The sequence below is a fragment of the Rhinolophus ferrumequinum genome, chromosome 9 (genome assembly GCF_004115265.2).
Source record: "Rhinolophus ferrumequinum isolate MPI-CBG mRhiFer1 chromosome 9, mRhiFer1_v1.p, whole genome shotgun sequence".
Taxonomy (NCBI): Eukaryota; Metazoa; Chordata; class Mammalia; order Chiroptera; family Rhinolophidae; genus Rhinolophus; species Rhinolophus ferrumequinum.
Window position 1 is genome coordinate 13,854,919 of NC_046292.1, and position 550,082 is coordinate 14,405,000.

Here is a 550,082-nt window from a genome sequence, read left to right on the forward strand (position 1 = left end):
AACTTTTTATTTATTTTAAGTGTGTTTTTCCAGGACCCATCAGCTCCAAGTCAAGTAGTTGTTTCAATCTAGTTGTGGAGGGCGCAGCTCACAGTGGCCCCTGTGGGGATCGAACCAGCAACCTTGTTGTTAAGAGCACCGCGCTCTAACCAACTGAGCTAACCAGCCGCCCCCAGATTTTTCTTATAAAAAAAAAAAGTGCACACAAATGTATCCCAATCTAGTACCAAAAGGCAGGCAGGCAGACACACACACACACACACACACACACACACACACACACACACACGCGTGCGCACCTTCTAGCAACCAGCCTGGTGTGAGAGCAGGTAGAGGGTAGGCCAACCACTCCTCGGTATGGGGATCAGTCTCTCCCCAGTCTCCACTCCTGCTTCTGTAACCCCCACTGGGAACCTTTCCCACTTACAGCGCCAACTGACTCAAAGGTTGTTTCCACCTGTGGGCTCAGCATTTGAGAGACACTGCGACTTGCACAGCAAGCGTGGGGGTTTATGATGTGCTATTTTTCAAACTTATTGGACTAGATGCTCCCAGTTCTACCTCTCCCTGTTTTCATGTTACACACACGCACACACACACCTATAACTGAGACACACATCCACATGGTAAGACATAGCTCATTTCTAGTCATCACTTATGTAATCATTTACAACCACCTGGATATTAAGAAAATCATGCTTTAAGAGCATTGAAAACCTTGCCAAAATCTCTCTAAATGAAACAGTTCCCAGCCTTCAAAAGAAGCATTGTACCAATTGCTATCTACATTTTTCAGAGAGGAAAGGCAGGCAGCCCAAGGTCACAAAATGAGTCACTGTCGGAAGTGAGAATTAAAAAAAAAAATAAAAGTGTATGTTCTGTCCTTTAAGAATAATATAGTGACCTGCCATCAATTAGGGATTTGCTCTAAGCTGTTTTTCCTGTAATGGAAAGGATGAAAAACAGAGTCAGATGGTGGGAGCACATCTCACTCAGCTACTCAGCAAATCTCTTTTGAGCACCTACTAAGTTCCAGATGCTGTCCAGGGCACATGGAGTCAACAGTGTAAAAGATGGATGCATCCCCTGCCCTCAGAGTACTCAGGAATAGAGAAGACAAGCATTAAATAAATGATTACGCAAATAATGAATTGATTACAATTCTGATAAATGCTTTGAAGGGCAGAACCTAGGGAAGTCAGGAGAGATCGGCAAACTATTTCTCTAGAGCAGAGACATTTAAGCAGTAGCTTGAAAGATGGACAGGTGAGAAGAGGAAGGGTGGGGTCAGGAGGGAACAGCATGTGGAAGGGACCTGAGGCAGGAAGGTGCTCAGTAGTTAGAGGGACCGGAAGGAGGCTAGCACAGGGTGCGATCATACAGAGATCTGGGGGCCAGTGTGACAGCGTATGGATTGAATTAGTTATTTAATACAAATTCTCCTAAAGTTTTGTGACTGAAGACATAAACAATAAACATTTATTATCTCACAGTTTCTGTAAGTCAGGAATTTGGGAGCAGCTTATGTGCATGGTTCTAGTTCAGGGTCTCTCACGAGATTGCAGTCGAGGTATAAGCTGAGGTTGTGGTCATCTGAAGTCTTGACTAGATGGAAGCTGGGGCTGGAGGGTCCACTTTCAAGATGGCTCCCTCACGTGGATGGTGACTTGGTTCTGACCGTTCCCTGCCACGTGGTTCTCCATAGGGCTGCTTGAGGCTCCTCATGACATGGTAGCTGGTTTCCACCATAGTGAGTGATCAAAGAGAGAACAAACAGCAGCCACAATGTCCTTCATGTCCTTGCCTCTGAAATCACACCATGTCATTTCCTCAATATCTCATTCATTACTTAAGTCAGCCCTCTTCACTGAGGGAGGGAACTACACACAGGTATGAACACCAGGAGGTGAGGATCACGGGATGCCATCTTGGAGGCTGGCTACAACAGGAAGGCCTTACGTATCTCTTCCTGTCCCCACAGAGTCTAGTTTTGAACTCAGCATCCACTTAATAAAATGATTCCTAAGATGGCAGAATGTCCATACCAGAAGGAACTAGGGCAAATTAGTCCAACTTCCTCACTTGACAGAAAAAGGGTACTGAATGAATGCATAAATAAATATGGATTAATCAATCAATTGATATGCATTGAGGTACTTGTACATTCCCAGGGACAAATGATAGTGAGACCATGTGAATATGATAGATGAAGCTGCAGCAGTTATCAACCATCAGGAAACCACCGAGGAGAGACTTCCGTTAGACATGGGAAAATTGAGATTAAACTCCCCCTGCCTCACTAAAATGACAATAAAGGAATAAAAGTGGCATGAACTGATGGGGGGAAGAGGCGATGACAGCAGCCGAGAGGTGTTAACAATATTTTTTGGGGAAAAAAGAACATTTTGGAGGATGGAAGGCACATGGACAAGGGGCAACAAGCTCAGCAGAATGAAAAAGATGGAAACCCAACAAGAATCAAACCAGAGCATGCTGGAGAGCCCTGGGTACCCAGGAATTCCAAGCACCAGACATCTCTGGAGATAGGATGCAGGTGGTACACAAAAACCAAAGATGGGGAGGAAGCCTGCAGTGAGACCCCCAGGACCCTCCCCTCTCCTGAGCAGCATGGAGAGTCCCACCCCACCCCTGCACCAGAAGCCTGGAGGTTTGCCCTCTGGGGAAACTGACCCTAAGCACCTCTGGACTGAGGACCCCAGGCCCAGCCGAGGATGAGGAGGCACCATGCTGAACACAGATTGACTGGCAGCCTGTATACTGAGACAGGAGGCAAGACCCTCATGTCCCTCCACCCCCTGAAGGCTGGCAGCCAGATTTGTACAGCCCTGTTCCCCAGGGGCAGAAGACTCTAGCAGTTCTCTCTGGAGACACTGGCCAGTCCCCCAAAAAAGACCTACAGACATTTGCAGATTATTAAAGAAAAAACAGAGCTGGACAGTAGGTAACGTGATCAAAACAGATTTTAGCCAGGAACAATTGCAATAGAGGAAAAAAGACCTCATATAGAACAGGGCTCTCAATTCCTAATATAACAGGGACAAGTGGGGATTTACAGCCAAGGAGCAGGCTGGGGGATCAGTGGATGGAAAATTACTGAGGGGTACGAGGGGATCCTGGCTACACCAACTCAACAGGATTCCTGCTGAAGACAGGCCAGGGTGACGAGACACCACCTGGAGGATTGAGGGGGGTGAGGAATTTAATCAGATATCAAGGGTTGGGGTTCCGTCTAAACTGACTTCACAAGATTCTTGCTGAAACTGGGAAATGCAGGACTGGCTAGGATGAGGATTGTTGAGAAAAGGGTTCAGAGGAGCTTGGCTAAAGTTTGATCAAGGAGAGAGTCTTTGTCAGGATTTCCTTACATGAAATAATGAGGCCCATACATAAGTCCTGTTCATCCCCTTCCAACAGCTTAAAAAAGTTTTCAATTAGCTTTTGTGCCTCTCAGACACAATGATTACCAGATGTCAGAGGAAAGCTGTAAACAGGAAAGTCAAAGATTTACATTTTTTTTAATTAATTATAAAAAAAATTCAAAACAGGAAAAAGAAACTCAGGGAGCACAGCAATGCAAGAAACTGAAGAAAGCTTCTCAAAACAACTATAACTAGAAACCTCTAAAGATCACACACACACACACACACACACACACACAACTTTTAGAATAAACAAATTCAGCAATGTTACATAATACAAAAGCAATGCACAAAAATCAATTGCATTTCTATACACTAACAATGAACAATCTGAAAAGGAAATTAAGAAAACAATTCCATTTACAATAGCATCAAAAGAGTAAAATACTTAGGAATGAACTTCACCAAGAAGGCAAAAGACTTGTACACTGAAAACTACAAAATGTTGCTGAAAGAAATTAAAGAAAACACAAATAAATGGACAGATATCTGTGTTCATGGATTGAAAGACTTCATATTGTTAACATGTCAATATTACCTGAAGTAATCTACAGATTTAATGCAATCCCTATCAAAATTCCAATGGCATTGTTTGCAGAAATAGAAAAATCCATCCTAAAATTCATGAAATCTCAAGGGACCCCAAATAGTCAAAACAATCTCAAAAAAGAACAAAGTTGGAGGTCTCACACTTCCTGATTTCAAAACTTACTACAAAGCTACAATAATCAAAACAATATAGTACTGGCATAAAGATAGACATACAAACCAATAGAATAGAAAAGAGACAGAAACAAATGCTTGCATATATGGTCAAATGATTTTTGATCAGGTGCCAAAACCACCCACTGGGGAAGAGACAGTCTTTTTAATAAAGGGAACTGGGAAAACTAGATATCCACATGCAAAAGAATTATGGTAGACCCATACCTTACACCATATCCAAAAATTAACTCAAAATGGATCAAAGACCTAAAACTATAAACTCAGAAGAAAATATAAGACAAAAGCTTCATGACATTGGATTTGGCAATGATTTCTTGGATATGACACCAAAGCACAGTCAACAAAAGTAATTGCTTGCATATATGGTCAACACATATGCATCAAAATTTAAAACCAAAAGGTGGAAGCAACCCAATTGTCCATCACTGGATGACTGGATAAACAAAATGTGGTATGTCCATATAACAAAATATTATTCAGCTTTAAAAAGGAAGGAAATTCTGACCCATGATACAACATGGAGGAACGCTGAGGACATTACGCTAAATGTAATAAGCCAATTGCAAAAAGACAAATACTATATAATTCCATTTACATGAAGTATCTAGAGTAGTCAAATTCACAGAGACAGAATGGTGATTGCCAAGGGCTAGGGAGAGGGAGAAATGGAGAATTGTTGTCTGACAAATACATAGTTTTGATTTTGCAAGATGAGAGTGTTCTGGAGATTCAATGCACAACAACGTGAATATACATAACAACCCTGAATTATATATACTTAACAATGGTTAAGATGGTAAATTTTTATGTGTTTTTTACCACAATTAAATTTTTTTTAAAGTAGCTATAATTGACATTCTTAGAGACAACAAGAATAGGAAAAAACAACAAGAAATTGCTCTTAGAAGTGAAAAATTTTGAGAAGAGACATAAAAATAATCTAATAGAAAAGTTGGAAGATCAAGTTGAGGTAATGTCCCAGAAAACAGAACAAACCGTTTTTTAAAAATGGAAAATTGAAAAGAATGTTTTAAAAAATTAGAGGATCAATCCAAGAGGTCCAACATCCAATTAAAATAGAAAAAACAAAACCAGAAAACAGAATGGAGGAAATTATCACCAAGAAATTTCCCCAAAATTGATTTCCAGGTTAAAAGGCCCACCGAGTGCCCAGAGTAAATGCACATCATTATGAAACTTTAGACCTCTGGAAGATTCTAGAAACTGCCAGAGAAAAATTGGGTCACACATACGAGATTAGGAATCAGAATGCCATTTGACTTTTCAACAGCAACAGTGGGTCGTGTCCTCAAAATCCTGAGGGAAATTTATTTCCAATCTAGAATTCTACACCCAGCAGAACTATCAATCAAAGCTACTGGAGTATATGCTCTGCCAAAACAAATAAATAAAGCAAGGAGTGGGGAGAGGGGAAGGCAAGGGATCCAGAAAACAGGATCCAACCCAGGAAAGAGGCAAAGGAAATTCCCAGGACAGCAGAAGAGCAAAGTCCCAGGACAATAGCTACGCAGGTCTGTAGTAGGGTAAGCGGTCCGGATTGGAGCCCAGGGAGGAGACTTCCAGGAGCAGTGTCTCTAAGAAACATGTGGACCTGAAAGATCACCTGGTGTGTTCAACCAGGTTGGACAGTGGGGGATGAATTAGTAATAGGTACATAAGGAAGTTGTTGTTTTGTTTTGTTTGTTTTAAGGAGGTGATTACATACTCCTGGAAAAGCAAAAAAAAGTTGTCCAATAAGGGAAATGGAATCATAGCACACTTCCAGGCCCAGCTTTGAATAATATTTGCATAGACATAATAATTAAACACTGAATACTAATGCAACAACAGCAAAATGTCCTATGTAAGCTGGACAGAAGGAAGGAAGAAAAATGTTTGTGACAGGGGTAGATAAAAGGGCATTAAATCTTCATCTTCCATAGCAGGGAGGCAATACACAATGTCTTAAAAGGTGGAAAATCTGAATTAGAAATGTTACTTAAAAATAAAAAGGCATAGGACAGATGTGCCATCTCAAATGTGTAAAAGAGTGGTTGTCTTTGGAAGTGAGAATTGACCTTGGGGAAGGGTACGGCAGCAATCGACTTATTTTAAATTATGTCTACTATAAGCCAGCTATTTGACTTTTTGAACTAATACAAGTATGATAGAAATAAAAACTACATTGAAAAAAGAAAAACAAACGCCAACTGCATGCCAGTCTATGAAGTAGTGATGACTGACTGATGCAAAGTTGGGAGCTTTTTCCATGCTCTGGAAGGGAGGCTTAATGGAGAAGACAGCTTTGAATTCTGCCTGGATGAGTGGGATGAGACTGGCTTTTCTGGTCATCTGAATAGAAAGGACGGTGGAAGCTCTGAGGGCAGCTGAGGCCTCTAAAGGAACAAGTTTGGAGGAAGAAGAGCAGAAGGCCACGGCTGGGGGTGTATAAGGAACCTGTGAAGTGAGGAGTGGTCCTGGAGATGGTAGGAGGGGATGGAAATGCCTGCCAAGGAGGCCCAGGTGAGTGGTTGACAAGGTAACAACCATGTCAGATGCTGCTTTGAGGTCCAGGGACTTAACATAAAAACAGACTATTGCACACTGTGATCTCGCACAGTCCTGGTGACCCCCCCCACCCCAGAGGATGTTCCAAAAGCAGTGGGAACAACAGAACCAAGACTAAGTGAGCAAGCCTAGGGAGGCTCGCAAGGGCAGCACACACCTGCCTGCGGCTTCTTGGTCTTGCTCGTTCTCCGGCAGGCAGGGGGCTTAGTTGCCAGATGAAATGCATGCAATATTTATACTTAAAATTGTTGTTTATCTAAAACTCAAATTTAACTCGGTGTCCTGTGTCTTTATATGTTAACGCTAGCAACCTCAAGAAGCAACCTTGGACAAAAGCTTGGAGGTATCTCAGTCTTGCAAAATGAGACTTTGCTGCTGGCCACTCCCACCAGCCCCCTGCCATGTTGGGGGAGGGGAACCCCCAAGATAAGGTCCAGAAGGTGGACCTAGGTGACCTAAGGCAAGAGACAGAAGGATTCTTCATTGAGCTGTCCTTCAGGTCCAACCACCCGAAGTTCTTCCTGTAGGGAGCTAGTTGAGTTAATGTCTCTACGGGCCCCCAGAGGCAAATCTGGAGCCATGAAAAGCACTCAAATGATCATTGTGCTTCTCAGAGCTTGTTCTCTTGTGGGCAAATGAGGCCACATCTATATCTCCAGGGTGGGAACACCGGGAAACGTTCATGTCCTTCTTGGGTGATGTGTCCCACAAGCACATATTCCTTTTATAATCAGCAAAAGGTAACAAAGACATTTCCATGTTGAAAATAAAATAAAATGAGGCTGCAGTGGGCCAGATAATCTGTGAAGCCCATCCAAAGGTCAGATTCTATAATTCTAAGTTATTTCCTGTTCTTTATTCGCATGTCATTTTAGGAGCATTCAGTGATGGAGGCTTGTGCGTTTCTGTTTGTTTGTTTGTTTGTTTGTTTGCTTTTATTCCCACAAGGATTCTGAACCTAGCCCTTCACTACTCATGCCCTCTGTCCCTGAGTGTTGCCCCTGCTATGAAGCACACCATCTTCCCACTGCCCCCACTTTTGGAGGTCACTTGCTTTGATCTGGCCGGTCCCAAGACTCTAGTCTCATTCCTGACCTGGAGGATGGCCTGTTGCCCAGATGACCTGTTCTGAAGCCAAGGAAAGGGCTGAGGTGAGAGTCCACTGCAGTGACTTCTGGGCCCCCATCAGAGCAGACCCGGAATTCTAGGGAGCTTGTGCCTTAACAATCCTAAAAGGGGGAGGTGTGTCCCCACACCCAGGGACAACTGTCTCTTTCCTAGCACACTAGAACGCCTCCCTAGTAAGAGCCCCCATTGGAGGGTCCCAGGGGAGGATGGAAAATGCCCCATCCATATACAGCATCCAGTGGACTCAAAAGAGTGAGGGCCCACTCATGGGTCACCTAAGCCTGAGTGGAGCCCTAGTTCTATCTCCTACCAGCCTTGTGACCTTGGGCAAGTCGCTAGACTGAGCCTGGGCTGCCCTGAGTTTTAAATGAGATAATGAATGCAAAACACCAGAGGTGTTGGGGAATACTGGAGGAATTCACAAACAGGAGTTTTATCTTTTGAATTCTCAGAGAATCCAGAGGCTGTCTGTACTTTGACCAGAAAGAAGGAGCTTTTCATCTGCAATGCCCACAGACCCAGAACTGCTCTGGAAGCTTCCCGCACCCTCAAAAGCTACCCTCCTTGCTTCGTGCCAGGCGAGGGGCACTACCAGACACTGGAGCAGTGACTTGGCCTCCCAGCTCAGGCGCAGCGGCCTGGCCCACGACCTTGGAAGAACCTGGGAGAAAGCTTCACCAGGCGACAGTACTTTTCCACTGCACTGCTCAGGCCACCTCAGCTGGCTTTCTGCTGTGCAGACAGGACGCAAAGTGCGCCAGGCCGGCCTCATCAGGAACCCACCCAAAACCACTCTCAGAAATGGGGGTAGGGACATGCTGTGCTGAGTGGCAGGGGGAATCCTAGAAAGAGAGGAGGGGGATCCCGAATGCGCCAGGGGGAGCTTGGAGACCAGCAGAGAGGCCAGAGAAATTTGCATCAGCAAAGCCCTCCAGTACATTTTAGAAGATTCCTACTCTTTAACCGCCCCTTCCACCTCCACCCCTCCGATAATAATGATTAAACCCGTGCTACCGCGCTTGTGCTGGGTCTGGGGCCAGGAGCAGCGCTAGCCTGCGCGGGGGAGGAGAGAGAGGAGGGAGAGGGGAGGGGACAAGAGAGCTAGCGGTCCCGCCCGGTGATGCAGGCAGCCCTGGGAGGTGGAGCCGCGACGCCTGAAGGAGTCCCCACCGCAGTCGCGCTCTCGTTCTACCCCCACGGAGCTGCTAGCCACCAGCCCCGTCTCCGGCGACCTCCCTGCCGCCTCAATTTGGGCGGCGGGGACCGCAGGATCCCCCCTGTTGGGGCCTGGGGGCGCCTCCACCACGCCCAGCCCTTGCCCCTCCTTGCTACCCGGACTGCTGGAGCGACTCCCGGGGGAAGCTCTTCCCGGACGCTCGGCCACCGCCCGGGGCATCTCGGCTGCCAGCCCGGCTGGGCACCGGGCATCTGCGAAGCTAGCCCTGCCCGGCCCTGGGCATCTCCCTGCACCGACTGTCTCCGGCGCCGCCCAGCTTCCCGCGACTCCGGGGCCTGGGACTTCTGTGCGCCCTCCCCTCCCCCAGCCGCTGGGTAGGAGGCCGGTGAGTTCCCGACGCCCCCAGCCCCTTTGGCCGCCGCCACGATGCTGCCCTGGAGACGTAATAAATTCGTGCTGGTAGAGGACGAGGCCAAGTGCAAGGCTAAGAGCCTGAGTCCGGGGCTCGCCTACACGTCGCTGCTCTCCAGCTTCCTGCGGTCCTGCCCGGACCTGCTGCCGGACTGGCCGCTGGAGCGTCTGGGCCGAGTGTTTCGCAGCCGACGCCAAAAAGTGGAGCTCAACAAGGAGGACCCAACCTACACGGTGTGGTACCTGGGCAACGCCGTCACCCTTCACGCCAAGGGCGACGGCTGCACCGACGACGCCGTGGGCAAGATCTGGGCGCGCTGCGGGCCGGGCGGAGGCACCAAGATGAAGCTGACGCTGGGACCGCACGGCATCCGCATGCAGCCGTGCGAGCGCGGCGCAGCCGGGGGGTCCGGGGGCCGCCGGCCGGCGCACGCCTACCTGCTGCCGCGCATCACCTACTGCACGGCGGACGGGCGCCACCCGCGCGTCTTCGCCTGGGTCTACCGCCACCAGGCGCGCCACAAGGCCGTGGTGTTGCGCTGCCACGCCGTGCTGCTGGCGCGGGCGCACAAGGCGCGCTCCCTGGCCCGCCTGCTCCGCCAGACCGCGCTGGCGGCCTTCAGCGACTTCAAGCGCCTGCAGCGCCAGAGCGACGCGCGCCACGTGCGCCAGCAGCACCTCCGCGCCGGGGGCGCCGCGGCCTCGGTGCCCCGCGCTCCGCTGCGCCGGCTACTCAACGCCAAGTGCGCCTACCGGCCGCCGCCTGCCGAGCGCGGCCGTGGGGCACCGCGCCTCAGCAGCATCCAGGAGGAGGACGAGGAGGAGGATCAGGACACCGAGGAGCGCCAGGAAGGAGCCCCCCAGAGCGAGCGGCCTGAGGTGCTCAGCCTGACCCGGGAGCTGAGGACGTGCAGCCTGCGGGGCGCCCCGGCGCCTCCGCCGCCCGTGCAGCCCCGCCGCTGGAAGGCCGGCCCGAGGGAGCGCGCGGGCCAGGCGCGCTGAGGGCGGAGCGGCCGAGGCTCGCGGCCCCAGACCCGGCCGGCCTGACTTACAGCCTCCAACCCTGGCCCTGCCCGCTTGGCTCCCCTCCCCCCACCCCCATCCTCCGGCCCTGGCCTCCCTCGTGGTCTCCGTTGTTGTCCGCTCTGCGCCTCATTCTGGCTCAGGGTGACGCCTCATATGCCCTTAATTATTGGGGGACACGATGGGCGAGCAGTATTCAGTGTTCACCTCTACCCCCATCCGGAGTTTCTGGGCACCCTCTATTGTGGAATTGCCCCGTATGCTTTACACCAAGTCTCTTTGATAGACCACTTCCTCCCTCCCAAGCCATCTTCTCAAGAGGAGGAGGGAGAAGTTTCCAGAAATCCAGGAGGGTGGCAGGTGGAGGCAGCGGCCCTGCCCTTGGCCAGTCTAGCCTTCCTCCCTGGGATGAGACCAGCCCTGAGGAGGCATTCTTGTAGGGGAAGAATAGTGGCCCTGGAGAACTGGGCCAGGCCCGAGGTGGGAACTGAGTGGGCTGCCATACACAGAAGGAAGAGTTCTCAGGCTCTGTGCCGGCCTCTCTAGCCCTTGGAGAACTTCTGGGACTTCACTGCTCTCCCTCTAAGAAGACTGGGGTGGTCCTACCAACCCAGACAACAGATTAGGCCAGGTAACAGCTCTTTGCACCAGGCAGCTCCCCAGACCTGTGCCCTGGCACCTGGCACCCCCACAGGACTCCTCACCCACCCCATTTCTCTGCAGACAGATGTGTGTGGTTCCCCACTAGGTGCGCCACAACCAGGACGGACACAAGACCTCCAGGGGAGGTAAGGAGAACCTTTGCAGGTGCTTGGAGACACCACCTACCCAGAAAGTGGACATAGGAGGGATGGCCCCATGTCGAAAAGTGTGTCAGAGCAGGAGGGTCCTGATAGCAGCTGGATTCTCAAAGCAGGATGAGGAAGGAGGGTACGTTACCCCAACAGAGGGAGTGGGCCCCTGCCCAAGTGTCTCTCAACAAGGCCACAAAAAGCCCAAAGATCTATGTGTCACCAACTGATCGTTGTAAATAAAGTGGACCTGCTTTTTGAGCCTTGCCATCATTCCTGTGTTGTGTTTGATGCCAGGCCTACTGGGAGTGAAAAGATTATGGTCAGAAGCCTAAAGGAAAGGAGAAGACCCCAGAAAGTGGCTTCTTTAGCAGCTGGAGCCAACCCTCAGGATTGTGGACAGAGAGGGTTGCTGCCAGAAAGCTGTTCCCTTAATGTCAGGGAAGGAGACAGTAGCAGGTGCCTTATCTGCAAATCATGTGTCAAGCCCGGGAGGAGGGCTGGCTGTCTGATTTGGCCTCCCAGAATATCTCTCCTCCTGGGCACTCAGATGCAAGCGTCCCTAGGACATTTGGCAGGAAGGGGGCACTGGGTTGGGGGCTTCTGACCAGCCATGTATCTTTGAGAGGACTCCTGTGTATGTCAAAGCATGTGCTATATGTTGTGTCTCCTTGGGGCTGAGAAAGAAGGCAAGGCTTTACTGTAATGGCGAGAGATGACAACCCAATTGTGTTTCAGAGGAGCTGGAGAAATCTGTCCAGACCTTTGTGACAGTGTGAGTCTTGAGCTTGGAGATCTTTATTCCTGTGCTGAGCTGGGCACTGATCCCAGAGCTATCCAGAGCCCAGACGAATGGTCTCTGCAATCAGCAGGGATCAGGATTGTTTCCTGGAGCTGCTGCCACTTCACCCTGGTGGAATCCAGACAGGGTCAGGGGACTTCGAAGTGGAAAGCCGGGGTTGGCACCACATGTTTGACGTGGGGAGAGGTGACAAGGAAACCCCAGGCAAGGATGCCCTGCGTGTCCATTGCTTGCCTCTTATGTATTGACAGGGCTTTTGTTGTTGTTTCTCCCCATTTGCAGGAGAGGAAGTGGGAAGATGTCAGACTTGGGAGAGGCTGTGGGCAAGGACAGCCTCTGGTGTTTGAGACGACCTCACCCAGAAGCAAGGTCACAAGCACGCCCTCTTTAATCAGGTTTATGCTGCAGATATTTCCTAGGCACCTGCCTTGGGACAGGAGACACTGGGGTCCAGGAGTCCCTCACTTGTGGCCCCCACAGTCTCGAGTGAGATGCATATGGTTACAGGAGCAGTTGCTCTATAATAATTCGCAGGCGTGCTTCCAGGCTCAGGGCCTGCTCTCCACTCTTCTCTGGCGGCCTCGTAGACACACACACACACACACACACACACACACACACACAGAGCCACGTCCTTCCCTCTCTCACCTGCCCTGTGCTCTGTTGACCCATTATTAGAAGGCCCAGGTGAGAATTGTCTCTGCCTCCTTACCACCTGTGTGACGTTGAGCAACTCAGTCTCTGAGCCTCCCCTTTACCGATGGTAAAATGGGGAGAATATCTACCTCTGAGGCTGCTTGTAAGAATTAAATCGAATCATGTCTGTGAAAATGCTTTGGTAGGGGTGGCTGGTGAGTTCAGTTGGTTAGAGCATGGTGCTAATAGCACCAAGGTTGCCGGTTCAATCCCTGCATGGGCCACTGTGAGCTGCGCCGTCCTTTAAAAAAAAAAAATGTTTTGGTAAATAATAAAACACCCAGCACCGGGGGAAAACAACCATCTTACCCAGAGGACCCATCCCTCTAGATTAGGAGTCTAGTGTGCCTGCCCCACACTCCACTTTTCCTGGTAGCATGGACCCGGTCCAACTTCCCTCCTCCAGTAGGTTGAGGATGAGAAAAGCCATGGGTGAGCCAACACAGTGCCAACTGCCACCAGGCCAGAGAGTGGGGGTGTTTGGGGCTGTAAAGCCACCAGGCCCCAGACATCATTGCTACCAAGGGAGGGAGATGCACCCTGGGAATCCATGCCCATCTCCATCCCTGCACTTAGTCTGACGTTCTCCCCTGACCTTAGACACAGGATCACGATGAGCCCTGAACCATTGGCAAGTTGTCTGGTGCCTCTGTATCTCTTCTCCAGGCTTCAGATTCCACACCTGTAACGTGAAAGGGGTGGGGGCAGTTCTCTGAGTCCTACATTCCCCTGGAGCTGCTGTGGGGGATGGTGGGAGGTGGAATGGGCGGGGCCCCAACCTACTTTAACTGGAGTCACTCGTCTGTTTTCTCTCTGGCGTTCCTGTGAGAGTCTCTTTGAATAATGGGATGCCACAGATTTTTCTGTTTAGACATTGAGTGACTTGCTCTCTAAACTTCCCTTCCAGCCCTGATACCATATGTATCTAAGGTTCGTTGGGCTGACGAGGCCTGAGAAGTAATGTTGGAGGGTGTCCGTGTGGCAATGGAGGGCTTTCTAAGAACAACAGGCAGCCCAGGACAACGTGGGAAGTATGTCAGCCACTCAGGGGACAGCCACTCAGGGGACAGGACTCTCCCCAGGACCTCTGGGGCCTTATTTCCAGCTCTCTTGATCCCACTGCAAAAGGGCTAGGCTGTGACTGATGTGGCTTGCGCCACAGCACATAGCTCACCCACCAGTGCCCCCTGACTCCCACTGCTTCTCTTCCACTCATGGACCTCCTAAGCTTGGGCCCATGCTGTTCTCATGACCCAGAATATCCTTTCCCTTGGCAACACATTTTTAAATCCTGCCTCTCTTCAAGGGCCAGCTTAAATTCTACCTCCTCAAAACTTTCCTTAATGCATAGCCCTCCTCCACTCCCACCAAATCTGGGGGTGGTCCCTCCTCCCAAACTCTCACAGGATGTACCGTACTTCCCTTGTGGTCCTCATCATGTTACACCTGGGAAGACTCAATGTCAATGTCGTGTCGTTCATACTGATCCATCTTCACTTCCCCGCCCCCTTCAGCACCTTGACCACAGCGGCACAGAACCTCGGTGCTCAGTAATAATCTGATGAATGGATAGATGAATGAGTGAGTCAGATGGAAGGTCCATCGTGGGACAGGAAAGCAAGTGGGTGGAGATCGTTCCATCTGTCAAGCTTCTGCCTGGAAATGCTGAAGGAGAACTATGCTCAGACGCTCTGTTCAGACGGACGGCTATTCTGCACGGCTGGGCAGCAGGAGGACCCTCCAGACAGCTGCAGTCTCTAATTCAACACACAGGCAGTTGAACCCAGGCTTGGGTCTCAGCCACACCTGAGTGTCAGGCACTGCCACTTGATGGCTGTACCACTTTGGGCAGGTCTCCGAAGGCTTTTGGAGCACTGATTTTCCATCTGTAAAAAGAGGGATAGGTGAGTCTAGACTTTCTACAGTTGTTGGGAGAATGAAGTAAGGCAATGCGTCAGCACAGTGCCTGACGCATCCAATAAGTGGTAGCTGCGGCCATTATATTTATTATCGTCTTACCTGGCGTTCTCCTAACCTGACAGCTCTGGGCTGAGGGGATCAGGTGCCTGGTCTCTGAGACACTAAACATGTTGCTTGTTTATGCACTGGGGTGGCTACCTGCCTGAGGTCCCATTCATTTCTAAATCATGGGAACAGATTCAACTACAGCTTGTCTTATTTTTGTCTTTAGCTGTTCAACTAACATATGAGTAAGCCTGATCCCCTTAACACTAGATTAGATCCAATATCATGCTTTTTGTGTGTCTTTTTCACCTTAGCTCCCAGCACAGTGCCAGGCACACAGTTAAGCACACAGAGGTGAATGGATGGATGAATGAATGAATGAATGAATGAATGATTAGCTGCCGCCAGCAGCAATGTTGGCACATAGCCTTCCCAGTCAAGGTCTCCGGAAAGCTGGGATGTCATTCCTTTGTGAGTGATGGCTCAGCTTACCCCAGTCCCTGTTTGTCCTTAGCTATAGGCTACGGAGAAGAGGAAGCTGCTGCTGGTTTAGGGACCAGCTTGTCCCCAGTAAAGGACAGCTGAAAAGGATTGAGGGGGTTGACATGCAGCTCTGGCGACTCTCTGAGCCACAACCGTACTCTCTCCCCTTTTGCTCCACTGCCTGCCAGTCTATAGAGCGTATATGGGTTTGTTGACTGACCCGGAATAATTGAGTCTCATCCCCACTCCACCTAAGAGTGGGAAGGAGGTTGGGCAGGCAAGGGATTCAAGGGGGAGCTGGTATTCTCCCTTGCTGCCCCTTGCTGGAGCAAGCCCTCGTAGGGGAGCCCTCAGCTGAGAAGACTGGGCCGGTGCTGTTGCATGCTGGCACCCTTGACAAGAAAGCTAAAGGAGCGGGGCTCTGCTGGAAAGCCCAGGGAGACCAAGTGTTTGCCTGGCCAGCATTCATCCAGCCCCCTTTCGTGGTGGAGGCTGCTTCCTCTTCTTCCTGGGCCCACAACTAAACTCTCTCGTTGCCCCCTGCACTGAGATGTGGTCCTGTGACTGTCACTCCCCAGGCCTGGACTCTACAAAGCAGAACCTTTGCTTTGTTCTCCGGCCTGCCTGCCGGCCTGCCAGATGTCGTCACCCGAGGTGTCCTTGGAAGTTTCGTGTTGAAGATGACAGTGCCTTAGCAGAGCCCCTCCCCTGCCACCAACGGAAGCAGGAAGCAAAAGTGTACTGTGTTACCGCAGCCATGGAAGGGTTGTTTGTGGCAGCACATAGCTTGCCTTGACCAACACACCTTTCCGGTGACCCGCAGCCCTGATGCTCCTGGTGAAACCACAGTTCCCCACGCTCAGCTCCTGGGGTTCCAGCAGAGCTGACTTCACACAACTGGACTCCAGGGCAGGATCTGTGAACCTGACCAATCAGAATATCCCAAATCCTCAGCCCCAGAGATTGGTTCCGGGATAAACAGGTGCCATGATCAGAGCCAGTGGAACTTAGTTCTGGGACTTTTGCTGAAACTCCTGGGAAGAAAGACGCTCACTTTCTGCTAGGGTTGCTGAGAGGGGGATGTATGTCTGGCGTTCCTGGCAGCCATCTTGCTACTATGGGGAAGGGGAGACTGAGGCACCAGCACAGTGAAAAGCGGAGCTGAGCACAAAGAGAGCAAGACCAAATCCCATAACAGTGCCTAAGCCCCTGGATCCCGTCAGGCCTGTCCAGATCTGCCCCTGGAGTTTTCAGTTCCTGGAGCTAATATGTTCGACTTTTTGCTGAAACCAGTATGAGTTGGGCTTTCCATGCATTGAATCGGAGAGATTCCTGGCCCTGCTATTACTGTTCTCATCAGGTCCCTGGCTCTGGTAAAGTGGGGGTCATTGAAAAGCTTCAGGGTCTGTCACAGGGCCCGACTGGGGGACATCCAGCCAGTTCATGAGATCCAAAAGCCCCCCGGCCCTTTCCTCTCTGGGACCACCTGGTCTTCCATCCTGGCTGTCCACACACACCTTCCCAGTCTCCTCTGCGTGGAGTGGCTTCCTTCCCTGTTCACAGCACCTGTCCCTCGGTGCCTCCGATCTGCACGTGGCTCTGAGCCCCACTCCACACGCCTCTTCAGTCTAACCAAAGCCTCTGGTCTTGGTTAAAGTGCTAGAGCCTGAGGTTGATCTGTGTGGCCCAGCCTTTGGGTGATCACCCCAGATCATCAGTCCACCCTGGTCACTCAGCTGTGTTTGGGGAGTGGGCTCACTAGGTGAAAGTTTGGCTATTTCTTGGGGACCTTCCGTGGGGAAGGGACACTTCAGACAACGGAGCACGGGCTGAGTGGGCTGATCTCGGATGCAAAGGCCTGGAACTGCCTTTTCTTCATTCTGGGACGTGGGCAAGTCACTTAACTGACATGGAGATGATACTCCCAGGATTCCTGCTTTGGAGGGTTATTCTGAGGGACCATTCAAAGCAACAGAATTCGAGAGGGCTTTGAAAAGCATCAAGGACCACAGAAGAGCCAGAGGCAGGGTGCTCCCTCATTGGTGCTGAGACAAGAAAGCTGGAGGGAGGCAACTCAATAGCATCTAGGCTGAAGGCTCCTATTTGGAGACAGGGGCCTCCTGCCCAGGAAATGAGCACAGACAGCAGCAAGGGAGGCTTTAAATAGATATCTGCAGGGATTTCCTGGAGGGAAGGATAACATGACCAGGAAACAGCTTATGGAGCTCAAACAATACGCCCCCTCCCCCCACATACACACACACCCCACCCCCACGGCGGACCTGAGGCCTGGGTGGTGCGTCCCTGTCTGCAGGGATGGCCTGGGAGGTCCCGGAAGACCCTTGCAGCCTGTGCTGCCTTTGAAGCTCTAAGCAAAACCGGGGAATAGCAGGCTGGAGCATCTGCTCCTCGTGGGGGAATCATGCCTGTGATCTCATATGCCACAGGCCCTGGGCAGCTCCAGTGCGACTCCTGCCACCGAAGCTGACCTCAGATGTGATCCTTCGGCAGCCTTTGAAATACGGGCTCCGATGCCGGGAGGACATTTGAATCAGATCAAAATAGACACTGCCGACTCACTCAGTCTCCAAAAGGCAGAAGACTCAGGGACTTGCATCACATCAGCCCCTCTGCGAAAGTCCACGGATATACAGGCCCAGAGGGCAGGGTGGGCCCCGGGAAGTCTCCTGTTGTCCTTAGGGGCAGCTCACGCAGGTGTGACTTCCCGTGGGTCTGAGCGTTGCCCAGGGAGCAGTGCCCGTCGTCGGTGTCAGTCGATGTCTGCAATCTCCCGAGCAGTTTGACTCCTTAGAGAGGTATTAAATTCTCCTTCCAAGATGATAAAAGCAACACATTTTTATTGGAAACCAGTGAAACAACAAAGATATAAGAACAAAATGAATACCTTTCCCCCAGCCCTATGTCCTCCCTCCGCCCCCTGCACCCCAAACCATCAGCATACATATACTCCTAGGTAACTAATGGTACAGACTGGGATGTATGCTCTCCCTCCTGTCTCCTTACTTGTGAACATAAACGAACCCACATGCACACACACAGAGATTTTGTCGTTCGGTTTTACAAAAATGGAGTCATTCTCAAACACGTCCTGTAACTAGCTTTCTTCTCACTTACATCATGCGCTTCCCTCCAGCCCAGTGGATTAACTCATTCTTCTTTCAATAGCTGCACAATGTGTTCGACCATCCATTAATGTATGTTCAGGCTGTCCTGCATTTTTAAATGCATCTAATAAAGGTCTGCTGTGTGCAGATCTCCAGACCACACCGCCAGGAAGAAGGAGCAGCCGTATGCAGGGCATATTCACATGTGGGCTGAACATTAATAGGATCGAGAAGAGTTTACGTGAATTCCTGGTGCTGGGATGTCTCAACCAGAAGGGTCCTCAGCCAGCGTAGTCCGAGCTCCTGGGTTACAGATGAGAAAGGGGGTTTGTCGCAGGTCACACAGCTTGCTACTGAAAAATCTGGGGCCATAATTTAGGTCCTCTGACTCCCACACCAATGTCCTGTCCTCTGAACACAAGCTGTTGAAATAAAAATAGAAGTAAGACCAAGAAAGGCTTATGTAAACTCACAGATGCCCAACGTGAGGCGTGAAATGAGGAGATAAGAGACACTCAAATCCCACAGAGAATTAATGGCAAAGGGAAGGGGCCTCTTTTTATACTCTTCCTCCTGCCCCTCTCACCAGTCAGGTTTCCCCAAACACTCCAAGCTCATTTCTGCCTCAGGGCCTTTGCACTTCCATTTCCTATGCAGGGACCACACTTCCATCCGATTTTGCAGGGCTGCCTCCTTCTCACACACACACATCTTAGCTCAAATGTCACCTCTTCAGAGAGGCCCTCCTTGTTTCCACCCCCCGACACACACCTCAAACTAATATCGACCCATTCATCCACCATCTAGCCCGTTACCCTGTTTGTTGTCTTCACAGCGCTTGTCATTCTCTGAAGTGATCTTGACCTTGGTCTGCTATTTGTTTACGTGTTTGTTAGCAGTCTCCCCCAGACACGGGATGCTGCCAGGGACAGTGCCTGGCACACAGCAGGTGCTTAGTAAATATTTAAATTGATAGAACCCAAGTCTCCTGACTGCTAGTCCAGTGATGCAACCTCCACACGAAGGGGTGTCTTTGCTACATCAGGGCTGCTGAGGCTGGTGCCCTTGACTCCTGAAGGGCCTGTTGGCAGCCAACTTCCATAAAGGTTGGGGAGAGGGTAGGGCTCCCACATGGATTAAAAGGTGACAAATCAGGATGATGTTCTTTCTTCACCCTCAAAGCCAGGACCTGAGCCCCTCTCTGAATCGTCTTCCAGACCCCTCAGGCCACCACGTCTCTGCTACCTCCACCTTCCTCTCCACTTGACCCCCATTCTGTGCTTCCAGCTGGTGACTCTAGTTAATAAAACTGTATTGCATATTTGAAAGTTGCAAAGAGAATAGATCTTAAAAGTTCTCATCACAAGAAAAAAAAATTGCAACTATGTATGGTAACAGATGTTAACTAGACTTATTGTGGTGATCATTTTGCAATACATACAAAATCAAATCACTATGTCGTACACCTGAAACTAGTCTCACATGTCAAGTATGTCTATTTTTAAAAGGGACGGGGAGAAACTGAAATAAAGTACAATGAACTAGTCAGGGTTCCACTGCAAAATAAGCCACTCGGCAGGTTTAAAGGGTGATGAGGGAAGGTTCAGGCTCCCTCCAAGGGTGAGGAGCAGACTCTATTCCAGGCATAACCCCTGAATCTCATTGCAAAACTAGCCTGACGGGAACTTCTGCCACCACGGCCACTATTGCTGACTCAGGAAACTCGCGCCCAAGTTGCAGTCAGGAAAGCTGCCAAAGAAGGAAGTGGCTGACACCCCTGCTCAGCACCAACAAGCCAGGAATCCATCTGGCACTAAGGCTTCCACCACAGCTGCTTCGAGAAAACAGCTCGAAGGAGCCACGTGGCCGCCTCCTCCCAGCGCTCAGCTCTACCTGCCACTTCTGGTTCATTTGCATCTTCCTGGCAGAAGCTAGGTGACACAGAAATCCTAGTGGTAAGAGAGTCTGGACACGTCCTTTCCTGCCTTCCAGCCTCTATACGAGGTGTGAACAAACGATACGGTGAATGTTTAAATTTAAAACAATTATTACAGTAAAAGACACATTGCCATTAATCCCCCTCAAAATAGTCCTCCTCACTTCAAACACACCTATCCCATCGTTCTTGGCACTTTCTGAGGCAGTTCTGGAAGTCCTCTTTCATGAGTGTCTTTAGCTGTGCTGTTGCGGCTGCCTCGATGTCCTGAATCATTTTGACTTTGGAGAAGAGTCAGAAGTCGCACGGTGCCAGATCCAGTGAATAAGGTGGATGAGGACACAGCGTAATGTTTTTATTTGACAGAAATTGCCATATACCAGAAGCAACATGTGACACAGAGCATTGTTGTGATAGAGGATGATTGATGGCACACTTTAAAACACACCTTCTCTCAACCATAGCTCACACCTGACTGCACCGAACAAGTTGAAACTTGTCACACACACTGTTACTAAGCTTCGACGTGACACCCTGTTACTAAGATTCGATGTGCTGCTTCCTGTATTGAAGATCCCTGCCTTTCCGTTGGATGGCACTCGGCAGCAGCATTCACTGTAGTTTTTGATCACAACAGAAAGGCTCCGTGTCACACATCGCTTCTGGTATGGCAATTATTGTCAAATAACAACATTATAATGTGTCCTCATCCATCTTATTCACCAGATCTGGCACCGTGCGACTTCTGGCTCTTCCCCAAAGTCAAAATGACCATGTAAAGGTAAACGTTTTGAATCTATTCAGGCCATCGAGGCAGCCACAACAGCACAACTAAAGACACTCACGAAAGAGGACTTCCAGAACTGCTGCAGAAAGTGGCAAGTACGATGGGATAAGTGTGTTCGAAGTAAGGGGGAGTATTTTGAGGGAGATTAATGGCAATGTGTCTTTTACTGTAATAATCTTTTTAATTTAAACATTCACCGTATTTTTTTATCACACCTCGTAGTAGAAGTTATGATGGAAGGAGTTTGGAGGGGTGCTGAGCAGGCTCGGTCATCAGTATTTGTCACGCTCTTTAGTGCCTCAATTATCCGTCTCCATCCTACTTGCCATTCTTAAAGTTCCATAAAGCAACCACATGTTACTGTCCAACCTAAGACAAATGTGTCTCAATCAAACAAGAACATTTGTATCCGTTTCTCAAAAAAATAAGTAAATACAGCAGCAGGATGTCTCAGTTGGTTTGAGCCTCCAGCTCTCAACAACAAGGTTGCCGGTTCAATTCCTGCATGGGATAGTGGGCTGCACCCCCTGCAACTAAGATTGAAAATGGTGACTGGACTTGGAGCTAAGCTGAGCCCTCCACAACTACATAGATTGAAGGACAACTACCGTGTTTCCCCAAAAATAAGACCTAGCTGGACAATCAGCTCTAATGCATCTTTTGGAGCAAAAATTAATATAAGACCCTGTCTTCCTTTAAGACCGGGTCTTTATCATATAATATAAAATAAAATAAAATAAAATAAAATAAAATAAAATAAAATAAAATAAAATAATATAATATAATATAATATAATATAATATAATATAATACCAGGTTTTACATTAAAAATTTTTGCTCCAAAAGATGCGTTAGAGCTAACTGTCCGGCTAGGTCTTATTTTGGGGGAAACATGGTACTTGGAGCTGATGGGTCCTGGAGAAACACACTGTTCCCCAATATTCCCCAATAAAATTTATAAAAAGTAAAATAAAATAAATTTAAATTTTTTTAAATAAATCCAAAGCCCCAGTAGTTATTGCATCCAGTTCCTACCCCCAGGAGTCTGAGTGATGTCACTTCTACCCTAGTCATAATCTCATCCTGATATTCTGTAATCTACGCACTAAATTATACAGTTTACCACCAACCAACCACCCTGGTAGAGGAAGAATTACCACCATCAATAAATGTATGCATGACATAGCAAGATAAGGGCTAGAGTTCTCATTTCTGCCACAGGAGGTCATGAGGCATTTATAAGATCTTTACTAGCCATTCCATTTCCCCTTTGCCTTCAGCAACAACGTCATGTGGGCAGAAGTTTAACCTAATGCGATCACCTGAGCTACATTCAGGAGGAAACTGAGCCCGTGGTTGTCCTGCTCATACCGGGTGGCTGTCATCTTCCGTTAACTTTTACCACCGGCTATGAAATTAGAAGGTAACCCAGAGGATTTCATGGAATCCAGAGACATACTTCTCCCCATTCCCATTGTACAAGTGTATTTCCACCCCCACCCCCACCCCCATCACCAGAATCAATCATTCCAGCCAACACAAAACCACTCCCCCACACACATACCTTTTTCTCCTGTTCATCCAGGGCATAAGGAGTCTGAAATGGCCAGATGTCGGTCTCAATTTCTGTATCAGTGGTACCTCTGTGGTGTGCCCTGGTTGAAACAATTCTTCTTTTACACACTAAGACCTCTAAATTAGCAGAACCCAAGTTGTTGGGGAAGGGGAGCAAAAATTTTATGTTATCCAGCCCAAGATTCCCTGATTCTAAAAGAAAGGATTCTAAAAGAAAGAAGCATCAGCTTGCATTGGTTGCTGATTCAGAGCATATGCTAACTTCAGGCCAGCACGTCAGAGGTTGCTTCTAGCTGATACTAACGAAGCATTGTGGGCCATGTCACGAACCCATGAAGACAGATGATTCTGGCAATAAGAGTATGTCACAAGACCAATAAATCTCATGCTCACCTGCCAATTTTTTTACTTCTTTGGCTGAAAAATGAAGTCTCTGGTCAAAAGCAATGGTATTTGGATTACCATGATTGTAAATAAGACACTCAGTAAATTCACTAATGATGTGACTGGCAGAAACATGGCAGGCAGAGAATGCAAACCCATAGATTAGCCCTTACTGGAACTCACATTTGTGCTAGCTCACATTTGTGCTAGCACAAATGTGAGTTCCAGTAAGGGCTAATCTATGCTGCCTCCATAACGAAAGGAATCCATTGTAACCAATCTGCCACCAGATGGCAGGCTGGTCCATTCCGAGTCAGGTATCATATCCAAGGCTCAGAGTCACCGCTCTTGACAGCTGGTCACTCAGCTGTGGAGGGGAGACTAACGCAGAAACTGCTAATAGTCACTCAATATTCACTGTCCTCTTCTTCCTTAAAATAACCTGGACTTCATTCAAGTCATTGATGTACCCAGCCAAAGAAAACATTTCCCAGCTTCTTTTGCTACTAGGTGAGGCCACGTAACAAAATTCTGGCTAATGAAATGTAAGTTGGAGGTGCACCCTTTTTATTCTTCCATCATTCTTGCTTCTTGCTGCTTGAAATGAGTGTGTGAAGGCTAAAACTCCAGTAGTCATCTTGGATCATGAGATAAGTTTGAAGATGGAAGTTATAAGCGAAGAAGGTAGAAACTGGGCCCCTAAAGACTGTGGAGTTCTAGACTAAAAGAGGTAAAATTATATTTTATTTAAACCACTATTATTTGGAGCTTTCTATAATGTAAATCAAACCTAATTCTAGCTGATATATTGGTAAATAGGTTGGCAGGGAAAATCTAAAATATAGCAAAAATTACAATCAGTGTAAATGGGACACTTTTACAGAAAATGTAAAAGACAGAGACTCTCAGAAAAGATTTTTTAAGGCCAATAACATGTCATTTATAGCAGCCTTTTTTACAACAAAGGACCAAAAGATTAAAAATAAGGCAAGGGTTCATATTTTAGGAACTATGGACCCCCAATGAGTCATTAGATAGAATTCAGGGTGTCTGTGAGCTAGGAAGCAAAAAGTCTTTATTTTCACTAAACTATAACTAAAATTTAGTATTCCTGTCATTTACAAATGTTGACGACAAATCATAGAAATATTAGCAGTACCTGTGACTTTGTCACAAATAAAAATTATAAATATTTTCATATCACTTTATTTCATTATCCAAAAATATCTTTTATTCCTATCACTATTTCAAAACCACATTAGTTATTAAGTCTACTATTAGATCTTGCTATTTAATACATTACTAAAAGAAGTACATATAATATCACAAATATTTTAACTCTTTTGGTAACTATGTCAATACAATCGGTTTGCTTTATAATTCTATGCATTTGAAAACATTATTTTGAAAAGGGAGTTCATAGGCCTCACCAGGCTGCCAAGGGGTCTGTGACACAATAAAGGCTAAGAACTCCTAAAACAAAGTGATTCATGGGCTATTAACGTTAATATCAAAAAAAAAGGATATAAGGGGTTTTTTCAATTATGAGAAACAAAAATATATTAATAAAATTTTCAATTGAGAAATAAAAATATATTAATAAAATAAACAATAAATCAAAAGTGTATAACAATCGCAAACATATGCATCTAACAATATAGCTTCAAAAAATAAAGCAACAACTGATAGGAATACACAAAAATATATACATATATATGTATATAGAGAGAATATATATATATATATATATATATATAATATGTACATTCAATAGTTGTAGTTACAGAGACTAACAAACCTCTCCCAGAAACTAATAAATACATTAAACACAAGTAAGAAAGGTAATTTTTTTTTGAAGAGCATGGTTAATAAGTTCCAAATATCACATAGAACTTTACGCCCAACAAACCTAAAATACACAAATTTTTCTGTACCTATGGAACGTACACAAAGATCAACTAAGTCACAAAGACTGATCTATCAGAAATTTCAAAGATAATGATAGAATACCACACACGTTTATAACTTCATGCTGACAATTTTGAAAATTTAGATGAAATTGACAAATTCTTAAACACACACACATATACAACTGGTTTACTAAAACTGACTCAAGAAGCAATAGAAACCCTGAGTAGCTCTACAATATTTTAAAAAATCAAATTAATAGTTTAATTTTTTTCTTAAAAGAAAATACGAGGCTTGGACTTATTTTACAGGAAAATTCTTCCAAAACATCAAGGAATAGATTATTCCAACCTTACGTGAATTTCTACAGAAGCTAAATAAGAGAGTTCTCAGAGGATATTGAAAAACCAATTCTAAAATGTGTATAGAAGAGCAAAGGCCCAACGGTGGCAGGGGAAAGTGATAGTATTTGGCCTCCAGAAATCAATACTTACTATGAAGTTATAGTAACAAAGACGGGTGTAGTATGGGTGTAGAAATAAAAAAATCACCCACAATAGAGAATCCAAACCCATTCCCACGCATATATAAATTTGAAATTTGACACAGTTGTCATTGTGGGTCTCTGGGGAAAGAAGGGATATTTGATTAGTCGTACTGGAATCATTGGACACCCATATGGATACCTACCTCACACAAGAATTTAATAACAATTCCAGATGAATTAAAGATTTTAAAGTGAAAACAAAACTTTTCAGAAAACATTCTCAGATGAATTCTCTAATGGATACATGTGAGAGTTTCTCTGTTTGCCTAGGACTGGGATCCCTGGATCTCAAAATACAGGCACCTCTAATTTCACCAAGTCCTACTACATTGCTCTCCAGAAGGCTGTACTAGTTTGACATCCCATCAGCAGTACATGAAGTTTCCAATCTCTCCTCATCTTTACCAACACCTATCGTCATTCTACTTTTTTCTTTTTGCCATTCTGATGGGTATAAAATGACATCTTGTCTTTTTTTCTTTTGAAAAGATTATTAAAGCATAGCTAACATATATTATATTAGTTTAGGGTGTACACCATAGTTATTCAACATTTACATACCTAAAGAAGTGATCCCTGGGGCAGCCAGTGACTCAGCTGGTTAGAATGTGAGCTCTGAACAACAGGGTTGCGGGTTCGATTACCACATGGACCAGTGAGCTGTGCCCTCCACAACTAGATTGAAGACACTAGATTGAAGAAAACGAGCTGCCACTGAACTGCCAGAGGGGTGGTCAAATGGCTTAGTTGGTTAGAGCATGAGCTCTCAACAACAAGGTTGCCAGTTCAATTCCCGCATGGGATGGTGGACTACGCCCCCGGCAACTAATATTGAAAACGGCGACTGGACTTGGAGCTGAGCTGTGCCCTCCACAACTACGTAGATTGAAAGACAAATACTACTTGGAATTGATAGGCCCTGAAGAAACACAATATTCCCCAGTAAAAAATTTTTTTAAACAAACTTAAAAAAAAAAAGTGATCACCATGGTAAGTCTAGTAAACCATCTGACACAGTACAACGTTATAACAACATTATTTATTGATTTATTTATTTTTAAAGATCTTATTCGGGAAAGGGAACAGGACTTTATTGGGGAACAGTGTGTGCTTCCAGGACTTTTTTCCATGTCAAGTTGTTGACCTTTCAGTCTTAGTTGTGGAGGGCGCAGTTCAACTCCAGATCCAGTTGCCGTTGTTAGTTGCAGGGGGCGCAGCCCACCATCCCTTGTGGGAGTTGTGGGACTTGAGGAATCGAACCAGCAACCTTGTGGTTGAGAGCCCACTGGCCCATGTGGGAATCGAACCGGCAGCCTTTGGCATTAGGAGCACGGAGCCCCAACTGCCTGAGCCACCGGGCCAGCCCACATAACAACATTATTGACTATATTCCCTTTGCTGTACATTACATCCCCATGACTTGTTTATCTTATAACTGGAACTTTAAAACTCTTATTCCCCTTCACCTTTTTTCCCCCCTTTTTAAAAGTTTTTCAATTACAGTTGACATTCAATATTATTTTATATTAGTTTCAGGTGTACAGCCGTGGTTAGACATTTATATAATTTATATAAAGAGATCCCCCTGAGTAGGATCCGACGGGCACTATACATAATTACAACATTGTTGACTATATGCCGTATGCTGTACTTTACATCTCTGTGACTATTTCATAACGACTAATCTGTACTTAATCCTTTCACCTTTTTCACCCAGCACCCAACCCTCCTCCTAACTGGAAGTGACATCTTGTCTTAATTTTACTTCTGTGACTGTAAGGAGGTGAGCAAATATTTCCTGGCCACTTGTGTTTCCCCTTCTGTAAATTGTCTATTCATACCCTCTGTCTATTTTGCAATAGAATTTACTGCATTTTCCTTGTTGATATGTCATTATGTCATGAGTTCTCTACATAGTCACTACACTATTCATTTGCTATTTTTCCAGTCATTGAAAAGATTTTTTTTAATTTTTTTTTTTTAGTTTCGACTTTTTGCTAGTTTTGTCTATGATGTTCTTAATTGAACAAAACTCCTTTATTTTTATGTGGCCAAGTTGGAAGACTTGAAAATTTATATAGAAATTCTTTCACCCCCATTTCTTCTGTAAAATATCTGTTCTAGTCTTTTGCCTTCTATCCTATTAAGATGCTTGCCTTTTTCTTACTGATTTTAAAAATTCTTACTATATTACAGCTCTTAATTCTTCTAGGGGGTATTAACTCCCCGATATTTCTGGCCTACCCTATGTATGGGCTGAGCACACTCCTTTGCCCAGTGTAGGAAGCCATGGGTGTCCAGGGCATATCCACTAAAGTTGGAGGTGACCTCTGGGTGCCTCAAGGTGTAGGAGAGGCACTGACAGTATTTGCTGTATCCACTGTATTCATTTCCTATGGCTGCCATAACAAACTGGGTGGCTTAAAAGAACAGAAATGTATTCCCTCACAGAGACAGAGGCTGAAAGTCCAAAGTCAAGGTGTCAGCGGGGTTGGTTCCTTTTGCAGGTTATGAGAGAGAGTAGGTTCCATGCCTGTCTCCTAGCTTCTGGTGATGGCCCGTAATCCTTGGCATTCTTTGGCTTGTAGATGCATTACTCCAATTTCTGCCTCCATCTTCGCACGCTATTCTCCCTGTGTCTCTGTGCCTTCTCATGACCATCTACTTCTATGGACACCAGTCATATTGGGTTAGGAGCCCATCCTACTCCATCTGGCCTCATCTTAACTAATTACATTGGCAATGACCCTATTTCCAAATAAGGTCACACTCTGAAGTACTGGAGGGTAAGACTTCAACACTTCTTTTTTTTTGGGGGGGACACAATTCAATCCATAACACCCACCTTATCCACTATGAACATCTCCCCATCATTTAAGATCTGTAGGAGAGGAGGTGACGTCATAGGAATGGCGGCAGTGATGTGGTCTTCTTGAGTTCTTTTCTGGAACTTACCACAAATTGAACATCTATAACCCATCAAAGGACTCTCTGCTCATCACACAGAACAGCTAAGAGACTCGCACGAGGATTACTTGAAGGTGGGCAAACTGGGTGAGCAGGGAAGAGGGAGAGAGCGGAGTAGAGACACAGCTGCATCCCTGGCTGCAGAGACGCAGGGGGTCCCAGGACAGAACAGAAACCACAACAGCCAGGAGGTGGGCTCTTTCCCTGCATCCCACAGTTGATCTCTCCTACTGAGAGAGCAGTGTATCCAGCATTTGAGGCAGCAACCTCAGCTGAGACCTCCAGTTGGGCCCTAGGTCGGACAAAGGACACAAACTCCATACCTGGGATCCTCCTCCCCCCCTCCAATTCTACCCCCGCCCTTCCAGAGACTTAAACTGGCCCCTGAACTGAGGAGGAGTGTCAGATTACAGAGGAGCCCTAGTGCTCAGAATCTGGGAAGACCAGGCTTGCAGCTCTGACCCAGAGAAGAGGCTGGGAAGAGTGTGACACAGCTGGGCTGGGACAGAGAAGACCCCTCCATCCCCAGCACCCCCCTTTCTGGTCTGCCTAGGGCAGGGCAATTACAACTGCGGAGACACACCCAAGGGTCAGCAGCAGGCGGCAGTCGCAGCTCTGGGCTTTCAGCAGCTCAGAAATCTCCCGCCCTACACACACACACACACACACACACACACACACACACACACATGGAAGAAGTGCCCTAAGACTCAGGAGATCTGGGCACAGGGCTGGTGGTGCTACTCTCAGTGAGCATATGTGCAGGCAAGGGCAGAAACTGCACTGACTTTGTACAAACTACCATCCAGACCCCACAGCCCCACTCATCTAGAACTGCAGTCCCAGGGTCACGCTGAGCACAAGGTGTCCAGCTCTGCCTGCACAAGACGCAGAGGACTCTTTGGTACAGCAGAGGACAACCTGGAGATTACTTGGTGGGCTTAAACCAAGACTGGCGCTGCTTTTTTAGCTTTGTTTTGTTTTTGTATTTTTGATATCTTTGCCTGTGTTGAGTGTGGATTATCGGTTGTTTTTACATGTGAGTATATTTGGTTTTTTCTTTGTTGTTGTTGTTGTGCTTGGTGATTTGCTTTGTTCTGAAATTGCCCTACACCAGGGCCCAGACCAAGAGGCACAAGATTCAACACACCCAGAGGCCAACTCCAGAGTATTACCGGGTTTGACCTACAAGTGACACACCCAGAGGAATTCTCTACAGGCACAAGAGCCCATAGGGGCCAAGCCTCATTTGAGCACCACGCAGCAGAACATCCACTGTGGGCAGAGCCAGGTCTCACAACTAGTCAGCGAGGAGTCAATCGCACCTACCGACAAGCCAAAAGCAATTAAAGATCAACTTTAACAGGACAACATACACAACACATGAGTCACCTTTGGAGCACACGCAGAGGAGAAGAAGAAAGTGGTGCAAGTCAAATATGAAGGACACATACTACATAAGATAACCCAGCAAAAACAAACAACCCTCGGGGATCTACCTAATACATCAAAGCAAACACACTGAGTCAGCCAGAATGGGGAAACAAAGAAACATGTCCCAAACAAAAGAACAGAAGAAACCTACAGAATTGGAACCAAACGAAATAGAGGTAACCAACGTACCAGAGACAGAGTTCAGAACACTGATGATAAGAATGTTTAAGGAGCTTAGAGATGCTCCTTAAAGAAAGATAGAGAAATCACAATGAACAACCAGTTAGAACTAAAGAATACAATAGCTGAAATAAAGAACACACTTGAAGGAATTACCAGCAGGCTAGATGAAGCAGAGGATCAAATCAGCGACTTAGAAGACAAGTTAGCAGAGATCACCCAAACGGAACAACAGAAAGAAAAAAGAATAGAAAACAATGAAGATGGTTTAAGAGACCTCTGGGATAACATCAAGCACAACAATATGCGCATTATAGGAATACCAGAAGGTGAAGAGAGTAAGCAAGGGATCGAGAACACATTTGAAGTAATAATGTCCAAAAACTTCCCTAACCTGGTGAAGGAAACCAACATACAAGCCCAGGAAGTACAGAGAGTTCCAACCAGGATAAACCCAAACAGGTCCACACCAAGATGCATTATAGTTAAAATGGCAAACGTTAAAGACAAAGAGAGAATCCTAAAAGCAGCAAGAGAAAGACAGCGGGTTACATACCCGGAAACTCCTATAAGACTGTCAAATGACTTTTCTACAGAAACATTGCAGGCCAGGAGGGAGTGGCAGGAGGTACTCAAAGTGATGGAAAACAAAGATTTGTAGGGGAGGAAGAAATGTGCCTCTGCCTTTCTAGGTCCTTCCAGCTAGTCTAATAGTTAAATCTACACAAGACAGATTAACAAAAGAAAATAACAAAACTTAACTACATATGTACGAATGGAAACCCTACATACATGAGAGAGTCAGAGGCCCCACATACATGTGGGTTCAGAGACAGACAGGAAAAATGGGGTATATATGAAATCCTGAGCTACGGAATGAAGTTAGGCACCTGAAGCTTCAGAAGGGAGGTCGGTCAGTCGTTAACCGATCAATGAGAAGGTCAGATTTTCAGTGATTAGATGTTTGCCCTGCCCTAGAGGTAGGTCATAAAAAGTCATTGCTGGTGATAACTTTCATTATTTACAGTTTTATTTAAATTTATGTAAATTTAAACTCTTTAAGGAAGAGGTCCAAGTTTCTCTTGAGCCTGCAGGGTCTCAATTGCCTTCCGCTGAAAATAATCCACATGCCAAAGTAGCACATCTTGGGGAGGCTTTTTCTGAACCCCTTCAGACTCCTCTTAGCCTCCTATCATCTGGGAAGCTTTCTCCAACACACACAATCCATCACTCCCTCCACATAATTAGTTTTCAGTATTGCCACAGGACCCAGTACCTAATCATGTGTTCTGGTATTTTCTACCTGTCTGTTAACTTGTCTGTCCCCTTCACTAAAGTCTGAGATCTGCAAAGGCAGGGACCAAGTCTCAGTGACCTCTGTGCCGGACCTGGCAAACAGTATTCATTATAATCCGAGCTAACACTTCTTGAGAGCTTACCACGTGCCGGTCACTGTGCTAAGAGCTTTACACATATTATCTCACTTGAGTTTGACAACAATCCTAGGAAGTGATATTCCAGTCTAGATGCCACAGTGTCGACAGAAACAAAACTCAAGCAAGTTTAAGCAAGAAGTGAATTTATTGGTTCAATTAGAGAAAAATCTAGAAGTGTGCCTTCAGGAATGGCTGGATCCAGATGCTCAGAGAGAAATCAGGGTTCTTTTCCTCTATCTCGGCTTCTTGCGACCCGGCTTTACTTGGCAAGCGGGTTCTCGCTACCCAGAGGGCAAGTTAGCAATAGTCACATCCTCTTAGCTCAGTAACCACAGAGAACCAACATTCTCACTAACTCAGCATGAGGTCTCTGACTGGCCATCTTGTGTCAGCTTCCTGTAATACTACCACGGAGTGAAAGCACAGTATTGGCAGCCCCCCAGGAGGTCTCCCCTAAAGGAGTCAAAAGAAAAGAAATGGGAAACCTTCCTGAGCAGAATAAGACTCTGGTTACCACGAGCCACCTTAGGTGGGTACTCATGCTCTCGCTTTGTATAAATGAGGAAAGAGGAGCACAGTGTGATGAGCCAACTTGCCTAGGTACCCAGCTGGTAATAAGAGGATTTAAACTGATGGGTCTGATGTCAAGGCCTGCGCCCCTTGCATGTCCATTATACCAGCTCCCCATGAGTTCTCGGATGAGAGAGAGACCACGAGTCCGGTGGAGACAAACAAACTTGGGTTTGAGATCCACTTCTGATTTCCTTGAGCTCAAATGTCCTCACCAGTAAAATAGGGGTAGTAATACTGCCAGTGTCTACCTTGTGGTGAGGATTACATGAAATAATTCAAATCATGCATGTAGCAAAGACCCTGGCACATGGAAAGAGCCGGTAAGAGTGAGCTGTTACTATGAGTAACCGTTCATTGAATGAATAAGTGAGTGAGTGGTATCTGAGCTTTAACCTGGGGACTCTGGGTGTTTCTCCTCACAGAGGAAAGGACTGGGAATGGGGATGGGGAGGAGGGCTTTGGACCCTTGACAATCACCACCACTAAAACACCTTCCTCGGTTAGTCCTATTCTTTGAGTTGGGCAATGCTCTTTCCTTAATTTTATGTAGAGTGGACATTAAAGCATGTTCAGAAAATGCTGTCAGTATTAGTGATCTATAACTTAGCTGTCAGCAAGTTTCCAGGCCCACTCGCCCCTTCCATCCAGACGGCCTCAAGCCCCTTCTATAAGGAATTCTAGAACTACTGCTGGCTCCCAAGCTCCATACAGCTGGGTTTGCAATGGGAGCTGTCCCCATTTATGACCACGTGCAGATAAAGAGTTCTGAAGGTGCCAAGGGCCATAATTGGCCTGGAAGTGATTCAGGTTTCCTGGCACTGGAGCCAAGGAGTCCAGCTCTGGGCCTGGGCAGGGTCAAGACAGGGCAGGTAACAGCAACAGGACGGCTTATTGAGATCTCTGACAGCCTTGGCTGGTCAGCAGAGCATCAAATCCCTCTTCCCAGTTGTAATTATACTTGCCACCCCACCCCCCAAAGCTTTAGAATTATTCCCATGTTGAGCAGGCACGTATGTTCCTAGGACATCCTTCGCCTTGGGGGAGGGGCCTTTGGAGTTCCCCGGGGAGCACAGAGATAGAGGAGGCAGGGGAGCTTCCAGCTGGTTTCTCTGACAGCTCTGCCTCAGATCCAAGAAACTGCTGTAGATACCAAAGTACAGACCCAGCAGGTGGGAGGAAACCGCTGCTTCTCTCAGGGCTGGATGTGTGTAAAGAAGGTGGGGAAACCTGAAGGGGAGAAAGGTAAGGGAGGAGAGGAGGAAATGAGGCGTACTTGGCCCAACTCTGCAGAGGCCCATCCGGATCTCTACGTGGCTGAGAGCTCCAGGCCCAGGACACAGGGGCAGGCTGCAGACACAGAGACGCTGGGCTGCAAAGCCCAGAGATGTCACCAGGCGGGACCTGGAGAAGCTGCCTCGTTTTACCCCCACCCCCTTCCCCACCGTCACTCAATCCCTCAGAGAAGCCGCTGATTCACTTCTGCTTGCCACGGCTTTGGGGAACTTTGGGTGCTCTGACACCCCAACTGGTGTTCTTCCCTTCCTATGTGACGCTGGCCAAGTCACGTCATGACAATAATCCAGTTTGCATGGAGTCACAAAGGGTGCTCATGGTGTGACATCCCAGGATCCTCCAACCACATTCACTGTACACACATTATCTCAGCAGATCCTAACGACAATTCTGCGAGATACGGTTAGTGCATCTGAAACCGGAGGCCAAACGAGTCCGGGGTTCGCGCTGCCTGCACTGCTCAGCCAATAGACCGACATAGGAGTTGGGTCACAGAATAAGCATTTATTATCAGAGCACCGGTGGTCTGAGAAGGTAGAGGGTCAACGCCTCCAAAAACTGCCTTAACATTCTCAGACTAGCCTGGGATATTTAAGGGAAAATCCGGGCATTCCTCCAGAGACTACGTGATGGTCTGCATGGAGCCTCCCACCCTCTGGCGGTGTGGCTCTCCAATGTGGTCATCAACCCAGGAGCAGTGATGACAGTAACTGGAAAGAATGCTAGGCCATGAAGATTGTAATCGTCAAGCATGGGGGGCATTGTGACTAGTAAGCAAGTCTAAGTTTCAGGGTATTATCTAAAGCAGGGAATTGGAACAGGGGCACCGAGCCCAGGAACAGGGACGGGGACATTCCAAGCTCAAATCGCAGGGAGGGGGTTGACCAATTGTTAAGCTCTAGGGCAGGGCTCTCCTGGGCAAGGTCTCTTTTGTGGGGGTCCCAACCACGCCCTGTTTCACACCCATTTTACTTTTACAGATGAGGAAATTGAGGATTCGAGAGGTGGTATTAACTTCCCAAGGTCATATGGTTAATTCATGGCACATCTGGAACTCAAACAAGGGTCTGCTAAATGCCAAAACTTGAACTCTTCCGTGATCCCAGGATGTAGAACAGAGATTACCACTATCCCCACCACAGAGATGAGGAAATTGGCTCAGAGAGGTAAAGTAGCCTCCCCACAGTTATACATGCGGAACATGGTAGAATCAGGATGCAAACCTATTTCTTTTATCACCAACCCAGTGTCTACCTTGCCTGAGTAAAGGATCTCAGCAATTCCTTCCAGCGAGATGCTTTTTAATTCCGGGTTGAGACAGGGAACAGTTGGAAGGAGAACGGGTGAAAATAAAGAAGAGACTTGGTCTTGTTGCTGTACTTCACACTCCATGACTCAGAAAGCCAGTGTGGTTGGCCCAGATCCTGCCCTGTCAGCCTCATCCCTTCCCTCAGTGAAGATTAAAAAGTCATTCAGCCAACAGGGTTTGCAACCCTTGAAGCTTGGACTTCCTAGACCTCACGCTGACCCACCCAGCAGCTTTTTCCCTGAGGAGTGTGTGTCCACAGTCCCCATCTATCCAGGGACACTTGTTCCCTGATCCACTCACCTATCAGTGTGTAAGCAGTGAGAGTGGTTCCCAAAAGAGAGTGTGAAACACACATGGGCACAGTCATGTCCTTCCACCCTGGGACACACACCACACCCTCTGACCCCAAACCAGGGGGAACTCCTTTTCCCATTTGGCCCAGCCCAGCATCCCTCCAGGCTGGCAACTGGAAGCCTCCCCACAGGGACACACCCTGGGGGAGGAGCTGCTGTCCTGGCGTGTCCCAGCCCAGCCTAGCAGCGAGTTCCTTTACTGCTACTCTACCAGGTCCCAGCCCAGCCTGGCAGGGAGCTCCCGTTTCTGCTCCTCCACTGGCCCTGTGGGATTGACATGGCCCAGGAGCGTTCTGCCTGCACCCTGGACCTCAAGCACATCCAGCAGCTGGTGCTATCCTCCCAGGAGGCCAAGAAGGCTGCTTACTGCCCCTACAGCCACTTCCCCGTGGGGGCTGCCCTCCTCACCAGGTCCGGGAGGATCTTCTCAGGTAAGGCTGAGGGCTGAGCCCCTCTGACAGCCTGATAGGGGGAGGTCAGAAGAGGATAAGCAGGAAAGGCGGGAGGCTCAGGCAGGGCAGATGGCAGCTCTGTCCCCTCTTGGCTGCCCCCCACCCCAGTATAACCATTGGCCCCTGCTGCCCTGCCTAGTGTCCCAGACGGTAGGGATGAAGGTGCTGCTGAAATCTAGGTGGTTTCAGTCCTTGGAGGATTGGGAAGCCGTGGTGGGTTAAGGGAGGAGGTTGGAAGGAGAAGCCATAAATCAAAAGCATCAGCAGTCCTCTGTGCTGGGAGGGAGCGGGGCTAGTCCTTCCTGAGTCTTCCTCTGCGTGCCACAAGTTACATCAGCAAGTCCTCACCTCCAACCCACTGACCTAGGTGTCATGCCGTTTCTCAATGAAGAAACTGAGGCCCAGAGAGGTAACATGACTTGCTCAAGGTCACATAGGGCACTGGAAGTGGCACCCAGGGCTGTGGTCTCCAAAACGCTGCTTTCTTCCTGTCATCTACCATGGTGGCAAATGCCTGGAGGAGATAGGGAGGAATCCAGGTGGGGTGACTTGTTAATGGGGTACAGAAGGTCTTGGAGGAAAGAAGCCAGGTGGGGTTTGAGAGACCAGCAACAAATGCCAGCCTGGGAGGAGCAGACAGGAATCTGAGTTGGCACTAATCTGTCCTTAAGCTCTTTTTCTTTGGTTTGTTGGTTTTATAGAAAAGCTCACTTGAACAAAAATTCAAACTTGTCTTGGTTAAGCTAAGGGGCATTCTCTTTTAGGATAGTGGGAAAGGTGGTGTGGAGATGGCAGGGAGGTCATGGCCTCCCCACTGCTCCGATTTCCACAGAGGGAGAGAGGGACATGCCCAGAATGCCCTGCTGCCTGGAATCCCCCTTCCGCTTGGCAGCAGCTATTGAAAGGACCAGAGGCCCACATGTATACATCTAGTTGGTAACCCCCAGCAGGCCTGGGCCAAGTGGGAGCCACTCGCCTCCTCCACTGCTCAGGAGGGGCCCACACCTCCTCTTCTGTAGCGGCCCTTCTGGGGTCTCCTTGATATTCATGTTATTTCTTGTCTTTTGAGGTTCCGCATGGGTTTCAGGAGTCACCACCTGGGTCTTAAACATCTTTGAGCAGGAGAAGTAACCTTGACTGGGTGCTAGTATGTGAAAGGACCATCTCACCCTTACAACCCCGCAAGGCAGTTATTAGAGCGCCACTTTGCAGAGAAGGAAACAGAAGCTCAGAGAGGTTAAACGCCCAAGACCATGGATCTGGGATTCGAATCCAGAGTTCCCTTGTCTCCCAAGTTTGCTGGGGGGAATTCGGTGGGGAATAAAGAATCTGAGTGTCCTGTGGAAATTCAGGCTGGCCTGGTGGCTCAGATGAGTATTAAACATTAACCACCACCGCAAACAACGCTGCCACCCGCACTGGCCCATGGCACCAGAGCCTCGAACGTGGAATCAACCATTGATTCTTTCCAGTGCCTCCAACATGCTCTCTTCACCCTTGCATTGATCCATTTATTCAACAAATATTTGCCAAGCACCAATTATGTGCTAGGTAACGTATCAGGTGCTGGGGATACTGCAGCGAGCGGAAATGGCATATCCCCTGCCCACGTGGAGGTCCTCTCCTCTTGCACAGGCCATGGCTCAAAGTGGGAGCCTTGCCAGGGCTTGTAGGAGTGAATGAATGAGGGCAGCAGAAGCATAGCCTATTCAAATTGCAGGGGAGGACCTGGCGTCACCAAAGAAAGGGTTGTTGCCATGGGGATTTCGGGAGGCCCTCGCGGATGACCTGAAGACTCTGGGGTTAGAGGCTCCTCATTTTGAATCCTGGTGCTGCTGTTTATCAGCTGTGCGTTCCTGGGCAAGACGCTTGACCCTTCTGAGTCTCAGCTTACATTTGTAAATGGGGGATCATAATGTTCGCCTTTCAGGATGGCTGTGAACAGAGCTGGTTGGCCTGGCCCGGCGTGGCAGCCAAGGTCACCCCTGATTGTCGGTGCCCATGCCGCATCAGTCACTGAGTGTGTTGAATCTCACCCTGGTTGTGAGGCTTTAAATGAGCTAATGCCTCTAAAATGATTGGCACCGTTTCTGGCCCACAATAAGGGTGTCACAAATGGTGGCTGCTTTTACTTCTACTATTAATGGTCTGAGGCTAATGATATGATGATTTGGAGACAGATGGTGGAGGATTTTGGAAGGCCAAGCAGAGACATTACGATTTGATGAAGTAGGACGGAGGGAGTCAATGAATGTTATTAAGGAGAAGAATAACATGAAACTGGTGTTTGAGGGCAATTAGTCTGACAGGTACTCAAGAAGGGCTGGGGCAGAGGAAAGAGTATCAGGGGCCCGTGTCTACCCTGTTCGCTGACTTGACCACAGTGCCAGCACATTGCCTGGCCTAGAAAGGTCCTCAGTTAAGGTTCGGTGAACTCAGAAATGAATGGCTCAGACTAGAAAAGTACCAGTGGAATGAAGAGGAAGGGAAGATGATCTGTGAGCTATCGTATGGAACAGACGGACTGGGGTCTGGGAGGCCAGTATTAGAAATAAAGGAAAGGAATATGGTTCTAGGATTTCCAGCCAGGTGAGCCAAGGGAAAGATGAGGCACTGACTGAGGGAGGAGGCTTAAGGCAGAGCTGGGTGGTGCCGGGGGCGTGGTGGGCAAGACCACCAGCAATGCCAACAGACACAATGGATTGAGCATTCACTAAGGTGTGGTATGAAAGATTTCTTATAATCTCAGAGCCACCACGGAAACAATGAGTGTCACATGCATTAGTCAGAACACTTTCCAGATCCCTAACTGGCAGTGGTACCTTATCTCAGGGACAGCTGGACCAAGAATTCAAATGTCACCAGGCTCTTCTTTATCCTTCTGGACGCTGGTTTCTTCCTCTAATCCCCTGTAGGCGAGCTTCCTTCAGGCACCAAGGAACATGAATGCAGGAAGCCCCTGGTTTACATTCTTATGGTGTCAAAAGCAGAGAGGAAAGAACTACCCCACCAGCTTGAGATGGAACTATTCCAGGGAAACGCTGTGGATTGGTCCATTCCTATTCACGTGCACATCCCTGGACCAATCACTGTTGTCGTGATGTGGTCGTGTGATTGGGCCAGCTGATTCACATATTCCCCCTCCATGGGGAAGGGGGTCTGTTACCACAAGAAGGAGTGTGGAGATGCCAAGCAGAGCAAACCAGTAGCCAAACATATCACATTTTACAAACGAGATAACTGAGGCTAAGTTTCATCTAATTCCAAATGCCATGCTCCTTCGGCTGTCCCTAGCCGCGGGATGGAGACACAGAAGAGACGCAGAGAGTTGTGCTGAAGAGAGGGGGCCAAACGGAGGGCATTTCCCAGAATCCCTGAATCTCCTTATTGAGACAGAAAGGGAAGGTAGATGTCAGTAAGGCAGGGCTTGGAAAGGAAGGGACCGTGAGCAACCGGAGGAAACCTGATAGGGCACCATGGGGCGAGTGAGAGAGGATTAGGAGACAGAGAGGGCACAGTTGAATTTAGACATTGTGATTTATAACAGAGTGGGACAGGTCTGCCCAGTTCTGTGACTTCCTCCAGTTGCACAAAAGAGACCAGCCTGAGGAGTTCCCACCCTCAGAAGCAGCTGGTGTCCCATCCAATTCAAAAGCAAGTCTGGCTATAAAGACAGCCTTGCTGTCGTGGTCTTGTGATAATGATTATATTCTCCCTATTATCACCAGTCCTGGCCAGGGCTTCATGCCACCAGGATGGTAATTATTTACTACAACAATTTCCTTCTGTGATTGCTGTGAGAAGAGCTGCGGAGAGAGAAGGAGGCTAACGGGAAAGAAAAGCCGCTCAGGGAAAGGAAGGTGAGGACACAAAGAGAGGTGTTAAAATGGGACAGAAGGGGCTTTGGGCAGGGCAAATGGAGTCGGCCCTGGGCCGCCACGTGGCAGCGCTCGGCCATTGTTTGTGGGACGCCAGGTGGGAGATGAGCAGAGGAGAATCCTGGAGGGCTACTCTTTGCTGGCACCACCCAAGGGTTTCTCTTCTTCAGCTCATGCCCTTGGGACAGTGGTCCATCTCTCCCTTTCATCCTCTCTCTGGAGGGTCTTGAGCACTCCACATGTGTCCTGGCCATTTATGGAAAAAGCCACTGCCCTGGATCAGGTATAATGAATTCTGGGAGGAGCAACCACATTAAAAGAGACACTTAAGGATGTCCCGGTTCGTCGCTGAATCCAGCTTGCCTTGGCTCACCCCTTAAATCTGACCCTTTGTTCGTCTTCTCCCAGGTCAGTCCTCCTGATTTCCTCCTTAGGCTCCCTTTCTGCCCTACAACCACTCTTTGGTGTTTTACATTGAACCCTCTCTACGGCAGTTGATCTACTGCAGGTTCCTTCCCCACCCACAGCATTCAGATGAGTCAAAGCAGACTTCCCTGACCAGCTTCTTCTCCTTACAGACCTGCCCACCCACCACCACCACCGGCTTCCCACTGTCTCTACCCCCCACCCAGGCTCAGCCATTGGTCCTCTCCACTGTCACTCAAAAGTAGCTCATTACAAGGCTGGGCTTCACTAAAACCCCTTGACTCTATAGTTGTGAAGTTCAAAGACAATCCCTACATGAAACTGTGTGTGGCACTTGCGGTACGCAGGGAGGCAGGAACAGGGAGAGACTAGTATGTCTTCAAGCACATGGATATGACATTTCACTAATCCAGGGATTCTCAAACGGGGTCCCAGATCCCCAGCCTCAGCACCTCTTGGGAACTTGTTAGAAATTCCAATTCTTGTGCTTCAACCCAGACCTACTGAAGCAGGAAGTCCAGGCATGGGACTAAGACATCTGTTTTAAGAAGTCCTCCCGAAGATGCTGATGTCCAGTTGCTTGAGTGTGAGAACCCAGCCCTCATCTTAATCACCCTTCAGAAGAGGGAGTAGGTACCATACTCCCCAGCACTGCTCTCTTCTCTGGGTGCCTGGGTCCGAATCACCCCTTTGTTGGTGAACTTTTTTCCTTGCTGATTGATGTCTTGATGATATCCAACCCCAGCTCTACCTTAAGCACCAAACCACCTCAAAACGTGGCCTCACGGAAATGCCACAGAGGAAAAAGATCAGTCCTTTGTAACTGACAGGCCAGGACGTGAGTCCTGGCTCCCTGCCACCCGCCTCAGCCTCAGGCTTTACCTTCTGTAAAATGGAATTATAATCGTATCTCCCTTACAGAGTTGTTAAAAGGACGAATAACATAATACAGATAAAATGTTCCAGGGAATGCCTGGTAGATGCAGCGAGGTCAAAGGCCAGCAAAAGTGGGAGGGGCAGGTGTGGATGGGCCAGCGAGGGCATGTTTAAAGATAGTCATCTCAGGTGGGCACCAGGTGGGGAGCAAGCGAGAGGTATTCATTGCATTTCAAAACAAAAGCAACAAAAGAATAAAGGAAATCAATTAGTAACAGCACTATTATCATGGTATTATTTGGTCCAATCTTATAATTATAGATTTCTGACTTGGCACCATCCCAGCCTCTCATGACTGATAAGGAGCTTGTTTGCCTGGACAGGCGATGGCCTGTTTTCTGGGCTTAGGGAAGGAAAACACAATTGTCTTTTCAGGATTATAGTACATGACCAAAGGCTTTCTTCTCCTTCTCCTTTTCCTTCTCCTTCTCCTTCTCCTTCTCCTTCTCCTTCTCCTTCTCCTTCTCCTTCTCCTTCTGCTTCTGCTTCTGCTTCTCCTTTTTAAAGCAAGACTGGAAATTATACTTAACTTGCGAGAGGCCCCAAATACAGTTATTTCTTTGTACTTCGGAGATCTGGTACTGAAGTGGGAAATTCCACTCCTTGGATAAGTAACCAAGAGCCCCACGGGCCTCACTGTTCCAGGCCCCGGGCATACTGCAATGCACAACATAGACCAAGTTCCTGAGCCCAGAAAGTTTACAATATAATGAGGGAATTAGATCATAAAGACATTTATTTCAGGAAAGTGTTAAGTGCTATGAAGATAATCAAAGCAGGATAAATGGGTTGAGAGTGTTGAAGACAGTGGGGAGAGGAAGCGATTTTAGATCGGCTAATCACGGAAGGCTTCTCTGAGGAGGTGACATTTGAGCAGAGGCCAGAGTAGGGAGAGCCATGTGCATAGAGTTCCAGGCAGTGGAAACAGCCAGTACAAAGGCCCTGTGGCAGGACAGTACTTAACATCTTTGGGGAACACCTGGAAAGTCAACTGGACCTGGAGAGCAAAAGGAAATGAGGTCCGAGAGGTAGAAAGGTTGGCAGCAGATTACATAGGGCCTTGTAATCATGGAAAGGATTTCAAAGTGCCTGAAGGACAGTAACAGGGTCACTGCCACACCTTGTCCAGAAGGAGCAAAGCTCAGTCACACAGTCCTACCACCACTAATGCCTTGACTTTCATGAAGTTAATAATAGCAGCTGCTGACCAGTTATTCTGTGCCAAGCTTTATGCTAATTGCTTTACATGCATGATCTCAACTCATTCTCACTAGAGGCCTATGAGGAAGACACTGTCGTTATCATTTTATAAACGAGGACCCTGAGGCTCAGGGAAGTTCAGTCCCTTTCCCACATTCTCAGAGCCAGTAGGGCACAGGGTCCCAGGGCAGAATGGAACCTAGGTTTTCCGTTTAAGCAGCGAGGTATGTGAGTGCGCTCCCTTCTAAAACAATTTCTCTCTCTCTCTTTCTCACTGGCCTATTGACATGTTTACACAGTAAAGGAAGATTTCTCTATATGAGGCCATTCCGAGCATCAAACACAGACACAAGCAATCGTCCTGAGAGACTGGGCCTTCTGCAATCTGGCCATTTGCTTTCACAGCGCATCTGTGAAACCCAAGATTTATGGGAATCACGTTTAATAAGGAAAGTATCCCTGAGTCAGAGACAAGGCAGGGTTGGGAGGGCTGCTAGATGGGATGTAGGAAGCAACGCTGGCAGGGATCTTAATTTGGGGGAGGCAGAAGTCAAATCATCGAGGTCAAAGGTCAGCAAAGGTGGGCAGGGCAGGCATGGATGGGCAGGCAAGGGTGTGCTTAAAGGAAGTCATTTCAGGTGGGCATCTGGAACCAGGCTGAGGAGACTAGGTGAGCAGCAAGAGAAACATAGTCACTTATTCATTTAACTTTCATTGAGCTAGCTGAGAGACTGAATAATACGGGGCCAGTTATCCCGGCTACAGTAATTCACATGTGAATATGAACAAATGCTTGGCCAGAGTAGGCGTTCAGTAAATGTTAACCACAATTTTCAGGGTTGCAACTCCCTGATTACTGTCTGTCCCGTATCCTAACTGTATTAACTGATTTGTATACAGTTGCAAACAGAAATACATGTCAACTACCATGTTTCCCGGAAAATAAGACCCAGCCGGACAATCAGTTCTAAGGCATCTTTTGGAGCAAAAATTAATATAAGGTCCAGTCTTATTTTACTGTAATATAAGAACAGGTCTTATATAATATAATATAATACCAGGTCTTATATTAATTTTTGCTCCAAAAGACGCATTAGAGCTGATTGTCCGGCGAGGTCTTATTTTTGGGGAAACAGGGTAGTTTAGACAAAAGGAGGGTGCATTGGTCCCTTTAAACTGTGGGAAGAGTTGGAGTGTAGCTGGGCTTCAGGGGCAACCTTGACGATTCAGATTCTTTTATCTCATCTCTCAACCATTCTTCTGAATGTCCATTTCATTGTCCTTAGTGGTCTCCTCCATAATGAATGGAAACCAGGACATCAGCAGGGCCTGACCCACACTCCTCGTCTCAGAGGGGAACTGAGTTCCTGCACAGAGAAGAACTCTGATTGGCCCAATGTGGGTCAGGTGCTCATCCCTAGACCAATAAAAAGGTCAAGGTCATGTGAGAAAAGACGGCAGCTCCCATTTGAACTACATGCTAAGGAATGAGGTGAAGCTCATTCCTCAGGGAGGTAAAAAAAGGAGGAAGAGGTGCTAAATTGTCAAAATAGTAGATACTCACTATAGTCTACCCTTTGGTGCCCTTCTTCCCGAAAGTAGAATCCCAAACCTGTCCCCATCAACCACAGAGCCATTCTATACACACTCACCCTCACCCTTGCAGTCAAGGTACCCAGCCTGGGGGTCAGGATGTCTAGTGACATCCATTCCTCTCCGTCAGTTGGACATGTATGCCTGTGATCTGGAGAATCATCATAATGGTTTAATGTGTTAAATGATTAATTTAACCCCTCCAAACTTGTCAATATAAATAACGAAGGGACAGAAAATTACATGAGGAAACCATATGAGGAGATATTGACCAAACAATTTGCAAATTTGATGAATACAGGAGGAACAAAATTCTGCATGACGACAATGATGATTCAGACTTAGAAAGAGGGAGTGTAGTAGATAAGGAACAGACTAAGTCGAGGAGTCAAATACAACTGCGGTGACTAGAACGAGATGGCTGCTTCTTTCTTTCTTTCTCATCTAACAGACCAGAGGTGGCCTGGAATTCCCAGGCATAGGGATTGTTCCGCTCTGCTCTGCTTAGCAAGGTAGTTCAGGTGAGATTCTTTCTGTCCTGATGCCCCGCCATCCCTAGAGGGGTGTCCTAATCCAAATGTTCAAAACTGACCAACATCATCATATTTATGTTCCAACCCTCGGGCAAGGGAAAGATAAAGGCCGGAGGTGGGGGCAAGCAATGTTCCCAGAAAAATGTCATCTAGAAGTACCCATCACTTGTGCTCACACCCCATTGGCTTAAACTACAGAACTACATGAAGCTTCCAGGGAGGCTGGAAAATGTAGTCTCCCTCTGGGTAGCCATGTGCCCAGCTAAACTCTAGTGGATTCTATCGGGAGAGTGAACACTGGGAGCAGTCTTTGCCACAGGACCCCCTGTGGCCCTCTGGGAGCTTCTTCTTTGACCGTTATTCTTGGCCACACATCTGTAGTGGGTGTTGGAGAGAATGCCCTCCTTGTGTGTCACGTCCAGCGCAACATGGGCAGTGAGGGAATGAGAAGGGGCGGCTTTGGGTTAAGTTTTAAGAAAGAAAGAAGCAGAGACTCGATGCAGTTAAATCCCAGAAGGCCAGGGGGTCTCGCAGCCTGACCAAAGACTGGAGCCTCTAATCGGGCCAACTGGTGGCTTTTATTGACATTCACATAAGGAATTAGCATTATCTATTCCACGGTCTGTGAATCTCATACATTATTTTACAAAAGTGAATCAAACCAATTATCTTTGTCCCCAAGCAGGGGGAGCAGAAAGTCTTGTGATGACTTAGGTGAGATATTCACCTCTCTGGGGGGCAAGTCTCTCACCTTGTAACAGTTCTCTTGAGATAAGTGGAGAGAGCTGATCTTTATTGCCCTCATGACTTCTCTCACAATCAGGTGAGAGAGGAAAGCCAGAGTCAGCAATGGCTTTTTCCAGGCAGGGGGGAAGGGGCAGCTCATTGGGGGTCCCCACTCGTTCTGCCTGGCTTGAGTTGTTCCCCCTCCCCCCGTGGGGAATCTTACTCGTCATTGGCTGCAAACCATCTTTTGGGGAACAGAGAGACATGAGGTGTAAAACATTGAGATAAGTAACGTCCCAAAAAGGCACAGTCTCAAAGAATTTTCTTTCCACAAGGAAAGACATGGGGGGACAGTCTGCTAGGTGGGGGACAGTCTGCTAGGCTGCTGTGTGACAACACTTGGGGGCACACAGCTCTTAGATCACATCTGACGGTAGAGTTTTAGGGGTCCAGCGGTGCCTTTAGGGATTGATCACAGGCTTTTGGAGACCAAACTTTTGGCTTCATTGGCTATCCAAGTCTATCAAAAACTTAGAAACCCTCTGGTCTGTTTGCTTCCAATCATTTTCATACAGGAATACCACACCCAGTGATCCTTTCTGGGCATAGTTCTTAATCCAGCCAACGCTTCTTCTTCTTCTTTTTTTTTTTTAATTAAAGTTTATTGGGGTGACAATTATTAGTAAAGTTACATAGGTTTCAAGTGTACAATTCTGTAATACGTCATCTATATATCATGTTGTGTCATTTTTACTAACTGGCTTCCCTGCCTGGCCTATCCCTGCTGCCTCATGTCAATGGTGGCTACCTTAAGGCACCATAAACAATAGGCCTGGTGAGAAGATGACATTCTTAATCAGATCTTTGCCACAGGGCTGATTCCCCGTTGTCAAGTGGAGAAATCCCAGTGATAGATCTCATGGTCTGCCTTCCAGGTTTTTGCAGGATGGGGCTTGACAAATCTGCCCAGAGTGGCAAGAGCACCAGTTTTCTGCTTTGCTGTTCTGTAGTTTTTTCACATTGCCCAACTGCTAAGTTGTTAAAGCTGTCTCTCACTTTCCACATAAATTTCTTTGTTAATTGGGTATGGGTTAAGCTGCCGAAACAAAAATCCCAAAATACAATGACTCAAACATGACGGAAATCTCTTTTTCTCTCACATAATAATTCAGAGTAGGCAGTTAGTCCAGGACAAATAGGCAACTCAACTCTGCTCCAAATTCCTTCTGTCTTGGTGCTTCTCCATCCCTACGACAGTAAACTACATGGTCAAACGTATCCCACCCATCCCAGCCTGTGGAGGGGAAAAGAAAGGAAGTAAAGGACAAGGAATCTCCTTACAAAAAATCTGATCCAGAAGTTTCCCACCTCTCTTTGGGGCACATCCCGTTGGCCAAAACTTAGTCACATGGCAATGCTGTGCTACAAAGGAGTCTGAAAAATATAGTCTCTAGCTGACTGGCCATGAGATCCACCATATTGGAATGAGGGTCATTTGTATTGATTAAAGAAAGAAGGACAAAATTAATGGTTAATATCTCTGATTCAAGGAGAAAGGCAAGCTCCAAAGAATGCCACATCCTGAGGAGCAGGGGAAAGCCAGACCCCATGCCATTTGTTCATGGTCTCACCTCCTTGAAAATGAGGAATTTCTTAGTCAACCAACCTGACTTTGTCTCCTGGGAGCAGACCTTGCCCATTATCCCCCAGGAGCAGCCCTGAGAGGGACTCCCTTACTGCAGGCTGTGCCACCTTAGCAGCCCACATCCCATTGGAGGACTGGGGGTTTAAGGCTTGTGCAATCACAGACACCTGTTGCAAAACTTGCAAGTATTTTGTTTGTTAATTTGTTGATTTTGACACTTTGTTTTGCAACACAACTCACAGAGAACATTGGTTGAACTCTAATAGCTGGTAACCAGCACCAAAAAGTTTGCACAGGCCCAAACTTTGAATCAGGACCTGCCACACCCCCCAACCCAGCCCCATGGCTTCTGTCTCTTAGACCAGGGCTGGATGGAGGCTGTGCTCACCTTTTTAAGCCTTGGCATCCCCCTTGATCTTGACCGCTGCTGGGGAGATAAGGCTGGGTTAATCTGCCCTGTTGTCCTACTCCTCTTCCTAGGCTGTGCTTCAATATAGAGGCATTGGGTAGGAAGTTGTTGGGAAGAGCCACTGTACCAGTGGGTCGTAGTCTCCCAATAGTTTGGGTCAAATTGCCCTCTCCTTCTCCCCACCTTGTTTGGCGTGATTGGTGCCTTTTTGCAGTAGAATGGGGCAAGCCTCTTACTCAACACAGGCAATGGGAAGCGATTCTGCTGGAAATACCACTGGGCTTTCCTCTCTTCTCAGGGTGCAACGTAGAGAACGCCTGCTACCCCCTGGGCATCTGTGCTGAACGGACTGCTATCCAGAAGGCCGTCTCAGAAGGGGAGAAAGATTTCAGGGCCATTGCTATTGCCAGGTGAGTGGGAAAGCCAGATCCCAGCAATATTTATTCATTTATGCAGCCAGCATCAACCGCACACCTGGTATTTATCCATTCATTCATCTGACATATGTTTATTCTGTACTTCCTGTGTGCCAGGCCGTGGACAGGACTCTAGGCTGAGTGCTGAGGATGAGGAGAGAAATAAAGGGACTCTGCCCTTGGTGAGCCTACAGAGCAGGTACACAACCAAGACAACGCTAAGACAAGGGCAAGTGTGTTCTTCTAATAACAGCACAACGGAAATCCCTCCAAATACAACAGAATCCCTCCAAGATGCAATAAAAAAGCAGCGTAGATACCTAAAGCTGGAGGGACCTCAAAATTACCTGGCTACCTAGACGCCCTGGTCTCTACCCCCATTTTATAGCTGAAGATACTGAAGCCCAGAGAAGTTGAGCAACTTTCCTGGGAGTTAGTGGCAGAGCTGGGACAAAAACCAGATCTCTAGAGTCTCCTTCCCAGGGCTCCTTCCACTTCGCCATGCTATGCCAGGAGTTCACACACTCTTCCCTGTTCTCCTTGAGCCGATGCCAGGATCCATCCCAGTGCCAGCTGACGCCTGTAGTTGGGGACACTCACCTCCAGGTGCCAAGAACCAGAATGCAAAGATAGGCTAGTGGGGTGACAGCCAGGTAAACCTGGGCGATGGTTCCAATTAATCCGATTCCAGCCCAGGTTCTGGCTGAACAAGAACACTAACCAACACCACCTGCGTGCCCTAAACATACATTTCTAAGTTCCCACATGTGTGTCCTCACAGGGAGCTCGTTGAGTTCTTGCTGGTCCTGGACCCAGACTCAGTGGCTCTGGGGATTGTGCCTGTGAATGGGCTCTTTTACTAATTTGGACCCCATTACGCTTCTGATTTAATGGTGAATTGCTCTTGTCTGTACCTGTGCATTATCTGTCCATGAGAGAGAGTTTTCTTAGCAAATTAATGGTGCAGGGGAAATGACATAGGAAATGTTTAATCCACCCAGAAAGAGACTGCAATCTCTTTTTGCAGTCTTTTTTGGCTGACCAAATGTGGGTCTTTCGGGGCATCTGGCTGAATGGGTCATGTACGAGGAGCGAATTATGTCTTCATGGGATGAAGCTCTAGCACCTTCCTGGCAGAAATGTAAGGACCTAGAGCAAGGCTGATGGGGGCGGGGGGGTGACAGAAATAAGCCTCCATTTCTTTTATAAGATACTAAACTTGGCCTCGGTCTGGCCCCAAGGTGGAGCAGGTTATGGAAGTTTGTTTTCCTGAGTAACTGGAGCCCAGGGTGCACTTATGGAGAAAAGGCCCAGCTTCCCAGGGCCCTTTTTGTGACGGAGGCTCTGGGAGAAATAAATGAGGCTGTGCTGGGAACATTTTGTGCGGATGAGCAGAGATCAAGATGTGAATTACACTTTATTAAAAAAATGTATGTGGGAGGGAATAACTCAATTTGAAAGCTGATCCAAGAAAATAATGATATTCTGGGGGAAAAGAGGCCAAAGTCAACAAAAGGATAATGGCGCAGTAGCCTTGCTCCATTTAAAACGTTCCCAGTGAAAGGCTTTTTCTCTTGGTCATTATCTACTTTTAAATATGACTGGGTATTGCTAGCAATGATTAGCAAACATCTTTATTTACGCAAAACCTGCATATTTTTCCAGCACCCAACTGCTCTGCTCCAGGTATTCAGCCTCACTGGCATCCCCGAGCCAGATATACAGTCATTATTGCATTAATGACTTGTTCAATTGAGAGCATGGATTTAGAGACTGAACGGAAAATGCCAGCTCCCTTGTTAACATTGATAAGTGTGAACAGTCTAAGACAGCTCCTTCGAGATCTGTAAGATAGAGCGGGCAGAGCCCAGAATGGGATTTTGCTAATGGGGAAATAAGCCTGTCCCACTGGGGTCCCAGCTGTAGTCATCAAAGTCGATAGGTTTCCAGCCTGTCAAGTCTAATAAGCACGGCCTCCGTGCGTGACCAAGGTCAGCACAAACCGCAGGAAACCGTGGCTACCCAGCACAAGCAAGAGAGAAGAAAGCATGGAGGGAATGTCCCGAGGTACCCAGAGTGTTCTAGGATGCATCTTCTTCCAAGCTTTTAATTCTTACTCTTGGCAAGAATGTTGAGTAATGGTTCTCAACGTTATTGAGACCTGGTCTCAAATCCTGCTCCACTATCGACCTCAGGCACGTTGCTTCAACAATTTGAGCCTGGCTTTTCATCTGTAAAGGGCAAGAGAGTAACACCTACCCACTGGGCTCTTGTGAGAACTCAGGAAATGACTTCTATAAAGTTCCTGGCACAGAGTCTGCAATAAATTAAAACTATTGTTTTAATGTTATCGTTATTATACCTGCAAGCTGCAAAACTACCAAAGGCGGAGTCCACAGATCCTGGGTTCAAATCCTGGTTCTGCCACTAACAAGCTCTGTGACCGTAGGCAGGTCATGTCACATTTCATAATCTGTAACGTGAGACTAATAAGAGTGTCTATATAGCCCCTACCTTACAAGGTTGTCAGGGTAGTAAATGAGTTAATGCACATAAGGTGCTTAGCTTAGTGCCTGGCACAGAGTAGGGCAACATAAGTGTAAGCCATTCTTATTATCAGGCCATCTGCCAGTTCTCAGCGCTACGCTGCCTGGATGCACCATCTTGTGACTTTGGGACCTTAGGCCAAAGCCATCTTCCAGTGGCATTCATGTTTACCCCGCCACCTTGAAAATCCTGATGCAGGTCACCTTGCCCAACGAGCTGTCCATTGGGTGTCAAGTTTGCGAAAGGAAATGGTGAGCTTGGCAGGGGCCTTACAGGCCCTGGAAGGGAGGCTGGATTTCACTCAGAGCCCCTGTCCCCGTGGCCCTCACCGCAGTCTGCCCTTGTTACGGCATTTACGTGCAGAAGTGCAGATTTTATCTCCCTTTCCAGACTAAGGTCCCTGAAGGCAGGGATTCTCTGATTGGTCTTTGTTGTTCGTTCCCCATGCCTGCCTAGCGAAGAGCAGGTCAACATGTGTGGAATGAGGAAAAAAATAACAGAGTCCAGAGGCGGCCAGTTAGCTCAGTTGGTTAGAGCGCGGTGCTCTCAACAACGGGGTTGCTGGTTCGATCCCTACAGGGGTCACTGTGAGCTGCGCCCCCCACAACTAGATTGAAACAATTACTTGACTTGGAGCTGATGGGTGCTGGAAAAACACACTTAAATAAATAAAAAATTTTTTAAGTTAAAAATAAATAAATAACCGAGTCCAACCTCCAAGAGCTTATGAGAGGCTCAGTCTGCGACACCTGTCACCTGATAAACACAAGGCTGAATGCGGCTCAGTGTGCGTCCTGGGCAGGGGTCCCCACCCTCTCAGGTTCCCATGGGCTTTTGTTCTGAAGCTGGGAGTGTGCTCAGAGAGGACCCACATTTCCATGGAACAGAACCTTTCTTTGACTGGACCTTCACATATAAAAGGGAGTTATCAGGAGGATTAAATAAAATAGCAACCCCACCACTCTCTCCCCTCAGCTGCTTTATTCACTTCATAGCGTCTATATCCATCTCCACTTGATACCTGGTTGGCTGCTTGCTTGGTTGGTTGTCTGGCTCTCCTCACTAGTCGAAAACTCCTAAGTGCAATGAGTTTTGCCTGTTTTGTTCACTGCTGTATCCCCAGCACCAATAGTCCTGGCCTTTTATAGGTATTCAATAAATATGGTAGTTAAAATGAAATAATGCATATAGAGTGCTTTTCAGGATGCCTGGCACATATTAAACAATATGGTAATTATTGTTAATATATAATAACATAAATTAATTATAAAATAGTACATAGAGCACATAGTTATATAACAACACTATATATGATAAGGAACTAAAATTCACAGGACTTAAATATGTAAAGGAATATCTGCCCAGTAATTAATATAGGCAATGACAATATGTGTATAGCATTCTAAAGTGTACAAAGTCCTTCACACACCTTATCTCATTTTATCTTCTAACATTCCTACAAAGTGGATGACATTAATCCCCCAATTTTACAGGCAAAGCAAATGAGCCTTGCATGGGTTAAAATGACCTAGTCAAAGTCACACGTAGTTAGCAAAAGGAGGAGCTGACCAAGAACCAAATTTAGAATCCTGTACTCTTCCAGAGACATCACAGAGCTATGGGTTTAGAAGAGCAAGGATGACAGTTGTAGCTACTGGCTTAACCTCTGGGACTGGAGCAGGCTTGGAAGTTCCTATAGTTAAATCCACTTTCTTTAAGCACCGTCCTTTGTCCTGTTCAGAGCTGGAGGATTGCCTGTAGGTGCCTTAATTCTCAGAGACAACCCCCCAACTTTAAGCTTTTCTTCTCTACAATGTCTCAGATTTTAGGAGCTTAGTTTTCTCTTTAACTCACATGCATATTATTCTTTCATGCCTCAGAGCCTTTGCACATGCTATTTCCTTTGCCTGAAACACAGAAAAACCTGGGGCTTCAGAATCGCACTCCTGTTACTTTAGCTCACCGAACCTGTTTCCTTGCAGGAAAATGGTCATTCTGACACTCAGGTTGTACTGAGAATTACGTGAAATGATGTATGTTGAGTGCCTGGTACAGAGCATAGTAGGTGCTCACTAATGGTGACTAATGAACTCTCTGCATGTCCTCCAAGAAACGGACCAAAAATAAAGAACCAGACCTCCATAAAATATTCTCTTTCACTCCGTAGGCAGGGATTATCTCCCTCTTACCATGCATTCTCACTCCATTTTGTTTAAAATGACAAGTTTCCTATGTCACCCACTGGGCTGAGCAATCTCTCAAGAACCAGAGACAAATTCTCCTTAACTTTGTGTTCCTAAATGTTTATTGAATACACTAACGAAAATAATGGTGCTGCCTCTGGAAAGCCGTCATGTGCTGCTTCTCAGCCTCTAGGACGCAGCTTATCTATGAATCAGGAGCTGCCTAGCAGGGTGTGACTTCATCTGGAGGGAGGAAGACTCGGGGGCCTGATTCTTAGCAATTCTCCTCATGCTTCGGGGAAAAACTGATCCATGTTTGATTCTCTACTTCCCCAGTGACGTGAAAGATGATTTTATCTCGCCATGCGGGGCTTGCAGGCAAGTCATGAGAGAGGTAAGCAGCTTCTCTTTCTTTCTGGAATATAAATCGAATGCCTTGCTGCTTTTTCCAGGCTGTGGGAACAAAGCCAAGCTTCCAACCAGAAGACACAGCTACTGTCCTGTTCGCTCAGTTGGCTGACTTCAAAGGCCTTCCCAAGCTTGCATGAATCACTGGAAATTATCCCTTCATTCCACAATTATTAACTGAGTGAGGGTCTATTCGCTCAGTGGCTACTATTCGCCAGGCACTGCCCGAGCTCTCGGGAGACGGCCCTGCCCTCACAGAGTTTATAGTCTAGTGCAGGAGACAGATAATAAACAAGAAGCACAATAAATAAACAGTAGAGTTTCTGAGAGTGAGAAGGACTATGGAGAAAAGAATGCAGAAAAAGAGTCAAGGGTGACAGAAGGGGCAGCAGGTAATACTCTAGATCAGGTGAGAGGTTGGCAAACAATAGCCTATGGGCAAATCCGCCATGCTGCCATTTATTCTCAATAAAGTTTTATTGGCACACAGCCATGCCCATTCATTCACGTATTGTCTATGGCGGCTTTGGCCCTACCTACAACAGAGGTGAGCAATTAATTACCACATAACCCTTATAACCCGCTAGTCCTCAAATATTTACTATCTGGTCATTTATGGAAAAAAGTTTGCCAATTCCTACTTCAGATGGACAGGAAGGGCCTCTCTTTGAAGATGACATTGGAACAGAGATACAAATAATGAGAAAAGATGAGGCCGACAGGTCTAAGAGAAGGAGATTTCCAGGCGGAGGAAGCAGAAAGTTTCATGCCCATGTACTTGGTGAGTTTGATAAGTCACAAGAAGTTCAAAGAGGCTAGAACACAATGAGTGGGGTGGGAAAAGTGACAGGTTGTGAAGTCAGAGGGGTGGGCAGGGCCAGATCACACAAGGCTTTGTAGGCCATGGGATGGAGGGTATATTTTATTCCAAGAATAAAGGGAATTGAATTGTACACTTAAAAATGATTAAAGTGGTAAATCTTATGTATATTTAATGACATTAAAACAAAAGTGGAGGGGAAAAAGAATAAGGGGAGGTATTGGGTGTTTTTAAGGAGGGACTTGAGGTATCTGGTGTACCTTTGACCAAGATCATCTTTGAGAGCAGGCCTGAATCTCTTCAACTCTGAAATCAAAGGGGTGGATTCCATCCTGGATTCTTAATCTGGGCTCAGTGGAAGTTTCTGATGTGTATGTGTACATTCGGGGGTGGGAGGGGCTGTCAGTAGCTTTCATGGACTCTCAAAGAAGCCTGTGTTCTCCAGAGCCCCAAAAGTTTAAAGCCACCGGCTTAAAGGATCCCACAAGCTCTTAAGCACTGGTGTGACATCATCAGCCCCTCTAAACACAGCATCTCATTTAATCCCCACTCCCAGCCTATGAGGGGCGTATGGGTCATCGTCCCCAGTTCTCAGAGAAGTGAAATGACGTTCTGAAGGCCAGCAGCCAGTCGGTGAGGAGCTGGCATTCACGGCCAGTTCAGGCCGACTACAAAACCGTGCTCCTCAGGGCTGCCTCCTGGTCTTTATGGTTCTATAAATGAGACAGATTCTTTTCAGCCACGGAGGAACCATAACGGAGCTTTGCAAAACAGGAGCTGCTTGTCCATGGGAGCTTCTGCTATGGGGTTGTTTCAATTTAGGGGGAGAAGAGGTCATTTCAGTTTTGCTTTTGTGCCTTGGGATTTCAAAGCATCTGTCGAACATGCAAGCGCCTCCATCTTTTTGCCAGGATGTTAGCAGAACTCATTTCCCAAATCCAGATGAAAAATGCCACCGTGAAGGCACTGAATTCACGATATGGACTTCATCGCACTTTGAAGAGCTGCCCAGCTCCACGGCATGTCCCAGGCCACACAAGGAAGCCACATCATGGCCAGCTCCCTGGCTCCCAGCAGCCTGACTTGATCCAATTGCTCATCACTGTTTTCTCCCAACAGATTAGATGTTGGCCAAAAGAAGGCAAATGAGGAAGGGGAGGCAAAACTGAAAGCTCAATGCTAATAATAAGAGTGCCCTACACAACTAGACTGAGAAATAACGGCTTGAACTGGAGTGGGTGTGGGAGGCGGAAGAAAGGGGGGGAAAAAAGAGATGAAGCTTGAGGGGACAGGGACCTGGCACTTAACCTCGCCTCCATTCAACTTTCCTCTGTACCCTCAGGCAGAGTCTGCCGAGCAGAAAAGTTTCCTTCCTTAAAACATTAATTGAAAAAAGCCAGAAGACTGATTGTGCCTGGTGATAAATAACTTGGTGATGCAGACCACAGCGCGGCAGGACAGCAGGCAACAAACTTGAGCGTTCATGAACAACAGCTCTCAGTCGATAGAAACAGCTTCCATTAACTGAGTATTTACTATGTGCCAGGCACTGGGTATAAGTGCTTCACACCCATCGGTTCTAATTCTCACCGCACCTGGCCAGGTAGAGCCTCGGCCTGTGGACTCCAACTTCAGGGCTCTTTCCATGATGCCACAGCCGATTTAACTCTCCATCTATCTTCCTGTCTAGTATATTCTGTCTCTGGAGCCATTTCACAGGTCAAGACACTGAGACCCAAAGAGGTTAGTCATTTGCCCAAGGTCACACAGCAAGCAAGTGGTAGCTCCTGATAGTGTGAGAAAAAGATGGAGGGTCAGATGTGGGCTAAAATTCTGCTTTGCTGACATTACCCTGATAAGCCTCAGTTTCCTCATCAGTAAAATGGGGATTATAATAGCATCTACCTCAAAAGGTAGACAATGAAATCATGTGTGTGCAATATCTGGTGTGTAGGGAGGCAGGCATGCACCCTCTCCTGGTCATGAGGAGTAAACAAGATGCTCTAAAGCAGGGGTGTCCAAACTTTTTTTGTTTTTCATCAAGGGCCATATGCGATAAAATACACACACAGCCGGGCCACTAACTCGAGGTGAAGTACGTATTGCCTCACCTGGTTTATTTAAGTAAACTAAATATATTTTTGGAATTTGCTGCGGGCCAATTAACAATGGATCTCGGGCCACAGTTGGCCCACGGGCCGCAGTTTGGACACCCCTGCTCTAAGGGAACAAGGTACTAGTTGTTCTTTGTTATCGTAAAAGGAGGCTGCCCCAGGGGTTAGATGTTGTTCTTATAAAGCCCTGGGTGAGACCTTAATCACAGAAGGGAGCATTTAGTGCCCATTAACAATGTGCCAAGCACTGTGCAAACTGCTTAATACACTACCTTTCATTGGCTCCTCCCTCAAGCTCTAAGAGTCAGATACCATCGTCATTCCCATTTACAGATGTGAAAACTGAGGCACAAAGAGGACAGGAAGAGGTAGAGCCAGACTCAAATCCAGGTCAGTCCTAACCCCTCAGCCACACTGCCTCCCTCACGCTAGCTTTGCCTCTTTTCCAGTTTGGCACCAACTGGGCCGTGTACATGACCAAGCCGGATGGTACCTATGTCGTCAGGACAGTCCAGGAGCTGCTGCCTGCCTCCTTCGGGCCCGAAGACCTCCAGAAGACCCAGTGAAGGATGGAGCACGCCCACCACCTGGGAGAGCCTGGGTTCATTCGCGCATGTGCTTAAGGGAACAGCTGCCCAGAGGACATCATGATCACGGTCTCACAGACCTGGGGACAAATGCCAAATGGTCCCCAACCCTACAGGGGCTTCCTTGCAACTTCCTTGCAACCCACCTTGTCCTTCCTCTCCTTCCTGTGGGTCCTCTTTAAAACTCCAGCCAAGTCTGAACTGTTTCCCCATTAGCCTTCCTGAGTGTCTATCCTGCTCTGAGCGACTTTTCTAATTATAAACATGCCAGAACATCCTGACTCGGGAGAGTGTGTTTTGCTCTGTATCTATCATTGCTCGCAACTCCTAGGAAGGACAGGGTGATTTGTCTTTCTAGAAAGACCTGAATGCTTTCTGCTGGGGGAGGAAATGGGCATCTTGGCACTATGTACCCTTCAGTGTGGAGAGATGAAGTTTTAAGCCTCTTGCCCCTGTATTTTCCAGATGGGAGGCCCCCGGGCTGGGCGTAACAGCCAGTGGCCATTTCTAGTATCTGTTTTGGGCTCCCCCTTCTTACACAGGAGGATGCTGGGCTTCAGAGACGTCAAGTAACTTGCTCCAGAACTATGGCAAAACTCAGACCAGAATCCAGGTCCTGTCACCCTCAACACAGGAGGTTGGGGAAAGGAAAACAGAAAAGAGAGAATGCTGGAATTAAATAGGCCAAGATGTTAACATCAGTTAACACTCTGCTTGACGGGAATGTAGATTAGTGCCTGTGTTTTCCTTTGTACATATCTGTATTGTTTTTATTTTCAAAACTTTTTTTTTAACAAGAAAAAAATGGCATCGCATAATGGTTAAACATTTGAACTTTGGAGTTGGACAGCCTCCAAACTGTGTGGTTTTGGGCAAGCTACTTCATTACTTTGAGACCTAGTGTCCTCGTCTGTAAAGTGGGGCTGTTGGTATCCACCCCACAGAACTGCTGTACAAATTGAATGAAATAATTGAATGAAACTAAGAAGAGCCCAGGGTTGGATCCTCAGTAAGCTCTTGATACATGTCAGCTGTTACTTTTATTAAGGGTGACAAATTTTGGTCCTTTGAGGGTGGATTTGAATTTTGCAAATAGGCAGCAGTCTTTTACAGCCAATCCATTCATTCATTCAACAACTATTTATTGAGTACCTACTGTGTTCTAGGGCTGGATCCAAACCCTGGGGATGCAGCAGTGAATAAGATAAATATAATCCCTGCCCTCGCAGGGCTCTCGGTCTACCTGCAGGAAATGAGATCTAAATGATACTAGTACTTCATGACGAGTGTCACCCAAGGGGAAGAAAGTACTCTGGGAGCAAGCAGCATAAGGAGAGGAGCTTGGCTAAGAATGTGCAAGGCTACCCTGAGGAGGGGATGGTCCAGCCAGGGCATAAGAAGGGTCGTCCATTAGGGAATGGGGCTGGGGGAGGGGCAAAGAATGAGGACGGCCTAAAGGACGAAACTCAGTGTTCTTATACTTCGTGGAAACAGACTGGAGAAGGCAATTCACAAAAAAGGATTCCAGAAATTATTTGAATAATGTCTGCTTGGAAAAACAACACTCATTTGGCTGCAGAGAGCCTGAGATGTTTGTTTAAAATAAAAGCACTTTCATTTTGCAGTCCCACTCTTCTGAGGACTCGCGATTTCAGAGTAGTGCCTGCTTTATTGTTCAGAGCTGTTGTGTTTTATAGGATCCTAAAGCTGAGTCCCAGATTCCCGTGGCAATAAATAGAAGCATGTATATATATTACTGCTGCTATTGCCAGCTGCTGCTAATTGCTTATGTAAACTACAAGATTCTTTAGGATTTTCTTTTGGCAGAGAGGAGGGCACAACTATAATTGACATATACTAGGGATACTTTGGGTGTCAGAAATGAAGCCAGAAAATGCTGTTCAAGAATAAGTAATGGAATGGCCTAATAAGTCTCACACACACATAATATTTTGCATATAATTACATTAGCACAGAAATAAGCGTGGAAGGAACATCCAGTAAGTTAGTTTTTGAGGGGTATGGGAAGGAGAAGTTAAGGTGGAGGAGGGGATTAAAAACCCTATGACTGGGGGTGGCCAGTTAGCTCAGTTGGTTAAAGCATGGTGCTGGTAGCCCCAGGTTTGCCGGTTTGATCCCCACATGGGCTACTGTGAGCTGTGCCCTCCTTAAAAAAACAAAAACAATGGGAAAAAAAAACAACTCTATGACTGAACAGAAAAAAAAATTGGCACAATGATTGCATTAGTTATCTATTGCTGTATAACAAATTATGCCAAAATTTAGCAGCTGGGGGCAACAAAAATTTATTATCTCACAATTTCTGCAGGTCAGGATCTAGGCTGAGTCATCTGGCTCAAGGTCTCACACAAGGCTTCAGGTAAGCTGTCAGCTGGTGCTGCTGTCTTATCTGAAGGCTCAACTGGGGAAGGCTCGATCCTCTTCAAAGCTCACTCATGTGGTTGTTGGCAGGATTCAGTCTCGTGGGTTGCTGTTTTTACTGTTCAGTTCCTTGCTACACGGGCCTCTCCATAGTGCAGTTTACAACGCAGCAGCTGGCTTCCAACTCCGAAGAAACAAGCAAGAGAGCAAGAGAGAGTGAGCAAGACAGAAGTCAGAGTCTTTTTTAACCTAACCACAAAGGTGACATCTCATCACTGTGGCCAAATTCTATCCCTTAGGAACAAGTCACTAAGGTCCAGCCAACAGTCAAGGGGTGGGGATTACACAAAGGTATGAATACCAGGTGGTAGGCACTCTAAAGATGTGAAAATTGGAAGTGCACATGGACAAAGAAAAGTAAAGAAAATAGAAAAGTAGGCAAGGGTGGCAGGAGGGTCAGATGAAGTAGGCCTGATAAGCCCTGTTAAGGAGTTGACCTTATTTCAAAGCGCAGCCATCAGTTTCAAGGCAGCAGGAGGATGTGGTCAGTTTTGTGCCTTAAATAGCTCAGTCTGCCAAATCAAGAGATATTAGAGAGCTGAGGGAAACCACAGAAGAAATAGCTAAAAGAGTAAAATATTGTTACCTCTGGGCTTAGAAGGAGTCAGAAGAGGAGATTGTTGCTTTTCATGATTGAGCCTATCTATATATATTGTGAGTGTTTTTTAAACCACATATACATAATGCTTTTATTTAAAGGATTTTCTAATTTAAAAAAATGGAAAGGGAATAAAAAGAAAGAAGCTATAGAAAGGAAATTATTTTACCAATAATGTAGTGTAAATTCAAGAGCACAAATGCAGTAGGTGATTCTGTTTGGGGGGTGGGTGGGGGGTGTGAACTATTTGACATTCCTATGGCTTCCCTCTGTCTCAATGCTGGGAAGAAGGAGTGAGTCATGTGATTGGGAGTTTGTGTTCCCAGAAGGCTGTCAAAGAAGCACTGGAGATCCAGAAGGCCCTCTGCTGAGAGCTGGGAGGGTCGGGGGTGGGGCCTAAGCTTTAAAAATGACAATTTCTGTTCTTACAGATCTCACAGTTTAGAGGGGGCATCTAGCCCAGTCTAGGAAAGGTCAAGGAAGGCTTCCTGGAGGAGGTGGCCTCAAATGTGACCGGGGATTCTTTTAAGAGGCAAATCAAGACGGGATCAGCATGATGCTTGGGACAATGGCAAGTAATTCATGAAGGTAGGGAAAGGGCACAGCAAGAAAGATGCTAGGGCCAAATAGTGAAGGGCCTTCTGTGCCAAACTAAGGAGCTTAGATTTTATCCTTAGGGCAAAGGGCAGAGGCCAAGAGCCTGTGAAGGACTTTGTACAGTAGGTGACATAGTCATATTTTTACTTTGAATAATCACTGCAGGGCAGCAAATTTATTGGACTGCATGAACCACAGATTGTCTGAATTTCTTAGCTACACATCTCCGTAATCCACCAGCATCACATTTTGTCCAGGCAAAACAGAGATGCTTCTTCCCAGGGAAATCTCACTCTCTGCCCACTGTTGTCTGATTTTAACCTCCAAAAACTATAGCTCAGGAGTTTCAAGTAGCTGGATTTTGATCTGGCAGAAAGCAGGGTTTGCTCTGTCAACAGTTTCAGCAGAAACTCCTTCCACTTGTGTGGGCAATTTAGAGATAGCATTTCTGAAAAGGGCTGTGGATAAAGGACGTTGCTGCTCTGGGAAAAGATGTCTGTCTCCTGCCAGGAGGAGATGAAGGACACCGTTCAAAGAGGAAGGTCAAATTGCCCTCAACAGTTCTTTTTTTGTTTGTTTCTTTTTTAAGTCTTGTCTTTTTCCATTTTTATATTAGCATCAGCTTTTTATCCCACCGTGTCCTTTGGGGGAAGGTTAAACGATGCGTCTTAGGAATATTATGTACTTCACCAAACTACATGGTCCTGATGCCTAGAGGAAAAAGGGTACAATGATAACAGAGCAGGGTGTACAGCAGAGAAGAACAGCTCCCCTACCACTCCGTTCTCTAGTCCTTGTGACGGAGCTTATCAAAGCCTGTCTGGCACCTAGTGATATTTAATAATCTTCTAAGAACGGGAGGCTCTTCTGTAGAATAGTAAATCTGCAGTAGAAACAGATATCTCGTCAGAAAACCACATACCATATCCCCAACTTCCCCTTTTAGGGATACCTCTAAAGAGGTGGAAGATGCTATGCGAGAATCTCAGGACCATCCCCTGAGACCTGCCACCATGGAAAGACTTTTCCTTCTCTGAGAACAGAGGGGGACAAAAGGAATCAGGGTCGTGGTCCCAAAGAAAGGTAGCCTGGTGCCTCTCCATGATAAGGTTATATTATTGCCCTGAGAAAGAGGAACACAGAATCCCTGCAATTCTTACTGGAAGACTCTGTGTAGAAGACTCTTTGCTTCCAGCCAGATGGCTGCTGAAGAATCCAGCTTCATGCTGTGCTTGGTTCAGATCTGTCCAAACAACTTAGAGTTTTCTACAGAAGAAGTGAACCAGTCTAGTGCCATCTTGACCAAAGTCCAGCATTCTCTGTTGAACAAGAAACTACACAGCCTACAATGGTCTGGAGATTTGATTTCCACAGGTGGGTGGGTTAAGCATCACAGGTCTGGCAAGTGTATTTGCAGCTTAGAGGACTAAATCCAAAGGTTGATAACCAATGCACTCTTGAACTTAAAACAACTAATACAATGTCCCTTTAGGTAATATGTCTTACTATTACCAGACTCAGGCCCGGCACTGCTTGTCAACACCAAGAACCTGAATGACAACGGTTGATGAGAAGAAAAGCGTACTTTATTCTAGATGCCGGCAGCTAGCGAAGAAGGCAGACAAACGTCCAGAAAAAAAAACACCTTTTCGGAACTGAGAATAATCAAGAGGTTTTATAATCAAGCAGGCGGGTGGGGGAAAGAACAAAGAAAAGTGGGAGTTGGTCATGTAAATGTTTCAGGGCTGACAGTTGAGAAATTGCCTCCCAGGGCCTGGTCTGAGAAATCGCCTCCCATGGACTGGTCTGCTTCATAATATTATCTCGAAATCAGTAGCCGGGGCTGGAGTGTTTCGTGCATCATCAGCAAAAATTGCAAGGGAGTTGCAACCATGGATCCCGGTGTCCAGGCGGCAGAAAATTGAGAAATTGTTCTTTCCAGGTTAATGTTCTGCTGATTAATTAGATCAACAAGGTATGTATAGTCTTCAGAAAGGGAACAGAGCAGAGTTATTAAATCAGGCAGTGAGGGCAAAAACCAAAGAGAAAACAGCTGAATATCAGGAGGCTAAATAGCGAACTATGAGGAGATCCAAACTGCAAACTAGATAAATCTGTGTTATTGATTCCCAAGTTTCACCCTTACAGTACCAGCTATGTAGTTATCTCTAGCCTCATGGCAAAATGTTACATTCCTAGGAAAGAAAATTCTCGTAGTTAAAACTAAAGGTCTTAGAAGATCTCTTGTTCCCTCTCAGTAAACACTAAAGTGCTGTACTGATAATGACACATAGCAGATGAATAGACTTAAACTTTAAACGAGTCCTTTGCCCCAACTGAATTTCTTTCTAGACAGTGAAGTTTCTCTGATCCTCTCTTTCATATCTTTCTCTAAAGGACAATTTCAACAGAGCATTTTAAACTGTAATTTAAAATTCCCTGAGATCAACCAAAAAAAAATTAAAGACAATATCTGATTTCCACGTGCCTCTGTGTCAACATATGAAACGTCCAAATCTGTAGAGAATTTTTATGAGTTTATTTGGGCCAAACTGACAACAATTGCCAGGAAGCAAAATCTCAACGGATTGAGAAAATGCTCTGGAGAATGGCAGTTTTGCAGCTTTATTTTATACATTAGAATCAAAGGAGGAGACGTAAAGAGGGTTACATGAAATCCATTGGTGGTAGATTAAGGGGGCGGGAGAAAGCAAAGCAGGGAAGTCTCTGGGATTGGATAAAAAGTAAAACAGAGAGACATACTTCTTTTACATTGGTGGGTACAGGATAGTTCATAATGAACAGTTATAGCACATAGAGATGGTATTCGGGGAACAAGATAACAGTGAGGTGTTCTGTGGGTCTCTTGCTCTGGTCTGAGGGGTCTGGAAAAGGAGAGTACACTGACATTCCAAGGGCTCGTTATCTTAGGTGCAAAAAGACAATAGACAGGCTCACTTAAGGTAAAGATTGACCTTTTTGTCAAGGAAACTACAGGCATAGGACATGACTACCCATCATGCCTAGCTTTTATTAGGAATTTTTATATTCAGCCCATCCTGTGTAGTTACTTTCAGTCTTTGAGTTTGTAAGGCCTGCCATGCTGGCCTCCCCTGAGCTCGTCAGGTTTAGTGTGTGCCCTCTTTTTTGTCCATATCTGTAAATAAATTGGAAAGAAATTGATTTATTTATCTATTTATGTCTCTCCCAAATAAATGTCATTGGATATCACAAGGGCCCTGCAATTTCTCCCCATGAGAGCAATCAGAACACATACACATACACTGTTGAATCAGTTGTCCACCTGTCCCTAGCCAGGGATCCACCATATGACCAAGCAAGCCTGGGGGGCCAGAACTCTTCAGATGATCGAAGACTTCCTCCAGCAACAGCTACCATCTACATGTACTTCGATTTAGTATTTAAAGAGGAAGCAAGAGATGTGAAACTGAATATCAACAGGATAGTAACTAATATTATGGAATTAATGTTAATCTTTTAGAGGTGACACTGTTTATGATTTTTAAAAATAGTTCTTATCTTTTAGGTGCTCGTAGATACCGAAATGTTTATAAATGAAATAATACATCTGGGATTTGCTTTAAAGTAAGGGGGGGTAGTAGAAAGGTATTGTTAAAAAACAAAATTCAACCAAGTAAATCTGAAGATCTAATTGACTTTATTAAGTGATTCATGAATCAGGCAACATCCCCTCCAGTAACTAGAAGAGAGTGCTCCCAAGAGTTGTATAAAATGGAAAATTTTTACAGGAAGCGGAGTGGGGCAAGGAAGCTAATAATGGAAGAAAAGGATTATTTTGTGACAGGGACATCTTTTCTGTGGGAAAGTGAAGGGTTTTATTATGTAGATTGTCCCAATGGAGAGGGCTTACAAGTATGTTACCTTATTGGGGCTTGACCAGAAAATTCCATATTGGTTGATTATGTTTCTGGGAGAAGTCGAAACTGCAATTAGATCTGGTATTAAATATGGGTTTGGTATCATGGGCTTTTAGCATCAGTGATACCATGTGGGACCTGTTTTTTCTTTTCTTTAACAGTATAGATAAATAAACTAATGACCGTTTGTTGATAATTTGTTGAAGCAGGTGAATGTGTACATAGGGTTCACTATACTATTTTTGTGTTTGAAATTTTCCGTTTTTAAAAAAAGGCAAGAAACGGGCGGCTGGATGGCTCAGTTGGTTAGAGCGTGAGCTCTTAACAACAAGGTTGCCAGTTCAATTCCCGCATGGGATGGTGGGCTGCGCCCCCTGCAACTAAGATTAAAAACCGCGACTGGACTTGGAGCTGGGCTGTGTCCTCCACAACTAGATTAAAGGACAACTATTTGAAGCTGATGGGCCCTGGAGAAACACACTGTTCCCCAATATTCCCCAATAAAAATTTTTTTTAAAAAGGCAAGAAAAAAAGAAATCACTCATTATAAATCCTTTCATCAGCATTTCTAACAGTGGGTTTGGGTAACAGGGCTCTGCCACCAACAAGCTGTGACTGGGCAAATCCTTCCATGTCTCCGGAATTCAGCTCACTCATCTGAAAAATGTCGTTCATCTGAAAAATGTCGCCTTTGGGTGGGATTTCTCTTGGAGTACTAAGAAGTGAGCAGGGGCTGTGCGTTTGTAGAGAGGAGCTTAAAGGCATTGGGGAGAGTAAGGACTCAATAGTTATGGCAAATGAACTTGAATGTCACCTGATTGTCACTGCCCTTTCTATGAGTCAGTTTCCTTACCTATAAAAATGATATTCCTATCTTCTTGGTGGGAATATTAAATAAATTAACAGTTGTAAAGACTCTGGCACCACGGGTGATACTCAATAAACATTAGTTTTCCTTCTCAACTTCTCGACTGTTCACAATCTGGACCTGCCTGACACGCAACCCCTCCACCCTGGGTCCAAAGTGCAAAAGGGCAAGCAACTACCCGCAGCCAGGTGCGCGCACAGCGCCCCCGCGCGCCCAGCCAGGGAACCGCCAGATCGGCGACCCCGCCCATCGGCCTCCGCGCCTGCGCAGAGGCACCGCCCCAAAGTTTCTTGTTGTGACCGGCGTCCCCGACGCCTGCGGCTGCTGGTGCACTTGGTCGCGGCGCTACTATGGCGGTGCGACAGGCGCTGGGTCGGGGCCTGCAGCTGGGTCGGGCGCTGCTGCTGCGTTTCACGGCCAAGCCTGGCCCGGTCTACGGCTGGGGGCGGCCAGAGCGGCCGGGCCCCGCGGCGGCCTGGGGCCGCGGAGAGCGCCCGGGCCAGGCCGCGGGACCCGGCGCGGAGCCGCACAGGCTCGGGCTCGGGCTCCCCGACCGCTACCGCTTCTTCCGCCAGTCGGTGGCCGGGCTGGCGGCGCGGCTCCAGCGGCAGTTCGTGGTGCGGGCCCGGGGCGGCGCGGGCCCTTGCGGCCGGGCCGTCTTTCTGGCCTTCGGGCTGGGGCTGGGCCTCGTCGAGGAGAAGCAGGCGGAGGGCCGGCGGGCGGCCTCGGCCTGTCAGGAGATCCAGGTGAGCACTGGCCGCGGACAGCGAGGATGGAGCCCAGTGTCACGCTAGGAGCGGGACTTTAAGTCGATGGGGGACGGGGCTGGGGATGTGAGCCGGGGCTTGAGCGTTGTGAGGGGCGGTGCTAGGGTGTGGGCGTGGCGAGGGGCGGGGCTGGGGGCATTGACTGACGGGGGCCCTGGATCAATATTTATCCTTGTCAGACCCGGAAATTCCTTGCAAATCACCGATTAAGGCTCATTTTCGGTGTTAACTGATCTCCTGGTATGGGGCCAGCACCTCCCATTTGTTTTACTGTCTTCCCTTCCTCAAACAGCACGTTTTGGAAGATAATGCTGCTAATTACAGCTCCTGTTGCACCATTGCTAATGACTCTGCGTAAATTTTGTAAAATTTAATGACAAGTCACAACGCTTCTATCCCTGAGGTAGTGGTCATCCCCAATTTATGGATGAGGAAACGTACTCAGAGAGGTGAAGTAACTTGCCCGAAGTCACACAGCTAATAAAGAGCAGTGCCCAAAGTCTGACTCTCCAAGGCCTGTACCCTTAACCACTGAGCCAGTCTGCCTCCACAGTTTAGCCAAACAATTAGTGACACAGCTGAAATCAAAGTAAAACCATGAACAGCAGGAGAAAATAGCACACCTAACAGTTTTTAGTCAACCTGTGAGCGTTATTAGGAGAGAGTGAATATGTTATTAGGCTCTTTTAAATGCTTAAAATAGCCCAGAGACCTCTCTCTGTTTCTCCTCTACCAAAATCTGTATTAGTCAGCGTTCTCTAGAGATACAGAACCAATAGGATGTGTTTATAGAAAAAGAGGTTTATTTTAAGGAGTTGGCTCTGCAATTCTGGAGGCTGGCAAGTCTCCCAAAAATCGTTTGGGTAGGTAGGCAGGATGGAGACCCAGGGAAGAGCCATTGTTGTAGTTCAAGTGTGAAAGCCACATGCTGGCAGAATTCTCTCCTCTTTTTGGGAGTTCAGCCTTCTTCCTGGGGTTTGGAGCCACTGTTAGTACAACCCCTACAATTGACAATTTAGGGCTGAGGTGGTGGAAGATGGAGTCACTTGCCCAAGGACACCTCTGGTTAAGGACCAAGCATGTTTCCTGGTTTCCAGCCCAGTTCTTGTTACTCAGCCAGAATGTCTCATGTTTGAGCTCAGGCTAGTTTGGGACGACAGGTGACATCTGACCTAGTCCCCAGCCACTGTCCTTGTCTTTTGCTACAGCTTAACTGGCAGAAGCCAAAGGTGGGAAATTTGATAATCCTGCTTAGAATTATGGAGGCTTTTTTTTTTTTTTAACTGAGGAGCTTGGTCCTTCTGAGCTTATTATCTGTACATCCTTTTCTTACATTTTACCCTACTGTGTCTTAAAATGTTTAATTAGTTGATGATTAATATTAAAAATTCAGGTGTTCCACTTTTGAAAATAATCACCAGCGCTGGCAACTCTAATGCTAAAATTCCATATGGTGTCAGACCAGACAAAGTAAAAGAAAGGCTACTCCTTTTAGATGGAGGCATGTGGGGAAAAAAAAAACAACAATCCAGTTATAAAATAGGCAAAAGACATGAGTGTGTATTTCACCAAGAGGAGATACAGATGCCAAATAAGTATATGAAAAGATATTCAGCATCAGGGAATGCCATTAGGGAAATGCAGATTGAAAACACAATGTGATATCACTGCATACTTATTAGGACAGCTAAAATTTAAAAAAAAAAATAGTGATAATACCAAATGCTGGTGAAGATGCAGAGAAACTGGACTGCTGGTGAGAATATAAAATGGTACAACAACTCTGGAAAATAATGAGCAGATTTTTACAAAATTAAACATGCAGTACCATATGACCCAGCCATTGCAGTCTTGGGCGTTTACCCAGAGAAATAAAAACTTGTATTCACACAAAAACCTGTACACAACTTGCTGCTATCTAAAACAGTGTGGTAGTTCCCCCAGAAATTAAAAATGAAATTATCATATGATCCAGCAATTTCACTTCTGGGCGTACACCCCAAAGAATTGAGAGCAGGGATTTGAACAGGTATTTGTACACCTGTGTTCATAGCAGCATTATTCAGAATAGTCAGAAGGTGGAAGCAACCCACGTGTGCATCAATGGATGGATAAATAAGCAAATGTGGAATATACATACAATGTAATATTCACCTTAAAAAGGAAGGAAATTCCGACATATGCTACAACATGGATGAACCTTGGGGACAATATGCTAAGTGAAATAAGCCAGACACAAAAAGACACAGTCTCAGGCTTCCGCTCATCTGCGGTACTTAGAGTTGTCAAATGCATAGAGACATAAAGTAAAATGGGGGCCGCCAGGAGCTGGAAGGAGAAGGGCTGGGGAGTTACGGGTTAATGGGTATTGAATTTGAGATTTGCAAGATGAAAAATGTTCTGGAGCTGGATGGTGGTGATGGTTGTACAACAATGTGAATGTACTTAATGCCACTGAACTGTGCACTTAAAAATGGTTTTAATGGTCAGTTTTATGTTATGTATATTTTACCACAGTTCTTAAAAAATGGTTTAAAACCCTGTACAGAAATCATAGCATCATTCATAACAGCAAAATAGTATACACAACTGAACCGTCCTTCTGCAGGTGGATTGTTAAACTCTCGTATCCATACAGTGGGATACCAAGCGATAATAAGGAATTAACTGCTGATGGTGGTAACCAGCTACGCGAACCTCAAGGGCATTGTGCTGAGTGAAAAAAGTCCGTCCCGGAAGGTTATACTGGGTGATTCCATTTATATAACTTTCTTTAAATGACAAAACTATCGATATGGAAAACAGATCAGTGAATGACAGGGGGTAGGGCCGGGGTAGGGGGTGGCACAAATACAAAGAGGTAACACAAAGGAGTTTTTTGAGCCTATGCATGGGATAAAATTGCATAGAGCTACACACATGCGCACACACACACACACAAATGAATGTGGGTTAAAAAAGATGGTGAAAACTGAGTAAGGTCTGTAGTGAACAGTGGTATACCAGTTGCTTTCCTGATTTTGACACTGTACTGATGCTTTATAAAATGTCACCATTGGGGGAAACTGGGTGAAGGGTACACAGGGCACTCTGTACTATCTTTTTGCAACTTCCGTGAGTCTAAATTATTTCAAAATAAAAAGTTAAAAAGCTATATCACATTCTCAAAACCATGGTTGATAAAGGATTACTCTACAAAATGCTGCTTCTGCTCTGTGGAGTTTAGAGACTAGTAGACAACACAAGGTAGACTTCCATTTTTCTAAGAAGTAAAAGTTACCGTGCAAGGTGTATTAGCTTATAGATAGTGCTTTAGGACTCCTCCAGAAGGAAAGGTGGCTGTGGGCTGGGTTGTCAGAGCTGGTTATACAGGAAGGAGGAGCTTGAGTTGGGACTCCATGGGTGATGGGGCATGAGCCAGGCAGAGCAAAACAATAGAAATAGGGGCTGAGGGGAATAGTATGAGCTAAGAGGCAGAGAGGCATATGAAAGGTAAGTAGGGGCGGTGCACAGGCCAGCCTGGCAAAACAGTTTTCACGTACAGGAAGTACCAGGACAAGGCACCGAATAACCTATTGGTTAGGTTTCTGAACAGAAGGGTGACTCGTGAAAGCAGTGTAGTTTGATCTGGCTCAGAAACAGGTGAGGGGATGACGCAAGAATGGGAAAGTCTAGAGATGAGTAAACATGGAAAGGAAGGGATCAGCAGATCAGACAGGATTTGAGGCAGAGCCTGCGCGACTAGACAAATGATGTCAGCTGCCTGAAGTCGGGAAGGATTTGATTTTGGGGAAATGGGCTCTTTCCAGTGCATCCCAGCAGTACCTGCATTTCCACCTACTGACATCAGAATTCTTATACTCTTGTTTCCTTTCTGAAAATAGAGTGGACTCACCAGATTCCTAAGAGGTAGAGACAGGAAGACAGGATTTAGTGACTCAGCTCCAGGGGTCCTCCTGATTTTGCTCCCTTGTCTACAAAAGCAACCTGAGGTCATTCACAAGTGGAGGAGTGGCTGTTAACCACCTCGTACTCCTGCCCACCCACAGCTCCTGGTCACCATCCGGTAGCTTCCTGCTAAGATCTTTGCAGAGAGAGCTGTCTCCATAATCAGAAACCTCCAACCTGGTGCTGGGGGCTTGACGGGCAGCAAAGGAATGGTGTGCCAGCTGCAGAATTTGGAAGTTCTGACCACTTCACTAACAGTGTTGTGTTGGGCTGTCTCTGATTGCAATGAAGCTGCAGAGTTGGAGACAAATTATTCTGTATAGCGAGAAAGGCACAATGGTCTGAGCCCGGGCTGAAAGTAAAACCTAACTTGGTTGTGTTTCTAACAGCTCTTGATCTTGTTGGTGAAGACCTTGCCCGCTATTCCTCCCTCCCCTGTTTCCCTTTAACTTGATCCTTACTAGTCTCCCTGGCTCACAGTGCATGCTTTTCTCCTCAGGCAATTTTCACACAGAAAAACAAGCTGCCTTCTGACCCGCTGGACACTAGACGCTGGCAGGGCTTCCAGCTGGAGGAGTATCTGATCGGCCAATCCATTGGCAAGGGCTGCAGTGCTGCTGTGTATGAAGCCACTGTGCCGGTGTTGCCCCAGAACCTGGAGGTGGCAAAGAACATTGGGCTTCTTCCAGGGAGAGGCCCAGATACCATCCCACGAGGAGAAGAGGCGACGCGAGCTCCACGGGCCCTTGCCTTTCCCTTGGCCATCAAGATGATGTGGAACATCTCGGTAAGCACAGGCCTTTCATCTTTAGACGTTTCTAAGTGTCAATCTCGGGGGACCTGATGGCACTTTTTCCCAGGAAGTAGGTAGAAAAAGAAAGATTCTCCACAGTCCAGGTGCCTGTATAGCTAGGCTTCCTCACCCGCTTCCATGGGAGTGTGAAGCAGCGTGTCTCAAAATGTAATGTGTCCACACGTCAGCTGGGGATCAGGTTAAAAGGCAGATTCTGACGAGCAGGTCTGAGGTGGGGCCTGAGATTCTGCCTTCCTACGAGCTCCCAGGCATGCCTGTGCCGCTGGTCTGTGAGCCGTACTCTGAGGAGCACGTGCCCAAACCACTGGTTTCTCAGCTGTCAGTCTGCCTGATCAGTTAGTTAATTTCGGGACTGCGATGACCACCATCTTCTCTCCTTCCCCTGACCTGTCTCACTGGAGAGGAGGAGCCATACTCCTTTCCTCCAAACCCACCCTCCGCTCACGGCCAGATCAGAGGCTTGCCTTTCACCTCCCTGCTCGAGGCTTTAGGAAATTAAGTATTTTCCCCACAAAAACAAAGATTTCTGTCTATTGAGAGTAATTTCTTCACCTTGCCATTACTTGGGTGGGTTCAGAAAATCCATCAAGACCTGGTGTTCTCTCTCCTGCTGAGGGCGTCTGTTCAGGGCGAAGGGAGCAAACGGCCACGCAGCTCCCGCTGGACACTGAAGAATGCAGTTTCTTGTTTTGTGGAAGGTTATCAGACTTGCGCTTCCAAACTGGGTTGACAGCTAACAAGTAGTCAAACCCTTTGCCTGTGAAACAGCCAGTCTTAGCATCAAAACTTCCATTGGTTGAGGCATAACACCTTCAGCATTCACAAAAGCTAAAGGACTTAATTCTTATAGGATCTTCTCAATACCTAACCAGTTGCACAGGTCCTGAGAGGCATTCATAATGAAATGAGGCAAGTGAGGTGCTTTTCCTCCACTTTGGTTTTATTGTTTCTCACTGGGGGATAAGAAGGCTGTCCTGTGAGTCAGCACAACCGTACCCAGGGGGGGCCTGTCCGCCTCTGGCCTGTCTGCTAAAGGGAGCCTGCAAGGATGAGCCTGCGTGTGACCGGAGGCATCTTTGGCAAGAAGATTGGTCCCATGCTTGACATCTCTTCCTGCCCTGGCACCTGAGCTGCCAGAAGTTTGAGGTGTGGGGAGCATCCTCTCTTAGTTGGCATGGACGACACCTCTGCCCTCTCTCCCAGGAGAAACTAACCTTGGTTTGCCACTTCAGAGAGGTTATCTTGAAGGTCAAAGCCAATCCTAGGCAGTAGCTCTCCTGGTCCGGGTTACAAGGAGGGCTTAGACTTGCTATTCCGCTCGGGTCTGGATAACTCTGGTTCATTATGGATGTGTTTCAGGCGGGCTCCTCCAGCGAAGCCATCTTGAACAAAATGAGCCAGGAGCTAGTCCCAGCTAGTCGAACGGCCTTGTCCGGGGAGTATGGAGCAGTCACTTACAGGTAAGCGCCCGTCTGCCCACCAGACTGGCTGTGAGTTCTCTGAGGGCAAAACCGTCATCTGTGTCCTCAGCACTCGGCACAGAGCCTGACCCGATGCACGGTCCATAGTAAATGCTTACGGAGTGATGTGGGTAATGGGTTTTCCGTTGGCGGGGAATTCACTTGGGAAAGACTGCAGATCCTCCGACTCCAGCTAGAGACGCACATGGCTCATTCACACGAGAGCAGGGAGAGAGGGCCCTCCGAAAATGGCCACTCACAAAGTGGAGAACTGATCTGCTTTCTGATTCTTCCTCCGTAATGCCCAGGTGGAACCCACCTGCCCATACACACTGAACTCTCTGTCCCCAGCAGAGGTAGCATTCATTCCACTAACAGCTGCAGTGCCCCTGATGGTGCCCAGAGATTTAAGGACCAAAAAAAGGGGCCTGTTCCCCAAGAGTTCTGCATGAGGCCCCGGAGCCGGACACTTTGGGAGCAGAGTCCAGTGTGGCAAGTTCTAGAGTGGCGTATTCTTGGGTGCTGAGGGAGCCCAGAAGTGGTGTGTGCACAGCAGGGGTGGGGGCCGTGCAGAAAGGCCTGTTGGAGGGACCCTTTGTGCTGCCTTTTGAAGGATAAGCCTGAGCTCAGGGAAGCAGGAGAAGCGACGCTGTCTGCAGAGCAGATGGCAGCAGCTCACGTTGACAGCGGCTTTGTGAATCTCCTGTCTGCAGGGGGTGGGTTCGCCTTACGACACAGGCGGCCCTGTGCTCACTGGTGTGTGTGGGCTGCCAGGAAGAGGTGGCTGCGGCGTTTCTGGTGATTTGTTCGAGGGTCCATTCGTAGGTCTAGTGTCCAGGGCAGGAAGGTAGAAATAGGGACTTCGGGAAATACACGGAAAACCTCTTCGTGGCTTGGTAAGGCTCCGGTATGACTGATGGTCGGTGCAGGCCCAGGAAGCAGCTGCTTGTGGGCTCAGCACTGTCACCCTCTTCTCCTGATGCCTTGGTGGGGGGAGGGGGACATCTGAATGTCAGCGGATTTGGGGCAGCTCAGATTACCCTCAGGTGGCTCCGTTGTAGTGTTCGCTTCAGCCTGCTGACAGGTGCTGTCAGGTAGCTGTGAGCTCAGTGATGTCTCCACCGAGAGGCCCGCCCAGGCTTCTGGTCGGAAGTAGTTCCCGCCTCTCCAGTCCTTTACCCAGCCGTAGTGGGTTTTTTCCCCACAGCATTTGTCACCATCTGACCATAAATCATAGATGTCTTTGTCTGTTGTCCACTGTCTCCCCAGCTGTACTCTCCACTCGTGGAGCACAGGACACACGATCCGAAACACGGTAGTTTACTGCCTCCCCCCACGGCTCAGTGCGTGTCTGTTGAAGGATTAGGTGAAGGTGGCAGAAGGTCTATTACCTAAAGTACTGGTGACATTTAGCACTGTCTCAGGAGAAACACTATTCTCTGAGAGCACAAGTGGAGGATCTGGGTGTATTTCTGCTGAGCCTTTGCTCATCTAGGGACCTCAGACTTGGCCCTCCGTGTCTGCTTCTCTCACTTCTGCTGCCTGATTTCTGATCTTGTCCCATTTACGTACGCTGCTCCACCATAGTGAATTCATACTGCCCCCCCCGACGCACCAGGCTCCTCCCTGACTGTCTTCTGTGCATGAAGTTAGCTATACTGGGCTGCCCTCCCCACAGCCTGTCCTGTTCCAGGTCTCAGTTCCGACACACACACACACACACACACACACACACACACACACACCACCCCCCACCCCCCCCCAGCATAGCCACACCGTTCCTCTGTGTTCCCGTGACAACTGAGCAGAACCTTGAGCTGTGATCCTGATTCTCCCCCTCGCCCCAAGGGCACAGTGCTATACTGCTTTGACTGCATAGAACGGACCCACTCAGGTGGACTCGAGAAAGAGCAGACGGCCACACGTGGACTGGCTCTAGAGCTTGGGCACTGAGCCAGTTCTGAGGACAGGGCAGGCAGCGCGCTCCCTCAGTGTTGCGTTGATGTGTCTGGGCTTCTGCTCCATTCTCATCTCTGCACCCGGTGTCCTTATCCTTACCCCCTAGCTCTTCTGTTCGTGCATACACCTTTGGCTTGCTCGCCTCTTTGGCTTCCCATGGCCACAAAGCTCATGGCATCCATTGCTGACTGCCAGCTGACGGCCGTATTTCCTCAGAGAGAATCTGTCTGGCCCCCCTTCCCTTTTGCCACCAACCATTTGGATCTCAGATGTGACTGCAGGCTCAGTGCCCTGGGGTCAGGTCCCATCCTTAGTTGAGGGGCGAGGCCAGTACACAGCAGGCAGTGTCGCAATCCAAAACATGGCCACCTTGCCTCATCTCAGTAGGGCTGTAGGTGTGGGGCTCCTGGAGGAGGAAGGGTGAGGAAGGCAGGCAGGTGACATATCTATTGTGAACTGGGTCTGTATCCATTCATTCAGCAATGTTTCTTGAGCTCAGAGTCCACACCATGTGTTATGCTAGAACTCGGACTCATGGGAATTCTGGGTCCTTGACAAGTACTAACAACCTATGAGGTAGGTTACTACCTTATTCCCCTTTTGCATTTGAGACTGAGCCCCAAGGAGTTAAGAAACTTGCCCAAGAATGTACAGTGGCAGACCTAGAGGCAAAACCAGGCAGGCTGGTTCCAGGGACTCTTAATCACTGTGTCTGGGACATCGGACGGACGGATGGATGGGCTGGTGAAATCACTGAACGTGGTGGTTTATGGGCTTTTTCCCCGCCAGGCTCTGCATTGGCGCAGAGCAGATCTACAGTAAATATTTGATAAATGGGTGAATAATTGCATGTCACTGTGGCCTTAGATTATTGTCTTTCCAACTGTTGTACCTGACACTGGCCTCAGACGTTTGTCCCTTGTGGCTAAAACAGAAAATCCCAGGGAGGGCCCAAGCAGCTGGCCCCTCACCCCAACATCATTCGGGTCTTCCGTGCCTTCACCTCGTCTGTCCCGCTGCTGCCAGGGGCCCTGGTCGACTACCCTGATGTGCTGCCCCCACGACTTCACCCCGAAGGCCTGGGCCACGCGCGGACGCTATTCCTCGTGATGAAGAAGTAAGTGGCGGGCCTATGGCAGGACCTGGCCCCTGCTTCTGTGCACTGGGGCACCGTCTCCCTGTGGGAGATGAGGCCATGCCGAGTGCAGTTTCCCTTTAGAACAGTTTTCCACGGGAACAGGATCTTATCTTCATTCAAAACAGACTTGACCTAGTGCTTTTAGTGCATTTGACTGGGGCCCTTCTCAGGGGCTGCCTTACCTGTTTGGGGGTTTGTTTTTTTTAACATAAACAGTTCTCCTTCCTCCCCCTGTGCCCCTTAGTAATGCCATGATGGGTGTTTTAAGGAAACGAGCATCTCTGATGTCACTTTGAACATACGAGGCCCCAGCTCCTACTTTCTAATTTCGCGATAGTGGGTGGGAACAGAAAGGACACTTGGGGAAAAGAAAGGAAAAAGGCTCCCAGAGGAAAGGCCGTCATCCGAGTAGTAAACGAGATGCTAGGGGTAGTGGATGCGCGGTAGCCAGAGGCCCTGTCGCCCTCTCCACCAGCTACCCCTGTACCCTGCGCCAGTACCTTGGTGAGAACAGGCCAAGCCCCCGCCTCGCCGCCGTGATGACCTTGCAGCTCCTGGAAGGGGTGGACCATTTGGTTCAGCAGGGTGTCGCTCACAGGGACTTAAAATCCGACAACATCCTCGTGGAGCTGGATGCAGGTAGGTGCCCAGCTGCACCTCAGCGCTCAGGGGGAAGATCGGGACCCTTGGGGCCGGTTTAGTTTTCACGCCTGTTATAAGTGGTTTTGTCTAAATTTAGCTCTGTGCTCAAGACATGAGCAATCACTCCTTCAAAACGGACGCTTTCGTTCTGTGGGATTTATGGAGTCATAGTTAATATTCCCAAGTTCCTTTCTATTGCCCACTTTCAGGAAAACTTCTGTGGTGGAGGTTTTCTTAAATAAAGTAAAAGAGAGGTAGACTTTAGCTCAATGTAAGAATTTTCAAACCGTGAAAGCTGTCCAAATGTAATGCTTCTGGAAATAATGAGTTTTCCATCACTGGAAGCATTCAAGTAGAAGCTGGATGGCCACTTGCCTGATAAATTTTGAACTAGAAGATTTAAAATAATTAAATGTGCAATTAAATTACTAGAGGAACTGGCTTTTTCTGTGTGGATCCTTTTATAACTGATTCCTAATGCACCTGTTTTTTAGGTTTGGATTTGGGGTTTCAAGTTCAGATCAAAGATTCTTGGGGTGTAAGGGTCCTTAGAGGTCACCTAAGCTAAGCCCCATCTGTTGAGTAAATCATGAGCAGCTCCTTCAGTCTTGGGATAGCTCCAATTATTAGATTATTTAGATTGAGTCAAACTTTTATCCAGTTCTTTTGCTTGGGGGCTTTGTGTGGGAGCGTTTATTTTCTAGAGGCGTTTCCATATTGGTAGCTCGCCCTCCCGTTCTGGGGAATGGGCTCCCATCCAGGCCTACAGGCCTCCGTTCCTGGGCCAACACTGGGTCCCTGTTAGCCCCTCGCACCCGTATCCTGATGGCTTTAATAGGGACATAGGAGGGCCTCTCAGAGGAAAGAGGGAGAATCAGTTGCTTACCTCTCTGGTCCATTCCCCAGACGGCTGCCCCTGGTTGGTGATCACGGATTTTGGTTGCTGCCTGGCTGACAAGCGCGTCGGCCTGCAGTTGCCTTTCACCAGCTGGTATGTGGATCGAGGCGGAAACGGCTGCCTGATGGCTCCTGAGGTGAGTCCCATGGAGCGTGTCATGTGCCATCAGCAGACTCTTCTGTGTTTCCACTGATAGAACAAGACTTGATACCTCATGATTTTCTCAACACTTCTGTCTTTTATGACCCATAATTTGGCACAAGTCCATTCCCAGATGCTTTTTAAATCTGGATCTCCCTAATGTTCCCGGGAGATGCAAGTTTTGCACAAAGCCGGCAGCCTAAGCAGATTCTTCTGGGTCTGAGCTACAACTCACTGAAACTCGGAGTTCCTTGGGACAAAGTTCAGATTAGCCCACGAATCAGGTGCGGTGCAGGAATATAAATAGGTTAGTAATGCCCCAGCCTGACTGCTTGCTTTGCTTTCCGAGCAGGTGTCCACAGCCTGCCCCGGCCCCAGGGCGGTGATTGACTACAGCAAGGCTGATGCCTGGGCCGTGGGAGCGCTGGCCTATGAAATCTTCGGGCTCCCCAATCCCTTTTACGGCCAGGGCGGGGCCCACCTTGAAAGCCGCAGTTACCAAGAGGCTCAGCTGCCTGCGCTGCCTGAGTTGGTGCCTCTGGACGTAAGGCAGCTGGTGAAGTCACTGCTCCAGCGAGAGGCCAGCAAGGTGAGGCTGTCCCCAGGTTTTAAGGGGTTGTGTGGATGGAAATCTCAGTTCATGTTCCAGAGTAAGACCAGGTGTGGGCAAGCACTAGACAGATAGTTCCTCTGTCTTACAGAGGTAAAGGCCAAGCATGGGAGAACAAAATAGAGTTAGTGTAAATAGGAGTAGAGGAGCTAGCCTCCAAATTAGTCAGAATTCCAACAATTCAACACTTCTTGGCTTTAGTTGCCTCAGTTATTCAGAGGGGAAAAGGTGCATTTTTAAGAAACGTCTAATGGAGATGTACTTTATGGAAACGGCTGAGATCTAATGAGATACACAGGCGTGAAGACGTCTGAGAGCAGACCTGGACATTTTGAGATTATTATACAGGGATCTAAAGGCTGACACATGGGAAGCCAGTGGCAAGTCCAGCTCAGGCGGCATGCTTAGTGGAGAGAGCACAGACCAGGATTCAAATTCTCGTTCTTCCACTTACCTCTCACCGTGCAGCGTGCTGTCGCTGTCACAGTAACGCTCGCTGCTACCAGGTACCATGAGCTACGACTCCTCCCTGCAGACAGTACTTATATACCGGAGGCGGTTCGTGGGCCTTCCGGGATGGGGACGCTATTCCAACTGGGGGCACAGTGCCCAGTGGAAAAGCCTGGAGTCTGGCCATGAACAGCCAGTGTGTGTGAACGGTGTCGGAGCAGAGAGAAGGATAGAGAAGAACTGGGTTGGGACCAGAGAGGGCAGACCAAGTGAGGATTCATTAACAAAGGATTGTGGGCCGAACACTCACAGTTCCCTTTCTGTTGCAGAGACCATCTGCCCGAGTAGCTGCTAATGTGCTTCATTTAAGCCTCTGGGGTGAACACACTCTAGCCCTGAAGAATCTGAAACTAGACAAGATGATTGGCTGGCTCCTCCAACAATCAGCGGCCACTTTGTTGGCCGACAGGCTTACAGAGAAGAGCTGCGTGGAAACAAAAATGAAGATGTTATTTCTGGCCAACCTGGAGTATGAGGCACTGTGCCAGGCAGCCCTTCTCCTCTACTCCTGGAGGGCAGCCCCATGATGGCGCTGATGTAGCTGGTGAATTACTAAAAGAACTTGGCAGCATCTATGTCGTGATGGTCTGTGAATGCTGAAGGAGGGAGCTCTGAGGTGTGAGGGTGGGAGTCGAGAAAAGGTAGAGTAGAGAGGGGTGGTCGACAGAAGAGAAGGCCTCTGGTTTGGCAAATGGGAGGAACAAGTTGAGTGAAGTTCATGGTCTGTAGTTACTATCTCTAGCTGTGTGATTTTGGATGTGTCATATAACCGGTGTGGTCTCAAGTTCTCTTACCTATAGAATGAAGAGACTGGTCTAGATAGGGGTCGACAAACCTTTTCTATAGAGGGCCCGAGTAAAGACCTGGCTGTCGCAGCTACTCAACTCTTGGCATCGTAGTCTTAAATATGTAAACGAACAAGCATGGCTGTGTGCCACTGAAATGTGAATTTCATGTGTCACTAAATACTCTTTTAATTTTTTTAAACCATTTAAAAATGCAAAGACCATTTTTTGCTTAAAGGCCATACAAAAACAAGGCAGCAGGCTGGCTCTACAGGCCATACATACTTGGCCCGCCCCTGGTCTAGATGAATTCAAAGGGCCCAACCTACAGAAAGTGCTAATCACTGGGCCCCTATGTAGCTGTGCTACAATTAATGTGGTAAGAGCTCTGCACCAGGTGAGAAGATCCCTCAGGGGTTAAGTGCTGACCGGAAAGCCCTACCTTACGCTCATGTCCTGTCTTCACAGACCTCGAAGTTACTGGCCGAGCTGATCTGTTAGACGAGGCTGGTCTGAGGAGGGGTGGGCCTGCGCCCCGCTTTATAGGGAGGAGCCAGGCCCGGCGGTGGCTGGTGGTGGCATGTCACCTGAGCTAAGGCAAACATTTGCACAGGTCAGTACATTCAGGTATCAGAATGAAAAGACATGTGGGCCTGAGAAGTAGGGAGCCTCTGCACGTCACCTGTGCATTCTGGGACAGCTCCAGGGCGGTTCTGAGAAAGCATTTCCACGGAGCTCCTCCAGCTCCTGAATCGAGTCTGGCAGAGCTAAAATCATGGGTGAAATAGAAATTAACAGCGTAGGGTTTTTAACTTGCTGATTTCCTTCTGTCTAGCATTTCTTATAGGAATTATGAAGCATTAAATGCACATTTACAACTGCAGAATATGTATGTGCGTTGAACTATTTGGCGTTAATTCTTATACCAGAAAGAAAATCCTGTGGGCAGAGACCGATAATAGGGAAGGGATTTCACACAGAGCTCTGCACATGTTCTAGGAACACAGCCATTGCCTAAAGCAAGTGAACATATATTTAAGGTTCTTTTCAAGCAGGCAATTCCTTAATTCTACAGGCAAGCGCTGTTACCCTACATTTCCCATTTTGGTGATGCCCCACCAGCCTCAGTGTGTTAATAACCTTATTTGATCCCTTGAGAAGTTTGGAAGTGCTGTCATTTCATAGTTAAAATACAGTCCAGTCTTCGGCCAAATTAAAAGAGGCCACTTACTATTCTATATCCAGTCATTACCGAACAATATCCCCTCCATTAGCAAAGCACAGCAGGGGCCAGATGAAGTTTGAGGGCAACGTTTCTCTTTATTTTAGAAATGACTGTGACAGCACACATGGAAACCACCACTTAGCATTAGGTGGAAACACAACGTAAGAGTCGTCCCCTAACCCCCACCCCTTGGTACTCAATGCTGCATCTCCCACTGAGGTAAGGCTGTGCCATTGTCCCGTGGCTTTAAAAAAAAACACACACAAAAACCCACCATAAAGGGGAAAACACCCAGTCCTATGAAAGGCCGTGCACTCCGTGTTGTGAGGAGTCCCCGGGCTCTGGCCCTCAGTCGGACTTCTCCTTCTCCTTCATGTGTAAGAAGACGATGCTGAAGAGGAAGAGTCCGGCCATCATGGAGAAGGCACTGGCGTAGTAGGGGTAGGCTGAGGGGATGAAGCGCTCGTACTGCGTGTGCTGGAGTGGCCTCACTGACACCTGCAACAGGACAGAGGTGACAGGCCCAGGTACACACGCTGATTGAAAACGGGGACTGCAACCTGTGCTTACCTGAGTGGATGAGTATAGGTGAGTGTAGCCTAGGCGGTTGTAATCCACTTTAAACTGGAACACACCGTACACGTCAGGCAACTTGAACTGGACGCTGTACTTGCCACCTGGGGACAAGCGACACAAGTAACCAGGAGGGGTTTCCAGCCACGTTCCTGTCAGCTGCGCGAGAACAAGCCAGAGGCGATGACTCTCTCCCCGCAGCTTCTTGTGCAAGAATTACACTTACCTTTCTTCTTCAAGAAGGTCCTAACAAAAGGATCGATGCGGACAAACTCCAGCTGAATGTCATCCCCATCAAAGGGGATCCATCTGCCATTTGAGAGCTGTTCAATCACAATGCTGTACTCCTGAGGGAAAAGGCCAGTTAGCCAGGGAGGCCAGTGACAGGAGGGAGGTCGCCGTCCTCAGAGCTGCACTGATTCCCCACTCATGAATCTGGCAGGAACTCCCAAGAGTCGTGACAAAGTGGGCAAGCCCCCCACCCACCCCGGACAGTGATTGAGGTGCCACCCAGTAGGCCAACCCCTCTGACTCGCATCTGACCCCTGCAGGCCCAGGGAAGTCTGCACCCAAACCACGCTCTACACCCCTCGACTGCCCAGCACTCTGCATCCCTGCTGCCCTATTTGCTGCTCTCCTGCCTGACAGATTCATCCTCAAGACCCAACTCAGTGCCATTTCTCTTGTGATCCCCACTCGGAGCAGAGTGAGGTGGAGAAGCCCCTCCTGCCTCTGCACTCCCACAGCAAAACCACACCTCTCCACAAGGTCTCCATTAGGGTCTCAGTTTCCCTGCACTAAATGACTTTCTTCAGGGTAAAGGTTAATTCATTCATCCTTATTTAGGCCCCTCAGGCACAGAAGTTTTCCATAAATGCTGTCGAGCTGAGTCAACTTGGCCAAACCCTTGGGCCCTCCCACTCCAAGCAGCTCTTACCACCAGGTCAGTGACCGTGTAGGCATTGGGTGGGGCTGTCTCGCCCACCCGATGGTGGGACACAGGCCCCACACGGAGTACACCCTCCTCCTTGAACACCCAGCGGGAGAGGGCCACAGCCAGCTCGTAGTTGCCTGTCTGGGGATACCTGCAGAGGGGGAAACAGAAGAGGCTGGGGCACCAGAACCAACTTCTTCCCAGTGGTCCTGGTAAGCAAGACTGCCCACCATCCACCAGGACGGAGTGCACTGAGCTAATTTCCACCTGTAGGCCATACATACCGAAGTATCCTGGTTTAAGGGAACAGAAAAAATGACAAGATATGAGGTGGGGTTGCTTTGGGTGTCACCTGCTCAGTAAATACACTTTCAAAACCTCTAGAGAAGCCATTACTAGAAAAGTCTGGATCGCCAACACCAGCAACCGAGCGACAAAGTCAAGTCTTCAAGAAATTTGAAAGCACCTACAGATACTTAGCCTCTGACACTCACAGCTGAAAGGCTCATCCCCCCTCATCCGCACAGACCCAGCATCCAGACCACACATGCCCCCGAGCCCCCGGGCACCTACCTCTGGGAGCCGGGCGTGGCCTTCTGCACGGCTGAGTTGAAGAAGGCATCACTGAAGAAGTCAAGGGAGCCGCTGAAGATGACCCGGGCGTTGTTCCTGGCCTGCAGCCCGGCGATCAGGAGGGTGTTCTTCCCCACTGCATGGGGATACTGGGAACAAACGGGGTGTCACCCGGGAGAGCCAGGGCAAGAGACAAGCCACTAGGGCAAGGGGCCAGGACGCCAGACCTGAACAACCGGGCCCTCCCTGAGGGCGGAACCTGAGACCCTGCTGCTTCTGCTCACTTCCCCGCTCCCACCAACTGCTCATTTCATTCATCAGCCTCAACAAGCATGCTTTTCTGCTTAGTTCTCATCCTCAAATAAAAAAGGGCTTTGCTGCCAGCCCAGGAGCTGGAGCCTCAAGGCTACAAAGGCCCTTTACCTGGGTGATCGGTTTATCCGGGAAGAAAGAGTAAGAAGTGGAAGAGCCTGTCAGGACGTCCAATACCAAAGGGTTGTCAGGGTCAGCCACCATCCTGCAGAAGGAAGAGCGAGCCATCGAACTCCGACCCCAAGCGCTGAGCCCACAGGATCCGGGGCCCCTAAGGGCCACTTCTTTGCAGGAATGACTCCTACTTGCTTGATGGCCAAACACTTAGCTCTCCTCTTGCTGTAACTATGAAGTTTAACTCAATGTCATAAATTAATCTCATCCACACCCTCTGGAGGAGGGAATACCCCCAAATAATCACAGGTTCGCTGGCTTCCTGACAAAATAGAGGGACCCCTCTTCCCCCAGGTTTCTGTAGGCTGTACCCTGCTCACTCACCCAACACCTCGAAAGAGAATGGGGTTCAGAGATGATTTCCCAACGATGGTCGGGGCCTTCAGCAGATTCTCCGTGTCAGCCACGATGAGCGTATGCTGCAAGGGCAGAGGGTAGGACGGTGGTCAGGGAAAGGTGCCTCCCGGCCAGGGGCCCCTCCCACTTCCTTGCAGTTTCCAGGCTGAGAGCTCTGCTATAAGGGCCTGAAACCTGGAAGGTGACAGGCCTGATTACCTGGCCAAGGTCTGAGACGTCATAGTTGTGATGGTCAATGACAGCAGTCTTCTCTTCATCAAACTCGATCCCACACTCACTGCCCAGCTCTCGAAGTGGGTCACCTGCATGGACCCGAGATGCGTTTGGCTGAGTCCTTACAGCTGGGCCCTGGGCCAAGCTATGTCACTTGTCCTGGCATCGCCATGATTCACTCTCCCAGTCATCCCCGGGGCCCTGCAGCTTCACCAGGCCAGCCTCAGCCCGAGCTGGACCCCTGGACAGCAGCATGGCATTCAGCCCCAGCGTGGACCCCTGGACCTGAATTGGTAAAACAAAAAGCCGCCTGGCCTGCTCCCTCCACAAATACACAGTGACCTGGGTTTTGCCGAAAAGCCCCTTTGAAGCAGAGTAATACCTTGGGCAAACTTGACCTGGCTGAGCCTTGGCTTACAAGGTTTCTCTTTTCCTCCTCATCACCTTACTGAGAACCCCGCCCAATATGGTTTTAAAAATCTCTCAGTACTGAAAAAATGAAGCAAGACTGGCCAGGTGTTCATGGTTGAAGCTGGGTGATAAGTACACGGGGTTCAGGCTACTACTCTCCCCATACTTCTAAGTATCTTTGTAATTTTCCAAAACAGGAAACAAAACAAAAATCTGTCCAGTGCTTTGGGCTCCACCCAATTAGTCTCCCCCTACTTGTCTTCTCTTTTTAGGGAAAAAGTCACCAAAACAAAACAAAAAAAAACCAAAAGAAACAGGATTCCCAGCCTTAAAAAACCCACATCTCATTGGCTCTCGTCACAGAAAAGGAGGGACTGAATGGCCCTGCCGATCCCTCACTCACTCCCTGGCCAAGGACCACTCAGTGAATGCCAATTTGGCAGCTTCCATTTGTAAAATCCTCCGAGCTTCCTGGAGAGCTGGTGGAAGCACAGGGCTTCCGAGGTGAGACTTACCAATGTCTGAGCTGGCAGCTACCAGGACGCTGCCTCCACCATCAATAAAGGTACTGATGGTCTCCACATTGATGTTGCCCCCAAAATCTGAAAGAAGCACCAGACTCAGTGATCCAGAAACCCAGAAAGTTCCTCTCTCAGCAACTCCGACATTTGGGCGGATGGGGGATGCCACTGACCAGCCACAATCACAGAATAGCGCCCTCTGGAGGCTCCAAACGACGGGGACGTTTACCATATAAGCCCTTACACTGGGCAATTCTCCCCTTTTCCCAATGTGATGATCCAAAAATAATGGCTCCAATTCATAAACTTTTAAAAGTATAAATGAAATAGTCAAACAGCTACCAGTTATAGTCAAGTTACTTATACACACTTCAAATCACATATAAAACATTTGTTTAGAAATGTTGCATTTTTCCACTCACATTTCATGAAACACCTTCATTGAAACTCATCATCCGCACTTTTCACATCACTATCTTTGTCATCACGGAGCCACTTTCGGGGTCACCTAACACAGTTTCCCAGAGCCCGTCGACTTCACTTCCGTCTAAGTTCTCTGAGAGAGAGCACTTTGGGGTCTGAGGAGGACGCTGTCCCTGGAGAGCAGGGTCTTTTTCCTAGGACCCCCCCAGATGTATATCCATGCGAGCCATGGCAGAACCTGCACACACTGTTCTTTAAAGTGACCACTGTAAAGACTCATTCATTGCCAGCACCGGTAATTGGGAGCTCATACCCTTTTCTGGACAGTCAGGTCAGGTGACTGCCAGAAGCATCCAAAACCAGGCTGCCCTGAGCTCGGGAGCCTTCCCCAAAGTGCACCCTGATGTTCAACGGAGTCACGGGGGAGTGCCCAGTAATCCACTTATTCATTAAACGAAAAGAACTTCTGTGCTGGAAGGAAAGGAAGGGGACACAGAGGGAGGGAAGCACGTATAGAAAGGTTGGTCAGGGAGCCCTGGACAAATGGCATTTGAGAAGGTGGGAGAGTGAGCCAGGCAGCACGAGGCGGCAGGGCGGGCATTCCGGGCACTAAGAACGACAGATGCAAGGTCCCAGGGGCGGGTGAGCCTATCAGCAGCCAGGAGCCCAGTGTGGCTCAGCTGGAGAGAGTGAAGGGCAGCGAGAAGCAGCAGAGGACACTGCGGTGATGTGAGGGAGGGCAGTTCATGTAGGGATTTGTGGGCCCCGTGAAGATGTTGGCTGTGGGGCAGAGCAAGAGACCAACATGATCTGACTTCTGTTTTGAAAGGATGATTCTGGCGGCTAGGTGGACCACCAGGTACAGGGGGAGTAAGGATGGAAGCAGTGATGGGTCAGAAGGTCCAAGCAGTGCAGACTGGTGACTGGGCCATGGCAGCAGAAGGGGAGAGGGTGGAGGGGCTGCAGAGGGCCGTGGGGAGGGGTAATGGGCCTACGCTCACATCCGAAGGTAAAGCCGGCAGCAGAATCCGCCGAGGGATCGGATATGGGGTGTGAGAGAGACACTCAGGACGGCCCCAAGCCTTGGCCCCAGCAACTGGAAAGACGGAAGTGCCGTTTACTGAGCCTGGGCCCCAAAGTCTGTCCGTTAGACACCCATGAGGCAGTTGGAAACGAGTCCAGAATATGAGTTTGCAAAGATCTAAACGTGAGAATGGCCCTCTTTTCTGAAAACCATCAGGAAGAATAAAGCATCTTACCTTTCCTTCTGGCACAGACAGAACATCTTATATGTGGGGACACAACCTCATACTACATTTAGAAAGCCACCTACCCACTCTCCTTCAGAGGCCAGGCAGAGTCTTCAACAATTCAAAAACACTTCTTGGTATAGTGCAGTGGTTCCCAATCAGGGGTGATTTCGCCCCTCGGGGCAATGTCTGAAGACATTGCTTATTGTCATGGGGGGAGCTACTGCCATCTAGTGGGTGGAGGTCCCGGCTGCTGCTAAACATCCTACACTGCACAGGACAGCCCCCACAAATTATCCAGTCCAAAACGGCAAGAGTGCAGCTTCTGAAACTCTTCTGTAGTGAAAAGATCACAGGCTTTGAAATGGAGACACCCGGGCTTAAACCTAGGCAATCCCTTCACCTTTCTGAGCCCATTTCCCTATCTATAAAAAGGGGGTCCCGATTTTTCTGGGTACAGTGGATGTGCTATGGATCTTTCTTCTGTAGCCAGTACTGCATGTGACTTGGGAGCTTCCTGAGCCCAGAGGGGGCAAGGATCCCACTGATACCCGGAGAAGGAAGCCAGGCCAGTGTTCCCACATCTGAGAGGGCTAATGGTGGTCCCAGTACCACGGAAGGGCCCTGGGAGCAGGGGCCAAAACCTTACCCGCCCCCCGTAGGTACAAGCCTTCCCCCCAGGAGTGCCCAACAGGATCTCCTGCAGCAGCACCACAACAGTGATGGGGGCAGGGTTTAAAATAACGTTGAATCTCAGTTATATTCTCTTCCCAATTACTTCGCAAGCTTTCTCCAGCAAAGAGAATGTCTTGGTTTGATATGGCCTTTAACACTTCCCTCACACTTGCTAATCTCTTTTAAGAGGAAGCCCGGGCTCGAAGTCTTCAGCAGGCAACAGAATCTGGCTAGAACTTAACAGCACTGTATTTATTCTATTTATAGTTACCTTCTACTCAAAGCAAGGGATGATAATGGATTTCCATTTTTCGCAATGATACTGGGTTCATTCCTGGTTTCCTTTTTTTTTTTAGGTGGGCACAGCTCATAATGCCCCATGTGGGGATCGAACCGGTAACCTTGGTTTTGTTAGCACCAGGCTCTAACCAACTGAGCTAACTGGCCACCCCTGGTTTCCTTTTAAAATGTTATTTTAGTTTTTAAAAGGGAGTCAATTTGAAGAAAAATACTAAGTAATTATTAGCACAGGCGCTATGGAATCTAGTAAGTCATGAAGGAGGTACAGGAATAGTTAAGTAACGTTTGTGAAACACTGACTTAGGCTGACATTTCTCCCACCTGTTTTTTCCATCTTCTCCCTATCCACCCTTTCTTCTCAATGTCGCTCCCAATCCCCCTCCTGAGCACACCTCGGACAGTCCCTCCACGCCATCATGTACATCCCCACACGGGATTTGGCAATCACTTCAAGCCCTTATTCTTGTGTCCTCAAAGATAGACTGAAAGAATCCCTTGTGGGCAGGCTCTTTGTCACTGTTCAGAATCCATTTCAGAGCCCCAAACACAGCAGAAACTTGGCAAACACCAATGAACCTGCTCAAGGCTCCATCCACCTGCCCAGGAACTTGAAGGTTTTAACTTGTACAATCTGGGTCACTTCCACCCAGCTACACTGCCTTCAAGAAGCCAATTGCAAAGGCACACGCTGCAGGAGAGTTGGGAGTAACACGATTAAGTGACGGGAGCCTAGAGAAAAATCCTTCGGGGATTTGGCGGAACCCAACTCCACATGAACTACACAGAACAAAATATTATAGCTGCCAACGAAATGAAAGACTTCCTAAGCTCCATCAACTGAAGGAAGAGATGGCAGGCCTGTCTTACCCCAGACAGAGACAACCTGAGTCCTCTGAGAAAAAGATAAACTGAAGCCACTAAAGAAGAGAATGACTCGATGGTCAACACAAGAGCGTGGCAAAAGAGAACTAGCCAAAGGAACTAGGGATGTGTAGTCTGGAGAAGAAACAGCTGAATCGGCTATGATTATGTGAAGGCTATGCCTCTAAGCAAAATAAGCATCAGACTTATTTCCTAAGGCCCCTTCCTCCTCTCCCCCATGCCAAATAAACAAAGTAGGAAATATAGGAGATAAATTTCAGTTTAATATAAGAACTTCTTAACAGAGTTATCTAATGGCGGCGCGGATTGCCTCTGAAGATAATAAGCTCCTTTTTCACAGGAATACTGAAGCATCCATCAACTGGATAATCTAGTAAAGGTAGTCATTCTGTTCAACAACTAGCCAGCCCTCTGGTACGCCCTGGACATATCCTTCCAGCCTCAACTAAGGGACGGGGCTAGGTAATCGCCAAGGTTCTTTTTCAGCCTCAGAACTATGAATGAATCCATCCGAAAAGATCAACTACCACTCCTCTTTACAGCAAACCATATTAAGAGCATGCCATTTCCTCTTTTCACACAGACAATCCCAACCAGGGGGCTCTCTCCATCTTTCCTATCAGGCCCTTTACAGAGAAAATTCACTTTTCTAAGTAGCAGGGCCCCGGGCTCCATGGTCTGTGGCAACATTTGACCCCACTATCCTCAGCTGTGTTTTTCAGAAAGAAAATACGTTCTACTGGGCCTAGATTAGAAGTTATTGATCCTCAGGCAGCAGCAGCGCCCAGGGCTGGTGACCCACCCTGTGACCCAGAACATGCTCGAGATCCAGAAGCAAGCAATGGATTCCTAGTTCCGGGGGCGACGCACAGCACTCACCTTCTACCGAGGGAGAGAAGATGATGAGATTGTCATAAAGGAACTCCCCGTACTTAATAAGCGACAGGCTGGGATCATCTGCGGTCTTGAATGTGAGTTCAAAGCCCCGATCTGGACAAGAAAACAGGGAGCTGAGGCAGACGGGACGCAAAGGAAAATCACGACCGCCCTCCCCAAGCGGCAGGGCAGACCTGGGCGGTCCGCTAGCGAAAAACGAGTGCGAGGGAGCGAGAGTGGCCGATGACCTCGGGCTCGGGGACCTTTCCAACCCCAGATTCTCTCACCCGCCTCCCCCTCGGACCCCGGTCTCACCCTTCAGGCTCCGGAAGAAAAGCGAATGCGTCTCCCGCAGGTTGAGGTTGTCCAGCAGCACTAAAGTGCGGGGACCGCTGGCACCGACCAAGCCAAGCAAGGGCAGCTGCAGCAGCCACAAGAGGGACCAAGCATGGGACGCAGCGCGGAGCTCCATCTTTCTCCTCCTGCCAAAGAACCCAAGCACCTGGACACCGGAAGTGCCGTCTAAAAATCGCCCAATCGCGGCTCGTGGTCGTGGAGTCCCACCCGGAAGTGATCTGCGAACGCCGGGGTCCGGCGCCGGGAGCCGCCGCTGGTAGGGCAGGAATCAGGAGCATCACCGGAAGTGCTCGGGTTGTAGTCGGAGCCTCTGAACCCTATTGGCGGAAGGGGAGCACAGCTCCGCCTCCCCAAAGGTAAAGGCTCAATGCTAGAGAGACAGCTCTGCAGCCGCAGCCAATCAACAAGGCCAGGCTCCCGCCCGAGCCCCCAGCCCGCCTTTTCATTAGACTGGTCTCCGCCTGCTTGGTCTTGACAGTCGCGTCCCGGACGGCGGGATCTGTGGCGGTGTGGCTCTCTCTGGTCCTGGACAGACTCGGGACTAGGAACGGGACCCTCACCTCCACCATCTCCGGAGAGGAAGGAATTGCAAATATAAGATAACGGACAGGGGCACTTTAGTTTCCTGCCGCTGACGGACCAGGGACCTTGGCACGGGCCTGTCCTCTGCCCTTCCCAGCTCGGTGGCCTACGCTGGAGGCAGCGTGAATAGGCGGTGGACTAGACTATTTAAAAGCTCTAGTTGGGTTCATTTCCAAGCTTCGTCTCCCACTGGCCCTTTTACTTAGGGATTTCACTTCTCTGCAGGTTACTGGCCTAGGCTGGAAATAAAAATAGCTGGAAGCAGCCCTCCTCATCTGTGTGCCTTTCAAAAGGCCTGAGCTCTTGGGAGGACTAGAGCAGGTTTTAAAGCGCTTAGTGCAGGGCCAGGCTGAGCAATCGCTCAGTAAGGCTGCCTCCCACCCCTAAAGTGATGCGGGGTCCAGGCTCAGCTCTGGCCTGCCTCAGTCCCACCACAGGCCTAAGCTAAAGCTACCACAGTCAGCTCCACGACGTCAATCCACCTCTGACTCAGACGTGATGTGCTAACCTGTTACTCAGGAGTCAGCCACAGCGCAGGGCCGAGGCTCTTCATTCTCAGGTCTCCACTTCAACTCATTCCAGCAGCTTGCTCCTCCTCAGCCCCCGGCTTACCCGGAACACGAGTCTCACCTTTGACCTACCCTCAGCTTACCCCTCTCCCCCGCCCCCAGCCCTTTGCTCATGCAGTTCCCTCTCTCCTGCACCTCCTCCCCACCTGCCCATCTTACGCCTCCTGGATCTTCTCTGTTCTTTATGGGAGCCCCACCTGATGCTGCTCCCCTCACAAGGGTAATTTGTTCCCCATAAAAACCTGATCTCGCTTCCTCTTCCAGGACCTACTGCAGCCTGCCTCCGGTTAGACTCATCTCCGTAGTTACCTAAGCACCTTCCGCCCCACCCCAGCTTCTCCAGAGCGAGAGCTCCTTGGCCCAGGCATGTGCTTGTGGCACGTGCCCCAGTAATTAACATAAAATAGGAGGAGGAGGAATGGGGCGGGAGTGAACCTGCTATGCCCCAGAACCTTAGATGCCATCTCATTTCCCCTTCACAGTGACCCTGTGAGGTGGGTCTTAGCCCCAGTTCACACCTGAGGCTACCGGTGAAATCCGGCTCAGGACAGCACCAAACGTCCAACCTTTCCCCTCAGATTGCGAGCCCCTCCCCCAGGGCAGGCCTGGGCTACCACGGACAGGCAGGCAAGGGAAGAGGTGTGCCCTAGGTTGCTGGGGTGGGCTGGATTGTTCCCTGTCGGAGCCCCTGAGGACTGATAAAACCTGGGCCTCAACAAGACATGGCCTCTACTTCGCAAAACAAGGGCTCTGCTTTCCTGGGTCACAGATCCTTTGAGAATCGGATGCCAGTTCAGATGCTCTCCCCAGAGGAAAACAAACAGCACTTGTACTCACCATTGCAGGGAGTTGCAGAAACTTTGGAGCCTGTTTGTTCTAAAGGCCTCAGATAGTTAAGAAGCCCTCCTCCACAAAGAGCGTCCCCACGTCCCCACGAAGGCCAGGCAGCAGTGGCAGGGAGGGGCCCCAGTGGCAGTATCAGAGGATCAGGGAAGGGGAGCTTGTAGGTAAACGGCAGTTTATTGGGGCAGCTTACTATGGAGTGGCCTCCTCTGGGCCACAGTCCAGCGGGCGTGGGCAGCAGGGGGAACGGCTGCTCCAGGACGCATGTACCCATCCCACAGAGGCACAATTTTCAATCATCAAGATGTTGAGCTTGAGCCGCGTGGAAGTTGCTGCCCACTCCGCCGGGGCCGCTGGTGAAGGCCTCGAGGCAGAGCTGAGGCTCCCAAGCCCATCGAGGCACAGAACAACACTGGTGGGGACAGATGGCAGGATCTGTGGCAGGTGAGCAGGTGGAAACACTGAAGTAGCGTGGAGAGCCAGAGTGGACTTCTCCAAGGATGGTCCAGCCTCCACGGGGCACCCACTCAGGCAGAAGTGGGCTGTCTGGGGAACAGGCAAGGGAATGTGTCTTCCTAGGCTAAAGACCTCCTCGGGGGGGCCCCCCCAGGCTCACTCTGGGGTCAGGTGGGAGGAGTCCTGGCTGGGGCTGCCCTGGGAGGGCCTGGCAGTCTCACGGAAGCCCAGAGGCAGGGCAGCAGGCAGCTGTGTTCACAGAGGCTCACTGCCAAAGCTGCTTTTGCTTTTCTTACGCCTGGCCTTGGTGAAGGAGATGTCGAGGGACTCGAGGCGGAAGGGCCGGGGTTGGGGCATTTCAGGGGCCTGGGTGGGTGGGATGGCAGAGTTGTTGCTGAGGGGGGAGCTGAGGCCTGGCGGCGAGTTGTGATGTGCTGTGGAGAAGAAGCACAGAGGGTGCTGGTGAAGCCAGGAGTACAGGGGATGGAGACAATCACGGTGTGTGGTGGAGCGTCTGGCCCACCTCCCACCCAGCCAGAGGTCCTGAGGCCTCAGATGGGGTCCCAAGCACTAAGCTGCTGCTCTGGCTGAGGTCTCAGGCCCAGCACCACGTGTGCATCCAAAGGGTCTGGGCCGGGAGTGTGGAGTTTTAATGTCTCAGACTGAGGCAGACTGGGATCTCGAGCCAGACAACCCTGGGTTCAAAGCCCAGCTCCTCCTCTTCAGGGAACCCCTTCCCTCTGAGCCTCAGTTTCCTCATCTGCAACATGAGCACAATGCCGGTACTCAGCTGCTGTTAGTTTTTCCTGTCCAATTTTTTCCTCCTTATTGCTCAACTCCACCCACTCTGACTCTTAACTCTCACTGAGTTAATTGATTTCAAGGTTTTTTTCAAAATGTGTCAAAAATCCACAAAAAATAAAAAGTTGATATTTTGACTATTTTATGCATTTAATAACATCTTGAGCTGCTTTGTACATAAATGACATTTTTATTTTAAACCTTTGTTAATTTACCATTATATTTTATATAATTTACCATTATATTGAATTTTAGCAAAAAATACTCAAAACATACTAAGTGGCATCAATAACATATAAGTATAAATAAATTAGAATTTAATGGCATTGATGACATAAAAAATTTGTTACAAAATATTATACAATAAGGCACACAAGACATCTTTGTTGTTGATAGTGCAAGCCACAGGAAAACGTATCCAAACATCGCAGCAAGAGTTTAAATAACCTCAGTGTAGAACTGAGATGTGCTTTTCATTATTTTATTGGAAGCTCTGTGGTCTTTTAGTTTTAGAAAGAAGAATGAAGGGATTTTTGATGCTTGCTTTTGAAAGTGTTTTGCTTTTGGGGCCCTGTTGGCCCCCCTTGGCTCAGTAGGAGAAAGCCACGGTATTGGCATCTGAGGAAGCTGGTAGTAACTGACGCAGAGCTGTGCAACCCCACACCAGGGCCCTGAACAGTGTGTCGGAAGCCTACTACACGTCAGGGGAGACAGATGAATCAAACAGCGCACCTCTCCCCCAGGAGACGAAGAGGTAGAGGAAAGGGAAGACTGTGTATTGAGCACCTACTATGTGCCAGGCTCTGAGTCATTTCCCCACCTCATCTCCCCTACTCCTAAGAAGTAGAAGTATCCCCCTCCTTTAATAGCTGAGGAAACTGAGGCTCAGAGAGGGAAAGAGGTTTCCAACCCAGGTCTGTCTGACTCCACCCCGTCATGCCCCTCCCAGTGGGCAGAGGGCCCAGACAGCTCTCAGGGAAGGGAAGGGGGACAAGAGATGGGCAGGGTACTCACTGAGGCTCCTCATGGGATCCGTGCTGAGGATCTGGCTGGCCCGCTTCGGCCGGAAGTAGTTACTGGCAATGTTTTCACTGTCACTCCGACTAAGCATCAGCTTGTAGCGGTCTTCTGCCTGCTGAGATGACAAATCCTCATGGGGCAAGACCTCTTGTTTGTGCACTTCTTACCTGGGGCCTCTGCAAGCCTGGTGTGGTGGGGCTGCCGTGAGCCTCACTGCCCACTCTGGTGTACCCTGGACAGACCCTGACTCCTGGGGTGGGGTCCAGGCAGCTCAGAGCAGGGGAGTCCCAGTCTCCAGCCCAGCCTACACACCCCCAACCCCCCGTCCTTGGGATAGGAAGTGCCTTGTTCCCTCCTGCAAAACTCAAAGCAGGGTATCCTGACAGCTCCATCAGGGCAAGGACAAGACGACACACCTGAACCCATCGTGACATATTCGTAGAATAGGTAACACAGCACATACTCAGCTCATGGGCACATTTATGCTTTTTAGAGCTGGGCTCCTAACCTTTTTATCACCAAGAACTATTGTTTTTCACGACTATTGTGGATTTTTCTTCAACCTGAATCTCCTCCTTCAGGGAACTACCTTCTCCCACTTGACATCGTCCTGCTGGGGTGATCATTCATGGTGCCCTAAGACCACCCCTCCCGCCCGCCCATCCCCTTGCTACACAGCTGGACATGTGACCCAAACTGGACCAATCACAGAACTACATCTAGACATGCGAGTAGTCATTGGTCCAAAAGTAGGCCCATGACACAGGCAGAGCTGATCAGAATCTTTCCACAAGCGTTGGTTTAAGGGTGCTCTAAGAGACCAGCTCTCTCTTCCTGTCAGATCACTAATTGCCTGCTCTTTGAGGCAATCTTTCCTGCCACATGGAGAAAGCCTGCCTGAGTGCGAAGCCAGCATACCAAGGGAAGCAGAACCAAGAGGTGAAAACACACACAGAACTCTGACTGACTGAGCCCCTAGATCCAGCCATGCCTAAAATCGGTACATTTAACATGAACCAATAAATTCCCTATTTTGCTTGATTGTTTGTTTTGGGTATCTATCACTTGGAACTAAAAGCATTCTAATACAAGCCCCTTGTGGTCCCAAGAATGTTTTTTTTTTTCAGGAACAACTTTCCCTTTTTTACAAAGTTAAGCTGTCAAAAGTAGCCAGTCAAAGCTTTAGACCAGCTTGAGACATTCCTTGCAGCCACCCTGAGTTGTTCAGCCAGAGATGCTTGGCTAGAATTCATTAACCTGTGAGTGGCCTTAGCATGACTACAAAAGCATGCATGGTCTGTGTGGGTTTTCTGAAATATCTGTAATGGTTTAAGGCAGGGATCCCCAAATTACAGCTTATGGGCCAAATCTGACCCACAGATTGTTTTTGTAAAGTTTTATTGGAATGGAGCCGTGCTCATTCGTTTGCATGTTCTGTGCTACAATGGCAGAGCTGAGTAATTGTGACAGAGACCACATGGCCCACGAGGCCTACAATATTAACTGTCTGGTTCTTTACAGAAAAGATTGCTGACCTCTGTGTTAAGGATATATATTCCTATTGCAATACAAAATATGGCAGATATGAAAATAAAGGGACTTTAGAATCCCAAGTGCTGTTTGTAGAAGCTTTAAGGACCTTTTTGGTCCATGGATACCAGCAGGGGCCCAGGGAACCAGCATGTAACGCTTGGCCTCTGGGATTGAAGCTGAAGCTTCTGTCCCTCACCAATGGGACTGTCCATCTGGTTTTATGGCCGCAAGTGGCTTTGAATGAGGTCCAGAAGACCCTTTGAATGAGGGTCTAGGTGCCAATAGAGTTACATGGAAAGGATCCAGGCTCAGCCCTCTGCTTCAATCTTTTGGGCAGGGAAAGCAGGAGTCCGGTTCCCTCAGGTAATGCTGACCCACTGCACCTGGGCAGCCAAGTCCCACCAGCCCCCCACTCGTCCCTCACACTTGTGGGGGCCTTACCATGCCTAGTTCGCTGTTGTCTGCTGCAGAGGTTTTCCGGACTGGTTTGTTCTGTGACCCTGTTAAAACTGCTACGAGAAAACAAAAGCTGAAGTCACTGGTATGAGGGCAGAGGGACAGGGCGGGCTGCAGCACTCTCCCCGGGGGGGTGGGGGATCAGGCCTGGCTCAGGCTTGGAGGGGTGATATTTTCCAGCCCAAGCAAAGGACTGGCTTTGGGAAACCAACAACAGGAGGGCTCAGATGCCAAAGAAGCCATTCCCCGGCTTCCAGGCCAGACAGAAGGTTGGTGGGGACCGGGAGGAAGACGAGGGCTGCCTGCGATTCATGGGAAATGGAGCTGGCGGGAGCTTCAGCAGGATGGTGTCAGCGGCCATCCACAAACATCAGAGACGTAGGACCTGGACAAACACTCTGCCCAGGGGGAGGACAGAGGGGGGACTTGTGGGATGTAAGAGTCTACTGCTTCCTGAATGGGCAGAGCCCGCTAAGTGGCCGCAGAAAGAGCCACCTTACTCTGAGACTCGTTGGAGGTGGAGGGGCCTTCAAGATAATCTTATCCAAACTCTTCTTTGTGAAGATCAGGGGACCAAAGCCCAGAAAGGGACAGTGACCGTCATAGGTCACACAGGAGGTCAGTGACAAAAGCAGAAGTGGAACCAGGCCTGAAACTGAACAGCTTGTTTCTATCCCTGGTCCTCCTTCTCACGGCCATGACTGTGACTGTGGAGAAGTCACTGAGATTCGCTGAGATTCCATTTCCTCATATGCAAAATAGGTGTAACAATTCTTATCCTTCACAGGGTGGTTGTAGGAAGAAATGATAAAAATGATGATCATGATAGTGATATAACAAAAAAAAATGTACCACCCACTTCAGATGTGCCAGGCATGGCTCTCAGGGTTTTACGTATATTAACACATTTCAAGCCACCCAACAATCTTTAAGGAAGGTCCTGTTATTAATTCCCATTTCACAGATGAGGACACTGGGTCCCAAGAGGTCACATAAGGAGTGGTGGAGCCAGAATTCCAACCCACATCTATCTGACCCCAGAACACACCCTTCTCTCAGATCCCCAATGTTTTGGAATCTCGGGGTCACAGGTCTGCTGCACCCACAGCCAGCAGGGAGAGGGCCATGGCTCCCTGTCAATCTGCAGGATGGCAAACTGTGGAGGAAGGCAGGGAGGGCAGAGGGGACAGCCAGGCTCCTGACCTACTGGGAGGCTGGTTTTGATAACGACAGGCTCCGGGATCTTCCAGAAGCCATTGTCCTCATCCCAGCAGCACTCGCGCTTGATCTTCTCCAAGTTGCTGTAGTTACAGTCCCGGCGAACCAGGGGCTGCACCTGCTCCAGGAGCTGCTGGAAGAGCATAAAATCACGTTCCTGCCGACGGATGGTGGCCAAGTAATCGATCTTCTCTAGCTCAAACTCCGACTGCAGGTCTTTGATCTCCACCTCTGCTGCCCGAAGCTGAAAAAGCATAACGAGCAGTGAGCAGGAAAGACACCAAGACATTTCACCATCCCTCTGACCTCCCCATCCACTAATTGCCCATCCAGCCGGCCACTCCCATCGGTGTGTTGATCCAGCATCCATTCATCCTTCATTCCACCATCCTTCCATGTGCATTCATTCATCTTCCCTGGCACTGTCCAACCCCCCATCCATCCATCCATCCACAACCTCCCACCTCTCCACCCAGCATTCAAATGAGCACCTGCTGTGTCCACAGCCCTGCAGAGAGCAGGAAAAGTTCCTCGTCCCCCCCACAGCCTGTCACTATCCCACACTCATACATTTTATTCAGGAGCTTATGAACAGGCTCCACACCCTGCGCTTACAGTCTCTACGGTCCTCAAAGATCTCAGAGAATCGCACAAATTCTTTTTCTAAGGGGAGCAGCAGGCATACCTTCTCAGACTCAGCAGTGCCTGCTTTCCTACTGCCACAATCCTATTACAATGTGACAGACACTGGACTTAAGAGTCAGACCCACCTTGACTTGACCAAGGAGCCCAGAGTTTTGGGATCTCCTGCCCAGGCCTGCCAGACCGGCCCTTCATTCTCTGCTGAGAACAGGCGACTCCCAACACCAACCGTAACCATTCTCTCCATGAGCCCTAAGGCTCCTTGACACACAGTCTATTTCCTTAAAGAGCAGGTACAGTTTGATCAGTAAAGAAAGATGTTTTAATCCATGGGAATGAAAATCACATGTAACCAACTGAGAACAGAGGGTACCTGGTAGGACCCAGGTGGGCAGGGAGCTATCGGGGAGGGCCAGGTCACAGGGGCTTCGACTAAATGAGTAATGCTCCATTTCTCAAGCTGGGTATTAGATACATGGTGTTCATGGTAATAATCTATATATTTTGGTACATCTGGAATCATTTGCAAGGATTTTTACAATAGCTTTATCAATAGGTAATTGACATGTCACACATTCACCCATCTAAAGTGTACAACAATTCAGTGGTTTTTAGTATATTCAGAGTTGTGCAACTCATTAGCACAATTTTAGAACATTTCATCAACCAAAAAGAAATCCCACACTCACTTAGTCATTCCCCATTTCTCCCCAACTGCCAGCCCTAAGCAACCACCAATCTACTTTCTTTCTCTATAGATTGGCTTATTCTGGATGCTTCGTATAAATGGAATCATACATGTGGTCTTTGGTGTCTAGCTTCTTTCACTTAACACACAGTGTTTTCAAGTTCATCCGTGTTTTATCATGTATCAGTACTTCATTCCTTTTTACTGCCAAATAATATCCCATTGTGTGGCTATGCCACATTTTTCCATTCATGACTGTTTTCACTTTGGGCTACAATGAATAACGTTGCTATGAACATTAGTGAACAAGTTTTCTGTGGACATATTTTCATTTCTCTTAAGTGTAACTGCTGGGTCATAAAGTAATGCTATGTACCAATTAAGGAACTGCCAGACTGTTTTCCAAGGCAACTGCATCATTTTACATCCCCTCCAGCAGCGTGCGAGGCCTCCAATTTCTCCACATCCTCACCAACATTTATTATTATCTGTCTTTTTTTATTAAAGCCATCCCAGTGAGTGTGTGATGGTATCTCACTGTGTTTTTTATTTGCATTTTCCTGATGGCCAATGTTGTTGAGCATCGTTTCATGTGCTTACTGGCCACTTGTGTACCTTTTTTGGAGAAATGTCTGCTCAGATACTTAACATCTTTTTAAATTGAATTATTTATCTTTTTATTCTTGAGTTGTAAGGGTTCCTTATGTAGTCTAAATACAAACACCTTATCATGACATATGATTCTCATCCTGTGGGCTGTTGACCTCTTTCTTGACAGTATCCTTTGAAGCACAAAAATATTAATTTTGATTAAGTGCAATTTATTTATTCTTCCCTTTGTTTCGTGTAATACCTAAAATGAAGCCCAAAAGTATTCATTTTGATTAAGTGCAATTTATTTATTCTTCTCTTTGTTTGGTGTCATACCTAAAACATGTTTGTTTTCTTCTAAGAGTTTCAAAGATTTAGCTCTTACATTTAGGTTTTTGATCCATTTTGAGTTAATTTTTGTGAAGTTGGGGGTCCAGCATCATTCTTTGGCATTTGGGCATCTAGTTGCCCCAGCACCATGTGTTGAAAAGACTGTCCTATCTCCATTGAATCATCTTGGCACCCTATTTGAAAATCAACTGTCAATGTGAGGGTTTATATCTAGACTCTCAATTCCATTCCATTTGTCTATATGTCTGTCTGTACACTAGTACCACACAGTCTTGATTACTATAACTTTGTAGTTAGTTTTGAAAATGGGAAGGGTGAGTCCTCCAACTTTGTTTTCGGCTATTCTGAGTCCCTTGAATTTTCATATGAACTTTAGGGTCAGCTTATCAGTTTCTGCAGAGCCAGCTGGGACTTTGATCGTGATTCCTTTGAATCTGTAGAGGAATTTGAAGAGCACTACCGTCTTATTATTGTTAAGTCTTCCAAATCCATGAACATGGGATGTATTTCCACTTATTTAGGTATTCTTAATTTATTTCAACAGTGTTTTCTAGTTTTGTACTTCTTTTGTTTTGTTTTTTTGATGTATTGTTTAATTCTTTTTGATGTATTATAAATGGAGTTGTTTTCTTAATTTTATCTGCAGATTGTTCATTTCAAGTGTGTAAAAATATAATTCCTTTTTGCTTATTGATCTTGTACCCTGCAACCTTGCTGAAATTGTTCATTGATTCCAGTAGCTTTTTTAGTACATTCCTTAGGAATTTCTCTATATAAAGATCATGTCACGCCTGTGTGCAATGTCAGAAGGGTAGTAGATTGGGGGAGTGGGGTTATCACTTTGTGAGGGGTATAAATGTCTAACTATTACATTGTTTTGTACACCTGAAACTAATAATTTTTTTAAAAGTAGATTTTAGTATACAAAATGACTGAATGAACTAAAATACAAAAAAAAAAAAATCATGTCACCTGCAGCTAGAGATAGTTTTACCTACTCCTTTAAATCCAGATGCCTATTATTTTAGTTTCCTGCCTAATTGCTCTGGCTAGAACCTCCAGCCCAATGCTGAATAGAAGTGGTAAGAGCTGACATCCTTTTCTTGTTTCTGATCTTAGGGGGAAAGCCTGAGTCTTTCACCATTGAGTATGTTAGCTGTGAGTTTTTCAGAGATGCCCTTTATCAGTTTGAAGAAGTTCCCTTCCATTCCTAGTCTGTTGAGTATTTTTATCACGACAGGTTTTTGTCCAATGCTTTATCTGCATCTATTAAGATGATCAAATGGTTTTTGTCCTTTATTCTATTGACATTATGTATTACATTAATTGACTTTTGGATGCTAAACCAACTTTGCATTCCTGGGATAAATCCTACTTCATGGTTTATACTCCTTTTTTATATTTTGTTAGATTTGGTTTGCTAGTATGTTGTAGAGCATTTTGTATCTATGTTCACAAGAAATATTAGTCTGTAGTTTTACTGTTATGTCTTTGTCTGGTTTGGGTATCAGGTTATATTGGCCCCATAGAATGAGTTAAAAAGTGTTCTCTTCTATTTCACAATGATTTTTTAAAATACTTTTTAAAACCAATAGCCTTCATTTTACAAATGAAATCCAGTTAGAAGATATAATGGAAGAGGATACCCCACAGAGGAAAGCAGTAAAACAAAACACCTAGATGTAAAACTAATCAGATATGTCAAAACTCACATGAGGAAATTTATAAAACACTCCTGAGTGACACGAAAATTGATTTGAACAAATAGAAAAATATACCATATATGTTCCTGGACAGGAAAATCCAACCTCATAAAGGTATCAGTACTCCAAGCTAATTTATAAATATAATGATTCCCCCAAAATTCCATCACTTTTTTCTCTGTAGCTAGGCCAATTGTTTATTAAGTTTATTTGAAAAGAAAAAGAATATCCAGGAAAAACCCGGAGAAGAAAATCATTGAGAGAGGATTAGGCCTATGAGATTGTAAAACATATTATAAAGCCTCTGAATTTTAAACAAAGTGGCTGGCACTGGTACATGAATAGACAGAGCAAGAAAAATGAATGGAAAAATCCAGAAATAAATCTAAATGTTTATAGAAATTTAGCATACAATAAAAGCAGCATGTGAAGTCAGTGGAGAAGAATGGACTGTATGAAAAATGGTGTCGGGAAACGTGTGCAAAAGATAACACTGACTCAGCTCCTCACACATACATGAGGCTAAATTCCAAGTGAATCAAAGACTTAAATTTAAAAAAAAGAAAAAAAAGAAAAACACCATACAAGTTCTGGGAGAAAACGACTGAACTTTCCCAACTGAACTTTGCATATGACTCAAAATCTATATGCAATAATAAAAACGTCGATCAATTTGACAAAATAAAGTTAAAAAATTTTTTCATATGGCAACAATACCATTAAGCATAGTAAAAATGACAAACTGGAAAAAAATATTTTCGACATATCACAGACCAAGAGTTAATATTCCTAATATGAATCATAATATTCCTGATATAAAGAGCTCCTCCAAGTAGAGAAGAAAGAGAACCACAACCTTAACAGAAAAATGAGCAAAAGATGTGAACACAGTTCAGAAAGAAAAACCCGCAAATGTCCCCAAAAAATGACAAAAATGTTCAATCTTGCTCACAGTAAGAAAAACGCAAATTAAAGCTGCACTGAGTTATAAAATAAATAAGTCCTGGAAATGGACAGTATGGTGACTATAGTTAATAAAGCTCATTGTACATTTGAAAGTTGCTAAGAGAGTAGATCTTGGATGTTCTTATCACAAGAAAAATATTATAACGATGTGTGTTGATGGATGTTAACTAGACTTATTGTGGTGATCATTTCACAATATATACAAATATCGAATCATTATGTTGTATACCTGACACAATATTATATGTCAATAAAAATGTTTTTTTTTAAAAAAAAAGCTACACTGAGATACTATTTCTCACCTATCAGAATGCCAAATACCCAAAATTCTTTTCAATATACTCTGTTGGTAAGGCTGAGAAAACACACATATGTATGCTAGTAGAAATGCAAACGGATACAACCCATGGAGGGAAAGTTGGCAATATCCAGCACAGTCACATATATATTTATTCTTTGTCTCAGCAATCCCAGTTGGAGGAATTAACACCAAAGAAACCCACCAAAAGTACAAAAGTAGTATGCACAAGCTATTCACTACAGTGCTCCTGACGGTAGCAAAAGATTGGAAACCACCCAAATGTCCACCAAGAGGGGACTTCGTGTGAATGAACAATAATACGGCCTCACAGTGCAGCATTAGGCAGCTTTCAAAAGGAATGAAGAACACCTCTGGATACTGCTTCAGGATATAGCATTATATGAAAAAAAGCTAGGTGGAGGAAAGTGTGTATTGTAGTTACTTTTATCCAAGAAGGGGGAGGATGTGTGTGTGTGTGGGCGGGGGGAATGTGTAGACACACACCACATATTTCCTTATATTTAAAAAAAAATACACTGAGTTCTGGGTACCTGAAGATAATGACAGCCACCTAAATCTGAATCTCTCTAGAAAAATCCTCCAAAACAAAACACACAACAACAAGGAGAAAAAAAAATAAAATCGTCCTCAGCGCAGCCTACTGACAGGGAGACAGAGAAGACGAGAAGTTTCGAATTCCGTGTAAATCCAACACACAGCTCCCGCGCCCACCTCACAGGAGAGATGAGCCACAAAGCATAGAAGAGGGAGGGCAAGGTGATGGACAGAAGGCAGACAAAATCACTCCCCCAAAAAGAAAGCCCCACTCTGAGTGGGAAAATACTAAAAACAGATCAGATACTGGGAAACTGATGGAATAGACTGGAATGTGAGCAGGACCTAAGGGATTCATCTCTGTGAGGCATTGCTTCTGGAGGACATTTGGAGAGCATTTAGAAGTGGGAGGAGCCCTTGAAGTGGAAAAGTCCTTCAGAAACGAGAAAATAGCAAAAGACACACTGACCTCCTCCCACCAAAAAAGAAGAAGAAGAAGGAGATGGAGAAAAACTTTTGGGAAGCTAGATTGTTGCCCCCCTGATTCTCACGACCTGGCATTATGCCCATGAATAAATTATCTTACATGGCAAGAAGGACTTTGCAAATGGAATTAAGGTTGTTAAGCAACAGACTTTAAAACAGAAGTGCAGGCTGCGTCCAGAAACTGAGAAAGACCGTGATCAACAGCCAGCGAGGAGACGGGAACCTCAGCCCTGTAACCACATGGGACAACATTCTGCCAAGAACCTAGAAACGGATTCTCCCCTGGAATTTCCAGAAAGAAGTGCAGCCCTGCCAGCACCTTGATTTCAGCCTTGCAGAATTCTACGCAGAGGAAGCAGCCACGCTGTACCTAGACTTTGACCTACAGAACTGTAAAATAATAAATCTGTGTTGTTTTAGGCAGCAACAGGGAATGAATAAAGAACTCTATTTAAGACGTACCTCGCGGTATGAACAGAAGTGCGTGCTCTTGACTGGAGAAACCCAGCAAGCGCCCCCCCCCCAAACCTTCACCTCTGCATTCAGTTGTTACTGGAAGTGCAGAAAGCCACGACATTACAAAACAAACAGAAGAGAGCAGATGTATCTAATCAAAGCTACTACGAGAAACAGCACATGAAAATCAATACATTTCAGCAGAAGAAAATTCCCCCCAAAGCACAGGTTCACAGAACCAAACAGATTTAAGATCATAACCCGACAGCCCACCGTGAATAAAATTCCCTTCAACAATTAGTCACAGACATGGAAAACTTCAAGTCAGAAACCCAAACACTTGAAACGGAAGTGGACCCACATGAAGGTGATGCGACATAGAACAAGAACTGAACTCAGGAAAGAATCACTTTAAAACGTAGACATGGAGACTGAATGACAAGATATCCAAGGAAGAACGAATTCTACTGAAAACATAACATGGGGTATTAAGAAAAGGCATGAAAACAGCCAAGAAAAGATAAAACTAAAGAGGCTTAAGGAGGAAAAAAGTATCAGCGTTATGGTTTGGCAAGATCCTTTGGTTGCCAGTGTTGGGGAGGGACCCGGGGGACATGATGGGGCACAGAGCACTCGACGGTGCTCCAAAGGAAGCATCAGTGATCGTCACAGACACGGTCTCTTTCTCTGTGCTGTTGCTTCACTCCGGATGCTCAGCCCGGGTGCCGCCCTTCTGTTCCCAGAACCACTGACCTCCTTCTTGGCACTGGCCCTTCGCAGCCCCGAAAGCTCTTCCTTCAGGTCCCCACAGGGCCCGTTCTTTCTGAACTTTCAGGTCCCACCTTAGAAGCCACCACCTCCATGAGAACGCCCTGTCCCCCCACCTAAGGTGGCCCAAGGAGCTCCTGGGCTTCTGTTAACACTCAGTGCCTCCATGTAGGTGCCAGTTTCATGGTGCCTTTACTTTGTGGGAAATGATTAAGTGGTGCATTTGTGATTCTGGCATTTGTACTTCAATAAAAGTGAAAAAATAAAGCCACCTCCCCTTGCTAATATCTCTTCGTAGTGCTATCACTCCCTGATATTCTCTTGCTTGTTTTTGTGATTACACACACACACACACACACACACACACACACACACACACACTCCCACTAGAAAGTAAGCTCCAAGGCAGCAGAGACACATGTCAGTGTGACTGCTTCCACAACAGGGCGTGGCACACAGTAGGCGCTTGTAGGTGTGGGGGCGGGGCGAGTGGGGGCGGGCTGCTAAACCCAGGGCTTCACCTTCTGCTGCGTCTTCTCCAGCAGCTTGCTCTTGGCCCTCACTTCCTCCTGGATGGAGTCGTAGACGGTGAGCAGCACCCATTCCCCGCTGTCCTCGTCTGAGTTCTGCAGGGCCGTCACCAGCTGCTTCCTGCGCTCGTCGGCATAGCGCTTCCGCCGCCTGTGCTTCTCCTTCAGGTCCTTGTTCTTGGCCTGCTCCCCACCAACCACCTGCTGCTCCAACAGCTGCAAACTGCCAGCATGGACGAGAAGGCAAACGTGACAGTACCTGTCCATCACCGGGCGCTGGCTGCCCAGCAAAACCCCACAGAATCCTTCCCACAGGCCCACTTCACAGAGATGTAAACTGGGGCTCAGAGAGGTGATGCCACGGGCTCAGGGTCACAACCAGGGTTCCTACCAGATCTACCTAACTCCAAGCCCGTGCCCTCAACCGCAGCGGTGGCTCTGCCCAACAGGAAGGGTGACAATGTCCCTGTGGACCCAGAGTTAACCCACCCGCTACCCTCCTTCCAGTGCTGACGGTGGCCAGCAGGGCAGGCTGCACCCCCAGGCAACCTGCATGACTGGACTAGCCCTGGGCTGTGAAAACGGTCCATACACTCAGTGCACTTGTGGGCATTACGCTAAATGAAAGAAGTCAGACAGAGAAAGACAGGTACTATCTGCCCTCACTCATATGTGGAATCTGAAAGGTAAAACAAAGAGAACACATTGGTGGTTGCCAGACCTGGGGGGGGGGGCAGGGGCGTTGGTGAAATGGGTGAAGGGGGCAAAAGGTACAAACTTCCAGTTATAAAATAAATAAGTCCTGGGGATGTGATGTACTGTATGTTGACTATAGTTAATACTGTATTGCATACTTGAAAGTTTCTAAGCAAATAGATCTTAAAAGATCTCATCACAAGACAAAAAAAGCTTTTGTAACTATGTATGGCAACAGATGGTAACAAGTTTATTGCGGTGATACATTTCTCAATGTATACAAATATCAAATCATTATATTGTACACCTGAAGCTAATAAAGTTATATGTCCATTATACCTCAATTTAAAAAATACATTCAGTGCACGATGTTTAATCAGGCAGGGACATGTACAGTATATTTTTTAAAATATTTATATCCAACATGCTCAAAAATGCTTAGAGTTTTGACCTTTCAAGGTGCAAGTATTAAATAACCACAAAGAAAGGCTTGTGTGGAACTCCTCACTTTCTAATAAAGCATTTGAGATGCTGCTTCATCCCAAAAGGATATAAAGGGCTTATAACTGAAGGCAAGACGAGGTTCAGAACGGGCTCAAGGAAAGGATGGCACTGTGGTAACCGAGCTGCTGGGCACTAGGCTGGATGGCGGCCAGGGCAGAGGGGAGACCTGTCCAAGTCACTGCTCTGCTTAAAATCCTATCAGGAGGAAGCCCAAGCCCCCCGGGGGGCACACAAGGCCTCTCTATCTCACCTCCCTCTGCACCCCCCTACCCCGCCCTCACTCTGGCTTTAACTCACTGCTTGTACTTCTCCAAACACCCAGGCTGCTTCCTCCCTCTGCGCCTTTGTCCCACCTTGGCTCTGCCCTGTATCTCAAACGCCACGCCTGGGGCATCTGTCGTGCAAACCGTATTCAGGAGTCCCATGTTCTGTGAAGCCTTCCCTGACCACAGTCCAGACCTCATCATGACAGCTGCCACAACATGTGCCGAGCATTTCTGTGTGCCCCACGCTGGGCTGCCACCTCTGCAGGCACTGTCTCATTTAACCCTCACGACAAGTGTCTGAAGCTGGAACTCCAACTATACCCAACTTTGTAGACGAGCAGCTAAGGCTGAGAGGTTTAACATCAGCCCCAGGCGGCAGAGCTAGGTCGTGGAGGCAGCCGGGAACCAGGCAGCCGACCGCACAGCCACTCACTGCAGGTACACTGGCTCCCCCGGACCTTGTGTACCTGCCTCCCTCCTGGACCACGAGGCCCCTTGAAGGACAAGGCGGCATCTCATTCATCCTTGTGTCCTGGGGCCCAGCGCACAGTAGTTGCTCAGTTAGTTTGACCTGTGGCCTGGGAGACTGGGAGGAGGCTGGAGCCCTGGCCATGGGGCTGACTTCCTCATGGGGGTGGACCTGACATTATTCTCATTCACAGAAGTGAGATCCAAGTGTCAGAAATGTTAAGTGACCTGCACAAAGCTGCACAGCTAGCAAGGAAAGCCCAGCTCCCCAGGTGGCCCCAGCGTGTGGGGGGAGGGGTGGGGGGGGGAGGGCGGTGGCTTCTCCTAGGCGGAGCAAGTCTTCCATCAGGGAGGACACTGGAGACTGGGCCGGGACCTGAGGAAAGCCTGTGTCGCCCTGCCCTGGGATTCCCAAAACCTAAAACCTAAACTGTAAGTCCTCCAAAAGCCAGGTGGCAACAGTCCTTCACTCTGTCCCAGAGCAGGCACCTGCTGGGATCTGGTGGCACCTGTGCAGCTCCCAAAGCAGAGCCCCGCCTGTCTGGCTGAGTCTAGCACCTTCTCTGCCCCACTGCTCCTGGGGAGGGGATCAGGGCTCCCTCAGTCCCGTCAGGAGGAAGAGCTAGGGGAGGCCTCAGTGAGGGGTCTGCAAAAATCTATGGGCACCTCTACCTTTGCAGCCAGGGCACAGCTCCCTCCTGCCCCGAGCTGCGGTACTTACCGGGCGAGGACCTGCTGCTGGTCCACGACGGGCATTAGGTCATCAGTCAGCACTACCGCCTCCACACCCACACTGTCCCTTCTGGAACTTGTCATGGCAGGCAGGGGCTGGGCCTCAGCCTCGGTCTTCATGCCAGGCTCTGCTGTCATCACCACCTCTTTGGCCGCTCCTGGGCCCAGGTCAACCTCCTGAGCGCAAACAGAAACCAAGGCTGAGGCGGAGCGGCCAGCCCTGGACACGAGCTCACAGCGGCCTCCATCCTACACGGGGCATTACAGCCCTTGCATCCAGGATCACCTCTGTCTCAGTGACACCCAGTTATACAAACATGCACCCAACAAGTTCCTACTGCCACCATTTCCACCTGCAGCGGTCTCCCAGCTCCCTCTCCCACCCCTTCCAGGCTTCACGGGGGGTGGGGGGGGCTAGGGCAATTTTCTTTAAATATAAATTGATGACAGTCCTTCACAGATTCCCACTGCAGTCGCAGTAAAATCCAGTTTCCCCCGTGCCCTGCTATGCCCTCCGTTCCTGCTCCCTGCCTCCCCTTCCCCCCCACCCTCCCCCCCACACACACACACATCCACCCTGCTGTTTCTCTGGCCTTGGTTTCTGTTGCTGAGAAAGTCAAGACCTTTCCAGTGACAGGACTTTGGCACTTGCTCTCCCCGGCCTCCTCTTCTTGCATGGGCCCGATCCCAATGTCACCTTATAGCCACGGCTCCCTGGCCAACCCACCTGCCATCTACTAAGAACTTGCAGTGTGCCAAGTCCTACCCAGTGATCAGGTCCAGAGGCTGGAGGATAGTTTTCATTTTTCAAATATGTGAGTAGATTTAAAGCCTTCCTATCAATCCCTGTGGCCTCTTGTGCTTTCTTAAGCAGAACAGAAAAGGGTGGAGGTCTGAGAGCAGCAGTGTTCAAAATGTACCCCCCTTGCTCTTGGGGGATTCCCTGATAGTGCCCCCAGGGACCCTAGCTGCTCCCTGCAGCCCTCACCCACGGCACACACGGGGCCTCCAGGCTTTAGACAAAGGTTCCAAGGCTGAGGAAAGTTGGAAAATCACCGGAGAACAGTGGCCTCTTATTTATCAACAATAAGAGGCATGAAAGTTTCTCTACTTTGTCTACTGTCTTGCAATGGGCTCTCTCTGATAAGCTGGGGGAGGGCTGGGGTTGTTGCCCCCACTTTATGGAGAGGAAACTGAGGCCCAGCGATGGAGGAGACAAGTGGAGTGTCACAGGAAGACCCAGGTGCCTGGGAGTCATTCCACCACACAGAGGGCCAGCGCAGGGGAACTCACAGGCTCAGGAGAGAGGTCGCCGTCCACCTCAGCATCAGACCTGAAGTCACTGGGCTCCAGGACAGCTGTCAGGGAGGGCTGCTTGCAGGAGAATGGGTGGGGAGAAGAAGAGGGATGGTTGGGTCAAAATCAGCCTCTGCTGCCCCGCCCCTAACCTCCCCTTCCACTCCCCAACCCTACCACCTCCTCCTTTCACTGTGGACAGAAGGGGCGGCGAGGAGGGGTGATGAGACGAGGAGAGAGAACAGGGAAAAGAGGAAACAGGAGAGAGAGGAACACAGGGCGCGTTCTGAGCACCTGCTATGTTCCAGGAGCGTTACCTGCATTGCCCCATGTGAGGCATGCATCGGCCCCATTTTAGATGAGGAAACTGAGGCCCAGAAAGGTGACTGCCCAAGGTCACACAACTGAGTGGTACAGCTGGGACCTGGACCCAGTCTGTCTGATTCAAAGGCCTGTGCTCTTTACATACAAACACACAGGCAAGGCAAGAGGAGAGAAGGGGTGGGGAAAAGGAAGAAAGGGGAGGGGAGGGGAAGAGAGGGGAGGGGAGGGGAGGGGAGGGGAGGGGAGAGGAGAGGAGGGGAGAGGGGAGGGGAGGGGAGGGGAGAGGGGAGGGAAGAAATGAGGAAAAGACATTTAAACATTAAAAAAACAGAGTTGAAAAGGGAGAAGACTGACAAAGGAGCAGACGGAGGCAGAACAGAATGGCAGGATCCCTGGGTGGTTCCATAGCTGGATTCCTGTAGCTCCCAGCCCAGCTCCCTGCTCTGAGACTGCGAGAGCATGAGGGTTGACCAAAGCCTCCTCCAGCTCTCTCAGGCCTGGAAACTCAGTGTTACCATGGCAACTCAGTAAACTCCCGTGAGGTGTCCTTCTGCCAGCAGAACAGGTGCCCACCTGGCATAGCCTTGTATCTCCAGGCCAACTTTCCTATTGATTTACAGAGCATCCAACAGAGCTGCTTTTTCCCAGACCCCTGAATACTAGTACCCTAAGCCGCCACCAAGCCAGAGCCACCGTGGAGGTGGTGTTGGAGCCACACAGGTTAGACCTCTGGGAACGCCCAATGACCTCCATGACCCCAGCCGAGCTCTACCCACTGAATTTCTGCATGCCATATGCATGACGTCAGCTACCTGTGTGGGGACCTTGGGTACGTCTGCTTGGGGTATGTCTGCCCCAGCCACGGTGGAGGAGAGCCTGGCCAGCTTGGCTTCCACCTCGGCAAATGGGTCGTGCAGACCTGGTAACAGCTCCAGGGGCATCACCTGGGGCTCCTCCTCCAGGAAGGATTCCTGGCTGAAATCGCCATCCAGGAAGTATTTGCTCTTGGCTTCCACCTCGGGCACAGAAGAGAGCTCCAGGTTGGAGGGCTCCGCGAGCCCAGTGAAGGCCTCGGACATGGAGGTTTCTTCGAGTGTGGATGACTCATCAGACCCAAAAGAAATCTCAGACTTGGAGGTCTCCACCTTGGGCAGGTCCTCAAACTGGGAAGGAACGTCAGTCTTGGAGATGTCCTCACTGAGTGGAGGGCCGATTATGCGGTAGACCTCAGGTTTCTTGTACTGGAAAGTAGATGAATACTCAGACCTGTTGGCAAACTTGGCTCTGAACATGACGTTGTCATTGGAGAAGACTTCTGCCTTCATGACAGCCTCTGCAAATGGTTTTTTAAAGGTTAGAACAAGGGAACCCTTTCCTGGAAGTTGACCCCAAGCCCACTGTGCCCAAGAGATCAGCTGAAAAGTCAAGCCTCCCAGACTCCCAAGATACTGGCTTCCCATCTCTGCCCTACTGCCCTCTCTCCATCAGAACTCAAATCCTGTCTCCTACCACCTCTTCCAGGAAGCCTTCCCTGACCACCATAATGATCTTACTATTCTCTGACCTCCTTAGCTGTTAGGTGTTAGGCTCTTAGCACCCTGTCTTGGAACTGCTCTTAACAAGCAAGCAAGCTGCCTGCAGGTCTTACTGCCTCCAAGGCTGAGAGCTCCTGAGCAGATTTCACCCCCAAGGCCCCAAGGGGCCCATACTGGAGTGCCCAGCTCAGGGCTGTTGTCCATGGGATATGCTAGACACATGGGAGCTCAATGAAGTTTACGGATAAATGTTAGAGACATCAAATAAAATCACTCAGAGAACTAACATGCAAACTGGACTGGAAGGAACACTGAAGAAAATGCTAGGACCTGCTCCTCCCTCTTTGCCTGGGTCTATACCAAGAGTGGCCCCTTCCTGCCAGCCTGGATGGGGCTACGATCCCACAGGCCTCCTTAGTGCTCCCAGCTCATGGGCATTAGGCCACCTCCTTTACATCCCATCCTCTTCTTTGCTGCTTGTGTCCTGGGCGCCCCTGAGACAAGACCAGATGTTCCCTTTGTTGCAAGAGGACATCCACTCCCTAGGTCAGTGGCCTGAACCTCTCCAATCCTTGGTTTGCACACTTGCAACATGAGGATTCAGTGAGTCCTGCCTCTCTGAGGGAGTTCAGGGAAGCACCTACCCGGTACCTGGCACACAGCAATGCCCAATAAATAGTACCGATAACATGAGCAATACCGTCATCATAACAAGATGGATTTTACCATGTTTGGGTGAGTACTGGGTTTGGCAGCACAGGTGTCTGAATGATAGCGGTGGGATGGAACATTCTAGAATGTCAAAAAGAAGACAAAAACTTCTAGGAAGTTTAAAGTTCTCGCTAATGATTGAATGCTTATTATGGGATGTGGTTGCTTTGGTAACAAGTGGACTCAAAAGTGAGAGGGGACTGTAGAAAATGCAGAAACTTGGGGAAGAGACTTACCCATGAAACGTGGGGATACGTCACAACCCTAAGCTGGCCTTGGGCTGGGGCCCAGCCTGTGACCAAGGCATCATGATGCAGTGCTGTGGGTAAGAACACTGGCTCTGGGTTCAAATCCTGGCTCCACTTTGCCAGCTGTGTGACCAGGGGTGAATTACTTACCCTCTCTGTGACTCAATTTTTTATAAAATGAGAGTAATTGTGGTACCTATGTCTCTGGGCTGCAGTCAGAAGTAAATAGAACTGCTCCTGGTACATAGAAAGTGGTCTATACATGTCAGTGAGTAAAATGAGGAAGAAAGCAGGCTGGCCTGCGTCCTGACAGCGGGGCAGGCGCCCACCTGTCTCCTTGCGCAGGTTCTCCTCCAGCGTGGACAGCTTCATATCGTACGAGTTGCGCATGGCAGTGATGTCCTCCTCCAGCCGGGCCCTGGACTCCTGCTCTGCCTCATAGTCTGCCCTCAGCTGGGCCAGGCGCTCCTCATACTCCTGCGGAGGGGGAAGCGGGGGGGGCCGGGGGGTTAGCACACTGTGGGACAGTATTTTACCACCATTTCAAAACACAGCTCTTTCAGTATTCCTTTCTTGTCATTCAAGGCAGAAAATACAAATAAGCCAAAAGAACAGAATTAAAATTACCTACATGACGCTGGGATAATTAATGGCTGGCGAAGACCCTTCTGAACTTTTCTCTATGCATTTTTAACAGGTTAGTAATATATGTATTTGTTTGTAGTTTATTTTTTCCACACAGCAATCCATCATGGACACCTTTCTGCATCAACAAATATGTTTTAACCCAACGGTCCTCAGCCCGATCCTTCCATTCTCGCTCTACAACCCTCCACTCCCCACATTTCTGTCTGGTACCTCACAGAGAACATGGACACCGCCAGACGTGCACTTCCTGGCCTTCCTACCCCCACATCTTCCCGTCCACCTGCAGGCCTGCCCGAAAGCTCTGCGTCCTCTTGTGACAGTGGACGAACCATCTGAAGCTGAGCCATCCCCCTCGATGACTTTGCTCTTTCAATCCCCGTCTTCCTCCTCCACCACAGACTTTTCCCGCAGTTCTAGACCGTTCCCAGCCGTCTACGAAACATGCTCTATTACTTCCAATATTAAAAGCAATAAAACTTCGTTGGCCCCACGTGCACCTCGAGCTACAATGCCCAGTTCCTCGCAAGTGCTCATAAAAATGCTTGCTGATGATTGAATGGGGGGCTGAAGGGCAAACACAGACCCCTGAGTCCTGCTCGGTACTTGTTACACAACCCAACGATGAGACCCCTTCATGTTCCCCTTCACCACAGCAAGAAAGGGGCGTTTCGACTCAGGCTCAGAGAGCTAAGACAACCTGCACAAGGTCACAGAGCCCACAAGAACTGGACTTTCAGAATGTATAAGCTGGATGGACCCTAGGAATCTTCTAGTCCAAATCCCACCCATACGGCTGGGAGACTGAAGCCCAGAGCCACGCCTACAGCCCACGGCTGAGCTGACTCCTGTCCCGGCAGCCTCTCCACTACACATGGGGACCACCTCCTTTCTCCTCAGCATCCTGACTGGTTCTGGAATGGAAAGGAAAGCACAGTTCCAGGCACACAGTAGGTGATCAATAAATGTGAGTCGAGTCGTTAAGTGAAAACAAATGGGAGGGAGCGAGGGAGGACAGACACTCTCAACTCTTCCTCCAAGTGTGGCTCAGAGAAGAAACCCCCGGGTCAGAAAACAAACCTCAGGCTGCAGTGCTCCGATGCAGTGTCCACTGGGTTGCCCCATGAGGAGGAGGCAGGCGACCCCCCGACCCCAGGGCAGAAGGACCCACCAGACTGAAAAGCGTCTCTTCTCCCTGGTGACCTCTAGGGGGCGGGAGCGCCCTGCTTATCCAACAGCCAAGGTACCTGCCCACCCAACCAGTCTTCTCTGGGGGAGGAAGCTTTCATCCCAGTCCCTGGCCAGCCCTTTCCGTCCAGTACCATTTTGTGACCGATGTCCACCTGTTGCTAGATGATTCCAAAACCCCCGCTGAACCCCCAAAGTGTGACTTCTCTCATTCTGTGGGCTTGGGGTCGGCCATCACCAAAGTCCCCTCCTCCTAACACTTCCCCGGGAGTTAGACCCAGGGTTCCAGAGATGGACCTGATACCCAACCCTGCCCCGGGAGCTCCCAGACCGCAGAGGAAAAGACAGAGTGAGCAGCTGAGCTCCCAGGACCTTCACAGGAGCCAGGACAGGTCCACCCGGGGCTACAGCTGAGCCTCTCTGAGCAGTTAACAGCCTCTGCCTGTCATGAGCAGACTCTTAGGTCAATCCCTTCCAGCCCTCTAGCCCACAGAACTAAGACCCCCCTGCCCCCAGGCCTTAACGGGTCTACGCCCCCAGAGGCTGGGCCCCAGGCTCCCACAGCCTGACTCAGACCTCTGGGGACCTCTAGGGACCTCAGAGTTGATTCCACCTGAGGTCATAGTTGAGTGGCAAAGGCCCAGCAGCAGACAGTCCCTGTAGAGCTGTCCTTGCTGCCATTTGGCTCTCCACCAGGAAAATGCCAGGGCCCGAAAGGCCAAACGTCAAATCTCCCACATACTTGGGTCTCAGAATGTGGCCCTTAAAAGACAGGAACCTCTGGAAACCAACAGAGCCTGGAGTTGGGGACAGAGCCGAAGCCGGGAGTTAGGAGGCTATGCTGTGTCTGGCTGTACAAGTGCCCTCTGGGGATCAGCTCTGCATCTGTCAATCAGGGTGTGACCTGTCCTGCTGGTTGCCAGGGATGCTGGGGGCCCACATGTGGGAGGAGGACCCAGGTGTGGGGACAGAGCCCCAGAGAGCAGTGTCCAGGCTCTCGGCCTCAGGTGGAAAGGTGCTGGCTCAGGTAGTAAATGGCCATCGACTGTGATGGCTAGTTGGCCATCAGCTGTAACCAGTGAGCCATTGGCCACTAATATAACTGCTGTGGCTACACTAGTAGCAAATGGGGGCTAGCAAGCAGATGGTGGCTGGCAAGGGCGGAGTGTGGATCGTGGATCGTGTGGCTCCTGCTTCCGGTGTCTCCAACTGAACCGCCAGCGAGACTATAGTGACTCCCCTATCTATGGCTCCATGGGTGTTCCTTTTTGACCTCACCATGTCCTGCGTTCTTATGTGGGGAGCGGCAGCTGAGACCCCGCATGACACCCCGCGTGACACCACGGGACAGCTTTTTCTGGCAGGCCAACATTCCACTTATCCACTGGTCAAATGAGCACCGGGGTGTTCCACTGCCAACCCTGGCTACCCTGCTCTCAGCCCAGCCTTGTTGGCACCCGCTGAAGGGACCAACTCCTCCTACTCTAACCTCCTTGCCTTGGCACAAGCCATTCCCACTACCAGGACTGCCTTCTCCGCCTCCATCAATCCACAGCCACCCCTTCCTACAATGCTGAGGAGACAGCGCTCCTGCAGATGCCCCCATACCCCTTTTTGTTCTCCCACTAACATGAAATGAACTAGCCTCTGGAGTTTCCTAAGTCCCAGCTCTGACTCTCCCTAGCTATGTGACTTTGGGCAAGTCATGGCACCTCTCTGAGTCTTTCTAAGTTGCAAAAGAGACACTGTAGTACCACCCCCAGTGTGATGGTGGGATTGACACGACATCCTTCTGGAGATGCTCTCCTGACAGGCCCCCCCGGCCCGCCGTTCTCCCACCTGCTCCCACTCTCACCTCCCGGATCAGCTGCTTCTCAGCCTCCGTGTCATGCTGATTCTCAGGTGGGGGCAACGGCTTCCCCTCCATTTGCACAGGGTTTAGGGGCACCTGACTGGACAGCAGGGCTGAGAGGAAAACAGGAATGAGACGCAGTGAGCGAGGTGCACACGGTTTGCAGGAACTGAGCCTGAATTTGTAAAGACAACCGCGTGCTCATTCAGAAAGACTTCCAAGTATTGAACTCATTTGAAGCACGTCGCTATGTAAATGCTCATCTATTCAGTCACTCAGGAAATATTTCTTGAGCACGACATGTTCTCGGCACTGGGGATGTGGCGTTGAACAAAAGAGACACCCACCCACAAGTTATGTTTTCAAGGGGAAGGAGGGCAAACAAAACAAATAAGCAAAAGACATGACATGTTAGGGGTGATACCTTCTAAGGAGAGAAAGAAAGCAGGGAGGGTGCTCAGGAGTGAGAAGGGGGGAGAGGTATGATTTAAATAGTGTGGTCAGGGAGGAACTCTTAGACAAGAGGAAAGCAGTGATCTGAAGGAAGTGGGGGACACACACAGGCCAGCAGAGATCCTGGGGACACACAGGAGGGAGCCATGAGTACGGAGGGGAGCGGTCAGCAGGATCCAGACTGTCCCAGGAACAGCCAGGAGGCCAGCATGGCTGGAACGGAGTGAGGGAGGGAGGAACAGTGTGTGAGAAGAGGAGGTGGGAGGGGGAACGGGGCCAGGTGCTGGGGACGTTGCAGGCCAGGGTGGGGGCCTGAGCTTTGACTCTGTTACACTGGCCACTGCAGGGTTTGTGCAGGGCAGTGAAAAGACTTGTATTTGAACAGGATTTCCCTGGCTGCTGTGTAGAAAAAATACTGAGGGGTCCAGGGCTGACACCGGGAGACCGCTGGGGCCTCTGGAGTAATTCAGATGAGAGATAACAGTGGCTCAGGCCAAGCGGACGGCAGTGGGAGGATCCGGGACATGTTTTAAAGAGACAGCAGGCTCTACGACTGGCCTAGACACGGGTTTGAGCTTTCGAGAAGCCAAGGATGACCCCAGGGCTTCTGGCTTGACCACCTGGAAGGAGAGAGGTGCCATCAGTCGGGTGGGGACAGCTGCAGGACAAGCAGGTGTGGGGAAGATCATGAACTCCGGGTCAGACAGGTTAAGCTTACAGACAGCTGGATATTCAGTCTGGAATTCGGAGGACATTCTGCATCAATCATTTTTATATATTTCCTACATTATATATGGTCCTTTTATGATGCTTTGACATCGTGGGAGACTGGCTGGCCAGAGAGAGACCATCCGTCCCAGGGCCAGCTAATTCCTAGAGAGAGTAAACAACTTGTCGGTGAGCCCAGCTTCATATACAAACCTACCAACCTCGAGTCCATACCTGCAACCCCTTCTCTATCTAACCACACACCAAGCCATTATTTCCTCTGCCCAAAACCACCTCAGGGTCAGCACTGGACAAGTAGGAGCAGCCGCTATGCCCCAAGCTCGCCGGAATTATTCACATGAGCCAGTGCTCAACTTCCTCCTGCCCTGCCAAGCCTTTCCCACAGAAACCCCAAAAAGGCTCTGGCTCAGGTGTCCCCTCACCCCTCTCTGCCCCCCTGGCCGACACTGCTTTCCCCTATGGTCCTTAATGGCATGTGCGCCTCTCGTGTCTAGGACAACTGTGAGGAATGTGAGACTCTTCTTTGAACGGCACTGACCCCGCTGTGCCACCATTCAGTCGTCTTTATAAATGAAGACCTGGACACAGATGACACGGCCAGGCTGGCGGCCCAGAGGTGAGAGCCATGAGCATAGAGATGGTGTTTAAAGCCATGAGACCAGATGAATCCGCCTTAGGAGTGAATAGAGAGAGAGGAGAGGAGACAGGACCCCCCTGGGACAGCAGGTGAGGGAGAGGGGAGGACTCATGTGAGGGGAGGGGCGGAGAATCAGGGCAGAGCCTGTGCAGGAAGCAAGGCTCTCAAGGTGAAGGAAGGGATCAGCGGAGTGGATTGATGGTAGGAGGGCAGGGTGAGGTCTGCCACAGGAGGTCATCCACGACAAGGGTGGACTCGGGGGCCTGGGGGCACGGGCGTGCCTGGACTAGGGGCCAGAGAGTGGGAGGAGAGAAACTGGGGCCAGTGAAAACACACAAATGTTTCAAGTTTTGCCGTAAGGGGAAGAGGGAAATATGCCAGCAACCAGAGAACTGGGGCTGAGAGGGCTATGGCTGATGGTAGGTGTCATGGGGTGGGGACGCATGGAGCTTTGAGTCAGACACACCTGGTTTAAGGCCCAACTATAAAGCATCATGTGCTGTCTAATGAGCCTTAGCAACCATAGCAAGGCAGGTGTGCCTCCATTTTACAGATGAGGAAACTGAGGCCAGAGGGGCCAAGTCGCTTGACCATGGATCCAGGGGGTGGACTGGCTATTCCTGCTCAGCCCTGCCCTACCCTGCACTAGTCATTCCAGCTTGCTGAGCTGTCCGTTCCTAACCCAGGAGGAGGGGACACTAACAGCCCCTGCCCCATAGGCTGCCGTGATAACCACTGGAAGCCTGCACGGATGTTAGCTGCTAGGTCTAGGGGCCACGGGCAGAGCCTCCCCCACTTCCTCCTGGTACCTCCTGCCATTCCTCCATTTGGCTTTCCAAACTTGGGGGTGATAGGGTCAGGGGTGGGGCAGTAGGGAAAGGGGAACAAGGCATTGCCCAAATGGAATCCCCATCATGGTGTTCAAGGCCAGCGCCCCTGGCCTCTGCCAAGCCCTACTGGCCGTCTCCCACCAGCCTCCTCAGCAGGCAGCCAGCAGAAGTACTTGTGGTTCCCCAAACACACTTCATAGTTTTGTGCATCTTTGGATACACTGGCTACTCTCATTCTGTCTAACAGGGAGACTTCTCACCCCCCAAGACTCTGCTCAACCACCCCCTCCTCTGTGCAGCCTGACTGACCACACCCCACCCCCAGTTGGACTTGGACACCCCTTTCTGCCCTGCAGTGCCTGTAAAGCTCTCTCCCCGAACACACATGGTCTACTGGAGTGTCCTCCTTCCCCCAGGAGACGAGGGGCCCATGAGGCAGAGCCTGGATCAGAGTCATCTCTGTCTCCAGTGCTCAGCACAGGTCCATACACAGAGGGGGTGCTTAGTGAACGATGGATGGATGGATGGATGGATGGATGGATGGACGGATGAGTAGGTGAATGGATGTGTGAATAGAATGGACGGACAGAGAGGGATGTAGGTGGGGAGGTGGATGGATGGACAGATGGACTCAGGCTCTGTTGTGTTCTCTTCCCCAAGGGTTTCTCAGATAGAGACAACCTTGGAGTCCCTAGTTGCAAAGACCTTGAAGGCGAATGTTCCAGGTATGGATTTCTACCTGCCAGATGACAGGCAGACGCCTGGGCGTGAGAGCTGCCATCACAAAGTGCCTAACTGGGAGCCGAGGTGGGCCATGGAGGAGTGAGTCACCCAGCTACTAAGCTGCGCAGCATCACGATGCCGCCACAGAGAGAGCAGGCAGACAAGGGGATGGCGCGTGTGCAGCCCGGAAGCAGGGAGCAGGCGACAGAGCCCATGGCTGGTGGGACAGGCCAGACAGATGGGCCTCTTCCTGGGGCATCGGCAAGCAGACACCCTCTGAGCTGTCACCAACCAGGGCTCTCCCTGACTCTTCCAAAGCTATGCTCCCGAGAAGTTGAGAGGACATAGGGCGTTGCCTCCATGTTTCTCAGACGGGAAGCTGGAGGCAGGCAGACCAAGGGAGAGAGCCTTTCTCTTGGGTCCCTTGACCCTTCCTGCCACTTCCGCCCCGCGCCGCCCCACCTGACAGGTTGCTGGGGCTCATCTGCTGGGCCAGAATCGCCTTGAGCTTCTTGATCTCCTCCTGGTACTCGCGCAGGAGGGCGTCCTTAGGGTCCTCATTGATGCGTGGCTTGTTCTTGATGTTCTTGGCTCGGTTGGCATAGCGCAGCGTGCTGAGTGTCTCGTCGTAGTTGTTGTCAGCAGGCGACAGGCAGGCCACCATCAGCGTCTTGGTGTTGCCGCCCAGTGAGTCCTGCAGCAGCCGCGTCAGCTTAGAGTCCCGGTAAGGAATGTGTTTGCAGCGCCCATCCACCAGGGCCGAGATGACATTGCCCAGCGCCGACAGCGACAGGTTGATCTTGGTGGCTTCCTTTAGCCGCTCCCCCGTGGCACCTGTCTTGGACTGCCGCTCGCTGCCCGCCAGGTCCACCAGGTTCAGCTTGCCTGCCCGGAGGTGTTCCTTGCCCCGCTCGTCTGCAGACAGACCAGTAGAGGGGTGAGGGCCTTTAGGTTACCCCCACCCCCAACAGTAAAGAAGACGGTTAGTTATCATGCTCACCACGCACCGAGGGTCTCATATCAGCCACACAGGAGCCCCTTGAAGGTGGTGCTATTACTGTGCCCATCTTACAGATGAGGAAACTGAGGCTCAGAAAGGGCACTTAATTTGCCCAAGGTCCAAGTGGTAAAGCCGAGATCAGACCCCCGGGGCAGTCTGACTCCAGGCAGCAGGACCAGGAAAATAGAGACTATTTTCTGAGTGCAGCAGGATTTCTTACAGCTATCACAACAGCTCCTACAGATCTACTGTGAGGCCACAGGTGGGGGTGGGGGGATGTGACTCGGTCACTAGGGAGTGGTATCCTTTAATGCAAAAAACATCGGCTTTGGAGACTCTTGGACCTGGTTCCCATCCCAGTTCGGCCTCCTACTTGCTGTGTGACCTTGGAAAGGCCATGGACCTCTCTGATCTTCAAGTCTCATGTCAACAAAATGAGACTAACAATAGCTCCCCACTAGGGTTGGTTGTTGGGAGGAGTAAAGCAAACTGACAGCACATTTTTACAGGGTTTGCACAGGGCCTGGCACAGAGCAGGTGTTTGTTTCCTCTGAGAACAAGCCCAGTTCTGCAGTGACTGAGCTATGCTAGCAGGGCAGACCCTGAGTGCCAAGGATGACAGGAGGCTGGACACCCCGATTGGTAGCTGGGGCTCAGAGCACAGGTTTTGGAGACACAGACCTGGCAATTCAATCTTGATTCCATCCCTTGGTAGTGAAACCTCGGGAAATAACTTCATTTGTCTCTGAGCCTTAGCCTTTCTCTCAGTAAAATGGGAATCAAAGACCAACCCTGAAGGGTTATTGTAAGGATTATGCCGATGGCACATGTGGAAAGAGCCCGGGGTTGTGCTTGGCAGATAGCAAGTGCTCATGAAACGACAGCTTGCTGCTCCCAATACTATCGATAATTCTTCTTGTCTCTAGACGACACCATAAATGGTCCCAAATGAGATGAAACGGGGGTGGGGGGGAAGGGGACAGGGGCTTCCTCCGTAGTTTCCTGCTGGTTGAAACCAGAATTGACCTAGTTTTGCCCATAAGCTCAGGAAGCTGAAGTAAATAGAGTTTAGCCTGGTACCCAGTAGAGGCTTGGACATAGGAAGTGCTTGATTCTTTGGGCTATTACAGAAGGAGGGACCTGGAACTGCCCTTTTGGAAAGCTCTTTGTAGAATGTACCAGAAGCCTTAGACAGGTTCCTGCCCCGCTCCAGGAGGTCCACTCCAGAGAACCTGGTCTGAGGAAATGACTCTAAAAGCCTAGAAGGTTTCCTGCACAAAGATGCTCGCGATGGCATTATTTACTGGAAAACTGGAAACTCCTGTGACACCCTGCGGAGCACTGGTTAGAAGGGGGCCACGAGTCACGCAGCCACCACCCACCGTCATGGGCGCTGATGCGTCCAGTTGCACGGCACACCGTAAGTGCTCAGTGGTCGCTACCAATATTGTGACTGCCGTCGTTGATGCTGTTTATCCTGGAAACATGGGTTCCAGCGCGGGGAGGGTCCCCTCGTGCTCCCTCCGAGCCCTTTGGGCATCCTTCCCAGTTTCAGATGGGGCCCTCGAGGCTCCGAGAGGTGAAGTGTCCCGGCTGCTCAGAGCAGACACCGGCTCAGGTCGTCCGGCTCCCCTCCACCCCGCCTGGCTCCACATACCCACTGCGTAGATCTCAATGCTGATGGTGAAGATGGAGTGGGAGCGCGACGAGTCCTTATTCATCAGGGTGTAGCCGACCGAGCGGTTCTTCCAGCCGGTCTCCATGATGCGCTCGCACTGGGCCACGCTGTGCACCGTGTGCATGGAGAGCCCCTTCACGTGCACTCCCTTCTCCGGGTGCTCTTTCAGCTGTGGGGAGGGAGGACAGGTCAAGGATGCCTGAGGGAAGGGCCCAATCAGATCACCTCTGCCCTCCTGCACAGCAGGCTGGCACCTCAAATACCCTATTAGACAGAGGGTTTGGTCCAGGTGGAGCCATCCTCAAACACACCCCTGCCTCTTACCTGTTGTGGGACCTTGGGCCAAGTGACTTGACCTCTGAGCCTCAGTTTCCACAGCTGTAAAATGGGTATGAGATACCTATCTCCTAGGGAGATGGTAAGGATTTCACAAACTAAGGCCCCTACGTTGCTTGGCACAGTGCCTGGCACGTGGCAAGTGCTCCATAAATGCCAGCTGCCGTTCTCCCTGTTGTTAGTGCTATAATATTATTGTGAAGATGGTTTTTAGTCTGGGAGCTTTAGCTCCCAAGGGCTCTGAGTGCTCCTTCTTTTGCCTTTCTGTCACGGCTCCAGGGCAACAGAAACATTCCCAGTCCCTTGGATCATGGCCTGTGAAGGGCCATTTGCTGCCCAGAACTCCCGTTGGCCCACAGCTCAAGCAGGCTCTCAGCACGATGGCAGTGAGTGAATTAATTTATCTGATTGCTCCCTGCTCGCTCTCCAGGCAGCCAAGCTGTTTTGTTGCTGACACAGAGCTGTGAAACGCAGTATTTGTCAAGTGTGAGAAGAAATAAAACTACTCTGGCAAGAGCAGAGTGAATTAGGACAAAAGTCACCTGCGCGCTGCTCTGAGCCACAGAAGGCTCAGATGCTCTGCCCCGGGCAGCTTCTGGGGGGGGGGGTTGGGCCCCTACTGCACAAGCCTGTACCTGCCCATCTGCAGAAGTGTGGAGACGCAGCCAGAGCCAGCCTGAAGGACTGGTTGTCACGGTCTGGATAAACAAGCAAGGCCCCGAGGGTTAAGTGACTTGCTGAAGGTCACACAGCTGTTAATGGCAGGGCAGCAATGGCGTCATAGACAGTGGAAGAATCCAGAGGCAGAACTTGGAAAGAGGTTGGAGCCTCCGACAGCAATGGAATCTTGAAATGACAAAGGGCTGACCTTGACCTGAGAGGTGGCTGTGAGGACAGAGCACAAAAGACAGAAACAGGAGACCCTGCAAACAGAGCTTGGTGTGAAGCCAGCCTAGGATACCCGAGCAGCGACTGTGGCTTCATTCATGCCCACCTGTGTGCCGAGAGCCGCCTATTTTGATCACAGCCGTGCTCACAGGAAGAACCTAGACATCTGCCTGGCACATAGTAGGCCCAGGTGAGTGAGCAGCTGCTCCCAGCTTCAGGAAGAATGCAGTTCCTATTTAGTCAGACAGGCCTGGGAGAGAAACCTGGATCTGTCACTCACTAGTGTGGGAAGTCAATTTGCCTCTCCCAGCTTTGGTTTTGATAATACATCCAGTTTCTGCACGGCTATGATGAAGATTAAGAAGGGAATGGAACTAATAAAAAGTTCTGCGGTACTTGGCTGGAGCTCGGTGAACACAAGTCAAGAAGAGGATGAGGATGGTCTGTCTCTCCCGAGCAGAAAAGAGGGCAGGGAGGCAACTCCTCAATTAGGGGTCTCCCACCCTCCCCATGTTTAGACCCAGGAAGGCTTGCCGCCCACCTTGTGATCTCCCGCTCCCTCTGTACCTCCCATGTTATTCCTTTCCCCAACCATCACCGGGCTGGGGAGGACTAAGTGAGTGACAGCCACCAGCCACCCTTCCTTGGTAGCTGCTCCTTCCGGCTGCAAGGCCACCTGGTCGGCATGGCAACCAGCAGGGATGCACAGGCATGACACATCTGCCACTGGCCCAGAGCCAGGAAACACTCCGATGGAGGAAGGGGTCCCAACACTCTGCTGGACCCAACTGGAGAAGCCGGGGGGGGGCCCACCTCCACTGCCCAGTACTGGGTTGGGTTCCATGATCATTCGTGGTGGTTGGGGGAGGATGTGTAACTCTGCTTCCCAAAATCTCTTGCTGGCCCTAGCTGATCTAATAACCCCTAATTACCAGAATGATCAGGCCCTGCGTTGTGCTGTGGAGCCTGGCCATCGAGGTTCATATCTGGTCTCTACCCTGTGCCTTTCGGCTGCTCTTACCCAGGAGCACTGAGCCTCAGTTTCCCCATCTATAATAGGATAAGAACAGCACCTCCTCCTAAGGTTGTTGTGAGGTTTACATGGAAACCTATCTGCACCTCCTCTGGGAGGCACCAGCTAAAAAGATCGGTTTACTCCTGGGGGGTGTCATGGAGCACATCTGTCACTGGCAGTCCCCCAGGCTGCCTGGCTCACCAAGCCTGAGGCCCATGGCCCAGCTGGGACAAGTGCATGTAGCTGCCAGCACTTGGCCCCTCAGGGCCTGAGTAACTCAGGCCTTTCTAGGGGCCAGGGTATTGAGGAAGGAGACGAGGACACCCTGCTGTCCCAGGGTGGGTTGGCAGGGGCCCCTTATGCTGAAGGTTGGCCTTTCAGAGCTGACATGTGGGAGCAATTCCCTGTGCCTTTCTCCTCTCCCCATTTTCCTGTCTGGGGGCTGAACAATGATTCAGCTGCTCCAGCTCCAGGATAGAGAAAACAGTAGAAAGACTCCAGGTGGGCGGCTGGAAGTTCCTGCATAGAAAGGGCAAAGCACTGCTGTGTTTGGGAGAAGCTGACAAGGAGAGAGTTGGGGTGGGTCCTGATCTGGATGGGGACTGGGAGGAACCGAGGGAGGGCGTTCACACCCATGTGGACCTACTGCAGCACGTGATCTGGCACTTAGGGCATTCACACCCATGTGGACCTACTGCAGCACGTGGCCTGGCACTTAGGGCGTTCACACCCATGTGGACCTACTGCAGCACGTGATCTGGCACTTAGGGCGTTCACACCCATGTGGACCTACTGCAGCACGTGATCTGGCACTTAAGGCGTTCACACCCATGTGGACCTACTGCAGCACGTGATCTGGCACTTAGGGCGTTCACACCCATGTGGACCTACTGCAGCACGTGATCTGGCACTTAGGGCGTTCACACCCATGTGGACCTACTGCAGCACGTGATCTGGCACTTAGGGCGTTCACACCCATGTGGACCTACTGCAGCACGTGATCTGGCACTTAGGGCGTTCACACCCATGTGGACCTACTGCAGCACGTGATCTGGCACTTAGGGCGTTCACACCCATGTGGACCTACTGTAGCACGTGATCTGGCACTTAGCATCCTCAAGTTCTTCCCAGTAAGTCTCTGTTGAATGAATGAATCAACAAATGGATGTCCCTCCCTCAACTGAAACCGCATTTCTGGCTTCTTACTGCCCCAGGAGTTTCCCAGATTGCTGACCCCTAAAAATACTGGGAGGAAAAGCACCTGAACTTGATCTCACAAATTCTGGTACAACAGCTTAGTAATTTGCTGTGTGACCTTGACCAAGTCCCTTCCTCTCCTTGGGTGGGACTCAGTTTCCTTATCTGTACCAGGAAAGGGTTGGACTAGAAGCTTTGTAAGGGTCTTTCCAGATCAAATTGTTAAGGGTTTCCCCCACGATCTGACCAGTACAAACAAGTCTTTCAAGACCGCTGCTCCCTGAGGTCAGATTTGAAGCCAGGGCAAGATGGGGGTTCGGGGGCAAGCAGAAGCTCTGGAGGCGAGCAGAGAAACAGCCCTGCCCCCACATAGGTGGGGGTGGGGGGAGAACCAGGTGGTTCCAGCATGCTGTCAAATCTAGAGGATGCAGGCGGGGGACCACAGGATTGGGAGGTGTCAGCAGCAGCCCCTTTGCCTGGTGTCCCCTCCCCATGGCTGTCAAGGCCTGTGCCCTGGGGAGATTTAAGCAGTTTGGGTCATGGAAAATGTCCAACCCTGCCTCTGTGGCTTCCTAACCCAGCGACCTCAGGCACGTCACCTCCTCTCTCCCAGCCTAGTTTCCCCCCCTGTGAAATGGGAATCCCTGTAGCAGCCTCCCAGGGTCGATGCTCATTAATCACTGACACGCCCCCAACTCCAGCATCCTGACTCTGAAGGAGGTGGGCCAGCTCCCAACGTTGGTTGTGGACCTCTTGGCCCCCCACTGGTTGCTTGGTCAGATAAGAAGCACCAGAGTTGGGGGGCAGCCACCAGCACCTCCCCCGACTGGTCTCTCCTCCTGGGACCTGACCAGGCCCACCCGGCATTTAAAGAGTCCCGGAGAGGACACATATCCAAGGCCTGACACTCAGGTGAAGACCCAAGGGTCCCAGCCCTGGGTCCAGCCTTGCCACCAACTGTCCGGGCCTGCTGTGTTACTTCACCTCACTGGGCTCCCCAAAGCATCAGCCAAGTTCTGCCTATCTCCATAGAACCCCCAGAGCAGCTAATTCTGCTTCACTGCACTGGCAAATGATGTTCTTTCATTCTGATTCGAGCCTTTTAGGAGACTGAGGGCACTTTACGAAACGTGTGCGATGTTTAGTGACCCACTGAGCCTCCTAACTTGTTCTGTACTGAGCTGCCCAGCAGTCCTAACTCCTTCTCCCACGGGTCCCACTGTGCAACCCCGGTCCTACCCATGGTCCTTTCTTGGAATCCCAAGGACATGAAACAGCTCACACATCACTCCCTTGCTACACACCAGCGCTCTGCTAAGCAGTTCATCCTCGTTACCCTCTTCAATCCTCACAACCACCTTATGAGGTTAGAGTGTCTGTCCCTGGGCCCACCCGCACCAGACAGCTTTCAAAGGGAACAAGGTCCCAGAATCTGAACCCCACAGCAGCCATAACATGGGGTTCTGAGATTCAGGACCTTGAAGTCAGACAGACCTGGGTTCAAATTCAGGTTCAGCCACTTACTGCTGTGTGAAACCTGGGCAAGTTAATTTTCCTCTCTAAACCTCCCTTTCCACATCAATAAATTGGGGATAATAATATCTACCTAATAAGGTTACTTATTAGGTGAGTATTAAACGGGATAATGTGCCCAAAGCAGGCAGTAAATAGTAAGTGCTCAATCAATGAGAATTATTATTATGTTCTTTTTGGCTTGAAGGGCCCTTAGAGATTTTCAAAGTAATTTTTTAGACGTAGAACCCTGTTTTCAAATGTATCTATTACAAAACTCCATCTATTTCAACAGAGATAGGTGGCATTACCCCAGGTAAGGTCCAGCCCTACCTCGTGTGGTGGAGGTACACCCATTAACCCCTCCCCTGTATCATGGACTCAGAATACTCCAAACTTCAAGTTCAGAAGTCCCCACCTTAGTCTGACCCAGCACCTGTGCCCTCAGGATACCATCCCTGTATTTCTGAGGGAGCACCACCTGATACCAACCTCCCTCCTCCCCCAGCTCCCATCTGCCTGTGCCAGGTCTGTACCCACCTCCAGCTTCTGCTTGGTGTCAGCCCCCAGCAGGTCACGGACATCTTCATTGTAGATCTCCAGGTAGGAGGCCCGGACCAGAAACTTGGTATTCTCCGCACACTGCAGGGAGTGGGCAGAGAGACCAAAGATACCTGAGCACCTGCTGCCAGACCTCACGGTGACATCACGGCAGGCGGGGGCACATCAAGGGAAGAGGAGCCCCCACCATACCCAGTCCTGCCTGCCTGCCTGCCTGGCAAGCTCTCCCCTCCTCTCCAGCTCAGTGGGCCCTCAGGCTTCGCCAAGTTGCATAATTCTCAGATCGCTATTATCTAATGCTCTAACTCTACAGGCCTCAAAGGAAAGGAAATGGGAGAAGACTCCCCTTGTTCAGATAGAGAAAGCAAAGCCACAGGGAAGGACTGGACCAAGCACGGGCCCGGGCTGATCGCTGTGTCTCTGGCAGCTCTCTCTCCTGTGGGCCACCAGATGAGTCCTGGGGGGCAGATACAGTGGGCTCTGCAGCTGACCATGGTCCCAGCCCCCACTTGCCAGATGCAGGAATCTCTGCATGGCTACAAATGGTCACCAGCAGCCTGGACACTGGGATGACTGGTCTTGACCTGGTCCATAGGGGCTCCAAGTCTCACTTCCCTATCTCGAAAATGGGGATGATAATTACCTCCTGGGTTAGAGTGGGGGTTCAGTGAGATAATATAGGGCTTTGCACAAGGCTGGGTCTGTAGCAACTGCGCAATAAAAAGGGAAGCTATGATTGTTACAACCATTTCTCGGGGTTGTTGTATCCATGCGAAATGTTAAATGAAATGTTAAATCCAAGAACGGCAAGAGAAAAACATGGAGCTGGGAGGTATCATTCTCTCCGTTTTGAGTTCTCCTGTCACTCTGTCAGAAACCAGAGCCTGCCTCTGCTCATTTGTGCCGAGCCGGGATGCAGGTTCTGATTGCATCCCACGGTCATTTGTGGTAATGCCTGGGGAGCCCCAGGCCCCAAACACCAGCCCGGCCCCTTCCCTCCACGAGGCCCATACCTGGACGCTCTCAAAAATGTGCTCGAAGGCCCTGGGGATGATGCCTCTCTGGGAGGGCGGGTCCAGCAGGCCCTGCATGGTGAAGGACTTCCCGCTGCCCGTCTGGCCGTAGGCAAAGATGGTGCCATTGTAGCCCTCAGTGACGCCCTACATGGGAGGACCAAACGCCAGTGCTCGTGTGGCCCAGCACAGCCGGGAGCAGGGCCAGACCCCGGTCTGCGTGGCTGACTCCTAACTCGCAGCCTCAGGGCCCCTCCTGGGTCTCCCTCCACAGTGTCCCTCAGCTGAAGGTGGGCAGACAGAGATGAATAAGGCACAGCTCTGTCCTCAAGGAGTTCACTGCCCGGCGGGGGAGGAGACCTGTCCCCACTGTGGTTAAGAGCTTGTGCCAGGGAGCCTAGTCTCCACCCTTTACTGCCTGTGCCCTCGGGCTGTTCTTACCCAAGCGCATTGAGCCTCAGTGTCCTCCTCCGAAATAAAGGGTCAGAACAGCACCGCGTGAGGTTTACATGAGAATTACTGCATGCACTGGCACAGAGGTGCTCACTAAATGTCTGCCCGTACAAGGCAAGTGGAGGCGCGCGTAATGTCAGAAGTCAGGCAGCGGGTGCGGCGAGGAAGGACAGAGAGGGGAACACAGAACGGTGTGGGAAGAACCCGGCACAGCGTCCTGGGTACGCAGAGCTGGGGAACTAAAAGGGTGGCTTGGATTTTGACAGGTGACAGAAGAGGAAGGCATTCCAGGCTGAGGGGACAGCTTGAGCAGAGATGCAGAGAGGTGAGAGGCTGAGAGCAGGTGGAGCTGGGGCCAGGGGGGTGGAAGGTGAAGCGGGGCAGGAAGGTAGGAGGCAGACCGGGCGGATCCTTGTCATTGTCATTCACTGATGCATTTCCTCACTTCCAAGGTACTGTTTCCTGTACTGGGCACTGTGCTCTAGCTGGGGACAGAGCGATGAACAACGTGGACACCCCAGTCCCTACCCTCATAGGTGACATCACACAGTTAGAACTTAGCCTGGGGGAGGGGGAATCAGTGTCAGAATGTGCGCCCAGAAGCCGCTCCCAGGCCCCAAGGGCCCACCTGGCATCTACGCCCGGTTCTACTGCAAAGACCCATTCTGTAAAACGACACGGGGCTCCGGATCCCAGGGCCGGAGGGTGAATAAGACAAGTCAGGATTCACAGCTCCTGTGAGGGACACGCTTTGTTTGCATGGGCACCTCTCCCTGTCCGTCCGGGGAAATCCTGACCACCGTGTGGGTTCCTACAGCTCATCAGAGGGCCATGAACTGCACACAGGGAAGGTCCCCTACGGTGGGGGAGAGGCAGTGGCAGAGCCATCACCCAACCAGGAGCCACGGCTGTGCTCCTCAGAGCTGGGTGCACATGAAATCCTAGGACAAACACGGTGCAGCGTGTTATGCACTGTCACTGAAACCCAGAGAAGAGATTCTATATAAAAATAAGTATTGCTGGCCAGTCCAAGAGCGTAGCCACCAGCCACACCAGAAATGGGCCTGGTGCAACTTAGAAACTGGGTTTATTTTATTTTAATTTACACTTAAAAACTGAAGCAGCGTAAAATATGTTTCTATTAAACACAACTTTATTTTTGGGGCTTCATTTCATTTTAACCATCGACACTTTGGCATCTGAGCTGAGATGTGCTACACGTGTAAAATACAGACCCAATTTCGAAGACTTCGTATGAAGCATGTAAAACAGTCTCACTAATAGTTATTATATAATGGTAATATCTATTATGTTTTACTGAAATGATAATATTTTGGATACAGTGGGTTAAATAAAATGTATTAAATTAATTTTCACCTTTAATTAATTAATTTTTAATTGTCACCTTTTACTTTTAAAATGTGACTCCTAGAAAAATTTAAATTACACACGTGGCTCACGTTATATGTGGATTGGAAAACACTGCTCTAGAGCCACTGGTCACATGTCATTATTTAAATTTAAAATTAAATAAAATTAAATTTCAGTTCCGCAGTAGCACTAGCCTCATTTCAAGCGCTCGCTTGCCGCATATGGCCAGTGGGTACTGAATTGGACAGCCCAAATATCAGAACATTTCCACTCTTGCAGGAAGCTCTACAGTACAGTGCTGCTCTGGAATGAATTAGAAAACAATGTGACATGCACTTTTAAGGCAAAACATCAAATTTCAAAAAAGTTTCACCCATCAACTGATACCTCCAGACCCGCCAGGGACAAGCTCAATTTCGGTCACTCTGTACGTCCGCCTGGGGCTGCCACATGCCCCGGATCTGTACTTACTAAATGATTTTCATGAAATCAACTGTTATTTGACTCTCTTTTTAACCTGGTCTCATCCTCAGCCATAATTCCCGTGAAACTGCCTTACAGGTTGGATGTGCTAAACATTCTTTTCTGCTTCCCATTAAACACATAACTACTGAAACTGAAATAAAAGGCATCTATCATAGATTGCCTCATTAAACACATAACTACTGAAACTGAAATAAAAGGCATCTATCATAGATTGCCTCAGGTCCCTTTCTGTCCTCTCCGAAATGAACAGCTCCATTTCCCACCCAGGGGTCAAATTCTATGGCTCCTATTGCATCAGTGTCTCTGGAAACCAGGCCCACTGTCCTCAGTCCAGATGTGACAGAAGCCCTGGTGCCTGGCCTCTGGGCGGGTCATCAGAAGTGACTCGAAGGTCATGGATGTGAAGGGGGGAGTAAGTGCAGATGGCAAAGCCACCAGCTGGGAAAGAGCCCGGGACCAGGCAGTGTGGTGGGGAGGAGCTCATGTTAGCTGAAGGGTGGGTCTCGGGTGGAGACTCAAAGGTGTCACCTAGGGACAGAGAAGATCAGGAACAGAGCCTAGATGTAAGGGGTGGAGAGGAAAAGGAAACGAAAGGGCAGAAAGGGGCAGTCAGAAGTCCTGGGGTCTTTGGGCAACAGGACCGGAAAGGAAGGTCCCTGGGCAGGAGGCCCCCGGAGGTGGTCAGAGCCCTGGGAGCCAGGTCAGAGCACAGTAGGGCAGACACACAGCCACCAGGCTCTCACGGTGCAGCCACTCCTGGCTCAGAGCCATGTGAGCCGTGCTTTGCATATGATTTGCATACTGCTCACTTAGTGGCAGGCAGCAGGATGGAGCATGGGTCCCCGGCACTGTGTTGGGAATTGAAACCGCCCCTACCTTGTTCAGTAATGCTCCAGGCCTCAGTTTCCCCATCAGGAATGATGACTCCAGCTCTATACATCCAGTCTTATAAAAATCAAATATTGGTCTCTATCTGGAAGGCCCCTTCCTCCACCTTCTTGCTGGCCAACTCCTCTCATCCTCAGGTCTCAGCCTAGACTTCACCACCTCCAGGAAGCTCTCCCTGCCTTCCCCTCCCTTTCCATTCCCTCCAAGCTCAGGTTTGCTAGCCTTCTCTATGCTGCCAAATACCCTAGGCTTCTCCTCCCACTCATCACCCTGGATCGTAGCTAGCAGCTTAGCTACTTCTCCACCTGACCAGGAGTTCACTAACGGCAGAGATAGTGCATACTTTAGGGCAGAACTCCCCATGCCTAAGATGGGGCCTGGTGTGGAGATGCTATATGTTAGATGATTGATTGAATGAATGAATGAATGAATGAATGAATGGAGAACATGTGTGGTATTGAGTTTGAGGCTCTATGGGAGGTCCAGAGACAGGTGTCTGGCAGAAAATCACAAGTGGCAGAACTCAGAATCGAAGGGGGAGCTGGAGGAGAGATCTGATGTAACCACTGTGTCCTTAGTATTTCCCCCTCTGGGTGGGGCTTCCCGGGGACCCTGACAAGGGAGGCTCGCTCAGGGGATTACTTCCAGGATGAGGCGTGGACCCATGAGCAAGGCTGAGGCCCTGGAGGACGCAAGGCCAAAGAGGAACATGATCTTGGAACCTTCAAATCTTGGAGGGGCCGATCCTGAACAAGGGAGCAGAAGTGTCCTGTGGAGCTGTGGAGGGGCAAAGCCAGGGCCAGTGGCTGGAAGCTTCAGGGAGGCTGACTCTGACTCACCACATAGAACGGCCTTCTAGGAGCCAAGAAGGAAAGGCAGAACGGGCTACTTCGGGAAGAATGAGCTCCTGCCACTGGATAGACAGTCAAGGACCCGAGGCAGGGGGTGGGGGTGCACAGGACGAACCCTCAGGTCCCTTCCAGCCTGGGAAGAAAAGCCTGACCATCCCAGAACCTGGGATCACCCCCTGGGGGAGCTGCCCTCATCCCATCAGCATTATCTCCAGTCAGGTTCTGAGCACCGGGAGCTCTGGGCTTCACAACACTTCAGCCCTCTCCAGGGTTTCGACTGAGTTTGGAGAAAGAAATGGGACAGCCAAAGTTGGTGTTCTGGGGACAATTAAATGGCCTGACAGCCAAAACATAAAAGGTCCCATGGTCAAATCTACTGTGGCAACACTGCGTTAAGTAAGTCACACTGGTTTTTTCAGTGCAGGACTCCCCAGAGCCTCAGGTACCCTCACGTACCCTGTGCAACTTCAAATGAGAGAGACTATGCAGCATCTCCCTAACTTTTCTTTTTTGCCTGGAACAACTTGTGACATCTCACTTAACAAGAGATTTGCGGGACAGCTGGGGAGATGTTGGTAGAAAGAAAAGAGCCCTTGCCCAGGAGACAGCAGGCACAGCTCCAGGCCCACCTCTGCCAGAGACTCACTGTGGGAGCTTGGCTGGTCTCCACCCTCTGGGCCTCAGTCTCCCCATCTGTGAAATGTGAGTGCCTTCCTGCTATGAAGCTCGAATGAGCTACCTAGTGTGCGCGAGTGCTCTGGGAAGCAAACGCCCTGTAAAGGGTGAGAAGCTGTTGCTGCCTCCCTGTTCCCCAACCGTTGAGGAGAAGTTAGATCAAAGGTAAAGAGTTTCCATTCCACCAAGGCAAGGCCAGGCCAGTGGCCTTCTGTCTGCAGAAGCAGGGAACTGGGGCGATGTCTCCCCCCACATGGGCTTATACATGCCAGCGCTTCTCGGGAAGAGGGAGGAGGATGAGGGAGAGGGTTCCGAATGCTGAGGGGAGAGGCAGATGCCTGGGTGGAGGAAAAGGAGAAGACCTGGGGTTCTTGGCAGAGGAGGAGAAGGGTGCCGGGGGAAGTGGCTGGAGTTGTCAGAGAAGTCCTGAAGCTCGGGAATGAGGGTGGAGGGCAAGTGGTCTTGGGGTCTTCTGGGAGAGGGGCTGAAAGGGACAGGGCGAGGGCAGCCTTGACCCTGGGGGCTGTGGAGACCTGAACACAGATGTAGTGGGTGGGTCCCTGCGGACTCCTGCGTGGACAAGTCTTCGGAACCACCTGCTGGTGTCCACCTGCGCCCCTCCAGAAGGGCCTTTCCGCCTGGCTAGGGGGCAGTGCTGACCCTTAGGACCTCTCCGGGTGGCCCCAACTCCTGCCCGGCCATTCCTCAGCCGCAGCTTCCGCGAAGCCCTCACCTCCACCAGCGGGTAGGCGATCTCGTTGTAGATCTGCTCAGTGAAGTGGTCCATGTAGTAGGCGCCATCGAAGGTGAACTGCTTGGGGGGCTCGTCCGCGGCTCTCGGATTCTGGATGAAGCACTGGCCGCGCGCGGAGTCCACCGTCACCACCGACCCGCAGCTCAGCTCCCGCTCCCGCTGGTTCATGGGGCGGCAGCGCACCACCACCTTCACCGACTCCGAGGCCATGGCGCCAAGGAACGGGTTTCCCGGGCACGGGCGCACGTGGACACCGCGGCCGAGACACACAACAGCGGGGCTGGGGACCCCCGGCCGCTTGGACCAGGAGGCGGGTCCAGCGCTGGACGCCGGGGGCGGGGCCTTGCGGCAAGGGCGGGGCTGCGACGGGGGGACAGGATTCCTCGGGGGGAGCCCCGAAAGGAAGAAAGAGGCGGCGGGGGAGTCGCAGGACCGGAGCCGGGCCTGCCGCCTCCTCCCGCGCCCGGGCTCCGCCGTCCCGCAGGCCCGGCCCCTGCCGGGTAAGTGAGGGATCTGCGCTGCAGGCGCAGCCGCAGGAGCCGAGTCCCGGAGCCGCCCCAGCTGCCCGCTCGCACGCACACCGTCGCGGCGTTCGCGGTTGCTAGGCAACGCCCGTGACGTCACAGGTGGCAGCTCCCGGGACTTCTGTGAGTTCTCTGTAGGGCCGCAGGGAGTGTGGCACAGGAGGTCCCCTGGCTAGAGGCTTGCACGCCCATTCTTTTCTCTAATACTCACAGCCCCGGTTCAGAGAGGTTAAGCAACTTGTCCAAGGTTGCCCAGCTTAGACTGGGAGGCCAGGCTTGACTCCACCTCGGAGAGGGATACAAAAGGAGGGGCCTCACGCTGGGCTTAGAGACCTGCTAAGAAAGGCAACAAGGACCTTGCTAGCCTTTCTTCACATCCCGGTACTGGCTCAGGAAAGCAGCCCCAGAACATGTCACAGTCCCTGGGACAGGGCAAAGCTTCTTCTAATGCTGTCCCTCATTTTTCCTTAGAGTCAAGATTAAGAAACAAAACAAAAAACTCTGAGAGCCAAAGTCTTTTTGGCTGCAGAGGCTGCCTGGCCAATCTCTTCCAGCCAGAACAGGACTCCTCCAGGCTCTACTTTTCACAGAAACAGTCAGCTAGCTGCCAGGCATTGCGATAGGCACTGGGAAACGGCCCAATCCCTGCCCTCCTGGAACCCATAGGCTAGTCTAGCAGGGGAGACTGGCATCGGAAACAAATCTCCCACATACAAAAATCCCATAAACGAACAAGTAATTACAAACTAAAGCACCAGTTCTATGGAACATCCAACAACCTCACCCAAGCACTCCCACAGTGGAAGACAGGCTTCCTGAAAGTGACAGGAACTGAGATGGGAAGGTTGAAGAGTTAACCAGGCAAAGGGCAGGGAGGAGGACATGGAGACCTGTCCAGACTGTGTACAGGTCGAGCGGTATGTCACAGGAGCAGGAGGAAAGTCCAAGTGGCCAGAGCACACGACTTGAGTCTTTTTCTCGTAGGAAATAACTAGTGAAGGTTTTAAGCAGGAGGACACGATTTCAATAAATATACCAATCTGATTCCTTCAGGACATCCTGTGCCTCTGAGGACAGGACCTGTCTGGTTTACCGTTCAGCAGCATCAGCTGAAGGTATGTTTGGCAAACAATAAAACAGGCAAACTAAACAAAGACCTCACCTGTCAAAGGAAAAGTCTGTACTAGACAATCCGAAGAAATGCATTTTATTTGTAGTACACACAGTAAGGAGAGCTGGGTTACCCAGGTGGTACTCGTTGCAACAAAGAAAACTGATGTATAATTAAGACGTTGAAGCCTCTGCACACTTGGGTCAAAAATCTTGCCCTATTTGTACCACGTGAGCAATAAATGCTGTGTGAAGGAATGTTAAAGTGCTTTGGGGCCATTCCTGACACCTTGTCCACAGGATAATTTGCACAACAAAACATATCCATCACAGAGGTAATAAGCTGTGGCCTAAGTCTGGACCAGTTACAGGTCTTCTTAAATGTGCAACTCCAGGGCTATAATCCTGGGCACTTCAGGTCCTTTCCAGGGCAATGTAGGGCTGGGGCCTCCCACTAGGGACCAGGGCTTTCCCCAGGGAGATGGGTTCTGGTGGCAAGGGCCATAAAGTGAGTCCCAGGTTTCCACTCACATTCGGTACAAAAATCAGTGCTGCAGTTCCAGTGAAAAGAGCCCCCAAAGGACAGCTTTCTCCTATCCCTTGTGACAGGAATGATAAAGTCCTGAGCTAAGACCATTACCTGGACTGGGGGTGCCAAAAGTGGGGGGAAAAGAGCTTCTGAGGATCCTCCTTCCTTTCTCTTCTGTTGGGGCTGCCATCTTCATTCCAGGAGTCAGAAGTCTATTACTTTTCAAGGCACTGAACAGAATCACATCCCACTCTCAGATAGGGAGAGGGCAACCCCCAGACTCACGACGGTCTCTGCTTCAGAAATAGAAGTTCATCCAAAGTGAACTTGCTCCCTAACTTGGTAGATTCGTGTCTATCAAGTTCAGTTATAAAGGGGATACCTTGATCTGTCAGTCAGCACAGGACCAGTGCCTTAGACTAGAATCAGTTCTGTGGACCCCTCTGCACACTGAGGCCAAGACCCTCTGGTAGGGCCCACATCAGTTCTAGCTTTGGGTGGCTTTGCTCTGACCCCATCCCCAGTGGATCTGGCCTAATGAGGTGACAGCCCTGGTCAGCACCATGCTAAGAGAAATGCCAGCATTGGGTGGCTTCCCAGGCAGCTGCCAAACCTAGACTGCAGCCTGCAAGCTGAGCTGGGCAGGGTCCTGGGCTCCTCTAGGCCTGCAGCTCACTGCTAGCCCCTCCCAGTCAAATGGCCAAAGGCAATGCAGCTGGGTGTATGTATGTGCCTTTGTGGGTCTCGGGCATGTGGGGGAGGGGATGAGGCTGGGCATCCATTCCCAGCGGCAGGAATCACAGCCTGTGCTTTTCAGGGAGACAAACCAGCCTTCGCAAGTAATGCACTCAGATGCTTTGCCCTGTTTGCCGGTTCACGTCCCTTTCTGCACAGGTGTCCCCATGGGCTTTGGGTGGCAAGGCTCTTCGTCCATCCTGCCCTAACCCTCATTCCTCAGAATTCAAGGGAAGACTCAGAGGACTTGAGAGACAGGCAGCCTGATGTAGCCCACAGGCTTCATCAAGTCACCTCTGTGTCCTTAATGGAGAGGGTGGCTCGCCCCCAGGCCTTTGCCCAAAGCGAGAAGTCACTCCTCCTGCCTCCCCAAATGCCTCTCCCTCACACTGCCTCGGTCAGGAGCTCTCTGGAGACTCCCAGTCAGGGTCTCAGGGCCTGGCCTCCTTAGGAGAGGGCTAGACCTCCATTGTGAACAAACCTTCCTGCCCCCCTCAGAAAGCTCCTCTCGTAGGAGTAACGTGAAGCCCAGAGACGACATGCATCCAAAGTCACCAGCAAGTTCACGGAATCTGGAGCTCCACCTGCCCCTCTTGCAATCCCAAGGGGCCACGTGTCATGTGAGAAGCCATGGGCAATTCCCCATCTCAGAGCTCTGCCACACAATCAGTGAAGTGATGAAAGACGGGTCCAAGAGGCAGAGTGACTGGATGGAACTGGTGGCCAGTGAGGAGGATGAAGGATGAGCCAGGAGCCAGGAGGAGGCAGGGCCTATTGGTGTGGGGCGGGCCTCCTAGCCCAGGCCCTGCAGTTCTGCCTCGGATTTGGCATGGCTTAGGGGCCGGAGTGTCCGGGAAGGCCTGCCCTCGGGCCCACAGTCCTGCTCCTCGTAGCTGGGGTTCAGGCGGCCCATGTCGAGGGAGCAGAAGAGGCTGCGCTCAGTCCCAGCATGGTGCTCCACCAGAGCCTCCAGGCTGGGGAACTCGGCTGGCAGGTGCTGGGGGAAGAAGGGGCTTCAGTTCCAGCTCCCCCTCCTCCATGGCTGCTGCTGGGCACCAACCTCTCCCTCACTTGGGATCCTGCCCCACTTCAGAGAGGAGGCAATTTGAGCTCAGAGAGGTCACTGTCATGCTCACAGCAGAGCCAGACACCATTTCCTCAGTGTCTCTCCTCCCAGCCTGGACAGGACTGAGGCACTTTGGTGGAGGTTACGGCTCACATTTAAAAAGCACCACCTGTCCCCTACCCCTACCCCGCCCATCCCAGTCCCTGGAAACTTGTGATCAGCCAAGACTCCAGACCTGGAGACTCAGAGGCTGTATGAGCTTAGACAAACCCCTAACCTAAGTCAGCTTCCTCTTCTGCTAAGAGATGGTTACGGAGTGACAAAGCAGTAATTTTAAAAGCCGGATTCCTATAGCCCCAGACTCTGCTAAAGTCACTGGAGAGGCCCCAAGGCCCAACCCATAGATAGAGGTGGGGTCCAGCAGGGCCAATGACGAAGGAGCTGAATGGAGTTAACTAAGGGGTGGGGCCAGAGAGAGCCAATAGGTGACTGGGATAAGGGTGAGGTGGGCTCAATAGTTAGAAAGGGGAGGGGCTTGAGGGCAAGGGGCGGGGCCAGCTGCCGGTCCTCACCTCCACGCTGTAGCGACCCAGGAGGTTCCGGAAGACTTGGTGCGGCACCACACCGCACTGCGTCCGCACCGACAGGCACCACTGGCCACTGGCGCCCGGCTCAGGCCACAACAGGAAGGCCCCAAGCACGTCTCTCCGCAGCAGGGCAAGGGCACTGGGCCTGGGAGGGCAGAAGAAGAGGCTGAAGGTGGGACCCTAGTGGGACCCGGCTTCAGGTTGCTCCCTGGCAATGGCATAACAGCCCCACAGCATCGGAACACAATGCCTGTGGCGGACAACCGGAAGCTTTCAGACTTCCTTTCGGAAAGGTTTCTAGAGAGTCCTTAACTGACCATTTCAAGACTCAGTCAGGAGAACTTTAAGCATGTTTCCCTAAAAATAAGACCGGGTTTTATACCGTATTTCCCCCAAAATTAATAAGATCTTATATTAATTTTTGCTCCAAAAGATGCATTAGGGGGTATTTTCAGGCGATGTCTTACTTTTTCATGTACAACAACCTACATTTATTCAAAGACAGTCAGGTCATCTGCTGGAACATAGTCATAACATACTAAATGAGTCCATCTGGGGGGTCTGGCCCGGTGGCTCAGGCGGTTGGAGTATGTCCTCTCAACCACAAGGTTGCCGGTTCGACCCCCGCAAGTGGGCTGCGCCCCCTGCAACTAACTACGGGCAACTAACAATGGCAACTGGAGCTGAGCTGCGCCCTCCACAACTAAGATTGTAAAGGACAACAACTTGACTTGGAAAAAGTTCTGGAAGTACACACTGTTCCCCAATAAAGTCCTGTTCCCCTTCCCCCCCAAAAAAAAGAAATCTAAGATTTCTCTTTAAAAAAAATAAAATAAAAAATAAATTCATCTGTCTGGCTGACGATCTTAACTGGGGCTTATTTTCGGGGTAGGTCTTATTTTCGGGGAAACACGGTAAAGAGCTGACATTTAGAGAGCTGTGACCGGGTGGGTACTGAAGTCTTGACTCACTTGAATTATACAGTAGTACCTCAGTTTTCGAACATCTTTGTTGATGAACATTTCGATTTACGAACACCGTAAATTATGGATCTATGGTATTATTAGATAGTAAAATTCATGCTAAATTTGCAGTTTTAGGGGTTGATTTTAAAGGTCTGGAACGGATTAATCCATTTTGCATTACTTTCTATGGGGAAACCATGCCTCGGTTTTCGAACATTTCAGAACTTGAACTGTCTTCTGGAACGGATTACATTCCAAAACCGAGGTACCACTGTACCTCACTTGATCCTCTCCACAACCCTGGGATGAAGGTTCTTTGATTATCCTCACTTTACATTTGAGAGAACTAAGGCCCAGGGTGCTGAAGTCCCTGAGGTCAGGAGCACTCTGCCCTCCTACAGGAATGTGCTTGTGCCTGGCTGGGGGTGAGGAACACAGCCTACTTCTCTGCCCACTGGGTACCCCACCAGGCCCCTCCTACCTGGAGAGGCCAGCAAAGGCCCAGATGTTCTCCGTCAGGCTGCCATCACTCTCCACCAGGCACGAAGGGCCGCCAGGACCCCAAGGCCACGCCTCCCACGCAGCAGGAACTGTGGAGACCACCCAGGGAGCAGAGGGAGAAAGGCTGTCCGGTCCCCTCTTGTACCCAGCCCAGCCCACCCCACAGGCCCCATGACCCCACACTTGTCTCCTCACCAAGCCGCTCCCTCCTGGCCCAATAGGCTTACAATCCAGTCCCCCCAAAAGGCACATCCACACACAGGCACAGCCCCACTCACACCCACTCACCAGTTAAATCACATCCACAGCCGTGCAGTGCCCAGTGCAAGCCCCTGGCACGCAGACCTTGATGCACACTCACCCTTGTGGACACGATGCATATTCACCCCCACCACAGGCATCTGCTCGGAGGCATATTCACAGCCTTGCAGAAACGACACTCAGACGCACCCTCTTGGACTCACACTGGTGTACACAGGCCTGGACCCAGGCACGCCTGAGGCAGGTGCTCCGCTACTCACAGGCCTCCCGGGCTGACAGCTGCAGCTGGGTCTCGTAGGTGCAGCCACGGTAGGCCCCGGAGCGGATCACCTTGCTGCGGATAGCCTTCTTGCGTACCAGTGTGGGTGAGCAGTAGGGATTCCCCAGGCGGGCATGGCGGGTGAACCCACGGCCTTCCAAGTCGGGCAGCTCCTTCTAAGACACCAAGAGGGGCCCAGAAGAGCAGACAGATCAGGCTCCGTCATGTCAGGTCAGGTGAAGCCCCCTCCTTCTGAGGTCCAGAACTGCCCCACATGACCCCCAAAGCTGCACCCAGCTCCCTTCTCCACTGCCCACTCCCTGGCTGGGGTGCTGCCTACCCCACTGCCCATGAGCCCGTCTGCAGGCAGCCGCCGAAAGGAGACCAGTGCATGAACGTTCTGTGAGAGCTGATCACGGCCGAAGGGTTCCCGTACTAGGCCCGGGGGTGGCCCAGGGCTGGGCAGTGGCTTCAGGGGCACATCCCCTGCAGGCCCCGAGCAGGGCTCAGGCTGTACCCTCTCCTCAGGGTGCTGTAAGAGGTAAGTGAGCTGGAAGGAGCGGCAAAGGAGCAGGTGCAGGATCTGGACCTAGGGAGGGGAGGGATGGGCTCAGTTGGGGGGGGTCTCCTAGAGAACTCCTTAGGCATCAACCTGCTCCCCGTGGGGGAATGCTGCCCCTTGGCTTGTAACACGCTTCCCCATTCTTCCTGGGAAAACGCAGCTATCCCTCAAAACCTCACCACCATGCAGCTTCCCACACCAGCTTCCTTTATTCATTTAACAAATACTGAGCATCTACTTTGTTCCAGACATTATGCTTGGAGCCGGGAATGCCTGGGCTAAATGCAACCCCTTCCCCTGGGTTGACCACCCTCACCCCATGCACTGAGTCAGTACCCTCATAAAGGAGTGGCTAAGAACCCAAGGCCTGTAGTCACAGAACCTGGATCCCGTCTTGGTTCTGTCACTTAGGAGCTGCGGTGTGACCCTGGGCAGAGCAGGGCACCTCTGTCCTCTGATTCTTCATCCCCACCTCCCTGTGCTCTTTTAATGACGTGGAGCACAGAGACTCCCCAGCATAAGCCCAGCACTTTCCACCCACCACACACATCATCCAGCCCAAACACATTGGAACCCTGAGCTCCATCCCAAAGATCAATGGCCATGTCTCCACCACCTGTCACTCCAGTAGCCAGCACAGGGCTTGACATACACGGGTGGTATCAAATGCTTACTGGATGGAACCACAGCCAGCCTCTGTTGGCTAAATGATTGGCTGCCAAGGCTCTGTTCATGACAGTCACATTGGCTTTGACTTCTGGGATCTCCCCGCCCCCCCAACTTGCTCCGTGGGAGCAAGCACTGGAACCTGGGCCCAGCCTCTGCTCTCCAAGTCCTCCAGTGTCTGGGATTAGGGACAGACAGATGACAGAGTACGGCTCGTGTCACAGGACCCCAGAAGGGAGGGGCAGTCTAGAGGAGTCAAGGTGGGCTTCACAGACACCTGGGCTGAGCCTTGCAGGGCAAGCTGGAATCTTGCTGAGAAGGAAAGGGCATTCCAGGTGGAGAGAACAGCAGGAGCAAAGGCCTGGCAGGGTGATCCTCCAATCTCCAAGCATATGGCCTGGTCCCCATGGCATGCTGAGGCCACTGACTTGCTTTTGTGGCATCCTCCGTGGACAGAGCCCCAGAAGGAGCCGGTGTGGCAATGGGTGGACGGCTGGAGGGGGCTCAAGCCAGTGTGGCTAAGCGCTGCAAGGGCTCAGCCCCTGGAACCAACGCTGATGCACACACAGCACACCCCCACCCCAGCCTCAGTGGTGGTCCCCCTGCCTGGGCCCCAGATACCTCTCCAGGCTGGCTGCCCACAAAGAGGTGACAGAAAAGCTTGCTGGCCGGGCTCCGGGGGTTTCGGGCCACAAAGGCAAACTGGCAGTCAGCTGGGCACCAGGTGGAGTAGAGTATTCGCCTCAGGGCGTGCGCCATCAAGAGCACCTGGGGAGGCAGGAGGTGTGACGGCCTCCATCAGACCCACCACTTGGCCTGCAGCTGCCAGCCCAGTGTGCACCAGCCCTGCGGGCCCCACACACCTGTTGGCAGGACTCCCAGGCCTGCTCTCCAGCCTGTGTGCTCAGTTTAGGACCCACCCAGCTCTTGGATGAAGGACTCTCCCTCCTTGCGGGCCTGTCCAAACGCTGCTCCACACTGAAACCCTTATCCTTCCCGTGACCACTGGGCTTGGCTCTCTTGCTGGCTGGAATCGCCATGCCCATGTTACGGAACTGAGGGCAGAGCATTCCCGGCCGCCAGGTCACAGAGAGGCAGTGGCGGCAGGCCCTGGGGTTGCACGCCTAGTCTCCGGAGTCAGATGACAGGGGTTTAAATCCTGGCTCTGCCACTCACTCTCTGTGTGTCCTGGGCAGGTGAGGATAGCCCTCCGAGCCCTTGTGACAAGAGTGAAGTTGTGATAGTGCCCCTGTGGTGGGGCTGGTGGTGGGGTCAGTGAGACCTCATGCAAGTGGCATGGGACCTGACCCCAGGGCCCCCTCACTGCACAGCTCGGGGACACCGTTTGCACCAGTCTTAGGTGAGTGGCGCCAGAGTTGCGGCATGCGCAGTCTGGAATGCAGTTAGTGTTCATCACATGTTGGCTTGTGCCACCAGGAGGAGGATGGGCGACGAAGCAGCGGCTCCCAAGCAGCCTCCAGCATGAGTCCAGCCGCCCTCCCCTGCCATGAGAGGCGGCCAACACTGGGCAGGCCTGCATAGAGGCCTGGGGACTTGCCAAAACCTCATGGGGCTGCATAGTCCTGATGCTCAGGCCAGGAGGTGGCCCCTGGAGGAGATTTTGGAGGCCCGGGGACAGGGGATAGAGGATAAACTGTTGCCCACCAAGCTTGCCCTGGGGGAGACCCCTTAGGGAGAGGACTCCAAAGGCCCTGAGCTGGTTTGGAAGCCAGGGGGCTCAAGGCACAGCACAGGGCCTGGGTGGAGGCGAGTGCATCCCGAGGAAGGGGGACACCTGCCTGGCCAGTCCTCACCTGCACCCACATGGGCTCCTACCTCACCCTCCCCGCTGTACATCTTGAGACCCTGAAGGCTGAATTGCAGGATGACGGCCCGGCGTCTGTGACATTCCTGCGTGGGAGAGAGTTATTGGGGGGCAGGCGTTACCTCCCTGGGCCTGCCCAGCCCAGCCCAGCCTCAACACCAGTCACACAGGCTGCTCAGCCATCTCCACCACACCGGCCAGAGGACTGAGCCCTGGACAGAGGACCCCCCAGGAACCAGGGAAATGGTTCCCAGCAGACCACCCCGCAGCCAGGGCAATAGCCGGTCAGAGTCAACCACATGTCCCACCTATGGCTGCCACCCATGGGGCACAGATCACAACTGCCCAAGGGAAGAGTCCCTGGGCATAAGAAACATGGCTCCACGAGCCTGGGTGTGGTCCTGGGGCCCACCTTTCCGAATGGCTTTGATCCTGCCCCTCCCTAGGCCTCGCTTGCTCCACCTCTATGATTTGGGGGTGGAGTTGTACAGATGGTTTCAGGAGCCACTCGCAACCTGCCATCCCAAGGCTGTGATGCCACCAGGGAAGTGCCTTCCTCAGTTCCCCTACCTTCAGTGTCCACAGCTGTTGTTGCACAAGCCACACACTCTCCTGGGTGTCCAGGTTGTCCACGGAGAAGGAGCCCACGTACTGTTTGGGGATGGGAGTCGGGGGGAGAGAGGCAGGGCATCAGGCCCATGGCTTCTGACCTCTATCCACCAAATGCTGCCCCTCCAAACACACACTCTGCTATGCTGTCAGGTGAGCTGTAGACAGTGACAGAGCACTGTACTCGGAGTCCAGGCTCTGCTACTTTCCCAGCGGGTGGCCCTGGTCAAGCCACTAAGCCCACTCCTCATCTGTGCCCGCACACACATTCCAGAGCCTGGGCCAGGGAGGGAAGACACAGAAATCGGTCCTCCCCACAGCTGCTCCCCAGCCCCAGGACCTGCCACCCAGTCGCCACCTACCAGAGCACACCCCCTGAGGGCAGCCCCACCCACCTGGGCAAACTTGGTGATGCACCTGGGCCGGTGAGTGGCAGGGCCGCAGTCGGAGGCCCTCCGGCCCCTGGCCCCAGCCTTCTGCATGGGCCCCAGGATGCCCAGCTTCAAGCCCCACGGGAGAGAAGGCTGCAAAGGGCAGGGGAGAAGGGTTGGTTCCTAGACAATCAAGGCACAGTGTCCCCATCAGAGGACAGTGAGCTCCTTCTTCCGACAAATCCTTACTGAGCACGTACAGTGTCCTGGGGACAGAAAACAGAGCCCTGAACAAAATGACAAACTCCCTCCTGCCCTCAGGAAGCCAACATTCTCCTGAGGGCGAAAGACATTAAGTAAGTAAGATATGGAATATGCTAGATGGTGACAAAGCAGGGAGGAGGCTATGAAATGCAAGTTGGGGTTGATGACAGCCTGAAGGGCTTACTGAGGACTGAGGTTTGAGGAAATGTTCACGTAAGGGGAGTGGCAGTCCACGCCCTGGGTCCAACACTGAAACCTCTGGAAGGAGGGGGTAAGGACATGTAACCAGCTGCTACAAAGAACCAGGGGAGATGGCGTGTGACAGCAGGGAGATCAGTCTGCAAAAGCAGCTGGGGCCCTTCGGTAGATCTTTCCAGAGCAGCAGGCTGCAGCTTCAGTGTCACACTAGGGAATTTAGGCTCAGCCCTGTGGGCAGTGAGGAGCCCAGCAGCTTCCAGGGCAGGAGCTCTGTGGTCGCTTCACAGGCCCCTGGCTTAGTCAGCTCAGCCTGACTCCAGCCCCTGCCCAAAGCCCCCAACCCGAGAGCGCACTGATGCTGAGTCAGGAGGTAAGGAAAGTGGACATTGCCCCAGGCCCCCAGCCCAGGTTCTGGTCTTTCCTGGGGTCTCTGTCTCCCAGATCTGCTAGTGGAGGAGAGGAGGAAACCCCCCCTTAGTCGATTGTTTTCAAGGACAGGGAGAACATTTACTCCCCATTAGAACTCAGGACCACAGCTGGTGGCAATGAATATGGTATCATGACAAAGCACGGCTGACTGCCTCTGCCTGGGTCCCCGAGGATTCTGCCCCCTGTCTTTCCTGGGGCCCACTTAAACCCCCGCCTCCATCCTGGCTGGCTCTGTCTCGCCAGCCTACTTGTAATCATTGCACGTGGGATCAGAGACCTGGATCAAAATCCTGTGTGATTTTGGGCAAGCCATTTCACTTCTCTGAGCCTCCGTTTCCTCACCCCCAAACCTAGAATAATGTGAGGGGTCAATGAAAACTGAATGGAGGAGCAGGCACCCAGCACGATGCCAGCCAGGCTCGGCCAGGCTTGGAGCTGAACAAATGCTCAACAAATACGGTCTCACAGGGGGATGGGGGTCCGCAGAGCCTGCTGTTCAGGAGGGACCTTGGCAGACAGGGAGGTCTGACCACTTTCAGTGCCCTCCTTGCACCGGGACACACCCAACAGGAGACCATCCAGTCTGGGAGGATGCGGCAGCCGGGGAAGCCTGCCTGAGGGCTGTGATTCCTGCCAGGATAAAGCCAGGATCAGACAGGGTGCCGGGCAGGAAATGGGTGTGTCCTGGGTGTGCTTTACCCAGAAGTCCTTGAAGAAGGAGGCTTCGGTGGGGGGGCTTTGGAACTGATGCATTTAGTGCCAGGAGCTCAGAACAGCCCCGACCTCTGCCTGCCCGGGTGGAGGTACCAGCTGCAATCCACTACGATCTACTTAACTTTCAATCTACTAACCTCTGGTGAGCAGCCCGCCCAGGAAGAGCCAGAAAATAAAGGCTGCGCTGTCCCCTCCCCTCGAAGCCTTGCTGCCTCCTCCCTCCGGTAGCCTCTCCTCTACTGTTGTTCTGGGCCCTCACACCCTCAAGGGTTTTGATCCTGATCATTCTTCACCTCGTGTCCATTACCTCTTGTTCTTTTTATGTTTAAATAAAGCAAAGTTAGACACGTAACCGGCACAAACGCTATGTGCTCCCGGCCCTCCCCTTCCAGGTATGGATATGGGGGCTTCCAGTGAAATCACCTTTCCACACCCTAATCACATCACGGTCAGGGATGCCCTGTGCCCCCAAGCGGTGGGGAACAGAGGCCGCAAAGACCAAAAACCAAATGGGCGAAAAGGAGACCGAGACAGAACAGAGGATGAAAAGGAGCCACAGAAGAGGGAACAGTGAGGGATAAGAAAGACAAAAGAAGGGATAAAGGAGAGATGGGAGGAGAGAGAGATAAAGGAACACATTTCTCATCCTGCCTGTGCTGACACAGCCCCTCAGACACTAAGTGTATGTGAGACCGAAAGGAGACACATGGGTTATGACACACGCACACATTTGCCGTCACACACACCGAGACAGCTGTGTCTAGGGCTGTGAACAGCCTCTGTCCTCCAGATCCAGAGCTGTAGCTTTCTTGGGGACATCCCATGTCCAGGCAGTGAGGGTGGGGGTGCGGAGGCCACTGGGAGCCCCACCCCACTATCACGTGATCCTTCCCCTACCCCCTGGAAACTGGAAATGTCTCCCTTCTTCTTCCTCCCTCCTCAAATGAAGCACAGCACATTTAAGCGCCAGACCTGGAATTGAGGGCTACACAGGGGACCAGGGAGGGTACCAGACTCATCCTGATCCTGGAAACACACCTGCAGACCCCTTCCACACACAAACACCCACTCATCACTTTGGACCAGACCTGTTTTTCTGAGGTTTTACCCAGGAGCCTGCCTGGACCAGCACCTCCTTAAGGGGACACCTCTGAAATGAGAACAGGCTCTTCTCTTGCTCCTCTGACGTTTTCCTGGTGGCCCTGCTGAGAGACAGAGGCCTGGATGGGTTGACTTGCCCGGAGGGTTCAAGGCCAGAGGCCTTCTGCAGCACTGCATCATAGCTGAGCGAAGTCATAGGGAAGGCCCACCTTTCCGGCATCCTGGGAGACCACTCAGCCTGCAGACTCTGGGCTTAGCAAAGGGTTGCTCAGGGGAGTGAAGCCACTTGACCAAGGTCACACAGCATAAGAAGGGAGCAAGCTGGGAGGCAAACCCAGGTCTCTGGGGCTTTTCCTAGAGGCCATGGCAGTGCCCTTCTGCTCATACTCCCCTCTCCAAAGTAAACAGGGGGTTCACCTTTACAGTTTGGTGAGTCCCAGCCTATCCAGCTGCCCAGAACACCTAAGGTACTGGGGGCTGATCTGATTAGCAAAACAGCAGCTTTCTCTTTCTGACTGCTTCCAGCCAGAGAGTCTGGGGCTGCAGGAACCACCTCAGTCACCTGCTTCACCTCACAGCCCCTGGCTCAGGCACACAGAAGAGGTCTCGGCCCCAACACACCTTTTGGTGTCACCCCCACCCCAGGAGGGGTGTACTTGTTTGTTTCTCCTGAGCATATTTCCGAGTGGGGCTACGTGTCAAGTGAACAAAACAAAGTCCCAGCCCTCGCAGAGCACACAAGCCGGGTTGGGGGACGGTGCCGGAAACCAACACGATTTCGAGGGCGAGAGGTAAATAATTGAGAGAGAAATACAGTAAGGTGAGGAGGCTATGAGTTGCGTGTGTGGCGGGGAGGTGCTATCTAACACAGGGTGGTCGAGGACGGCCTCTCCAAACAGACGCCACTGAGCGGAACGTGCTGTTTTTAGGATTAAGTGGGGCCGAAGCCACGTACCGCGCCAGCACCGCGGCGGTGCAGAGCGCTCCACGGCGTGGGTTATTAGTCCTGCGTTTATTGTGCTTTCTGGGGAGCGCTGCCAGGGCCAGCTGACAGCCCCCGCCCGGGGCCAAGAAACTCCCCGGTCCCACCGAGGTGCGAGCGAGGCAGGTTGCTGGACGACAGACAGCGGAGGTGAAGCCGGAGGTGCGGGCTGGTGATGGTGATGGTGATGGAGGGACCGGGCAGAGGTGCTCCTCGCCATCCGAAACCCTGCCCCCATCTCTGGGCCTGGGGACCGAGCCCGCGCCCGCCGACCCCAGCCCCTGCCGGGCTTCCCGGCTCCCCGGAGCTCACTCACCGCGGCCGCCGCGTCTCGAGTCCAGTCGCTGCAGCTCGGCGTGTCTCCGCTGCCCGCCCTGGAGCCCCCACTGCCCCCCACGTGGCCGCGGGAACCAGCCTCCAGGATCACCTGGCGGCGGCGCCCGGCCCTAGCCCACCAATCCGTGCCGGCGGATCGGCTCCTCTCCGCCAAGCCGCCTAATCAGCGGCGGTGAGGGGCCCTGGCACCGCCCCCGCCAGCTCGCGCCCCGACGCTCCGCCTTAAAGGGGGGGCGTCCCTGCCTCTTCCAGGGCGGGGGTGCTGAGTACTGAGTGCTCTGGTCGTCACCGACAGTTTCCTCCTCCCGGTGAGTCGTTGGCTAGCTCCTCCTCGTCATCCAATCTTAGCCGGCACTCCTCCTCCGAGAAGCCTTCCCTGACCACCAGTGACTCCGTCACCCCCTGCAGAACCCTCGCGACTCTTACTGGTCGTCCCACCCCGGTCAGTGGAGTGCAAGCGGAGGGGCCTCCTTCCCCAGTGCGCAGGACAGAGCCTGGCTCGTAGTAGGCCTTCAGTGACTGTGTCTTGACGAGTGAATGAACGCGCTCAGGCCCCGGTCTTCGGGGGAACCGGGCGGGGAACCGGGCGAGTGTCACCCTTCCTTCCCTCACCGGGGGTGGGGCGGTGGGGGAGTGGGAGTGGGTCGTTCATCCTCTTCTTCCGCGCCCTTCTCGGAGGAGAATTAACGGAGCCTGCTCAGCTCAGCGTCCGCACTAAGAAGTCTCCTCATGAACACTGATCATTGCACAGGAGCTGTGACCCTGTCCTTCACGTTGCACTTAGATGGGAGAAAACTGTTGAGCAAATCCAGCCAGAAGTGTCAGTCACAGCTCTGAGGTGGAGAGCACTTTTGTTCCCAACAGGCCAGGCATCCTGTAAGTGCCAACAGAACAAAAAGCAAACCTGATTCAACCCAGCCTTTGGTGTGTATTTAACCTGAAATCTGCAGAGGAAACCCTAGCGACTGCCCATGCCCCACACCTCAGAAATGCCAGGACACAGGGCTCAGGTCCAGTGGGGGTGAAAGGCTGCAGCCCAGGAGGTGAGCACCCAGACAGAGGCGGGCACAGAACAGAGAAACTTGGCCTGGGTCTGAGGACCTCAGGGGAGTTCCAAGAGAAGGCAAGTTAGAGCCGTGCCTGCGGACAGGGCATCCCTCTGTTTCCCCAGAGCATCTGGACGCTTTCCAGAGGCAACAGGGTGGTGTTTAGAGGCTTGGTCCCAAATCTGGGCACTTTGCCGCGCTAAATGTGGCACCTTGGGCCAACACCTTAATCCCCAGTGCCTCATCTCTGAGTGTTACTGACACCTGACTCACAGCGACTGAGGATCGAATGAGTCAACGGGGGCGGGCTAAGTGCTTGGCACAGTACCTGACCCATAGTGAGTGAAGCACTCAGTAAATAGGAGCTGGTATTAACTAGACTTTGCGTTTATTCTTGAGTTTCTTTTCTATGCGATTGAATGGCAAGTGTTTATTGAGTTCCGCATGCTAGGTGCTCTGGGAAACCCTTCACCAAGCAGGCCATTTGACAGTCTTGTGTCCAGTAATGAGAAAGATCAAGATGGTTTACAAGTTGGTCTTGCTTTCTGAAAAATCTTGACTTGTGAAACCCAGGGTACACAGAGGATAAAGGGTTAATCTTTACTAGCTTTCTATAAAAGAACATGTAAAGTTTAAACAGAGAAGCTGCCAATTACTAACTAGGTCCACAGTCCCTTTTTGAGACTATTCAGAGAAAACAACGAAAGCCACAACTGACGCATACAATTTTAAAAATAGTGACAGGAATTTGAAAAAAGACCAAGGAGTTAAATTCAGATAGTGAAATAGTTAAAACCAGAGGGCTAATTCTGCCTTCTAAATCTTTTTCAGGAGAGGGGGACAGAGGGTCAAGACCGAGTGGCATTACTCTGCTAGGTCCTGGGGATGCAGAGATTTGCAACAAAACACACCACACACCACAAAAACCAGATCTGGAAAGATAATTGTGCAAAAGAGGTCTGTGACATTCACTCTTGACTTTACAAGCCCCCACGCAGAAATACAATGGCAAAACCAAATACATTTATACATTTCAAGTTCATTCCTTCATTTTTATTTCTGTATCAAGGTAATGTGAGCTATTCCCCCAGGTTGCCAAATTCAATTGATCTAATTCCACTAAAAGCGCAGGAACTCCAAGAATCTTCTACAGTGCATGTAGCTTCACTAATGGTACATTAGCTGTACAAGCTCAGAGGTTTGCATCACAGGAAACAAACTGCAGTGGGTGTCAGCCACCTCCTGGGTGAGTGAACCTAATTCCCCTCAGGACCACAGCCTAACACAGCCATCCCTGCACCATTATCTGCCCCATCTATCTAACCCTACATTCATGATACGACAGCTCTCAGGAGTCATCAGGTACCGAACTTCAACCATTAGATTAATGACTCATTTTTGCAGGAAGCGCGAAGTCACCTGTATTATTAAGCAGGGGAAGGAATGCCAAAAAAAGGCGAGCGAGGGTGGCGGGGTAATGATCTGTGAACGTGTTAGGGCACATGGGGAGGGGGATGGCCACGGCATGGCATTTCCGGATGAGTCAATGACAATTACTAAATCACAAAGCGGTGAGCTTGCTATCCCCAGCTTCCCTTTTCTCTGAAATCCTGGAATCTGGTACTGGAGTTGCCAGCTGACAAATGTGAGTGGGATGTAACATCACATCATTTTGAAGCCGCTCTCCAATAATAGGACTGAAAACTGGAGCCAAGACGGAGAGCTTGGAACAGGCCTCGTCTCAACGCAGCATCTCGCCCCACCTGGTGTTTACAGCACAGGCTTCCATCTGTTGCCTTAGTAACACCTTCCCGTGCCGCTAGTTACTTTCAACCGTGAGCACCGTGGTTCTGTTCTCTCAGGTTTGTCCTCATGGCTGTCCCTGAAACTTAGCCTCAATATAGCACCCCCAAAATAAGTGACCTAGAATGGAAATTAAAAAAAAAAAATCCTAAGATGTGTTATGGGTTGAACTGTGTCTCCGCTTCCCAAATACGGATGTTGAAGTCCCAATCACTAGCACCTCAGAATGCGATGTATTTGGAGATAGGATCTGTAAGAGGTAATTCAATTAAAATGAGGTCAATAGAGTGGGTCTTACTCTAGGATGACCGGTGTCCTTATAAGAAGAGGAAATCTGGACACAGACACACAGAAGGAAGATGATGTGAAGACGCGGGCAGAAGATGGCCATCCACAAACCAAGGAGAGAGGCCTGGAACATCCTTCCTTCACAGCCCTCAGAAGGAACTAACCCCGCTGACACCTGTATCTTGGACTTTTAGACTCCAGAACTGAGAAAATAAATTGCTGTTGTTTAAGCCACCTGGTCTGTGGTGCTTTGCTATGGCAGCCCAAGCCAACTAATACAGTAATTACAGTAAGATGCCTTTTCATCCATTCAAAAAGCAGACCATAGCACTGTCTGGCCAGATTCCATTTCCTGCTCTATCCTGGTTGGCGTAAGTGTGGAAGGTACAGGATCCGAGCAATGTTATCTAATCTCGTTCCAGTCTCTCACCTTTCCAGTTGAGAAGCAGAAGAGTAAGGACTTGCCTGAGGTTGCACCGATAGTTCCAAAGGGGACACAGACGAGGAGCCTTGACTCATGTTATCCAGGAGTGAATGTGCCCTCTGAGGACCTCCTGCTGCTGCTTTATTTCTAGGAAATCTTGTTTTATCTTATTAAGTATTGGGGACTTTGTACTCCCATTTGTTTCAATATCGCTATTAACATAAGGGCATTCCCTCCCTTAAATACTTTGGAATAGAACAGGTGCCCCAGAAATAGGTGCTATGTTTATCTTATTGCTACCTGTACCCCATTTCAGAAACAGGGGAACAAGAAATGGTTTGTAGTACTTTCCCGACTTAAAAGTACAGGTCTAAAGAGGACCCCTCCTCAGAAACACTTGCAAATAAAATAATAGTCTAGAGCTACACTTCAGAAGGCAGGTAATATCAAATACTATTCAAAATAATGCCTATGTTGAAAATCATAAACTAGTGACAGTATTTAATGGAGATTAAAAAAACAGAAAAAAAGGTTGCACATTGAATAGCCATTTTCTCTGTAGCCCCCGTCTTCATCCACAGCCAGCTAAGGACCCAGGTCTGGCCCAGGTGGCAGCTGGTGGCGGCCTAGGCCTCTGGTGGCCCCAGCTTGGACGGCACTCACCTCTCTTGCTCACCTGGCTCCTCTTCTCTTGCTCCCTGGCGTCTGAAACTCAAAACTGGATGTTTCTTTTTCCTTGCTCATCTTTTAATGAGTGGGCACTTGGCAGTTTAAAAACCTGGACTTAAAATCTGCTAAGAGAAAAAAACCCCAATCTGCTAACCACACACAGCCCATTAATTTTACAGTAGGACCCTCTTTCAACTTGTTGCCAGACGTTTGGTTACCTGAGCTTTTAGTGCACAAAGCTGCTAAGGTAGGAGTGGAGGGAAGGTGATAACCTGGGTGCACGTCTAATCCATCACTTATTACATGTTTAATTTGGGGGAAATCAGCTCAACTCATGTGCTTCTGATAATTGAGGACGTCACATACCTTTGAGAATCTATTTGTGAGGGTTCGAGACAGTCTGACTGAAGAGTTTAAGGAACAGGAAACTGCAATGATTGGTAGTTTAAACCAAACTGAACTCCCTTCAATCAGATGTTCTGGCTGGCTCATTTATTTAAAAAAAAAAAATCAGTTTTTTTCTATTATAAAACTCTAAGTGCCCGAGTAACCTGAGTGTCGTGAATATGGTTCAATCTTTCTTTGATACTTGATAATTTCACATTGCCTCTGGGTATTCTAAAAAAAATATAAAAAAATTGTGGATTTGACCTTTATTTTACAGGTGAGGAAATCAAGGCTCAGGGAGATTAAATGGGTTGGCCAAGGTCACATAGTGGTAAGTGACACAGTCTCCAAGGATCACTGTGCAGGACCATAGCTACAGATGTTAGGATACTTGAACCAGGATTTGAACTCGATGTGGAATTGATGAAAATTTCTTATTCTACACACTATACCAGCAAATTTAAGTTGTACAAACAAGTAACATAAGGGGTTTAGGTTCGACATGAGAATTTCATCACAGCAAAAGTTCTTAAACAGTAAAATGGATGAGCAAGGATGTTGTATAACTCTCTGGGCTTTAGGAAAAAAGAGCATCCTTTGGTATTGGGCAAACAAAGCTGACAGAATCATGAATATAGGAGCAAGGATGTCTACTATTCCAGCTCATGATTACTAAGCAGGTATCATGTCCAAAAAATTCAGTTGTCAGACAATCCCCATTCTGGAATTCCTCTTTGCAGGCCTCACGAAGTACAAGTTCACAGTTTACAGAGAGTAAGCAAGCTGCTCACTTAGCAACACAAGGTCTGTTAGAAGCTGTGGCTCTTGGAGGAAAAGCTCTCACAAGTATCAGCATCCTATAACGAATCTGCCAGTACTAAGTAAACAGTTGTGAGGAAACCAGAAAGTGTCCCATGGCTAGCTAGGGTTTGAGAATGACCAACTATCTCTGTAGTGTCCTCTCCAAAAAATCTTAGGGCGGCTTAGATAACATTTCCCAGTAACCCAAGATCTAATTTTAATAGTTCTTACCAAACTTAAAACAAAAGCCATACTGAGTCCCAAATTAGCAAACTTAATAACTTCCTCTCCTTCCCAAATCCTCGGCAATCTTTCTTTTTCCATCAACAGAACATGGAATCATTGCGCTGTAGGATAAAGGGAGAATTCAGAAGCTTGAAAAACTGCAGAGGAGAGACAACAACCAAGCAGAACAGCTAGATGGGTCTGCATTAAGAGTGCCTGGGTTTAATTCTGGCTTTGCCACTTACTACAACCTGGACCAAGTTTCGGAACCTCACTCTGTGCCTGTTTTCCCTTCTGTAAAATGAGAGTAATACCATCTCAGGATTGCTAGGATTAAATGAGATAATATATGTAGAGCCTGACATGGAGAAGAGACTCAGTGTTAGCTATTATTATTTAAGTAATTGCAGGTCAAACTTTAACTACACTTAAGATCAAACATATTCAAGGCACCATAAAGTTCTCTGCTAAACAGATTTAACAGCAATGCTTATTTTACATTTATATACAATATCGAGAGAGTTGCAATTTTAAAAAAATATTTCATTGGGAAATATTGGGGAAGTGTGTTTCTTCAGGGCCCATCCGCTCCAAGTCGTTGTCCTTCAGTCTAGTTGTGGAGGGCGCAGCTCACTGACCCATGTGGGAATCAAACTGGCAACCGAGCTCGTGCTCTAACCAACTGAGCCATCCGGCCACCCAAGAGTTGCAATTTTTGAAAATGAATTGGGAAGGTGACTGGTGAAACCTCCTTTGACATACTTACCAGCTATTGACAAAACAAACTAGGAACAGTTAAAACTAAGCTCATAACCTCAAATAATCAAAGACAGGAAATTTCTCCCAACAGAAAAAAAAGCCATTCAAGTTAAGAATCTTGTGGAAAATGATAGAAGAAAAGAATATAGTAATAAAGAAGGTAGCTTCATTTCTCAAAAAGAAGACTCAGTGCTGAGGGATACTGTTTAATGGTCTCAAATGGCTTCTGGGCAGTTCTGTCAAGTAGTTTCTTAGCCGAATGCTTCAACAGTCTGGTGCCTCAGCTTCAGGCCTGCAGAACTGAGTGACCATCTGTTCCACCATCAAAATGCAAAAGCAGCTCTTCACACTGGGATATAATGTCACTCAGAACCTCTGGGAGATTAGTTTCAAAATGTTCTTTTTTGATTTAGTTTCTCTTCTCTCAGATAAAATTAGAATTTTTTGCTTAACTCAAAGAGAAATAACATGACTTTTCAGCTTCCAAAGATGGGAAACTAACTACAAGCCTAAATTTTAAGTTTCTCTTAGTTGGCGAATAGTTCCTGAATATGGTTGGCTGAATCTCTCTCCTGACATACCAGGATGGCAAGAGGATTGCAGCTTGAGCAACAATAATTTCTTAGGTTCGCTCATGTAGGTATAAGAATAGATGAACAAACCTAGATGAGGGCTGAAAAAATTTTGTAAAAGATGAAAAAAAATGTTCAAGGCATCAACATATCACCTAGTTCTCGTTTTCATGTACTTTTCCTGTCATTAATATCCAATAGACGTAAATGAAACATACATGTTTTCTAAGACTTACACTGGACCAGGCTTCCTTAAGTCCGTGCAGATGGTTAGGATTGGGGTCTGTGCAGGATGCTTTTGTCATATCACTAAGGAAAGGTCTCTACGTTTTTCTGCAATGGCATCCCTTCTTCCTCATTTTGTAGGTTAAGAAACTGACAATCTCCTAGCACTTTCTGACTTTCATTCATCAAATGTAGTTTGTAGGTGGTTTTAGTTTATGAAACACCATAACTGAGCTCACTACTGAAGCCCCTGATCCACGCTAGACATTGCTGGGATTCTCTCTCGGGTTTGCCATCCTTTCTATAACATGAAAGTAAAAATGATGTGTTCTGCTCCTTTAGAATGCCCGCAAGGGAAAAAACCCCAACATTCCTTTATCTCAGCCTAAGTGAGTCTCTGACAAGTAGGGATGTTCACGGGAGTGCCATGGTCCTCCTTTCTTCCTTGTACATGAGGCTGAAGCCAGGATAGTTCTGTCCTTACCTGAACTTTGTGAAGTGAACAGAATGTCAGAGTTGGAAGGGACCTTGAATAATCTGAACCGCTCACCCTGTGATGGAGCCCTGATGTACAACATGGTCACCAGGTGACTGCTCAGGACATCTTTGTAAAAGCAGAGAAACCAACCAAAATCCTCCAACTTTGGATTCCAGAAGAGGAGGGATTTCTTAGCATGGGTACCTAGCACCTATACTATTAACAATGATTACCTGCCAAATAGCATAACAGAAATTAGAATTACTTTGTAGAATTAGGTCTCTAAGGTTTATCAACCCTGTTGCAGGGCTGTATTTTTTTCCTAGTCCAAGAACATATCTGAACATTGAACACAAAAAACTGGAATCTATGTCTAGAAAACAAGAAGCTTAATTATATACAAAATGATTTTTAAATTCCTAATTCATTAAATAATCAGGTTCAATATATCTACCGTTGTTTCCCCGAAAGTAAGACCTAGCCGGACCATCAGCTCTAATGCGTCTTTTGGAGCAAAAATTAATACAAAACCAGGTCTTATATTATAGTAAAATAAGATGGTCTTATATTAATTTTTGCTCCAAAGGACGCATTAGAGCTGATGGTCCGGCTAGGTCTTACTTTCGGGGAGACACGGTAGAAACATCATTTGTCATCCACATAAGAATTAACAACCAAATAAACTAGAGCTTGTATTTAAAAAGGAAATGGATGGCATGGCGGCTGGATGGCTCAGGTGGTTAGAGCGCAAGCTCTGAACAACAAGGTTGCCAGTTCAATTCCCGCATGGGATGGTGGGCTGCGCCCCCTGCAACTAAAGATTGAAAACAGCGACTGGACTTGGAGCTGAGCTGCGCCCTCCACAACTAGATTGAAGGACAACGATTTGGAGCTGATGGGCCCTGGAAAAATACACGGTTCCCCATTAAAAAAATTAAAAAAAAAAAAAAAGGAAATGGATGGTGGCTATTACAAGGAGAAGGAAAGATTCAAAGTGAGGGTAACACTGAGCTACTTCTGAGGATATAGTAGAAACTTTTAAATAGAAGCTACAGTTCAGCAGCTTTTAAAATTTCATGTTTATTCATATTTTTCAAAATATATGTACATAAAAAAGGAAGATTTGTAACAGGAAAGATTGCCTTCCATGCAACACAAATTCTAACGAACTCATGATGGGATCACACATAATTATGGATCTAATTCAAGCCAGTCTTCTCAAGTCCATTTCCCAATCACACTTGAGGCTGCAGACAGGATCCCAGGAGACAATGCAAGTGGAATGAATGAAACAAACATCTTTTACTTCTGGCAGCACTCAAGGAGCCAGAAGGTGTACACCAAAAAGTTTAAGACAATTAAAATGTCAAGTGCCACAGGGAGGATAAATGATAACCAGAAATCAGTATTTCTCAAGTAGAAAGCCAGTACTATTTAACACAATTTCACAATACTAAAACAAATACAAATAAGAGGTTACGTAGTTGGGCTTCATTTCCTTTTTTCATTTGTTTTAAATATCTCAAAAGGAAGCCACTTGCTTGATATCAAAAGTGCTGTGAAAAGAAAGGAGGGGAAAAGAACCCACAGATGATTCTGGAATCTAGTTTATTTTTGCAAATTGTATGTTTTTCCACTTAACATTCCTACATTAGCAATGATGTAACTCTCCAACATTTCCTTATTAAAAAAGGCAAACAAGAAGTCATGCTCTAAATATTAAAAAATATATTTAAACATTTGATCAAGGAGATTTTATAAGTTTTGATTTTTGCTAACACAGGTGACACCAGGAATCACAAATTCAATATATTCTTGTATTTCCCCTTCAGTCAAAAACAAGTGGCAGAGAGAACTTGTGCTTGCTGTTAAGGGAATGTAATGCCCTGGGCCAATGAAAAATACCTGGAAATGATCAATGTGAAAAGTGGCCCAAAGGAGTTGTGTATCTTCGGACTCTTAATGATATCATAATGTATTTGGCTTATTCCCAACGCTGACACGTCTGTGTTTTATTTATAGTTGGAGAAAAAAAAGGGTGAGTGGAGTGGTTTTATAAATAAGATTACTTATTACAACTGTAAGCGAAGTCTCCAAGCAGGAGGCTTTACAATTCAGTCAGTGCTCTACTGCCTCCTTTTTACTTCCAGCACCTGACCAGCATCCTGTTCTCGATGCTTTCTACAAATATAAAAATCTTTCCAACTGTTTAGATAAAACTGGAAGGGGAAAAAAAAAAAAAGCCAAGGCTGACCATTAAAAATAAAGGGGGTGAGGTGGAGGAAAAAAACAGGACTAGTATAGATTACACAATTCAGGAAAATCCAGAATTATCGCAGAAATTAAAATGACTGAGGGAAGGCAGGGGCAGGCACCAAGAGCAGCGCCTAAAGCTCACAAATGACTAAACTGGTTTATTTATATTCCCTCTCCACAATGTTCAGCAGGGAGGGAAAAATGTAATTTTAAAAGCATCATAACTAAAACAAATGCACACTGACCTTAGAAAATAAGATTTTCAATTTCCTCATGATACCCTTTTTCCCTATAAAATTTACTTTTTTGCTTTGAAAGATTTCTTCATGGTAGCTTTGCCCTTGCCAGGCAATTTCACCTCCTTTCTCACACTGGTCGAAGGCTTCTTTGAAGAGCTACCACTGGGTTTCTTGATAACTGAGGGGGAGGGTCTGGCTTTCTTGGCAGGAGTTTTGGCCTTAGGAGAGGCTTTCTTGGGCAGGGGCCTAGCTTTCCCCCTCTGGGCAGCTGGGACTTTAGGGACAGGCTTGGACGCCCTCTGCTTCATGGATGCAGCCTTCCCTGATGACTTGGCTGGGGTTTTCTTCAGCAACCTGTGAGAACCAAAGAGTAAAGGCAGTCACTTAGCACTTGAAAGTCACTCATCACTTTCCAGGATGACCAGATCCTTTACCAAGAAAGAAATTAGAATAGGTAGAAGTCCCTGTGTTAAGAACAGAAATGTGATTTATTATTTTTTAACTAGAGGCTTTACTAAAATTGTATAAAATTCAACCAATTCATGGACGTCTACACATCCATTTCATGTTTTTCCTAAGAAAACAGGGAATTATTTTTCTTTGAATAACCAAACTATGGAAGGAGGGAGGAAGGGCGGGGAGAGGAGAGGGGAGAGAGAGAGGGGAGGGGGAGAGGGGGAAAGGGGGAGAGAGGGAGAGAGAGAGAGAGAGAGAGAGAGAGAGAGAGAGAGAGAAACCGAAGAGTAAACTACATACTCATATGCTTCGTTTCGTAAGTTCAGAGCCCCTGAATTGTTAAGAAGACAAGTTCAAACATCACACAAAGGAGTTGAGAAGGACCCTGTGTTACTAAAACCCTTTTCACAGCCTCTCCTATTACTGCCATTGCAACTCCAAGTTAGGTTTTGTCGCACGTCCACACCTTCTTTTAGGTGGAGGCTCTTCGTCCTCAGTGTCTTCTTCTGATGAGTCATCTTCATCTTCATCCTCATCATTAGAATCATCTAACTCTTTCTTTGGAAATAAAACTCCTGGGCTATGAAAAAACAGAAAAAAGGAAATAAAGAAAAAGGTTAGGTAAAAGAGGAGTTCCATAAAGGAGAAGGAAAATAAGGAGAACCAAGATGCTCTTCCCTGCACATCCCCCTTCCTCCGAGCTTCCCCAATATGTCACATTAGGTTACAAATGTCAGGAAACAATGTAACCTATCTTGAACACACATACAAAGTATGGCAAATGTATAAAAGTCCCAGATCACACCTTATTCCCTCCCTTCTTCCACTTAAATTTTTTTTAGTTTCAGGTGTATAAAACACTGTAATTAATACAGTGTTTAGACATTAACACCCCTCACAGTGGTAACCCTCCTCCCCCATCTATTACCCCTCTGATATCGTATACAGCTGTTACAATTCGACTGACTCTATTCCCTATGCTGTACTCCACCTCCTGTGACTGACTGACTATCTGTCTATCTATCTATCTATCTATCTATCTATCTATCTATCTATCTATCTATATTTAATTATAGCTGACATTCAATATCACTCAGCTTCAGCTTCAGGTGTACAGCGCAGTGGTCAGGCATCTACAGCGTCCACAAAGTGGTCTCCCTAATAAAACAAGTGCCCATCTGACCCCCTACAAAATCTTTACAACATTATTGATTATATTCCCCAAACTGTATTTCATATCTTCGTGGCTGCATTGTGACTAATAAAATTGATTCTTAATCATTCATAACATTTCATGTGTATGACTTTGAGTTTAATGTTTGAAAAATGCCAATATGCATTCAACCAAGTAAGACTTATGCTCGTACACAAAGAACAAGAAAGCTACACCAGCCTGCTAAAATGGGGTTTTAGTAGTACGTGTCATGCATGACATTTTACTAGAAGTGAGAAGGGTAAGAAGGCTACAGCCTAGGTACTAGAAGGTGCGTGGCCCATAGGAGGCATCAATACACGTTTTGGTTCAATAAATAAATAAGGTACGTGTAAGACAGGCTTTCAAGTAAATGCCCGTCTCCACAGGATGAAGGCAGATGAGGGTTCTTGGCAGCAGCCAGTGTCCCCCCCAGTTGGTGCTGGACAATTAAAACATATACTGCTCCAGGGTCTCGAGGAATTCAGCGCTGGATTTCAGGAACAGCTGGCTACCAATAAGCTCTAGGAGGACAGCCAAAATTCCTGTTTTTCCATGGAAACCTTTTGCTCAAAAACAATACTACCTTAAGTAGTCCTTATTTTCAAGTGTATCCAGTTCTGTGTAATAGTAATAAGGGTAAAATAAGTTAAGTCAAGCCTATAACCTAGTCAGATTTTAAATTTAGGATGACCAGTATGTTATATTTTGGGTTGGATGTTTACCTGGGGTAATAGGGAAAACAGAGCTGGAAGGTACCACTGAATCCTTTACCAGAGATCTGTTCCATCCACCCATTCTTTTCGCATTTCTGCAGCGTTTTCTTCAGTAAATGCACTGAACAAAAAATTAAAAAACGAAGAAAGTTATTTAGCTATTTAAATTTGGTAATTCTCTCAACCAAAGTCAGTTATACATTAATGTCCTGTCATTAATATCCAGTAATTGACATATTCTAAAGGAATCCTCTGTGGTCAAAGGGGTTAATTCACTAACCAATTATTAAGTGCCCATACATTTGGCAAGAGTTAAATTACAATGGCAAAAGACTGTGGAGACCACTGAGTCAAATTCCTCATTTCACAGAAAGGGAAATAGTCCAGAGTACTTAATCACTTGCGCCACAGGTGCACATAAATGTTTAATAGCTGACCTAAGACTAAATCTCTCATTATTTCATTCAAACATCTATCGAATACGTACAACAATATGTAACCACCCAAGAGAGGATCTATAAACAGAACCAATTTCTCATGAATCTGCAGGGGGTACCACAACAATATCATGGCCTAATACTCATCTTTTATGAAGATACATCAAAAATATATTTTATAGTGACTCAGTGGCCAAAAGAGTAGCTGCAGTGTCAGTGAAAGTGAAACCAATAATCATCTTCTACAACACTCGGCCAAAAGAGAAATCACAAAATAGCCTGTAAGGGTCAATTTGCACAATTAAACACAGTATATATCTTAAGGAAGGAACGATAAAAACACCAGTTTTCAAAGTACAAAGTAAACAAGAAAGCATTCCTTCATAATGTTAAAACATACATACTGCATATATATTAAAAGTCGGTATTGAGACTTCAACATTCGCTTTTTATTTAAAACAATATATTCTAAGTTTGCATTTTGTTAGTTACCTTCCGTATTCTTCACCCTACACCAGTGTGCATATTCTAATAATTCACTGAGAAAATACACAATCTCACTAGTCTGTGTGGTAGTGCTGCTAAGGCAAGGTTTCTAGTCTTAAATCATCACCTGACAGGATAAATATACTTTACTAAAAAAAGTATTTTCTGTTTCAGGGCTTAAGTGAATAAGAGATAACCTAAGTAGCAATATTTTAAAACACTGGTATGGTTTCAAGGTGAAATTAGATGTTTTGGTAAACATTCAGAATTAGGCAAGAAGATACTATACTTGGGAGGTGTTATGAACCTAGAGATTTATCGAAATCACAATAAAAATATTTTACTTAACAGAAAGTAAAATCACATTCTGATCTTTAGCACATTGTAAATTAAGAATAAGCCTTGATTATGTCTGTTTTTCTTTTTGTAAATACTAAAGTACATTTGTAAAGTTATTCCCTCTTAGTTTTCCTAGTCAATAGTTAATGCTTGTCACTGGTAGCAAAATCTCTAGGGATTTTCTCCAAGATAAAGGCCCTAACCCCTTAACCCGGCTGAATGCACACAACTCTGAGTCTTACTTTGATAGTTAGAATTGGTCCCTGGGTGGTTCTCCAGGACATACTTCTTCAGAGCAGTGGTGGAGCAGGTCTTCGGCTCATTCATGGCAGCAATGGCAGACAAGATTGCATATTCCATCAGGCTTCCACCAAGCAGGGGCTTCTCCCCTGATTTCTTCAGCTGTTTTCCAAGGAGGAAGAGAAAAGCATCAAGACAACACTCTCCCAAAGCAGGTCAAGACAAGACTCCTCTGCACCAGGTGGGTCGGAGTTCCTGCATCAGCACAGATATGTTTTACAATAAATTGTCAGGTTAGGGACTTTCTATTTCCACTTATCAGGTATTTAATCTAACTGAGGAGTCCCAACCCTCCTATGGATATTTTCTGCTGACATCTACCCCTCCATTCAATCTAAAATAGCAACAGCCAAGCTAACCCAAAGAGAGTGACAGCTCTACCCCAATAAGCAGGTGAACTTATTAGGCCCTCCATTAATTAAGATGCTTTCAATTAAATATACTTTCCTTTTCTGAATCTGAAAAATGTAGTTACAACAGAAAATTACATAGGATATGTCTAGGACAAAAGGATGGGGAACAAAGGTGAGCACTAATAAGGTGAGCAAAAATTTGGGGTAAAAGGACAACTCGGGTATGGTCCACAATAGTGATTCTCAAAGATTGGCCCACAAACCCCTTGGGGTTCCTGAGACCCTTTCAGAGGATATGCAAAATTAAAACTATTTTCATAATAAAACTAAGATGTGATTTGCATTTTCACCGAGGTGACACTTGCACTGACGGGGAAGGGGTTGGGGGGGAAGCAATGGCGGCTAAAACTGTGCTGCCTTCCCACAGACCAAGGGGAGGCACAAACACCTTGTGTTAATAATTATGTTCTTTACTGCTCTGCACTTGTGGTTTAAAAAGAAAAAGGCCGTTTCACTTAGGCAGGTGCTTGATGAAGTTAGTACCAATCATGTCACTGAATCTTAACCCCAGTGCATGTCTTTTTGGCATTTTATGGGATGAAACTGGGAAGAACGCATAAAGCATGTAAAGCATGTCGGCTGCAGGTGGAGGTGTATGATGGTCGTCTCAAGGAAAAATACTCAAGGAAAAATAATTATTTGAGTTCTGAGCTGAACTAGCTGCATTTTTCATGGAATATTCTTTTTACTTGAAGGAACAACTAACAGATAAAGTGTTATTCAGACTTAGGTATCTGGTAGACATTTTCCTGAAAAAGAATTAAGTGAGTCTGTCACTTCAAGGAAAACAGCTAACAGTATTTGTTGCCAATGATAAAATTCAGCTTTTCAGGAGAAAATTTAAATCGGGAAAACACGTATGTACCATGGTGAGCTTGATAACTTCCTAGTACTTAATCTTTCTGATGAGATCAGTGATCTCGTATCAGTGATATTAATGAATGTGATTTTTGTTACTGTTTGATGCAATATGGCAACATTTAAAAAAATCTGCATAATTCAGTTTCTAAATGACTGTGTTCAAAATTATGCATGGTTAAAAGATCTACTCAAAGTTCAAGACAGACCAAACGATTTTAAGGTAACAGAGTACAAGAAGTTCACTGATATGGTTTCAGGTTCAACATGGCAATTAACTGTTAAGGAACTACCATAAAATCAATTAATGTAATACACCGAATTAACAAAATAAGGAACAAAAATGACATGATCATCTTAAGAAACACAGAAAAAACATTTGATAAATCCAACAGCCATTCATAATAAAAAAATCCAACAACTAGGAAAAGAAGGGAACTTTCCCAACCTGATAATAGGTATCTATGGAAAAACCCACAGCTAACTTAATAATGACCACTGAACAGCCGAGGCTGTCTGCTCTCATCAATGTACTGGAGTTTCTATCCAGTGCCATCAGGAAAGAAAAAAAATGTAAACGACATCCAGATTGGAAAAGAAGTAAAATGGTCTTTATTTGCAGATGACACAATCCTGTATGTAGAAAAACCCTAGGGAATTCAAACAAATTGTAATGAACCCCTTAAAAAAACCACCAAAACTAGTAAATGAGTTCAGCAAGGCTACGTAATACAAGATCAATAGATAAACCAATTTTATTTCTATAGGCTACTAATGAACAATTTAAAAATGAAAATAAGAAAATTCCATTCACAATAGCATGGAAATACTTAGGAAAAAAATTAACAGGAGAAATATGAGACCTGAACACTGAAAACTACCAAACCTTGCTGAGAAAAGTTACAGATTTAAACAAATGAAGAGCCAGTGTTTGTGGCTGGCAAAACTCCATTAATTCTCCTCAAATTCATCTACAGGTTCACTGAAACCTCTACCAAAATCCCAGCAAGCTTTTTTGTAAAAATTGACGTGGATCCTAAAACTCACGTGGACATGCACAGAAACCAGATGAGTCAAAGTAATTTTGAAAAAGAATTATTCCTAATTTCAAAACTTAACTACAAAGCTACAGTTGCCAAGACAATGTGATCCTGGCCTAAGAACTCATGTACAGATCATTGGAACAGAAATGAGAGTCCAGAAATAAACGCTTACATTTATGGTCAACTGAGTTTTGATAAAGGTGCCAAGGCAAACCAATGAGGAGAGGATAATCTTAAAACATGAATTTCCACCCTTACCTCACTCCATAAACAAAACTGAATTCAAAATGAATCACAGACCTAAATGTAAGTGCAAAAACTATAAAACTCTTAATAGAAAAGATGGGAGTAAATCTTTGTGACCTTAAGGTAGGCAATGATTTATTAGATACAACACCAAGAGCATAAACAATGTTAAAAAATAAACTGGACTGCATAAAAACCACACACTTTTATGCTTTAAAAGAAACTATTAAAAAAGTGAAAGCACAGGCCACAGAATGAGAGAATATTTGCAAATCATCTATCTGATAAAGACCTTTTATCTAGTTATATAACTCTTCTAAATAAAGACAAATAACCCAATTTTAAAAATAGGCAAAATTAAAAAAAGGTAAGTAAATAAAGCACTAGTAAATAAAAATAAGCAAATAATTTGAATAGACATTTTACCAAAGAAGATAGACAAATGTCCATTAAGCACATGCAATGATGGTCAACATTAGTAGTCGTTAGGGAAATGCCAACCAAAACCACATTGAGATACCACATTGTAAGCACTAGTATGGCTACAATAAAAGAGACTATAACTAGTGTCAGCACAGACATAGGAGAAACTGGAACCCTTATACATTGCTGGTGGGAATATAAAATGATGCAGCCACTTTCGCAGTTTCTTAGAACACAAATTTACCAGATAGTCCAGCAAGTCCACACTCCTAGTTACATACCCAAGAAAAATAAAAACCTATATCCACACAAAGACTTGGACGTAGATGTTTCCAGGCAACATTAATTGTAATAGCTGAAAAGTAGACATAACCCAAATGTTCATCAACTCGTGAACGGATAAACAAAATGTGTTAGGTCCATACAATGGAATACTATTTGGCACTAAAAAGGAATGACAATGCCGATTGATGCTGCAACACGGATAACTCAGAAACTGTCTGCTAAGTGAAAGAAGCCAGACACGAAAGAGCACATATTGTCTAATTCTATCTCTAGGAAACGTGTAGAAAATGCAAATCTATACACAGAGAAAGTAGATTAGTAGCTTGGGTGGGGATGGGAACAGGGACTACAAATGGGCACAGGGATCTTCTTTTCTGGGTGATGAAATTGGATTGTGGGGACAGTTGTACAATTCTATAAATTTACTAAAAATCACTGACTTATAAATTCTAACTTAAAGTGAGTATAACTTACAGTATATAAATCATACTTCAATACAGCTATTAAAAAACAATCATTTGTTGAGTTTGGGTATCAAAGAATAATATCCACAACTGTTTGAAAATTATCTTAAAGTACTCCATTTTTCTAACTGTATTTCTGTAAGTTGGATAGATTTTCTTCATAGATATAATCCAAAATATATTGAAACAAACACCAGCTTTTATCTATTAAGTCAGACATTAAAGACTTTTGCAAAAATGTAATAAACAGTGCCCCCTCTTCTCATTAGTATTTTTTTGTTTTGGGAAGTATAGTTTCTATTTTCATAAAAATGGTATTTATGTTAACATATAATAGGTTCTTAAAAATGAATTAATAATTATTGGGGTCCTCAATAAAACTTTTGAGAACCACGTCTTTACAACGAAGACTCTTTGGCCTCTAACCTGGAATGTTCCAGAAGCTCCTTTGCCAGTTATTTGTTCTAATTGGCCTCTCTCTACTGCTCTCTGCAGAGCATTCTTCAAAAGCTGAGGCCTGTAGAGAAAACAAAAAAAGAGTGATAAATGTATCAATGAAGAAAAGACTTGAAATACAAGGTAATTCCCTGATACAAATTTATTCTCTGAACTAAAGTTCTGATTCCTATTACATGTGGTACTTTGTTAAAATGGACAAAAAATAATAAATTACTGGCACCCTTAACAAGTAACATTCTTTTTACTTCAAGTGAAGAAACTAAGTCATTACCTGCACATACAGAACCAGTTTTCCAACTGCCAAGGCACTTCAAAAACCTATCATTTATTATCATCAGACCACAACAGCAACCAAACTGTGTGATCAAGCAATGGGCATCTTTATTTAAGTACCAATCAACTCTGGAATTCTCTGAGGCAAAATTTCTACATTAAAATAAAAAAGTATATACGCATTAACAAAAAACAAATGAGTCACGTTTTACAAACCAGTATCTACAAAAGTCAGCCTAATAAAATACCTTGAGAAAGAAAGTTGTTTTTAACATAGTGTCTCTGTCTTAAGAGGGTTGTAGGTTTTTGGTTTTTTTTTTTTTTTTTTTTTAAATTAGGTTATCAAAACCAAATGGCAGGAAAGAAGAAACTGAATTATCATTAAAAACAAGAACAAAGTGTTGAAGCAAGAGCTGTTCTGTCAAGGGGCAGTGGTCTAAATGGTGGCTAGAGAACCTCACATGCAGGGAGAAAACAAGCCAGGTGACTTAGGGCTTAAAGGGGACTGCCGTATGGGACAAGAAAGAATCAAACGGAAAGCTATACATGCAGGCCAACAGGACATCTGAAGAAAGGGTTAACATAATCCAAAAGTTTGGTGATGTGTTTTGCCACACCTCTCGAGAATTATTAGGACAGCACCCAATGAGAAGAATGTCATACAACTCCTTTGGAACTGGGTAGCTGCTAGGTAGACAAAAAAGATCAGCTGGGGCAGCCAACTGAGGGGCAGAATAATGAGGGCTGAACTAATACCATTTGAGGTGCTTTACTGAGCTTTGATTTTTTTTTTTGGAGGAAAAATTCTGAATCTTTTATCTAACCACAAAGCATTACAGGCTGAGTTGACACTAAAGTTTTATTAATTATATCATCCACATGCTTGGGGAAGAAGAGTAGAGGGGATCCCCTATGTTCTAACAGGATGCTATAGAGCAGGAACTATACCATCAAATCTTGTACATCGCTGACACTCCAAATAAACTCCCAATAAAAAAACTCCCAATGAAAATATTTCTAAGCCAGCGCTGACACAAAACATACACATGTGCACACACACTCTCTCTAATTAAGTCATTCATCCCACAGACATTTTCTGTGTATTTTTGTGTATTTATTATGGGTATGCAGGAATAAACGTAATAATAGGTTGGTGCAAGATTAATTGCTGGTTAAAAGGTTAAAAATAATTGCAAAGACCACAATTACTTTTGCAACAACCTAACAGATCTGGTCACTGAAATTCAAGGAATTTAGGAGATGATGAATACGTAATAATCATGGTAGAGAATGATGAGTCAGGGTTGAAGTATGTGCATAGAACTTTGGGAACATAATTAAGGGAGTAATTTAACTGTCAAACAATTTTTCTACTAGTTGCTCTATAAATGTGGGTATCACGTAACTTAAGCAAAACATTAAAACCCTAACTCTTATCAAATTAAATAACTGGTCTGAAAAGACTCTTCCTAACCGAGGTTCAAAAGCTTCAGGAATGAGTATGAGTTAAATCAGTTCCCTTTTAAACATTTTCGTTTTCTCAGCAACACTAATTATTACATTAGCATATACTTTGTCCTGGCAAGAGTTCCATTACTCAGAGTTTGATCACTAATTCTATCTTCAGGTAAAACATACGTAACCAACTGCTTCAAAGCTTCTCAGATTGGCCCTTTCTCTCTAATCACTGTCACGACCTCAGTACAAGCCACCCTGCCGTCCCTGCTGGGCACTGTGCTGCTATTTTTGTAGTGCACTCTACTATGAGGTCAATATGTTTACAAAGGCCCCCTTTGGATGCTGTCAGTCACCTGAACACGTGTCAGGTCGAAATGCCTCAAGCTAACTTCAAAGCTGTTCACGACATGATCCCACACCTTGTTAGTCTAGATCCAGGCTTCTTTCAGTTCGCAAAAAAGAGTGCCAACTCCTGCCTCTGAAATTTTTTCACGAAGCTCCTTTCCCATCCTATTCTCACAAAGCTCCTTCCCCTTCTATGAAGAATGCTTTCCCCACTCTACCACCATCCCATCGAAATTCCACACATTCTTCTAGACCTAATCAAGCCTCATTTCTTTAAATTACTGCTAACTTCCATGCACAGCTCCCCTTACTGAAAAATTCTATAGTCTGTATTGCACCATTTTGCTCTCACTATAGTGACGAGTGCTGTTCTAAATGCTTTACATGTGTGGAATAAACAAGATAACACAACAACCCCAATAAATAGGTACTATTATTGCTTTACTGAAGAGGAGAAGTTAAGCGACACAGAAAAGCTAAGTCATTTCTCCAAGGTCACACAACGAGGCAGTGGAAAAACAAGGTTACAAAGTTGGGCAGTCTGATTCCAGATTGCATATTCGTACTCACTATGCAATGCCTGCCCTTTCCATGTAAGACAACCCTCAACAGTGGAAACAGAGTTGTGCAATTTAAAGATGAAATAAAGTTCTCGTTTCACCAGTGAACAGCCAGATAACCCTGGGTATGATTTTTATCAGCAAAATTAAGGCAGACATATATATTTTTAAGTGTATTTTGAAAATTATGGGAAACAGTGTAAACAAGTTTTATAAAGCCCTATGCAAATCCAAGGGACTGTTTACTATTATAGTAAGGTGGTTTTTTTTTTAATTAGACCAGTTTAATTAGAAAGCAGGGAATAGTGGGCAATTATTGGTGGCCATGTTTTTCAACGGTGGAGAATGTCAGTCTTCACTGAGAAATAAAAATGAAAGCCGTGTACAGAGAATCAAAGGTCAGGGATGGAGAGCCAACTGCAACTGATGGCAGCAAGGGTTCTGAGTGGCAGGAATCTAAGGAAGAGAATCGCTTCTCGGCCTTTTGGCTAAGATCAAGTGTAGGAATCTAAGTAAGAGAGTTACATCAGTCTGTTAGAAATGCATAGGTGCAATTAAGAAGATCAAGAGATTCCTGTAATTACTCAGAGTTGAAGTTGTTAAGAATCTAAAAGGTCTTCAGAGAAATTAATATGTTTAAAGTATAAGGCATAAAATTGAATCTTGGGCTATATTCATTTCTGGTGTTGGTAAAAAGAGAAAAGTAAAAATGAGAGTATAAAATTACACCATCCATGAAGATTAGATTTTTACATTTGATTTCTAATGCCATATGACAGGATTACCCTTGAAGGTTTCCAAAGGAACTTCTTAAGAGGCCAACCCAAAGTCTCCGTGTAAACCCCACGTGCTCAGTTTTTTCTCTATGGTTGCAAACATTCAGTTATTAAACTGAGTGACTTGCATATTACATAACAAAAACCACTTGTCTTTAAACAGTAGAATCCTATTTAGCACGGCCTGTCATGTTCACATCATGACAACTAGGGAACAGAGACTAATAATACTAACAGCAGTTGAGTACTTACTACACGTACTTAGATTTTTATCATCTGTAAATTAGTAGCGGGAAGGTGGTATTTAAAGGCACTGCTCTAAGTGCTTACCACGTACTAAGAGATTCAACCCTCCTAACAAGCCTATGAGTTATACTGTTTTTCAACGAGGAAACTGAGACACAGAGAACTTACTCAGGGATATAAAGCTCGAAAACGACAGAATCAGAATTTAAACCTAAGGGGACTACTTCCAAAGTTTCTGCTTAGCCACAGTGTTACAGCCTCCAGTACATGGAAGCAGAAAGTCATGTTTAACCTCACATGTCCCAGGGCATGTGTTCCTTGAGTGGTATGGCAAGGTGAGGTGCCCATATTCATTCATCCAGTTATTCAACTAGTATTTTTAAAGCATCTACTGTGTGCTAGGCTGGGGAAAACAGAAGAAAACAATACAGATGAAAAATCCTGGCCTTCAGGAATCTGACATTTTAATGGTGTAGACAGGCTACTTTTTTAAAAGAGCAAATAGAGGTGGCCAGTGAGCTCAGTTGGTTAGAGTGTGGTGCTAATAACACCAAGGTTGCTGATTTGATCCCCATAGGGCCACTGTGAGCTGTGCCATCCTTAAAAAAAATAAAAGCAAATAAAATACGTAGTATATTAGAATGTGATGAGTGCTATGGAAAAAAAACCAAGGCCAAGTAGTAGAATTCTGAATGCTGGGAGAGGAGGGAAACGTTGCAAATGTTATTTAGGTGGTCCTATCAATCAAATGCAACGTGTGGCCATGTTTGGATGTTGACTCAAAAAAAAAACCAATGGTAAAATGTCATTTTGGAGACAACTGGGGACATGTGAACATGGCTTAGGTATTGGATGTTAAAGAATTATTTTGTTAGAAATAATGTTAGCATGATGGTTATGTTCCCTCTACATTTATGTGTATGTTTGAAAATTTCCAAAATCAAACGTTTAAAAAACAGTAAGGCAGTCAGGCATGCCTGTGGAAATAACATTAGAGTAAAAACCTGGAAGGAAACGAAGGCATGAGCAACATGCATTATGGGGGAAAACCATCTAGGCAAAGGGATCAGCAGAACTCTCAGGCCAGTGAGGGAGGGAAAAGTAGTAGGAGTTTCAGTCAGAGATACAACGGAAGTGTAGTGCCTTGTAGGCTATTTTAAAGACTCTGGCTTTAGGAGGGGGTTGGGAAGCCACTGGAAGGTTTGAATAGGAAGGTGATATGATCTAACTCACATTTTTAAAAAGTCTCTCTCTCACTGCTCCTTTAAGAACAGACTGAAGGGGAAGCAGTCAGGAGGTTAGTGCTCTAATATAGGTAAGAAATACTGGTGGCTTGGAAGAGAATGGTAATAGTGGAGGTAATAAGAGGTCTGTTTATGGATATATTTTAAAGACAGAGTCAAAGTATTTGCTTATAGATTAGATGCAGGTGTGGGATAAACAGAAGAGACCGGGGGGTGGAATCAAAAATTTAGTTTTGGACATGTTAAGTTAGACATACAAGTGGTGATGTTAAATAGGCATCTGTGCATTACAAGGGAGGTAGAAGCTAGATTTATACCATCAGTGAATAAGTAGTGCATAGGCGGTATTTAAAGCTTTGAGAGTGGAAAGAACTACCAGTGAGTGTGGATAGAAAAGGCAAGAGGACTAAGGTCTAACGCTGGGGACTCATATTAAGGAGTCAGGAGATGGGAAACCAGCACTCCTTAGGACACTGAAAAAGAATGGGTAGTGATGCTGGAGGAAAATCTGGAAGGTGCGGTGTCCTGAAAGGAAAGTAAAGAAAGTGTTTTAAGCAGGTGGCAGTCATCGACTGTGTCAAATGCCAGTGAGAGACCGACCAGCAAATCTGTTAAGGACCTGAAATTTGCAACATGGAAGTAATCGCTGACAGACAGGAAGACGTAATTCAAGTAAAATGATGAGGATGAAGTGTGACAAAAGTGAGTTTAATGGAAAGTAGGATGAGAGAAATTGTATCTAGCAAATATAGACAACTGATACTTTAAAACTATTTTTCTTGTTCTTTTGTTTGGCCAAGTTGAAGTATGTATGACTAAAATTCACGTTAAATGCATATATGACAGGACTCCACTATAGGGAAAATCAGTACGGTTTCATAAAGGGGAAATAAGTTTCCTATAAGGTCATAGGAAAAGGTCTTCAGGTTTATTAGCACATATGGGTGGATAATCCATCTATTATCAGACAAATTTTGCTTCAACATAAGATGACAACAGGATATGTTTCCAAAGACCAGACATAAAGCAAAGTTATACTGCTACCAACAAACTGTCTTATGTAAGTACAGTAGAACCATAAGGAAAGAAAAAAAGCTAGGGGGAGGAGGATATGGTCTCCAGTCACCAAAAAGAGAGTAAAGAGAGATAAAAGTGAAATGTGTTTCCATCTTCAAATGCATCATACAATGCATTTCTGACCCATAGTTGTACCTGTGTGTCATACTCAGGGCACAAGAAACAAAACATCGGGATATTAATTTCAAATTTTCTGCTTCTATGATTCTCTTTTCTTTTGCATTATTTCATTAACTCTAATTGAGCACTCTGATGACCACTAAGTCCTCTTCTGAATATGTGGCTTCTGGGCTGAAACCTCAACAATTCTAATTGTATGCCTCAGTAATGCAAGTAAATACTGTTACTAAACTCTATCAGAACAATGTGTATTCAACAGAGAAATCTTCTGTATAAAGGACTCTAGATTAAAAAATTTTTTTCCCAAACTCATTACAACAAAGATTTCATACAAACACACTCAAAACACAAATTCTGTGAATTACAAATTTAAATAAATTCGTATGTCTGCATGAATCCACAAATAAATGCATATGACAATCTAAATGATCAGTGTAGATATTTTTAGGTGGCATTTTTTTACAAATGAATTATTACTATCAAAATTCTCTCAAAATTTTATGTTTAAATGAAAATATTATGTTATTTCTATGTAGAGTGTTATATTAGCCTTAATTCTTTTATGTTATCAGGTATAACTCTAAATAAAAAATAACGTGTACCAACTACCTTGTAACTATTAGGATGGCTACTACTGTTATCAAAAAAAACAGGAAGTAACAAGTGTTGTTGAGGATAGAGAGAAATTACAACCCTTGTGCACTGTTGGTGGGAATGTAAAATGGTATAGCTACTGTGGAAAACAGTATGATGGTTCCTCAAAAAGTTAAAAATAGAATGATATCATCTAGCAATTCTACTTCTAGGTATACACCCAAATGAACTGACAGCAGGGTCTCAAAAAAGGAACATTAGTACACCAGTGTTCACAAATACTGTATGACTCCACTTATGAGGTAGTCAAAAATCATAGAGACAGAAAGTAGAATGGTGGTTGCTGGGGGCTGGAGGAAAAGAGAAAATGGGGAGTTCTTGTTTAATGGGTGCAGAGTTGCACTTTTAGAAGACGAAGAGTTCTGGAGATGGATGGTGGTGATGGTAGCACATTATGAATATATTTAATACCACTGAACACTGTACACTTAAAAATGGGTAAGATGGTAAATTTTATTTTACAATAAAAAATTAGAAAAAATAAAAATTAAAAAAATGATGAGCAGCTGAGAGGACACAGTGCTTAACACTGAATATTCCAGCAGCTGACATCATGAAAAGAGTTCCTCTATCAGGGTCTCATAAAAGTTAAGATGTAATTTGGGTTTTAAAAAGAAACTACATGTGGAGATATGAAAAAGAAAACGTAATGGGACCAAAAAATAAATAAATAAAACCCACAAAAAAGTTTTATTCCTAGCTCAGTTAAAAGTAATCCTCGTTGAATATTTAACCTTTCTCCTTTCTCATGAAAAGGGGCTAAGGGATAACAGACCTCTGTGCTTTAAAGCCCAGACCAACGGCTCATACCTGATGTCCACTCTAAGTTTAGGGTAATACTGAGACACATATTTTCTGATGAGACTGTAGGAAGCTTCTTTAGGTTCACAAAGGCGTGTAAAGGCCAATGGGAGGATATCCTCCAATTTTACTTGTGGTTCTGAATCCACTGCAGCGCTCCTGTTCTGAAATGTAATATCAAAAGTTATCATCATTAGAGAATATAGAGATTTCTGTTCAAATGCTTCTATATTCAACTGATGGGCTTTTCTAAATTGATTGCCAAATTAACTAACCAACAGAAAACTATCACTTCTTTTCACATTCAAACAAATCATACCGCAGTGGTGTAATGTTACTTGTGTGGCAATTTAAGAGAAAAATTTCAGATTGAGAGAGTTAAAAATACATATAAAAAAAGGAATGGTAGACTTTAAAGGTCATAATTCATTCTTAGCTTTGAATAGCAAACAACGAAAAAAATCATGCAACACCAAAAAGCACTGCCCAAAAGTTCATTTTGAAAGCGTCTGCCAGTTTTATGAAAAAAAAAAAAAAAGTACAAAAATTTTCAGTTGTAAAAACAAAGATGTAGAAGAATGTTCATGATTTCAATTAACGACATAGAAGAAATACTAGATATTTATTTCACTTTATTATTGTACAAATACTTTCCATAAATGAAATTATGTATCTTGGGGATGAGGCATGGTAGTATTTACAAAAAAGGAGAAGAAAAACTAGCTCTGGGTATAGTTTTGGGGTCTAATATTGAGTAAAAATGTACTTGTATGCCTCTTCTAGTTTAAAAAATATTTCACAAAAAGTAGGGTATTCATACAGCTGCCCATAATTTAACATAGGGCAGTTAAGTCCACACATTCCGGAATTGGAGTGCTTCGGTTCGCGCAGTCCATTCTACCCACTAGATGGGCAATAATGAGCAAACTACTTGTAACCTCTCTGTCTTAGCAGAAGGGACCTGGCATAAACCCTGGCACAAAGATGCTATTCTGAGTAGTAGTAACAGTATTACAGCCCACAGACAGTGGTATGAATGTCTTACCTTTCTGTTTCTGGATTTCTGAGGGGTTTTTCTTGATTTCTGGACCACCACAAAACTCCCAGAAGCACCTTTTCCTTTTACCTAAAGTAAATTAATTTTAGTTGCAATAACCAGTATTTTTACTTTAAATTATTCTGGTAGTCGTATTTATAACTTCATACCAGACTAAGCAAATTAAAGGGCATAGTGATAGAAGAACTAATGTAAAATGCTGTTGAATTCTTTAGAGAAAAAATAAACAACCAACGGATTAGTCAAAAGACTTGGGACTGTAGAGTTGATTTATATTAACCTGAGCCCTCCACACCCTAGTTTAACCTACATGCTATGAATATAGCAATCCAGCTGAAATGCTTTCAGCCTATAAACTGTTGTTTAAGCATCGAACTGGGGGCCAGCCTATGAGGCAAGAATAGGTAGGTCATAAACCATATTTTCATAAAGAAAACCACAAAGCCAGCTCATAGACTGTGTGAAATATACTATGATAGAAGATAAATCTTTGTTTCTAATTACATTGGTTACATAATATCTTTTAATCAATGATTATTTTAAAGGTCACTTAAATATCAGTTTTACAACATTTTGAGAAAGCTAGAGTGTAAGCTCCACACAGAAGGAATCTGTTCTACTACTGATGGACTCCCAGCCACCTGGCACATAGAAGACACTCAATATATACTTGTGGAACTAAATGCTTGTTGAAAGTTTCTAAACAGTTTAAATGTCTGAGTGGTCCAGCATTCTGTATTAATCAAACCATGCAGAAAGGTGTGGAAGAACGGCAAGAGGACTCCAGGAATGCCATGCACCAGGTCATTTGAACTGTCTTTGCCACTCCCATGGGACCTTGCTAGTTACTTCACCCCTCTGGACTTCTGAAGAAGGTTTAGAAAAGATAAAGTCCATTCTAGCTTTAGATTTTCATGATTCTAAGCAACATTTTGATGTACTATGCAAAGTAAGACAAATTTATGCTTAAAATCAATATGGGATTTAGTACTAGTCTCAATTTACTCAGGCTTCTCTGATGCTCCTAACAAGCTTTAATAGTTTTAGATACTATTAAGGCGAACCTATTTAAAAGCTAATTTATAATGGTTAACAAGTCTAGTCACATAAGTTCGGCTTTAAAACTAACAAACCTAAGAGCAATTATCTTTTTTGTTGCTGCAATAACAGGATTCCTTAACCCCACTTCTCATCATCACCACTACATCCTCACAAGCACAAGCAGTCTCCAAAGAAAATTCAATTAAAAGTACAAGAAGCCAGAAAATAATCACACACATTAGCTATCTTACTGCTTCTGCTCTCTAGAATAGTTATTAAAGGTAACTGGCACCAGTGATTTTGAAACCTAGTCTCAGATTATAAAACTAGGTTAAGCTTAAGCATTTCATTACCATGTTAACGTATTTTTAACAAAAAAGATACAAAAAAGCCTAAATGTTACTAAATATGAAATTAAATGTCTTGGAATTATGTAGCTGATACATGTTGGAATTATTTTATTACCAACAACTGTGTAATACCTGTTTGATGACACCTCTATTTAATTCTCTTTTCAGTGCTTGTTTAAGGAGGTAGCCCCTTCTCTCCAGCTCCAGAGATGGGTACTTATGGATGATATATTTTCGAATAGCAACAACTGATGCACCACTCTTCTGGAAGCATGCCTAGAAAACAGATTTATCAAACCATACACATTACTTTTAACTAATTGTTTTTCATTAGACAGAGAAGCTGATGTATGTTTTCAAAATATATTACTTTGGAAGTAAACCTGGTAATGGATGATAAAACGGCAGGAAAGAACAAACAGTATTTCAGGTAATTTCAGTTCATCATGGCTGTGGAGAAATGCAGAATTACAATATTTCTGCCATAATAATTTAAAATTGTTCAAAACGCCAAAGGGAAAATACAACATGTGAACAACATTCTGTATGTTAATGAAGAACTTCTTTCTATTTTAACTGTGTTCTATACTTGGAAGACAGATCTTTAGCATTAAAATGAGGAAAGCAGAACGTTGGATCACAGATCCGGCCCATTTTATAGAATGAGTTTTGGCACACCAGGACCAACATTTCTCTGCAGGCTTTGTGTGAATATCAGAAAGGAACATAAGCAAAGATAATCTGAATAAACGGCACAAAACTAGGTTTACAGATGGCAAAGTCTTAAGGTGAATTCTGGGTAACAATGAGGTATTTAAATGCCCCCTTCTATTTCCATTTAATTTATCTATGTTCCATTTGACTAATGCTCATGGAAGACTTAAGCAGGTCATTATGTCACAAAGACAGCAATTTCTTTTCAAATGCTTTAAGTTCTGAAGCACACTTAAATAGCATCTGTCATTTATCTAATGGGCTAGTAACGCCACCAATTTTGTGTTGCCATTGTCTATAAACTGAATGTAGCACTAACGCCTTCTTGTTAGATAAAGACTTGGTTGAACGTTATTTTATGCACTTGGCAATAAAGGAAAATAACTCGTTGATAGATGGACCAGAAAAGATTTTGTAACAACACAAATTGTGTTAACTTGTGGGACTACCTACTTCAAGTACATGTCTCTGATCTATTAAAACCTACTGTTTACTCCTGATATTACAAAAAGGAAAGAAAATCAGGCAAAAAAGAACTCTCTAATGCTAAAACAATTCCTTGCTCCACCAAACTGACAATGAGATGGAAGTAGACATCAGGATTCTTGTTTGATTCAGAAAATGGTATCAGTGGTCTGAAATCATGATTTGTTACACTGCATGGAATACACATAATAGACATGTACTGCACAATCATAGTCAAACTATTCTTTAGGCCTAATTATACTGCTTAAATTTTCTGTTTTACTATTTTAAAATTTCAGTCTTTTCTCCATTCTCACTGTAACACTGCTCCTCCAAACCTGGGCCGAGTGGTCATGACATGAAATCCTTGAAAAAAGATGACACAAAGCAAAGATTTCACTATAGTCAAGCTACACCAAGAAAGTTTTCTTAATGAGTTAAGAACACTCCTGAAAGAGTGCAGGGAGAGGTCTGAAGGCAAACTCTTTTTCTAGTTTTTGTGTCAGTGCTATCTTCTCAAATTCTGAGAATGACCATTAGGCTATCCTTCCTACTATGTATACCACCTTTGGTCAAACTGATCTCTCTCTCGCCCCAATCTGACTCAGATCCTAGCCACAGAGTCGCTGAAAAGAGGGAGTCTATGGCTTCTATTTTAACTCTTCTTATCATCTGGTCATGTGAAATAAACAAGACAAAATTCACCAGAAAAATTTACACAAAAAAGGCAAGGTCAGATTGGAAAAATAACCTTAAAAATTAAAATAAGAAAAATATACCAGATGATCACGTAAGCTAATGGAAGTCAATAGATGACAGCAAAAGTCATAAAGCTATGCAAGGAGGAGAATTTTTCCAAGTATTTTGGAATGGCTAGGTAATGAAGCAAAGTAGTCAAGTTTCTAAAGGGGTTTCTTATACATTAATAGTGCAAGTTTGAAAGATAACCACTACCAATATTAGATACGCAGCTTTGAAAATGGACATAAAGATAGTATATTTTTTTTAAATAAAAATTCTCAATGCTGTTTGGTTACCCTGAGTCACAGTTAGCTTTCGTATGGGCAAGGACTCCGTCTTCTTCTATGCTGTATCACTAGTAGGGTTGCCTGACACAGAGAAGTTAGCCCTTAAATATTTGTTGAATGAATTAACATGTTAAGCCTTCAAATACAAACTATACTCAACGGGTAAACTGTGAAAAACCCCAAAACTAAAGATAAGTTAAAAATACTTGCCATAGCAAATTTGAATTAAAAAAATTAACAGTGCTCACCAAATGAAATTATGTTATAAAAATATGAACTTCACAATGGCTTTCTTCTGTTTAAATCTCTTTTAGGAAGCAGAGCAAGATGTCTGCTATATGGACAGGAGTATGCTGTTTTCAAATAAGCAACAGATGAACAGAATAAATCTAAGATGAAATGCTTGAAATAAAAACTTGCCTTAATGGCCTCAGTTAGGATTGCATCCATCTTGGGACGTGGGGAGGAAGCCATCGGTGTTTGTTTCTGGGCCCTGGCTAGTTGGCTGGCAGAAAGGGTAGCCCAGGAAGGTATTGTTTTTTTCACTTTTTTCTCCTTTTCTTTAGACTGGTCTTTCTCACTTTAAAACAAAGAATTGTTATTATGCAAGATAAACTCTCCAGAAAGAGGCATAAAGTCAGAAAAGGAAAAGACCAAGGAGGGATAAAAATTAATGTTTTAATTTACTTCCACACTAAGGTGACGCAAAAAATAAGCAAAATTTTATGAAATAAAACTTTTTGTAAAAATAGGGTACTATAAAGGAACCAAAGAGGTGTTTTCTCTTAGGTACAGGAGAAAGGAGTCTTATAAATTAAATTAGCACTGGTATAACGAGCCAGTACATAAAAGGAGAATTTAAAAATGTATTCTAGTAACAGCTACCACAGGTACAATTTAGAACAGTAGAAAGAACTCAAGATCTGAAGTCAGAAAACCTGGGTTTGAATTTTAGCTCCAATACTTATTAGCTTATATGATCTTAGCAAGCAACCTGAGTCTCAGTCTCCTCAGGTGTAAAACAGTAATATAAAACCAAACACTTCACAAGATTGTTGCAGGAATTATTAGATTATGTTTATAAAAACAACTTCGTGAGCTATAAAGCATTACATAAATTTTATTCTAAGGTATTATGATAACAGCACTACATGAACATAAAACACAGGGAAACTGATAAAAATTCCACATTTATACCTATGAAACCGGATTCCCTGAGGATTACACCTACAAGGTATAGTTATTACTAAGTTATTCTTTTATTTAAAAAGGAATTACTAACCAATAGTAAGTTCTGAACAATTATGAAAAGAATAAAATGAATGCTACCAGCTGTCCCACAAAGGAAAGAAGGAGGGGAGAAAGAAAAAGAATTTCCACCACATTGTACAGATTATCAATAGCAAATTTTGATTTCAGAGTCTCAACGTCACACTCCACCTGAAGACTTCATCAAACATATACAGAGTTTTTAGGTCATTCTAGTAATAGTTTGATACAGATTAATGCTTTCTAACGTACGCATATAAAGATAACTCACTCTTGGCACAGAAGGAGGAATAAAATGGTGACCTGTCTCCCAGGTCAGATTTTTATAGTCATGTTTCATTTTTTATTGAAATTATGTCAATGCTTAAAACACGAGAGACTCCCACAATAAATTCTAAGCACAAAAACACATCCAAAACCACAAGGAATGAATTTTGGATTATTCAAACCATTGTTCTGGTTACTACTACAAATTTTAATAAGCTATACAACTATGTAATAAACATAGTTTATATAGTAAACATATAATTCTAAAAATTATAACCAAACAGCAAACATCTAGCATAAACCAATATTGTAATACTTGAAAAGAATCTGGTATACTGTCCTTTTGGGTAGTCTTCAATGATAAACAGCAAGAAGGCATTACTCACTCCTTTTTGGTTTCCTCAGAAGACTTGTTTTCTTCCTTCTCCTCACTCTCAGGTTCCCCCTTTGGTTGCTCTGTCTCACTCGATGTGGCAGGTGGAGTTTCATTCTCTTGTTCTTCCACAGTGGAGACAGATTCCTCTGAACTTATGTCTGGTTCTAAAAAATCAGGTGAGTAGAATTGCAGCAAGTAGATATATTAGAGCCTGAGTCAATAAAAGGGTAAAAGTGTATCTTATTAAACAGAGTATCCTAATTAGCAGATGGATCCTCATATGAATAAATGCCTGTAAGTGCATTTTCTTTCCTTGTTACTCAAGTTGCCTATGCAAGGCGGTGGTTATTCACTATGTAAGAAAAGGAGACCAGAAAATTACACAGAAAGGGAAACTCATTTTACCCTAAATCAAGTACCTTGATTATTCTACTCTGCAATATTAATGATGCAACTCATAATTAAGAAATTAGCCGTTTCATAATTTGACAAATCCTACTAAAGGAATAGTAATAGAAAATTAACATGTATTTTCCAAGTGAAATGACTGGAGCAAGAACAGAAATATGCGAGAAGGAATACTGAGGCCTGCAGTTGCTTGTCTGTGCCTTTTCCCAGCATGTCTCTTCGAGCAGCTACTATAAAACACAGAACCCCAAGAAATGGCTAAGAAGGAACTTCAAAGGAAAGGACTCCAGTGAGAAAAAGGGGGGGGGGGGAGTTTGAAGAGTTTCGCCATTTAAATTACGTGACCTAATTAAAAGCATAATGATGAAGACTTCTTTGTGGCCTTCAACATAAATAAGAGAATTAAAAACTGCCACTTCTTCCTTATAACCAAACCACATATATACAGTTCTGAAGGAATTCTAGTTTCTCAACAAATTAAATTTCTAAATCATATAGTTCAGGACGGCCAACCATCATTTGTAAACCTCATCCTGGTTTGTGTTCTTCAACCAGACTTGCATGTAAATCGAAAATCCTCCCATAGACGAGTATGTTTAGCCAAAATTGAGGTTTTAGAGTTAGATACATCTGGATTCAAGTTCAGTCTTTATAACTTTCTACTTTGATACCTTAGGGCACGTTCTTTGCCATCTCCAAGGCTCAGTATCAGTAACCTTACCTCAAAGAGTTACCATGAGGATTATATAAAATGTTTTAGAGGAAGCCTGTAGGCCAGCAGTTGCTATGTGAGTGATTTCCATCTTCCTTTGGCCTCCTCTGCTGCTTCTAGAATGGTTTCACAAAGTATTAAGGCTAGAACTTCATTATAACAATGGCAACTGGTGATACAGACGATTGCAAGATATATTTTTTATTCTGGTTCTTTTACTGCCCCCTGTCCCAGTGATTTGACCTAATTGGCTGTGTGGGTAAGAACTTGCTATTAGTCATGTTTATTTATTTATATATTGCTTTATTCCAAAGAGGATGAAAAGCTAAGCACGGTTTACTTGGGTTTTACTGTAATAATAGAGCTATAAATTTAATTTCACCTTATATTCTCTTCTCAACCGTAACTGCTTAAGCTTAATAATTGACGGCTTAATAAAGGTTCAGTCACTCAACAGATACTGAGCGTTTATTATGTGTAAGACATTGTTTCCAACTCATTAAACTATTGTGTCTGCCTCTGTGTGAAATGTAGTATTTTTAAAATTGAAAGTATGAGTGAAGTCCAATTATTTTCATGTACAAGATACTATAATGGATAGAGAAGATTAAAACAAACATACAACTTGTGAAGAGACTCACAGGTTCGCTATAAATTCTTGGCTGACCTTTCTAATACCTTATTATCTGTACCCTCTGGCATGTATTCCAAAAATTGATGTTACTAGTGATTTAGTGGCTTCAGATGGCTGTTGAACAAATGTGGATCAAGATGGGACACCAAGTGGCTCATCTCAATGCTGGACAAAATAAACAATCTTCAACTCACTAGCACCTATTAATTTTTTAATATGCTGATTCCCACATCACCTAATGCCTTAGGCCACGGTACCCAAATTGTTTCTAGTATTCATCTGAGGATTCTGAGACAAAAATCCAAGCTCAGCTTGAAAAGACTACATCCCTGGTACACCAAGGGATAAAGGCAACAAAGTTGCATAGGTTTTTAATTTCTAATCTATGCCGGTCAGCAAGTTTTTGGCTCTCACAGCCATGGGAGGGACAGCACCATGTGTTAACCATGGGAAACCTGAAATAAAAGGTGTGGGAGAAAGGGGAAAAGGATAAGGAGAGAAAGAAAAGGGTCATGAGAAGAAAAAAGAAAAACGGAAATGGAGAAGAGGTGGTTAGATATGCCATAAAAGAGCACTAGTAAACGAGGCTGATGGTTCTACATCTCTCTCAATTCATTATGTTCCCACCTCTGTCTGGCCAATCTCCCCCCCACCCCCCCGCCCAATACCAAAGTTAAAACCAACATTTGATCACCCGTTTGCTCCCTTAAGATTTCTGAGTGAGCCTTCCACTATCCATCCTGAAGGCCTAAGTCCTCCATTCTTCCAGAGTCTTCATCCCCGTGACACTGTACGCCCAGAAGCTACTCTTCGATTGTTCGTATCCTCTCCAATAATTTTTCTGGTTTTAATTCTAAGAACATGAGATTTTTTTCACCTTCCAAAATCTTTAGAGACACGACAGTTATTACTTTGCCCACGTGGTCTGGAAATGACATACTGACAGTCAGGTACTACTTCTTTATTTAAAAGTTCCCCAGAACACTTAGCCATGAAAAAAAGAAAATTAAGTTCAAGGGAATTTATGGGACACTCCAAATTGGAGTAGAAACTCTCGCTAGCCTTTTTAAGTTGTCCACTGCTTTACTTTACCTGGCTTTCCTTTCTTCCCTTCAGCAAGCTTGCTTTTGGGAGGTCTGGGAGGAGTTTCCCGGGTAGAATTCACAGCTCGTCGAATCGGCATGGCGTTATCTTCTACCTTCTAAGAAAAGAGATGGCCATAATCACACATGCATAAAAAAACTCTCTTTTCTCTCTTTCCCAAGGGGTCTAACCGGGTATCAAGATGGTGAATTCTAAGTCAACTCCGGATGTAAATTACTTTTAACAAGTTTTTTTGAAGTAAAATATGATTTTTAAGAAGTACTTTTCAAAATATTTTCTTTTGGAAAGAATTTCAAATGGAAGTAAATAATAATACTTAATTTGGAATAAATATAGAAGTTTGGAGGTTTTCTCAGGAATTTGAGGGGATAGGGAAGACGAAAAGAAATCTGTACATTTGATTTTTTTTCAGATTCACAACCCAGACTCCCTGAAGCAGTGGGGAGGAACGTCTACCAAGAAGGACCCAGCAGAGCGTGAAGTCAGGGACTGATCCAAGAGTGAACTTCAAGAATGTGTCAGCCCCTACCTCACCTAACTTGTCCACGTGGATCAGCTGAGATCCTACTATAAGTGGCAGTGCCTTAGGATGGACGAGTTCACCTTGAGACGTATCAGTCGCCATTTAAAATAATTTCTAGGCCCAAGTACAGGTTACACTCTGAAGCCTCTGCTGTTAACCACAAGGATTTTTCCTAATGGTTTCAGTGTGGTGAAAAGTCAACCTAAAGCACAGAAAAGACCTGGTGTGAAGATTAACAGAAACAAAACTAAACTAAAACATCTAAATTTAATAAACATCCAAAGGGAATAAAATTTAACTATAATACTTATAATTAAGTGACAGATGACTTGGTCAGTTATTATTCAAAAAGATAAAATCTCTATCAAAATACAGATTATGTAAAGCAGCGACTAAGACAAATGCACAAGCGATGGCAGCTGTTGCACCTTCCGCATGAACAAAGGCAACAAGGACAAGAAAGCTCGTAAGGAACCAAGTCCCATCCCATCCCCATCCTGCCACCACCAGGAACTTACACGGGGCACAAATGCTGCTGAAGAACATAACATTCTAAAAGCCTCCAGACCCAGAGAAGCAAATTTAAAGCGTCACCTAGAACAGAAGTATGCTTCTAACACCTTATTTGTCGTATTTTTAATGTAAGCAAAACGAGCACAGAAGAACCTAATTAAATATTCAAAGATAAAACCCATGAAGTCACTCAGATTTACCTGAACATTAACACCCTCTGTGCCCCCAAAATCTCACCTGGGACTTAATGACACTTTAGAATAATAATCCCTCCAAAATGCAAGAAAATGATCAGTTAACTGTTTCGGTCTCTGTACTAATGAACATTAACGAAGACTTGGCAGACTGACTAGGAGCCCACCTTAAGCTCTAATCCTGTCTAGGAATTGAAGAGCTTTCGATTTGTCAGGTAATCGTTCCAAGATACAACTGGGACGAATGCAAAACATCCAAAGACGGAGAATGCTTTCACATTTACAGGGAAAATCTTTTTATGGAAACACCAAGAGCATGCCAGAGTTGTGAACTGTCAATCAGCTGCAAGGAAAGGAGCTGAAAGAATTCAAAATAGTATAACACACTATAACTTATTATCGAGAGTAAATTAAGAACATCCATGAATATTTAAAAAACATCAACTGTTATATAAAAACTACTTAATATTCTCATACAGCAATTCACTTCAAAGAATTATAAAACATAGAAATAAAGTTTTCTGATCTGTGAAAAGAGGACCAAGTTGGGTTTAAAGGCATTATTCAGGTTTGTGAAACCTAAAAGTCTATCTTGGAATAATTTCAATATATAGATCTGTTCAATCATCCACTAACTAGCACTTGGATAGTAATATATTTTTCTTAATTAAAAAACTAAGCAAAACACCAATATTTTTATATGTGAACATGATACAGAAGTAAAACATCACAATCAGGCTATTCTGGTAAAGTGATATTGCTAATGAATTCATCTTTCTTAACCCATGGTAACACACTAACTGGGTTGAAAATGCTACTGTGAAGTCAAAACCTTGAGGAGTCTTTGTTCCTGGGGTATCTCTAAAAAATATTTATTTTCCCTGTAAACAAAATACTGAAAAAAAGTGTCAAAACCTTCCAGTCAACTGTATTCACTAGTTACTAAAAATTAAACAGGCTGAAAAAGGGAGGGGAGCACGGGAAGCGACTCTTAACGCTACAGTGCTAAAACTGACTAACTATAATCAGGGCAAAAACAGGTACATGGTCCATAAAGACATGAGACATCATTAACCTAAGGACAAGAATGACAGTTTAAACAGGCCAGGTTGGAATATGCCCTGGTTAGAACAACCTCAGTAACAACCACAGAAGAACACAGTGTGATAAACTGGTTTGCTAATCTTGATTGTGGGTGTGCTCGTGTACACACACACATCCTGACACTCTTCTGCTTAACACCTCCCAATTACCACCCACCCCCTTATTTCACTAATCTCACCTCCTACTTACTGCTCTAGCCATCACATCTTTGGCCCTTGAATTGTTCTCGGCTCATCCCTGTATCAATATTTGCACTTGCTGTTCTCTTAATCTGGAACACTGTTTTCCTAGACGCTGCAATCAGGTTTCTGCTCAATGTTAACTCTCCCTCAGAAAGTCCTCCCATCCCTCTTCTTCTTCTTCAGGTTTCTTTATAGCATCTCACACCACCTGCAATTCAACATATATCTGTTTACTTGTTTAGTATGTGTCTCTCCCAAGGGAATGTACACGGACCAGGACTTCAATTCACCACTGTATCGCCTGCTCCTGTAAGTGTCCGACACATAGTGGGTGCTGGATAAATACCGGTAAAACAATTGAATGCACAAAGACATCTGATAGTACTTATTACTATATTCAGTGTATGTGAAGAACTCTTAAAAACTAAAACCCAAAGTTATTTGACATAAATATTAAGAAATGTTTGCCTCAAGTCTGACTTTCCTTAGTAAAGGTCATAGAATTTAAAGCTTCAGCCTATAGTACTTTATCGTAGGTTGGTTATCGAGTTATTTAATAAGTTCACTATGCATTTCATTATAGAACTAACAAAACTATATGAATGGTTAATTCACACTGCCTTTACATCACCATGTACCTATTAATTTAACTTTTGCTGCTGCACTTCTGAATGATCAGACTTTCAGACCACCATGCTTGTTGCCTGGCAGAGATCTAGTTGTCTAGCTGGTTCACTGCATACTTGGTGCCTAAGAACATACAGACATAAAATAGGTGCTCAACAAATATTTGTTAAATGAAACAATGAAGAGATGAAACTTAGTAAGTTTTCACCTGGGCTCCTATATGTGCCAAAAATAATCTAAGTTTACCTGTGGTTTATGTGGTTTTCCTGTGGTCATCAATCTGTGTTTGTTTTTTTAATTTAATGTTAGATTAACAATACAACGACGTGCTTTTATCAAGGGAAATGTTCAATTGTTTTAATGCAGGCAATAAAAAAAAAAAGTAAAATTTCAGTTTTTGATTTACTCCCTCTACATTAAGAGAAACCCAAAGAAAAACAAGGAGCTTAATGTATTTCAGTTTGATATCCTTAAAAATAAGCATTTTAGGGAAAGTACTAGTCTATCATATTTTACCATAACATGTATGTAATACATTATACACAATAAAGTCATTAGCTATGTAATGAATACATCAAATTGTTTCCAATCTCAATTTCACTATATTCAGACTTAATGAGTAATGTCACAAAAAGCATGCCTGTAATTTGACCACAGGCAACTTTTTGGTTTTTTTTTCACTTTCACATTTCAATAAATCAGTACCTCACTTGACATACTTAATTAGTGTTTATCACGGACACAGATACTATGGACACTACACCGCCCTTCCTCACAAGATAATCACAATCTAACTGGCTAAAGAGTTAGGATTTTCGGGGGGAGGGGAGTTGACACTGAGTGAGGGACATAAATGATAAATGTCTAACTATTACACTGTTTTGTGCACCTGAAACTAAAAAAAAAAAAAAAAAAAAGTTAGGATTTTCATTTAAATATGAAGAGTTCTGGACACTTCCTCCACCAGCTTCCCACCCTCAATCTTCCAAATAAGCTTAAAAACAAAGCCTCCCCCCCCCAAAATCCTTTAAAATATGATTTCAACTTTGAAACACAATACACTACACTTTTGAAAGGGGCAATAACATTTAAAAAGCTCATAATAATTTCATGCTTCTGCCAGATTACCCAAAATTGAAGTACCGTCCGAAAGAAAACTAATCACTAGTCGAATTTCATTCTAATACGAGACCGCTTGCCTATAATGTCCTAGGTGAATTCCTACATGCCTTCATGTATTTCATTGCATTCTCACTTTTCAATGTAATGAAAAATTAGGGAGCATAATAAACTGAAGGAATTTATATGCAGAAGGGGCAGTCAAGTTCACCTAGTCCAGTTCGCGGTGCCGGTGAGGACACGCCCTCGACAAGGTTAAGTGACACACCCTCAGCCACAGACAGTGGTCAATTAGGTATCAACACTCAGAATCTGGAGCTCTCCCTTTACCACTCCTGCCTCCATCTCTTTACAAACGCTTATATTCACAAGCATGACTTAATTAAAACCATATCGTCTACAGCGCGGTGACAAGCTCTAGGAATGTTATACGGGAAAACGAAAGCGTAGGCCCCTGTCGCAGCCGGAGCAGCAGCGGCGGCGCCGCCTTTTCAAGCAGCGCCAACAGCTCTGACACACTCGCCCACACCGCTGAGGAACAGGGGGAAGAGAACAGCAGAGACAAAGAAGCAGGGAGCCGCCGCTGCGGTGCGTGAACAAAAAGCGGGGGGGAAGCGGAGCCAAAATGAAGGCAGCAAGGCAAGTGACGGGAGGGCTCGGAGGCGGCAGACACCGAGGAGCTGAGGCGCGGCTCCGGGCTCGCGCTCCGGGCGGGATGCACGCGGCCGAGGCCGACGCCACCATCCGGCAGCACCCGCCCGCGCGACGCGACAAGCCGAGGACTGCGAGCACCAGCGATCGGCGCACTCACCACTGGGAGCTCCGTAATGGCGGCGGCAGAGGCGAAGAACCCGGGGGGCGGGCCCGCTGCAGCCAGTCACTGCCGCCGGCATCTTTCGAACCCGCGCGGAAAACGGCAGAGGGGGTGAGGGGGAGGGCCGCGGCGGACGGCAGGGCCCACTGGCCTCGGAGCATGCGCAAGCACTCAGCCAATCGGAGTGCGGTGGCGGACGCTGGCGCAGGCGCGCTGGGACGCAAGGCCCTAGACCAGGGAAGCCCTCTCCCCTCCTCCCCCCAGTCCAAACAAAACAAGGGCGGGAGCGCGCGCCAGAGGGCCCTGGAGGAAACGTCAACAAGAGGGGCAGGTGGGGCAAGGTCGCAGGAGGGAAAGGAAGGAGGTGCGGAGCGGCCGGGGAAGGCAGACAAAAGGCGCCACCTCCCGGGACCCGAGCGCGCCCCGCCCCCTCTCGGGTAGCGGCATCGGCGCCCGGAGCTAGCGGCCTCCGCCACTCGCCTTCGGTGTCCGGGGAGCCCGCGCCCACTCCCAGCCCTCCTATTCCATCCTCCGTTACCTCTCCGCTTCCTCCTTCCTGGCGCCTGCGTCCCGCACGGCCTCTGGGCGCCACTCCCGCTGCCACCCGTCGCCTCCGCTGCTGCTGTCCTCCAGGCCCAGCTGCCGAGCTCTGCCGCCCCGCCCCCCTGTCCGCGGCCCCGCGCGTGCGCGCGTCCTCACGCCGGTCCCGCCCCCCGACCTCCCCCCCCGTCCCCCCCCCGCGGTAGCGGAGAGAGTGGAGACGTGCGAACCCAGCCGGGCCCGTGGGAGCGCGAGAGGGCGCTCCGGGACGGGAGGCTGCCCGGCCGGGAGCTGTGCATCCACGCACATTTCACCGGGCACTGCTCTGGTGGCGCCCGTTGGTTTCGGTGGTGCGGTTTCGTTTTCCTCGGAAGGGCACTCTTCACTCCTTACCCGTTCCCTACTCTCTAGTTCACTCCCTGGTCTTAACCGGGTGTCCGTGGGGCGATCCGTCTGCCTTTAGAAGGGATAGGCCTTTCCTACTTCTCAGTTTAGCCACAGTACGAGAACAAACTACCGTACTCGTCTTTGAAAACCGTAGAATTGGAAAACCAGATAGCGGAGAATTCAGTACCTCACTTGGTTCGTTCCCATTAAGTATCCAGACAGTACAGGGCGGAGTGCTGACTCAGGAAAAGAACTGGGAACATTGCTTTTCTAATCGATAAAGCAGTCTTCCTCGACTCCCTCATCTGCAAACGGGAATTTCCTTTGAATTGTCATATTACGTTGGTAGCAGCGTCCTTAGGCAATCAATGTACATACTATTGAAAAATGGGATTTTTCGAAGCAGGTTTGGAAAAATTCGATGTTTTAAAAGTAGGTGGTTTGTGAGGGAGATAAAGGGGGCTTTTGACCCGAGGCTCACAGCGGTGTGACCAACACTCAAGTACATGTGTCAATCATTCTGAAGATTTATGAAACTTTTAAAGCACTTTACACTGTCTCACCGGCTTCCCCAGCCATAGCTTATCCATCCACTCCATCAGTTCCAAAGTCAGCTGTCTAAAACCACCACCACCAAAAATTCCTGATGTACTGAGCACTGTCATCAATGTCCCCATGGTATAACCAATGCCCTGGCCCTCTGGTGTCATATTCAACCTGTTCACAAGTGGTTTTGGTCATTTGGCCATTTTGTCATCCTGCTCACTTCCTTTATCAACATTTCTATCCTTTGTCTACATTTTTAAAGACCCTGTTCCATTTTTATGTATTCATACGCTTAAAACATCTAACCTTTTTTCCCTAAAATGGCTTTAGTACAGTCTCATTCAAGAAAACACCCAACTAGATTTCTCCTCCTCTGCAGATTTTTGCTTAAGCGCGCGCGCGCGCGCGCACACACACACACACACACACACACACACACACTTTATTCTGTTCACAACATGTACACCCAAGGGAAAACCTTGCAACAGAATTCCCGAGTGACCATGACGTATGCACACACACGCAACCATGCACGAGACTCCCGCTTACTGAAGTGTGAAGCGGTAATTTTTCTACTTTTAAAGGGACTTGAAATTTTTACTGTACATGTGTATTGGTTGAGGCATTTTACCTCCACTAAATATAATAACTGGCCACTTTTGATTTTCGTATCTAGTTGCCTCTGAGTTACGACTTCATGGTGGTATGATTTTATAGTTTATCTCACTTGGCTTTATCTTAGTAAAAATATCATTCAGTTGTGTTTGCTAAACAATTACGTGATGATTTTTGTATCCTAACTTAAACTGTTAGGCTATTTGACCTTCTGCACTGGAGAGGACACGTATCTTGACAAGTTCAGAGCAGAATGGCTCTTACCCGGTGTATGGAGGTTACCAGCAGAGCACCGGTAGGACTCTCTTGCTCAGAGACCTCTCACACTGATAGTTGAAGCTCCACCATTCATTCATTCCTTTGGTTTAAGCTTCACTCTTTTCTGTAACACTTTCGAAGTGCTAAAACTAGTATCAAGGAGAGCTAACATACAAGCCTCAAACTGATCATCGAGAAGCATTGTTTTAACCTCAAGCACTTGAGAATCTAAAGCTTTCTATTCAACAGTCAGGGACCAAAAGAGTAAGAACTCTGGGTGTCTGACTAGAGGAGCTTCTAGGAGAGAGAAAAGGGGTCCATGTGCTGCACTCTGTGATGACGTCACAGTTCTGCCCAGGACCACAGGAGTGACTTGGCGTCCCCAGAAACATGAGGAAAGTAGGGTTTTGTGAACTAGAAAACCAAGTGTTAAGAAGTCCCCATAATGCAACTGCATCATCTCTAGTTTTTAACAAAAACACCCACTTTTTCAGAAGCCAAGTCCCTGTAGTATACAGCAAGCTTTGCAGACTTCACGGCTTGTTGTCAATGCAATAGATTCTTTTGCTATTCCTGAAATTTAAAGCTAAGTGATAAGTCTGTGAGGCTAAAAGGACTTGTTCTGTATAGAAAAATAAAATGTGTGACTGGAGGTTTAGGCTTAAGCATAGAGGAAACTGAAGCAACTGCAGATTCTGAGTGTTCCAGACCAAAGCTATGACACTGTAGTCATGTGGTTCTGCACTGTAAGATTTATCTACCTATGTGACTCATTCCACCTGTGTTAACAAGGAGAGGTTTGAAGAATAATTCGATCGCCTGGTGAAGAGAAAAGGTTCCTGTTCCTAGCAAGGCTGATCTGTATTCTTCCCACAAATCCAGCCCGAAGGATTGAGATTTCATGCAGAAGGAACCCACAACGAGGCGAAGGCTTGGATCCCTTAAGAATGTGTGGCTCTGGTAGGATTGGGGGTCACTTTGATTTTTCTGGTTTCCAGCCAGAAAGACTGGAAATGGCTCTCCACGTAGCTTGGAAAGGGATGGCAAGAGAGTGAACAACTGACGCTATCAGGCAAAAAAATGGAAGCTGATGAAAGGATTTAATGACTCCTCCACCACCACCCCCTTAATGTTTTTTTTCTCTTATTGTTACCTCAGGCCAAGACCCTGGTTCAGAGATAAGCAACATAGCTGGATCCTCCTCTGCCAATGTTGCACTTTCCTCTGCTCACTGGTGGCAATAATTTTACTCCATTCAGCCCAGCAGTCATCAAACTATAAAACTTTTTCCTAAATTCTGAAACATTCTGAATCTGAAACATGTCTGGTCCCAGTAGTTTTGGATAAAGAATTGTGGACCAGTATATACAAACCAATTAAGTTTTACAAAAAAGCATTTACCCTCATATGTTCTAGTTGTTTTTTTCTTTTTTTAAAAAAGCTGGTTAAAATCCATTAATTTTGCCATTCAGTTTAAGAACCTCTGTCCTTGATGTCATTAGCTCTGTGGTCTTCAATTGGAGCCAACATTTCTAGCTATTTGAGGGGGTGTGAAAAATGTTAGTGCCAAGAGTTTACTATCATTTTGAAGATAAGGGCTTTAAACAACAGTTGTCCTTTAGTTTGAAACATCTGACACATTGGATGGAGTTACAATTCAGCCTCTTAATGGAACAAAAAACATTTCGGAGTGGTATTACAGGTGTCTTTCAGTGGGGAAGAGAATCTAGAACCAAGGTAGCTAAGGTAATTTGTCCTGCCATCTCTAGGGGAAACAACAGGATTTGCTGTCAAGCTTGTTTTCATGTCAGGTCCTGGGAATTGTGTGCGTTGAATTACCTCTTCCCCTTTTTAAACACCAAAGGCAAGACAACTGCATTTTAGACAGACTAAAGGCATCTATTTGTCAGATTACTAAAAAGAAAAATCATCCAATCTTGTTTTGACTGTGTAACATGAAGCAAACTTGCCAACAGTAAAATTCTTACCCCTTCACTCCTACTTTGTGACCTTAAGGGCAAATCTTATTTGTGGGAAGATGCCTGCAGGATAACCAGGCTTGTGATGGTGGCCAGAGATGTGTGAGCGTCACACCAATAACATGTAGGGTGACCAATTGTCCTGGTTTACCTAATGTAGGGAGGTTAAGAGTTAGTGGGAGTTAGGACTTTTATTTTTAAACCAGGGAATTCCCAGCAAAATGAGTTGATCACTGTAATACATCTTTTCTTTGTTGTTATAGGGGAATTTGAGAAAATTTCTTTAAAGGGGAAGATTTTCCCCCCAATAGAACTCAGTAATTTAAAGGAAAACATGAGTCAAATCTATAATTGGAAAGAAGACAGAATTTTAAAAATCAAAATTGTGAAATTGAATCCATTTGTTTAAAAAACAAAAAGAAAAAAGAAAATGCAGTTCCAAAAAGATAGTGATGGTAAGGATCCTTTCTTTTACAAAACAAAGTGAAACTGCATGGTGATGAGGAAATGGAATCTTTTCAAAAAGGGAAAACCAGAAAACACTGGTTTTGAGTATTCTTAAAATACTTGAAGCAAGGCTGTCAGTTTCAACCCAAAGTTTAGAAAGCGTTGCATAGTTCTTTCTTGAGACCCATATACATCAAGATTCAAGATTGTTTGTTCAACTTTTAAAAGTCACATTTTGATTTATCAGTGATGCCCCTGCTCTTCCCACCAGATAAAATCTTTTGACTGAAAAAGCCCTACCAATTTCAAATTTCACAGAAGTTTTGTCTCTGCTTCACATTCCCCTTGGTTGAGTCTAGGATACTTAAGGAAAAAACTGAAGTGAAATTTAGTCCTACCAACCAGCAAGCTTGTTCAGGATAGCTGTCCCTTCCTCCACAGTAGTTTGCCTCTCCGTTAGGAACAGGGCCAGAATTGGATGTGACAGAACATGCATTTAAATATCTGGTATTTTTAGAGGAGTTCAATGTGGTTTTGCAGCAAAAACAAGACAAATTTTTCTTCTTTCTAGGTGAGGCAATGCGTGACTTGCAAAGGACACTAACCATTAGTCCTTGTGCAAAAAAGGAGTTTTGCAATACTTTAATGAATCCTATTAAAGAAGTGGGAGCTAAAAGCTTCTACTCCTCAGTCAGGTCCGTTAGCCGTCAAAGGTTAAACCTGAGGCTTCCTAGTGTATGTGAGGGAAAACAAAAAATCTGAACTATAGAGTATTAAAGAAACGTGGATTTCCTATCGTTCTGTAGGTAGGTAATTTAATTGTATGGGGATGAATATGACTAAGGTCGTAGAATGTAGTAGAAAAAGAACATTGGACACAGGCAGGATGAAGTTATTCCAGTGCACTGTGTGGCTAAATTTGGGGACTGGAAATGATGAAAAGTATTGCCATCCTTTTGTTGACTGAGAATGAATTAAAAAAAAACACAATTTAAATTGGTTTCTAATTAATTCTACCAAATCGAGAGTATAAGTCAACTTGCAAGAAGTTCTTTACACCCATTTATCCAGAAAAGGTCTGAATTAATTTGTCATAGGGCATGTTTAATCCCACTTTTGTACTTGAGAATGAACTCTCACCATACTCTGCCACCCTTTTTTCATCCTTTAAATCCATCACGCATTCCCCTACCACGGGGCCTTTGCACTCACGATCCCTTCTATTTGAACCTATCCCCTTAACTATTTTTTTTTTTTTAACAGGACTTTATTGGGGAACAGTGTGTACTTCCAGGGCTCTTTTCCAAGTCAAGTTGTTTTCCTTTCAGACTTAGTTGTGGAGGGCGCAGCTCAGTTCCAGGTCCAGTTGCCGTTGTTGCTTGCATGGGGCGGAGCCCACCATCCCTTGTGGGACTCGAGGAGTTGAACCGGCAACCTTGTGGTTGAGAGCCCACTGGCCCATGTGGGAATTGAACCGGCAGCCTTCGGAGCTAGGAGCATGGAGCTCCAACTGCCTGAGCCACCGGGCCGGCCCTCCCCTTAACTATTTTAGATTTCTCCGTTTAAAATTTTCTTCCTGAGGGATTTCTTAACCCCCCGGCCCCCGTATACACAGGGTCCTCACTATATGCTCTCATAGCACTAAATTTTCAAAATATGTGCCATTTTGTAATTCCATATTTGTACGTCCAACACCTTGCAGTGAGAAATACTTTTTAAATATCTGAAAATAGAAATTGTTCTGTAAACTGTAAGGTAAATCAGGTTATTTTCGCCATTCCACAGGGGTCGCAACCCTGGCTTATATTAGGATCACCTAGGGAACTTAAAAAAAAATGCCAGGTCTCATCCCGAGATTATGAAATCGTTGGCCTGGGGTGGGGTCCCAGGATTTGCATTTCTGAAAACTCTCAGGTGATCCTAACATGGAGCACCATTACTCTACGCTCTAGGAAGCAGTTAAGGTAGGACAGTTATTTGAGTTTTGGCAAAGAGTTTCCTAGGACTTCAGGCCAGAAGACAAATTTATCAACAAGAGGTAAATATGTCAGAAGAGTCAGAAAGGAAATTATTGGTAGTACAAGTTCAACTGTGGGGTGGTGGTTTGCTTTGAAGATCTTAGAGAATCTTGATAGTCTTACTTCTTTGAAAAGTTGAATATCCTATTATCATCAAGACTTACTTCTTTGTTAAGCTTGGTAAGCAGTATTTATAGTGATTCTGGATGTGCTCATCTGATTGGCACGAGTGAACCCTTTCTAGAGGATAGGGAAATGGTCAGATGACAGTAAACAGTAGCATCAAGCATTAGAACACAAATCTCCTAACTCGTCAAGGTCTCTTTTCCACTACAGCATACAACTTCTTCCTGTATGAACTCTTGCTAACCAGCCAGGCAATGTTTCTTACCCCACTTGATTCCTCTGATGGCTCAATTTGTTTAACTCTTTCTTGTTTCCAAAATAAGTGCATTTAAGACTTTACATTTACCTCAAAGTTACTACTTTAGCTGCATCTCACAGGCTTTGATGTGCATTACTACCATCGTCAGTTAATACTGTGCTGTATGGTACCTTCGTAGATTCTCTGAATATTGCTAGCTAAGGGAAACTTAAAACAAATCATATGATGGGGAAAGAGAGGGTATAGTTCCAATCTTGTTTTCTTGTTATACAGGATAAGCAGAAAAGCATGACTGGAATAGGGCTGAGTGTTGTGGGGGTCAGAGTTATAATAAATGAAGCATATTTAGTAAAAGTTATAGTGTTCCTGTGAAAGTGGCTTACTCACCTGGCAAAATCTCACCTTCAGTAAAAATAATTAAGAATGCTGGCAGACCTAGGAGGAGAGATACCCAGTAGTAAATGAGCTCACCCAGTGCTCAGATCTTGGTTTCTAAAAACCATTCCCTTAAAAGAAACCAGGCATCCTTGAAAAAAAAAAATGATTGATTCTAGGGCTAGGGCAGAAAAAATACAAGACACACCTGTGGCATCTTGTAATGCCATAGTGCTTTAAAAAGAAAAGGATGAGGGAACGTTAAAGGGACACTTGAGCCATTTGAAAGAGCTCCCAAGCCCAAAGCTGGAACAGTCTGAGCAAGAAAATAATGTGGTATTGGATTATAACTCAAAGTATAAAATAAATATATGAATCTGTACATATATATGTATGTATATATATATAACCTCACACTCACACACGACTAAATAAACAAATAGAAGAGACATCTTTCTTGAATGAGAATTCCAAATAATTTAAGTGCAGCAGACCCCCCCCTTTAGCTGCAGTTTCAGTTACCCCTCCCTCCCTAGTCAACCTTGGTCCAAACATATAAAATGGAAAATTCCAAAAGTAAACAATTCATGTTTTAAATTGCACACTGTTCTCAGTAGCATGAGATTTCACACCAAACCGTCTGCCCTGCTGGGACATTCCTCCTCCCTTTGTCCTTTGTATCCATGCTGTACATGCTCCCTGCCCCTTAGTCACTTCGTAGCCAGCTGTTACCAGATCAACTCGCACGGTATCAGTGCTTGTGTTCATGTCACCCTTATTTTATTAATAAGGCCCCCAAAGTGCAAGAGTAGTGATATTGGCAATTCAGATATGCCAAAGAGAAGCCATAAAGTGCTTCCTTTAAGGGAAAAGGTCAAAGTTCTCGACTTAATAAGGAAAAGAAAATCACATGCTGCGGTTGCTAAGATCTACAGTAAGAAAAAATCTTCCATCCATGAAAGTGAAGAAAAAGAAACTCATGCTAGTTTTCCTGTTGCACCTCAAACTGCAAACGTTAGGGCCCCAATGCATGAAAAGTGCTTTGTTAAGATGGAAAACGCATTACATTTGTGGGTGGCAGATGAAAACCTGTTCTGATTGATGAGTGTGTTGAGCCAGAAAGCATTGAGCCTACCTATACAGATTTCAGCAAGGACTCCTCAGAGTGACCACATTCATATAACTTTTATTACTGTGTATTGTTATAATTGTCCTATTATTCACTATTGATGTTAATCTTACTGTGCCTAATTTATAAATTAAACATTATCACAAGTATGTAGGTATAGGAGAAAACATAGTATATAGAGGGTTCGGTAGTATCCTCGGTTTCAGGCATCCACTGAGGGACTTGGAACATAGCACCCAAGGAGAAGGGGGGACTACTGCAGATACTCCCCACTCCAGGAAAAAAGTGGAGCTTAAGTCTCTCCTACTGCTACCTCCCTCACCCAAAGTGGGTTGGACCTAGTGACTTAGCTTCCAAACAGATTAGAGTAAGAAATGGGGGGGCGGGGAGGGGGAGGAAAAGTCACTTTGGAGCAGAGACCAGCTTAATCCTGTAGTCCAGGTTAAATATCACCAATGATGTCACATGGGTATCATGTACCCTGATATGATGACTTGGGAAGGGCACTTATGGTATTTTTACCCCAAACCCATAACCCTAGTGTAATCATGAGAAAACGCCAGACAAGCCCAAATTGAGAGACATTATCCAAAACACCTAACCAGTACTTCTCAAAACGGTCAAGGTCATGACAAACTAGAAAAGATTAAGAAACTGTCCAAGGCCAGAGGACAGTAAGGCTACATGATGATGAAATGTAACAGGCTATCCTGGACTGCATCCTTGACTAGAAAGAGTACATTAGTGAGATGCACCTCAAGTCTGGAGTTTAATTAACTAACAGTGATGTACCAATGCTGGTTTCCTAGTTTGGACAAATGCCTTACGGTCATGTAAGATATTAATAATATTAGGGGGAACTGGGAGAGGCGTACATGGAACTCTCTGTACTAAATCTGAAACTTTTCTCTACAATTATTTCAAAATGAAACATTTATTAATCATTTAACACGATTCTCTGTAGCTTCTTTGATATGTAAATCATTTCATGATCTGGTAACACAAAACTTTTTTTTTGTAGTCCCAACACTAATAAATTGTCACTTTTCCCTCTAGGGAGTACATATATTCGAAGCTAGTGAGCACATACTGTATCTCTCCCTAACCTACTGGAGAGTATGGGGACCTATAGTTCAAGCTTAGTGAATGGGAAAGATGATTTCCTTTAAGACTAATGAACTGGGACTAACCAGTGGCAGAGATTCTGTCTCAAAGCATTTTTATTCTTTACTGAGCCACCGTATTTTCATGACAAGTAAGCAGCCTCAAGCTGCTCAATAGTCACTATGTCCAAATGTGCCTCAATGAAAAGGACAAAATAAAACCTCAGACTCCTAGTCAAATTACGTGTTAACTTTTCTAGGGTACACTGTAGAAGCCTCTAATTCATGCAGGAATTTTAATCCCCAGGAAAACCACTCAAGTAGTGAGACATGAGAGGTCAAAATGACCAGACTCTCATTACAATAGCTAGGATGTCGGGCATCCCAGGTCATATACATCAAGTCCATGGAGTGACAAAAAAAGAAAAAAAAAATCTCACTTGTTTAGAATTAGCTGATGGTTGTAAACATATTGCAATCATAGCAAAAGAAGTTATAATTAAAAGAATAAAAATTAAATCAAAGACAGGGAAAATCAGGGTCTAGCCCTGCTGTTAGGTCCCTGATGTTGCAAACACCTGTGATGTTTGATCATTTGCTAAACGTTGGATTGGAGGTCAAAACAAAAAGCAATGCAATGTACGATTTCATTTCCATGAAATGTCTGTAATACACAAATCCATGGAAACAAAAGGTAAGATTGGTGGTTCCCAGGGGCTGAGGAGAGTGGAAAATGAGGAGAGACTGGTTAAGGGGTATGGGGTTTTCTTTTGGGCATGATAAAAATGTTCAGAAATTAGATAGTGGTGATGGTTGCACAACTGTAACTATACTAAAAACCACTGAATTGTACACTCTAAGAGGGTGAATTTTATAGCATGTGAATTATATCTCAATAAGAAAAAAGCAACAAAAACAAAAAGAAAGCAATGCAAAATGTTCCTCTCTACAAAATGGGGAGTACAGGAATGCGTAAGTGCCAACAGCATGGTTAAAAGTGAAACTGAATCCCTACATTTTTTTTTAGGGAACAAAAATTGAGTAATGAAAATACAGAATTAGATTTAAAAAAAACATCTAAGGGTATTTTTTCTGGCTTAGAATCCTTTTGCCTCGAATGGAACCATTTGAAACAAAAATGTATGTCACAAACTCCAGAATGATAACTTGTTTGGAGGGTGGCTCTAGAAGAAACTGTTGGGTTCAATTGTTGCAAATAATCTAGAATGCATTTTTGAAATATAAAGACGAAAACCAAATAAAAAGTCTGCCAGGGGAACGAGGGGCGGACACTTCTTAGTAGGGTAGGAGGCTGATGCAGTGTGTGAACCTCTAGCTTTCTTTTTTCATGAAGAGCTCCCCAAGAGCAGAAATTGTTTTGTTCACTATTATATTCCCTGCACTTAGTACAGAGTAGGTGCTCAGTAAACATTTGATGAATGAACCAAGTTCATGATGTGGCTGTGAACTGGCTTGTTGGTCTATGCAAGAGTCTAACATGAATTTTTAGTTTGAAAATTGGCATTATATTCTTTTGCTACGCAAGCAAACCCTCATTTAACTTACTGAATAGCTGTAAGTTAACTGATTTGAATATAGGCATGAAGCATCTTAATTAATGAACTAAACCTTAATTAATGAAACTGTTCCCAAAGGTCAAATGGGTGAAAGGGCTTTTGACAGTTTGAAGGAGTGTAGGCACGTCAGTGTTAGTAGCCATGTCACCTATTACTTTAAACCCCAAACAACCAAACCTTTACCCAGTAAGACGACGACGAAGAGCGTAAGAGTCATGATACTGTTTTGAAGTTCAGTTGGTATCAGCAGGGATCAATTTTCCGGCTTTGCTCGTATTTTGTCTTTAGGTAACACTTCTGACCGTACCTAACATTCAGTGTAAAAAGCAACGAGGGAGCCAAAAGTAACTCTGTAGTCTCTTCATCACACTTCATGGCATAGTGACATTTCAAACATTATTTCTGTTGTTGTACTACAGGTGTTTACAAGTATATCTGAAGCTTTTTTCAACCCTTGGATTTTTTCTCTCCAAAAATGTGATCCTCTTTCCTCCATTCCTTACACTTGTCCACATCTAAAATACTGATGCACAGGCCATCACTGCTACCTGAAACTCCTTCCCGGTCAGACCCCTGCGAACAACAGCCACCAATTTCCAAGAGGCAGTCACCACCCTGCTCTTTCCCCAAACTCCCCACCAGTCATCTCCTGTGAGCACTGCCATCGCCTAAAAATCTGTAGCACTCAGGAGATTCCTGGATCAGAATCCTCTGCACTTTGATTCTGGCTGCTGTTAAAACTCAGCATATCAGAGAATCAGGTTGCTTCTTCCAACTAAGGAATCCCAGGCAGAACCCACAGCCAGACCCCAAAACAGCTGTTCAGGCCCCATCTTTTATGACAGATGCTGCCTGTCACAAGACTTTCAGTTTACTTCTTTGAGAACAGTTTTCCACCACTGTGGAAAGGGCGCTGTGGGCTCATGCAGTGGGATCTTGTGTTGTGTTCAATTACATTCTGAAGAAAACTTTTTACTGCTATGGAAAATTTTGCTCTTATGTATCACAAATCTTGCCAAGTCTCTTAATATGAATATTTCTTCAGAGATGGAAGCCAGAAGAACCCCTTGGTTATCGAAATACAAAATACAAAGACTGTTTGGGAGCAGCTTGGCTTTCTTCATAAATACATTCTGTAGGATGATGGCCTACAAACAACTGAAATGGAAAACCATCTATAGAGATTGCAACTTCATAAAAGAACAAACAAACAAACAAGCAAGCAAACAAATGCACAGCACTCCAATATCTGTAGGAGAAACAGAGGCCCAAAGCACAGTCGGTTTTATACTCACCAGAATATCTCGAGTGAAGGTGAAGTTGGGGAACAATGTGATTTTCACACACGGTATTGGTTTAGTTTTAAACTCCATGCCCACTTTTTAAAAAGTGTAATTCAGCTTTGACTTCTTTCATTCTTTAGGAGACATCTTTGGTGGCAATTGATGATTTTAAAATCAGTGGTAGTGGTAGTCTCAAAGTGAATTAGTGTCCCTAGTTGTAATACATACAGTGGAACACTTTTTAATTTAAAAATTAATTTAAAAAATTGCCCTTAGGTTTGCTCCCACCCTGAATGCATTTCCAGTTGGTGTTGTAAAGAAGTTTCCCCTGGACTTTAAGAGAGTCTCTCCCACCCCAGCACAAGTGCCCTTCTCCCCACAGAGTAGCTTGCCTTTTACAACTGTAGTCACACACACATCCACATACACTCTCTCTCTCTCTCTCTCTCCCCCACAATGATTTGGATTATACAACAAATAGCACCTCCCAGAGATGGGCACACATGTAGCAGCTGTCAAAAGGAGAAGTCACTTTACTTTCTTTTAAACTTGCAATGTTTGTCTTTATTTTGTTCTTTATATTTTGAAAGTGAAAAGAAATAGTATTGAGTCAATTTCTTTTTTTTTTTTTTTTTTTTAAATATTTGTTCTATGTATTTACAAGCCTTAAAGTTGCTCTAAAGATTTCAAAAGTATTAAGAGTACTTTTTCCAGGGTAGCACTTTTTTTTTTAAACAATTCTTGGAGTTCTCTGGTCCACAGCATTTCCTTCTGTTCCAAGGTTATGTATGTTTTGATTACTATTGTGATTTTTTTATTTTCTGAAGCAAGCTGAGAGGCAGGCAGAAAGATTTGATGTCAACAAAACAAAAAAAAAAAAAAAAAAAGAAAGAAAAACAAAGAAAAGAAAAATCTTTCTTACCTTGTTTACCCCAAACCTTCTTAAATCTGGACTAACTACTATGCTTTAAAACAAACGTGAGGTGCATCTGAAGGGGAGGGAAATTTATTTCTCTGCTTTTCTATTATACAAGTTGTTTACAGAAACTGCAAATTAAAAAATTACACTGGCATTTGCAGTCCTTAAAATAAATTAAAAGTTCTCAACTCTTTTTTTTTTTTTTTTTTGCTAAACAGGTGTGTTTTTTTTTTTTTAAAGTATGAGTCCTCGTTTACAAAGAAAAGATTAAAACAGAAAATATTTTCTATAAATAATACATGTATTTTGGTTTTAGTGCTCCCGCCCTCAGGTTTGAAGTTTACTTTTTTCCAGTACCTTTTTCCTCCATGATCACCTGTTTTTCTCTTTCCCCTCTCCCACTCGTGCACACGTGGGGGTTTCTGCGAGAATTGGCCTTGCTGCACTGTGATTGGCGAAGACGTGAAACTTTTTAAAAAAATACTTAAATTGTTTCTTTTGTTTCTTTTTGTATATTTGACGTTTTAGTTATCCTCAGATTCCTCTTCTGCTTCACGAAGCCACGTGAAGAATGCCGTGACAGATTTGAGTGCCACACCCTTCCCATTCTGCTCCGCGGGGTCCTTGCTGCTTTCCCATTTGTAGAAGGCATCCTCGGAGATTACCTCTTCGTCATATAGGCAATCAAAAAACATCCGTAGCAAATCTGTAAGGCAGTGAGAGTGAACCATCAGTTTTGGGGGCACTATAGCTAGAAAGATTATATTTCCAGGCAATGAATGAATACACATGAATTCCCCTAGAGAATAGCATCCATAACGACTTATTACTCGTTTACTCCCTCTTGATAGTATAATAGCAAAACAATTTGTCTAGACAACAGGAAAAGAAGATTTAAATAGTCTAAATTGTTTCTTGTTTTTGTTAATTTGATCAATTTGAACTATTTTCTGGTATTACTGAGCTGTTTGACATTATGCAGTTCTCAACCTAAACACTTTAAAAATTAAATACAAGAATAATTTTTTTAAACTTTCTTCTTTATACACTTCTCTATTATTTGAAATTTTACAATAAAAATATATTATTTTTACAAATTTTGGGAAGAAAAGGCAGGATGTACTTTCCCCATTTCTAATATTGTTTTCAAAATGAAAAGAGTAATATTTTATATGGAAAACATGGGTAAAAACTATTTCATCTGGATTTTAACCAGTGAAACAACGGTCATTTGTTGTTTTCAATGCCCAGATGATCTGGGCAATTTTCATTTTGTTTGGATCTCACAATGGAAATTTAGTTTATATTATCGTTCAAAAAAGGGAGAAAGTTAGTAGACATATTAAACCCCAATAGAGGGTCTTATATATTCTTTTTTAAAACAATTCCTTCATTATGGACTCTTAGAATTCATTGAGTCAGCTTGTTGACCATTTAATGGATGGAGGCAGTGGAATAAACAACAATTGTGTATAAATATTAGGTTAAGAATGAACCATATTACAATTTTTCTTTAGATTTATGTTTGCAATTTTATTAGTCAAGCAAATATGGAAATCACCAGTTGGTCTATGGGGAAATAGAAGCAAGGGAACATGATTATGTTGGTGTTAAGTCTAGAATTAAACATCTTACAAGGGATCATTGAAGCTGATAATTATGGGAGATACTTTAATTTGACTGGCTGAGCGCACAGCATCAATTTTACACAACTACTTAACCATCTCTTGAAAAGTTAGTGTCCTCATCCTATTAGAAAAAGGAAGCCATGTTAAATGACCTTTCAAAAGTCTCCAGAGAGAGAAAACCAAGGAAATTAATTCTCTGATTCAGACTTAGATATATCTTCAGTCATACCCTGAGGATTATTTGTTTCAATCTTTTCCTTTATCTCCCAGAGGGATTCATCAGCACTAGCAAAGAAGGAACATTCTGAAAAAGAACTACTTCAGCGCTACCGTGTTTCCCTGAAAATAAGACCTAGCCAGACAATCAGCTCTAATGTGTCTTTTGGAGCAAAAATTCATGTAAGACCCAGTATTACATTATATTACATTATATTATATTATACCCGGTATTATATTATGTTATATTATATTATAGTAAAATAAGACCAACTCTTATATTAATTTTTGCTCCAAAAGACGCATTAGAACTGATTGTCTGGCTAGGTCTTATTTTTGGGGAAACACGGTACCTCTAAAATAGCCAGGCAATATCCACTTTCACAAGTTTCAACTGGATTTTCAAGATTTCATACCATTCAGTTAATTTAGCAGCATCATAAGACTTAGATGTTCAGGTTACCTTCTTTGTCTGGTTAGCCAGAATGAATCATAACCCTTAACTGAAAACTAGTCTAAAATGCCTCAATGTCTCTGTTGGGTGCCTGAAGATTATCGTTCTCTTTCATTAAGACCTGTGTCAAAAAAGGTGAAAAGTTACATATCACATATGCTAATACTGAGATGTAATAGATCTGCATTGTCCAATAGGTTAGCGCCACTAACCATAGTGGCTATTTACATTTAAATTAAATTTAAAATTCAGTTCCTTAGGCACAACAGCTACATTCAAGTGCTCAATTGACATGTATGGCTCTGGTTGCCACACTGCATGGTACAGACATATTTCCATCACCGCAGAAAGTTTTATTAGACAGACCTGCCCTAGAATGAGGATTCAATATCCAATATAAACCAGTGTACTTGTTAACATGTTCTCATAAAAGTCAAGTCCATAAGAAGTTCAGGCTTATTAAAAAGTTGTTGGTTATCTGAGTTTTTGTTGCCAATGATTGTTCTATTATCCACTGTTCAAACCCATCAAACCATCTCTGAAGCCCAGGCCTGGATAAATCTCACTCACATTGGTTGGGTTAATTGTAGCAAGAGGTCAACTTACTGGCAGGTTGATCAAGTTTTACTATTGATGCTTGTAGTGCATAAAGTGCTTGCAGTTCCTTCTCTGTATCCGAGTCTAGGTACTTGAGTAAGATCGGCACTCTCTGCTTGATAACAGCAGTGTCCAATCGGAAGGTAGAACAGTCGGCTAGAGGTGACAGAACTCAGCATCACATTTAAGAATACACAGAGCCAGTTTCAATTTCTGAGTCATTAAGACACATATGACTACAAGGAAAGAGGAAGCCAGAGGGTACAAGGCAAAGATTTTGAAATTCAAATGTTCTGAAATTCTTACTGGGACACTCTGAAATAATAAAAAATCGTGGAGAGGGGGATGTATTTTGAGTGCTGGGTTCCTTCAAGAGTAGCATACCCAATTCTTTATCTTTAATCATAATGAAACAGGTACAGTTTTATGACATTCCAAACTACAAAAGAAACATTCAAAAGGAAATTAAATTGATAGTTCATGCAAATCTTTTCAGAAGGGTAAAAGAATTAGAACCGTTTTATTATTACAGGAAGATGAGGACTAACCAATAGTGGCAAACACCACCTCTGATCTTGGCCTTTTAGGAGAAAGGCACAATAAAAAGGTGCTGAGGAAAGTGTCTTCAGTGCCAAGAAGCATAAGGTTTTAAGTAAGCTTGCACTAAGGACAAAATCTTGTTTCTAAAAGCAGCTTTTAAATTTTCCAATTTTGATTTTAAAGCCCCAAAGACTTATGGTTCCATAGATAACGGAAATGATTTTAACATTTTTTATGAAGACTTTTTAAGTAGCTTGTTTACCTCATTAAAGAACTAACAGTGAAAAAACATGCATCTGACAGAAAATCTTCGATTATAATTCTGAAGCTATCTTCGAAAAATGGTAAAGAGAGACCTGAAATGTTGAACAACTTTTGAGCTGATGGATTTTTTTCCTCCTATTTCAGTGAGAGAAATGTGGATTTCTATTTGAGGCTAAGTTAATGATCTCATTAAACATTGTTAAACAGTATATGCAGCTTGGAATATTTAGGGTTTCTAGCAATCCTAATCCTATCCATTTATGTAATTCATCAACAGTCAATGAAATTGTCTTATCATATAAAGTCAACATACAGCAGGAGAAACAATTGGTATTTTTTTTCTTCACATATGTATTTACATAAAATGGCTTTCCTGTTGAGATTAGTACTTCATGGATATTAGGTTAAGAATATTCAACCCATTCATAATAACTCTTGAATGGAAGAAGGAGGTGGCTTTGAATGTTTGAGATGAAAAGGAAATTCGCGTATTTTAATGTGAAGTAGAGAAATCTCATCATGCAACAGAGTATAGAATCACCCGAGGCAAGCAGCAGCTGCTCAGATCTGGGCTCCCTGCAAGCAGAGCTATTCAAAGCCTGCTAGAGACAGGCAAGCATTGGAGACAGAAATGGCACCAATTTGCACAGAAACTGAGCTATGTGCAGCAAGTTCTGAAGACAATATAAACTCAGGCCCATGTCATCAGTACTTGACATAGTAAGGATTTCAGATGCTAAGTTTTGCTTTCAGAAATGTTACTTACCTATAATAGCTGCTTTACAAACGGCTGTCATTAAAGCTCTAAGGAATGTAGGTGAACTCATCTGGCTTTCATCTAGGTTAGCCTGATATCAAAAGGAAATGGAACAGTTAAAGGTACCCTCGCACACCAGAGAAATGATTTCTTCTAAACTAGGTCTCATTTGGCACTAAGGGCAGATGGGGTCACAGTCAACTTTCTTGAAAAATTAATCTTCTGATTCGCTGGAAAATACTTAGGCTACTGCGAGTTTTTTTCTAAAAATATCCTAAGTAGCAGTATTTAGTTTTCAAGGAGGTTATTGCTGCCTATCCTTTGTTCATTCATTTATACAGTCTATGTACATTTGGAAGTGCAACGATTTAAAAACATTTCTCTTCCTCAATAAATAACTCATATTAAGGTGATCTATTCAAATCTATAAATTTGAAAGAACTATACCACAACCACAGTGCATTTTAAAGACTACTTTTGTCAGTCGTGTGCAACTATTTTTAGATATTCTAAGACTACTTTTCATCTTTTTTTTTTTATTAGTTTCAGGTGTACAAAACAACATAGTGATTAGACATTTATATACCTGAGAAATAAACCCTAATAAGTTCACCTGACACTATACATAGTTATTAGAATATTATTGAGTATATTCCCTATGCTGTACTACATATTCCTGTGACTATCATTTTTTAAATTATAGTTGACATTCAATATTATTTTATATTAGTTTCAGGTATACAGCATAGTGGTTAGACATTTATATAATTAATACTGCTTTTCATCTGAATGTTAATGTTGAATTAGAGATTAATCTCAAGCATTGCCTCTAACAAATCCTCCAGGTGGTGGTGAGAAAAATCATTACTCTTTTCTAAGGATGGCAAAAAAAAAAAAAAGTACTTAAAGATATGTTTAGTAAATGGGCTTCAAATTTATTTTTTCAGTTTATTTCTCTTAAGATCTTACTTCTCTTAATACCTTCTTGCTATAAAACAGTCCTGGGGGTCGAATATATGGTGACGGAAGATTTGACTTAGGGTGGTGAACACACAATGCAATATACAGATGGTATTACAGAACTGTAGGCTTGAAACCTATACAATTTTATTAATCTATGTCGCCCCAATAAATTTAGGAAAAAAATAAATAAAAAAGGAAAAGAAACACTGCCCTAAACCACATGAGTAGCAAAAGGAAGCGACAAACTAAAGAAGACATTTTCTAGGCAGGTGTTTCAAATTCTTTCCAAAGTTTATGTTCCTTATGCCTGTGAACAGAACTAATGACTTGTTTCAGCTTCTTTTAATAGCAGTGCACACAGTATTTTCCTCTGAAAGGGTCAGCCTTAAAATGACTGGCCAGGAAAAAATTAAAGATGTCATTATGAACTTCTGTGTTAGAAAGCTAAGACTTTCAAAGATATTTAGAGATTGGTTTAATGTTTACGAGTTTTAGAACTGACACAGATTAACTAAGAACTCTCTCTTGATTGAATATCTAACTCCAGATATCACTTGGGAGGAACTGGTAGTTTCTTGAGAGCAGAATCGAGAGTGGTTAATAAGTCAGATGGCCAGTTCTGTAGGATACCAGCACAGCCGAACACAGAGGACTGTTCCAGGAAGAGGTTTCATTCCCAATCTTTCCCCACAGAACAGAAACATGCAGTCCCACTGCTGACAACTAAGGCTGGAGATAGAGTGGGTCAAGAGCAACACATAAAACATTTCATGATGATTTATGTGTTAGAAATTGTTGCTGGTTTATACCTCTTCAAAAAATACTTTATTGAGGCTGAAGCTGGCTAGGCTGGTCTGGCCCCAGAAATTACTTCTTCAAAGTCTGAACAATTATTTTTAAAGAATAAATGAGAGAATTAAAACACCATTACTTTTTGGCTCAACAATACTTGACACACAGGTGAAACCGAGCTATTTCAAACACTATCATTTGAAATCCCCAAAGGATTAGATTTTAAGCAGAGTATGAGAAAAAGAAACAAATAAGCTAAATGTAAGTAGGTAATAAATACCGCTTCTAAACCATTTAACTATTTCTTCTGTTTTAAAGAAACAAATTGCATATTTTCTCCTACCAAATAAAGCTGAATATTGTAATTCTAATAGTCAAGAGCAGAAAAGGCCTGAAGAAAAGTGTCAAGAACACTGAAGTACAGAGATTAAGCAAATATGGTAACAAAAGTGGGTAAGAACAGGACATGGGTCTGCTAATTGGGATAGAGAAGCAAAATCAGATTTACAGAATACTGGTCTAAGCCACAGAGCAACAAACATCGATATGCATTGGGAGCTCAGCTACCACCACGTTTTGTATTCTTACTCTTTTTGTTAAAGTCATCTTTATTAGGCATAATTTTACATTCACTAAAAGTTACTCTTTGTCTTCTCTTTAAGGAGAATCATTGTTGGTCTGGAATAGGTAGAATAAATATTGATATAAAGAAATGAAGCCCAACATGGAGGAAGAAGTAATAACAGCACCATTTTGCAATACATGCAAAAATAAAAGACCAAATTGCTCAAAGATGATCTATGAAAAGTCATGGAGAAAGAGAATGATGTTAAATACACAAACACTGACCTAAAACAGAGAAGAAGGTATTTTGTGTCAATAACATACCAGCAAGCTTGATGCTGATTCTATGCTAAATTCTACCACAAACTATAACATGAATTGAGTTACAAGTCTTAGCGAGGAAAGAGATGGTTATGCTAAGAGGGCTAAAAAAGGACATGAAAAACAAGTCATGCTAAACTAACCTTTCCTTTTCTGATTTGATTAGTTTAGGGTAGCTCAGCTGGATATAAGCACAACTCCTCTGGACTTCAGTAAGGCAACTGACAAATTATCTCATGATGGATATCCCCTTGTGGACAAGATCAAAAGGAGAACTAGACAGTAGAATGATGTGAAATAAAATATAGGTTAACAGCTGAAAGTATCCATGGAGGTGGGGGTGCAGTCTGGTCCTGACAGTCTGCTGCTCTGTCCTTTGCCCTGCTCTATTCACATTTTACCCAGAACCTGGATGAGGACACCATTGGCTTATTAGCAAAATGAAAGGAGAATACAAAGTGAAAAAGATGGCAAGCAAATTTATGACCAAGTCAGAATCTAAAATGTTCTGACAGACTAAAAAATGTGTCTAATTTAAGAAGATGAACATAAACCGAAGTAAATTTTAAAAACCCCATTTTGGTTAAAAAACCAATTGCGTAAGTTTAGGATGAAAGAGACGGCTAAACTGCAGAACCTAAAAGAATGGGCACTACAGGACTGAAAGAGCAATTTGAGTTCAGGGTGGGGAGCCGCCAAAGCAGAATCCAAAACAAAAAATGCAATAGCACCATCTAACTCTGATGGACCACACCTGGTGATCATGCTCAGTTTGCACATGTCACTTTTTGAGAGATGCTGAAAAGTCCAGGTTACGTTTGGATACAAGTAATCAGACCACGGTCTGGACAGCAAGATGTGGAGAAAGAATGAAAGAACCTAAGAGGGAGACAGGAATACAATGACAAATTATTACAATTAGTGAAAAGATACCCAACTAGGTGAGATGACAGACTTATCTTGTACAGGCATGAAAATAAGTGAAACACCAAATTATCAAAGCTTCATTATTTCTCAATGCTTGGAGTGGTTAGAGAAAAGAATAATCTATTAGAAGGACTACAAAAAAGGATTTAATCCAAGAGGGAGAGGACTAGATTAGCCCTCCACAGCTTTCTTTCAACTTGGATTATGTGATCCCATGGAGAAGGTGCACAAATAAAACACACCTACATAAGCAAGAATTACTATTGAAAGGAACACAGTAACAGATTGAAAACAGACATGATCAACAGAGTCCACGAGATAAATAAGGTATAAAATTTTCAGAAGGGGGTGTTATAAAAATGTAAGCCAATACATTTCATAATAACTACATATAGTTTATTAATTTCATCTAGGATAGTATTTAAAATGTGAGAGAACACAAAGAAAGAAACGTAAATTTTTGAATGGTAAAATGTAGGGTACATCCTAACCTAATGAGACCCAGAAAAATGGCTTATGTTCTGAATATTTTTACTTGACTTTACAAAAGACTATGAATCTTATAAAAATAGAAAAACAGCCTTAGAGCTTCAAATACACATACATGTTAAGAATGAAAATGAACTCCATTTAAATTAAAAAACTCCCATGAAGGGAAAGGGTAAATGTGTGCATTCAGGAGATCCCTCAAGAATCTTTCTTGCATCAGGGAAGGTGACATAGTCGTTATACCTCTACCCAGTCAAAGATCTGTTCATCATTTGCTTTGTCCTCAATAATGAGTTTCTCGAGTCGCTTATATAGCTCGTCAGCAGAGAGTTCTTTCTTTGAAAGTGCTTCGGAGGAACAGGAACTGTCAGACTCTATAAAGTCCAACTTCTGAAACATAAAACGTTAAACATATTAATATAACTCAATATTATTTTCACCCAGAGAGGAAAGCAAAGCCATCAACTATATCTTCTGTTTTACATGGGTTCAAAGGAATCACCAGAAGCCACTTTATATGTATAGTTCAGAAAGATTCTCATTCCATTATTGTTCTGAGTATTTCTCCAAATTTTGATACGGCGTATTTCTGATTCTCCTTAAAAACAACCAAGCAAACAAAACCTTGAGAATTCTCTCTCTGGCTATGCCTACCTGCAAATCATTCCGAGCTTCAGTCTTGCTCTAGGCTGTGACATAGCTCTAAGGCAGGGCAGGAGTACTAGCTAGGGAACAATTTAACTCCTTTTCTGCAGCCTATGGTTTAATTTCAATATTCAACCACAGAGCAGCTGTCAAAACTCGGCAGTTTTGGTTTTGTTAAGTCCTTTAAACACCTCCTGAGCATTCTGAATCCAAGTGTGAGACAAATGAGGTATAATTGTTTTAACTCTCTAGATGGATAGAAAAAAAAAAAATCAAGAATCAAAATTATCAATAATTTTCAAGGGTATAAGATATTGAGGTATGTAGGTGTGCTTTGCTTTATAAATTTTACTATGTAAAAATCAAAATATTAAAGATTATTAACGTTTTAAGTTTTTCTCTAATACTTTAAAAAAACTCTGACATTTCCTATATCCTCCTTGGATCCACAAAGAAACAATTACCTCGAATTCTCTGAAAAACAATTTTCATCCTACTGTTTTGATTGTCTTTACCAAATATGTAGCATTTCTAAAATAAAATTTTCACGTCAAGTTTTAGGAACACGATTCAATATCGCAATTCTGCTTACTCAATGTTGATAAATACCCTACCCCACACTTCAATACACACACAGAACAAGAGGGTGCCCTTAAGTTCTTTTAAGAACAGGTAACTGATTTTTCATAACCTTGAAACATTCTCCAGATTTATTCTAACACTCTCAGATGTAAGAACAATTACATGGAACACATATTTAAGCTATCCCAAATCTACAGAAATAATTTAAGTCTGAGAGCAATTAACAACAACAAAATAAACATGAAGTACAGTGCTCATTAATAAAATACGACATAAAACTGTGAAAATGAAAACCTTTAACACTGTGAAAGGTAGTCAGTGGTAAGCAGTAAAATTTATATTGGCCACTGGAAAGGGACATTTGTTTCTCATAAGTTATCTTATTTCTTGGAACTAGAAGGTTGGGCTTCCGATTTATGGATTACTTCATCACTACCTCTTGCAGAATGTTCCTAGGGTTCCCAGGAAAAGAGCATTATGCCATCCACTTTAGAAGAGAGTCCAAAGTCAGGATACGGAAAGGCCAAGTTTTCTGGAACCTCATTTTTCTAATTGCTTTTTGAAACTTTTAATTAACAAAAATCATCCAAATTTACTGAGTACCCCTCTGTGCTCAGTGTTTCTTAAACATTATCTCATTTAACCCCCATACAAATTCTACAATGTAGGTTTTATTAACATTTCATAGGTGAGGAATCTGAAGCTTAGAGAAATTAAGTAGTTTTCTTAAAATGACATTAAGTGGTAGAAAACTGGAATCTGAACCCAGGTTTATTTGATTTCAAACCAGGGCGCTATATTTCTCTTGGATATAGACCTAGAAGTGGAATTGCTGGGTCCTGTGGAAATTATATGAGAAACCATCTTTATGTCGTTATTTTCATACAGTACATCTTTACGCACTGTGAGCCCATTAACACATATTGTAATTATTATTTTTATGGATTTATTTGCCTTTCAAATCATATAGGAAAGAAAAAGAGGAGCTACAAACCAAAAATAGAATACTTGCTTTTACATTTACTCTGTAGTTAGTTCCCTTACCAGTGATCTCTATTTCTTCACATGGCTTTGAGTTACTGTCTAATGTCCTCTTGTTTCAGCCTGAAGGACTCATTTGAGCATTTCTTGTTGGGCAGGTCTACTGGCAACAAACTTATTTAGGTTTTAAATATGAGGATATCTTAATTTCTTCATTTTTAAAGGAAATTTTGCCAGATATAGGATTCTTGGTTGACAGTTTTCAAATTTTAGCATTTAAATATATCATCCCAGTGTCTTCTAACCTCCAGGGTTTCTGAGGAGAAATGAGCTGTTTATCTTACCGAAGATTCTTTGTACATGGCCTCTCTTGCTGCTTTCAAGGTTTTTTTCCTTTGTCTCTCAACAGTTTCATAATATATCTTGATGTGAATCTCTTTGAGTTTACCCTGTTTGGAACTCAATGTAATTCCTGGATGTGTAGATTCATATTTCTGATCAAATTTGGGAAGGTTTCAGCCGTTATTTCTTCAAATTTTTTTTCCTCCCTTCTCTTCGAGGACTCCATATGGTATATTTTCATTCAGTATTTTTTACTGCCTTTTATGATTTCTTGTTTGACTCCTGGGTTATTTAGAAGTGTGTTAATGAGTTTCTAAATATTTATTGCCCTCATTCTTAAAGGTTAGTTTTAGTTGGAGAAACAATTCTAGATTAACTGGTATTTTCTCAGCACACTGAGATTATTCCACCATCATCTGGCTTTCACTGCTGTTATTGCAAAGCCTGTTTTTCCTGTGTAGGTCATGTGCTTTTCGTTTCTAGCTGCTTTAAAATCTTTTGTCTTTGATATTATGCAGTTTCACTAACATGTAATTATTCTCTGTGGTTTACATGTGCTTTCTATATAGATTCATATATTTCATCGGTTTTGGAAAAGTGTCAGCCATAGACTCTCAACTATTGCCTCTTTGACCTTCATTCCATTTTCCCTTCTGGGACTCCAATTAGACACATTAGATATTCTCATTCTATCCCCTATATCTTGTAACATCTCTTAGAATTCTATCAAGTTTCTTCTTTTTAAAAAAAAAATCTGGTCATTTTTACTAGTTTCATCTTGTTTGCTCATTTTTTTACATAGTGTAATTCCATTATCTCAAGTCTTTGGGATCTAAATCTAGTGTTTACTCTCATTCATGGTTGTTTCATTTTATGTTAAATGAATTCTAAGTGTTAACTCATACATTTAGGTAACGTCAATTTGTAGAAAATAAGGTGACCTAAGTTGAGGATGTTTTTGCAAAGGCATTTTGATTTGCTTCTTGGATCCAGGACTGGGACCATTTCAACCTCTTCCAAGATGTCTGGCAGCACTTACAATGGCATTGGGGAACACGCCCTTTACATTTCATCTTTGGCTAGTTTTTCCCCTTATTCTTTTTACTCCTTGGAAATTTCTTTCACTTTCTATGAGCCTAGCCATGAAAGATAAATTATGCTTTATATAGGTTCTTATTGTTGTGGCAGGAGTGTTTCCCAGTGTAACTAGACTACAACCAAAAGGAAGCTGAAGTCCACAGTATCCATAGTAACCTAATACAATGTTTTTATCCAGCACAATACTTACTTTAAAGTCATTTTCAGATTTTCCTTTTACCTAAGAGTGATTTTTTTTTTTTTCCTCCTTACTGCTGATTTTGTTGGCTATGTTAGCTTTGATTTTACTCCTACGTTTTAGGATTTTGACTTGAGAGGGTGTTTTTTGTTTTCTTTCTCTTGTCACACTCTTCCCAGTCTAATCGTTTTACGGTTACCTCTATCTGATCCCTCGGAATTCTTAGGTTAGCATTCTATTGACATGATTACACCGACTGCTGGGTCTTCTGCCTTGTTGTGGATTTCTGGATCCAGTTACTAAGTCAGTAGACAGCCTCCCAAAGGTTCTGGCTGAAGACTGTGTCGACTTCCTACCACTTATTTATCTGTGGGATTTATCTATGGTTTCATGCAGTAAGCCTGTCCTCCAGTCCTTGACTTTGTAAGGGGCATTCTACTGCTCATTACCCCCCAGAAATAACTTCTGGTTGTTTCCACCTTCAGACCAGAGCTGAGAAAACCTGTAGTTGTAGCCCTATTACCCCTGCTTTATTTATTGATTTAATTTCCAGTTCATAGAGACATACAGCGTGTTGTCTAAGTGTGACTAAGTCTTTTAGATTTTCTTTTTTTTAAATCTATCATCTCATGAATGCATCGTTGGAGTGGACTTAAAACATGGCCTTAAAAATGACATCTTGACTATGACTCCTATTTTGATCTAATTTTAATGACTGAAATATTAATGGAATTATCTTCACATCCTTTATGAAAGAGACCAATTACAGTTGACAGTTGAACAACATGGGAATTATGGGTGCTGACCACCTGTGCAGTCGAAAACCTGTGTATACACTAAGTTGAACCTCCACACATACACATTGCCAGCCATAGATTGAAAACATGTACTATCAAACAAGAAGATATTAAGCCTTGTTCTTACTCACCTGCTCCAAGAGAAAATTATGTACATCTTCCCCTTCTGGTAAAAAGTCTTTCCAGCTGAGGTCAGCCTCCCTCCATAAGGCTCCCACTTTCTTATGGCTCTAAAACAGAGATAAGACAAATCCATTTATATTTACATTGGCAAAAAAAAAAAGAAGTCAAGAATGCAGAACTGTTAAGACCGGGGTAAAAAACAAAACCCAAAAGTTTGCCTTGCTGATCTGAAGTTAATTTCTTAGGACACCTAGCATTCAAACCGTGCTGCCTGAATATAGGTAAATAACGTGGTGAATGACTGAAGCACAGTTGGTTAAGGCTGAATAATTTCTTTTACTGGATGACTAATGTGTGGGTCTACAAGCTGGTATTTCGGATTTATGAATATTATCACCTAAAAAAGAGTCCAATGCACAGAGTTTACAAATTCCACATCGTCTCTTTCCCTAGCTAGTGCCATCTGCATCTGCCATGAAAGCCCTTCAACAAGCCTCACTGGAACCCTCTTTGTAGATCACAAGTGTGCTGCCCAACATGAGTGTGACTAAGGGAGCTGTTGTTCCTGAACCAGGAAGGAGAAGTATTTCAAGGGCAAGAAGCACAAGGCTGAACCCAGGAAATAGAGGAGAGCTGCAGTCAGCTGAAACTGAGGAGGTGCAAGTCCACTGCTTGAATGAAGTCACAGTGATAATGTAAAATGTCCGGCTGTGAGGTTGCAGCTGTCATCTAAGGAATATGTATTAATTACTTCATAGAGTAGCTTGTCAAGGCAGAGCTGATAACTTGGTAGAACCAGGATTTGAACTTAAGACTGTCTCACTGCAGAATTTATGCGATATGAGAATGTCGTTTCAGTTTTTATAAATAAAAGTTAATAAGAATTTGAGCTATTTTTTTGTTGTTGTTGTTTGTTTTTTAAAATATTTTGTTGGGGAAGGGGAACAGTGTGTATTTCCAGGACTTTATTGGGAACAGTGTGTTTCTCCAGGGCCCATCAGCCCCAAGTCAAGTCGTTGTCCCTTAATCTAGTTGTGGAGGGTGCAGCTCAGCTCCAAGTCCAGTCGCCATTTTCAATCTTAGTTGCCGGAGGCGCAGCCCATCATCCCATGCAGGAATTGAACCGCCAACTTTGTTGTTAAGAGCTCGCGCTCCAACCAACTGAGCCATCCGGCTGCCAGCTCAAAGTGGTGCTGTGTTCAATCTTAGTTGCGGGAGGCGCAGCTCACTGGTCCATGTGGGAATCGAACGGCAATCCTGTTGTTCAGAGCTCGTGCTCTAACCAACTGAGCCATTCGGCCACCCCAGAATTTGAGTTTTAAATAAGGAGTAAAGTCAAGTAGGTGGAGGGGAGGAGGGAATTTTGGATCTACAAATTAGGGTTCAATTAAAAACTTTAGTGCCAGCAAGCAAAGAGTATTAATAACAAATAGATAATCAATGAGAACTAGAGACCAGGCTACTTAGTACACCTATCTTCGAATAACGATTACAAAAATGTGATACAGAAGGTCTTCTGTAGATTTCAAGGGAGAAATAAAATGTTGAACTTTTTTAAATCAATGCCTATAAAACAATGAAATTTATCATCTCAGTATGTTTGGCTCTGATTTGAGTAAGTCAGAAATCACTCCAGAATTTTCATGCGTGAGTTGTTTTCTTCTGCTACCTTTCACCCCAGGTGTTACATTACCTTTGTGATGCTCCCCCACTTTCCTAAAGCAAACCTCTTAGACCTCTAATACAGCACTGACACACACTCTTTTGAAACTATTGGTTTAGACTCATCTGTCTCACTCTCCGGTCCATACATTCTTTGGAAGTTTAGTCATATTTGTAGACTTAGATCCTAGCATAGAGCCTTGCAGACAATCATGCGTATTTATTAATCTAAAATAAATTTAACTTTGAGAATAGAAATTCACAATCCTGCAGAATCATTTTTACCACCTATTTTAGTCAGATTACCTAGCCCATGATCCAGAAATAATAAAACTAATCATTTTATAAATCCCACTTTTCTCTGAAAACAGAGGAATTTTCATTGAAATCTATTAGAAAGTATAAATAATGTAGCTATTTTGTTTCAAGGGAAGATAGAATTACTAGCCACAAATAAAACATATCTTGAGATTCTTTAGAATTATACTAAATCTAGTTGAGATTAGGTAGTTCTTTCCTGAGATACTAGTAAACAGAAGGACAAACACACCTCTGGAAGAAACTAGGTTGAAACAGAGATCTCACTCTATTTTCCAAATAATAAAAGGAAACGATTACTTATACAGTGATACCTAAGCTATTCATAAAAAAAGTAAGATCAAAATCACTGCCCTTTGTAATATGCTGTTGAGTCTGACACTCAGTTTCCAACACTCACCATTTGTTTGCATAGAAGGTGCAATATTTCAGACAGCAAGACCCCAGCTCTTCCAACAGGAAGTAAAGGTTTGCTAAATTCTCTGTAAAAGATAGGAGTAGTGATTAAGTACCTCTGAACAAATTACCTGTTCTAGAACATGCGCCAAAGAAAACGATACTGTGCAACCTAAATAATACTGGGCAAGCTAAATCCAGTACAAACTCTACATAATTTTCAGCAGAAATAGTTCAGAGACTTCAGGTTCATTTTATACTTCATGGAGAAGCTGGAAATGGACTTTAGAATTCCTGGTTTTTACCTTTTTCTTTAACTGCTTTGATGTCTCACTTAATAATCTGTTTATTTACATAAACCTCACTTTAAGGCGAAAAGAGAGAAGAACCTTATGTAACAGAAGTTGTGAAGCTTATTTACTAGGTGTTTTTAAGAAAGGAAACTTTTTTTAAAGAATATGGATTAAACCGAGAGGGACCAATTTTTTCACAGTCTAAATCAGTATTTCCCAAACTGTATGCTACAGGGTATAAGTAATTATTCCTTAAAAAAAGGATTCTACAGTCAATTAAGTGAGGCAATGCTGAATTAAACAAAGCTAATACTTTTTATTTCTTTTGTTTTACTACAGGATTCTCATCATCTTGAATGTGCTATAATACACTTTGTGAATCTCAAACAACAAGGACACAATACTGTGCAGAGTTTGACTATATGAACAGTTTCTGGGGAAATACTAACGCTTTAAAATGTTTGTGAAATACTAGTCTATACAATGTAGCAATGATTTCCCATTTATGCCCAAATCTAGTAATGCCTGACACCCATGTTCCTTTTATTACAATCTGAGCACGTACTCTGCAGGTGTCACAGTCTGACAAGCTATTATGTGGAAATGTCACTTCTCATAACACTGGAGCAATGACAGACATAAAATTCAGGTTAACATTAAGTTTCCAGGAGCAATCACCTCCCAGTTACGTGATTCTGGAGCCATATCTATAATCACTGCTAACGTCCACTGACCACGAGGCTACCATATCCCCATCATTTCTTCAGTGAAGACCTAGTATAATGTAACATTTTTATACTAAAATTAGAAGTCTTAAAGAGTCACAGGCTGCATCCAACAGTCTCCAAAGGCACCAAGGGAACAGCACTATGCTAAAAAGCCAGCTGGTGAGTTTCTGCGTCAGTTTAACTTGATAGACCTCAAAAGAAACAAGCGCAACATACATGATAAGTTCTCTCATGGAGATTCCGCCTTCTTTTAGCACGGGCGTCACCAGTTCAGCAAGGTACAACCAAATATGGGGAATATCGATGGCCATGTCATCTGCCAATTCCAAGGTTTCTGAAAAACTGCAAAAGAACAGGAAAAAATTCATATACAAATGTAATCCAAAAGTTGAGATTAAATAAAGAGACCAAAAATCAGTCAGTCAAGAAATACCTATTAAGCACTCGCTATGTTCGGTACTGTTCTAGGCATAAAGTAACTGGTAAACAAGTTCTTGGTGGCAAAGAGCTTGTATAAGTGTGGGAGAAAGAGAGAATAGCACAAACCAAAGTACACCTGCAGAGAGGGCCAACACTCTGACAAACATGAACGACGGGACCAGGATATCCCCATACAGACGGTGGTCAGGAAATACCTCTGCATGGAGGTGACATTCGAAACACCTGAAGGATGAAAACGAGGCAGCCCATGTGAAATTCTGGGGAACAGCTACGCAGTGTAATCCCACACTACAAAGAGGTCACCACAGTTGAGTATCATATCCTTTGAGTCAGTTAAAAGCAGTAACTAACAACTTGGTGTAATGCAGACCAGACACAAAAAGAAAAGGCAAAAATCCTTGTCCAACTGGATGGATATAACCAAGTCTGGTAACGTTACCATCATCATCATCATCAGGACATGTTACAAGCTCGTACCTTTAAAGCAAAGCTAATGGTTTCAGGCTTTCATGCTATGAAATATTTCTCAATGTAAAGTGAAATAAATGGGATTTGAATATAAAACTTAGGAAAGTCAAATATGAAATATCAGCACAATTTTATTTAGCCTCAAAATCATGGCTATTCATTTAGAAGTATAAAAACATAATTTAAGACTTTGTTAATTAGTCCTACATATAGCATGTTAAAAAGTACAAAAATAAGAGTAAAATCGACTATAGGACACAGACACATAATTATAAGGGAATACATACAATCATAAGGAAAGGAATGAATCAATGAAGGAGCCACGGAGCAGCTGGTCTTTGTTTTCACATCCTTTTCACATCTCTGCATACAGAAAAATGTGTGCTTTTTCACTGCGGTTCCAGTTGCTAACCAGAGTATGCCTCCTTTTTCTGCCTACCTCAGAAGCCTACACATCATTAAATTTTTTCACTTAAACAGAGTTACCACTACAAGGCAGCGTCACCTTTTTGAAGGTGCCATTTCAAAACAATTTGCACCTCAACCACAACACCCAACTCTGGGCTTCATGAATCCTTAATGCCAACTTTCTGACCTCACAGCTTGCAATTATTTGACATCTATTTGCAATACCACAGACACTTGACTATTCTCTCACTATGTGCAGACTTTCAGCTCAGTTAATGTGGTACTGATGGCCCATGATCTGGAGGGACTCCAGGATTTCTGGGTTAATCACCCTCTACTGCCATTTCATGTTCCTTGGGTTAGTGGCATAGTTTAAGCTGTTTAACGAGCACATGAGATGATAACTGAGGCCACCCCGGTCTTTCAGCAGTACATCTACTGTTATTTTCATCTCATGTAAGTTTCATCTCATGTAAGTACTGTTTCATTTCATAAAACTTACCCATACTCTAGCCTTGGTTTTCCACTTCTCTTCTTCTTCTTGGTTTTCTTCTTCTCAGGTTTATAGTTGCTAAACCCTTTTGTATGACTTTAAAAGAAAAATCCTAGGTGTGTAGAAGCTCCCCCCCACACAGCAGTCTTTGGGCTACTACATATCGTATAACAATGCCTTGCAAAATCCACATTTTCTGCTGGCTGAGTGAATGACCTGGAGCTACACCACACCCCTGCTTCTTGGTATGTGGTGATCAGCACACCCACTGGACTACTTTGGTGGCGGCCACCGGTGGGACTTCAGACGTGCCTCCCCCCAGTTCAACTATAGTAGCTCTACTTTTATTTTATATATTGGGTTCCTTCCTAAAATTTAAAGAAAGGAATACATGGTTAAAAGTTGGATTTTTTTTTTTAACTCAGTAAAGGTCTGATCCGAAATTTGCTAAAAAGACAAAATCCACCACAGCTGCAAATGGTTGTGTCAGCAGCATCTTCCACAATTTGCATTATGATAATTTAATAAAAATGAAACTTTCTGTAGAATAAGCAAAGAAGAGATGTGAAGACATCTAAAAATCAAATTGGTCAAGTATTATTATGACTGATCATAAGACTCTAACTATAGGTAAGAGGAAGAAACAAAAAGAAGATGAAAATCCTTCTGATACTGCAGAATGAGCTTCAAAGGATTACTACAAAAAAAGACAATTTAAACTATGATCTTACCCATGTGAGCAAATAGGGTCATCACTGTTAACTAGCACCTCTGCAATTCTGCATTTGAAACTTATTCTGCATATCTGTGTAAGCTCTAAATGGGATCTTTTACCAAGGTAGAAATGCTGGAAGTGGCAAGAAAAGTTCCAAAAAAGTAGTTGACGAGGAAAGAACTTCTCCAACAAACATCTCCCAAAGTGAAATACTAACATATAAAGCTGCCTGAAGGACACATATTTTGTGTCTATGGTCAACTCCAATTTTTATCACCTCAAATTTCATTTGTTTATTATACTTTCAAAGTGACTCGAATTCTGTGCCTAATAGTGAACTGCACTCCACTACCTTTAATAGAGAGTTTTAAAAAAGAAGTCTTCTGGAGTCATGTACACAATGCACCACCTACCTACCTACCTAATTTGCATCATAAAGCATTTAGATTCAAGTCTTGAAATTCCCAAAAGGGTGGTTTGTTTAATATTGCCTTTGTAGAGATGTTTTATATAAGGCAAATATTATGCTCAGAGTTGATATAGCACCTTGTAAGGAAAATTCCAAAGGTTCTAGGCTTTATTTATAAACAATCCAACACAAAGAGCCTATCTGAAGCTTCTGTCTAGTCTAACTTATTAATAATACTTAGGAGCAGTGCATGCCTTGAAAGGAACTGTAGGAGGAATAGCAGATTAATAGTTGGTTGATCAGGACCCAGTAACCTTGGACGCCTTCTATTTTCCATGTTCCCAGAATCACTGCTGGCTTGGGAAGCTAGAAACAGGTTCAATGACTGCTCAGAAGTTGGCATGTAAGCAGTAGCAGCATTCAAGGAAGCTAACCGGAAATGCTCTCCCACAATGCTATGTAAAAACAAATTTTTGCACGTGGGACTAAAGAGATAAATGGTGGAGGGTATTTCCATGGCTCCAGTGAACTGGCCTCTCTGGACAGTATGAACGATTTATAACTTAGGCTTTAGAGGTAATTGGAAAACTCGGATCTATTTGCAAGAAGACTCTTGGTGGATAATGACATGAGGATATTCTTTGTTTCCATCTTAAAAAAAAATTGCGAAGCCTCTCCAGTTAGGGAGAAACAGGTGTCTTCCTAGGGGTCCTGGTCTAAGTATGGCCTGGTTAGGTCTAATTTAGTATTAGATTATACCTGAAGCCGCTGTACAATCTCTAGCTTCAGAAGGAAGTAAAAATACATAAAGTACATAGTGTTCCTAGTTACTGAGACACAGAAGTGTTAATCTCATTTTCGGTCTAAGTAAAAGGTTGTTGTGGTGGTGGTATTGCCAGCAGCAGCAACTGCACCACCACAAATGAAAGTGCGGACACCACAACTGGATATGACACTTTTTTCTCAGGGGAACCAACAAAGGGAAATACCAATGTCTGAGATAGCCCAGAAACCAAGCTAGCTCCCCACAAGTTCAATTAAAGCTGGTAATGCTAGACCACACTTTTTTTCAGATACAAACCAACTTCTGAGTATAGCATGAAGAGAGACAGAAAATGGCAAATAATCCAGCATTCTCATTTCCAAAATTTTCTGGTGAATATATCATAATATCTGGGTAAAAAGCAAGTTATTTATAAACTAATATAACAATTACTGCAGATGTAGTTTTCAGGAGCTTGAAACTGTAGTTTCAAGCTGGCTAGGGGCAGACCTCAATTTGTTTGTGAGGGTGCAGACACCCTTATTTGCTCTTACTATTTACACTGCTGGTTACTGGAGTAACAGATTTCTCTCTTAAAACTGGGAAACCATTCTGGCCTTAAAGGCCAACAACCACAGAAAATTTGGCCAAAGTTTCTTGTGAACTGGGTCAGGTGGCCTGAATCTAGTCAGTCACTGAATTCAGAGAAATCGAGCTTATTGCTGAAAGACAACCTTTTAATGATCCTGGGGGCAAGCATCCATTTTCCAGAACCTTGAGGACAAGGTCATGTTTCCTTACAAAATCAAACAAGTAATTATTCTTAAGTATATTTAATCTTGGCATTTAATGGCTACACTATTCTAAGAGGTTGACAGTATCTGAAAGATACACAGTGGCATTTCATCTCATGAAAATTTAATGTACAAGAATATATGAGCTTGGCAAAAAAAGGTTTACAAGGAAAAAAATAACTTAAACAGTGCCGACTTCTTAGCGCTCTCCACTGAATGAGCACACACCCTGAGTGAGTATGGGAGGGAGACGTGCATCTGATGTTCAGCCGCCAGGAGGTCTTCCTTAGTTCTGGTGCCCTTAGAGAGTGGGCACCTTTCAGTGCTGGGTGTGATTCTACGGACACATCTGCACAACAGGGCCCCTAAAACAACCATTTTTACCACATGCAATTTTTGCCGTAAACACTGATTTCAGAACCTAAGCCTGGGTAAGAGGCTGTGGCTGTACCATAAAGAACTTGATCCGTGCATTTGCGATGATGGTGTGTCACAAAACTATCAGAACCTGACCACATGAAGCTACACCACCAGTGACAGTTGGACTTCATCCAACTGGCCATCAACATGAACCATGATGAAACCAACCTGCAAGAGACTAAACCATCAACAACTTGGCGTTCATATCCTTCTATGCGGCTGAAGTGGACAAACAAGCATTTCCTGGTCCTAATAACCATGGTTTACTGAAAAGATAAGGCTTTTATGTTTAAGTCAATTTTCCAGAATTTTTTTTTCACAAAGAAACGTTTTTCCTCAAAGAACATGAAGGGGTTTACACGTAAATAGGCTGGGGAGGGCCTCAGTTTCCCCACAGTGAAGGGGTCTCTGCTACCATATTCACATCATAATATAGGGCTCACAGTAAAACATAGAAAACCTTTATCCCTAGCACAATCTACAAAACGCCATCATGTCAATCAATTTATTATCAACATATTACACACAAACATATTATAGTGCAGTTTTAATCTATGGAAAAAGCGAAATACTTAAAAAAGATCTGTATTTTAAAAATTACCTACTCCAGAGCCTAGTCAGTGACGACTACTCCGGGGGAGGATACTGACCCTTTGAAAAAGTCCTGCTTGCTGAGTTTTTCTGACTGCACCAGCCGCTCCAGTAACTGGCCCATGTGATCCCTGGTGATCTGGCTCCTTTCCAGGGTGGACTCCACTCCCACTCTCACAAACACGTGGAGCAGACCCTGGGCACTCAGCTCTTCCACACATTGCATGGCTTCCTGTTCAAATAGCAAAGAAGAGCTTACACCAAAAATCCAGACACCTTACAGGAGTGTTCAACTAAGTTTAAAATCTCTTACCACAAACTCAGTAGAAAGTTCCACAAACAAGACCCTGGCAGCCAGGGTCGCTGAATCACCAATACAGCAGTGTGTCTCCCTGAGCTCTGCTATCTCAACTTTGTTTGGGTACAAACTCCTTTGGTTTCACCTCTAAAGAGAGTAGCTCTTGTGAGGGGGAAGACGCATGTGATAAGGGCAGCCTCCTGACTGAAGAAAGGAGACACATCCAGGTGTCTCACCGCTCTTTTACTGTCCCTCTGCTACTTTGTTTAATACCTTCCCCACGTCAACTTTTTATCTAAAAAAATTTGAAACTACAGAGAATTGAGTAGTATAATGTATGCCTACATATCTTCACTTCAATTTAGATTCACCAATTGTTAGTTTTCTTTCTCTATATACTCGTATACTTAAAAAACTTAACATTTATACAATGTCAATAAAAAATAATGACATATATATATAGTACATATTCAAATTTTCACAACTGTTCCCAAATGTCCAATACAGCTTTTTGTTGTTCTAGGAACCAACTGAAAACCCAATATTACATGTCATGCTGTCTCTTCAAACTCCTTTAATCTAGATCAGTCCTCTCTCTTTCTTTTGTCCTTCTATGCAATTAGCATTTTCAAAACATTTGGGCCAGTTGTCATGTAAAACTTTCTCATATACATTTTAAACCAACCAATCCTGTTTCCAGCTTCATCTGCACTCCACACACATTCAAAGTTTGCTAAATACACTACCTTTTATCCTTCTAATTTCTAGCCTCTACAATGTTGCTGCTATCTATTCCTTATCCTGGGGGGGGGGTTTGCCTCATTTTAAGACCATCATCGTCATCATAATGCTTTTCCAGGAGGGAGTGGTCAGGAATGCAAGTATTCAATCTTCACTATTTAACCCGAAATGATTGTCTTTCAATGGGAATTTATTCACTGAATCTGCATCTGCATACAGGATTAACTAACTACATCATGTACTTCTACTGTTACAGCACTTCATAACCTTGCCCTTCTCCTGGATTCTCTCATGGTTTGATTTTTCCTGCCTGAGCTCTCCGCTGAGATGACACCTCCTCAAGTCTCTGTGACTGCCCACCTAAGGGCTATCATGTCTCCTAATTTTATTTCTCTGCATTGAAACATTCTTTTTCTTTTTGTAGCTGTTGTTTACTTATTTATTACCTGTCTGTAGGGCAGCTTTGTCTGCGTCTCCCACTAGATCATAAGCTCCTCAAAGACTCACGACGGCGGACTACGTTCACTAGATACACTCACTATAACACATCCAGGCAGTATGCCCTGAAATGTGCTTGGCGCATTTTAGGTACTCAGTAAAGATACATCACAAAGGCTAAAAACACAGGCTGTGGAGTCAGAAAAATGTAGGTTTGAATCCTGGCTCTGCCACTTACAACTGTGTGAGTTTAGGAGTATGACAATCTCTCAGTGTAACAATCTCTCTGCCTGACTCCCTATCACAGGGTTACTGTGAGGATTGAATACAAGCACTGGGCACATTGCCAAGGACAAAACAAAAGCTCAATAAATATTAATTTGGGGGCGGCCGGATGGCTCAGTTGGTTAGAGTGCGAGTGCGAGCTCTGAACAAGGTCGCCGGTTCAATTCCCGCATGGGATGGTGGGCTGCGCCCCCTGCAACTAAAGACTGAAAACGGCGACTGGACTTGGAGCTGAGCTGTGCCCTCCACAACTAGACTGAAGGACAATGACTTGGAGCTGATGGGCCCTGGAGAAACACACTGTTCCCCAATATTCCCCAATACAATTAAATGAATAAATATTCATTTGTATTGCTGTTAATAATAACAGCACCTATTAAAATGTTAGGAAAAACTGTAAGCCTTTAGTGTGACACTTATACCTTAAAGGTAGTGAGATAAAGGACAGTTTATGTTCTAAAGCTAGAAGCCTGGCTCTGAATACTGAGTCTGCCACTTATCAGCAGTATAACCCAGAGCAAGTTATTTTGCATCTTTGCACCTCAAGTTTCCTAATCTGTAGAAATGGCTATTATAGTAACATAATTCCAGGAGACTGTTATGAGAATTAAATGAACTCATACACATAAATTATGCAGAAGAGCACCCGGCACATAACAAGCCCTCACTGTGTCAGACATTATTACTTGGTTCCAATCGCGCCTCTGCAGCAGAGCTTGTACGTTACAAAATGAAATCCCGAGTCCTAACTGACTCTGTCCCTTCCATACTGCAGGCCTGGCCTCGGGCTAATGATTCTTCAAAGGGTCCTCTTATTGCACTTGAGCTTTGCTAAGATCTTTTTCTCCCTATATCTCTAGTTCGTCACAGGGTCATACTTTCCCTCTTTCAAAGTATTTATTGCTCACTGATTTTGCATAGCCTTCAAATTATTTTTGCAGCCAATCTCCACTGCTTTTGTCCTTATTGTCTCTGTTCTTTCTTAGCCTTTCTCTTGTCAGTCTTTCACATTTCCCGACTTCCATGCAGGAAAAAAGCTGTGCTGCCATTTTACAAGAACAGTCCTTACTTTGTAACAAATCACGGTATATGAGGTATCTTCTTTGGCTCTTTCAAGTTATTGTTTATTTCTTTTTGATGCATTTCCAAGGGCTTCTGCAAAGTATCCTCTCCAAACTGTCTATCATCAAACTTCTTCCAACTTCTGAATTTTACACAGTTTGAGGCTTGAAGTTTTTAGAAGGCTGGGCTATGGCTACCCAAGCCGATTTTTTTTTCCCCAAGTTGATTTTTGTGTATGGAAAACAGATAATGACTAGACTGTCAAGAGAACAAGTAACTTGAAAGGATTTTTAATCATATGATTCCAAAGCAAAAGTATTTAATGTATCTGACCAATATTTTTAACAAGCCTTTGCTTACTCCAGATCCCTCAGCTAGGTCTTATTATATGATCTCTCCTAAGACCCTATCTAGGTCTACTAGCACTTATTCTAAGTACAATTTAAATCTGTATTTGTGGAGTTACTGTTTATGGTCCGTCTCTGCCACTAGACCATAGGGCTCGTGAAGTCAGGCAGTATATCTATCTTTGCCACTACCAATCGTAAAATGAAGATCAAAGGGAAGGCCAGGGTTAAAGAAGGGCAAATGCAAAGCCATGTCTTGCAATGTTTCACTCAGGCTGACCCTGGCACAGTGCTTACTCCTTTGTGTCTCAGTTTGCCACTTATGAAATAAAGTAATGTCGGCCATACTTTAGAGTCAATGTAAGAATGATGATAAAATGACTGTAAGAATCATGGGAGGTAATATACAGAGAGCCAGAAATGACTACTAATGCTAATGTATTTTTTTTTGCTTATCAATATCAAAGTCAATTTGGTTATCCCATAGTGGGGATGGACTGGTTGGTACCCATTCTATCTTCCTGCCACCTGAGCTTGTGAACCATGGTCTCAATTTAAAAGAGAGCACTTGGCAGAGACATGTCGGGGTTGTGCAAACTGAACTATATAGGACCTGGATTACACACTTTAAGTCTTATTAGTCCCCAATGACAACTGATTTAGACCAGAACCACGTTACTGTCTGTCACGGGGCTTTCTGTGTTGTTGCTTTTTTAAAAAAATTCATTTACCTTAAAATCATTAATGTGTAGAAATTCATCAATGATAGATTTAGACTTCCTCTCCATCTCCTCTTCTGACAATGCAGGCTTGTCAGGGGCTGATGTTGATGGAATTTCTTGTTTCGCTACTAGCGGGATTAAATGAAGTGAGAAAATAAAAACGACAAAAATTATCATTAAAACCAGTGGGATCATGGTAGACAATATTTATGTGTTGTTACATTGTTTTTTCAGTAAAGGCATCAAAATAGATACAAATTTGACAGAGCAAGACAGCCAAAATGCAGAATACAGAAACATTTTAGAATAGATACGTACTAAGTAACTACATGAGCCACAATAATTAAAAGGATAACAGGGATATGACAAACTTATAATTAGAGCTTTTTGGTGTCATTCTAGATTTTGATTCCTATTGCCTGGACGATGAAAAGCACGTGATGCCTGCAGTTGTGCAGAGCTCAAGCAATGTGGGCCTTTGGCAACGGCTGGAACATGACATGGTTCCACCTACCACCCCTTGGCCCACGGAGCTCCTCTCCTATCTGGCATGCTCTTTCTCTCTATCCCACACCCGTCCTCCCGGCAAACCTGCTTTAACTCCTACTTGTCCTTCAGTCCTTAGGGAAGCCTTCTCTGACATCCCTGTGTCTATTCTAGATCGCTCCTTTGTTAAGTACTCTCTCAGAACTATGTCCATTTCCTTCAGAGCGTTTTTCTCAGTTTCTACTTATATGTAATCTATTGTGGAATTATTTGATAAAGGTCTTCCTGAAGCAGCAGACTGAAGGCTGAGAGCAGGGATCGAGTGCTCAGAACTCACTAGGTACTCATGGTACACGTGGGGAATGAACGAATGACCAGATGAAACATGCAGGGAAGCTGTGCTACATTACTCACTACATACACGGTATTTTCATGCCCTATCTTGTTATGTCCCCCAGATTCCTAGCACAGATAAGAAAGCTAAGTGTCCCTAAAGCTAAAAGATCTGAAGTCTGTGTCAGCCGGGAGATTTTTCAATTTGCTTCTGAAATCCATTTAGAAACTATAGTTAAAAGACACAATTTAAATAGTGAAACAAATTTGAAAGTTATAAAAATGCTGTGAACAACTAGCATTATTACTTCAGGATTAAGAGTTAAAAAATGCTAAAAATTATCTTTCAACTATCTTTCATCACACTCATTATCATGACATCTAACACCTTTGGAAAAGTTTGTGTGTATCAGGTAATGTATTGAGTAGTTACATGTATGTACTTCTCATTTAATCTTCATAGTCCCTTATTATCCCCAGGTTACAAATGAGGAAACTGAAACATAGATAGGTTAAATACATGAGGCACTTTTTAAAGCACTAACTGAGTCTACCCTCTAAGCATATACGTGCTAAACATGTATGAAAACCACAGAGGCTACCAAGGAAGACAAAGGTAACAAAAGACAATTTGATATTTTCTCTTTGGTTTGAGGGGCTCTACAAAGGTATAAGTGCTCGAAACGTACAGTGGGGGGTTACTTAGGGAACGTGCAGGAAACTCCAATTGCTGACTATACAGCAAGAGGACCTCATTAGCATCACATTTAATAGACAAAGAAGAAAATTTACAAATTGTTGAACAAAGGGATACCTTGGGAATGAGAACTATGTTATAAAACTATGAAGATGCCCTTTAACTTTTAAGGTGCTGGAGTATGTGTTGCTATCATGTATTGATTCTGAAATCTACTGAGGCACAAAGTCTCCTTTGTATGTTAATTCCAAATTCAAGGCCCACACCTTCCTGTGCATCTGTTCATATGGAGTCTCTCACCTGACTCCCTGGTTTTGTTTCGGTCAGCCTCGGTGCTGTTCCTGTCCACATCCATGCCTCCGGTGAGCTGTTTCACGGTCTCTAGCATCTCTCTCCGTTGCTCTTCCTGACTCTGATTGTCTAACAGGTCTTTACTACTGCTGCCCCTCATGAAAGTGTTTGGACGAGCGGTTGCAGATGGAAGGGGCTTGTCATTCTTCTCCCTGCCCATGCTTCCACGACTTAAAAAAGACAAAACAAAACAGCACCTTTAGAAAGCAAGACCACCTGATCCCATTTGTATATAAATTATTTAAAAAAATTAAGACTTTCTAAAGTATGTAGAATAATTTTTCAGATAACTTTAGATGTATGAGGCACCAATTGTATTTCAAAGTATAATTATTTACAGAAACTGGTAAAATCATTGCTTTAAAGGGAATATTAAGATAGCCTTAACTTTTCTCTTAAATGCTAAAGCGATACTACTTAAAAATTTTAAATGCCAAAGACAATTCCTTGCTTCAGCTTTTAAAAATCTTTTAAGAATAAAAAAGACCATGACGAATGTATGAACTAAATGAGTGAAGAGGAAACAGAAGACCAAAAGAATGTGGTATCACTATCTTGAAAACTATACGATACGTTATTTATTCAGAAACTTCATATAAATAGAAAACATTTGAGAACCAAGTAGAAGTAATTTTTGAATAGCCAAAGTCTCACACACTTTATTCATTTTAAGGACGAACCTTACTATTTCCTTATTTAGTCTTCTTTTAGACAATTCTAACCAGCTGGACAAACAGCTCCTTACCCCGGGCAGATGAGCAGCAGCAAATTAAAAGAAAGAGAAGAGGCAAGACATAGAGGCATGACAACAGTCTAATCACTGTAAAAGAACATACACACTCAAAAAGTAGAGTCACCAGGGGAAATTTAGAACAGGGCAAAGAGCCACAAACACCTCAAAAGCACAACTGGTGCTCAATGCCAATCCAAGTCGTCATTAAAAAAGCTGTCTTGTGCTGTTTCAGATGCCAAGGGGATAGTAACGTCATTTAGAAAGTCTACCTAGCCAAACGTTACAATAGTAGAAAACTAAAGTTTGAGAGCTTAAGGAAACGTCAGCTCTAAAAGTGCTTGTTATCAAAGATTTTTGTTTTCTGTCACTACGTCACTATACTCCAGGTCCTCATCCATTCTCTGTAAACCAGCCAATGGGACACTAGGAGATACGACTCCTATAAAAACGAAAGCAGGAAGAGAGTAGAATGCGTAGTAGTGAAAAATAAAAGACAACCTCCAACATAACTTGAAGAACAGTGTAAACAGGTGTGTATGGGTGGGTTGTCCTATCTTTTAATTCCCGTACGCGAGAGTGCTAAATGAATCTAGAGCATCTGAAGGCATTAGCTTGGGGAGCCTTATGCAAGCCTCCAGGACTTTTGGGGTGAGCCTGGTTTTCTTAAGGAGCAAACCATTAAATATTTGCCAAATAATTTACCTTTCCTTCCCATTCCATCCCAAATCTACCACCCAATTTTGTTCTTATCTCGGAAATCACAGAATGTGAAGATTAGAGGAAAAGAACATGGGAATCAACTTTGAGGATGAAAGGAATCCATCCATTGGAATTATCATCATCTGTGTGGGTGTGTATGAGAGACAGACAGACAGACAGACACATATGGCGATAAGCAGGTGAGTCTTGAGTTAACACGGAGAGCAGGCTTCTTACCTGGTTAAGGTCCGTCGGGAATCAAACTCTAAGGGTGTGGATGCCGTAGGCCCTGAGGGTGCTGGAGGTTGCAAAGCAGAGAATCTATTTAAACTGGAAGCACTTGACCGTAAGGCATCTATAGGTGTTGAGGGTTGATAAAAAAATACAAATCACATGACTAAAATGCAGTTTCGAATTCCTCTGCCTCCCTGGGGTGGGACCTGAGACTAGGCATTTCTAACACACCTAACAAGGTGATGCCAATCTCCTAGTCCGCAGACCATATTCTGAGAAGCAGAGTGTTAAAAAGGATTTGCATAAAAAAAGAATTTAGAAATTTTTGTTCATTACAATGAATTGATCTTGCTCCTTTAAAAACATAATTTAATTCTGTTAGGTAGGGCCCGGGGGTGGGACTGGTAAATAGGTAAACAGGGAGGCAAGCAAACACGAAACAAAATATAGTTGACCCTTGACCAACACAGGTTTGAACTGTGAGGGTCCACTTACAAGTGGCTTTTCTATAAACACCTGTGTGGCTTTTGATCTGAGGTTGGGAATGTGCAGATGTGGGGGGCCGGCTGTGTGCAATGATCTATGCCCCTTTATAGAGGAGACTTGAGCATCCATGGACTCTGATGTCCACGGCGGGGGCCTGGACGCAATCCTCCATGGATACCAAGGTACAACTTAAGGGGAGTTAAAAAGTTATACACGGATTTTTGGCTGCACAGGGGTGGGGGGGCACCCTAATCCCCAAGTTGTTTAAGGGTCAACTGTATTTCACTTAAAAAAGGTACTAATACAATGTTTTAATCTCATCATTTAAGTAAAATCATGCATGTGGTTTAAAATGAACAAATTATTTTTTTAATTTAAAGAAAAAAGGTTAAAATTACTTAGTAGAAGAGAAATATGGGAAGTAGGTTAACGATGAAGTTTTTATTCTTTGTATAGAGGGCTTCTTCAGCTTTGAAAATGTGATTGCGATGATCCAAATATTTCGATCCTAAGGTCAAATCTCTCAAAATCTGACTTGAGGTAAAGATTTTTGAAAAATATTTCAATTTAATTCTTTATTCTTTTTACGACACCCTGAAATTAAATGCTCTGGGTATTAACATTCTCCATCTCAGCAAAATGAGTTTGCCTTTGAGTTTGGGGTCCCAGTAATTTCTCTGATTATACTGAATTTGTGTTACCACAACGAAGGAACCTAAGAGATTATGTCTTCCGTGGCCTAACTGTACTAAAAAGATTTTTTGGAAATATTTAAAATACCTAAGGATCCTTATTGACAAGGAGGGCCTTAATTTTTGTTCATCGGCAAGGGCCCCCAGTAAATTTGGGCATGGTTCGTCCATCGATCCTTTCCTAAAGTCATTATTAAATGATTGTGGGAGTGCACTGCAGGGTGAATGCTAACAGACCACACCCGGATTCCTGACAGGGGACACGCCACCATGCTTACCAGTCTCGCTGGCCTTTGCTCCACCACTGCTGCCTTTCCCCCAGCTGCCCAGCTGTGCTTTAGGTACCAGCTGAATTTTCTCATCAATCGTGGGCTGTAACATAAGTGACCACAGTCAATTCTAGGAAATATTCTAGAAGAATAGTTATTTCCAGTGCAGTAAAACCAATTTTAGCAACAAATTTTGCTTGGAATACTGATTTGAGAAACATAAATTGGAGTTGTTCACGTTCAAGAGGATTCCTGTGGCCCCTGAAGCACTTCCTTGGAATCCAGCTTCTACCAAACACAGTTTGAAACCATGGGCCGGTCTGGAGAATGCATTCAGGTTCTCTGAGATGCTGTGCCAGTTTGCTAAATATAAGCAGTTTCTAATGATTCCTCTTGTATAATTATACCCAGTGGTTTACAAAAGAAGAAAGGAATATACAAATACTACAAAATTAACACATTAATTCTTCACTTAATTGTGAGAAAACAGGTCCAAAGACAGAAAGATTTCACATTTTAGCAAAGTCCAATATAGGTTGGGGCTAGGGATGGAGAGGTGGAATGGGAATATTCAACAAAGGGGAATAAAAACAAAACAAAACACAAGAATAGAATGTTAGGGAATTAAGGTGTCTGTTGTCTTTCAGGTTTAACCCTCCAAGCACATTTTTAGCGCAAGTGAGTAGAATTACAATGTCACACAAATGATCATGAAACACATACAACTCCAAAGTTGTGACGAAGCTCTTTTCAGCAAAGGTATTACTATACTCTTGACAGTACCGCCTTCCTATGTAACATGCTTTCACACGACTCTCTCCCAGTTAACAATGAATGTGTTTAATGGTTTTGAAATTTTTCTAGGACACTTATGTAGAGTATCTATAGTATAACTATCTGAATATAGACAAAATTAATTTAAAAAAATCTTTTTTCAAAATATTAAGAAAAAAATGTACGTTTAATACCAGCACTATTCTTTTTTATAGTGTCCATTCACAGAAACAATATTTAAAAACAGAGACAAATGTTATTGAGTACTGATAAAACTTACAAAGATGTTGAGACTGAAATTGGAGGGATCTTCAAACAGAAGATTTTTCAAAAATTTTTTATTTTTAAGTTACAGCTGACATTCAGTGTAATATTAGTTTTAGGTGTACAGCATACGTAGTCATTAGACATTTATGTAACTTACGAAGTGATTCCCCCAGATAAGTCTAGTACTCCCCTGGCACCATAAATAGTTATTACAGTATTATTGACTATATTTCCTACGCTGCACTTCACATCCCCAGGACTATTTTGTAACTGTCAATTTGCACGTCTTAATCCTTTCACCTTTTCCACCCAGTGCCCCCCAAACCTCTAAACATTAAGATTTTGGTTAAAACTCTCCTGCTGGAAATGAACATGGATGGAAATCGAGTTGTATTCAGCAATGGAATTCCTGCTCTGAGACATAAACAACTAGAAGAATGTGCCAGAATCTTAGAGAATAGGATCCTAGCTAATTAACATCAGGAGAGATCCAGAGAAGTCATGTTCTACCCTGATGCAAAGTTTTGACAAAACCATAAAGATGCAAACGATATAGCCCATCTTCTTCCAATTTTATCAAAGTTTTTCTTTTTGTCAGTTACCTTCTTTCATCGGATTTTTTCACATTAGCTTTAGATTGTCTCTAGCATTCTACTGGCAGGTTGCCAATTTTCAGAACTGTGGAAAGTGTATTACAACTAAGGATCAAACTAGACTTGCAAATAATTTTCAAAACCCACTGGGCTCTAGAAGTTTCCACTTTTATAAAATCCAATTTTGCTTTCTCTACATTCGTCACTTTACTTATAGTGATCAACTTCTACTGCAGAAAACATCTGCTAGGAGAAAATTCTTTCCTCTTACTGCCCATAAGAGAGGCAATTAAACGGAGTATATTAAATATTTATCACAGAATGGTTTCTAGCAGGTCCTCTGTGATTTCTTTTAGGCCTTGGGCATAGAAAACCATTAATTCCTTCCATGGTTACACTTAAACAGGGAGCCGCTTCTTTCCCAGAGCTAAGGATACACTGTATAAAGCTTGCAATTGACTACAGCTTCTGAAGTCTCTTTGTTATCATCTCTTATATTGAGCATCTTGTAACTTTAAGAATTAACCTAATAAACCCTCATAGAAATAAAAAGGACTAATTACAGGACAAGAATGTAAGAATACAGTGATCAATATTGATTTGTAGGGAAAAAAACAACCCACCCCATAAAATGTGCAATATGGCTATTTCAGATGAGCAAGAAGTAACTTTGAGAGTCATGTTTTGAGGCTGTTGTTGTGTTTTAAATGTAACACTCACCTTAGTGATTTTCAGGAATTTTGAGGGGTCCAGAACCCGACTATTCTTGGCCCCCTGAACGGTGTTCCACCCGCCTTCATCCACTCTCTGTACGCCTGCTGGGAGAACAGAGTGAGCCAGTCTCTCATCTGTGACAAGTCAGTTTGACAATGAGAGCGTGAGAAAGAGTGTCAACACAACAGCTCCAATCAAAACCAAGGACAAAGACAAAAGAAATTGTGAAAGCATTGCTGACTGGCTCTTTATAACAGCCACAGCATGAAAATGTCAAGCAGAAGCACTCTGCTTATATTGGGTCTCCCATGAAACATTAATGACCTAGAAGAAACCAAGCGATAGAAATAGAGATTAAGTGCTAGACCAGGGAGGGCCACATCTCCACATCTAGTGCTTAAAGAGTTAATGACTGTTTATAGAGTTAATATTTAGAACACTTTGGGAGAAGTCAGATGGAAATTACTTATTCCAAAATTTATTTCACTGAATGGTGTCAAATGACAGTATGCTTCAATCACTCCTCCAAAACCTGCTTCTCTAACCTTTCTGCTGCTCAGGCAGAAAATGCTGACTCTTTTTTCTCTGACACTTTGTACCCAATTTGTCAGCAAATTGTGTCAGTTCAACCTTTACAATATATCCAGCACATAGCCCCTTCTACCACCAATACTACCAGTTCGGTCTAAGCCAGTAACATTTCCTCAACTAGTACAAAAACTTCTTTGATGACTTCTGGGCTTCTACCCTTATGTTTTATCATGGCAGCCATTGTGACTCTAGTAATGCATAAGTCAGGTTCTGCCACTTCTTTGCTCCAAACACTTCTGTTATCTGTCCATTTTACTTAGAGAAAAAAGATTCCTTATAAACAGCCCACGAGCTCTAAATTATCTGGCCCCCCTGCCTTTCAGACCCCATCTTCTACCATTCACCATGCCCTTTGCTCCAGCCACACTGGTGGCCTTGCTGTTCCTTGGAAATGCTGTTTCAGGGCCTTCGTACTTACTATATTCTCTTTGCCTAAAACCCTCTTTCCCCAAATATCCACATGACTTAACTTCATCATTTGCTTCAGGTCTTTGCTCAAACAATACCAAGTTTAATAGGCTCCCCAACTTCCCTACTTAAAATTGAAACCTCTACCCACCAAGTCTTGCTTTCCCTAATCCCTCCCTCTCTACTTTATTTTTTTCCATATAACAAATTTATCTGACAAAATTATATATTTTATTTAAGTATCTGTTTATTGTCTTTCTCCCCAGGAAGATGTAAGCTTTACGAGGGAAGGGACATTCTCTCTCCTGTTAAGTGGGAGGCACTCAAAAAGTATTTACTGAATGAATGAAAGGTCACTAAACTGTCAATCCAAAAACTTTTCTGATCCTTCTTCATTTCCTCTGTGCTATCTGATATTACTGATCACGAACAGACTTACTTCTTCCTTGTTTCTATGATACTTATATCCTAGTACTTCTTCCTCTCCACTTGTTCTTTATCTGCCACTTTTCTAATAGCTCTTTCCTTCCTTTAGTCAACTGTGGACATCCTCCATGAATTAGGCTTTCATCTTTTCCCTCTCAATCGAGTTCGATAACAAATAAAAGTCATTGCCTGGAAGGCATCACGCTAGGTAGTAGGGTGAGGAAGGTGAGGAAGTGTGGTGTTCCGTGAAACTTAGAAGTCTACCATCTTCCCTGGAGGATTCATCTCTCATAACATTACTATGAGACCTACTGTGTCTGTGATAAATAATAGCTAATGGTTATTGAGTATTTACTATGTGCCAGTTGCTACACTGAACACATTACTGACACTACCTCATTTCATCCTCACACAAATCCTCAGTACTATTACTAAATCCATTTTACAGATTAAGTGACTTGGGCAAAGCATTACATGTAGGATGTAGGAGAGCTGAAATTCAAACCTAGACTGTCTGGCTCCAGAGTGCACGCGCTCAGGCTCAGTCACCGCCCGACCCCGTAACTGCAGTGGGCGAACGAGCATCCCCATTTGGCTGCCCCATTGTGCTCTCATAAGAAACAAGCTGAAAAGCAATACAATCATTTCCCTTCTGAAACAGGTTTCTTCTTACAATGTTCCTAAACTTAGTCGATGGACTTTCTATTTTCTCAGGTGCAAAATGCCTTTTATTTCATCTTTCATCTTTTTCCCCGTTTCTTCTTTTGTATTCTTATTGCTACCAAGTCTCACCTCCTTCCACATAGGATTTCGACAACAGCAAGATCTCTGAGTTCTGTGTGCCCCTTTGATTCATCATGTAAAGAGCAACAGACCTTTTTATTTACATGCCTCATGCATGACATTACTTCTTTGCTCAAGTGGCTCCTTAATGCCTACCAAATCAAGGCAAAAGTTCTTAATCTGGCTGCACACTTCCAGACAAACATTTTCCCGTTCCATATGAACACTGAAATTTTGTTACAACCAGGACTGTTTATTCCTCTTTATAATATATATTTTAATTTTGTAACTAAAATTATTCTCCCTTCCTTTCCAAATATCTATCTTCCACCAAGGCCCAGTTCAAGCGCCCCTTCCTCAAATAAAGATTTCTTCCAGCTTTCTATCTTTCCTCTCCTTTGAATTTTACAAACTTAATGGAGAATACATCTCACAATTGATATCTTCCATTTGCTTGACAAACATCCCCTGTATTAGTTTTGCCTTCCCAGATAAACTGTAAGCTTTCAGAAGGAAGGAAGGATCATCTTCCACTTCTTTTTACACCCCTGGCCAACAGTGAGTATACAGAAGATACTCAGTAAAGTCCTGTTGATCATTGACTTTGAATGGTCAAAGAAATCATGGTTAGTTGTTGCACACTCTGCTTTTACTCATTAACCTGCCTCCAGGTGAAACTTCTTCATTTATCATCAATTACCACTTTATTCTCTGGGTTATGCTTTCTGATTTCACTTAACGTCTAAATATGGAGTTCTTAAGTATCTGTCTCTCAGACTCCTAAGTTCTCTAACGCCCCAGTGGACCCCACCCCTCACCTGGTCTTCTCTTCTCTTTGGTCATAAGCTGCTGGACCTTCCTTTGTTCTTCTTGTTCTTCTATTTTAGCCTCTTTGTGAATCTGTTCAATAGTTTTAGGCCCTTGATCGGCTCTTCGAGATACCCAATTACACTATAAAAGGAGAAAATAAGGTTAACAGTCAGATAACTAAAATTAAAATTAAAAAAATGTTGAGACTCTATTTTTATACTTTTCACTGCTGAAAAAGTATCAAATACTTATAAAATGGGGTACTACAGCAGTTTTCAACTAACTTTCTTAAAGATAGCACTATGTACAGTTTGGGTATTAGAGGTGAAGAATTCAATTCTTCTAAATCACCTCTGAACTACTGTACACCAAGCAGTCTGATAGCTGATGGATAAAAAGACAGAAAAAGTAGCCCAGGTGTATTTATTTATTTATTTATTTTGTATATTTGAAAGGAGGAGAGAGGAGAGGAATAAAAAAAGATCAGGATTCTTTGGCCTTGCCTTAGTATGAGGTATTGCTCCTCGGTTCATACCACCCCATGGGGGTTCTAAACTGAGGATGACTAGCATTTTTCTGGTGATCTACACAAAGTGCCACAGCCCCCTCCCTCTGGTTATCCTCTCTGTGAGGGACAAAACAAGTTGACTCCTTATAATTACCCTTCTCCCTTACCTTCCCTGCCCAGCTACAGTCCCAACATTTGACATAAGTACGAGTGGTTGAAGGCATGCATGGAGAAGTTTTTATATTAACATTTTTCTGTTAGCTAGAAGCAAGGATGGCAAATAGGTTTAACTCAGCATTCAAATTCTGATCAATTGGTAGTGGCTTTGGTAATAAGAAGGAACCTGAGGTCACATCTGGGCTTAGCAAGAACAAAACCATCACCAATGCTATCTGGTCTGGTTGCAGGAGAGGGGAGAGGTGGGATCTGTATTTACTTTCTCTAGTTTAGGGTCAGCTGAAGTACATTCATTGCAGGAGTGAAAATAAGACAGAAAAGAGGTGGGAGAGGTAAAACCTGTACCTGTGTGAGAAATGAGGGGAAGAAAGCACAATAGGAGGGAACATAGACAGTAGAAAACAAAGTCTATGTGCTGGGCACTTCACAGAATTACCTCTCTCACTAAATCTTTACAACACATCCACAAGGTAAAGAACACCCCCGTTTTAGAGGTTAAAAACGTAAGGCTATGGGGCCGGCCCGGTGGCTCAGGCAGTTGGAGCTCCGTGCTCCTAACTCCGAAGGCTGCCGGTTCGATTCCCACATGGGCCAGTGGGCTCTCAACCACAAGGTTGCCAGTTCAATTCCTTGACTCCTGCAAGGGATGGTGGGCTCTGCCCCCTGCAACTAAGATTGAATACGGCACCTTGAGCTGAGCTGCCGCTCAGCTCCCGGATGGCTCAGTTGGTTGGAGTGCGTCCTCTCAACCACAAGGTTGCCAGTTCGACTCCCGCAAGGGATGGTGGGCTGCGCCCTCTGCAACTAGCAACTAGCAACGGCAACTGGACCTGGAGCTGAGCTGCGTCCTCCACAACTAAGACTGAAAGGACAACAACTTGAAGCTGAATGGCACCCTCCACAACTAAGACTGAAAGGACAACAACTTGACTTGGAAAAAAGTCCTGGAAGTACACACTATTCCCCAATAAAGAACTGTTAAAAAAACAACAAAAAAAACACGTAAGGCTCAAGGAAGTGAACCGCATTCATTTTGAAGATGAGGCTTCCTAATTGTTTAGCATCCTAAGACTAAATTTAATTGACCACCGTATGAATTCAGAATGGCTGATTTCAAAACTGCAATGTGGTTTGATACTGAGAGTAAAGAGAAGAAACACATAACAGGCAGGTGTATGTGCCTTTTGTCCTTTCTCACAGTTCTGTGACGAGTTTGTCAGTTCAAGTTCTGAGAGTCCTACAGGAAGAGCATTACATTTTTACACAGGTAAATACTAAGACATCTTCTCAAACCAATTCCTTCAAAGAGACTGGAGTGGTAGGCTTATTATTTTTCTACTAACCAGCCTTAGGTCTATCACGTCCTGAAGCATGAATCGAATCCTAGATGAGGTTTTTCTTTCTTTCACAATTTTCTCCATCTGATTAAAATACTGGTCCATACGTGGCTACAAGAAACAAAATCATTAGTGTTCCTGGTTGAGGAATTCAAGTGTAGTCTTACCCTGTAGAATTTTTAAGTGGCCTAGGAATACAACTTATACCCAAAACGTAATGTGGTAGAATTTTTAATTGAGCACATGACACCCAAAATAAATGCCACATATTCCAAGCAGCTGGTGTGGTCAACAGAATTACAGGCCAACAGAATATAAATGGAAATGGCACATTGTAGCTCCTTGGAATCTTCCTTAAGAGGGAGGTGGCTGTGTCCTTTGCCCCTTTCCAACCTTCTCTGCTGAGAACACAAAGGACGAGGGCTACACCCTGGGAATAACATAACGGTAAGCTGGAGGACTGGGATTTATGATCATCTCTGAGCCAGCAGGGCAGCCACAGACTTCTTACCTCTGAACTTTACTTACATGAATGAGAAATAAACCTCAGTCTTGTGTAAATCTCTAATATTTGGGGTTTCCTGTCATAGCCAAACAATCCTAGCTGATTCAGATGTTATAAAACTTTTCTGACATCCCTTGAAGCATTTCTAATTTCCCATCCCCTTATTTGTAGAGCACCATGTTATGTTTGAATTATAACATTTGTAATGATTTCTTATGTTATGGTTAGATAGCGGTGTCATTAATTAGAGCATAAATTTAGGAAGGCGACTGGGTTTTCATTTCTGTATCACCCTCAGTCCTGGCCCAGAGTAGCTTTTCTCCACTTATTTCTTCCCATAATTTGCATATACTTATAAATGACCTAGGAAATGGCCATGCAGAAAAAGGACGAGGGACAAATAATCTGAACAGCTCACGGATTGGCTTTTATATAATTTAGGATCCATTCCATTTTTGACTCTAATGGAAATGTGGTAAAGAGCATGATGGCCAAACTGCCGATGAAAACGGCAAGAGAGAAAACTCAACAGCCTCGGTGGCTGGGGCGAGATGGAGCACTTCCAGTGACAGTCTTGGCTCTTTTATCTGGGATTTGGAACTTTTACCTTTGCTTTCTCAAAGTCCAGGTCTTTGCCAATGGTGGTGAGCAGGCGGCACAGACACTCCAGAGACTCCTCGTCGTGGTTCTTCAGCAGCTTCACCACACAGTCATGCATGATGGCTTCCGTCAGCATCTTGAGTTTGAAGAGTTCCCCGATGAACTTGATGTTACCAATGGATCTCCGCCGGGCCTTGTCCTTAGCTTCTTCCAGTTCGTCATGAAGCCTCGTCCTCTCCTCTGGCTGTTATATAAGGAAGAAGAATAGAATCTTGATGATGAAATCTGTACGGCACAATGGATGCTAAGACCATACAGGTAGATTCATGGTCCATCCTTACCCTTTCGTGGGATCAGGGATACTCTTTGAAAATCTGACTGCAACTAAAGACCTACTTCTCAGCAAAACTGAACTAGACTCAAAAGTGTGTACCCATTTCAGGAGATTTCTGTTACTCAGTGACCTCTGTGAAATCTAGGTTCTGAATCCCCATCTGAGGAGGTTGAGTTGCTCTAATATGCAGCACTAAAAGGAATCGAGTATTCCTCTAAACATCAATATATAGTATCTCCACATGAAAAAAAAGGCCACAGGTACCTACTGAAGGAGTAGGGAGATTTCGTAGCCAGCTTCATGAAAACTCCATTTGATAACACCCAGACTGCACAAGCTCTGTCTCTCTGTGAAAATACTTACAGCACTGGCAGCCTCGAGTTCTTTCTGCTTCTTCTCAAAGACATCATCATCTGCTTTATCTTTTTCAAACTCCTTCTGGCAACGGTTCAATAGTAGCTTCCGGAAATTCACTGTATTACCAGGCTTGTCTGCCATGGGTACTTTCAGCTGCATCCAGATGGGAAAATGCAAAAGCACAAAGATTACTTAAACACGTTCAATGATTTTCTCAAACATCAATTTTCTTTATTTGCAAAACGATGCTGACTGAACCACAGGTAAGCATTCTAGAAGAGGTATACAATTTAGCTTTAAACATTTCATGTTTTAATGGTAACATGTCTTAAATTTTATACAGAAAAGATACACGTTCCTCTCATAAATGCACTGTATTTTTTATGGCTGGTTGTGCCCCTAGTTGACTCTGAAATACATGTAGTACTATTACAACTATGACCCTGCACCTATCTAGACTTTTTAACTCTATAAGACTCTTACTTTTGTTTTCCTTATTACCACTGTAGGTGCTCTGGTTTATAGGAACACATACAAATGACATAAAGTAGGAGAGAATTTCATGGCCACAGAAAAAACTGCTGTAGGTGAGATTCTTATTTTAGGAAAAAAGCACAAGGAGATCACATTTGACGATTTTTGAGGTATCTTTTCCTCAGGGGAATATCAAGACACTGTAACGCTAATACTTAGCTTGGCTATCAACATACTATGTTTATTATTTCAATTGACTGAAATATTCTATTTACAGATGACATTCCCAAGCACCAGTCTGAATGGCTATTATATAACATGGTGAAATGGTGTTTTTTTCTGGAATCAAAAGTGGCTCCCAAACTTCTGAAATGCATGGTCTCTGCCCTGCGTTTAATGAGAGAAGTTGACAAAAACAAAAACAAAAACAAAACACCACCACCAGTATGTATTGTATTTATACTCACGAAAGAGTTAATGTTGTCAGTCTGAATGGGCTGACAGCTGCTGATCAAGGCTGAATGGCCAGAGAAACTTCTTGAGAACTGAGACCATGATGCTATAGTATATCTGTACCAGAACTGGTAACACACTCTCTAACATATTCCCTATGACATACGAAAGATCATTTAACAAGTTCTAATCAACCCAAGGACCAAGTGCTTCATTGCGCTTTATTTTCAGTGAAAAACATTAACATAGGAAGAAGGGAAGATCATCAGATACTTTTTAAGGCAAGCATAGAAAAGCTAGCATGGCCTTATTTCCAAACTCAGGCCATACAAATATAACCGACTACAGATCATTTCAAAGTCAGGCTACCCTATGGTCACACAAGAAGGTAGGCATTTAAATCAGCCTTGAAGAAAAGAAACACTACGCGAAAGTAAATGATTTCCAAAGCAAACACCAAAAGGAGACACTATTTTCTACTGCTTAGGACCCAGAGTACACAACAATGCAAGAGAGAACCAAGAAGCATATCCATGAGCAAGGTGGCATATAATGTAACACCAACATAACACTAGGTTCCAGGACAAACTAAAGGTTCTACAAATCAGCAGTTACAGCCAATTTGCTACTTTGAAGGGATAAAAGCAAACCACTCCAAAAGTCCTATTTAGCTTCTTGGCCCAGTCACCAGCATCCTCTGTACTAACAGTAAGAACATCAAAATCACCTGGGCCACAATCTGTCAGCCCTAAAGAGATGTTTCCTGCATTACGGATTTACTGTGTAGAAAACGGGAAGAACGTGGATGACAAAATAAAAATCCAAGCCCCTGTCTTACGGTGAGAGGACCAGATTTTAAACAAGTCAGAAAGATTACATACCCCACCCCCCCAAAAAAAAAAGTTTGGTTTATATGAGCAAGGAGAAATGACATAAGGGATAATTTCTCCACACAAAAGATGTAAAAAGTGATGCCTTTTACACCTTTTGTGCAGGGAAGGCCGCTGAAAGCTTGGTTAAGGATCAAAAGATTTGCTGACTTGATTATAAACAAAGGCAGTTCTTTTAACCCAAGTCTCAGTGTCATCATCCAAAATAAGGGAGGCACATTCCGTGTCCAACTTAAGAGTGCAGCTCTAACTATCCAATGAAACAGGTTTGGGGGAAGCACTTTGTAAGTCACAGACAAGAGGCTGTACGTGGAATATTGAAAACACTGAAATTGAAAGAGCTCTGTAATCTTGAGTCAGAAAATCAGGACTCAGCTACGTAAATGTGAGCAAGTTACCGCTTGATATTCAATCTGTTCATCTGCGACAAGAGAAAGCCCCATGATTATAGATTTAGGGACATTATAAAGTAGCTGCTGAAATGGTCATAATCCCAGCTCTGTCATGTGACTTTGGCCAAGTTACTTAGCCTCACAAAATCTGTTTCTAAAATGAGGGTAACAACTACCTCCTAATTAGGACTGTTGGATTAAATGAGATGGTCTAAGAAATAGAGTTGGCACATGGAGTTCAATGAACTAATATAGCTGTAAACACTTAGAGCTGTATTTGACATGTTTATGATGAAAAATTAAGAGTAACTTATATTGTAATAACATGGATAATAAAGTACATAAGCAAAGTAAGCTCACAAAGCAATTAGGGAAGAGAACCACAACAAGCAAGAGAAATGAATATCTATTCTCCCAAAATGATGGTCATAGGACAGTTCACATGTGTAGGACATAAAGAACATGTGACTGTGCATAAGCTTTTTAGATACATTCCCACGGAAGTATTAAAACCGAACAATCAGCGGAATGTCCACAGATCTGCAAGATTACATATATCTCTAAATCAATGAATGTCTAGCTACACAACCCCCTAAAGACTTGTTTTGGAACATGACCTAAATGTCCTCTGGGGATGGTTTAAGCTTAGGGCTGTGGAAATAGGCCAGTGAGAACATCCTCTCTGAGGATGGTGATGCATGATAATTTTGTTTTGTTCTTGAAGAGATTATAAATTCAACAGGATTATGACATTATTAAGTCAGCATACATTGTCTGCTGCGCATTGACTGGTCAAGAGACCCAATGAAATAAGTCAGTCCGAACAGAACATGAAGAGTGGGTACCTTACTTTGCTGGAGTTGCTGTAATAAATACCACTGACTGGTGGCTTAAACGAGATGTTTATTTCTCACAGTTCTGGAGGCTTAGAAGTCCAAGATCAAAGTGTCAGCAGATTCAGTTGCTGGTGAGGGCCCTCTTCATGGTTTGCAGACAGCTGCCTTCTCCTATGTCCTCATGTGGTGGGGAGGGGAAGCTCTAGTGTCTCTTCCTCTTCTTATAAACACAGGGCTCCACCCTTAGGGCCTCATCTAAACCCAATACCCCTTACAAAGGCCCCCAACTCCTAATACCATCACACTGAGGGGCAGGGCTTCAATATATGAATTTGGGGGTGGGGGAGGTAACACAAACATTTAGTCCATAATAGTGGACAAGGTAGATGCTTGCAAACGTGATCATGGTTAATAGCAAAAATGAAAGGAGATGTGCAACGGTTAGGAAAAGTTCTCTTTAGACAACTGTAATTTTCATTTAACAGTAGTCTGTGATGAAAACTAAGATATATTGTTTCAAATGGGTTGCTTGGGAGACAGTATCTCAGGAAGGGAGGGAATCAGGGGGAGTATTTTAGTAAGGCTGCTTGGTATGCGAGATTTGCTGGAGAGCACCTACCTTTTCATTTTTACCCAGTAAACTAACAGGGTGACATTACATTACACTGTAAACTAATAATGCATCATCTCATTATTGATGAGACCTGTCCACATACCACCAGTCAGCCAGCAATCTCAGATATGAATGTTCTTCAAGCAACAGGACCTGTACTGCTGATACATGTGTTAACGTAGGGTAGATACTTCTCACCCCTAAAAGGGTAACTCCCAGAGAATCACCAAGGGCTGTCAACTGTGTTCATTATGGCAGTCAAAGAGAAGATTAGGAAACGGAAGGAAAAGCCCTGGACTTGCTTATCATGCTTAGGATTTTCAATGCATCTCAGAACACAAAGATGCTGGTGGTAACCCACGGCTCAGCAGCCATGTGGCTCTGGACGCACGTTCTGGTCGGAAGTAAAGTATTTGGAATGAGTAGTATAATGTAAACCAGTGGCACCTCCATGCTAACTCTAAAATGTGAAGTAAACAGTGATGTCTATTATCCAATTACAACTCACAGGTCCACAATGACATACTATCCTCTGTCAGTGGTTATGTCCTGACCTGAGCAGGTAATTTGCTAAAACTGAACATCAACGTATTTCATATGTGCTATGAACACATCTATCAAAATGCATCTCTACTAGAGACATCTGAAGACATATGTAATCCTGAGGGATCCCCACAAGATCCAAAAGGGGGTGGTCAGCTTAGGAAAGGTAAGTCATTTCTCGGTCTTTCTTCAAAGCAGGTTTCATCTTTCTTCAGGCGAGATGCACATCTCTCCTCCTCCAGCCACTTGCTGTTGCCGACTTTTCATCTCTGCAATTCCAGGTTTTATTCCTGATGAGACTTCATTGTGTCTCCCGTGTTCTCTTAGTGTCTCTTCCTAGGGTCAGTCCTGTCCTTCTTTTCACGTCTTGCTTTAAAGCACTTAAAAAGTGGCAACACTGTAAGTTCTGGATCTGGCATAATAGGACACAGAGTGCTCCAAAATCTATCTTTGGCACCACACTTTATAGCTGAGGCATGCCTGCCTGGCACAGCACAGATCAAAAGTCATGAAAGTGCAGTCTTAGGGCATAAAATAAACTCACGTTGTTCGTTTTTCTTCCATTTGTAAGTTTTCCCACTCAAAACCTGTCCAGGGGTCTACGATGTGCCAGAAACTTTCTAGGCACTAGGAATTTAGTAGTGGGGAAAAATGTCCCCGCCCTTAGGTGCTTACATTCTATTGGGGCTCTGAGATGGGGAGTTTCACTTATGATTAAAACAGAAGCATAGCAATTTAATGTCACCAATAATCCTTTTAAAATTTTATTGAAGTACAGATTTAGATACAGGACATTTTTTCTCGTTTACTCTTTTCCATTTGCCACTTAATTCACAAGTCCTCCTGCTAAGTACTGAATTCTAGTTAAAAGCTTTACAATTTGTGAAGGAGGTTTTGCAGGTCTCTTCAGTCATTCCTTGTTGAACTAGAAGAAGTGGCATGGTTTACTATCTCTTATGATGCTCTTATGCCTTAGGTGCCAGAGGTTTCACTTAGAGCTTGGAAGAGGTAGGCAGCTGTGCGTGTGTATAAATGTGTCTGTGTGCGTAGTAACTATGGCATTTACAGAGTGACTTGGGAAAGCCAACGCGATCACATCCGTTTCCTCTGTAAATCTAAAGAATTCCTTTCCTTAGAAGCCTACCATTTAAGAAGTCATGGAAAACTGATAGTCAGTATAATGGCATTCTCTAGCTCTCACCTAGATAATCGCTGTAAAGTAATGAAAGAGGTTTTAAATGGAGGTGTGTGATCCATGTGAAATGACACATGGAAAAAGGTTCATTTAAACACTGCTCTAAACAATGAGAACAAGTATTCTCCTAAATCTTAAAATCTCAAGAACCTAGGCCAGGATTTCTCAACCTAGACAACAATATTATTGGCATTTTAAGCAGGGTACTTCTTTGTTGTGCGTGCTGTCCTATGCACTGGAGGATGTTTAGAAGCATCCTGGGCCTTCACCCACTAAGATGCCAGTAGCCATAACCAAAAATGTCTCTAGACATTGCCCAATGTCCCCTGGGGAACAACACTGCCCTTGGCTGAGAACCACTGATCTAGGCCATTGTTTAAGCTAAGATTCTGTTACTATTCAAAACCTCTATACATATAAAATCCCAATTTTGGCAATTTCCTAAATTTCAGAGAAAGTTGTGAAATAAAGATAATTTAATGATTATGAGGATTAAACGAGTTAGATGTAACCATTTTGGCACATATACCTCAAAAAATATTACCCTAATTCCCACTCCTCACTTTTACTATCACTACTACATGTTCCCCCAAAATAAGACCTAGTTGGACAATCAGCTCAAATGCGTCTCTTAGAGCAAAAATTAATGTAAGACCTGGTCTTACTTTACTATAACTATAGTATAAGACCAGGTCTTATATAGTACAGTATAATAAGACCGGGTCTTATATTAATTTTTGCTTCAAAGGACGCATTCAAGATGATTGTCCGGCTAGGTCTTATTTTGGGGGAAACACGGTACTTATGACCACACTTCAGGACTGTGGTTAACTAGACTCCATTATTTTAAATGACCAACACTCACAATCCATGACAAGTGGTATAGATCTACAGATTTTTACAACTATAAAGCAGTCAAAGACCTTGCTATGTAACCTGTGGGAGTCTCAGTAGAACGTATTTGATAATGACCATGAAGTTACTTAAATAAGTTAATGAACACAACAGATAGGAAAAGAGCACCTCTCTCAGGTCATAGTTCAATTTTTATTTCACTGTCTTCAATTTCTCTCATTTCATTGGGAGATATCATTTCTAAAACTACTAATGACCTTAAAAACAAAACAAAACAAAATGCAGTGCCCATGGTCTAGAAAGTTTGGAAATGCTGCACAGAACAGATCCTTCTTGTTTGATTTTATAGCAAACATCAGTATAGTCAACAGAAGCTTAAAGGAAAGAAATGTGCTTAAGCTGGCATTAGTGACACATACACTACCATTTCAATTTTGGTCAACACTAGCCCATGGACTTGCCATCTTGGAAAAAGTTAATTCCCTATCCTCCATTTGCTTCCTTATAGAGTACAAAATAATAAAGCACACAGTCATGTATTCATCACCCAACTTTGTTAAATCTTAGTATTTTGCCATATTTGCCTTAGATAGTTTACTTTTTAAGAAATTAAACATTAAAGTTCAAGTGCCCAGAATACTTTATTTTCTACTCTATTTCGTTTTATTTTTATTTTTCTTAATATTTTAAGGTTCAACTCAATGAACTATGAAAAAGCAAACTCACATGAACACCCCCATGTAGTACCGGGTCAAGAAACAACGACGACAGCCTCCCAGAGTCCCACTTGACTTCTCTTTCCAAAGCACTACCACCTTCCAGCCTCCAAAGTTAATCCTATTATGCTGTATTTTTTGCAATAATCATGTTCTTGCTTTTCTTCCTTTGCATCCCTAGACACCATAGTTGATTTATGTTTCATTTTAGAATTTTAAAGAAACAAATCACATAGTGTAATATTCTTTTGAATCTGGCCTCTTGCTAAAGCTTATTCTTGTGAGATTCAATCGTGTGTCTAGTTGTAGTTCAGGTTCATTGTCCTAGTATGAACAAGTAACAGTTGATTCATTCTACTATTGATGGACACTGTTTCAAATTTTTATCCATTACGGAAAATGCTATGAACATTTTTATATATGTTTCCTGGTACATAAAAAATGTATGTTTATCAGTTGAGTATATACATAAGAATGGAAATGCTGGTTTATCAGAAAAATAACTTCAGCTTTTCAACAGATAATGCTGAACTCTTCCAAGGTGGCTGTTACAGTTTATATTCCTGCTGGCTGTATTTGAGAGTTTTTGTTGCCTCACCTATTTGTCGATACCTGGTAAATGCAGAAATCTCATGTTACTGCATGATTTTGCATCTAACTGATTAACCTTTTCATGAGTGTTGGTCATTTGGATAACCTCTTTGGTTAAGTGTTGTGTAAGTCTCTTGTCTATTTAAAAAAACTGAGTTATTTTCTTATTGATTTCTACTTTGTTTTTTAAATCTGATGTAAGCTGTTCATTGGATTTCTGTGATATAATTATCTTTTTCTAATACGCAGCTTGCATTTTTACTCTTAATGACATATTTTGATAAATTATGCGAATTTTAACGTAGTCCAACTTACTAATATTTTCTTTGCATTTAGTGACTTTTGTATCCTCATTAAGAAAACTGCAGATGAAATTTTAATATCTTTCCCATGCCCCTGCCTGTCTTTTGTTGTAAGTAGCTTTACTATGACCAGTCTAAAAGCTTTCCTTCATTTTTTTATTAAACTGATGCTTGGGGTTTGTAGGAAAATCTTTTGAATCTGTGGCTTTAACATCTCAGCAGTTTTGAAAAATGTCTCAGCCATTCTCTTCAACTATTACTTTTTTCCAAACTATCCTTTTTTCTTCTGGGACTCCAATTAAAGCAATTTGATCTTATTTCATCCTCCCTATTTCTTACCCTCCTTTTTGTATTTTCATCTTTTGGTCTCTCTGTGCTTCATTCTGAATTCTACAGACCTATCTCCTAGTTCATAATTCTTCAGCTGTGTCTCACCTGTTATTCAACCCATTCACTAAGTTCTTAATTTTATTACAATATTCAGTTCTGGAATTTCTATTTGGTTCTTTTTATACTTTCCTATTCTCTGCTGAAAATTTTAATCTACTTTTATTACTGTGAATGTAGTAAGTATAGTCATTTATAGTCTGTGCTTGATAAAGTCAGTATCTCTATCCCCTGTGGAACTTGTGTTTGATGCTGGTTCTCATTCATGCTGTCCTTCCGCCATGTGCACCTAATTATTTCTAATTGTGTGCTGGACATTTTATTTGAAGAGGTGTTCACTGAAATAATTGGAAGACTAGTATGATAGTCTCTAAAAAGGATCTCTGCTTGCTTCTTATATGTACCTAGGGGGCACTAACACTCTGAAATCACTGTACAGTTGACACTTGAACAATATAGGTTTGAAGTGTGTGGGTCCACTTATATGTTGATTTTTTTCAATAAATATATTGGAAAGTTTTTTGATATTTATGACAATTTGAAACAACTTGTAGACCAGTTTGCCATTATTAATGCATGAATACTTATACCTGTAAATAAATATGAATTTTTCCTTTTTGATGTCTATTGTTAGTAATATATATGACAATATTGATGTAGGTATTGACAGACAGATGATTCATTTCGTAAACAAACGATGTAAACTCACGATACTGATAAATACAATATGGTACTATAAATGTATTTTTTCGTTCCTTATGATTATCTTTTCTCGTTTACTTTATTGTGAGAATATGGTATATAATACATAAAACGTACAAGATATGTGTTCATCGATTGTTTATGTTATCGGTAAGGCTTCTGGTCAACAGTAGGCTATTGGTAGTTTTTTGGAAGTCAAAAATTATATGTGGATTTTTGACTGTACAGTAGCTCAAGGCCCCAACCCTTGCATTGTTCAAGGGTCAGTTATAATACAAATTCAATGACTGAGATGACTGCATGTTGAGCTAGTCCCTATGAGAAGAGATCAATTCATGGTTCAGCCTTGTTCCAAGCATGCAGGCCTTTAGGGAATCCCAATCTAAAGTACAGGTGGATTTACCAGAGCCTCTTCCACCACTCATTTTGGTGGGCCCTGGTCACAACTTTTGTGCCCTTAGCCTAACAAGTCCATGAAAAAAACAAGTATTTAAGATTAGAAACAACATCAGGGAGGTAAAAAGGGAGGACATCATTGGGAAAATTACGGTATACACATATTATGAAATATTATACATATTATGCAACTACTAAAAAAGTATGAGTAAAATCTACCCTGTAATAACCTAGGGGGATGCCAAAACAAAAAAAATTGTCTTTATAAATACGTATGGTGCTCACATGATTTTATGAATATAAAAAGAAAACTGTGGAAGGATCAATTCACATTGATTGCCTTGGAGGGAAAGGAGTCTTAACTGGCTGGGGGCCCACGTGAAGAGTATCAGCTTTTTCTGTGTATACCTCTATAATTGTTTGACTTATTCCAATAGGTCATTATTTTGTAACTTACGATAATCCAATTAAGTTTTACAAATCTTATTTAAAAAAGATTGTAGATCACAACAAAAGTCTTATAAGTGCTTGGCTTATCTATATAAATCCTTCCTGTTCCAATCAAACATGTATGACTGCTAGACATTTTCAAAGGTCATTTTCATCAAGGACACTCTTCTAGTATTAAAAAAACATTAATAATCCTTTACTGCCTATAGGAGCAAATCCAAAATTAGTAAAGAGCAGTAACATATGAGCCAAAAAATCTGGGATCTAGTCCTGTGTAGTGACTACAGGATGTTATGGCTGTCACAATGAAAATGAGGGGCATGAGATGGAGAAGCAGTCTGCTTTCAGATAACTATGGTATGTTATAAGGCAATACGGCAAGTGACTGAGTTAAAGAAAACTACATTTGGATTCTAGCACTACTACTTACTAGTTATGTGACCTTGAGCAACTTATTGATCCTTTCTTAAATCCCAGGTTCTGACTGAATAAAGTGGGGCTAATAATACTGACCTTTCAGGGTTATAATAATCATTAAAGTGATACATGTAAAGCATTTATCCATGTGCAACTTGGCAGATGCTGAATAGATGACTTCTGTTACTACAATCATCCTCATTCCATAGCCAGCATTTCAGACCATCACAGTCTTTTCCATCACAAATATAATTTTGAATCATATAGGGCTTACTACAGGCCAAGTACTGAGCTACGACCTTTACATACACAATCTCATTTATTTTAATTTTCTGCATTATAATAACGTTAAATTATATGAATTAATCTTATTTTATAGATTAAAAACTGAGGCTTACAGAGGTTATGTAATTATTCTACGGTTATCAAGTTGGCAAGTGGCAGTAGGAATTTGTATTTAAATTTGAAAGTTATATTTTTCAACCCAGAACTGTGAGACTCCAAAACCAGTGTTTATAACCATTATGCCAAGCTTTCTGCCTCAGACTTGACGCTGCGTGGAATAAGTTGTTCCTTCTCTACACTTGTAGTCCCCATCTTCTCAGGCCCAACTCAGACTCTACTTGCTTTACAAAAGTTTGTCACTCTCCCAGCAACATAGTGATTTCTTTTTCTTCCAACTTGATTTTTCAGTCCAAACCATCCATTCACGCATTAACACAGTGCAGTATCACAGAATACCTTATAAGTGATTTGTTCCTCCTTAACGCTTTTTTTTCCCAAATGGATTATGGGTTCCTTAGAGACAGATGATGTACCTTTTCCAAATCCCAACAGACTTACCTACCTTTGACAGTCACTCAAAAATATTGGTAGAATGATATAATTTTGCACCTTCATAGCGAGGCATGATGATAATGAGTTATGATAATTAAGAAAAACTCAAATGTTAAAAGACAAACATCTGACACAAGTACCTTGGTAAGAGTAACAGGCAGAGAAAACACAGATGGCACAGGGCAGTTCTAGGACTGCAGGACAGAGCACAATGAACACTAACCAGAAGCTCTTTGGTCTCCCATTCTGTCTTGCCCTAGATTTGACAGGCTGTGGAGATTAAATGGCTGTGGACAATGTAAAGAGAAATAAATCTAATAGTTTCTAAGAGATAAAATGATAAGTTTTGAACCCTTTACGACCAAACTATTCTATCATTTTCACTGAGGTTAGAATTAGAACGAACATAATTTTTAATTTTGAATTTAATTAAATGGAATGAAAGCATTTGCTTCTTTCTAAAAGACGACACTCCAGGAAAAAATTGGTTGCTCAAGACAATAATTTCACATTACAAATTTCAATCTTACTCAGTCTTCCTCATATTGGATGAAACCATGTGATGCCTATTTCAGTCTGGTCTTTATAACCCCTCTAGAGGTAAGTATACAGTTTAGTAAAGAAAGATTCTTTTTATACAACCAGGATATTAGTAAATGCTAAAAATATATTCTCCCCTTTACGTTGCCCCAATAACACTTCTGGGAAGGATGTGTAGTGAGGGGAGAATATACCTCTTGGAGATTTCTGGTTTTACTCCTTCCTCTCTTCTTACCGTTACTAGACATCGACACATGTTTGCGTAAGCCACAGAGAAACTGGGTTCATCAATAGCCTTCTCAAAGACCAGGTCAATGACGCCTTTCAGCCTCTCCTCTGTGTCAACAGTAAGTCCTGACACTTGCTTCATCAGTTGGTTGAACATCTGTGGTGTCAATTTATTTAAGATACTTCGAACTTTTCTAAAAAGTTCCTAGAAGGGCCACAAAAAAGAAAACAGCATTATAGTAACCATAACAATATGATGCTTTCTGTTAAGAATTAATACTCTGTTTATAATTTATAAGTCCAACTTCCCAAATTATTAACAAGGATTGTGAACTAGTCACAGAAATAATTAAATTCATGTATTTTTCAAAACATTAATACCACATTTTTTTCACTACGGATGAGAATTCTAGGAACTAGGTATATTCACACTTCATGGGTGGGAGTATCATCTGGTAAATCCCTAAGGGCAATTTGGCAATGTGTATTAAAAGCTTTAAAACCGTGATGTACCCTTTGAGCCATCAATTATACTTTTTAGAAATTTATTCATATTTAAGAGTAGGTAAAAAAGATTTTAGCCACAATAACTTGTCGATAACCCTTTATATATTTAGTAAATAAATGTTCTAAAATACAAATTTGTCTAAATTATGGCATAATAAAAATTATAGTGTAGAATATCAGGCAGAAGTCTTTTAAAATAATGTTTTAGAAATGGTAATCAAATTAGAAATAAAAGAGAATTTTCTCAACTAGAAAAAGGGCATCTATAACCCTCCTTAATGATGAAGGAGTGAATAATTTTCTATCAAGACTGGGAACAAGGCATAAATGTCTGTTCTCATCATTCCTATTCAAAAATCATACAGAAGTCCTAGTGAGGGTAATAAAGCAAAGAACTACAGGCCATAAGAAATAAAGCTTTCTATTCACAGATGACATGATTGTCTATTAGACAATCATAAGGAATCTATAAAAAGAGATACTAGAACTAATAACCGAGTCTAGGAAGGTTGTAGAATACAAGTCAATACACAAATATCAATTTTATTTCTATATATTAGCAATGAACTAGAAATTACATTTTAAAAAGCACCACTTACAATAGCATCAAAAACCACAAAATAGTTAAGAAACTAACGAAATATCCATAGGAGTTAGATGATGAAAATTATAAATCACTGATTAAAGAAATGAAGGAGGATCTAAATAACTGGAGATCTATATCATGTTCATGTATTAGAAGATTCATTATTGCCAGTTTTCTCCAAAGTGATCTACATATGAGGTCTAACAATTAAGTTCACGAACTCATCCTAGAAAAACTGCCACATACCTCATTGCTGAATATCACTATGGTCACCTTTGAAGTACTCCCCTTGGGAAGCTATGCAGCAATGCCAGTGCCTAGTCCACCCTTCAAAGCAATTTTGGAACTCTTTTGGCCATCAGAGCGGTCATTGCATTACGCTTGATGTCCCAAATGTCATCAAAATGTCTTCCTTTCAATATTTCCTCTATCTTCGGGTAAAGAAAGAAATCACTGGGGGCCAGATCAGGTGAGTAGGGAGAGTGTTCCGATACCGTTATTTGTTTACTGGCTAAAAGCTCCCTCACAGACAGTGCCGTGTGAGCTGGTACATTGTTGTGATGCAAGAGCCATGAATTGTTGGTGACAAGTTCAGGTCGTTTTTGTCTAATTTTTTCACGCAGCCTTTTTAGCACTTCCAAATAGAAAACTTGGTTAACTGCTTGTTCGGTCGGTACAAATTCATAACGAATAATCCCTCTGATATCAAAAAAAGTTAGCAACATTGTTTTGACTCTTGATTTGGATTGACAGAACTTTTTGGTTGTGGAGAATTGGCTGACTTCCAATGTGCACTTTGACGCTTTGTTTCAGGGTTGTATTGGTACACCCATGTTTCATCACCAGTGAGAACATGGCCTAAAACATCATCTTGCCTCTCCAAAGGGTCTTGGCAAACTTTGACTGTCCTTTGCGTTTGTTCATTGGTGAGCTCCTTTGGGCCATTTTTGCACACACCTTTCTCATGCCAAGATTTTCAGTTACGATTTCCCTAACCGTTTCTCTGTCTATGTTTACTTGGGGTGCTATGCTATGCTTCTCATAGTCAGCCAACAATTCTGACACACAATTTGATGAACTTTTGCAATGTTTATTGCAGTTCTGCTCGTTACTTGCCACCCTGAACTCTCTTCATCAGTGATGCATTGTCTCCACTCAGAAAAACGTTGAATCCATTTGTACACTGCCGTTTTCTTCACGGCATTATCTCCACAAACTTGGATTAATATGTCCCTGATTTCACTTCCACTCTTGCCAAGTTTAACAAGAAATTTAATGTTTGTTTGTTGCTCTAATTCAAGCTCAGACATTCTCGCGACAACACACAAAAACACTCAACAATGAACGCCACTCAGCAAGACACCGCCACACGTCGACACGAACACAGCTGTGAGGCACTGATATACCAAGGTTATGAAACCTTACCGAGCTGTTGGTACAGTGCTGTCAATGTAAGAGCACGGTGGCAAGTTTGTGAACTTAATTGTCAGACCGTGTGTATGATGATGAATGTTAACTAGACAAACTGTGATCACTTTGCAATATATATAGACATTGAATATACGTTGCACACCTGAAACTAATATGTCCATTACACCTCATTTAAAAAAAATCTCCAGCATCAAACAACAAATTAATTGACAATCATTTATTCACTATAACTGAATACAACAAATTCTGAATACAACAAATTCTGTATTAGGTAAAAATGAAGAACAAGGCACAGTTATTTCCTTCCAGACCACTGAAATTTAGCTGTAGAGACAAGATAGTTACAAGTACAGTGACAGAGCAAGCACGAGGTGGATTAGAAGCCAGAGGTGGATTAGGTAGGTTAGGTACAAGAGAGGTCAGAGGCAATGGGGTACTCAAGGAATGTCTTTAGAAGAAAATGAGAATTGGGCCAGATTACGAACAAAAAACGCTGACTAAGTGAAAAGAAAGGGGAGAAAACATTTTAGAAGGAATTGTTGAGGATTTTTTATTAGGAATTGAGAACAAGGAAAGATCAGAGGGCTACTGTGCACTAGTTGTGAGTGAAAATGAAGTCTTAAATGATAGGTTAAAAGCACAGGTGGAGAGATAAAAATCAGTCCTTCAGGTAGAAGAGTGTGGCAGCAGCAGAAGGAACATTGTATAAAGTGAAGAGTGATAAAGCAGGGGACCCCAGTAATGGAACCGCCACAGTAGAATATGTGGTAGGAGTCTAGACACCTCATGAGGCAATGGTTTCCTAGAACTGCCTTAAGGAGAAGATGAAATCGTATGATACAGGAAGAATAAGGCCACTGGTGATCTTTCGTAAACTTGTTATAATACAGTGGTAGGAACGAATGTCATAGTGAAAGTTTCCTGGAAGTGCAAAATGGAGGCAACAATACAACTGTTTTGACAAAAATGCAAGAAACAGAATAACAATTAGCAGGAGCAATAGGTCAATGTGGGGTGTACTATGCAGAGAAGACTAAAAACTCTAAATAACAGAAGGAATGAAACAAAGATGCTCCTTATTTAGAAGATAAAGTATCAAGAAAAAGAAGGTTGTATTGGCCCTAAAAAGTCTATTAATTCTCCCTTGAATTTGCTTTATATATTCACTAAAGAAAGCTTAGCTAATTAATGATACCTTAAGTCAATATAATTATTCTAACGTGGACCCTGAAAAAGAAGGACTCCCGGTGGTTAACTGGCCTCAAACTTAAAAGCAGAGCCTACAGTGTCTTCTAAACAGGGACCTTTAACACCATCTGCACTTCAAGGAGAAGCCTGCACTAATTTGCCTGCCTCCTGCACTGAATTGTTTGCCTGCACTGTGTTCCTGCCATCTAAGCCAGCCCTTATAAAGGAATTCCTAGGATAGTATTTCAAGCAATAGGAATGAGGCTTTCCTCATCCAATTGGAGATGTGCAGCTATATTGCCATCAGCATCTTCACTAACCAATCAGGACAGTGACTTTTCCTCATTTGCATGAGGATGGACCAATCAGGGGCCAGAGGCAGAGACTTGAGTCTATATAAGTCAGCTCCTGTCTGGCTCCAGACTGTGTTTCCCAGGCTGGAGCTGAAACTCCGAAAATGAAACACCAACGACATCTTGTCAGACTAAAGTGGACAAGAGGAGGCACAGCTGAGCCGTCTAGCCGGAGAGGGGCTTGGTCCCAGGGCTGCTCTCCATGCTGTGTCATAATTGAGCTGTATCACTACTGAGCTGTTCCACAGCTGTGCTGTTCTCACAGCCATGCTATTATCACAATTGAGCTGTTTGCACTGAATCAAGTTTTCCAAACTGGGGATTCTTGTTGGTGTTGAATTGACGCCAATGACCACTAGCTGACACTAATGTTTCTGAAATAAAAATCAATTAATGGGGAGAACTCTGTTAACAGTGTGCAGAGATTACAAATCACAACAAATGGATTATTCAGTTACTACAACACTGTGGGTAACAATTTCCTGAAGCTTCATTTTTCCTCGTTTGGAAAAAAGAGACAATATATTACCTATTCCCTATTTCATAGGTATTGTGAGAATCTAATGAAATAAGGCACTAACACAAGTGCCTTAAATATTAAAACAAGACATCTTCAATGATAATGATTCAGCAGGTATTTTAACTATCTTTTGCAAGTCATTTATCCCTAGGCCCCCTTACCATTAAGCATTTCACAGGAGTATTGGAGGGAGGGATGTAGAAGGTATTTTTTTCGAAACACTGATATATATTGAGAAGAAATGGAGGGAAGACTAGGTACTTGATTTCAGTGAATCTGGAAAAGGATGTACTTTAGGACAAATTTCTGGGACAATCACCAGAGAGATGAACAAAGGCAAGCAGCCAAATAGGTTTGACAGCATGGCTTTGTGATGGATCAGTTCATCTTGGTCTTGACTTTGTTTGAACAACTTTATCGGTTAGTTCATTCAGTTAGTATTTATTGACTCTGTGTATGAGGTTCTGTGTTAGTATTGAATCAAAATTAAGATTTATAAGGCACATCCCTGATCTCTGAAATATCATCATATGAGGACCTGCCTGGGCTCCAGGAATATGCCCAGGGCTTTATATTACTTCATTTAATCTTCACAATGGGCCTATGAAGTAGGCAACACTGCCGTGTTTCCCCGAAAATAACACCGGTTCTCATATTAAGGTTTGCTCCAAAAGACGCATTAGGGCTTATGTTCAGGGAAACACGGTAGTGTCTTCATTTTACAGTTGAGAGTAAGAAATTGTCTAACAGAACTTGCCTCCGTTTCAAGAGCTGGAGCTTTTTTGACTGCTACACTAAATTGTTGGTGCTGAGAGGAAAGACATATAAGGATTCAGACAGTGAAGTCAGTATGTGATTTGTGATGCTTGGCTCTGGTATGGGTGCGAAGTTCTCAAGGAGAGACTCTAGTTATGGTGCCCAGAACCAAACACAATCAGATAGCAGAGGTAACCAGGGAAAGGAACTGGCACTGTGTGTACAGCAAAAGATGAAAAAGGCTTTACATTATTTGACACAAAAAGTAATTTTGTGTGGATTGAAGGAATTCACTCAACTTACCCTAAGGAGCTCTGAAGGTAGGACAAATAAAAATTTTATTCTAAAAGAGTCTAAAACAAGATTTTCTAAAACAAGTTTCTAAATTCTAACTTATTGGAAATGAAGGTCTGACAAGGAGACATAAAGCAATGTACTAACTAGATTAGTACAAAGTAAACACCGAGAATCTAGAAACACATTTTTAATAAAAGCAAATATGGATCTAAGCTTGAACGATAGAGGTCTAAGATGTATGAACCCTCGAGACACAGCATCTGTTTTGAAAAACACACAGAAAGCAATTTCAAGAGAATATACGTTGTTTGGTATCCAAAATGGCTTTTATTACAGAACAATGCTTATAATAGGAAAAAATTACCCTAAGTCTTAAACTAAGAACTCTAGGTAGTATATACTGACAGGGCAAAATGACAAATTAAAAAAAATGGCAACAGTATGACCATAATTCCAAAACAATGTTAGAATGTGCTTCTGTTCTCACCTGGGTTTTGATGTCTTCGGGATCCTCCGCTTGGCTGTCTCGTTTTTGGCTGGGCTTCCAGGCGTTCTCTGCCTTTTTCAGGTGCACGTCTTCTTTCACAGGGACTGTGATGATCTTCCTGGGCTCTCTTCTCTGGCCAGGATGAGATCTCCGTGTTCCAATGTTCAACAACTAGGACAAGAATATTCTTTATTATATCTACGCAGAGTACTTCCAGGCTACAGTCTCCGCTGTGCTACTCAAGTCAAGCCTGATGGTCACACCAAACACGTCTAAGACGCAAAGATGGGTATTAAGCACCCCATCTTTGCGTTCTTTGGGGCGGGGCAGGGGAAGGTCTAGGGGGAGCTTAGAACACCAGCAATGTAATGTTTTCCACCACTGAAATTTTATATCCCGAAGTCCTAAATGAAATAAAGTGATGGAAAATTGTATTCGATACAGCTGTAGTCCCTAAAAAAAAAAGGACTATCCTTAACTAAAACTACTGTTTACTAGTTGTGTGACTTTGGACTTGTCACCTGAATAATCACAGGCAGTAATAATCACAGTTACAAATCTGCTTCAAAAACTGGGTTTTGAAACTTAAACAGGGTGAAATGCAAATACAACCTTATCACGAAAATTCTCTGTGGCACAGATACCCAGTTTTATTGCAGATCTTAACAGATTCCTCTAAATTTGCTGAGCCAGAGACACTAAGTCTTTCTTATATCATAAATGAGATGCAACTAAATTGCTCCCTGAAAAAAATGGTCTTCCTCTCCTTGTGAGTTTGTTGTTCTTGCTAGAGTCCCACTATATTCATTCTGTTAAAACCAATATATGTCACACTGGTCATCAAATTAAGAATTGTTACTGCAAGATAATGAGGTAGGTTAAATACTGCATTCTGTGTATTACAATAGTTGCTGCATTAAATGCTGGGAAATAATTTTGTAAGATTACATATTTGGGTTGATAGTAAGTTCTGCTCCTTCCAGATCTGCTTCATATTGAGAGCCGTCACCTTTACTGATACATCATTCTCTAAATGCTGAGTAAATATTGCCATTAGATTTTGAAAGAAGGCTTCCCACAAAACATACAGACAAGAATCATATCTCACTTAATGCCTCAATGCTGTCCTTTTGAATTCATATAAAACTTCAGAAAAGGAAGTAGAAACTTAAATGTCATGCTTTATATACAAAGACAGGTTCTAAGAGAGACATGGTCTGAGGCCTAAGCTGTTAAATCTAAGGGCCTTTACACATCACTCATTCTCAGAATTATTCCCTTATCCTTCACAATTTGCCCTAAAAGAAACGGCAGTGTCAAGCATGTCTCCCAATCAAAAGTTAGGATTTTGGGGCAATACACACCAATCTTGTGAGTACATCTAGCTAAGAACTCAGCACTACTTTGTAAACATTAAAAAAACTAAGGTCAGATACAGCCAGAGGTACCAGGCATGGTACAACTCAAAGAGGACTGAAGAGGTTCCTTGGACTGGAAAAATACCCACAGGGAACAGCTGCTAAACCATACACGGCTATTAGGTTGCTGCATAAGTAATTGCGGTTTTTGCAATTATTTTTAACCTTTTAAACTGCAAACACTTTTGCACCAACCTAATACTATAAGAACATTTATTTATAACTGAAACTTTGATATGGTAGCCCAGTCAAAAAATTCTATTAAGAAAATGCAGCAAACCAAGCATTGTCTGGTTTTTATAATTCAGGTTCTACTCAAGTGTTAATTCACATAGGTTAATCTCTTTTTCAATGTTTGGACAAAGACCAAATAAACCATTACATCACAAGCATTTAATTTAATCCGTGCATTTGCACATAAATATTTGTTAAGGACAAAGGTTGGTGGGTATAATGAAAAATAATTATGTCAAAATCATATAAGAACCACAATATGAATAACTTGGGAAGATAATTTCAATCCTCTTTGAATCAAGTCAGAAAATGTCCATTTCCAAAAAAATACTACAAACATCAATGAATATGCCCTGGGATTTGAATCTACAAAGTACATATGATTTATGTCACATCTCTTCACTTGCCTCAAGACAAATATGTGTGCATTTCAAATGAGCAGCATAGAGATGTGAGAAATATTACTAAATAGATAACAGAGTTTCATAGGAAAAACAGTTTTAAAAAGATAACATAAATTGTTAGTCCAGGATAAAACAAACTGAAATTATAACCCATGTGCAAGTGCCCAAGACAAATTTAAAAATTATATTTGTATCTTTGGATATAATTAAGATAGATACTGTTCACATATTTATCCAGGTATACTGAGCTCCTCAACAGATTTGCTATCCATCTCAACGCTTCACATGCTTAATTAATTAATCTCTAATGTTCTCCTGTTTATACTTAATGAAGTCACTGGAACACCGATGTTTAGAAGGACTGCGGTGCAGTGGAGAGAAGCAGCAGACCAGAGGATGACAGAACTCTGGAGTCCAAATCTGCTACCTGTGAGTCAAGTCACTGTGAGCAGGTCTCTTCACTGGTGAACTTAAGCTTTCTCGTATATGAAATGCTTGTCCTACCTACAAAAGTTACTAAGAGAATAATGGCATGTAAAATATAAGGCATGTAAAAGCACCTTAAAAACTAGGTAAGGGACCATCGTCAATACCAAAGAACAAAACTACTTTAAAGTGATATATAGATTGGTATAATTACCTTTAAACATTTCGCGTCCTTTTGTGTGTGTGTGTGTGAAAAACTTAATACAAATTGTCAAAGTTATAGTATCCTTCAAAAGTGCACCATATAAGGGATGCCGGATGGGCTCAGTTGGTTAGAGCGTGAGCTCTGAACAACAGGGTTGCTGGTTCGATTCCCACATGGGTCAGTGAGCTGCGCCCTCCACAACTAGATTGAAGACAACGAGCTGCCGCTGATCGGGAGCTCTCAGCAACAAGGTTGCCGACATGGTGGGCTGCACCACCTGCAACTAAAGATTGAAATCGGCGCCTGGACTTGGCGCTGAGCTGCGCCCTCCACAACTAGAATGAAGGACAACGACTTGGAGCTGATGGGCCCTGGAGAAACACACTGTCCTCCAATATTCCCCAATAAAAAAAAAGTTTTTAAATTAACAACAACAAAAAGTTGTACCATATATAATGAATAACTTATTTACTAAACACACAAAATCTAGAATCCAGTGCTAGGAGTTATGGAGTATATAAAAAGAAATAAAGCCTGGTTTCCTTGTTTGAAGGACAGACAAGCCTGACTGATGGCCAGAAAAGGAATTGAGCTCAGGCTCCCAAGTAAATGAAGAATCAACATTTTGGGTTGATTAATTAGTGAGCTGCATTTTTTTTTCAGGTGAGTTAAAAGTTTAAATTTTTTACCCACTCTCATATTTTTCTTAAATATATTAAACAATAAATTATACCCACGTCTGTTTTAGAATTTAATATTGCTTCTATCTCAGAGACTATAACCTCAAACAGCTTTGCTTACTTGGATAACCAAAGAAAACAGGACCAATATACATCCTCACAATTTTTAAAAAGAGACAACCAAATATTCCTTTAAGGAGAGCAGGAAGGATGACACGAGCTCAGGAAACCTCTTTGCCCCTAGCATTTTTATAATAGCTCAGCTAATCTCAAAGTTAGCTGAAACAAATATGGATGGCAAATGACTAGTATAGGTCCATAGACCTTTGCTCAATACATTTCTCTTGGGGTACTCTCTGTGATGTATGCCAACAGATTACTAGTAAAGTACCACAAGAGCCAAGTAATCTGACTTTTCACAAGCTACAGAGATGATACTACCTAGGTGGTTCCAAACTGATACACACTTTACTGCCCATCAAAAGACCTTTATATTTGAAAATTGTACGTAACTGCATATGACACGTTAAAACAATTGCTATGCATTAGAAATATTTTGTAACAAGTTTGTTGCAGAAAAATTTACACTGGGAGTCATGGCTACTTAAGCCATACTAGGAAGCATAAGTAGTAGATATTAAGATCTTTTGGTGGTAATTATTTATAAACCAATTTGGAAGCTGGCAAAAATGACTAAAAATTTCTATGGAACCAGAAATTATGAAGAGTAGGCCTGCTGTTTTCTTCCAAGCAGCATTACTGATTTTTCCTTTACATGTTAGCTATATATGTCCTGTGAAATTCCCATTTGTATCTACACCAATAGACCAAAGTAACTGGACAGATTAAGTGGAGAATGTTAGCTATGGGAGAAGCGGAAGAATAATTACTTGCATGAAGGCAATAGATCACAGCTTTACTTAAAAATGAGCTTGTGGCACATGACAGCTATTTAAAGAAAGCGAATTAAATAATTAAAGCTGATGTTTTTGGTGATAGTACAAAATCTTAATAATGGCTCATTTCCAGTTATAACTTTGAGTGCACCAAATAACTCATTTATCTGATATATGCAGGCACACAGATTAGTGGGCAAACATACATTGTGATAGCTACTTTTTTCATTTTCAAACTTCGATATTTTAAAAGAGATACAGTTTATTCTCAATTCACAGTCTTTCCGTTTTGCTATACCTAATTATCAGACAACAGCAACCTGGTAATGAAAAGTAACAGTACACACCAGAAGAGGAGACAGCAATTCGTCCCCTCTACAAGTGACATATGTACAAAATTGAGCAATATGATAACGACAGATGCTGTTAACCAGAGATTATTCAAAATGACATCAACATTATTTCAAATGTTTGGCAAAACAAAGATATAAACCAAAACTAAACTAAAACAAAACACAAGCACTAACAGAAATATAAATTTAAACCACCAAAAAAGGAAAACGATGCTGAAAAATAAAGTGTAAAATAGTTTCTAGAAAGCTGCTTTCAAAGACTTTCTGGTGAGGTAATTCAAATTTCAGAAAAATTTTATTTTAGCATTTAGAGAAAACGAAAGTTAAATTTCAAACCTGTGTAAGAACAGTACACACACAGAGAGGTCTTTAAGACACTGATCCTCGATAAGTAATATGCTTCACACTAAAGAGATTTTCTGTACATTTTACAAAGCTTCCAACACACTGTGGGCATTTAAATCTTTTCAATCAGACTGCAGGCAAACAATCAAATAATTCAAATTCCTACAAAGTGATACCTGTCTTTAGATAGTGTAGTCTTATTTCAAAGCAGGTTTCAAAAGTTGCCTTTCCAGAAATGAAAAGGTGATGATGGAATAAAAACTGTCACCTTGTATAAAAACATTTTGGCATACATAAAAAGCTTGGCAGAGTGATCTGCAAATGTACATCAAACCCAAGCTCCTCCAGAACCTTAAGTGCTCTCTATGCCATTCCAGCATGGAAAAAAGAGGTATTTATGTCATTGGCAACTTGCCCCCGTGCTTTTTGCACGTCTACACGGCATGGAGTAGGCAGAGCCGCCACAGCCTGCACTGTGCAGTGCCCCAGCCTAACTCCAATGGTGATGCCACTTCCAGCGCTGAAGAGCCCGCCACTGGGGGTAGAGGCGATTGGCAGTTTACTAATACTGCACTCTTTCGTACGTGCCATTTGTTCATATTTTGACTTAACAAGCTATAGTAAGTGATAACGCAAAACACAACACCATAGACTATCATTTAAAGAAAAAAGAATTCAGCGCACCCCTAGAGGCAGGCTCTTCAGGGGTGGGTGCGACATCGCCAGTGGAGCGCAAGCTGAGGCTTTGCTCTGTTCCAGAATTGGCAATCCATGCCTGCTCTGCACTTTGCCAATCTGCAGAAACAAAGACAGAGATGACCATTAGCTGAAAGTCACCAGAGACCTCTAGTATGTCAGGATATCTCAAAACAAAATAGGAATACTTTTCAAGGTTGGCTCTATTTTTAACCCATTTGCAGATCATTTCAACTGAAAAAATACGGGGGGAAAAAAGCAAGACAAGCTTCTTTCAAGTACAAAGGACTCAAGTGTAGTCTTTATTTACTTTAATACTAGTATGGAAAGAACAGTCTTCTACTTCTTGGTTAGAGGACACAATGAATAAAAGCCGCTCTCCTGCTGTTAGATAAGATGTCATGAAGTCTATGACAGTTTCTAACTAACTGGGTTGTAGGGAACTTGTACTTACAGGTACACCTCTTCCGCCAGGGGATTGCCTTCCAAAATCTGCAAAGGCTGGTGTAAAATCTGGTCCTCGAGGCAAAATTCGAGGATCCAGGGTGCGCATTGGCAATTTGGGCTGGTTGATCTGCGTGAAGAAACAAGGCAAGGTTAACACATGTTCCAGAGCATTCAGTGCCACAAAGAAAAAAACTTAGACTGAAAAGCTGTTATCAGCTGAAATGGTAAGCATGGGCTTCCTGAACCAGTGAGAGTCCAATCTGTACCTCAGTGGCTTCTTCTGGGCTGGTCTCCAAGCCCTTCGGTCAGCAATGGCTTTCTGGAGCCCTGGGATAGATTAGGCGTAAAATTCCCAAGGGGGTCAAGATATAATCAGTGAATGTGCCAACTGGACAGTTAGGAGCAGCAGAACGACACAAGACAAGCTGTCGTGAGAGCCAACAACTAGGGCCCAGTGTTAGGGTTCTTCCAGGGCATGCCCCAGGACATCAGGGCACCTGACTGCAAGAATCCTGCTACTGCTCATCTTTGTGCTGATGCTGCTGACTTACGGTTAGAAAAGCATGGTATTTTACGTGGACATATCAAACAGAGGTATGCTTCATGTGATGACTCATTTACAATTTCACTCTGTCCACCTTGCTCATCGGCGGTATCTTGCTTTATGTAGGCATAGAACACAACTACAGACTCAGCAAAGCTCAGGAGCTCAGCGACAAATCAAGTAATGACTGGCCGAAGTCAGAAATAGATACAGTGGAAGGCAGGAAGAAATATTTTCTAAGAGGATAATGTAATTCAATGGATATTACACTTGCCCTCTGAAGTACTTATGTAGCCTCAAATCAGCACCACCAATCACTCAACTCTCCTCACTTAAGTACCTAAGAGAAAAGACTTACAAATCTCTTAGATATCAAATCTCTTGATAGCTAAGTCTTTTCTCTTAGGTACTTAGTAGACCTGTTGTTATAAGAGAATAAAATAATACAAATCAGGTCTGGATAAACAGTTGCTGGAAATCTTAATAAGAGGTGGATCTCATTCCATAAACTAGTCACCCTCTATTTGATTAGGGAGTAATAGTTCCTCTTTAAAACAAAAATACTTCAAGCTTAGTCACTGGCACTGACTCATCATTGATTTACACAAATATTGGGCAGATAAGCATCTGACTTTACTCCTTTTAATTTAATAAACAGACAAAATAAACACTGACTGGACTAATTTTCTGTATACACCATTAAGATCAGATGTAAAGATAAAGGGTACCGATTTACTTACACAGGATTAAAGACTAATCACTATAAGCATGTATTAGGGAAATTTTGAGATGTACATTATTTGAATAATATTGACTCCTACCTAAGTTTGATCTGCCAAATACCTTCCTAGGATTCTAATCTGTCGTCAATGCCTTTCTAATTTCATATTGAAATTTTAGAACAGTGGGGAAAGAGCTCTGTATCACTTTAGCTATATTAGCCCAACAGACCTACAATTTTCACCATATCACTCGGAAATAGCCCTAATAAGCAGATAATAAAATTTAACACTGTACCATTCAAATATGGGCCAAATCCCAATATTACTGTAATCTATAGGGAATTCAAAATCCAACCATGTTTAGGAAAAGTCTAATTCTTAAACATTATATATTTTAATTCAAATACCATTTGGTCTAACAATTCTTAAAAACTGCTCCTACTTCACATATTTGCATTGATAATAAAAACCAGTTCCCACAGAAAAGAGGTATTTTCTCCCGAGTGTGCAGCGTACCTTGTCGAGAACCACGTCACTGATGGGGGGCAGGCCCTCTGGTTTCTGTATGCAGGCTGGCATGAACTGAAAGTCCAGTAAAAACTCCCTGTCATACTGCTTCTTGCCTTCGGTATCAGCAGGCTTCCAGGATTCTAGAAAGACGGATGTAGGCAGACGACTGTCTATAAGGTCATTGTATGTACATCCAGAAAGAACACAAACCCGATTCCAGTATTTGTCTCACCAAACACAAACACACACCAAGGAAACACTAAGCTACAGTCAGAAAATGGCATGTAACAATTTACAACTGTGATTTGTTTTTTCATTCTTGCTCGATACCTTTGGATAGTAAAGTAATCTGAATTAAGTTGGTGTAAGAACCACTTCCTGTACACATTAAATAGCCTTTGGCCAGGGACACACAGAGTCCTAGTTAAGAAACTACCAAGCCTATAAATACCTCAGAAATATGGAATCTGATAACACTCTTGGTGTCATAGAAAAGAAGGGTACTTTGGTTGTTCACTTGGAAATGTTATTTTGGAGGAAAACAAGTAAAAGGACACAAAACACAAAAACAAATAACTTATATAAGATTCTGAAAAGTCTAAGCAGCCATAGAATTCCCCCCGCCCAACTACAGTTTAATCTGAAGAAAATTAAACAAAGTACTTCCTTGCTGAGCCAACTAAACTGGGAATACACATCTTTCTCCAAAAATCCTAACACTGAACACAATTCATAGAGAATATCTTCAACAGAATTTAAAATTTTTTGCTGTAACACTTGCTTTGCCACTATTCCTACTGGTATAGCTATCGTTACAATCCTACTCTCATTACATACAGTTGCAAAATTTCCTGAAATTTTTATTAATAAAACCAAGTCACAAGTTTTTTCTTTCAATTAGCAAAACTCTCATCAACATCAGGCCCCAGCTCACTTCTTGAGAGCACACTAGATCCTCTCTATATTAGTGGTTCTTAATGTACAGGTGATAGACTCACTGATGGTCTAGGAGAATTTTGCAGTTTTCAACCAAATCCTTATAACCTTTATTAAAAGGCAGGTAGTTTATTGGAATCTAAATTTTAAATTGCCTCCACCCCTCCACCCCCACCCCCATTACTGCTAGTACACACACTACGGGGGCAAAAGGCACTCATTGGCCAATGTAGTTGGGGCCTACAGTTGTGCACATTTTCCTTGCCAAACGGAAGGATAAAAATGTAATTCACATAAGTCCTAAAAATGACAAGTGTCTCGATTTCCCAAAGAAGGATTGGTCGTTGGCCACAAGTGGTTGGTGGTATGATACAAGCCTAGATCTTCAGAGGTAATTTCAGCACATTGAGTCATAAGGTTAAAAAAAATTACAACCGTATCATCTTACAATTTCCTTAAGCCCATGAATAGCAGTTTACTGGTGGTGCAGTATATTAGGTGGTATCAATCAGTGGCTTTGAAACGTGTGACTACAACTCACAGTAGGAAATATAACGACTTCATGACTCAGGACAAACATAAATACACATATAAATGAAATAAAAGTTTCTCAAAACAGTATTACCCTTACTACATGGAATGCACTGACATGTTTTTCTCTATTCTCCTTTATTAAAAAGGTTGGTTGTAACTCACTAAATTGATTGCACCATCTATTAAATGGATTTAAAGTAGCAGTTTGAAAAAATACTGTTCTGGATTATTTCTTGAGGTCTGATATTTTACATTCAAACCCTACCTCAATGCAGAAGTCAACCAGATTGGGCAGACTAAGAAAAACTTTTCACCTATTCCAAACTTTCCATCAAAGGAAATACCTTTCCCCACCACACCAAATATCTCCACAACCCCAAGTCAACCATGGTTTCCACGGTACTGGGACAGAAGTTTAATGCACTTGACGATGTCTCAAGATGAAAGGTCCTCTGGGGTTTATCATGTATTTCACAGGGCACGTGCCATACTGCAGGTACTCAGTAACTCCATCACACTGCTTCTGACTGAGTACTGGAGTTCAGTTCTACAGACAGCTTTCATTCGACAAACTGGGTTCCAGGCTTGTGAAATGACGAGTACACTATCTCAAGGGACACAGTCACATCTGAAATGTCCCTTTCGGTTAAAATGAATAAAATGAGATGTTCTCTGTTGAAGTCCACAGGCCTAGTGCTGACTGATTCCCGTAGCCAGCTGTACTTCCAATGCCAGTAAAAGCAGGACACCAGCATCAGATATCACTTCCACCCACACAGAACTCTCTGGATTTGCTAATCACTAACTTACGCCTGATGAATCTATTCTGCAAATATCACACTGTGATGAGCCTCTTCCTGCCATGCAGTATTTCACTATGAGGAGAGGTTGCTCTAAGGTTGCAGCAGAGTCAAGGGGGGAGGGAAGATGTGCACAGGAAGGCAGGGATAAACTTACCTGGTTTAAATGTGAATGTGACCCCTTCACCAGAACTATCAGTGGAGCCTGAATTAGCATCTATTGCTTCACCCTCAGAAACACTCTCAGCACCATTACGTACAGGCTCAGCTTCTTCTCCATTTTCTTCCACAGCTTTCACTTTTTTTAGGTCTGAGGAGTCTCTTTCAGGATGAAACCCTTGGCTCATTTTATCCTGTTCGGATTCAAGTATTTTGTCACCTGAAAGCTCCTCTTCAGCTTTAGGCTAAAGCATAAGTGAACACAGAGGTTACTTTTTTTTCACTGGTGTAAATAGACACGAAGACTTACACCTACCCCCTCCAAAAGCAGAGAAAAGAAGACATGTCACTCAAGGCTGCCTTGTGTTCAGCATATGGTACTAGTAAGTTAAGTAAGTTGACTTAACACTTATCTCATCTCCTGGGATAAAGCAGACAATTCAGATGGCTACTGAAACGCTTTAACATGACTAATGAAATCTAAATGTACCAAAGGTTAGAATGGAAAGAACTGTTAATCCTTGGAACTTGATGTACGTGGAAGAGTCCAAGTCAGACATCTAAATCAGGCACGCCTACCCTTACCACCAAATCTCAGCAAATATAAAAAGAAACACTACACGGTATGTTTTTTTTTTGTCCTGTCCTCTGGCTACCAAATGGAGAGTTCGATGAATAGTTTCAAGTATCTAAGTCCCACAAAGCTGATCATTTCTCATATTACAAGGGAGCCACTTGTAGTTAAAAAATCTATTTGTATATTGGTTCTTAGAATTCTCTAAGGCTGTGACCTTACTCAAACTGCATATGGAAAAATGCTTGGAATATAATCCCGTAGGGAGACATCTGGGCTCTGGTGCATCCTATCTATTTTTAAAAGGCAAAATAGAATTGAAGTTATTCACCAGATTACTTCCGACCATTTCAGTTTATCAAACAAAAATGGATTCCTTAAGGTCCATATGAACCATCAAAACAACTAAGGCAAAGTTCTCCATGAACTTTAAGTCTATTTCTTTTTCACAAAGGGCAAGTACTCTGAAAACAATTCTTTGGAAGAAGCACTTAAGAGGAAATAGGCATTCCAATTGACAAATTCACTCTGAGAGCCAAATTCACTCTGAGAGCCAAATTACAGGCTCTGCTGAATCGTTCAACAGAGGACTGTATAAAAGAATGTTATGTACATCAGAAAGTGGTTGCCCCAGCTGATACATGAAATTATGTGTTTTTTTTTAACGAGTTTATCCTACTATGTAACAAATCCTACTTTGTTACATAAGTGATTATAACAGGTATAATACTAGTAAATTTTCTTCTACTATACATCAGATCATGGGGAAAAACAATGAATTTTAAAATGTTATAAATATAAACAGATGGTTTTTAGGTCTTGCTTTTAAAATTGAGTAAGTTCATACACACACACACACACACACACACACACACACACACACACACAGCTCCCTGAAAAGGAAGAAAAAAATAAAGGCTAAAAATGATTTCTTTTTATAAAATACGGCAGAAAATAGGCATCTTTTAAACTTTGAGAAAAAAACAGATCTACCAAGTTTGAATCATGAATTAAAAGCCACACTTTTTCTTATTTTACACTCTAATATAGTCAAAATTAACTCATAATGACCTTGTAATACCACTTTATAATTAAGGACAGGTCATTAAAAAGATCTTTAATAATCTGGCACCTAAGTCTATAAATGGTACTTAAACTTATTAAACAGCAGCAGTAGAACTATTATTATATAGTTTATATAATTCTTATTTGGATCTTATTAAAATGTGAAAAAAATGCTACTTTAGAGGAAAAAAATGTACTGGGTATTCTTCTCTACAGAGGTTGTAATAGTTGAAAAAAATTTCGAAGAAGAGTATTTTATAACGTGAATATTATCAGAATTTCAAATTTTAGTGTCCATCAATAAACACCTTAAAATCAACAACAAAGAGATTCATTTCTGTTTGATAACTTAACTTGTATTTCTTGGAAAGTTAATTTCTAACTGGAAAAATCAGTATAAAGAAACTTGTTCCATGAAAAAACAAACCATGATTCAGAGAACAACGAATCACTAAGGTATCTAAGACACATTGTTAGAAGGAATATTTTTCAAGGGAATCCTCAAAAATAGTGTATTAAATATTTACGATGATTATTTTTCTTTCAGCAGGATGAAGCTCTATTTAACTAGTTTGTAAATGTCTAACAGTTCCTAAATGGTTTACTCAGCAAACCAGACTGAAAAAAGACAGCACCTTATTGGCTGGACTGGCAAGGCAAACCTTTTATAGGAACTTGTTGAAAGAAGAATTTAGCTGACAAAACTGCCTGCTTAATGCATGTGTTTCCGAAGTGCTAGAAAATCAGACTGACAACCATGTAAAGATTAATGAACATCCTAAAAATTTTAGGCAAATTTTAAGATGCCTTGATTAGCTATTTTAAAAGGACTCATCTTTCATTTTATCTTTCTAGGCTATAATTTAAAGAATTTAATAAAATATTTGCAATGACATAACAACCCAGTATGTATCTAAAATGTGCTGATACCTGACACATTCTTTAAAAGGCTGAGAAAAATCTTCCTAAGGAGAGCTCAATGCTCAGTGAAGACAATAAAGACATGACAACCAATATTTATTAAATTACTCTAATAAATGCTTAGTCTTATGAAAAGGGACAAGGAGTTCTGAGAAAAGTCTGTGGGCAAGTGACCAAGTACCTTTTTATTATACTTGTAAACTATAAGGTAAGAAAAAAGTGACTGGTTCAAAATGAGTCAACACAGTTCTCATGAAGAATAATAATCTAAAGCAGGTTTTTAGCAAACAGATTTGGCCCATGGGGCCCACTGTACTGTTTTTGTACAGTGCACAAAGTATAGTATATGCATTTGTAATGTTTGAAAACAATAAACTCTGAAGATTATGTTATGACATGTGAATATGAAATTCAAATTTCAATGTTCATCCATAAAATTTTATTAAAATATGGTCACACTGATTTCTTTACACATTGTCTATGGCTACTATTGGACTAGCAGCAGAGCTGAGAAAGTGTGACAGGGATCATACACTCCAAGGAGCCTAAACTATTTACTATGTGAACGATAGAGAAAAAATTTGCCAACCTCCGACCTAAAAAGAGGGTGAATACCATGTTTCTCCAAAAATAAGACCTAGCCGGATCATCAGCTCTAATGCGTTTTTTGGAGCAAAAATTAATATAAGACTGGGTCTTTATTATAATAATAATAATAATAATAATAATAATAATAATATAATAAAGACTGGGTCTAATATAATATAACATAATACCCGGTCTTGTATTAATTTTTGCTCCAAAAGACGCATTAGAGCTGATGGTCCGGCTAGGTCTTATTTTCAGGGAAACATAGTATCTGAAGGCACAGGAATGGTGGTCTACCCATTTAATATTCAATAATGCTTAGAAATCTAGTCACAGGACAAAGGAACACGAAACAGAAGAAAATGAATCAAAAGCAGCTGAATCTGAAGCTAACCAGTTTATGAAGCTCTTATGGCCACATCAGGCATATATGTGAGTCCCCTGCCTTTGGAAGGTATTTTATTCTCTGTAGAAGCAACATTTTCTTGTTCAGACACAAGTAGAGTGTACAACTACTTGCACCTCTATCATTTACTGTCAATTCTTATCCTCAATTACCACAATGAAGTCACACCTATGGAACATTTTAGTGGTTGCTATGGGACTAATTGTGACATCAACAGAACATCATGCAAGAGCAATACAGGACAGGGAGAAGTAACAAAGGGGCACTGTGAGCTGCTTGGAGAGGGTAAGAATTATGACTAGATAGAAAAGCCTTAGGAAATACACATAAAGTTATTTAAAAATAATTTCTACATTTTAATGTTATCATCTTAAAAATTCAATAAAAATCATTTGAATAGATGTAAGAAGAGATCAAAAAGAAAAAAACCACAGAGGTCATTTATATGACTCTTCATTTATAAGCTTCAGTCCGTAACACTAAGGACGGCGGGACTGCAGACTAGGAACTTGGGAGAACAGTCCTTAGGACTAGAGCTGCCCTTGTTTCTTCCTCACAGCGTCTGGACCTGGTGTGCTCTGACCCCAGCAAAATCGGGTGTGGCTTCGTTCAAGTAAACAAACCGTATGTGCAAAGTTATGTTACTGAGATGCAGTTAAAAGTTGACAGACTCAAAACGAATGTCCCTAAATAGTACCTGATGACTTCTACCACCATTGCCAATGGGTATTTGAAACAATGTCTCCATCTTTCTTTACCAGACTGTTCTTTCCATCTGGTTAATATAGGAATAATTCAATTGAGGGGATCAAGGGTTAACCAAAAATTAAATAACTTATTTTTGCCATTTCATAAGACGTATTTTGAAAGAGACAAGAATTCAATGAAATTGAACATGCTATTAAAAATCTTTTCAAATTCTGTAAATGGGCTTTTAAAAAAAATCAGCCTCTGAGCTTAACATATCAACTTGTACTTGCAAAACAGTATCTCAAGAAAGAGGTCTAAGCCACACTTGTCTTAGGAAATGGCACCACTGTTCTGAAAATGGGCTAAAGAGATTTATCTCGGCCCCATACCTGCAATTCTGCTTCTAACACCTCTTCAGTGGTTCGGGTCCGATCTTTTGGTTTCTTCCACATCTTTGGTGCAGTTATAGCTGTCTGAGCTGAAATACAAGATCAGGATGCCATTACTTCCCACTGGAAATATTACATCTAAATGATACTAGTATTTGAATTTAGCAGAACAAAGGAGGGATTCGCCCATACTGAGGAGAAAGATGGATGATAATTGTGTAGTTGTGGCCTAGAGACTGCAATGGTGAATGTCTTAGGCACAAACTGTTCGCATCAGCTCATGTAGTCTTCCAACCGGTGGTCTAGGTTCCTCCCATTTCATGGGTAGGACATACCTAGGCATGTAATTCAGTATGCGGTGAGTATATAGATAGGAAACTGGCCTACCAGCCAATTCTAGACATGGGTCTGCTTCTGTTACTAATCAGCTATGTGTGGTCTTAAGCAAGTCATACCTCTCAGGCCCCTGCATATACAACTAGAAAGTGTAAGTGTAGATATTAGATAATATCTAAGGTTCCTTTAAGCTACAAAATATTAAATTCTAGATTGTTTTTTAAAGCTTTCTAGATAAAAGGACAGTTTGAGGTTTCATTAGGTAAGACTTCAACATTCAGTTCTCATTTCAGAACAATATTGTTGGCCTACACTTTTATATTGCTGGGTGAAAATTAAGTAAAGAAAACAGGTAATTTTTACTAAATTATTCAATTGTATCAGAAGTTCTAGATAGAAAATTAAGCTTACAAAAAAGAATTTTTCAAAATTTATCTGTCTTACAAATTCTAAAAGAAAAATATCATTCAACACTTGGATGTACAATTTAAAGACAATTTAAACATCAGATAGCGAATAGAATATATTAAAAGGATCATACAGAAGGCAACACGAGTCAACAGATAGAAATGTGGTATTACAGACAGATGGGTAGAGAAAGTCAACGAAGAGCCACTTAATAGAGACATTATGAAAAGTGAATAAACACAAAGCTGAAGGGTACCATCTAATCAGAATCCCTACAGAAATAAACATAAGATCATTCATTGAGACTGAACCAACCAATCTCTCCAGGACAGCCTCAAATCTTTTATGAGTAGAATAGGAATACACCATTTTTGCAAGTATCAAAAAGGAGACACTTAACGCATTTCTCAAAATTACTGTGCCATCATAAAAACAAAACAAAACAAAAAACCCTGTAAAACTCCTTTGTTACGTACACCTCAATTTTTTTTTTATCCTTCCACTCAGGGACTATACTGAACAAGAAAACATTATTAGACCAGCTGTCATTCTTCCTCTGTGGCCTACTCAAGGTAAACCATTTTCTCAAAGTATGGAACTCAGATTATGGTAACTGTGGGTGGGTTTAAATTTGCTATTGCTTCACAGTCTTATACTGTATATATATATATATATATATATACATATATATATATATATATATATATTCATGTATGTATGTATGCATGTAGTGGTCTCTTCATTTTTTTATGACTCTTCTGATTTAGAAAACCAGTCTGTTTTATGTGCATTTCTCCAAAACGCTCAATAATTCTGCTTCCATAGCAGAATCCCTTTTAAGAGTTACAGAATTTAAGGGAATCTGTACATTTCACTTTAAATTTCATATATGCATGAATTCAGCTCTATTCCAATCATGGAAAAGGGGAAGAACACTTTCTGGAGGATTCTTTGGGATCAAATATAAACTTATCCTGCCTCTAAACAGGAAAAAACAAAGCTGTAGAAAACTTTTCTTTTTAATGGGTCAAATGTACCCAACCCAAAAACATTATAGACAACACATTTCTTCCGTGGGTAACGTAACGTTTAGCATGCTTTTAAAAAAAATTAGCTACTTAACATAGCAGGAATTGTCACTGACGCTGTTCAAGTGGCTCAAGTTTTAATTTACAGCAGTAATTTACAAAACGAGCTGAGAGAAAGCACCTTTCTTTAGAAGACACTCGATCCTTTTAAAAATGGAACACAGATACACACCTAGTATCTAGTGAGATGGTGATACATGTCCTCTATTTTACCATTACTAATAGAGATGTGCAGTGAACTTGGGGTGTGCTAAATGAAGAGGTAAGAAGGGCGGAAGAGATATCAAGAGACCAAGATGCTGACTCCTGATTTAAAGGACAATGAATGCAGAATTAGCTAGAATAAGGAAATTAAATTTGAGACGGCCCCAGATTTGTTCTTTCCTTTCCAGTCCATTCCCAATGCCTACCCCATAGCTTAGGCCGTTATTGCTGCACTGATGTAACTATGAGATGATCTCTTCATTCACTGCCTCTGATTTTTACTCTAACACATCGTGTACACAATACTGACTGACTGATGGCCATTCAAAATAATGGATTTCACTGGCTTACTCTTTTACGCAAAGTATTCTTTAAGGCACCATCCATAGGGCCAAGCAAAGTTCCTTACACAGCGTGGGCAAATTTGTTGCCTGAACAAATAATAGCAGCTGTGTGTGGAAGGTATTACTGACATGCCGAAGACAAAGACAAAGATTCTTTCTTTTCTCCTTGTGTTGCACTAAAGCACCAAAGGACAAGTTGACAATCTCTGCATGAGATTCACAATTATGTAAAGTCAGAGGTGGCTAAAGCAGCCTCTCCCACCCCCCATAAAAACTCAACTCCTATAGGCACATTTAATTTCTGTTACTTTAAAATATAAGTAAATGCAAACAAAAAGCAATACTATGACTTAGAGATTTTTGCAAATTTTTACATTGGCAGAAAAATCATGTTTTCCTTCAGAGCTCTTTTCATGAAATGACTAATGTATAAATTCAGAAAAATATTAGGGACACAGATAAGTTTAATCATTGACTTTTAGGAAGATTCTCTGTCTTCTCACTGACACAGGTTTAGAATTTATGTCAAGGATTGCATCAAGTTAGAAATGTTTCTATTTTCAACTCTTACCCCATGAATGGAATACATATTCCAGAAAACTGTACCATTTCGCAAGTGTTATAACTGGCAGTGATTCCATTTTAGAAAAGAAAGCACAATGCAGTGATTTTTTTTTTTTTTTGGTATCTGTAAGATGCCTGACAAGTCATCCCTGTAAGTGGAAGAGTCCCCTGTTTTTCATTTACTTTTTATATACAGGCTCTATTAGAATCAAGTCGGAACTCTGGCAAATTAAAAGCTAACAAGTGTCTCTGTGCAAGCCAGGAGATAACTGCTGGATGTAGAGAAAAGGGGCTAATATACAGGATTCATACACGCCCTGGGGTTAGTAAACCCGTGTAAGTCGGCAAAAACAGCCTCCCCTGAAGCTGGAGGCAGTTAGAATCCTGAGGAAACACTGTTATGTGAAATGGTAGACGACAAAGGGAGAGAAGAATCAAGAGCAGGTAAGAGACAAGGGCATGATGCCTCCAGAGGAACTATTCTGTAAAAATGTGACATGGAACATATACTCTTTCTCCAAGTAGTTAAGTCATCGTGTCTCCTCTGAAATCCTGACTCAGATGTCAGAAATGTTGCATATTAAGTACAAGAATGACAAACATTAGTGCTATCATTGACATAAAGATATTCCCATATCTAGATTATTCTCTTTCTTCTTTTAGTCCTGTCAGTCTTTACATAAACATGAGAGGCTACCTTTCAATCTTAAGGTATTCCATTAGCTATGGAATATAAATCTGAAAACAACTTTTACTCAAGATACTTAATATTGCATCTCTTTACTATATCATTTCTTATTAGTTATTTCTTTACTAGTCAGGTAGGTACGCAATCTAATTAGTGAGTTGCCCGTGATGCTCACAGCACTCTTAATGCTTCTTCAATAGTAAAATTATTTTCTTCCATTTCTACATTTGGGGAGAGAATTTTCTGGGTCAGGAGAAGATTTCAATTTTTTGTCCCAACAATCTGGTAACGAGAATGGGATGATCTGCAAGTGCCTGAAATTAGACCAGCTGAAGATCCCGTGGCCACATAGTACCCAGGTAAGAGACCCTGAATCATAAAAAGTCTCCCTTCTAGTTCTCTGTTCTTTTGGAATATAACACGAACTCCTCAGCTCTAAGACTTGAGATGAATGTGTCCAGAGGCCAGGAAGACTTAAGAATAGATACTTTACATTTTAACTATATTAATTCATCCCATCCATGAGCATGGTATATGTTTCCACTTATTTGTGTCTTTAATTTCTCTTTTCAATGTCTTATAATTTTCTGAGAGCAGGTCTTTTACTTCTTTGGTTAAATTTATTCCTAAGTATTTTATTGTTTTTGAAGCAACTGTAAATGGGACTGTTTTCTTAATTTCTCCTTCGGATAGTCTGTTATTGGTGTATACAAATGCAATTGATTTCTGAATATTTATTTTGTATCCTGCTACTTTACTAAATTTATTTATCAGTTCTAATAGGTTTTTGGTGGAGTCTTTGGGATTCTCTATATATAGTATCATGTCATCTGCATTTAATGATAATTTTACTTCCTCCTTTCCAATTTGGATGACTTTTTTTTTTTTCTGACTGGCTGCTGAGGCTAGAACTTCCAGATCTATGTTTGGACTGTGTACATAGATGTCTGACCACTGCACTGTACACATAAAGGTGAATAATACTGAATGTCAACTATAATTAAATATATGGATGTGGAGTGCAACATAGGGAATAGTATCAATGGAATAGTAACAGCTATATGTGACATCAGAGGGGTAGTAGATTGGGGGAGGAGGGCTATCACTTTGTCAGGGGTGAAAATGTCTAAAAATTACATTGTTTTGTACACTTGAAACTAAAAAGAAAAAAAAAGAATACTAGTGGTAAGAGAAGGACCCAAGTGCATTGTCACAGGGTTCTACATAGAGTAGAATGTTCCAATAATAGAACTTTCTGTTAGAGTTCCCACTCTTAGCACCCAGTTCTAATCCCTTTTCTGTCATTTTTTCACATTTTACTTTTTTTCCTTCTGGATTTGAAATCCTAAAAATTGGCACTAAATTATTCGGATTACATCATGTTCAAGAATTCTGTAGAGTTTCTTGAGGCTGGGGATCCTATTTTGTTCGTTGTCTTTTTCTACACATCCTCATGAGAATGTGGACATTTTGATGATTTACCTAAGGCACTGGGGCAGAGCAAAGAAACCCAGGTGAAAGGAGGATAAATTTTTACAGTGGCGATGTAAGAGAACTGGAAAAGAACGGTGACAGTGATAAAAATATATAAAGATGGGTCACTTAGAGATGTCAACCAAAAGAAACACTAGAGAGTAAGTCTACTGGTGTTTTTCCAGCATCTTCTCAGGTGTTGCTATTTGAAATGTATGGATGGCTTAGTAATTATGCTTCCCATTATTAAAAATAGGCTTTGTGCTCAATGACTGTTTCACAGTAACTTAAGTAGTATAAGCTAGTCTCCCTAGGGCCTAGCACTGGAACCAAAAAAGTATATTTAACAAAATGAGTAGTCTAGACTTAAAATTCTACCAAAAACATGTATCTATAATGCAATTTAAAATTTTTTACTCCTAACTTTAACATTAAACATCATCAAAGAATCAAAATGTAGATTTATTAATTTTATTGATGTTCTCAATAACCACCCATTTGATTTTACTGATCTTTCCCCCTCTATTTTCTATTACATTTATTTCCCCTACTATATTATTTCCCTTCGGTTTAATGTGCTTTTTTTTTGAACTTCAGCTTTATTGAGGTATAGCTGACAAAAAATTGTAAGACATTTAAAGTGTACACTGTAGTGATTTGCTTTACGCATACTCTGTGAAAGGATTCCCTTTTCTAGTTCATTAACACATCAATCACCTCACATATTTATCTTTTTTTTTCTTGGTGAGAACATTAAAGTTCTTTTTTCTTAGCAAGTTTCAGTAATACAATAGTCTGTTATCAACTATGCCGTGACATTCACATTAGATCTCAGCCCTTTCTCATTTTATATATAATTTGTTCTTTTAATAGTTTCTTCGGGTGGAAACTGAGGTCAATAATTTGAAACCATTTTTCTTTTCTAGTGTGGGCATTTAGTGGTGTAAATTGCCGAAGTACTGTCTTAGCAGTGTCTCAGGCAGAATAATGTGCCCCACTAAAGATGTCCATGTCCCAATCCCCAGAACCTGTGAATATGTTACCTTACGTGGCAAAAGTGACTTTGCAGACGTGATTAAATTAAGGGATCTTGAGATGGGGACACTATTATCCTGGGTTAACCTGGTGCATCTAGTATGATCAAAAGGTCCTTAAAGGTGGGAGGGAGGCAGGAGAACCAGACGGGTTTGAAGAGGCTACACTATTCGCTGTGAAGATGACAGAAGGGACCCCAAGCTGAGGAATACTGGTAGCCTCTGAAAGTTGGGGGGGAAAAAGGAAACAGGTCGTCTGTCTCACAGAGCCTCCAGAAAAAACAGATCTGTTGGTATCTTGATTTAGTTCAGTGAAACTGATTTTGGACTTCTGACCTCCCAACTGGAAGCTAATAAATTTGTGCTGTTTTAAGCCACTAAGTTTGTGGTGATTTGATATAGCAAAAATGGGAAATGAATACAACCACAAAGTTTGATTTGGGTTTTCATTTTCATTCAGTTCAAAATACTTTTTAATTTCCCTTTTGACTTTTTCTTTGACATAGGTTATTTAGAAGTGTTATTTAGTTTTCCAATATTTTCAAGAGATATTTTTTTCTTACTGATTCCCAATTTAATTGCATTGTAGTCAGAAAACATTACCTGCTTTGTCTTGAATCCTTTGACATTTATTCAGACGTGTTTTATGACCCACATTATCTTAGTAAATTTGCCATTTGCACCTGTGTATCTGCTGTTTTGAGTGTTTCGTAACATGTTACTTTGGTCATGTTGGATGATTATGCTGTTCAAATTTTCTACAGCTTCACTAATTTTCTGTCTACTGGTTATATCAGTTATGTTTTTCTAATTATGTCAACTAAACGTCAATAAAGGTGTTCAAGTGATTTGGGTGATTTCTAAAGTAATTAAAACATAAACATATCGATATAGCTAATGAACCTGCTAAAAAATGACAGTGCTTTTAGTCTTTAAAATAGCATGCATGTATTTTTCAATTTATAAAAAGAAATATATAACTGCACATCCAAGAATGGGATTTTAAGGGTTTTTTTCTTCCTCCTAACTTTCGTTGCTTTTCCTCTTTTACTTTTCTTCTTTTTAAAAAGGACAAAAGTACCAACTGAAACAACAAATATAAAGGTAATAGCCCTCTCCCCAAACTAGCAAATTCTATTTGCTGAAGCCAACAACACCCACAATCCTTGGTATACAGTCGGCCATAACTTTATGGTTCATACAAATAACCAAAATCAATTATACAGGTTTACTTCAAGTAGAGAAATGACGTCATACTAGGCAATTTATTTTGCAAAATGATGTCGCCCCTTAATTTATTATGATAATCCCTCAAGGTTAGCACATAGATCCATCTCATTCATACATCAGCTGCACAAATTCCACAATACACATGTACCACTCCTCTTAGAAGATCTGACATTTTCTGTTTTTCTTGCCACAAAAACCACTTTTAAATCCTTATTTACGGGAACTTTCATTTCAAAAGCTGGTCAAACACAGTACACATACACACACACACACACACACACTTCTGTTAACAGATACTGCCGCCATATGTCTTTGCCAAAATGTTCAAGTAATTTAGACTCCTATCAGAAACAAGAGAGCTGGATTTCCTCTATTCTCACAGGTACTTGGTATTGTATTTGCCAAATTAATAGTTAAAAACCGGTACTTCCACACTCACTATTTTTATTGGCTATTCTTTCTTTTCTGTGAATTAATTTTTATCCTTTACTCAACCTTCTATTAGATTGCTGGCGTTTTTTTTTTTTCTAACCTGCAGGTATTCTATACATAGATTAATCTTTTCCATATCATTGTCTTTCGATTTTCCTTTCGCCAGGACAAAATTCAAAATTTTATTTATTATAATTTTATAATGAATTTCTCTAAGTATAATGTGTTATCTTTAAAAACACTACCACCACCACCACCACCAACAGGAAAGAAAATATGCCTTTTAATTAATTTGAAATTAAGGCAAGCAAAAGTCTTCTTTTTTGATAATGTCTCAATCACTTATGAATGTACTACTTTAAAATCCAAAGATTTTTAAATGGATTCACCGGCATGAGAATGAAACCACTAGTAGCCTCACAATCTTTAAAACTGTGTGTTTCTCTACTTTCTGAAGTATATGAGAGCTAAAAATTTAGATTCTACCTTCTGGTCAATAGCAGCACCATTTCCTGTCCTAGCAGTGCTAAAAACTTTTACCACCAACACACTTAATGTACTTTTGCTATTCTATACAATCAAAGACTTGGATACAAGAATGCATTAGTAGAGTTTGAGCCCTTTGAAAATAACGACTGTATTTTATTGGTCTCTTTTGTATATTCAGTGTATAATACAGTATCTGACCCACAGAAGATGCTCACTGAAAATCTGTTAATGAATAAATACCCTGGAATCAATATTAAATCCAAGGTTAATTCTCTACAACAACAAACACTGGTTTGGTCTCTTGGTGTTAGGCAGGTACTATTATATTTCCATTTCAGAGATGAGGAAACTGAAATACAGAGAGGTTATCTGAATTGTTCCAACTCGAGAGAGAGTAGAGGTTGGAGCTAGAATTAAAACACAGATATAACTCCAAAGTCCAACACGATACCAGCCTCTCCAACTCCACCTTGTTCCCTCACTTTCTTGTTTGAATTCCAATGTTTGAATTCCAACTTTATTTTCATTTTGGTTAAGTTCGGTCTTTTGTTTTTGTAGCAGGAGAGGATGTGGAGTGTGAAGAATGCCGTTTGTCTGTTATCCTACAGCATGGTATGTCAAGTGATTAGAAAAATAAAATGGCAAAGTAACTCGAAGTAGAAGGTTTGTTCCAGAAAGCTCAGTAGAAGACAGTCTATTATGCAATTCTGTCAGTAGTGAGAACAAAGGCTCCAATGAGACAATTAGCATATTTTCCAGGCCTCTGTATTATATTTTACTGCTCTTTCTGCAGTTTCTTAGGCATTTCTGAATTTCAATAAATGCTTTTTGCCACTTTTTCTGTAATCAAAATAGATTGCTAATATTTAAGGTAAATCTAGTTCAAATGAGGAAATGTCAATCACTACAGCACAAATATAAAAATCAATTAGAGAACAGACTCCAAGTAGTTATCTTTCTGTCTACTCAATGCTTTTCATCTCTAAATATCACCGCTCATTGTCTTGAATATGTAAACGTGAATTCAAACAAAACAAAACACCTCCAATCTGATCACCAGTGAGTCCACATTCCCAGTGCAGAGGAGTCTACTGCAATCTCAACCTGGGGGAACCACTATGCGTAACAACACACACCCTAACGGTGATCCTTACTCCCTCCTCTCTTCATCTATTGATGAACATTTGAGTCATTTCTGGTTTGGGGATATTACAAATAAAATTGCTGTGCATATCCGTGTACAAATCTTTGTATGGACATATGCTGTCATTTCTCTTGAGTAAAACACCTGGGAGTGAAATGGCTGGGTTATACGTAAGTTTTTGTTTAGTTTTTTAAGAAACTGAAAGCCATTTCCCAAGTACTTGTGCCATTTTATATCCCCACCAGCAATGTACGAGAATTTCCTTTGCACCTTTTCCAAAACTATGTTCTGCATATTATATATGGGTCTTTTTCTAGATTCTCTGTTGTTTTCTTCCACTAACCTAGTTGTCTTTCTTGATGACAATACCACAGTGTCATTGCTGAAGCTTGTAATAACTCTTAAAATCAGACAGTATTTGGGTGGACGGGTGGCTCAGTTGGTTAGAGCGCGAACTCTGGGCAACAGGGCTGCCGATTCGATTCCCACATGGGCTTCTGCAACTAGAATGAAGTCAATGAGTGCACTCAGCTTCCAGGTGGCCAGATGGCTCAGTTGGTTGGAGCGTGGGCTCTCAACCACAAGGTTGCCGGTTCGACTCCTCCAAGGGATGGTGGGCTGGGCCTCCTGCAACTAAAACCAGTAACTGGACCTGGAACTGAGCTGCGCCCTCCACAACTAAGATTGAAAGGACAACAACTTGACTTGGAAAAGTCCTAGAAGTACAAACTGTTCCCCAATAAAGTCCTTTTCCCCTTCCCCAATAAAATCTTTGAAAAAATAAATAAATAAATCAGACAATGTAAGTCCAAATCTTTTGCAAAATTGTTTTGGTTATTGTAGGTCCTATGGTTTTCTATGTTTATTTTAGAATCAGCTTTTCCCGTTAACTTTTTTTCTACAAAAATGCCTGCTGGAATTTGATTGGGTTTATGTTGAATCTATAGATAGAACTGACGTCTTACAATATTGAGTTTTCTGAACCATGAACATGATATATTTTGACATTCAAGTCTTCTTACAGCAATATTTTGAAGGTTTTAATGTGCATGTCTTTTGTAATTTTTTCAAATTCATATTTTTTGATGCTTTGTACATAGTGTTTTTATTTCAATTTTTGATTTTTCATTAATGTCTCGAAATACAAGACACTTTTTTTCGGTTTTGTATCCTGCAAACTTGCTAAGATTCAATTACTATCTTATTAGCCTTTTTTTTTGTAGAGATTCCTTTGGATTTTCTTTTTTTCCCCCTTTCGATTTTCTATATAAATACTCATGTTGTTTCTGAACAAAGACAGCTTTACTTTATTTCTTTCCAACTGGATGCAGCTTTTTTTTTTCCCCATTCAACATTGTACTGGAGGTTCTAGCTAGTGTAGTGAAATCAAAAAAAGAAGAGGCCATCCATATTTCTTGGTTTTTCAATAGTTCCCAATTTGAATATTCTTCGTTGTGTCCCTAACTATGAATCAGAATATGTACTCAAAAAGTATTTTAGGGGTGGCCAGATGGCTCAGTTAGTTAGAGCGTGAGCTCTGAACAACAGGGTTGCCGATTCGATTCCCACATGGGCCAATGAGCTGCGTCCTCCACAACCAGATTGAAGGACAACTTGGAGCTGATGGGCCCTGGAAAAACACACTGTTCCCCAATTAAAAAAAAAAAAAAAAAAAAAAAAATATATATATATATATATATATACACACACACACACACACACACATATATATAATTTGTCCTTATATGTATTATATATAACATATATAATATATATATCAATATATATTATATAACTTGTCCTTTCTTTTAAAAGAAAGTATTTTAAGTTCTTCTAAAAATAAATTCAAAGTTTAGAGAAAATCTAGAGTCTATTATTGAAATGTGAAGAAAATGTCAGCATCTGTTTATTCCAACTACCGTTGCTCAAATATCTGACGAACTGAATAGTACTTAGGCTTAAATCCAAACAAGTGGAATTTTTAAACACTCTATTTTTATGAAAAATTGACCTGATACAAATGATATCAGGAATTTACACAAAAAATAAATTTCTGAGAAATACTTCCATTCTTCCTATTTATATTATATTATTGAATAATAGTAACTGATGTGAATCATAAATGAGGCATTGTAGAGTCCTGAAGAATATTTGGAATTATCAAAAACAGACTGGTAGATATGTTTTGAAAACTGACCATCCATTTTTCATATATATGGATAATTCTCATTTGAATTACAACAAGAAACATAACTACAAAAAAAACAAAACTTGTTTTTGGTTGTATTTATGACAAAAGTTACCTCATATTCATGGGCAAAACAATGTATCAGAACAATGATGTAAAAGTGAGAAAGTCTACTCCTTCTCATCTTATTCCCAGAGAAAACCATTATTAAGTATTTTTCACTTATCTTTTGGAAAATATTGGTGTCCATGCAATCATATATGTGTGAATGTGTATACAGCTTTTTCATTTTTTTCATACTATACATGCTATTTTGCATCTTGGCATGGTTTTAAAATTAGAGTAGACCCCATTTGCAACATGTTCAGGAAAGCTATGCTTTTAGAGGTTACAACATGATTTAATAATATCCTTTGGAAATTTATTTAATATCTTACTATGTGCAGTATCACATTTAAGAGAGACTACATCCTTATACGATAATTACTAGTTTAAATTATGACAGCTCTGGGACTCGTAATTGTTGAATAAATGACAACTATTAATGATAGCATTATGTTATAAAAACCCTAATGGTTTTCAGATGTTGTCAAGTATCTCACTGAATACTGAATGCTGTCACATAAATAACTTTTTATTTTTTAAATGGTACATTAGGTGCTAAGGTGTAGCCTAGGTTACATGCAGGAATTCTGGAATCAGTAGAAAGTTGGGTATTAACTAATGGACCAAGGATGACACCTGTGCTTTTGCTGTTCCATATTAGCTATTAAAGGTGAGAACATTTAAATTTGAACCTGTCATCATCTACTTGTTTATTCAACTGTTACTTTATGTGAACATTACATTCACCTCCAATATAAAATGAGTATCTTACATTGCAAGAATTATTTTAAATAATTTTAAATTTTGATTGTTGAAGTTTAAGATTTTACAGGATATTTAGTTTATCATAAGAAGCAATATAGAGCATTGGTTATGAGCACTGGCTGTGGAAATGAGTTTGAATGCTGACTGCCATTTTCAGCAAGTATTACCTCCTGTGCCTCCATCTCGTCTATAAAATAGGATTAACAGGGTCGTTGTAAAATTTAAAGAAGTTAATAGAACAGTGTCTGATAGAGAGCACTTAATTGACGAAAGCTATTATTATTAAAATCAAGACATTTTTCCTACTAGGTGGTATGGCTTATTTTAAATACACTTGATTCGCGCTGGTCATATGGCCCCAGACCCCCCACAAAACAAAATAAAACACAAGAACAAATCAACACCAACAAAAACCTATTCATTTGCTTAAATGAGTCAACAAATGCTTAATAAAAGCTTTGTGGGGAATATGAATCAGATTTTCGAATTTTGAAGAAGGTATGAGAAAGCTGGAGAGATAAAATGTGTACATATCAATATTAATAAAACCCTCTCAAGTATTCTAAATTGACATATTTAGGTGTTTAGAACCAAACAATTAACAGAATGGAAAATTTTGTGAAGATAGTCATATTGAAAAAAGTAAATTTTGAAGAGGTCCTTTAATATGGTCTGGTTGAGAAGGTAGCAGCAGGGCTACCTGTGGGAATCAGCACCCATCAAAGGGGTGGGGAAAGTAACCCTAGGGACAGACAATGACAAGGGACAGAGGGCCTTGAGGGCGAACCTCAGAGCCTGGATCTTAGACCTTGAAACAACTCTGTCTGTAACTCATGGCCAGATACACCCCAAAACAGTATTTTCTCTGGAGGACTTTTCTGAGAAATGAGTGCTGAAAATATTTTTTAAGAGAAGTCTCAAAGCAGAATTGCAGTAGCTGAGGTAATAATGTGAGTACATGAAATGGACTAGAAAGAAAAAGGATTTGAACAGATGGATCAATAAATGAATGGGATGGATAGCTGGAAGGACAGGAAAGGCCCGGAAAGGTCCTGGGTAGAAGCTATAGGAGGTCTTTGAGAGGGTGGCCCAACTGAGGCAAAATACCCAAGAACCAAGTTACATACAAAGAAATGCAGAAACATTACACTTAAAACAGACCCCTTATGTGTTTCAACCACAAATAACAATCCTGCTTTCCCAACCACGTGGGGTGTTCCGTATATGTGACATCAAACAATGCCCACAGAACGGTTACTACAGTGGTTCCCTCACTATCTCCCTGAGAATACCCTTTCCAACTCAGGGAAGATGTAACTACCAATACAATAATAAGACAGAATAAAAATAATACATACTTCAGACATAAAATACTCCAAAAGACAATGTGGGTTTTGGCTGTACCCCAAAACTCCTCTATGTCTGACACTTGATTATGGTGTTTTCGTTGAAACCTGCTTCCTCAATTTCTAAACTATAACTTCCCTAACATGAATCATTTCTATCTTCAGGCTGTTTAGCATGAAATTTTTAGGCTCATGCCTGGTAAGATTCTTACATAGATGCTGCTAGCACATCCACTCAGTTCTATTCATTTTGTTTAAATGTCAGCTTTACTGAGATATAATTCACATACTATAAAATACACCTTTTTAAAGTACGCAATACAATAGTTTATATCGTATTCACAGTTATGCAACAATGATCATCACGACCTACTTTAGAACATTTCATCACCCCCAAAAGAAACCCCATAACCACCGGCACTCCCTCCGCCTACTTTACTCCCCAACCTCTAGCAACTGCTAATCTACTTTCTGTCCCTAAGGATTTGCCTATTCAGAGCATTTCATATACATGGAATCACACAATACGTCGTCTTTTGTAACTTTTTTCACTTAGCACACTGTTTTCAAGGTTCATCCATGAACCTTGTAGCTGTAGCATGTATCAGTACTTCATTCCTTTTCATGACTGAATAATATGCACATTTTATACACATCACCACATTTTGTTTATCCATTCATCACCTGATGAACATTTGGGTTGTTTCCACTTTTTGGCTGTCCTTTTTCATTTTCCCCCATTCCCTTCAGTTTTCTACCTAATTTTCTATTCCTGACCTAAACAGGAAATGAATCATGTTATTACTAGCCTGTACTTTAAAGAATGTCTTCAAGTTTTTAATGGTACAGACTCTCCTTAAACTTCACTGTTCTAAGCAGAACCTCCCCCTTCCAAATGAAGCAAAGGTCACCTTGAGATGCATCTGTTCACTGTGAAGATGAAGGGACAGAATGGGTATAAAAGACTTTAAACAAGCATAGGGACTATTGGAAGGGATTTTCTACCATTTCACGTCCAGAATTTAATTAAGAACTTTACAGATGGTATCTTCTTGAGCTTCTCTTCTTTGGAACATAAATTCCTAAGGGCAGAGATCATGACACCCATTTGTTCTGTGTAATATTAGTACAGTTCAAAGGGAAGATTTAGGCCCTGAATCCTAGCTGGAAATAGAAGTATTAATAATACTGAACACGGACAGTGCAGTTATGATGTGTCAGACGCTGTGCTAAGTGCTCTACACATATCACATGTCACCTTCACTACAACTTTATCAAGTAAATTCTGGATGAGAAAACAGACTCAGAGAGGTTAAGAAACTTGCCCAATGGTCACAGAGACAGACCAAGGGAAAGGCTGAGACTCAGGAATATCTGACTCTGTTGCCTTGGTCTTGACCATTACACTTTACTGCTAGTGTTCAGCTTAACCAAATACATGAAAGTTTACATTCAGATCCTATGCTTATATACTCAGAAGGCTGCTGCTGTAACTAAATGTAACAAGACCTTGTAGTAAAAAGTGAGAAGCTGAGAGTTTATCTTAAAGGTGAATGGCCCCCACTGCTACCCATCACCCTGAATGGTTTAAGCAGACATGAAAGAGGAGTGATGAGGCCAGATCTATATTTTAAAGAGATGATTGCTTGGTAGAGAATGAACTTCAAGGGGAACAAAACTGGAGCCAGGAAAGTGAGAGGAATCCCTGTAGAAGCATAATTGTAAAATAGCTGTAGAAAGGAGTAAAGAGGAGGTGACAAATTCAATAATCCTATCAGGTAAAATCGAGAAACCTGTTAAATGACTATGTGAAAGAAAAGTGACACAAGGGAGAAGTCCATTAACAGTGGCTTCAGGAGTTTAGCTTCATTAAGGCCAGTGGCACTAACTAAGGCAAAGGAGGAGGCTTAGGGAAATAGGTGATTAGGTTAGTATTGGACGTGTTGAATCTGAGATGACTTGGGATTTTCAAGTGCAAATACTGGGCAGGCAACTGGTAACATGAGATTAAGGCTCAGAAGAGAAATGGGATGGAGATAAAAATTTAGAAATCATTGGCACATACCATCGGGAACCATTTACCATTAGAGTAGATGAAATCACCCATGAAGAATATGCTGAATAATAACAGAATTAGAACATGACTCAAATATGAGGGAATATTTTTTGGGTGATGGAACTGTTCTATATTTTGACTGTGGTGATTACGTGACTTTATGTGTCTGTCAAAGACTGCAGAAATGAATGCTAAAAAGCGTGAATTTTACTTCATAAAAATTATTCTCAATAATTCTATCTAAAACAGAAAAAGAGGAGAGAGCAATCAATAGTGTTATATGTGTGTTGGTAGCAAAAATCAGATTATATTAGTTGAACAGTAAACAGAGTAGAAGCAGGAATGGTAGACTTCTTGAGAAGTTTGGATGAGAAGGGGAAGAGCGCGTTTAAATGGTAGTTAAATGGACACATATGATTGAGAAAGTGTTTTTAGTATGAGAGAACTTCAGCGTATTTACAATGAGAAACAAGTCCTTGGAGAGGCAGTGAATATGACGAGTATGAGACTGCAGTTGAGACTGATGTCAGTTTGGACAGACAGGTTTGTTGCTTGGGCAGAACGCTGAAGACGGCAATCTCAGGGCACTCAATTTTCTAAACAAAGAAAGACAGGAGGCCATCTGCTGAGGGTAAGAAGGGCTGGGTGGAGTACAGGATTTTATTTTACAACACGGAGGTCATCTTGTGGAGTATAGCACTATTTCTCCAAAGGAAAAAGCTATGGGAGAATAATCGCAGATTTTGGTAAGAGGGTGACTCAGATAATCAATCATCCGCCTCCATTTTTGCTCACATCTCATCTTCTCCTGAGGCCTAAAACTCTGATCATGTTATTTAAATACTACAACCTGCTGCCCCCTCCAACATTCCCGTCCCTGCTTGATTGTTTTTATAGCACTTAAACCTTTCTAACATACAACCGGGGCAGGGATGTTTGGATTCTTCATTGAGGAATCTCAAGAGCCCAGAAAATGACTTGACTCATAGTAGACCGTCATTAACTATTTGCGATTGAAACAGGTGGGCTTTCACATCTCCTTTTGAACCTGGCTCACATGCATACATGTATAATCCCTAAATCCTGAAAATGTTAACAGGACTTTATAGCAACGTGGAAAAGCACGTCAAAAGGAATAAAGGAAGGCTTCGGCTGTAATTCCTCCTGTGACCCCAAGAAACCCAATTTACTACTCAATGGCTTATTTTCATTACCCGCAAAATAGGAATAATTATATCCCAGTAATAATTGCTTAATTCGTAAAATTCATGCTTGAGATGTCGGAGAAAAGGCTTTGTAAACACAAAGATGACTTGATTATGATTGTGACTAAATTATCAAGTACTATTAAGACAGAACTAGATAACGGAGAATAAACATATTGAAGGAAATGCATTTTAGAGATTTTTCTGCATTAGTAGGGAGAATTATCTTGTCAAAGGTATTGAAAACAGTTCTCAAAACTACTGTGTGCAAGGTCAAGATGGATACTGGAGAAAGGGAAAGCTTTTGGCAAGACTAGATTTTCCTGAAAAGAGCTCCCCTTTGCCTGAAAGAACAGCATTCCCCTACACTGTCTGGATTACCCTGTCTGGAAGCAGGTAAGTACAATGGTTTCTTGTGGAGGTAGATTAATTACTAAGTCTGGGGAAAAGAGGGCAATATTCTGAACAAAGAATCTATGTCTATTCATGGAGATATGCATGACTAAGTTAATTAATATCCAATGACTGAAACTTCGGGACTCATGTTGCAAAGAAATGAACTACTGTAAACAGTGGGTAAGTGTACACCAAATGAAGAGGCAAGAAGGGATCGTGCAAGGAGCTTGCCAGAAGGCCTGGCACCTGAGCCTGGTAGGAAGCTCCACCATCAGGTGGCTGGGTTCATTTTGCAGCATATGAAAGACAGAATTTGACCCAGCACCACTATTCTCCAGAGAATGCCTAAGATTTCACTGTGAACGGCAATCAGAAAGTAGGAATAACATGGCAGAAATGTACTTTTTAGGCAGCTCTGTTGAAAACATTTTTATAAATAAGGCGGGGAAAACCAGTAATTTTAATTTCCTTATCCCTAAGGATGACTCAAGACTCAAGTCTCTGAAAAAGGGAACCAAGAGTCCTTGCTTTAAGGATTGTTCTGCTGGTTTTGATAGATGACATGAAACGGGGAGCATGTGGGAAGTCCTGTTCCCAAGGTTCTAGAACATATTTCTCTAGAGGAAAATAAGTTAAATTATAAGGGTATATATACATTAGGGGAGGGATTATGTTTGTGGGACACTCAAACCACTGGTGATCTATTTTTAGCCCCAGCAACTAAATCTTCCAGGTATATTGCAAATACTTCTCAGAAGTGCAAGGAGAGCAAAGGCAAGAATAAATTTCAAATTCCCTATTCCTGCTGCTGACCTTCCAATCACAGTTTTAAAAATGAGTCTTTTCCCGGTTAGTCTACCCAAACTGAAAGACTTTCATTTCTCTGATTTTATGCTTACTTACATTTTAATTTAAAGTACTTTCAACATTCTCACTACTGAGAATAAATCAAGGGTTAGTATTAAAACATTTTTTTTTTCTGAATTAAAGTCTGCTCCTTTTATTCTAAAGTAAAAAGAAGCCAGAAGAGAAAAGAGCAACCTGATTAGCTATATGGATCAGTATTTTATTAATATTGCTCAAAACATATAATCATATCTCCATTTGCGAAATAAGCCTCTCATCTCGCACCCTAGAGAATCTGGGAACCATCCCTCCACCTTCGCTGAGCTTACAACACTATAAGGGAAACTCCTGGAAGATCAGTTGCAGCTCCTTCTACAACCATCTCATACGTGACTGGGGACGTGGGGCGCTTTGCCAGACTCCATAACCAAAGAGTTTGCATTTTAACATCCATGTGAGAGATATGAGAACCTGGATTGGATCCCTGCAAAGTAAAGACGACTTGGAACTGAGACTCTCAAAAACAGCTCTGAGACTCATAACAGGATGACAGCCTCAGTGAAAAGGTAATGAAAACAATAAAACAGAACAAAATAAACTAGTGAACCAATGCAGAGTGATGACATGGAAGGATGTTTGGTTTCAGGTAGGTGGAGAGGGACGGTTGTCATCCTGAAAATGAGTATCCACAGGGAATGTCTTCACACTTGGTTTAGGATATGAAAGTAGATTTAGGACATTAAACTCTGATTAAGTTCCAGCCAATGGTTTTCCCAAGACACATGGTAAATAAAATAAACACAAAGCTATTTTGGGAGGACTTGCCCTAAATCTACATCCAGGAAAATTTAGCTGAAGATGAGTTCATAAAACAAAGTTAGAAAACATACAAAGAAACAATGCACTATGAGCAAGAGCCAGAAGATAAACTAGAAAGGTTGGAAACCTCTCTCTGCCAAAAACATTTCAAAAAATAGTTTTATATCAAACAGGTAAGAATAAGAAAAAAATCACTATTTTAAAAAGTGGGAAAGTTCACGTTACACAGTATATACATTCAGGAAATTGTACAAAATGAATTTCTGGATGAGGAGTGGGGACTGTATTTCTGTAAGTTCTGAAACTCTTTTCTTCCCCACCGAGTATACACAGAAACCATAATACAAATTTCTAAGACTTCAAGAAATCATCCAATTAATGTAGATTTTTGCACATTTAATTACTGCAGTGATTGTGTGAATCAAGTAATCAAAAGTCTGGCCTATTTTTGAGGTTTTTCAGAGTAAAGATAAACAATTCTTGTTATAGGGTTTGCTCTTCAACAACACAACATCCAGAAGAGCTGCATTTTGTTACAGTCAGAAATATGCCCGAGAATAGCAGCATAACAGTGTTTTATAGCATCCCCAATGTCTGACTTTAATTACGGCTTTAAACAAGTATCTCTATACCAACTACTGTGTATCTTTATGCATCACACCTGTCAAAAGCAAATGGTTTCTGAAACCAGCTTTAAAACGTTTCATCCTCAGGTGAGGCAGTAAGAACTATTCTCAAAATCAACAAAGACTGATACCTAAACCAAACTGTTATGATTTAATAACCTCTCCAAGTAAACAAGGGACAGTAAATAAGTACAAATAAGATTGTATTCATTAAGCATATGACTTCAGGTGGATTTATCTAAAAGAAGGATAATTTAAATTTTCATTGTTAACTTTTGTGGCTAATAACATTAAAAATACTTGTACAGAAATGAGAGAGTAAGAAACGTTTCTGGTAGCTTGTAATTTTTAAAAATGCTAGAGTTGCATGGGAACTTGAGATTCATTTTCTTTGGATTTTGAACATTGTAAGATATAAAGGGAAATTACAGAACTTCTACTTCCTTTAAAAACATTTATAGGTTAAAAAAATCATGAAAGTAGAAAAAAGACAAGACACTTTACTTCTCGACATTACTAACCTCTATCTCATCCATAATCATGTAAACACAGTTTTTTCTTTTCTAGTTACCCTCTGGTTTACAAATGAAGAATTTCTATTCTTTCACTAAGATGCTGGTGACTTAGATTACTAATTCTAAGAGTATTTGCATTTCAGAATAAAATGTAGCCCAAAATCTGGCTGTCCATTTATCCCTGGGCACTGCCTTGCAGTATCAGGCCACCTAAGTGACAAACTGCTTAAAAGAATGACTGTCATGTATGAGTGGCAGTAATGGCTTTGGTGCACAGTCTGGCTTTACTTATTTCAGTTCTGGTTTGTATCTTTGACTTGTAGTCCCTACAAATGCTTCGGTTTTCTTTCTTTTATTCTGATGTTTTGTTTTGTTTTAATTTGTCCTCAATAGCTTCTCCTATTTTTGGAACTACCATGTCACTAATTGTTGAATGACAACTCATACGTGGGTAAATGAAACCAAACAGTGAAGGGTTAAACAAATTACTGTTCTCCAACAAACGAGTGTTCTTTGGGGGAAATCCTTAAGCCACACCAAAACCTAAGATTGTTTTTTCAGAGAGTGACTGAGAAAAAAGCCCCAGGTCGTCACCCCACCATGGAAGCAAGTTCCCAAAATAGGGATACTGGTGGAGGCCAGTCTGCTGAAGAAATGGGTGATTTACAAACATTTCTGATAAATTTCTCCCTGCCCTAACTGCCTAACAGTGTTTGCTTTTCCGCTCTGGTTCATCACGTTGCAGTAGATGCTCTACTGTTCTAAGGAACCAGAAACCTTCCACGGATACTCATGAAGAAACTGCCTCAAGACCTGAGATGGATGTGAAAGCCACCTCTTAAAAGTAGGGACCAGGGTTTTGGTTTGTCAAGTTTCCCTATCAGGCAGCTCCAAACAGACAATAAGCACCGAGGATGCTGGTGACTAACACCTCCCCAGTGCCTCTCTCGATCAACCACTGGGGAGCAGCCAGTTGTCAAATGGCGGAAGTGAACCTGCAAGGCAGGCAGACGGCAAATTGGACACCTTAGGGCAATGGTGCAGAAGGTGGGCGGTGCTGCCGGGTTAGAAGCCGTGTTCTCATGGGCTGCTGACTTCCCAATCGTTGATAAGCCTCCAGTAACTTTTGACTAAAATGATTACTTCCCAAGATCCTAGGTGATGCTACATTAAAAAGAAATAATATTGAATTGGAAAGGATATACTTTGACAATATTATGATAAAATAATAATGATAATTATAGGAGAAAATGAAACTTTTAAAAGAAAAAGTGGAAGAGCACTAAACTTAACTGACAGTTCATCACCGCGGGCACTTTTTTGTTCAGAACTAGTCATAAACCTCTGATACTGTGATTGCTATTTTCCTAAATCCAAGATGAAAGAGGTCTCCAACAGAGGAGTTCCTTTAAGGTTAGGATTGACTGCGTTTTAAAATTCTGAGAAGACAGGATTAGGGACTAAGGACCATGCAGGTTTTGACTGGTTTCCAGCTCCAAAGCAACAAAATTAACCACTGAGGAACTGATTCATATGAACGAGGCAAAAAATAAACAAAAACAATAAACACATGTATAGTGACATATACCTTGGAGGCATTTTGTATATTTGAAATTTCATTTGCATTTTTAGACAATGGAGTAACTCTTTTGCAGGCTGCACTAAAACATACACACACCACTGAAGAAATCAGACTAGGAATTTCAGCATTCATTTGATGTTTCTGGAAGTCAAGGAAAGTAGCCAATTAAAAAATAACTCAAAGACTCTTCTTTTTCACGTTCAGCAAGCATATGATAATTAATGGCAGAACAGCTTACCTAGGACAGGGCTCTTCCTTGAACTTAAGTTCTGAGAATCCACAATCTCTTCTGTTTGCCCATCTGCTTCTACCTCTGTTTTGTTCTGAATCTCTTTTGCATCTTCACTAAGGCAAGTTCTTATGCTCTCTTCCTCTTCTGAGACTCTCTGGACTGCGGTGGCAGCACCAGCAGTACTAACATGAGTGGCGGCAGCAGGAACAGTGACTGGTGTGGGAGGAGGAGAGGCTGGAGGAGTTGGAGGAGATGCAGCAAAGGAAGGAACTGGGGAAGGGGTGATGGGAGCGGAAACACACTCCACTTTCATTTCTTCTGGGGGATTTTCCAGAATCTCCAATTCAAGAGTCAATGGCAACACCTCCTGTTTCACTAATTCCACAATGCTCTCCGTGGCTGGTAGTTTTTCACTAACTCCATTCATTTCATTAATTAGGTTAGTACTAGAAATCAGTGGAATATCTTTAGGTGCTACATTACAAGATTTCTTGCATATATCATCATCAATAACATCTGTCTGCAAAGGATCTGGCGTTTCTTTGCAAGACGTTGGGCTGGGAAGAGGAATTGCGTCTTCTTTTATGGAGGAGAGTTCACATCTGTCATCTAGAGCAGTGGTGAATACCGGCTGGCTACTAAGAGCAGCAGAGATGGGGGAAGCAATCGTATTTCGAGCAATTGGAGAAACAGCAGTCGGTGATGGAGGCAGAGGAAGCTCTGGTATGGATTCTACTGCAACAGTCTCAGACATCTGGCCCACGTGTTCCTTCTTCTCTCCACTAAGGACTAGCCTAAGCACTGGGGAAGGAGACTTTAACACTGGATCTGGTTTTGGCTTCTCCTCTGGGGAAGAAAAAGAAGAAGAGTTTTAAGAGTAATTCCAGAATCAGAGATTACATTGCATTCTTTAGGACCAATTCTTGTACTCTCTTACCCTACATCATGGGCAGCAGCAGAAGAGAGACCAAAATATTAGATGTCATCTGCCACTTCAGAAGCATTGTCATATTTTCTTTTTTAGTGACATCTACTATTACTTTGTCTCCAATACATATGAGGTTTATTTTAGAGAGAAAGAATCACTTCAACAAATGATTATGCCAAGAATATAATGGAAAAGCTTATCAAAACTGAAGCTAAACCATTATTGGGATAGGAGTGGGATTTTTCTTTAAGGTAAAGATATCTTCATTTTCACTATATCTTGTTCCCCATAGAAATGTTTCCTACTAAGGATACACTACAGTGGCAGGATGGTTCAAGGCCAAATAATTGGAGATTAAATTATTATAGACTGATATTTTTTTCTCTATAATTTCTACATTTGGGGGAACTTTTGTAAAGGACATGTATTACAAAAACTATGTTTTAAAAAAAGATACCATGGTGTCCTTTATCGTCAATGAACTTTATTATCTATCAGTGATATCAAGTTCCTGAACATAAAAATTCATTTAGAAATTAATTTAACTCTCACTTTTCAAGAGGCATGTAACCAGAAATAATGTTGAAGTTATAAAAATGGAAATCTATCGGGGTGGCAGGATGGCACAGTTGGTTACAGTGTGAGCTCTCAACAACAAGGTTGCCGGTTCAATTCCTGCGTGGGATGGTGGGCTGCACCCCCTGCAACTAAAGATTGAAAACGGTGACTGGACTTGGAGCTGAGCTGCACCCTCCACAACAAGACTGAAAGACAACTACTTGGAGCTGATGGGCCCTGGAGAAACATACTGTTCTCCAATAAAATTAAAAAAAAAAAAAAATTCCCAATATTCCCCAATAAAATTTATTTTTTAAAAAAAGGAAATTTATCTTGTGTCTTCATTGTAAAAAAAAAAATCTTTACAGAGAAAATAAAGTTAATATTCAGATAATCAAGTCCGATAAAAAAGAACACAACATCTATGTTTGAAATATTTGAGAATAATACATAAAATGTGTGTCTGTGTATAGACACAGAAAGAATGAGCGAGAGAGATAAATTGATAATCATAATAAAGATTACCAGAAAAAAGTAAGGAACTCTAATTCATGAAAATCTCCGTATTTTAAAATTCCAGGTAAACTGATATCTGATTCTTCTCTGGGGGGATGAAACCAAAGGAGATTCAATTTAGACTGGTTTCTAGCCTTGTGCTTCCTTAGCACAATAAGGCTCCAGCAGAAAACCAGACATTCGTATGTTCATCAAATGCAAACAAAAATTTTAAGCACTACTAAAAGACAATCTAAAACAAAAAAGACTTTACTTTCTCCGTCAGAAATCTTTAGGCAACACTGAAAACGAATCTTCACAATAAACTGTAGTTAACGATGTCAAAGAAAATATGCTCTATTAATCAGATAAACAGATGGTAAATATTACCATCTGTTAAAGACTGATAAATATTAGCATCTGTTAATTCATTCACTGCAACTAACTTTTACTGGCCTTAAAATTCACTTTAATGTACGGGAGTAAAGACCGGTGGTTCTTAAATTGAATTGTGCCTACTTACTGTAGTGGAGAAATAAATAAGATCAATAGACTCTGACTCCCAAATCCTTCAGACTAAGTTACCAAGGAAAGAGACAAAAATATTTCAAAGAAATATGTCTATTATAATATGTCTAAATAAGTAAATATTTATTAAAATATCTGATGTAACTAATTTCCAACTCACTGGAGTAACCACGACATGGGTCACCCAGATGACATGATACCACTACGCGAAAGCACAGCAGAACAACACTCTTTACGACCACTGAATGAAACCTAGATGCAGTAAATTAAACAATAGAAAATAATAACCCTCGCATTAATAATCTAATGAGTATTTTGATTCAATTATTAATTTCAGTAAATAAAATTTCTGACACTAAAAATAATCAAACAAAAGGAGACCTAGGACTGAAACATTTGTATACTCTTGAGAAAAATCTAACATTAATGAAGAAAATTTGAAACAAAAAAGTTAATTATTTTGACAGCTCATTCTGAAATAAAAATCATTTAATTCATTCATTAAAGCTTTAATACAGAAAGCTGACAAGTATAATACAGTAGACCTAATTAAAGAACATTGATTTTTATATCTTTAATAACTTTTATTATTAAGATTATTCTTTGCAGAGCCATGGTGGCTTGAAATCTAATATGCTGCATTAAAAATGTTTATAATATTTGGCCATCTTTACGAACTTGTGGGAATTCCATTTTTAAGAATTTTTTCTAAGGAAATGATCATCCAAGAGTGAGCACAAACAGAGGTCTTAAATATTTAAGGCAACACTATAATTGCAAAAAAAAACCAAAAAAAAAAAAAAACCAAAGGAAATAGACTAAATGTTAACAATGGGGGATTTATAAAAGAAATGATGGTCTGGGCAATCATTTAAAATAGGCTTTTAAAAGAGCATTTAATGTCATGGAAAGTTGTTTACAATAAAAGATGCTTTTTAAAAAGCAGGGCACAAAGCTGTGTGTAAAGCATAAACCTAATTTGGTTAACTTAAAAAAATATATATTACTAACATATATGCATATGAGCAAGTCTGGATAATGAGATATTTTTTCTTTCTTTTTATCTGTAGTTAATATAATGAATGACACATAGGAAGGAAGAAGGAAATAAAACGCTCCCTTTTATTCTCATATCGCAGTGGAACCAACTGCCTAGACAGGTGCTTTTGGGGGTCATGAGCCTCACGCGACTGACAGGGTGCTGCTGTCATCTAATGGGCAGAGACCAGGAATACCAAGCATCCTGCAATTTGAGGGACAGTATCACTTGACAGAGAAGAGCCTGTCCTAAATGCCAGAAGAGCCCCACTGAGCTACTTTGCTATAAATGATTGAATTACAACAGAATACCATTCACTGAATACCTACGCTACACCAAGTGCTTTCAAAAGGTACTAAGACTAAGGCAAAAATAACTTTTATTTGTATTTAATTATCCATGCCATATTCTCAACACACTAGGCTGAATGCAACTCCCTCAAAAACATGGAACAAAAATCATTTAAGCCCCCTGCCTTTCCACCATTAATACCAGCTGAAAACTTAAATTCATTCAACAGTCTTTCTCTCTACAAACCAAGCTGAGGTCTTCTCCTGTGTCTTTATAAACTACCCAACAAATGGGAAATAGCATATTTGTGTAGTAACTTGGTCTTCATGTAACCATTCTAGCTGTTCATATCAAAGACTCTAAGAAAACCAGAAGCTTAATAATGGCAGCTAACATTTATTAAATAAGCACTTATTATGTGCCATGAACTGGGTCAAATACTGTATGTACACAGTGTCTTTTAATTCTTAAAACCACCATTGGGGTAGAAACTATTATGTTCCTATTTCACAGATGGGGAAACTGAGAGTTTTAGAAATAAGGTCATATAACTAGCAAGAACTAGCAAGAACTAGCTGGAACCTGTAAGTGATTTTCAAATCTCACATTCTTCCAATTTATTAAACAAAAAAGGCTTATGAAAGAGGAATTTTTAGGTGAATTAAGCTGGTGGGAGACTTTGGGGCTAACACAGGACTCTGTTATCTAGTGCAAACCCTCAGAAATGACATTTCCATTGGAGGAAAAAACCAATCTGATGGTAGAATGTACAATCTATTGATTCTGGGGTAATATAGCAGTCTTTGAAAATAGTGTATTTTGTACCCTACTTTAATTTCAAAAGAAATCTACAATTAAGAAAAAAATTTAAAATTTCTTAACAAAAATTTTTTTCTGCAAAATGGTGAACCCTATCTGTTATTTGAATTTCATACATTTGGTTAAAAAACAAACAAACAAAAAAACCACTCCTATGAGAACTATTCTATATACTGGCAAGCTATGGGTAGAATTACAAACAGAAAATTAGAATTACTACTGAGTTTTCTGGAGGGCAGTTGGTACCAAGAGGAAGACAGCAGTAGTTCCAAAGAATGTCTTACAAGCTGTATGAAATATATTTAAAATGAAAGTTTTTCTTTTCATCAAGGTTACCTGAAATATTTTCCAATTCACCTACATCTATACCATGCATCAATTTAAAGTGTTGATTTTATTAATCAAATTTCCACTAAGCATAAAAAACCGAGAGGAAACTAAGATTTCTGCATTCTTCCTTCTGGAAATCAAGGCCTATATATGACAAAATGCAGGTGTCTAATAATCTAAAATTCTTAGCAGGTCAGAGCTATTATTAACTAGGAACATATGAATTCTTTATTGCGCCCCAGCTATAGAGAGTCTGCATAGAGGATGTATTTTAAGGCCTCTTTGCATGGTAAGTATTCAAATGTTTAGTGTAATTCTAACCAGCAAAAGGATTATAACTGCAAAAGTCATGAAGTTTTGAAGGGAATACCCTGAAAATTATTCTCTACTCAGACTGAAAACATTCTGAATTTTGACTCAAAACTGCTTTATCATTGGGAGTAGGAAGTGCTCTTCCACAATACCTATGATTTACCCTTCTGTAAGCTGAATGACTTTTAATAGCACAACATTTAGCTTTAAGCATGTATGCGTCTCTAACTCTGCACAATGCTAAAAGAAGTATCTGACAGTGCAACTTTTAGAAGCATGCCAGGTTAGGAGTCGTTATCTATCTTTTAGCCTAAAGCTATCTTGTAAAACGAATACAATATAGGACGGACTTGTCTCCATTCAAGTTTACTAGCTCCTCAATATACAAGGATATATCATCTTTGTATCCTATAAACAACACTGAAGTTAAAAATTAGAACTTTATAAGTGTGATTAACTTGCCGTCCCGTAAAAATCCAGTATTAAATACCTCCACTTGATTATGTGCCAATTCCTAAATGCTTTTTAAAAAATAATTTTTAGAAAGTGTATCTATTAACATAGATTATTAAGAGATTTAAAGGAATGAATAATTCAAGAAAACAGAAAACAAATACAATTTCTATTCATTCGCAGAATGATCAGACATTAACAAAGCATGCTGAAAGTCACTTGCTTCCCCCGGTGCCTAGTGAGAACTGTTTCCCAATTTTAGCTAAAGTCAACCTAAATCCAATCAGACAGGAAAGAGAGCCTATGATATCCCACTTTCTGGCATGAGATTTCCCTTAACATTTTCTATTATAACTCAAAAGGATTTCTTTATTTCAACACACATTTGGCACTTCACGGTCAAAGTCAATAGGAGTAGAGACCTTCATGATTAGTGATTCCTGCATCACTAATAATGGCTACAATTTACTAAGCACTTTTCACGTGCTAGGCATGTCCCCACAACAACCCTGTGCGGTAGGTCTCCTTCATTCCATGCTGCAAGTGCAGAAATTAAGATACACGGCATAATGACTCATCAAGACCAAACAGCTATTGCATGATGGAGTCAGGATGGGAACTCAGTACTATGTTCACCTGAGGCCACAGAAGCCACCCTTGTAAGAAGAAATATTTCAGGTTTTTAAAAATACCAAGAAACACAGGAACATGTTGAGTACATAAATAAAACTGTGTTGTTCTTGTAAAGCAGTAGATACTTTGATTTATTCCCCCCAACCTTGTTACACAAAAAACAAAAACAAAAAACAGTTTAAGGCACCTAAGCTTTTATCTATAGATATATATTGACAGTGAGGCATTAATAAAATGTAGGAAAAATTTTTACTTTACTTTCCTAGATGTTGAACACTTTGATTTTCCATCTCGAAGACTTGTTTAAAAGTGGGTCATCTAAATAATCCTCAGATGTTTTTCACTCTTACTCTTAAATGCTAAGGGTAATGTATTAAGAAAAAAAGAGACTAAAGAGAAGAGGGAGGAAAACAGTCATACACAAACCTTGCTTCTGGTCGCTAGCTGCAGTGACAGGGGTGCTGGCAGCAAGATGAGCGCTCTCCACAGTCCCATAAACCACTGGGCTGTGCTCGGGGACCTGGCTGGGCAGCTGCTGGGATTTGAAGTACAAAAAAGGGTGATAATGAGCGTGCGAACATAAAAACTAGCAACATGGAACCCAAGCAAGTGGGGAAGACAGAGTGGGGTAGGAAAATTTAAAAAAAGAAAAGCAAGGAAAAAATATATAGGCCAATTTAATAAATTCAAAAAGTACATGGGAAGACGGGGAGAAAAGGAAAGAGGTGGCAGGAAAGGGGAAGGAAAAGAGATGATTACTATTAACCACACAGCAAGAGAAGACAGCACAACAGTCATTAGTACAATGCATTCTCCAGAGTTCCATCTAAGGAGGAACAGACTTGCAACCAACAATAGATGTCACATCGGGGAGGGAGTAACATCCTCCCACTCAAAGACCAAAGGGATTTGGTCAACTTCACTTATAAACTACGTACCTAGCAAAGTAGTTCATCTGCCAAAAGCAGGATAAACAAAACATGATGGGTTTTAAAATTAGTTACTGATTCAAGAAAATAATACTGAAGGGTGATTCTTGTCATTTGTCCATATAATCACACAGATGAGATGCAACTTGCAAAGTCTCTAAAGGCACTTTTACCTTAAAATGTGTTTAGATTATGAATCAAGAATGGTAACTTTACAGACTTAGATATCTATAAAGTATTTGGCTCTTCAGAGCTTAGAGAAAACTTTCCTTTTCACTCAGTCAGTATACTGAAATCAAAAATGTTCATCAAATCCTAGTAGATAGAATAGGTTGAAAAAATTGCAGCCATTGTTCAACTTAGAGGGAACAAGAATTACACAAGAAAGAACAAGAACATTCATTCTACATCACATTCCAGGCAGGTATTTGTTCTGGATTTGAGGGATACAGAAAAGCCACAAAATGAAGCAGTGTCTCTCCTCGGAGATCTAAGGTCATTTTTTGGATAGCTAGTCTCCTGTATTGAATCTGTCAGTGTCATCAGAGCAGAGCTCCCCGCACAATTCTGATTTTGTTTTTGTTTGGGGGTTCTTCTTGGAGGGGAGGGGGAAATTAAGGTGTGGATGATTCTGGGTGGATATGGCCACTTAAAAGTGGGAGTTAATAAAAAATATTTTCAAGTCAGTAAATCTCATGTAAACTGGGACTATAAAATGGAACATATCAGTTTAGACATATCATTTATCATGTTATTTAAGTAACAATGCTTTTCAGAATGTACAATATGCAATTTATATTGGACTATATGTAGATTATAAAGATAGGAATGGGAGAAATACCATTGTTTCACCTATTCATTAGATGATGAAAGTGCTCATATTCCACAATTACTTCTAAATGAACACTACTAAAATTATATTTCCATTTATAAAAAATGAAGTTACTGTTTTCACTTTGAATTGTGGCCAAATAAACAAACAGTGCTGCCACGATTACTCTTATTTTGAATCCTTAGTTCCAGTGGGGAAAAAAATTGTATTACTAAAATTCAAAAATTAAAAAGCCTTCATAGCTATAAATGAAAACATGGACTCAGTTCATGGCTGAAAATAGCTCCAGAAAAATGGGAAAATTGTCACTTAGTATTTATTAGTTATTCACATATCCCAGGAAAAATCTGTCAAGTATGTCATTTACCTAAAAGGAAGAAAATATTAACTCTTCCCCAATTGCCTAGGAAATTAATAACCAAAAATAAATGGGTAACTGCTAAAAGTAGGTCATTAAAATGACATCTATAGATAAGGTGAAATGTTTAAGACAGTAAAAAAGGCGACTGATGCCTATAAATATGCATAGATCAGAGAATTTTTCAATCTGAGATTAAAATACCTTCAATCACATTAAAGAGACAACTGTACATTTTTAAATTAACAAAGCCCTAGGAAGATTTTATGTATAAAGCATTTATAAGAAAAGAATGACAAAACATGGTTAAATCATAGCTCCAAATCCAAGCTCCAAATCCAAGTATCCAGGACATACAGCCACAAAATGCTAGGAAACTACTTTTCAGTTTCCTCAGCTGTAAAATGAAAAAGAACTAAAGATCCTTTCAGCTTTAACACTGTCTAAGCCTCTGATAGTATCAAGAAAATGATAGTAACATACTATGTAATCCAATACTCTTGTTTTGGATTCTTTTTAATTGAGGATAATCTCAAATTTTAGCTTAAAAGCTCTAATTTCAACTCTTCTCTCCTAAAGAAATAACTATAAACAGTCATAGCTTATATGTTATCTAATTGATACGTCACAAAAATCAGGAAACACTGGCTATTTTGACTCAAAACATCACATCCAATGCTGTATGAATTTGGTCCCTATCAGGAAAGAAGTTTTTGGATAGCTAGAGAACTCAGGTACGTGATCTATATTGCTGAGGATATTTTAAGGTATTTCAAAATCACTGCACTTCAGTCACTTTCACTATTGGGGGAAATAACAATTTATAAAAATAATTCTGGAATGGCAATTAGCAGCAAAATATAAAATAATTCAATAAAGATGACCTGGAAGTCAGAGTTAAAAGGTTAGGGTTGATCTGGCAAGTGCACATTGTTGCAATAGTTCATACTTTATGTCAAGGCCTCCATACTAAAAGTTTCAAAATCAAGGCTCTGAATAGCAGAAGAAAAAAATTTTTCAATTTTCAGCCACAGTGATAATGGAGCTTAAAGTATAGGAAGATATTAGATATCTGATAGCATCTAAGAAGTGAATTCCCTTTATAAATTCTACTCGACAATCTATTCTGTTGGAAGATTTATGTATTAAATTTGAAGAACTGACTTTAAGGGATAATGGGAGATTTGAGCCCAAATACTGCAAGAATTAATTTTTTTAAACAGTGTTATACAAAGAAGTATTTAGGACAATACAAGATTTTTGTTGCTAGGCAACAAAAATCTTGTATTGTCCTAAATACTTCTTTGTATAATTTCAATTCATTTCTCTTTACATAGCCACATTGTTTCTAACCAGAAAGGAGTCACCTTCTTTTACTACCTATTTTAATCTTGTGTATGACAAGATGCTTAAGTAAAGAGGAAAGTTAGATGGTGGTCAGCAAACCATGGCCCAAGGACCACATACCTGGTTTTGTATTGCCCGTGAGATTAAGAACTTTCTACATTTTTAAATAGTTGGTGGAAAAAAATAAAACGAACACTATTTCTTTAAACATGAAAATTATAGGAAACTTAAAATTTTAGTGTCCATAAGTAAAGTTTTATTGGAACAGTCACTGGCATTCATTTATATACTGCATATGGTGCTTTCACGCTACAATGGCAGAGTTCAGCAGTGGTGAAAGAAATTATGGCTGTAAAGCCAAAAATATTTACTATCTGGCCTTTTATGGAAAATGTGTGCTGACCCCTTATAATTGAGAGAGAGCCAGAGACTCCAAATAGTTATATAAATATAAGCAAGATGCTGATGGAATTTGTTATCATCATAAGAGGCTATTTGAATGTTTCCCATTTCATCATTTTAGGTATACAGTTGTCCCTCGGTATCACAGAGGATTGGTTCCAGGAGCCCCCGTGAATACCAAACTCTGGAAATGCTCAAGTCCTTTTTATAAAATGACGTAGTATTTGCATATAATCTATGCGCATCCTCCTAAATACTTTAAACCATCTCTAGATCACTTATCATTACGTAGTGCAATGTAAATGCTATGCAAATAGTTGTTATACTATATTGTTTAGGGGATAACGACGAGGAAAAACAAGTCTGTACATGTTCAGTACAGACACACCATCCCAGGCCTGAACACATAGCACATGTCAGCAACAATTAACACTTTTCCCTGAATATTCTGAATTCATGGTTGGTTGAATCTGCAGATGTGGAACCTGTGGATAGGAAAGGCCGACTGCAACTGCTTTTTCAGTCTTATTCAATGACTTTAAAATAATCCTTGTAACAAATACCTCGTGTTTAATATATATGAATCCTGAGGATAAACAAATACAGCCCTCATTGAGAAACATAAAGATTAAGAAGTAAAAAAATAAATGACACAGAAAAAACAAAACAAAATATGCTTCTTTAGTAAGTGGGAGAGAATTCTCCAGCATTCATTCATTAGAAATGTGTGGATGTTTACCCCGGGTGTTTACCATATACAAAACATTGAGAACCCACTGGTAACTACAACAAACAAAAATCCTTAGCTCCACAGAGCTTATATTCTATCAATGGAAACATAGTAAAGAATAAACCATATACATGTAATGGAATATTATTCAGCCATAAAAGAGAATGAAATCTTGCCATTTGTGACAACATGGATGGACCTTGAGGGCATTATGCTAAGTGAAATAAGTCAGACAGAAAAAGACAAACACCATATGATCTCACTTACATGAGGAATCTTAAAAAGCAAACAAACAAAAACAAGCTCATAGATACAGAGAATGAGTGGTGGTTGAGGGTTGAAGAGATGGGCGAAATAGGTGATGGGAGTCAAAAGGCACAAACTTCCAGTTATAAGCTGCAAAGATGTAATACACACCAGGGTGGCTACAGTTAATAACACTTTATTGAATACTTGAAAGTTGCTACGATTAAATCTTAAAGGTTCTCATCACAAGAAAAAATTCTGAAACTACGTATGGTAATGGATATTAACTACACTTACAGTGATGACCATTTTGCAATATATAGAAAATGGCAAATTATTATGCTGTATACCTGAAACGAATATATTATTGTATGTCAATTATACCTCAATGAATAATTATTTTTGCTTCATATTTTAAAAAAAGAATACAACATAAAATTAATCATTTAATTACGAAAGCTATAAATGCTATACTGGAGTAGTAAGAATGCAGAGATAAGATATTCTGGGGTTCTGACTTTGTATGTGGATTTTTTAGGAAGCAACATTTAGGGTGAATTTCAAAAAATGTGAATGCAGACATGTGGGAGGCATAAGGGAGGAAGTGGAGGAGAAAGTATTTCAGGCAAAAGAAACAGCACATATGAAGGCTCTGAAAGGAAGAGTAATACATAATCCGCCAACTTGGGGGCGAGGGGCAGAGGAACACAGGAAGAGCTGGGGACCTCAGTGTGAAATGTGCAGGCCATACCAAGGGTTTTAGTCTTTGTCCCCATAGCAGTGGGAGGCCCAGGGACAGGTTTAAACAGCAATGGGACATAATCAGATTTATGTTTTAAAAGAGACTTCTGACTACTGCATGGAGAATGAACTAGTTATAAGAACATAATATGTAGCATTACGGTAGTAGCCAAAGGGAAATAACTTTGGTGGTAATAAAGGGGGGCTTGAATGAATTTTACTAAATATAGGAATAAAACTGACAGGATTTGGTGATTGATTACATAAGGTAGGGAGGGGATCGATGAGGGCATAAAAAGATTAGATTTCTGGTTTATGTGTGCCAGGCACTGAAATGGGGAACACTGAAACATCAGGTTTGGGGAGTCAAAGGGCTGGGGAGAGGAAGACCATGAACTCAGGTTTTGAATGGAACTCCCTGTGAAGACACTGAGTGTAGAGATCAAGCAAAAAGGTGGACCTGTGACCTGAAGGTCAGACAAGGATCCATTTTTCTATAACAACATACGGAAGGACATAATCCACATCTCCTTTAATACAAGGGTGTCAATGCACAATAAATAATGATCACAGTAATAATGGAACAGTAACAATAAATGCACTGAATTCTAATGCTAGAATCACAGAATGTAAGGACTAGAGGAAGTATCAACCAATGGATCATTTTTCTTTTTCTTTCTACAACTTCCCCAAGAAACTATCAGTTTAAAAAATCTTGAGTGACATGAACTTATATTTCCAGCGGGGGTTTGGAGATCTCAGGTTTGGACTAGTCTAAGCATTAGTTTGTTTTCACCACTTTATCCTACGTTCTTGGTTGCTCTGAAACAAGAATCTTCTCTCTTCCATGGAAAGGCCCTTCACAGGCTAAACTTATAACAAGCATCTACTGATTGCCTTACTAAGTACCATGCGTCCAACCAGGCGCCGGGAGAACAGTGCTGAGTAAGACAGGGTGCTCCTTACATTCATGGAGCTAACATTCTAGCGGTAGAGACAAACAACAAGCCTGAAAATAACCCCGTTTGTCAGACAGAAGTTAATGCTGTGAATAAAATTAAAGCAGGGAAAGGACAGAGAGTGAAAAGGGGTGTGAAGGTGCTACTATATGGAGTAGTCCGAGACTGTATTCCTGAGGAAGTGATATTAGAAGAGACTCCTGAAAGGGGAAACATGGCAGACGTGGCTGGAATGTGGAAGAGGATTCCAGACAGAAGGCACAGTAAGACCAAGAGTGGTAGGTAGAGGCAGCTTCCTGCCCTGGACCAAGGGCAGGAAGATCAGCAGCAACGCAGTATTATGCAGACGAAGAGAGAGGAGGAGAAGGGCTTAGATAGCGAGCCAGAAATCAGACAAGCTACGACCTCGTAAGGACCTCCAAAATTCTATGAGTGTGGACTTTTATATTTTTTGTTACCAGTGGAAAGACATTGGGCAGTTTTTTGTGGGGAAGGGGTGTGACAGGATTTATATTTTAAAACAGCCACTCACTCTAGGTGTTCTATAAAGCATAGACAGAGAACATAAACACATTTTTCCAAAGAAGACATACAGGTAGCCAACAGACACATGATAAGATGCTCAACCTCATATCAGGGAAAAGCAAATCAAAACTACAATGAGATATTATCTCACACTTCTTAGAATGGCCCTCATAAAAAAAGCAAGAGAGAACTGTTTGCAAGGATGTGGAAAAAAGGGAACTCTTAAGGTGCTCTGTTGGACTGTAAAACGGAAAACATGGAGGTTCCTCAAAAAATTAAAAACAGAACTATCCTATGACCCAGCAATTCCACTTCTGGGTATTTATACGAAGGAAACACTAACTGGAAAAGATACATGGATCCATGTCCATTGTAGCATAATTTACAACAGCCAAGTTACGGAAACAACATAAGTGTCCATCAATAGATGAATGGATAGAGAGAAAATGTAGTACATACGTATGTACACGTACACACACATGCACAGACACATACACAACACGCGCAAAGGGAACTTATTCAGCCACAAAAAAGAATGAAATCTTGCCATTTACGAAAACATGGATAGATTTTAAGGGTATTATGCTAAGTAAAATAAATCAGAGAAAGGCAAATATCATATGATTTCACTTATACAAGGAATCAAAAAATAACAAGCTCATAGATACAGAGAACAGATTGGTGGTTGCCAGAGGCAGGGGGTGGACGCATTGGGCAAAAGAAGTCCAAAGGTACAATCCTCCAGTTACAAAGTAAGTCATGGGGATGTAATATACAGTATGGTGACTACATTTAATAATAGCACTATATTGCATATTTGAAAATTGCTAAGAGAGTAGATCTAAAAATTTTTCATAAAATTTTTGTAACTATGTATGGTTGATGGATGTTAACTAGACTTATGGTGATCACTTTATAATATAAACAAATATCACATCATCATGTTGTATACATGAAACTAATATAATGTTATATGTCAATTATACCTCAATCGAACAATTTTCAAAAGAACAGACAGAGGACAGGCAAGCCAGATGCAAGGAGTCGAGTGGGGAGTTGTTGTTGTCTAGGGGAGAGGTGGAAGTGGCTTTTAGAGGGTAACAGTAACAGTGACGGTGGTGAGATGACCCAGACAGGACTTCTAATATAATGGTTGTGGAATGTGAGATAAAGAGTTAAAAGACGACTTCTAGGCTCATCAATTGAGCAACTGGGGTAGACTGTGTTATAATTTACTGAAATAAAGAAAACGGGAGCATACCAAACACCTGCAGAAACAGTAATGCAAGGTTCAGAAACTCAAGTGCCTTTTTAAACCAATAGGTGACCTAAAAGGGTGTAAAACAATAGAACAGCTAACAAACTAGAGAATGTATGCCCAAGTTAAAGGCATTCAGATTAATGAAAACAATTTTTTTCTTTAAACACTAATCTGATAAAACAAAATACATCTACAATAGAGAGAACCTCTTCCTTGAAGGCAAAGAACGGTTGCCAAGATGTCAGAAATGATGAGGGAAATCCAGACACTCAAGATAAAAGCCGTTAGGCTAAACTAGAGGACTTAAAATGATTTTAAAGTTCCATTGGAAGGAGTAGTGATGAAACAACAAGAAAAACTCTAAAAAACAAGAATAATGTGGATGGCATTCTCTCTAATATACTAAAGTGTATTATAAAACTACAGTATTAAAGACAGTATAGTAATAGAATATAAAAGTCCAGAAATAGACCCAGGTATATGTAATTCAGCAAACAATTAAAACAAAATCTCAAAACAATGATTATTCATTAAATAATACTAAAACAAGAGCTGAGTCATTTGGTTAGAAAAAGGAAGCAGGATCCAAACCTCACTGTGTATACATCAAAATAATTTCCACATAAATAAAAAATAATCAAGCCCGGGCCGGCCAGGTGGCTCAGGCAGTTAGAGCTCCATGCTCCTAACTCCGAAGGCTGCTGGTACGATTCCCACATGGGCCAGTGGGTTCTCAACCACAAGGTTGCCAGTTCAATTCCTCAAGTCCTGCAAGGGATGGTGGGCAGCGCCCCCTGCAACTAAGATTGAACATGGCACCTTGAGCTGAGCTACCTCCCGAATGGCTCAGTTGGTTGGAGCATGGGCTCTCTACCACAAGATTGCTGGTTCAATTCCTGGACTCCCGCAAGGGATGGTGGGCTGTGCGCCCTGCAACTAGAAAACAGCAACTGGACTTCGAGCTGAGCTGCGCCCTCCACAACTAAGACCGAAAGGACAACAACTTGACTTGGAAAAAAGTCCTGGAAGTACACAATGTTCCCCAATTAAAAATAAAAAGTCCTGTTCCCCTTCCCCAATTAAAAGATCTTAAAAAAAAAAAAAAATCAAGCCCAAATACTAGAAGAAAATATATATACGAGTAGTTTTATTATCTTGGGTGGGAAACTATTTCAAAGTATCAGCGCCAAAACATCAATTATTTAGGAAAACACAGGAATTTGTGAATATATAAATATTTTAAAACTTCCATATGTTTTAACTTTGTTAATAAAGCACCAATGACAAAGTTAAAACAGAATCATCTAGCTAGAAAAAAATATTAAATATGTCAAAGGGATTTGTTTAACATGTAAAGAACACTTATAAATCAGAAATAATCATTAACCCAGAAAAAAATCATCACCTCGAAAGAAATGTGTATGAAAGACATGAACAGATAATTCATACATACACACAAATAACCAGTACACATCAAAATTCTTTACTCCACAAAAATCAATAAATAAAAACTAAATGAGATTATTTTTCAATCTATCAAATAAGCAATAATGTAAGGAAAGGGGTATTATCTTTTACTGCTGGTGAAGATGATCTGGCACATTTTTGGAGGATAGGTCACCACACCATACCCCCAAAATAGGTACACAAAGGTGTTCCTCACAGCACTGTTAATATTCATGACAAACAGGAAAGAATAGGAACACCCATCAATTAGACAGAGTACTTCCAAATGAAGAAATACTATGTAGCCTTAAAAATTGTAATAATATCTACAGTCAAATATGAATAGTTCTGCAAGATCACTGAAAAAAAAAGTAGTTAGAAAATGGCATGAATGAACCAAAATATATTAAGTTATAGGTATGGATATGTGTGTATATATATATATATATATGTATATATATATATACACTTAAAAATGTCTGGAAAGTTATTCACCAAAAAGTTAACAATGATTTAATCTCAGTATTAAGACTTACGGTTACAACTTCTTTCTTTACTACTCTTATTGTCCAGTGAAGATTTATAATTTTTATACATATAAAAGTTAAGTCATGTTAATTCTGAAAAATAATTTTCAAAATCTGACAGTTTCTTGTGATCTCTTATAATACTTGCGATCCCCTATAACTATAATCATAGTTGCTAGATGATTACAAGTTGAAATACCATTATTCAATGTCTGACTGGTAATAAGTGGTAAAGGACAGAAATTTTGCTACCTACGCAAAAATTCAAGTCACATTTTCTTTATAATTAGGATTCAGAGTTAGAGTATCTAAGGTAAAATCATATCACTTTAACAGTGAAGGCTTTCACAAAATTTGGTGAAGATGTATGAAAAAACATAGTTCAATTAAAAACAAAGAATCATTTAAAACAAAATAAATTTTAATGTTATTAATGTGTCTCATAAGTGAATCTTTTCTTAAAGATTTCTATTAAACTATAGCTAACACACAGTATTATATTAGTTTCAGGTGTACACCATAGTATAAAGTAGACCTTCATTGGGATGCCAAAACAACTTAAAACATACTTTGCTCCACTGGCTTCCAAAAGAAGGTAAGTATCTCAAAAGTGACCTTAAGTCAAATTTGTTCCCTTTAGGAAATTCCTACAGGCAATGAAGCTGGAGAAGCTTGGTTTTACTAAAAATTCAAGACAAACTCCTGTTGGAGAGAGACCTGATGAAATCAACAACCCTACTAAGTAGGACTCTCTGACAGTCTGTGTACAAATTCATTTGAAACAAAGAAACAAATTAACCCTTGCCAGCAAGGATCTCTAATTGTTCATCAAGACATCTCCTTTAAAACCTGAGAGAATACACCCCAGCTTAGCTATCTGTTTAAAGTCTACAAGGCTTTCCATATTATTGAAAAGTACCATTTTTAAATCAAAGAAGGTTACTAATGAGAAATTATTTATTAAAGTTAAAGAAAGATGTGTTTTAATTCAACAACCACTATCTTTGCTGCAAACGTCACTAAAACAAAACCACACCTGTATGTTTCAAGGGCACAAAAGGATATTCACTCAGCAGTGCCTACACTGAGGTGACAAAGTGACACTGCCAAAGTTAAGATCGGATATTTTAACATTACATAGGTATCTCCTTCAAAATCTTTCTGCGGGAACTTATCTACTTATTATTCTACCCATTATGTATAATATGAATACGACCTAACTTTAGTTAACTACTGTTGCTAAAACTATGAAATGAACTAATTAACAAGTCGTTAGAATTTAAGGTTTCCAGGTATCAAGTTTATAAGAAGCTCTTCAGAAAACTGAATAACCTGATGACTTACGTAATTTTCCCAAATGACAGGAGAGGCTGTATCTTTCCTCAAATGTGCCAGCAATCAATAATTTCCAACCTTTTTTCTGCCCCTACACGCTACGGCATAGGACTCTTTCCCCAGTTATAACTGTGTTTCACTGTAAAAGTGATTGTTAAAACACAAAAGAAATGAGAACAAAAGGGAGTAGGGATGGAAAGAAAGGTATACATAGCTCATTAAAAAAAAAATTAAGTGATTTTGATACACAACCCCATGTGTTTGGAAGTAGACAATTTCAGAAGCCTTCTTTACTTTTACCCTACAGGTCCTTTGACTTCCAGGCATCTAGCACATTTCTTAATACAGAAAATATTCCTTGTGCCTAATTACTATCAACAGCAGAGATATGTAGCTGAAAGATTTTCATGTTATGAGAAAGTACCAAAAATTTCCCCTTCTTTCCCACGATGATATTTAATAGGGCACACTGAGATTATGTAGTACAAATACTCATTTTATAGATAAAAAACGGGGCTCCAGGGGCTTGATGTTCTGACCCCACATCATCAATCTAAGTGACAGTGTGGAGACCAGCAGCAAGTGTTCTAGTACTCTAAGATATCCCTCCATGCACCTCTGTGTACTGTGATCATCTGAATGGGCACAGGTATGCATCTGTGTTTTTTACACATTGCATATTTGAGAAATAAAACCTCCAAGAGCTATTCTACAGATCATTTTAAAACTTAGGAAGCAGGACAATTTCAAATTCAATCTATTCTTTAGGGCAAAAACAGCAGCAGCAAAAGCCTGTTTCTCCTCTCCATTCTCACATAAAGCCAATCAACGCACTTTCCTTAGCTCTTCTTATCTGATTGCTTGCCAGAATCAAACTCATTATCCACCTCTGCAAACTTCCCCATGCATACTCCATGTTAAATCCAGGCATCCAAGCTTAAAGAGTCACCTCTGACCCTTTCCTCTCTCTTATACCTAGGGGAACCATGCATCCCTGTTTACCTGTACAGTAATGGTTTATGCCTGTTATCCCAGCAAAATAATTAATAGCATCCCCATTCATTTCTAAAACTGCCTCAATTTAAATTATTATATATGGTCACCCTGTTTACAATCCTTACTTAGTAACCAATTGCTAAATATTTCTCAAAGTAGCTTCTTCTTCTTCAACTGACTTCCTAATTTATCACCTAAAAGGACAATAGTTTCCTTTTCATCAGATTTGCCATTTCCATGTGCCTTTTTGCACATGCTGCCCCTCTGCCTGGAATACCCTTCTCTCTCTTTCCATTTTGCGAATACCAATCTGGGAACTCAGATTAAATAGCATCTTTGCTGTGAAGCCTCTCAGACCCTTGGACTCATTCTCTGTGCTTCCTAAAATAACAATAATTGTAATATTGGTAACAGGCAATATTTACTGAATGCTCATCATGCCCTGACCTTAAGAAATTTTTAAAGTATTTTGCCTCCTTTAATTCTTGTAATAACTCTATCTGATAGGTTTTATTTTCCTCATTATTTAAAATGGAAGCTAAGGCTCTGGAATGTTAAGTCACAAAATTAAGTAGTGGAACTAGGACCTGAGACCAGGTATGTCTGATTCTAAGCCAAAGATTTAAAACATTCCCCTGTACTACCTCACCTATGCCACCATTAATAGGTGTTTGTGATCCAATACATTTGAGTCTGTGCTGCAAAACTCTGTACCACTTGGTCACCTCGGTGCTTTCATAATTCTCCGTATACACTTCCCAGGAAGACCAGTTATTTCTCAGTAAGTGTCCTCTCTCTCCCTGGGACTGGGACACCCTCCTTGATAAGGAAAGGCTTTGCTATTTACAACATACGCACTGTGGCTCAAAGCAGGTACGCCATCAGGCCAAAAGCAATCCAGTATTTAAAACTCAGTCATAAATTCTGACACAGAGTTGTCTCATCTGCAGTCTTACTAATTAGAATGTAGTTCATGATCTATATCTAGAATTAGGCCAAAGTTGGCAAACTAGCAGCTTTTAGGCTAACCCTAATGGGTTTTCTTCAGTGGGCATAGTGCTATCTGTTAGCAGAATTAGTTGCCAACATTTAAAACTTGGGTTTTTTTTCCCCCATAAATAGAGATTTCTAGCTTCTTTTGAAACCCTGGGTCCACACTGTAAATACGGCAACCATCAGGTGGCAAGGACCGCCTCCCTTAACCAGGGATGTGTCTTCTACTCCACGCGCATCACTATGAATGTCTGAAAACTGAAGCCAAGTGTCAGTTGCTATCATCACCCTTCTGTTGTTTTTCATTAAGAGGAAAATGAAATATTTCTAGTGCGTATGTCTCTGTTAAAAACTATTTTTTCATTCCATGAATTTCACGCATTTCGAAAGCCAACAGGTGGGTAAGCATGGATTGAAATGCAAATTAATAAAATAAACTGATACTTCACAATATCACATCCCCAAAACTACTACTCACATTATAATTATTAACCAATGGCCTTTATCAAAGAAAAATATACACTTAATATGTTTTCGATGACACAAATACATATACTGGTGTTCAAGCCTGTGGTCCCTGAGGAAAGAAAATAGCAAAAGGATTTCTATGGCTAAGGACAGAGGGATAACCTGAAGAGGGTGGGATCAAGCTTGGTAACATCACAGAAAACCAACCCCACAGGGAATTAAAATGCAAAAGATATACTAACACATGTTCAAGTTGAGAATTTAAACACATATCAACAAAAAGTTGTCAACCATATGGCTTGACAGCAACAATATTTTAATTACAGTGGGAAAATGTGGACTAAAATTTAACTACCCTGATTAACCCTAAATTTTTGTCCCTAATAGAGCACATAAGTCGTTAATTTAAATGTGTAAATGTTGCTTGTCCATGTTTACTTCCAGAGATAAGATTAAATGTAAGACCTCCTTAATCATTCCAGACTTGGTATATCCCTGCAGAAATAATGGGGAATGGTGAAAAGTTCTATTAACAATCATTAATATGGCCTTACAATTCACATATCTAGATGGTCGCTATTATACCTATCTAGATAATGGAAGACTGAGATAAATGTCACCCAAAGACTATCATAATTTACAAGTGACATACGGCATTACATAAAGGCCCAAGTTTTAGACTTACTCAAATTCAGGTTTTCAAGGGGCTCTAAACACAGACATCTACCATATTTTGCCGGGTATAATACCCTCCTGTATATAATGTGCACCCAAGTTTTTGGCCCAAACTTTCAGAGGAAAAAAAATCTTTTGTTTTAATTTTTTAATTCAAGTTTTTATTTGTTTACATTTAGGTATTGGTTTTTTGTATTATAAAGGAATTTTAGCATTTATTTTTTAATATAGTATGGTACAAGAAATTTTATGTAACAAATAATTACAAAACACAAGAACAGATACAAGGTACAAGAAATTTTATCTACCGGTAACAGATTTATGATATTTACACATCATAGAAGGCCAAGAACTCTTAGTCGTTGAAAGTTCATCTTAAGGGTATTATTTTGCATATGTATATCATTATTGATTTCTAGAGGTACGCTTTAACTCATAAGCATAAATAAAAAAATTAAAAACATTTATATAGATACAGGGTTAGTACTACCCATGTACAACGCACATCCTTATTTTCCCTCACAAATTTGGGCAAAGAAGTGTGTGCATTATACATGGCTAAATACGGTATTTGTGATCTCAATTTTTAAGAATATTTTAAAGAACTTTTTAAACCTATACACTAAAAGCAAGTTAATATACTATCATCTGAAATCCACTATATTTGACCATCCATATCACTTTGTCTGTAAACCGGGCTCTGGGGAATACCTCACCACCCAGCTACAAGACAGGGAAGCAAGCAGCCCCTTACTTCTTAATAACTTGGGTTTTATCTGTCTCTCACTTTAGATATTTTGAAGACTGGAAAACTACTCATCTCCTCTGAATGGTTTATCAAAATTTAAAGTAATCCAGTGAGGAAATAAAAATCCTGTCAAATTTGGGGAATTCCATTCTCTCTTGTAGTTTACTAAACTCCAGCTCCCACTGGAATGTCTTGATTTCTAAAAGCAAGAAAGTAAACTCTTAGAAGATATGATAATCACATTCTGCAAGAGAAACAAAAAGGTGCTTAACTGACATAATAACCCTTGTAAATAATTAAAGGAGAGAGACACCCTCCCCTCAAGCTCATTTATATAGTCCTAACAGGTATACCTATAATACATTTAAACATGCTCTGAGTAACACAGGGAACCATCTCAAACAATACTGTTCAGTAAAAATGTTTAAATTCTCAACCCTAATGTTTGCATTACTATAGTGTGGAGCACTTAATTCCTAAAGCTCCATGTTGAAAATATAAAATACTCATTTAATGATGAAGTTTACATAGGAATGCAGCTTCTTGTGGTATCATGCAATAGTTCATTAGGAAGAGTGGCAGCAGCTATGCTCTGAAGGTGAAGAAAAACATAGAAATATCACCAATAAAAAACTGTAGTTGTAATAATTTGTAAAGAGAAACAATGTCTGTTTAAATATCATTTAGATATTCGAGGTTATGAGACAACTGATAGACATGGAAAGTACAGAAAGCAGCTATAGAAAAAAGAAGAGTTCAGCAGAGGTTAGTGAACAAATACATACCGCCATCCATCATGGCTCGCTCGGTCTTACCTGAGGAGGAGTGGGTGTCGATGTGGGTCTCCCTATGGGTGGGGTAGGATTTCTGCTGCCACCTCCAGACATAATCTCCTCTGTTATATCTTTACCTCCCTGGTTTGGATCCCGGATTCTTATCTATAAGGTTATAATAAGATGGCATATTTACAGTGGGGTGTCTCTCTAGTAGATTATGGACATATAATGTAGTAAAAGTGCAAACTGGGAAACCTAGCAAATAGCAAAGTTGATTTTATTTCAATCATAGAACTATACGGGGTCATTCAAAGAAATTTAGGCCATCAGTTCTAACATGAACTAATTAGAATAACAAGCTAAGTGAGATTTAGTTGGCTGAATTTCTAGGTCAAAAAGACAAAGAGTATTAACGTATGTCTTGTAAGCACTGCCAAATAGACTGATTTTATTTACAAAGCTTAACATAAGACAAGATTCATAAAACAATTTTAAAATACGGCAGTTACTCTGTAGCATAAAGTTTTAAAGGCCTTAAACAGCTCTCTAACAAAATTAAAAATATGTATACCCTAGGACTTAAGAATCAGAATTCATGTTGTAGATAACCTTATATATATATGTAAGGACATTCACTGCAATATTGTTTTTCCAGCAAAGACAAAGAAACATCTTAAAGGCCAATCAAACATCAAATATCACGGTAATTAAAATATTAGGTCACATCCTTACATTATTAAATACCAAACAGCCAGTAGAACGAATGAGATAGATCTACACATACTGATACGGAATGATCATCAACATGTACAGATAAGCAAAAAGATGCAAGATGAAGAAAAATGTGTATGGTCTTCTTATTTTACTCTATTTATTTTACTTTTTAATTAAAGTTTATTGGGGTGACAATTGGTAGTAAAGTTACAAAGATTTCAGGTGTACAATTCTGTAATACATCATCCATATATCACATTGTGCGTTCACCACCCAGAGTCTGTTCTCTTTCCATCACCATATATTGGATCCCCTTTACCTTCATCTATCATCCCCTTCAATCCTTACCCTCTGGTAACCACTAAACTATTGTCACTTTTATTTTTTTATAGGCCACGTATGTTTACAGACGTCAGTGGAGATGGTTCTATGATAGAGTTGGGAGTACCTGGCTTCTTGAAAATTTCAAAGAATTCACTAATAAAACCAACTCTCTGGATCTGGAAGCTTTTTTGGAAGTAGTTTCTTCAGTAAGATTTTTAATACCAGCTATTTTTCCAGGTTTGGAAACTTGTTTCTACTACACTTTTAAGTAGTGCTTCTAATTCATTTGTTGTTCTTCAGTAAAATCTATCATTACTTTCCTCTATTTTCATTATCTTCTTTATTAATTTTTCTGCATTCTGAAAGTGTTCAAGTCAACATTTCCAAAGCACAGTTTCTCAACTTCAGTGTTATGATATACTGGCATGTCCTATTTACTATGATGTGTGCACAAGTAATTTGTTTCTGATAATAAAGAATCAAAGTTTTCAAGTTCATTAATTTTTATTGAGAGTATTTCAAGGGTATTGCTATGATGTCACACCCACCTATCCTATCTTTGTGAATGGAGGAGTGTCTTATAACCATCATCCATTTTTGTGTGTTCTGATGGATAAGAGATTGCAAGCTACTCCTCTACAGAATGTTCTGCAATGTGAATTTTATATGACTGCACTCTAATTCTCTTGGGCCTGCCTTACTAGACAGAGGCAAAGCCCCTGTAACTTATTAAAAACAATTAGAATACATTTTCTAAATTCTGCTTTGTGTTTCTGAAAATAAGTCTATTCCACAGGAAGGATTTTTCTTGTCCTAAACACTTTGCTTATTTTTTCTTGTGCTAATTTCCCTAGCAGTTCCTGTTTGGATGTAGATCTGACTAGGACCAGAGTTAAAGGACAGTCAGGATGTGAGACCTGAGCTCAAATTCCTCCCACTGGAGGAGACCTTAGCAGACCAAACCCTCCCAGTTCTAAAGCTACAGGACATGTTGTCGTTCAGCATACCTAGCTCAGTGCATGTTGGAAAGTGATAGATATTAAGCAAATGGTACTTGCAACTTCTAATTATATGCCCATACACAGACTCCAGGTCTAGTGGTGAGGATATAAGGGAAAAATAAAAAATGGCACTCATTTGTGAACTGAGATGAATAATGATCATAGCTGGGAGCAAACTTATTTCATAAGTGAATGGACATTCAATTTTAAGATAAGACAAATTAGTAAAGATCTCTTACTGTTTTTTTCTCTCTCTTAGCTGGAGGGGGCTGCTGCTGCGTAGGCACAATGATAGGTGCTGACTGGTACACTGGCTGACTTGGGTAAAAAGGCGTTCCTAAAGAATTCGAAAAGAATAACAAGCAGCATTCAGTTATTTTGTCAATCACTGTAAGACTATTAATAGCACTGCCACCGGACAATCAGTTAAAAAACAACAAAAACAAAAAGAAGCATTCTTCTTAATCTCTCACCACTAGCTACCCTCCACAGCTATTTCAGTGGTCAAGGAATGATTTCCAAACACTCATAAACACCTATCTTTTCTTTAGCACCCAATATGAAACTAAATAAATAACCAGGCCCTGCTGATTGCCACCACAGGTACCTTTCAAAACACTAATTGTACTATAGCACTGCTTTAAAAAAATCTAATCTGGAGGCCTGTTTACCTGCTAAGTGATTCTCAGCAAGAGTTTGTGTAAGTATGTTCTGTGTGTGGGTTTGGTCTGGGGCAGGAGAATACATCTGATCATTATCGGGTGGGAGTGGTCGAATTCTTCTCCTTACAAGAATCACAGCCATGGAAAGCCACCATTAAGGCCTGGCAAATATCCTACTGCTGAGGCGGACAAGAGGTTGATAAGCAGCCTGAAGATACATACAGTCCAGATACTAAGAATCCAGTTCCAGGTTTCTAATTACATTTTCTACCATTCTCCAATTCCACACCTTTGCTCTAGCTACAACCTATTCCTGGGTTGAGGACAACAATCTCTTCGACATTGTTCATACCTTTTGACCATATTATTGCCCTTCTGCCTGAAATTATCTTACACCCATCCTTTGTATTCTCAATGAATCCTTCTTAACTTTTAAAACTTTCACTATTATTATAATTACTATTGGACCATAGTGCTTAGAGAAAAGGTGGTGAGAAGGAGTCAGATACTGGATATTTTGAAGGTAGAACCTAAAGATTTGCTGATGTATTGAATGTGAGTGTGAGAAAAAAAGAAGTGGCAAGGAAAACTCTCCAGATTTTTTGTCTTAGCAAGTGGAAGAATGGAGGTGCTATTTATTTACTTACCAAGACGAGAAAAGCTGGAGGAAGAGTACAGTTTAGGGCAGAAAAATCAAGAGTTCAATTTGGGACATGTAAAGTCTGAGATTCTTATTAGATCTGCAAATGGAAATATCAAATAGGCAGGAAGAGACACAAGTCTGGAGCCAGAGAACAGATATCCACATTTGGAATTAGTAGAATGTGGATAACATTTAAACCATGAGACTGGGTAACTCAGAAAATGAGTTCAAAAAGAAAAGAAGCCCCAGGACTCAATTTTGGGCACTCTATGTTTGATTATAGAGGTCACAGATATGAAGAAAACCCAGCAAAGAAGATGAAAAAGACGTGGGGAGTGGCTGAAATGAAGAAAGTTGCTCAAGAATGGGAAGAGTGCTTCACTATGTAAATGGTGCTCTATGTCAACTACAATTTAGCAACACAGAATTCACTGGTGACCTTGACAAGAGCTGTTTGGGTACTGCTGGGGGCATGCACCCTGACTAGGGTGCATTCAAAGTGAATGCGATAAAACAAAATGAAGGCAGTGGGTATACCTATAGATAATTCTTTATCTTAAAAAGTTTTGCAAGACAGCCAGCTCGCTCAGTGGTCAGAGCACAAGCTCTGAATAACACAGGGTTGCCGGTTCGATTCCCACATGAGCCAGTGAGCTACACCCTCCACAACTATAATGAAGACAATGAGCTGCCACTGAGCTTCCAGAGGGGCGGCCAAATGGCTCAGTTGGTTAGAGCGCGAGCTCTCAACAACAAGGTCGCCGGTTCAATTCCCGCATGGGATGGTGGGCTGTGCCCCCTGTAACTAAAGATTGAAAACGGCGACTGGACTTGGAGCTGAGCTGTGCCCTCCACAACTAGACTGAAGGACAATGACTTGGAGCTGATGGGCCCTGGAGAAAACACACTGTCCTCCAATATTCGCCAATAAAATTAAAAAAAAAAAAAAGTTTTGCTATGATGGGAAGCAGAAAACAGGCTGAACAAGAATAAGGAGCCAAAAAAACTTTTGTTTAAAAGATGGGAATTAAAGAGTATACCTGTATGCTAATCCAGCAGAGAGAGAAAAAGGATGATAATGTAGCAAAGAGAAGAGAACTGCTAGAGTAATAGCCTTAAATGGGTATATAATGGGCTCTAGTGCACGGTAAGACATTGGCCTTTGCTGGGAGCACGGATAGTTGAGTCACGGTAATAAAAATGAAAGAAATACGTATGATGGCAGTTAATACAGGTATAATCCTTGGTAGTTTAGTGAACAGTCAAATGATGTTAGCGCCATTATATTATCACTGTCATCACCAACAAAATCCCCACCACCATCAAAATAATCTTCAACTGGAAATTTCTTGGAAATAGTACGATTTTCAGTACCAGAACTGCAGACAGCAATCAGACATGGACAATCAGATTTGGAAAAGATCTAAACAAAGGGCATGATTAGGATTTCAGTAAATTCACCGTAAAAAGACAAAAAACAAAAACAAAAACACCTATTCATCCTCTAGTGGTGAGTAAACTATTCTCAAGGAAAGGCTCAAATAAGCGCTTTATGCTACCCTATTATGTCACCAGCTCCAAAACTCAGAAAACAAACCCCTAAAATTGGTTTCAAATGCTGCTAGAGAAGCAATACAATCTGTTCACCTTGTCATATTTTTTAAGCTAAGTGAAATAAGATCCAAAAGGTGAACCATCCCTAAAAAAAAAAAAAAAAAACAGAAAAACCAACCCAGATTCTTCTAATAAAACATTTTTGAATCAACATCACTGAGACAAAGCCTGACACATAATACACATGAAATAAACACCAAATGAACAAACCTACTGTGTTTCCCCGAAAATAAGACCAGGTCCTATATTAAGGTTTGCTTCAAAAGACGCATTAGGGCTTATGTTCAGGGGACATAAAAATTATGCTAGATCTGAAAAATTATGCTAGATCTTATTTTCCGGTTAGGTCTTATTTTCAGGGAAACACGGTAGCAGAATAGGATATAATCTCAATACAGTGGACTTAAACACAATTAGTAAAACATTCAGTAATCTGTGAAACCCAGCAGAGAAAGCACTCTGCTCTACCAAACAATTTTCTTTTTTAAACTACCCCAACTTCTCGTTTAGTTAGGTATATATAAAAAACACTTATTTGATTCTATTAAAAATGTGAATAACTTTTGCATACCATTTATCAATTAGGCAAGTTATTTACTGTCTCTAGACCGCTTATGCATGAAATGAAGTAAGTTTGTCCAGATCAAGGGTCTGTCAGCTAAAGCCCATGGGCCAAATGTAGCCCAATGCCATTTATTTTGTAAATAAAGTCCTATTGGAAGATTTGGAAGACATCCACATATAATAGTTACCTATTTCTATGGCTGCTTTCCCACTACAATGGTAGAGTTGAATAGTTGCAACACTAACCATATGGCTTACAAAGCCTGACATACTTACTATCTGGCCCATTATAGAAAAAGTCTGCTGACCCCTATTCTAGATCAGTCGTTGCCCAAGCCCCGGTCTATGCAAAAGGTATTGGTGATATATGGCAAGATTTATACAATAACCATGAAACACACACACATAAACACACACACACACTTGCAGTTTTGGAAAGGATTGTTTCTATTTTGAAATTATTTCAGTCCTATTCCTTTGTTGTTAAAATAGCTTTCCTATATGAAATAATACTTAGGTAAACAGAAGTTTACCTAACAGAAGTTTTCTTTAAAAGTCTTATTGGTAAAATTAAAAATGTGACAGTCCTGTATGTTTCTTCCTTTATTTTACTTTATATTTACTTTACTCCCCAGGGTATTGAAAGATCTGGGAACTATTGATCTAGTCAATATTTAGATTTCTTCTCATTGGTTAAACCCCAATCATAAACATCAACCAAATGTACTATAAGATCCTGAAAGGCAAGGAGACTAGACTATCTCAACACCTACATTCCACAAAATACTAAGCACAAGTCTTAAACACTGCAGGTCTTCCAAAATCCTTGAAATTTCCACAGGAACAAAGATAAACATAGTGGTTAAATATGCAGGTTGGCACATAAAAATCAAATTATCCCATAGTGTACCCAGAACAATAATTTTGGTATACAACCACATCACCAAATACCGTATACCTCACCACAAAAACTCAATCAGTTTTGTGCGCCAAGTTTCCCACCTCCACACACCATGGGGAACAATGACTCTCCGATCATATGAGCTGAATGAGGTGCCCAAGTCACATACACTCGGAAAGACGGGAAAGATGATGAGGGCGGGGGAAATGACATGGGAGAGTGAGAAAAAAGGAGAATACACTAGTGTAAAGCGAGGGAGAATGAGACCTTCTAATACTGTAAATTCTCAATTTTTTTTCTTTCTCAACATCGTTGCCACCACTAACCACACTAATAACACCCCTTTGCCCCCAAACCTAAGTTTTTCATCTTTTGCCATCACGGCCTAAGGTTGGCCCGGAAATAATTTCAGTCTCCATAAGGTATTTTTCTGATATAACAGGCATCAAAATATTTATGAAACACTGATGAGAGAAAAACTGAAAAGTCACACTGAGCAAATACTATTCATTAGTTATTTCTCCTCAACACTGCAGAAACACTGCGAGAATTGTACTTTATAAACAGAATGCTACGGTCTTGGTTACTGAGCTTCAGTGTAGGTAATAATGTTCTTTGAGAATCACTGTTCAAGTTTTAAATCAAACAGAGGAGTAAACTATTAGTATGCCGAGTAAAGCGTAAAGCTAAGGATGAAGAACTTAGAAATCTGGGGGGAAAAACCATCCAACTCACAAACCCCAGAAGCAGGACAAGAAGGAACAATTCTCGGATTTGTTCCTGGCCAGTTCAGCCACAGGAAGGTCCTCTGCCCGAGACAAGAGGACTTCTCTTCCAGAACACAGACCTAGGATCCCATTCTCACAACCGCTGTTAACCTGAACCCAAGATTAGGACAGGAGAGGTGGTAGAGGAAAGGGGAGGCGTCAGGATCAGAGGGAAATGAAGAACTGGGTGTGGAAAGAAGAGAAAGAGAGATTCCAAGAAGAGGGAATACGAAGAGGAATGTTTATGGTTTCCAGACCATAATACCCGGATGGCGGCCCTAGCTGAAGGACCTATCATTGATGAGAATTACTGGATCAGAACTTTCAATTTGGATAAAAGCATATTAACTAGTCACAAGCTTTAAAATTATAATGTCTGCCCATATAATGAAAATAATCTAAACTTTCATCAGTAGAGGACTGAATTAACAAATTATGATTCACTCCTAAAATATAATAAAATACTACGTATCTTGAAATTCTATAGGTAGTGAACTGGAAAGATGTCCATGAATATATTGTGAGATGGAAAAAAACCCAGGAAGTTCTAGAACATTATCAACAGTATGTGTGTATTTGTGTTAAAAATTGTTTAAATATAAATGGAAAAATATGTATCAATCTGTTAAATATTATTTCTTTAGGGAGTGAGGAGGGAGAAAAATTGGCTGTTTCAACTCTATATTATTTGTATTTTTCATCATTAACTTGATTACTTTCATAATGAAAAATTATTTTAAAATCTTTTTCCAATCTTAATGAAGCTAAGGAAATAGTGTTTTAATCTAGGTGATAAACTATCTATTTGATGGCTATTGGATCTGTGTAAGAATGTCCTGAGGAAGAAAGAATATCTATCAAAGGGAACAGAAATCAATAATATCTGAGATACAATTGCATCTCAATATACTGTTTTGTAAAAATGAACAAATATAGTCGACATAATAGAAATAAAGCCAAAATATGTTATCATATTGTATACGCAAATCAGCAAAATATTTCCCTACTAGTAAACTCATCTATATTGTTTCTATATATACTGCAATAGTAGTATTAAGAGTGATAGAGAGGGCTGGCATAGACTTAGAATTTTAATGAAGACAACTTCTGAGTCAAAAAGTCATTTATATAATCTGTAAATAAACAATGGACTAGAATTCAGTGAGATACATTTCAAAATGATTTTGTAAATTAGAAGTTACAATTGCGGTCACTTTGCAAAACGAGTTTAAAAGAGAAATACTATTAGTTTTAGCATGTTTAGTGTGATAATCTCATCTTATATTTTTCTTTTCAATAAATTCTAGGTAACACCAACAGCCAACCTTACACTTAAAAAAGGATTTAAGTTTTCAGAGTAAGTACCAATACAAAGGCACTAGAATTGTGTGAAAACTGCAACTTAAAAGCTAAATTCAAGGAGTACACAAGGAAGGGACAGTTCAAATGTACTGGAAATGTCTGAGCTGAGTAATGCATACGTATTCTTTTATTTTAAAACTCACATATATGTAACATACATTATTCTAAAACTATCAAATATTTCTTAGTAAAACTATAACTTAATAAAACCATAGTAAATAAACATATATATGAGATAATTTAATGAACTTATAAAGTCTATCATTTTGAAACAGCAGTTTCACAAGCAACACTGACCAAGGTAATAGATAAGTTGTCCATTTTCTAAAAGAAGTAAAGCCAGGTAACACTAGATTAACTTTGCCTGTTTCACCTGAAAATGTAAGGGAAACTTTCTTGGGCTATTATAATATTAATCAATTCTGTTGTAAAAATTCTTAATTAAGCCACTAAATATCTATGTCAAAAAACTGGTTAGTGGATATATGTTTATAATAGATTACCATCTTAAAAAAACAAGTTAAAAATTTAACATGTCCTTGCTGGTAATGGAAGATCAATGCTTACTGAATCTTAAAGCTTAACTTTTCTAGTATTTGCCGATTTTATCCCTTATAATTCACTTTCTATGGAGTAAAACAAGTGTAATTAGTATGTGGCAGAAATTTGCTGAACAAAGTAATTTTTATTATTCCTTAGTATTGGTTCATGCACCAAGTACAAGCATGGCATTTATTTCTCTACATTAAAAGACTTGTAATTTTTCAAGGCATTTTCATTTTACTAGTCCTCAAAACCTTCCCATGACACAGATCTTATCACAATAAGTGCAGAAAGAGAATCACAGGTATACTGAGTTTTCTTCAGTCATCCCATCCCAACAGCCTACCCAGTTCACTGTTTTAGTTGCGAGGGATATAGCAGTGAACAAAACAAAATTCCCTACCTTTGTGGATATTATATTCTAAGTAGGAAAACATTAACAAGTCGTTTGGTAAATGGTGGTAAATGCTTAGAGAAAAAGAAATCATGGAAGGGAGATAAGGTATATTTCTAGCATCAGCAAAAATCAAGTCTAGGTAATGATGAGTTGGTAGCAGATACCAGAACCTTAACATGTGGGCTCTTTGCAACAGAATTACCAGCTCTTCAGAAGGTGTCCTTAACTAAACTGATTTCTGTAATATTCTTTCCTTGTAAGATCAGAACTATATGCCACATTTTATCTATAAATCCTTCAGACCACTAAATCTCATTGCCTAACAACAATGATCTCCCAAACAACAAAATAGAATACACACAACAAGCGAGCAGAAACTGCTCCATTTTCCACGCTTACCGTAAGCATTGGGGAAGTCCCCAGGTCCTGGTCCGGGATAAAAAGGACCTGGTCCCGGCGGCTGAACTGGATACTGTTGTGGGGGCCCAACATAAGGGGGGCCGCTGTGACGGTACTGGAAGAGAGATTACAGACTACATTTTACATTTATACATACATTACATTTATACATAATATGAAGGTAATTTACTACAGAAAAAGGGGTGTGTTTGTGTGTGTGTGTGTGTGTGTGTGTGTGTGTGTCATTTCAAAGAGGTGAAGCCTCAAAATGCTTGCTTGCCAACAAGATGCAGCGAGGATGAAGAGAAAGGTGGGCCTTAGGTAGAGCCACACAGCAAACCAGTGCATAGGCAGACATTAGCTCGTTATAAAACTACTTCAGGTTGGTAGCTTTCAACGACATTGAATGATATCACAGGAACAGCTTAATTACTGAGTCTATTTTAGAGAAGTTGGTTGTCGGCAAGGGATGGGTAGAAAGCAAGGACCTAAAAACAATTTCTGTATCATCTCAGAAAGTTTTAAGTAGAGAGATGTAAAAATCTCTTTACAGTATTACGGAAAATGACAAAATGGATAGACTTACAACCAACCAAAAAGTTCACACATCACAAAAAACCAATGCCATCATGCACCCTCCCTCCCCTCCGATGAAAATCGGGGTTCGTCCCCACAGCCCTGAGATCCTTACCTGTGGGATACAGTACTGAGGCCCCTGGGGCACTGGGTACGGCATGGGCAGATGGTTAACCATCATGATGTGCTGATTGGCCTGGTACACTGCCGTGGGTGTCTGCGCACCAGGACGGATAGAAGGACTGCTATTCGGGATGGTAGCTCGAGGAGGCTGTATTTGAGGCCTCTGAAAAAACTGGGGAAGGCAGAAGAAGATTTATTTATTTTTTTTCACAAAGGGGAATAAGTTAATTTGACTGTCTTGAACTTTCTCCTTTTTTCCACTAATAAAGATTTTTATCAACTTGAATTAGAAATACAACATACATGAGAAGAGACTAAATTGCCTATGGCTGGGTTCACAAAAAATATTCCATGCTAGTCACACTAGGTTAAGTTTTGATCAATGTTGACAGACATTTGAAAACAGGAAGGCAGTCTCATTTTAAACTGAATTCTCAGCTAATTTAAACTAAAAATTCCATACCGTAATTATTAATTTTAAAATGTGTGATAAGATATAACAAAAGGGGTTGCTGGTGTCTCTCTCAAAGTTATTCTGTTATATAAAAGCATAGATTCTTTCATATAAAGTAGGTGGTTCATTATTAACTTATTAAAAATTCCAAGGAGTTCCCTAAAAAACTACCATTTAAGTCACTTACAGAATATTTAGAAAAACAAGAAATCTCTCTAGACATAAAAATTTTCATCTCAGTCTACCAGGGTCAAGTTAAATTAAAAGTATCTGTAGGGTTGTCACATGCTAATTGTCTCATGACGGGAAATGCCTTCCTTTTTAAAAAAGTGGCAACCCCAGACTAAAATGAACCCAATTTTGCTTTCTCAAATAGTTTGCACTAAAAATGTAGGATCTAGGCAGGCTTAAGGATGGTCTAGAGGAGCAGAGTTCAAATCTTTCAAATGGCAATCTGTGGTTCTCACTGCAGGCTTAACGGCCTTGAAACAATATACCAAAGTTAAATTCCCACCATGAATTCAGCAGCAAACAATTGATCTCACTGTAATAATAATAATAAGAGGATAGAGAAATAAAGAGGCCATGCAGAACCAGTAGTTTGTTACCTGAATGGGTCTGAATCCTCCCTTCAATTATGAAGCAAGAAAGCAGCAGGAAACAGAAAGAAAGCCAATGGAAAAGCTTATAGATCAGTAGGAAGGGGTAGGACGCAGCATGCAGCTCAACAGAAATATCTTTCCATTTAGTAATAATAGGAAAAGGAAGATTAGAAAATCAGAATGACCATTCTCCACTTGAGAATTCAAGAACACATGGAATTGAAGAAACAAATCACATTTAATTGAAAATAAATTTAAGTCCAGTGGCAAAATAGTCTAACAGTAGCCACAGTTAGAACAGCTTGGAAGGAAATGTCTGCTTACTAGACAGGGAATACGATTCCTACTCTCCGCTCTCACGGATGGCCATTAAGTGATCAGTTATTTAACTTCTCTATGATCCACTCACTCTCCATCTTTAATGGAGATAAGAATTAATAATGAAAGTGCCATTTATCATTTTAAAGTTTGCAACACACATATCAAACTCTTCATGACAGAAACTTGTTCTTTTCTAAGGCATTTAAAAGGCCGCTTACAGTTTTAAAATAGGGAAACGTAATAATAGTCTAAATATGTGCTCTAGCTCCCAAATCTCCTGAGCCTCAGAATTTCAGACGTAAGTGTTGCTATTGCTCCAAACAAAGGCAGGGTGGAACTCTGACCTCTGGGTCTGCTCAGGTCTTATCCTGTCCTACTCCAGCATGGAGCTACCTACCCACAGGTGGTAGAAGTAACTTTGCATCTTGTACGGAATGGGCAGAATTGGCATCCAGTGCCCCAGACTCATCCCCATTCAGCCTTCATACACCCAGGGCAAAAAAAGATAAGAAAAGAAGCCCTAAAGAGGTTAAGTCACAGAAAAGCAACAGACAGTAAGGTACAGCTGGAGAATGGAGTGAATGGGGAAACCAGATGGGGAAGGCACAGAGAATAGTTGATGGACATGAAAAGAAAGTACAAGAGGCAAAGTTGATAACACAGAAACGTGGGCTGGGCCACATGACAGCAGTGGTCTTCTAGTTCTCTCCACTGACACCAGTTTTGGTAACAGACACAAGAATTTCTGTCCGCTGCAACCAGGAACACAGAACTAGTCAACTCTTTACACTAAACTTCACTTCTATGAATTACACAGCAGATCAAATCTATTATTCATCGATGTATGTGAGCTGCAAACACATTTCAGGAATGAACTTAAAACATTTTTACAATGTAATATATCAGGGGCCACAAAAGTGTTAAGGCCTCAAGGAGAGGAGAGTCATTCATCTGCCCAAATTATTGAGCGTTAATTACTAGATGTTAATAATTACAGTAGATAACAAGATTAATCCTTTATGATCCTTTTCATCAGTTCTAGAGGGCAGCCAAGACAAGGAGAGAATCAAATGGATACAGAGGATGATCCACTGTGGTTATATTGTCATCGAATGTTTTCAAAGTACTTACTGCCTGAAAAAAACATGGGCTTGACAGTGAGAGAGAGCGGGGGGAAGCTAACCCATTAACTTAGGCAGAGCAAGAAAAACAGACATGGGCAAAGTTTTCCCACAATTTTAATAGTTTACATATGAGTACTTATCTTACCACTGTTTTCCAATGCTCTGCTGGGATTTTTAACCAGCCTGTCTAAAATAACCCTGGTTACATCTTGTTCAAGGAGGTTTCTGCATAGTATAAGACTGTTTTCTTCAGGGGTTTTTAAAGAGAAACAAACAGGTGTTTCAGTGATACTCCTAACACTAACATATGGCTGACCAAGTTAAACACAGTATTTGTGGTTATGTGGACATACAATAATTTTCTATAAACTAAGATTTCAGCTTTGAAGCTAAACCGTTGAAATGTATTCATACAGGCACATTAAATAACAGTGAAGGTTTGTATAGCACTTACTAGCTCCCAGGTATCACTCTAAACACTTTACATATATATTGACTTAGCCTCACAACAAGCCTCTAAAGGAGGTACTATGAACACTCCCGTTAAATAGATGGGGAAAATTGGGGGACAGGGAGATTAAGTAATTTGTTGAAGACCTCCTATCTGTAATTTAAACACAGTCAGGCTCTCTAAGTCTGTACTTTTAATTGTTACACATTCTACTTCTCATGAAATGGAACACTCCTTGTATTTTCAAACAAATACAGTCAATCAGAAGGAATCTTTTCATAGGCTGAAGGAATGTGACAAGACCTCTATTCAGCTACTTTATGGCTGAGGGTGGCACATCCCTCAACCATAACTGATTCCTGGTAAAAAAAAAAAGTTACACCAGTTACTTCACAAAATTTGTTTATCATTCAGGAAAACAAATTTCTTCTACCTACAAGACTCCAATTCTCTATCTCCCTTAAAGTAATTGAAACTTGTTCATATGCTTTTATATCCCTGGTACAACATTTAACAGAAGATTCTTACACGGACAGGCTATTTGGAGCTTGCCACCCCCCGCCCCAACTCTCTCTCTCTCTCTCTCTCTCTCTCTCTCTCTCTCTCTCACACACACACACACACACACACGAGATTCTAATAACTACAGGATTAGAGAAGGTGTAACGGCTGGAAATGCAAAGAAATAAAAACAGATGGATTCTCTTTATTCCACTCCCTAACCATTCAATTGTAAACACAGAATTAGATTTAATAGCAGTACAGGAAATTAAGAGTCCACGGGTGAGCACTGCAGCAAATCATAGGTTATTGAAAAATGTGTGGACGTGAATGGGCCTTCCCAAAAATGCTTGCAATGCTTCTGAATCCCTTTTCCTTTCCTCTGAGGGATGAAGAATCAAACTCTTCTGCTGGAAGGACAGTACAGGCCATTTAGTCTAACCATACACCTAAAGTTTTAATCTCTTATATGACATGCCCTTGGGGTTATAAAATTTTAGCAACTCAAAACATAGTTTCATTTCATTGTTAAATGGAGTTCTGACAGTGCAAAAGTGTTTCCTTCTATACTGGCTCCAAATTTCTCTCTGCGTCATCTACTCTCTGGTCCAATATCTATACCTAAAATCACATCAGAGTCAAATCCTTCTCTGTAAGTGACAAACCTCTAAGTGACCTGAAGACTGACATCACTGCCAATTTGCACACCACTGTCTATTTTTTGTTCCAAGACAATCGACACCCTCCATCCCTTGTCCTTTCAACCAAGAGGTTGAATTCCTTGTCAAGCCGACTCATTTCTCTCAATCTGCTCTCACTGCTCAGTCTCACTACATAGAGAACCAACCACAAATATCCAGGGGGGTCTGCCCAGAATGTACTTGCCCTCCATTCAATAAATATCTGTTGCTGAATGAAAGAGCAATATGTCTTATTCTGGTCAACTATGTTACCATTAATGAAACTAAGAATCACAGGAGCACTTTTGTCAACCACATTTTACTACTTATTGGTACTGAATTGTAATCATTAAAAACCCATAAATCTTCTTCATACATAACCTGGCAGTTGAATCATGCTCTTCACTTCTGTGTGGACTTTTATAGCTGTATTTTGAAGCTCAGATAAAGAATCTTGTAAATTTTGTTCCTTTGAAAATTTAACTGATTAGAGGTTGCTGTGAGGCAAAGTTAAGATATATACATAAAGTGTTCAGAGTGGTACCTGGTAGCTAGTAAGTGCTATAAAATTTGTCATTTCAACCCATCATTTCAGATTGTACAGATTTTTTTTGGATGCTGAATAAATCGTGCAATGTCAAAATTCCATGACTGTCAGCAAATGTAACAGGCGTGTCACTGATAAAAACTCTAACAATGGCTAGGTAGAGAAGAACCACGTATAGCAGCCGTAGCATCTCCAAATTGGATTTCAATCTGTTTTAAATCTTTTATCTTTCAATAGTCCACTCGTACGCCAGGAGAATGGCAGAAGAAGGTGACAGCCCCCATTTGAAATGGTACTTTGGGCAGCTCCAAAACAGGGTGAACTTAGGGTACTCATAATTGCTGACTTGAATAGAAACACTCTAAAACCAGAAGGCAAACATTACTCTTGGAAAATTATTCTAAAGATGTAGTAATTATACCATTACCCAAAGTTTTCTGGCCAATAACACCAGTAATAAATGCTCTTTGCAGATGCTGGTACTTATAATACAGTATTTCTCATGACTTTGGTCTCTAAAATCATCAAAAGACAAAGATCTCTAAAAACCTACATAATCATCATGAATTCTTTGAAAACCACCTATTCATTTTCAGTAACTAGAAAAATCCTATTCAATCACATTAGTTCTTCCCCTGTGGGAAGAAACTACTGAGTACTTATTAATTTGCAAAGCAATAAAAACCTTATCTAAAACACACTTCTGAAATCCCTAGATTTTTGCAATATATAGTTCAGTCTCCTAGAGGGATAAACAGTAAGATCTGCAATTAAGAATATTTTAGGTTAGTATCTTTAAAAATTCTAAAGTACTCTTGAGAAAAATAATAGTGGTATGAGTTTTTGACAAGTTACAAGGGGACACACAGTAAAGCATCCACGTAATGGGATATTACTGAAGGATCAATCACATATTCTGCTGACTTACAATTTATAATGAACATTATTACATTCTAAATTCTTTCTATATTTTCCTGCACGTGGTCAATATCACAGAATTTAGGTTTCACTAAGAATTAGGAGATATAAGCCCTAGAGCTAGCATGTCCAATATGGTAGCCACTGGCCCTATTTGGTTACTTAAATTAAAATTAGTATTTAATTTAAAAATCAGTTCTTCAGCTGCATTGCACATTTCAAGTGCTCAATAGCCACACGTGCCAGTAGCTACTGTTGTGAATCGCACAAACACAGAACATTTTCATCATCACAGAAAGTTCTATTAGACAGCACTGCCCTAGAAGATTATGCCAAACGGAGGAAAGAACCCCCTAAGGATTCTGTCAGGAACAAGAAGGTGTTCTGTCAAATCATAACGTAGGGTCTGGGAAATGAGCATCCTCGCAGAACACTTCATTCATGGGTAAAAATAGCTTGGGAAGGGGGGAAAAGCCGGCTGTCTCACAGCTTAAAGGAAACTGACACTTACCAAGGACTTATTATGTGCCAGGCACTGTGGGGGGCAGGTACTTCAGTACTCAACACTCGCAGGAAAGAGGTGCGACCATTAGAACACCTCAACATTACGTTATTTATGAGCATATTGCACCCATTCTACAGATAACAGAGCTCAGGTCCAAGGTTAGTTTGCAGTAAAACTGAGACTGAATCCCAGTTATGTCAACTCCCACTCTGCATTTTCTTCACTGTCGCTGCTGCAACCCTACAACTCCTCGTGACTAAGACACCGGATAAACCTGTCCGTCACTGATTTATATCAAGCTCTGAAAAATCTAAGAGTCCTGGTCATAAGACTACACAGAAGCTTGATCTGATTTCCTAGTAATGTCCACTAAACTCTAATGTGCCAGGTCTGGCCCTCGGGCAAGCCTTAAGCCTTCATTTACTTTATTTTCCAAATGTAAGAAACTGCTTAGAGAAATACAAATATTTCTCTACCAGGAACTAGGACTTCAAATGTAATGGCACAACTTCGAATACAGAAACCTTTAGAGGGGTCATAATGAAAAAAAAAACCACACACACAAAAACCATAAGCCAGCTGTTTCTTTTCTTTCTTTAATATTTTTGCATAAAAGAACCCAACTACAGCAGGAAAATATGCACAATTTCAACGCCTGCTACCAGGTAACATTTTCCTTCATGCCATATACTGTAAACTTTTAAGAAGCTTATTTGTTTACACTAAATCCAACGGATTTGCATATGGCATATTATTCAGCACTTATGAACAGCATATGAACTAAAATCATATGTCAACACACGCAAAATGTTTTTGTTCTATGAAAACTTTTAAATATCACTGTTCCGGTCTTTCTCACAATGCAAAGGCTACTCAGTCATAGTATAATAAACAACACAACCTCTCTCTTGTGAAGCCCAAGTCAAATAAGGACAGGAATATAAAGTAACTTTAAACCACAACTACACAAATTTCAATGACCAAAGACATGAAATTAATAACACAAACCAGACTCTACATTATACGAAGTCATTTGTTTTTAATTTTGAGTGTGCATTCTGTTCTTTCAGTTTCTAATTACCTTGGGATTTTCAAACATCAGAGTAAAAATAGTTGACATAGTTCTAAAGCCAAGGGGTGTTTTGCATATAAAATTACTTAGGACTTCTTTAACCTTTGATGAAAACTATTATTCTAATCCAAAGCTCTCTTCAAGTTATAAAATGCAAAAAGAATAGATCATCCTTAATGATCTAAAGAATCCCTGCAAAAGCCAAAAACTAAGAGCACCAGGAAGATGTGGCTGAAATAATCCCAGTTGGAGCATGGGATCCCTGACTTGAGACTCAGAGAGACCTGGCTGGTTACACATAAAGATCCTCTCAATATAAAGTACAAGAAAAACATCCTGTAACAGTGTCTTGGTTTTGTTAAACTAAAAATGTTTACTATTCAAAATTTTATTTGTTTCGTTTCGATTCAGGTAACTTCATTCTACAAACAAGAAAAAAACATATAGGTTTTAGGCTACTAAACTGGATGATGGTGTTTTCTTTTCACAAGCAATTGTCTCCAAATAGCTTACCTATGTAACATTAAAAAATATTTTTTCTTTGCAGTGTTCATAGGACCAATTGTCATTAAGAATCCATAAAAAGTTATATATTTACTATTGGACTTTTAGAAACAATGATAGAAAACATCACCCATCATCAATTATGTTATTAAAAAAAAAATCAAAGCATAAAAGGATATGTGATCAGAAAGGTAACCACTGCTGAATAATAACGCAATACAGGAGAAAGGGAGGAGAAATCTATTCACAAATTCTTACTACCCAAGGCTAATTCTCATTCTAACCCTTGATTTCATTCTTTCTGGCCACAGCAAACAACCATAGATGAAAAATCAATTTGTGCCTTCAATTCAACTTTAAGTCTTAGGCACAACAAACCAAAACTATACCAGGACACAGATGTTTCCTCTTTAAAAATGCGTTCTCTACATACCAGTCAATGTTTGTTTCCCACTGTATTGCCTTCCTTATGTAAGTCTCTGTGTCCCGTTTCCTATCAGGAGCATCTCCTCCTAGGTTCGTCTCTCAGGTTAGGTCTCTATCTGACTTTAGACCTGAGAAGATTCTCTTAAATACAGACTTCAGCCAGCGATTCTCAAATGGGAAATAGTATCATCTCCATAGAGGGTATTTGGAAATGTACGAAGATGTTTTTTGTTTAGTTTAATTGTTACTGGAGGAATTGTACTGGCATTTAGAGTGCAAAGGTTGCTAAATAAACTAATTACAGAGCAGTTTTTCCTAACTGGTTATCCCACCCAAAATGCCCAAACCTATTCCATAGTGAAACAAACCAAACTGGCCCTTCCACCCATGGAAACAGAACAGCACGCTCTTCCTGACAATATACTCAGTACCATCGCACAACACTGGTTCGGCTGCCTCCGGGTCAGCGGTGCCCCTTCATCCCCAGGCCCCTGCCCTCACCATTTCTCTAAGGTAACTACTGCTGCTGTCTGAGTCAAGATTATGTATTTCCTTTTCTCTTAATTCTCTGTGGTACACTGAAAAATATTTAACGGGTGTTTAGAAAGGAAGAATGCCACAGTAAAAAGCAGCCAGCTATCTGAAGATTTTTTTGCTCTGGATTTGCATCTCAAAGAACTAGTGTCAGAAAGCAATTATTTTTTTGCTAATGAATAAATAATAAATATGCACACATATAGTTCTATTTTTTTTATAGCTGAAACATGCCATAATTTCACAAGCATCACACTACAGCTAAATGAAGGACCAATCTGCCAATACTTTTTTTTGAGTTATATTACACATGAAAGATGATTTCAGGACCGAAATCAAACTTTTGTCACAAAAAATTCCTTAAAATTTTCTTTGGCTATTGGAATTAAGGAAAGACAAAAATGTATCACAAGCCTTTAGGCTTAGATGAAAGTTTAGATTTTCCCAAAGATGACTACTTCCCTATTTGAGGACCACTGCTTTTGAACACAAGTTATAGAAACACTTAACCTTGTATCAAGGAGCTCAGACTCATTATTCTGCATCCATAGTTACTTTTACTCTGCTTCTTGAGCAGAGGTCTCCCACGTTTCTCTGTCAGGAGTATCTGGCTTGACCCCTGACTAAAATTTAAACCTTGCCTCTACAGCTCTTAATTAAAATATATATATATTTTATTATTATATATTATATTTTATTACATATTTATTATTATATATATATAAAATCAAGCTTTTTACTTAAAGGATTGCCTTTTTAAAAATTATTAGTATGTGCCAAACATTCTCCTAATCATTTTATTTGCATTATTTCATTTACTTTTCACATCAGTTCTGAAATGGGTATTAATTAATGCTGTCCCCATGTTACAGATGAGAAAACTGAGAACAGTAAATAACTTACCAAGAACACACAGTTGATAAGGAAGAGTCAAACCAAGGCCTAGCTAATACCAAAGTCCAAGCTCTTAAAGTACTACAACAATACTGTATCTTGATACTGAAAAATACTGCTGAGTTTTATTTCTTTATCAAATCCCAAGAACTGCCATCCTCTTCATACAACCATCTCTGGGTTCTCCTGCAAAGTGTCTTTATCACCTCAGAATCTGCTTGGCTTTACATCAACTAAATTGGAAAGACTGTATTTTGAGAAATAGAGCCTTGTATTAAATCACTGTTAGACAATGCAACACTGTCCATTTATTACTCAGCAAAATGAATTCTGAATATGATACCAGAGGTGAACACTGGTAACATTTCTCTCATTTTATCAAACTGCAATATGTTACAGAACAATATTAAAAATAGCTACCACAGATTGGCTGCTTATTTTGTGTCAGATAACTTAAGTGTATTATCTCTAATGTAGAGAGTATTTATCCCCATTTTACATATGAGGAAACTGAGGCTCAGAAAAATATCCGTATAACTCAGCTGGTTATACAGCAGAGCTGGTAATATGAACCCAGATCGATCAGATTCGAAAGCCTAGGCTCTTTCTATGACAGCAGGAGAAAACGTTTCAGAACACTGCATAAAACGCTGGGGGGGGAAGGGGGGGGTGGGAGAGACGGACGACCCTGAAAATCTTTTTCTTTCTCTCAAACAATCCCCTACAGTATATTCCTACTAAATAAACTAGTGTTGGCATATATATATTTTTTGAAATTTTAATTTATACAATTACTTCATTTAAAAGAAACAACAGGCTAAAAGTATTTCAATAAAGTATCTATTTTCTATGTATCCTAAGAATAGAGATAATTCTATGTAGCAAATGAATGTATGTTATTGTTAATCAATTTGTTATTAGGTCTAGGTTAGTAACTGAGATTAAGTGGTTTTAGAAATATTAATGCTATTTTATACACATCAATACAAGTTACATCAGAATGTTAACAGAAAACCCTTAGAATGTTGCCTGTTCCATTAAGTTAAATTTAAACTTAATCCACAAAACCTGTGAGGGTTTAAGATATTCAAAATTTTTCAAGGTTCTCTAAATTCAGAACAATTATTTTTTTGGAAGGAAAGAATAACTCATTATTTTTCTTCTTTAACTAAATTTCTTGGGGTGACAACGCTTAGTAAAATTACATAGGCTTCAAGTATACATTTCTATAATACATCATCTTCATTATTTTTCAATTCGCCGTAAACAGAAGTCAATGGGTTTGTTAATAACAAAAATGCTACGAAATAGTGAAGGACGAAAAGAACAGAATTACATCAGACTGAGGAGAGTAGTTTGAGTGGTTCCGTGGAATGGCAGCATTCTAAGAGTCAGCAGCTACTAAAGCCCCCACCTATTAGTTAAGGGTGATCGTGAAGGGGCAAGGGTACAGTACCTGATGATGGGCAGGTCGAGGCCCCGCTGCAAACTGAGAAAAGGAGGGAAAACAAACACAAAAGGAAAGGCACAAAGAGTCAGAAACACCACAACAAAAACCAAAATGTCACACAATATGCCAAAAGGAAAAAAAAAACCCCACAAGAAAAAAAAAGAACACAAACAGTCAAAGCTTTGCTGCAGGACAGTGACAGACAGGTACTAAGATTCAACAGGTTAACACCACTACTAGATATAGTTTGCTGTTTATCAGCTGGGAGAGAAACAGCTAAGCTGTCAAGCACGCTAAGGGTGCTTCTCTGACAGGAATATTAAAACAAAAATAAAAAACCCTAAAAGTAAAAGAAATTTTGAAACACTAAGTAGTTATATTAAGACAAACGAAATGTGCTTATGCAACTGATATAGCTGGAAGGAATGAGAAATGCTTTCACATTACAAGAAATAGCCAAGAGGTAATAATACTATCCAACAGGAAACAAAGAATGTAATAGGACTGATTTCCAATTTACTTAAATGGGGTATCTAATACATGAAATGGAAGTTTAGTATCTTCCTTTATTTCTTGGAGTTAAAGAACAAAGTTGTGCTTATATATTACATTTATATATTACATTAAATATATATTTATAGTCTATAAATATATATCTAAATATATAAATAATTATATGTTTAAATACAATTAACTATTAAAGTTTAATACCAGGCATATCAAAGCAAACAGCTAGTAAAGAACATCAGTCTAACATGATTAACCAAAGTGGAACTATTATAAGCTCAAGAAGAAAAAAGAGTTAAGTCAAATCTCTCAATTACTATTTATACACAACACAACACCATACATATGTAGCGAGTGCTAGCTGATACTGAGAATAAACACAAAAGAAAGCATGACTTCTCAGCTAAATCATAGAGTACTTGAAGGGGGACAATATACAACTCCTACTTTCCCTAACTTAGTATGCAAGGAAAAGCTTTTTCACTCATAAAATTTTAAACACTAAACCTCTAAGATCAAATAATCCTTCATCAGAGCAAAATTGGGCTTCCAAAGTGATTTTTACTAAAAGGGACAGAGAAAAATGTTCCGACGCATACTGTCATGTACTGGCTACTACGACATTAACTATTGAAATGGTAACCACCCTCTTTAATAGTGCAAAGAAAATACTGAGAAAACAGTTTTGAATGCAAACCATACAGGGTTTTTATTTAATACATTTAAGGAGCTAAAATATCTTTCTTCAGTTGTTTTATTTCCTATAGAGTCTTCCTTCTGTCAGCTCGTTACTACAGGTGTATCAAACTGAAGATTAACTAAGAAACAATTCCTCATACTCCGAATTTAAGTCACCTACAAAATAGTTGCAAGAGAGTGGAAATTATTTCCCCAGCTTTCATTATTTCACATAAAATATTCAAAAAATTATAGCGAAGCACATGCCACAATGTAGGAGATGGCTAAAGATAGCTCTATCAAGGATTCACCTTAGAAGCTAAAGTGTCACCTAGTGTTCAGGTAATGAGAAGTGCCTTAACCCATTTTGAAGTTATTCAGTGTAACCTGCTGAGCTCTGTATAACCTATGGGATTAGGGTGTGTTAGGTCATCCATTACATTTGCTAACCACTGTTAAAATAGTTTTTCAGAATGATGATGATAATGGCAGCTATAGTTCTCTGAGAACATTTTCTCTTCAAAGAAACTGAGGTCTTGTAATTTCAGATTTCCAATCACGAAAAGAAAACAGATCATGCCGCTACTATGGACATCAAGTTTCAAGAATAGGCAATACCACCTACGTGGTATGAAAGTAGGGGGTGGAAGTGAGATGTTTCTTCACGACACTTGAAGAAAATGGGAGAGAAGGGCCATGTTAACCTGAGTCCAGCAGTACCTGTCTTATCACTGTTCCACAGAAAGGTCCCATTTCTAAGGCTCTAAAACGAAAGTCGAAACTTTATATATTTGGAACGTTCCAGTCAAAAGAGAACTTTCTATGAGCAAGAGGAGTACCTTATAAAATTATACATATATTTAAAAAAAGAAACACTTAAGTTAGTGGGGAAGTACCCTAGTCTATTTTGCACTAGTCACCATTGGCCATTGAGTTTTTCATTTGGAATGACAATAGTCTTTATCCTATGGGTAACTGTAAGCAACAGAACAAACTGTAGTCGCTGCTGGCTCATATTAAAAATAGAAACTTTCGTTTCTTTTTTCTTTTTTTTTCTTTTTTTTTCAAAGAGGGGTCTTTAAGATGGTGAGGACTGTAGATATTAAGGAAAGCAGCCTTCTGTGAGCTTGGGGCCAATGTTAATGCCACCCACCCACCCACTCCCCTCACTCTTCTGTGCACAGTTGGTGACTGGATATGGCCAACGTAATACTGACGTAACTTGGCCACTTAGCACCATAAAATATAAAAATAACCAATGGTTCCAGGTTATCGCAAAAGCCAAACTGTGCCCCTCTCCCAAGAAAGCATTCAATAGCTTCACTATTTTGGAGGCTATTTAAAAATAAACTCCTGTTTAAAGAGTTCCAGTACAATGGAACAGATAAATAACTTATCAGTATTTTTTTTTTTTACTTTTAAACAAGATTTTCAACAATATGAATTTGACTAAAGATACCAAGAAGTATCGACTAGAAATACAGGCACGAGGACAACCTGAAGGAGGGAGGGGGGCCACGTGAAGCCAGTTGGATTGCAAAGGCAGCTGTCCAGGGAAGAACAGAAAAGCCTAAACTGTGCAATTGCCAATGGCCCATTAATGCAGAAATAGAATGGAGTAAGCTTTCGCAGCTCTACACAAAGCCAGGGGAAGGGTCCCTTCCTTAGCGCAACAGCTTACCTCTCCTCACCACTTGGGACAGCTGTGGGATGGATGAGACTAGACTATGGAAACTCGGATGTCAAAAGAAAATGCAATCCTGCCAAATTTCATATCCCAAACTTCACCCTCCCAGCACCAACACAGATGAAATAAAGAAAACTGGACCCAAAACAACCAGCAAGAGTAGTGTGGGGTCTGCTAGTCTTGCACTTGTTTTGGGGTATGGAATGGAATGTTATGTGTGTGGTTTTTAGTAATGGGGGGGGAATGGGCACTAGCAGAGCGGATGGCAAAAACTGCATAGAGGACAGTATCTGAAGAGTTTATGACCACAGAAAAATGGCTGACAACTACAATTTCCCCCTCAATTTTCAATTATAAAACGGAAAGAGGGAAAAAGAAGCCCTGAAATTTATCCTTTAAAATCAAATTTATCTGAAAGGGATACCCCTCTTCAAGATTAAAATAAAGAAAAATCTAAACCCCAAATTACTCCTGTCTAATTCCCAATAGAGAAGACCCACCCAATTTATTCTTTCCCCCACTATGCCTGGCAGAAACTGCCATGCGAGGTTAGACTTTCAGAGAGCAAGCAATCAATGCATTTCTGTTCATCAGCCAATAAATGGTTGTGGTCAAAAATACTGAGTGCCAGAGGCACGACTGCCGGCAAGAAGTACAGTTTGTCATATTGCTTACAATGCAGTATTTTATCCAGCCTCTTCCAGCCAAGGACCTGTAAACGGGAGTCTGTTCCAAAACCTTCCTCCTCTTCCAGTTGTCTGTGCAATGTATTGGCACTGTTCTGCTGGGCTGTCAAAAAAACTGGTTTAGAGATGCAGCTCTTCAGTCAGGTTTTGCGCCAGTTCTAACCATGTAAATTCAAATTTTTGTTTTCAGTAATTATAAAAAGGGGGTTGGGGATAAAGAGGGTCACAGAATTCTTTGCAGTGAGAGCTTACCATAATGTTCCACGTTTCATGATTAGAACCAGGGCCTATCTAAATTAATCTGGTAAGATCTCAGGCCCACTCCAAGTAGCCAAGTGTCCACATCCCCAAACCACTCTCAGAACAAAACTTGCATCAGACATCTTGGTGACCATTTCAGCAAAACAAAAAAGAGACAAGCAAACAGGCAACTAGGACCAAAGCCCCACCTCTTTAGAATGGTTCCTCCACCCCCTGGGGAGAACCAGGATCTAAGAACAGGTATTGGAGAAGAGGGCAACAGGGAAAAGGAAGATAGGAAAAGGGTAAGAAAGAGATTATATTTTGGTGCAGACTATGCTCTCCTAGTTCTTTGAGCAACTATTTCATACATTTCAACATTTCTAAATTCATGCATAAAACTAAATGAATAAGAGCTAATGTAATGAAATAGTCCTGTACTACAGGCAAAAAAAGCAGGGGTGGGGAACCAAAAGAAGATCCCTACATTGGGAGGAAAACAGAGCTGAGGTACAAGTAGGGATGTGAGATTCAAGGTGAGATGTTACAGAAGCACCTTCTAGCAAAAACTAATCATGCAGGGCAGCAAACGACGTTCTAAGGAATAGACAGCTGAAGCCACTGTACACTTTAGTGAAACAGAAGGATGAACCTTGAGTAAATTTAGTCTTTACAATACGTATTGCACTCCATGTAAAGGATGAGCAAAGAGGATGATAGCATTTACATTTGTATGGCAATTTATCTATCAGGTAAAGAAATGAATACACCATTCGTGTATGTCATGCACATGTCCACACTGCCAAATGGTTAGAACTGACCCAGTGATACCAATTCAGAAGTCTCACTTCCCAAACCAGTGGAATTTGAGAGTCTAATTAATGAAATTTAATTTACTTTTACAATAATTGTGCTTTATTCTTCTCCTGAATTTTGAACAGCACAAGTAACAAATTAAGAACTGAAATGAAGTGAACTTGAATGCAACTGGAATTTTTTTTTTAAATCATGCTACAGAATAGTAAAGGAAGATAAAAGGTTCCATTTCTTCTTTTACTTAATAAATTTAAATTATTCCTATAGCAAAGGGTCTGAAAATGCAATGCTAACCAATGTTACAACAACAATAATAAGCTGTCTTTGGGACAAATTTTCAAAATCAAGTAAATATATTAGCCAAAGGAACCCAAGCTACTACAAACACAAATTTGTAGGTGGAGAGTATTACTTAGAACAAGCTTCTGCTTACTTACCGGAGAACGGGTTTGAGGTTGTGAATTCATTGTCTGAGGGGCTTGAGGGTATACCAACGTGGTTGGACCTGCATTCTGTCCAGAGGGATAAGGGGTCTGTCAAAGAATGGCAAGAATATATTATATTTTGAAAAAATATGGCATGGTAACCAAATTCAAAGGGTTATATAAAAGCTTATAGAATTATTTATTAATGTGGTTTAAGCTCTATTTTTTAAATTGATATTTATCACAATACCCAGCAATCCAGAATCAGTGCAGCATTTTTTTAGGGATTACCTTAAACCACCTGATAAGGAGACATCTGCAACCCAGTATAGTATCTAAGTGCAATTATTTGATACCATTAGTCCAAAGAGCACTACTCACTGTCAATTCATCTGTGTCTGAAATGGAGAGCCCGTCCACAAAACACCAAACATGGCTGAGATAACTTATTACCGCTGTGGTAAGCTTTCCAAAGTACCTCTAAGCAAAAGTAGCCATTGAGGAAGACATCACAGAGGCAAATTAGAGTTCACCCAGTTAACTATATAGCATTGCTATTCTGTTCCACTGCTGAATCCTTTTATGTAACCCCATAAAAATCTACAATCAGCAAGAACTTCAGATAAAAGCCTGAAATAAGTGGTAATATAATATATACTAACTTACCACAAGTTTTCTGATAACAGGAACATAAGCTTTTCATTATGAATTCATGTTAAATGCTACATATTAATATGTGTTAGTGATTTTAGGAAAGGAAAAGAAATGGTAGCAAGAGCAATAGACACAGAATCACAAGACTTGGTTTCAAATCCTAACAACTGACAATACTGTTAGCTTGGGCAAGTAAATTGTCTTTCCCATCAATAGAAAAAGAAATAACACACCTACCTCATAAGACAGTTGCTAAGATCAGATGAGGTGAAGTCAATTACTGTACAATCACCTCTAAAGGTGCCAATTACCACAGTGCCAATTTTACAAAAGAGATCAAGGGTCCAAAATTTTAAGTTTCTGACCCAAGGTTACTAAGTATGTCTAGAAAGTATTCTAACTTTGCTTAAAAACAAAACGTAACTTTTGGTATCTGTTGACCATTTACTGAGAATTCAGCTCGAAACATCAACTTAAAGCAAATGTTTGAAAAGATTCATTGGACTTTTCAAATAATGAAAACAAAACTAATGAAAAACATAACAGCTTCATATCAGACACAAAGGATATTTTGCAATCTTCCAACATGGTAACCTTACAGCCATCTCCATAACTAACATTAAGGTTCCACATTAGGTTGATTCTTTTTTTTACTTCAGTTCTACTAACTCTGGCCACAAATTGAAAAACATTGCAGCAAGTATCTTGATTCTATCAAACAGGTAATAATTGGAGCAAATATGACCCAAAAGTAATTCAGAGGTTTCTCATCCAAGATTATTTGTACCAATGTTTCAGACACTAAGTTTATGTGTATGTATCACACTCGAACTCTGGAAAGCTTGAAGTTTGACTATTTCAACTTACAAAGGAGTGACTGAATGGACTTCATATCAACTACGAATGCATTCAAATTCGAAAAGTTCTTCATCAAATTCTATTAAAAATATTGGATACAGTTGTAAAATACAGCCATCCATCAATTTCATTCTTTATCAAATTAAGTAAAGTCATCAAGTGTTAAGTCCTATTATCAGTGGTGAGGAGGCTCTTTGGTCTTAGGAAATCTTGATACTTTATTCTCAACAGTTAGTTGGTGGTATGTTGAAGCATAAGCTTCTGCCTGTCAAGATACTACACAACGTTGAGATGTGCCACTTATAAAAACATAAAGAAATGCTATCTCTTTCTCTATTTCAAAAAGTAAGGTGATTGATCAAATATATGGTGATGGAAGGAGAACTGACTCTGGGTGGTGAACACACAATGGGATTTATAGATGATGTAATACAGAATTGTACACCTGAAATCTATGTAATTTTACTAACAATTGTCACCCCAATAAATTAAAAAAAAAAGTTAGGTGACAACTTACGCTCTCATTCAAGATTCTAAAAATATTAATGATGTCTATATTTGGACCTTATTCAAAATTTTCACTACTAAGATTTTCAACACTGAGCCATATAAGGCAACACCCTTACAATTAACTGAAAAAATGGCCTGTGAATTAGCACTCAGGCACAAGTTCTTTCATTCAGTAATAACACCATTCCTAGCCACACATATAGCGGGTACTCTAAGACTGCATCATTGCTATTAAAATCATTAAAAAACAAAGAATTTATTTTCCTTTAGCTTGGAATTACTGTTTTAAACAGACAAATCAGTAATCAAGTACTTCTGGTAATTTAAATTGTATGTGTGCCAAGAGCTGATTCATACTCTGTACACACACAAGCAATTTCATCTAAATGCAAAGTATAATACTTGATGACACCCACACACGGAAGTGAATCCCCTTTTACAATGTATGCTATTGTGCCATTAGCAATATAAGGTTTTAATAGGGACACTGATAAAGGAATTTTGCCAAGAGAGTGAATTTTGCCACTCAGCTTTCTCTCAGAGCACTTTTCCATCCTTTGTGGCTGGCTTTAGAAATTTCTTAGGAATGATGTGACCTGTATCTGTTGTTGCAAGGAATGCACCTGTGAAAAATGCCTGTATGCTTTTCATCTCTTCTTTGAATTTCATGATGATAAATCAAATTTATAGGATTAGGACATATATTAATAATTTGCTTAATATACTATTATACTTTATTGAAAAATGTTGCAAAAACTTGTATGGGAAGAGTCTACGAACGTGTTTCATCATTCATCACATAAACTGCACAGGGAACTAGAGAGAGATCAATGAAGTATCATTTGGGGACTCATCATAGTTTTGTTTGTACTTTCCCTTTTTTAATACCTTCAAAGTTACCACAAAGATTTACTTCTCCAAGGACATATACATGAATATTTTATATTTAAACTGCAACCCAGCTCATTGTCCAAGTTTACAAAAGTTACAGGCTCACATTCTCATTTTCATCACTACTTTTATGTTTCTATGAACCCTCTTGAGTCACTGATCCCTTTTTATTAACTGAGGAGACAAAAACACAATAGTAACAAAAACTACTAGCAAATGGTGTTAACTGACAAACTTGACAGAATGCCAGGGAAGACAAGCCAATCACAACAGTTCTTCAGCAACATATTAAGTTGGTGCAAAAGTAATGGCGGTTTTTGCAGTTATTTTTAATCTTTTAAACCGCAATTACTTTTGCATCAACCTAATACATAAGCTTTAAGTTCATAATAACTTTTAAAAACAGTGATTTGGACAATTAAAGATAGAAATCTGAGGGTGAATTCCATTACAAAACAGAACACGCTAATCATAGCACCTTGGGTCCAAATGTGGTGTTTTTCAAAATATAAATGTGAAAAAATTTACAGGGATTTTCAATTTTCACAATAAAATACAATGAACTTAAATTAACCACAATAATTACAACAGAAAACATTTCTATCGCTCTTCTTATGTTTCCCGCACTATTCTAAGCACCGCAACGCAGAGATGAAAGGTTATTGCCCTTGTTTTAAGACTCTTTCTTCACCTTAAAACAAAGTCTGATACTGCCAGAAAGACTAAGGTCAATCAATATTGGGCGCGTGTGTGCCTACACATACAACTCTGACTGAAAAATTAAGTTGCCACAACCCTCCAAAGAGCTATTACGTAATAACAAATTTTAAATAAGCTTATCTTTTTGGCTAGACAATTCCATTTCAAGGAATTTATCCTACAGATATATTCATAATGGACACACACACACACATGCACACGAAACATTCTCAATTTCCATTTATAAGGGAGAGATGAAACTAAGAATACAATGTAATCTTAAAAAGAAGAAAGCAAATCTACATACACTGTCATGGAACGATATCTATAACATGAAGTGACAAAAGCAAACCGGAGAACTGTTAATTATGAAATCAACCTACCTGTGTAGTTTTTCTGATGAACGCATACAGTATACCCATTAACATAACGATAAAACGTCTTAGGAAGATACAGAGCAAATTTAACATTGGCTACTTCAGAAGAATGGGAATTGGAAGGGGGAATACAGGATATAATTTGTAGGTCTTATTTCATACACTTTTGTATTTTTCCTTTTTCCTGAGTCAAAAGAGTGGATTATTTTTATAAAAAAAACATAATGAAGATAACCTCTGTCCTTCAGCTTCCTCTTCATGTAATATAAAAAAAGCAAAGCAAAGCAAACCAGAAAAGCAAGTAGGAGGTTTGTACTTTGCAAAGTTCTAAACATTTTTGGAACACAAATGAAATGTCATCTCATAAATCAAAATGAAGATTAAATCAACAATATTTATTGAACTCAAACACAAAGAAGACACCATGTACTGGAGGCCATGTGCACAAATGAGGCTGAGGATATGTGGTTGCTGGTATTTTTAACCTTCGAGAAGTTCACAATTTAATCAATAAAGAGACAGATATAGACATAAGGAAGCATTTATTCAGGCAGAGAGTATCATCCTTTCCAGTTATTTAAAAAGATACAGAAGAAGATTTAATGATCTGGAATGAATTTCATTGAGAATACTGAAATAAGCACACATATATACAGAAATGTACTGGTAGCGTTTCGAGTCTAAAAATCACAGAATTACTTAATAAATTGTGTTGGGATGACTGGATAATCATTTAGGGAGAAAGACACACTCAACTCATGGTACCAAAAAGAATTCCAGGTTCATTTAAAATGGTAGAACGTAAAATATGAAACTAAAGGCGCTAGCGGCAAATCTATTTCTATCATCTGTGAGCTGATAATGCCTTTTATAATCTAAAGAAAAAGACTACCTACAGCTATACCAATAACTTTATTTTTAAAATAGATTTTAACAATTCATAAAAGCTCTTAATTTTGTTTTAAAATTTTTCTTTATATGTGTGTGCATACATATGCATATATGTGTGTTCCTTCATTCTTAATATTAACTACTATAGGATACGAAAAGTGAGAAACTCGTCTACCAGACAAGTAACTGCGTAACACGTAAATCTGGCCAGAGAAGCAAAGATATTACCTGGAAGTCTAGACCAGCACCTTGACCATGCTGGCATCCACAATGCTTCAAGCATCTTCAGCCTCTTGAAAACTGTCTCCCTGAGAGCTACACAACCAGTATAAATAGATATTTCTGCGATGATTATAACTGTTCTATATCTGTACTGTTCAATATGTTAGCCATTATCCACATGGAGCCGACTTGAAATGTAACTAATGCAACTAAAAGAATAAATTTTTAATTTTATTCAAATACATTTATTAAATTTTGTTGTGGTAGAAAACACGTAAGATTTACAGTCTTAACCATTTTAAAATGTACAGTTGCATTACCTACATGCACATTGTGCAAAAGATTTCCAGAACTTTTTCATCTTGCAAAACTGCAACTCTAAAACCACTGAGTCCATATAAATTTTCTTTATATACATTATAACCACTTAGAATTTGAATATAAATAGCCAGATATGACTAGCTGCTACCAGACTGCCCAGCACAGACAGGCGTAGAAAGCTGTTAATTCCAAAGTTTTACTTCTTCTCACATCAACCTTTTATATCGTTACAAAAGTCTGTAAGTCAACTTTTACAGAAATACAATAATATCTAATAAACAAGGGTACAATATAAAACACTGGAAAGAGAAGTGTAAACCTCACTGAAACTGATAATGCAGTCTTAGCATACTACGTTTTCCTCAGCTAAATAAAGACTGAAGCTTCATTCCATGGATTCTCAAAGTATAGACATCAGAGCCTTGGGGGGATACCTGAGACCTTATCAGCGGGTCTGCGAGGTAAAACCTTTTCATAGTATTAATACTAAGATATTGTTTGCCTGTGTTGACATTTCTATTAATGATAGAAAAGACATGTGGGTAAAACTAGCATCGCAGTTAAAAATCAAGGCAATGGTAGTCTTCGTATTCTTCATTCCCACACTCATCATGCTATCACTTAAAAAAAAAAAAAAGAAAATGAAAAAGAGCCAATACTTATGAATGTCATTTATGTGACAGTAAAAGTTGACTTTTATTTTGAAATAATTATAGATTCCCATGGAGTTTAAAAAATAAAACGGAGAGTTTCCATATGCTCTTCATCTAGTTTCCTCTAATAGTAACATCTCATACCGTGTTTCCCCAAAAATAAGACCTAGCTGTACAATCAACTCTAATGCGTCTTTTGGAGCAAAAATTAATGTAAGACCCAGTATATATTATATTATATATTATACCAGGTCTTATAGTAAAATAAGACTGGGTCTTATATTAATTTTTGCTCCAAAAGACGCATTAGAGCTGATTGTACGGCTAGATGTTATTTTCGGGGAAACACAGTAGGTAGGTACAAAAGTAATTGCGGTTTTTGCAATTATTTTTAACCTTTTAAACCCAATTACTTTTGCACCAACCTAATATAACAATATTAGTACAATATCAAACCTAGAAAAATAACACTGATACATTCCATCAACCATATTCAGATTTCAGCAGTTTTACGTGCACAGACATTTGTGTGTGTGCTGAGGTCTAGGCAACTTTACCAAATAAACAGATTCATGTAACCACCACTACAGTAACAATACAGAAAACGTTCTTGAAAAGGATTCCTCGTACTACTCTATAATACCCACAGGCACCTCTTTCCTTCCTCCCTCCTCCCTACAGCTCTCGTGTACCTAAAACAACCCCTGACAACCACTAATATATTTTCCATCTCTATAACTGGTCATATAAAGAATGTAATAAAAATGGTATCATATACCAAGGAAGCCTTAGTACATGTCTTTACTGTGTGACCAAATATTAAATGAGAGAAGATAAATAAAGCACTTCCACAGCAAACTGGGGTAAGATAGTTGTATTGAGAAAAAGCATTTATGCAACTAAGCTACAAGCTCAACTAGGTGCTTTTTCATGTAACACCATTTACTTGAAACAAGAAATAAAAAACTATGCTTATGCAGACTTTGGTACATTGCAGACATTTTACTGAAAATGAACAAAGTGAGCCTGTCATGTCAAGGAAAACTGATAGTATGTGTTACCACTGATAACATTCAAGCTTTGAAATGAATATTAGACTTTTAGAAAATGTGTGTATATTGCCATAAGCTTGGGACGTTCTCAATATGTAGAATTTTCTAATGAGAATGTGATTTTTTAAATATTGTATAATAAAAAGTATGTGAAAGATCTGTATTATTCAGTGAAGCAATATTTTTCAAATGACCAACATATGGAGTTACAAAATCATACACAGTAAACAATTCAAGTGCAAGGTAGACCAATAGATTTTAATGTAAGAGTACTAAAAGTTCACTAACATAAATTCAGATTCCACGCTGCAACTAATGTTTAAGAAACTACCACTCACTGAGTTTGGTATAGTATCAAAGAAGAGCCACAGGTTTCTGAAAAGGTTGATGTAAGATACGCCTCCCTTTCCCAATTACGTACTTGTATAAGACTATTTTCTTCATATACTTCAACTGCAGTAACATATTACAACAGGTTGACTGCAAAAGCAGATATAAGATTCTAGCTAACATATATTTAAGAGATTTGCAGAGCTATAAATACTACAATTCTTCTCATCATTTTTTTTTGGTTTCAAAAAAATTTTTTCATAAAAATATATCATTGATGTTTATCAAAAATGAGGTTATTTTAAAATACATTAATATTTTTAAATTCCTGTTTTAATTTCTAACACAGTAAAAATATTGAGAACCCCCAAAAGTTTTTATTTAAGACTATAAAGAACACTGACCTAGATTAATACTAGAGCTGAAAGTGATCCTCCTTTACCTCTTGCTATTAAAATATTAAAGATTTATTTTGTTTCCCTATCTTTAAGTTTTCCACAAAAAACTATTTTCCATTCCTGATGGCTGCGGGACGGTTCTTCACTCTCCCAAATTTCCACAGGTACTGTGTTTTACTGTAAAACTAAAATAATTTCCCATCCAGGCACCTTCAGTCTTGTGAAAACTGTCTTCCTGAGCACCACACAACCACATTCAAAAGGATAGGCAATGCAGCGGTGTTTCTGCCTGCCCCTGCCCCAATCCCTCCCGCCATGGCACAGTCTGGAGAAAGCCAGCCATTCCCAGTTCCGCCCTCGAGACACAAGGAAAAAGGCAAAATTAATTTGCAATATCCTGGCTTCTCTGGGGGCTGCCTGATAACTGCTTTCTGTCTCACCTGACTCAGAGCACTGATGAGAACAGTGGCTTAGCTTGGATATCAGGCTGGAATCCACTTAAAGCAGTAGCACCTACTGAGCTACATGAGAGGTGCAGAGAGACTTCAGACTTGCAGGCATCTGGGGCAGGAGATTACAGGCAGAGAAATACAATAGAAATTTAAGGCTTTGAGAAGAAGCAGGGGTAAGACTCTTAGGGAAATTACAACAATTTAAAGCAACCACGTGTATAGTGAAATGGAGGGAAAACGATACACACAGGCCTACGGAAGACATGTGCACAGAAAATGCCTGAGAAGACCAGACCTTAAGCCATCTCACTGGCCTAATGAGTGATGGTCTTCCCATGCAAGGAGCCAGTCTGCAAACACTGGAAGGTGTGTCTGTTTTTTCATAGGCTCAATTATCAATAGATTACAAGGCATACAAAGAAATGGGAAACATGGCCCATTCAAAGGAACAAAATAAATTTCTAGAAACCAAAGTTAAAGAAACACAGGCTTTGGAGTTACTTGACAAAGGCTTCAAAACAACTCTCTTGAAAATGCTCAATAAAACTAAAGGAAAACACAGAGACCAAGACCTAAAGGAAAATCAAGAAAATAATACATGAACAAAATCAGAGTATCAACAAAGACACAGAAATTGTAAAAAAGACTCAAACAGAAATTCTAGACTTGCAAAACACAGTACTGAATTTTAAAAATTCACTAGAGTTTAACAGCAGATGCTAACAGGCAGAAAAAAGAATTAGTGACCATGAAGAGAGGTCTTTGGAAATTATCAAGACTAAGAAGGAAAAAAAAAAAGGAAGGAACATAAGAGACCCATAAAAAATAAAATAGAAAAAAAAATATGCCCTATAGTAGAAGGAGAGAGATAAAACGGGACAGAGAGCTTTTCTGAAAACATAATGGCTAAAATTATCCCAAATTTGTGGAAAGAACGACATCCAGGTACAAGAAGCTCAATGAACCCTAAGTGAGACACGTTATAATCAAACTTTTGAAAGAAGAAAACCTGTCAAATGAGAATTTTATGTCCTGCAAAACTGTCCTTCAAAAATGAGGGAGAAATTACCAGACAGATAAAAGCTGAGGGAGTTCATTATCACAAGACTTGCACTATAAGAAATCTTAAAGGGAGTCCTTAGGTGAAACAAAAGGGACACCAGACAGTAACTGGAAGCATCAAAGGACACAATCAACAGAGTGAAAAAGAAACAAAACTAGAGGAAATATTTGTAAATCATGTATCTGATAAGGGGTGAATGAATATACAGAATACATAAAGAAATCCTACAATTCAACAACAAAAAAACAAACCCAACTGAAAAATCAGCGAAAGAATTGAATAGATATTTTCTCCAAAGAAGGTACACACACAGCCAATAAGCACATGAAAAGATGATCAATATCAGCAATGACTGGGGAAATACAAATCAAAACCACAATGACATATCACCTCACATTCATTAGGGCGGTGAGGGAGGAAGGAAACACAGAAAATAACAAGGGTTGGTGAGGATCTGGAGTAACTGGAACCCTTGTACACTGCTGGTAGGAATGTGAAATGGTGCACCCACTAAGAAACACAGTATGACAGTTCCTCAAAATATTAAAAACAGAATTGCCATATGGTCCATGAACTCTACTTGTGGATATATACCCCAAAGAATTGAAAACAGGATCTCAAACAAATATTTATACACCGATGTTCATAGTAGCGTTATTCACAATAATCAAAAGGTAGAAGCAATCAGTGTTCACTGACAGATGCGACTGGACAAACAAAATGTGGTACATACATACAAGGGATTATTATATTCAGTCACAAAAAGTAAGGAAATTCTGACACATGCGACAACATGAATGAACATTAAGGACATTATGCAAAATGAAATGTGCCAGTCATAAAAAGACAAATAGTGTATAATTCCACTTACGAGGTACCTGATTAGTCAAATTTAGAGACAGAAAATAGAATGGTTGTTGCCAAAAGGTAGGGAAAGGGAAATGGGGAGTTATCATTTAATGGGTACAGAGTTTCAGTTTTACAAGATGAAAAGCATTCTGGAGATAGATGATAGTGATGGTTATACAAAAATGTGAATGTACTTAACACCACAGAACTGTACATTTAAAAATGGTTAAGACCGTAAATTTTATGTTATGTGTATTTTACTACAATTTAAAAAATTTAAGTATCAAGACAGTATTACTCTATCACAAAGTCTGATCACCAATTTTGTTTCAACAGCATTTATTCAATTTCATTGATTAGTTGTCATACTAACATATATTTGCACATATATACTTTCTTATATGTTGCTGGATTTTAAGTACCACTTGACAATGCAGACACTAACACTGACAACTTGATATGGCACTGCAATCCACTTGAAACTCATAACTGGTAGCTACCTACACAAAATTATCCACTACAGATTTTAAAATCATCATTTAGCAGTCTGCACAAAACACAGTGCCTTTTAAATATTTCACAAAAGGGGACAACCAAGTTTTTATCTTTTATTTACAAGGAAGGAGAGTATCAAGGAGAATCACACCCATGCAGAACACATATTTTCTACCTCACAAAACAAAGGTGCTATCAGAAAACAAAAACAAGCCTCCCCACTCACTCACCCAAAGATCATCGAGAAGCACTACAAATGACTAGAGGAAACAGAAATAATTCCTCTACTACAGAGGAAAACATCGTCTCTGCATGTCAATTAGGGTTCAGGGGGCTACCTGGTCAACCTGCCAATCTGCCAAGATCTAGAGAACTACTTTCTCTTTCCCCAAATCTGAATTTATCTCCTGGAATTAGCTGAGTTCACATGAAATCACTTTCTTCTTTGTTCTTTGGAACATGGCCAACCGCCATGGCTGAACCTTAGGTTTTCAGGCCCGGATAATTTTCACAAAAAAATGATCAACTTGTTATTTATCTGTTGGGGTAAGGGCAGGTGTGGGATCACATATAGCCAATGTAATTGTTGGAATTACTTTCAAATGGTGCTCAAGTCAGGTCCCATTTACATGCAGTGAGTTAGAAGGTATGCACTTGAATATGACATTCCAGGTCTATTAAATTCCTAATGCCTACACCCACTAAAAGGATGCCAAAAAAGAACCCCAGCAAATATGCTGAGAGTGCAATAGTAACAATAAAAACTTAAATCGTCTCATGTTTGCTTAATTTTTTTGAAACAGAATGAAACAAATTAATGCAGTGCAATAATTGTTTAATGCACAAGTCATTTTTTCATCAAGTATACAACAGTATGTATTTCCCACTTTAAATATAGCATCAAGCACTCACTCTAAGTAATATAATTCTACTTAATCAAATATTCCCACTTAATTAAACATTATTGTAAACTGAATTCTGGCATTTATTTCTTCTTAATGAATCGTTTCCCTTTTCCTTTCAAAATAATCTCAGACAAGTTCATTTGCTGGGGATGCTGCACCCCGAAGAGCAAGAACACTCAAATGTCAAAAAGAATAAATCAGAATGACTCACTGCTTCCCAGACAAATGAGCAGATTATGATGATCAGATACACTCAGGCTTCCAGGTGCTTTCTCTTTCAGAGCCAAGCATATAAATAGGTACACTGGGTAATAATGATCACATTTTGACACAACAAAAGACTCAATTACAGTGTTACACAGTGGCAGAAACCTTGAGTACAAGGTGAGAAAAATGAAGAAAATCAGGGTAAAACTATTACTATCAAAATGTAGTATTAACATAAAATACACAGCACTAACATTTCCATTTCAAAAGAACATCTGCTAACCTCACAAAAAGGAAACAAGTTCCTGTGTAAAAATTTAGTACATAAAATACCTCAGTGATGGCCCTGCCCAGAATACAAGCTAAAATGTAACCGTGCAGAATTATTTTCTGGATAATTAGAAGGCTATCATCTTTACCTAACTTTTATTTAAATACCAAACCTTTCATCTTTATATTGAAAGAAGTGAAAGAGTGTTGGCCCGCTATATATCCAAAGTTATCTATAAGGGAAAGCCCTTGCCAATGGGTCTCCATTATGATTTTTCTGTCTTATAATCCTAAATGTAGTTAAGTAAACAAAAATCCCCTACAAGCTATTTTTAGATCATCACCAAGCTGGTTAAATAAACATTATGCCTACTATGTAATGTGACTCCCCCAGTACTTACTCTGCTGAGAATAAACAGACATCATGCACACTCGATCACATGAGACAGGTTTGGAAAACAGCTGAGTCACCCACCAATGGTCTTCCGGCTCCCAGTAACTCAGTGGAAATTTCTGTCTCACCACAACACTTGGCTTCTTCTCAAGTTCCCACTAATAAGTTACAGTTCCCTGAAACCTTTCCCTCAATAACACCAACCAGTTTATGATAAAGCTCATTTTAGGTATCACATGGTCCTCCTCTCAGCCCAACCAACACACCAAATGTTCCTGACAATGAAAAAACAAAGAGAAGCCGAAACGGGGCTGACCGGTTATGATTAGGCTGGCCAACTTCATCTCAACGAGGCCAGGTCTACTCTGGAGGAAAACAGCTGACCTGGAGGTGAGGGCAGTTAACACTGCACTATCCATACAGCTTATGCTTTTCTGGGACATGAGCAATCCATCCCACCCCCTTGAAACCCTGTCTCCGCCCCCCACCAAACATCCCTAAATGACACAGTCCATGTCCTTGACTTCTACAAATAACAAGGCCTCAAAGCCAAATTGCTTTTAGATTTTCTTTCATTTGAGGATGTTAATTAGTAGTGTCACCAATGGAAAACATTAGGCACAGAGAACTTTTCACTCAAATTGGAATGAAATAAAACCTCTAACCATACATTATTTAAAAAGCAGCAATTCAACAAATTTTTTTCAGTGTCAACTGGAAGTGCTGGAAATAAAGTTGAAAAAGACACATTTCCTGTGCTCGAGGGATTTACAATGTACCTAACTCAACTGTAATAGAATACAGAAAGTGCTATAAGGAGCGTGAATAACATGTCAAGATGCAAAGCAAAAATTGATTAATTCTTTCCGGGAGAAGATTTCCAGAGTCTCCAGAGGTTCAACAAGAGCTGGAGGGGTGAGCAAGCAGTCAGCCACGTGAGAGGGGCACCTCTCATATGTAGGCAAAACAAAGAGTAAAAGAGCAGAAGCACTAAGACCTGGAAAAGTGGGGCATGTGTGCCTGAACCCTGAATAGGGCAGTAATGTCGCAGCACAGGGGGGTGAGGCAGAGTGTGGCCACAAAATTCAGTCAGGGCCAGAATAAAAGGATGTGTCAAGGTAAATAAGGACTTTACTACGAAAGGACACCCAAGAGATACTGAACAGGGCAGGAAGATCACTGGATTTGTTTAATAAAAAGAACTAGTACAATAATACCAAGTCCTGGAGAAGAGATCTGTGCCAGGGATACCAGTGAGGGAGCTACTGCTAGTCGAGGTATATGAAGATACGGGTCTGGTCTGCCACAGTGAATCTAGACAAAGGAGGAAGATTTGAGATAAGCTGTACGGAAACAGTAGGACTTTCTGAGCAACAAGATGTACGTGGTAAGGAAGCAGACGGATAGTGAAGGATGCTTACAGAGCCAAAAATGATGGGGCCCCAGGCCACCTCTCTAACCTCACTTCTCATCCCATTACTCTCCAGCCACAAAGGCCTTATTTATTTCCCTCAAATATACCAAGTTTATTTGCTCTTAATGTCTTCGCATTAGCTGTTTCCTCTTTGTATGAAAAAGTGATAAATTCAATTGTATCATGTCAAGTCAAAGAACCTCCAAGTACAAAATTATATAGAGTTCAAACAACACAGGTTTGAACCAAACAGGTCCCTTTATACGTGGATTTTTTAAAAATAAATTCTATAAATTCATTTTCTCTTCCTTATGATTTTCTTAATAACTTTTTTCTAGCTTACTTTCTTGTAAGAATACAGTATATAATACATATACAAAATACGGGTTAATCGACTGTATTAAAAGAAGTAAGGCTTCTTTTCAACAATGAGCTATTAGTAGTTAAGTTATTGGAGAGTCAAAAGTTATATTCGGATTATCAACTGTGCGGGGTTCCAGGGCCAACTGTACTGAGATATGTACAGAGCACAGCCAATTAGCCAGTGATCTAAGGATCAGCAGCATAAAACCAACAGTCCTTGCAACAAGCGGATGAGATCACCTAGGGTACAAGACCAAGTAACAAAAAATTGTTTGAAACAAACATTCTTGAAATAGGCAAAAGAAAATGAATCTTTAAAGTATGAAGATGCAGTTTCTGAAAGCTAGGATGTAAACTACGTTACAGAGTATTTTTACTGCCAGGCACATATCTACTTTAATTAGGAAATAAAGTAACTTGCCCAAGGTCACATAAATAATGGCTAATTCAGAGTGTGAACCTCAATCTGTTAACACCAAGGAAAATATAGGTAAACACGAGCAAGTGATGACACAATATTGGTTAATATAAAACTCAGGAAGGATGTTTACCTCAGGGAGAAAGGAAGGGGTTGGGATGCAGGAGGTGCACAGAAGGCTTCAAAGATACTGGAACGTTACTTCTTATCCTTGGTTTCACTTGCATGGTTTCAGTTACCCACGGTCAACCATGATCCAAAAATATTAAATAGGAAATTTCCGAAATAAACAGTTTAATAAACAATTCATGTTTTAAGTCTCCTACCACCCTACTCCCTCCAGCTCCATCCTGTCTACACGAATTATCCCTTTGTCCAGCGTCTCCAGGCTGCATACGCTGCTCGTTACGTTAGTCACCTAGCAGTTGGCTGTCTCAGTTATGAGGTCGACTGTCAAGGTATCATAATGCTTGTGCTCAAGCCACCCTTATTTTACTTCGCATGGCCCCAGAGTACAAAAGCAGTGAGGCTGACAATTAGGATATGCCAAAGAGAAGCTTTCAAGTGCTTTCTTTACGTAGAAAGGTATGTCTGTACATAGGAAAAAAACTTTGTATACATAGGGTTCGTTACTACCTGTGGTTTCAGGCATCCATTGGGAGTCTTGATAGGGATCCCCTACGGAGAAGGGGGGACTACTGTATTCTTTCAAACTGAACTTGTACTTTTTCATAAGATTATATGTTTCATAGTAATTTTTAAAATAGTATGCGCTTTTAAGAAGTAAGCAGAAGGATCAGACACGGTGAAGCAGGGCTGCCACTCACAGAATGGCACTATAGAGATGGGGCTATTGGTGGCCAACCTGGTGCAGATGAGACACAATGCACGATATAAGCGGAATTCAGTTCAACATGATCAACAGGAATACCAATCAGCTAAGGTACAGCTTAGTACAGCTCAGACTTGGGGCACTAAGAAATCATAATTTTTTTATAAAGTAATTCAACACAGGTATTTGAATTTCTACAGCAGAACCCTTCATCCTGGGAGCCAGACTAGAGGAAAACACCTGCTAGGTCACACTGATTCAGGCATGGGAACTGACAAAACACAGAAATTGAGGAAAGAAAGGACACTAGGGGTTAATAATGATTAACGATAGGATCAAGGCTAAACAAGAGGAATATGAGAGCAGGAAAGACTGTCGTATTGAAATTAGGAAAGGATTACAGAAGTAAAGGGTTATAGGCTATACAACAGGTACAACAGGACTGAACATGGGGAAAGCAGAAAAAAGAGGCTGTGCTTAGAGAAATTTTAGACTTCAAGAACTCCAAGACAGAATAGTTTTAGGTAGAGATCAGATTAAGACTAGCACTATTCAACAGAAATACAAGCCACGTACTTAATTCTAAAATTCCTGGCAGTCACATTAGACAAAATAAACAGGTAAAATTAATTTTAAGTAGTAGGTCATTTAATCCAATATACTCCGAATTTCAACTTGGAGTCAATATAAAAACTGAGACATCTGGTGTATTTTACGCTTTATCACACATCTCGATTTGCACTAGCAGGTGGCTCTAGTGACTATTCCATTGGGCAGTGCCACTCTAAACTGTGTCCATATGGGTTGCTGGTGTGTGTCCGTATACAGATGCCCTGAGGAAGTGAAAAGAGGCAAGGAGGGGGTGAATCCAGGAGCCCACAGCAATGGTTGGGGTGGAGCAAAAATGGGTATGCTGGGGTCCTCACAGTAGATAGCAGAAAGTAAAATGGAGAAGCAAGTTGTGGGCCAAACGCTAAAATCCTCAAAAAATGAGGAAATATGCCCAGGAAAATTAGGGATGACAGCAACAAGGAGAGCAGTGTATGAACTTGTTGCCCACGGGTCACAGGCAGAGACCTAGAGAGAGGAGTGAATGGTCAAAACAATGCTGAGCCTGCCCCCCAGGATGTAAAGAATTAAGAACACTAATAACATCCACTTTATTAGATTTCTAATAAAGTAACATTACCTAAATTTCCAGAGAGTAAGGAGGTAGAGGGTGGGTGAGAGTCCAAGGAAAGGGTGCTAAGGAAGAACCCTTTTAACTTGGCCTTTCTAGAACGTCCATAACAGGATGGACGTTAGCAGAGATTCTACAAGTACCCTAACTATTATGGAATAAAAATATATGTAGCTAAGCAAATAAATAGCAAAAGGCAAGTTTCCTGATTCTAGGACTAAGCTTATTCTGGAGCTTTGAACACACCGTCACATAAATTTTGAAATACTTAATTGTCTGGAAGAAAGAAATGGCTTAAATAGAGAGCTGGCAATTTATAAAGAAAATAACTATTCTGCTTAAACTTTAAGAGATGGCCTTTCCCAAATAAACCCATTTGTACCTAGCACACAGTAAGCACTGTACAAATATCTGGCACCAAATATTTGTGAGAAGAATGGCCTTCTAAGAAAATCTTGCTATTTATTCAAACAGATCATCTTAACAGTAAAATCTGATAAGAAGGAAAGGAAGTATATTCATTAAAACAGCTTTAAAAATAGGTTTGAAGAGAAATCCAACCACATAAATCCTATTTACCACAACGAATCCATATGGATGCCTATATATTATTTATGTCCCCTCTAACTTTTTCTGTCAGCCATAACACTGGGAGTATAGCACAGGCTTTTTCCAACAGAACATTCAGTTTCTTTTAATTTTTCACTCTCAGAAAAAGCCAGAAAGATGATAGACAAAAGATGAAAAATAGTAATGTCTCCCCAAGACAGATTCTCATTAGGTTTGTCTTACTACCAGTTAATCTTCAGCAGAATTGTTTATTTCTGATGACATGGCTCATCTAACAAATTAAAAACATGTACATTATAAACTGAAGTCTAATCCAGTGCATGGCTTTAATAGATGACTTGGGATAAATCTGAATCAAGCTTCAGCTAAAACCAAGTACAATTAATCTACCTAAACATTAATATAGTGCATCCACCCCCTCTTCTATTCTTATCTTGAAGCAGAACAATTCTTGTTTTATTTGCTTTAGTTAGGAAAAAATACCTCAACTGTTAAAATAAATGTTTTATGATACTGATTTATAACAAGATAGGGCAAAAATAAATAAACTTCACAGAAATGCCAAGTCATCATTTCTAATTTTTTCTTCTTGAATTCTATTAAAAGAGCCACTAACAAAAAGTAACACCAATGGATCTGATGTCGCCTTTAGTTTCTCTTGCCCAGGATTCTACAGAGCAATAAACAAATGGAAAAAAAAGAAGTGAAAAGATGGTGGAGAAGAGCCAGTGAGAGAGGCCGTTAACACACCTCACAAAATAAAGGACAGCATACATACACTAGAAACTAAGTTTTACAACTTGGACTTTTTTCCAAATACACCATAACGCAATGAGGACTGCTTCTCAAAGAAGCAAATAACAGGTGTACCTAGTAGACAGAATTTTGCCTTTTTGTGTACTTTAATGTTTGCTTGACAGTTACCATTGCTGAATAATTTCTGGAAAAGTTCAAGATGAGCCTCACTGTGTTACTAGAGAACATCAAGGTCATTTCCATGGCTTTCTAACTGATTACCCTGGGATTATTAAACCACTGTACATATCAGCTTGCGTAAGGTGTGAGGTTTTATTAAAAAAACAATTTTACAGGGGAATAAATCAGGCATAATAATTAAACACAGTAACGGTCTAATAAAATAGTTTAACAATATTAGGCAATAATATTTAATTATATAAATGTCTATGTAGCAAGGTCTGTTTTTCAGTTATAATGAATACAATTATAAACTGATATAAAAGTTTAGAAAATGTCCCGGAAACATGACATTGAAATGTAATGGCAGAATAGACAAAGAATTCATTCCCTACAATTAATCCCCAGCTTAAAAAAATGTGAAATACTCCAAAGCTACTGTAACAAAGGACGTGCAACGAGCGTTCACTGAGCATTGAGCATCGGCCAGGGACACTGAGCATCTGTTATTTGACTTAATCCTCACACTACCCTCTGATGTAGATATTATTATTCACATTTAACAAATGGCAAAACTTCCACATGGAGAGAGGTTTAACTTACCCAAAATCTCATAATTAATAAGTGGTAAAACTGGGATTCACAACCAGGTCTCTATTTCTAAAAAGAAACATCACTTTCCAGAATGCAGCCTATATACTGTAGCAAACTGAAAATTCTTTTCCACGGTTTACAGTTTGGATGTGGGCATGGAGCTCTCTGCCTCAGAAAAAAATATGGGAAGACTGTATGATCAATCTCTTAAGTTAAATCGATAAAATCTTTCTGGGACTTGATCACAGTTAATTGTTGAGCTGTACTTGAGGCTTCTTCTAGAAGTACTCCAGTACAGAGGTTACTCATTTCTGAATGGAATCTCTTTTCAACACCAGAGCTATGACTGCTAGAAAATTAAAGGGCTGTATTTTAAATGTTACCTAACACAAATACTGCTCTTACTTAATTGTGGCTTTTGGATATTTTTACATGAATGTTTTAGGCAATTCAACCACTCATTAAGTCATACTACATGTTTTATTTTGCATTAGGACCATCTGATCACTCTTACTCTTTGTTACCTCAAAAACAGTTCTTTAACGAGTATCACCCTATGCAAACTGAAGTCCACTCGAATATCACTCATCACCCATCTCAACAGCTGTACTTGTCATGCCACTCCACTCTTTCTATCAACCCAACTCTAAAAATATTTACCAGAATAAGCAGAATTCTAGAATGAAACCATTTTGACAGGTAAAAAAAGCCCATTATACTCTGTAAACTGAAAACTTAGTACAAAGAAATGATGAGTCTTAATCTTTCATACTACCTTTCTTTAAATACCTTAACATGTAAAGTCAGTTACTCAGAGACAGTATTTCTCTTTACCTAACCACCACCATGACTCTATATAAAAGCTTATCTATGGGACTACTCCAAACAGAAAATCAGATCACCTGCTGAGAAAAGGTAATACATTCTATATCTAATATGGTACCAAACTGGTTTTAGAAACCTAAATCCCCGCCATGGTATCCTGACAAGAGACTTTTCAGATATACAAATTCAATCTTCATTATTTAATTCATGACAACAGAACAGCTTGAGTATTGAGAAAAAGATTCCCAGACTCTTCCTCAAAATAAACCTTCCTCAGAACAAGCTCTCTAAGGATGTAACAATAGAGTATTTGGCTCTTCTTTTAGTTAAGCTTGTACCTGTAAAATAAAATTTTACTAATCTATACCAAAAAAAAGTTAACAGTGCCAGCTAGGAAAAGAAAAACCCCTTCTGTTTTAACCAAATAAAGCATTGTGCAAATAGCCCCAAAGTGACACTTTTGGAAATTTTCACTTAGAGCTATTTTCATCCATCAAAGATTTATGGACTTTCTTAGGGTTCAGGCACTGTACTACTTATATGGGGGAATGAATGAAAGTCTTGCCATTTTCCAGAATTTGAAAACACTGTACTGCAGCTTTAATTCCAGGAATATTTAAGTGTATTGAAGCCAAAACCATCTGCAATCAACATGCTCTTACTCTGCTTGTATTAGAGAGGTCAATTATACAACACCTGTCAGGACAGAATTTGATTCTATCATCAAAATAAACTGGTATATGTCATCAGTACTGTAAAAACGATTTAAGCACGGACTGTGATGTACGTTATCTATAAAAAGTTGCTGTAGACATTAGATAGAAACAGCTTCTCAATCACCAAGGCCACTTTCTCTAAATTAAGAAATGGCCCAATTCATTACGTGTGTATGTGGCCTAAAAATGGGGACACTTTCTGCTCCTTTCACTGAAAACCACTCCCAGCAAAGAAGGCCTAGCAATTTCTTTTCAGCGGTAGGTGTTCTCTGCTCCACAGTGGTCTTGTTGGCATTATAATTATCTGGGCCCCATCCTGTCCCTAGCAATTAAAGAGAATCTCTCAAGAATGGAACCAGGCATCAGAAGATTCTAGTGGCAGCCAGGATTGGGAACCATTGGTCTTCTCATTTCTGAGCAGCGACCTTACATGGATCAAGGAAACACTACTGAACTTACCACCATTTCTGTATTCTTTATACTTCGTTCAACACTTAACTATGAACTCTTTGCCCTTCACTAGACAATGATGGACTCATATGATAGGATGGCTTTCACAATATACATACATCTGACAGGCTACTTAGGTGTCCACAACAATGATACTATTCAAAGCTTAGCTCTTACCTGCACAGAATAATAATCCCATTCTGTCTCCAATCCTAGTACCAGTGCTCCCAAGGCTACCAGACTAAAAGCATGATCTGCCTATAAGGAGAATTCAGTACTTGGCTCAGTGAACTCCCAAGCAGCAAAGGTATTCTGGACTCTGTGCACTGCTGGCTGTTTCCAGCATCAGTGTCTGCGATCTATTCATCACACCTCCTGTACCTTCTCCTGATAGTTACCACTGTCGTCTCTACTACTTCCTTCCCTTCATGTCCCTACCTTTAGTCTCCTACTTCTCATCTAGAACATTCCCAGCCAGAGTTCCCATCCATTCGTCACACCGGACATTAGTATCTTCACTCTAAGTCCTGCTGTTCCTCTGTTAAAACCACCTCCTCCTCCACTAATTGCTTGAATTCTAGATTTAGACATATGGTTCTACATTTAAGAACCGGAAGTTTAAATATTGTGTGGTTGAATTTTTATAAAGCCCCAATTTTGCAAATTTATGTTCCCCAAAGTTGTTTTGGGTTGATTGTTTAAAAATCAAAACAAACTGTCTCATAAAAATGTTGTTTAAGTGGTGGTTGTAACTCCAAAATTATTTACGAAAGCCTAATTTGTTCTCAAATGAACCTGAAATAAAGTACTATGGGAAATTATGAGAAAGCAAGGAAGAGTATCAAGAGTTGGGATCTGGGGATCTGGACTCGGTCCCTTACCAACAGTGCTACCTAAGGTACCTGAGGCAAATCATTTCACTTTTCACACTCAACCTTCCCAATCTACAAAATGGGGAAGATCATATCTATCTGTAGTGTTACTATAATGATAAAATAAATACGGTAAAGTAACTGAGAAATGCTCTAAAACCTCTAGCCTATCAAGTAATCTACCACGAAGACATTATCCTCCAGCACAGTAATCTGATAACAGGAGTGCACAATAAACATTAGTTCATACTCTGTTATAATTCAAGTTATAATAGGAAGGACAGCTTTCACTTAAATTTATTTCTAAATGTTTCCATGGTCATATCTTCCTTCCACTGTCCCTTTCTTGCTCAAGAGTTGATATTTTTTTGAGGACAACTTGTCATTCTGATTCCTGTAACATTAGATCTACGTTTAGAGCTTACTATACCAACAGCTTCTAGTGTTGAGATTGTCTTTTTCAAAGACCCTCTAGAAGTGGTCATTCTTCAAGACATCTGTATTCCTTAAGACTTTCGGAGGAAGTAAAACCAAGCAGAACACAAAGATTTGGTGAAGGATGCCTTTTGTACGCATCCAGCTTTTTGATAACTTTCATCTTTTTCTACAAATTGTACAAAGTTTTATAATCCCGTTTTCTAATACATACTTCAATAGTGTTTTCTCCTCTTTTGGTTTTATACTTGCTAATTTCACAGCCGCTGAAGTTAAAAGACAATCACTCTCCAAACCAGAGGAGATACAGTAATGCCTTCTAGGTCCTTTATTCTTATTTTCTTTGCATGTTGGCCAGCCTCCAGTCCTTCTGTTACATCCTTCCCTTCTTAAATGTTGCCAAATGGTTATGTAAATAAGCCAGCTGCTTCTGAGTCATCACTTCTGCATCCAACTTCTCTAACTCCCAATGTGAACCTTGATATATTCTATGAACCCTAACAGGCCCTGGAATTTTTCAGTGTCTTTTTGAACATAGCAGCTGAACTTTCAGTGATTTTTCTCACTCTGATGGGGTTGTTATTGGCAGGTATTATTCACATACTAGTAAGTATTTCTATCACTCCATCTAAACATGATTGTCCTCTTGGTCACCCAAGACTTTTTTCTCTAAACCTCCTACTGTTTTCTAAAAGGATAAAATCTCCATGTGTATAAAATTTAAAAAGCTAAGAAGAAGTGCAATCGTTTATACTTCATTTAGTGTGAAGAAATAACTGCTGATTTGGCAATGGTTTCTTGGATATGACACCACAAGCACAGACAACAAGAGAAAAAAACAGATAAATTAGACTTCAACAAATTGAAAACTTTTGTACAAATGACACTATCAACGGTGTGAAAAGGCAACCAACTGGATGAAAGAGAATATTGTGTTTCCCCGAAAATAGGACCTAGCCGGACCATCAGCTCTAATGCGTCTTTTGGAGCAAAAATTAATGTAAGACCCGGTCTTATTTTAAAATATCCGGTCTTATATTAATTTTTGTTCCAAAAGACGTATTAGAACTGATGGTCTGGCTAGGAATTATTTTTGGGGAAACACGGTATTTGCAAATCATGTGCCTGATAAGGAACTAAAATACAGAATACATGAAGAATTCCTCCTACACTTCAACAACAAAATCGGATTAAACAGTGGGCAAAGAACTTGAACAGACAAATGGCCAATAAGTACATGAAAAGATGCTCAACATCACTAATCATTAATGACATGCAAATATTTTATGCACACGCATATAAATTTTTTGACACCATTAAGTTTGTTATTATCAAAGGAGCATATTCTGAATATAGGGAGAATTAGATACTATATAAAATCTCTCAATTTCTGGTATTAAAACAGATGAAACATTGTGGCAACTTATAGCTAGTATTTACAAATCACCATCAGAACAAGGAATACACTAAGTATGGGTATGAACTTTTTTAAAACTACAATACAGTCTTTATATTACAACTTAACAGTCCTCCAGCTGGATCACTGGTTCATTTATTTTCAAATTTTCTTTTCTTCTAATACATGCCTTTAAGGTTACACTTTTTCCTCTGAGTAACACTCGATTTACATCCCACAAATTCTGATACAAACTGCTGTTTGTTACTCATTTCTAAAGATAGTATTTTCTGTTTTGATTTTAACTTTAAATCAAGAGGTAGGTTTTTAAATTAAAAAAAAAAAGTAAGATTTTATTTTTTTACTCCTACATTGTTTAAGATTATAAAAAAAGTAAAATTATGTTCAACTAAAATAACTTTGATAACATTTTTAGAAAATAATAATTATGTTCTATAGAGTTTCAACTTAAACATAATTTAGATTTTATTATTTTGTTGTTAAGCTCTAATTCTGTAGAAGTATATTCGGAAAATATAAATATGATTGGAATGCCACATTTTTTGCCATAGCCTAATGTATGATCAAGTGTTGTAAATATTCCTTGTGTATTTGAAAAGCACACAGCTCAATGATAAAAAAATTACTAAAACAAATTATTTCGTTCAAATTATCCATTGCTTTTTTAATCTTTTATTTTAGTTGAATCAGTAAAGAAGTTCTCTCTGTATTTTTAAAGTTTGGTAATTATGATTTTCAAATCAATATCCTCAATTATTTTTATCTTGGTTGAATATGTACAAAATTTCTCTTGTATGTTTTCTTGTGCTAATTTATATATTTATATAAAAACAAATTTGCAGGGCAGCCAGATGGCTCAGTAGGTTAGAGCGCAAGCTCTGAACAGGGTTGCCAGTTCGATTCCCACATGGGCCAGTGAGCTGAGCCCTCTACAACTAGACTGAAGACAACGAGCTGCCACTGAGCTTACAGAAGGGCGACTGGATGGCTCAGTTGGTTAGAGCGCAAGCTCTCAGCAGGCTGCCGGTTCGATTCCCGCATGGGGTGGTGGGCTGCGCCCCTACAACTAAAGATTGAAAATGGTGACTGGACTTGCAGGTGAGCTGCGCCCTCCACAACTAGATTGAAGGACAACAACTTGGAGCTGATGGGCCCTGGAGAAACACACTGTTCCCCAACATTCCCCAATTAGAAAACACACAAACAAAAAAAAACACAAATTTGCTATTACTGTCATTTATTTATATCAGGGGTAGCAAACTATGGTCCTTGATGTGTTTTTGCAAGACCAGCTAACGAAGGTTCTTATATACTTAATTGGTTAAAAAAAAAAGAAGAATATACAAAAGACCATCTGGCCTACAAAACCCCAACTACTTATTATCTGGTCTTTAGAGTTTGCTTATCTATGTCAGGGTTGGTAAATATTTTCTGTAAAGGTCCAGATAGTAAATATTTTAGGCTTTGCAAACCACACAATCTCTAGCAATTAATCAACTCTTCGGTTGTAGCAAAAAAGCAGAATTTATAAATAAATTAGTATGGCTGTGTTCCAATAAAACTTTATTTACCGAAAACAGGAGAGGGGCCAGATTTGGCCCTTGGGCCATAGTTTATCTATTCTGATCTATATGGTTATTAGCTGATCTGTCCATTTCTGACATGTCGGTCTCCCTCACTAATTATGAATTTGTCGATTTCAATTTCTTTTACATTTGATATACATATCTATGTATATATATCTATATATATATGCTAGATACATATACAAAGGGTGCCAAAAAATGTATACATATTTTAAGAAAGGAAAACTTCTAAAATTCTAATACTCAATATATACTGATAACAAAAGATGACTACAAGTCACGTTTGACTTCTGCAATTACAAGAGGTTCTCAAAATGGTCACCATCAGTCCAGACACTTTTGATTACTGCAAACTGCTGTTTGAGCATGTTGATGAAAGTGTCTGCTTGTATACATTTTTTTGGCACCCCTCCCCGTGTGTGTGTGTGTGTGTATTCTAAACCAATTATTAAGTAAATAAGAGTTTATAATATTACATCTTGTATAAATTAAATCTTTATAGTGTAGGAATTATCTCTCTCATATACATAATTTTTGCCTTGAATTCTATGCTGACTTCTCAAGATTGTTTATACCTGCTTTCTTTTTATTAGCATTTTCCTGACTCATATTTAATAAGCGGATTTAACTTCATTTTCATTACAGTGACTGCATGTTCCACAGCCCTACTATTTTATCACATTTACTTTTGTTATCCCCTTTCCTGGCTGTTGTTAAATTCATTGGGGTTTACTGGCCCCACCTTATTCTTTACTAGTAAGGAAATTATACATCCTTTTTACCATTGTTTGCGCCAGTTTCTTACCTACTGTCTTTCAGCTCTAACCCACCCTGTAAGTAGGAGGGTGCTTTCACCTCCTGTCCATATGGCTCCAGACACCATTTCCATTCAGATTCCCAGCCTCTCCAGGCCATTTAGAGATGCCAGCAGCATTGAGGCATGCACACTGGGTATTCAAAGTACCAGCCTCACCTGGCTCTCTCACCTACTGAGGTTCGCACTTCCAAGGACCAACCTGCAGTAACTCCCTTCTCAGAAGTCTGAGCAACAATCCTAAGAGAACCTCCTCCAAGCTCCTAGATTCTGGCAACGCCACCGTTTCTCTTTCATTCTCTCAGCTCTAGAGATGTTAGCTGCTTCCTGCAGTAATTAATCTCTGGATTACATCAGCATCCCCTTGATAACCAATCAGCTAGTGTAACAAATTCATGTAGTAAATCCCCCTCTATTTGAAATATAGTATGGTTTCAGTTTTTTCCTGACAAAACCTTAACAGCTACACTGTCAAACTAGTTAGGTTGTCATGTGGTCAACTGTAGTAAACAGGCAGGTCAAAATTTTGTTATTGAACAGTAAAAGAAGATAGGTAATTTTAATGGCAATCAAGAGTATTAAGATTTGACATAATAAACAGAATCTTTAATAATAAACAGAATAACAGTGTTGTACCTGAAAATGGAGTACCACTGGCAGGGAAATAAAAAGGAAATTTATTTTGCATTTGAAATAATAACAAAATATTGGCAACATAATTTCTTTCTTCTACATATAACCTATTTAGGTAAGTATGGAACAAAATACTACACAGACAGAAAAGACATCATATGAGAGAAAGAGAATTCAGATAGCCTGAAAGTTTATTATTCGTCACAGAGGAAAAAATTAAGGGTCCGTCAATCTATGAACAGTTCAGAATCAGATTTAGCTCTTCTTGTTACCTAATTATCAGTGTGACTGGACATTTGAAAAAAAGAACAGTAAATAAATGTTATGTACTGAGGAAAAAAGGTTGTTAATTTGGTAAGTAAATTATAACATTTTATTTTCATAATGGTAATTTGTATATCTATGTCAATAGATATATATATAAATACATATCAATCTATAATATTCATTGTTTATAGTTAGTTGATTCTATTTGCTTTAAATATGATTATACTTGCTTTAAATCTAACTTAACCTCTCCTTCACTATTCATTGACAGCATTTAAAATCACCACAAAGCTATATGATGTGTGTGTGGTCTAGTATTCATTGCATGTTCAGTCACTGAAATTCACAATTCTTAGTTCTACCAAGATGCTAGTTTTTGTACATTACACTTTGTAGTTGGCAAAATACTTTAAGTAAACTTTCTTATCTGATCCCTGATAATATAAATAGTCCTGTATAAAGCCTGTCCTCTCTCCTCTCCCACATCCCTGCAAATTAAACCCACACACCCCACCCAAAATAAGCACATATACCTATCCACCTGATTAACTCAGTACAAAATCTATGGACAACTTACCCCCTCTGCTGACCTTGCTCTCATAGTCCTACTTGCCCACCTTCCCCACAGCTCCCTTCACGTAAGTGCTGCTATGGAAGGAATTGTGCCCCCACTCCACCCTCTCCCATGGGAGTCATGTAACTCCCAATGTGACAGTATTTGGACAAGGGGCCTTCGGCAGACAATTAGGTTTAGATGAGGCCATATGAGTGGGGCCCTCATGGTGGGACCAGTACTTTCCTAAGAGACACCAGGCAGCTTGCTTGTCTGTCTTTATCTTTCCTTCCCGTGAAGGCATAGCAGGAAGCAGGACTCTGCAAGCCAAGACCAAGGCCCTCGACAGGAACCAGATCAGCCGGCACCTTGATCTTGGACTTTGCAGCAACCAGAAATGTCAAAAATAAAATGCCTGTTGTTTAAGCCACCCAGTCTATTTTGTTACAGCAGCCCAAGTGAACTAAGACAGATGGAATATAAATTTCTGCAGGAAATATCACAAGCACTTTGAATAGTCAAACTGCTCCATTTCCTGATTCTCCTTAAAACTTAGCTGTTCTATTTCTCATCCCAAAATTTACTAGCACATGCTAATTTCTGTAGCTGAACTGAAGTTGCAATTTTCAGAAACATAAAAGTCTAAAAAGTCTAAATGTCACAGCTGGATGAAAAATAGATTGGTGGCACCGAAGTGAGTTTCTCTTCTAGAACTATGGGAATCAGTGAAGTATGAAATTCCAAAGGGAAAACACTGGGAGGTTTTGCACTATCTATTAAAACAGGTGAATAGTAGCCAGAGAAAGCAAGAAGAAGCTCCCAGGATATGTCCATAGGAAACAACTCTTTAAATGTAAAAAAGATAAAATCCTAAACCTTCCCCCACCCCCACCCCGACATAATTTAAATAAAATGAACATCACCGTCAACAAAAAAACTGAGCCTACATCAAAGACAACAAAAGAAATGCTTGTGAAATTACAATCAGTTCTTACTGATTGGTTCTTACAAAATTCTTCGGCTTTCTAAAACAGTACTGAATAAATAAAGGATTGATTTTTTTAAATTTTTTGCTATTTAAACTTAGATATTTCAAAATATGGGTTCCAGTCTTGTAGATTTGCCAAACAAAATCTAAAACTTGAATTTTAGGGTAAGTCTGAATAATAACTGCACTTAACTATCATCCTTGCAGCAACTAATCACAGAAATTTTGAAAGAAAAATCACCCATTTTTTTTGGTTCATGCAATGCAAAGAAAAGCATAAACAAGCATATGAATTACTTTAGGCATACTTCATGGTAAGTTACAAGACTCCATAAAAGATGAAATTCACCTAGAGGGAAAACACTTGGTGAAGTCCTACTTTATAAATATGGTTGCAACTGTTTTTGTTAATAAAAACAAAACAATGACAAAAGGGCTGAAATTCTCTAATCAAATAAGACAACATTAAAATAAATCTCAACAATTAGAGGAAAGGGCGTACCACAATTGTTTAGCATGTATCAGATGAAATCACACACATAAATGATCTGGATATTTTTCGGCCCCTGTAACTTACTTTTACGCTGATGACATTTGTAAAGGCGCGTTAATTTGTAAATCGTTTAACGACAACGTGTGTTGGAAGAAACTTAAAACTTAAACTTAAGGTGTAAGTTTTTAAGTAAGTGGACATACTATCAGATGAAAAACAAAACAAAGTTGAGAGGATCTGGCACCCACAGGGCCAAGTCAAGGCTGGCAGTACTGCAGTTTCCCAGCCTACATCAAATTCTCATGTGCCACGAATGCAGCTTCCAAACTCCACTCACCCCAAAGACTGCTTTAGACAGTGTGTTCCACCGGGAAGGCGGGGAGTATGAAAATGACGAATTATGCTTTGCTTTGTTTGTTGAAGGAAAGTAAATAAATACTCATCTATTTCAACACTGAAATATGGAAAAATACTTTCAAAGCTTCCTCTACTTTATCCTGGTTAACACCTTTGGTTGTCAGAGTTGTCAAACTCAGAATTTATTTTCTTAATGAAAACAAAAGTTTTTTAAATCACAAAAAAGTATAAAAACTTGTATGCGGTAAATAAAATCACTATCTTAATAATAAAGAAAAAGCAGTTTGCAAAGCCTGAAACAATCGGTCAATCAACAACTGTGAGGAAACACTGAGAATTTTTCCTTAGTTAAAACAAGACCACTGAAAAGAAAATGAAGTCTGGAAGTTGGATAAAGCAAAAAGAGAATAGGAACCGTCTAAAACTCATCCTTTACTAATAATGAAAACCGTGGTGTTAAAAAACATATCGTGATCAATCACAATTCCTCAGTGAAGAAGTCCTTTGCTTAACATTTCCAATGACAATAAAGACTCTAACTAGTGGATCATACACCATCACCACCTCAGCCCACTAGATGACACGACGAGTTAATCTCTCAGAAAAAAGAACCAAATGAAATTTCCAAGAACAGCAGGCAGAAAACATGGATCACTGCACTTTGGCATTATTCTGAGCTTGTCTTCTCACTGATTACTGTGGACCCAGCTTAGGAATCTAGACAGTGAGGCCAAGAGAAAAAAGAACCTGATAATCAGTGCCAACAATTAAGCAGGGAGTAGGAAAATACTTCTGTTTTGCTTAATTTAAGTACTTTAAGATAATTCAAATAACAAACTTACATTAAAAAAGATATGAAAGAGAATGCCAAGTTTGCCTAATTATAAATCTAAAATATAGAATTCAAAAATTTTTCTTAATAACAACTGGCTACTCTGAAATAGTTTCCAAAACCCACGGAGATCTTGAAGGAAATTCAAGCCTCTTATTTACAAAGAAGAAAACTGATCCTTAACAGGAACTCCCAGTGGGTCGAACTTTGAAATAGTACTGGCAGGGCTGGGACTCTTAACCCAGGTCTCCGGACTCTCGGGAGAGTGCATTTCTCTACTTACTTTTGAAATCTGCCCCAAAAGATACTTTTAAATTCCAAATTCTTTACCATTCCCAGAGGACATTCTGGGTTTAGGGACTGCTCAGGTGCAACCGTATCAGAAAAGAATGCACACGTAAAAAGACTGTGTCTCAGAAATTTACCAGTTTAAAAATGTCATTTTAATGTATCAATCTCTAATAGTCTAATAATCTGAACTTTTTGACTGATTAAATAAAACCTCCAGAGGGCAGAGCTACAAAGATTTAGACATCATGTAACAAAGAAAAATGCACCAACAGCCTTAAAACGTGTCATGGGTACACATGTGCACACATGTGTAACATCCTATCTTGAAGGGAAAGAAACAGGTGAAGAGGTTGTCACTGATGATGTATGGAAGCGACTGAGAGCAATTGTCTACATTTTCCCTCTTTTATGTATCACATCCATGAAACTCACTTTTCTTCAGTTTAGCTGTTTCCCTTCAGCCCTAATAGACTCACTTAGTGTCAAACACTGAGTCACAGACATAGGTAGCTACTTAAAAGATCTAATTGACAGGCAAAGGGGAGACCATCACATGAAAAAGGGTACGTGGCTAAAGAAGTTTATTTAATTCTATCTTCAGCTGATTTGAATCTAACAGTTCTGTGGACAAGAATAAACCGTACCACTGCCAACACAAAATGACCAAGCCTAGCCTCTCGTTTTATCCTCATATCGGTGATAAACAAACGCCTGGAAAATATCTCAAAATCATGAGCAGAGCTTCTGAGTTTCACACTAAAACGAGACAATCAGTGAGTTAGACACACACACGCACGTAAGACCCGAAGAGAACCAAGTCTGAGAGGCATGAAAATGAATGCCACTTATTGAAAGCATGTAGAGTGTCCTGTTCTGAGGCAAGATTTCATGTAATCTTCGTAGCAACCCTCTAACAGGGTGGTAAATTCTAATTCTTCCCTATAGAGCAGATGAAGAAACCAAGTCCTAGAGATATTAAATAATTAAGCCAACATCATGTAACCAGAAAGTGACACACCAAGCCCCAGAACCGAGGTCTGCTCGACTCCAAGCCTATAATCCTTTTTCCTCTATTTTGAGGGCTCTGCGTTCCATTAAGATTCACAACTGTTAAATGTAAGGAGACTGAGTTTCCCAGAAAACTCCCCATTATTTCACGTACATCAATTTAGAAAAAAGTCTTCGTTCTATCAACAGATGTTAAAACAGTGTTAGGAGACAAATGGACCTACGTAACCCTTCCTCTGCCTGAAAGGCCAAGTGCAGGGTGGGGGCGGGGAGGAGTAGTGAACCATGTGCGATTTATTGGGTTCACCATCAGATGAAGCAAAACAGTAGCAAAACAGACCACAAAGGAAAGCAGAATAATATTTGGTGACCCTTCCCCCTGCAATTCATATATTCTGACTTCTCAAAGCAACTCATAAAAGGGCACACAGAAAGGCATCTGTGGCTTCAACAACTGAGACCACTGCAAGATCACCCTTTCTTAAACGCAAACTATGCATTTGCAACGGGCCTTCTCTTTCAGGAAACTTAAGTGCTTTGGGCCAACTGCTTGGGTCAAATCACTTGAAACGGTAAGAATTTGAAATGAAAAACTAAGCTCTTTGCCTTATGTGCCAGTTATCGATTGCTTGCCTTTCAGCTCAAAATTCACCTTGTTTGCCTGTACAGTGAAAACGGATCTGGGCTCTTTAAATATTTTTCCATTTCAGCTGGCACAATGTTAAGCTTTGTTAGTAGAGGGCACTGTGGAGATACTCCAGGAGGAAGAGAGTTTGCTTCCTGGGTCTGTGAGCTTGCACAACGGGCTCCGCCTGCCTTCCAGGTAGTTTCTACAGAATCTGGCTTCTCCAGGGCGCGGCTGCCCTAGAGCGCACAGCTTCTTCAGGGCCAGGCTTCAGCTGTAAGGTGCAGCGGCCAGAGGATCCAGTGGCCAACAGCTACCGCCGGTACCCTCTCAGGAAGTTCTGCAGCAGAGTGCCTCCTTTAAGAAACCTCTGTGTGAAGAACTTTCCTTCGGCCCCGCCCCCAGAGTAGATTTCTAGTAAGTTCCACTGATGTGGCACCACAGCAACTTCTCTCCCAGTCAGGGAGCCACATCACGCCCTATCCAACAAGGTCTAAAATCTCAGCCCAGTGAAGGGGGAGGGAGTAGTGGTCTCTTCCCTAACCGTAACTACCATGAAAAAAAGAGGCACAAGGTTTGGTAAGCCTTTTTGCATTTGGGAGGCAACATACACTACATCCGAGAGGGCTACACCTCGACCTAGCTACAGAGACACCTGGGAGTTCCAACTCCTGAGTGAAGAACTGAACGAGAAGGCTCTGCAGCAAGTTCAGGTTGCAACACAAGCTGCTCTAGCACAGGGACCTATGCTCCAGCAGATCCAAGGTTACTGGAAGTGTCTATGGCAACAGATGCTGTAAGGAGCCTCTAGCCACTGTGCCCTGCAGCAGTTCTTTGCTGAAGGACACTGGTGCTAAAGAAGCCAGCTTTCTGCAACACTCCACAGGGCGAAGTGCCAGCAAGCCCCAGGGGCATGACTTCTAGCACGTTCCACTGGTATGACACTCCAGTGACTTCTCTCCCATCAGGTGAGCCACAGCCGTGCACGCTCCACTATCAGCCCTAGAGAGCACGCTCTTCCATGGGCACGCTATCTCAGCCCCGGGAGAGGCAGCTGCTCCTTATATTTGCTATTTCTATATTCTTTAGAGTTCTCTTTCCTATTAACACTCCCTCATTACACCAATTCTCTGTTATACTAAAGAACCCTTTATTATATTACTTTCCCTATTCAGAATACTACATAGTTTTTCTCTACTAATTAGACTCAGACAAATATACCTTATGAATAGCTTAGGTGGTTCAGTTCAGTGTCATAAAAAACCAACCCAAGAAGCTCATTTTAAACAATTAAGAGTTCATTTTGACATGTTTTACTTCTAAAACTCAAAATTAAATAGGAATGAGTTAAACCGGGTTTAAGCATAGTACTAAGTCTGAATTAATTTATACATTTCTTAATAAGGCTATTTCAATAATAGTTTGGCAAGCTGTACATTCGTTCTCCAAACATTCTATAGTCTAAATTAGCATTAATCAGCCCCTAACTTTTATAATCACCAACTTTCAGCATTATTTTTAATAAGTAATTCCTTATCTCTTTTATTATTCAAGCTCTACGAGGTGTAAAATATGGAAGCCAAAATTGAAAATATTATCAAATTAATTTACGTTACTAAAAGGAGCAGTTCTTAATATAATAACTGACAATCTCAAATAACACGGGGTAAAGGTTATTGGCTTGACCTTCTCCACATTCCAGAAGGAGACTTCACAAGTCTAGCCCTCTCTTAACAACAAGAAGCCCAAACAAACATGTAAACATGTGATGGTGGGTTGTTGCAAACATGTGATAAACAGTATCTTGGGAAATGGCTTAAAATGCAGGGGACCCATAGTGACATCTTCTTAAAACAATGTTTTAATGTCTGCTCTGCCTGTTAACTGCAAATACACCAAGGAGTTCACTACTCTTTAATAATTCAACAACATTTTAAGTCTACCAAATTCCAATAATCTATTTATGAATTCAAAAACCAATTTAACAAACAGAAAAGTCCACTGAAATTACTCAAGAGGGAAAGACAACCATACTTTTTACAAAAGTAGAAAATAACCACCAATATTCCACCAAAAAGGAAGAGGAGAGACTACGCACTAAAAACCAAACAAGTGCTTTGTGGTTTTTAATAAATTTGAGAATCACATTCTAATTCCCAAAACAACAAAAATTAAATATTACTGACAATTCATTTTGAATGACTCTATAAATGAAATGTATAAAATTGTTAATAGCCACCATTATGGGAGGTGTGTCTAAAAAAAAACCACAAAAGACAAAATAGAAATTACTCTTCAACTAATGTTGTACGTTATTGCTTAAAAGTTTGCTTTAGAAAAACAGAAATACTGCTTTTACATGGAAATTAATTTAAAAAAATAAGTTTTCTTACTTGAGAGAGTCCAGGGGACGATGCATGTCCCGGGGGCGTTGCCGCAAGATTCGGATGCCCCTTGTTTATTTCATGTGCTGAGTAAGGGGAAGGGGTCGGGGGTCCCGGCTGTCTTGCTACTTGTGTTACCTGTGAGGAAATCAATATGTAGGAAGAAAATTAAAATAGTAATATAATAAAGATAGATAGCTAAATTGGCTAAGTTTTAAAAATTGAATTCGTTCCCTCACAATATATACTGATTAACGGCTTAAATTGTCAATACTGCAGCAATGACATTCTTAGAAAAATAATAAACATGAATATTTTCATCAATTTGATAAAAGGTTCTTGAAACAGAATCTAAAACCAAAACCCTTACAGAAAAAATATGCTTTATCAAAGAAGCCAGACTTGAAACTGAATACTGTACAAGGCCATTTATATGACACTTTGTAAAAGGAACAAAAGAGAGAAATGATTGCAAGAGGATGAGGATGACTACAAAAGCACAGGGCAATTCTGGGGAGTGACACAACTTCTGTGTCTCGACTCTCGTCTCTATGTCTTTGTCAAAACTCACAGAACTGTATACTAAAAGAGGTGAATTTTACTTATGTAAATTACACTTCAATAAACCTCAAACAAAAACAGGGCAAGTTACTTATAGAGTATAATCTCATTTTTATGGTTAAAAAAGCACATATATATGCACATGTGTATACATTTCTATATGTATATCTGTCTACATATGTGTGCACTACACATGATAGCAAGAAAGGTAGAAATAACAAATAATGGGAAAATAAAGTAACATAATTGGACTAAAGACAAAAAAACATATAGATGTGGACCACTATCGATAGAAATAAATATGTAAAATAAACAGGAATAATAAAAGAAAACAATACACTCTTTAGAAATGGAAAATGATTCTTGTATTTTTCTGACAAAGACTGAAAGAACTACTGTGAGGATTTCAGATGAAGATTAGTGTTCATCTGGTTCGTTTTTCTCTGAAAACTGCTTGAGTGCACTTTTTAAGAGTAGTATTGTATCACCCCATAAAAAACAAACGTTTGAAAGAGAAAAGGCATCTTGCCAAAGCCAAAGTACTATGCTACTGCTACATTAAAAATTTCCTTTAAGCAAGTGCCAATGAAAAACAACATTCACAGGCAAATATCCCAGAGCTGTGCAGCGAATGAATGCTGCTCTGGTACGACTATGCCAAACTGCAGGAGTCCCTGGGTACTGTACATTCTAGTATGGCACTCCCTCCCAAACTTGGGGGTACCTACTAATGAGAGCAAGACAAAGAAAATAAATCTGTATCAACACAATAGAATTAGAATCATGTTATTCTAAAAAATTCCTCCTAGAAACATGCTGTCACGTACAATAAATCTCTGACCTTCCTTGTGCTCTATTTCATTCAAAAAGACCCGTATTACCAGTGTCACACTGCATTACACACATTTGCTTTTAGTGTATTATTAAGCTTAACATCTTTGCCAGGGAAAAAGTCACGCCATCTTCAAGAAATCATACAAAAAATAAGTAGTTAACATAAACAATCCTAAGGAAATGGCACAGGGGCTAATGAAGCTGTGAAGGCGATCTGGTCCCAAGCCTTACGTGACACCTACTGCCACCAAGTCCCTGGAGCTCCTGTGCGGGGCTCAGGGGACCCACAAGACACTTAAATATGCAACTCTTCATGTGTTAAAAATCAAAGTCACACAAAACTTTGAATACTTCTTTCAAAATATTCCTAAGTTAATGATGATTAAATCTTCTAATTTCTGGTTCAAGTTTCTTCTCTCTAGCTAAATTATTCCATTCCAGATCATACAGTTGTAATGCATGTCCTTCAAAGGTAGTGACAAAAAGTATTCATATAAAGAAAAAAAATCTACATTAAAAATTTCCCATTATTTAAAAGACGTTACCTTTATCCCATTATTTATCCCATTATCTAAAAGATATCTCAATTTGGAGGCAGCGAGCAGAGGAATAAAATAGCTAATTATGGCAACTACTTAATCACCTCCAAAGCTAAAACGATTTTTGTCTTTTATATAATATTAATCCTAAGCAAAATGATTCAACCATTTCTTAGAGTGCAGTGTGTGTGTGTGTGTGTGTGTGTGTGTGTGTGTGTGTAATTTAAGTGTAAAAACTAATATACCCAAGAAACTTTTTATTTTTATGGATTTTTTTTATGAATATTTATTTTTTATGGATATTTGTATTGGCAATAATGCGGAGCTTCCAGAATTCTCATTAATTTGCTAGTGGAAATGTACATGGGTACAACACTTTGGGAAAGAATCTGGCATTAGCTAGTAACTTTGAAGGCAGGCATACCCTATGACCCAGCTCTTCCACTCCCAGGTATAGATCTGTGAGAAACAAAACAATGTGCACGTACATATACCAAGGTACATGTACAAAAATGTTCATAGCTCTATTGTTCTAAATAACCACAAGCTGGAAATGGCACATTTCATTAACAGGAAAAATGACTAACAATCTTTTTTTCTACACAAGAAATCAAATGAAAAACTGAAAACACACCACAATTTGGATGACTCTCATAAAGGCTACTGAGTGAAAGATAACATGGAAGAATACACAGCATGATTCCAAGAAAAGAGCAACAGGCAAAACTTGACTCTATCAGCTCAGAAATGCATAAGTGCACCAATGGTACAATCCAATAAAGAGGTTACTACCCGGAAAACATAAAGAACTCATACAACTTAACACCAAAAAAAACCCAAACAATCTGATTAAAAAGGTGGGCACAGGATCTAAACAGACATTTCTCCAAGGAGAATAAACATATGAAAAGATGCTCAACATCACTAATCATCAGGGAAATGCAAATTAAAACCACAGTGAGATATCCCTTATACTTCATACCTGTCAGAATGGTTATCATCACTGAATCAACAAACAAGAAGTGTTGGCAAAGATGTGAAGAAAAGAGAACCCTTGTGCATTGTTGATGGAATTGTAAATTGGTGCAGCCACTATGGAAAACAGTATGGGAGACCTCAAAAAATTAAAAACAGGACTACCATACGACCCAGCAATTCCACTTCTGTTATTTATCTGAAGAAATCCAAAACACTAATTCAAAAAGATATATGCACCCCTATTTTCACTACAGTGAAGACACGGAAGCAATCTAAGTGTCTATCAATAAACGAATGGATAAAGATGTGGTACATATAAACAATAGAATATTACTCGGCCTTAAAAAGAATGAAACCTGGCCATTTGCGAAAATATGGATGGACCTAGAGGGTATTATGTTAAGTGAAATAAGACAGAGAAAGACAGATACCCTATGATTTCACTTATAGGTGGAGTATAAAAAACAAAATGAACAAAACAAACAAACTCAAAGGTACAGCGTCACCAGATGGGAGGACGGTTGAGGGGATAGGTGAAAAGGGTGAAAGGGATTAAGAAGTACAAATTGCCAGTTATGAAAATAGTCCCGCTGATGTAGAGTACAGCCTAGGGAATACAGTCAATAATATTGTAATAACTATATATGGTGTCAGATGGGTACTAGACTTACCAGGTGATCATCTAGTAAGGTATATAAATGTTTCAACACTATGTTGAATTCTTGAAACTAAAATAATATTGTATGTCAACTGTAATTGAGAAATAAATTTTTAAAAAAAGAAAAAACAGAAAGAAACGTATAAATGGATGACAACACTGTAAATAAAAGCAAGGCACTTTTTTAAAAAGGCATATAGACACATATGGGAAGAGAGAGAGTTGGGAACAGGAAAGGCCACATAATGTTTTATTTTTTTACCTGGGAGGTAATATACAGTTTGTGCTTTAAAATAATGTGTTAAACTCTACTTTTATGTTTTATGCATGTATGTGTTATAATCCCTTTCACTCCCCCTAAAAAAGATTAGAGACAAAAATAAGCAAACTGCTAAATACCTGGGGTAAAATATTAGTTACACTGATATGAATTATACTGTTGTTCTACAGAGTAGAAAAAACATAAAAATAATGCTGCCGGAGAGAAAACGTCTAAAATTTTGGCTTCACCTAGCTAGTGAATTTTCATTCAAGATTTCCGTATAAAAATAATCTATAAAATTAAAATTTTTTCGGTGGTTACTGGACAATATAAATTGAAGGATATTTTGAAAATATAAAGGTAAACCATATAGATCATAGAAACTAAGATTAGTCGGTAGGTATAAAGTTTATTTATTTAGCACTAAATTACCTGATTTCATTAAATATTCTGGCCAATTAAGAGCTATCATACATGAACTACAATTTTCAAATAATAATAAAATATAGAAAACATTAAGTTTCCTGAATATGATCATTCTTTCGTGACTGATTCTAGACGGAGTGGCATTAACTGAATACAAATATGTTAAATGTTATACATACACACATAAAGCATTACATTTTTATTTACTGCATATATTTATGATATATGAAATAAAAACACTACATTAAAAACACATGGTAATTGAGTCTTTACTAAAAGCATTACAAAGGAAAACTGGATTCCTACCAAGTAATATTAATGTTTTCAGCAACAAATGATTCATATAAAGGTAAAAAGGGAATATGGTTTATGTCTGAGAGCCATCCATCCCTTACTATTTTATCCCAAGATAAAGTTTATTTAGTGAAGTCATCTAAAAACATTCCAACAGCTGCAACTCCCACATGGAAACAACCAAGTTGAACTTGGAGGAGATTGCAAAGATTCCAAAACTTTTCTTACTTGGCTAATTTCACTACTCTATGATCCTCCAGTAGCTGAAAGGGTAAGAAAAGATTTCCCCCTTGATTAGTTTTCATATCATCATCATTATTCCTTTAGATCATTTCATTCCCAGTATCTACATAGATTTATTTCTTACAGATAATAGGAAATAAAAAAAAGCTGGCCTAGCCAACTAAAAAGGAGCACTATCATGGATACAAAAAAAACTATTTCGTATCATTGGCATTTATCAAGTTCTCTCTGGTATTATTCCTGCCAATCCCCATCCACCACCAAGAAAATGAGAAGGTAAATGACTTTCCTCTTTGCTCTACTCTTAGCTACATTTATTAGGTTGAACTATATGAAATTCCAGATATTCATATGTTTTTGACATTTAAAAAAAGGCAATGTCATACGATTCAAGTAATACTTAAATACTCAAGCAAACATGTTATCATAGACAGTTCTACCAAGGATTCCAATACCACTGGGTTCAATTCTGAGGACTGCTTCTTTTCATATTTAGTAATTGGCAATGGAAACGAGACAGAAAAAGATTAGCTGCTTTTTCAATGGATAACATTTAAGCTGCCTACCACAAATCAGTAACAATACCAGCAACATGAAACAAAAATAAGAAAAAGATACCTGCCCTCTAAATATGTTTAGGTATAAAAGGTAACAAAAATGTACCTTATGTGAATCCTTGGGGGCCATAGGGTGAACTGTTGAAAGCACAATTCTAAGACAGCTCTCAATATTCCTGTCCCTAGTGTACACGCCCTGTATAATTCCTTCCCCTTAAGAATGGGTAGGACCAGTAAATATGATGGAGTATCACTCCTTGAGTTGGTAATTAAACAGGTGACTTCAAATTAATCAAGTGAGAGATTATCCTGGGTGGGTCTGAATTTATTAGGTGAGTCTTTAGCACAGTGACTCATCAGAGAGATGTTCTCCTGTTCTTTCTGAAGAATCAGACTTCCACATTGTGAGAGGGCCACATGGCAAGGACCTGACAGTGGCCTCTAGGAGCTGAGAACTACCTCTAGCCAACAGCCAGCCAGGAAACAGGGACCTCAGTCTGAAGCCTTCCAACAATTCCAATGAGCACGGAAATGAACCCGAAGTCTTACATGAGATCACAGCCCTTGTCAACACCTTAATTTCAGCATGGTCCTGAGGAGAACCCTGCTACCCAGTGCCCACAGAAACTGTGACACACAGAAACTGTGAGATATATAGGGGTGCAATTTTAAGCTGTTAAGTTTGTGGTGATTTATTAAGCAGTGATGCCAAAAACTAGGGCAAGGATTTACATGGCAGAGAAAACAACAGGTACAAGACCTTGAGGTCTTGACAAGGTCAAGAAATAGGAGTGACTGAAGTGTTACAAGTAAGGGGAGGGCTAAAGAGATGGCAGCAGGGGCAATATTACTCAAGGGCTAGTAGGCATGGTAAGGACTCTGGATATATTCTAAGTGGAGTGGAAAGCTATTGAAAGTTTTAGGCAGGAACATGACCAGATCTAATGTTTTCCAAAAATCATTCCGGTTGCTTTATGAAAGAACTGAAGAAGGCAAGAATGGAAGCAGAGAGAATAGTTAAGAAACTATCACAATAAACTAGGCCAAAATTGATGGTGGCTTAGAACAGTAGTAACAATGAAGATGAAAGAACTGGACCAATTTGGGTGATACCTCAGAGGCAAAGCCAACAGAGCTTGCTATTAATTTAACTTAAGGAAAAGGACAGAAAGGAATGAGGATTGACTGATTCATTCATTTAATATACATTTACTGAGAACACATATTATGCCATGTACTGTTCTAGGTGTGTGAAACACATCTGTGAATAAGAGACTAAAATTCTTGTCTTTATGGAGTTTACACTGTAGCCAAAGCAATAAGATAATAATCATATAATCATTTAAAAATTATATAGTATATTTAAAAGTGATACTTTAATGGAAATAAGAGATAAATTTTAAGTTTATGCCTTGAAATACTAGGTGGGTGGAGGTAATACTATGAGATACAGGATTAGAGGGAGAACAGATTTAGGTAAAAGGGTAATCAAAAAGTAAAGTCTTAGCTGCCTATTTAGATATCCAAATGGAAGTGATAAGTAGCTAGCTGAATATATGAATCTAAGCTCGAAAGGGGAGTCAGAGCTAGAGAGAATAAACTTTAGAGGTAGGTCATTATCAAAGTTCCAGGTAGTCTCTAAGTTAATTATGAAAAAAAGCAAATGAACATATAAAAATGTTTGACATTTATAAACTGGGGGGCAAAATCCAAAGCTAAAATTTATTTCTGGATCAATTTTGTCAATGTTAATTGTTACATACTCAAGACTATGCTCACTTTCTTTATAGGATCAATATGGCTCATTTCTGCTTATAATTTCAAATTAAAAAAACGAGACTAAATCAGTGATGTCCTAAATTAAAATTAAATAAAGTCAGAATCTCAGAGTTTCAAAGGCAAAGATGACTGAAGGACAATCAATCCAATTTCAGCAGACTGAGCACCAATACATCGACCACAGAGAAGGCACAGTAGATTTTCTTTTTAGGTTGCTTAATTTCTTTTTTATTGAGATATAATTGATATATAGCCCAAAAAAAACCCCACAGTGATGTAATCATAATACAAACCAATTCAATATGATTCCTAATTTCACCTTCTCTGTCACACTGTCATATAAGCATCAGTGCTCTGTCAGGCACTGTATTAAGCTCTGAAGATGAACTAGCTTTTGTCCTTAAAGAGCTCCGATAGAAAGGAAGTCACGTGCAAATAAAGGAATGGAATCATGTGAAAAATGCTATAGAAAGTATATTTAAAGTATCGCTGAACACCAGAAGTAAACAAGGTCTGAAACTTTGGAAAGGTCTGGTAGTATCTGAGTTGCACCTTGAAAATATAGTAAAAAGCTTCATTTCAGACCAAGAATTAGAGGCAGTATTTTGAAAAGAAAATTAATGGGTACAGAAGTAAGAAGGTTCTACAAACACATCCTACAAACAAGCAAGGGTTGGGGGGAGAAAGTTAAGTGTAAAGAAATGAGGCTGGTATAACTGTAGCCTAATTGTAAAAGTCTGCAGATTCCTTGCTAAGATATTTAAAATTTTTACTCTCAGCAAAACGAAGCCACTGTAATTTTTAAATGGGGATGCAATCTTACCTCATTTATATTTTATGAGGATAAGAGAGGCTAGAACATCCACAAAAAAAATTGTATATGAATGTTCATAGCAGCACTATTCATAATAGCCCCAAAATGGAAACAATTCAAATATCTATCAACTGATGAACAGATAAATATAAAGCATGATACATCCATACAATAGATGTTATTCAGCAATAAAAACATTATGCTATGAGAAACAAGTCAGCACAAAGGACCAGATATTGTATGATTCCATTTACATGAAATGTCCAGAAAACGCAAATCTGTTAAGAGACAGAAAGTACGCTGGTAGTTTCCTAGAGCCTGGGAGTTGGAAAATGATTGGCTAATGAGGAACACAGGGTTGCTTTTTGGGTTAATGAACATGTCCTAAAATTGACTATGGCAACGTCTGTATAACTCTGAATATGCTGAAATGCACTGAATTGTACCTTTTAAATGGGTGAATTATATGATGTTTGAATTTTATCTCAATAAAGACCAGAGAGAGAGAGAGCAGGAGAACGACAGAAGCTAGCTGAGGAAGCAAGCTGGGTAGTCATGGGAAAGATGATCTTCACACAGGAATCAATTTAAAAAAACCAATTTGAGAAATAAAAATAACTTTAATCAAGGGCTTCAGAGATGACTTATGGTTTCTACATCACAGTCACTAAAGTTATCGACAAGAAACCTGTGAGGATTCCCATCTGGCTACAGGAAAAGACATGCCGACCAGGAAGTTTTATCCTACTCACCTAACCTGCATTTCAGCTCATTGGCTCTACTGACACAATAGCAAACAATATTTCTATCTTAGTTATTACTCACTTTAGTTTTTTTCCTATTCTTCTTCCACATGTCAGAAGTTGAGGTGCTGAAAATATCATAGGAGAAAACATAACCATACCTAATTTCAGCTCTATCATTTAATAGCTGTGTTACTATGGCTAATAACTCAGGAGTTTCACTTTCCTAACTTGTAAAATAAGGAAGTCTTAGAAGGATATAATGAATATTAGAGATAAATTTGGGAGAATACCTAACATAGTGCTTGATACACAAAAATTGGAAGTTACTACTATTTCTATCCACAAATTAAACATTGGTTCATGAAGACCTTTATAAGATCATATAAATTGTTTTAAAATTTAATTTGTTATCTGGAAAATCTGTAACCATAGATTACATAAGTTTGTATTATATATGTGCAAGATCAATGACTATTTTTAGAATATAAAAATATTAAATTAAGAAATGAGTTTTAGGTTAGTTTAGGTTAGTTATAACATCAAAGGACTTTAATCAGCTGAGGGATATAATGAGGTAACAAAGTTCTTTAATTCACTTATATCTGCTTTGTGAATATGACCACAAAAACAATCAGCAAAAAGTACAGAACTAAGAGCAGATCATGAAACGTTCCCCATCAAGAACAAATTAAGTGAAATAAAAATGTAACACAATCATTGGCTAGTGAAAGGAGGACTAATTCATTGACTGTATAATAAATTCCTGCATGCTCAAATAAATATTCTTCAAGGAAATGATCACTAATTCCAAAAGGGATGCCCGTATACTCTTTAGCCCAGTACTTTCTGCACATTTTATTACACTCCATTTTACTGCACTTTGCAGATACTGTGTTTTTTACAAATTGGAGGTTTGTGTCCATCAAGTTTATCAGTGCCATTTTTCCAACATTTTCTCACCTCATGTATCTGTACAACATTTTGGTAATTCTTGCAATATTTCAAACTTTTTCATTATTATTATACAGAGGGTGCCCAAAAAAGTACACATTTTAAGAAAGGAAAAAATTTTATTAAAACTGTAATAATGCATACTGATAACAAACGATGAATACAAGTCACATTTGAATTCTGCAATCACAAGAGGTGCTCACAGTGGTTACCGTCAGCGTCCAGACACTTCTGATTATGGCAAACTACTGCTTGAGCATAGATAACATCTCTTAAAAGGTGTATACATTTTTTTGGCACCCCTGGTATTTGTTACAGTGCTTTGTTATCATTGATCAGTGATGCTATTATTACTCTCAGTGTTTTGGGGCATCACAAACCATGCCCATTTAAAATGGTGAACTTAATCAAAAAATGTTGTATGTGTTCTCACTCCACCAACTATCTGTTCCCCTGTCTCTCTCTCTCTCTTCAGGCCTCCTTATTCCTTGAGACACAACAATATTGAAATTAGGGCAATTAATAACCCTAACCTCTAAGTGTTAGGTCAAAGGGAAGAGTCGCATTGTCTCTCACTTTAAATCAAAAACTAGAAATGACTATGTTTAATGAGGAAGGTACGTTGAAAGCCACAACAGGCCGAAAGCTAGGCCTCTGCACCAAAAAGCCAAAGTTGTGAATGTAAAGGAAAAGTTCTTAAAGAAAATTAAAAGTGCTACCCCAGTAAACACATGAAGAAGAAAACAAAACTGCCTTATAGCTGACGTGGAAAAAGTATTAGTGATATGGATATAATATCAAACCAGCCACGACATTCCCTTATACCAAAGTCTAATCCAGAACAAGGCCCTAACTCTATTCAATTCTATGAAGGCTGAGAGGTGAGGAAGCTGCCAGAGAAAAGTCTGAAGCTATTAGAGGTTGATTCATGAGGTTTAAGGAAAGATGTCTCCATAACATAAAAATGCAGCAAGTGCTGATGTTCAAGTTGCAGCAAGTTCTCCAGAAGATCAAGCTAAGCTAAGTAATGAGGTGATTACACTGAACAACGGATTTTCAATGTAGAAGAAACAAGCTTATATTGGAAGAAGATGTTTTCTAGGACTTTCATAACCAGAGACAAGTCAATGACTAGCTTCAAAGCTTCAAAGGACAGGCTGACTCTGTTGTTCGGGGCCAATGCAACTGGTGACTTGGAGCTGAAGCCAGTGCTCATTTACCATGGCAAACGGCCCTCAGGAGCTGGGTCGGCGGCCTGTGTTCCAGACACGGAAAAACAAAGTCCGCGTGAGAGCACATCTGTTTACATATAACACGCTTTACTGAGTATTTTAATATCACTACTGAGACCTACTGCTCAGAAAGAAAAAGATTCTTTTCAAAACTTGACTGTTCATTGCCAATGCGGCTGGTTAGCGAAGAGCTCTGATGAAGACATAAAAGATTAATGTTGTTTTCATCCCTGCTAACGCAACATTTTGCAGTCAATGGATCAAAGAGTAATTCTGACATTCACGTCTTATTATTTAAGAAATACACTCTATAAGGCTACTGCTGCCATAGATGGTGACTCCTCTGACGGATCTGGGCAAAGTCAATTGAAATCTTCTGAAAAGGATTCACTGTTCTAGATGCCATTAAGAACATTCATGATTCATGGGAAAAGATCAAAATATCAACATTAACAAGAGTTTGGAAGATGCTGATTCCAACACTCATAGGTGATTTTGAGGGGTTCAAGACTTCAGGGGAGGAAGTAACGGCAGATGTGGTGGAAATAGCAGGAGAACTAGAATTAGAAATGGAGCCTAAAGAAGTGACTGAATTGCTATAGTCTAATGATAAAACTTTAAGAGATGAGGAGTTGCTTCTTATGGATGAGCAAAGAAAATGGTTTCTCGGATGAAATCTATTCTTGATGAAGATGCCGTGAAGATTGTTGAAATGTCAACAAAGGATTTAAAATATTACATAAACATACTTAATAAAGCAGTGGTAGAGTTTGAGAAGACTGACTCCAATTTTGAAAGAAGTTGTACTGTGGTTAAAATACTATCATATCAAATAGCATCATATGCTATAGAAAAAATCGTCCGTAAAAGGAAGAGTCAATCAACGTAGCAAACTTTACTGTGTCTTATTTTAAGAAATTGCCACAGCTACCCCAACCTTCAGCAACCATCACCCTGATGTGTAAGCAGCCTCTAACATCGAGGCAGGACCCTCCAGCAGCAAAAACATTACGACTCGCCGAAGACTCAGATGATGATCAGTATTTTTTAGCAATAAAGTATTTTTTAGTTATGTACATTTTTTAGACGTAATACTATTGCACTCTTAACAGAATACAGTATAGTATAAACGTAACTTCTACATGCACTGGGAAATGAAAATCTGTATGACTCGCTTTATTGCAATATTCGATTTACTGTGGAGATCTAGAACCCAGGTTCAGACAGCACAACGGAGAAAATCCCAAAAGACAAAGTTGACATCAGACCTAAAACTCTACATTTTGATTAAATACAGAGACGGTTTCCCTAAGATTCAGACTGTTTTATTTAGAGGCCACATGGGAGCTCCTGAGGAAGAGTAAAAGATGGAGATGTAGGAAGACCCTGAACTCATTTCCTCCGATGAACACATCAAACCTACATCTACAGAGAGCAATTTCCGTTGAAGAAGAACTGAGGGCTGACTAAACAGCTTCTGAGGGCTGACTGAACTGAACAGCTGACTGAACACAACTAACGAGAGAGAGAACACACACAAACGGGTAGCAGAGATGAATACACATTATTGCAGGAACCTCACCCCAACACAATGACTTGAAGCTTGAAGTAGGAACAGGGTACTGTGGAGCCACGTGCAGACACACCTGCCCTGGGCACAATCAAAAAAACAGTGGTTTAAATGGTACCTAGACTATACGGGAAGGAAATCCATTTACCAGTCCTACAACATGTGCCAAACAGGAGAGGAATTGCTGGAACTCCCTCCAGGACCAGAGGCACTAGAGAGCGCCATTTGTTATTTTCCCCTTCACCCTGACTGCATTGAGCAAGCGTTCAAGGTGCTCGAGCCAGCCAGCCAAGGCTGTCCCAGTTGCCCCAGGCCCACACTGGCTCTGAGACTTGCCCCCAGGACTTGCTGCTCTAGCTCTAGCCAAAGTTCCAGGTCTGTGTCTTGTCCCCAGGACTCCCCGCAGCTGGCGCCTGCTCTAGCTCCAGCTCCAACCACCTACCAGGGCACCACCTCTAGCTCACCTTGCCCCTGGGACTCGCCACAGCCCACACCCCTCTTGATCCAGCTAACCTGCCAAACACATCTGGAACAAGCAGTCAGCGAAAGGGAAGCTCCTCTACAAAGCCACACCTTCAAAACCGGGAGGGGTGGCTATTTTGCCTAATTCATAAAAACAAACACAGAGAGGCAGCCAAAATGAGAAGACAAAGGAATGTATCCCTAACAAAAGAACAGGACAAATCCCCAGAAAAATAACTGAATGAAACAGAAACAAGACAATCTACCAGATAAAGAATTCAAAACAACAGTTATAAAGATACTCAGTGAACTCAGGAAAAGAGTAGATGAACTCTGTGAGAATTTCAATAGAGACAAAAAATAGAAAAAAGAACCAGTCAGAATTGAAGAATACAATAATGGAAATGAAAAAGACACTAGAGAGAATCAACAGCAGAATAGATGATGCATAAGAACAAATCAGCAGCCTGGAAGACAAGGTAATCACCCAAACGGAAGGGCAAAGAGAAAAAACATGCAAAAGGGTAGTTTAAGGGACTCTGGGACAACATCAAAAATACCAACATTGGGGGTCGGCCCGGTGGTTAGAGCTCCATGCTCCTAGCTCCAAAGGCTGCCGGTTCGATTCCCACATGGGCCAGTGTGCTCTCAACCATAAGGTTGCCAGTCCAATTCCTCGATTCCCACAAGGGATGGTGGGCTGTGCCCCCTGCAACTAGCAATGGCAACTGGACCTGTAGCTGAGCTGCGCCCTCCACAGCTAAGACTGAAAGGAAAACAACTTGAAGCTGAATGGCACCCTCCACAACTAAGATTGAAAGGACAGCAACTTGACTTGGAAAAAAGTCCTGGAAGTGCACACTGTTCTCCAATAAAGTCCTATTCTCCTTCCCCAAAAATAAAAAAAATAATAATAAAAAAAATAAAAAAGTAATACCAACATTGGCATCATAGGGGTCCTAGAAGAAAGAGACAGAGAGAAAAGGATAGAAAACCTATTTTAAAAAATACTGGCAGAAAACTTTCCTAACCTGGTGAAGAAAACAGACATCCAAGTCCGGGAAGTACAGATAATCCCAAACAAGATGAACCCAAAGAGGCCCACACTAAAACATATCAAAATTAAAATGACAAAAACTAAAGATAGAGAATCTTAAAATCAACAAGAGAAAAGTAGCTAGTTATGTACAAGGAAAAACACATAAGACTATCAGCTGATTTTTCAGCAAAACCTTTGCAGGCCAAAAGGGAATGGCATAATATATTCAAAGTGATGGTGGAAGAAAAAACCTACAACCAAGAATACTCTACCCAGAAAGGTTATTTAGAACTGAAGGAGAAAGAATTTTCCCATAAGCAAAAGCTAAAAAGGAGTGCATTAAACCGGCACTACAAAAAATGTCAAAAGAACTTCTTTAAGGGGAAAAGACACAGCCAAAACTAAAACTAAGAAAGTACAAGAAAGAAAAAAATCTCACTAATAAAAGCATGCATTTAGTCAAAGTAGTGGGTCAACCAATTATATAAAGCTAGTATGAAGATTAAAAGACAAACGTAGTAATATCATGTGTAACAAGTTATATACACACATAAGAGTAAAATATGTCAAAACCATAAGTGTACAGGGGTGAGTAAAAAAAATGTAATGCTTTTACAAAGTGTTCAAAGTCAAGCAACCAACCTAAAAGACACTGCTATAAACACAGCTCGTTATATATGAATTTGGTAACCACAGACCAAAACCTACAAAGACACACACAAAATGAAGAGAAAGGAACCCAAACAGATCACTAAAATAAGTCATCAATGTACACGAGAACAAAAGAAAAAGACGAACTACAAAAACAACCAGAAAACAATTAATAAAATGGCAATAATGACATACCTATCAATAATTAAATATAAACGGGCTAATTGCGTCAGTCAAAAAACACAGGGTGGCTGAAAGGGTAAAAAACAAGACCCGTACACAGACTGTCTATAAGAGACTCACTTCACATCAAAAGATACACACAGGCTGAAAAATGAAGAGATGGAAAAAGATATTTCATGCAAATGGAAATGAAAAGAAAGCTATAATTATATCAGACAAGATAGACTTTAAAAACATGGGCGCTCCTGAGAATCTCACAAGATTTATGGAGATTATCATTCTCCTTCAGCATACGAGTTGACAATATAAATTCTCTTTCAGATGAAATCAGAAAAAAATGCAGACAAAAAAGAGTAACAGGTCAAAAAGCAACAGTTAAGATGGAAATGAGGGGCCGGCCCAGTGGCTCAAGCAGTTGGAGCTCCACGCTCCTAACTCCGAAGGCTGCCGGTTTGATTCCCACATAGGCCAGGGGGCTCTCAACCACAAAGTTGCTGGTTCAATTCCTCGAGTCCCGCAATGGATGGTGGGCTCCGCCCCCTGCAACTAAGATTGAAAACGCACCTTGAGCTGAGCTGCCTCCTGGACGGCTCAGTTGGTTGGAGCATGTCCTCTCAACCACAAGGTTGCTGGTTCAACTCCTGCAAGGGATGGTGGGCTGTGCCCCCTGCAATTAGTAACGGCAACTGGACCTGGAGCTGAGCTGCGCCCTCCACAACTAAGACTGAAAGGACAACAACTTGACTTGGAAAAAAGTCCTGGAAGTACACACTGTTCCCCAATAAAGTCCTGTTCCCCTTCCCCAATAAAATCTTAAAAAAAAAAAAAAAAGATGGAAATGAGATTCAGAAACACAATAGCATTGTTCTGTTTCATTTTAGAATATGATTTTCATCAAATGTCCAAATTATGTATAAAAGTTTGCTTAGTTGTTAGGGGACCAAGAACAGTGACCTAACTATACTAAGAGGAAATAGGAGAAAGGAGGATGGGTAAGAGAACTGAAACACCATCCATCAAAGCAGATTCAATGGATAATCACAAATCAAACAATAGTACAAAAACCATAGAGGTTTTTAGAGCTACAGAGGTAAAGCCAGAGGAACTAAAAGCAAATATACTTAAAAGTAGCTGCCTCTGAAGGGCAAGACTGGAGGGTGAAGAGTAGGCAAGGGGTTGTTTCTTTTTATTATTATTATTGTAAGCCATTCTATATTATTTGCTTTTTAAAAATCATAGATAGTATTCCATTGCTTTGTTTCCATTAAATAAATGGATAAATTTTAACCAGCTATTTAAGAATCATCATAAACAAAGTACCAAGATGACAAAGATCAATAGGCAAGGATGTTCACCACAGTATTATTTATAAAAGCAAGAATATAGAAATGACTCAATGGTCCATCAAGAGATGACCAGTTATATAAGTCACAGTGCTAAAGGAATACTCCATTTATAAAGATGTTATTTATAAACATCTCCACCCCTAAAAGCACCGTCTTCCCTATATAGCCAAAAATCTACTGAAGATGTAGTTCTGTATTTAATGAGACAAGTCAGGGTCCACTAAAATGATGTATAATTATATGGTGACATGAAACAATGTGCATGATATGCTAAGACAAAAATGCAAGTTACAAGCAAGACATGCATGACTAAAAGTTTTTTTAGAAGTTATATATGTGTAACTTTTAAAGTTATATGGGTACATTTTATGTATGTCTATTAAATTATAAAGCACCTGGAATAATTTTCTCTACATACAGGTATTTCTCTGGGAAATGTGATAATGGCTGATTTTCATTCTCTTCACAATTTATTTTCTGATTTTTTTGTTGTTGTTAATTGGTATTATTCAGGAAAAAATTACAGCTATGAGTCAGCTGTTTGAACATTATATTTATTATAACAGTAAAAAATATATAACCCCTTGGGGAATGGGTAACTACATCCTGAATATATATAAATAGAAAGAAGTTTTAAATGAGAAGGTGCTTATAATTTTTAAAAAGAGAGATATAAAATTGTAATACAATTTCAATTTGTTTTTTAAGTGCACTGCAAAACAATTGCAAGAAACCTATCAAAATGATGGCATGGCCCTTTTGATAAGCAAGGTCCTGGGTCATTTTTTTCCAGTTATATTTTTCTCTGAGTTTCATTTTTTTCTAGCAGGCACACATTAATTTTATAGTGAACAAAATCTGCTACTTGGAACTTGGTAGTTAGGTTTCCATGTTGGCCTCTAAAATCCTCCTTAAGTCAATGACGTAACTGCAGAAGCTTCGTCCTCTCTGCCCCTGCAGCCACTCAGAGCAATCGTCACCGTGATTCTCATTGTCCGTTTGCCTCCGTGCAGTCCTTACGGACAGGGGCAGAACGGAAGGAACACTAATGACAGGACTTGCAGACAAGGGGCCTCTCAGACATTTAAACATAAGTATTATATTAGTAATTCCACTAAATCTCGCTATGTTTGATATGGCTCTTTGGAGGTCAGAATTTAGAATATCAACTCATGAACACCATCAACAACTGGGGTGGCCAGGGCTAGGGCTGCCTTACAGTGTTAAAGGCAGCAGGCCAAGATGGTAGACTTTTATTTCTTTCATTGCTAATAGTATCCCAAAGAAGTGCCTTAAGATTCCAAGGTCCTTTCCCAATTTAGTAGTAAAAACCTTAACAAGGGACAACTGTCTTGGGAAAGGAAGAGAGTGTTAACGAATATTAATTCCAATCATTTTAGTAAACCTACCTTTACACATATACATGAACATAAGAAAATAACTCCTTAGTTTTCAAGGAATACATACTTCGTGCACCACTAGTTGTTCTCAGAAAAACAACAGCAGACAACTGACCTGAGGGTGGAGGGTGATGGTTTCTGTCAGTGACATTCGCAGCCTCTTTCAAATCTTCAAAAGCCCCACTGTCAAAGCTCTTAGCTCCCCACCACCGACAAGGTTGTTTGTAAGTTGGGAGATGACTGGTATAAATGTAACAACTGCCGTGGCATTAGTCATTTCCCATTTTACAACTCAATAATTTCTTTAAACTTATCATTTGTTTTTTTTCCTACTGATCTTCATTCGGTTGTTAATGAAACATTTATCTAACTGATCAAGGTAAGTGAATTGTTTTAAATTCCAAGGTATTAGAACTTTGAATTTGGTATTCAACTGTAAATAAGCACAAATTCAATTACATGATCAAAGTCACAATATTCAGTTGCTCTGGCACAGGTCCAAGTCACGTGAGCCATGTGTTGTGATATGTGTTCCCATACTGAGGATGAGTCAACAATCATCACTTTCCAGACAAAAAATGTGAAACAAGGAACAAAGCAGAGGGTAACCTGATTCAAGTTATTTTATAAGTAGGCCCAATGACAATAAAAGAGCACAGGGTTTTCAGTCAGAGAACTGGGTTTAAATTCTGGCTCTACTACACAGAAACCATATAAGCCAATTACTTATATTCAGCTTCTTCCTCTGTCAAAGGAAAAAATAAGAATGATCCTTGCAGATTCACTGAACACACTCAATGAGATAAAACGCATCACAATGGCTGGTATATTTTTAAAAAGCTCAAAAGTGGTAGCTATTGTACTATTTAATTGTTTACAAACATTTAAACTGTTCGCCTAAAATCCTAGTGTTAGGCATACAGGTGTAAGCCAAACAGTTTTGGGTCTAATGATTCCTACTTTGATACTGATTGTACAAAGGGGTGGGGGGAGACAAGCAGGAACTGCACTTATCCTAAAGCAGTGGTTCTCACAGTGTGGTCCCTGGACCAGCGGCATCCGCACCACCTGGGAACGTGTTCAGAGTGCACATTTGGAGGCCTCACCCCAGACCCAGTGATTTGGGGTAACGTCAGGAGTGAGCCCACCAAGTGATGCTGACGCAGCTCCAGTTTAAGAATCACTGACCTACATACAACAGTGACGAGCTTGCACCAACTTGCACAGCACCTGCGTGTTGCACGTGCTTTATCTAGTCCACCAAATTACAATACAAATTAGAAGGCAGATCCACGGCTGTGCTGGGTTACTGCTGAGTATGACGGTACAAAGGAACACGGTCATGTATAAATATCTGCATTCCCTAAAAGGTGACTGCTTTCCAATACAAGGAAAAATCACTTCCTTGACTCAACCAGTCCATCCTGTTTTCTTCTTTAGCCGGCATTCCCATCACACTTAGTGGGCATCTTACACTAGGTTATGAAACAACCTGTTTCTTGGAATCCCTGGGGAATAAATCATCATTTACTCTACAATGCCAGATTTTCCAGAAAGCTAGGAATGAATCTCTTTAAATAAACAAAACTTATTTTTTTCTCTTCTAACTATTTTAGACGGGAATCTTTAGCACTGTACATCGAATGTAACCTAAACTTGGTCAAATTCATCTTTAGTACATCAAGTTTTATGCAAAAGTATATATTTAAGATTAATAAAGTGTCAATAAGCCCTTAAGCAGTCTGTACACTTTTCTGCATCTACGTTTGTGGACTTCTGGCTACGACCAGCATTCCAGCCTGAAGCCGCCATTTATCCTCTTGTAATTCACTTTCTACTAATTTCACGTGCGCTTCAAAACTCAATAATCAATATTCTGTTTGTTTTTTCCTTAGTTCTCCAGTATCTTTCCAACCACACAAATATGTATCTTTTTCACCTGCATGGCTTCTCCTTATCCTTAGAAATTCAACCCAAATCTCACCTCATGAGATAAATTTCTCAACAACCTGTCTCCCTGGCTGGGTTTCACACTGCTGCTGACACTTGCAGGAATTGCAAGACGTTACCTGACTATCTGTATCAGCACTTACCACACTGCACTTAAACTACCCACCACTTTCAGCTTTCCCACTAGGTTGTAAGCATCTTCAGGAAAAGGAACAAGTGCCTTGCAAGTAGATGCTTGAAAAAAATGTTTGATGAATGAACAGATATAGTTTGCAAAAAATCCTTAAGCACATGGGCTTTGCTGGGCTGAAAGTCTCAGCTTTGTCAAAGTTTGAGGAGTTTGCTTTTGTTTAGTGTTACTAGTGTTCGCTTTTAGCTTTCTTCATTTCCACTGAAATGTTAAACTTTCTTCCCTCTAATTCTTTTAACTCCTCACCAATTTTTGTGAGTACATTTTGTCTTTCCAACCAAAGTGTAAGCACACAAAGTAAGTGAACTCTCTCTCCTCCTACTTTTTTTCTCCAAAGAACCTAGCCCAACAAACACATAATGAGCATAAAGAAATAAGTCTGCCCCCAAACCTGGGCTGGATCAAATATTTTTGTGATGTAATTTATTAGTTTCTCCTGAAAAACAACTTGCGATAAAATGCTTGACCGATTTTCAAAGACTTAGTGAGATTCAGACCTCTTCCAAAAAGCTTTCCACCCAGCTCAGCTGACTATCAATAATCTTTAGTCATATATTTCATTACTATACCTCATTCCTTTTCTATAAACGTCTTCACCAAGAGAAAACTCTCCGAATTGGCCTTTTAAAGTTTAAAATAAACACTTGACACATGCTCCTAATTAATTTTTCTGAGTTTTTAAGTTACTATACAAATGCTTATTGAACAAATAAAGAATAAAAATAGACTGCTGATTTTACAAATCTAAAAATTAACAAAATACTCAAAAGGTTCTTTGGGATTTTCAACAGCTAAAGAAACTAAACACCCTTCTATTGACTATTCAGCATTTTCTATGGCAATTAAGCAACTACAGAAGGACACAATGGACAAATATCCTAATCCTTCCCATCTCTAGCCAACAGGATTCCCTTGACAGCCAGAAAGTGCTTTTAAAAGATAAAAAGGAAACTGTATGAAGAGGAAGTTAAATGTTTCCATGTCTATCAAAGCTTACAGTAAAAAATGACCTCTCTATTCATGTCACCAACTTCACAATAATAAATCCATGTCTCAAAATAATAATTGTTTCTTTTATCTTAAAATAATTACTACTGCATTTACCACATTACTTATGAAAATCCAATTTCCTATAACTCATTTTATTTTAAAGTGCTCCCTATCTGTTGTTTTGTTTTTAACAATGTATATGTAATACTTTATAAAATGGTTTTGAAGGGAATATCCCAGAGTTTAAAGAAACACATTTTCAAAGTTCTCTAACTTTAAAGAACTTCTGTATTGTTTCTACTATTTTCTTATCTGAGAAATTCAAAAGCCATTTATAGCTGACATTTAACAGAACACCCTTTATATCGTTAAGGTTAATCCTTCTTTTGAAGGAATAAAATCAAATAAATACAAATTAAATAATATTTTAATTAATTTTCTAATTTAACATTTAATGAGCAAATCCACATTAAATATTAATAAGGAATCCTAACTTTCATGAATGTCATTACTCAGCAGATACCAAGATATGCAGAAAAACAGACCCAGAATTTTTAACAAGGATTATATGCTAAAAAATACATATATAAATATACAATTAAATGCTAAAAAAAAAAAGGTACTTCAAGATGGAACAGTAGGTAAAATTTTAATAAGCTCTCTGTCCATTCAACACACAACATATAAAGTAACAATGAAGCTATTTCTTTACCCTGAGAATCAGGACCACAGTGCAATGTAGCACCCTTGCAAGGGGATGAATAGACTAGAGCAAGGAATCTTATCAGTGAGGGTCCATTAGCTAGGTTCAAAAGATCCTTGAACTCTCTTAAAACTGCAGAAAAAACTGTATGTGAGTATGTATGTTCACCGTTCTGCAAAGTAGATCCATAGCTTTCATCAGATTATCACGAGTCCTAATCCCAAAAAAGCTGAGTATTGCCTTTTACCTTATTTGTGAGAGTTCAGCAAAAAGAAAGCAGCTTCACACACAGTAAATAAAATGTAATACTTCATATGACCTCTAAAGTCAGATAAACCTGTATTCAAATTATGTAACTTCTCTGAGCCCCATTTCCGTATTTGCAAATGAAGGCTGTCATAAGGATTAAACAATATAATGCACGTACAGCACTTAGTACAAGGCCTGGGAGATAGTAATCACTCAATAAATGTTAAAGAGCCACCTGAGTTCAAATTCAGCCTCTATAGTTAGTAGCTGGATGACCCTGAGCAAGATAACTTCATCTGTGTATCTGCTTCCACAATTACGTAATAAAGGGGATATAATTATACTTACTTCATACCTTTGTTATAAGGACTAAGTGAGTTAGTACAAGTGAAGTGCTTATAATAAATAATGCCTGGTGCATAGAAAGTGCTCAGAGTTACTGATGATGATGAAGAAAATGTTCTACAGAGCGTTTTGTCAGTTTCCCCATGGTCAACTCTTCTGACCAGGTTTGGTCAATTTTTATATACATTTCACGATTCATTACACTATGGAGCAGTATTCTCATCATCCACCTCAAAGTCCTGAACTGGAATATGTTCACTTATCCCCACTTCCACTGCGATACAGTCCAAACTGCCTGCCCATCAGCCTTTTACGGCTTCCTAGAGTTCATCTAGTCATCTTTGTCTGAAGATGACTTTCTCTAGTCGTCTTCTTACAGTCATGCTCCAACCCTCCAACTACTTCTGCCTAATGAGAATTCATGATAACAATACCATGAATGTTGCTTACTATTTATTTATATATACTTGTTCTAGTTTATAAGGTCGTTAAATGTGTCCTCATTTTCCAATATGTACTTAAAACAATGTATTTCCTTCTTGCCTAGTAAAAGGAGAACTCTTAAGGGCTGGGATCACAGCGTCCACCATCGTTTCCCCGTATTATCAGACACAAAGCCTTGCACACACCTATCATTTAATAGCCATTTACTGACTTAAGTTTGTCTCAATAGCCTTAATAACTTAAACATTGTCATATCTCCAATGTTTAAGCCCTGAGAGCAAGCTCCAAGCAGCCAGAGGTTTTTTCAGTTTTATTTCTAATGCCACGGAAGAGTAACTTCAAACATGTTTTAAACTGTTACAACAGACAAATAAATCGATTATATAGTTAGAAAGGCAATACAGAAAAAGATTGGGTCTAATTAACATATTTTTACAAAAAAATAGTAGCAGCAGCATCTAGATTTCATAACTATTTCACGTTGATTGTGAAATTTGTCTAAAGAAAGGAGGGTGATGTTAATGATGGGTAAAAATTAGGTTTTTGTAAAAGAAAAGTTTACTGAAAATGTTAGTAAAAGGTGAGCCCAGGAAGGATAAGGAAATGATATAATATAATTTATGTTGGATCTTAAACATTTATGTGGAATTCGATCCAAGATGACCTTTCAAATTAATAAAAGGCTTAGACTCGCCCAAGCATATGATCCAGCAATCCCACTTCTGGGTTTATATGCAAAGGAAATGAAAACAGGGTATCGAAAAGTTATCTGCACTCCCATGTTTATCACACCTTTATTCACAATAACCAAGACATGGAAACAACCTAAATGTCTATCCACAGATGGATGGATAAGGAGAGAGAGAGAGAGAGAGAGAGAGAGAGAGAGAGAGGAGAGAGGGGAGAGGACAGAGAGGGGAGGGGACAGAGGAGAGAGGAGAGAGGAGAGAGGAGGGAGGGGAGAGGAGAGGAGGGAGGGAAGAGGGGAGAGGAGAGAGGAGAGAGAGAGAGAGACAAACACGGAATATTATTCAGCCATAAAAAAGACAGAAATACTGCCATTTGTGATGGAGCTTGAAGGCATTATGCTAAGTGAAATAAGTCAGACAGAGAAAGACAAATATTGTATGATATTACTTATACAAACAGTGGAATCTAAAACAGCTGAATTAGTGGAAACAGAGAGTAAACTGGTGGTCACCAGGGGCTGGGGGGTGGGAAGTGAACTTAGGGAGATGTTGATCAAAGTGTACAATCCTGCAGTTAGAAAATGGATAAATTCTGGGAAATCTAATGCACAGCATTGTGATTATAGTTAACAATATCTGAAAGTTGCTAAAAGACTAGATCTCAAATATTCTCACCAAAAAAAAAAAACAAACCCACAATTATTTGATATGATGAAGGTGTTAAATAACATGACAGTGGTAATCATACTTCAATATATGTGTATTAAATCAACATGTTGAACACCTTAAAATTATATATTGTTATATGTCAATTACATCTCAATAAAAAATAAAATAATTTAAACTTCTAGATGAAAATGATAAAGTAATACAAGGCTTCAACTCAGTTCACTACTATATATTGAAAATTTGGTAAACCAAACATAAGACTGCTATAGAAAATTGTAAGCCACAATTTATCACTGCGAATCCAATACTATGTTTAGATCCTCAGGGAAAATTTTAAGATCACTATAAAAAGTCATTTGCATCTACTGAATGATAGTATAAAATTACTACCAATCCACATATCAGACCACTACCATAGAGACTGAGGAAAAAGAGTTTGATGCTTACTTTCTGTTCTTAATTGCTAATATATAAATGTTTCTTGTTTTTGTGTTTTTTTTAAAGTAATAGTGTCTACATATGCTCTCAAATCCCACTATATTCCTCAGTTAAAACATTAGTCTGATATGCATTCTTCCAAACCTTTCTGTTCATTTACAAATGCAAAACTGTTATAAATAAATGTAACCATACAACAATAATTATTCTGTGACATGTTTTCCCTCTCACTTATCAACATATCATAAACCTTTCCAAGTCAATACACATATCTACTTCTTCTAAACGACTGTATTCCATGGTATAGGTAAAGCTATATTCTTTTTAACTATTAATTGTTAAAAGGTTTAACTTCTTAATGAAAAGAAGTGTATTAGCTACTACTTTTTTGAGAGCCACATATGTACTCATGAACATAAAATGAAAAACATACATTACTTCCTTTTTACTAAGTTTCAGAAATGTCAATTAACGTTAAGTTAGAACAGTTCAAAAACTGGGAAGGGGGAAATTTTAGAAAATCAAAAATAATTCACATTCAATAAAGATACCTGACAGCACATTAATAATTAAAAACTAGAGATTAATAACAGATTAAACCTATTATTATAAGTATTAAAAGTATCTCTAAAGAACTTGAAAATTAGTTGAAATAAGGTGACAATAATCTACAATTATGATAACACCTGGGTAACTTAAAATTACATTATTTTGAACGAAAAATTTGTATGGAATTATTAAAAATAAAGCAATGTGTCTAACAATATGGCAGTGGCTGACTAAAATGAGGAAACATTAAAAAAACATTGAAAGCATTTAACACATGGCTAATGAGACTGTCTTTTATCCCCTAATTTTCTTAGTTTTCTATAATATACTTATTAGTTTATTAAATAAAAGCTTACTTTTTATTTAAATAAAGTTAGACATTCCAAAATTACCTTGTGACAAATATTTACAATAAATACTGAAGTTTTAAAAGCCACATTATTAAAATGAAAAACCGAAGCATTTTATAGAACACCACATTAAGCTTGTTCATATTTTGCTTCAAATGAATAATAAGAGTAGTTAGTAGTTTCCTCATTTAGCTGCTGCTGAACATCTGAATGATGATTACCTATCAGGTTCAATTAGTTTTCAATGGATTTGTCTCATTTAACTTTCATAATGACCTTCTGAGATGAGCATAATTATCGTCTCCATTTTATTAATGAGAAAGGAAACTGAGGTGCAAAGAAGTTAAGGAACTTGCTCAACGACACACATAGCTGCTATGTTGCATCCATTTGGTCCAAGTCTAGAGTCACTTAGCTGCTTTTAACCACTATACATTCTGCCCCCATGTAAACTGCAAATTCCAGTTCAGTCACTAATATAATAAGAATCAAAGTATTTTTATAATTTAAATTTTATCCATGGCTCCTTCTGCACGTCATATAAAATCCAAATGCCTAATCAGAACTGTACAAAATTGGCATGATCTGGACGTTATCACCCTCTAGAGCTGTACTTTCCACTAGCCACATTTCAAGTGCCCACAAGCATGTTTCTACGGAACTGGACAGCTGCAGTGCCATGCCTCCCATTTAGTGCTCTCTCCAGGGTACTCAGCCCCCAGTACAAAGACAGCTCTTCCCATAGTATGGCAACTCCGCTTCCGGGTGCATACCCAGAAGAAATGAAAGTAGGATTTCAAAGAAATATTTGTATATCCATGTTCATAGCAGCATTATTCACAAGAGCTAAAACGTGGAAGCAACCCAAATAAATGTCCATCAACAGAAGAATAGATAAGCAAATAGTACTATGTACACACAATGGAATACTGTTCAGCTTTAAAAAGGAAGAAAATTCTGATACATGGTACAACACAAGTAAGATTAAGAACATTATGCTAAGAGATGTAAACCTGTCATAAAAAGACAAATACTGTATGATTCCACTTTTATGAGTTACTTAGTCAAGACCAGAGATGTAAAGGTGGTTTCCAGGGACTGGGAGAAAGAGAGAGTAAGGAGTTGTTATTTAATAGGTACAGAGTTTCGGTTTTATAAAATGAAGAGTTCTGCAGATAGATTGTGATGGTAGTTGCACAACATTGTGAAAGTATTTAGTACCACTAACTGTACACTTAAAAATTAAAATAATAAATTTTATGTTATGTGCATTTTACCACAATAAGAAAAGAAAATACCTAAATGTGATTTTCATCTTTTATGTAAATTTCAAAAAAAAAAACCCAGAAATCTGGATTTCTAACTACCGTGTTTCTCTAAAAATAAGACCAGGTCTTATATTAATGTTTGCTCCAAAAGATGCATTAAGGCTTATGTTCAGGGAGGGGATGTCATCCTGAAAAATCATGCTAGGGCTTATTTTCTCCAGCTAGGTCTTACTTTTGGGGAAACACTCTATGGTCAAATACCACTCAGCAATGCTACTGGAGAAAAGTGACCATAATAATAATCTTAAAACTACAATCTTTTTACAACCAAAAATCCTTTTTGCCACAGCAAACAGAAAAATTTCATTCCTTTTCTGTACCTAATAACTCAAAAATATTAAACAAGAAAAAAGATGAAAAGGTCAAGAAGGAAGTCCTAAAAAATTCCTAATTATTATGTTCTTACAACTGAAATATGGGCATATAATTAACCATTGCTAATTTTATAAACAAAAGATGACATCATTATTTTATCAATGTTAAACATTGTTCCACAGTCATTTTTGTTCTAGTAATTTCCTCTTCTGTGAATTGTGAAATAGCACTTTTCACCTATCAAATTAGTAAAGATGCTGGAAAATGGGAAGACATGAAGCTATCAAGATACAATGAAATTGACATACTCCTATACTGCTAACAGCAATGTCAGCTGCCATTAAGAGTACAATGTCAAACTATTAAGTATCTATAAAGTATACTTTAACCTAATAAAGCTGCTTTTCGGAATCGTACCCTAGGAAAGAATCTTATTTCAATAGAGAAAAAAATAGCCACACACATACATATGAATATGTATATGTCTATACCACAGTTATTTAAAATAGAAAATAAGAGGGAATCTTTAAGCCAAACACTAGTTTCTAAATTTACTGACTGTAAATTATGGTTCACATCATTGACACGCTACTTAAACTGTTAATGTTTATAAATGCTATGAAATAACATGGGAAATTATTTACAACACAAAGTTGTATTAAAAAAGAAAAGTACCATATTGTATAATCATGATTTACAGTGTTTAACGAAAAAGAAACTATTGTTAGGGAGGAAAAGTTAATATATGGAACGTATGATTACGACAGCCCTAAATTTTTATTTAAAATTTACTTTTTCTTCCAGGAATTATTGATAAAACACAACAACATGGATAAATCTCAAAATAATTAACCTGAGTGTAAAAAGGATGGGGGGGGACCTACTCCATGATTCCTTTTCCTATTATGACATATAAAAGTCTAGAAAACATAAATGCATCCATAATGAGAAAGCAGACCAATCAATGGTGGAGAAAGGTGGGAAAGAAAGATTACAAAGAGATATGCGGAAACCTTTTGGAGTGATGCATATGTTAATTTTCCTGATTGTGGCCAAGGTTTTCAGTTTCAAGGTTTCAAGGTATACATATGTTAAAACTTATCAAATTATACACTTTAAATAGAACTTTAGATATATCTGAATCATAGGCACAATATGTATTTTATTTCAAATATACCTCAATAAAGCTGCTGTTAAAAATAAAGCATAAACAAATCATCCGTTCAACTGGTGTTATTTACCACTGGGGGAAAAATGGACTGTTATTATATGCTGAAGTACAGGGCAATTAAGTAGATTTACATCTGGCTGGACACCACTGCCTAAGGAATATTGATCAACACATGCTAAATTTTGTCTTTGTGCAGGGTCTCCACTGACAGATTAAAAAAGACATAAAAGCATGATTTTCTAGTTAGATGACAAGAGCTATGGGATAACAAAAACAAGACTTTATAAAGTATAAGCTGACTAAAAAGGATCATGAAATGTTATGGCATTAAGGAATAATTCATTCAAATTAAATAATTTATTTATAGGAATTTTTCATAAGCAGTTAATAGGAAAACTCTTCCAATCCCCCAGAATATAGACTGCTGCTTCTTGTAGTAAAGTCATTATTCCAGAAAAAAATTTATTAAGTTTACCTCTGCAATTACATAAACAATACTGGCTTAAAAGTAATAAAATCTAATTTCTCTAAATAAAATATATAAGCCAAAAAATATACATGATAAATTTCAGTTTGTTTTTCAGAAGCATGCCAAGAGAGAGTTATCAGTGAATGTATTTCAAATTAGCTCATGCCTCTTTAGTTTTGCCATTTCCTCTCTACCATATAATATGTATATACTGTCCTTACTAGAGTTTCAAAATATTGCCTATATTCTTTGTTCATATGATCAATCACTCTAATGCAATTATGGCTAATGAGGAATAATGACAAAAGTATTCTTGTCATTCTTGATAAACGTTACAAGAAGAAACTTATATAAACCAGGCTAAAATAAGTAAATAAATACAAACCAGGATGGAACATGTAACAAGGCATTTAAAAGTTGAGTCCTACTTGTGATACTTCTTTGATTATCAGCAGAGAGCCTATCCAAAACGGATGACATAGGGCAGAAAGCCTGAATATCAGACATGAACAAGTACAATCTTTGATTGCCTAATTTTTTAAGACTACCTAGGAGTCTTTTTGCCTTTCAAAGAATTTAACCAACTCAATTCAAGTGACATATGGGCACCATATGCTGAGGCAGGAAGAGGTGAATTGAGGGTTAGCCTTTATTTTATGACACAGAAATCATGCTAATGGACCTAGACACTAGAGGAATAACGACTGATACATAATCTTGGGGCTAAGACAAAGGGGCACTGAGAATGTCAAAGCTGGTCGACCACTCTCCTACCCATTCCGTCAGTGTGCAACAACATTGTAAAGGTATGACAGATTTAGAATACTAAGAATGGAAACAACTGATCAAAGAGTGGAGACAATCATATTTTAAGGTGGCTTTTTTTACTGCCTAAAATCCCTTGTCTCTCCAGACTAGACACTATATATATATATATAACTGACACACCACTTTTTTAATTGACTGATGGACTATATACGTGGAGGTAGCTTTAACTAGCAAAAGTCAAATTTGGTCTAACTCAAAAATCAATTCAAAATCTTAGATTCAAAAATTTCATTTAAACTGTGTAGCAGGCACTGTGTTATCATTGTTACTCACGGGATTTTGATGATCTCCTCTCCAAAGTACTAAGTTTACAAAGTTACACATCCTCATTTATGAAGAATCTTAACAACATGCCTATACTTGAACTCAGTAATTGCATTTGTAGAAAGTTATTCTACAAAAATAATCCAAAATACAGAAAAGGCTTTAAATTCAAATAAGTTATTTCTAATAGGAAAAACTGGAAACAACCTAATGCTTGAGTCCTCACCCAAATACTGTTTACATGTATTAATTTTCTCGGCGAAAACCCTGTTCCTCACCCAGTGTTCATCTCTATAAACAGTACCCTGTTCACTCAGTTGCTCAATCCATTATCCATGACATCATCCTTACTCTTTATTCTCTCATATCCCACATCCAAGCTATCATCATATTCCAATTACCTTACTTGCAAAATATATACCAAATCCACTACTCATATCTTTTACGGTATTGCTACCACTTTAGAGAAAGCCACCATCATTTTTTGCCTCTGTTACTACAATAACCTCTTAACTAAGGTCCCCATGCTTCTACTTCACCGCGACAACCACCTGCCCTCAACAGTCTACTCTCTGTATAATAGCTACAGTGGCCTTTTAAAGGAAAATTCAGATCTACTGCTCTTAAGTTTCCAATGGCTTTCCATCACATCTAGTTTAAAATCCAAACTCTTTACCATGATCTATAATGCCTCACATAATCCGATGCTCCAGATACTTCTCTGAATTCTACCTTCAACCGTTCTATACTCCAGCCACAAGGGCTCTCCTTGCAGTTGTAAGACCACATTAAGCATGTTGCTCTCTGGGCCTTTGCACTGCTGTTCCTTCTACCAGAAATGCTCTTTCCCTAGAAATCTGCAAGACTCACTCCCTCACTTCATGGTTTCTACTTAAATACCACTTTTTCACATAGAACTTCCCTGAGAGCCCAAGCTAAAAAGTAGGATATCCGGTAATTTTCTATCCCTTTATTCTGCCTCATTTTCTTACTACTTATCAAAGCACTTATTACTACCCAATAGTATATTGCATATGTATTTGTTTACTGTCATTTCTATCTCACAAAAAGGCATGAGGACTGAGGATGTGGTTTGCTCACTACTATATTCCCAACACCTAAAACAATGCCTAACACACATTAAAAACTTAAGAAATATTTGTCAAATGTTGAGTGAATATTAAATTCTTGTAACAAAACAATGTAAAACCAATTATTATTTAAGAAATGCCTGGGGGGCGGTTTGCTCAACGGTTAGAGCGCAGTGCTCATAACACCAAGGTCGCCGGTTCCATTCCCACATGGGCCAGTGAGCTGCGCCCTCCACAACTAGATTGAAAACAATGACTTGACTTAGAGCTGATGGGTCCTGGAAAAACACACTGTTCCCCAATATTCCCCAACAAAACTTAAAAAAAAAAATGCTTTGAATAGCATAGAAAAGGCTAATATTATAATATAAACTAAAAAAATTAGAATAAAATATCTTATATAGGGCCGACAACACAGAAAAAAAAGATTGGGGGAAGAAAAAAAAGGCAAACTCTGGCTTAGAAAAAGTGTGCCAGAACAAAATTAAACGTTATTTTTCAACATAAACTGAAGATTTCCAATTACTAGGGTGACCAGATAACCTTTCACCCAAACTGAGTTCATTTTAAGAGTTCAAAGTGGTTCAAAAAGTTATTAACAGGTGTTGAACTGATCTACAATAGGTGTAAACTGAGACTTGTTTTGGGCAAACCAGGAAATATAATCATCTTACCCATGACCTGCAGGATAAAATTGTAACTCTTTAAGGCGATGCTAAAACCTCAAAAAGCCACCTATCTCATCTCCACTTCTGCTATAAAATTTAACACATACGCCACACTGGACTGATGACTGGCCTTTTCTCAGCCATGCCTCTAAATCTTCATTTCCTAGAAGGCCTTTTCTTCCCTTCTTTGCCTAGAGAAGTCCTATACTTTTCGGCTTACTGTTACTTCCTCAAAGACGGGACTTCTTCCTTTTCCCTAGAATAGCACATTCAGATCTCTAATCCAAGGTTCTTTTTTTAATTATAAAAATATACTTTTATTTTTAATTAAGCATAAGAAAACAAACCTTTAGAGAGATTAACTTTTTAATTAAGATTCTTTGGAGAAATGTTTGAAAGGAGTAAAACAGTAAATAGAAATTCAAGTTTAAGATTATGGATGAAATACTATGGAAGAAAATTTTATCAAAAATACTAGGGTATTTTGAAATAAAAACAGTCATTCTGCTATTATAAATACTTTCATTTTTATATATTCATCTAATGAAAGGTTCTTAACCTGGGGCCTAGGAATGGCCTGATGGACATCTGTGAAATTCTGAAATTGTATGTAAATACCGGGTATATGCTCTTTTTTTGAGAAGAAAGTGTTGCAACCGTTTTAAGATTCTAAAAGTAATTCATAACGCAAAAGAAAAATAGTCATTGCTTTATCATATAACCTTAGATTACAATTACTGATTTACTCATCTCCCTTACTATACTGTGAGTTTCTTTGAAAGACCCTGTCATATTCCTAGGAATAAACAGTATGATGAACTAAAATATTAAAAAAGATATGTCTGGCTCCCAAATTCTCCCTAAGTTCTCTCAGGTTCACTGTAAGACAGCTAAAACCTGCTTTTAGTTAATTACCTTTATCTTCCATCTTTTAAATTTGTCTTTATTTTTGAATTTGAATCAATCATTTACCATAAAAAATTAAATTTGCTCCCATTAAAACCAATATTCTCTTTTCCAAAATTTCTACATTTTTATATGTAATCAGAGAGGGAAAAAAATAAAATTAAAAAATTTAAGTTAAAAAAAAAGTAAAAATTTTAATAAAAAATATCTAAAAAGAAAATTAAAGTCCTAGAAGAAATCACAATACAAGGCAGAGGTGAATATTTATATGAAAGGAGAAAAAAGAAGCCAGGTGTGTGAGCCTGGCTTCTTTTTATCTTAACACAATTTTTTTTCATCACCACTTCTCAAATTAAGATGATGGGGTAAACGGCCTATTTACATTATATACATCTAATTCTATTCAGGATTTTATTGAATCTTTTGCCAAAAATCTATCACATGCCAATCAAACAAACACTGCCTGTAATATCAAAGGCTCAAGTGCGAAAACAGATACACAATATGACAAATGACCTTGAGTTACTCACCGTGCTGTACACTGCCGAGACAGTAGGAGAGAAGATTCGATCCTCGAGAGGCTGCTGCACAGGTCCTCTGGGAATTCTAGAAGAGCGAGTTAAGGACACGAGAACTCAAAAACGGATTGCTTTAGCAGTAAGAGAAAATTACCATCACAAAGTTTTGTCAATGACCCAAGGTTTGGCACCCAGTTACTAGGGTTATAAACGCCTCCACAGAAACTGGAAAACAAAGTATTTTAAATTTCCTAATGTGATTAGAGCAATCTCTCCCAAAGCAACTCCCATGATAAACATTCCATGGAAACTCAAAACAAATAAAATTACACAAGACTCCCAACTTTAGGCCTATGATGAGAACGTACTGCCTTTACTTTCTAGAAAAAAGAGACTAAGGAAATATAAGCAGGATATTCAGAAAGATAAGACTAATTCGTCAACCTGGAAATTGCTGACAAAGGCCCAGTCTGTTCTGCTAACTACACAGATATGGCGAGTACAACTGTTTCCTTATTTTTCTATTTTAGCTGCTACTTTCCCTCATGTCCACCCACCAGAGTCCCCATTTCTCAAAAGAGGCTCTCGGACATAATTTACTTTAAAATGTTTCAGTATGTTGTCAGGATATTCTGTTAAAAGACAAAAGACTATCATTTTATTCAGCTTCAAAATTGAAAGATGTAACATGCTCTCCCACCGGGTAAAATGATATTTTTACTTCTTTAAGTATGACAACCAAAAGACTGGCACCAAAAGTTTAACAGCAATTATCTCTGGATGGTAGGATTACATAACTATATTATGTGCTGTTTCTACAATGAGTATAAATGATTTGTATGATGTAAATGCATTTTTAAAAGAAAGACTATAAATGTAGTAAACCCAGAATGAGACAGAATCCTTCCTTCGTCCTAACATATATTTAATACTTCTCATATCATGTTTCTTCCTAATTCAATGAAACAGTTTGGAAGACAGAGTGATAGCTGAAAAGAATAATTTTATATGAATTACCACAAGTTGCAGAAGACTGAAAGAATCATTGTAAGTGAAATTCTTTATATCTAAGTAGCAACAGTTTACTGAGGTGAGAGAGGGAAAACAGAACAAAAATTCCTATGCTTTAGTCATTCAAAATCAATAACACTGTACCAGTCTCTAGACAGTTCTTGAAACTAGCAACCTCACACAACAGTACAATACATTACCATCGTCCCCTATGCACAAAGAACTAATTTAAAACACCACAATGAGAAATAACAAAAGCTAAAACATGTCATAAAAAAACTGCTTCATCCAAACTATATATATGTCTGCAATGTAGAAAACGTAAGCCTAACAAGTTCCAGGACAAAAGTACTTCGTATTAGCTTGTCAATTTTCAGAAATAAGATACCCTTGGCTGAAATAAAACTTTCTTTGAATTATAGTTCTGCATTGTGGTCATATGAATGGTGGAAAAAATAAGGCCACTCTTTCTTCGGCAAAGCCAATTGCGATAGCTTTTCCCAGCTAAGGCTAATTCTCAGTATGTGAGAACAAGTTTTCAAACGAGTGATCGGTACTATGACCCAAAAGCTGAGCCTAACCTTACAAAGGAAGGTTAGGGCTCCTGATTTCGATGAGTTATTTTATTGGCAAACAATATTACTATAATTACAAGACTTCTAAAGAGACAAGCATATATTTGGCCAATAGTCCAGTATTAACAAACATTCTTTTTCCTTGGCCACAGATAAAGAATGTTGATTTCATTTATTTCACTCTGCTAACTACCAACAGAATACTGTGGACTGATAAATTAACTGTTTCTTAAAAGAACATTTGGATAAAAGGTAATTATTTTTTAAAAAGTAGTCCTATAAAAAGAAAACTGAAAAACAGAAGCCAGGAGACCTGAATCTACAAGCATAACGAATCATGTTGTGTTCACTGAACCATTTTGTAGTACTCCTAAAACTGAGGCTCAGCAAAATGAAGTCATTTGCCCAAGTTAACAAGGCTAAGTGGCCAGGCCAGGTCTCTCTGTATTCGAAAGACCGTGCTCTGTAAGAAAGATGTTCTGTAATAACATCAGGTGTCCAAGGGCAGAATACTTTATACCGTGGTAAAAAAAAAAAAAAAAGTATAACCACCTGGTCAAAATATGGTTGTCCCTCTTTGTAGGACAGAACTAACTTAGCAGTTCATCTCATAAGCGTCAATGCAGTGCCACTCTAAAAAGTCCCAAATTCTTGGCCCAAGCTGAATCATCTTCCCAGTGGCACATGAATACTCACTATTACACAGTGAACAGGTAATGCAGGACACCAAAGGAGCTTATTTGATGGAGCAACTTTCTCCTTTAATTCTTAGGGGATGTGGTTGCACGTCTTCATAAATATGTGCAAAACACACTGGACTGTACATTTGAAAACTATGAATTATATACCAATTTAAAAATAACTTAGTATTTTAGTAACTTGCAACTAGGCTGGTTATCTCCTTTTCCACTAAAAACGCCTAGATAAATGAGTATGAGATAGATACTGCAAGGCATTTTCCCCAAAAACAGGTGAATTGAAAGAAATGGCATGTAAAGCTCTTACACTCCAGCGCATTTCCTCCTAATTCTACTGACCATTGAGCTTCTTACCAGCTCCCACCAAGATCTGTGTCTCCAGCATAAATCACTGGAGGCTTATTTCCCTTTGAGCTCCAGATAAAAGCAAATAGCTTCTCATAGCACCACTTAAAATTCTAATTCAATGAGCAGTGTAACATGCATGTGCAGTGCTCCAAAACACATTTTTATTTTTTAAATCTCATGACTGAAATACAGTAGCATAGCCACTTGACACTTCAGTGGTTAAAATCGCTATGATTTATATCATTAGGAAAAACAAGCAAAATCATTAACAAGATTAAACAGATGGTATGTAATAACTGAATTAAGACTAAGTAGAAATATAAATGCAAAAAATTTCTAATTCCCCACTTTCTTTTTCTAATGTAACATTAACAAGATAAATTTCAAAATTAAAATTTGAAAGTTAAAGAGAGTATTAAAGCACAATAGTCTAAATTGATCATTAAAATACTCACTACATACTCTCTACATTAAATGTCAATTAGGCAGATAAAAACTTTTCAGCAACCAAATTTCATCAGAGAAACCCAGGATGTATGAGATTACCTAATGATCTGAATGTTTTCTACTTATACCATGAAGAAAAGGGGGGACCAATAATTTTTTAAGCACAGATATTTACTGAAATTTCACGAATGATGAACTCTCCTCAGGAGAGTTTTTGATTTATGACAATCATATCTGACCCTGGGTTTGACTTGTAGTCAAGTACCTCCTCGAAAGGCAGATTTTGACCAATCAGAAAGCAAGTAGTGAAGGTCAATAGAAATCTTCCTCCAGTTTACTGAAACACTAACGTTCCATTTATAACTCCCAGCGGAATCATCCTAAACTTTGTCCCACTCCATTACAGGAAAAGCTACTACTATGCCGATGTTCAACATAAGCAATTTTCTTAAAGGGATAGCCTCAAGTTATCATTACCTCGTTGGAAGGGAAAGCCAGAGAACAAACCCCATTGCACAAATACTACTTTAGAGAAGACAGAGGTAACCGACTGCAGGAAATGAAAACAAATGAATAAAAAAGATCTTTTCTGCATTGTGTCGCATTTAAGCTTTAGGGAAGGCAATAATATGGTAATGTCAGTCAATTTATGCCTTCTCCACTTTCTCCTTACTTCTAACTAGTTTTTGATAATGAAAAAGGAAGATAAATTGTAACATAATAAGAACAGAATTTCAAAACAATATCCTATTTCACAAAGATACTATATACATGATTTCTCGAAAGAACCTATTTAAAATACAGTTGCTTTGATGTATTTTTATTTGTTTTTGGACTTTCTCTTCTATTCCATTGGTCTATTTATGTAACAATTTCAATAATAGAGGCTTTATAGTGTGTTTTAATGTCTTAAAGGTATTAAAGGGCTAATCTCCCTTTGTAAAAAAAATAATAAAATAAATAAATAAAATACAGTTGCTTTGGAAATAGCTATTAATATATTCCCTTTAACATAAGGGATATGTCTGACAAATATTAACTCAAAATGGATCAAAGACCTAAATGAAGAGGCTAAAACTATAAATTTTTACAAGTAAACAGGATAAATCTGCATGACCTCATAGTTGAATGGATTGTTAGATATGATACCAAAAGCACGAGTAGCAACAAAAAATAAATTATACTTCAACAAAATTAAAAACCTTTGTGCTTCAAAAGATACCATCAAGAAAGTGAAAAGACAACCCACAGAATGGGGAAAAATATTTACAAATCCCTGATAAGGGATTTGTATCTAGAATCTATGTACAACCCTTACAACTCAGTAACAAAAACACAACCTAATTTTTTTAATGGGCAAAGGATCTGAATAGACATTTCTCCAAAGATACACAAATGATACACTAGTTATATTGAGCATATTTTTTTGTACTTTTTGGTACAAGTACAAGAAAATATGCTCAATATAACTAGTCACCGGGGAATGCAAATCAAAACCACTATGAGATAGAAACCACTTCACATCCACTAGGATGGCTATAATAACAAAGCCAGTGTTGGCGAGAATGTGGATAAACTAGACCCTCATATACTGCTGTTGGGAACGTGAAATATTGTAGCCACTCTGAAAAAGTCTGACAGTTCCTCAAAAGTTTAAACACTAAGTTACCACTATGACCCAGCAATTTCACTCCTAGGTATATACCCAAGAGAAATGAAAACATATGTCCTTGCAAAAACTTATATATGACTATTTATCTAGATGCAGCAAAATACAAAATAGCCAAACAGTGGAAACTGTTGCTCACTTGATGAATGGAGGCATATACAAAATGTGGTATATCAATACAATGAAATTTTATTCAGCAATAAAAAGAAATGAAGTACTAATACATGAATAAACCTTGAAAACATGCTTAGTGAAAGAAAGTCAGTTACAAAAGACCACGTATTACATGATTCGATTTTTATGAAATGTTCAGAATAGGCTATAAATACAGATAGACTATTAGTTGCTCAGAATAGGTTGAATAAACAGATAGGGAGCTGGACCTGAACATTTCTCCAAAGAAGACATACAAACAGTCATCAGACACACAGAAAGATGCTCAACGTCACTAATCATCAGAGAAATGCAAATCAAAACCACAATGAGGTATCACTTCACATCTGTCAGAATGGCTATTATGAAAAAGACAACAAATAAGTGTTGGCAATGATGTAGGTAAAAGAGAACCACTGTGCACTGCTGGTAGGATTATGAATTGGTGCCACCACTATGGAAAACAGTATGGAGACTCCTCAAAAAATTAAAAACAGAACTGCCGTATGACCCAACAATTCCATTTCTGGGTATTTATCCAAAGAAAATAAAAACAATACCTCAAAAAGATATTCACCTCTAGATTCATTTATAAATTAAAAAATTATAAATGAAGTTTTAACTTACAAATCAAAATATGTAATAGGCTTCAGAAAATTTATAAAATATGCAATCAAAGCCAATCAAAATAATAACTGAATCCTCAGGCCCAAAATGCAACTAAAGAAAGCTGCTAGCTTTATATGAAAAATGCCTGAAGAATGAAGGTAAACAACAAAAAGGAAATGTCTTTATTTTTTAAACGGAGGCATTCCACTCTACCAAAGTGGAGTAAATCCACTACAGTCTGCCCTCCCCTTCTGATTACAACTAAAAACTGCAGACAAATACAAAAAAGAATGTACCTGCAGACTGAAAAGTAAACAAAAAAGGGTGGGTTGTGGAAAGGAGTCAGACTTGGTGAAACATTCTCACATGGTGTTGGAGGAGAGCGGGGTCCCTGTGGTTCTTGTTCTCTATTTTATCCTCTTTTCTCTACAAGCTTTTGCCTTGAAGGAGGGACCCCGTCATAGAACTATGCACCAGCAGCAATGCAAGCAGCTAGACCTCCAAGAGAAACCCCTTCTTCCTGGCCGGAGGAAATGGAGAAAAGAATCCTTGCTGACCAGAGTACTGGGGGAATTCCAAAGAACAAAACTGAAGGAGGAGGACCCCTAATTCTCTATATGAACCCCACAAGTCTTAGGCTCACTTCTGAGTTGTACATAAATGGGACAAATTCAAAGCAGCATATTAAATATTAGAACTGAGCATCCTCCACCCCAGACAGAAGCAGAGACAACCCTTGAGGCCTGAATGTTTTGGTTTTTTAATTCTTAATCCCTACTCTTTACAGGATTATAACAGGACCCAAAACCTACAAAACATAAAAATTTAAATATGTTCAGTACATAATCTGAAACTACTCGACATAAACAAAAAAGGAAAATGTAACCAATTCTCGAGAACTGGAAGTCACATCTAACAAGGTTGACTGCTGCTTATAAAACATTCTCAAAACAATCTACAATTTATAAAGCATAACATTGACAGTGTCTAGGACATGATCGAAAATTACTTGCCATACAAAGAACCAGGAAAATGTGACCAATTCTTAAGGGAAAAGGTAATCAATAGATGATGACGCTACGATTATAACTATGCTCATAAGACGTAAACACATTCGAAGTGAATGGAAAGGTAGAAATTCTCAGCAGACAAATACAAACTATAAAAAAGAACCAAGTGGAAATTTTAGAACAATACAAACTCTAAAAACAAATTCAGTGGGTGACAGCAGCAGAATAGAGATAACAGGAATCTGGGAATCAGAAAAGATCAACAAATAGATTTAATCTAATTAAGAGTTTTCTCCAACACTATGTACAAGATTGCTCAATTAAGATTATAAATGCTTTGTTATATAATATCAGAGAACACAAACCTTAAATTTCTAAACATTAATTAAATTCATCCATGATACAGATGGAAGAAGAGTTATAGTGCTATGTGAATAAACTGATGCTAGTGAGATTCTTGAAATAATCACTAGTAAAACTTGATGGTATTATTTGAAACAATTAGAGTTTATATATGGTTTAAACTTAGACTAGGTTTTTAATAACTACAGCAATTTGACATGCCAATAATCACAGCTAAATGTTAATTCAGTAATGACAGTGAATGCTTAAAACACCACTCAGATTATTTATTAAGAATAAAAATTGGAGAAGGGTAGAAGAAATAAGTTTAGTATTTCATTTTATTATGAATTTGTGAACATAAAGGCTTAAATACAAGTACAAATGTAAATTTACAAATGAATTTAAACATTTGTATCTTTCTTTTAAAAAGTGTAAGGCTTTTATTCTCTTATTTTGTTTCACCTCTAGTCATGGTGGAGTTTGTTTTTCCATTATCGTGTGTGTATAGATAGATAGATAGATAGATAAATAGATATCTCAGAATGTTAAAATGAAAGTAAAGAAGCAAATATGACAAAAACTAACAGACTGTAATGTCCCACAATATTACAAACGTTAGGCCATTAATTTGGCTCTGCACTTCCTGGTGGCCACAGTGAAAATGTAAGGAGCTGAAGGGCATTTACATGTAGAAATTCTTTTAAAGAATTGATACTAATTTTAAAAATTAACACAATATTAAAATGAAATTTGTATGGCCCATTTCAGACTATAACAAATTTTAAAGTAAAAACTTTAAATTAAACCAAAGGTACTACAAGCATAATGATAAGCTATATTTTTTTTAATTTCTTAAAATGATAATTTGATGATGAAGCAGATTAATTCACATTCAAATCCACTCAATTCTCTGCAAGGAGCTTTTTTTTTCAAGCTCCAAATGCTATAATTCAGCCAGATTTTACAACTTTTTCAAAATATTATTCACTACCATATCTAGCATGCACTTTTGTTTTTCCCTTACTGTCTGCATCCAGTCTACGTCAAAACACTTGACTTTCTCAAACTAGTAAAAGCCTTAAGACTGGCACTTTGAATCAATCTCCTAATATTATCTTTCTGGAAAAAAAAGTTCCGGGCAAGAGCTCACAGGCTCCTATTACATCAGATAATGAACATTGAATGTTCTGGGCAATAAACGCCTTCATCTGTCACTGAATGGAACACAAGATGTATTTTCGGGCAAAATTGCACTATTCGGGTTCCTCTTAGATTGCGCTGCAGCCCCCTCAGGACTGACACATTAGGAAGCACGTGGACCTGAGAGCTGTAAAAGACCAGAATCTGAATTCCAGCTTCCTCATTTAGCTAGATTATCTTGGAGGAAACCTGTTTCCTCACTACACTTTATGGGAATGCTGGAAGGATTTAACAAAATAAGGCTTGTGATGTTTTTGGCATGTAGTAGGCAATATTTAAATATTACAAATAGCTCTTCCAAAAAGATCGTGATTTTCCTTTCTCTGGACTATTCAGGTGACAACACATTTAGGATACCTCTCCCAGATTCCTACCATTCCCTGACAGCTCCAAAAACTCTCCTACTCAGTCTTTAGAGCTTAGAAAAACTAGAATGAAAGATGTGAGGAAAAGCAGATCTTTGGGAGCATGTGACAGACACCATGAAAAATGAAAAGAGAAGCTAAAAAGAATGCAATCTGTTCCATACCTGACAAAATTCTGAAAGATACTGATTAACCTTTGCCACTTTGGAGAGTGAACTTTTACAGAGAATTTCTGTTATGAAACTTGTTAATTCTGATCTAATTGTTCTCCCCAAGGTGAGCAGCTTATCAGATGAGTTTAACAGTTCTCAGCTCAAAGTAGTTTACATGGAAGACTATCAGATAGAGGAAACTGCTTTTTTTCCTGTTTATATCTGAACAACTAGTGTCCTCAGCCAAATTAATTTATCTGTCACATGCCAAAAATCAGGTTACTGGAAACACTTGTTCCCACCATGCCAACTACCAAGGAGACTTATAGGGGAAATCGATACCTTTTCATTAGCAAAGCTTATCTCCAAAGCCTCCAGCCCATGCAAACTTTTTTGAGCAAATCTAATTTTTTCTCTGAAGAAAAATGATCTAATGAATATCAATGGCAATATAAAATACTAACCATGAGCACTTAGAAAATATAATCATCTTCCTTCTGTAATCATCATCTAATATGAAAGCACACTGGAAACAATTTTCATCACTTCATCTACTGGCAAAATCACAGCCAATAAGAACTGCAAAGCATTCTGCAAGCGCATCTCACCCCCTCAGAACCACCCAAGAGAACAGGTCCTCTAGGAATACTTAATGAACATATAAGATGATGGAAGTCAATTTTCGATCACAAAGCCAAAGACTGGATTAAGTTATCTTTAGCTTTTGGTTAAATTACCAACAAAAAAATACAAACTTTACATCACCTGACTCTGGGTGGTGAGCACACAACGTGATTGATAGATGATGTAATACAGAATTGTACACCTGAAATCTATGTAACTTTACTAACAATTGTCACCCCAATAAATTTTAATTAAAAAAACTTTACATCACTATAATTTACTTTCAATGTTCAATAAAAATGTCCTAACAGAGAAAAAAAATCCTATAAACTATTGCAACTCTAAACATAATTTCTTAACACAGACCCATGTGATGTTTCCTATCTCACTCTAGACACGCCCAATTCCCAGAAAGATGTTTTCTTCCTTAAAACAGTCAGCAGCATTTCTTTTCAACATAAAATTCTGAAAGGAAAGCATGTAACAATAAAAACTAGCAAATAGAAAGTTATTCAGCAGATTTTATGTTCTTATATAGAATGGGCATAGCCAAATGACTTTCTTCCATAAATTCCAGATCAATGTAATCACTACGTATCCACTGTCACGTGCTTAAATTTAAGTTTTCCAAAAATATTTTTAAAACAATCAAATGTCATTCTTTAAAGATGGCAGGCTTATAAAGAGATTTTAAAACAAATATGAGCTGTAAGATCAGAAAGGTACAAATACTTGGAAAACTGAAAAAGAGCAAAGGAAAGAATGATTTGAAATACAATATAAAACATACCAATAACCTGCTCTTACCTTTCTAAAGACAGTGTTTCCAAGCCAAACGAGTTCATTTATTATGTGACATGCATTCTATGAGTAGCGTTAAATAAACATAAATCCAAGAATACCACCTAAATACCGATTCCGAGTTTAACAGATCAACTTTTCCTTATCCACAAATAGCACACTATAGCATAAAATATCAAATGATATTCTTATAAAAAGTAACTTCTAGTTGGTTCTGGTATATATGGGTACTTAATACTCACACCTAGATAGGTATACAGAAATTCTAAACTTGCCTAATGATTCAAATTGAACAATGCCACCACATTATGAATATTTAATTCACAAAAGCTACTCCTATTCTGCCCCACTGCTCCATCTTGCTCAGTAACCCAGCTGTTTGCATCAAGGTTCCAGACCAATACCATTGCAAGTCAGGCTAAAATAGAGCTGGCCTCCCTCTAAACTTGAAAACAAGCTAGATGCTGCTCAAGATTTATTGCCTATAACTATTTAAGAATGTTACTCGTACATATGGTTTCTCTACCTATTAAAAAAAAATAATAAAATTGTATACAATTCTATATATGTGGTAGACCTCAAAAATGCTAACTATGTAAAGGTGAAAGTTGAAATTCAGCTTGTCCTAGATTACACAACTCAGAATCCATAAAATCAGAGTTAAAAATCTATAGCGTGATTCTCCATTAAAATTGATTCCTGTTATATTTTTTCAGGACTGGAAATAATTTCTTCTAATGCTTGATACCTAAAAGTTTTTAATAAATTTGATGGTTTGCAAATTTTAAATGTTGTAAAGCTTCATGATATGACTGCACTGCACAAAAGATCTCTGAAAGAACACATAAAAAAGTGACAAAAGTGGCTGCCTCTAAGACAACTAGGACACTGAGGGTGAGAAGGTTTATTTTTCACTATATATATATATATATATATATATATATATATATATATAGCCTTTTGTCCTACAGGAATTTTTTATCACCTGCAAATATTATCTTTTTAAGATACCATTTTAAATTGCTAAGCTAAGTGATGCTTAGCAAAAGCTTGGTAAACATAAAATTAAATAGAAGAATATGTTTTACTTGTATTAATACATATAAAGTGTCTACTGTAGTATCTGGAAATATTCTTTGCCCCAAATGTATCATTTCATCGTAACAGCTACTGCTCAACTTATTTGGAAGGAGGAAGAAATGGGCTCAAGATAGTTAAGACTATGCAAAACTGACAAATTACTTTTTAGTTCAAATTTAAGTAACTCTTGTTTACATAACATACAAAGAAACATTCCTTTTAGAATTAATGCCATGGAAATTAGTAGAGTTGCCAAGTTACTTATCGTATATAAATAAAATATAATATGTATGAGTGTGTGTGTGTGTGTGTGTGTGTATACATATATATTAATGTATATATTTATATAGTCTCATCATTCCTCCATTTAACTTACACAAATTTAACCATGCCAGGTGGAGGGCAGAGGGGAAGAGAGAGAAAAGGAAATGTGAACAGTGCTGACACGTCATTCCACTCAAGGAACATAACATATGCTCCAGGGTCAGCATGAGATTTGAGAGCTAAACCGACTAATTTCTTTGGTTCTCACAGCCCTGAGTGGGACTCTACTGTCGGGTATGTATTTGTTATACACCCCGGCTTCTAAATAACAGTGAATTATCCTGTGCTCAAACAGGGAATTAACACAACCGGGAAGAAAAATCGACTGTGCTGGACTTAACTGAGATCCGGTATGGTGATACCTGACATGATGCCTTTCAAAGAGATTTTTTAAAAGTAATTTTGATTAGGTAGCTTCAGCACCACTATCACCAGCACACCATTTACGTAGGAAACATCCCAACCACTCTCCTATGACTCAATCTCCAACTGTTACAATGCCACACCAGTTACATTCTTATTAATAACCTCTGTAGAGACGCATATAATTATTCTACCTAAAAGTCAATGTTATTTTTTGATAAGCCTCAAATTTATACAATGTAAAATTTAAAATACATACTAATGTGATGAAATATATTTTTAACAATGAATAATGTGTACAAAATTAGATCTTGTTTAACTTTAAAAATATAGAAAGCAATAGAATTTAGGAAGAGATCTTAAACATTATTTTGAAGAAAATGGTCAGGATAATAATCAGTCTTCATTTTATATACCTCTGAAATTAACTCTTACTACATTATACGTTTTTTTTCCCCAAGAGAAAAATCCTACTGGCTCAAATGGGTCAATCTATACTACTCCTACTCTAACACCGTAGCAGTTCAATTATTAACTAATGTTTAAGCTTATAGCCGGTATGCAATTTTAGCCTATAAATTCATTGAATTTCCTGTCTATACTACTTTTGTAATTTTTCTAGAAACGATCTTCACCTTCCCAAACCAAGGCCACGGCCACTGCCTCAATTCAGATCTTCCTTTTCTACTTGCAGTAGCTACCTCATTTTTCCTGACTAGAAAAATGAGGTGGCTCATTTTCTTTTTCTCTTCAATTCAATACAGTACGATATCATAAGATCAATCTAGTCAATGAACAATAAACAGCTCCCCAATGGTGTTTTTATCATTATTGTTTTTTTGTTTTTTTAACCTCCAAGTCCAAATCCTGTGATTTGATTACCACCACTACCTGGGAGCTCTCCAACTTAATCTTTATTTTCCAGTCCCTAAAATGAAACCTCTCCTAAATAGCGAACACCAGCCTAGTTCCTGACTGACCTTGCAACTCCCATTGCCTAGAATGCCTTCCCTTCTTCCCTCCACTAATCTAAATGCTTTCAACTCCCAACTACTACCTGGATTAAATTCCTGGCTTTCGTACTTTGTTATAAGAGATCATATGTTGCTTTCTTTCACTTAATTTCAGTTATGCTATTTATTATTTATAAAAGGAGACAGGAAATAATACCTCAAAGAACTGTTGTAAGGATTAAATGAAATAAACACGTATACAGTAGGTGTTCAATAAATGCTATCTTATATGAGAGAACACTGTTCAGACACTTTCTCATTATTCCTTACATGTTAATGTCCTTTCCCCAACTAGACAAAAGACTTTTTTTAATAAGGATCCCTGGTTGAGAATTCACATAAGCACATTCATTCCAAACCTAACTAGAATCCAAAGATGCTTGCTTCTTTTTCTGTCTTAATAAAGGCTTTTAGGGTAGGGATTACTCTGCCAAAGCAAGTCTTGGTCTAAATGACCAAAAGATTTACACTCTCATGTAAAAACAAGAAAAAAGGACATGGCACCCAAGCCAGCCCAAGCATCCCCCGAAAGAATAAAGATATTACTTCAAACATCAAATCAAAGCACCTAAATCCTAAATACCCTACCTCTCTTCCAGCCAACCTACCCAGCTAGTTACCACATCACAGTCAATCAAGAAAGGCTCTGCCAACAAGACAACCCAAGTTCAGGAGATAGATTTTGCATGTATGAAGAGAAAAGGAAATGGAAAGAAAAAAAAAGAACTGAACTGTGCTGATTCTCCCCCTTTTCCTAACCCACTCATGCATGTTGCTTGGGGAAAAGCAGATAGAATGGAAAGTGAACAACCCCTTTCAGGAAAAGTAAGACCTGACTTTGAATCTCAATCGCACTACTTCCTAACTTAGGAAAGTCACTTCACCTCTCCAAACCAATTTCCTCACAAATGGTAACAGCTGTCTCGCATAATTATTATAAAGATTTAAGTAGGATATACACTTTCTAAGACACTCATCTGATACTATTTCTGTCCCCTATGTCTTTGCCTTCCATGCTATACTTAGGAAAGAAAAAGTAGAGAAAAGAAAAGCTTTATGAAAGAGGATAGACAAGAGAGAATATATGAGAAGATATTTTGTAAGTAAATATTATCTTAGATAAAATTGTTCATTTTAACCGACATTAAATCTAAGAGAAAAGTGGGCCACTTTGACAAACATTTTATGTGATTAAGAATGTGAACTCTGACATCAAGATGCCAGATCCAAAGCCTGCCCTAACACTTACTACTTTCGTGTAGTCTTGGGCAATTTAGTTAAGTCTCAATTTTCTTATCTGTAAATGGGAAAAATAATAGTAGTACTTATACTTCGTAGGATTCTGGTGAAAACTAATACATATGACTAACAAATAATTCAATTATAGCAATTAAATTATTAATAAAATACAACAGGAAAAGTTGATTTCTCCTTTCAAAGAATTACCTAATTAAAAGAACAAGAGCTAAGAAATTATAGCTTTAATTACTGAGATCCAATTCAGTGTTTCTATACTTTATGGTCTCAGAACTCGTCCTTTACACTTAAAAATTGAGGAACCTAAAGAGTTTTTGCTTAAATGGGTTATGTATCCATATATATTTACATTAGAAATTAAAACAGAAAAACTTTTGTATCTATTAAGTTGTTTTAGGATAACAATAACAAACCAATTCTATGTTAAATAGTAACTTTTTTTTTAAAGCCACTTAATTTTTCCTTCTAATTTAGGGAAAACAGTAGCATTGTTTTTACAGTTTTGCAAATCTCTTTAATGTTTAGCTTAACAGAAGACCAGCTGAAATCTCATATGTGCTTCTGCATTCAATCTGTTGTAACATGTTATTTTAAAGTCTATGAAGAAAATGTGGTCTCATACAGATGTGTGGTTACAAAAAAAGGAGTAAGTTAATAGCCTTTGCTGATAACTGCATACTTTTTGCTTTCCACTAAAACTTGACAAGTGGTAGTTTTTAAAACTTAGGTGCAATTTGGACTCTGAGGCCGTATCAATTAACTTTTCATACACAGCTACCTTAAATTTAATTTGTCCCATATTTCATTTTAAATGGACGTTTCACCTCTGTATGATTTTGTTACATCATGCATTGAACATCTGAAAAATACTGGTACATTAAGTAATGTAGATTTTCCAAATGTTGCCACATTTCACCATATAATATTAAAGCTCAAATCTGTTAATACCACCACTGATCTCATCCGAAAAGTCTATTAAGTACTGGGAAGCAGTCACACTCCTCCAGTAGATACAAGTTTCCAATATTTTAGTTTTTACTTAAAACCTGTAGTTTCATCATTGGCGACAGTTTTCACTGAAGTGACAGACACACTCATTTATTTCTGAAAATATGTCTGCTAAATATCCAAGTCTGAATAATCATAGTTTATCATTTTTTCAGGTAAGAATAGTGTTACATTAAAAAAATAAGAAGCCACTTGTCCTGCTTGAAACTCACACAGGAGGTTGTCACCACTGCTGGACAACTATGCACAGGAAGGGCTTTATGTGCACCTCCTATTCCATCACACCGAATATTAAAAAGGTGTATATACTCAAGGGTCAAGATTTAATTAAATGAGTAATTTTTACTGTTTCATCAAAGACATTAAGTAAAACTGGTGCTTTTGTTGTTGTTGTTGTTTAGAATGTATGTTGGTGAAGAACACAATCATTACTGGTACAGTTTGGTACTTGATTCATGCTAAGGTGCCAGCAGTTTGACCCACCATTGATTCTGTATCATCAGTGAAAATGTCAATAAAGTGAAAAAGACAAAAAATATCTTAGAACAATTTGAAAATAATTCTGACCTCTGACTGAATAGTATGCTACCCTAAGAAAACATTACTCTCTCACACAGGGCCCCGATGCCAGGAACAGAATTTCAACACTAATAATCAGAACAAATGCCTACAGCAGAGTAAATCTAGGTAAGCAGGCCAGAAGCACAGTGCTCCAAGTAAGGGCCCCAGAGAATCCTATAAATGTAGTTATGCTAAATTACTGCAAAAATGGTCATCACATGAAGTCATGAAAAAAATCCAAAGGGCTTTTCATTCACAGTGACAGAGAACTGCCTATGCGTTTGAAAAGTGATACAATTCATTAATGTTCTTTCTGCAAAAAAAGAACAAAGTGCCATCAATACGCTGGAATGCGTTCGTTAGCCCATGTTTAGAAATTCTAAAATAAACATAGAAATGGCAGTCTTCTCTACTATTTCCCATTGCAGCCACCCCATCTGGGCCTCGGCCAATGTCATGTAATTCTTCTTCACCTCACCATCAGGGTCTTCCACTCCAGGCCCATCCAGTAAGACCCTCACTCAGTGTAGCTCAAACCATTAGAAAAACAAAGACTCCTTGTTCTTCCTTTTTCCCACCCCTCCTTTCCTTTTCCTTAGTTTCAGGGTTTAAGTAGCTAAGCACCCATCTCATGACACATCTGTCTGAAATGGGTACAGCAACTAAGACGGACTGAGCCAGTGACACCAATACAGTCCAAGAACTGAGTTGAATCAAACACATTCCCACACAAGCCCTTGAATCGATCAACTAAAACCAGGAAGTCCAGCCAATACCTAGGTTTCAAAAAAACTTGAATATACTTCAACTTAAAGGCCGGAACTTAACTGAAACAGATTAACTTCAGACTACGTTAAAGAGGCTTATTACAACCGTTCTAAACACACTGAATTCAGGGGGCAGTTTATTCACATCAGTAATCAGAGTACAAATTTGATGTTAGCATTCCAGTTCTTCCACTTAGTACCTGTGTGATTTCTGGGGGAGTTAGGGTTACAGCGACATCTCTAAGCGTATGTGTCATCACCTGGAAAAGGACAATAACAGTATACCTACTTCAGGGTTGAAACACAGTTTAAATTAGAGAATTTATTTAAGGCTTTTAATCCAGTGCCTCGTAAACATAGATAATAAACCACTAATAATATTAAGCATATTTGGAGTGCAATTTTTCTTTCCAGTATCAAGGTCAAAATAAGGTACCAAAAACAGCTGAACCAAGGCAAAATAACAGAAATTTTCCCTCAGATTTCAACCATATTTATCTACCAGCTTACATAACTGTGAATAAATTTTCACTACGTTGTATGTTATATTCCCTTCTCAGAATACGTGACAAGAGCTTTAGCATCTAACAATTTAGCATACTGTCTGTCACGCACCCCTTAATGACAGGGAGAGACGCTGTCAGGCGATTCCATAGTGTGCGAACACCACAGCGCCCACTTACTCAGACGAGGTGGTCCAGCCCCCTGCGACCCGAGGCTGTGGGGTGTAACCTTTGCTCCTAGGCTACAAACCTGTACAGCATGTCACTACTGCAACTGTAACAAAATGCTATTTGTGTATCTAAACAGAGAAATGATACAGTAAAATACAGTATAAAAGATAAAAAATGGTCCACCTGTGCAGGGCACTGAGGATGAAGGGAGCCTGCAGGACCGGCAGTTGCTCTGGGGGAGTCAGTGAGTGAGTGGGGAGTGACCATGACAGCCTCGGACATTTCTATCCACTGCTGAAGGCTCAAGAAACACTGCAGACTTAGGCTACATTGTTTATTTTTTTAATTTCATTTTTCAATGATAAATTAACCTTAGCTTAATGTAAGTTTTTTACTTGATAACCTTTTAAATGTTTTAAAACTTTTTGACTGTTGTAATAACACTTAGCTTAAAACACACACTGTACGGCTGTACAAAAATACTGTCTTTCCTTATATCCTTATGCTATAAGCTTTTTCTATTTTAAAAATAGTTTTTGTGCTTTTGAAACTTTCTGTTAAAAACTAAGACACAAATACACATGAGCCCAGGCCCACACAGAGTCAGGGTCATCAACATCAGGGGCTTCACCTCCACGTCCTGTCCCACTGGAAGGTCTTCAGGGGCAATAACACGCATTTTATTCCCTATGACGACAGTGCCTTCTTCTAGAACACCTCCTGAAGGACCTGCCTCAGGCTCCACCTGAGGTATCCCTCTTTTCAGAAATATGTCCATGGTGGTTTGCTTGTTTTCTTTTTTTTTTTTTCATCACAGATTTGCTTGTAAGTAGATAATGCACCATGAATATTCTTCGATTAACGAAAACCTTTTGGTGTTGGGTTCATGTTTTCAAACTTTTTAAGGAGCTGGCTGAGATCTGCAAAAGCTTCTGCTAAGCCCTCACTGTCAATTTCCTGGGGATTCTTCTTTCTGTTCTCCTAGTGTCCTCTTCTCTTGCCTCTTCCTCAGCTCCGTGTTCCTGTTCCAGTTCCAACAACTCCTCATGGGTCAGTTCCTCTGGAACCCCCTCTCCGAGCTCGACGCAATCCTCATCCACACCCAGATGAACGGGGTTTGTCATCTGTCACAGCCCTGTTAACCTTTGCAACCTCCTCATCCTTGGAAAATCCTTCGAAGTCATGGACAAAGCTCTTGAGTGTCTTCTTCCAGATGCCATTCACACACTCCTTGGTGAGTGACTTCATCCCCAACACAAGCAAGATTCTTGATGCAGCCAGAGATGGTGTCATCTTTCCAGAACTGCATTCATGTCTTCCTCAGTTTCAGCAATGGCCTTAGCAAAGGTCCTCCTTACACAGCAGCCTTTAAAAGCTGCTGTAACTTCTTGATCTATTGGTTTGACGCAAGTGGTGTTTGGGAGAGAAACACCACTTTGCTATTAGGGTGAAGATCACCAATGAAAGGAGCATGTCCAGGAGAACTATCAACAATAAGCAAAATCTTGAAAGGTATGTCATTCTCCAAACAGTACTTCTCCATTTCACTGGCATAGCAATTCAGGAGGGCGTCCTGAAAGAGGAGCTTCTTGTTGCTCCTGTAATACACGCTGAGAGGGTGTGCTTGTTGATATGTCTGAAGACCATGGGGCTCTCATTGTGCCAAATCACAAAGGTTTTTAATTTGCAGCCTGCAACACTGCACCCCAGCAAGACTGCTGTCCTGTCCTTAAGAGCCTTGAAACCTGGCATTACCTTGGCCTCCTTATGGATGAAAGTCCCTTTAGGCATCCATTTCCAGAATAGGGACATTACTCTGTATTGAATATCTGCTCTGGCAAGTAATTTTCCTCCACAATCAGCTTATCTAGAGTTTCCAAAAATTCTTCAGCTGCCTTCACGTCAGCACTCAAAGACTCACCACTTACACATTATGTAATGAATGATTGTTAAATCATTTAAACCACCTAGATCTAGCAGTAAATTCAATATCGAAGTCGGGTTCAGCCTTTTCTTTCAACATGCAAACAAATTTTTTGCTTTGGATGTCATTATCATGGTGCTGAGAGAGATATGCTTCTGTGTCTAGTCTTCAGTCCAGGCAATGAGAAGTTTCTCCGTGTCTGATATAGGCCCTTCTCAAAATTTTGTTAGTCTCATTGCCGTCAATGAAGCAGATCCTTTAACAGTTTTCATTTTATTCTTGTTCTTCAAGATCATAGCTATGGTAGAATGAGACAAGCCTGACTGACAAGCAATAACTGTCACTTGATTTTCCACCTTCATAGTCCTTATTCACTTTTAATTTTGTTTCCAGGTCAATCACTCAACATAGCCTCTTACTGGCAACATTAGCAGTGGACTTTGTACACCGAGGGACCATGATGAACCAAACAACACAAGATTAAATCAAATACGAGAAAACGATGCAATCAAGAGACGCGGTAAACACAAGATGTATGAGGCTGGTACCGGTATTACACGGCATATTGTTTTACAGCACTTTTTTATAGGTAGAAAGAGTACACTCTTAAATAACAATTAGAAGTACAGTATAGTAAATACATACACCAGTAACGTAGTCATATATTATCAAGTATTATGTACATAATTATCATATAATTGTATGTGTTACATAACAGCCGGTAGATTTGTTCATACCAGCATCACCACAAACAAGTAATGGGTTGCATTACGGCATTATGACAGCTACAATGTCACTAGGCAATAGGAATTTTTCACTTTCATTATAATCTTATGGGTCCATCACTGACCTTGAAATGTGGTACATGACTGTGTATATTTAATACTGAGGTTATTAAATAGAACTTAAAATGGTCACAAATACTTTCTAGGAGACACTGTGTAGTGTCAAGGGTAATGAACTGTGGCACCCACTAGGTTTACGTTAACAAATGTCTTGTCCAGGAGGAAAATTTGTGACAGATAAGGGAATAAAAAATCATAAACTTTCACAAAACACAGATTAAGACAGTTAGGGTTCACCAAAGTCTCTCTCAAGAATACAAATACAACAAAGCTGGGAGGTATGAACAGTAGAGTTTGTTGTATTATTCTCTATAATTTTCTATAAACATAAAATTTTTCATTAAAAGGTGAATCACCTGTTTAAAACAATGACAGCACAGAGAAATCTTTAGTGCAAATTAAAAATAACTATAATAAAGTTCAGCTGTAGCTGATAAAGTTTACATATACAAACATAACATGTTTTAAAAAAATAACTTTTGCTGACTTCATCTTGATGGTTTACTGGCTACATAAGCAAAATGTAGGATAAAGGCCAACACAATTCACTTTTGCCTATTAACTGAGGCAAAAGACATTCTTTGAATAATCCATGTAACTGTCTAAATTCTCCACTTCATATTATCTAACAAAACATAAAAACATTAAATAATTTAAAAATCACCTGACACTGGTGAAAAAGATTCTTGTCTGGATTTCATAAATGAATATCAAGCACTAACAATGAATTGGATGGGACACAGCCATACAAAAAGGAAATAAAGTTCATTTGACTTTACTTGTTAAATTACAGAGAATAATTTCAACAAGATCAAGTCTTGCACTATGGCACTTAGCTGTAACAGGGCATACTTTATCAAAAAACACAAGAGGAAATTTAGCTTTGCTTTTCTTTGCATTTCTCATTCAAAGAAATTGCATTTTCTTTTGCAACTGTTTTTAGGTAAGGAGATAAAATTCTAAAAATGATACTGTTGCTGCTGCAAAGTATGAACAATGAGACTGGGGGTGGTGAAAGAGAAAAGGCTAGTGCAAGCCCTAACAAAGGCCCAGCACACGGGCTATGGCTAAACCCTGAGTATGAAAGCATTCTTTGTCTCTCTGGTCAATGCAAGGCCATTGAATGTCCCAGTATATAGTTTAACAAAAAAAAAAAAAAAAAAGGCAGGAGAAGAGGGAGGATGGAGAGTTCTGCCTCTTTAGGGGACATCTCCTCAGCTGCCTGGCTACAATAAGGATGAAGATTGCAAGGACACGAAAAGCTTTCCAAGCATGCAGCTACCCAGTCTTTGTCTATTAACACAGAGCAGCAAAAGGTCTCATGTGCCCTGCTTACCCTTACACTACACCTCACTTTACTATTAAACAAAATTCAGAATTGCTTTTCTGTTTCACATTGACCCTTCCAATCCAGTTCATTCAGAAAACTACAGAGGAAATAAGTCTTCTGGCTTCTAATTTGGACTCCAGCAATGCTAATCCAATCCCCTTTGCTTGAGAAGATATCAGAAAAGTTTAAATTAAGAAAGACATTTCATTTTTTTGTTCAAATGTTTTTCAAAAGGCCCAATAACGTAAGGAGATTTTCTAATGAAGGAAATAGCAGCTCAATGTTTAACATAGGTTCACAATACAGACCACACATTTCAGTACACTATACTTGCTTTGAAAATAGTAAGTCCTCAGGATGTGTGTGGATCATAACTATTTTCCTTACTGCCACAACTTAACCAACTGAAGGCAAGTTAGTGAAAGAAGCTGTCATCGTTTAATTAAACTTGATTGATAACCCATTGTATAATTATCTATGAAGCTACAGTTGGCATGAGATACCATTTCCTTTGAGATTCTAAACAAAGAAAAGGCTCATTCTCTAGTATTAAGATGTAAAATGTTGATGAGAGAGAGAGAGAGAGAGAGAGAGAGACAGAGAGAGAGACAGAGAGAGAGAGAGACAGAGAGAGACAGAAAAATAAAGTAAGTTAATATGTTTTCATTACTGGAAATTTTCATTTCAAAATCCCACTCCATGACTAAGATTTTATATATGCCATATGGTTGACTTTATGAGCCCTACATCAGAGTTCACTTACGACATAAATCAGATTGCAAATGCATTTTAATAATTAAAGCTTGTTCTGAAGATTATTATAGATATTATTTAACTAGAAATTTTGCTTTAACACTATGTTAAGAATTAATGAATTCATCTTTTGAGTTGAAATGGGTATGAAATTTTAAAACCGGAGATTTGGAAGAGTCCTGGGAGAAAAGCTTATAAAAATGGATGTCTAACTAAATAAAAAGAAAAAAAGACTCAGAGAAATTAAGTCACATACTGAAGGTCACAGAGCTAAATTTCCTTTATAATGACAGTAGAGAATAAAAAGCCAAATTCATGTACAATTTGCAACCTCATTTTTATTGGGTCATGATTTGCAAATGAATAAACCTTCTACTTGTCCCAAAGGGCCTCTAAACAATTTTCTGGAAACCATACTGACTTCTAAAATGAAACAGTATTTCCGTGAGAATAATGGGATATAATGAAAACAAAGGACAGCGGGTAAATTTGGTAAATAAAAAGTATTGTATATTTTGAAAATAGGACAAAGAAAACTACAGCTATAACCACAGCCTTTAGATATGTAGATGTCCTGTGTTACTAACCATTAACTAGCTTTTTTAAGATCACTGCTAAGAAAAAATATTCAAATGGTACAGAATTATAAAGTCGAAAGTACCAGTACAGAAGGATATAAGGTAAACTACAATCTTAATATAGTACAGTAGTACCTTCCATCATCCAATCTTTTTCTCCTGAAGGTACTCACTGCCAAGTTTCTTGTGTATCTTTCCAGAAATTTTCTACACATATACATACACTTTCATTTTTAACAACTCTAAAAAATTGCTTCTATAATTAACCATTGTGATTATTCTAAAATTACCTAAAGTGTCAGCTTACTACAGGTTTAAGAAAGGAAAATGAAATTTCTAAATATGAGTCATTCACAATTATGAAAACATAATGATGAAGATTGTCAGATGAGAGAGACAAGTTATAAAATAAAATATATGTACCAAGTTTTAACAACTATTTGGTCTAATATTCCATCTGTAAATAGAATTTTTAGCATTTAATTTCACATAATGGAGCCAATTAAAATATACATACTAGATCAATCATATTGTCACTTTGACAAATTATATAATCTATTAATCTTTATAATTATTTCAGTGTAGTCTATCTTCATTCCCCCATTTCCTTTCAGTTACATCTTATTAAATCTGTTAAAATTCAATAATCACTCCTTTATAAATAACATTAGTTCAAATCATAAAGTAACAATAGTGCTCCAAATCCTGATGAAACAAAAATCAGAACAAAAATCTAATACATTATATATGCAGTCTTCAGTAAATATATCCTGATAGAGCTGAAATTCAAGATACCAGTTTTAAATATGAGTATCCTAACCAATGGGGGAGGCTGTACTATGCTAATGAATATGAATCTCAACAACTCACATCACCGAAAACACAGCTCAGTATGAGAGCAGCAACAGTATGAACTTTAAAATCACACTTGAGCTAGAATTCCACGTCTACCACCAAGCTTAGTTTTCTAACCTGTAAAATGGTATTCTTAACAAGACTGGCAGCTAGTAGATATTCAACAAATGGTAGCAATTATCATTACTATCAGTAATAGTAGTAGTATCTTAAAGAGCTTTCAGATAGTACAATAAATGTAAACTTATTCCTATACTAGTATTTCAAACACAAAATTACAGAGTACCAAGCATAATAGAAAATTGTACCTATACATATAATTTCTTCATACATTCCATTTCTTCAATTTATGAATGCACACATATGCTACGATACAGCTAATTTCAAGAAATGTGAGAACTTAGCTTTGGACCCAATATTTGACATAAAATATCAAAAATAACACCTTAGCACACTTTCACATTGCCGTTTAGCCTGTGAAACAACTTTTTTTCACCTCAACCCAACAAGTTAGGAAGGGAACCCTTTTTAGCTTGTTTTACAATGGATCCTAATTATAACACACGTGTACATTAGTCATTACAGACCAGTTCACTGCCTTCCAATCTTGAAGCCGTCACGATTAAGAGCAATTGTGATACACCGAGATTTTGGTGAAAAGAACAATTTGTGAGCAGCAGTTCCTTCCCTCAATGCTCACGTATCAAAATTTTTTAATTTGAATGCTCTTAGCACTTACACAGGCTTCAGTGTGCCTGCCTGCCGTCTTTGTATGACTCACAAATCTGTAACTGAACCCCATTGTTGTACGTGATAAAATGTCTGTCTCTAATCATGTCTTACTGAAATGTGCCCTGCTCAAACATGGCCATAATCTATACTACGCTACTATTTATCCCTCAAGCACTTCCCTCTTCGGACTGCTCACTGTTTATAGCACCGTCTGTTCACAACCCAATGAAGCAGTAGCAATCAATCTTAACTTCTCTTACTCCCTTACACTATACAACATATAGCTTTCATAACCAGATAGAAAATGGGCAAGATCTACTGTAGCTTAAATTGTGACATTTAATTAAGCTTCCCTAATTGCTGTCAATTTGTCAACTAAACCACTTCTTCAAAATATGCTGTCTAAGAAAGTGGCCACTGATTCTTTTATGATTTCATATTATAAGCACATTACCAAAACACTAAAATAAAAAAATTTTAAACTACCCACAATTCTATCTCTCTAGGCCATCCTACTATTTTTATCTTTTTTTCTTCCAGACCTTTCTTCTATGTACGTATTTTCTTAAAAATTAACATAATATAAACACAGTAACTACCTTTGCCTCATTAAATCATGTTTTTTCCTAGTATTCATTATTATATTTAAAAAATAACTTCATTATAAAATACATACTTTATTGAAATTTTTAAAATACAAGACAATAAAGAAGAAATCAAAAATCACTCAACCACAAGCCAGTGACAATCACTACTAACAATTTAATGTATTTCCTCCCAGTCCTAAGAATTAACAGTTTGATTTCAATTCCGTATTGTTAATGAAACTGACAGAATATAGCATTTCCCTAATAATGCCCCGAACTAACTTGGCTCAATTCAGGTTATCAGTAGATCAAAGTGCCATGCTGACTTTCAAAGTGAGTGATGATCATTTGTACACCTTTACGAGTACAATCTCTAGTATGCAGCACATCCAGGAATAACTTCCTTAAGGCAAAAAGCATCACCAAAAACCTATCAAATTGGGCTTCCAGTCAAGAAGGCAGACTAGGGAAATGCTGTGCTTTTCACAACCACATCAAAATTACAACTAAACTACAGAACACAGATCATTGAGAATCGCCTAAAGTCTAGTTGAATAGAAGTCCTGTAACTGAAGACACACAGAAAAAGCCACACGGAGACTGATAGGAGGGGCAGGGATACGAATGGGTTGATCCCACACCCGTGTGTAGTGGTTAAAAATCACAATCGAGCCGGTTAGCTCAATTGGTTAGAGCGCAGTGCTCTTAACAAGGTTGCTGGTTCGATCCCCACATGGGGCAAAAAAAGCCTCAGACCAAAAAAAAAAAAAACACACAACCCACAAGGGATATCTAGGCTGCATAAGTTTCCTGGCCCCATCCCCTCTAGGAGCAAGGGGTCCCAGCCCCCCACCACGAGCCCCAGCCCAGTGTTCCAGTGCTGGGGAGAGAAGTCCCCATAACATCTGGCTGTGAAAACCAGTGCAGACTGGCTGAGTGAGACAGAGGACAGCTGGAGTCCCAGGCGTTCCTCTTAAAGGGCCTGCACATGGACTTACTCGCTGACGGACTCACTCACTCTGAGCTCTAGCGCTGGGGCAGCAGCTCAAAAGGCGCCAGGGACAAACAGGGAGGAACTGAATTGTCTGGCTTCAGGACAAGAACTGGAGGGGTAGCTTCCTCCCAGAGAAGTGCTGGCAGAGGCCATTGTTACTTTGTTGAGCCCTTCCCGCATCCAGCATATAGATGCAGGCAGGCACCATATATGAGTCTCCCTCAACCTAGCTAACACCATTTGTGTTGCCCTGATGATTTCCTGAGACTCTGCCCTATCCAATTTGTGGGCCCACCCAAGTCGATTCAGTGGCTTTTCAATACAAACGGCCTGCCTTGGCTCATGCTGGGGACTTCCCTAAAATCTCTCCAAGGTTCACAAACCCCAAACAAGCAGCATCTGGCCTCGGTGTGCCCCTTAACTTTTGCTGAGCAGCCCCAAGCCTTGCACTAGCAGCAGCCGGCCTCAGTTCGCAGCTTATCCTCTCCCAGGCACCTCCAAGCCCAACACAAATGGCGACCTTCTGTAGATCACTTTGTAACTCACTCCAAGTGACTCTGGGCAGGGCACAGGCAGCGGCTTACCTTGACCTGCATCACAGCCCCTCCCAAGAGGCACCAGAACCAACAAACCTGGTGGCCAGCTTTAGACCACACCAGAGAACAACCCCAACCAACTCCACAAACAACACCCCAAAGGGCAAACTGGGCAGGCAGTAGAACCCTCCTAAAGTAAATCCTGCTCCGTAGGGTCAGCCCCTACATAACAGCTCCTCCACTATAGCCACGGCCAGTCCTCACAACCAATCAGCCTGAGGTTCAATCCCTCTCACTGACATGCCAACAGCAACTAATGCTCAACTACAACAGAAGAGCATGCATATACAACCCACACAAGGGACACACCTGGAGTGCTTGATTCAGGTGACCAGGTAGATTGTGCCACTGGGCTCTACCGGACACCTACTACATAAGACCAGGAGGCACAGCAGCCCTACCTAATACACAGAAACAAAAAACAGGGGGGGAAAATAGGGAGACAAAGAAACATGTCCCAAATTAAAGAACAGAACAAAGCTCCAGAAAAAGAAATAAATAAAATGGAGACGAGCAATCTATCAGATGCAGAGTTCAAAACACTGGTTATAAGGATGCTCAATGATCTCAGCGAGAACTTCAACTAAAGAGATGGGAGAAAACTGGAGACAGAAAACATGAAAAAGCAGTAGTCAGAAATGAAGAATACAGTAACTGAAATAAAGAACACATTAGAATGAATCAACAGATTAGATGAAACAGGATCGAACCAGCAATTTGGAAGATGAAGTAGCAGAAAACACCCAATCAAAACAGCAAAAAGAACAAAGAATCCAAAAAATAGGGACTTCTGGGACAACATAAAGCGTAACAACATTCACATCATAGGGATACAAGAAGAAGAGAGCAAGGTACTGAAAATCTATTCAAAGAAATAATGATGGAAAACTTCCCTAACCTGACAAAGGAAAAGATATATAAGCCCAGGAACTGCAGAGTCCCAAACAAGATGAACCCAAACAGGCTCACACCAAAACACAGTATAACTAAAATGCCAAAGTTTAGAGACAAAGAAAGAAATTTAAAAACAGCAAGAGAAAAGCAGTTAGTTACCTACAAGGGAAGCTCCCATAAGACTGTCAGCTGGTTTCTCAACAGAAACTTTGCAGGCCAGAAGGGATTGGCACAAAATACTCAAAGTGATAAAAAGCAAGAATTTACAGCCAAGCCTACTCTACCCAGCAAAGCTACCATTTAGAATCGAAGGACAGATACAGAGCTTCCCAAACAAGAAAAAGCTAAAGGAGTTCATCATCACCAAACCAGTATTACAAGAAATGTTAAAGGAACTTCTTTAAAAATAAAAAAAATTGAAAAAAAAATGAATAAAATGGCGTAACTACATACATATCAATAATTACTTTAAATGTAAATGGATTAAATGCTTCAATCAAAAGACATAGGGTGGCTGAATGGATAAGAAAACAAGAACTTTATATATGCTCTCTACAAGGTACTCACTTCAGATCGAAAAACACATACAGACTAAAAGGAATGGAAAAAGATATTTCCTGAAAATGGAAATTAAAAGCCCAGGTAGCAATATTTACACCAGATAAAATAGACTTTAAAACAAAGGCTATAACAAGAGACAAAGAAGGACCCAGTAATCCCACTTCTGGGTATTTATCCAAAGAAACCCAAAACACTACTTCGAAGGGACATGTACATCCATATATATCCACTGCAGCATTATTTACAACAGCCAAGATATGGAAGCAACCTAGGTTGTCCATCATTGGATGAACGGAAAAATAGGTGGTACATACAAACAATGGATTATTGTATATAAAAAAAGAATAAAATCTTGCCTTCTGCAACAATATGGATGGTCCTACAGCGTACTGTGCTGAGTGGAGTAAGTCCGACCAAGAAAGACAAATGCTATACGATTTCACCTATATGTGGAATCTAAAGAACAAAATAAACGAACAGATCCCGAGAACATTTTGATGGCTGCCAGATGGGAGGATTGCCAGATGGGAGGGTTGCCAGGGATATGGGTGAAAAAGCAGAAGGGAATTAAGAAGTACAAACTGGTAATTACAAAACAGTCATGGAGAGTAAAGTACCGCACAAGTAATCTAGTCAATAATATTGCAGTAACTATGTATGGTCAGATGGGCACTAGATTTAGTGGGGTGATCACTTCATAAATTATACAAATGTCTAATCCCTATGTTGTACACCTGAAACTAATATTGCATGTCAACCGTTATTGAAAAAAATTGGTATTTTAAAAAAGTCTACCAAATTTAAAGAAAATTAATTTCTACCAAAACCAGAAGAATAACACAAACACTATAATCATCCTTTCATACAAATGATACACAAAGACTTGGCAAAGATTGAACTCAAAGATACAAAAACCATTTAGAAGAATGACTTTGTGTCTAAGGGGAGTTCATGTGTAGCTAGAAGACCAAAATGAAACTAAAATTTGAAAAACTGATGAGATGAATTCTACAACACAACTCTAAGATTAGGGTCAAAATAAAAGGGGACATATTCCTCTTTATTAGTGTTTCCTTCTTCTTAGTAGGTACTCTTTAATTGTGGCTCTAATGTAAAAAATATCACCCTTTTGACAGATCCATTCAAGTCTGTCATGGAGCACAGGAAAGAGTCCGTGCAAATCATCCACACCTCAGCTCCCAAGCTCCTCCAGACCAGCTGCCACCTGCCCACTCCTATATGCGTTCTAAGCATTCCTAGTTCCAGAACACCGCTTTCTCCCTCCCACCTCCATTTTGACTCTGCTGTTTGTCAAGCCCCTTTAACTGACAACACTGGAGTTTCCATCCCAATCTACCCTATTTGATTTTAGTCCTACCAATAACATCATCAGGAAAGAGGACATAATCTGAATTTTGGATTCTATAGGTCGAAACCCAGTACTCCTCTGGTCTTCCCACACCAAGGAATGAGAAACAGATACAGTAAGATATTCCTCAGCTTCTACTAGGGGTGCCAAAATATCGTATACAAGTGGACACTTTGGTCAATGTTGCTCAAGCAGAAGTTTGCTGTAATCAGAAGCGTCTGGACGCTGATGGTAAGCACTTTCAGTACCTCTTGTAAGTGGAGAAGTCAAACGTGACTTGCATTCATCTTTCGTTATCGGGATATATTGAGTATTACAATTTTACTACAGTTTTCCTTTCTTAAAATGTGTATACATTTTTTGGCACCCTCTGTATAAAGCTGAAATGCAATGCAGAGCTACTGAGAAGAGCATACTTTCAATTCTGTAAGATTTGTTCATTCACTCACTCACTCACTCATTCACTCAATGAATATTTATTAACAGGCTGCTTCATGCCAGACATTGTTTTTAGGAACAGAAGACAGATTTACAACACAAAGTCCCCACCCTCTTGGAGCTTATATAAAACCCGTTACAAAGTATGTCAACATCTCGGTAAATGACATTTTCATCCTATGACTTTAATCTTCATATACCCAAAAAATTAAAAACTGTAAAACAAAAGTTTAAAAGGAAAAAGGGATGCAGACATTCTCCTAAGTAAATGATGTGAACAAAGTCACAAAGTAATCTGCAAGCAAAATATTCAAACTAATTACATTTTAGGGGAAAAAAGAGGTTTTTCCATGTAGAAGCTATCAAACCTCAATCTCACATTGAACTACGATAGATATCTAATCTAAATGTTAGCAAAAGTAACCACACAGTACTCTGTAAAGACTGAATAATACTAAATACCTATTATGAGTAAAGCATATACTGCTAGGCAACCAGGATACAAAAGGATAAAAGGGAATATTAAATGCCCATCTCTGCTGGGCATTATACTACAATACACAGTCTTAGTCTCAAAGAGCTTACAATTTGGTTAAATAATATGTGGGTATAACACATAACCATTCAAGAAGTTTTTTCAGGAATGCTACAGTGACATCAATGACTCTGTAGGAATTCAGAAAATAAAGAAATATTTGTGGCCTGAGATGATCAGGAACCATCCCCCAAGGAAGACAGGATTGAAATGGATTGCAGAGGAAGGTTAAGTCTGAGAAGTAAAAGACCAAGAGGCATTCTAAGTCAAGGAAACACAAACACAGGGACCAGAATATACCTGGAATAGTCTATGACTTATTGTGACCACCCCACCCAAATGGAGACCGTCCCTCGTCCACTGCATCCACACAGCATACGCTCCCGGCCCGTCAGCCACTCAGCCACTGTCTGTTATCAGATCCACTGTTGTAGCACCACAATGCTTGCATTCAAGTCACCCGTATTTAGCTTAATAAAGCCACATTCACATAACTTTTATCACAGGATATTGTAATAATTGTTCTATTTTGTTAGTTATTGTTGTTAATCTCTTACTGTGCCCAATTTATAAATTAAACTTTATCATAGGTATGTATGCATAGAAAAAAATACAGTGTGTATATATAATTATAGGGTTTGGTAGTACCCACAGTTTCAGGCATCTGCTAGGGGGTGTTAGAATGTACGCCCCCACAGATAAAGGGGACTACTGTATTAGGCCCATTCTTTAATCTGTCATACAGATGAGTAATAATAGGAGGGTTCTATTGGCTATCCCAAGGATTGTCTAGATATCCCTAATACTTAAGTGACCACCGATAAGCACTCCATCACTTCAAAGTCCTACTGCAATGCCCCAGCTAAGATTTAGATGAGTAACATAAAAAAGAGGGGTGGGGGGGTTCACAATCTAAAATTTGAAGCTCAAAAAGAACATGCACCTATACTGTAAAAACCAAAGGCTAATTACTATACCTCAATCTGCTACAGGGGGATGAAGTAGGATGATGAAGGTGAGGGAGAAAGAGGGAGAGGGAGAGGGAGAGGGAAAGGGAGAGGGAGAGGGAGAGGGAGAGGGAGAGGGAGAGGAAGGAGCTTCTCAGCCAGGGCAGGGCACTGGGGGAAGAATGAGAAAATTAAACACGACAATAATAGCAGACACTATTGAACATTCCCTGGGCTCCATGCCAAGCATGAACATGCACTTGTCATTTAAGGCTCAAAACAACTTGTGAAATAGGTGCTATTATTAAACCTATTTTACAGATTAGAGAGCTGAGGAACAGAGGTTAGGTGGCCTTCCCAAGGTCACCCAGCTAGTGAGAATCATAGCCGAGATTCAATCCAAGTCACCTAAAGCTGCAATTCCACTGAAGTCTGTGGCCACCATCCTCTATTTCTCCCCTAGAATAAATTCATGTCTTTATAAACAATTAATTTAAGGATTAGAGAGAAGCTTAGCAAAGCTGTATTTCAATTTGAAAGGATAAAGGAGTTTAGATGAGCTTTCAATATACCATGTTTCCTGGAAAATAAGCCCCAGTTAAGATCGTCAGCCAGATGGACGCATTTAGTACATTATGACGATGTTCCAGAAGAAGATGACATGAGTGTATTTGAATAAATGTACATTGTTGTGCATGAAAAAATAAGACATCCCCTGAAAACACGCCCTAATGCGCCTTTTGGAGCAAAAATTAATATAAGACACGGTCTTATTTTCAGGGAAACACCTTTCCTACTATATTATATAAAACCTCCTTTATACCAAAGAATAAATTACTAAAACGAAACAAAATCATGTTAACATTTTTAAGAGGCCAAGTAATTTCTCTCCTTTCATATACTGGGAAAATGACTAATTCAAACCATGTAGCTTATTTTTCTGTTGATTTTTATCAGTTATGAAGTACAAGGTGAGAGGACAATGGCATTTTTTGGAATGTCATAAATTACTTGGAAAATGAGTTACAAAGTTAAACTTACTACTTTTTAAATAAACATGCCATTATTTAATATGCTTTCACACACCTAATGTTTCAGTACTTTCAGCAGTTAGCACCCAGATACAGAACAAATTCCTGCCAGGTCAAACAACACAATTTTTTCAGTTTGGGCTAATTCAAGTTCAGCTGTGATTCAATTACTATAGTCCAAGGCCAATAATATTGAACACTTTCATGTAAGAAAACAACTCAATTTAAATGCGTGAAAACTTTTCTGCAGGGCCTTTAGCACATCGGCTGGGGGTTGTCTGTCCGTTTGCATTACGTACGTGAATGATGGGTAATTGCACTTATACTGGGAGCAATGCTAAGTTTCAAGTAACTGCAGATTCAGACTCAGGCAAGACCTGACTCATGATGATTTTAGGGGCCAGAGATTTTACAAACTTAAATCATGTATGAAGGTAAAATGACACAGTTGGAAAGATAAATGCAAATATAAGAGTAATATAATCTAATCCCAATTAAATAAAGTCCTCTAGAGACTGCTGTCCCATTTGATGGCCAGCCTTTTACTCTTATGAGATGTTTTTATGAGCCTCATCATTCTCTCTTAACGGTTAATTATCAAAATACGTGAAGATTGTAAAACATCTATCTAGGCTCAAAATATCTGCTGCAATTCTTGTTCTCTGCCCTCATCCACAATTCTGAGACAGGGGTGGACTTAAATGATACAAGACTAGACACTTGAGGGGAAGAAAAAGGAGTCAATCAAAAAGAAGGAACTGAGGGCCAGCCCGGTGGCTCAGGCAGTTAGAGCTCCATGCTCCTAACTCCGAAGGCTGCCGGTTCGATTCCCACATGGGCCAGTGGGCTCTCAACCACAAGGTTGCCAGTTCAACTCCTCGAGTCCCACAAGGGATAATGGGCAGCGCGCCCCCTGCAACTAAGATTGAACACGGCACCTTGAGCTGAGCTGCCACTGAGCTCCCAGATGGCTCAATTGGTTGGAGCGCGTCCTCTCAACCACAAGGTTGCCGGTTCTACTCCCGCAAGGGATGGTGGGCTGTGCCCCCTGCAACTAGAAATGACAACTGGACCCGGAGCTGAGCTGCGCCCTCCACAACTAAGACTGAAAGGACAACAACTTGAAGCTGAACGGCACCCTCCACAACTAAGATTGAAAGGATAACAACTTGACTTGGAAAAAAGGCTTGGAAGTACACACTGTTCCCCAATAAAGTCCTGTTCCCCTTCCCCAATAAAATCTTTAAAAAAAAAGAACAAGGAACTGATACTTTTATTACCTAAACTGAAGTAGACCAGAGCATTTGGGCCAAAAACTTGGCTTAAAACTTACTGTGACTGAAGTAGAGGGGAAAAAAAATTGGACAATTTTACTTTAAACAGCAGAAAACAAGCTTATCTGCCAAAACAACAACAACAACTTTCCTATATTATAATCAAGCAAAATTCTGCCACCAAAGTCCCATGAAAAAAAGAGAAATACTATTCAATGGTACCATTCCAGTGACGACAAACAGCATACATTAAATGACAATACAGTGAAAGCATTTCTGTGAAACACATAGTTAGCTTTCTGATGGTCTAGGAATCAATTCAAAGATTGGAAATACATTATTTTCTGTCCCTCAAGTATCTCAAATATTATCTCTTCCTCAAATTCAAGGTGTAGTACACAGCTTTCAACACGTTTTTCATCTGGCAATCATTCCAACTGCTATCTAAAAACCTGTAGTAAAGATGTGCTGTAGCTTGTTATATGGGCATTAATGACTTCAAACACTAGAAAGCCAGGAAATCTGATAACTCTACCATAAAAATTTAAAGAGTAGGGTTTATTCTGCTTCTGCAGAAGGCCAACTCACTGAGGACTATATGGAGAAAAAGGCTGCACTGGAATAAAGTCTTCAGAATTCTAAAATCTTCTCAAGCTGTCACAATCAAGATTGGCTGAAATCTCAGTACGTTGACTTTTAAATTCTTCTGTACAGTCCTTAAAGGAAGCATAAAATGCATTCATTTTGGCCTAACAAAGCATATTCCTAAAAAGGATCTCACACCCAATGTTTCTTCTGAGACACTCTACCCACAGATACGCCGATATCCCCACAACTTAACACTCCACTTCCTTCACCGCTTCATTAAAATTTCCCCTTAAAAAAAAAGCCTTCCTTGCCTTCCTATGTAAAGTTACAATTCTCTACAACTTCTCTGTATCCTGCATTATTTTCCACATAGCACTTATCACCATGATTTTACATATTTGGTATTGTTTTCTACCTCTGCTACAATAGAGGTTTTCTGAGAACAGAGCTTGTTTTTATTCGCTGCTCTTACCTCAGAGGCTCCTAATACACTGCCTGGGACATAGCTCGTATGCAGTAAACGTTTGTTGAATAAATGAACAAATGAATTAATTCCTTAACCTCACCTATGCATAAGGTCCTCCAGCTTCCTAACAATACGTCAATAGCTGGGTTTGAGGGCCCTGAGACTCAAGCAGCAACTACCTCATAAACCATTTGCATTGTAACTAGCACCTTCCTTTGCCCTGTGAGACACTAACATGCATGAAATTACCCAACACCTCCAGCAAAGAATGTGAGAAAAGTACATACAATACACTAAAGAAATAGGTGAAGAAAGATAAGTATCTATTAAAAAATAGATGTCTTACACATTAGAATTCACTCCACCGGATCTGCCAGTAAAAGTGAAAAGTATTTCTTCCTACATTTAAAAGGGAACAAATTCATATTGAAAGTTTGAGCACTGTCCATCAGGTAACTTTGCTTTGGCCATGATGAAGTTCAGATCCAAATCTACAACCCATATCCAACCACCACCCAGGGTCTTTGGCATTCATTTCTATATAATGCTCAGGCTCTACCTGTTTGTTTTTAGTCCCTATCCTTATTTTCCCTTTGCTTTGGTTTCCTTATCTAGTTTTTTTAACTAGTATCACTTCAGGTATTTTTGTAAACCACTTTGAATCCTTCTTGGAATGTTTAGCATAGATTAATTAAAGATTACTATTAGATTTCTGTTTCTTCTTAGGATCGAGGAAACTGCAAAGCACATGGCACCCACACTAAAGAAGGCCAGATAATCTAAAACACCATCACTTTTCTTGAGCCCATCGGAGACTGCTTAAGTTGCAAGGCAACTACTAATAAATAAAATTAATTCCAAAAGGGACAAGGCCCTTAAAGACAGAACGCACACGACAGATCATGGGAGAAAGCGGTAATTATAATACAGCAAGTAAAAAAAAGAAATCTGCAAAATTTAATAAATTCCTAAAAGCTAAGTGTGGGCTAGCATCCAAGTTTCATAACTGGGTTCCTACACACCGGGAGTCTGCACTCACTTGCAGGGCCTCTTTTCTACAAGTCTCCATAAGGTACTTATGAGAAAGACTGGGTTCATGGCCAAAGACAGAGTCCCACTCAAAGGAACAGGCGTGCAGGAGGTTATCAGAATACTATGGAACTGAAGCAATTAAAAGAGAATGAAATAAACCTAGGAGAAAATGCTAAATCCAAAAAAAAAAAAGGTTCTCTCTGTGTTTAATTATGGTTCATTTTTTCTTTATTTTTTTAAAGCTTCTAAATTTTCTATTATGAATATTTATTATTTTTGTTTCAGATGGAAAAAATCCCATTAAACAAAAATGACAATATACCAGAGCTAAATAAGAGTACACCTTACAGACAAGACCAAGGTCAAGTACAAACCTCTTTCTTCGTGGTTAGTATCTGTGCTACTGCTAGTACCACAGCTACTAGTAGTTATCACTGCTACTCATAAGAAAATGAACACAGTGATCAAGAGGAGAACACAGTCCTACCTTCTACAATAGCCCCACTTTTCAGGGTGTTAAAAACCAAACAGGAGCAGTTTCTAGCTGACATACTCCACTCATCACCATCTTCTCCATCAACTAAAAAAGAAGCTAATAAAAAGACTGGCTTACTGACAGCTATTTCAATCCAAAGGCCAGAAATACTGGGACTTGAAAAATATCTGATAGCTGATAATAAAGCACCAAGGATGGTTCAAGGCACTTTCTACTCTAGCCCTCATCATCCTAATAACATAAGCATTGTTATTGCCATTTATAGATAAGAGATCTCAGAATTTAGATCCTTAAAGATCACTGTCATCATATGCTTTATCCCTAGTCCTTGAGTTGTATTCCTAGATTTCCACTTGGATTGCAATGTCACTTGCCTCTTCTATGCTTATGCATATTAACAGTGAACAGAATATATTTAATAAAGTCTCTCATAAAAATTTTACTTCACTGAAAAAAATAATTTAAAGTGATCTTGGTCCCTGCTCTTTAAGAAGATGAAAATCTGAAGGGTTCAAAATACTGATTCTTAAATTAGCTCTTATTCCTAATTCCTAATTCCTAATCAGAATTAGGAACTAAACATTCCTAATTCTCAAAATAAAACTTAATTAACTCTAACCAGAAATAAAAAGTTGGAAGTTCATAAATACCTCACAGGTTGAAAAAATACACACCAATTGATTTAATAATTCTAGTATCTTCTGCAGCTCAAGCAAAACTAAAAAGATTTGGAAAACTCAAATATAAATATGTAGTGAATATATAAAGAAACACACTGGATTAATAAAATCCCAAATTCTGGGTAAGTTATCTCCAATGACAGAGACGAATAAGGTGAAATGCACTGTAAATTGAAAATATACACTGGAGTGCAAAGGTTTAGCACAAAGAATGTAAAATATAGTATCTAACAGTTGTTATAATAATCACATCTTGAAATGATTAATATTTTGGATACCATGGGTTACGTATGCTATTAAAATTAACTTCACCTGTTTCTTTTCACTTTTTAACATGGCTACCAAAAACTCTAAAATTACATCAATGGCTCAAATATTTCTACCAGACAAATGATCTATTAAAAAAATCAAAACTGAATATATAATGTACAAAATACAAAAGAATTCACTAAGTATTAGTTAAATCTGAATCTTAGATTGCAATTCCAAAGATATTAGCTACAGTAATCTGTAACCAAATTCAAATTCAATCGTTTTAAAAATCAAAAATGAAGGGATAAAGAAAAGCATGTCCAGTATTTTCACCACAGCATCTTTGCCACAAGACTTTTCGCCACATGACTTACGGGCCATAAAACAATTTTACCCGAAAACAGATAAAATAACTGGTTGGGGATTTTGTTTGGTTTCATTTCTCCATTGACGAATCAACCGCCTTTAGCGGACGATGTATTTAAGCTAGTTGTCAGTTTGGTTTCATTTCTCCATTGACAAAGTTCTCCCAGTTACTCCCACTTTTATATTAGATAGAAACCTTAGCTAGCCCTCATAATAGTCTACACAGTTAACAAGTAAACGTGGTGGTGGTGGTTTTACAATAGTTAGCATTTCTTCCAGATAGGGATGATTTGCTCCTAGAGTCAGATTATTTTGAAACACACTACACTGGGAGGAGCACGAGAGGCTCAGGGCTCTCTTTGAGAACCCAGCGTTGAACCCACATTTCCTACAGAACTAAGACAAGTGCTTAGGTACAATCCACAAAATAAAACCAGTTATTTGTGCAGCATTCCCATGAATCTAAACACGTTGTTTATTTATTTATTTGTTTATTTTAAGGAGGGCGCAGCTCACAGTGGCCCATGCGGGGATTGAACCGGCAACCTTGGTGTTATTAGCATCACGCTCTAACCAACTGAGCTCACCGGCCACCCTTAAACACATTTTAAATGTATTCAAGTATTTTGTATCTCACAATAAAGTCCTTTTAATTTTGTTATGTCGTTTTTAATGTGTCTTTTATTTTTTGTGATTTTGTCTTTTTTGCAGCAAAATTGCCCTATGGCCAATTAGTTATGTGGTAAAAATGTTTGCAGCAAAAATGCCTATGGCAAAGATGTCTACCACAAAGAAACTTACAACGAAAGTACCTAGAGCCAACGAAAAGATTTACACTGTCAGAATTCTAACTACCTAGGGCATGTATTTGTGGTCTGATGACACTCATTAACCCAACAAATTAAAACCACAAATTCCACTTTTCTAGATTAATTAATATGCAGTAAAATTGCTCCTCCTACTACACCGAATTACACCAGAAATAGCCCAGTTCACCAAAACCATACAACATCAAAACTCAACCTCTTTTTCTAAGAATTACATAGAAATAAACTTCAAAACATCCTTAAGAACAAGGTATTTACTGATTAATGCAAACCATATAAGTTGCCTGTGAGTACGTACTTATAAAATCTGTCCCCTGGAGATAAAACTCAAAGCTCTTACTCTTCAGTGTCTAGAGAAAAGTCATGAAAATTAATTCATTAGGTACATAAACCACATTGACCTGAGTTCCTCCAAAGTGACCTAAAGGAAAATGAGGAACCAGACTAAAAGCAAAAAATGCACACATGCACTCAAGAGTAAAACAAGAGAATTTCTAAGGCCCTCCCCCTCCCCAGACCAAGGAGAATTACATGGCTGAGAAGGTTCTGAACAGATCAAACCAGAGGGACTATAAATGGATCTTGACATCCAGAGGCCCTAAGAACTGACCAGGCATTCCCTCAAGTCTCTAGAACTTGGATAAGGGTCAGTCCTAAAGAAGCTGTAAGAACTGTTACTCTTGTTTTCAATATTCATATCTGTAAGTCCCAATGCCCTGGAAATTTGACCCCAAGGATCTCCACAATATATATGACCAAGAACCATAGAACCAAGACAGTCTCCTTTCCAGTACTTTATAACACAAACAAAATGTTCTTTAAGGGCAAGACATGGTCTTAGAAACTGCCCTGAACTGCGCCCACTTAAAAGTAACCACTTTAGTCCAACTGTAGTCTTGATGATTTACAGTTCCATTGTACATATTTTCACAAGACAAATAGTTAATCTCATCACAAACAAAGACATCAATTCTATAATATATGCAAGGTCCAGAGTTAAAGCACAAAAATACTAGTGTTAACCTCAAACTTAAAAGTAGTAACGGCCAAATGGTTCCATATCCCTTGGTGATGTAACAGTAAGGAACTCAAGCTCACTACCTGTGTAGGACTCAAGTTCACTACCTGACTCACTACCTGAGTCAAGGAGGTATTTGACGCCAGACTTCTTTTGACATAAGAGCACCCATCAATGAGACCCATCCTCAGTCTGGATTACTTAAGAACTGGTATCTATGCTCCTAGAGAACCCTGTGCTTTTACTTAATACAGCAACTATCATACTGTATTACATTTTTCCGTCTCCCTCACCATACTGTTGGATCCTAGGAACTGGCACCTAACACAATGCAGAGTATATCAGAGAGTGCTCAGAAAACTATTTGCTGGTTGAATGAATAATCTGGAGCTATTCTGTCCAATCCAGCAGCCACTAGCCACTTGTAGCTACTTAAATGTAAATTAAATTAAATTAAATTAAATTAAATTAAATTAAATGTAACAATTTAGTTCCTCAATCACACTTGCTACATTTCAAGTGTTCATTGCCACATATGGCTAGCAGCTGCCTCACTGGGCAGTGTAAACACAGAATGTTTTCATCATCACAGGAAAGTTCTATGGGACACGGCTGGTCTGGAGTCTCCCGATTCTGGAAGCATCTGAATAGCCTACTAACTCATACTTTTTCCTGACAGGATTATTCTGAGAGAGAAAAGGTTGGGGAAAAAATGTTTTTTAAAATGTATACCAATCCCAATACTAACCAATACATCAAAGGAAAGGGGTTCTTCTGTAAGGCTGTCTCCTATATCAATTCTACCGTGTTTCCCCGAAAATAAGACTGGGTCTTATATTAATTTTTGCTCCAAAACACGCATTAGGGCTTATGTTCAGGGGATGTCATCCTGAAAAATCATTATAGGCCTTATTTTCCGGTTAGGTCATATTTTCGGTGAAACACGGTACCTCAAACTTCTCTGATAAATTCTTTATTGCTAAGGTTTCCCCCACATAATTCCCTATTGTCCCTAAAAGAAAGCCTTTAGTAACAAAAAGGGCTGCTGCCTATTTCCAGGAAGATGAAAAAAAGGATAGGGACTATTTCTGCCCTAATCATAGTCTAATAAAAATTAAAAGGTCAAAAAGGACCTTAGAGTATTTAACCAATTTTACAGAGGAAGAGACTGAGCACAGAGAAGTAAAATAACCTCACCGAGAAGAATAGATGCTATAAGCAGTCCAAGCTGGTCAGGGAAAAGAAAAAGAAGGGTGCATAGAAAGCCAGGAAAGTTTTATGTTTTTCCCAGAATTAAGGCATATTATCCAAAATATCAAAAATAGCCTATATTTAAAAAGGAATGATAAGCACTGGTATAAGGTCAAGAAACTCTAAATTAGACATCAAAGTTGTGTCTTGCGTAAGAGACCCTAAGTTTTTCCTTACAAACCCTAATATATTACTTAAATGCTTCACTGGCAGTTAACTTTTTCTTTCCACAATACAATCACGTAAGTTATTTATTCCCATAGTGAGAATCTATTTATTCATACTAGTCAGAACAGATGTCAATTAAACCACACATACAGGTTATTAAAACTGAAAGCAGAAATATTTACTAATTATTTTCAATGGAAAAATAATTCCAATGACAAGGCTTGAACATAAATACTGAAAGTGAAACAAAGAGGAGAGAAATAATTTACTAGTCTAATAAAAATAAAATCACTTCTGTTTCCGTCATCCTGAAATATCATTTGAATGAAAACTAAGAGTGTTTCTACTTTTTAAGAAATTTTCATTGTTATGAACTATAAATAAAAATATAGAATGAAAAGAGTAATTTTAAGTTCCCTTATTATTACTTCACTATGAGCAAAAGCAAATCCAATGTAATACTAAACCCTAAGATGTTATAAAACAGAGAAAGACTGACAAATATATTGTTCTGATGTAATACTTATGTAGCTTGAGGTGTTTTCAGACTCAAATTCTTAGATAAATATTAAATTTTGTTTTTCAAAGGACACAAAACCCTCCTTCGTAGGGATTTTTATATATCTAATTTCTAATAGCTAAAGACACAAGAAAGTTTTTAAATCTGCTCCATTGTGAAAACAGAAAATACCAAGTCTAGAGCTGAATCTTCTTTCCCTATGTAAAATGATGAGAGAACTTTTATAGTAATACAAAAAGGGGGATAAAAAAGAGAAAGAAAATTAATGGTCAGCACCACAGACATATCCTTTTCCTATATATATTTTTCTCTTCCATCATGTTTATTCCTGTAATTTATTCCAATATTCATATCTACTCAGAGATGTTAAATAATGGAAAATTATATTTCAAAAATATTAACATAAAAGTTCAAACGTACCAGAATTAGGCAGTAATTCTATAGTAACCAACTTGGAGGTACAGGGAGCAAATAGCTGAAAATCTCTTGAGATTCATCCCACATTCGTTTCCACTACCTTCTGAGTTCATTAGCAGGGATTTCAATATTCTTTGACAGAGCTAACAAAGATTTTACTGGTGAATTACTGAGTACCTTAAAGTTGAATATAACATACTATTAAAATATAACTCTGTTATTTAGGTTATGACTCAATTATACTGTTTAAAATTCTTTTACAAGTGGGTATGTGGGCTGGTATAAGAAGCATTTAGCCCAATGAAGAAACCTACTTCATTCACTACTTTCCGTTTCAAACATCTAGCAAATATGTAACAGACTTCTTTTGTTTTAGTTTTAATTAATTGCAGTTTAACTATCTTACGTGAGTTATCTGTGCACTCCAAAATACATTAAAGCTAATTCAGAAAGAGGCTGATTGTCTTAACAGGTACAGTTGTCACCCTCTCTTCTTAAAGCTCCAAAGCGTTACGTATATATATGCACGAGTACAGTGGAGCAAAGAACTAGGCAAAAAGTACTCTAAGAATTGAATTTGAAAACATTATAAATTAGCGATGATAAAGCACCTCCTCTCATCCATCGTTCTGCTGGGCATATCCTCATAAAAATCCCATGTGCCAAAGGCTGCTAGTTGCCTCCCAATTTCTGTTTCTCCTCTCTTTCCTCAATAAAAGTGGCGTAAGAATCTTCTGGCAAGTGCCGTTTAAGAGAGGAAGCATCTGTGTCCTCTCCCCTCCCCTTCCCGCTAACTAGAAGGCAGACTTAACAGGCTAGAGCCAGAGAGCCCTCTTGGATCACGAAGGTCATTGGACCAGCAGAGGGCATGCTCAAAAAGACAGCAGCTTGGGTCCTTGACACCTCTGAGTGCCACAATGGTCAGGATCCGGTAACGTGCTAATTAATGAAAAAATTCAGATTAAAATCAAGGCTCTTCATTACACACTAAAGACAATGTAACACATTCACTGCTATACCACAAATCACTTTTTTAAAATATCAGGCATGCTTATAGTAATCCCAATAATCCTCAGGAAGAACAACAGGAGCAGAATTATGACTTCCTCATTTTCACAGGGCTAGCACAAAGCTCTGCACACAATAAACTTGGCTGAATTAAGAATGTGCACTTCATAACAGGAAAGAAAACAGACAAAGGCTGTCAGTGCTCTTTATTAGTTTGTCAATTTGACTAATTAGATACTAGTAATAAAATATTCCAAGTTCTAAGAGTATGTCAGGTGCAAGTACCTGTTGCACTTTAACTTAACCAGGTCCCAGAACTCACTTATCTCAAAAGGAAAGAGTATCTTCCTCTAGTCACTTGCCAAACCCTGTTACAGTATTAATCTAGAAAAGAAATTTAAAGGACAGGTCCACTGAGAAGTAAAGGAATCATTCATTTCTTAATCAGTATAAATCAAGAATCTTAACAAAAAATAACACTCTGAATCTAACAAGCATCATGCTAGAACTCAAAGCTCTCACAAAAGGTATTGTCCAAACAATTAAGAAAATACTAATTTAATGTCCCTTATGTAATATGCAAGACCTAATTAACTCACAATTGACCATTCCAGTTTTTGATGCCAAATGTCTTAACTTTAGTTTATCTCAAACTTCAACTTTGAAATCTGATTCAGAAGGTGTCTCTGTATTTTTTCAAACTGAAAAACTCATTCCAATGAGCAGCCAAGATTGAGTACTACTATCCCAGCCTTACCACGTCCCTATAATTATGCTTCTTAGGACAGCATTTTCTTCAATTTAAAGAAAAAAAAGTAAAAGATTATTTACCTGGGTCACTCAAATCCAATGAAAATGTTACCTACCTTCATTCAACGACTAAAAATTATTTCCCGCATTCTTAAACACACTCTCCCAAATTTGTTTTACACTGTCTTCTCTCATCAAGAGTAATATTATATAAGACCCAGTCTTATATTATAGTAAAATAAGTAAATATATAAAATATATAAAATAAGTAAATATATAAAAAATATAGTAAAATAAGACCGGGTCTTATATTAATTTTTGCTCCAAAAGACGCATTAGAGCTGATGGTCCGAGTAGGTCTTATTTTCGGGGAAACACAGTAATGTTCTCTAGACATAACCAACACAATGACAAAATAGTTATCAAATTGAATTTCCAATTGGAAAGATGGCTATAAACGAAAATAGCAAAATAGAAACAATAAAATGTTCTTCCTTTCACTAAAACTCAAGGTCCCAATAGCATGGGCAGACTTATTTATGCAGTAGGTTATAAAACGACAAAAATAAGAGAAAGCCATTTTCAGCAATGGATGACATAGACATAGAGACTACCATTTGAAAACGAGACTAATCTGTAAACTGCACAAAACAGTATCTGAGAAAGGCAGACATATTCAGGGTTAGAACTGAAAGATGGTTAATTACTTATTTTATGAAAGCTCTAAAGCTTCAATTAAGCTCTTCAGCTAAGGAACTAGAGCAAAAAAAGAGCCGTTAGCATTCCTAAAATAAAAAACAACAATACTTTAAAATCATCCAGGGGAAAAATAAGGTACCTTAAAGTACAGTTAACTACCCATCAATTTAAGAATGGTTTAATAAATGTGCTTACTTTAATAAATGTGCAAATAGAACACATTTTTTTAAATGACGAATAATCATTACAACTTAATGCTGAGTAACAATCCTAGGAACAATTATCATTTCCATTTTTCAAAATAGAAAACCAACATGCATGGCAGCAAAGTAGTCTGCACAACATCATATTATGTAAGTAGAAAGTTGGGATTCATCCCCAGTAGCCCAACTCCAGATCAGGTCTCTAACTACTCACCAAATTGCTTCTCTTTCTGTGTAATGTTATAGAAGGATGTCTATGACACACTGAATGAAAAAGGCAAGCTACAGAATAGACAGAGAGAGAGACAGAGAGAGAGAGAGAGAGAGAGAGAGAGAGAGAGAGAGAGAGAGAGAGAGAGTGTTTGAATACAATCCCATTTCTATTTAAGAAAAATTCCTTTCTGTATGTATAGATATAAGTTTGATGGGGTTTTTTACTACCAAAAGAAAAAAAGGGTTAAATTATACTTATTTAAGATACTACAGTGCATTTTCTATTTTATACATTCCTGTTTTGTCTACAATTTCTTACACTAAGTGAGATTTCAAAAAAATTTACTTTTAGGGCCGGCCCGGTGGCTCTGGCGGTTGGAGCTCCGTGCTCCTAACTCCGAAGGCTGCCGGTTCAATTCCCACATGGGCCAGTGGGCTCTCAACCACAAGGTTGCCAGTTCAATTCCTAGAGTCCCGCAAGGCATGGTGGGCTCCGCCCCCTGCAACTAAGATTGAACAGGGCACCTTGAGCTGAGCTGCCTCTTGGATGGCTCGTTGGTTGGAGTGCAGGCTCTCAACCACAAGGTTGCCAGTTCGACTCCTGCAAGGGATGGTGGGCTGCGCCCCCTGCAACTAGCAACGGCAACTGGACCTGGAGCTGAGCTGCGCCCTCCACAAGACTGAAAGGACAACAACTTAAAGCTGAACGGCACCCTCCACAACTAAGATTGAAAAGACAACAACTTGACTTGGGGGGGAAAAAATTTACTTTTAAAAGCTATGGCTTAATGACAAACTTTAAAGACCAAGCAACATGCAGACTCTAGATTACTTTCTTATATTTTCAATATTTACTATCAGTCCACAACAACAAATGTCAGGAATAAAGAAGACACATTTTCAAGAAAATCACCATTTTTTTAATCTATCAGTGATTTGCTATTTGTCATCTTAGATAAAGAAGACAGTTTTTGCCCTCAAGGAGCTCAGTCATTAAAAGAGAATCAGAGAAACACATGACTCACAGTGGGTAGTCTGCCCTAATAATTCCAAGATTCTTTCATCACCTATACTTGTACATCAGACACTTGCTAAGACAATTAGTAGAGATGAGGACAAAGTCAACTAGATTCTTTCAAATAAGCTCACACTTCAACAAATACGAATTTTATTTATCTAAATTTACATACACTATTTCAAAGGACCAAATTCTATTCAATTTAAGAGTGAACTCAGGTATTCACTAGCTACCTGCTAAAATATACTCAAGCTTTCCTCACCAGTAGCTGTTTCTACATTTATTTTTAAAAGGTTACCTTCTTTTAGAATAAAATTTAAATTAAGTTCGCTGAAAACAGAAAACATGAAAAAAGTATTTGGCTAACAAAAAAGGGATTAAAAAGACTAAGTTAGCTATATAATTCAGTATTTTAAATGTATTAGTTCCTGGGCCAAATAGGAAAATTGTGGTTTAAAAGGAAAAGTCTTGGTTCCCTTTTATAAATAATGCCATTCTATTTATTTCTCCCACTTTGTTATAAAAAGGATTTAAAGTGGCTAACTAGAACACATTTAGTAAAATAAAAGGTAAGAAAGAAAACCAATAAAACCTAATTGGAACCAGGAACCAAACCCACAACAGCTAACATTTAATGTTCATATCTTTTGGTCTACTTCATACTTCGGCATACTTCTTACCTTTTGATCTACTTCTATAATGTATCCCCAGAAATACCTACTCAAGTACAAAAAGTATTTATAGAAGAATGTTTGTAGCATGGTTCGTGATAGCAGAAAATGGAAGTAACCCAAATAGAGTAGAGGGAATTGATTAAAAATAAGCTAAAGAACATCTATACTAAGGAATTCTAGTCATCTCAAAAAACTGGGATATGTAGGGGTCGGCCCAATTGCTCAGGCGGTTGGAGCTCTGTGCTCCTAACGCAGAAGGCTGCCCGTTTGATTCCCACATGGGCCAGTGGGCTCTCAACCACAAGGTTGCCGGTTTGACTCCCACAAGGGATGGTGGGCTGCATTGCCTGCAACTAACAACGGCAACTGGACCTGGAGCTCAGCCGCGCCCTCCACAACTAAGATTGAAAGGACAACAACTGGACTTGGAAAAAATCCTGGAAGTATACACTGGTTCCCCAATAAAGTCCTATTCCCTTTCCCCAATAAATTCTTCAAAAAAAAAAAAAATTGGGATAGGTAGATATTACTGACACAGAAAATTGTTCCAGTACATTAAGGAAAAAACACTGTAAAACAGCATATCCAATGTAATCCAATTTTAATTAAAATAAAAAATGTTAAAATCAACATAGAAAATAATCTAGAGAAAGACATCAAATGGTTAGCTGAGGAGGAAGAAAACTACAGGGAATTTCACTTACTGATGTATTTTTCTGTACAATAGATACATCTATTGTTTTTTTAGCACAAAGTAAATAAAATGTTATACCAAACATTTCTTGAACATACAATGTATTTTTTTAAGATAGCAACTAAACAAAATGAAGCAATTTCTTGTTTTGCAAGATAGTTCTGATATTGCAAACACAGCTCCAAATATCTATGAGTAATCTTTTACAGATAACACCCCTTTTCACAATTACAGTATCTGCTTCAACCACTTTTATAGACGAAATAAAACAATACTCAAGACATAAAAGCATTTTATTCTAGGATAGCAGATAAGTTTAAAAACAAAACTGAGATTCATTTGGGTCTAATTAATATAAAGCAAAATATCTGTCTCAGGCCATCAATTTTGATGAAATAAAATAGGTTATAATAAACAAGCCATTAGAAGACAAAGAATGGGTCCCACCAAGAGGCATTTGTATCAAGCCAGGCTTCTTTCTCACCACCTTTTTATTTCCTGAGCCTGGAATTACAAGCTTCTCACAGACTGCAAAGCTTGGGCAGAGGCACCAACACAACAGAACCCTGGAAGAGCTTACACAAGGACTGGTGAGCACTGCAACCTGGTAAATCGTTTCAGTCTTTAGAAAATGATTTTGTTTTCTACTTGCTAGACTAATAATAGCATAATTTTTTTGAGTACCAATTATGGGCCAGACAGTATCCTTTGCATTTTGTAGAGAAGATCTTATTTAATCCTCAGAACAACTTGTGGGGTATCACCAGCCCACTCTTACAGACAAGGAAAGTAAGGCTCAAAAAAGTTAGATTGAGAGAATTGTCAAAAATCACATGATTATAAGTGACAGAACCAGAACCTAGGGTTGTTCAGCTCCAAAGTTTTGTCCTTTCTACATGTTTGTGATCAGTGTCTCTTAAAGTATCCAGGGTATTTTGTACCTCATATTTTATCAAATTTAATTCATTTGAAACAAAATTATAAATATATATTGTGATGTCACTTGAGGAAAATGTATATTCAAGTTGGATGGTAAGGTCTTACTAAAACTATTCAGTTATTTAGTAGTCAATACTATAGCTAAAATTTGGTTACACACAGGTCTCCATGTCAAAACCTAGCCAATGTCACAAAATTCTGAAAGGTTAAAAATTACAGTATATGGGGCAGCTGGTTAGCTCAGTTGGTTAGAGCATGGTTCTCTTAACAAGGTTGCCAGTTCAAAACCCACATGCGCCACTGTGAGCTGCGCGCTCCACAACTAGACTGAAACAACTACTTGACTTGGAGCTGATGGGTCCTGGAAAAACACACGTTTTTAAATAAGTTTTAAAGAGTTTGCTTTTAAATAAGTTTTTTTTAAAAAATCCTTAAAAAAAATTACAGTATATGAAAAGCAAACATAAGGTTTTAACAGGTGTACAAATCAGAAAGGTGATTTTATCTTTAAAATAATACGTTAAAATGATCTATTAGATGAGGACAATAGTTTTCATACAATGAGTTGAATGAGAAAAATTAATAATCACAGGAGTTTTTCATTTCAACAAGAAAGTCTAAAAATGCAATAATTATAATGCAAAAATAACCTCAATTCTTCAAAAGTGAGCAAATTCCCTAAAGAGATGGTTATTTTTAGAAATTTTAGGATTTTCACTTCACAATATCTATTCGTGAAAAGATGTAAGTCCAAAATTTTACTTGACTATATCTGAAAAATACTGTACAAGAGAAACTCTACAAAATATGGATACACTGAGAATATATAAAGAGCTGACTACATTGTAAACTTGTTAACATAAATTATCTTAATAGTTATCATTTTCCACTTTTATTATCAATACTTTCCTATAAAAAAATATTCCAAGGAAAATAAAGGCACAAATACAGTGAACTGTCCTTGGTGTCAGGCCTCACCCACAAAACTTGAAGACAGCATTCAATTCTGGAAAAGCCTATCAATCACTGCAGGGAAACCTGCAACTAAGTCTCCTGATCCACTGCATCCTTCATTCATAAATATGAATGGAAACTACTAATCACCAGACGATAAGAAAGTAAAGACCCAATCCTGGAGGACAGAGATGGTGTGGGGAACCAAAAAGATTTTTTAAAATTTCTAATTAGTGCCTAACAAAAGGATTAAAGACCATATTTTAGTCATAAAACTGTTAACAATAAAAAGAAAAAAATAAATGTTCTTGAATATTAAAAAATTGCCAATCTTTTTTATTTACATACTCTTCAATTCAGCATTCCATAGGACTCCATCCTATTAAAATACACATGTATACAACAATATGCACTACAGATTTTAATATTAAAAAAACTAGAAACTCCACAAATATCCATCAATAGCAAAAGAGTTAAATTATAGTACAACCACAGAATACCTATATGTACTAACATGGCAAAGATTTACCTGATACATGATAAAGTGCTCACTAAGCATGTACAGTATAATCCCACTTGTGTTTTTTTAAAAATACATGTAATAACAATAATAGTAATAGCTATTACTATATTACTATATAACACAAAGTGCCAAGTACTATTTTAAGCACTTTATATGTATTGACTCATTTAATCCTCCTAACAACCTGAGACACCAGTCTATAATTATCCCTTTCCACATGAGGACACTGGGGCACAAAAAGGTTAAACTGCTTTCCCAAGGTATATGGCCACTAAAAACCAGGGGCGCTGGGAGTGTGGGGGACTCAAAATCCCCAAAGATGATACTTCACATTTCCAGCAGTCAGGATAAAAACCACAGAGTCCGGGTCCAGAGTCCATCCTCTTAAAAACGTCCACCTCCACCTCCACCTCTCTCCCTGCCCCCCCCACCCACTTCCCCTCTTCTTTCTCTCTCTCTCTCTCTCTCTCTCTCTCTCTCTCTCTCTCTATTTGTAAATACGTACCAAAAGATCTTTAAGAATAGACAAGCTGAACTGTCAACTGTGATAACCTTTAATGATGGGAGTAGAGATTAAGAAGTTTCTGGCAGAAGAGAAAAAAAGTTTTTAATATTTTTAAAAATATTTTTAAACATGTAATATAGAAGTATAAATTTATACAGGTGGTATAAAATTATAAATTTGTATTCTTTATAACACATGTATTATTTTACTAAGTTTTGAACCTAAACTAAGCTCTCAATAAATACACGAGCCTAGGATATGAACAGATAATTTCCAAAAATAGGAAATAAAAACTAATAAACATGGGGGGGAAACTAGATCTTGTAAGCAATAAAAGAAATCAAATTAAAATTATATATCATTTTCACCTATCAAATTAACAAAAATTGAAAAACTAGAGTATTTAATGCTGGTAAAAATAGAGCAATATACATTAATCGTTCTAATGTTCACACCTGCTAACCTAGTAATTTTTCCTTTATTAAGAAAATATCTGAAATATTGAAAAACGTTACGCACAAAGATGTTATTTTTAGCATTTCTTTTAATTGGAAAATTATTAACTTAATAATCCAGTAATAAAGGATGTGTTTTAAGTATATTGTGGTACAGCCGTATACAGTAATATAAAACCATTAAAGCCCTCACAATGTTTATTGAAATGGGAATATAGCAATGTTAAAATAGAAAAAAAATATATTTACTGTATGATTTGCAGCTATGCAAATAAAAGTATATAAACACATAATGCCAACATATGCATACATAAATATGTATACATATGAACAAAACTTCCTTCAAGGAAACATATCAAAAATGCTAACGATAGTTATCAATGGAGGATGGAGCTGCGTGATTTTTTTTTTTCTTTTTTTCCTGTTTTTTTTTTTTTTTTACATGATCACATATAGCTTTTCTGGGGAAGGAGGCTTACTTTTTTTTTTTAAGCAGAAAAGCCTTTTCTCTTCATCACATTAAAAGAGAAATGAATGAAGCAATGTGTTACTGCCTATCCAGAAACACTGTATCTTACTGGTTACTAAGCAGCATATCCGAGTGCTCCTACAGCAGGACCATGTCTAGTCAGTCACAGGCAGGACAGAAACTCAGGCACAAACATGTCCCATCCAAATGGCAGTGCATTCCTCTAGGGCAAGTGTGTCCAAACTGCCGCCCGCGGGCCAACTGCGGCCCGCAATCCATTTTTAATTGGCCCGCAGCAAATTCCAAAAATATATGTAGTTTACTTAAATAAACCAGGTGAGGCAATCCGTACTTCCCCTCGAGTGAGTGGCCCGGCTGTTTGTGTATTTTATCGCATGTGGCCCTTGGTGAAAAACGCTGATAAAAGTTTGGACACCCCTGCTCTAGGGAGTGGCCTGAGCAGCACAAAGGGCAACTTCAATTCTCTACTCAAACCACTCCCCACCTCTCACCTTAATGTGTTAGGTTTACTTTTGACGTGATACAGGACTCCTCACACAAGCTGAACACAGGGGCAGACCTTTTTAATCCTCCACTATATGCTACCCACTCTGTCCCTGGGGGAAATGCTACCCACTCAGTAAATTCACCCACCAAGCCTGATATCACTGTCATTCTGGATACTTCTCTGTCACAAACTTACAGACAGGTAAGCCTTGCTACTTTCTGGAAACAGCCAATCCTGCTCTGCCAATGACAGCATATGCTAAGATTTCTTACTCCAGCAGAGAATGGGTGGTTCTCTTGCTAAAGCTATAAATCCCATTACACAGGGGCATTCCCTCCCAACTGCAGAATCTGCAATACAGTAACTCTTCCACAAGAAAAGCCCAATTCTCAGGGCCACAGCCTTTAAGGGGATCCTGACCCAGGGCTTGCTCCCTAGCTTTCTCCTGCTACTACTTCGCGGGAACCACAGCAAACACGCCCTGGCTATGCCCGCCGGTGCTGCAACAGCAGCCATTTTTCACTCAGCCCTGCTGCAGCCCCAGCTGAAAGCCAGGACAGAATGGCAAGGAACCTTAAAAAGTTAACTTTGTAACAAATAACAGACATCATAAAAAATGTTGAAACGTTAAGAATAAGGCTTTTAAAAAAAAAGATACTTGTTTTAAAGTACTTGAAACTGTTTCTCTTGGTGTCATGAAAACAAATTTGGGGAGATTAGCATTAGTACTGATATTATGGTAAAACAATTAATTTAGTCAGAACGCTTGGGGAACACAATTTTTAACCAAAAAATAGTTAACCCTAGAGTTAACCCAAAAAATGCCCTCTCTCCCTTGATTCCCCGTTGAAAGTCCACAAATGTATTCTAAATCTTCTTCACTCTTAAAATAATGAATATAAATTTATCTGTCTTTGTTGAATGAGGAACTTGCAGGGAGTCACATTTTAGCTTAGTTTCATTTTACAAAATAGAAATAACTTTATTTTTTCTGATTATTAAAGTGATACATGGTTAATGTAAACAAAAAACATCACTCACTCTCATCAGCAATCAGAGATACCTATGAACTATGAACACTGTTGTATAACCATGCACTTTTTCTATATATTTTTTAAAATCAAAATTGATCATGCACACTATTTTTAACTGGCTTCCAGAGAATAAGTGTGGACTTTTTTATGTCAATAAATGTTTTGCAAGATTTGTAAACGTCATATAGCACTTCAGTGTATATATAGTCCATAATTTGCCCAGAGACCTATTACTAGTTGCTATTATAAATAATGACATGACAACAATCAGAATTTTATATGAATACCGATTTTCAAAATACAATTTTGTAAAAGCAGATGGTATAAGGGGAAAAGGCTGATTTCAAAGTAATCCTTGGATATATATTGAAACAACCCCTTAGATTAACAAAATGCAACAGAACAACCATCTAGCTTCTGTTACATTGCCTAGGGGCACAAGAAATAAAATCCTAAATTAAACTGTCTCATCCTCCTCAGTAGGTAAAAGAGATTTCATTTTAAGTCTCCGTCTCACCCTCGACACTGGTTTAGTAAAACAGACTACAGTTCAAAAAAATAAAGACAGTAGCAGAACCTAAGGAAGAACTGAAAACAATTCCATGAGTTAAAACTGAAACTCATCCAGGACTGTCATACGACATTTATGAAATCTACCTTCAGAATGGAGGGAGGACGGGGAGAGTAAAAGGCTCAGAAGAGGTTCTAGAGACTCCCAGATCTGTAACTGACAGGGAACCAAGCACTTACAGCAGCCACACTCAAAAGTACACCTACACATCCCGGCACAGAAATTCCTTTGGGTTAACAAATTTATTTTGAAAAGGCCAACTATTTCTGGTTCTGTACCCCTTAGATGGGATTAGTCAAAACCTGTTAACACTAAGAAAAGGAAGCAGAATGATAAAATGCCTCCTTTGCAGGGCCTTCAATGTGGAGCTTCTTCACAAAAATGAAACCCGTTTCTCTCCAACCCAAAGACTGGTTCCTAATGCAACTTCAATTATCCTTCCAGCCTTCACAAGTCACAGTTGGTTGAGCCAGTATCTACCACCATGAGCTCGAGAACTTCCCGAAGACTTTTTCTTTAAAAGATCGCTAGTATTGTAAAGATCATTATAATGAAATTTTATACTACTACTGGATAATGAAATATATCAACATTTGAAAAATCTGCACAACTTAGTGAACCATTATTTTCCAAAAAACCGATGCATGTTAGAAAATCATGCATGGGTAAAAGAAATGGGTGAAGATGGTCAAAAGGTACAAACTTCTATTTATAAAATAAGTAAGTCAGGGGATGTAATTACATTTTATAAAGTCTACTGCATACCTTGTTTCCCTGAAAATAAGACCTAGTCAGACAATCAGTTCTAAAGCGTCTTTTGGAGCAAAAATTAATATATGACCTGGTCTTATATAAGACCTTGTCTTACATTATAGTAAAATAAGACCGGGTCATACATTAATTTTTGCTCCAAAAGATGCAGTAGAACTGATTGTCCTTTGTCCGGTTAGGTCTTATTTTCGCGGAAACACTGTATTTAAACGTTTCTAATAGAGATCTTTAAAATTCTCATCACAAGAAAAACACTGCAACTATGTATGGTGACGGATGTTACCACATTTATTGTGGTGATCATTGCCCAATATATAAAAATACTGAATCTTGTTGTAGCATACCTAAAACTAGTAAGTCAATTATACTTCTCTTTTTTTTCAAAGTGCAATACAGATCAATAGATTTAAGTACATGAAAAGTTCACGGATGTGGTTGCGGGTTCCAAATTAAAAACTACCTTTAAGAAACACCATTTGTCATATTTTGGTGTAATAATAAAGAATAGCTACAATTATCTGAGAAAGACATTAAAAAATTCCTCCCCTTCCCTACTTTGTATGAGACCAGATTTTCTCCAAACAAAAAAGTATAGAGCAGAAAGAATGAAGAAGCAGATGAGACTCGTTCTCATCCCTTAAGCTAGAGACACTAGAGATTTGCAAAAATATAAAATAATGCCACTCTTCTCAATCATTTATTTTAGGTAAGTTATTTTTCATTTTCAAACTGTTAATGTATAATAGGTCTGTTATTGTTATTTTTAATTGAATAATTTTAAATTTGTTTTAATACCTAATACTGTAAATATCAACAAAGATAGCCTACATAACAAAAGCTCTGAGGTCCTCAATAATTTTTAAAAGTGTAAAGAAATCCTGAGATAAAAAAAATACGTATCTGAGAACTGCTGTTTTAAGTCGATGGTTTTCAGTATGTGGAACATGTGCATCAGGCTCCTAGAGCATAATTTCTGATCTATAGAATTTAAATCTATAGGAAGTTTTCACTTCTGCAACCGACTTTTTTGCATCAAAAATCTAAACCACTGGGCCGGCCCGGTGGCTCAGGCAGTTGGAGCTCCGTGCTCCTAACTCCGAAGGCTGCCGGTTCGACTCCCACATGGGCCAATGGGCTCTCAACCACAAGGTTGCCAGTTCGATTCCCACAAGGGATGGTGGGCTGTGCCCCCTGCAACTAGCAACGGCAATTGGACCTGGAGCTGAGCTGCGCCCTCCACAACTAAGACTGAAAGGACAACAACTTGAAGCTGAACGGCACCCTCCACAACTAAGATTGAAAGGACAACAACAACTAGACTTAGAAAAAAAAAAAGAGGCCTGGAAATACACACTGTTCCCCAATAAAGGTCCTGTTCTCCTTCCCCAATAAAATCTTAAAAAAAAAAAAAAATCTAAACCACTGCTCTAAGAGCTCACATATATCAACATACACCTCCTTCACAATGTCAGTATCAGGTGAATCAGATTACATATTTGGTAATAAATTGACTCCTAAATGTTCCCCACTCCTTTCTATTATCTATTTTCTAATTAGATTGGAAATTTTTCAGGAACAATGACATTCTTTCTTTTTTCTTTTTCTCACAGTCCTCCTGCACTAGATAAGCAGGCTTTATGTGTGTGCTGCACCTGTACCACTCACTTACAGCCACTTTCAGAATAATGAGTTATTTTTGAAGGAAGCTACAACACACACCTTTAAGGAATTTTAGATAGAAAAAAGTCCTCAATCATCTAGAAGATTCTAACGGCACTCTAAAAGCAGTATCACTGATTCTTATAACTATCAACTATGGCATCTGCCACAGTGACACTTCCTTTTGACAGTTGAGGCCATCCAAGAAGGGGCTGAGTTAAAGGATTTCCATGATCCATTCCAACCTCACATTGTAAGACTGGCTCTTTTTCTCAATCCCAGTATTAAATAATGCTGGATACTATGGTTGTTTAGGGGCTGGAAGATGAGTCAGCAGGTGAAGCCATTTATGAGAAGCAGTTTCATTACACTTTGAACAACAGAGAAGCCTGCAAAAGACAGCTGGCATTGTTTACATTGCTGAACATGCTGTCCAGTTTCACAGGACTCTAAAACTACCTACTGTCAGCAAGCCCCACTTCTCTCAGCTAAGGGTTAAGAAGCATCAGACTTAGCTATCAGCACCTAAAGCACAGCGAACAATCTCCTTCCTCAAAGCAGAACTAATATAAGTGCATGAACATTCAAAAACCATTCTTGCAACTAGGAATGTACCTCCGATTGCAACCACCCGAGTGTCTTCACAGATGACTAATGTTGTATTAATACATGTTCAGACACAGGAAAAAGTGCTTCCAATAAGAAAAACAAATAAGGGCTTTTTTTAAACTCACACAATGCTGTTAACTATTTAAAGCACAGCGAAAGGAACTGAAGACAAGCGAAAAAAACTGCTAAGCTTTTTTGAAAGTCAGAGAGACCAAGCAACCTGAAACTTAATGGAATTACCTTCTCTTGTTCTGGTTTTGGGTATTTTCTTTTTTTTTTTTTTTAAATAAACTTAATTTCGGAATAATTTTTAAATATACAGGAAAGTTACAAAGACAATGCACAGAGTTCCTGTATATGTCTCACCCAGTACCTCCTAATATTAACATATTAAATAAGTAGAGTACATTTGTCAAAACTAAGAAATTAACTTTAATATATTATTATTAACTAAATTTCAGACTTCATTTGAATTTTGCCAGTTTTTATACCACCTTTGGGGGTCTAAGATCTAATCCAGGATACCTCATTGAATTTAGTCATGGTGTCTCCTTAGTCTCCTTGAGTCTGTGATAATTTCTCAGATATCCCTTGTTTTTCATTATCTTGGCAGTTTTGAGGAGTATTGGTCAGATATTTAGTAGAATGAGCCCAATTTGAATTTGTGTGGTATTTTCCTTATGGATAGACTCAAGTTAATGGTTTCTGGGATGGTTTTGGGTATTTTCAACTCAGTTTCATTTCTCAGAACCAAAAGTGTTTCATCTTTAAGAATCTTTGTGTCATAAAATGGATCCCCTCCAAATATCTTTTTCAAAGTTATGATTTCCGATGAAGGACTGGACTGAAAAAACACCTCCTAGTTGCTTTCTATTTCATATCCAATTGCTTATGAAGGCATTACACCTAAATAATGTCCCTTTTTATTTCCACTGTCAAATTAACCTAATATTTCAAATTCCTAGCTGAACTAACAAGGAGATATATATACACACACACAATATGTACAAATACATACACTGGGGGTGCCAAAAAGAATGTATACACATTTTAAGAGATGTTATCTTAAAATGTGTATACACTTTTTTGGCACCTTCTGTATATATACACCCAATATATATATATAGTTAACCCTTGAACAATGTGGGGATTAGGAGCACTCCTGCTCAGACTGCAATCAACATTTAACTTTTGATTCTCCGCAAAAACTTTACTGCTAATAGCCTGCTGTGGACCAGAAGCCTTACTGATAACCTAAACAGTTGACTAACACATATTTTGCATGTTATATGTATTATATACTTTATTCTTATGGTAAAGTAAGCTAGAGAAAAGAAAATGCTATTAAGAAAATTGTAAGAAAATATATTTACAGTATTTATTGAAGAAAATCCACATATAAGTAGACCCACACAGTTGAAACCTGTTGTTCAAGGGCCAACTGTAAACTTGTGTACTACATATATCTTATATATACATATACCTATGATGTATATATGTCTGTATGTCCTCTTAGCACTATGAGAAACTATGCCTAACTTTTAGTGAGGAGGTACTTTCACTATTAAGTGTGTCATTATCTGAGTACCAAGACAATACGCCTTATAAGCTATAAACTTATAAGCTATCTACTATGAATCTACTACCAACCATATACTAGCTATCAAAAAAGGCTAAAACTTTAGACCTATATCTGTTTTTTAAAATATATAAAGTCCAACTGATCCTTACATGCAGGTTGGGTAACCACCATGAAAATTGACGTAGCTCCAAGTTTTCTTGAACAAATAAATTTGGGAAATTGTAGATAAAAGAGTAGACAGACAAAGGCATCCTTAGGAAAAGTATGTACTATTTTTAAAGTCCCAGGTAAAAATGAGAACTCACACATCAACCTTGGATTTCAATTATTACTACAGTTATATATAATCCAATCCTTCCTCCCTCAACCTTTCAGCAGGGTCTTTCTAAAGCACCAGCTGATCATGCATGTCCTTCCCCACCCTACAGCTAGGATGGCTCCCCAGTGCCGTCTGGGTGAAATCCAAGCTCTTTATCATGGCTTATAAGGCCCTTCCTGTGGCCTCTGATTACATGCTCACTTCCCTCCATACTGTTGCTCTAGCAATGGTGAACAAGTCATTTTTCACTGTCCTGAGTTTCTGTATGTGCTGATTCCTGGCTGGAACACTCTTTTTTCTACCACTATCTTTCATGTGGCACATTCATCCTTCCAGATTCAGTTTAGATGGGCCTCCTTCACCAGGAAGCCTCTCCCCTCATTCCTCCCGATTCCCTCCCACCCACCATCCTAAGTTAAGACCCTCCTCAGAGCTGCCACACTGGCCCTGTGCTTAGGAACTTCTGCTTACTCGTCCTCGTATGTATGTCTCCTCCTGCACTAGAGCTGTAAGCTTCTTGAGGGCAAAGACTAAGTCTTATTTCTAATTCCTCAGTGCTTAGCCCAGGGCACACTGCCAGTGCTAAGCTACTGAATGATTGAGCTACAATACATACACAAGAAAACAGAAAACAGATTTCTCTTTAGAACCTACAGAGAAAGTATCCCAACTCTGCTTTGTTCTATATTCCAGATAAAATAAACTGTCAAATCACCAGTTTCCAGTTGGTACAAATATTGGACTAACGAAGCAGTTCCCAACTTGTGAGCCAGACTCCTTAGGTCCATAAATTCATCATCTGCAATCTATTTTCACTATTTGAAAAAGCCTAAGAAATTATACGTCAGTCCACACTAAGGAGGCAAAGATTGGCTAACAAACATCAGTTCCTTTTCTTCTGCTTAAAATTTATCAATGAAGAGTGGTGACACTGAGTTTATTATGCTATACTTTTATTAAAAATGTAGGTTCAATCTAATGATTTCATAGTAACTGCCCAGAACTCCAATAGCAGACAAGATAACATAGTGATTTAAATATTTTCAAACATTTTTATTATAAAATGTGATTATTATAAAAAATAAGTAAAGGTACAGATTTAAATATAACTACCCAAACTAAAGCCCATCAAGGACTAATTTTAGGCTTGCAAAGAAAAGCAGGAAGGAATTTCTCAGTCCCCAATCTTCCTTAAATGTAGAAACAATTACTTAGGCAGAGTTCAGAATTTAAATCAAAAGGCTACTTGTCAAGTATTAAATGTCACTTTCTCCAACTACATAAAGCTCAGTGGGAAACTAATCTGGAAAGCTTAAGAAGATTGTAAGCTTTCTTGGTTCTTTTCTCTTAGCAGCTTCTCCTCTTTTCTGTAGCTTCTTCATCATCAAATCACTGATCATGAGGAAGTATAAAACAAGCCCAACCCGAGGGGCATTTTAGGAAATAACTGATTGATAATCTTCAAAGGCATCGAGGTCATGGAAGATCAGGAAAGACGGAGGAACAATTAACGAGGAAGGGAAACTAAGGAGAAATAACAACTAAATGCAATGTGGGATCCTGGCACAATATTATTAGTTGATAATATGGTACCTATGTCAATTTCATGTTCTTGATCATTGTACTACGATTATGGAAGATGTTATTAGGTTGGTGCCAAAGTAATTGCGTTTTAAAAGGTTAAAAATAACTGCAAAAACCACAATTACTTTTGCACCATCCTAATACGATTAGAGGAAAGAGGTGAGGGGTATAAAGAAACTTCCTGTATTTTGGCAAGTCATCTCTAAGTCTAAAATTAGTTCAAATAAATTTTTTTTTAAAGGAGACTGACAAAATACTTTGCTCCTATTTAGTTCACATGCTAATGTCAAAGACCTTTATAACTACAAGATCGAACACGAATTGTTGCACCAAGGGTTATAAAATATTTTGCTGCCTCACAAAGCATGTTAGTAACACATCTAGAAATGGCATAAAGACTCCTAACTTTCTAAGCCACACAATGTTTCCAGTTAGAGTAACCATACAATTTACCATCCAAACCAGGACCACTACAGAAGGGGGCCTATGGTCACCCCACTAGTAGAGCGAAGCGGTCACTGTTATTAAAGACCTCAAGTAAGTTTAAGTTGGCATAAACTCGATGCTTAGGCAAGTCACCCCCGCCTCCCTCAGCCTCGGGAACAAACCCCACTGGGGGAGGGTTTCAGAAACATGGACCAGGAGATGCCCTACATACACTATGTAAAGGGAAAATAAGCTAATGCGTACTTATATGCTTGGATTTTTTAATTATGATTTTTTCTAAAGAAGGTCAAGAATGCAATCACTGACTTACCTAAAATGTACCACATTCAAGTAAACTCACCCAGTCACAAAATAAAAGGTAATACGCTAAGGTCAAGTACTCTGCTATCTGCTTTTGAAACCGCAGTTGCCTCAGGAAGTTGGACTGGTTCCAACTTCTAATTCTAATGTTTCTTAAAAAGATCAACAATGTAATATTGAGTATCAGCTGAATATAATATAACAGCCTCAAAGACTCAACAATATTAATCAGGTACTTGATGTCATTAAAATTCTGCAAAGGTTAATGAAGACTCACTTCCTTTGTATATTTAACAAGAGCTAAGCTAAAGATATGAATAATAACTTATACAACAAAAAATAGATATAATCTTAAAAAATGAGCAACCACATTCCCACACTGTAATGTCTCAAGTCACGTGAAGAGATTTTTGTGTGTGAAGACAACCTTCAGCCAAAGTAAATAAACCCTGTTCTTTATTAGACCTGAAAGGTTATAAAAAGCCTCTTCTTTAAAGTGGTCTTTTCCTGAACAGCAAAAAGAATTCCATTAGACAGAAGTTACCAGGATTTACCAATTTTGTTTCTTTATAATAATATATTAGAGTAGCCTGAGGGTATAATCTAATAAATAAAAAATCAAATTTTAACTTGAAAATTATATAAATGCTTTAGGACAGGACTAACATTCTATATGAAATATAATAACCCAAGAATCTGTAACTTGCTAACAATATTTCAGTTCTTCACAGGACAACAAAATAATCAAACGCCCATACTCTGTTTTTTACAAAGCTATCACTGCCTAATAGGAATTTACCTTAATAACAGAAGCAGGCAAAATCTCTTTTGAGTAGTCTCCTGTTTTCTAGGCATTATGCAAAAGGTGGAAATGGTCACGGTTCACTTATTAATAGACCATAATTCACTATATCTCAGCCACTTAATGGATTGATTATAAAGCCTTCCATATAGTTTTATGATGCCATTCCAACTCTCCTAATCCTTTCTATTCCTTATTTCAACTTGCATACCTCAACAAAATCTTCAAAAATACTGTTTTTTCTGTCAGTTTCCCAATAAATTAAAAAAAAAAAAATGCAACTGATTTTTGACAAGGTGCCAAGATAATTCAACGAGGAAAGAATAGTCTTTTGAACAAATAGTACTGAGACAACTGGGTATCCACATGCAAAAGGATAAACTTTGACCCCTACTTCACATCATACACAAGAACTAACTCAATAGGATCAAAGATCTAAATGTAAGAGCTAAAATTATAAAACTCTTAGAAGAAAATCAAAGAGTAAATCTTTGTAATCCTGGGTTAGGCAAACAGCCTTCTTAGACACAATACAGAAACACAGGTGACAAAAGAAAAATAGATAAATTAGACTTTATCAAAATTAAAAACCTTTGTGCTTCAAAGGACACTACCAAGAAAGTGAAAAGACAACCCACTGAATGGGAGAAAATATCTGCAAATCTTTTATCTGATATGGGGCTTGTACCCAGAATATATAAAGAACTCTTACAACTCAATAACCAAAAGACAGCTCAACTGAAAACGGGGCAAAGGATTTGAACAGACATTTCTCCAAAGATAAATGGCCAATAAGCACCCGAAAAGTTGCTCAACATCATTAGCCATCAAGGAAAAGCAAATCAAAACCACAATGGGATACCACTTTATACCCATTAGGATAGCCTATAATCAAAAAGACATAATGACAAACATCGAAACCCTCATAAAATGCTGGTAGGAATATAAAATGATGGCAGTCACTTTAGAAAACAGTGTGGCAGTTCCTCAAAATGTTAAAGAGGGAGATACCTCCTAAAACCCAGCAACTGTGCCCCTAGGTATATATCCAAGAGAGAGAAAACATACATCCACGCGTAAATGTTCATAGCATAGTTATTCATAACAGCCAAAAGCTAAAACAACCTAAATGCCCACAAACTGATGACTGAAGAAAATGTAATACTTGAAATATTAGTCAATTAAGGAAAAAAGTAGAACTGAAACACACTATAACATAGTTGAACCTTGAAAACATTATGCAAAGTAAGAGAAACCAGTCACAAAAGACCACATATTTTATTATTCCATTTATATGAAATGTCCAGTATAGATAAATCTATAGAGACAGAAAAGTAGTTTAGTACTTTCTAGAGTAGAGAGAACCGGGGGGAAATTGAACCTAATGGGTTTCTTTTGAGAGTAATGAAAATGTTCAAAATTGGTGGTAATGACTGCATAATTCTGTGAATATACTCAAAAACAATAAACTGTACACTTTAAATGGGTGGCTTTGTATGGCACGTGAATTATATCTCAATAAAGCTGTTTTTATAAAAACTAACAGCATCACACAGGAGAAGTCTAACCTTCCCTTCTCTTCTTATATTTATTCAAAGCCCTCGAGAATCTAGATCCATTATTTTGAGTATTCTACCACAAGAATCCTCCATTCTAAGCCCCACTGATCAGGTCCTTACAACCCAGCATCCACCAGGCTTATTTCAAGCCTAAATATCTGTTCATGCTGATGACGCACTCACCACAATCCACTCACCTTTGCCCTTCTAAATCCTAACTATAGTCTTAATTAAACTCCTCATTTTCATATTTTTTCATTCATCTCTCAATTCAAATTCTGTTTCTTGTATGCTATTTTCTAGGCCCTACAAAAAAAGGAGTCATCTCACTTACCCTAAGGTTCAGTCCTTTCCATTCTCAATGTAAAAACGCTTTATTCTGAAAATATATAGCAACGGAAGGAAACTAGACTTCAGGTGGCAAGCACGCAACAGAGTATACAGATACCAAATTATAATGTTGTACACCCGAAATTTATATACTATTAACCAATCTTACATCAATAAATTAAATTTTTAAAAAGCACTGTATTCTGGCTCAAAACTAGCTATATTTACTTTCCCCAGTTTTCCCCCCTTGTCATTCCAAAATTGTTTGACTCCATACTTCAATCCTGTTTCCCTAACTCCACACGAATCCTTTATGGTCTTTTCTTCCTTCTTTCAATCACCCCATGTAATATCAACACTTCCTGAAAACCAACTAAAGAAATCAAAAGAGATATCACACATGTATACAATTCAGAACAAATACTACCCTGGCCACTAGTCTTTCTTTTTTTTTTCATTTAGTTTGCTTGACTCTATCGAGGAAGACAGACTCAAAGGCATAATAAGAAAATAAATATGTACATAATTGTGGAGGAAAAAAAACCTGCGAAGTTACATCGAGTTTTAATGTTGTAAATAATGCAAAACATTACAGGCACAATAACTCAAAAATGTTTGACTTACTGATAAAGATTTGAGTTCTTCTCTTTCTAATGTGCAGTCATAACTTTTGAGCTACAAGCCAAAGGTGAAAGAATATCTTCAAGAAAACCTTTCCAAAGAAACAAAAATAGTTCATTCCAAATTGATGAATAAAACTATTCAAAAAGTAGCTTTTGTTGGCAGATAGTTAAGTAACAAAATAAGCAAGATACAAAACTGTATATGTAATCTGACCTTATGTTAAAAAAAAAGACAGAATTTGAGTCCATTAAAATTCAAGTCCATGGAAAAAAAAAACGACAGGAAAGAAATATACCAAAATGTTAACAGTGGTTATTTCTATGTACTAAGATTATGGGTGATTTTTTTACTTTACTTTTCTGTATTTTTTTAAATTTCTTGATTTGATTATGTGTTTCTCTTATAATCATAAGTTTTTAATAGTCACATTTGACTATAAGTGTTTTTTCCTCTTTGGCCTTTATACCAACCCTAGTCCTCAGTATCTGTATTTCAAATGCAACTCAGCCACTTTACATGGCTTTGTTAACTGGGTCAATGCTGTTCCATCTCAAAGGAAATTATGGAACTATTTTCAATTCAATTATGTATCAGTGCAAAACAATTTTAGGGCAGCCTCGAGTGCTGAAAGGGAGCTGTAATGCCCTCTATATTAGCCCTAAAACGTATCTTAAAACTGATTCCCAGATAATAATTTAATCAACATTTCATTCAACAAATATTTAGAGACTTGCTACTATCTGCCAAGCACTGCTCTAGGTGCTGGCAATTCAACAGTGAACAACACTGACAAAAATCGGTGCCTTCATGGAGGTTACATTCTATTAATAAAATTTAATGTCTCATAAGTATCAGGGAGTAAGTACATTTATGCAATGGAGTATTACACAGCCATAAAGAAAAGGAAATCTTACCATTTGCCACAATATGGATGGACCTAGAGAACGTTATGCTAAGTGAAATAAGTCAGACAGAGAAAGACAAATACTATATGATCTTTATATGTGGAATCTAAAGAAAAGAATAAATGAATGAACTAATCAGAAACAGTCTCAGAGACACAGAGGAAAAACTGAGGGTTGCTAGATGGGAGGAGTGGTGGGGATAGGGGGGAAGATGAGGGGATTAGAAAGCACAATCAGTAACCACAAGATTGCCGTGGGGATAGGAAAGTCAATTTGGGGAATGTAACCAATAATTTTGCAAAGATTTTATAGGGTATCCGATGGAACTTGTCTCATTAGGGAGACCACCTCAGGGACGATGTAGATGCCCTGTACACCTGAAGCTGAACAATAATGAATGTCAACTACAATTTTATATATATATATATATATTTTTATATATATACATATAGTTGCAAGAAGTGGAGTACAGCATTAGGAATAGAGACAGTGGAAATATAATGGCTGTCTGTGATGTCAGAGGGGTAGCAGATTGGGGGAGGGGTTGTCACTGTGAGGGGTATAAATGATAAATGTCTAATTATTACATTGCTTTGTACATCTGAAACTAATATAAATAAAATTTTAAAAAATTTTTAAAAAGTAAGTGTCAGGGAACACACATACACATACACACTGGGCTCAGAAAAGTACAAAACTACTAGCTAATAAAGGTCATAAAAACTGACAAATTTCAAATGTACTTAAAATAGTTTAAACTATCTCAAATTTCAGCTGAGGCTACAGGAGAGTGAAAAACTGGTTGGCAGCAAGCCAAGGAACTAGGAGCCATTTGAGACTTCAGAAGTAGCTTGGGATACTGCAGTATTTCATCGAGATAAATCTCAGCTACAGTTTATGCACTGCTTGAAGTCATGTGCCTAGCTAATAATCAGGAAATAGCTAGTTTCCTATTATATTAGCACAAAGTATTGCTCTGAAAGTAAAAATAGATGGTGTCTCATCACGGTTTACTACAGAACCCGCTTTCCCTCATATCTCATAATGAACTAACTGTGTCATCCATCACCCAGAACAAGCAAACATCTGACCTTGGCAACCTTATTTTATGGTCTCAAGCCATCCCATGACAGACTATACAGTCTTCACTACTGAAGTCATAAAGGTATTCCAGTCTGGCTGAATCTCACATGAATAAGTCAAAAACCAAAGGTTTCTTATATGAGCATATTAACTTCCCTCAGCACCTAGAACAGTTCTTGGCAGATAGAAGAAAGCTTATGTATTTGTTGAATGAACTGTTAAGTTAGCATGCTACTAATATCAATAAGTCACCACAGAAAAGAGTCACTGACCATCAGACAAAGGAAGAAACCATTAACAAGAGGTCTCTATAAATCCTTCCCATCTACTTGTAGGAACAAAACAAACATCGAACCATAATCTTCAGAATCATAAGCCATTATACTTCAAGAGTGTCACTTAATAACCTAGTCTTACCCCTTCCTTTTAGAGAAGGGAAAACTGATACCCAGAACAGTTTATGTGACTAGTTCTAGATAATATACCTATCCGGAAGGACGCTGGTTTTAAGGGAGAATATAGCTGCCATGCCTTCCAGTGCTTTGGTGAAACCTCAGATGCGTGGCCATAAAGGCTTTCTTCTTGTTGAAACAACAACAAGAAGAAAGGATTTCTTCTTGTTGGAGCAATCATTGTTTCCCTGAGGGTTGCAGCTTTCTATAAGTTTGCTGTGGCTGAACCAAGGAAGAAGGCATATGCAGATTTCTACAGAAATTATGATTCCATGAAAGACTTTGAGGAGATGAGGAAGGCTGGTATCTTTCAGAGTGCAAAGCGATTTCGGAGTGTAAAGAATCTGAGTTGACGTCCATGGAAGATTGTCACTGATCTGTGTTCCTGAACTATGAAACACGGATATTTGGGCTAAGGGATAGTTTCTCTTGATAAATAAACAATTAAATGTTGTGGACACTTAAAAAAAAAAAAAAGAAAATATACATATTAGAATGGAAGAGCCAAACTCAAATCAGACTTTTTTTTTTTTTTTACTTCAAATCAGCTCCACTTCTCCATATACCAAGCTAAACCTACTTATATTTTAAGGATAGCAGGTACTCTTTCCAAATCAAAGTCTAACATCAGAAAGGCGGGGGGTATTATAAGATGAATGAGAGAGTGACCAGGAAAAAACCAATCAGACCTGGTATGTATCTTCCCATACACCCCATTCCTCAGGTTATGATGCAGAATCGACTGAGTTTACAGCAACTGTTTTGATTACCGTATTCTCTGGTATCTCCTCTAGTTTTTCTGCTTCTACTAAAAACTGAAACACGACAACACCCATTTACTAAAGTTCTATGCAGCAGCAACAACAATGGAATTAAGAAAAGTCAGCTGGAAGGAGAAAGCTATGTAAACCTCAGGTAATTCTCATTCATCCTTCTACTTTAGCTCAGATGTCAACTTCTTCTAGGAAGCCCAGATTCCTCCTTCCCCCAGAGTAGGCTCTTATAGCAGAGTTATTATTGTGCTTGCCTCATGGTATTCTGTCTGGACCAAGTTCTTTGAGGGCAAAGATTTTATCTTAGCTTTTCAACCCTAGACCTAGCACTGAGTCTGGCACACAGTAGATGCTGAATAAATGAACAAATGAACTTTAAAACTTGCCACTTATATTGAAGTCTCAATATAAATGGCTAAAATGTGGCGATCCTATTATGATTTAAAACATGGTTTTCAAGCATTTTGTAGCAGTAAACCTTTTTGTAAAATTCTTATCAGAAACCCAACATGGACAAGAAACACAGTTTAAATTCTGTTGGACAGAAAACACCTCACCTTAAGACGCATAGCCTAGGAGAGGAAGTAGCAGTAGCAGTGGCAAGAGTCAATGTGACTCAGGCACCTGAATCAACTTTCTTCCTTCTTTCTCTCCATCTTACATTGGTGCCCTCTCTTTCCTAGAAGAGGACCTGCTCCTAGGAGTGCAGATCCATCATTGTTGATGGTGGAGCTTAGGAGTAGACAGACTGCTGGTCGCTACATGAGCTACAAAGGTCTAGTTGGTAGTTATAATGGTATTTTGCTGAAGGCCTGAACTTCTAAACAAGCAGAAACATGCACTAACCAAACGAGGCAGACCTATTCCTGTGCTTTAAGGCTCAATGCGGTAAAGATAACGTACTTGCCTAGCGGTATGTGGCCATGAACTAATTAAAACAAGGTATAGTATCACTGCATTCTAGATTACTCCACAGAGCTCCTTAGCTGTATACAGACCTTCCCCTAGCTATCAAATAGGCAAAGTACCCTTCCTCCCATTCCCACGTGCAGCCTTGGTACGGTACAGCATGGCACAGTAAAAAGAACAGTCATGGGCTTTGGAGCCAGTCGTATCAAGGTCTGAACTGCAGACCACCACTTACTAGATGGACAACCTTGGGAACATTACTTCTCTGCACTTCAGTTTCCTCATCTATAAAATATATGTAGTACCTGCCTCATTAGGGTTCATGTGAGAATTAAATAAAATCACACATGTATGGCTTCTAGAACAATAGGTGCTCGTTAAATGGATACTACTATTAATATTCAGATTTAGCTTCGGTAAACAGACAAAAAAGAAGAAAGCAAACATTACTTGGCTTCAGCCAATAAGATAAAACTGAAAATCAACACAGAAAACATAAAAAAGAAAATTATCATACAAAAAAAAGGGGGGAGTATTTGTTTTTAATATATCCATACCTAAAACAAAATAACTGAGGACACAGATCATTTTTAGGTCACTACAGGCCTTCACCAAATTTAGTTCCTTCAAAGAACCCACTGCCCTGATTTTCTTAATCAAACTGGCTGCCCCAAAACAGTAACTAGACTCCCCAGAAGTGTCAGCAGCCCTGAGAGAAATTACACCCTGAAGTCTTTCCATATAAATAGAGAGAACACTGTGTATTCATAACAGACTGCAAAATTGTTCTATTAAGTCAGAACTATTTGGGCACCTAAATTCAAACTCATTAATCTTTACTTATCTGAAGGGTAAGCAATTTCCATCTAAAAGGTTAGGCTGTTTATGGAGTGGGGGTGCAAAAACCCCCTGAAAATGTACGCAAGATTTTCTGTGCAGGGAGAGTTTTCTGCAGAGAGGGTCTATAAGCTTTCATCAAAATGTCAAAGTGTTTGTTACCCAGAAAAGGTTAAGAATCACTCTTAACATTCTCAACAGAGCCTCTTGGAATCTCACGTTGGGAAGCTAGGGTGAGCATATCTCAAGGCAAGTATTCTGAAGGACCAGTTTCATGAACTATTCATATTGGATCATGCTATGAAAACTCTAAGCGTATTTCTCCCTTGCCATTAGCACTTTTCATATCAGTGTTTTCCTTCTTTCACCGCCCCCCCCCATCCTTTGCCTCTTTGCAGTCAAAGGCTTCTACCAGAATGGCCTTATGGGCCTGCCATGCGATACTGATGCCACTTAAGCAGTTTATATGCAAAGTCATTATCGCTACCATCTCCCTTCATTTCTGATTTGTCACTTGAACATTAAGTACAAATAAAGGACACCTTGTCACGTGAATCCCCTTCTAGTATGTGTACAAATTTAAAATACTATCTGAACTTACTGATTCAATTCAAGCACAAATGGAGATTTAATTAAGCCACAGAAAGAGCAACTCCAACTCTGTACTCGTCTCAATGCTTCAATGTATATCAACCTATTACACGATGACTGCTGTCATCAAATACAAACTCTCACACTCCCTCTGGGTACACAAAATTGCTCTGTTTTAATCCACGTTTAACCAAAATGCCTATTACCATTGATAATATTTCACCGCTCTAGTATGTTCTAATGAACTCTGTAAACTGTATTTCATTTACTATACAAACATTTAGATTTTAGCCATCGTAACCTTTCAGTGTGTAAAGCAAACAGAAGATAACAGGGTTGTGAAATACCTCAAGAAGAAAATTAATTTTAGCTTCCATGACCTGAGGCAAAGTAAAAACTTAAGAGTCACATAAAACCAAGTGTCATATATTACCACAGATAGCTTTAAAAATTATCTCCGTTGGAAGTTACATCTTAAATTTATCCTCTTTAACTTTTGCAGTCACAATTTTTCTGTTGCACCAACTCAGAGCTTTTATGAGCCCTTCCTTTGTGAAATGCATGGAGAAAAAGCATACTTGAAACACAGCTCTGTGTCCAAAGAGCACCACCAAATTCACCAAGCACTGTCATATTCAGCATCATGGCCCTTCTCACTTTGTACATCAAGAACACATACTATAGGCTTCCTTTCATTTGTTTAATTGCCCAAACAACTCAAAGATGCGGCTAAAGAATAATTTACTTGAGAGCACTGTCTAGAAATTTACAGCCCTAACTAAGTATGGGTAATCAAGACAAATAAAAAGGCAAATTAGAAAGGAATTTAAACTCACAAAGCATTAAGTGAAGATATGTTTAAGAAATGCAGCACTAAACTCCACCACGATGTAGGCCGTTTCCCCCCCCAACAGGAAAACAACAGGAATACTGATCAAAAGTAACAGTAAGTTATCACTAAGCATTCTCATCAGTGAACAATTCTTAACTGAACAGAATCATGCAGGGTAAAAACATTGTGAAATCAGTACACACATCACACTGGAATGGAATTTATCTTTACTCTGAGCCACACTGCCTGGACTGACAAAAATGTGGACTCACAGTATTTAAAGAACAAGAGAAAAGGACACTTGATAGAAACCAAAAGGATGACCTGAAATGACTCTAGAAGGGTGATGCCATTCCCTTCTGAAAGTAATCGATACAGACAAGAATCAAACCACACTGGGAAATAATCTGTGGAACTCACAGCAGTTAAGTTTATTTGCTCAAACATCCTCACTCTAAAAGTCAAACACACGATGACACAAATACAAAAACACAACACATCTAACATCCAACGATATATTGATTTACACAAATACAGCGGATGGCGGGGGAGGGGGTGGGGGGTGGGGGGGGAGCATGATGAAATGTTCTTCTCAGGTAGGTAAACACCTTTCTAAATCTCCCTGGAATTCACGATGAACTCCAAGTTTCACTTTCACCCGCTAGTTTTGGACTGAACTACCTCCTTACCAAATCTTTTCAATCAAAGCTGTCCAAACACTCTACAATCGAGCAAATAACATGAAATTAGATACAGGCCATACTAGACTTTACTCCAGGATCCCTGGTCCCTTCTAGACATCGGGCCTATGAAGAGTACATTAAAGCTCTTAAAAATATTGACCATAACACAAGCCTTTCAAGAAGCGAGACTTTTGGGGGTGATGGGTAATGTCAGTTAACTTCCTCTTCCTTTAAAAAGGTCAAAGACAGGGAAGCGTCCGGTGTAACATTTCCTCCTTAGATCGCGTTCCACCACAAACCACATCACAACTCCCCCAACCGCTACAAAATATTAGCCGGAGGGAGTGATTTCTGTCCCTTCTCCCCGCAGACTGAAAATCCAACTTACCTCCGAAACGAGCTGATTAGTTTCAAACAGGAAATTTACCAATCAAGTTTATTATGTATTAATACTACTTAGGGGCCCGCCATGCCCCGTTGCAGGAGGTGCTGAAGGGAGACGGGGAGGGTGTAGTCCTTACAACAATCCGAGGAAAACCTTCCCCGCAGGGTCGGTCCCAGGCCCCAGGCAGTAAATTTGCCTAATAAAAGGGGGGCTGGGGGGGGCTAGAGGGCGGAGAGGTGAGAAGGAGGAAGGGTCCCCCAGCTCTAAAAGGGAAGGGCTGCAGAGGCGAGGCCGAGTGGAGCTAGTTTTCATCGTACTGCAGAGGGTCCCGGGAAGCCCCGCAGTGCCGCCGCCGGGGCACCCCAAAAGCTCCGGCCGGGCTTGAGGAGCAGCCCTTTGCCCGGCTGGGCTGTGGCAGCCAGCAGTCGAGTCCCCGGCGGGGCCACAGCCCCCCTGCTCTGCCGCGAAGAGCCGAAGGGCCGGCAGTACGTGAAAAGGATACTGTTGGGGCGCCTGGGTCTGGAGGGCCCTGATGTTCGGGTGAGGAGGGGCCGCTACCGCCGCCGCCGCTGCCGCCGCCGGGTGAGGAGGCGGTACCGCTGCCGCCGCCGCCGCCGCCGCCGCTCCTGTGCCGGGTCCGGTTCCTGCTGCAGCCGCTGAGCCTGATTTCAGAGCCGGTTTCTGCGGTAAACTCATGGCAAAGCGAAGCCACCAACCCCCCCAGAGCGGGACCGGGCGCGCCGGGGTGCAGGGGCCGGGGGCGGCGGGGGGGCGGGATGGGGGCAGACCCGGGGAGGCGGCGGGAGCGGGGGGTCGGGGGGAGGCTGGGAGGAGGAGGAGGAGGGGGCCGGGGCCGGTCACACACGCCCGCCGCCGCCGCCGCCGCCGCCGCCGCCGCCGCCGCCGCCGCCGGCAGCAGCAGCCGCCCCGCGGGCCAGCACCACCGGCTGCCGGTCTCCGTGACAACGCGACCCCGGGGGGGGGGCCGGACCCGGCGGGGGCAGGAGGCGGAGAGACCGGACCTTTCACGGCAATATCCTCATGGGCCGGCGGCGGGGGGTCTTTATCCCCCTCCCCGGGGGAAGCGGCGCCCTTCTCGGTAGCGGGGCTCAGGCGATGCCGGCGGATTTTCTTCACTCAACGAGCAGAGCATCCAACATGGCGCTGCGGCCGCCTCCAGCAGTCCGGCAGGACGGCCGCTCGGCAAACTTCGGGCCTTTTCGGAGTGGCTCGGGAGGCCGAGGGTGGGAAGCCCCTTCGGCTCTTTCCGGAGACTGAGAGTGGTCGGGATTCTTCGGAAACACTCGGGGGCGTCTTCGGCCGCCGTTCGGGAGCGCTCTGGGGCTGACTCGCTTCCTCGGAAAAGATCGGCTAGGGGGCTTCCGAGGCTCGCTGCCGCGGGGGTGCGGGGCGGAGGGAGAGACCAAAAGCAAGGTCTGGTCTGCGAGAGTCCTCCCCTGCTGCCCAGCCCCGAAGAACAATGGTAACGGCCCAGGAGCCTGCGGTCCGCAGAGCCCTGCCCGCAGGGGCGGGAGCTGTTAGGCGAGGAACCTCGGTTACTGTGGAAGGAACCGCCTAACCAGAGTGAAACCGCTGGATAGAAACTGACAGTGTGCGCCTATTAGCATAACAAATAGCCCTCACTGGCCTTTATTCGCAGTTCACCACGTCCATTATGTCGACATTTCATCCTGGTACAATCTGAGAGGTAAGTGAAATGAGGAGTGCCATTTCCCCAGCACACAGATTGGGAGAGGAAAAGTGACTGGCCCAAGGTCACCCAGCCAGGAAAGGACAGAGCCAAGCCTGCATCTGAATTCTCCCTTCATCTGGATGAACCTTGCCGCCTCCCAAGTTGCCTGGGACCTGATCCGACCCGCCTTATCTAATCAGCAACCTTGACTGAGCGTTCTGTGGATGCAGTCTTCCAAGGACTGACCCCAAGACTGAAGCGTACTTTGACCAGCAGCCAGTGGTCAGCTCCCCAGTGTCCTATGCCAGGGTAACACTTGTGGATAAGCTCCTTTTCTCCCCAACCAAGGGACCAACCAAGACCCTCCCACACCCTCGCCCCCCCGACCCTCCCCCAGCATGGGCCCTGTCCCTGGCACAGGACCATTGAGTGGAAAGGAACCGCAGGGAGGAATCAGGTGATGGTGGTCACCAGGCACTGAGCACTCCGTATTCATTATCGCACACAGTTCTGTGAAATAGCTAGTACCCATTTTACAAATGAAGATACCGAGGCTCAATGCCATCGTTTAACAGCAAAGCCCAAAGGCACAGGAGACCTTCCCAGGGTCATGTGGAGAGTATAGTTGGCGGACACAAAATTAGAGTCCAGTTCTGACTCCTGCTTCACACTGACTTCCTTTTTTATTTTTATTTTTTAATTCACATAAAGCTCTACACACAGTGGGTGCTTAATTAATTAAATCTCTCCTAACTGAGCCCCGAATGCTCCTCCCTCGGGGAGAAAGGAGCCATCTGGAAGAGAGTGATACCACAACCCCCCACCGCATCTTTCAGGCACGGTATCCACAGGAAGCCTTGTCCCCCATCTCCAGACTAGAAGACAGGAACTCCTCAAACCCTTTGGATTTGTAACACCTGATGATTTAGGATTGGATTTGCTGCTCTTCTCTGACCAGCTCCAGGAAAAAGTCCCAAGTGGTCCTTCAGTTCCCAGGATTCTCCTTGCATGTTCTGGGATCTCAGACTTCCTTATCCCAAATAAAACCTGTTCCCAGAAAAGAATTTGGCTTCTCATTTACACTAGGGTGACAACAGACTGATAATTGCTTAATTGTTATTTTCTGAGCTAGTTTCACTTTCTAACTTAATAATAGGTACAAGCATCTGGCAATTACTGTGTGCCTGGTCTTTCTTTGCTAAGCACTTTATGAGCATTATCTCTCTTAAAACGGATAGGCCTTGGGCAAAATCCTGTAAAAGTCCCTGATAAGATTCTGGCTAGAAGCAATCAAGGGTGGCTCATAGGGAGCAAAGTCGAAAAGGCAGAGCTCTTTTCTTTCCTGGCCCTGCTCAACACCACCCCTCTCATACAGAGCAGCTCAGATGTATTGCACCCCTACTTATTTGCCAGTGTACAACTCTGCTAAACGTTTTGTTTGGATTAACTCATTCCCCTCAACAACTTTTCAGGTATTACTATATCCCATTTACAAATAAAGACACTGAGGCTCAACAATGTAAAGAAGTAACTTGTGTAATACTTTTAAGTAGAAACACTAGTATTCAAACCCAAGGCATCTGACTCCAGGTCTGGTTTGCCATGTGCCTTCAACAAAGCAACCTCCCCACTGTGGCCAGAGGCACAGTCAACAAGCAGAGCTGATTTTGTGAACTTGCCAGCTGACAGCCTCCATGCCAACAGGATCCAGTCTAAATTCAAGATTCTTCAGAATCTGGCCTCTGCTTCCTTACTGTCACTCTCCACCTCAAATCCACAGCTGCAGCTACCTTGGTCCTTTTTGCCCTAGGGTCTGTCTGCAGACTGCTCCTACTACCTGTAACCCCAAACTATCCTCTCTCCCCTTTGCCCATTGGCTAATAATTCCTGCTCCTGTTTGGCTCAGACCTCACTTCCTCCAGACAGCCTTTCCCCACTCCCCAGGCTGAACGAGGTACCTCTCCTCTAAGCTCCCTTGGCAGTGGGTGCTTAGCTCTCAGGGCACTCTCAGTATTTAACGAGTCAGAGCACAGCCATTGGAATCAAATTACCTGAGTTTGATTCTCAGCCCTGACATTTATTAGTTGTATGACCTTGGCGAAATCACTTAACTCTCCAAGCTTCAGTTTCTTCATCTGTAAAATGGAGACTCTACCTCCTAGCATGAGAATTAAGACAACAAATGCAAAGCGCTTAGCCCTGTCCCTGGCTCATAGTAATTATTGTATACGTTTTAGCTATTATTCATTTACAGGGGAACATTACTTAGTCAACTAATATATCCCTGATATCTAGCAGTCAATTAATAGGATGTGAAACTTGCTGAAGGACAGAATCATTGTGACTTGCCAAAGGATTTCATGTTACCTTGGAGAAGTCTTGGGCCTCACTGTGCAAGAAGAAAGAAGGGCGAGAGTATCCTGGAGCAGGCCATGCTAGCCCACAGAGGAGTGCAATATCTTTAACCAGCCATCCACTGTTCCCAGAGCCCACCAGGCTGCCTCCAGCAGAGACCTACATTCCCTAACCCCCAAATAAATATACCTCTCCCTCTTCATTCGAAGAGCCGCAGACAAGTGGAGACTTGGTTTATACATCTCCTCAAGGCTGGGTGACGGTGCTTTGCTTATCTGTGATCACGTGGGGTCACAGCTCTGTTTCTCTGAACTGGAGATTGAGTCGGGGGACCCCTGAATTTCTTTAATTTGAACTTTTGAAAATATTGTTACAAGCTGGAGTGCTCTGCCCCCTTCATTTTTCCTCCTGGTTGGAGGTAGGGGGAGAGGGGACTGGCATTCTAGCATAAAGACAACCCTTGCTATGCCAACAGAAGCCGTCTCTAATAGCCACAGAGGGTTTATATATTATTAGGTCCTCCACTCTGAGACAAGCCAACATCCCCCAAGGCCTTAGTGGCCCAAGATCTAGACTCTAGGCAGTTAAGACACAGACGTGGAAGACGAAGAGGGTTAAAAAAAATAAAAAGGAAACGTTAGAAAAACCAAAGAAGGAGAGACTGCAGGGCACCCATCTGAAGTGGATATGGCTAGGAGGAGAGAAGCCCAAGTGGAAAAAGTAAAGAAATATTTTGCCCCCTTCCCTATACTGGAAGCATGATTGTAATCAGCCACTAATGCTCTTCAGTAAAGAGCTGCGCCAGCTCACAGACCCCATTTGAGTTGTTTCCGCCTTTTGGACGTGAGGGTGCTGGTTCCTTTCAAAGTTTATAAACTTTAGGACAGATCTGGATTCTAACCTTACAGACTAGCTGATCAACCTTAAACAAGTTTCCTAACTTTGAGCCATTTGCAAAATGAAAGCAGGAGGTCTGCCTCTAAAGGATTAAAGCAAGACTTAAAAGGGGCTCTCTGTAGAGAGCATCTCTGTAGAGAGTACTTCCGGGGCCTAGAGGCCTAGGACATAGTAAGCCCCGCAACAAAGCTTAATTGCTTCCCCATTCCCTCCAGGGCAGAGTTGTAGCTTCTCTAATTCGCTGTGACTGTCACTTCTAGACCAGGTGATCCCAGCCTTTTGCCCACAGTGAGAGGGACCTTCCATTTCTCAGCTATTCCTGGAGGTGACCACAGCCCCCACCAGGCCTGATGGCTACAGAGAATTCAGCTTCACCAGGAGGCAAGAGGAAGCAAAAAATATTATCATACAATTGTTAAGATGATGAGTTTTATGTTATTTGTATTTTACCACAATTTTTAAAAAATATTGTAATGGATTCTAGTCAGGATTGAAGATGCCTTAGGGATTAACTCACCCAGGTTTAAGGCTAGAACCCAGAAATAGGAAAGGGTTCCTTCTTTCCTATTTCAAGTTCAAGTGAACAGCAGAACCAGGTTCCTTCTTTCCTATTTCAAGCAAGTGAACGGCAGAACCAGGACTGAAACTCATGCTCTCCCTTCACTGCTAAGCCAAGGTGATTCTCTATCTGATACCATCTTCTCATTAAGAAGTAGGATGCCACGCCCTGGTCTTTTCCCATTTCAAGCCTTGCCCATTCCTCCCCCTGAGTGCGTCCTTCTGGAGTGACAGCCAGGCTTCAGAAATCATTAAACAAGCATTTATTGAGAGACAGCTATGTGCCAGACACTGGGTTGGGCCCCTAGAAAGGACTATGAGAGCACATATAATGGGGAAGAGAGATAGGTAACTGGACCTACAAGTTCAATACTCCCCATAATTATTTTACATCAAAAAGTTAAGATCATGTAACTTCTGTGCTCAGAACCCTCGGCTGTTCTTCCGTTCTCAGTTGGAGTAAACGTGTCTTATGTTAATAAGCCCTTAGGTCACCTAGGAGTGGGGGTTGCCAGGGGAACCCACTGACCTTGACTTAGGGGAAGGAAGGGAAGAGAGGCTAGAGATTGAGTTCAAATATCAGTGGCCAATGATTAGTCATCCCTACGTAATGAAGCCTTGATAAAAACCCAAAAGGACACTGTTCTCAGAGCTTCCTGGTTGGTGAACATGGAAATACTGGGGAAAATGGTGCCCTGGGAGAAAGCATGGAAGCTCTGCACCCCTCTCCCCATGCCTTGCTCTGTGTATCTCTTCCATCTGGCTGCTCCTGCGTTATATCCTGCTATAATAAACTGGTGATCTAGTAAGTAAAATGCTTTTCTGAGTTCTGTGAGCCTCTCTAGCAAATAAATAGAATCCAAGAAGGGGGTTGTGGGAACCTCTGATCTCTAGCCAGCACAGGTGACAACGTGGAATTACAACTGAAGAGGAGAAGGTAGTCTTGTAGGATTGAGCCCTTAACCTGTGGGATCTGATGCTATCTTCAGGTAGACAGTGTCAGAATTGAGTTAAATTGTAGGACACCCAGCAGGTGTCTGAGAATTCCTTGGTGATGTTGAAAAAGAAAACACTTATTGGAGTGCCAAATAAATATTTGTTGACTGACTAACAAAATGATAAATGCTATGGATACACAGGTCACGGGAGCTAGGGGAGAATGGAAAGGATGGAGCACAGTTACCATGTTCTGACTCCTTAGCACTCCATTCTCTGATCCAACTTGGGCAGAATTAGCCTGTCCTTCAAGTTGAACATCACTTGCAAATGCCTGTTTGCAAAATAGAATTAATTCCTTCTGGGTATATCCGTCATCATCAAGACACTGACTGCTTTTTGGGGGCTGGCCCCGTGGCTCAAGCGGTTAGAGCTCCATGCTCCTAACTCCCAAGGATGCCGGTTCGATTCCCACATGGGCCAGTGGGCTCTGCAACTAGCAACGGCAACTGGACCTGGAGCTGAGCTGCGCTCTCCACAACTAACACTGAAAGAATAACAACTTGACTTGGAAAAAAGTCCTGGAAGACACTGCTTTTCTCTCTGCTGGTCAATTCTGAACAAAAATGCACAGCATTTTTCTTAAGAAAGGGAAAAGTAGATCCAGGGAACCATCCCAGGGCGCCCTGGGAGACAAATAGACCTGGATCCTAATCCCAACTCTGCCAGTTTTTTGTTTTGTTTTGCAATTTTTTTAATTGTAGTAAGATATGCACAACATGAAATTGACCACTTTAACATTTTTTTTAAAAAAATTTATTGGGGAAAGGGAACAGGACTTTATTGGGGAACAGTGTGTACTTCCAGGACTTTTTTCCAAGTCAAGTTGTTGTCCTTTCGATCTTAACTGTGGAGGGTGTCGTTCAGCTTCAAGTTGTTGTCCTTTAAGTCTTAGTTGCAGGGGGCGCAGCCCACCATCCCTTGCAGGACTCGAGGAATTGAACTGGCAACCTTGTGGTTGAGAGCCCACTGGCCCACGTGGGAATCGAACCGGCAGCCTTCGAAGTTAGGAGCATGGAGCTCTAACCGCCTGAGCCACCGGGCCGGCCCCACATTAACATTTTGAAGTGTACAATTCAGTGGCATGAAATGACATTCGCATTCACTGGCATTCACAACGTTGTGCAGTCATCGCCACTGTTCATCTCCAGAACTTTTCAACATCCCACACTGACACTCTACCCATTAAAGAGCAGGTCCCCGTCTCCCCTCCCTCCAGCCCCTGGCAACCACCTTGCTACTGTCTGTCTCTGTGAATTTCATTTCTCTAGGTACTTTGTATGAATGGAATAATACAATACTTGTCCTTTTGTGTCTAGCTTATTTCACTTAGCATAATGTTTCTAAGGTTCATTCATCTTGTAGCATGTATCAGAATTAGTTCCTTTTCAAGCCTGAATAATAATCCATCGTACAGATATGCACATGTTGTTTATCTACTCATATTATCAGTGAACGTTTGAGTTGTTTCCACCTTTGGGCTGTTGTAAATAATGCTGCTGTGAACATGGGTGTACAAGTATCTGTTCGAGTTCCTGCTTTCAATTCTTTGGAGATGTACCTAGAAGTGGAGTTGCAGGATCATATGGTAATTCTCGGCTTAACTTTGAGTAGCCTACATGTTTTTCACAGTGGCTGCACCATGCGTATCACACCCCCACGAGCAACGTACAGAATTTCTAATTTCTCCGCATCCTCACCAATACTTGTCCTTTCTTTCTCTCTGTCTCTTCCCCCTCCCTTCCTTTTTTCTCTTCCTTCCTTTCTTCCTTCCTCCCTTCCTCCCTCCTTGCCTTCCTTCTTTTTTTTTTTCAATAGTAGCCATCCTAATGGATTTGAAGTGGTATTGAATTGTGTGGTTTTGGTTTTCATTTCCCTAATGATAAGTGATGTTAAACATCTTTTCATGAGTTTATTGACCATTTGACACCCTCTTTAGAGAAATGTCTATCAAGTCCATTGCCCATTTTTGAATTGGGTTGTTTTTGCTTTTTTTTATTTTGTTGAGTTGTAGAAGTTTCCAACTCTGCCAATTTTAACTATGTGTCCTTAAGCAAGTTACACGAGCCCACTGTGCCTCAGTTTCCTCAACTGTAAAAACCAAATTTTAAAAAACTTATTAGTGCCTACTTCCTAGAGCTACTGTGAGGATTAAATAAACTAACAAGCAGAAACTAACCATTAGCACGTCTGGCTGACGAAAACAACTAACACGTACTGAGTACTCAGTATGGGCGAGGCATTTATATGTAATAACTCACATAATCCTCATAAAACCCCAATGGAGCTCTGAGGACTAATATTGCCTGCATGTAGGAGGTGAATTAGGTGAATTATAACAGGGGCTTCCTTCCTCCTCATCTGACTCATCACCCAACATGTTCACGAGGTGGCTGCTGGGCCTGGGGATCAGGCAGCCTTCGACCTCACTGATGGCAGGCCTTCTTAGCAGAACCCCCTACACACCAAATCTACTGAGCTGCCCTGTTACTGAGATCAACCTTGCCTACCACTGGGCCTGGCCCAGTGAAAGGTCTCTAATACCCGCCTCGCAGGCTCCAGCACTCTCTAAACCAAGGGACTTCACACAATCACCCACATATCCCATCCTGAATCTGGAAACCACATCCTTCTACCCTGGGTGGCCCAGTCTTCCCCTGGCCTTTTTCAAGCCTGATGCTATTTAATCATCCTGCCAAGTTTGCTGCCTTGTGAAAATCCTGGACTCTGATTTTCCCCCTATCTGATGACTAGAAGAGGAAGCTGGATTTCCAGATGCCCACAGCTGGTGCCAAGCACCGGGCTGGCTCTGATGATCTCCGTGGGAGCCAGCCTGCCAGCCTGGCCTGGCCTGGCCTGGCCTGTCGGCACTCCAGACACCTGGAAAGAGACTGAGGCACATTGCTATGCTCTGCCTTTCCCACCAGCATGAGAATGAAAATAGCAGCAATTTAGAATTAATTCTGCAGATGAACATTTTTCAGTTTCCCCAATTTGGCAATCATGTTTTTTATTGTTGTTATTGTTACCCTCATTACATGCCTTTTCTTCCACTTGAACAGAAAAATTGAAGAAGATGCTTGGTTCTCATCCTTATTCAGGGTAAGTGGGGGCTGGGTGGAGTCCAGGTTCCTTAGCCAGGTACCCACAGCCCTGTTGCATCTGGCTGTTGCCAGGCTCAGCACCCTCAGTTTCCACTACTTCCCGCATGGATGTGCACCCTGAACAGCCATGCACTTTTATGTCTCCATGTCTTTCCATACACTGTTCCCTGTACGTGAAGGGTGTGCTGCTCCTGGACTGCATAGCAAGCTCCTATGCATCCTTCAAAACCCAGCTCAAGTATCACTTTAGGGGACAAACTTCCCTTGATTTCCCTCTTCTTCCCCAAATAGGTTTCATTGTTCCTTACCTTCTGCTACTTCAGTACTGTGACACTATATTCTATCACACTGTATTCCTAAGGGGCTTACATAGCCTCGTACCTGGCATGTAGTAAGCACTCAATAAATATTAGCTTATTTATCTCTTCTGTGGGCTTGAGGTTAAATATTACAACATGCTTTCTGAACATAAAGAAAATAGAAACCTCTTTCGTTTCATGCCATAGCTTGGCCAGCTTTCAGCTTTGGCCGAAAGATCTGAGTTATATTCTTGGCCTTCTCAAGCCAAAGTGTCAGGACGGTTGCCCTTAAATAAACATAAAACACCCACATCAGTTAACCCAGGTCCACTAAGTCCCTGTTATTTACGCCCAGAGCTTCCTTCACGTCTCACATTTCTACTTACTTGTATCATGGCTGTTCCTTGCTAGAAAGTAAGCTCCCGGTAGCAGGGACCATGGCTTTTACCTTCATTGCTGTATGCCCAGTACCCAGACAGCTGGCACGTAGGAGGCTTTATAAATAGTCGAGGGCTGGATGGTGATTGAGTTACTGAGCGTAATCCTACTCTGGTAGATTTAGGGGAGCACCCTCTATTGGACAGGTTGGAGTCCACCACCACAAGAGGGTTTCTGGAGTGGCCTTCCCTGCTCTTAGGACAACACCTGAACACCTCTTCTTGGCACCATAACTGAGACATGTGGGAGAAGAAGGGCCCAGGGCAGTGCTGCTCTTCCACAGGATAGGCTTCGGGTTTAGAAAACGGCAGGACTTGGATCAAATCCCAGTTCTGAGACCTTAGTTAAATCTCTTCACTTTTCTGGGCCTTGATTCCTCTCCTCTGTGTGAAGAGGACTGTAGTAGTTCTGATGTTCCAGTAGAGCTGGGAGGTGGAAAGACCTAGCACAGTCCTGGCCACACAGGAGATCATCAATAAATGGGATCCTCTTCCCTCGCCCTTACCTCTCGTGCAGCTGAAGCTCTTTGCGGAGGAGAGAGCCCACGTGGCGTGGTTACAGAGAACTGCAACGCGTGTAGGACTAACTCATGGACCAGGAAAGCACAGGACTTAAGAGCTCAGGCTCTGGCACCACGTTGCCAGGGTTCAAATCTCGGCTGATTAGCTATGATCTTGGGCAAGACATTTACCCTCTCTGTACCTCAGTCTCTTCTCTTTTCCTATTTTTTAAAAATGGGTTTCAGGTGTATACCGCAGTCTCTTTATTTCTGTAATATAGCAATGATATTATAGCATCGATCTCAGAGATGTTTATGATAAGTAAAAAGTGCCTGGTACACAGTAAGCCCTCACGAAACCAAAACATGAGCCAGCTCTTGTATTCAGGTGCAGGTAATATTTACATTGATTCTCTGGTCATCCTCAGAGCCACCCGTCACTGGATCTGCCAGTGGCTTGGGGTTTGTGAGGACCTGAATCCCTGGACTGCCGTTCCTGGCTGCTCCTCACCCCAACTCCTGGCCTGGAGGTGAGGGGAACCTGGCTCCAGAAAGTTGTCCAGAGGCATGATGTAGCAGGTAAAGCCCCAGCTCTGGAGCCAGGCCCAACCTGGATTTGAATTTCAGCTTTGCCACTTCCCAGCTTGCCCACTTTTTCTCTCTAATCCCAGTCTCCCGCTAAGAACCACAATGTTTGTCTTCCAGGGTGGGTTCCAGGATTACAGGAGATAACGTATGCAAAGCAGCCAGGATGGAGCCAGGTCCAGAGTAGCTGCTTGGTAAATAGTGAGTCCCTTCCCTCCCTCTAGCTGGCATTCTTCCCCCTCTCAGAGCTGGCACTGCCTACCAAGTTCAAAAGTGGCTGCTGCAGCTGTCGTCTCTGAAAATACATTCCCTGGCTGCTTTTGTCTTTTTATCCAAGTCTTCCCCAAAGCCTTAAACATTTCCAAATCAAGGGTTTAAAAAGACAGAAAAAACCCAAGCTGACCTATCCACGCCGTGAGTTGGCAAATGTCCCAGAGGATCTTAACTCTGCCAGTCACTGAGCTTGACATTCAGTTCCCTCAGTGAAATTCACTCACATCCGACAAGATCAATGAGAAAAATAGGCAGCAATGATCAAAAGGGCCAACAAAGGCTCTTGGGGTAACTCTCCCAGCAGGGTTTCGCACCACACAAAAGTGCATGCAGGGGGTGTTCCATAAAAGCTTTGCCACTCACAGACATCCCTCTTGCCCAGAGACACCAAAAAACGGTTCCCATGACAACTCGGCTGCAAATGTTATATATAAATGTGTATGTGTACACAGCCACACAGACATGCACAGAAATAAACTCTTGGCACATTTTTTTTCCTGTTCCAAACATGAAATAACCTGCAAGCATTGCTTGCTGGGAGAGAGGACAAAGAAGGTTTTGTACAAACACAAACATGCCTCCTTCCAACGGACTCTCAGCGATGCACACCTGTTTTGATGTGGGTCTGTTTTGTTTCCTGTACCTAGAATAGAGTAGATACTTAATATGTAATTTTTGAACGAATGAATAAATGATGGATAAACGGAAGAAAGAAAGGAAGAGAGGGGAGGTAGGAGGGAAGGAGCGAGGAGCAGCCTGGAATGTCAGGGCTGGAATGGCTCCTACTGAGTATCAAATCTAATCTAACTCCCTATTTTTCTGTTGGAGAAACTGTGGCTCAGAAAAGGGAAGGAATCTTGCCAAAAGCCACAAAAGGAATTACTAGCAGAGCCCCAGTCCTGGAGATTCATGAAGTAAGCCCTTAATGAATGTGAGTCAAATTTCTATCTGAATAATAAACACAAATTAAGCAATTATTTTGTGCTAGCAACTGTGTAAGTACTTAGGGACATTCTCATAATTGGCAACCATGCAAGACATATTAGGGTTCCCATTTAACAGATGGAAACTGGGGCCCTGAAAGGTGAAATCACTTGACCAAGGTTACACAGCTAATCTGTGGTTGGAATGGGGATTAAACCCAGGTGGCTGAAACACCATGTTCTGAGCCCCCACGTTACACAGCCTTTCTCTGAAATGAGGCCCGGGGCCTGGGCTGGATGGAGGAGCAAAAGGAGAAACAGTGGCAGGAACTGGTAGCTCCATCTTGCAGCTGGCTACAAGGAGCTCAAACAGGTGAAGTAATTTACCCAAGTCAGAGACTGTGGAGAAGGGACTAAAACTCACATTTCAGGCTCCCAGTCTCCCATTCCTTCAGTTGATTCACTGCCTTCTAACAAAACACCGAAGGAACTGAAGGCTGGCTGCTGGCAGCCATCTAACTGGGCAAGGGAGGGGACCACCTCCGGCTGCCTTTGAGTCCCAGGACTCAGTCGCCGGGAGGTGGACTCAAGGCTGATTTCCAGCGTCTCTTTAGGGCTTTCCGCCATCTGGTGGTCATATCTTAAAACTAGCAAGAAATAGTAAACTCTAGACCCAGGTTTTTGCCCTCCATACTTTGGAAGGAACTGGAAATGGTTCAGGGTGCAGGCTCCCTGCTACCTTGGATGTGCCATGCTCTCTTTGTTTTTCTGCTTCCTGACTGATCTCCCTGCTTCCATTCCAGCCATCCTCCAATCCATTCTCTGCACAGGCGGCAGCACCGCTTTTAAAAACCCAAAACTGATTACGTTACTCCTCTGCTTATACTCTCCAGAAGCTTCCCATTGATCTGAAGATAAAGCCCAGTCCTCATTATGGCCTGAAGGATGTTTCCAATGGCCACTGGCCTTCTCCCAGTTGCTTGCATATGTTCAAGCTTCTTCCAAAATCGGCGTTTACACATGCTGTTCCCTTTCCCTGGCTCACTCTTCCTGCCCTTCACCTGGCAAATTCCTGCTTGCTCTTCAGGGCTCAGCTCAAAGGTTACTTCCTCAGAGATACACTTGTATATTCCCCTACACTTTCAGGTTTAGAGTTCTCTTTACAATTGCAATTTCTTGCCCAGTGACTGCCTTTTTTTTTAAACTTTTTTTTTTATTGGGGAATATTGGGGAACAGTGTGTTTCTCCAGGAACCATCAGCTTCAGCTCCAAATTGTTGTCCTTCAATCTAGTTGTGGAGGGCACAGCTCACTGGCACATGTGGGAATCGAACCAGCAACTCTGTTGTTCAGAGCCTGCGCTCTAATCAACTGAACCATCTGGCCGCCCCAGTGACTGTCTTTCTTGATAGCTAACAATAAGAACCCTGTCTTGTTCAATGCTATATTCCCAGCATCTAGCACAATTACTAGCACATGGTAGGTTCTCAATATTACTTGAATCAAGGAATTAATACGACAAAACAAACAAAACTCCTTGATATTTATTAAGCACTACATTGCCAGGTACTATTCTGAACTCTTTCCGTGTATTAATTAGTATTGAAGTCTCATAAATCTCAAAACCCATTTTACAGATGAGAAAAATGAGCCTCCAAGTGGTTACTCAACTTGTCCCAGCTAACACAGGGATTTACTGTGGGAGCCTGGATTAAACCCAGACAGTCTAAGCTGGGGCTTACCTTTTTGGTTTGCAGCCTCTCTTCCCACCATTATCGCCACCCCACCCACCATCCCCGCCCTCCTCTGCCTAGCTTAAGGATACTTCTTACCCTGCTCTGCCTCTGAGCTTTAAGCACGTTAAGGAAGTAGAGACTCCGGGATTGATCATCTTGTATGTATGTTTGCTGCTCTCCACGTAACAAAAGCCTGTTCGTAACCATCACCTCATGTGAGCTCTGTATGAAGTGGGCATTATTAGCTCCATTTTACAGGTGCAGAAAACAGACTCAGAAAAGTTAGATGATTTCTTCCAAATACACGATACATATGTAGTGTGCATCTACTATGTGCCAAGCATATAAGGAAATTCAGGGAAAAAATTGCTACAAATTGCTATAGGCCATGTGTGGGCTAGCATGAAAATATAGGACCCCTGGGAGCTACAGACACAAGAGGAGTCTGCACCCACTTGCAGGTTTTTCTCCACAAACCTCCATCAGATACAGGTCTGGAGGAGGGGAGTGGCTGCAGGTAGGACAGCTCTACCTCTCCATGCCCTTTCCCCTCTATAGAACAAAAGTCTGAAGCTGCTGAGATGGGCAGGAAACCCTCACCCCCAGGGCACATGTCAAGACCCACTGCATCTGGGGAAAGAAGGACGGGCAGGAAACCATCCTGCACCAGGATCCAATGCCAGCCAGTACCATTACAAGGCTCCTACCAATGAGGAAAAGGCAGGAAACTCCCGTGTAGGATCTGCCGAAAATACAAAGTAGAGTTTTCCTGCCATGGGGAGGAGGAGCAGGATCACTGAAAAAGCCCTCCTCCCAAGCCCAGCTATACAGTTTGCCTAAGACTGAGGCTGGACCAAGAAAACAGACCTCCCACCCCCTCCCCCCAGCCTTCCACTAGGCCAGTAAGCACCAAGTAACACACAACAGCCACCCAACTGAGGGATGGAAAGCTGAAGGGTGGAGCAGAAGCACTGAAAAAATCCCTCCAGTTACCCAGCCCCCATCCTAAGCTTGAGGTGATGCTAGAAGAATTGGAAGCCAGTGTTGCAATGAAGGTAACCATAGCAACCACAAAGTCCAAAACAGTCCAAACTTGACTAGATTGACTTAAGCCCCTACACTGTCTAGCAGAAGGCGGCACATGCTCATTTTCAGGAATTAATGCTATTAAATTTAGTCTCTACTGTCCTATACACAGTGTGAAACATTCAATCAAAAATTATAAAACGGGTGGCTGGTTAGCCCAGTTGATTAGAGCGTGGTGCTGATAACACAAAGGTTGCTGGTTCGATCCCCACAAGGGCCACTGTGAGCTGCGCCCTCACCAAAAAAAAAAAAAATTATAAAACACTAAAAAGCAAGAAAAAAAAATCCACAGTCAAGAGACAAAGCAATCAACCAAGCCAGGCTCAGAAATGATGGAGTTATTGAAAATACTAGACAAAAAATTTTGAATAATTGTGATTTATATGTTAAAAGTGCGAGTAGAAAAAGATGGACCTCACACATAAACTGCTGGGGAATTTAAGCATGGAAGCTGTAAGAGTCAAATGGAAACTCTAGAAGTAAGAAAGCATGGTTGCTGAGATGAAGAATGCCTTCTACGGGCTCCCCCATAGACTCATCAAAACAGACAAAAGAGTCAGTAAACTTGAAGATTGGTCAATAGAAATTATCCAAACTGAAACACAAATTGAAAGTAAATGAAAAAAACAAAAAACAGAACAGAGCATCCAAGAGCTGTGGGACAGTATCAAATTATCTAATATATGTGTAATTGGATCCCAGAATGAAGTGATGAGAATTTTCCAAAATGATGACAGCCATCAAAGCATAGATATAAGAATCACAGAGAGGGGCGGCCAGAAAGTTCAGTTGATTAGAACAATAAGGTTGCTGGTTCAATTCCCACATGGGATGGTGGGCTGCGCCCCCTGCAACTAAAGATTGAAAACGGCGACTGGACTTGGAGCTGAGCCGCGCCCTCCACAACTAGATTGAAGGACGACTTGGAGCTGATGGGCCCTGGAGAAACACACTGTCCCCCAATATTTCCCAATAAAATTAAAAATAAATAAATAAAATAAAATTGCAAAGCTACCAAAGAAAGAGGATATGACTGAGCAGGCCCTTTCCTACCACCCTTTCTCCAGAAGGGAAAGGTCCATCCTTTTGAAAAAAAAAAAAAAAAGAATCATAGAGAACACCAAGCAGGATGAATCACACCTGCCCTCCCCAACAAGAAAACAAGAACAAAAATACCTAGATACATCCTCATCAAATTGCTGAAAACCAAAGATAAAGGGGAAATCCTAAAGGAGCCAGAGGTGGGAAAAGACACATTACTACATACAGAGAATAAAGAGAAGAATGACAGCAGGCTTCTTATCAGAAACTCTATAGGCAGAAGACAATGGACTGACATCTTTAAACTGTCAACCCAGAATTCTATATGCAGTAAAAATATCTTTCAAAAGTGAAGGCACTGGTGGGCGGCCGGATGGCTCAGTTGGTTAGGGCGTGAGCTCTGAACAACAGGGTTGCCGGTTCAATTCCCGCATGGGATGGTGGGCTGCGCCCCCTGCAACTAAAGATTGAAAATTGCAACTGGGCTTGGTGCTGAGCTGTGCCCTCCACAACTAGACTGAAGGACAACGACTTGGAGCTGATGGGTCCTGGAGAAAACACACTGTTCCCCAATAAAAAAATTTTTTAAAAAATGAAGGCACTGGCATGAATACATGGTATAAAATTGCATACGACTACACATACACATACACAGGCACACGAATGCATGTAAAAACTGGTGAAATCTAAATACGATCTGAAGAAGTCTGCTTAATAGTATTGTAGTGATGTCCATTTCTTGAATTCATATTAGATTTTGATATTGTACAATAGTTATGTAATAGTTTTCACTGGGGACATCTAGGTGAAGGGTATACAGGACTCTGTTATATTTTGCAACTTCCTGTGAGTCTATAATTATTTCAAAATAAAAAGCTTTCTTTTTTTCTTTTTCAATGGAAGTACCGCTATTCTGTATCCTGATTGTGGTGGTTACATGTCTCAAAACTCACAGAACTGTACCCAAAAAAGTCAATTTTACTGTATGTAAATTTAAAACATAAAAAAGAATGAGGTGAAATAAAGACTTCTTCAGATAACCAAAGCTGACCTGTACTCTCAGAAGTCTTATAGAAAGTTCTTCATGTGGAAGAATATGATACCAGAAGAGGCACTTAAATATAAACAAAGAAATGAACATTTCCAGAAATGGTTAAGATGAAAGTAAAGATAAAAGACACGTTTGGCTTATTTTAAATTATCCTAAAAGATAACTGACTATCTAAAACAAAACTAACTACGTGTAGTATGGATTTCTAGTTTATATAAAACTAAAATGTGTGACAATAATACACAAAACATGGGAGAGAGGAATTGTGAATATACTGTTGTAAAGTTCTTTCACTATATGTGAGGTAGCATGATATTATTTGAAATCAGACTGAGATTAATTAAAGCTGTATATCGTAAAACCTAAGGCAAGGATTGGCAAACTATGCCTGTGGGCCAAATCTGCCCCACTGCTGTTTTTGTACAACTTGCAAGCTAAGAATGTTTTTCACATTTTTTTTTACGTGGCTAAAAATATTCAAAAGAGGAGTCAAATTTTGTGTCACATGAAAATCATATAAAATTAAAATTTCAATGTCCATAAAGAAAATGTTTACTGAAATATGCTCTTTCATTTACATATTGTCTATGGCTGCTTTTATGCTCCAATAGTAGGATTGAGTAGTTGAGACATTGGTCTGCAAAGCCTAAAATATTTGCTATCTGGCCATCTACCAAAAATGTTTGATAACCTCTTCTGTATGGGTCCACTCAGCAGGGATTCTGGATTCAGTATTAGCTCAAGGGATTAAAAGGACTCTAACAGTTTGTTATATTGAGTGGAACATGGACCCAAAGGAGGCCTGTATGAAATGAATTGAAATGCCAGGACTGCCCTGACAGGCTGCGGTGGAAAGTATCAGAGTGGATTTGTCATGGAAGACCTACTTACCCATTCTGCAAGGGTCCAGAGGACACATATTTCACCAGTGTGGCAAATATAAATTTGTGAGAGGAGCTGCCGCAGCTGTGGTCTTTTCTCTTTTGGTCAGAAATTACAGTGGCAATTGAGCAGGAATCGCTAAGTACGTGAGGATAATGAGATCCTGGGGTGGCAGGGCCAAGTAGTGGTACTTTCTTGACAAAGACGTGACTATACGTGGTTACTGTGATGGACAGTGAAGCTGAAGCAGCAATCAGAATAGTCTGACTTACACATAAGGCATATGCACTGGCTAGTTGTCCCCCGAAAAGAAAAAGTCTCACTTGATCTGTATAAGTAGAAGAGTTCTAGGTTGAGTGAACAGAAATCTATCTTCTGTCATGACAGAGAGTCATGACGTCTCAGTTAATTCCTAAACTTGAACAAGGTTACAGCCCCAGAGGCTCAACACCCCTTGAATGAAGGGGAGGCTGAGTCCCCTTGAGGAAGGACCCTGCTAGATTGCCAAAAATGGGTACTGTTAATCTTTCTCCCAGCCTTCTCCCAAGAGACCTATGGCTATTTACCAGAGTGACTGTGTATTAGCGCAAAAGAAATAGTCAGACTTTCCAAGGATTACTGGATACTGGTTCTGAAGTGACACTAATTCTTAGAGATCCAAAATGTCACTGTGATCATTGCAGTTATAGCTCAGGTCCGACTTACAGTGTTCTCAGTGGGTGCTCGAATCCATCCTGGGGCTATTTCCCCAGTTCTGGAATGCATCTTTGGAATAGACATACTCAGCAACTGGGAGAATCCCCACAGTGGATCCCTGACCTGCGGACTGAGGGCTATTTTATGGCCAAATGGAAGCCACTAGAACTGCCTCAACCTACAAAATTAGTAAACCAAAAGCAAGCAATACCATATTCCCAGAGGGACTGCCGTCATTACTGCCACCGTCAACGAATTGAAATGTGCTGGAGAGGTGATCCCCATTACATCCTCATGCAGCTTGCCTATTTGGCCTGTGCAGAAAATAGATGGACCTTGGAGAATGACAGTAGATTATCATAAACTTAATCAGGTCAATTTTGGAAAAATGTATTTTCCAAGAAATTAACTATTTCATCTAGGTTTTAAAAATATATTCATGTATAGATATGCAAAGTACTCTATTATGGTTTTTGAAGCTGTTCTCTCCGTCAATGTAGTTGTTTTCCTCTGGTTATTTCTTATTTTGTGTGTTTGAGCTTTCTCATCTTTCTTGATTCCGTTAGTTATAGGTTTGTCTATTTTTTGATACTATATTTGCAAAAAGCTAGGATTTTGGTATATTAATTGAACTAGTGACTTTCTTATTCCATATCATTGATTTTAACTTTATTTTTTTTCTTGTACTCTGTTTTGGATTATTTTTCTAGTTTGCTGAATTGGAAATTTAATTCACTGATTTTTAATCTTTCATTTTACTGACATTAATGTTTAAGGTTATGAATTTTCCTCTCACCGTTGCTGTCAATGTACGCCATAGATTCTGATATGTATTTTTTATTATCATTCTTTTTCAGAAATTCAGTGATTTCTGTGTGTATTTCCCATCTCACCCAAGAGTGAACTTGTACCTTCTTTCTTTTGTTTTTAATGTCTAATCTTATTGCATTTGATAATATAGCATTGATTTCACGTTATGGAATCTACTGATGTTTTCTTTGTGTCTGAATATACTATCAATTTGGGGAAATGGCCCATGTATGCTTAAGAATAAGATATATTCTCTATCATCAAGGTGTAGTGTTCTATATATATATTAGTCTGCTCAGGCTGCCATAACAAAATACCATAGACTGGGTGGCTTGGACAACAGAAATGTATTTCTTACAGTTCTGGAGATTGGGAAGTCCAAGATCAAGATAAGGTAGGTTTCATTCTGAGGCCTCTTCGCAGGGCTTGCAGGTGGCTGCCCTCTTGTGTGCTTAAATGACCTCTTCTTATAAGGTCACTGACACCATCATGAGGGTCCTATCCTTATGACCCCAAAGACCTCATCTCTAAATACCATCACAATGGGGGTTAGGACTTCAACATATGAATTTTTTGGGGGGGCACAGTTCAGTTCGTAGCAATACATATCCTAAAAAACTAGCTTACTGATTATATTGTTTATATTTTTTATAGCCTTACTTGTTTTTTGTCAACTTGACTGAGTCATTTGTTAACGGTCTGATCATTAGCTCTGACTAGCCACCAAATTACATATCAATCTCCTCTCTCAAACAGAAAATACGAGAGATGCAAAGAGAAATGACAGAAATGATAGGTATTAGATTTACGGTTTCTTTCTCTATTTGATATATCCTCGATGTCAAGTTTACATAGCACGCAGTATAAGCCCTGTGTGATATGCAGAATAGGCTGTTTTAAAAAGGACGGTTAGCGAGCACGCCATCCGTTTCAATTGCGGAGCAGAGACTAAAACAAGGTTGGGATCCTGGACATTGAAGAAAACGTTTCCATTTTCTCCAACAAAAACTCTGTACTCATTAAACAATAACGCCCCATCTATCCCCTCCCTCCAGCCCCTGGTCATCTCTATGCTGTTTTCTGTTTCTATGAATTTGCCTGTTCTAGGTACCTCACATAATGTACGTTATTTTTTTTTTTTTTTTTTTTTTATTTTTTTTTTTTTACAGAACTTTATTGGGGAACAGTGTGTACTTCCAGGCCTGTTTTCCAAGTCAAGTTGTTGTCCTTTTCAATCTCAGTTGTGGAGGGTGCCATTCAGCTTCAAGTTGTCCTTTCAGTCTTAGTTGTGTCGGGCGCAGCTCAGCTCCAGGTCCAGTTGCCGTTGCTAGTTGCAGGGGGCACAGCCCACCATCCCTTGCAGGAGTTGAACCAGCAACCTTGTGGTTGAGAGGACATGCTCCAACCAACTGAGCCATCCGGGAGCTCAGCGGCAGCTCAGCTCAAGGTGCCGTGTTCAATCTTAGTTGCAGGGGGCGGAGCCCACCATCCCTTGCAGGACTCGAGGAATTGAACTGGCAACCTTGTGGTTGAGAGCCCACTGGCCCATGTGGGAATCGAACCGGCAGCCTTTGGAGTTAGGAGCATGGAGCTCTAACCGCCTGAGCCACCGGGCCGGCCCAATGTACGTTATTTTTTAAAAGTCTGGTATCAGTCTAATTCAATCAGTCTAATTCTGATGTCTTTAAACGTTTTTCATATTTTTGCCTAAAGGCCCTTAGGGTTTTCTATCTTTAAAATCTAATAGCTTGGAGCAGCTGGTTAGCTTAGTTGGTTAGAGTGTGGTACTCTTAACAACAAGGTTGCCGGTTCGATCCCCACATGGGCCACTGTGAGCTGCACCCTCCACAACTAGATTGAAACAACTACTTGACTTGGAGCTGATGGGTCCTGGAAAAACACACTTCAAATAAATAAAAGTTAAAAAAAAAATCTGATAGCTTTACTAGGATCAGCTCTAATGTGTCTTTTGGAGCAAAAATTTATATAAGACCCGGTATTATATTATATTATATTTATTATATTGTATTGTATTATATTATATTAGACTGGGTCTTATATTAATTTTTGCTCCAAAAGATGCATTAGAGCTGATGGTCCGGCTAGGTCTTATTTTCGAGGAAACACGGTATATCTTAGAGTCGATGACTCAATGTCAAGTTTATCCAGTATGAGCCCTTTTGATGTATAGATCCAGGTCTTTTATTTCTGGGAAGTCTTCTTGGATTACAATTTTAAATGTCAGCACTTTGCCTATCTTCCATTTCAACCACTTTCTCTTTGACCATTTTTACTTCTTTATCTAATTTTCATTTTCTTGGTTGTTTTCCTGCTTTTCTTCAATGTCCTTTATTAAGTTTTCATTTGAAACTATTCTTTCTTGGGCACCTTTTAGTTTAATCTTCATTTGTAATATGATTTTGTTATTTTTTTCTCTGAGATCAATTTCCATTTCATTTCTTCCTTAAAAAAAATTTTTTTCTGTTAGTTTTCGTATTTCTGATTGGAAGTGTTTCTCCATATCCCCAAATTCTTGTTTGAGGATATTTGATTCAATTTGGAATGTTGTATTACAGTTTTCTTCAACTTTACGCTCTATTAGGGGGAAAGAATTCTTATCAGTTGAAATGTTCTGATTTGCAATTCTCTGATTTTCTAACGAGTTTTGAACGCATGTGATTTTACCATTTTCTAGTCCTGTTCAGTCACAGACAAAAGAATGTAAATGCAAGCACGCCCTCTGCTGTTCGTCCAGCTGCCTCTCCTGAAGTGTGTGAAGGGGAGGGGAGGCCGGAAGTTGGTTTTTCTTATTTCTCGTTTATTTTTTAGGATTCTTAATTTTCTCTTCTTAATCCCTTCTTTCCCTTCATTACCATATCTACAAGGGACGGGGCGGGGGCACCGCCCCTACTGTATAAAACTGATTCTCCCCAAGAAGCAATGCTTCTCAAATGCTGCCCCGTCCACTCTTTCCAGACTCTTCCCTGTTGCTGGTGCGACTGGTAGCTTTTATGCTCCAACTGTGTTCAGTATTTTGGCATCTGGTGTTGGACATTCTGAGAGTGATTCTGTCCTCGCCCGTCTAAGATCGCCACGCCCCCACTAGTTTTCAATGTCTCAAACCTCGTCTCTGTCACTTTCTGCGCCCACAGGCTTGCAGCTGCATGTGGTGGGAGTTCTGTTGGAATCTGGATGATTTCTCTACTTCAGGTAATACAAGGCTCATGTGTGGTTTTATTTCCTCTCTTTGTTGATTTACATTCTTTTGAGGGAAGGGTAAGTGGGCAGATAAGGAATTAGGGAGCCACCATTGCCCTCCAAGCCTGGAAGTCCTGGTAAATGCCCTTTCAATTTAATCAAAACTGTCAAGTTGGCGCTCACATCGGGCGACAGTACCCAGTTCCCTACATCCTAACCAACATTTAGTATCAAATGTCATTATTTTTGCCAATATGATGGCTGAAAAATGTTACCTCATTGGGTTTTAAATGCATTGCGCATATTACTAGTGAGATTATCTTTTCAAAAACTTGTCTTTTGTCTTTTGTATTTTTTCTTCTCTGGATGGGCTGTTGAAATATTTTGCTTTTTAACCTGGCTGGGTTTTTTATTTTACAAGTTATTTAAGTATATGCTGTATCATTAGCTATGTTGCATGTTTTTTCTCCCAATCTGTTACTTGTTCTTTAATTTTACTTATTGTATCTTCTTTACAAAAGAATTAAATGTGTTTTAGTCATACATATTTAACTTCATTATTTAACTTTATTTAAAGTTTGATTTTATAAAATATAAAGACATTTTTAAGAGTTCTGTATCACCGGAATTTAAACAGTAGAAACAGTGACAGCTTTGTAGGTGTAAGTTATGTAAATTAAAACCAAATAACTGGAGATTTTTTTCAATATGGAAACTATACAAATGAATAAATGGCAAAAGGACGTAATAGTAATATTTTGTTATTTATGGATTATCAGTTACTTTAGGACCTAAACGAAGATTCTGAATATTCAGACTTCTTTTGCTATGTTTCATATTTAAAAATCTCCCTACCTATATTCTGAGTCAAGCTACCTGACCGAAAGGTTTAAGAAGGCATTTAGCTTTAAAGCAAAAGTTTTTTCCATCTACATTTACCACATTGAAAGGAACTGACGTTACAGTGCTAATGTAATCTGCTGGTTCTTTTTGAACGGTGTGCAAAAAATTATGTCAACCCTATGCAAAGTCAAACACGTGCCAAAAAATGGGACAATTACGCACAGCTCAGTAAAGAATGTTAAGTTTTCCCCATCTAAAAATTAACCAATGGAATAAAACATGAACTACCGTTGACTTGTTTTCAGGAAAAGCACATTTGAGAATTACATGATTGTTCCCATCTGCAGGGATTTTGCAGGCCACCATGCTATTTACTTTGTGGCTTGCAGTAGTGAATGAACAAGGACGGACTTGCTCAGAATTGGAAATGAACTGTGGTCCCAACTCTTCCCTCAGATTTGTCTGTATAAATCAGTAGATCAAATGAACAAGAAACTCCCAACAGTGGCAGGAATATCACTGTAGCTGTGATCTGTCTGATCACCAAATGGATTTCAGTTTTCTGAGAATTTTCTCTGGTTGTGCTGTCATCTTTGGCACTCAACATCAAACTGCCATCTTTCAAGGACCTCACCGCTTTCGATATTTGAGATGACTGCCACCAGTTTCTAAACTGAACACTTGCATAGCCAATCTTTTAGTTATTCCCGCACCATTATTTAGGTATTTCATGAGCTTAGGATCAGTAGTTACAAGCAAGGTGAGTCCATATTTCTGCACTCGAGTAAAGGTTTCAGAGGGATCTATGCCACACTGACAGGAAATGCTGTTGATGCCAAATGAGAAGAACTCAGGCCAGGATTTCGGCGCTCCCGTGAAGGGAGACGCCTTGCTCCCAGGAGAGCTATGGCGCCATGGCCCGGTCTACAGACGCCGTCCAAACCCACTCACAGTTGGACCGCAGGGCCAGAATTAAGTTCTGATGTTGCCAAATGTATATCTTTTCCTTTATGTTTTTTCCCCTTCATATGTCTTTAAAGATGGCTTTGCTTCCCCAAAGTTATAAACACACTGTTCTATTTTATCTAATACTTTTTTGTTTTTTCATGTTTAGTTCTCTAGAATTATTGTGGAATTTATGGTTGTGAACAGTCTGTGTGAGAAATGTGTGAGGGAGGCAGGATCTAGGTCATTTTTTCCCAAGTGGACACCCTAACACCATCTATTAAACAGTTAATCGTTTCTCAGGTGATTTAAAGGGCTTCCTTTAATGTGGAATCTATAAACGAACAAAATAAACGAACAAACAAAAGAGAGACAGACTCATAGATACAGAGAACAAACTGATGGTTCCCAGATGGGAGGGATTTGGGGGCTGGGTGAGAAAGGTGAAGGGATTAAAAAGTACAAATTGGTCGTTACAAAATAGTCACAGGGATGTGAAATACAGTATGGGGAATATAGTCAATAATATTGTAAAAGCTATGTATCGCGTCAGATGGGTACTAGACTTATGGGGAGATCTCTTTACAAATTATATAAATGTCTAACCACTATGCTGCACCTGAAACTAGTATAAATAATATTGAATGTCAACTATAATTTAAAAAATTATATTCATGTGGATATAAAGTACAGCATAGGGAATATAGTCAATAATATTGTAATAACTATGTAGAGTATCAGATGGGTAATAGACTTACTGGGGTTATCACTTTGTGAGATGTGTAAATGTCTAATCACTATGTTGTTTGGTACACCTGAAACTAACAAAAAAATAAAGGGCTTCCTTTATCCTGTACGAATTTCCACATATACATAGAACTGTTTCTGGCTCTCTAATTTATTCCAGTTGTTAAATTTCTTTATTCTTACACCAATACCACACTGCATTATTCACTATAGCTTTATAACATATTTTGGTAAAGCGAGCTCCCTCATTGTTCTTTTTAATTTTTATTAAATTTATTGGGGGTGACATTGGTTAGTAAAATTACATAGGTTTCAAGTGAACAATTCTATATCATCTATGTATTAGTGTTTGTTCACCACCCAGAGTCAGTTCTCCTTCTATCACCATATGTTTCACCCCCTGCATTGTTCTTTCTCAAAATTGTGTTAGCCATTGTGCATTTTCCCTTCCAGGTGGATCAGCTTATCAAGTTCCCTGAAAAATTATTTTGGAATTTTGATGGAGCGTACACTGAAATTATAGATTAATTTGGGGAAAACTGGCATCTTTTATTATATTGAACCTTTCCATCCACAATCAGTGTATTCATCTGCATTTATTCGAGTCTTCTTTAATGTTCTTCAGTCAAGTTTTATAGTTTTCTGTCAAGGTCTCGCCCATTTCTCATTGGGGTTATTATTGTACTAGATTCTTTAAAGTTCAGAACTTTCTCTAATCCCTTCCTTCCAGTTCCTCAGCCCTACAGATGGCTGAGTCCTTCTGCTCACATAATTAATTATTATTATAGGTTGCACACATTTTCTAGTGGTTCTCAAATTGCATCTTGCAAGTGTTTCTTCAACTGCAGGGTAAACTCCTAAAAGGCCAGGCTGGGGATTTAATTCTTGCTTGGGGAGGGAGGCCTGTGTTAAGTTGGGAGGAAGATCTATTGCGAAGAAGGAAGGGAGGAGGAGAGGGAGTGGGGGTGGTCCAGGGCTCAGAACTGGGAAAAGGAAGGAGCCCGTTCACTTGGTCATTGGGAAATGGAGAAGCTGCACCTCTGCGGGGGAAAAAAATGGTCTCCTTTCTGTACCTTCAGCCTGTGTGTGTGTGTGTGTGTGTGTGTGTGTGTGTGAGAGAGAGAGAGAGAGAGAGAGAGAGAGAGAGAGAGAGAGAGAGAGAGAGAGAGAGAGAGAGAGATATCCCCCACCATCACTGTTCCTTGGCAGCATCTCACGTTTTCCAAAGCAGCTCCTTGCTAGCTGCCTGGGTTCGGAACCCAGCTCTACCACTATTCCCCTGTGATCTGGTTAGAAAGTTGCTATGAGCATTCAAGGAGACACAGCACACAGCCTGATTCACAGTAGGCATGCAATACATGGAAGCATCAAAGAAAAACCCATCATGCATTCCTTCATTGGCAAGGTAAACATTCCGATCTGAAGGAAAGGCAGGAAAAGGCCTGGACTGTTTCAGACGCAATGAGGAAGCAGGTGTGTGTCGGGGAGCTCCAGTGGGAGACAGGCTGGGCAGGGTCCAGGTCCTGTGGGGGAGCTAGTGAAGGGGAGTGACACGATCTTCATAAACAGGCTGCTCTCTGAGCACAGTGGTTGGAGGGATGAGGCAGAGCTGTCCAGCTGAGACACTGGGCTATGAGCTCTCGCACACCTGTGAGCAGGCGCACACCTAGTGTGCGTGTTCCGAGGAGCTCAAAGAGCATCACTGTCTCAAGCATCATCACCGTCTCTCCAATATTTGTGGGTCACAACCAAGAAAGAGCTAATTGTCCATCTGAAAGCTAGAGAAGCTGAGTCTAAGAGAAATGACTTACTCCTCCTAAAGCCAGGCAGAAGCAGGGTCAGGGTGAGTTTTGCCCCTTGAAGAAGTGCTTGCGGAGGCCATCACTCCACCTACTTTGGGGTATCAGTCCCAATCCTCCCCCTTTAGCTAAGGCTCAGCTCAAATCTCTACCCTCACGGAAGTCCTCTCTAGTCACCCCAGCCCACTGGGCTCACTGTCTCTGGCACTGGTGTGTTTTGGGACGGTCCCCTCGATCGTGGCTGGATGGCTATCTGTCCATCCAGCCATCCTTGCACCCATCCATCCACTACCCAACAGTCACTGAGCCCTACTATGTGCCTGGTCCTGGGCCAGGCACTGGGCTGTTGGAGACAGCGCAGGTACCTCTATAGCCTAGAGTGTGTTATGGGTGAACTGTGTCTCCTCAAAATTCATATGTTGAAGTTGTAACCCCCAGTACTTCAGAATCTGATCGTGTAGGGTCACTGTAGATGTCATTAGCTAAAATGAGGTCATTAGGGTGGGCCCTCATCCAACATGACCAGTGACTTTATTAAGGAAAGGGGGGAGGGATGGTGGAAATTTGGACAGAGACAGACAAACACACAAGGAGGCTGCCATGTGAAGATGAAGGTAGAAGTTGGGGTGATGCTTCTATTAGGTGGGTGCAAAAGGAATTGTGGTTTAAAAGGTTAAAAGTAATTACAGACACTGCAATTACTTTTGCACCAACCTAATACAAGTGAAGAAGTGCCCAGGATTGACAGCAAACCACCAGGAGCTAGGTGAGGGGACTGCAACAGGTTCTTCTTCACGTCCTGGAGAAGGAACAACTCTGCCTGCACCTCGATCTCAGACCTCCAGAACTGGGAGACAGTACCTCTCTGCTGAGTAAGCAAGCGAGGTTTACGGTACTGTTACAGCAGCCCTGGTACTACTGCACTCTGGTAGGAGAGGGAAGCTGTGTGAGCCCACCTGATCTGGACTGGAGGTCAGCAAGGGCTTCCTAGAGGTCATGCTGAGCTGGGCATTGAAGGGTGGGTAGGAGTTTAGCAGGCAGAGACGTCTGGAAGAGCATTCTAGGCAGAGGACAGAACACACGCAAACCTAGGAGGAAGCATGAGTGTGTATCAGAGATCCTTCGGATTTCCCTCCTCCCACCTGCCCTGCCCACACATCTGACGCCTGGAAACCCATGTGACATTCTTTGCTGCAAGATAATGGAAAGATAATTCTTTCAAAGAGGCCCCTTGGGTCCTGGTGGTGGCATCATCATTCTCACCAGCAGGAAGTATTCACACGATCATACCTATGATGGGAGAGTGGCCAGCTGGGCACAGGCAGGGTAACCTGCTGGCACTGTCAGGATGCAAGTCCTCTGTTCAGGGGAGGAGGTGCAGCCAGCCCTGATGATGCGAAGGGCCCCTCTCACAGCCCTGCAGGACACACACCACCCTGGGAGGACACACACTCAGTCACATGGCCTTTGGTACAAGTACTTTATTTCAATTACAATAGTGCCACACCAAAAACTACAGTAGCACAAAACAATAATACAAAAAATAGATTCCCAGCTCTAAACCCCATGTCCATGTACCTGCAGAGAAGCCAGCCTTTTGGCTCCCTGGGCTTAAGCAGAGGGGTCTCTCCATTCCTCCGGGGCTGGGCCCCACGTCCCCTCCCTTGCCCCCCCGCCACACACAGTACACCCTGAAGCAGCGTGCGGTCTACGTTCCCTCTGGCTGGACCCTCAGCGCTAGGACACTTGCTTCTGGCTGGAGGTCCCAGTCCATGGTGCTGACAGACACTCTCAGGGACTGCTGACCCCCCAAAGGCAAGGCCAGAAGCAGGGGGGGTAGGGGAAGAGCGAGCACAGGGAAGGCACCAGGGCTGAGAAAGACGACTCTATGTGGCAAGGTGCGTATGGCAGGCTCCTGACTCAAGCTCCTCGTCTGGCTCCTGTCCTACTTTCCTCGGAAGAACTACCAGGCCTGCCGCTTGTGGGGACCAGGGGGCCTCATCAGGAACCCACTTCCAACAGCCCTGCCGTAGATCCAGGGCTGAACGGAAGGTGGCTGACGCAGTGGCTGAGCTTTGCTCCGCTGGGACATGGGGGATCTGGCTTCCTGGGCAGGGCGAGTGGCTGTGTGAGCGGGGCCTGGCCAGGCCGCCAGGGCTGCCCAGATGGCAGAACCGTGGCTGGCACTGGCTGCTCCGGCCGCAGTCCCAGTTGCCTGCTTCCCCAGATAACCAGAGGGGACTATGATTAGCTCCACCTGGGGGAGCTCCTGAACTGTGGACTCAGGGAGGGGTGCCATTCCTGGTCCCCTGACACCACAGGCCAGACTGACCGGGCTGGGAGAACCTTCTTCTCGCGGCCTCCCGACTGAAAGCACTCCCCAAGGAGAGGATTCCAACTAGCTACGAACACCATCTTGGACTTGTAGACCCCCAAGGGGCTGACAGTGGGCTGGAGCCCAGGGAAAGTCCAGGGGTCCCTCAGACGCCTGGCCTTGGTGCCCCTGACCTGCAGGCCAGTGCTTGGCATTGCTGTAAGAGGCAGCTGTGGGTCATGGGATAAGGGGTATGGCCTTAGGTTCTGGTCAGGACACTTGGGAGCTTCACTGAGGAGCCAAGGGGCCCTGGGAGTGAGGGGCTGTCTCCGTGGGGTGCGCCCGGGGTTACAGCCTCAGATAAGGCACTAGAGAAGAGAGGGCGGGGATGGCTGCAGTCCCAGGAGCCAGCTCCAGGCCGGGCTGTGGAGGCCGGAGTTCACAGGGAGGATCTGGACCCTGTGGGTGATGAGAGCTGTTTTCTTCTTCCTCCCCTGGCGAAGAGGGTCGGCAAGGCAGACCCTGAAGTGGCTGGGGTGGGGGCATGGCTGCAGAGAGGCAACAGGCCCCTGGGACAGACATGGGGCAGCCGAAAAAGAAGGGACAGAAAGAAGACATCTATGGCATAGGAGAGTATGTCTGATGGGCGGAGCGGGCGTTTCTCAAGCTCACAGGACTCCTGCGGTCCAGATCCAGGGTACTCGGGAACCGCAGACCGGGTTTGACAGCCCTGACCTAGCATCCCGCTGCTGCAGCCATCAGCCCCCTGCTGTAACTTTGGGGATCAGACCTGCCTTGATGGGGCTCCCATTGCTGGACTCTGGGGACAGAGGCAGGCACTCGAAGAGGGTTGGCCTTTTCCTCGGCCTGGCCTCCATGCCTGTCCTCTGCACCAGGTGACCGCAGAACCAGGTGATGGAGGGAGGCTGAACTCCTATATCCCAAGGCCTGAGGCAGCTCTCTCTTGGGGGACCTGCTCACTGGACTGGGGATCACTGCTGAAGCCCAACCTTGCAGCGAGTGAGGAAGAGAGAGGGGTCAGTCAGTGGGGCTTCCCTTGTCCACAGGTTATTTAGAAAAACAGAACATAATAAATATACCAATCCTTCCCTTAAAAAAAAAAAGTGTTTTAAATGCATTATTTCCCTGAAGATTTCCAGTGTATTCCACAATGTTTAAAAAATAGTTTCCCCAAAAATATATCTTTAAAGCATTTGACACAGTGGTGTTTGTGGTGCATCTGGCGCTGGATGTGGCCATGGGGCTGTGCCCATTGCCCTTGTCGGTGTGGGGCCCAGGCCTGGGGAGCAACCAGCCTGACACCCAAATGCCCGTTAGAGTTGACACACGCGTGCCTGGGATGACAGGGTCTTCACAGGGGATCAAATCTCGGATTATGCTAAGAACCCACATCACAGGCTCAGTTCCGGCTGAAAACCCTCCAGTGCGGGGTAGGGAGCCTTGGGTGGCCAAGGGGGCTGGGTGACATCGTGGGCACTGGATGGAGGGGACAGCCTTGTTGGCTCCACCCTGAGGGCTTGTCCTCAGCCCCTCCCCCTCCTCAGTCTGAGCTTTGGGTGCTTTGCCCCTCACCAGACTTCACACTTGTGGTGCGGGTTCATGGGTGAGCCAGGTGGGCAGCGGAAGTGTTCGGAGAACTCCTTTGAGTTGGAGACGGAGCCGATGACCCGGAAGCGGGAGGGGCTGTGGGGATCAGTGATGAGGCCTTCGTGGGTGCTCTCGGGCGTGCGGACGGAGCACCAGACCTTTGTGAGGGCAACGGAAGAAAGGGCAGGGTCACTGCGGGTGGCCGGACTGGCCCTGTCCACGCCCACTGAGGAACGAGCCCCCCCGCCTGGTTATGAGACCCCTGGGAGTCAGAAGGGCCTGCCAAGTGGGTAAGGAAGAGACGGTGGGCTCACGTGTCCCCGGGCCTAGCATCCTCCACTGCAGTGGTCTCCACCTGTGTTCCTGCAGCCCGGACAGACTCGCTGTCCTGGGCACGTGTATGATTAGATTTCATCTGAACACAGGACTCGGCCCCAAAACCAGTTTGAAAATCTCAGATTGGGCCCAGCTCACTCACCTCCTGGGCACAGCAAACTGCCTAATGGCCTGGGGGTTCTGGGCACCAGCAGAAGGCTCTATGCTGAGTGCCAACTCAAGGGACAAGCTGGGGTATCGGGAGTTGAAGAAATTTCTACAGCCCCAGAACCAGAAGGGTCCGCTGTGATCAGCTTGTCCTCTCATCTACCTGATACAGGAATCCTTACTAGCATTCTTGGTCCTTCCTGGAATCTAATCACAGGAAGCTCGCTTTCCTACAGAAGATAGCTGTTCTCGGATGGCCCAATGAGCTAGGAAGTCCTCAATTGAGGGGAACTCGCCTTTTGGCTCTCAGCGCTCCTGAAATATCAAGATGGAAGAATGTGCCCGAGGTTGGCTTTTTCCTAATGTACTCACCTGCGCAAAGCCCAGGAAGAAGAGCTGGTTATTGGTAAGACCGAGGGTGGGCAACGTCTGCTCAGCTCCGTTCTTCTTCACCCAGTTCTGGTAGGCCTGGGAGGACAGAAAACAGAGCTCAGGGCTCCCACCACACGGGAGAAGCAGGGAGGCAATGGAGGAGCTAGTATGGGAGATCTTGGGACATTCTACCCTGTCGGTAGAACTGGCTTCTGGGGGTCTGGGCGTCAGCTCTGATGGCCCCGCACGGCCTAGAGGAGCCGCCTTCTTTATCTGTAGTCATTCTGAAGGCGAGTGCATTCAACCCTAGGGCTTTAAATACCGTCTCCCTGCCGATGGCTGGCAAATGCATACTTCCAGCCCCAGGTTCTTCCCTGACTCGTATATCCAACTGCGCCAGCTGGACCCCCAAGCTGCATCTCCAACTTAACATGGCACAGATGGAACGACAGGTCACACACACACACACACACGCACACTTTCCCCATCACTATAAATGGCACCACTAACGACCTAGCTGCTCAGGCCCAACTCCCAGACCTCTTTGAATCTTCTCTTTTAGTCAAAGCAAACACCCCAAATCTGACCACTCTTCACACTTCCCATTGCTCCAACCTATCTGTTGCCTGCATAACCTCACAATAGCTTTCTAACTAGGCTTCTTGACTCAAACTCGTCCAATTCCAATCCCATCTTGACACAGGAATTAAGTCATCCTTATAAAGCAGGAGTTGGCAGAGGTTTTTCTGTGAAGGGCCAGAAAGTAAATATTTTCAGCTTTGGAGGCCACATGGTGTCTGTTGCCACTACTGAATTCTGACATTGTCGTGTGAAAGCAGCCACAGACGACCCGGAAACAGATGGGCGTGTCTGCATCGCCCCAATTTTTATTTACAAAAATTGGCTGAGGGCTGGATTTGGCCAGTGGGCTGTCGGTTTGCTGACGCCTGTTTTAAAGGAGAAGCTGGACCATGTCATTCCCCATTTAAAAACTCTGCAGTGACTCTCACTGTAACCAGAATAAAACCCAGGCGCCTTGCTCTTGTCCCAGCCACGCCTCCAACCTCACCTCCCTCCCTCGGCCCTGCACTCCCTCCACCCTGCCCCGTCCTTTTTCCTGTCCTTGAACATGCCAGGCTTGTGTCCCTCTCGTGACCTCTGTACTTCTTCCCCAACTGTTCCTGCCTCATCCTCATCATTTAAATTTCAATTCATACGTCATCTCCTCCAGAAGGCCTCCCCTAACCACCGTCCCCCTTTTCTTGATTACATTGCCCTGTTTTATATCATTCATCTTATCGGTAACTAAATTATCTTATTTGTTTCAGTATGCCTGGCCTTTCTACCTCTTCCCTGGCCCAGTAAAATTGTGACTTTGTGAGAGCGGGACCCCTGTCTATGTTGCCACAGAAACTCCAGTGCCCAAAACAGTGCATGGTGGGTGGAAGGTTTGTAATACATGTTCACTGACTAACGGACTTCAGGCAAGTTACCGACTGTTTCTGGGCTCAGTTTCCTCATCTACAAAATGGGCGCTGCGACACCTAACTGCAACGTTGTTGGGGGGAACTGAGCACAGAGCCCAGCACATGGTAAGGCCTCGATAAACAGCACCTCTTAGTATTTCCGCTCTTCTGAGCACAGTGAGGAGGAAGTCTGTGTAGCTGAGAGACATCACCTCCTTCTCTCTCGTGGCCTCTGCTATCACTCCCATCCAACTCGGCTATCATTTCTGAGTGCGATTCTGGACCAGGCCCCGTACCCCAGTTGTGACGTGTCATCTTTCTAACATCCCAGTGAGGCAAGGAGGAGGGATGCTCTGTCCCAGCATGCCGAGGCTCAAGGAAGCCAAGTGCCTCACTCCAGAACCAGGACCTAACCTGGGACTGGGTCCATGGCCACTGTCCCTGCCCTCCCCTCCTGGGCCCACTGCTGCCTAACTAGCGGTGGCTTCCCTGCAAAGGGAAGAACAGGCAGGTCTCCGGCAGGTCCAGCCCCAGCCCTTTCCTGTGTCTCTCAGTCAGGCGGGACTCAGAGCAGGAAGCCTCCTGTGTGCCAAGCTCTGTGCTAGGTGCTGTCAGATACCCTCTCCATCAGTCCTCACGACCACCCATTTCACAGATGAAGAAACTGAAGCTCCCAGAGTGGCCACAGCTTGCCTCGGCTTGTCTGTAACGACCAGACCGGGGCCCGGGGTGTGTGGGGAGCAGGCCTCTTACCCGATAGGCTGCCTTCAGGCCCCCGTTATCGGCGATGTTCTCCCCGAGGGTGTGGCGGCCGTTCACCGGCTCCCCATTCACACTGTAGTTGCCGTACTGCTCCACCATGCACTCGGTCTGCCGCTTGAAAGCCTCCACGGACGAGTTCTTCCACCAGGGCCGGAGGTTCCCGTCCTTGTCGTACTCCCGTCCTGTAGGGTCAGAGGCAAGCGTCAGGTCAAGGCGAAGAGAAGGCAGAGCTGGGACCTGATGCTGCTGACGGCACCTTTCTTCCCAGTGAGAAATGGGTGCATCCATCTGTGCCCATCAACCCACCAACCAGCACTGGGGAGACGCCGCCAGTCTGCGCGCTGAAGGAGCCCGATGAATTAGCCAAACTAGGTGGTTGGGGGTGGGGGTTGCAGGAACATGAGCCAGACAAAGGACCGGCACGTTCAGTTGCAGCGGAGCTGGGCTCATTGTCAAGGCTGCTTAGGGCCTCTGACCCTGAGCCCAGGAGGGCTCAATGGAGCTGGTGGCACTAGGGTCAGAGTCTCTAAGGTCCCGCCTCTGTTTCTTGGCCTTGGGTCCCAAAGGCAGGCGGCAATGAGGAGGATTTCGGATGTTAGCTGGTGAAGAGGGAACTGACCTCAATCCCTCTGATTGGTGGAGAGGAATACGCTCCTGCTGACTGACTACTACCTATCCCCGAGAACTGGACACCTTCCAGGAGCAGCGTGCTCCACTGAGTGTGACAGTCCTCACGATCACAGGCTGGGACCATCGTGCCTATTTTACAGACAAGAAAACAGAGGCTCGGAGAAATGATGGGACTTGCTACAGGTCATACAATTGGCAGTTGGCTGGGCCTGGATTTCAACTCAGATCCTTCTATTCCAAGGCTAAATCCCATAGATATGAAGGCAGCAAAAGCAGAAGCAGTGGGGCCAGGAAGCTGATGAGCCCCATTTGATGGGGACCCCCAGGAACCCATACCTTGATCATCAAAAGCATGAGTCAGCTCATGGCCCACGACGACACCAATGCCACCAAAATTTAAGGCCCTGGAAGGGAGGACATGAAGATAACAGTCACGCCACGAAGGGAGGGACCATTGTTTCCCAGGCCTGGAGACAGAGCAGAGTCCCACAGGGCTCTGTGGGGACATGGCTGCAGCCTGAGCCTGAAACTAGTCAAAGGCTGGGTGAGACGGCTGTGGTCAGCCCGTGCCACTAGCCGCCAAGCATGGTGCTAGAGCTTCACAGAACTGCGCTGCCCTCTTTGGTCATCTCAAAAGCGTCAGTCATTAGCAACCAACTCTACGTAAGCAAGCAAACGGAGGCTTGGCATGGAGCAATCACTTTGCCCCAGGGCCACACAACAGTCAGCCAAGCCAGGCCTGTGTGGATTTCCTTTCCAAGCCGGTGCTCTTACTCTTCCCAACTCCCCCACTGGGACTGTTTTAAAACACTGATGGAGGGGCATTCCCGTCTATCGGGGCTCCTGACTCCATGACACGCCCCCACATTCCCACTGTGCAGGGGCTTCCAGATCCAGGGCGACGTTCTTCCCTCTGCAATTTCCCTGTAAGTCTCAAACAGCTTGAGCCAGTGAGACCAAGGAACTGGCTTGATCATGTGGTCAGCTGTGGGCCACGGGGCTGGGCAGGGGAAGCAGATGGGGCGCCAGCACCACCGGCAGCGTACTTGGGTGAAGAGCGGGTGTAGAACGGGGCCTGCAGGATTCCGGCCGGAAACACAATTTCATTCTTGGTGGGAGAGTAGTAAGCGTTCACCATGGGAGGGGTCATACTCCACCTGCAAGCAACACACATGTGAAAAGACAGGCACAGCTGCGGGGGAGGCAAGTGGGGACAGCCTACCTGGAGGGTATCAAGAGCCTTAGAAATGTGGCTTCCCCTTGACCCCTGGCCCAAGTGCACACAAGAACATTCATAGCAGCCCAGTCTCTGAGAGGAGAAAACTGGAAAACACCTAAATGTCTACCAATTAAGGGATCGGTGAAATGTGGTGTCACACCACACAATGGAGTATTGAGGCTCTTACAGAAAGCACGATGGACCGTTATATACCGAAAAATCATCATCGTCTCCACTCAAAATGTACCTATCAGCAGTTCTCAAAGTGTGGTCTGTGGCTTCCTGGGGGGCGGGGGGCTCCTCAGGTCCCTTTCAGGGGGTCTGTGAGGTCAAAACTATTTTCATAACGATATTAAGATGTTATTTGTCTTTTCCACTGTGTTGACATTTACAGTGATGGTGTAAAAGCAACGGTGGGTAGAACTGCTGTAGCCTCAGCAGTCAAGGCGCCGATGGCTGGTCACTGAGTTCTTCCCCAGGAAAAAAAGGCCACTGTCACTTAAGAACAGCCTCGATGACGTAGCATCATCATTAACTTCATTAAGGCTCAACCCTCAAGTACGAGACCTTTAATATTCTGTTTGACCACATGGGAAGTTCACGTAAGCACTTCTGTTTTTTTTCCCAGAGCACCATTTGCATTCGAGAGGACGATGGACAAATTGGTATGTCAGACTTGGGGTTTGGTAGACATCTGCATGAAAATGAATAAAGTGAGCTCTTTGCCTCAAGGAAAATAACTGACACTGTTTGTCACCAATGATAAAAAATAAAAAATAAAAGAATTAGAAGTTTCAAGCAAAAATTAAAATCCTGAAAAACTTGTATCGGCCACCACAAACTTGTCAGCTTCCCAATACTTTAAGACTTCTTAGGAGGTCAGCGGTGATATTAACAAATGTGGATTTTTGGGGGGATATTGTACAGTGTCACTATTTAGAAGATATGTAAAGCTCAGTGAACCATTGTTTTCCAGATAACCAATGTGTGATGTTACAAAATCATGCACGGGTAAAAGATCCATACAAATTGCAAGACAGACTGATGGATTTTAGTGTAAACAAGTACAGAAAGTTCACGGATACAGTTTCAGATTCCACAGTGCAATTAGCCTTCAAGAAATTAACACTTGTTGCATTTTGATGTAATATCAATGAACAATATGTACTAGCATCAGAAAAGACTATTAAAATATTCCCTCCCTCCAACTACAGATCTATGTGAGGCTAGATTCTCTTCATATATCTTGAAAAAAATAAACGCAACAGATTGAATGCAGAAGCAGATATGGGAATCCACCTGTCTCCTATTAGGCCAGACATTAAAGAAGTTTGCAAAGAGTAAAACAATACTGCTCTTCTCATTAAACTTATAAAATAGTTCTTTTTCATAAAACTTGCAAAAAAGTTGATATAATTTCCATAAACAAAAAAGCTTCTTGGGATCCAATAATTGTTTAAGAGTGCAGAAGGGACCCTGATGCTATACACTAATGAGACATTTGGCCCCTGGATGATTTTTCTGGTGTGGAGGGGAAGGGCCAGTGAGGAGTGGAGTGAGACAGAAAAGACATATTTTCTCCAAAAGCCTCTACAGTCACTCTGTTTCCTCCAGGTGAGCCCCACAGAGATGTGTTAAGGGGTGCCTGAAGCCGTGGAAAGATTGAAAACATCATATTTATATCCAAATAATCATGGATACATTAATGGGTAGGAGACACAATTTAAATAAAGAATTTTAAGCTAAATTAAAAGACAAATAAATTTGGAAACTTTAAGCTAAATTAAAAGACAGATAAATTCGGAAACTTGCGGCAGTACCTGTGCCATATTCTAGAGATTAAAGACCATCCTCTTGTGCATTTAGGGGTACCCTGGTTAAAGAAAGGAAATGTAGAGGAAACAGATGGACAACCCCTGTGTCCACCAGGGGGCGCAAGAGCCAAAGAGAAGTTGCTTTTGCCTTTTTGGTAAGATTTTTTTCTGCAAAATGTTTTAGCACGGTGGGAGGGAGCTTAGTCTGAAAACTTGTACTGGACTGAGTTTTCTAAGACTGTTAAGAAAACAACAGATACCATGTCTCACTCCAGATGACTTTGATTTAGAAGGTCTAAGGTATAATCCAGGACGCTGTATTTTTTAAAAAATTCCCTAGAGGATTCTGATGTGCAATGAGGTTTGGGAACCTCAGCTGTTGGGGGCCTATCCAGTTCCCCCAGGTCTCTGTAGGGAAAGTGCCCCTGAGAATCCATCACTCAGGGGCTGAGGAATTACTGAGGAATTAGAGGAAACCAGCCCTGGCTAAGGGCCTCCTCTGCACCAGACACTCCCCAGAAGTTGTCACACTTGACTATCACACAGCTCCAAGTGCTGAAAGGGTGGAGCTGAAACGTGGCTCCAGGTCTGCTCGGTTCCAGAGGCAAGGCTACTCTGCCAACAGGCCAGCGCTGGGGACATACAGACTCGGCCAATCCCAGCTCCTGGCTGGGCAACTCTTCCTTGGTCCTTGGTTTCTTCCTCTGAAAAGTGGGATGACCCACTTCTCAGAGGGCCCTTAATTACGACAGTTATATCTGGCACATGGTACGTGCACCACAAAGACAAGCTCAGCCCAGAGCACCCCCACATGCTGGGACCCGGCGCCTTCCCAGCCAGGCCCAGAACTCACTGGTCTCTGTTGGGAGCCTTCCTGAGCTGGTCAGCAGTGACCCTCCATGAGAAGTTGAAAAACCGCATGGCGTTCTCGAAGTAGAGGTCCGGAACTGCCGTGTACTGGACAAGAGAGGGCAAAGTCACAGGATCAGGGCACGCCCAGGCCGGGAGACAACTCAGACCCTCCAACGCAAAGCCTTCAAAGACTGAGGAAACTGAGGTCCCACCAGGGTAAGGGACTGGCCTGCGGGTCCGAAGCTAGAATGGGGCTGCAGGCTGAGGCTCCTCCCCGGCAGCCTCTCCCCTTCAAGGACACACTGAGAGCTTCCCCCAGGACCGCCCAACACCCAGCTGTGTCACAGGCTGCAGGGATGTCCCTGGCCTTAGGTAGGAACGATCTCCAGCGCTGTGCAACAGAACTTTCTGCAAGGATGGACATGGTAGAAAGTTCTGGTCACATGTGGCTATTGAGCATTTCAGATGTGGCTAGTGTGACTTTTAAATTTAAATTAGTTAGGTTTTAATTAATTAGCCATCTGTGGCCAGCAGCTACCATACCGGATGGTACAGATTTCATACATCAAGCTAGGCTCTCTCTCTCAAACGTCAGGGGACAGGCATTGTTGCACACATTCCTCCTCACTCAGCCCAGGCTTTCGGCTCTTTTCCACTCCAGAGCTTTCTGGCTTTACAACAGGGCTCTGGTTAAATGCTCGGCCCTTTCGGGCAGGACTCTGCACTGCGGGCTCTGCCTGGGCTGTTTCCAGGAGCCCCTGGTCTTCTATTACGACACTCTGGAGCATCTTAAATTACGCTCAAGGAGAAAGGCTGCAGAATAAGTCCCATGTACTAGAAGTAATTTTAATATTCTTAGGTTTTAACTATAACTACGATGAGAGGCTATTATAATTGTAAAAATGCCTGAATTTACAAATTTCAATCACAGAAAGATATAAAACGTTATCTTTCAGGGCAGAAGGACGATCCATTTCAAGGAGTAATTTGCCAAAAGTTCTAACCACCAGGGATCCATCAACTACCCTTGTTGCCCAAATTAAACTTCGACATGCATTTAGGATTTATGCTTCTTCTTTCCCGTTAGCATTTCAAAGGCCAAATCAGGGGTCTAGGTTTCTCTGGGAAGATGGGGAGGACCACAGGATAGGAGGCAATTCTGGGAAAGAGAGGCGGTATGAGGGGCTCCATGCTGTACCCCACTCCCTGATGTTTTAGGGGCTCCAATGCTCTCTGCACCTTCTAGGATCTGTTTCCCCCAACTATGTCTCACTTATGAGACGGAGCAAACCACTTCCAGTGGGACGCGCAGCACTGACTGCCGCTGGTGGCTCCCAGGGCGGCGGGGGCCTCCGGCTGGCCCAGGAGAAAGAGGAGCAGGGGATGGCTTCCTTGTACCCAAGCCATCCCTAAACCCCACACCGTAGCATCTCGACGTGTCTTGACAGTCACACCTCCAGTGTCCCATCTGGACCCAGCCTGCCTCTGTCTTTTCCCAAGTGGGGACCCCTGGGGGCATTTGGGAATGCACGGGGGCAGGGTGGGAGCCACTCACGTCGTTGAACACTTTGTCGAGCTCCTTGGGGTCCATGATAAAGTTGGGGTAGCCTATCATGTTGTAGATTGCATCTGCCTGGACAGGAGAGACACAGAGGACAGTGAGCGCCCAGCAACGCTCTGTGGGTGCCAGGCTCAGGGTCTGGGCCAAGCAGAAACAGGGCCAGGCTCCTCCCACGTCAGGGCTTTCACATCCATTTCGGAAAGATTCTTCTCTTGTCTAATTTCTACTTATCCTTTGGGTCTCCCTTAAACGTCACTTCCCAAGGGAAGCCTTCCCTGGCCACCACCCCACCAGACAGCATCAGATCCTTTACTCTCCATGAGACATGTCACAGGTCCCTGCACGTCTCCCTTGCACTCTCAGTGCGGTTTGTTTTCAGACAGTGATCAATGCAATCAGGCTGTCCCTCCACCCTGCTAGACACTGTCCACCTCCGGGAGGCAGGACAGTATCTGGATATAGTCTCTCCTTCATCCACCCTTCTCTATCTGTGGCTGCTGCTGCCCTCTGTGTAGGAAGCCTAGCCACCCCCTGCAAACACCTGGCGAGCCTCACCTTTTCCTTGGCTGATTTCCTTGTGTCTTCATCCATCCACTTCAGGGTGCTCAGGCTTTCCTCAAATGCCTTCTTAATCTCCAGGATTATCTCGCTGGCCTGAGGAGACAGAAGCTGAACTAGTAAGGTCCGGGTACCCCATGCTGGAGGATGACACGGGGCCAGAGATTAAACTCAGGTCTTGGCTCAAAGCCCCAGGCTTCCAGGTGCTAGGCTAAGGAACGGAGGCCACAGCCGTGTTCCCGAACCTTGTTTCTCCGAACACTAATGTCCTGCAAGACGAGACCGGACTTCCATAAACAGGGTTCCATAGTCAAATACGCGTAGGGCAAGCTTTGGGAATGTTGGAAAAGTCTTTTTACTGTGGGACTATTCAGAGCCTTTCAGGTACAACATGCACTGCGATTCTTTTCAGAGAGGGCTAGAATATGTAACCATCCTCAGACTTATGGACCACAGAATTCCTCCCTCTTGATGGAACGGGCTTTAAAATCTGGAGAACTCGAGTCCTGAGGGGCAGTTTCAGAAATGCTCTGCTCAGGCTTGAGCGGAATGGCCACTCTCAAAGGCAATGATGTCACAGGCAGACCTGGTGGCGGAAGAGTCTAGACCAGGGGAAGATGGAATCGTGCAGCAGAAAGAGCCAAGGGGCTGATGGCCAACAGAACTCTACTCAGATTCTGTACCAGCCGTTCCCAGGCAAGTCACGGAATAAAGCTGAGTCTGCCTGCTAACCTTGACTGCAGATAATATTTATGTATTTCATATGAGTAATAAAAACTGTACAATATAACGGCCATCTTTTATTGAAGGCTTCTTTTGTGTCAGGTGTTCTTTATGTGTAATATCTCATGTCATTTCCCCTTTAGGATGGACACACCTACCCCCATGTTACAGGTGAGGTGAGAATATTGTCTCAAGTCACCCAACCAGGAAGGGATAAATCCTGGATTTGAGCTGAGTCCTGACTGTCTTCACGGGCTTAGCTATGGTGTTTCTCTGCCCATCTAGAACAAATCTGTTACCCACAGAGTAAAAGATTGTCACCCTCTAGACCAGAGCCACTCTGTCAACATTATCATGCTGGGTCCTTCATACCCTTGCAGGGGGAGACAGCTGGAATAACCCTGCAGGGCTGTAGTGAGAGGTAAATGAGATCATGCAGGTAAAAGGCCTGGCACTCAATCGTAAACTCACGTTATTGAGAGCGTTAGAAAACAGGACCTTGAAGTTAAGGTCGGAGCCCTGGGCCAGTGCTGGGAAGGTCCAGAGCAGACCGAGTAGAGGCTGTCAAGTTCATGGGGAACCACTGCTGGTGTGATATCACAGCCCGTGTCCCAGGGGAGGCACTTACTATGTTCTTGCTGTCCTCGGCGAAGGTCTCTTTGACAAACATGGGGCCCAGGGCGAAGCCCAAGTTGTTTTCTGTGTCACTCACACAAAACTTCCAGCGAGGAAGACAGGTCTGGAAACACAAGTGGGAAGGGTTACTCGGACCTGGTCCTTCTTCTTCCCAACCCATCCATCTGGGAGGTAGCGCCAGCTGGGGCCCGTGCTTCCTTCCAGAACTTAGGGAGACCTTTCCTGACCCAGTGGAAGTTATTTCAGGCACTGGACCAAGAGACCATGGAACGTGCTCATCACTGCCACCTACTGTTTCCTGAATGCAGGTGCCAGGCGCAGCGCTTCACAAATAGCACCCTATCGAAGCAGCAAAATGAGCCTGGGAGGCCGGGATGGTGGGCCCTTGACAGATGAGGAGACAGAAACTCAGCACAAGAGGTAGCTGATCCAGGGTCCTCCAGCGACTAGAATTCTGCCATGCCTGACCCCACCCCCCACACTCTCACCGCTTTCTTATTCTGCCTCCTGGAGGAGGCTAAGAATCCTGGTGACAAAGAACCTTGGGAAGTTACCTTGTCTACCCCTGAGCAACCAGAAAACCTTTCCGGAAGGCCAGGATCTCAGCCCCATTTAAAGCCTCCTAGAGAAAGAACCTGCGATAACGACACGGCAGGACTCTATGCGTTTGTCTATTCTTGGTCTCACCAGCAAGCCCACCAGCCACAGGACGTCTCCAGATGGGCACCCCTGCGGCTGCAGCCTCATGAAACGTGGCTCAGGGAAGAGCACCTACAGCCCCACTCGCTCTCCTGCCCAGCAGCCCTCTGCGGACAGTCTGTATGACCACAAGTGGGGCACTGCTACTGCGCTGAGCCCCCCAGAACAACAGGTGGTAAAACCCACCTGGGCTTGGGCAGCCTGCTTCATAAGAGCTCTCAACTGAAAACAACCCAAATGCCCATCAACGGGCAGATGGTACACAAAATGTGGTATTTTTATACATCAGCATACTACTTGGCAACAAAAAGGAATGAACTACTGATATGTACAACATGGATGAATTTCACAGACTTATGCTGAGGAAGCCAGACACAAAAGAGTACTAGCATACAAATCCGTCTATATCTATCTACACCCACCTGGTGTAGGGTAGGGGGTGTCGATGGGAAAGGGGCACAGGGGAACTTTCTGCTCTGAGGACACTGGATAAACCGGTGATGGAAATGTTCTCTATTTGATAGGGGCAGTGGTTACATGGGTAACCTTGTATTGAACTACGTACTTGATGCATACATTTTATTGCATGTAAATTATACCTAAGTTAAAAAAATTTGGGAGGGCAACCAGTTAGCTCAGTTGGTTAGAGCGCGGTGCTCTTAACAACAAGGTTGCCGGTTCGATCCCCACATGGGCCACTGTGAGCCGCGCCCTCCACAACTACATTGAAACAACTACTTGACTTGGAGCCGATGGGTCCTGAAAAAACACACTTAAATAAATAAAAGTTTAAAAAAATAAAAAATTTCTTCCAGGCAAGAAGGAAGAAAGGAAGGAAGAAAAAAAGCACTCCAGTCTTCTCTAAATTTAGTTGCTCAAGTTCTTTTAAGCTTTCCCACCCCGGTGTCCACTTGGATGTTTTCCCCCTGCCCCCAGTCCTGCTGCCCTTTCCCAGAAGTAAAGCCTCCAGCTGGACACAGGATGGACCTGGATCTGGCCAGGGATGAGTACGCAGGAGGTCAGCACCAGGGGGCCCCCCGGGGGGAAGGAAGGGACGGCCCTGGAGCCCTGGGACCTCTGAAAGACTGTGGGGGCATTTAAAGGAGGATGGAGACCACGCGGTCTGGAGCCTGGGAGGATCCCATCAGTGAACACCTGTGCCATAGTTACTATGAGCCAGGTGCTGTACCAAGTGCTTTACGTTTATGGGGAAAAAGCCGTATTACTGGGGTCCCCGTGTAAAAGGGAGACGACTGATGGTACTGACCTCACAGGGACGTGGAGATCACATGAGTTATATAAGGAAAGTGTTTATCATCATTACCATGGAGAAGGAGCTGGAGGGGAGAGGACGGAGACTACCTTTTGTTGTAAATTAGGTAAGTTGCTAAGACTCCTTTCAGTCTCTAAGACTAAGTGTAATCACCTCCTCCTGGAAGCTTCTGTCTACCCCAGACTGGCTTAGGCGCTCAGGGACACCGAGGCAGACCCCTTCAGTGGCCCTCTTCATTCTCTGCCTATCTTCTACCTCCCTCACGAGTGCCACAGCTCTGGAGGGTACCGTGGTCACAGCAGCCCCCACCTCAAGGCCTGGCACATAGTAAGTGCTCAACACGTGTGTGTATGGGAGTGCACAGTAACAAACAGGCTTACCTTCTTGGTCCCATACATGACTTCCATAAATTTCTCATCGGCGTCCTGAAAGCGCTGATCGAGGAAGGTACTTGTCTTCCGCACCAGGTTCCAGATCATATAGTTGTTCAGCAGGCTGGGGCAAGAGACCAGACATACTCAGTAGTGCCCCAGGCAGGAAGCAATGCAGCACTTCCCCAGCTGACCTCTAGGGGGTGCTCAGACACAGCCTTCTGATCCCAGGTGTTCTTGCTAGACCTGCACCAGTTTGGCTCCTTAAAGCTTTCTAGGCACATGGAAGGTTAGCTCTTCCAAGGGCAGAGCCTGGACGTTCTGTTGAAAATCCCTCAGTGCCTAGTGCAATGACTTGTACACCACAAATGCTCAATAAATGCTTGTTGCTAGCCTCAAACTGGAATGAACCTAAATGTCTGACAACAGGGGAATGGGTGAGTAAATAATCGTATTTATACTCAATGGAATACTACAAAGCCATGAAAAATGAGATCTGCAGAGGGTTTGGGATGACATGGGGGAAACGCTTATGACAGAGATCAAGGGAAAAGCAGACTATACATCTAGTCACAATGATGGGGGCCAAAAGAAACCACATATTAGAAAATCCATCTCTCACTGTCACATACATACTTACTCTCACCACACATGCACACTCACAAGCACACAAACACCCCATAAGATCAACAGTTTTTTTGCATAATTATAATTTTTTCCTATTCTTAGTTTTCAAAAATCTCTACACATCTTTAAAGTTTTAAAAAATATTATCATATTAACTAAAAATATGAGCTAGTATTTACTGAGTCCCATTCCATGTCAAAGCACTAGGTTAAAACACTTCACATGGAGTATTTTACTCAGTTCTCACAATAACCCTACATGGTAGGTGCTATTTATATTCCCATTATAAGGATGCAAACAACGAACCTGAGAAAGGGCAGGAAACGTGCTCAAGGCTACAAAGCTGGTAGGCGGGGGAGCTGGGATTTGAACTGCGCTGGTCACCAGGGCGCCCTGCCCCCACCCCTCCTGCCGCTGGGCGCCCCTTACCATTTGTCGGTGTTGTTGATGAGGGTAGACACCTGCCCGAGGTACTCCTTGTCGTAGACAACGATCGGCTCCGATTCGTTGATCTCCACAGGGTAGAAGATGGTGTTGAGGAAGGGCAGCCAGTTGATGGCAGGGGCCAAGGTCTGGAAGGGAAGAGGACAGCGTGACTCTCTCTGCCTGGGCCATTTCTCCTCAGAGCCCAGGTCTCCGAGGCGTTCTTCTGAAGAAGCTGTCATTGTGCCGTCCATCCTCAGACAAAGCAAAGAGCCCAACAACGCGCTGGGCAGGTGACAAACCGAGGCTGGAGGCCTTTGTTGGAGATGCTGTGGTCAGAAGTCTAAGGAGCCAAAACCAATTTGACATGGAACTAGGATGGAACAGAGGAGACTCGGCAGCAGCGACAGCTGATCAAGCCCCTCCCATGCCAGGGGCCATTACAGATGACTCTTGTCTTTTCCTAGCTGGTCCTTATGACAGTCCTAGGAGGTAGGGACTATTATCCCCATTGTACTGATCAAGAACTGAGCCTCAGCTGGGCCTGTAAAACGTAGATAGGTGTGTAGAATCTGGAGCCAAACTGCCTGGGTTCATGCTCCAGCTCTCTTACTCAGGAGCTGTGCAGCCTTGAGTAAGACAATGAACCCCCGTGTGCCTTGAGAGCTCACCTGAAAAGTGGAGGTGGCCATCGTACCCCCTCATAGGGTCAGTGTGAGTACAGTCGGTTCTACTCAACACGCGCTTCTGTACCATCAATTAGCTTCTACATGACTGGCTTACTATACGCTGCTAAATTCAAGAATGATAGCTGTATAATGCATCAACTGCTTTGGGGCACAGGTGTTTTTTTCTCAGGTATAGCATCTGGAAAAGCAAGTGTAGAGTGATAACCTTCAGCAAGAAAGAAACAGCTGGAGCCAGACCAGTGGCTCAGGTGGTTGGAGCACCATGCTCCTAATGCCGAAGTCACCGGTTCGATTCCCACATGGGCCAGTGAGCTGCGCCCTCTACAGCTAACATTGTGAACAACAGCTCTCCCTGGAGGCGAGCTACCATGAGCTGCCAACAACTGACTGCCTCAGCAAGGCTCCTAATACTAGCAGGGGCCAGGGAAACAATGGCTTGAACCGGAGCAGGGGTGGGGTAGGGTGGAAAAAGGGGAGAGAAAAAAAGAAAGGGGGGTGGGGAAAAAAAGGAAAAGCCCTCAGCTCTGCTCATGCATCCACAGGAAGCCCATCAGCTCTATTTTAAGGTCAGTTAAAATGAACACCTGCCGGGGGCACACCCAGCTTCTATCAGTTTCTAGCAGGTTCACTGCTTCTTGGCCCACGCTACGCTACGGGCAACCCCACTGCTCAGAACTCCCGTCTGTTTGCAGGGTCTCAGTGTCCACAGCCGACATTTCCACTTCCCACCTGGCAGCTGACAAATATTGTTTTGTGAGTGTTTTGATTACCAAGTTACATGACTTTTTATAAAATTGTGGTCAAATACACATTTAAAACCTACCATCTTAACCCTTTTTATGTGCACAGTTCACTGGCACTAAGTACCTTCACATTGTTATGAAGCCACGACCACATCCTTCCACAGATTTCATCCTGCAAAACCAAAACTCTGTACGTACTGAACAGTTAACTCCCCCTGCCCTCCCCTCCCCCAGCCCTAGACAAGCCCCATTCTATTTTCTGCCCCTATAAATCTGACTCATATACGTGGAACCATACAGCGTGTCCTTTTGTGACCGGTTCACTTCACTTTGCATAAGGTCCTCAAGCAAAGTTGCACAACTTTTAAATGGTCTGCTCTAGTCCTATTTCCCCATAAAACTTGTCATTTTGGGTTACTTTTTGTAATTTACAGAATGCAAGGCTTTTCAGGACTACACATATCATGTTATAGCACAAATACCTCTACATGTCAATCACGTAGAATGCTGTCAGGCACTGAGCAAGCACTCAGTCAATGTTAGCCATTGTAATCACTGCTCAAGGTCTCCCAAGAGTGGGCCTGGGCTTGTCCGATTCCAAATTCTGTCCTCTGTTCCCTCGACGAAGGGAAAAGTGCAAGACCAGTGAGGGAAGTGAGAGATGCGTTATAAATGGACTTCAAACGGTAAGATCAACCCGTAATATAAAAGTAGACTATGACATCAGCTGAATCTATAACCTGTTTGTAAATACCGACGATGCCTCAGGGATAGGTAGCCATAAAAACCCTCTGCTTAGCAGACACTGAATCTGCAGGTGAGCTAACGTGATTTTCCTGAGGTCACATAGTTAACCTTTGACTGTGCAGGGCTAAAACTCGTCTCTCTGGTTTGAAAGGGCAGCTCAGCTGCTGGGGAACAAGGACCTCAAAGGATAGAGGCAAGCGTCTGACAACGGGCTCTCGATGGGGGAATTGGTTTGTATTCCCACCACGACCTATTGCAGACCTGCTACAGAGCTGGGGAGAGCTGTGCCCAGTGGGCTCTGGCACATGCCTGTCTGCCTGCCTGCCTGGCGCAACAAGATGAGCTGGGAAGAGCCCTGGACTGGACTGAGAAGACCTAGCCTTTCTCTGAAATGGGGACAACAATCCCTACCTCCCACTCCAGGGCTGGCTCCTCCGTGTCCCTGGGGACAGCTTGCTCAACAAACTTGAGTTTCCTTTCTCTCTAGCTTGTTCCTTCTGCTCTCTCTTCCTGGCAGGAGCCTCTTGGGTATGTCTGTGGCTACAAAACTCGAAGTTGTCTAGGTGGGATGGTCCAATAGGGCTCAACACTTAGAGTCACCTGTCTGCATGACCTGCTGGCAAAGACCCCTGGGAAATTGGCCACATTTACAAAACATCATTGTTTATACAATTAATGAGAGCTTCATAAACTGAAGGCAACTGGAACTCTCTGATCAGGGTACAGATAGCAGGAGGAGATAAATCTCTATGTACTTAACACAAGCCTGTTCCTTTAGGGACAGCAGGTGCTCTGTGCAGGTAAATTCCCACAACTCTGAGATAGGGTATGTGTTGAATACCAGGATTTTCACATTTTCAATCTCTATTCCTTTAGTGAATGTCTACTTTAAACATCTGTGCCTAGGTCCGTCCCCAAGGGGGTGGCCGTTTTAATGGACCAGTACATTTCACTTGTGACTCAAATCCTTTGGGGCACACCGATGAGCTCTATTTGCCCCAGCCATGCGCAGCCAAAGAGTACTGCTGATCACCAACCAATCAGCTCAAGGAGGCTTGCAAAGTGGGAGAGAAAAGCAAGATGCTATCAGGCTTTATCTCAGCTGGAGAATTTAAAGGGGATGGGGCCCATTCCCACACACCTGTTGGTGGAGGAGGTCCTAGAAAGGAATGGAAGGGTCTCCAGGGCCCCAGGGAAGTGACAGAAGGATGTCTGATTCATGGCTCTGGATTCTCTCTGAGGGGCTAGCCTAGAACCACACAGTGAAGGCTGGAGCTCCTTTCCCCGAGGCGCCTGGAGGCTGGGAAGAAAACCAAATTTCCAGATTCCGGGGAACAACAAGACATTCTCTGTCCAAGGGCGGAATGAATCAAATTGGTTTTGTGCTGGAGACACGAGACATGGGCCGGGATCACCAATAACAAAAGCATAATACTAATAATGATTACTGAAATATACCTGAATTGCACATATCAGTTTATACAATGAAATCTCATCCTCTCACAACCCCATGAGCAGGCCAAACAGAGATTCTTATCCAGGAGACAGGCGTCAGGGGTCCAGGACATCTTCAAATGTCAGACATAATTATTCTATATGTACCTATGCTCATTTCTTCTGGGAGACACTCCATAGTTTTCAACCTGTTCTCGAAGGACTCTGTGACTTAAAGTTAAGACCCACTGCTCCTTGTGAGAGCAGGGGATGCTTCGCATTTGTTTCTTCATCTTGACACACAGCAGGTGTGAATGAATGAAAGAGCAAAGCCCCGTTTTACAGGGAAGGAAACCAGGGCTCAAAGAAGAGGTTGTGTGACTTGCCCACGGTCACACAGCTCGTGGCGAGTCTGGGTGGGAGCAGTCTTCTGACCCCACGTCCAGGGCTCACACCACTCCAGGCTGCTGCCTCTGCTAAAGTCCTCCCTCCGTTGGCAGCTCTGCAGCTAGGAGAGAGGAAAGGACTTTCCTTTCTTGTGTGGAAGAACAGAGCACAAGCAATGGTGACAGCATGCCCGGGGGCAGAACCTGAGAGCCATGCTGGGGCTGGTGAGCAGGGCTACGGTGCCTTCTCCACCACTCCCGGGGTAGTCGGTTGGCATCATGGCCACTGGGGAGGGGGAAGGGAGCTGAGGGACTGCTGGGTGCCTTTCAAGCGGAGAACTGGGCAGCTGGAACAAGCCAAACCACATTGCACAAACAGCACCTCTTTCAACCTCCTGGCCTCAGAGCGGAAAAACAGTGCCAGATGGTGCCCAACACGGGCTGATCTCCCTAGCAACCCACCCAGCACCACTCACCCCGATGCCAGCGTCTCTGGGGACCGAAAGGGCAGCTGACACCCAGAAGGAGGCCAGGTTCTCTTGTTCTCATCCCCAGCCTTTGCAGGGGCCGCACCTCCACCGGGATACCCAGTCTCACCCATTCATCAGACTCACCTTCCCTGACCTCACCCTACTCCTATTACCCTGCTGCTGCTGCTGCTTTTTAAAAAACTTTTATTTATTTATGTGTTTTTCCAGGACCCATCAGCTCCAAGTCAAGGAGCTGTTTTCAATCTAGTTGTGGAGGGCGCAGCTCACAGTGGCCCATGTGGGGATCGAACCGGCAACCTTGTTGTTAAGAGCGCCGCGCTCTAACCCACTGAGCTAACTGGCTGCCCCTGCCCTGCTTCTTTTGCTCAAAGCACTCAGCAGTGAGTTTGGGGGTGTTTTCTCATTGGTGGCCCCCACTCACCTGGAAGCAAGGCCCCAAGGTGGCCCCATATTACATTTGTCAAAGGGAGGAAAGGAGGAGAAAAGGGTGGGGATCTCAGTGTTCTTCCATGAAGGAGGAGAAACGAGCCAAACTCATTTCTGACTCCACTCCCAGGGCACACACCATGGGCAGGACTTGGCCGGTCAGAGGGTAGAGAAGAAGGGAGGAGGCATTTTAGTGCAGTCCCAACACAAATGGCCCAGACACCCTCCCCAGTAGGAGAACAAGACCCAGCCAAGCATTCCCGGGTGATGGCAGGAAACAGGAAGACTGGCTGAGGCCACTCTGCTGATTTCTCTGTGACCCCGGGGACCTGGGATAAGGCTGGACACCGACACCCACGAACTGGAAGAAAGGAGCTTGGCAGGCCAACACATGACCTGCAAGTCCCAAGCAGCCACCAGGGCGCAGCCCGTAGCAAAGGCCGAGCTATGGAGAGGACACCTGCTTCTCAGATGGGTGACGCTCAAGACACAGAGCGTCACAGGTCTGACCCTGATGTGGTTACACCTCCAGGAGGTCGGTGGGGGTCTGGTCAGAGGTGGAGCTTCCGTGAGCCACGCCTGAGTCCAGTGCCCAGCTCCCCTGCCACTTCACCCTTCGAGCACATCTAACCTCCTGCCTTGGAAAAGGGAGAAGTGATGACAAAACCCACGTCTCACATTTACTGTTTGCTGGACACCAGGCTCCATGTGCCCGGTCAATGTGGGGGATTGTTGCCATGAGCACAGAGTTTCCCCAGGCAACTGGCGCTACAGAAAAGCAGCATGGCGTAGGGCAGGAGACTAGCTTTGCAGTCACGGCCTGCGTGGCCTTCAGCAGGTACCTCTACCTCTGAGCCTCGGTCCGTTTTCCCACCTGTGAACTGGGTACCACAACCATTCCCGCTTCAGTGTTGTCCTAAAGATCTGAAGAAGTGGGTGTGAAATGCCCAGCCCAGCGCCCTACGTCCGTCCGGGAGCCCTGTGAGTCCTGGGCGCCACATCCGCAGGAGTTCAGGTACCTGCAGCTCGGCCGCCGTCACTTTGTGGTAGAGGAGCTCCTCATCTCGACGCTTCTCCTGGGGGATGGTGATGTTGGCCAGGGCTGTCTCAAAGTCCAGGACCTGCTGCATCTGCAGCCGGATGGCGTCCTCGTCCCCGCCGCCCAGCAGCTTCCCCAGCTGGACCATGTAGTTCAGGTATCCCGTCAGCACCTGGGGGACCCAGCACCCCCAATCTGTCAGTGACTGCCACTCGCTGCCCACTGGACAAGGGTGGCAGGGCCAGCCGCAGCCCAGTGCAGGGAGCGAGGGGGCTGGGTGTTTTGCCCAAGAACCTGCTAGAAACCAGCTTCAAGAATGATTTTGGCAATGCACCACTTCACCGACTCCCTGTGGCTCTCAGGACAAAGCCCCCAGGTTCCCACGTGGGTTGGTCCCCGCTGTCCCTCAGGTTTGTCATCCTCTCCCTCATGTTTGTCACATGAGAGCCACCAATGGCGCCATCTTTCCGTTCCTCGAACTTACTTTTTCTCAACTGCCGTCCTCCACCATGCCCCCAGATCTGAATTAGGTCCCCAGGTTACTTTCGCAGCTCACTCTTCACTTATCACAATTTGTCATTATGCCTCTAATTGGCGGTTAGTTAATTCACCTCTGCCACCCCTACCGGACTCTAAGCCCTATGGGGCAGGGGTCACGTCCCTCACTCACCGCCATCGCCCTAACATCAGGCACTCAGTAGGCACCTGCTCAGTACAAGTGGATGGAATGATGGATGGGTAGATGACGCACCTCAGGCAAAGTCTCCCCGGGACATCATGAGAGGCAGCCAGGGGGACAGAACGGCGTGGGCTTTGTAGTCAGTGGGTCTGGATGTGAATTTCAGCCTCACCACTTACAGGCTGTGTGACCCTGAACAGGTCACTCAGTGTCTCTGAGTGACCTTATTCCCCAGAGGAGGCCTTATTCCCCCCTCTGAAATAGGCAAAATTAATACCCCTGTGACAGATGAGGCAAATGAAGTTCCGAGATGGTCACCATGTGCAGGGTAACTGCAGGGCCTGAGGTGATGTGAACAAAAGGCCCAGCAGCCACAAATGGTGGTGGCTGTTATCGCTGCTTCGCTCTAGCATGGGGACAAATGACACCCCTCCCCTACCAGGGACTCTCCTATCAGGTAAGTGACACCTTTGTGTTCCTCTAGCTTCCAGGACCTGCACAGGTGTGAATATTGAGAGGCCACCCAAAGGAACAAACCATGGAGACCAGTGGGTTGGGGGCGGGAGTCACTCTCTCTGAAGGGGCCCACTCACCTTTTCATTTTCAGTTTTGTTCAGGTAATAGTCCCTTGAGGGTAAGCCCAGGCCAGACTGGTCCACCTGGAAAGAAAGGCAGGAGTGAGAGGGGACCTGCACACCACATGGCCTCCACCCGGCCTGGGGACAGCTGGCACATGGCAACAGAGGACCAGCTCAGGTCCAAGCAGGAACATGAGCTGGTGGCGGAGGCCACCCCTAAGACGGGCCCATCCAGGGAGGGGACAGACACATGGGGCTGCATTCCTGCCCATACATGTGGTCGGCCACAGAGATTCTGGGCCCTTCAGAAGGGCCACACAGAGTCAGTGACCCTCCTCTTTAAACACCTCCACAGCCCGGCAGAGCATCTGTACTTCATGAAACACGTCCTCAGATGGTGCACTGCTTAAGAGCCACTCACAAGTTGGCTGTAACCTTGGTCAAGTTACTGAACCTTTTAGACCCTCAGGTTCTTCATCTGGAAAGTAGGGAAAATGACATCTAACCCTCAGAGCTGGGAAGGGGATTCAAGGAGGGAGGGCCGGTAAAGGGCTTGCAAAATGTGGGGACGGCAGAGAGGGTCAATTCCCGATAGCCACCATCAGAGCGTTATGGCCACACCTTAACAGACCAAGAGCAGGTGTTATTATAGTTCATTTGATTGATAAGGAAATAGCAGCTCAGAGAGGTTGAGGCACTTGCCCAAGGTCACACAGTGATTAAGTGGCAGAGATGGGTGGGAACTCGGCCTTCACGAACCTCAGCTTGGGGTTTCCCAGGTGTGCTGATGCTCAGGCTGGGGCAGGCTCTGGCAGGAAGAGATGGACTCACAGCCATTCCAACCAGAGCCGCAAAGGCCAGAGGCGAGGAGGGCAGACCAGGACGTGGCTCCAGACGTGCCCAGAGATTGACATCACTCCTGGAGCCCACAGCAACCAATTACTGCCTACCCCAGGACAGCAAGCAGCTTGCCCTTTCAAAACTCCTTGCCTGTAAAGATCTCATGGTTGGGAGCCTCCAGCAATAACCTAGGCTTAGAAACCAGATGCTTGCCGCCTAGGGCAAGCCTCCCCCAGCCCCAGGGGTGGCGAAACTCAAAACAGGCCATGAGGCCACGCCCCTTCCTCTTCCTGGAGTTCCAGGCCAGCTCACCTGGATCACATTGCTGTTGGAGTTCTTAGAGTCGGCACTGACGTAGACGGAGAAGAAGGGCGAGGTGCGGTAGTGGGAGGTGACCACCTGCAGGGTGTCCTGGAAGTTGTTCTTGTCCCAAGGCCCTGTGATGTTCCAGCCCCCGAGCTGTGGGAGGGAGAGGAAAGAGACAGGGGATGACGGAGGTGGCACGGGGACCTGGCTGCAAGTTCTGCTTCTGCAGCTGACTTGCTGTGTGACCCTAGGGCAGCCATCTGACCTCTCTGAGCCTTGAGAGCAAAGGAAAGGGATGGCACTTCATTAGGGGTTTCTGGCCAGTGAGCCAGAGATCCCAAATAGAGCAAAGACATATCCTAGACAAGTGGGCCATGAATCCTTATGGCAGCTGCCCCCTGGGTGGCTGGGGACAGGGATGGGAAGGAGACTTTTCCGGTACACTGTTCACTTTTTGAATGATGAATCAGTGAATGTAATTCCTATTATAGCATATATTCAATTGTTCCTATGAAATAAAAAGATACCATATTTTTAAAAAGGTTGATAAGTTATAGTCTACTTTAGTTTCTCTCAGAGTTGAGATTTTTAAAAATCTCCTTGGCCTTCTTCCCCGGTTGGGCATATCCACCCTTCTGTGTGTGCCAGGCAGCCTGGCCAGCCTTGGGTGGCCCTTCTCAGAGTCTATCCAACACCAACCAGAAGGTCCCCAGGAAGAAAGACTCGTTCTTCGGCTCAGGAGGACGGGGAGGCCTCAGGTCAGTGGGGCCCTCCTCAAAGGGAGAGCTCTGCTTCTGGTCCAAGACTTTCGGTTGGTCCTTCTAGAACATATCCCTCCTCACACACAAACACACCCTTTGAGAAAAAGGAAGCAGCAACACAGAGAAACGTTTTCCCTATAAATACAGCCCCTGTCCCATACACAGATGCACAGACACACATACGAGCACGTGCGACAGACGTTCACGTCAGATGCTAATATACATTCCCACACAAATACACGCAGACACTCCCACCCACAGAGGTGAGCACGCACACATGCGTGCGTACACCACACGTACACACACACACACGTACACACACACGGACTCGCTCAGACAGCCTGAATACACGGCAGCAGACCAGCTGCGTGAGGCAGCGGGAGGTGTGAGCTAGGATTGGGTGTATTAATGCAAGTAGTTTGGGCCCTGGTGGTAACTGGGAGCTGGGGAAGCCCGAGGGGCAGGCAGGGGGCGTGGGCAGGAGGAGACCTGGCAAACTCACCCTCTCAATCAGCTCCATCAGGGGCTTGGCCTTAAGCTCCTCGATCCTGGTTTCGTTCATACATGCACGGTAGTATACTTGGGCCTTCTTTTCTGCTTCACTCACACTGGCTGTGGAGTTTTCTGGAACAAGAGATAGCAGTTTGTAACAGCAGTTTGCACCCATGTGCACTTTGGGTGGCCCTGGGTGACTCCTTCTCAGGGCCTTGGTGTTGCCAGCGGTAAACAGAGCGAGGACTCTGCCTATCAGGGCAGCGACGAGGAACTCAGTCAGAGCAGGTATGTGGCTGCCCCTGGGCAAAGCCTGTTAGACCGGAGGTGCTCCCTACTTTTAGCTGACTGCAAATAAGAAGAGTCTACTGTGTTTCTCCCCTTCCACTGCTCAGGTTTGCAGACATGTCCCTGCACTGCAGCACGGGCCATCCGGCAGGAAGATAGTCTGCTTTCCCCGCCAGCCAAAACATGGCCCAAATACCCCCGCCTGGTGCATGGGACGCAGGCCTGTCTCGGTTTTCAGATCCCACATGGCCTTCCTCATGGTCAAGACTAGAGTTGGACGGAAGCTTTGAAGGCCTCATTCATTCTGAATTTACTTTCCACGTCTTCCTCGGGGGATTGGGTGTGTTCATCAGACTTCAAGTTGACTCAGGGGGCCATTTGCCATGTCCCTTCCCAAACCCAGCATCTCAGTTCCTTACACTGAGACACGCGCAGGAGACTTTCTTACCTTTTCCCTGTCCTTAGTGCCCTGGTTTGGAGGTACCTGCTGCCACCTGCTGAAGGCCACATTCCTCCACGTGCACAAGTACTGGGCAGGGTCCCGTCTGTACCCAGTGAAGGTGACCCCTTCCTACCATTCAGGTCACAAAAAAACCTACTATGTGCCAGGACTTCTGTGCCTGAGCCTTTATCGCCAGATCCCACCAGGGTCCCTGCTCCCCTCAGTTTCCTCTGTCTAGCTTGATCCCTCCTTGGTGTGGATGAAAAAGGGGCCCCATACTACACCTGAGAAGCTCAGGGGAGGCCAGCAAGGTGGGCCCTACAAACTCAGAAACCAAAAGTAACCACACAGGATGGTCTGAACATAAAAATTCCTAAGTAAATGCAGATCATGGTGGGAAGTCACGTCCTAGGCCTGTAGCTTCCTTGACAGAGGTCAATCTTTACCTTAAGTGAGCCTGTCTAATATACCTTTGAAATGTCAGAGCCATCTTCTTTTCCAGACCCCGCCAGGCACAGCCCACCACACCAGAGCAAGAGACCACAGAACCCCTCATTATTATCTGGTTCCCTGAATACCACCTCTACGTGCTGTAAATGTTAATTATTAACTATCCTGTACCCACCAATGTAAAAGAAGTATGTGTCTCTCCATTGGACTTTTTATCCAATCCCAGAGACTTCTCTGCTTTGCTTTCTCCCGCCCCCTTAATCTACCACCAATGGATTTCATGTAATCCTCATGTCTCCTCTTTTGATTCTAATGTATAAAATAAGCCGCAAAACTGCCATTCTTCAAAGCATTTTCTCAATTGGTTGAGATTTTGCTTCCTGGCAACTGCTGTCAGGTGGGGTCAGACACTCATAAACGTTCTCTACAGGTTTGGATGGGTCTTACGTCCTTACTGCTCCAGCCACTCTGCAGTCGTCTCTCTTGGGCCCTGAAACGCCTTCCTTTGCTTCCTTCAAAGAACCCCGCCCCCAACCCCACCTCCTCCGTGAAGACTTTTCTGGCAGAAGGTAATCCACTCATCCACTCAACAGATAGCAGACGCTCACTCTGTGTGAGGCTCTATAGGAGCTTTGGGAACACAAAAGACAACGTCCCTGTCCCCATGGAGCTGTTTTTCCAGCATGAGGACACAGACAACAAATGAGGAAACACGTCAAGAACAAGCCCACCTGGCCCTTCTGCCCAGAACACTGTCAACTCCCTTCCAGGCCTCTCTCAGGGGCCATCTTTCCCAAGAGGTTCACTCATGAAGTCTCTCAACACTGAGCACCTACTGGGTGCCAGCCACTGGGCTGGGCGGCAGGTTTTACAGACAGAAGGAAGACCCACTCCCTACCCCCAAGACGTTCAAAGTCTAACGGTGAACACCCACCGACATGTAAAGAAATGACCAGACATCAAAGTGCTGTAATTCATGCAAGCAGTTCAGAACCCAGAGAAAAGTCACACCCTTGGGTGGGAGAGAGCGCGGAGTGGGGGTGGGGTGAGGGTGCTCTTAACCAGTAGAAATGTGGAGAAAGGGCACTGGGTTTGGGGGGAGCTGCAGAGTATGAGGAAAAGCAAGGAAGCATAAAAGGACATGGTTTGGAGGAAGGAATCCATTTGGCGTAGCCAGTTGGTGCAAAGGGCACGGGTCAACTTTCCAACTGGTCTAATCAGCTTTCCCAGCCCTCCTCCAGAGAGCTCCCCCTGCCCCCCAGTTCAGCATCATGGTTTTCACTGGTCAGAGAGCATCAGCCCCTGTCTTGCTGAAGATCGGGTGACAGTCCTGAAGAGGGGGTGGGGTAGTCTGAAGGAATATGCGGCCACAGAGGTCCAGAGGCCTGAGCTAGGAAGGGCTATCGAGGGTCCACACAGCCCTGGGCACCTCAGGCTACCACTGCGGAGCCCTGGAAACACCTGCATGTCCCCCCGTGACCCTATGGAACACGAGAAGAGCCTCCTGGAGGGGAGGGCAGAACGGGGAAGAGGTGGGACTTCTCCCTGTTCCTCACACTCAGGAGGCAGAACATCAGGAAAAGCAAAGGCCCCCTCCCTTGCCCCTCCCAGGGGCTCTGTTTCTATGACAACACCTCTCAGCAGATAGGCTCTTGGAAGGGAAAGCACAAATCGTCACTGCTTGGCAGACCCAGGAAGCTCTCACTGTCCACATCTGGCTCTGGCCAAGACCTTGAAATGCCAGGGCCACCGCTGGGGGAGGTGCACCCTGTGTGCTCTGGCCCATGAAGAGCGCCTGGCACCTCCCTCCCCCAGTGCCCCAAGGCCACCGAGATAAGAGGCCCAAAGAAAAACTCCAGGGACAGCCTGGCTGTGCTCATTAGGGGCCAGTTCCGGGCAGCCCTCTCCCCAACACCTGCACATAACCCCCGGTCACCGAGAGGAGAGGGCAAGTGTCCGGCCTCCCTCTCTCCTTTGCTGAGCAGCTGCCCACGACGAATTCAAAATCCCTTCCTCCAAGCTCCACACCCTGGGCGTCACGTCCAATTTCCCACAAATCTTATTAAGTTCCTACGGTTTGGTGGCTGCCGAGCTGGGTGTGGAGGTGCCATGGGCAACACGGACACATGTCTGCTCACGTAAGGCCCCAGCCTGATGGGAGAGACAGCCAGCAGCCATATGACAGTCACGAAGGCCTCTGATTACACAGTGGGACGAATGCTATGAGGAGAATGTCCCGGAGACCTTGAGAGGCCCAGGGATCCCTGCCTGAGCTCTCAGGACGAGCTCAGCATGGAGTGGACGTGGGGGCTGTGCTCGGGCAGCCTTGCCCACGAGTCCGTGGGCTGGTTGTCCCTGTTCCCTCGGCGCTGGGTGGGCACACAGTAGCGTTGGCTGAAAGAACAGAGCTCAGTGTCTGCTTCTGATAAGGAAAGACACTGTATCTGGGATATAGAGGGTGATGAGGCCGAGCCTGCTGCACACTTATATGGGGAAGAAATGAGGCAGGTGGGGCAGGAAGGGACAGGAGTGAGGACCCCCCCAGACGTTAGTGTTCACACCCCCCATAGACCCCCGCTGGCTGCGGCAGGAGTGTCAGACGGTAGGCAGGAGCGTGAGAACGTAAAACCCCTCCACTGCTCCACCTGCCTCCCTCTGGCTCACAGAGCCCACAGGGACCACTGCAGCCCATTCTCCCAACTGCTCTCCTTTCCCACTCACACAACACCTACTACCTGGCAGGCACAGGGGTGGGGTGGGGGTAAGAGCCTAAGTGAGCCGGCCAGGTGGGAGGTCAGTGAAACAGACCGTGTGAGCGGTGAAGGGGGCGTGGGCCGGGTGGCAGCAGAGAAGGGGCGAGAAGCGGTGGGAACGGGAGATAAGGAGGAGTCAAGGACGCTGCCAAGTTTCCTGGGTCAGAGCAACGGGTGGCCGCCGAGACTGGGAAGCCTGGGAGGGGACAGGGCTGGGCGTGGAACAAGACGTTCAGTTTTGGACGTTTCAGGTCGGCGATGTCTATTAGGCAGCCGAGTGGGAATCGGTGCGGAGCTCACACAGCCACTGTCTTGAGCTACTCTGAGCCCCAAAAGGCACTTGCACGTACAGATTCCTTAAAATTGCCTACGAGGCCCCCGATCACGCATCCTCAACAGGGGCAATATTTTCCCCAAGGGGGAGAGGATTAGCTCTTGGGGGGCAGGAACAACTTATTCTTACTATGTGTACACACAGTAAGTAACAGGTTTACAGTACCTGTGGCATTAAAATTTTAGGAGGAGCAATAATGAAAAAAGGTTCAGAAACACTGTCCTAGATGATCTGGGCCCATCACCTCCCAGCTACCACCTGCCACCTGTCCTCTTGCCACCCGGCTCCTCTGCCTCTTGCTCCCACGCTTCTGCCCCAGAGCTACCGCACCCACTGTTCCTCCAGCCTGCCACACTCTTCCCTTCACATCCATGTAGTCCGTTCTCTCACTTAATTCAAGTTTCTACTCAAATGTCCCCTCGTCTGAAAGCCCTTCTTAGCCTCCTCCCTCTCAGGCCCTGACTCCTACTTTATTTTTTTCCAAGTCCAACTCTTCACAACCATATTATTTATTTATTAGGTTGGTACAAAAGTAATTGCGGCTTAAAAGGTTCAAAATAATTGCAAAAACCGCAGTTACTTTTGCACCAACCTAATACTCATTTATTTGTTTATTGTCTCCCCTGCTGACATGCCATTCCACAAGAAAAGGCCATCTCATTCCTTACACAATCCCAGCACCTAGTGACGTCTGGTACACAGTTAGTGTACAATATGTAACTGTTGAATGCATGAATGAATGCATGGGTGTTCTGAGAGCTCCACAGAGGAAGATAGCAATCATTTCAGACTGAGGGAGGAGTCTTGGTTTCAAAGCGAAATCAGCCACAGACAGTTTTCTCATTAGGAAAAACTTGGTTTCCTTTAGGACAGCCCTGCCTGGGTTCATTTCCCAGAAGAAGGTTCTACGGGAGCAGGCACGGAGGAATCAACAGGACAGCTCCCAGGACTGAGCTGGGGCCACATTTTGGAGATGGTGGTACTTCCGGGGCCCCAGTGGTCTGGAAATAATCTGGAAGGCCAGGGCCAGACAACAGGGCCTCCTGACTGCCTGGGTCCTTCCTTCCAGGGACCCGAGTTTCAGACACTTCCCCAAAGTCCCAGAGAGGAAAGACAGCACACCATTTAATCGGCCTGCTTCTTCCTCTGGGAGTTTATATTGGAACAGGCTTCCCCACATCACTCCCCGGGAGGAAACAAACGCCCAGGCAGCTAGGCGGCTGCCGGGATGGGGGTTATTGGGATTTCTGTGGCCCCCGTGCTGCAGGGAGACTATCTGGCCAGGAGCACGGGGGTGGAGGGGTGGGGCCCAACTCCACATCAGGGCAGGACCAGCATTTGTTTTAGATAAAACCACAGACTCAGCTCAGACAATCACAATCCTTAGGAGCCCCATCCTATGAGGGGAAGAGGGGAACTGATAGAGGAGGTGCCTTTTTCTACAGAAGAAAAAAAAGAATGATACCATTACCATTTCCTGGTGCCTACTGCAGGCCAGGAAATGAGATCTTTTCACCACCACACTGACTCCCTGAGGTACAAACCAAGGCCCAGGGAGAAAAAGGAACTTGCCTAGGAGGCAGAGCCAACATGTGGCATGCTGGAATTTGAACCCAGGCTTTCTTTAGCCTCCCTGAGAAAATGAACTGCTTTTTCCGTGTGTGGGCGTGGATATGTGTGTGCACCTAGTCATAACAGTTTCCACCAGTGGGTGTTAGTAGTACCACGCCCAATTTATAGGCAAGAGATTGGGTAACTTGTCCAAGGTCACACAAGTGAGTGGCTGAGGCCAGGACATGTGCCTAAGCTCTCTGTTTTCCTTTCCTTGCCTGCCGGTTGGCTCAGAAAACCAGAGGAAGACCTGACGCCGTCCGGCTGCCTCTAAGAAGCCCTGGACACCTACTCCCACCCTCGGATCAATTCGTCAATGAGTCCGTGTAAGCAGTCCCCAAACATGACAGAAGAGCAGTGCTGCAGACACAACACTGGATTGAAAGCATCTCAGATGCAGATCTTGTCTAGAGTTGCCAGTGTGCACAGAAAGATGAAACTACATGAGACAGTTAAGTGCTGGAAAAACAAATCAAAATCAAAACACAAGAGATGTCACAGGGTGACATGATTAATTGCCAAGTCACTGACATGGACAAATTTCCTGCTCTTGGAATGGCTCTGCATGTGTTTCTCAGGGAGACTAGTGTCAGCAGTAGAAGGAAGGGAAACCTCTCATTTTTTCTTTATGGAAACTGTGTTGCTCAAAAGGTTACAACAAGCAGGCATTAATTTTTTTTGCATGTGTTAATCTTATAACATAAAATATAGTAAATATGACAGGCACACAAAATGTAATTGCAGCTCAAGTCCAGAGAGGCCCTGTGGCAGCCATGGAAGGCATAACGGCGGGAACAAGTTTGAGAAAAGTCTCGTAGGACTGCGAGGGGTTGGGTAGGTACTCAAGATGGCAGAATAACCTGTGCGAAAACCACAACCTGGAAAGCCTACGGCAAGGCCCAGCCTAAGAGGTGATCCTTCCCCAGATGAAGTGAGGTCATACTCTTATCTCCCCAAACCGATGAGGACAATCCAAGCTGGCAGCTTGGGTCGGCAGCTGAGTGTCTCTTGGATGAGGCATCTGTGTCTCATGGAGCTGATGTCACCGTCCTCCAGCCAGCAGGCTGCAAGGACATGCCACAGTGGCACTTGACACAGTTCAACCCACTGGATATAGATCTGCCCGGATTTCCTCTGAGGGGGCTGCGGTGAATTCACTCTTCACAGAAAGGAGTGGCTTGCCCAAGGTTACACGCAAGCTGATGGCAACAGTTGTTCTGCCTGGCCAGCTGACACGGTCCTCACCTGCACGCGAATGTCCGTTCTCCTCCTTCCACGTAGGGGAGCCCCCCCAGGCCAGTGTGGACAGCCCGGCACCTCCCGCCTTCTCCAGTCCCCGTTAGCTCCAGCTCCCTCCCGAGGCCTGCTGGCTGACCTCCTTGTCTTGGGGAAGCTGAAACCAGCCTGGCCTTAAGCCCAAGAATGCACTGGCCCACACTCCTGCATTTTTTGTCACCCACTTAACTGCCTTCTGCCCCCTCAGGGGTTTCCAGGTATCAAGGCCCACAGGTGAGAGGCCATTTCCAGACTAGTTGCCAGGAGTGAGCCTGTCGGGGAGGGGACCCCAGGATGAACCTTCTGGGGAAGCCCCTGATCAGTGTGACGTGACGGTGACCCCAGTTACTGTATTCATCAAGCCTGGACCAGGTCTTGCCTGGCCTGGAGAACTCTATCAAGCAGCCACGGGGGAAAGGAGGTTGGTGGACCACTTGTGGCCGCTCCGTGGCCTCTGTGTGATGAATCTGATTCAGCGGAGTCAGTAGAGAAAGAATGTAGGTTTGAGGCCCCACAACCCTGGGAATGAATCCCAACTCCACCATTTCTTAGGAAATACATTCCCTTTACACTTGTGAGTCTTACTTATAAAATGGGCATATGCAGCCTATACCGTGGCTTTAGTAAAATACTACAAGTAAACAACCCAGCACGGTCTCGGGTACACCCACACCTTCCCTGATAAGTGGTACACGTCAGTGCTTCCATAAGAAAGAAAACAAGCAATAATCACTCCTTCTCTGACCCCCCAAGTACTCCTTGGCACATCACACCCAATGCTCTGAGTTAGTTCCCACCACAGGGGAAGAGCTGGGGCCCTGAGAGGCGGAGCAGCGTCTCTGCAGTCACAAAGCTTGAGAGGGAGCCGTCTGGGCTGGAACTCACCTGCCACACTGAGAAGGGCAGCTCTGCTCTGCTAGGGGCCCGGCTCTGTGCTAAGCACTCTGGCCATCACATCCAAGTCAGCACTCACAGGAGCTTGCATGTTAGGTGGCATCAGTCTCCCCACTTCCCAGACCATGCAACTAAGCCGGAGAGAAGCCGGTCACTTGTCCATGACCACACGGGTGATCAGCTAGCATGCCCGGGCTGCCTGACTTCAAAAGCCTGCAGTGTGGCCTCCTCATACCACCAGACCCTGGCCCTGGGTCAGGGGCTTGAACACCTGGGTCTGGCTGTTCCATGCTTAGCTCAGTGCAGCTCTCCACCCACACCTTGACCCTCAGGGATAGGGTAGATGGACTGGAGGCCACACCTCACCAGCCTTGCCACTTAGGGGGTGGGACAGGGGGTGGAGTCATTCGTGGCACAGACCCAAGGTCCTCCTGATAAGAACCAGCCCCAGAACCAGCAGGGTCAGTACTTGCGGGCACCACACACAAACACCAGTTCTGGGCCTCACTGGAAAGTGAGAGGGCCTGCCCGTCCGCCTTTCTTCCCCTGTCCCCTCTCGGGGCTAGCTGCTTCCCAGGGCCGGAGGCCCTGTCAATTCTAGACTGGCAGCATATCCTTGGCAGAGTTACCTAACTTCTCTGAGCCTCAGTTCCTTTGTCTAGAAATAAAATGTTCCTGTAAACCACATTTCCTAAGTCCCATGGTAGTTGTGAGGACACAGGAGGCAGTGAGTACAAAGAGCGAGGGCACAGCACGTAGCAGACACTGAGCAAATGTCAGTCTCTTTCCCTCCTTCCTTCAGACCCTCAGTGCTCTGTGCTTCCTGCAGGCTCTCTCCAGCAAGGTGGGAAAGGAGCCATCCCCATCCCTTGTACTTAGAGGAGGCAGTGTGGGACAGGGGAAAGGACACGTGACCAGAAGACAGGCCAGTCCCAGCTCTGCCACCTACTAGCCTGTCTTGAAGACCAGTTTCCTCATTTATCAAATGGGATGAACAATCCCTTCCTAGCTTCCACGCTACAGGGTCAAATGTGATGACATCTACGAAAGAGCTCTGTAAACTGTAAAGTGCTGTGCAAAGGTCCAGGGTGAATAGTAACAGTAACACCAACATAAACAGTACCCACCACAGTATGTGAGGCCTAGGCAAACAAAGCATTTTAAATGTACTTTCCCATTTAAGTTGCCTAACCTGGAGGAGGCATAATTCCCATTGTGCTGATACGAGAAGAAGCCCAGAGAGGTTATGTAATGGACCCATGATCACACAATAAGTGGCAGAGCAGGATCAGAATCCAGAGGCACTTGCCATCTTGTTATTCTCCATGGGCTGTTTCCCTGCTTTGGTTGGTAGTCCTTGCCCACCTCTGTGTCGTTAGGCTGTGTCGTTAGGCTCTGGGGAAGGGACATTGTGGCTACCACAGACGTATTTGCCTTTTAAGCTTCTAGTTCTGAAATGAAAGGCTGTGTCCCCTTTCAAAGGCAATGGGTAGTGTCAAGTAGGCAAGGGCTTTGCTATCCCTGACGTACAGAGTGGCAGACACCTCTACCCCCACCCTGCTCACGTCCACAGGGCGACAAGCGGACGCTGTGCTACTGAGGGCCCTGCCCACAAGCTGCTGGGGGCCAAGAAGAAACGGCAGGTGGGTTTCACCCAGCAGCAGCCTCGCTCCCTGGGGTGGGAAAGAAAGGAAAGCTCCTTTATCTAAAAGACACAGTTGCCTGAAATTCATAACTGTCAAATTAGACTCTTTTCTATGAGGAGGTTTGTCCCCTTTTAGGTGTCTTCTATTTTACTTACTTTTGAGTACCTTGAGGGTTTTTTTAAAAACTTAGTATTGTTTGAATCTAAGTTCTCTCATTAATGGATTAATTGACTGGCTTTTCATGACCTAACCTCTCCCAGCATACAGGGCCCCAGAATGGGGTCAGCAGGAGAGAGAGATGGCGAAGATCTTGGCTGCTAACGGGTTCCTGTCAGGACCTCTACATGTGACAGTATGACAGAGTGTTGTCATTTCACGGGGAGGAGGACCCAGAGAGGCAGATGTCAATTCAACAAACGTTATCCAGGGATATAGCTGCAAACAAGAGAGACTTGGGATTCTAATCTAAGGATAAAACCATCAACACCAAGGTCAACTAGAGGTGCCAAAGGCCTCATAAAGGGCAAAAAGAAAAACTATGGTTAGAGGCTTATCATGCAAGCCCAGTTATCAGAGGCCAAAAACAACTGCTGCCTAAGTAACTCTCTGATAAACCTTTGTTGTAACTTTCATCTGCTTGCAACCTTAAAATATGATCCAGTGTGCTCAGCCTTAGATTCCTTTTGATCACAACTTGCAAAACTCCCAGTCAAAATTAATCAACAAGTAAGCCGCAGCTTGAAGCCACAAAAGCAAAGACCACAGCTACCAGTTCTTGTGCGCCTACTATGTGCACATACATCGTGCTCCCTAGTTCTCAAAACTCTGCAGTTTGGGCATTAGTCCTGCATTCCAGATGAAGAAACTGAGGCTCAGAGAGAAGTAACTTACTTAGGAGCACACGAGTGAGGAGGCAGCCATTCGAACTCGGGTTCACCTACTCCAAAGCCTATGGTCTCCCCATTCCACCAAGCTCCTTCTTTAACTGGGCCTGGCCAGGAAGGTTTCTCTGACAGCACCCCTCTGCAGCCCACTCACTGGTCCCCTGGCGGTGCTTACCGAGGAGATGCTTGATGATGGCTTGGTTATGTTCCCAGAGGTTGCTGAACGTCCCCCAGCGTGAGTGGCCATCAGGCACGGGATTGGCTTTGATCCAGCCGCCGCAGGCATAGGTGAAGAAGTCCTGGCAGGGGTCCACCGAGGGGTCCATGGAACTCAAGATGGAGCTGGTCACTGAGACACAGGCCTGGCTCAGGCACACTGGGGGCGTTCCTGGCAGGGGTTAAGGACAAAAAGCCAGTGAGGGCAAGCAGGGAAGAGGCGGTAGGAATACAGTGCAGGCGGCCTGGGGCTCTGGGGTGCCCCATCCCGGTCCTGACTAAACAGATTTGGAACTGGATGGCCATTAGACCCCTTCAGAGAAATGATTTCAGTAGATTGATAATCTCCTGGCTTGTAAAATAAAACTTCTATTTAGCTGCCTAAAATCCTTTCTATGGCTTAAAAGGTACCCGGAACCAAAACGTTTCTCTTAATTAGTCCTTCCCTCTACAAATATTCACTGACTTTTTATTATTCCGTGATGTTCAACAAATTCATTCACTTATCACGCATTCATTTGTTCAACAAGTAATTACTAAGTATCTTCCAGGTTGTGTGCAGTGTGTGTGTGAGATATAAAAGGCACAGTCATTTCCTTCAAGAGTTAATAATTTAGTTGGAGATATACACATCACATAAGTCAAAAAACAAAGTAGGAGAAACATCTGTCATTCATTCTACAAACATAAACCGAGTATATTTAGTATGTGCCAAATGGGAGCTGCAGACAATACAGTGCCAGGACGTAAGAAGAAGAAAGACTTAGGAATAGAAGGAACTATGAACAATCATTCCCACTGAACACAAGACAGGAGAGTTATTACCTCACTGAATCCTCAGAAAAAAAAAAAAAAAAAAAACCACCACCAAAAACGAAACCACTCTAACAGATCATTTTGATAACAGTCATTTTTATATATGAGGAAGCTGAGGCACAGAGAAACTAAGTACCCTGCTCAATGGCCAATGGGATTTGAACCCTGCCCTCTTTCCACTATATCTGTTGTGGTCCCAGCAAGGACCACCCCACACTGCCAGGAGGCAGGGCAGCCCCACCATCAGGTGCTGGCCTAAGGAGAGGGACAGTAGTCGGTGCAGGTGGGCAGTGGGTAGGGCTGCAATTCCTACAAGTACCCCCAAACAGTGAGCAGGGAAATCAGCTTCTTCTGAGCTG

General features: G+C 41.9%; 9 protein-coding genes and 1 pseudogene across 51 annotated transcripts in view; 3 read left to right on the plus strand and 7 right to left on the minus strand.

The window, feature by feature from the left end:
- Positions 1-9,428: 9,428 nt before the first annotated feature.
- On the plus strand, positions 9,429-11,525 carry FAM43B (family with sequence similarity 43 member B). Its single transcript, XM_033114555.1, has one exon. The coding sequence runs from the start codon at positions 9,466-9,468 to the stop codon at positions 10,450-10,452; it is 987 nt and encodes a 328-aa protein (XP_032970446.1). The 5' UTR covers positions 9,429-9,465; the 3' UTR covers positions 10,453-11,525.
- A 23,676-nt stretch (positions 11,526-35,201) lies between these two features.
- CDA (cytidine deaminase) lies at positions 35,202-56,193 on the plus strand. Its single transcript, XM_033114876.1, has 4 exons — positions 35,202-35,448; positions 47,114-47,225; positions 52,298-52,355; positions 55,753-56,193. The coding sequence occupies exons 1-4, from the start codon at positions 35,295-35,297 to the stop codon at positions 55,867-55,869; spliced, it is 441 nt and encodes a 146-aa protein (XP_032970767.1). The 5' UTR covers positions 35,202-35,294; the 3' UTR covers positions 55,870-56,193.
- An 8,407-nt stretch (positions 56,194-64,600) lies between these two features.
- Positions 64,601-78,862, plus strand: PINK1 (PTEN induced kinase 1). Its single transcript, XM_033113694.1, has 8 exons — positions 64,601-65,040; positions 69,509-69,796; positions 71,183-71,283; positions 74,177-74,359; positions 74,856-75,019; positions 75,929-76,056; positions 76,414-76,650; positions 77,451-78,862. Exons 1-8 carry the CDS (start codon positions 64,645-64,647, stop codon positions 77,706-77,708), a joined length of 1,755 nt encoding a protein of 584 aa, XP_032969585.1. The 5' UTR covers positions 64,601-64,644; the 3' UTR covers positions 77,709-78,862.
- A 399-nt stretch (positions 78,863-79,261) lies between these two features.
- DDOST (dolichyl-diphosphooligosaccharide--protein glycosyltransferase non-catalytic subunit) lies at positions 79,262-88,310 on the minus strand. Its single transcript, XM_033113695.1, has 11 exons — positions 87,981-88,310; positions 87,669-87,779; positions 83,254-83,340; positions 82,313-82,416; positions 82,082-82,176; positions 81,695-81,788; positions 81,272-81,420; positions 80,702-80,849; positions 79,991-80,111; positions 79,762-79,868; positions 79,262-79,689 (listed from the first exon to the last, which is right to left on the minus strand). The coding sequence occupies exons 1-11, from the start codon at positions 88,135-88,137 to the stop codon at positions 79,540-79,542; spliced, it is 1,323 nt and encodes a 440-aa protein (XP_032969586.1). The 5' UTR covers positions 88,138-88,310; the 3' UTR covers positions 79,262-79,539.
- Positions 88,311-90,054: 1,744 nt separating this feature from the next.
- On the minus strand, positions 90,055-132,618 carry KIF17 (kinesin family member 17). Of its 8 annotated transcripts, none has more exons than XM_033113688.1 (15): positions 132,032-132,618; positions 126,575-126,721; positions 125,541-125,642; positions 120,032-120,221; positions 117,837-118,289; positions 114,006-114,115; positions 110,647-110,794; positions 108,636-109,156; positions 107,497-107,577; positions 106,193-106,380; positions 103,529-103,760; positions 95,486-95,744; positions 94,268-94,338; positions 92,288-92,405; positions 90,055-90,906 (listed from the first exon to the last, which is right to left on the minus strand). In XM_033113688.1, the coding sequence occupies exons 1-15, from the start codon at positions 132,260-132,262 to the stop codon at positions 90,728-90,730; spliced, it is 3,030 nt and encodes a 1,009-aa protein (XP_032969579.1). In that variant the 5' UTR covers positions 132,263-132,618; the 3' UTR covers positions 90,055-90,727. The 8 variants fall into 8 exon arrangements, with proteins under 8 accessions (XP_032969579.1, XP_032969584.1, XP_032969583.1 ...); XM_033113692.1 differs by having other exon boundaries at positions 90,056-90,906; positions 92,288-92,408; positions 107,497-107,574; positions 108,768-109,156; XM_033113687.1 differs by having other exon boundaries at positions 90,056-90,906; positions 92,288-92,408; positions 107,497-107,574.
- Positions 132,619-133,775: 1,157 nt separating this feature from the next.
- On the minus strand, positions 133,776-146,715 carry SH2D5 (SH2 domain containing 5). Of its 2 annotated transcripts, none has more exons than XM_033113340.1 (10): positions 146,627-146,715; positions 142,647-142,775; positions 142,213-142,293; positions 141,654-141,728; positions 140,439-140,585; positions 138,930-139,178; positions 138,591-138,765; positions 138,050-138,158; positions 136,589-136,748; positions 133,776-135,947 (listed from the first exon to the last, which is right to left on the minus strand). In XM_033113340.1, the coding sequence occupies exons 2-10, from the start codon at positions 142,731-142,733 to the stop codon at positions 135,744-135,746; spliced, it is 1,287 nt and encodes a 428-aa protein (XP_032969231.1). In that variant the 5' UTR covers positions 142,734-142,775; positions 146,627-146,715; the 3' UTR covers positions 133,776-135,743. The 2 variants fall into 2 exon arrangements, with proteins under 2 accessions (XP_032969231.1, XP_032969230.1); XM_033113339.1 differs by having other exon boundaries at positions 142,669-142,888; positions 146,627-146,691.
- An 8,669-nt stretch (positions 146,716-155,384) lies between these two features.
- HP1BP3 (heterochromatin protein 1 binding protein 3) lies at positions 155,385-187,649 on the minus strand. 6 transcript variants are annotated; one of them, XM_033114199.1, is made up of 13 exons: positions 187,529-187,649; positions 182,444-182,639; positions 181,903-182,011; positions 179,067-179,220; positions 177,565-177,724; positions 175,070-175,213; positions 173,535-173,615; positions 172,499-172,653; positions 164,903-164,993; positions 160,687-160,846; positions 159,192-159,303; positions 157,741-157,854; positions 155,385-157,172 (listed from the first exon to the last, which is right to left on the minus strand). In XM_033114199.1, the coding sequence occupies exons 2-13, from the start codon at positions 182,537-182,539 to the stop codon at positions 156,878-156,880; spliced, it is 1,671 nt and encodes a 556-aa protein (XP_032970090.1). In that variant the 5' UTR covers positions 182,540-182,639; positions 187,529-187,649; the 3' UTR covers positions 155,385-156,877. The 6 variants fall into 6 exon arrangements, with proteins under 6 accessions (XP_032970090.1, XP_032970092.1, XP_032970094.1 ...); XM_033114201.1 differs by lacking the exon at positions 187,529-187,649 and adding an exon at positions 186,988-187,140; XM_033114203.1 differs by lacking the exon at positions 187,529-187,649 and adding an exon at positions 183,312-183,493.
- A 13,125-nt stretch (positions 187,650-200,774) lies between these two features.
- On the minus strand, positions 200,775-483,878 carry EIF4G3 (eukaryotic translation initiation factor 4 gamma 3). Of its 25 annotated transcripts, none has more exons than XM_033113778.1 (37): positions 483,162-483,464; positions 412,041-412,116; positions 379,389-379,517; positions 345,069-345,164; positions 343,565-343,678; positions 340,024-340,056; positions 330,097-330,117; positions 329,027-329,206; positions 328,336-328,450; positions 320,723-320,820; positions 318,484-318,606; positions 302,577-302,682; positions 295,771-296,610; positions 273,650-273,738; positions 269,015-269,261; positions 266,594-266,727; positions 264,819-264,938; positions 264,353-264,463; positions 258,708-258,878; positions 252,590-252,787; positions 240,772-240,918; positions 240,082-240,318; positions 238,976-239,080; positions 236,956-237,088; positions 233,936-234,030; positions 231,591-231,684; positions 230,138-230,255; positions 228,418-228,638; positions 226,611-226,726; positions 222,768-222,940; positions 217,423-217,548; positions 216,190-216,271; positions 213,818-213,916; positions 209,307-209,453; positions 205,017-205,098; positions 203,456-203,602; positions 200,775-201,257 (listed from the first exon to the last, which is right to left on the minus strand). In XM_033113778.1, exons 1-37 carry the CDS (start codon positions 483,353-483,355, stop codon positions 201,076-201,078), a joined length of 5,499 nt encoding a protein of 1,832 aa, XP_032969669.1. In that variant the 5' UTR covers positions 483,356-483,464; the 3' UTR covers positions 200,775-201,075. The 25 variants fall into 25 exon arrangements, with proteins under 25 accessions (XP_032969669.1, XP_032969666.1, XP_032969668.1 ...); XM_033113775.1 differs by having other exon boundaries at positions 226,611-226,729; positions 233,936-234,033; XM_033113777.1 differs by having other exon boundaries at positions 302,577-302,685.
- Positions 483,879-506,534: 22,656 nt separating this feature from the next.
- LOC117026594 (mitotic spindle assembly checkpoint protein MAD2A-like) lies at positions 506,535-508,007 on the minus strand (annotated as a pseudogene).
- Positions 508,008-511,581: 3,574 nt separating this feature from the next.
- The window catches only part of ECE1 (endothelin converting enzyme 1), a 98,016-nt gene continuing 59,515 nt past the window's right edge, over positions 511,582-550,082 (minus strand). For all 6 annotated transcript variants that reach the window (XM_033113970.1, XM_033113969.1, XM_033113968.1 and 3 more), the window contains 16 exons: positions 548,867-549,079; positions 538,125-538,246; positions 536,868-537,014; positions 535,731-535,796; positions 534,439-534,630; positions 528,510-528,652; positions 527,463-527,577; positions 525,103-525,213; positions 523,749-523,847; positions 523,188-523,265; positions 521,634-521,737; positions 518,794-518,904; positions 518,084-518,151; positions 517,109-517,299; positions 514,890-514,985; positions 511,582-514,192 (listed from right to left, as the gene is read on the minus strand). In XM_033113970.1, coding sequence (XP_032969861.1) covers positions 514,016-514,192; positions 514,890-514,985; positions 517,109-517,299; positions 518,084-518,151; positions 518,794-518,904; positions 521,634-521,737; positions 523,188-523,265; positions 523,749-523,847; positions 525,103-525,213; positions 527,463-527,577; positions 528,510-528,652; positions 534,439-534,630; positions 535,731-535,796; positions 536,868-537,014; positions 538,125-538,246; positions 548,867-549,079 — 2,033 coding nt within the window. In that variant the 3' untranslated portion in view covers positions 511,582-514,015. The remainder of the gene's footprint in view (positions 514,193-514,889; positions 514,986-517,108; positions 517,300-518,083; positions 518,152-518,793; positions 518,905-521,633; positions 521,738-523,187; positions 523,266-523,748; positions 523,848-525,102; positions 525,214-527,462; positions 527,578-528,509; positions 528,653-534,438; positions 534,631-535,730; positions 535,797-536,867; positions 537,015-538,124; positions 538,247-548,866; positions 549,080-550,082) is intronic.

Bases quoted from the DNA above. Each gene is read 5' to 3' on its own strand.
- FAM43B (XM_033114555.1), top strand. From the start codon at position 9,466: ATGCTGCCCTGGAGACGTAATAAATTCGTGCTGGTAGAGGACGAGGCC.
- DDOST (XM_033113695.1), bottom strand. From the start codon at position 88,137: ATGGAGCTCCGCGCTGCGTCCCATGCTTGGTCCCTCTTGTGGCTGCTG. The intron at 82,417-83,253 runs GTAAGTCTCACC...GGGTCCATGCAG, and splicing joins AGCTGCCAGCTCAGACATTG to GTGACCCACTTCGAGAGCTG. The intron at 81,421-81,694 runs GTAAAGGGCCTT...GTTTGTTCCCAG, and splicing joins CGGATAAACCGATCACCCAG to TATCCCCATGCAGTGGGGAA.
- KIF17 (XM_033113685.1), bottom strand. From the start codon at position 132,262: ATGGCCTCGGAGTCGGTGAAGGTGGTGGTGCGCTGCCGCCCCATGAAC. The intron at 120,222-125,540 runs GTGGGTACAGAC...CCCTCCCCACAG, and splicing joins ACACCAAGCAGAAGCTGGAG to CTGAAAGAGCACCCGGAGAA. The intron at 106,381-107,496 runs GTGAGTTCCCCT...GTTTGCGCTCAG, and splicing joins GCGACCTCTCTCCTGAGCCT to GAGGTTGACCTGGGCCCAGG.
- HP1BP3 (XM_033114199.1), bottom strand. From the start codon at position 182,539: ATGGCGACTGATACGTCTCAAGGTGAACTCGTCCATCCTAAGGCACTG. The intron at 173,616-175,069 runs GTATTACACAGT...AATTTACTTTAG, and splicing joins ATAGAGGTGTCATCAAACAG to GTAAAAGGAAAAGGTGCTTC. The intron at 164,994-172,498 runs GTATGAGCCGTT...TTTTCTCTACAG, and splicing joins AAACTTAGAGTGGACATCAG to GCCTCAGCTTTTGAAGAATG.
- PINK1 (XM_033113694.1), top strand. From the start codon at position 64,645: ATGGCGGTGCGACAGGCGCTGGGTCGGGGCCTGCAGCTGGGTCGGGCG. The intron at 69,797-71,182 runs GTAAGCACAGGC...GATGTGTTTCAG, and splicing joins AGATGATGTGGAACATCTCG to GCGGGCTCCTCCAGCGAAGC. The intron at 71,284-74,176 runs GTAAGCGCCCGT...TGGCTAAAACAG, and splicing joins TATGGAGCAGTCACTTACAG to AAAATCCCAGGGAGGGCCCA.
- CDA (XM_033114876.1), top strand. From the start codon at position 35,295: ATGGCCCAGGAGCGTTCTGCCTGCACCCTGGACCTCAAGCACATCCAG. The intron at 47,226-52,297 runs GTGAGTGGGAAA...CTACTTCCCCAG, and splicing joins AGGGCCATTGCTATTGCCAG to TGACGTGAAAGATGATTTTA. The intron at 52,356-55,752 runs GTAAGCAGCTTC...CCTCTTTTCCAG, and splicing joins GCAGGCAAGTCATGAGAGAG to TTTGGCACCAACTGGGCCGT.
- EIF4G3 (XM_033113773.1), bottom strand. From the start codon at position 483,355: ATGAGTTTACCGCAGAAACCGGCTCTGAAATCAGGCTCAGCGGCTGCA. The intron at 302,686-318,483 runs GTAAGACCGAGC...TTCAAATCCCAG, and splicing joins CGACACCCACTCCTCCTCAG to CAGCTGCCCAGCCAGGTCCC. The intron at 296,611-302,576 runs GTTTGTGTATGA...TTTCTTCCCCAG, and splicing joins AGCTAGCGACCAGAAGCAAG to AGGAGAAGCCAAAACCAGAT.
- SH2D5 (XM_033113339.1), bottom strand. From the start codon at position 142,833: ATGGGGACACTGTGCCTTGATTGTCTAGGAACCAACCCTTCTCCCCTG. The intron at 139,179-140,438 runs GTATCTGGGGCC...TCCCCTCCCTAG, and splicing joins TGGGCAGCCAGCCTGGAGAG to GTCCAGATCCTGCACCTGCT. The intron at 138,766-138,929 runs GTAGGCAGCACC...TTGGTGTCTTAG, and splicing joins ACGGGCTCATGGGCAGTGGG to AAGGAGCTGCCCGACTTGGA.